The sequence below is a fragment of the Rhinolophus ferrumequinum genome, chromosome 13 (assembly GCF_004115265.2).
Source record: "Rhinolophus ferrumequinum isolate MPI-CBG mRhiFer1 chromosome 13, mRhiFer1_v1.p, whole genome shotgun sequence".
Classification (NCBI taxonomy): Eukaryota; Metazoa; Chordata; class Mammalia; order Chiroptera; family Rhinolophidae; genus Rhinolophus; species Rhinolophus ferrumequinum.
This window is the reverse complement of record NC_046296.1, coordinates 25,987,555-26,540,294: the sequence shown is the minus strand read 5'-3', so window position 1 is coordinate 26,540,294 and position 552,740 is coordinate 25,987,555. Positions and strand designations below refer to the sequence as shown.

The 552,740-nt window shown below is 36.5% G+C and overlaps 4 protein-coding genes and 3 pseudogenes across 24 annotated transcripts in view; 4 read left to right on the top strand and 3 right to left on the bottom strand.

Annotated features, from left to right (window-relative positions):
• Nucleotides 1-28,219, top strand: part of EHBP1 (EH domain binding protein 1) — a 422,624-nt gene extending 394,405 nt beyond the window's left edge. For 11 of the 12 annotated variants that reach the window (XM_033124978.1, XM_033124981.1, XM_033124988.1 and 8 more), the window contains 4 exons: nt 19,296-19,395; nt 20,530-20,603; nt 26,813-26,927; nt 27,146-28,219. In XM_033124978.1, coding sequence (XP_032980869.1) covers nt 19,296-19,395; nt 20,530-20,603; nt 26,813-26,927; nt 27,146-27,236 — 380 coding nt within the window. In that variant the 3' untranslated portion in view covers nt 27,237-28,219. The remainder of the gene's footprint in view (nt 1-19,295; nt 19,396-20,529; nt 20,604-26,812; nt 26,928-27,145) is intronic. The other variant, XM_033124982.1, reaches the window with a different exon arrangement.
• Nucleotides 28,220-30,522: 2,303 nt separating this feature from the next.
• Nucleotides 30,523-39,295, top strand: OTX1 (orthodenticle homeobox 1). Of its 3 annotated transcripts, XM_033124990.1 has the most exons (6): nt 32,125-32,191; nt 32,508-32,593; nt 32,944-33,008; nt 34,527-34,727; nt 35,635-35,786; nt 37,041-38,674. In XM_033124990.1, the coding sequence occupies exons 4-6, from the start codon at nt 34,631-34,633 to the stop codon at nt 37,857-37,859; spliced, it is 1,068 nt and encodes a 355-aa protein (XP_032980881.1). In that variant the 5' UTR covers nt 32,125-32,191; nt 32,508-32,593; nt 32,944-33,008; nt 34,527-34,630; the 3' UTR covers nt 37,860-38,674. The 3 variants fall into 3 exon arrangements, with proteins under 3 accessions (XP_032980883.1, XP_032980881.1, XP_032980882.1); XM_033124992.1 differs by lacking the exons at nt 32,125-32,191; nt 32,508-32,593 and adding an exon at nt 30,523-30,620 and having other exon boundaries at nt 37,041-39,295; XM_033124991.1 differs by lacking the exon at nt 32,125-32,191 and having other exon boundaries at nt 32,492-32,593.
• Nucleotides 39,296-61,333: 22,038 nt separating this feature from the next.
• Nucleotides 61,334-61,888, bottom strand: LOC117032787 (28 kDa heat- and acid-stable phosphoprotein-like; annotated as a pseudogene).
• A 7,492-nt stretch (nt 61,889-69,380) lies between these two features.
• WDPCP (WD repeat containing planar cell polarity effector) lies at nt 69,381-386,126 on the bottom strand. Of its 8 annotated transcripts, none has more exons than XM_033124690.1 (18): nt 385,364-386,126; nt 291,180-291,264; nt 281,085-281,132; nt 280,179-280,223; nt 278,509-278,579; nt 278,197-278,256; nt 252,108-252,222; nt 249,663-249,796; nt 245,998-246,189; nt 232,239-232,848; nt 221,381-221,569; nt 218,151-218,274; nt 182,324-182,387; nt 163,759-163,861; nt 108,879-109,032; nt 96,461-96,519; nt 92,221-92,252; nt 69,381-69,475 (listed from the first exon to the last, which is right to left on the bottom strand). In XM_033124690.1, exons 2-18 carry the CDS (start codon nt 291,238-291,240, stop codon nt 69,461-69,463), a joined length of 2,076 nt encoding a protein of 691 aa, XP_032980581.1. In that variant the 5' UTR covers nt 291,241-291,264; nt 385,364-386,126; the 3' UTR covers nt 69,381-69,460. The 8 variants fall into 8 exon arrangements, 7 of the variants coding, with proteins under 7 accessions (XP_032980581.1, XP_032980585.1, XP_032980582.1 ...); XM_033124691.1 differs by lacking the exon at nt 69,381-69,475 and adding an exon at nt 69,730-69,980; XM_033124688.1 differs by lacking the exon at nt 69,381-69,475 and adding an exon at nt 81,963-83,464.
• On the bottom strand, nt 90,965-91,989 carry LOC117032941 (developmental pluripotency-associated protein 2-like; annotated as a pseudogene).
• LOC117032944 (coiled-coil domain-containing protein 167-like) lies at nt 369,372-369,664 on the top strand (annotated as a pseudogene).
• MDH1 (malate dehydrogenase 1) lies at nt 386,122-405,689 on the top strand. Its single transcript, XM_033124695.1, has 9 exons — nt 386,122-386,200; nt 391,373-391,471; nt 392,247-392,343; nt 395,092-395,267; nt 397,179-397,301; nt 403,303-403,479; nt 404,006-404,119; nt 404,688-404,777; nt 405,347-405,689. The coding sequence occupies exons 1-9, from the start codon at nt 386,198-386,200 to the stop codon at nt 405,470-405,472; spliced, it is 1,005 nt and encodes a 334-aa protein (XP_032980586.1). The 5' UTR covers nt 386,122-386,197; the 3' UTR covers nt 405,473-405,689.
• Nucleotides 405,690-552,740: the final 147,051 nt, after the last annotated feature.

Here is a 552,740-nt window from a genome sequence, read left to right as displayed (position 1 = left end):
TGAGGCCAACAAATAAATGAAAGTTTCTCTAAATCCATTGGATAATAGAGGCAGTGTTAAGGCTAACCATAGTGTTGAACTAAACAGAGGGATTACTCCTGGGTTTTGCATCAGTTGTTTTCTGCCGGGTGGCCTCACTTGTCAAAAAAAAAAAAAGAAAAAAAGTTTAACAGGCAAACATTCACATAGGCACATTGAGAAAAGAAGTATGCTTAATTCCATCAAAGCTTTAAAAAAATCAATCATTAATTTATTCTACAATTGTTGGTCATTTGTGAAAAGCATCTGGCCTTTAAGTCATAGGAACCCAAACACAAGTACAATGTGAACACTTGTGAAGAAGCTTCAAATTTGGTATAATGTAAAAAAAAAAAAAAAGCTATAGTAGCGCGCGCGCGCGTGTGTAGCTGTATTTCACGATACAACTGCATTTGTTTATTCATAATGCTTTAACTCCACTTTGTTTTTTTTTTTGAAGGTGTTATAAATGCAAATGTAATATGCTTTAAAAATTAGAAAATTGTTAATTGGCTGCTTTAAAAAGTCCTGCTTTTTTACGTCTTTTCATGTTTATTTAGCAGAGTGATATTTCAGCAATCTTGGCATTACAAGTCAGAGGTTTCTAATGAAGTCTAAATTCAAGATAGTAAATATATTTTTAAAACAGTTTCAGGAGAGACATACCCTATTTTCCATATGGCTAAGTAATTGTTAAGATATTTGTTTTAAGCTGGACTTAGACACTCCTGACTGCTCTCTAATTTGATATAGCTAGTCCAAATGATTTTATTCAAGAAACTTTGGTAGGAGAATGCAGTGAAGTAGATAAATAATTTTGCAGCTATATTCATATTGCAAAGTATAGAACTAAATCAGTCATTATTACTGTAGTAACAGCATTTTTAAAATAGCTTTAAAGCTAGCAGTAGAACAGCTCAATGTTGAGATACATTTAAATATTAAGCTTTAAGTTGGTCAAGTTTAATGATCTAACAATATATAAATAGGCACACACCATAACCACAAAATTATACATAGCAGTTTTTTCTATTTATTTATTTTTGAGAATGTACCTTTAAATTGTAAAAGACCTAAGAAAAGCCTCAAAGGGTGAAAATTAGAGCTTAAATTAGAAATAAAGAAAAACATCATTTTAATTTCATGCTCTAATATAATATGAATAGTTGATATATAAAAACTATACCCTCCATGAGAACATACTACTTAGTCTAGTAGTTTGTTTCTGTACAAAGAAAATAAAATGTGATATAACCAAATGCCACTATGCAGAGGCTTCATATAGAAATCATCTATTTTCTTACTGCTAATTTTACCAGATTACTCATATACTATATTTCACTCACAACAGCTCTTCAGCTTTCCCTGGGCTTTTAATAATTACAAATTAAGAAAAACTATGAACACTTTTCATGAATAAGGTTTGATTCAAGCAAAATAATAACTAATAATAAAAAAGTTGCTTTTTTCACAATAGAAAAAAATACTAATCTTTAGACATTTATCACTTAATGCCATGAATATATTATTATAACAAGATGAACATGTTTCTAAAATGTATATTGAAAGTAAATCTAAAAATTTTTATGCCATATGTAGAATTCATGAGTAAACTTTGTTTAGCCCTCTTTTCAAAGGCACTGATATCCAAAATATTGTTAGGGTACTAGAGATGAGAGGAAAATCACAAAACCGCATGTGAATTATAATGTTTGAGATGGTTCTTTGAGAATGTGCAGATTATGGCTTGCATAGGGACTCCTTCCAGCTCTCTGGGAAAATGACCTGTTGACATTCTTTTGGGTCATCATCCAAGATAGGAGGGCAACCACAAGGATTTAGCAGATAAATTCATCCCCAAAGACCTTTATCCATTTCATTGCAACTTGGAAACATTCAGGTTGAATAGTAGCATTAATGTAGCCCATTTAGCTCTTCAAAGTGAGCCTTATGTTTAAAAAAAAAGAAAGAAAAAGATGACGATGAAGAAAATCAAATGACTAGTGTAATAACTTATTTAAGTCTTCTAAGAGGTATTCTTTATTTGCATAATTCTAAAGCACAAACCATTTTTTTCTTCATCCTATTTTCAAAAATAGAGTTGAGGTCTATTATAGTGAGAAGTGAGCTTTTGAATTTTAACTAACTGAATCAGTCCTGCATGTTGCTTGCTAGTTGTTTATGACAAAGAGCAGAAAATGAATTAATGTTTAATGTTGTGTTCTGAAATGAATGGCAGCATTTTTAAAAGATTCAAAATTATGTCACTTAGGTTCTGTTTCTGACTCTTTTTGGACTTTATGATTCAGGCAAAAGAGAAAAGCAAAGCTGTGATAAATGTACTGAAGGTATGCACTAAGATTCACACACATGTCCTTTCTTATAAATGGTGAAAAAAACTTTTTGACTCAAACTGGAATGATACTATATAGGGCTGAATGTGCAGGAAAGGTTCCCACAATGCATTGTGCAAACCTAGAGCTAACAAACCCTGCTGCTTTGAAACCCCCATCCCCCCCACCCCCAAAAGACAAAAGCACAATGAAATAGAAAGCTTACCACCGGTAGCTTTCAAAACGACAAACTAGGCAAACTATACATCTCCACCACTCCAATTTTGTCAGAATGCTAATGAGCTTGCTCTGATCTTTACTCGGCTTCCCGTGTTTTCTACATCTTCAAGGACCACATGGCGCTAGCAAAATAAAGACAACTAAATGAGAATTTCGAATGCTTTTTGTGTTAGGACCTGGTTCTTTTCAGTGGACGCACTCGTTGAATATTCTCAACTTAAAAGAGTACAACAGGGGGTTGGGTATGAACTTTTTAACAGGAGGAAATTTGTACAAAAGTAAATTAGTGAGATGAGGAAAATATGAGAAAAATTTCTGATTAATTTCCACTCCATAATATCAATGACACCTTCAGCCCCACTCATACTCTTCTAACAAGAGATGCTGATAAAAGATGAATGATTCTGTGTTGTTCTCAGTGAATGTTTAGTGGTTTTTTAATAGCAGCATTCTACATAAAAGGCACCAGGAAGTACTCCGCATTAGCAGTTGAGATCACTAGTTAATAGGATGATGTCTTTTAGCTTTTGTCACAAGATTATTAGAAAGGATGGGTTTCTGTTCTCATCGTTGCATAGTTTGGAGTGCCTATTGAGTACAAGTGCTAAAATACAGGTTTCTCAGTATTGTTTCACATGTAAAGTAAAAAGCCTTTTAATGCAACACCTTTTTCCCTTTTTACCAGGTGATTTTGTTATTGATCTCTAATCTGCCCCTTTAGCTGTATTAAATGCTTGAAGTGTTCTGCTTTTCATTGTAGCCTTGATGCTAGCTATTTGTGTCTATAAATTCATTAACATTAAAACAGGGTCTATATAGACCATTTGATTCTATGATTTAGAAAATGGCAGGTTGTGTAGTTTTTATGGTTTAGGGTATACATAACAACATAAAGTTAAGGTTTGCCTAAAGTTAAGAATTGAGTACTTTAAAAATATGTTCTTTGCTGGAAGAAACATGTTTTATGAGATTTAAATTATATATTTGTAAGGAACATTTTTCACCAGCTCTCTTTTCTTTAGCAATCACTATGCACTTACTAGAAGATTAGGAGTAGTCAACTCCATTTCTCACCATACCCATATCTAAAAGGGGAAAATGAAAACCCATACTTGGGGACATTGTCATATATAAAGATATCTGAACTTAGAGTTAAACTGATTCTGTACAGCAAATAAATAACCAGGAAAGGAAGTTTGATACAATAACACTTGTCAGGTTTTGTGTGGAGAAAAATTTTCATAATGTTTCTCACATTTATTAACACATATGTTTCTGATATTTCTATACACTGTTTTTTAAATTTTCTTTTATTCTGATAAATTATATTTTTGTATGTTGAGCTTTGTTTACGTGGCTTAACATATTGCCTCTTAAGATAATTGTAATTTATTCACACTTCTAACAAAATGAAGGGGGTGAAACCCGATATTAATAGGAATAACTTGGACAATCACAGTTAATAAAGTCAGCCTAAAATAGAAACTATCTTCTAAATACAAGAGGTTTTTTAAATATTTGGTTATTCTATAGTCTCTCTCATTTAGCATATTTTTATGCTTCTTACAAGTATGAATGGGAATGAGTATTCATGTAATAATATGTCTCCATTTTATAGAGGTTCTTTCTTTTAATAAACATAATGTCTATTTTCATACAAATTACAATAAAAAAGAGACCATATTATTGAAAAATATACATTAAACTAATTGAGATGTCTATTTGGGCATTTTAGTTGCAAAGCTAAAAACAATTTAAAGCTGCATGTTTTATTAATGAATTTTTTTCTACCATCATATGATATATAACCATGGTAAAATAGAAAATAGAAGTTTTTAGCTTATTAAAGTAGAATGTTTCCATTTGATCTCTGTTGATATAAAATATTAAAGGGACAGACAATATTATAATCTTGTCTCTGCAAAGGAACTTTTCATAAATAGAAACAAAATAAGTAAGGGAATTTGATGCTATAAAGTAAATAAAGTGACCTTTAAGGTTCTATAATAGCATAGACTTAACCTGTAGTTCCCTACTAAAATAATTACTACTAACAATTCAGAGGGCATTGAGTCTGTGTCATAATAAAGAAACCAGTTTAAAAAACAAAATTGTGTCTGAAAATTTTCTACAAAGTTTTCACACAATTTCCAGAGGCAATGAGCCACATCCTTTGATAGACTATGAGTTGATTCCTTTCTGGAAGTAAAAGGCTGCATACTTTGGGTAAATGTGGTGTTATATGTCTGTTTTGTGTGTCTGTGTTTTCAGCTGTGTCAAGATTTTAGTTACTTTATGTCACCTAACTCCAAATATGCAAAATAATATAAAATCATTTTCTAAGTGCAAGAAGTGATACAACTTCATGCAATTACATCCTAATCCAATATTCAGAAAGATAAAAAATGTAAAAGAACATGTCAAACAATTGATTCTCTCATATCCTTGGTTAGCAGAATCATAGCCAGGTGGAAGAAATAGTGAGCCAAGGCCCAGCTCTCTAACATCTCCATGAGAACCTTCTCTCTGGTGCTCCTGTCCATTACGTCCCAAAGCCCATCTGTGTTCCTCTGCTGTTAGCATAATTATAGGAGAGGCTTTTCTTCAATGCTTAATCCTCGGTATACCTTCATCTGAAAACGTGGACACAGCCCTTCCAGCAGTGAGTAGGAGCCCTGGCTGGGAGAATGATAGCCAGCATCTCATTCTAGTGTTTGCTATGTTCATTCCTGCTTACTAGTTCAGCTTCATAGCTGTGAGCCTCAGTTTCCACTTTACTAGAATGAGGACACTATGGCTTTAAAAATAAAAATTGGGGCAAAGAAGCTAACTGCAACTCCCATAAAGGATGAAATTCATTTAATCTTTTATGTTTTGTGATTTTCATTCATTTAACAAATATTTTTTGAGCTCTATTATGCCTAATGTACTATAGACTGAGAGTAGAAGCTTAACCCTGGTTAGTGAATATAATTATAACTAGTTCAAATTTAGTCACACCGAGTCAAAGTTGATGTGGTACGGCATCTGAGAGAATTGCGATGATTAAATTAGGTGCCTTATATCAGACATTTGCAGAGTGCCCGGTACATGTACTGACTTCAGTAAATGTCAGCTATTATTATTTATGTGATCTTGTTAATACGTAAATTTGTCAAGATCACTTTTAAAGTAAAAAAAGACCAAAAGATGAAAAACACTAATATGTTAGGAATGTTACCTATTACCATCAAGCAGTAAATAAAACATAATAAATTAATTTTTGCACATTTATAAATGTTATTATATATTACATATAGATTGGAATAGGCCTTTGATTATCGAAAGCAATCAATAATAGAAATGCAGTGTAAAGAAAATAATAAAGTTTGTTTTAAAAGGAGAGTTTGCATTTTAAAGTGCTTGTAGTGCTTTTACTCTTTACTTTTTTTACACTCCAACTTTAAAATTGGTAATAATTCTGAATTCTTTTGTTTATTTTCCTTCTATATTTACAAGGAAAATTAAAACTTATCATACTTTCAGAATTGCTTTGATCTCAAAATTTGTTCATCTAATTCAAACATTTTAATATCTTTCTATCTGCATTTCATTATTTGGATTATTTAAAGAAGGAAAGTACATAAATTATATTTAGAAGTAGTAGAACTCAACTGTTTTGAATCATTTGAGTTCATGCAATAGGTATTGGATCACAGGATTTCTAGAAAGGAAATTCTCTGATTCAGGATGTAGAAAACATCCGAAGGTTCTCATTTCTAGCATTCGTTTCTTCTCTCCTTGGCACTCACTGTATGTTCCAACTTTTTACTATATACAGTATTTAAATATATAGGTGACTTTTTCATTTGCTGACTCATGGTTATTCATTTATCCTGAACAAATGTATATAATTTTCACCAGTGATATTTAGAAAGTATTTTCTACTAGAAATTTTGAATTGGAAATATAAAATAAAAAATTTTAATCTAAAGAAGCAACAGATCACCAGAATTTTCAATTTGGAATATGTCTATTGCCTAAAGTGAGGTACATCCTTATTCTAGACTGCAATAAAATTTTTTAACACTTAAAAGAGTAGAAATTCCAGGAAAATGTGTTTTTCTCAGCAACTATCTATGAAACAAAATTTAGGCATTTGAACTGATTTGGCAGCAACATGTTTTTCTTCTGAATGTGAAATTAAATTTGTGTAATGTCATGCCAATGCTAAAATAACATCTTATACATAGAATATCACCCTTTCTTTTTAAAAAATCTTAGTGACTTATTTGTAAAAAGGCTAAGATAGTGGTTCTCAAACTTTTATCTGCTTAAAAAAATACCTGAGGATTTTGTTAAAAATATAGATTCCCTAGGCCCTGCCTAAAAGATTGTGATACAGTGGATCTGGGGTGGGGCCCATATTTTAGGCAGTTTTAATACAGGTGATCCACAGACCACATTTTGAGAAACAAGGGGCCGAGATATGTTAAACTTCCAGTATTACAAGTGCTAAGGAAAGTAGTACAGCAACAGCATAAAAATTCAAGAGCATAGACTTGAAAATCACTAAGATTCCAGCCAGAATCTGGGTGGTCTTAATTTTTTTTTAAAGGCTGATAAAATTTACTTCATGAAATTATTGGGAGTCTAAAGTATATTGATACAGATATAGATAAAATTTATATGAGTACTTAGCCTGGCAGAGGGTTAGTACTCAATATAAAAGTAGTTGCTATCATCAATTGTAGTAATTTCATTTATTATTTTTCCTACCTTTACTTTAAATTTTTCTTTAGCTTCTAAGCACATCTTGCATTCTATCCTAATTCCTCTCTTCCCTCAACACGAGCGCATGCACTGTCCCCCAAAAAATGCCTGAAGAGTTGGTTTGGCAATTAGGCATAAAACTGTTAAGTTGTTGGGTTTTTTTGGTTTTTTTTTAACCCTTGGCTTATATGTAAAGAGTAACTGATAATTGTGTGAACATTTTCACAACCAAATAACTGGAAGAAAGCCTTAGGAATTTGGCTAGTCCCTTAAGCTATGTAAGTTTCATTATATGAGTTTTGTGAGACACATACAAAAATAACTTAAGCATTGTATTTTGAGAAATTTATTTTAGGACATACATGTAGGAACCCACTTTACAAATGCATTTTCTCCTCGTTGGTTTCATCTTGACACTACCCTAAGAAACTTAACCAAGATTTTATAACTTTTCTCTTACAAAGAATGACATCACCAATGGCTAAGCATGTGTGAATTGCCTCCACAGTCCAGAGTAAAAATCAGGGAAGTTTATGGAAGGATGCAAGCTCTGCTCTAACACCTTTCTCTCAGTTCCCCCAAATGGAAACACTTTTCTTAAAAAGTACAGATGTTGATGTACAGAGACAACTGGATACATACTGACCCTTATTAGGTCCCTACATCTTTGAGATAGAACTGTCCAATTGAATAGCAGGGAACCTTCTTTTTATTGTATAGACTTACAAAGTTCTGCTTTCAAATCATTGTTCATTCCACTGTAGAGACATTGCCAGCTTTTTTTCTAGTGGATTGTAAATTGCTATGTCTTTCTTTTAGCTATCAGTTATGTCTGTAGCATTTTGCATAGGTGTCTATGTGCATTGCATAAGAAAACTAAACATATATAGTCAGTGTATCTGATCCCTGTGAACATATGTAATTTCTAAGCTGGATTGTGAAAGGCATTCATCTACTCAAAGAAGCCATTTCCTCAGGAAAAGTTTACAGTAGATGTTAAGGAAAAACTGTTGAGCCGGTATCTATTTTTTAAAGTTAAATTATATATTTTTAAATGCTTACTATTACTGATTAATTTTTAGTGTTTATTACTGAGAAGTTTTTTGTTGTTGTTATTAAGGCTTTTTTGTTTTAATGGAGAATGTGGATGAATATTGTAGAGAGAGGAAAGTTAATCAAAATTCTGCGATTATTTACATAGCTGAAAGAATAATTTGATACAAATATGTATATGTAAATAGTTATTTTCCTGAGGGAGTATCATGGACTTTACCATCAAAATAAGAGTATATGCATTGGTTTTTGCCTTTGTTTTTATGCTGGTGACATTGAGTGAGAGCTGATGTGTAGATTCACTATACACAGAGTTATGAACATCCAAGTTGCAAGTCCTCTGCTTTTACTGAGTGGTTGTGTATGTTTTACCCACCCCAAAGCCACCCAACCCACTCCCCCAATGCCAGTCCACTCTGAATTAATAGCACCACTTGGTGGCCAAAGCTAGGAATTGTGTTGAGTACCAACATTTCTTCCCCACCAGCAAGCGTAATTTCCTCTAGTAGACACTTTTGAACTGGAATTTGACAGATTTGGTCATAGTTGTATCTGTTTTGCTTTTGAAGGATCTAGCTATGTAAAGAGAGTTAAAAATATAAGTCAAGGAAGATACTCAGGCTGATAAAAAGGATTTTTAATTTAAAATAGAAATAGTTTTATATTTCGGGTATGAGTAACTTTCCACAGAAATAAGATATTAAAGTAATGATAATGTTTTAATTTCTCATGAGAATAAAATTAGAGGAAGCCAAAATTTTAAATTTTTATACCATTTTTTTTCCTCAAGTGATTATTTTGAATCTCAGTAAAAGGTTAAAATTATACTGAATGTTGCAAAATTGTCAGTGTAGACTAGGTAGCTGTTTTACTAAATTCTGAAATATATAATGTTAGCAGGAATATTGTGGATATTGTAAACAGACTTGGAGTTGACCATGACTTTGGGTGGGTATGTAGGTTAAGTGTTTTACATTTGATTGCTTTGAACCTTTTTAAGTGAGCTGTAGCCTTAGAGAGGAGAGGGAGAGGGAGACAGAGAGAACATAAAACACAACAGAAGGACATATAGCTAACTGCTGGCCCCTAACATTTATGCCAGAATCTGAGAGGAACTCTTGGGGCAGTATGATGTTGTTCCGTCTAAATTTCAGATCTAAAAATTTGTATCATGATAAAAGGGGGAATTGAACAAATATATCACAGGGATTAAATTGAGGAGAAATCTGAAAATATCTTTGGGAATTCTAGAAATTCTGGGAGTCACACATTGGATATTTATTTTCCCTGAATTTCTGACTGAAGGAACTGCTATTAGCAAAAGACCCTTTGGAATAGACTTAACAAAACATGTATAACTTTGAGAAGGAGAATGTCTCATAGAGGGTTTGCATTTAAGTAGCTCCTTTAAGAAAGAAAAATGGAGAATGGATAGTTGATGGGCTTCTATACTTGAGAGGAATGAAAAAGTTGAAATGAATGGTCAGATGCATTTTAGTTGATTGGCCAGTAAAATAGGTACGTAAAGACATTAGAAATACCATGCTCAATGGAACTAACGTCTTAAGACTTGCACCAGGTTACCCAACATGTTTACTTCTGTGGGTAGGCCTTTCTGATGCTTGCAGAGGCCGTCAGAAAAAGTAAGATTCTGCCAAAAGCAATCACCATGCTTTGCTCCATCAATAATCCTAGGAATCAGGGAATCCTGAAGCTTGAATAAAGAATGTGGCTTCCTACTGTGTGTGTGTGTGTGTGTGTGTGTGTGTGTGTGTGTGTGTGTGTGTTGTATATATGTATGTAGTGAGGAAGAAAGAAAGAGGGAGGGAAAAGAAGGGAGAGTGAATGAGAATAGAACAATAACAACTGTTATTATACATCATTGTACTTATATAGCATTTATTATAGGCCAGGCACTATTCTAAGTGCTTTACATATATTAACTCAATATTTTTAAAACCTTATAAAGTAGTACTATTATCTCTGTTTTACAAATGAGGGAACTGAGGCATAGGGAGATTAAGTAATTTATCCTAGTTTTCATAGCTCTTAAAGAGCAGAGCTAGAACTTAAATGCACCCTAATAATCCAGTGCTAGGCAGAGCATTCTTGTTTCGCCATTTTCATTGAAGGCTGCCTCAAATGCTCAAATGGAGTCAGAGTAGCTTTTAGTTGCCCAAGAAGTGAACAGTTTTATTTTTGGAATCCCCTGTTTCTGGAAGACATCATATACCAAACTGTAATTCAAGGATCTTACGGGCACGTCTGCATAGGAAGAAAGGCTGACTCACCTTGATATCCTTGATGTATAGCTCTGGATCAAGTCCCAGTGGCCTACATGGCAAGAGCAAACAAAATCCTTCCTACTAATGGATGAACTAAGTGAACAGAATGGTTGGTTGGTTGGTTGGTTGGTTTGTCAGAGGTTTGTTTTTCTTTTTCTATTGTTTTTCTTACTAGAGCCACTCTGAAGGCTTTGACAAGATTGGCCTGAATTCTAAATAAAGGGCCTGTTCTGGTAACACTGGTTACCTATGAGTGTCAAGTAGGGTGGCTAAGAGTGGCGGTTCATAGGACAGATTGCCTGGATTAACTAACCATTAACCAGCTGTATTATTTTAGGTAAGTTACATAACCTCGTTCAATATTTGATGTTATCATCATCATCATCATTATTCCCTGTCTATGAGAAAGTTGTTTGTTGTAAGGGGTCTGATAAGTGGCCTCTTTGCGACACTATTGTTCCCAATGCTTCAGGAAATAGCACTGTGGATGCAAGTCCATCATGAATGTCTCTTGTGTAGACTGATGAATAAAATGGCTCCACTGAGAAAGAAGGTTGAGGTGCATTGGACAAGGTAGTATGGTACTGAAACTCACACTAGTCAACTGGCCTGGTCTTGACCAAGAGCATTCATTGCATTTGATTCAAAGTGTTGTGTCGTTGTTGAAGCCCTGTACAAGTTAGAAGTCTGCTGGAGATGGTTCTGCAGTGTTCCACTTTCATTAGGCTTCTGTGTCTTGAGAATGAATGTGGCCATGGGCTAGAAGGGGATAGGCATAATTCCCTTCAGTTCTCCTTCACCAAATAATTTAAGGGGTTGCATAAAGGAGGGTATAGTCCACGGTTACCTGGTTATCTGAACCCAAGCATGATCAAAGAAGGTACGGAGCAGAAGAGGTAGCACACTGGGCTTAGGGGTTGGATTCATCCCTTACTGGAAACTGGAGGCTCTGGGGATACAGAGACTCCAGTTTTTAAAGACTTTAAGTAACACAGGAGGAGGTTACCTAAAAGAGTACCTGACTAACTTGACTACATAATACATCTTTGGAGAAACTATTAGAAAGAACTCGATTTGGAACATATCTACCTGGTTTGTTTCTCTATATTTTAAAAATTATATGTATTTAATTTTCCACACTCTCAACAGAATCTAATCTCATTCTTACCTGGCATTTAGTATTTCATCTATATTGCCAATTTCATAAGCTGATTTTAAAGATGCTCTGCTTTTAACATCAAAATCTCTTTCTGTAAAAATAACGAAAACTTAACTTTCTCAGTGAAACTTTTGTTTTAGAAATATTTGGTTTTCCTTATTAAGGACTTTCTTTTCTTAAAATTATATCAATTTGTACTACAAGTTGTCATTTTGTTTCTATTTTTTTTACTTTATTTTGATAACTAGTAAACTTTTAGATGTGTTCTATTAGCCCATAATTTTCAATCTTAAAACTTACCTTTTTCATTTTTTGCTAAAGCAGTTTTCAGTGATCTACTTTGTTCTTAAATCTCTGAAACTCACTGCAAATAACTAGACTGTCATTACCTGGAGCACAGCCACATTGTTGTGTCACCATGGCTATGGATGTCTTTCCTATGCACCAGGACACCGATGACCCATTAGGACATTCACTTTGTTTTTCCAGCTGCAGAGATAAGTTTGTACTGATTCACCTACATTTTTCACCTACCCTGCTTATGACCAATGACTCACTAACTATAGACTTCGTTATAACTAACAAAGTTTTAAAGTATAATTTGTTCATGGAGTTTAGAAGTTTACCCTCTCTCCAGCTATCCCTGATTATGTGTCTGTCTGCACATTAAACTATGAGCCCTTTTGAGGGAAGGGACCTCATCTTTGTATCTCCAGTTCCTGATTTCACCACATGCCATCATCACCCTCTTCATTATCATCATCGTAGCCAGTATTTTCAGTCTTGAGTATTGTGCTAAGAACTTTACATGGATTTTCTCCTTTGATTCCTCTAACAACCATGTGAGGTAAGTAATGTGATTATTCTTACCGAGATAGAGAAACTGAGGTTTAGAGAGGTCAGTCAGTCTAACATCAAGAGGCTCAGTCCATTTTTTTTTTTTTACTCAAACTGGAAAAAAGCCCTTGTGGATGCAGAGTCAGTGTTCATCTTACTTGCATCAGATCTGACCAGCCATAGAAACTATAGATAGTATACAAATTGGCCCTACCAGAATTTATAGTCTTATTCACAGGAGTTTCTCGGAATTAATGTAAGTAAACATTCATAAAGATAGTCCTTAATTTATAAGAGGTCTTTATTCTAAAGATTATGAGTCAAGTGCTTTTCCATAAAATAAGTATGGGTTGGGTCCCAGACCACTCTATAAAAAACTATGTGCCAGATAACCTTAAAAAAAAAAAAAAAGAATCCCTATTCTAACAAGATTCCCCCCAGAAATTTTGACCTACTTGAATATATAAAAGTTTAGAAATATCTCTTGTAATATTTAATTTAGGCATATATACATACATATTTAAAATCACAGATCTTAAAATACATTAATCTAGAAATACTGCTTCTCTCCACTCCCACTTTTCAAGAAATAATATTCAGCAGTTCATGGTCATCTATAATATGTCTCTGTCACTTCTAGAGCCACTCTTTAATCGTTTCCATGGCATGACTGTGAGAAGGCTCTAGAATAGGGAAGGGGTAGAGAGGAGTCTGCCAGGTGCAGTCCAAACAGAAGGGGCTTCAAGAGAGGGGAGAAATGGCCGGGGAAGCTTTCCATGTATAAGCATAGCTCACAGTTCACATTTTCCCCTTATTGGAGGAGGCCTAACTAATTCCCCAAGAAGACTGCAGTCTGTTTGGTTGAATGATGCCTGAAAAGTGATTCACTGTATTGTATTCCATTTTACAAAATATGTTAATTGTACCTTAAAAAATATAGTTTCAGAGTTCTATTCTGAGTATTTTGCCTTTAGCCAAGTGCCTGTTTAAACAGTAGATAGTCAAGATAGTCATGCATTACCTGAAATGTGGGTCATATTAGCACACGCTCTTGCACCGGAAAGTTATGGGTGCAACCCATCCAGTATGTAATTTTAAAAAAATACTAAACTATAAATAAATGGAATGAATTTCATCAGTTATAATATTCCCATGATGATTACTTCCATGCTTTTAAATTTATTTTTTTCTTTTTGCTATATTAAGTTTGTGCTTAGTTTTCCTTTTGAGAAATCTGGCACTGACCTTCGTCATAAAAAGGCCTTTCAGACTCTCTTAAGGATTTGGTACCAGAAGACTGCTGTCAATTTTCAATCTTGAGAAATAGCTGCTTCTCATGTGTAAGTTTGTGGAGGAAAAACTTTGGTGAAGTTGTCTATACCTCCTCCTGTAAGAAGTACATACATAGAAGTCTGTCAAAAGTTACCTGTAGAGAGACGTTGCCGAGTCTCTCCCCACATTCTGTTTCACTATATGAGTAAATAAAATGTATGTTTATTTTGACTTCAACAAAAGGAGACAGGATTTCCTCAAGGTTTATGTTCTGAATACTATAACAAATATATGATGCTAAGCAAATAGTTTTAAGACAATTGCTGCTGAAAACATCAATAAAGATTATGAGCTTCATCTATATTGATTGCTATTGGAGGATATTCTTGGAGTAGAAACATTAATAGCTATTTGCTTCTGTAGTAAAATTTGTTTTCATAATAAAGCTCTATCTCCTAAGTTTAAAATATTTTCTAAACCGGGGCACTGGAGTCCTGCAATAATGTTGCCTTTGGAGTTCATGTGTCCATGACCCTGCATGACTCACTTTTCTCATACTTTAAATAACTACCATATTTCACTTTCTTTGTTATTAAAATATGTTTTTCCAATACCAGTTAGTTGGACACTTCATGTATCTCTCTCTTGTAATATATTATGTCTTTAAGAGGTCATCATATTCATGTAATTATATCATCAAGATGATTTGTAATGGCAACTTTTCTGTTTGGTTTGGCTTTGCTATGTTGTGCTCTTTAAGGGTCATATGTGATCACTAGTCAGCCATCTCCACTATGGGGCTATGGCAAGATTTCAGCGTTCTTTAATGTTTTCCTGGTGGTAAATCTTGAATTTGTTTATATATACAACAGTCTACATTTTTTTGTTTTCATTCTTTCCCACTGAATTCATCTTTTGTTCCACTAAAATTGTTCCTTATTTTGCATTTATATAAGGATTAACTGTCTAAAAATGTATCTTTCTAAATAGATAACTTTATGGTGAAAGATTAATTAGGAAAGTTAATTAGTAGACAGCTTTTTAAACTATGATTCAGAATTTTAGTATTTTAACTTCGCTTTTATTCATTTAAAAATTTACATTGAAATACTGCTTCTGAAAAAAACAAATGGAAACTACATACAAATTCCTGGTGAATGAATGACTTTTTGAATGAAATTAAATCTTAAAGTCTTTTTTTTTTTAAGAAGTGGAATATAAAAGTGGTTGCTATAGTCAACTAACATTACGTATGTAGTGCTATGTATTATGCTGCTTTCTATTAAGTGGTTTTTGTTAACTATGTGATAGGAATACTTTGAAGTCATATTTACATAGTTTTTTTTTCATTATTATTCTTGATTATTTAATAATTTTTACAAATCATATTCCAGCTACAATAATTGATTAAAAAGAAAAATCTGACATGGAGACTGCAGTGTCAGAAAAGATGTTGCACTCCTGGAGGCAAAATAAAAAAACAGGTCTTTAAGGAAACAAAGTAGAAAGCAGTTACTACCAGAGATTATATTAATTAGTCAATACTTATAAATGTTATGGTGATGTTTCTATTGGTTGTATATTTATAATAACTATGAGGCACTATATTTTAAAAGATAGTATAACAAGTCAGCCATGCTTTCACATTTTAGTAACTGTGTATTGAACTGGGTTATTTTGACTTTTTTAAATTTCAAAATGATCTTTAATACTATATCTTTAATTTTTCAGTTCATGAAACACAAAAAAAACTTTTAAATTAAAAAAAGTATGAGAGTTGACTCTAAAGTAACAAAAATGTAGTTATAAGTAGAAATCAAAGATAATTTTGAAAGAGAAGCAGTTAACCAGGTATGTTTAAAGAAAAAAATAAATGATTTATGGCCATTTTATAAAATAATGACAGTCTTCATTTTAAGCTACAATGTAAAGTGCTTTATTCTGAGATTATGTATTGTGGCAGAAGCTAAAACTGCCTTTTTTCTAACAGTGCCAGAATACAGCCTCCTTTTCTTTTTGCACTAACAAGACTGCTTCACCACCACAGCCCACTCTAAGTAATTAAATCAATCCTTTGTACTTACCGTATTCTCCTCTAGTGACGGTACTAGATCTGATTATATGCTTCATGCATATTCAAAGTACCGCACTGACAGCTCTTTAATGAGCTCTTACTTAATCAGTATGAACAATGTTCATCTTGTTCTTTTTTTCCTCATGCATTAGAGCTAGGAACAGTTGGGAAAAATGAAACATCCAGCATTCATTTGAAAAATATATTGTACTTTGAAAAGTGTCTAAGCTAAGGAAGTTGCATTCTGCCCTTTAAAAGTCTGATGGACAAATTGGATTACTAGTATTGGATTAAATAACAAATGGTTAGAGGAGAAATGAGAAAAGCTCACTGTGATCACAGGCTTTAATATTTTTTGTTACTTATAAAGCTAAAGGGGTCTTTAACCAGTTATTAAAGTCAGGATTAATTTGTAATGGTTCAACTTACTGGCTTTTAAAAGCTTTTTAAATTTAAAAAATTTTAAATCCCTAAAAACAATAGTGTAATGATGTATTAGAAGAAAATTTAATTTTTTTATTACTGGGCTAAGTATAGATTTCCATCATTGTGGGCAATCTCAAATAAGAAGTTAGTGAAACATAATTGATTTAACCTCAAATATGTTTTTTCAGTTAATTTATATAATCTATTTGTAGCAATGTGTCTAAATATTTCTTAAGGTTAGGCTTATTTCCTTATGCAACATGAGACTCTCATATTATTAATTATTTCCCAACAATTAGGGGAGGGAGTTCTTTTATTCTTATCTAAAAATCATAGGCATGAGTTAAACTGAAAATAACACAGTACCGCATCAATATTGTTATTGTCATGGAAGCAGTCTTCCATTGAAGAAAATGATGCTAATTTAGGAGTAGGCCAGTTCCTTCTAGTATTGCTTGAAAGCCTCAATTATAGGTTAAATTAAACTAAAAACAAAGTTTGAATATGTCTCTATTTTTAGAAGCTACTTAGGTTATGAACATAAGAATTAAGTCTTTAATCAGGAAATAAAATATCATAAAAACTGTGCCTATTAATATTGCACACATGTGTGATTTCACTGATCAAAAAGGCCTTCACCAGGGTACAATTGGCCTTTTTCCAAATTGCAAGCTTTTTCTCAGCTTTTTCTTTTTACTCTTTCTTCTTTTGTTGCTACCCAGGGATTTGTTCCTATCGCAGCCTATATCACATGACCAGTGTCAAGACATCACATGGTCCAAAGTGAATACACAACTAGCTACCCTAAAGGAGAGATTAAAAATACTGTAAAACAATAAAGACTTTTGTTCATACTCTGAAAGAATCTATCCTAAGTCTGCTTCATACCATAAAGTTTTAACAGCATTTAATGAAGGAACATTTTCTCACTCTTCTCCCTAATAATGAACAATAGATAATCTATTTTACAGGAATGTTCTGAAGTACATGTTTAATCTTTTGCACACAGATCAGCTCTTTATACACTTATTTTCATTCTAAATTTTTCTTCAAATTTCTATTAATGTGGAAATAGTTAAATAAATTATGGTACGTCCATAATTTATGCAAGTATTAAAAAGAATGAAGTAGATCTTCAAACAGCGTGACAAAAGCACAGGGCAATACATAATATGATCTCACTGACGTTAAAGAACACTATGTGTCTAGACAAGGTATATATGTGTGTGATAGACATAGCGACCGTGTTTCCCCAAAAATAAGACCTAGCCAGGCAATCAGCTCTAATGCGTCTTTTGGAACAAAAATTAATGTAAGACCCAGCATTATTTTACTATAAGACCAGGTTTAATATAATATAATATAATACAATACAATACAATATAATATAATACCAGGTCTTATATAAGACTTTGTCTTATATAATTATAATATAAGACCGGGTCTTATATTAATTTTTGCTCTAAAAGACGCATTAGAGCTGATTATCCGGCTAGGTCTTATTTTTGGGGAAGCACAGCATGTATGTGGTCTGGAAGGAGCTATGCTAAACTGTAATAGTATTTACTTCTGGAGAAAGGAGGTAGAGTGGAAAATTGGGGAGTGTGGGGTTGGTGAAAGAGGACTTGACTTTTTACTCAATTATACCTCTATATTGTTTGAATTTTTTAAATGGACTGGTAGTGTGTTTGAAAGTTAAAAGAAAATATCTTGCTTAAAAAGAATATAAAACTTAGGGAAATAGCTGGATATTGAGTCTTAGCTGCGATATTTAGTTTTTTATTAGATATTTAAGTAAACCCTATGAATCTATACAGAAGTTGAACTGAAGTATCAAATGATGGCCTAGCAAAACAATAAACCAACCATGGGTGAAATTCCGGGGGAATAAAAGTCAAAGAATTACATATTTGACTAGGTACAATTTGAAGGGAGAGAAAGGAAGGGAGATGGTGGGGAATTAATATTTTTCTTGAGTATGATTGCGGCCTACTTCTATGGGAACAATAACAAATATGCACTGTGTATTATAATCCTTAATACACTGGCCTTTAAAGGGTGGTAGTGGTACTGATGGTGGAATGGATATTAGGGAAAGTGAATTTTAAATGTGCAGTCAGTAAATTTATAATCTAAAGTTTTAGATCATCTCTCTGCTCAAATGTTCTCTGATTTACTGAATATTATTATGTTTATTATAATGTTGGTTTTTTTTTTTTTTTCACAGATAGCTGTAAGCCTTTTTTGTAACCTGGTCATTTATAATCTATTTAAAATGATTTGCAACTATTTACCCATTAGGGATGATGAGTTCCAGAATGGTATATGCACATATATCTTTAGTTTACTGTTGGGGAGGAAAATAAAAAAAAAAAAACAAGTCATTACAAGTGAAGGTTTCACAAAATCTCTGGACTTCTCTGATCTTCCTGCTAGTCTTGTAATTCTTATAATGATTTTTAACTTTTTTTTTTTATCATGACCATATGTCTGTCAGTGCCAGAAGTTCCTCATTGAAACATAATAATAAATCAGCCTCTGGGGAGGATTTAAAAGTTGGAACACTTTTTTTCTGACTGTACTCAGTGTTAGTATGATGTGTAGATATGTTAAGGGGGACTGAAAAATACATGCTGAATAATACCAGCTTTAGAAGATTGGCTTATGAATTTTTAAATACTGATTTCTTTTTTCAGGCTTTGGACTTTAATCTTATGTTGTTATAAACAGTTTAATTTGTACTGTCGGGGTAGCTAAAAAGTTTCACGTTAAAAAAAACAACTCTTGTGTTAAACTATTTCCTTGTAAATGTCATATAATAAGAAATAAGTCTTTCTGAATTATAGGAAGGAACACGGAAGAAGAAGAAGCTATGATGCAGGAATGGTTTATGTTAGTTAATAAGAAAAATGCCTTAATAAGGAGAATGAACCAGCTCTCTCTCCTGTAAGTACTCATGACTATGCTTGTTTTTCCTACAACATTGATGAATCTTAAGCTTTCTGTCATTGCCTTCTTTGAGGTTTCATATTTATTAAGCTTAACTTTTGTATTCCTTGGAGATAACAGTATATTATGTATAAAAATAGAAGTAGTGTATGACCAATTTTCATCTGAACAGTTTGAATTTTAAAATAGTGATAGATACTGAAAAGAACCCATTGTGTTTATTATACAGAAACCCAATGAATATAAACAATTTTTGAAATACAGAAATAAAGCATTGTGTACAAAAAGGAGGTTTGGTATATGTTAAGGGTTAGAGGGGAAAAGAAATAAAATTGGAATTTATTTAATATCAAATTTTAAGTTAAAAATTAAAATAACTCTTAATAAAGACAAAAGTAACTTTGTATTCTACAGATGATGTTACCCTATATTTTGGGATAAAAGACTAAGACTTACATAGAAATAACTGTTTTATGATTGCAAGAATTACAGTAAAATGGAGATTAGACCAAATGTAAGCATTCTTAGTCCTTAGCATTTAGTTCACTATAGGATTTAATGCTTGTTCCTTTTTGTTCACCAGCAATGTTCTTATATAATGCCATCTAGTGTGGGAAGGAGTAGGCTTACATGTTTTATTTTAGTGAAAAGATCTATTTTTGTCATTTCTGCCATGCCTGAACTTGATAAAAGAGTTATGAAGAAGCACAAAAAATAACTAATCCTGGAGTTTTTAATTGTCTCTATATTAAATTTGCACTGGTAGTACTTTGATGTTTCTTATACTTTTCACATGGAGTTGTAGACAAAGAGGGTTTATTGTGAACTATGAAAATGATTTTACAAAATAGCCTTATACCTGGCACTTAATACAAGAAGCATTGAAGAATGAGACTACTTATCTGCAAATTAAAATATACCTCTGTGCAATTCAAAATTGAAGGAGAAAAATCATAGCACTAATAAATATTCAATCTAAGGTTTTAGGTTTGTGTATCATTTGTTTGGAGTAGCTTAAAGTTAAAGAGAAAAGTCAGTTATGAGTCCTAAAATCAATGTAACCTAAAGGTTCTTTTAAGTGTTTAATGATTTAGTAATTAGCATATTGATGAACTTTTGTAACTTGCCTAGGGAAAAAGAACATGATTTAGAACGAAGGTATGAGCTGCTGAATCGGGAATTGCGGGCAATGCTAGCCATTGAAGGTAAGAAATGTTAGAGTGGAGTGCAAGGTTCGTGAGGTGTCAATTGTCAGAGATTTAAAGGGTGTAATACACTTCTGGTCTCCACAGGTGTGGTCTGACTAGGGACCTACAGGATTTGCAAATAAATGCCTTGGAGTCAAAAAGCATAGATCATATAAAATCTAAGGGGGACCTAATTCAGATTATCATTATACTTGCTATTAAACACAAAATTGTCTTAACTTTTGTCAGTAAGTTTAAATGTCAATAAAATGGAAAATATAAGGAGTTAAATGATTTAATTACATTTTACCATGTGCAATTTAAAGTTGTTCCACTGGGGAGGTGTGGGAAAGATTTATCATTTTGATTTTTCACAGAAATATGTCACTGTCCAGTCTATTATAGTTCTTAAGATTCCAGCTCCTATTAAGTGATTATTTAGGCAAAGATTGGCATAAATGAGACACTTTCACACTTTTCATCAAGCTTTTAAATGAATTATGAATCCTAAGCATGGTAAACATTAGCTAGCTTAACTATGATATATCTACTCTGTATGATTATTTTTTTAATTCTTAGGTGTTTTAGAATGCTATTCTCCTTCTACATCTTAATTGAAAATGTCTTATAGTTAAAGATGCCTGGTTAAAAGCTAATCTTTTGGGCTCTGTAAAGTGGACCTTTTGTCTAGTCAATGTAAATTTATTTTCCTATTCTATATTGACCTCTTAACCCATTGACTGTCCATGGTAATTTCCTTCTTCACCTGATAAGGTACCTGATCCATAATAAGTCAATTCTAATTAGTTCAGAAACTAGAAATTCAAGTTTGTAAGGGGAAGACAAATGAAACCATATATTTTAAAAATATTTTAATTAATATTGTTATTAGATAAAATACATGCTAATTATCTAAATAGTATCTTATACATTTATAGTTTTATTTCACTTTTATATCCATAATCTCATTTGATAAATGACTGGCAACATTTGTGTATCTTCACTTAGAAATCAGATTTACTTTATTTAGATTTCAGATAGTCAGTTTCCTTCAAATGGCTTTCCAAATGTATCAAATTATACCATTGATAATGACTATTAAATCTGTCAGAATTATTTAAGAAGTTCTGTGAAACTTGCCATTGAAATAAAATGTATGAGTATTAAATGGTATTTTTCTCTTGATACAATTTTTGTAGTCAGGGTATACCTTTTTAAAGAGATTGGAAAGCTAAATAGTCACTTGAAAGGTAGTTACAGCAAATACTATTTATATAGTATATATGTAGGTATGTGTAATATAAAATGTGTGTATTATAAAAAATGTATGTAATATAAAATGTAGTCTGTATAATATACAACTCATTGTACAGTTTATTCTTTATAAATTCATTATACATTACCCTCAATACCGAGTATTAAAAAAGGTTTTTTTACCCATTCTCTCATGTATAGTAAATTAAACCATCCCTAAAATTCATGATACAATACAGTTGATTTTTAAGGCACATATTACTTCTATCCCCAAACCAGTATTATTATAAAATAGCATCTTAAAAGGAGGGCCACAATATGTATAAAAGATCCCAGTTTCGTTGGCAGTCCTGTCCCTATATACCAGACCTATAAGCTTAAATAATCTAACATTTTATCTGCCTGCTCTTCTTGCATATACGGAAGACCAGTAGAAAGTCATATTTTTTCAAACTCTGTTTTATTTTTTAATTAATATCATTGTCCCATATGTGGTTGTGCCTTAAATCTCAGCCAGTTTCTTTTGCTGGTTAAGGGAAAAAAGAGACGAGGAAAGAAGCAGCCTGTTCATTACAAATAAAGACACTTTCTTAGAGAGAGGCCTGTCCCATCAGCCTGGGCAATACGAGGCTGGGCTGTCCTGGAGAAGTACTGTCAATCGTGACCATCAGTCCAGTGAAGACAGTGTCCTCTAAGCCAACCCTGAGAATGGACACACATACAGTTCAGTAGCCTTTTGGAGTTTTAAAACACCACAGAAAAACATGCAAACAGGCAACACTGATTGATTTTGTTTTGCTTTCCTTTGTTTTAAAGTTTATTCCTCTGTTCTTTCCCATCTCTTCTATGTAGTAGCTATAAGATGGCTTTCGTAATAAATAAACTAAAATCTTTTCAAATAAATCTGCAGCTGAAACCATTCACCAGGAGAAAAGCACAGAATATTAATAGCCACAGCACACTGAAAGAAGTATTAAAAGCTTGCTTTGAGAGCAAAAGAAAAAATAATATTCAATATATCCATTCTTCTGAGAATCCATAATCACTTTGGCCTGTTTTTCACCTTTTTTCCCCGAGGTGTTTTTCATAGCAGGAGTTTCACTCTACCGTGCTAAGTTATAGGATCCCTTAAGCTAACAAACATCTTTTAGATACTTTTCCTATAGTTTTTTTGTGTGTGTGTGTTGTTCCAGATTATTTAATGTCCCCTCAGGAAAGGTAAATTTATTTCTGCACACATTGGGGTGGGCTTTTAGAAAGTGGTATGTTCATTTTCTGCACAAGAAATGGATCTTCTCTAGGATTTTGTACATCTTGATTTATTCTTGGCTTAGAGTTTGAAGTGGGTGCTCTTCTAAAGGGATTTATGCATAGGTTCACTATTTTTGTAGTTATGGTTTATATGATAAGCTTTTTATATTTAAAATCAATATGTAATCCTGTGGAGGAGCTTATCCCCTAAAACCCCATTTGTAAATCTATTTTAGCTTTGTTACACAGCACAGCCACAGTCTTCCATAGATTGATTAGGTACAGCGGTAGAATCCTATCAAATGGCCTGCTCTGATGATGATGCAAACTCTTTCAGGATTGCTAGTTGACTGGAACTAAAGATAAGACTTGACTGCAATCCCCCAATGTGCTCTTTACAAAACTAGTGTTAATTTTCATCAAAGTCCCAGGCTTATTTATAGTGTCAAGGTAGAAGGTTTACTACAAGAACTTTAGGTCCTTTCTATTAAAGTGTTTATAGGTATTTCTTCTGCCTTTTTTCTAAGGTAATTATCAACTTCAGCAAATAAACTGAATCAGGGAATGAATAATTGGCCCTATGTATAAAAAAGAGTTTTTAAAATTAACAAAACAGCTCAGCGCAGATGGACATAAATAGAATCTCTTTATTTCAACACTTCGGCTCAAATGCAGCATCAAAACTTAATCCTATTTGTTGCGAGAGGATATGGCTTTTGTAGCAAAAGTACACTGAAATCTTTAAATTAATCAGAACCCACATTGGTCTGTCCAAGCCAAAGTCAGTGTACATCTAGCCAGCGGTGACTGGAGTTGTAGGTGACTAATCCTTTCTTAAAATGCGTAACAGGTAACATAAACTTACATGCAAGTTTTTAAAACATGAAGTTATGTGTTGGTGAAGCTATTTAAAAGGGGATTTTTTTTTTAATTTTTAAATTTAGACTTGAACATACAAATGTGAATCTTGATCAATTTTAAAGATGTTAAATTTTCTTAAAAATCATCAAAATAGTTTACTTAATTTCCCAAATTAGCATTCAAATATGTGTATATGTGTATAAATTTACTCCCAGGAGAAAGCAAATACAAAGTTAAAGTAGTTTTGCTAATATAAAATGTACTCACTGCACATAGCAATTGCCTCTACAATTGACTAATATTTTGTAGATAGATATCAATGTTGTACTGACAGATTTAATATGAAAAATGCTATACATTTATGCTGGAATGTTTTAAATTCTAATGTTAGTTAAATCTGACTGTGAAATGATGAAAATTACCTAAATATTCATAACTTAAAGATGTCTTTGTTACAGTTATGGGAAATTGAAGAATATTAATTTCTAGGAAAAGTTAAAAATTTTTAAATTATTCAATACTTCAGGGGTTTTAAAAATAAAAGTTTTTTCTTATCCACATTATTAAAATCTTATTTTTTTAATTAAAAAAGTCTTGATATTTCTAGTTATTAATAAAAGCCTTAAAAGTCACTGCTCAGGTGCAAAGGAAAAATAATTAAGAAAATTATGTCTGTTGTTAAAATTTATTTTTTTCTTGATTTTAAAATATTTTGTAATTTTCTATTTAATTATACTTGTAAGTGGATGGTGGAGAAAACGTCCCAGTTGTAAAGTTCTTATCAAAATGTTTTGGAAGTAAAGAATTATAAATTAAATCTTATAATCAGAATAATTTCTTGTGGTTGGGTTGGAAAAATTAATATTCATCAAAATTAGTAATCTTAATAATTGTAAAATTTAGTTACAAATCTTTTAGCAGGGTTTTCTCTGAGTTAATATTTCTAGAACTACAGTTACCTGAAATTAGACTAGATGACCTTTAAGATCTTTCCACCCTAGAGAGGTTATTAATACATCTACTGTGTAGAATGAGACCGATTAAGAACAAGAACCAGATTAAAAAATTGACCAGCATTGTTGAAACTCAGTTACATTTAAATCCAAAGAATAAAATGATAGGGTTTTTCTTCAGCTTTGCTGTTTTGTTATTATTTTTTAAATTCTTACATTTAGGAAAAAACTTTTCATAGTAATTATTTCTTTACTCCTCTCCGTGCTACAGAATATTTCATTTTTTTAATAAGAATGTGATGTGACCATTTATTTGTGTGATGTTTTGTATCAAGTGTGGATAATTAATATATAGTATGTTTCATATGTATATGTATGTATTTGAGCTTATAATGAAAAGAATAGTGATAAAATTGAATAAACTATTCTAGCTTGTTGCTGCTATTCTAACCTCTGTTGCATGATGATGCATCTAATTTTTAATTCGTAAATACAAGATAGAATTCCCTCTAGCACCACTTGCTTTCATATAGCTGCTGAGCAGTTTGCTGTCTTGAATAAATTTTGCTTTGGAGGGGGTGGGGGGGATTTGAACCAGCACATTCTTGTGTGGTTTGTGAAGATTCACATGGTAACCAGCGGTGTGCATTGTTAGGTTTATCTGAATAAGCACCAGCCATGTGAGTTTTAACATGATTGCCCAGGGCAATGGAGAGAGAAGGGAGAAACCCGAAAGGATTGCACTCCACTCTCTTTTTTGGAAAGTGCATTTGCTGGAGGACGGGGGCTGCATGAGTCAGTGGCCATGCCTTTTTTTTAAGCTGGTGTCCTGTTTCCCTCTAGGTCCTCATTTGTTCTCCTATCTGCCTCATCATCTACTTCTTCTTTTCATTGTTTACCTTCCTAATGAGGGAGGCGGGGTAGACTGGGGGTTGATTGACAGCTACAAGCCCTTACAGTCTGGCCAGAGAGCAGTTGGCTTTGGTTTCAGAAATGCTTTAAATGTTCGATTAGGTCCTGTTTTTATTAAACCAAACTGCTGCTCATCTTAAGGAAATTATCAGGCCAGCAAAGATTAGGAAATATTATTAATTGGGGTCTAAAACCGTCCAAAAGAACTCCTAACCACGGAAAGAGAACTGTCCATCAGATTTTCCAACCTTTAACATGGAATTTCAAAAAGAAGTATGTAATTTTTCATTTGCAAAAGTGCTTTGATTTGAAACCACCCAGCAAACCTCTCCAAAAGAAAACTGGCTGTGATGCGATCGAGAGCTGCAGTGTAATATTGCAGAGCAAATTTATTTTTTACTTCAAAGAAAATGCTAATTAGCCGATTCACTACTTTTAAAGTTATTGTGAAGCATATGGCGCCCAGTGTGAGATACATCCAACTGCTAAAATAGAGCATAGAGGAAATTAGCGAAGAATGGGGCTGTACAGGGTAGCTTGGGGGTGGGGGAGGAGGATAGGTTCTCAGGCAGATTCTCTAGCCTTTCAGAATGATTTTATCGCCCATCTCTGCTTCCCGCCTCCTCATTTACCCACATCCACCACCACCAAGCCTTGGGCCGACCTCTTCTAGGCCTCCAGCTCTCCCTCCCCTACTAGGGCGGAAATCAGGTGCGCACCTCCGGCTAGCCAATGGTTCACACCTGGTCTCTTTTGCAGGGTCCAACTCAGCCGTAGCCATCTCCATCTGCGGAAAATATTTAGAAAGCAGCGTTTTAGGGGTGAAAACCTTACCACGATGGCCAAACACCCCACAGAACACTAGCTAGTGCCTCTGTAATATGGTTTGCAGAGTACAAGGAAACTGGAAAAGGCGGGAAGGGAGGATGTGTGTGTGGGGGGGGGGGGGGCTGCGAGTGTCCCGCGGGTGAGTAACGAGCCTTCGGTCCTTTGCAGACTGGCAGAAGACTGAGGCCCAGAAGCGACGGGAGCAACTCCTGCTGGATGAGCTGGTGGCCCTGGTGAACAAGCGCGACGCGCTCGTCAGGGACCTGGACGCGCAGGAGAAGCAGTAAGTGGGCACTGGGATCGGGGTCCAGGCTCTGCTGCCTGCTGAGGGGCCGAGAAGTTTGCGGAAACTTCAGTCCAGAGGTCTCCAATGGGCCGGGACAGCCTCCCACTGGCCCCGCTGTGCCCATTCCCGCTGGGGCTCGGAATGCAGGGCAAGCGGGGAATGCTGGCTTTGCCCTCCACGTAGAAAAATAATTTTGTTTCCTATTTGACTTCCAGGGCCGAAGAAGAAGATGAGCATTTGGAGCGAACTCTGGAGCAAAACAAAGGCAAGATGGCCAAGAAAGAAGAGAAATGTGTTCTTCAATAGTAGCCGGACCAGAATCTTTCCCAACATTTTAGTCTTGGGTCCCCAGACCAGAAAATGTCAGACTCGTTGATTTAAAACTTTTAACATTTTGTTTGGCTGGATTATGCTTCTTTACCACCACCCCTTTTCCTCCCTCCTTTCCAGATAATAGACAGAACTCCAAAATAGCTTTGTTTAAGGGTTTTTTTGTTGAGTTAATCATTTCCTTGAAATCATGTGAGATAGATTTGCACAGACACCTTGTGAATGATTGGTATTACGAGTGTTCAAGAAACTGTTCAAAGAAAGAAAGAAAAGAAAACCCTTCCCTCAGTATTTTCCCTCACTTTTTGATAGGAAGAAATTGAAAACATTTTTTGTTGTTGTTAATAGCATAATGACGGTGGGAGGGGGGTAAGAAGGGAATAAGAAAAATGTCATGAATGATTTTTTTTTCCAGTCCTGCCATATGTAACACTGACTCTGTTACCTAAATTTTATAGTTAGATCATATTCATTCTACTTATTAAACTGTGTTCTATTTACCAGTGGGATTTTCTGCAGTTGTTTTGCATTTCACTGTAAGGATAATAGAGTTCCTCTCCTCTGTTTTCCTCAGAGGATGATGGCCCTTTAACATAGCCTGAGACAAGTCCTGTGATTTGAAGGTGAGCTGTGAAGATGGTATTAATTGACATGCATCAGTTTACAAAGACAGTCTTATCTTCTGAGAATGCGCCATCTTTTTCTCTAGATAATTATTTATTACATCTAGCTTGGTTCCTACATTTTGTTGGATTTCAACATTGGCTCAAGAATGCTGTTAATATTTATTCTGTATTGATAAAAGTTTGTCTTGCCACTATGAGTAAATCCCCCAGTTAATATTTTCTTCTCTAGCGTAGCACTGTCATTTTTTTGTGAAAATGGTTACCTGTTTATTTATTACAATGCTGAAGTCATATATAAATTTTCAATAAAAGCAGAAACTTTCTTACCTTAAACACTCTGCTACTTCCTTGCAATGAAAACTTGACACTGGTTTGAGAAGTTTGTGTTTCTGTAGGACTTTTCATGTGGGGGAAAAAAATGGTCCACTTGAGCACTGGGCAGGATACTGGGCTGTATTTGGAGCTGAATAAGTTTACACCATCCCGGAGGGGCCCTGTTGACACAGGAATTCGAATTGAAAAGCAGTTAGTCATATTTTCTTAAGCAGTGTAAACTATTATCTTTTATAAACGGTCATTTCTGTTAAAGATTTGAGGAAATTTGTGATTCCACAGCACTGAAAAAAATGTTAATATCTTGATGAATTCTCCACATTATTATTTTCAATTGTTATAATTTTACAGCCATATGAGGAAGAACTACAACTTCTAATAGCCTGCAAATCTGTAGATGCTAAAGTGAAAGAAAGGTTTATTGCTGGGGGGTGGGGGGGAGGGGGTAAGTGCTGCAGGTGTGTATGAGGTGAGGAAAAGGGAACTTTTAAGAAGTTCTAGGCAACAGAAAGAAACTGGCGATTTTTACGGTAGTTTCCATTACTCCTCTACAGAGGTGTCCGAAACAAAGAAAGCTCATTCAACAAGTCTGGAGAGAGAAAACAGTTCACTCGCAAATAAATATACTTTTGCCTAGATCATATATATGTATGTATATATACATATATATAGGTATATGCATATATGTGTGTACATACACACAAATATTTATACATACACATAAATTCGTTCGAAAATATGCAGCCACTTACAATTGCCAGTCTTTCAAAATGATAAACACTTGCTACCGTAGAATTTCTTCACGACAGAAATTTTAAGAAGTTATTGAAAAGTTATCGGAACTCAGTGAAATCGGGTATTTGCCCTCTTTATTCGAGCAGAAGAGCCGAGCCAGCGGCAGCTCTCTGGGGGAAGCTCTCAGACGCACGCTCTAAGCCCTGGCAAGCCGGCAGACGGAAATCGCCAGCCCAGAGCAGCCTGACGTTTGGGAGGCCAGCATCACCCACCCCATTTACGCTGGATTCGGGGAACCTTCCCTCCCGAGGAGCCTCACAGAGAGGCGACTCCCCCAAGCCGCTCCCGACCTGCCAAGCCCCAGATTTGCTGCCCCTCCTGCCCCAGGCGGGAGCCTCGCTGGGGTCCCATTTGGTCTGCTCCCGAAGACCTGGCGCCGTGGCGCCCGCACGCCCCGCAGCGGCGGCGGAGAGCGGCCCCCAGGACTAGCTGGGTCAGGCCCGTGGCGAGGGCGCCGTGTCCCGATTGCCTCGCGTTGTGCCCAGGGGCTGCTTCTTGAGCACAGGCGCGAGCCCAGCATACGGAGAGGCCGGGAACCCGAAAGCCCGCGCTGCAGGAAAAGAAGCTGTGCGCGCGGGGGTCGCCGAGGAGGAGGAGCGTTGGCAACCGGCTGGCTTGGGCACTGCCCGGCGGGCCGGTGCAGAACTTCCTCCTCTGGCCAGCATCCCACGTCCCCGGAGCCAAACCCCTCCCCTTGTACCAAGTGTCCTCCAGAGTATGGCCTGGCCTCGAGGTCACCTGGATGCTGGATCCGGGTCCCGGAGCCCAACTCCCACGCTCCCTCCCCGGCCCTGCGGGCCACGGGCTGAGTCGACTTGCCTTCTCTCGGGGATGCCCCCACTTCCCCTCCCCGCGCTACGGCCGTTGCTGGAGAGGTCGAGGCTTCTGGCCAAGTGTCTCCCACCTGGACATGTGCCTAGTGACGGCCGCCTCAGTCCTGTACGACGCATACAAGAAACTTTCATCTCAGTCTCTCTCTATTCTCCTCCCTCTCCCCTCTCTTTTTCTTCTCTTAATCCCGGGGTTTTATGGGTTGAGCATTAAGAAAACTCGCCTGCAATTTGGGATTAGATAAGTACTCTCATTGGCGGCGTGGGGGGGGTGGGGGAGACCGTGCTACTTGATACCTCCCAACTTCCCCGAGACCGTGCAGCATCTGGAACCCAGAGCGCAGGGCTCCCGCGTGGCGGGCCCTCGGGACCGCCTGAGCACATTCCAACGCGCACAACCGCCCTACCTCGCCCAGCCGGACCTCCGCCCCGCGCTGCAGCTGCAGGCATAACCGGGCGCCGAGAAAGCATGAGAGCAAGAGGTGGCGGGTCTAGGACAAGGCACGCACCCAGGCCCTGGAGGACTAAGCCACACACACAGCGCGCAGGCCTGGGCTGGAGCAGCGCATTGCTAGGGACACAGTCGCTGCCAAAGCGCACCCCAGGACGCCCGCATTCGCTTCCCCCAAAACTATTGTGCTCCAGCCCGCGCCTTTTCCCAGAACTGAAGGAGAGGGTGTATTTCGTTTCTTTCTGTAAACCTCTGCAACGTCTCCGAGGGCTCCGAGCCGCGGGCCTCGCGAGCTACTCCCTGCCGGGGCCTGCGCAAGCCTAAGGTGTGTCCCCGCCCGGGTCAGCGCTGCGCTCTGCGCAGTTTCTTTTCCAGTTAAAGCTTTTCTTTCTCATGTTTTTCCTTTTCTCTCGTTTCTTTTATTGTTTTCTCTCTCTCTCAGTCTTTCTCTTTTGTGAATGGGCTGCGGTGTCTTTGTTCTAGAGAGAAGCGCCCGTGTCGCTGACTTTTGTGAACCAGAGAAGGATCTTGTAAAACCTCCTTTTCTCCTTCGTACTCCCCCACTCCGACCCCTCCTCCTTGGCCCCTTTGATTAGATGTTCCCTCATCTTCCAAAAAAAAAAAATGTAATTTCGTTGGTCTGGCGGCCACTTTCTTTGAACATTAGCTCGCTTTCAGCTCCAACTTCAATTAGAAGGAGTTGATTTTGAGAGATCAACAAAAGAACCGACCAAAGCCTTATTAAAGGTCCTAAGAAGATCTCCCAGGTCCTTTGAGAAGCAGTTAAGGAAACAGTGTGCCCTCCATCATATTCTGTTACCGTATTTTATTCGGACTCCAAAGGAAAGTGTCGCTTGGGGGAGGGGGAAGCACTTTGATGAGCGGCGGCCGCGGCCCCTTTCCACTCAGCGGGCTCCCCCTTCTTTCTGCTCCTTGCGCAGCGCCCGGTCCTCTCTCGGTGCCCGACCCCCTCAATGCGCCCGGCGGCTCCCTGACTCTCTCTCACACCTACTCCTGTCCAAACTTCTCACTCCGCCTGTAGGGGTGGAGGGAAGGGGGATTAGGAAAAAGGGGTATGAATTCCTCGAAAGGCAGTAAAGTCGTGCCTAATATTCAGGAGGAGGTGCCATTTGAAAGAATTGCCTTGCTCAGGATTGGGGCGAAAAGACGTTTTTTGAGCTTTGAAAAGTCCACCAGGTGGACGTGTTTGAGAAGTTTGTTTGGCTGAGAAATGGGCTTTGCCAGTACGAACAATACGGGAAAATCGCTTCAGGGAGGCTCCTTCTGCGGCATGTGGGAAAGAAAATGAAGGCAGGGATCTGTGACCACCTTTTCCACCCGATTGTCCCTGGTAGAAGAATACTGGGAAAGAGACAGAGACGGAGTGTGAAAGAAAAAGTTTCCTATCAAAAATTTTCGATTCAGAAGTAGAGTGTGTGTGGAAGGGGAAGGGAACACTGGGAGGGGACACGACATTTCAGAAGAAGCGTTTAAGATTTGCAAACACCCTTCGTGGGGTTTGGGAACTTCAGGAAACGCCGAGGAGCAGGTAAATGGCGGGGCCTCTCCTGCGGGTGCTGTTCACGGGAGCGGGAGTCCTGGGGCGCCGAGGTGGGTTCTGCGCACCCGGCGCTGCGCCCGCGCTCGGCAGAGTAGCCTGTGCCGGCACGAGCTGCCCGCGGCGTCCGTCTGCAGGTGGCGGCGCAATGGAAGAAGACGCTGGGGCCCACAGCGCCGCGCGAGGGGCCGGGGGCTGGGGGCCCATTCTCCTCCAGCCCGCCTGAGTCCTCGCGCCCACAACCCGGCCGCTGAGTCGGGTGGCGCTCGGGAGAGCTAGAGAACCGGTTCTCCAGCACCTCGCCTCCTCTCTGCCACTCCCTCCGGGGCGCTGAAAGGGTGAGAGAAGGGCGGGGGCTCCAGGGCGGCCTGGGGACCGGCGTCCCCCTCCGCGGCTGGGGCTCCGGGTCTGTGCAAGTCTTCCTCGCCTGGCTGTGCGCGTAGTTTGCCAGCCAAGCCCGGGAGTTAGCGCGCGACCGGGGCGGGGCGGGCGTGCAGCGAGGGCGGGGTGCAGGGGGCGGGGGAGGGCGGGGGCGCGCGGAGGTAACCCCCGACTCGGGCTGCCATTGCCCGGCTCCCTGTCACTCAGCCCGCGCGGGGCCCAGGATTGGCAGCCTAGCCCCGTTACGCACTCACCTCGCGTTCACATACCCAGGGAGGGCAGTAGAAAGGTGATCAATCTTCATCAGGCTACATTTCCAATCACCTAAACAACCGGGCAAGACAAGCCACACCGACAAGGTAAATCGCTTGATTTATTTAGTTTGTAAAGTGCCTCTGCAGGACTTCCCCAGCCCCCACCGCCTCACGTTTTACCGGGAGTGCAGCGGCAACCGCGAGCTGCCTCCCAACTCTGCCCCTCTCACTCCACCCTCCCCCTTGAGGCCCCTTGGCACGATCCTGGGCAAGGTAGTGTCTCGGGAGCGTGTGGGGTTTTGCAAAGTGTCTGTGCAATAAAGTGAAACTTGGAGGGACACGCATAAAGCCAGTGGAAAGGAAGAGACGGGAGGAGGGAAGTTGGGAAAAGAAAGAAATCGGCGGTCCTAGACAACGCCAGCCCGGCGGATAATTCCTGCGGTTCTGTTTTGCAGGTTGACTGCCCGGCGGGTTCGTGAGGGCGCGAGGTAGATGGTGAGCAGCCCCAGAGCTGAGGGAGGTAAGGAGAAAGCCGCCGGGCCGCTCGGGACTCTGGTACGCGCCGGGTGCTCTTGCGTTCCTCTCCTCAGACGGGTCCCCACTTCCCGGGTCCCGGCACGTGGGCGGGGCTGGAGAGCGGCCTGGCTCCCCTACTGGTGCGCGGAGGACCCCAGGGCCCCGCTGCGGCCCCGCGCCCCCGCCTCCTCCGAAGTAACCGAGCTGAAGTGTTAAGTTTAAAGAAAGTCTTTGAAACTCACACTGCAGCCTAGCAGAGTCGCCGAGGCCCAAGAGCCCCGGCTGTTTCCTTTTCGTCCCCTTCTCTGCAGGCTGGATTCTCCCAGCCCAGGCCGTGCGTCCCGAAGGATAGGGGCGGGAGACTTCTTTAGCTCTCACGTCTCTCCCTGAACTCCTTAGCCCAGGTCCCAGGCCTGCGTTGACTTCCCGCTAAGAGGGGTGAAGAGACAGGTCCCCTGGGGCCCCAGTCCCACTCCCTCAGCACCACTTCCCGACCCCTGAGGGTAGCGCCTCAGGTTCGGGACAAGTAGGGAAGCGAGGCTTTGACCTTCCAGCCCAGGTCAGCGCGAGCGACCCTGAGGCCTACTTCTCCAGTCCGGATCCGGTCCTGGGGTCGCAGTTTCAGCTGGTAGGGTAGTCAGAGAGCGCACGGGACCTGCTGAACACAGGCCTCCTAAATCCTCGGGACCCTTTCGGCATCTGTTTGGGTCACCTTTCATTCCCCGCTGGGACCCCATTGTACGCAACGAGGACCCGGCAGAAAGAATGACGGGCTTGCGTTGGCGATGCGCCCCTAACCTGGGGCGGCCACTGAGAACCGCCACTGCTACAGCGGCCCCCTCGGCGTCTTCCGGCCGCCTCTGGGAGACCTCGGCCTGTAACTGCGGTTGAGGTGTGGTGGGATTACTAGTGAGCCAGTTTTCAGTGGCTGGACACAGAGAAATCAACTGGAGGGGTGGCTGTAGGCTCTAGGGCCGGGACCCAGCCCCGGAGACCGTTGAAGGAGGGTACTCTTCTAAGTGAGTAGTGCATCCTGGAGAGGCCCAGGTGCTGCTAGTGCCTCATCTTGGCTCTCTGGAATCTCTACCTTTCGTCCCACTTTCAAAAACATTTGAAACAAAACGAAACAGCCCTCATACTTTGGGCAGCCTGCCGCCCGGGCGCCGAGTGAACGTTTGCTGGTGCACTACGAGGCCGGCTCCCACCGAACCAGAATTTTGCCTAGACGTGGGACCTTGCACACTTCACGGTTCAGGGATGTGTTAAAAGCACATCCCTGCTTTTAACCTCTCCACACACTCCTAGCGACGCCCTACCAGTGTCTTTGGCTCCTTCCAAAACCGAAAAGAGGCGATAACGATTCAGAAAAGTTTGCTTTTCGAAGAAGCCTTGGCGCAGTTGGCCGCTCTGCGCAGTCCATAGCTTGTGTCCCCTCTCCATCTCGTGGCTCCTTGCCTTGGACAAGACCAGGAAGCCTAAATGGCTCCGAATGACTGTTTCCGTGTGTCTCGTATCTCCCTAGGCCGGGCCCCCAGAGGCAACCCAGCTTGAAGAACTGCGCGGTGGGAGTCCCGCATTGCTCCCGGCCCCCTGGATCCGTCGGGGCGCCTCCACCCGGCTGTTAGCATGATGTCTTACCTCAAACAACCCCCATACGGCATGAACGGGCTGGGCCTAGCCGGGCCCGCCATGGACCTCCTGCACCCTTCCGTGGGCTATCCGGGTGAGCACTAGTCCCCGCCCCCAGCCCCTGCAATTTTTTGGGGACCCCCAGCGTCTTTGGTTTGAGGACACGCTTTGTCACGGAGCAGGCCCAGAGAGCAGGTTGCCTAGGCTGCTTACGATGCAGGGCAGTTTCGGGTCGGTGAGGTGGGCCAGGGCACCGAAAACCCTCAACGTGCACCCTCCTGGGCCCGCCACACCGGACACCTGTCTCCTGTTGTGGTCCCACCGCCAGCATAGGTGACTTTTTTGGTGTGTGCATGTGTGAATATCTTCCTTTTCCCCCAACACTGAAGGAGGATTCTAGACACTCGCCATGCCTTGACAGGAAGAGCCGAGCTTCCCTTATGGGAAGTGACTGGCTGAACCTTTAAGAAAGGGAATTCTCTCTCCCTAATAAAATTGCCCTCAAAGAGCAGTCGACTGCACCAACTTTCGTACTGATGATGTGGATGGCTTGAGCCGAATTCTGCCTTTTTTTTACCTGCCACTCCTTCGCCCCCTTCTATTCCCTCGGAAAGTGTTTTCCACGTAGTGTTTCTGCTCACCCCTTCTCCACCCTCCAGCCACGGAGTGTGTTGGGTAGTGTGTGTGTGTGTGTGTGTGTGTGTGTGTGTGTGAGTGTGTGTGTGTGAGTGTGAAGGAAGACTGTATAATTTCTCTTCCTTTCTTAACCTCCGCGAGTCTGGGAAGGGGGCAGCCCTGGACCCCTGCTCTGAGTCGCACGCATGAACTTTCTCCCACCTGTGGCCTCTTAGGCTCGGCCTCCCGGGGGAGTTTCTTTTGCTCGAGCCCGGCTTTCTTTTGCAACGGCTCGGCTCAGGGCCTGCCAGGGGGCCTGTTTGCGTCCTCTAGCGCGGGTCCTCGTAGCCACCACTGACCCGAGGCGCCCCCGCGTGTCCCCTCAGCCACCCCGCGGAAGCAGCGGCGGGAGCGCACCACCTTCACGCGGTCGCAGCTGGACGTGCTCGAGGCGCTCTTCGCCAAGACTCGCTACCCTGACATCTTCATGCGCGAGGAGGTGGCGCTCAAGATCAACCTGCCAGAGTCCAGAGTCCAGGTGCGCGCGCCCGGCGATCCTGGGTCAGGGTAGGGGCGCTGGGGCTGCTGGGAGAGGGCCTGGGAAGGGTGGTCTCGTGTGGGGGCAGGCTTACAGACTGGGTAGCCCCTCCCGGACTTCCCCTAGCTCTGGGCCCAGGCTTGGAAGAGGCGGCAAAGTTAAAGGAAATAGTTTAGAGCCCTGGATTCAGCCCTTGGCCCCTGAGCACCTTCGGTATCGAAAGTCCTTTTTAGGATTGCGGGAGGACAAGCGAGCCTCCCGGAACATAAAGTGCCCTGAAGGCCTGATACTTGCCCCCTGCTTCTTCGGCCGCCCCAGGACTTGGCAGTTTCCTTCTGTGTACTGAATTCTGTCTCCGCCTTGGCCTTGCATCCCGGGGGATCCTGGAAATGGAAGAGTGGAGCTTGGCTGGAGCCTGGTGCCCTGTCTGGGAGTGTGCTTGGAGGGTCGCGACAGTTTGATTAGACGCTTCCTTTGCCTGGAGAGGATGCGGAACCCAAAACCCGCCAATCGGCTTTGCCGTTTCTGTTTTTGCGATGAAAGGGCCCCGAAAAATTGGATTATAACTCAGAACTTTCCTCAAGGGCCTTTTATCTCGCCTTCTTTTCCCGGAGGCTCGAGAAAGAAACGGGAATGCAATGCCAAGTACCAGGCCCTCCAAGAGGAGTGAGAACTTTATGACTGTCCTACTTGGTTCCCTACTTGGAGCCAAGAAGCCCAAAGAAATTCTGCCCAGGCTTCCTTCCCTAATCCGCCAAGTACTGCCTCTGTTCAGCGTGCGGGCCTTGCTCCTGCTCGCACCCAAATTCTGGCCCTGCCCCGCACTAGGCCTCGAGCGGCCAACTGGCTCCCGCCTCAGACTGTCCCTCACTCTGCGGCCTGCTGTGTGCCTCTCTGTTTCCTGAGCTCTAGTTATATTAGACAGGGCCTCCAAACATACACGGGGCTGCTGGGAAGCAGCCAACAGCAGTGGTTTAGAGATAGCTGAACTTCTGTCTGGACAGACACAAATGTTCCGCCCTAAGGCAGAGTTGCGCTGCGGGTGGAGAGGTGCAACATCCTTACTTTGCCAGAGGAAGGTCTTTGAGCAGAAGGATGGGGGAGGGTGGAGAAACTGGGAACGCTAGGGCTGGGTCTGGCCGTGCGGGAGTTGGGGAGGGGCGAAGGCCTCATGGGAGGGGGGGGGTATGGGGCGGGGGAGTATCAAGCTCTACTCGCCTCCAGACACTCTCTCCCCCACCCGGCCCGCTGTAGGTCTGGTTCAAGAACCGCCGTGCCAAATGCCGCCAGCAGCAGCAGAGTGGCAGCGGGACCAAGAGCCGCCCAGCCAAGAAGAAGTCGTCCCCGGTGCGGGAGAGCTCGGGCTCCGAAAGCAGCGGTCAGTTCACACCGCCTGCTGTGTCCAGCTCCGCCTCCTCCTCTAGCTCGGCTTCCAGCGCCTCCGCCAACCCCGCGGCGGCAGCGGCTGCGGGCCTGGGCGGGAACCCGGCGGTGGCAGTGCCGTCGTCGTTGAGTACGCCGGCTGCTTCATCCATCTGGAGTCCAGCCTCCATCTCGCCCGGCTCAGCGCCTGCGTCGGTGTCGGTGCCGGAGCCATTGGCCGCGCCTAGCAACGCATCGTGTATGCAGCGCTCGGTAGCTGCAGGCGCAGCCTCCGCGGCAGCTTCTTATCCCATGTCCTACGGCCAGGGAGGCAGCTACGGTCAGAGCTACCCCGCGCCCTCTTCTTCCTACTTCGGAGGCGTGGACTGCAGCTCATATCTAGCGCCCATGCACTCGCACCACCACCCGCACCAGCTAAGCCCTATGGCACCGTCCTCCATGGCCGGCCACCACCATCACCATCCGCACGCGCACCACCCATTGAGCCAGTCCTCAGGCCATCACCACCATCACCACCACCATCACCACCAGAGCTACGGCGGCTCGGGGCTCGCCTTCAACTCTGCCGATTGCTTGGATTACAAGGAGCCTGGAGCCGCCGCCGCTTCCTCTGCCTGGAAGCTCAACTTCAACTCGCCCGACTGCCTGGACTATAAGGACCAAGCCTCATGGCGGTTCCAGGTATTGTGAACCAGGAGTAAGAGAAGAAGAGAAACGCAACTACCTGCGCCCTCCGTGGTCCCCGTCCTTTTGCTGCTGCTGCTGCACCGCCCGCCTTTGCCTCAGCTTCTCCAGACCTGATTTTCATGTCCCCAGAAGATGCCCATTTCCTGCACTGCTGCCCTCATCTTTGTGTCACTTGCTTGGGGGAGGGTGTGCAAACCCGCCCACCCCTTGGATGAGGGGGACAGGTGCTGCGGCTTGGCCACAAATTCTATACGGGAGAGTTGTGTGCTCTCCTCAACCCCTAACGAACTCCTAAGTCACCCACTTCCAGTCTTTCTGGACAGTTGTTATGCACTTGCAGCCTTCGGAGACTCTTCACTCTCGGTGTTTGAGCCCTACACTTTTATTTATTCTTTCTGGACACTGGAGTCACTCACTAGGTGGCACGTCTGCCCATTGGAGTGCACCCACACTCTATTCCCAAACAACCACTAAGTGTGTCTCACGTGCAGACTGCCGCCCCTCCATCTGCCCTCGGCCCCTTTCCCCGCCTGCAGGCCGGAGCTTCCCGGCGTCTCCTCCTCCCGGCGGAAAGCGCTGGGGCAGGGCGGGAGAGGGAGGAGCGCGCCCCTAGCTTCTCACGCTCAGCCCCGCCCTGCGTAGAACTGGCTCAACCTTCCGCCTCAGCGGGAATGCTGTACATAGTCGGGTCCGTTCCGGGGACCACTTATACCTTTTAGTTGCTGTTGGTTGAACTGAGCATATCTCGTCTTAGCGCCCAGGAAATAGAACTTTAAGATATATACAGCACACACACACAAACACACACACATACTATAAAACAAAAGCAAAAATATTTTCCCTCTGTCTCCCAGCCTACGCCCTCAAACGATGGCGCTTTTACTTTTTTCAGTTGTTGCAAAGCAGTCCTGCCCTCTCACACCTTTTTTTTCTATGTATTTATTAAAGAGAACCGTTTGGTTCCAGGAACCTGGGCATAGAGAATCAGAGGGTCCGGGAGTGGAGGAAACAGCCAAGTCAGGGTACAGGGGAGGTGTCTAGGCTGGGCTTGGGCGCAGGACCGAGTCCTTCACCAGGTCCAAGCACAGGGTCGCAGTTCCGGTTTAGAGACCAAAAACAAAAGGAAAGAAAACAATAAATAAAAATACAGCATTATGGAAAAACAAACCCAGGCCCCAAACCTCAGTTCCCGTTTCTCTGTCAGCTTCTCTCTTTAAGCAACCCTGTTTTGTCTAGTGAGTTCTTAGTGCACCTTCATTCTCCTAAATCTGCGGACAGCCCGCGCCTGTGTATCAATTTTGCCTTTGGCCGTTTCATCCAGTAGGTGGGAAAGTAATTTGTAAATTTGATTTGTCCGATGTGAAGATCACAAATTACTTGTTGAAATGTAAGGCAGTCCCCTTCTCCCCCTTTATCTACATTATTTCCCTAAAATAAATGCAAATTAATGAACAGCTTGTCAGTGTGGCTCTTCTGATTCCAGCCCCGGGTCCTGGTCTGGGGGGGGGGGGCCTTAAGAGGGAAACTCCCGTGTTAATAACCCTCGCGTTGATGACCTGTATGAAGCTGGAGGCCAAAGGATAGGGTGGGAGGACTTGGCAAGAAGAGTGCCAGGAACGTTCTCTTAGGGAGTGTTCTCCCCTCGCGGTCAGCCCGGCCTCTTCCCCCAGGCATTTTGACCCCCGCATCCCCTCTCGCCATCCAGGACAGACAGGTGTCAGAACTGGATTCCCGAAGCAATTCCTTTCTCTTCAGAGGCAGCCTGGCACTGATTTCTTCACCCTAATTGCCTACACCAGAAAAAAGAGGGGGAGGGGAAGAGGGTCGGGAGGCGGGAAAGGATAGCTCTGTAGTGCTCTCAGAGCTGAGCCAAAAAGGAAAAGAAAACAAAACGACAAAAAAACCGATCCGTGTCCTGCATGTTTGCAGCAGACGACCTTCCTTTCAGCTGAGCTGTCCCGGGTGGCTTCACGGCGGCTGGGGGATCCGAGTCATTCCTTCCACGTGCTCAGCTGTCCCTCTAAAGCCTCAGCCCCCTGCCAGAAGCAGCCAAATTATCTTTGTATTGTGAAGTTTCTTTAAAACGCAAACACAAAATCTAGAAAAGTCGACCAGGACGCGTTTCACTTTGGCAGGGGAAGAAGGCTCCTGACTTGCAGCAGGGGGTCGTAAAGGAAGGTTCTACCTTCCCCCGAGGGAAGACGAGGATAGAGGTGGGATGCTCCCCCAGAAAACCCAGAGCCCGGAGCTGTACAGACTCTGGCCTGAAACCTCCTAGGTGTGAAGCCGAGAAGCTGCTCAACTTGTCCACGGACGGAAAGGAAATAAGGGAACAACGAAAAGTTTCCTGTGAAGTGACTAACACACCCTATTCTTTTTATTCCGTGCGAGACCTGAGACTACAACGTGAGGCCGGGTTTGGAGAACGACCCCTTCGCCGGGGTCCCGCGCCGAGCGAGACCTGAGAGGGACCGCTCAGCGGTGGCAGTCCCGGCTGTTGAAAAGCCTCCTCCGCCGCGTCCTCCCTCCCTTCCGACCCCGTAGGACCGGCCCCGGAGCCGCGCGCAGACCCTCTCCTACAAACCCCAACAGCCCCGACTCCGCCAAGGCCCGCTGGAGGGCGCAGCCGCGGCCCTATCGAGCCTGGCCCCGCGGCGCCTTCCCCAGACAGAGACCCCGAGCGCAGGGCCCGGCCGCGCCCGCGCTGGCTCCTCCTTAAATGCGGGGCCGAGGCCGACCTGAGTGGTGCTCCGTGGCCCCTCGGGTCAGCGGCCAGCACGTGCGGGGTAAAATGGGCCGGCGGCCGGAGCAAAGAGGCTTCCAACCCGGGCTGTAGGGCCTCCCGGGCGCTCTCCTCTGCCGACACTGTCGGTCCTGCGCCCGGGCCACCCTGGCTCACGCAGTAGCTGCCAGTGACTCTCGAGGCCCAGGTGCTGTGCTGCCTCCATCCCCAGCTCCCTGAGACCGGTTCTGTGGGGCCCAGCGGTCCTCCTGGCTGCTCAGTGGAATGAAACCGGGGGACCCGGCTTTGCACACGCTTGGACGACTGTGTGCCCTCCAGAGCAAGGTACACGAACCCTTGGTCCTCAGTTTTGTCGCATTTGTTATTTGGCCCCAGTGGGCCTGGGAGGGTCCAGGACTTAACACTTTGGCCTAGGCAGGTTAGTGGGTCGGTCAGATGAGTCTCCGTGGCCCGGCCACCTCGGGGCGTCAAAAGCTTCGGCGCCTGCGTACTTAGGCAGCTGGGGACTGGTGACCTCGCCGTAGTTCCCGCCCCGGGGATGAAACCTCGAGAACAGGCACGTGCTTCTCCAAGAGCGTCCCAGACTGTGTCGAGGCCCCGCGCGGCGCGGAGTGTAAACCAGGAGCGGGAAGGTCCTGGGGCACCTCGGGCCGCCAGCTCGCGGGAGCTGGGGGGAGCGGGGTAGGTTCGTGGCCGCGGCGGGGTCGGTCGGAGGTGGCCAGGCCGGGCAAGGTGAGGGCGGCCAAGCTGGCCGAGAGTTCCCCGGCGGCAGCGGCTTCGGGAGCGCGGAAGGTCCCTCCCCGCCCTGCCACCTGTTAACTGGCAGGTTCTGGGAGAACCGTCCTCAGCTCTTCTCCCAAGGGAAGAGGTTTGTTCCGATTGTGTTTTGGTGTTCGTGAAACAAGTGAAGTAATTAGAATTGAAGCAACTCAGGGAGATTTCGCAACTAAAGAACATTTAGCAGCGTTAAGACGTCAACAGTGTTCTCTTTCTTTGAGTGCTCAACGAAATATTCGTGTTTTCTACTCATGGCTTGTAATCTCTGCTCATACTCGAGGGACCAAAAAGTCTACCCCTGAGGGAACATGTATGAGGTGCTTTAGGGATAAAGGATAGGTCACGTTTGTGATTTTTTAAAATAAGTTTTTAAAAAATCTTAAAACCATCTGGAGGGCACCGCATTAATTTGCTGAAGCTCTGAAAGGATTCCGTGAAGTAACCTCATTCGTTGTGCTTTTCAGTTCTCTTCTATAGTAGTTATTGAGGGTTGATGGAGACAACATTTCTTTAAATTGTGAATTTTTTTTTTTGAGAAAAAATTCCTTACACCTGAGAGGAAAACCAGGTAAAAAGACTCCGAATGTCAGCAAATTCATGCCTGCTACATTACCAAGATTAAAAAAAAAAAAAAAATCCCTGAATGGTTTCATTGCTGGTGTCAAAAGAAAATTAGTAGTTTTTCATGTATTTTTGTTAAAAATATTTTGTTTCACAGAAAAATTTTGATTTTTTTCAGTTGTGAAAATAAGTGATAAGTTCACTACTGTGGCAGAATTAGTTAATGTTATTGATGTCGTTGAGCACTGACAGGCACTAAGGATTTCTTTAGAGATACAGAAATAAAATGTAGCTGATATATTAACTGTAATTAATGTATATCTTACTGGTAAAGAAAAACTTATATCATTACCCCTCACCACCAAAAAAAATCACTTGGCTTCTGTTGCAGAATTAATTTAAGAACAGCAACAAGATATCTTTATAAAATTCCTTAATCGAAACCGAACAAGTTCCCCAATTATTTTGTTTTCCGTATCTCCTTTCCCTTCCCCCATACATTTTAATGTCAGAAATGAGAATGAAAAAAGCTCATTAAGTTTAAGGAATATTTATATTCAACAATCCTATACTTAAAAACCACCAACTAGAAAATGAATACTAAATAATAACAATGCATTGCTTATTTGACAACAAAAAAACTTTTGACAAGAAAACTTCATTATTTTTAAGAGTCTGTTTAAATGTGTGGTGCCTGGAATATAGTTTTTTGAAAAAGAGAAGTTTTGGGGGGCTCTATTTATTTAGTGGTTGGTTCCTGAAAAAGCAGTTATGTCTCTTTCATTATCCTGTTGATATTTACTGATATCTGAAAAATATAATTGAAATTTTTTTGTGTGGGGCAAGAACTTACCATTTTGACCTAATGATTTTTTTAATCATGTTTTTAAAATGAGTTGGATTTTACTTAAAACACATTAGGTGAGTCTTTCAAAAGTTTTTAAAAATTAAAAATGTTACCCCAAAAACTTTCAGTAGTTTAGGTGAAATGGCAGTTACATAATATAGCCAAAGTTGAAACTGCTGTTAAATGTATCCATTTTTTTTTAAGGAATAAAATAGGAAGTACATTGTGTGCTCACAAGTAAAATGCATATCCTTCTAATTATGAAATTATACATCAACGTTTCTAGGACTATTACTTCAAAGATAAGGATATGTTTAAAAATATTTCAGCGTTCTTTCTAATCAAATAGGACTTAGGCTTGATTTAATCAAAGATGATCCATCAAAATTTAAACATTGAAAACCTATTGTGTTTCTAAAAGTTGAACCCTTCTCTCCCATTTGCATAATCTACTTGATGGCTAATAAAATCAAAGACAACATTCCATTACATTCCAAAGTTCATAAATACTTTGTTTTTCAAAAGTTATTCTTTATTGAACAACTTATGAAAACTATTTTAGAAGATCTTTTAAAGTGGATTGTAAAATTAGTATTAAGGAACTTGAATCTTTTTTTTTTAGGATTGAAGTGGAGTATAAATAAATCACAGCTAATTTTGACATTGGGAGTAAAATTAATTAAAATGTTGAAATAAATGGTTTCTGATTCAACAACTTGGTGTCGGAAGAGCTCATAAAATATTTTTAGGGCACTAATACTCTTATGTATGTTCTAAATGCTTATAAGATATACCGTCATCTGTCATAGATATTTAAATGCAGGAATCATATTTTCTTTTTAAATTTCATTAAAAATTTTTTATTGTGAAATAATACATACAAAAGAAAGTATAAAACAGATATATACAGTTTAAAGAGAAATGAAAATTACTAGGAATAACAAGATCTTAAATTCTTGGAAAAGTAGATTTGGAGTTGGTTACAATAAATTTAATGTTACATAAATTATGTCTATTAATGTTTTAGGGATTTGGTTAAATCCTTTAGAGTAGTGACTGTTAATATACGGACACCTTTTTTTTTTTGTGACAATTTTTATAAGAGTTTATTTGAGCCCAAACTTATAACAATTGCTGGGAAGCAAGATCTCAGGTGCTCTTAGGGACATTTTTTTTAAGGCAGAAAAGTAATTAAAATCATAGGATATAAAAGTTCCATAGGTCTTTGAAAATCATAGAATTTCTTTATTGATGGAAAAATTGTGCTTTATATTTATTTGTATTCTTAATGAAGGAGCACCAAAATAATCTTATTTCCCAAGCATGGATATTTGACTTCATCCAAAGCTGTAGCTTCAATTCTTGATTTTATTACTGGTGACTCTCAAATCCACATTTCTAGCTCAAGCCTCTCTAATGGACTTAATATACCTATACATCCACTGATAAGAGGCCACTGGATTTTAGCTCTTAGGAGGTTAATGATGTGATGTCTACGACTTGCTTCAAAATATGAAAGAGGAAGAGAGGGAATGGGTAGAGTATAGATGAAACAGTTTTAGCCATGAGTTGATAATTGTTGAAGCAGAGTGAGAATACATACGACTTCATTATACTATACTTTTGTATTTTTAAATATTTTGTAATAAAAAGTGAATAAAAAATACTAGTTTGCAGAAAGTAATTTTGCAGTATGTGGAGGAAATTGAGCTTTGGAGCTCATATGGTATTCACATATATTATTTTCTTTATCTGTTCTCAAGTCTGGTGAGGTTGGCTGGTGTGAGCCTCAGAGTAGTTTGGTTATTTACTTATGGTTACATAGTTGGTAGGTGGCAGAACTTGGTACTTAGTCTTCAAATTCTATGTTCTTTTGGCTATAAAAACGACCTAAAGTTTCAGTATATTAAACATTAATTTAAAAAACACCGTATCTCTTGAGAATTAGATCACTTGACATCAACAAAACATGCTTTATCTAAGTTCAAGTTGTAAAATTTGAGTTTTAGTAATTGAAAATTATTTCCTGGGACTACCTTTATGTTTCTGGACATTACTTCAATTTCATTTTTTATGAGTGTTCAAAAAGATATTAATGGAACGTTAAATGAGAAGACCAGGTTTTACTATCTTCCCTTTTAATTTCTTATTAATTTTAATTCCTTATTAATTATTAATTTCAAAGAAATTTTAAAATTCCTTACTGATTGGTTCATGTTTATGAGTGGTATTTTCTGTTCTTGGCTGAGCTATATTTGCTCCTTAGAATATTGCTTTGCTACATTATAGGAGTTCTAATCTAAGGAAAGTTGTGTAAACCAGATACAGAGTTGAGATTAGAGTAATAGTTCTGTATATGAGGCTCAATTTATTTGTAAATAGATTATTTGGAATCATTTTCTAACTATGTTAATTTGGGAACTTCTCTGTGAGTTTTGAAGTTTGTGGCTTAATTTTTTAAAATCTCAGTGATAGCAAATCCTTGTCTTTTTATCATATATTTTATTTTTTAGAGCTAAATCTGGAAATTAAAAAAAAATGGATTAACAAATTGGGTAATAGAGATCACATCACTCTATAGATATAGGATTTCTTTATTGAAAAGCAAAAAGCAGAACTCTTCTTTAAATTGTATCTTTATTTCTTCAGTTTTTAAAGACACTCTTTTTTTTTCTAAGGAGGGCACCGCTCACAGTGGCCCATGTGGCGAATGAACCAGCAACCTTGGTGTTATTAATAGCACCATCCTCTAACCAACTGAGCTAACTGGCCACCCCCAAAAACTCTTGATCTCATGCTTCTATTCCTGCTACTGACTTCTTCAGTCTTCCTCTTACCTGATGTAAAAAAAAAAATAAGGATTCTCTGTTCTTGTTAATTAATGTTTTGAGAAGAAAACATCTAGCATCTATTTTCTCCTGTATTTCCTCAGTAGAAGCATAAACTTTATCATATACTCAGGTCAGCATCTGATAATTCCTGCATGCCTTTTTATTTGTACATTTTGGAACTGAGATTCCACCCCCAACTCCGAGGTTGTAGTCCAGTCTATAAAATAGTTAAATCTTTTATCCCAAGAGACATTAGCAGTCAGTGGGGGTTCTAGTGTTGAGAGGAGCCTAAAAGATAGGACTAAGGTTTCCTGTATAGTGGGTCCTCAAATAATGTTCTATTCAGTGTTGTTTTGTTATAACGTTGATGAGATATTAACTCTTGTTTATATCAATTAGCCTGGGGTAACACTGGTTTCACTTAAAGTCACACAACCTATCAACCACCACATACTATACTCTCAGACCTTGGCACAGTGCCAGGCACAAGGTAGGTCTCAACAGTGCTTGTTGAGTGAATGAAAGAATGAAATCCAGTCATCAGCCTTGAAACAGATTTAAATGTAATTCATCTCAGATATGGACTTGTCTTTTTAATTTGTGGTAGTTAAAGTTAGTTTCGAGTGGATTCAGTAGCATATTTTCTTAGTTTCTTTTAATCATCCTTAGAATCAAGATGTTTTTGGTTGTTTTCCACTATTACACCTCTCGTTAAACGTAAGACATTTTCAAAATTTAGTTCATTAAAATTTTAAGTTATAAAATATAAAAAGTCTGACAATTAAGTTCTCAAACTTGTTGCAACAATATTGCTAACCTTTTTTGATATCAGAGGAATTATTCATTATGAATTTGTACCAACTGGACAGTTAACCAAGTTTACTATTTGGAAGTACTGAAAAGGCTGCATGAAAAAGTTAGACGACCTGAACTTTTTGCCAACAATTCATGGCTCTTGCATCACAACAATGCACCAGCTCCCACGGCACTGTCTGTGAGTGAGTTTTTAGCCAGTAAACAAATAACTGTATTGGAACACCCTCCCTACTCACCTGATCTGGTCCCCAGTGACTTCTTTCTTTACTTGAAGATAAAGGAAATATTGAAAGGAAGACATTTTGATGACATTCAGGACGTCAAGGGTAATACGATGACAGCTCTGATGACCATTCCAGAAAAGAGTTCCAAAGTTGCTTTGAAGGGAGTACTAGGCGCTGGCATCAGTGCATAGCTTCCCAAGGGGAGTACTTCGAAGGTGACTATAGTGATATTCAGCAATGAGGTATGTAGCACTTTTTCTAGGATAAGTTCGCGAACTTAATTGTCAGACCTCATATTTATAAATCCTTAAAACTTATATGTATGTTTTATCAAGTAATTATCAATACCATGTAATCACCACTACCGAGGTCAAGGAATGTAACTTTATTGCGACTGTAGAATTGCCTCACATACTTTGCCTGTTACAATCACTTCTGTCTCCACAGAGGTAACCACTTATCCTGTCATTTCTAGTAATTATTTTCTTGTATTTCTCTTTTAACTTAAACTTCTGTATATACATTTCTAAAACACATAGATTTTATATGAATAGAATTATGTTACATTATTTTTATAACTTGCTTTTTTCATTTAACATGTTTATAAGATTTATCTGTGTTATTGTGTATATCTGTAGCTTCTTCATTTTCATTGGTCTATGCTGTATAGTATTTCATTGTGTGGCTATACCATAATTTATTGATTTTTGTCTACCATTGATAGACATTTGGGATGTTTCCAGTTTGGGACAATTATAATGCTGTTGCTCTGAACATTCTTTTATGTGTATCCTGGTGCACATAAAGATGTACATCTTTAGAGTAGCCTTGGAATAAAATTTCCGAACCACAGGAAATTTTCAACTTAACTAGATATTGGCACAGTTTTCTGAATTGATTGTGTTAATTTATGTTCCCAAATAGTGTATGAGAATTTCAGTTGCTCTATATCTTTGCCAAAGATTAGTTTTGATAGACTTCTAAAATTTTGTCAGTTTTGGTGTGTAGTAATATCTCATTGTGGTTTTAGTTAGTATTTTCTTGATTACTGGTGAGATTGAGCCCCTATTCTTTCATTTGTTGTCTATTTGCTATCTTCTTTTGTGAAGTGCCTGTTCTTATGGTTCCTTCTTTTCCTAGTTGATTATCGACTTTTTCAGTTTGATTTGTAAGCGCTCTTTACAAATTCTGCATACTAGTTCTTTGTCAGTTATATGTGTTGCAGATATTTTTCCTACTTTGTGGTTTGTCCTTTCATTCTTTCTTGTAGTGCTTTAAATAGCTGAATTTGTTAATCTTTTCCTTCATGATTGGTGCTTTTTGTGTGTCTTGTTGAGGAAATCCTTACTTCATGCTCATGAAAATATTTTCCTATATTTCTTTTAAAAGGTTTGCCTTAAATGTTTATCATCTGACTTTTTTTGTAGTGTGTAGTATTCTTCTTTCTTGAAACTTCATCTGCTCACATGAGTGCAAATGTCACCTTTATGTTACTAATTCCAAAAATCTGTATTTTGGGTATTGACTATACTCCTTAGCTGAGATCCTTATTTCCAACAGCCTCCTGGATCTCTCTACTTGAATGTCTTGCAAATATCTGCAAATATCTTAGTTTAAGCTCATTTAAAAAAATCTGTATTGTTTTCTGTTAAGTCATATAAGCCAAATACATGGTGGAATCTTGGATTCTTCTTTCCTTACCTTCTCCAACCAAATAGGCATCATGTCCAAGTGATTCTACTTCTGAAATGCATGTCAAATCCATGAATTCCCTTCTCTCCAGTTCCACAATTACTGCTTAGAGTTCCACCAAGTCTGGTTCAATAGCCTCCTAATTGGTTTTCCTGCCTTTCTTCTATCCCCCTTCACTAGTCAGTCATTCACACGGCCACAGAGTTTTCTTTCTAAGACACAGATGGCATCTCTTTGCTGCTGTTATGGCTTTTCATTGCCTGCATTATAACACAAAGTTCAAATTACTTCACCTGGCTTCTACCATTACTCTGCAGGAATCCGTGTTTTAGCTTCACCAGGCTACGTTTTGTTTCCCAAAGAAGGTGTGGACTTTTATTGTGCCCTTTTTCATGTTGTTCTATGCTTGGAATAATCTTCCTTCCATTTCTGTTACCAGTGGGAACACTGGGAAAATCCTATTCCTTCTCCAACCATTCCTAGAAAGAAGTTGTCCTTCCTGCCTCGGGGCTTCCCATAGCACTTTGTTCATACCTTTATTGCGGTTCTTATCATATTGCTTTATATTTATTACTTTGTGTGTCTGTCTCCCGTGGTAGGCTATGAGGTTTTTGAAGACAGAATATGTTTGATTAATCTTTTTAGTCTTAGAATCTAGCAGTGCCTGGCACAAAATAGTATTCAATAAATACTTACATTAAAGAATTGTGCTAACCTTAAAAGAGAAAATAGAAATGTGTGCATTGACTTCAAAGTTGTGAGGTGGGAAAAATGTTGATGCAAGAGTACAATGGACTGTTTTATGTGAGTGGGTTCTAGCTGAAGAGATTAGAACATGCTACTCTGGCCCAATGCTAGCTGCAGGGACAAAAATAATCTTAAGTGAACAAATAAAATTGACGGAATTCTCATTTTTAAAAGGGTAATTTATGTTTCAAACAGACTTAGAATACAAAATTAAATAAAATTAGTTTCAAAAAAGTAAAAAATTCACAATACTGTTGAAGAAATGTGTCTTTTTCAGAGAACACTTAATAAGCATAGTCTATCCTATTATTGTAATACCATGAATATATCTTTGTTTTGACAATGCTTGCTAACTTTTACTCTGGAAGGTGCTGTAAATCAGGTACTTCTTAAGTTTAATCAGAACAGTGATAGGTTAACCGTTCTTGCATGTGCTAATTCTGCAGACTCCATAAAAAATAAAACTTCTGATGACTAGAGCCCAAATATTTACTTAAGATTCACACAGCATACACAACACAATTGAATTGTGGCTAGACGGTTTTTCACAGTTCATCTAGAGAAAGCAGGGTTAGTGTTCAATAACGTATTTTTCTTTTTTCATGTTAACGTAACTGATTCATTGTATGCACAAGAGTAATCGAAATACAAAATGTTCTTAGTAATAAAATTTTAAGAGCAAATTGAATTTTTTTTCATTAAAATGTTATACATTGTTTATATCTGGAGTTCTTTTTTTTAAGGAGGGCCCCTGTGGGGATCGAACTGGCAGCCTTGGTGTTATTAGCACCATGCTCTAACCAACTGAGCCAACCGGCCACCCCCTATATGTGGAATTCTGATTGGAATAAATCTTTCAAGGAGCTTGAAAAAGTTTCTCTATGTCTGCTGATAAGTTATCTTCTGATAATGAATTTATAGATTTTTAAATAGATTTGCCCCTAATCATAAAAGCAACTTCCACATAAACACGGTCAGTTGAATATATGTGTTTATTTTCATTCCTTTCTGAAAACATACTAAAATGAAAATCAAGGAATAAAGAAAGGCATAAACTCCAAAATGACAAAGAGAATATGAAAGGAGATGTCAACAGAATTTCGGAAGCTGGGACATCGGTAGATGAATGGTAACTAACTTAGCAAAGAAAGCTGAACCCTCGGTCTCTGCAGTTGCTTTCCACCTGCCATACCTGCTTAGCAGCAATAGCAGATATCAGCCAATGGCTGTGCAAATACTGATGGTTTCCAGGCAAGTGGCCAGCATGAGCTTAGTAAGGAACCAAAGCTCTGTCCAGGATGTTCTGATTGCAATACATGTGTCTTGATTCTTTGAGCCTGGGAGTAACTGAACATTCATAGATGAATTATGCTATGTAAGAATGTATCGTGGATGATTACAGAAATAGGATGATGATATCTAAGGAAGAACCTCAGTGGCTCTTTTAATTCAACAAGGGTATCATAAATCTAGATACTATGCAATCATACTACCCAGAGCTATACTGTCCAGTACAGTAACCCCTAGCCACATGTGGCTTTTGAGCTCTTGAAATGGCTAGTCTGAATGGAGATACAATGCAAGTATAAAATTCACCCGGGAATTCAAAGACTTAGTATGAAAAATGTAAAATAGCTCATTAATAATTTTTATATTACTTGCCCATTGAAATACTTTGTATATATTGTGTTAAACCAAATATGTTATTAAAAACATTTCACCTGTTTTTTTTTACTTTCCTAATGTGGATGCTAGACGATTTTAAATTATGTATGTGGATCTTACTAGTTTTCTTTCATGCAGCTCTGAATAGAGGTATTGATTCCTAGGGGTGACTGGTGCGGTTTCCTGGTCTGTCTCTTACAGGGGCTGTTTAAAAAGAAGGTCCTCCATCTAACTTATTTCACTCAGCATAATACCCTCTAGGTCCATTCATGTTGTTGCAAATGGCAAGATTTCATTCTTTTTTATTGCTGAGTAATATTCCTGTGTGTGTGTGTGTGTGTGTGTGTGTGTGTGCGTGTGTGTGTGTGTACATACATATATACCATGTCTTTATCCATTCACCTATTGATGGTCACTTAGGTTGCTTCCATATCTTGGCTATTGTAAAAAATGCTTCAGTGGACATAGGGATGCATATATATATCTTTTTGAATTAGTGTTTTGGATTTCTTCGGATAAATACCAAGAAGTGGTATTGCTGGGTTGTATGGTAGTTCTATTTTTTTGAGGAATCACCATACTGTTTTCCATAGAATCTAAAAAAACAAAACAAATGAACAAACAAAAAGATTCATAGAAACAGATCAAACGGATGGTTGCTAGAGGGAAGAGGAGGTAGAAAGATGGGTGAAAAAGATGAAGAGGAATATATTCAATAATAGTGTGATTACTTTGCATGGTGACAGATGATTATTCGACTTAGTGCAGTGATCACATCATCAGGTATATAAGTGTCAAGTCATCATATTGTACACCTGAAACTGATATAATATCATATACCAACTATACTTAAATAAAAAAAGTTCTCTAGTATGTCAGTTATACCCCAATCAATCAATCAATCAATACATTTAATGAAAGATACTTTAAATCGAGACTTCCTCCAAACTGTGCAGCACCTCTCAGTAGCATCTAAAGTACTCCACTATATACCTTTGATGAACTATAAAATTAGTGATGCTGTGAGTCTGTTTATTGAATAAAAGGGAATAGTCTAAAGTTATCAATAGACATCTTGTTAAAATTTGAAATTTTTTGTTATCCATCCATCATTATGCCTCTTCAGCATTTTATGAATTGTAAAACTTTCTGTACCTGATTGCTGAAAGCTGTAAGAGGAAAACCACACAGTTTAGCCAACTGAGACTACCAAAGAGTCTTGGTTACCAACCTGGCCTTGGGTTCTCAGTTTTCTACCAATACTTCTGTGTTTCTTGATCATCTCTTTAACCTAGTCTCGATAGTGACCATTTGAAGCCAATTTCATTGTTCTCAAACCTCCTGTCTTTGTTCTCAGCAGATGACCTTACTTCCTACTTCATTGAGAAAATACTGTAGAAGGTATCAGAGAAGAATGCTCTTGACTTTCAACCACATGTACTATATGTGTGTGTATGTGTGTGTGTGTGTGTGTGTACATATACAGAGAATGCCAAAAAAATGTATACACATTTTAAGAAAGGAAAACTGTATTAAAATTGTAATAATATACACCGATAACAAAAAATGAATACAAGTCACATTTGACTTCTGCAATTACAAGAGATGCTCAAAGTGGTTGCCATCAGTGTCCAGACACTTCTGATTATGGCAAACTACTGTTTGAGCAAGGCTGACCAAAGTGTCCACTTGTATACATTTTTTATGACATCCCCAGTATACGAGTTTGACAATTAAGTTTGCGAACTCATCCTAGAAAAAGTGCTACAAACGTCATTGCTGAATATCACTATGGTCACCTTCAAAGTACTCCCCTTGGGAAGCTATGCACCTAGTCCATCCTTCAAAGTAATTTTGGAACTCTTTTTCTGGAATGGCCATCAGAGCTATTGTTGTATTACCCTTGATGTCCTGAATGACATCAAAATGTTTTTCTTTCAATATTTACTTTATCTTCAGGTAAAGAAAGAAGTTATTGGGGGACAGATCAGGTGAGTAGGGAGGGTGTTCCAATACAATTATTTGTTTACTGGCTAAAAACTCCCTCACAGACAGTGCCGTGGGAGCTGGTGCGTTGTTGTGATGCAAGAGCCATAAATTGTTGGCCAAAAGTTCAGGTCGTCTAACTTTTTCACACAGCCTTTTCAGCATTTCCAAATAGTAAACTTGGTTAACTGTTTGTCCAATTGGTACAAATTCATAATGAATAATCCCTCTGATATCCAAAAAGGTTAGCAATATCATTGCAACAAGTTCGCGAACTTAATTGTCAGACTTTGTATGTCTACATATACTTTACATGTCTATATGTGTGTTTGTATTCTAACCTGCACTCACAGCCATTCTTTTATTCCTGTCCAGTTGTAGGCATGGTGATTCTTTTCTATCTGAGGATAAATCTGTTTTTGTGTTCTGTATCTTATCCCCTTCTGCTTCCTTAGGGACCATCCTTTTGGCCTCTTCAGTTTCTTTCTCCTTCCCTGTTGGCATCCTCCCAACAGTACTCAAACATGCTCTAATCTCTGCCATCTTAAAAAAAATCTCCTTTTGACTTGTCCTCTTTTTTTTAAAAAAAAGATTTTATTGGAGAAGGGGAACAGGACTTTATTGGGGGAACAGTGTGTACTTCCAGGACTTTTGCCAAGTCAAGTTGTTGTCATTTTTTTTTTTTGCCTTTTTTTTTAAATTATTTTTTTAATTTATTGGGGTGACAATTGTTAGTAAAATTACATAGATTTCAGGTGTACAATTCTGTATCACATCATCTATAAATTACATTATGTGTTCACCACCCAGAGTCAGTTCTCCTTCCATCACCATATATTTGATCCCCCTTACCCTCATCTCCCACCCCCCAACCCCCTTACCCTCTGGTAACCACTAAATTACGTTCCCCAGATTAATTTTCAAACCCCGTGGCCATATTGTGGTTACTGATTGTTTTCTAATCCCCTCACCCTCCCCCTTACCTCCCCCGCCCATCTAGCAACCCTCAGTTTTTCCTCTTTGTGTCCAAAACTGTTTCTGATTAGTTCATTCACTTATTCTTTTCTTTAGATTCCGCATATAAGTGAGATCATATGGTACTTATCTTTCTCTGTCTGACTTATTTCACTTCACATAATGTTCTCTAGGTCCATCCATGTTGTTACAAATGGTAAGATTTCTTTCTTCTTTATGGCTGCGTAATACTCCATTGTATAAATGTACCACAGTTTCTTAATCCAGTCATCTACCGATGGGCATTTCGGTTGTTTCCATGTCTTAGCTATTGTGTATAGTGCTGCAATAAACATAGGAGTGCATAAAGACCTTTGAATTGGAGTTTTGGATTTCTCCGGATAGATACCTAGGAGTGGAATTACTGGATCATAGGGTAGTTCCATTTTCAGATTTTTGAGATACCTCCATACTGTTTTCCATAGTGGCTGCACCAATCTGCAATCCCACCAACAGTGCACAAGCATTCCCTTTTCTTCACATCCGCGCCAGCACTTGTTGTTTGTTGATTTATTGATGATAGCCATTTTGACTGGGGTGAGGTGGTATCTCATTGTGGTTTTTATTTGCATTTCTCTGATGGTTAGTGAGGTTGAGCATTTCTTCATATGTCTGTTTGCCATCTGTATGTCCTTTTTAGAAAAATGTCTCTTCAAGTCCTCTGCCCATTTTTTAATTGGGTCGTTTGTTTTTTTGGAGTTGAGTTGAGTGAGTTTTTCATAGATTTGTGATATTAATCCCTTATCAGATATATCATTGGCAAATATCTTTTCCCATTCAGTAGGATCCCTTTTTGTTTTATTGATGGTTTCCTTTGCTGTGAAAAAACTTTTTAGTTTGATATAATCCCACGTTTATTTTTTCTCTTACTTCCCTCGCGCAAGGGGATATATCAGTAAAAATCTTACTCCGGGTAATGTCTGTGAAGTTTCTTCCTATATTTTCTTCCAGGTATTTTATGGTTTCAGATCTTACATTTAAGTCTTTAAGCCATTTTGAATTTATTTTTGTATATGGTGTAAGGAGGTTGTCCAGCTTCATTTTTTTGCATGTGTCTGTCCAGGTTTCCCAGCACCATTTATTGAATAGACTGTCTTTACCCCATCGTACATTCTTGCTTCCATTGTCTTGATTAAATGCCCATATAGGCATGGATTTATTTCTGGACTCTCTATTCTGTTCCATTGATCTATGTGTCTGTTTTTATGCCAGTACCATGCTGTTTTGATTGTAGTATAATTTGAAGTCAGGTATTGTTATACCTCCCACTTTGTTCTTATTTCTCAAGATTGCTGAGGCTATACGGGGTCTTTTATGGTCCCATATAAATTTTAGGATTATATGTTCTATTTCTGTGAAAAACGTCGTTGGTAGTTTGATAGGAATTGCGTTGAATATGTATATTGCCTTAGGCAGTATGGACATTTTAACTATATTAATTCTTCTTATCCATGAACATGATATGTGTTTCCATCTATTTATATCTTCTTTCATTCCTTTCTTCAGTGTCTTATAATTTTCTGAGTACAGATCTTTTACTTCTTTGGTTAAATTTATTCCCAGGTATTTTATAGTCTTTGGAGCAATTGTAAATGGGATTGTTTTTTTAATTTCTCCTTCTGATGTTTTATTATTGGTATATACAAATGCAACTGATTTCTGAATATTAATTTTGTATCCTGCTACTTTACTAAACTCATCTATCAGCTCTAATAGCTTCTTGGTGGAGTCTTTAGGGTTCTCTATATATAGTATCATATCATCTGCATATAATGATAATTTTACTTCCTCCTTACCAATTTGGATGCCTTTTATTTCTTTTTCTTGTCTGATTGCTGTGGCTAGAACTTCCAGCACTATGTTGAATAGAAGCGGAGATAGTGGGCAACCTTGCCTTGTTCCTGATCTTAGGGGGAATGATTTTAGCTTTTCCCCATTGAGTATGATGTTAGCTGTGGGTTTGTCATATATGGCCTTTATTATGTTGAGATATGATCCCTCTATTCCCACTTTCTTAAGGGTTTTTATCATAAATGGCTGTTGGATTTTATCAAATGCTTTTTCTGCATCTATTGATATGATCATGTGATTTTTATTTTTCATTTTGTTAATGTGGTGTATCACATTAATTGATTTGCGGATGTTGAACCACCCTTGCATACCAGGGATGAATCCCACTTGATCATGGTGTATGATCTTTTTAATGTATTGCTGAATTCTGTTTGCTAATATTTTGTTGAGGATTTTTGCATCTATGTTCATTAGAGATATCGGCCTGTAGTTTTCTTTTTTTGTGGTGTCTTTGTCTGATTTTGGGATCAGGGTGATAGTGGCTTCGTAAAAAGTGTTTAGGAGTCTTCCCTCCTTCTGGATTTTTTGGAAGAGCTTAAGGAGAATAGGTGATAATTCTTTTTTGAACGTTTTGTAAAATTCACCTGTAAAGCCATCTGGTCCAGGGCTTTTGTTTGTTGGGAGATTGTTGATTACTGATTCAATTTCCGTGGTGGTAATCAGTCTATTCAGGTTTTCTGTTTCTTCCTGAGTTAGCCTTGGAAGGTTGTGCGCCTCTAGAAAATTGTCCATTTCTTCCAGATTGTCAAATTTGTTGGCATAGAATTGCTCATAGTAACTTCTTAAAACTTCTTGTATTTCTGCGGTGTCCATTGTCACTTCTCCTCTTTCATTTCTGATTTTATTAATTTGGGTCCTCTCTCTCTTTTTTTTAATGAGTCTGGCTAAAGGTTTGTCAACTTTGTTTATCTTCTCTAAGAACCAACTCTTGGATTCATTGATCTTTTGTATTGTTTTTCTGGTTTCTATTTCATTTATTTCGCTCTGATCTTTACTATCTCCTTCCTTGTGCTCCCTTTGGGCTTATTTTGCTGTTGTTTTTCCAGATCCCTTAAGTGTGAAGATAAACTGTTGATTAGTGATGTTTCTTGTTTCTTTAGGTAGGCCTGCAAAGCTATGAATTTGCCTCTTAGGACTGCTTTCGTGGCATCCCATAGATTTTGGGTCGTCGTGCTTTCATTTTCGTTTGTCTCGAGATATCTTTTGATTTCTTCCTTGATCTCCTGCTTGACCCATTCATTAGTAATAAGTTATTCAGCCTCCATGAATTGGTGTGTCTTCCAGTTTTTTTCCTGTAGTTCATTTCTAATTTCATAGCATTGTGATCAGAGAAGACAATTGGTATGATTTCAATTTTCTTAAATTTATCAAGACTTGTTTTGTGGCCTAACATATGGTCTATCTTGGAAAATGTTCCATGTGCGCTTGAGAAAAACGTGTATTTTGCAGCATTGGGGTGAAATGTTCTGAAAATATTGATTAAATCCAAGTGGTCCAATGTATCATTTAAGGCTGTTGTTTCTATATTGATTTTCTGTCTGGAAGACCTGTCCCTTGTTGTCAGAGTTGTGTTGAAGTCCCCTACTCTGATAGTGTTACTGTTGATCTCTGTCTTTATGTCAGTCAGTACCTGTTTTATATATTTAGGTGCTCCTATGTTGGGTGCATAGATGTTTACTAGGGTTATGTCCTCTTGTCGGATCGATCCCTTTATTATTATATAGTGCCTATCTTTATCTTTTAATATGTTCTTCATTTTAAAGTCTATTTTGTCAGATATAAGTATTGCAACTCCAGCTTTTTTCTCATTTCCATTTGCATGAAATATCTTACTCCAACTCTTCACTTTCAGCCTGTGTGTGTCTTTTGTTCTGAGGTGAGTCTCTTGTATACAGCATATACAAGGGTCTTGCTTTCTTATCCAGTCAGCCACCCTAAGTCTCTTGATTGGAGCATTTAATCCATTTACATTTAAAGTGATTATTGATAGGTACATAGTTATTGCCATTTTTAAATTTGTAGTTAGGTTGTTTTGATCTTTCTTCTATTTACAGAAGTCCTTTTAGTATTTCTTGCAATGCTGGCTTGGTGATAATAAATTCCTTTAGCTTATTTTTTTCTGGAAAGCTCTTTATCTCTCCATCAACTTTAAATGATAGCCTTGCTGGATAAAGCAATCTAGGTTGTAGGCCTTTGTTTTCCATCACTTTGAGTATCTCCTGCCACTCCCTCCTGGCCTTCAGTGTTTCTGTAGAAAAATCATTTGATAGTCTTATGGGAGTTCCCTTGCATGTAACCCTCTGTCTTTCTCTTGCTGCTTTTAGGATTCTCTCTTTGTCTTTAAGCTTTGCCATTTTAACTATAATGTGTCTTGGTGTGGACCTGTTTGGGTTTATCCTGGTTGGAACTCTCTGCACTTCCTGGGCTTGTATGTTGGTTTCCTTCATCAGGTTGGGGAAGTTTTCAGACATTATTACTTCAAATATGTTCTCAATCCCTTGCTTACTCTCTTCACCTTCTGGTATTCCTATGATGTGCATGTTGTTGCGCTTGATGTTATCCCAGAGGTCTCTTAAGCCATACTCATTGTTTTTTATTCTTTTTTCTTTCTGTTGTTCCGTTTGGGTGATCTCTGCTACCTTGTCTTCTAAGTCGCTGATTCGATCCTCTGCTTCATCTAACCTGCTTCAAGTGAGTTCTTAATTTCGGTAATTGTGTTCTTTAGTTCTAACTGGTTGTTCGTTATGATTTCTACATCCTTCTTTATGTCTTCTCTAAGCTCCTTAAACATTCTTATCACCAGTGTTCTGAACTCTGTCTCTGAAAGGTTGGTTACCTCTGCTTCATTTGGTTCCAGTTGTGGAGGTTTCTTCTGTTCTTTTATTTGGGACGTGTATCTTTGTTTCCCCATTCTGGCTGACTCTCTGTGTTTGCTTTGATGTACTAGGTAAATCCCCTAGAGTTCTTAGTTCTTGCTAGGTTATCTTATATAGTATGTGTCCTTTATATTTGACTTGCACTACGTTGTTCTTCTCCTCTGCGTGTGCTCCAAAGGTGACTCTTGTGTTGTGTATATTGTCCTGTTCAAGAAGATCTTTAATTGCTTTTTGCTTGTGAGTAGGTGGGGTTAACTCCTAGGCTGACTCGTTGTGAGACTTGGCTCTGCCCACCGCAGGGCGTTCTGCTGCGTGAGGGTTGACCACTTAAATGTGGTTTGGCCTTTATGGGCTCTAGTGCCTGCAGAGAATTCCCTCTGGGTGTATGACTTGTAGGTCAAACCCAGTAGTACTCTGCTTTGGTCTGGAGTTGGCCTCTGGATATGTGGAATCTTGTGCCTCTTAAGCTGGGCCCTGGTAGGGAAGTTTCAGAACAAAGCAAATCACCAAACACAACAGCAACAACAACAACAAAGAAAAAAATCAAATATATTCACATGTAAAAACACCCGATAACCCCCACACGACACAGGCAAAGATATCAAAGATATAAAGACAAAGCAAAACAAAACAAAACAAAAAACAGTGCCAGTCTTGGCTTAAGCCCACCAAGTAATGTCCAGGTTGTCCTCTGCTGTACCAAAGAGCCCCCTGCTAATTGCGCAGGCAGAGCCGGTCACCTGGTGCCTAGAGTGACTTTGGGACTGTAGATTTAAATGCGTGGGCCTGAGGGGTCTGGATGATAGTTTTTACAATGTCAGTGCAGTTTCTGCCCTTGCCTGCACATATGCACACTGAGAGTAGCACCACCAGCCCCGTGTCCAGTACTCCTGAGTCTTAGGGCACTTCTTCAGTGTGTGTGTGTATGTGGGGGGGTGCGGGCAGGAGATTTCTGAGCTGCTGAAAGCCCAGAGCTGCGTCTGCCTTACTGCTGATCCCTGGGAGTGTCTCTGCAGTTGCACTTGCCCCGCCCTAGGCAAGCCAGAAAGGGTGGGGGCTGGGGATGGAGGGGTCTTCTCTCTCCCAGCCCAGCCGTGTGTCACACTCTTCCCGCAGGCCAGAAAAGGTGGTGGCTGGGGGTGGAGGAGTCTCTTCTCTCCTAGCCCAGCCAAAATCACACTCTTCCCGGCCTCTTCCCTGGGTCAGAGCTGCCTGTCAGTCTTCCCAGAGCCTTAGCACTACTACGGCTCCTCTGTAATCTGACACTACTCCTCAGTTCAGGGGCCAGTTTAAGTCTCTGGAAGGGCGGGGGTAGGATTGGAAAAGCGGGGGGGGGGGGGGGGGGGGGCCCAGGTATGGAGTCTGTGTTCTTTGTCCGCCCCAGGGCCCACTAGCCGCCCTCCGGCGGGAGAAATCAGCCGTGGGACACAGGGAAAGAGCCCACCTCCTGGTCTCTGTGCTCTCCGTTCCGCCCTGGGATCCCGTGCGTGCCTGGAACTGCGGGTGCCACCGCGGTTTTCGCCGCTGCCACCGCCGCTGCCGGCAGAGACCCCGCCGCGGGACCGCACGTTTTTACTCCGCTCCCTTCCTTCCTTCCCCTGCTTGCCCAATTAGCGCACCTTCAAGTAATCCTTCCACGAGTCTCTTAGCTGTTCTGTGTGATGAGCAAAGAGTTCTTTGATGAGTTATAGGTCCCATTTGTAATAAGATCCGGAGGAGAACTCAGAAAGTGCGCCCCGCTGCCGCCATTCCTATGACGTCATTCCAAGTTGTTGTCCTTTTAATCTTAGTAGTGGAGGGCGCAGCTCAGTTCCAGGTCCGGTTGCCGTTGTTAGTTGCAGGGGGCGCTGCCCACCATCCCTTGAGAGAGTCAAGGAGTCGAACTGCAACCTTGTGGTTGAGAGCCTGTGCTCCAACCAACTGAGCCATCTGGCCACCCGGGAGCTGAGCGGTAGCTCATTGACTTCATTCTCGTTGCAAAGGGCACAGCTGCTGGCCCATGTGGGAATCGAACCAGCAGCATTGTTGCCCAGAGCTCACGCTCTAACCAACTGAGCCACCCGTCCGCCCTTTGACGTGTCCTCTTATACCTACCACTAGGTCTTCCTCTGTTTAATAACTGAGCTTCTTAAAAAATTGTCTATTCATTATTTCTACATTCTCACCTCTGCTTACTTTTTAAAAAAATGATAATGTCAAGTTTAGTCTGCCAAATATACTAGTTGGATTTGTGGAGCATGTTTTGCCTTGGCTCTGCACAGTAAACAGATTTCTTGAAATGATCGATGGGTAGAGGTAAGAATGGGCCCTGGCCAGAAGGGTGGGACTGGAGCAGGGAAGGGCAGAGGGGAGGCTTCAGATGGAGGGGACTGGCCATCTGAATGATGATGAGCCATGACCCTTCAGGGACCAAGGGGCACAGGCTCCCAGGTGACAGCCTCTCTGAGTGAGCACCCAGGCAACACGGATGGGCTGGTTCTCGCAAACTTGCCAACAGCTGCCCACAGCAGAATTGTCCCCTACTGTGCAATCTATTGGACAAGCTCTTCTTACCCCACCTCCCAGGCACCTCCAACAAGGGTTCTGAATTCTCAAAACAGCAAAAACACTCAAATGGTTATATATGATATGCTGTCCTGCATCTTTCTGTCTCAAAGATAGCAGCTGCCCCCACCCCGCCCCGCCATCCTACATCCCCCCCAAACGATTTTTGTGTCAAGATGAAGAGGAGGCCCGAGGCTGTCTTGAGTGGCTGCTGCAGCTGCGCCAGGGCACAGAGTGGGAGAGACATGGCAGCCACCCTGGCCTCATGGCCCAATTCTCTGGTATCTCCTCCCTCAGTCCATGCTACTTATCCAGGGAGAGCAACTGCATTCGTTTTCCTGGTAAAGTCGCGTCATCTTTTACTTTCCTTTCTGCTTTCTGTTTGGCAGCCTCCTCCTTCTACTACGGATGATTGCCAGGTGGGCAAGATCAACCATGGCTTGCGCTGTCTTCCCAGCTAAATGCATTTTCATGTAACCATCTTTTGCTTTCTGCTTCTCGAATTCTTCTCGTTCTCTCCTTGAGAGTTCCTTTGACCCATCCAGGTCCAGTCATGTGAGGTTTTTGGTTGTCTGTGCCACCTGGTTGAGGTTCTCGATGTTGACAAGCCCTTCCACACCCTTGCACTTTTGCTGGTAGTCTTCTTCATCTTCACTCTCATCTGAGTCTAGTGATTTCTTCTCCTTTTTGGTGTCCCCTGCAGCCCCATCTCCACCTTCTTCTCCTTGTTCCTCTTCTTCCCGGGCCTTCTGCCTTTCAGCCTGGAGCTGTGCATTGATCTCCTCTGGGCTCTTGTACTGCCAGCACCACGTTTTGGCCTCCCTTTCTTCCTCCTTTAGGCACCGGGGCTGCCTTCATTCACTTTTTAATTCACTGCAATGAAGCTTCCACCCTGCTTTTGCCAAAGTCACTAGTAACTTACATGTTTATGATCCAAAGGGACAATTTTTAGTCTTAATCATAGTTAATTGCTCTATAATATTTGATACTAGTAGTCATTTTCTCTTCTATGAAAAATATTTTTCCTTAGTTTTTATGATACTCTATTCTTATGGTTTTCATTCTCCCTTCTTCTTAGTCTCCTTTGTGACTCCCTGTTTTCTGCTGTATTAAATATTGGTGTTTCTCAAGGCTTCCAACCTGTGCTGTCTACAAATTAACACCCTCACTTAAACATCTCTGCTGTGAGCACTGGGTTCAGTCGTATAACATACTGATCCCTTAGGCAGGACCGTGGGCTGTAGGGGGTGCGCCTGCAGCCCAGATTCTTCCCTCTCTCATGAATACATTAAGCTCCAGGACTGAAGCGAGCTCCAGTCTGTGTTCTGTGGCCCTCTGTCCGCATCTCTGCACTTCCCTTTTCTCTCCTCCCCTGCTCCCCCGACTTGCCCACCTTTAGGTGATTTGATTTGTGGGTCTCTCAGACGTGCCTGTGTGCCCAGCAGGGAATCCTTTGTTGAATTATAGCTGTTCAATTTGTTGTAACTTCCAGGGGAGATTTCAAGAAGCACTCTGCACGCCTCCATTTCTGTGACGTAATCTCATATTGTATTATTTTTGGTGTTACTTATTCTTTATAAGCTTCAGTTTATTCATCAGTAAAATGAGGATAATGATAGCAATTACCTGGTTTGTTGGGAACGTATAAGTGTACTAAAAAAATGCTAGCTATTGATGTTATTAATACATTAACATAAGTGCCTGCTCATCCATCATCTATCCCTAGAATATAGCCAAGTTCCTGGCACATAATATGTGCTATATGAAATGTGAGTGAATGACTGAATGGATGAATGAATTCAGATCATTCAGATTGTTATCATATTGATCCAATTAAAGCTGAATTTCAAGATTTTTTTCTGTTTTTATTGTGGTGAAATATATATATAACAAATTTGCCAACTTTGCTATTTTTAAGTGTAGAATTCAATGGCATTAATTATGTTTATAATGTTGTGTAACCATCACCATTGTCTATTTCTTAAGTTTTTTCATTACTCCAGACAGAAATTCTCATATAAGAAACAGTATCTCATATAAGTGGAATCATACAATATTTGTCTTTTGTTACGGCCTTATTCACTAAACATAGTGTCTCCAAGATTCCTCTGTGTTATAGCATGTGTCACAGTTTTCTTCCTTTAAAAGCTGAATAATCGTCCATTTTATGTATATATCACATTTTGTTTATCCATTCATTGTTGATGGATACGTGGGTTTGTTCCACCTTTTGGCTATTGTGGATAATGCTTCGCTGAAAATGGGTATACAAATTTATTAGTTTATTAGGGCTACCATAGTAAAATGCCACAGACTGGGCAGCTTAATAATTTATCCTTTTACAGTTCTAGAGGCTAGAAGTCCGAAAGCAAGGTGTCATTAGGCTTGATTTCTCCTGAGGTTTGCAGTTGGCTACATTCTCTGTGTGTCCTGTCCTCACGCGGTCTTTTCTCTCTGTGTGTACATTCCTGGTATCTCCTCCTCTTCTTACTAGGATAGCAGTCATACTGGATTAGACAATCATGCACCATATCACTTCATTTAACCTTAATTACCTCTTTAAATGCCTTATTTCCAAATGTAGTCACATCCGAGGTAGACTGAGGGGTTAGGACTTCAACATGTGACTTTGGGGGAGGGGCACAATTCAGTTCATAACAACAAATGTTTGTTTACTTTCAGTTCTTTCAGGTATTTTGCACAGAAGTGGAATTGTTGGATCATATGGAAATTCTATTTGTAACTTTTTGAGGAACCACCATATTGTTTTTAAGAGTGGCTGTACCATTTTACATTCCCACCAACAGTCCACAAATGTTCCATTTCTCTACATTTGTTATTTTCTGTTTATTTTTTTATAGTAATCATCCTAGTGGGTATAAGAAGTAGTTTATTCTTTTCCATACGCTCATGAAATTGTTTTCTTAATTTAGTTTTGAGATTGTTTATTTCTTGTATAACTGATTTTTGCCTCTTGATTTTGTATCTTGCAACTTTGCTGAATTTATTTCTTGGATTCTTTAGTTTTCTATGTAGAAGATTGTGTCATCTGTGAATAGAGATAGGAAGATATTTCATCTGTGAATAGTTTTATTTCTTCTTTTCCAGTATGGATGCATTTTATTTTTCTTGCCTAATTGCTCTGGCTAGAGCTTCTAGTACTATGTGGAATAGAAGTGGCAAAAATGGGGCATCCTTGTCTTGTTTTAGATGAAACCAAGCCTATTTTTTTCTATAAAGTAAAATCTTCCATATGTCGAGAGTCGTCTTTCATATTTTGCATACACACTTTTCTTATTAGCTTGGTTTGAATGAGGAAACAAAGACCTTATTAAGAACAAGAGGACATACAGATGGCCAACAGACATATGAAAAATGCTCAACATTACTAATCATCAGAGAAATGCAAATAAAAACCACAATGAGATACCATCGCACACCAGTTAGAATGGCTGTCATCCACAAGACAAATAATTACAAGTGTCGAAGAGGCTGTGGAGAAAAAGGAACCCTTATACACTGTTGGTGGGAATGCAGATTGGTGCAGCCACTATGGAAGGCAGTGTGGAGGTTCCTCAAAAAATTAAGAATAGAATTACCATATGACCCAGTAATCCCTGTCCTGGGTGTCTATCCAAAAAATCTGAAAACATTTATCCGTAAAGATATATGTGCTCCGATGTTCACTGCAGCTTTATTTACAGTGGCCAAGACATGGAAACAACCAAAGTGTCTTTTGATAGATGATTGGATAAAGAAGATGTGGTATATATACATAATGGAATACTATTCAGCCATAAGAAAAGATAAAATAGTGCCATTTGCAACAACATGGATGGATCTTGAGATTATTATGCTAAGCGAAATAAGTCAGACAGAAAAAGTCGAGAACCATATGATTTCACTGATATGTGGTATATAAAACTGAAAACAACAAAGGAACAAGACAAACAAATGGAGAAACAAAAACTCATAGACACAGACAATAGTTTAGCGGTTACCAGAGGGTAAGGGGGGAGGGGGAGTGGTAGATGAGCGTAAAAGGGATGCAATATACGGTGATGGAAGGAGAACTGACTCTAGGTGGTGAACACACAATGTGATATATAGATGATGTAATACAGAATTGTACACTTGAAACCTGTGTAACTTTACTAACAATTGTCACCCTAATAAACAAAAACAAAAGTGGAAAAAGGTATGGGAAGAGTTGGGACAAAACTGATAGGTAGGTATGGGAGAGCAGGCTTGATAAGGTGTTTTGTTGAAACTGAGGTGCAGTCAGGGACATCCAAGAATCTGCCCCCCCACCACCACCACTAGTAGGCAGGCCTTAGCTCTCTCAGGGCTAGATCTTGACCAAATGAGCAGTACTGTATAAGTTATTAGAAATTATAATTGATGTTCATAGACTATGACAGGTATTTTTATAAATTAGGAATAAACATAAAGTGAAAAATAAGTGTAATTTATAAAAGTTTCTTGTGTGCTTGGCTTCATTGATATGGGGTACATGTAATTTATTACCTCCACTTTAAGAGTGAAGGAGGGTGCTACTAATGATCCTTCCTGGAAAGCTGGTGTGAACTGACTGCTCCAAGCAAACTGGGACATAGGTTATCCTATTTATAGAGCGCTTCACATTCCTAGATTACAAGTGTAGTTAGCGTTTGATCTTAGGAATGTTAGTCATGATGGCATATTAATTTCTAGAAAGAATTGACTGCTAAAACAATCTAGAGGTGGGTTCATAAGGTTGAGAAATTTAATGTAAATAGTTTTAGATTACAGATGATCATAGATAATAAAGGATCATTTATGAAGAATGTAGAGATCTCTGCTGATATTACCTCTGTTATTGCATATAACTAAATCAGTGCTCTAAGCTGGACTGCCCGTTAGGCAACCATTTTGTCTGTTACATTGAGTCAGTTATCCTGACAGTGATGCAACTTTCTGTGATGATTGATGATGAGTTTATAACCCATTTCTGCTTACGGTTATTTTCTGAAAGTTGATAATAGCATACATCTCTGACTCACATATGACAATTCATTTTTTGTTAGTATTTCTTTTAGAAAAGCTTTTTTCGTGGAAGGATGTATACGCATATGCTACTTATATACAGGGCTATAATCTTTGATATCACCCTAAAAGTTTAGGGATTTATGTTATATTAGTAAACTATCATGACTCTTTGATCTAGAACCTTTCTTAAAATCTTAAAAAAATAATGCTTATATTGTTTGTTTCTATCATCTACCTGGCAAGAATAAAGCTTTCCATAGTTTTAGCATTTGTATGTAAAGTAGTATTTATCTTGTCTTGGCTGCTGTGCTGGTTCCTCTTTTGGTCCACTGATCTGTGGGTGTTGCCCAAGGCCATATCTTCTACTTCTAACCTTCTATAATCATTATCTCTGTGAGCTCATTCATTCTGGTGATGAGAGATTCAGCTGTAACCTCTATGTTGACTTTTAAAGCTGTTCAAACTGATCATCTCAATTTCATCAAATCTAAAACTTAATCCATCTTTGTATGTCACACTCCCTTTCTCAACTTCCTGAGGTCATTTTACGAGTATGTGCCTGTCTTTTCATAAGTCTGTCTCTCCTATATATTACTATCAGTCTTAATTTTTATTACTCTCTCTAGGAATCTGTAGGGGCTTCATTTTATCTGTTACTTTAAATTCAGGATCCTGTGCCTTTGAAGGCTTTTCATCATTTAGTTCCACTATTCTCACTGATCCTTCCAGGTTCTGACTTTACTCCTCTCCCTTTTCCCTTGACAGTTAAGTTGGTCTCCTCTTTCATGGTAAGCACACCTTGATGATGCTGTCCAGTTAATTCTGAAATGTACAACAGAAGAGCCGCCTTATCCTAAGCCTTTCCTGACCACCCCAGCCTCCTAAGACAATTGCCTAATTATGAACATTTCTTTCACAAATGTTTAGAAGGTAACTGGCATTTAGTTCTTTAATTGTTTTGCCTGGGGCTTTGCTTCCTTCACAAGCCCATAAGTTCCATGAAGACAGACAGGCCTGTGTTATACCTCTTTGTGCTTCAGTGTAATCAAGTGCTAGACACATAATAAAGGCTTATTGATTAATTATTATATTTTAAACATACCATATTTCCCAATATTTACCTTAACCACACCATTTTGTGGTTTAGTTCAATCATATTTTTGGTCAATCATAGGTTATTCCTAATTCAAATGCTCATCTTTAGGGAACCAAAGCTTATAGATCAATGGTTCTCAATCTCATCAGACTGAACACCCTCCTTTTGAAAATAAATGCTTTGTAACATCCACTTTATTATCCTGAAATAAAATTTATAGACAGGATAACCTGTTTATAAATCTAATTTAAAAGGACGATATAATGTTTGAAACCATAATAAGAAGCAATGAAGGAAACTGACATAATGAAATATGAGATATTTCTAATATATACTCAATATATATACTCAAGCATGACGACACTGGAAATCCTGAGGAAGTAGTCAGATGCTTGCACGTGTAACAAAATCACTGTGAAATAGACAGCTATATATGTAAACTGATAGAGGTGTGTTGTAATATGTTTAAAATATAATAAGTAGTGCTTATTTTAGTAGTGTGATTTTCTGAAATGGTGAACTACTCTTAAAAACGTTCCAAATTTTGCATTCCTGAAAAATTAATCCCAAATCAATACCATGCAAGAATGCATTGTGTTTATATATAATATGGAGTTAGATTCTAGGCTCATATAATTATAAATAAGTTTTTCCTTTATATGACTATCAGGAGTTTGGAAATTGTGACACAATTCTTTGTTCTATGGAACTGCTCTACATGTGCTCACTTGCTTCTTGCCCACTAAATATCAGTTGCATCTCACACATCCAAATAATTATAACCAAAATGCTCCCACAAATTTCGAAAAACATTTAAAAATTTTTAAAATTTCCACCAAATTTTAAAAATTCCTTTTTCCTAGGGGATATTGCCCCATTGAAAATAATGTTGAAAATGATTTTAATTTTCGAATGAAATCAGCATTCCTCAAACTATGTTTTGTGATAAACTGGTTTTTGACATGTTAATAAAATACCCACAAGGGAGAAGGTATTCTACGGTCAAAGCAAAATTGTTTTTTTTTTCCCCCTGAACTGCATGACTTCATAGGCTCTAATGTGTTTTCCTAAACCGTTCCATTGTGAAGTCCTTGTGAAATTGCTGAATTGGGTTTTTAAAAAATATAGCCCCTTTAGGCATATTAGAGTCTGTGGGTTGCACTTTAAAGATAAAAACATGAGTGATTGTGATATGCTGTATTTATAGTGGGATGTAGGCAGTCCTGGTTTACCTAGAGAATTTTTAGAGTTGCATATGCCTTGCCACATGTGAGCACTTCTATTCCACGAGAATATTATGGAGCAACTCAATCCTGGATGGTAAAATTTAATAAACTTAGGAAAATTTAAGAAAAAATTATGAAAAATACAATTGATTTTGATAAATCAACCTTTAGGTGGCAGGAAGATAGAGTGGCCAAAATTGGTGAAATAGGTCAACACCAGGTCTCCTGTGTTGACCAAACTGGTGTGTATTGTTAAAAATTTTCCTTTTGTTAATAGTGAAAAAAAATTCATAAAGAGATTATATGCAAATTGGGGCAGAGGGAACTCAATGTAAAACATATGAATATATCTCTAAAAAGATACCAACATGAACAAAGAAAAGTTAAAATTTTTGAAGGAATCTGAAATAAAGTTGAAGATCAGGTGAAAAAGTCAAAGAGAATGAAATGCATGCACTAAAGTACAGAATATGTAGAAACTGTTACTTCTTGCCTGAGTGAAGCCCAGAAATTTATTGCGGATGTTTGCAAAGGAGCGATGTATTATCACACATAGTAGGCAGAATTACTGATTTCAAACTGCTTAGCTGGCAGGAAATCTGTGGTAATACCAAAGTACTAGAGAAAATAATGAATATGATAAAAGAAATAATATTCCAGTCTTTATCCCAATATCTGGAACACCTCAACTTTAATCAGTAACAGAGAGAAGCAACATGATTGGATAACAAAAAAGACTTGGGTCCACTCTAGCTCTCCGTCTAAAATGCCCCCACCTCCACTAGCTGGAATATACGCCAGCCCTTCTATTGGTATATTTAACAGCACATCAGTCATTCCAGAGAGTTGAGAAAGGATAGTCAACAAATACTTCCGATGATCCCAGTTAACAGTGATTGGTTTCTTTTCTAACTGGACTGAACGTGATGAAAAAAATAAAAGCTATTTTTCCATATACTGCTGATAAGACCTTACTTACCTTGGTACGGAGAAATGTTTTTACACTGTTAATCTCTGAGGGAAAAGGTGGCTGACTTTATGGAGAACTTTGACACCAAAGCAAAGAGTAGGTTTCCATAGTCAAATACAAATTTGCTGGAAGAAAATGAAAAAGAATCAGTGACTATGGCAACTCTGTGCCCTGTACCAGAAGCATCAGCCTGGTGAATTTATCCGAGAAAAGTAGTGTGTCATTCCCCTCACTGAATTATTTGGAATGTTTGTCAATAAGCAGCTGCAGATAAAAACAATAAATATATCCAAAAGTGCTTTTATTTTTAAAGCATCAGTCTCCAAACTAGAAATCATATTTCTTAATGACACAAGTATAGCAAAACTTCCTTTTCTTTTTCTAAGTGGAGAAAACCCCTTTGCTACTGTCAAACTTTGACCATGAGTGACATAACCCAATAATATGATGAAAAAAGTCCTTGAAGTTCGTCTGGACCACATGCAGGTAAACCAGTAATGTGAACACTTCATGTTATTGGTCCCAGGCTCCTTTCTTCTGGGTTCAGGAAAGTAAGAGCTTGTCTCTCTTCGGATGCAAAGTAGGCAGGTCCACTAAATGTTAATGACACAGGACCTGCTACTCCAGGATCTGCAAAGCAGAGCATGAGATTAAATTATCCTAAATGCTTTTGTCGGGGATCATCACCCGTGTTAAGGGGAGATGCTCCAGCCAGAAAGGAAAATACAAGCACATTTAATTAAATGGCTCACTCCTTCTGTCATCATAAAAAGGTTGGGGCATCTTTGCTTTCTTAAGGGAAATCAGCAGAGGAGTCCAAAAGGAAACAATGTGAATAATAGGAAGATGTCCAGGTGGATCTTCTAAAACCCCGAGTCTGGTTAGGACCAACCCTGGAGATGAAGCCCAGGCATGATGTCCCATCAGGCCAGATGACCCAGAACCCCGTCTTCCATACCAAGGCAGTAATTTCTGTCCCTTCCCCTGGACGAAAGGGGCAAGTGGTCAGTCAGAGTGTACAGTTTATGGTTACACAGAGGCACCTGGGAATTTATAGTGAACATTGCCCTTTTTAGCAGCCTTTGCCTCCCCTCAGCAACAAATTCCTCCACTTTAAGGAGAGCCAGGAGGATTTTGCTTAATTTGCCAATTTACCAAGTGAACGGCAGACTACTGATACTTAGTTGCTACGTATAAAATTTGAAGAATAAATTTCAAAGAGAAAAGAAGGGAAGATGAAAGGTATCATTTATCACTTATAAAGGTAAGTACATGAACATTCAGTTGTCATGCAATCTGCCTATTTTCTCCCAGGTTAACTAAGGTACAAAGTAAGGAGGAATAAGAAGCAAATGCTAGTTACTATAAAAATTCCTGCATATCTATAAAATCCAAGGGCTGGCAACTAAAATATAGTCAAATGATTTTGGAATATGTCTTTCAATATTGATACATAAGTATTCACTTCCAAATAAGAAGGGGAAAATTTTGGATTTTTTTCTTCCCCTGTAGGAAAATTCCAACAAATGTCTCTTTTAAAAAAAGAAATTGTTTATTTTTTGAGAATTTTAATGAAAGACATATATGTTTATATCAACCATGTTGATCCTATGTCTAGAAAGCTATCTATCTTGGGAAACTTAATCTCAAAGCTCTCTCTTCAAAATGAAAGCATTGCATTTAATATATATATATATATATATATATATATATATATATATATATATATATGTAGTCTCTTTAATATGTAGGTAACTTTTTTCTTTCTGTTTATAGTATTGGTTGAATGCCTATCAAATGTAATTTATAAAGGGGATTCATTTTAATAGAATATACAGACCTAGTAGCATACCAGGGGACCCACGGGAGGAGTGCGGGGGGACCGCACTTTCCCCTGGGAACAGTAGTTCTAATCCTAGGAATGGTTCTCAGCAGAAGGCTGGGAGCCCGGAGCGGAGATACCTTATTAAAGTGCTGCTACACAGCAGCCTCAACTGTTTATGTGTATTACTGTGTAAACAGTAAATCATTCTCACTTAAGCTAGTGAGACTTTTTTTTTTTTGCCTGCTCTTGGGCAATGAGGATTGAGTTCTCAGGTATGCAGGGCAACATGGGAAGTACTCTTAGGGCTGCAAAGCAATGGGTCTAACATTTATTAAACGCTCATTATGGTCTAGGCACTGGGATAGATTCTTTTAATTTACTTAATCCTCCTATAAGTTTATATATTTTTATTTTCCTTTTACAAATTATAAGAATTGAGACTAAGAGAAGTTAAATAAGTTGTCCAAGATCTTCAGCTATTAAGTTGTTGAGCCTAGATTTTAAATCATGGTTAATCTGATACCAAACCAATTAGTTTGCCATTTTCCATAATCTACAAAGCGATCTTACTGCAAATTATTTCTACTTGTTAAAAGAAGAAACAAAATTTTCTAACTGGGTAGGTCATCTTTTAGAGGTGACACTGTGCATCCCATCCCTAAGTAGGGGACTTTAAGGGGTGAAGATCTTTTCTAAGAATAATAAACATGAGTTGGAGACCGTTTACGACAGTCACCATGTGACAGGGAGTTGACTATCAGACCATGGGTGATAATAAGAAAGCAATCATTTGGGTCACTGCTGGAGTAGAACCCCAGAGTCAAAGCGGGTCAGAAAAGGACTAATCATGTACTTCTTCACTCAAAATCCTTCATTTGGCATTCTGTTTCATTCATGGTAAAGCTAGTTTTTACAGCGGCCAACAAAGCTTTACTTAATTCCTATCCATACCTCTTTCCCCTGTTGTCTCTCTAACCTCCCTTCTACTACTTTTCTTCCTGATCATTATACTCCAGCCACTATGGGAATCATGCTGTTTTTTTTTTTTTTTTAAATATATCAGGCATACCTTTGTTTCAGGTCCAATGCATTGGCTGTTCTGTATTCTAGAACATGTCTAGATATCCAGAGGCCTCATGTTCTTTTCTACTCCAAATCTTTGCTCAAATGTTATCTTTTCAATGAAGCAGACCCTGATCACCCTATTTAAAATTGCCATACCCCCACCTTGATAATCTCTTACCTTGCTGTTTTTTTTTTGCATAGAACTTACCACCTTCCAAAATATTACATAATTATATTTATTATCTGTCCTCTCCACATTAGAATGTAAACTCCATAGAGATTTCTGTCTGTTTTATTTACTGATGCACCCCCTGTGCCTAGAAGAGGGCTGACATAACAAGTGCTTAATAAGTATTTGTTGAGTGAATGATTGAATGAATAGTCTCTTCCTCATTTCTACAGAGGTTTTATGACATATGCAGCAAATAGTTTGAAGAGTCCTTCAGGGTATTATCATTGGACAGTGACCCTGGTAAATAGTAGATATCTGAGTGATAATATAGTCAGTCCTTTTTTGAGAGTAACTTCAAGGTGGTGATTCTTGAATTAACATATATGAAACATAAGCCTGATTTTTTTCTGATTCATCTTGGATACACTTACATTTTTTTGGTAATCACTTTTTTCATTTTGAAAAATTTTGGAAATAAACTAAAATGGAAAAATATAGTGAACCCTTATGTACCTATCATCCAACTTCTACAGTTAACACATGGCTCGCCTTATTTCGGCGATATTGCTCCTTGCTTACTGCCCCTTTCTCAAGATTATTTTAAAGCAAAACCAATGATAGGGAGACAGCGTATCATTTCATTTGAAAATTATCTGAAAGATTTTTGATGAAGTCGAATATTGTTAAAACTGTTAACATTGCAGCTCATGATTTGTTTCAAAATATAATTAAATCGTTGCTAAAGCGAGTCATTCTGGAATTTCACCATATTTTTATCTTTCCATCGAAGATGTGCTGAACCAATTCTCTGACTTACATTTATTTGAATGTTACTTCTTCCCTTTGGCTACATAGCTCAATGTATTAAAAAAAAAAATCTTCCTCTTAAGGTACCTGCTTTTCATATAAATGGCCTTGTATATAAAGTGATTGGATACTTAAAAAGGGAAAGCTACCTGTTTTTAGGGTAGCAGGATTATGGATAACATTTAACTATTCCAAAATTTGACTGTCTTTAATATTACTATTAAAAAAAGCATTTTGTAATTGAGGGTTCCCTACTTATCTGTGGAATATGAGATGATCAAATCAGTGCTGCATGAGAAGGATCAATTCTGTTGTACAAATGGCTGAAGAAGAGCTGGATAAAATACTTTGTTCAGAGCAAATGAGCTGTGATTTTTATCTGAAAGCTTATTTTTTTGAAGCATAAATTCTCGGCTATGGAGTTACTTCAGACAGTCTCAAAGCATGACCAAAGTCAAAGTGTTTAATTTGTTGCAAATTGTTACAGGCCCCTATAATCTGCAGATATTTTTTTCAGATTGGTGATCTTAGGCAAAGCAAGCAATTTGTATAACTATTACAATATGTGCATTATCAAAACAAATTATTTTAAATTTAAAATTTACTAAATAAAATACATCTTTTATGTGAATTTTAATATCTTTTTAGACTATTAAATGTATTCTTATATTTTTCTTGGCTTACCAGTTGTGAAGGCATAATAAAAATTAGCCATTTGCTGTTACTAAATTATAGTCCATGTTAAGGAATATATTCTGCTTAGAAACATTTGAAAGTTTTAAGTGCTGACTAGGAAATTTAAAATGTTATATTATTTTTAAAAGATTTCTTGACAGACAAATCAGTACCTCTGCCAGTTTTTGCATCATTATTTTTGGCAGGATAATTAGCTGTAATGCCAGGATTCAGATATATGATAGTTGGAATTATAGATGATCCAAAAATTCATTCTCAAATTGTGATATATCTCACACCCATAGGATGTAAAGTGTGGATTACAAACAACTAGGTGTATTCATGGTTTTAAAGCTACCCCAATAAAGATAACTGGTTTCTAATAAGGGGATGAGAACTTTTGAACTACTGTAACTTTGATTACCGTGTTTCCCCGAAAATAAGACCTAGCCAGACCATCAGCTCTAATGCATCTTTTGGAGCAAAACTTAATATAAGACCTGATCTTATAGAACTGGTTTTATGTTAACTTTTGCTCCAAAAGACGCATTAGAGCTGATGGTCTGGCTACGTTTTATTTTTGGGGAAACACGGTCTATGTTCAACAGTTGGAATTAAAAAGAAAACACTATCAAATGGGGTTTCAGTGTATGTTGATATAATATATAATTACGACAAAAAGGGTGAGGGTAAAGGGATCTATATGATGTTAATGTTTCTACATTCCACTTGTATTGTTAAAATAGTGATTCTAAGAAGACTATGAAAAGTTAAGTTTAATGTAATCCCTAGAGCAACCACTAAAAAAATATACAATGATATAATGAAGAAATATACAGAGATGTAATAAAAAACACAATAAAGTGAAATGCTAAAAAAAAAAAAAACTCAAATAATCCAGAAGAATGCAAGAAAGGGGAAACAGGAACGAAAATAGAGGGACAAACAGAAAATAATAAAATGGTAGTCTTAAACCTAAACACATCAATATTTATATTAAATATAAATGGTCTAAATACACCAGTTAAAATGGTCTAACTACAACAAAGACAGCAATTGTCAGATTCAATCATAATTAAAAAAAAGACTATTATACTCTCCTTAAGAAACCCACTTTAAATGTAATGATATAGGCATGTTAACGGGATAGAAAAAGATATATCATGCAAACACTAATAAAATATTGGGAGTAGCCATATTAATATCAAAGTAGACTTCAGAGCAAGGAAAATTACCAGGGGTATTACATAACGATAAAGGGCCAAGAAGACTCATCAGTACTAAATAGCTATGCACCTAACAATAGAGCTTTAAAATGGATGATGCAAAAACTGGTAGAAGTGAAAGGAGAAATGGGGAAATTCACTTCTAGATGAAAATTTTAACATTCCTTTCAGTAAGTGATAAAAAAAAAATACAGTAGTACCTCCTTATTTGTGGGGGATATGTTCCAAGACCCTTAGTGAATGCCTGAAACCACAGATAGTACCAAAACCCTGTATATACTGTTTTTTACATACATACCTATGATAAAATTTAATTTATAAATTAGACACAGAAAGAGATTAACAACAATAACTAATAAAATAGAACCATTATAACAATATACTGTAATAAAAGTTATGTGAATGTGGTCTCTTTCAAAATATCTTATTGTACTGTACTCACCTCTTTACTTAAAGGAAGCACTTTATTACTTCTTTTTGGCGTATCTGAATTGCTGACATCACTAATCTTGTGTTTTGGGGCCATTATTAAGTAAAATAAGGATTACTTGAACACAAGCACTGGGATACCACGACAGTTGATCTGATAACCGAGCTGGTTACTAAGTGACTAACAGGCTGACAGCGTATACAGCATGGAAACACTAGACGAAGGGATGGTTCACATTCTAGGTGGGTTGCAGTGGAATGGCGCAAGATACATCCCACTACTCAGAACCGTGTGCAGTTTAAAACTTATGAATTGTTTATTTCTGGAATTTTACATTTAATATTTTTGGACTAAGATTGACTGCAGGTAACTGAAACTGGAAAGTGAAATGGCAGATAAGTGGGGACTATTGTATGTTCAAATGATAAGAGAGCAAAATAAGATTGATTTAAAAAATAAAATTGCACTAAAGTGGCAGAGATAGGTCCTCAAATTAAATCTTGACATTAACATCCAGTAAGACTAAGAATAAAAAGTGTCTTCTGGGATGAAGAAGTTTCCGTTTGAGTGCCTTACTGATAACTGCTGAGGGATAGACGACAATATCTATTTAATGGTGCCATTTCTCTCATGCTTCTCACATTTGAAAAATCAGCAGTTCTCAGATATTGTAAAGGAAATTGAAAGAATTTGTTTCTTCATTGTATCATGCTTTGGGAAGTCCTCAATTATTTTGTAAAACTGTGTATGAAATGTTTTGTGAATCATTTTCATATCAAATAATGTTTGGTTGTAAAACCAGGAAGCCATTCAAAAAGTTTCAAGTAAAAGTGTGGGGAGAGTTGATACTATGAAAGGGCATTTCTTTTCATTTGTTTGCAGGTGGCCTGGAAGAAACAGCTCTCTGGAACCAGCTGGCTTGTTGACATTTCTCTGCACGTTTGCTTCTCTCTTCTAATTCAGGAGACTGACAGTCTTGCCCACATATTCATTTGTGACTGGCCTTATCATGACCATCTCAAAATGATAGTCTAAGACCTACAGTCTACATGTCTTCTGGTTCTTCTTCCCACAATTAAGTATCCATGTTCTAATTCCAAATCCCCAGGAGAAAGTAATAAATTGCTTCAGTCAGTTGTGTTCTGGAGGTTGGGTTGGGAGTGAAGGGACAGGATCAAATGGCACAAGGGATCTGTCCCTTCCAGGGTAATAAGCAGGGCAGGTTTTCAAAGAAGAAATTATTGGCATCTCTGGTATACATCATGATTAATTTTATTTTTTTATGTATAATGTGATAATTAGAGTAAAGCAAGTGATCTTTTTAGTCTGACAGTGACTTTCACTCATGAATTATGTGAGCACATCTCTGTTGACAGTGGCAGCTTCATTAAATGATCACAAAATGAGAACATACTGACTTCTAGATAGAACGCCCTCAAAATGAATCTCTATTTAAGATTTAATTTTTTACTTTATATAAAGTGTCATCAAATGAAGGTGTTAATTCTACCTAGTAACAAATATGAAAAAAAATTAAATATGACACTTGACATTTATAAATAAAGAAGTTCATGTTACACAGATATTTTTGGACATTTTTAACATTAAAAAGTCTGTTCATGTTATTACATAGACATTAAAACCTAATATTTTAGGAAAGTCATTCTTGTTCTATGTACATTTATTGCATTGCTTCCTGTTAATTTTAAAATTTGAAATCCTCTTAGCATGCAGAATAGATTGTGATATATTGAAGGATTAAACGCCACTGTCTTGTGTCAAATTAATCCCTCATATAGAGATCACTTGAACTCACAGAAATATGGCTGCAATTCAGCTAAAAAAGCTCAATGGATAAGTTACTTTATGTAGGATCAATGCTGCACTTCTTGACTGTTTGATATATACTTCTTCAAATTTAAATAAATCTGAGAAACATATTTTTCTCAGACTTTCATAAGGATTCATGGAAAAGGTGTCTCTGGTGGTTTATGTGGTGAAATAATGCCATTAAATATTGTTTGGATTTTTCCAACTTTATTGGAGTAACTCGGTAAGCATATATATATTTTTATTTTTATATAAAAGTTTTTACATTATTTTAAAGTTTAATTTCCTACTTTAAACCTTAATTTCCTCATCATACAAGTACAGATAAACTTTTCACATTTAGACAAAATAGTTAATCCTTAGGAGAACATTGTTGCATTTGCTTGTGAATGTGTTTTTGAATGAAATAGGTAAAAATTATACAAGTATATGTTAATGTTGAAATGGAGCATGAAAAATGAAGATAGCTGTTATAGTATGGTGATTATGGCTTGAAATTAATGTATAGTTAAGAAATATATAAAGGAAATTTAAATAAGGCATACTTTTTTTTCTAACAGGAGGTTGTATGAAAATAATTTAAAACTATCATTTTATGTAAATAGTTGTGATAGAGCAGAAATACTGACTAAATAAGATTGTTTTAATAAAGTTAAAAATAAACATTTTAATAAACTTACATAACTCATGAAAAATATTTAGTTGTAGTTTGTGTTAGAATATTTATGAGAGAATAAAGGAATACTGCTTTCTTTGAAAAGTTGAGAATGGAAGTAGAATATTGAAGTAGATTGTTAGCAGAGTAAAATTAAAATCTGGATTTTAAAATAATTGTATTTTAAACTCCATGACTTTTGAAAAAAGCAAATTGGTGGTTATTTAACTAGGATTATAGTTCTAGATTATTAAAATACAGTAGTCTCCACTTATCCATGAGGGATATGTTCCAAGACCCCGTGCATGCCTGAAACCACGGATAGTACCTAATTAACTTCTTCAACACTGTTGGAAATGTGGCAGTAGCTTCTTTATAGGCAGATGCAGCCTCTCTAGTAATTTTTATATTTTTTAGTCTAAACCTATTTCAGAATCTTACTTAGTTGTAACCATCCTTACTTGCAATAAATGGCACGGTGTTATTTGTTGCAGGGGATCCCTTGCTGAAGTCTTCATACAGGTTCTATGATTTCTGGCGCAATGTTACCATCAGTTAGAACATGTTTTCTGTTCATGTCTTCCATTCACAAATTTAATGCCTTTTTCATCTTAACTAAGCACTTATCACATACTGTAACTTTTACAGTTTGAGGTGCGACAGCAAAACTAGCAAAATTTTCTTTTTCCTTCTTCACAATTTCATGGATAAAAGATTTATTCCTACTTAGATTTTAGCAACCTCAGCATGATTTTATGTTTATTTTTAAAAGATTTTTATTAAAATAGAGCTAACATACAATACTATATTAGTTTCAGGTGTACACCACATAAATGTTATTCAATTTATATACCTAAAGAAATGATCACCATGATAAGTCCAGCAACCATCAGACATCGTGCCATGCTATCACAATAACATTGACTATATTCCCCATGCTGTTCATTACATCCCCATGACTTGTTTTATACCTGGAAATTTGAACCTCTTATTCCCCTTCACCCTTTTCCTTTTGTAATTTTTCAATTACAGTTGAAATTCAATATTTTATATTAATTTCAGGTGTACAACATAGTGGTTTGACATTTATATAATTTAAGAAGTGGTCCTGTTAACTATCCTAGTACCCACGTGGTACTTATACTTATTACCATATCATTGACTATAGTCCCTATGCTTTACTTTACATCCCCAAGACTATTTTGTAACTACCAATTTGTACTTCTTACGGCCTTCACCTTTTTCACCCTGTCCCCCAAAGCCCTCCCATCTATCACCATGATAAATCTAGTACCCTTATGATACCATACATAGTTATTACAATATTACTGACTATATTCCTTATGCTATATCCTACATCCCCATGACTACTTTGTAACAACCAATTTGTACTGCTTAACCCCGTCCCCTTTTTCATCCATCCCTGGCCCCAATCTGGCAGCCATCAAAACGTTTTCTGTATCTTTGAGTTTGTTTCTGTGTCATTTGTTTATTTTGTTCGTTAGATTCCACATATAAGTGAAATCACAGTGCATCTTTCTCTGTCTGACACTCCCCTTAGCACTATACCCTCCAGGTCCAACCATGTCGCTGCAGATATAAAGAATCCATTCCCTTCCCTGGCCGAGCAATATTCCATTGTATATGTGTACTACTCTTTATCCATTCATCCATTGGCAGACACCCAGGCTGCCTCCACTAGTTGGCCATTGTAAATAGTGCTGCAATAAACACATGGATGCACATGTCACCTTGAAGTAGAGTTTGGGTTTCTTCAGATAATTACCTAGAGGTGGGATTACTTGGTTCTTTTTTGACTCTTGTTATAGCATTTGTTTTAAAGTCTATTTTTGTCTGGTTTAGGTATTGCTACCCCAGCTTTTTTTTCGTTTCCATTTTAATGAAATATCTTTTTCCATCCCTTTACTTTCAGTATGTGTATGTCTTTTGATCTGAAGTGAGTTTCTTGTAGGCAGCATATGTAAGGGTCTTGTTTTCTTATCTATTCAGCCACCTTATCTTTTTATTGGAGCATTTGATCCATTTACATTGAAAGTAATTGTTGATAGATATGTAGTTATTGCCATTCTATTATTCATAATTTTGATCTTTATTTTTTTCATCTTGAAAAGTCCTTCTAAGATTTTTTGTAATTCTGGTTTGGTGTTGATGAACTCCTTTAGCTTCTTCTTGTCTGGAAAGTTCTTTATCTATCATTTGATTCTAATTGATAGCTTTACAGGGTAATCTTGGTTGTAGGTGCTTGTTTTTCATCACTTTGAATATTTCCTGCCATTCCCTTTTGCCTACAGAGTTTCTGTTGATAATCAGCTGACAGTCTTATGGAAGTCCCCTTGTAGGTCACTAACTGCTTTTCTCTTGCTGCTTTTAAGATTCTCTCTTTGTGTTTAACCCTTGGTATTTTAATTATGATGTGTCTTTGTGTAGGCCTTTGTGTAGGCCTCCAGTGCTGGAGCTCAGAGCAAGTGAGTCTGTCAGTGAGTAAGTCCGCACACAGGCTCTTTTAGAGGAGCATCTGGGACTGTAGCTTCCCCGTGTCTCATTCAGCCACTATCTGAGTAGGTTTTCACAGCCAGAGGTTATGGGGACTTCTCTCCCTGGCACTGAGATCCTGGGCTGGGGAGCCTGGGGGTGGGGCTGGGACCCCTAGCTCCTTGGTAGAGGACTTACTGTACTGAACCCAAACCATTTAGATACAGGTATTCTAAACACAGTTTATTCTAGTAATCAGGTACAATGTCATGGCTGTTATGAGTTACTGTGAAATTATTTGGGATCTGGGAATTTTGGAGAATAGTTGCAAAAGCTTATGGACCTATTCCTGAAGGAGAAACTGTAAACCTGCTAGTGCTAGCATAGATGCTACCTAGCTGTTCTCGTCTACGCCACTATTCTCACTTTGGAGCTGCAGTAGCTCATTCATAATCCTTCCAATCTGTAGTAGAGCAGGAATATCAATTTATTGGAATATTTAATTAATAAACACCCCCTCCCCCCAGGTTCACAACATTTGGAAAACACAACATTTATATATCATGGGCATTTTCAAAGATCTCATGCATAATATATTTTTACTACTATTTAAACTTGGTTTTCTGTATATTTGAGTTAGTTTTTCCAGAGGCAAGTGAGGTGGGAAAAATGGGCAATTTACCTAAGAACTAAGTTTTGTTTAGTTTTCACCTAGATAACTGGCAAACTTCTCCTTTTCCTCCTCCTCCTCATCATATAGACCAAAATAGTTTTATTTATGTTTGTATTTTATCTTGGTATCTCATTTAAATTTTTACTGTTTAGCATAGACTGTGGTCTTCTCACATAGGAGGACCTAGAAATAGTACTGAACTTTTCTACTAGTCTCTCACCTAGCTATAGAAGACAGTGGCCAAGTAAACAAAAGGGTATGGTAGATCAAGAAATGCAGTTTGTGGGGCCGGCCCAGTGGCTCAGGCGGTTGGAGCTCCATGCTCCTAACTCCGAAGGCTGCCGGTACGATTACCACATGGGCCAGTGGGCTCTCAACCACAAGGTTGCCAGTTCAATTCCTCAACTCTCGCAAGGGATGGTGGGGAGCGCCCCCTGCAACTAAGATTGAACACGGCACCTTGAGCTGAGCTGCCGCTGAGCTCCCGGATGCCTCAGTTGGTTGGAGCACGTCTTCTTAACCACAAGGTTGCCAGTTCAACTCCCGCAAGGGATGGTGGGCTGCGACCCCTGCAACTAGCAATGGCAACTGGACCTGGAGCTGAGCTGCGCCCTCCACAACTAAGACCGAAAGGACAACAACTTGAAGCTGAATGGCACCCTCCACAACTAAGATTAAAGGACAACTTGACTTGGAAAAAAAAACGTCCTGGAAGTACACACTGTTCCCCAATAAAGTTCTGTTCCCCTTCCCCCCCCAAAAAAAATGCAGTTTGTATTTTTGGTTAATGATTATTTACTAGAAAATCTGGAGAAAATGTTGCCATCTTGATAAAAAAAACATCTTTCTCAATACAATTTTTTCCTTCAATTTGTGGGTCTCTCAGGTGTGCCTGTATGCTGAGCAGGGAGTCCTTTGTTGAATTATAGCTGTTCAACTTGTTATAAATTCCAGGGGAGATTTCAAGAAGTACATCTCATACTGCCATTTCTGTGATGTAATCACAATTTTTCCTTATCAATTAGTTAACTTTTGATTAATGTGATAAAGAACGATGGCAATAGTAAAATGAAAATTTGCTGGTAACTCTACATCTCTTTTTAGTATGACTTACATACTATGCATTAGTAAAACTTTTCCAGAGCAATAGCAAACTGAAAAATGTAATTTGAGTTTCATCTTCTTTCTTTGCCATACCCTCTGGTTGAGGTACAGATGAATAGGAAATAGGGAGAAAAACCTGAAGTATAAAAGCCTTCAATCTAATTAACTTTTAGCCATAAGAGTTAAATATATAATTTACCTCATGTACAGTGGTTGAAAAAGATGTTCATTATTATAGACATTTATTATACAATTATAAAATATATGCTATCTACAAATGAATGGGTGTCAAGAACTTTATAAAGGATCTGAGATTTTAACCCTACTTGCAAGCTGCCAAGTTACCAAACTACAGTTTTGTGCTGGTATAAGACATGAAACTCCTGGGTCAGAGATAAAGTAGTTTATTTCTCACAGTAATAGTACATAGAGAATCAACTTTTTTAGGGGGGTGGGCATTGATTCTCTGAGCCCCATTTCCAGGTGGGTGGTGTAAAGAGTGATGTAAAGAGGGCTAGATGACATCTTCACACTCAGTGGACTGTGTAAAGGATAGGGACTCTGAGCTTAGGGAACTCTGATCTTTCATTCGGGGCAGTAAGCATGCCTGTCCTTTGTTCCATAGGGAGATAGTATCTTGCTCCAAGGGGGAATCAGTACCTCATAGCAGTAATTCAAGAGATCCTTGGAAAATTGTCTCCCAACAATGGGTCTGGTCTGAAATATTTGCTTAATACTTCAATCATAATGCAAATTAATAATGTAAAAAAGAGCACAAGAGGAAATGTTTAAAATAAAATACTTGTAAGAACCAAGTTTAAGTGTTCTACTTTTGAAGAATCTTAACAATTAAGAACCTTCCAAAATTTTACATTATTGAAAATAAGTTAAGGACTTTTATTTAGGATCACTTTGCCATAATGCTACATGTTTTTGAAACTAATAAAACTTTGCTTTGAAAACACTCTGAATTTAAAACTCTTAACTAATTCATACTGTCTTTCCTCTTTTTAATCCATACAGGGAGATTTTAGTCAGTATCAGGCCATGAAAAAGTTTAGATGTGAAAAATGTGGGTGTCTCTTTTAAGTAAAACACAAATTTCTTTTTACACCAAACCAAAGTGAAGCATTCTGAGAGAACCACCATCTCCAGTTTCCTGAAAGTAAACAAATAAAAATAATTAAAATTATGTTTGGGTAGAGAGTAAAAATCATTGAATATCTATATCTTTAATGTTTTTAATTTAAATATTTAAAAACAGTGAAACCCCATAAAAGTTTAAAATGCATTGTATATATATAAACAAAAGAACTGTGTATTCATCTCACTCTTAAAATTTTGATTTGACGTTCCTACAAATCAGTGAAGATAAATAATATATGAGCATAAAAAGGCAAAGAAGGACAGGATGTTAGTTGAAATTTGGAAGCATCTGAAGGCTCCTACAATGAAAAGTTGCAAACTGTGGGGCATAATATGTGATCCCACCTATTTGATTTTACAATACTACCTGTTCTAAAAGGTCTTATGTAGCATATATTTCTTAATTTTGGTCTTTTACTGAATATTTAATAGTGGCTCTTGAGGTAACGGTTCATAGAAAAGATCATGGTTTCCTAAGACCTGTATAAAATGTTACGAAGCTGCAAAGAGATACTAATAAGAACCTCATCCATTTTTTATTTTTTATTCTTTCTTTCACACCTCCCGACCTCCCAACAAAGATTTTATGATAGAATTCTGAAATTGGAAGATGTTTAAATGTAGACTAAAGATAAGTGATATTATTTGAAAAATAATACAGTGGGGACATTTTTGCAAGTTTGGAGATTACTTAGAGTTGAAATGGGTAAGGTAGAGAGACTAGGGACAAGGGTTAGTACTTAAACTAACAGCAGAATTGGAGACATTTCTCTTACTTAAAAAGCTATTGTTTTAAAGTTATTCCTTAAGTTATATCTTGAAAGTTCTTTTAACTAAGAGAAGACGTTGCATTATAATATTTTAAGTAGTCACATTTCAAAGAAAACAGGTGTGGGGCTGGCAAATAAGGGAAACAGGTCTGTCTGCATGTGTTTGTGAACCTTGATGTATATAAAATAAAATAAAAAACCTGGAAAAACAGGTTGCAAGAAGAATGAATAATTTAATATTGCCTGGGTCTTGTGTGTGTGCTGGCAAGTTCGGGGGTTTTAGCTTTTAATTTAAAAATAAAAAATCATTTATATAAGCACTGGTATTTATGAAAGAAAAAACGTAAGCTCCAACTCTTGGCTTATAAGCTACTATACCAAAATCTATTTTTCACACAACTAGAATGGTCATCAAGAAACCTGGATTTAGCTTTTGGTCTTGTTCATTAACTGTAGAGATCTTAGGCAAATTATTTTATTTTTCTAATATCTGGATATAACTGTTGCTGGAAGGCCTGTGTGCACATACCCAGGAGGTATCGTCTGTTTCAGCCATATTCTTGATGTTCTGTAGTGTTATATATCCAGGACTTAATACCTTTCTTACGTTAGGAATTATATTTTAAAAAAGTAGGAGTCATAGAATTAACTTCTCAAGGATACCAGGACTTAGTAAAAAGTCTTTTCCTTTGAAGGATTTTCTTTAAAAATCCATCCTATTTATTTTTATGTATGTATGTATGTATATATTAGGTTGGTGCAAAATAATTGCGGTTTAAAAGGTTAAAAAAATTGCAAAAACCTCAGTTACTTTTGCACAAAGCTAATATTTATAAATTTATTGGGGTGACATTGGTTAGTAAAATTATATAGGTTTCAAGTGTACAATTCTGTAATACATCATCTGTGTATTGCTTTGTGTGTTCACCACCCAGAGTCAGTTCTCCTTCCATCACTTATATAGTTGGCCCTCTTTCTCTCTTTCCCACACCTTCCCCCCTTTACTGTCTGTTAACCGCTAAACTGTTGTCTGTGTCCATGAGTTTTTGTTTGTTTGTCTTGTTTGTTGCTTTCAGTTTTATAGCCCACATATGAGTGAAATCATACGGTTCTCGACTTTTTCTATCTGACTTCAGGGCATTTCCAATGTTTCCATGATAATCTGTTTCATGCTAAATAACTTTGACTTGTGCTCTACCATAGAGGAAGTTTTGATGATTAATGAAATAGTGTATTTTTTATACTCAGTTATTTAATCATTATTAAAAATAAAGTATATTCATTAAGTAAAATTTGGAAAACAGGAAAGTACAAAAGTTTATCTACAGTCCCACCAGTCATATAAAAACTATGGTTTAACATGTATTTGCTTTCAGTCTTTTTACCCCCCACATATATATGTTTTATTTATCTGAAATCATATTGTATGTACAATTCTCTGTATTTTTGGTTTTGGGGTTTTTTGGCTTCAGTTTAAATACTTTTCAATGCTCCCACATAGTCTTTGTTTTTAATGGCTAAATTTTATTCCATTAAATACTATGGTGGTCCTTAACCATTCCTTTTTTTTTTTTTTTTTGGTTAAATTTACATTGTGCCCAATTTCTTCTTTTTTTAATAAATAACCCTATGATAGACATTCTTAGGCATGGAGTTTTTCTGTATTTAGGATTATTTCGTTGGTATACAGCTGTAAAAATAGAATTATTGGACCAAAACTTATGAAATTTTAGGTCTCTGGATAAACAGTATGGAATTGGTAGTTTTGCTTTGTTTCTTCCCGAGTTTGGGAGGATGTGATTTTGTTTGGGAATGGATGTTGTAGTTTCAACTGAGGCTGATATTCATTTCATTAAGTGCTAAAATTCTGCTCATCCTTGACTGAATGGCTGCATGTTAATTCATGTAATAATTTACTGCAACAAAAGTTTTTTTCCTGTTTCTCATTTGAGTTCTACATATAGTTAAGTGTATTTTCTAAACCACACCCTATTGTTTTTACCTGATGTTGAGTGATACCAGGTCACTTTAAAACAAAAAATGTACACAGACTTTCATTAGCAAATTCTGCAGACAAGTTACAGTTTTCTTTGCTACAAACTGGATTTTGATCTGTTGCTTACTTGATACAGACATCTTTTTTTAAAAAACCATATACAAAATGATCATGTCATTATGTTAGGTTTCCCCTGTATTATTAATGGTCTCTCATAAAGTTTCTGATTTGGTTCAACAATAATTAAATCCCAGAAGTATACTATTTTAGTGACAGAAGAAACCTTAATGTTTCCTAATTTGAAATCCTTTCATTTTACAGATGAGGAAACGGAGGTGCATATGGGTTAAGTGTTTTATCCATTCACTCATTTAGTGGCAGAGCTGGGATTAGAAATTAATTCTAATTTCTCTCTGAAGTCCTTTTTCCAAAACAGTTTTTTTTTTTTTTTTTTAATTGGGGAAGGGGAACAGGACTTTATTGGGGAACAGTGTGAACTTCCAGGACTTTTTTTTTTTTTCTTCTTTCCTCAAGTCAAGTTGTTGTCCTTTCAATCCTAGTTGTGGAGGGTGCCATTCAGCTTCAAGTTGTTGTCCTTTCAGTCTTAGTTGTGGAGGGTGCAGCTCAGCTCCAGGTCCAGTTGCCATTGCTAGTTGCAGGGGGTGCAGCCCACCATCCCTTGCAGGAGTCGAACCGGCAACTTTGTGGTTGAGAGGACGTGCTCCAACCGAGCCATCCGGGAGCTCAGCGGCAGTTCAACTCAAGGTGCCATGTTCAATCTTAATTGCAGGGAGCGCTGCCCACCATCCCTTGTGGGACTCAAGAAATTGAACTGGCAACCTTGTGGTTGAGAGCCCGCTGGCCCATGTGGGAATCGAACCGGCAGCCTTCGGAGTTAGGAGCACGGAGCTCTAACCGCCTGAGCCACCGGGCCGGCCCCAAAACAGCTTTTTTTTATGTACTAACAAATAACATGTATTCTACAGGCTGCTTTTTGATTAACTCCTATGATTGCCTGTTCCTGTCATTTAAGGCTTTTGTTTCTAAGCATGCAAGTAGCCCACCCCATGGTAAGAAATGCTTTCCTGAGCAAGTTGTCTAGTTATTTAAATTTCACCATTGAAATATTAACCCTGTTAATATTTCATATTTGATATCAGATAGGGATTTCTTTTTAATCAATATTCCAGAGTTTTGGTGCTTGGTGTTCTCTCTAGAAAACGAAATGTCAAATTGACTACAACCTAGCACCTACAAAAGGTTGGCTAGAGGCTTCTGGTACTTACTATAAGAGACAGATTGATAGATACTAAGCTAACTTTCCAACTTCTTCTGTGTTAAGTAAACCATCAGAAAGGAATGTACTTAGAACATGTTATTTCACCTTTCCACAGAAATGCCTTCAGTAAATTATGATTCAGTATAATTCCCTCAGCTTTTATCGAAGATTTATAATAAAAACATCTATGTGAATAAGATTTTTGTCAAAACCCTACTTAAAGACATGTCTAGTTTGTTTTTCAGTTTTCTAACGCATTTTTTAATGTGAATCCAGTGCTAGAGATGCTCTAGATGAATTTGTTATTTGTGTATTTAAAAAAAATTAAGTCAATAAGAGCAATAATAATGAACAGTGGTTTCGAGTTTACAAAATGTTTCCACATTACGTAATTTGACATAAAATCTTGTGGTTATTAAATATAATTATTCCCATTTTACAGATAAGGAAATAGGTATAAAGAGGTGTGTGGCAGTGAGAAAGGATTGGTACAAAACCGGCACTGAAATAGTTTGCCTATAAATCTTGCATTCTTTCTATTATACCATTATGCCTCTCAAAGCAAACCTATTTCCCTTTTCTGCCTTAGCTTCCCCAAATTCAGAGGTAAACTCAGGTTTTAAAAGCCTAGATATGCAACAGCCTCTCTTACTTTGCAACTTTTAATTAATTTTGCTTTAAGTAATTTTGTTTTAGATATTATATATAAAATAATCTTGTGAAGTACCCCAAATCTTTCAGAAATTAGGCCATAAATACTAAGATAAATTGGTTAATAACTATGAAGAATGATTACTGTATTATGGCTATATTGATACTTTTGTTTTTTTACCTTATGGTTTATCTAACTCTCCTCTTTAGGGAATGTGTTGATATACTTTAAAATATTTAAAAAAAAACTCTTGGATGAAAGAAATGAGTATGAGAACAATTTATCACCTAATTGTCAACAAATATTTCAAGATGTAGCATAATAAACTTTATGATATCAATGGACACAAAATTGCTTTTTAAGTCACTCTTTTAGAAATTACATACTTATACTTTAGTTATATAAGGTGCTGTCTATTAATGTGGATAATTGTCAATATGTAAATTTTGGAGATATACATATATATGTATATATACACACACACATACTCTCTCTAGTCTATCTGTAGTGCTCTCTCCTAGATGATAGTAAGGACAGAAAGAACAATATAAACAGGGCATTGCTATATTTGTCATAATTCCACATTAAAAAAATGAATTTCTTATCAATTCCAGTCTAAGATTTTTTTCAGACAGTATGCCACTGAGTAGTATAGGCAAGGCAATATAGATACATAACTACATGACTTATTACCTACTTGTCTATGCCCAAAGTCAGTAGACGGGAACAAGAGGTATGCCCCATACCTAGAAACTCATTCCAATATGCAAGCCCAAATTAACTTCTTTAAAATGTATCTAATAAAGTTTAATACAGAATTCAAATTCTTTCCCTCAGCTTTTGTCATTAGCATAAGTCCTAAAAATCCTCCCTGGAGCTAGCTAGACCTTCAGTGGTTTCATTTCTTTTTCTTTTAATTACTTTAAAAATTGTGGTGAAATATACATAACATAAACTTTACCATTTTAACCATTGTGATTACCCATCCTACAAGGAAACATTTGGCAGTGTCTGGAGATATTATTTGGTCGTCACAACTGGGGTGAGGGAGCTGCTAGCATCTAGTAAGTAGAGGCTACTGATGGTGCTACACATCCTATAATGCACAGGATGGCCCCACAAAACAAAGAATTATCCAGCCCAAAATATCAATAGCTCTGAGGTTGAGAAACCCTGGTCTAGAGCCAGACTATTTGGGTTTTAATTCCAGGTGTACACCTTACAACCTGTGTTACCATGGGGAAGTTATTTAGTCTCTGTGTCTGTTATCTATAAAATGAGGATAATAGTATTAGGTTGGTGCAAAAGTAATTGCGGTTTAAAAGGTTAAAAATAATTGCAAAAACTGCAATTATTTTTGCACCAACATAATAGTATCTACCTCATAAGGTTGTTTTGAGAATTAACTGAATTAAAACATTTAAAGTACTGAGACCAGTGCCAGCATATAATAAGCACTTGACAAATGTTATTTTAAAAATTTTGTTTCTTATTGAATATATTCAATTGATTAAAGTTGACAGTTGATAAAGAGAAGTATGTTGAAAAATAGTTATTATACTAAAAGAAAATTATACAAAGACACACATAAAACCCTACTGTAAAATGTAGCATATGAAAATTTTGAATGAGAAAAACCTTTGCAACCAATAATTAGATTGTTATAAGCTGTATTTTATCTGTACTGAATAACAAGAAACCAGAGGTTTGAACATAAAGTGTATACAAATTAGTGCTAATCTGAACTTAAGCTATATTATATCTGACCTCAAAGACTTATGCAGCCAATTAGGTTACGATAACCATTCTATATAACCGATCTGTCTCTAGTCTGTATAACAACCATTCCAGAAAGATCCTTGGGAAGTCAATTTCTTGATTGGCTCTGTAAGGTTTTGACAAGATGCAGTTTGTTTTTTCTTTAACAAGTGTTCTAAAAAATAAATTTTTAAAAAATATATAGTATTTATGGTTAAATTTCTTTAAGTGCTAGCAAATTAAGCACAGATTATTATGCATGTACATTTAACTGTTTCATGGAGCATTTTCCTCCAAACAAATGAAGAATTAAAAAGTTTTATTTTAAATACAGATATGTCCATAAATAAGTAGATCGAAGCAGTGATGTTCATAATTAATATTATTAGTATAGTTCCATATAATTAACAAAGTCCTACCATATACATGGTCACAATAGGTCTTCATAAAAATCCTGTAGGGTATGTGGAATTATCTCTGTCTTGCAGATGAGGAAGCTGAGGCTTACAGAGATGAAATGATTTTTCCAAAGTTATAATGCTAATAATTGTGAAACTAATCATTCAAACCCAAGACTCATAATGAATCAGTTACTATGATCCACTATGGGCTTTTAATAAAATTATGAGGCTTTTTCTGACTTAGTCCTTTCTGAAATTGGTATAATTTCAGGGCATTGATATCTCCTCCAAAAATGAACTTAGATGTAATGTCAATGGCAGAATATGGAGAGGGACTCCCACATGTATTACTTATAAATATAACACATAAATGTAATAAAAATGAATTGGATAACTTTTTCATTATTGTAAACCTTTTATTTTTAAACTTTTAATTTTGGATAATTTTTAACATATACCAAAATAGAAAGAATGGTATATGTAAACTACTGTATTATCCATCCCCCACCTTCTTTAATTATCAACTCATGGTGACTTTAATTCATCTATTTCCCTCCTTTTTTTTTTTTTTTTCTGTGAGCTATCCACCATTTATTGTTTATTAAGATATGGCCTATCCAAACGGAATGATGTGGGTGTGTTCAAACCAGGTTGCTTCTATTTCCTCATTGTAATTAATCTTTCCATCATCCCCTTATTCCTCTTAATGCATCTGAAGCATAACATATTATCTCCTAGGTCTGGGTATGGGAAAGTGCAGGCCGATAACAGGAAGAGAGAGATCATTTAGGAGTGTCAGGCACCCAGGCCTGACCTGTACACAACTGCAGGCGAACTCAACCCTTTCTGTCTGCCCAGAGAGCTCTGCTATGGACCACACAGCCTGACACCAGCGGTTTGCAGCAGAAAGTTTTCAGCAGAAGTAGGAATGGAACATGAATTCACAGCCTTAGCTTGAATGGCTCTTGCAGCAATTCTTGCCCATGCTGCCTACATGGCTTCCTGAGCTGAAGTTATCACTTCAACTCTATTGGTCATTTCCTCTCTCTTACTCATCTTACAACTTTTCTGACTCCTTGCTCCTTCGGTCACCATCTTGCATTTCTTTGAACTTGACTGCAATGTGGCCTCCTGTAGTGTTTCAGGAGTATTCTTTACACTGTCTCCATACTCCTCACTCACTTATTTTACTTCAGAGTAAGCATGTTCCTTGAGCCTCAGATAAACCTCTATTTTCTCACCATCAGTACTCAAATTAAATTGTTGGCACCAGTTCCACAAAGTGTCCCAATGTACTTTGTTAACTGAAGGCAAAATGGCTGGCAAGGGGAGGATTGGTTTGGGACAAGCTTTGAACTGTTCAATCATTTGAGGAAGATACACTTTATCATTTGTCCTAGGAATCTTCAGGTTGGCTTCTGAGGTTGAAGAAATGCTTGGTTCCATTTGATGTTCTTCATTAGGTTCCTCATTAACTGGAACCAGTGTGAGAATCACACTTTCTTTACCCAATTCATCCTCAAAGAAATCCTTTTTGCTGCTTTCAGAATTTGAGTTTGCCATTTCCAGACACATCCAGAGGACAGCAAAGCCAGCACAGTTAAGGATACCCGCAGTTTACTCCCTTTAAGCTCATCCCTCCTACTCACTCCCCACTGGATTATTTTGAGGCAAATTCCAGATGTATAATTTCATTTGTACATATTCAATATACACAATTTTACTTCTCAAAAATAACTATTTTAACAATAACTACAACTTTGAAATACTGAGAACCTGAATAGTTTTCTAGAAGGATGTTTCCACTTAATGTACACCAGTAGCCAGCTTTTCCTGAGGTCAGAATAATCACATACAGTATGCTTTTCTCTTGGAATTTAAATGTCTAATAATAAACAGTAAAAGTGTTTTACCTGTCCTATGCAGTCTTCTCTCATTTCTCCTTCTAAAATAAAAGATCACAACATTAGTTATCTTAAAATCTAATAAAGGACCTTAACAAAAATTGTTAACAGAAACTTTTAACATCCTCACTAAAAAGAAATACAATAATCATAACTTAAAAAAATTAAAATACTTAAAACTCTAGAGAACGCAGTCACGAAACGTCAAAATAGTATGAAAGTACGAATTATTCTCATACACATACACGTTATGGCTAATACCTGCACTGAAATCAAATGAATAGACTCTGCCTATACTGTTCCTTCTGTTCTTAAAATGATGCTTTAAAACTTGCATGACAAGTAAGTTTTATCTAAGTTCCAATTCTGGTTGATTACTTAGGGAACTCTGTTGAGATGTTTTATGAGATGTTTTATATTCTTTTTTTTTCTCAATAACAAAGAATACTGCATTTGATTAGTGAGTTATTTGCTCTGATAGCAGTGATATACCTGCTGACCCTGGCTTAGTACATAAAAATGATACTTTTAAAAGAGGCATCCTTACTTAAATTTATACGCCTTAAATTTATTAGGCTGAGAAAAAAGAAGTGTCATTACTGTTACAATATAATTTCTCATTATTGATGGATATTAGGTAGACATGAATGAACATATTCTCATCTTTGAAATAATTGTTGGTATTTATAAATCCCAGTTATGTTTCTCTTCTCTTATAGCACTTAGTACATGCATATACCACTAATTTGGTACTATACTTATGTTATTATTTATTTCCTTTATTTGTTTAGTCTACCTTCCCAAGTAGATAGATTATAAGTTTTCTAAAGCTTATCTGCTCCCTCTTATTCCTCCTTGTAGTCCTAACACCAAGAAATATCTTGATGATTATATTTCTATAAGAAAACATGTTACTTGTCTGTCATTAATTCTAAATTACTTGCTGTTTGGGGGCATTTTTGTATACACTGGGATGTTTTGTTTGGCTATATAGTTAAAAATTTCATAACATTTCTAATATGATATGGAGCCATACTGTGATATGGTTTATAATGCTTTCATAGGACATCTGGATTTTTTAAAATAATAGATTGGCTCTTGCACTTAAGTGGATAAAAGTTTAAATCCTGTAGTAAGATGGCTATTCTCTTCTGGAAGATTTCTAGGAGTACAAAATTAACAGTCTCTCTCAGAAACTGGTTCAACATTTTGTCTTCCAGTAGTCAATAAAGAATTCTTATGACTAAACAAAACAAAAACAAAACGAACTCTACTGGTGTAAGTATGGTTTTAAGAGTCTTCCATAGACCATAACAACAGCCCAACGTACTTTGTGTAGCTTTAAATGTAATTGTTATTCCTGTAATCTTGACATTTTTGAGCTAAACAACTTACTTTCAAAACTTTTTTAATAGACACCAACTTTCATCATGTTAGTCATTGTCAATCTTCCTTGAATCCATGCCGATTTTATCATATAAAAGAAAATTAACTTCCATAGCAAACATGTTTAGATCTATAATCTAGATTCTAGCTGGACATCTAAAGAGGTTGGTTTAATGAAGTGATTGCTTCTGACTTTGGTATGTTACAGTCTTAAATATGTACCACTTCTGTTTATTTTTTTCTCATAAAAGCCAGTGTTACTGCTTCATTTAGTTTCTTGTCAACTATGACAGTCCCCATCCCTTAATTGTATTTGTTTTACTTTAAATGAGGGGCCCACATTATATAAAGGGACAGCTTTTAAGTATTTTAGGCTTTGCAGGCCAAGAGGCAAAATTGAAGATACTATGTACTTATATAACAAGTGAGAAAAATTCTACAAATTTTTTATTGATGAAATTCAAACTACAATAATAATCGAGTAATTTTTTTGTGATACATGTCTACTAATGGGATTAATTGGAATTCAAAGTTTGTGATTTCCCTCATCAAACTCAACTTCACGTTTGTCTGTTATTGCAGCTCTCTAATGAGATTTTATGTATTTCACCTTTGAAAATGCCTTTTCTTTATATATTTATTTAATAATTTTTAGTTTTTCAATTACAATTGGCATACACTGTTATATTAGTTTCAGGTGTACAAAATAGTGACTAGACATTTATATAACTTATGAAGTGTGCACCCCGATAAATATAGTATCCATCTGACACCATACATAGTTATTACAATATTATTGTCTACATGGTCTGACAATTAAGTTCGCGAACTTGTTGCAACAATGTTGCTAACCTTTTTTGATATCAGAGAGATTATTCATTATGAATTTGTACCAATTGGACAGTTAACCAAGTTTACTATTTGGAAGTGCTGAAAAGGCTGCATGAAAAAGTTAGATGTCCTGAATTTTTCACCAACAATTCATGGCTCTTCCATCACGACAATGCACCAGCTCACACAGCACTGTTTGTGAGGGAGTTTTTAGCCAGTAAACAAATAACTGTATTGGAACACCCTCCCTTCTCACCTGATCTGGCCCCCAATGACTTCTTTCTTTACCCGAAGATAAAGGAAATGTTGAAAGGAGGACATTTTGATGACATTCAGGACATCAAGGGTAATATGATGACAGCTCTGATGGCCATTTCAGAAAAGAGTTCCTAAATTGCTTTGAAGGGTAGACTAGGCACTGGCGTGGGTGCATAGCTTCCCAAGGGGAGTACTTTGAAGGTGACCATAGTGATATTCAGCAGTGAGATATGTAGCACTTTTTCTAGGATGAGTTCGCAAACTTAATTGTCCTTATGCTACGTATACTTTACATCCCCATGATTATTTTGTAACTACCGATTTGTACTTAATACCTTCCCTTTTTGACCCGTCCCCCCATTCCCCTTCCTATCCGGCAACCCTCAAAATGTTCTCTGTATCTATGAATTTGTTTCTGTTTTGTTTATGTTCTTTAGATTCCACATATAAGTGAAATCATATGGCATTTGTCTTTCTCTGGCTGACTTATTCCACTCAGCACACTACCGTCTAGGTCCATCCATGTTGTTGCAGATGGCAAGATTTCATTCTTTTTTTATGGCTGAGTAATAGTCCATTGTATATATGTATCACTTTTTCTTTATCAATTCATCCATTGATGGACACCCAGGCTGCCTCCACATCGAGGCCACTGTAAATAATGCTGCAATGAACATACGGATGCACATGTCCCTTTGAAGCAGTGTTTTGGGTTTCTTCAGATAAATACCCAGAAATGGGATTACTGGGTCCTTCTTTGACTCTTGTTATAGCCTTTGTTTTAAAGTTCATAGATCTCCATTTCCTTATGGTTGGTTACTGAAGCTTTACTAGTTTCCTTGCTGTATGCTTGGCACTATGCAATACTTCTTTAAAAATTCTTTTTCTCTCCTATCCATTTCCCTCAGATGCTGAAATTGCTCACATACTGGTCCCCTGGGCTATCCAGAAGAAAAACTTCATATAAATCCTCTCAATGCTACATGCCTCTCTTGTCCTTCTTTGTATCTTCCTTTCTTCCAAATTTTGCATTTCAAAGTCTTAAAGGCTTAGCTCAGCAGAATTGGCCCTTTATCAGAGGAAAAGGTAGGAAATGAATAGGCCAAGCTTAGAGTCATCTTCAGGGGACAGTGAAAAGAGCACATAGTGAGAACTTTGAGATATTAATTGCTTTTGTCCCTTCATAGTCATCTATGAGTTATTTGTGTTTTCTACTTATATACTTTCTTATGCACATTGAAATTGTACTTTGAAAGTCAACAACTCAGCTGAACATCTTGGCTGGAGGTGATTGCTGTTACTTTATTATACTTTTCTGGGTACCACTTTTAGGGAGTATATTACATAGTTGCCTTAAATGTACTTACTATGTACATTTCTTTATTACTGAATTGGGCAAAAATCATGCCATTTTTCTCAGAGGCCTTCGGAACCTGGCTTCTTAAAGTGTAATCTCTAGGCTGGTAACATATAAATCACTTGAGAGGTTTTTAGAAATTCTGAATTATGGGCTTCACCCAGGCCTACTGAACGAGAATCAACATTTTAACAAGATTCCCACATTTATTTGTATGCTCATTAAGCCTTTGTTATAAACAGTTGACTTGGTATTTTACATTGTACCAACTAAGAGCAGTTTTATAATACACCAATTAGAAATGTCCAGAGCTTTCTTATTTTTATTTATTTACTGAAAACTCTTGCAGTTATAACATGCTTTCTGTTTTACTTTGAATGCTTTGGGTACCATTACCTTTTTTATTACATGTCTTACCCTTCAAAGATTCAGCACAGATGTCTTTTTCAAGTTCATCCCTTCTGTCAAATACTTGTCTGTGGTATAAGGGTTTTTGAAATTGGAAAAAGGATAGAAAAGAAAATTATATGGTTAAATATGTTATAGATTAAGTATTGAATGTTTTCAAGTTTCTGAGGTTTTTAAAAATGTAATTAAAAAATTTCCTTGGAAACTTTCAACAATATAATCATTTAAATACCATAATGTTAAAAACATTGAAAACTACTTTTAATTTTCCCACCATTAAATATTACAGGACATTTTGAAGAGCAATTAAATTCAACTTTAATATACAAATAAAATATTTTACATATACAATTTTCGAAAGAAGTATCATGTGAGCATAAAATGTGATGCTCTGAAGGCCTGTGTATTACACAATTAGAATGAATGGTAAAAGTTTTTAATTAAATTTTATTTTCTTAATTGTAAATGTAATCCATTATTACTGTAGAAAAACTCAAAGAAACATAGAAAAAGAACATTAACATAATCCAAATATTGAGAGTTCTTATCTGGATAGTTAGCTTCTATACTTATGTATCTTTTTAAACAAATAAAGTTGAGATAATATTTTGTATAAAATTTTATATAACTTTTTTTTTGGCTTTATAAATTTTATTAAATTATTACACATTAAAATGGACTTTTAAAGGTACAGGTTCTATAAATTTTAACAGATGTATAGATTCATGTTGTTACTACCACAATCAGAACACAAAATAGTTTCATCATGCAAAAAAAAAAAAAAAAAAACTCTCTTGATAATGGCATCTTTAAGTTCACATTTAACTTTGACAACATTTATGATTATAAAGGCCATTTTTTCCCCCAAGAAATATTCAAGGACTTCATTTTTTCTGAGACTTTTATTAATACTCATAATAAACTCATTTGCAATTCTTTTAATTTCATTATCCTTGTGGAATTTCTCTTTCTCAGTTGATTAGTCTCAGTGCCATATCCTCATTTATGGTTTTTGCATGAGATTTGAACATTTCCCCACCATCTATTTCATTGGCTTCATGAAATAGTCTATTTTGTGTGAGATTTTCAATTGTTTGAAATGTGTTTATATTACTATGTTGGGTGTTTACATAGCTGATAATTAGTGAAAGCACTGATGAACTAACACTTAACAAGTGGGAATAAATGCTACTGTTCACTGGGGAGTGATATTTGAGTAAGGACCAAGTGTATAAGTAGCGCATTCTTCAAGATTTCACATTACGAGCACTGTTGCTCTATGTAACTGTAGAGTTTCAGATAATAAGGACCCCTTATAGCTGAAATTTTATATTTGAATGCAAAGTTATGAAGTGTGAATGCTCTGAGCTTTGCGGAAGTAAAGTACTACACAAATAGTAGTACATGTCATATGAAGTCCACTAATAAAGACTAAGGATTTCGAAATATATAATAATAAGTAAGGCTTTGTGCATGAAATTATACTTTCATGTTTTTCATTTGACTTAGTTAATAAAGAGAATACATTCCAAATGAAAACACTGCTACTTAAAATATATAAATTTTGAAGCTTTGGCTTTTCTAAGGTTTTTGCTTATCTAATTCTACTACTTGGAGAACTAAGTGCCATTCCATAAAAGAGTTATGAATCCATAAAGCAGTTCATTTCCTCACAGCTTTTCTTTTGACATATTAAAGCCACAATAAAATGTAACTTCTCTTTCATCATAAGCTTTATTTAGTTCATCAGAAAACAAAAATAAGAAAATTCATAGGAGACCAGATTAGGCTGGAGAGAAAATGGAAATACTGTTTTTTGTTCTTCAGCTCCCGTGATCTTTCCTCACATTATCTTGATCAGCTTTCTAAACATAGCTAGGATAGGAATTCAGTGAAAACCTATAAACATCTTTAGGTTGTGAAGTTGCTGATACCCGTTAATTTTTGTTTTAAAATAGCTTAAGGTTATCTTCTTTGGAAATACATTTAAGATTGGCTAGTTTTAGTCATATCCTGAGGCTCAGAAAAAGATCTCTCTACTTAGTTTCTAGTTTTATAGGCAACAAACATAAAACGCCTAAGTGGGAATAATATGAACTTAACTAGTTCTAATATACATTAAGCTACCTTAATAGTTGAACTCTTTGGAAATGCTCAGTATAGTCTACCTTTATTTCAATTTACGATGCAGAAATGGACTTCCCAGACATATGCCATATGTTTTCCTCTTATGCCAAGTTACTAAGAATGATAAGACTGAGATGAATAAACAAGGTCAATTTAGGCTGAGCCAAATTAGACAACAGAATAATTGTCAGATGTTCTTTTGGCAGGGACAGTTGTTTTGAGCCAATCTTCATGAATTATAGTCTATAAAATTTTTTTTTTCTGGTTAGTCTACCGCCAGGCATTCTGTTGACAATTTTGTTTGTTTTGCAAACACTGAAAATTTTCATCAATTATATTGTTTATTAGGCACACGTAGGATTCTGAATAGCTGGGTATTTTATTTTTTGTTCTAACTTAAAGGAAAATGGCTTAGATATGAATCAAAATCAAGCCAAAATTTAATAACTATTAACAGGACAGTATTTCATTTGGAGTTTCTTAGGTATGAATTCAGATACAATAAATAGCAGTATTACAATTAATTTATAACAGTAAATGTGAAAATAGATCAGTTTGCTACAGAAATAAGGTTTCCTTGCTCTACAATAAAGAATTGTAGACCTTGAAGGGGATAATCTAATACAAATGGGAAAATTGAGGCAACCATAGAAGTTTACTTATATTAATTATAGTAACTTGTTACAGACAGTATCAAATCTAAAGTTAAGCATTTTTGCTTTCGTCCTAGGATCATGTATTTTATTTATCATTGCCCTTCTCACACTGTATGATTTTTTTTTTTCCTTTAAAAGTGATTTTTCTTTGAGTTGTGTAATCTTTTAAAATTGCCAGGTCAAAAGTATGAAAAACCAACCATATGAATAGTGGTTGTCTTAGTAAAACCATATAAAACACATAAGAACAGACTATTTGATAATAGTACTAATGACACAGAAAGTATAAAGTGTCAGTTAATTCACATAATGGTGATTTAAAAAAAACACACCTCATTTATACCCTACATGTTTTAATTGCTTCAGATTTGGAAATGCCTGATTCTTTTGTATCTAAAATGTCTACACACTTAGTACCAGCTATATATTCTTCTATATATTCTTAAATGTTTATTAAGTTTGTGTTACATACCAGGCAGTTAGTTCTAAGTCTTGGAGGCTACAGCAGTAAATAATAAAAAAAGAAAAGACAAACGTCTCCACCCTCATACAGTTTATATTCTAGTAAGTTATTTATAAACTTAAGCACAATACAATCTATTCAAAACCAGTTTTCAGTTGTTTTCTGCATATATTTAGTTCAAATTAATTCAGTTTATTATTTTTGCCATGGGCTACCCAGAAATTAAAATTTTGTTCAGTGATTTGTAAACATATGAAGAACGTAAACAATCATTGGGAAGGATTTACGTAAAATTAAGAGAATGTTTTGTAGAGTAGGCTATTTTATGGTTCATTCATTCATGGATGGAATATTGGTTGAGTGCTCACTCTGTGGTTGGTACTGGGATGGATGCTGTGGGTACAGTAGTGAGCAAAAGTGGACACACCCTTAACTACTGCTGAGGGTGCAGGCTTCAGGTCAGTGCTGCCATTCTGTTCTCTCTTCCTGTCTCTCTTCTAGAAGCCGAGACATTACTGAACTACTGTACTTTTTCTTTTTTGCTTGTCTCTGGTTAAACTCGCTTTATCTATTGAAAGAGAAATTAAAACAAAAGCTTTAAGTATCTTTGGGTAGATAAACTTCCCCAACTGCAGCTCTGCGCTCCAGCATTCAGATGATGAAGTGTGAAAACAGACCTCATATCAAAACTTCCCGATATCAAAGCAATTTTCCCTATCGAGTTAGCCCAGGTTGTTTAAAATGATCTATTAAAAATGCAAACCACATCCTAACATTTTGTATTAATTCGCCCTTGCTGTTGAAACAAATTACCACACATTTAGTGGCTTAAATAGGGTGCATTCCTTTCTGGAAGTTCTAGAGGAGGATCTATTTTCTTGCCTTTTTGAGCTTCCAGAGGCCACCTGCATTTTGTGGCTCATGGCATCCTTCCTCCATTTTCTAAACTAGCAATGGCAGGTTGAGTCCTTCTCACAGTGAACCTGACACTGACTCTTCTGCCTCTCTTCCACATTTTTAAGGACTCTCTTCTACATTTAAGGATTATATTAGGCCCATTTGGATAATCCAGGATAATCCCCCTATTTTAAAGTCAGATGATTAGCTACCTTAATTCCTCTTTGCCATGTAATAATATAATATTCACAAATTCTGGGATTAGGATGTTGGATATCTTTGGGAAGGCATTACTCTGTCTACCACACACTGTAATATCCTATCACTACAATTAGAACAAAGATCATATACCCTCGCATGACCCTCAGAGGCCCTAAGCAATTTATCATCTTCCATCTCCCTTTACAGTTTAGCTCTACTGACTCTGTTTCTTGGAATCCCCAAACTTGTTACCACCCTCGGGGCCTTTGCATGTGCAATTTCCTCTCCCTGGAATGCTCTGTCAATTCACCACAGCTTCACATAAACGTCCTTCAGGTCTTAACTCAAATACACCTTTCTCTGATCACCAGTTCTTTGTATTTTTTCTTAGTACTTACAATTAATTGAATGACTTTTACTTACGTAGTTTTGCTTGTTTCTTATCTATATCATTCCTCTTCCTCCCACACACACCTGAGTGAGAACTCCAAGAGAGCAATGGGCCTGCTATGTGCCAACTATGTACCAGGCATTATGGTAGGATTTGGAGAAATTATAATGTCTAAGACAGTCATGGTGGTTCCTGCCTTAATGGAGGTTATAGATTAACGAGGAAGCAGATATTAATCTAATTATCCTCTAAAAAAATAAAATTACAAATATGACAGTGTTATAAGGCTTTATAGTTAGTGTGTTTTAATATCTGGTAGGACTAGTTTTCTCCCTCACAGTTTTTTAAAGAGTTTTCCTGGAGATTTCTATATGCTTGTTTTTCTGTGTGAACTTTAATGTCAACTGTCTAATTCCATAAAAAGGTATATTGGTTATTTTATTGGGATTACATTAAATTTATAAGTTAATTTAGGGAGCACTGCAATCTTTATGATGTTGAGTCATCCTATTCAAAAAGAGGGGATATCTTTCCATTTGTTCAAGGTTATATTTATGTCTTTCAGAGTGTTTTAAAATTTCCCTCATGTAGATTTTGCATATTTGTTGTTCAGTTTATTCCTAAGTAGTTAATCTTTGTTAATATAAACGTTCTCTAACTGTTTATTATTTGTGTATATGAAAGCTATTGATCCTGTATGTTAATTTTATATCCTTCTATCTTACTGAATTTTTAAAATATCTGATTTTGTTTTATCATTAATTCCCTAGGGCTTCACAGTTATATTGTCACATCATTGTAAACAGAGATAGTTTCATTTCCTTACCAATTCTTAGGCCTCTAATTCAAGGATTGCCAAACTTCTTTTGTAAAGGGCCAGATAGTAAGTATTTTAGGCTTTGAGGGCCATGCAGTCTTTTTCTTTCTGTAGTTCTGTTTTCCATTTTTTTAATTTTATTTTTTTATATTAATTTCAGGTGTACAAAACAACATAATGATTAGACATTTACATCTCTCACAAAGTGATAACCCTGCAAGTCTACTACCCCTCTGACACTGTGCATAGCTATTATAATACCATTGACTATATTCCCTGTGCTGTACTTTACATCCCATGACTATTTCTTTGATGGAAACTGATCTGCTTCAGATTTCCAAATCTAATGGTGGTCACTTTGGGTAATATATATTTACCTAGGAAATTATCTATTTTTTCTTTGTTTTCAAATTTATTTGCATAGAAGTTTGCAAAGTAGTCTCAGATTAAAAAAAATTGGTTACAATGGTTAATTCCTCCCTCCCTATGCTATTTCTTATTTTGTATATTTATGCTTTCTTTCTGCTTCCTTGATTAAGGAACATTTTGAAAATTTCAATTTTCTTAATTTTTTACAAAAACATTCAGATCTGATGCCTTACTTATTCTGCAGTTTTTTAAACTTTTACTTCAGGGGTCAGTAAACTGTAGCCTGTGGGCTAGTAACCTGTCTTTGTAAATAAAGTTTTATTGGACCACAGCTATGTCCATTCATTTATGTATTGCAAATAGCTGCTTTTGTGCTACAACAACAAAACTGAGTAATTGCATCAGGGGACGTAAGGTCCACAAGCCTGAAGTATTTACTCTGTACATATTCAGGACAGTTTCCCACCTCCATTCTGCCTCATTAATTTCTGCTTTTATATTTATTATTTCAACTTCCTTGTGACTAACTTTGATTTAGTTCCTTTTTTTTTAGAATTTTTAAATTGCAATTAGTTCATTTTATTTTTTCATTTTCTCTGATAAATGCTATCACTTTTCCTTTTGAAATATATCCCATAGATTCTGATATGTAGTGTTTTCATTATAATTATTTTTCAGAAATTTTAAGTTGTATATTCCTATTTCACTGAAGAGTTGTTTACTAGAAGGTTTTAAAACTTCTAGGATGAAGGTCATTTCGTCTCTTGTTAAACATTTCTAGTTGTATTACATTGTGATCAGAGAGTGTTTGTAATAGTTCTTCCTTATGGAACTTAGTGATATCTTTTTGGCACCTGACATATGATTGTTTTTTGTGTATGTGTGTGTGAAATTCCATAGGATCTTGAGAAGAAAATTTATTCTCTATTATCAGAGTGTAGAATTTGATGAATATCTGTAGATCTACATTACTGAATATGTTATTTAGGTGTTCTTCCTCTTTATTTTTTGCCTACTTAATTTTGTAATAAGACTAATGACTTAAAGTTTCCTGTTATCAGTGTCTGTCTTCTTGCATTTTTTGCAGAGTTTCCTTCATAGAGGTGGTTTCTGTTATTTGGTACATAAATATTTGTAATTATTATATTTTAGTTGTGAAATTTGGATAGTGGCATTTCTTTGTCAATAGTTAATGCTTTGAGGCTTGAATTCTGCTTCTCTCTGTAACCAAGATACATACTGTTGGTTTCTTATTTTCATTTGCCTGGCATATCTTTTCCTATCTCTTTATTTTTAGCTTTTTCTGGATCAATTTATTTTAGATGTATCTCTTGTATACAGTACATAGCAGGATCTTGGTTTGTAAGCAAATTGAAAATCTTTTTCTTGTAATAGATGAGGTAAGTCCATTTATATACTAATTGATATGAATGCTATTCTTGACCTCAAGTCTGTCTGAATATTTTATAATTATGTGAATTTGGTTATATTTGCTTATGTTTCTTTATGAGGTGTGTGTATTTGTTTCCTTTGTTCTAATTTATTTTTTAAAATGGTATTTAGGAAGGTTTGTAGTTTTGTTTTAGTGGTTACCTTTGTACTAATACCTTTTCTAATGCCCTTAGTCTCTTCTTAACTTTTTATTATCTGATGTGTCAGGATTTATTGGCATCATTTAACTCTCACCTATGCTGTATACAACAATCAGTGAGTTTATTCTACTTTTCTCTTTTACTCTCTTCTCCTCCCATTTTTTAGTTGTATCATTTCTACTTAATCACAACATGCAGTACTTGCACATGAGTCTTCCACACTCATCTCTCATTTGTATATATTAAAACTTTCACAGTCAGTCCTTTGCTGAAGTTTTCCAAGTTATTTCATGGTTGGGTGAAGCTCTTGCTCTCAAGTACCTTCCTCAAGAAGTGTTCATGAAAACTGGTTTTCTTTAGTTTTGATACTTGAAGGAGAGCTTGGGTGGATATAAAACCCTTTGTTCACACTATCTTTCATTGAATTTTTAAAAATTGCAGCTCCACTTTTGCCTCGCCTTTTATTTTATTTTTGAAAAGGATGATGTTAGTTTAATTGTTTTTCTTTCGTAAGTTATTTGATCTTTTTAAGTGGAGGTCTTGAAGATTTTAACAATTAATCACTGAAATCTAAAAGCTGTGTTAGGATATACCTTAGAGCTGATTGTTCTAATATAATTTCCTTAGGCATCTGGTGTGATCTTTCAATATGTAGATCCAAGTATTTTTTAAAAATTTATTTCTGAAACATTTTCCTGGATTATAGTTTAAATACTAATTCTGTTCCATTGTTTTATTTTTCTTCTTCACGGAATCAAATTGTACAAATGCTGTTGCTTCTTTGCCTTACCTCCTATTCTATTACAGCAGGTTCCTGAATAACATCATTTCATTCAACATCATTTTGTAATAATATTGGTGAGAAAAAACAAAACTCGATTCCTGGCCAGGGCCACTGTCTGTGTGGAGTTTGCCTCTTCTCCCCATGTCTACATAGGTTTTCTCTGGTTTCCTCTCACATCAAAAGATGTGCACACTAGGTTAATGGATGTGTCTAAACTGTCCCGGTATGAATGAGTGTGGGTGAGTGTGTGAGTATGCCCTGCGATGGAAGGGTGTTACATCCAGAGTGGGTTCCTGCCTTGCACCCTGAGCTGTCAGGATGGGCTCTGGCCACCATCGAGCCCGAACTGTAATCAGTAGGTTAGAAAATTATTATCTTACTTATTTTTAATATTTCTTAAATGTATGTATAGCTCACATTTCAGTATTTATTATCAGGAGTGTTTTGGGTCTTTATTTAAAAGTTTGGTGATGTTTTTATGACCAGAAATATGCCATAGGAACTTCACTCTGTTTATATTAATTAGCCTATGGTAAATTGGTTATGTTACATGTCACTTCACTTACAGTCGCAGTTTCCAAGAACCTATTGATGATATTGAGGATTTCCTGTAGTTTCTCCCTGACAATTTTTTTTTTCACTTTTTTCTTTATCTCCCTTTCATTCCCTAGTTCTCTGCCATTTTCAGTGCCTTTATTAAATTTAATTTTAGGTTTATTCTCATTTGTAGTTTATTTTTCTTTTTTTTTCTGAGTTCAGTGAACTCCTTTCCTTCCTTCTTTCCCTGCCCTCATCACCTCTCCCGTTCCTCTTAGTTTTTTTGTCTAATTCAGAGTGAGTTTCCATGTACCTAGTTGTTTGTTAATTCTCCTTGGAGTATCATTGCAGTATTCTTCTACTTCATGGTTGTTTGGGGTGGGGGGAGAATTTTTCTCAATTGATGTGTGTTTGTTTTCATTTTCTGTTTTTATAAGTAATTCTGTGTGGAAGAGTTCATCTTTTTCCCGTTTATTTTTGTGGTATTGTGATGCATTTTGTGAGATTCTGGTTCAGTGTAGCCTTCGGAATAGCCAAGTCTAGGTAATGGTATAAGGATAGATACAGAGACCAATTAAATAAAATGGCAAATTCAGAAATAAACCTTTCCACATGGCCAGTTGATTTTTGACAAAAATGCTAAGATGATTCAATGGGGGAAAGGAACTTTTCAACAAATGGGGCAAGGAAAATTGGATTTCCATGTATAAAATAATGAACTTAGATGCTTGTATCACATCATATATAAAAGTTATTTTGAAATGGACTTAAATGTAAGAGCTAAAACTATAAAACTTCTAGAAGAAAATTTTGAGTCCTTAGGTTAGAAAAAGATTTTTTATATACAACACAAAAAGCACAATCTAAGGAAAAAAAAAAGCTAGATTGAGCTGCAACAAAATAAATTTTTGTACTTCAGAAGGTACTGTTAGGAAAATGCAAGACACAGACTGGGAGCAGATACATATTTACAAGCTGTATATCTGATAAAGGACTTATATTCAGAATATATAAAGAAATATTTTAGTTCAATAATAAGACAACCCAATTAAAAAATGGTCAAAAGTTTTGAATAAATATTTTACCAAAAAAGATATACTAATGGCTACTAATCACATAAAAATGGTCAACATCATTAGTCAGAGAAAAGCAAATTAAAATCATAATGAGATCCATTCTATACCTGCTATAATGATTACAATAAAAAAGAGGACAATACCAAGCAGAGGAGAGGATGTGGAGAAACTGGACCCTCAGACATTGTACATTGTTGGTAGGTATGTAAAATGTTATAGTCACTTTGGAAAAACAATTTGGCAGTTTCTTAAAACTAAAATATGAACTTGCAGTATGATCCAACAATTCTATCTACCCAAGGAAAATGAAACATATCTTCACTCAAAGACTTACATGTGAATATTTATAGCAACATTATTCATAATAGCCCAAACCTGGAAGTAATTCAAATATCCATCAGCTGGTTAATGGATATACAAAATGTGGTATATTTATATAGCATCCATACTGTTCATCAATTAAAAGGGAATTAACTACATGCTATGACATGTGTGAACCTCAAAAACATAATGCTAAGCAAAAGAAACCTGACACAAAAGACAACATATTGTGTGACTCCATTTATATGAAATCTCCAGACTGTATGACTTCATGTATATAAAATTTCTCTAGACAGAAAACAGACTAGAGATTGGCTCGGGCTGGAGGTGGGAGGGGAATTGACTGTAAATTGGCACAAGGGAACTATTTGGGGTGATAGAAATATTCTAAAACCGCACTGTGGTGGTAACTGCAAATTTTATAAATTTACCAAACATCATTGAATTGTATACTTACAATGGGTGAATTTCATGGCACATGTAAATTATACCTCACTAAAATTGTTTTTTAAAAAGTAAATAGAGGAAGGACTTCCAGGTAACTGAAGGATAATAGTGGCTGCCTTCCTTTTCACCTCCCAATACTTCCTCTATAAACAATACACAACAGAATAAAGGGAGAAATGAAACTACTTGAAAACCACACTTCTGGCATGACTTAAGAAAGAATGTCTAAATTTCAAAATAATTGAAAATAGAATGGAGAAAAACACCAAATCCCAGTGTATGAGCTCTCCAAGTCCTGATATTTTTGTATTTTTGTAGGTCAGAGCATGAACTACACTAAAGGGGCTTAACATTAAAAGTACCGAATAGTTTGAAAGGGAAGATTTTGAGCTCCTGGCGTGGGGAGCTGGGTGGTGACCAAAAAGGCAACAAAGGCACCTTTTGGCAACTGGGTATGAAGGAGCAAAGAAGCATCAGGGGAAATTTTAGGGTTGTGCAAGACAAAAGAGAGCCAAAAAATGAGGTCATACAACTCCATCAGAAATGTGTGGAGTTTAATAAACCCTCTTTGGTTCTCTCAATTCCAGGATTGCCCTGTTAAATTTCTGGCTAGTCTGCCATTTTGTTACTTGACCCAGTAAGCAGGTTAGTAGAACTGTGGCTTTTCCTGTTCATTTCCTTTCAAGTTTGTTGCTTTTACTGATGGTGAGTTTGCTATTTTTATTGACAATGCTGCTGAGTGGGGTTTTTCCACGCTTAAGCTCCAAATCAAGTCAGCTGTTGGTTTTCACAGCTTGTCCTACCCTAGTGAAACTACAAGATTGAACTAGCTTGGGGATGGTGGGAGGATGGGAGGAATCCCAGAACATCACAGATTCCCATATGTCATGTACTTCATATATTATATGATATATCGTATCATATCATATTCATATACATTGCATATGATATATATGAAAAATGTGGCCTTATCATGATTAATTGCATATAGTTGGGATCTTCAAGAGCAGGTATGTAAACTACAGACCGAGGACCAAATCCTGCCCACTGCCTGTTTTGTAAATAAAGTTTTATTGTAACACAGCCACTTTCATTCATTTATATATTGTTTGTAGCTACTTTCATACTACAACAGCAGAGTGGAGTAGTTGTGAAAGTCCGTATGGCCCACAAAGCATAGTATCTGGCCTTTTACACAAAAAGTTGCTGACCTTTGCTTCAGAGTATTATCATCTTCATAATGAACATTATAATTATAATTATAAATAACACTGTTCTTTTGTCTAGTGTTTTTAATTTCACATTTATCCTTATGTGGCAAGCTGTATATTAAATTATCATTTATCAGACTTCAAAAACTAATGGCAAGCTTGCATAAGTATGAACATATAAATTATAATTTAAACTAAACATTCTAAAAATTAGTATTTTAATAATGTAATAATCTTAAAATGTCACAACAGAATACAAATAGAATTCAATACATTATAGTAATTTCATTTTGGCCTGGAATAACATTCATTATAACAATATTCTGTTTACATTTAATTCTACTTCTATCGTGCCTGCTCTTGCATGAGCAAACTACTGCAAAGTCTTAGTCATGAGAAAATGCACATTTTTTTCCCTTGACATTTTGAAATATCCTTGCTTAACTATTAGTTTGCATTTAAATGAGGAATACTTAAATTGTTTAATACTAACTACTTTTCCTTTATGGAGCAATTTTCTTAGTTGAACATATTTTACCTGTTAGAAGAGACATTCAATGTTCTTTGTTGAATAATATGTCTATGGATTGAACAAAAATTATCTGGAAATGTGTCTTCTCGGTGAGGTGTTAAAGATAGGCCAACAAAAGCGTCATTTAGCATATCCCCTCTGTCCAAAGGCCCCAGGAGTTCTGTTAAAAAATGATTAAGATCTGAATCAAATACAATTTCTGATAAACCCTTTATAAGTATGATTACAGGAAAACTTATACATACCGTGTTTCCCCGAAAATAAGACCTAGCCAGACAATCAGCTCTAATGTATCTTTTGGAGCAAAAATTAATATAAGACCCGGTATTATATTATATTATATTATATTATATTATATTATATTATATTATTCTTGGTCTTATAGTAAAATAAGACTGGGTCTTATATTAATTTTTGCTTCAAAAGATATATTAGAGCTGATTGTCCGGCTAGGTCTTATTTTCAGGGAAACATGGTATTTGTGATCTTGTAGAAGTCATGTAATCTCTCAGCTTCTGTTCCTTCATTTATTCAATAAAAGTGATAAATTAGATCATTCCTAAAATATTATCTCACTTCGAAGTCCATAAAGTAGACAGAAAAAGAAGGGAAGAGATAAGGTGAGTGAATAAAAATGTAAAGACTAAATGATTTTAAGACTCCTGGTTGCTAAGTAGGAAAGACAGAATAATAATTACTATCTTTATTGAGTTAGGCCCTTTATATATATTATCTCTAATTCTCATAATGACCCTGTAAGTTAGGTATCATTGTCCCATTTGCAGATACAGAAACTGAGGGTCAAAGAGGTTAATTGGCTTGCTCTAACCAGTATCTATTAAGCCTAGCAGAACATTTGGTCCTGTCTAAAACATCCACTGAGGCATCTGATTCATGCCAAAAGGTCCTTGATATTTGGTCTTGTCCAAAACATCCATTGAGACATTTGGTACATAGTTTGCTAAATGATGTAAACATTTAACTTTGTTAAAATTTTATGTTATTTTTATTGTAATTCATGATGAAATTTGGGTTTCACATTTATTCTTGTTCTTCCTTGTAATGAAGTTTGGCAGGTTACTCTTAAGTCAATGAGTAATTGCTCCCAAGTATATCTTAACCTGATTATTGGCTTTATTGTATCTGTTAATAATTTTGGTTATAAGAATTTGATTTTGTCAGTATCATTGTGAAATTGGTCACTATATTTGAGTATGACCACCAAGAACCTGGATGATAACTTGTTCACTGATTTGCCGTTTGTCTTTTAAAACTTCAATAAATCTCCAAATTGAAGGATGATACACTACCATTAGCTTTTGAAGTTTGCTATGCAAGCCTTCCATTGTGTTGTTCATCCTGTAGTGGCTGTTCAGTACTAATCTATAAACATTCTAAATTTCTGGTGGAAATCTTGGAGCTTCTGATCTTCTTCTTCCTTTGCCATGCCTTCCATAGACATATACTCTCTGAACATAGTCCATTAGGTCATCTGAATTTTCTTTTGCATTCTCCATAATGTACTCAAGTTTCGTTGGGCACAAACAGAAGTCCAAACAACATGGATGCACACTTATGGGTGTTAAGTTTCCATTGTTATATACACATGTTAGACTCAAGGAGGATAGTTTTCACCAGTGACTATGAAAAGTGAAACAAACATTCTTTTCCTTGTGCATTTGGTAGAAGTAGTTGACTTGCACTCATATTTGCAGTCTTGAAATCCATGATGTACAATGAAGGGTTAATCTTGAGATTTCTTTCCCATGCAAATACAAGTACTCTCATGTCTATATCTATATTCATATACATATATAGATGTAGATGTGTCTTCTCTCCTTTTCATTGTTAGTGCATAAGTCAATGGCACAGTACAACCCAGCAATACACTGTGCACAGTAAATAACTGAGTGAACTGTGCTGGTGCGGTGTATTGCTGGGTTGTACTGTGCCATTGACTTATGTGTGAGTAAGAGTTCTTTCACCATATTGAACACTGGAATCATGCATAAGTAATGGTTCTCCACATCTGGTCACTTTCTACTCCACTGGAATTGAAGTCCATGCAGTGAAGTCGGGTTTGAAGGTCAATGTCTGTTTGGAATTCTATTTACTTGCCTCTTTAATCCGTTTCTTTATGGTAGCAATAGCAGGAACTTTTCATTATGAATATCACAGATAGTTCTTTGAAGTACTTGCAATGGTGTTGCATTTGGTTCTTCTTCTCCATATCATTTTAAACTATTCAGTGTTTTCATGACTTCCCCTTCAACACTGATGTCTTCCTGTCCCATCTTGAATGACTATAATTTTATCCACATCCTGACTAGTTGTACATTGTGCACTACAGATTCCCCTCTCTTCATAGTGTCAAGTACCTTTTACTCCTCTCTCTGTTAAAGGAATGGAAAGGATAACAAAAACCATTGGAATGTAGCATTGGCTTTTCCTTTTGTGAGTAAAATATTTCTGCCATGTTCTGCCGTAATTTTCAAATACAGCTGCTATATTTTGCCAAGCAAAAGAAGAAGGGTTGTTTTTCTTCTTTTGTAGCCATCTGCCCAATAGTTGGTGATTTATTGGTAGGGGAAACCTTACTAATGTCTTATGGATTTGACACCCAATTAGGCAGGGCTGGATCAGCCAGTAGGTAGGCACCAACCAAGGCTGTTTGGTCCATGCCAACTGGCAGGTAAGTGGAAGTCACATCCACTAAAACCTCTCCCATAACATGCAGCAGGTTCTTCTCACAATCCACTGTGATTGTACCTCTGTAGGACATCGATTCATGGGAAACATCATCAATTAATCCTGGGCTATGGCACAGTGGTAGGGGACTTAATTAGATGCCCACTATGTCCTCATGGTGGCTATTATGACAATGGCTATGTGGTCGGACAGCCACACCCATTTTCACTCATCCTGAACAAGCGAGATGCTCTGTAAAGTGTTTACATCAACACGTTCACCGCCGTTTTACATAGCAGCTTGACCAAGCTCCTCCTTTCAAAGGCCACCCTTACTGAATGACCCAGCCACATCCAACCAAATGCCCAATGACATATTAGCACCCCATGCATTGAGATCCCATCCTCAACTTGTCATCTTCTGTGCATTTCTCTAATTGTAGGTCTTCAATATGCACAGTTAATATAAATCCTGCTCTTCTGCAATATTTGAACCCAGACCCATCTACCTAACCCCATGTGCCATTTATACCAGCTCAGAAGGGTTATTATTGGCAATAAAGCCACCACACAATTATTGGATCAATAAAGCATGATAGTTTTTATGTACTAATCCTGTAAACTAAAAGCATTAATAAACTTTACGAGCTGCTTGAATCCAGAAATATTTTGTGAGTGTGGATGTTTTTGACAAGACTAAATATCAAGGACCATTCGGCACGGACTAAACATGCTCATGGACGGTTTTGAAAGGAAAGGATTTCAAGGACCTTTTGGTGTGGACCAAATAGCTCCATGGCCATTTTGACAGGACCAGGTATCAAGGACCTTTTGGCATGGATCACAATTCTCAATGGACATTTTGGACAGGACCAAATGTCTGCTAATCTTCATTAAGTAGCAAAAGAATTAAGGTTCATACCTGCTATGTCTGGCTCAAAGCCAGCACTCTTCCATTTCTTCAAATCGCCCGAATCAAAAGAAGAGAAGTGAGCTAAGAGAACTTATTGCTGTTGTACATTTGTCTTCTGAAATAAATGGCACTATTTCCCTGGTGATCTTATACATTATTCTTTAAATCTAGCTATTCTTTTGCTGGCTTTGTGCCTTCTAAGGAGATATCCTTCCAGTCTAAAATTTCCAAAGGATTTTCAGGGTAAAACACATTTCAAGATATGCAATCACATGGAAGAATGAAAATCTTTCATAATATTGTTTGTTAAACTGACAGCTCTACTTAACAGAAGCCATTAAAATATTTACAAAGTAGCAGCTGCTCTTGTAAAAATACATGGCTTTTGGAGGCATAAAAATAAACAAGTTGATAAGTACAAGATAAGCCATTTGTCGGCTTCTTTGTGTACATTGCACAATATATAGAAAATTCTGATATTTACAGAGCAATTATAATATAAAGCCTTTTAAGTTAAAAGGACACAGACTCAGTAAGAACTGTTTACAAAAATTCTCCATGCTGATCTTTTAAACAATTTAGGAAGCCCCCAAACATAATTCTTTAAGAAGTGTTAGGTTTTGGTCCTATTTTTTTTTAATAGACTTTATTCTTGAACATAATTTTACATTTTATATATACATACATATGTACACACACACACACACACACACACACACACAATTCTCTCCCTATTGAACTCAACTGAGTTCTCTATTGAACTAGAATTTCAGCCAGTGGTCTTATGAAATAATTACAATTCATAGGAAGTAGACCAAGAGAACAAAAATGTTTAAAAGTAACTGAAGTTTTGCATTTTTATGCCTTAATCTACTAATTTAACATTTTATCTATAAACTGAATGATTGGTTTTGTCTTTTTAAAAACAACACCTTTCAACAAACAGACATTAATTATTAAATATCTATAATGTTGGTAATTTTTATTAGTTTTCTCAAAAGACAGCAGTGATATGCAATTTTTACAACTCTAGACTATTTATGGAGAGAGGAAAAATATAAGAAAGTGGCTTTTGGCAAAATCTTGACAGTCACATGGAAGAGCGACATTAGTGATGCTCCTGTGGTATGAACTGGTTAATTTTATTGAATGACTTCTGCTTACTGGTAAGAGTATTAGACTGAAAGGAAAATCTTCTGGAAGTGATTTATTTTTTAAACTTTTGCTTATTTTAAGTGTGTTTTCCCAGGACCCATCAGCTCCATATCAAGTAGTTGTTTCAATCTAGTTGTGGAGGGCACAGCTTGCACTGGCCCATGTGGGGATCGAACTGGCATTCCTGGTGTTACAAACATCGCACTCTAAACAACTGAGCTAACCGGCCATCCCTGGTAGTGATTTTTAAATCTGTGATATATTAAGAGCTTTATAAAACTACATATTATAATTTCATTATTAAATATTCATATAAGTTAAGGAATTATTCCAAAATCTATAAAAATATTTTGTGAATAGTTTTCCCTTCCTTGAAGTTCTTTTTTTTTTTAATCCCTCCATATGTAATACTTTTCATGTTGTTCTTAAAGAAAATAACATTTTTTCTTTTAGAGCTGCTATAAGGCATGAGACTAAGATGATAATGGGAAAAAGTAATGGGATGTTCAGTAAGTATCAACAACTTATAATAAGTAAGAAAGAGCAGGAAACAAGAGCCAAAAATGTTAAAAGAGGTGAGCATAGATAACTTATCTTTTAGGGTTAATGTTACGAGGTCCTACACTGTTAGTCTCAGCTATTTTGAAGTGTTGATCTGATCTGTATGAAAGTCGTGCCCTCCAGTGTAAGAAGCACAGAATATATTGTGTTGAACAGTTCTGTTTTCATTAAAAAACATGTAAGCACAAACAGGAAAAATATGCATATTATTAATAATAATGTGTTATCATAGTACTTTATAAATGAAAGTTTGTCTTTAACATTGGGTTTTTCCTTGTCATTTTTTGAGACCTTTGATATATATGTACCTCAGTGGAAATAAATAATGACAACTCATTCTTTGGGGAGATATAAATACAGTTGACCCTGGAACAGCTCAAGTTTGAATTGCATGGGTCCACTTATATGTGGATTTTTTTTCAATAAATATTAATTGGCCCTCTGTATCCATGGGTTTTGCATGGAAAATCCAATCAACTGCAATCAAAACAGTTATTTTCTATCCATGGTTGGGAATTGGCAGAAGTGGAGGGCTGATTATATGCATTGTTCTATGCCATTTAGTATAAGGCACTTGAGCATCTGTGGATTTTGGTATCCACATGGATCCAGCAGTTTAAGACCTCACTGCAGAGCAGAGAACAGAAGGCTTGGGCATGGAGTCTAGCCGCCCCCTCCCACCATCCCAGAGCTCGCCCTACCCTTACCTTCCCAGTGCTAGAAGCGGAACAGTAGCAGTGTCAGATCAAAAGAACAGAATATTTGCAGTTCTGAGAACTGTGGCCCACAGCCACAGACTCAGCCCAACTAGTTCCAGTGAAGGGGAGGGAGCCCTGGGGGCTGTGCTGGTGGTCACCGCCATTGCTCACAGCCACCTCTCACAGCCCACCCCGCCCTCACCCCCACCTATCTGGGTGGATCCCTGCAGGGGTAAACAGAGCTGCTGAAACACACAGGCCCTGAATCTGGTGCAGGAAGACATTCAGAACTTCAGAAGCTTTCCACATCCCCCAACAGAGTCAGTGCCCTGAGTCCCAGGAAACCTGCTCACACAGGAGAAGCCCACTTTCCAGGGAATCCCCCCATTGTGTGAGAAGCCGGAACAGTGCAGAGAAAATACAACACTACAGCATGAAAGAGAATTAAAGGCTGCAGTTGGAAAGAAAATAAAGCATTCTACCAACACCTACAGGAAAGCAAAGGAAAGACGTCTTCCTACCAACCTGTTGCAGAGCCCGCTCCTATAGATGCCTAGGAAGAGAAATAATTCACTAATTGCCATGAATACCAAGGTAACAAGGCAGCTCAGAAAGAAAATGAAAAGTCTACAGAAAATGAACTTAAAGACATGGAAATATGTGATTTAAATGACAGAGAATTGAAGACTGCAGTTCTGAAAAAACTCAATGAGATGCAAGACAACACAGACAGGCAGTTTAATGGACTCAGAAACACAATCAAAGAACAACATGAACATTTTACCAAAGAGATTGAAATTTTAAAAAAGAACCAAATAGAATTTCTGGAGATTAAGAACTCAATAAAAGAAATGAAGAATGAAATAGCCAGCTTAGGTAATAGAACTGACCAGATGGAGGGAAGAATCAGTGACATTGAAGATAGAAATCTGGAAATGACACAAATAGAAGAAGAGAGAGACTTGAGAGTACAAAGAAATGAAAGAACTCTACAAGAACTTTTGACTCCATCAGAAAGAGCAATATAAGAATAATGGGCATACCAGAAAGAGAAAGGGAGAAGGGAATAGAGAATATATTCAAATAAATAGTCGATGAGAACTTCCCAAACTTGTGGAAAGAACTGGATCCTTGAATCCAAGAAGCAAATAGAACACCTATTTATCTCAATCCCAACAGGCCTTTTCCAAGGCACATTGTACTGAAGCTGCCAAAAATTAACGACAAAGAATCCTCAAGGCAGCCAGGGAAAAGAAGATGGTAACCTACAAAGGAAAGCCTGTTGGGTTACTACCATCAGATTTTTTCAGCAGAAACTACAAGCGAGGAGGGAGTGGACTAAATATTTCAAACTATTGAAAGATAGAAATTATGAGCCACAAATAATATATCCAGCAAAGATAGACTTTAGATATAAGGAGGAATAAAGACCTTCCCAGACATACAGAAGCTGAGGGAATTTTCTAACACATGACCTGCACTACAAGAAATACTACAAGAAATACAAGAAGGAGGCTATTTGACCAGCATGAATAGGGATAATTTGTGACAACAAAACCATAAAAAGGGGGAGAGTAAAGGTCAGAAATGGCATAAGGGAATGGAGAAAGTAACCATGTTGAAGAAAATGGAATACTCTAAATATGAAACTTTCTTTTACATAAACTTAATGATAACCACTCAAAAAAAAAAATCCAGAATCGAAATATATAACATAATAAAAGAAGAAACAGAGAGAAAAATCAAAGAATACCACCACACTGAAATAATAGGCAGCAACAAAAAGGCAAAGAAACAATGGAGACACAGTCCTACCAGAAAACCAAAGATAGAATGATAGGAAATCCTCATATATCAATAATCACCCTAAATGTGAATGGACTGAACTCACCAATAAAAAGGCACAGAGTAGCAGAATGGATCAAAAAACTAAACCCAACCATATGCTGCCTCCAAGAGAAACATCTCAGCTACAAGAACAAATATAGACTCAAAGTGAAAGGGTGGAAATTGACACTCCAAATAAATGGTATCCAGAAAAAAGCAAGTATAACCATACTGATATCAGATGAAACAAACTTCGGGATAAAAAAAGTAATAAGAGACAAAGATGGGCATTTCATAATGATAAAGGGAACTATACAACAAGAAGACATAATCATCATCAGTACTTATACCCCCAATCACGGAGCACCGAAATATACCAAGCAACTACTAACAGAACTAAAGGGGAAAATTGACCAAAACACAATTATAGTAGGGAACCTAAATACATCATTGAAAGCTATAGATAGATCATCCAAACAGAAAATAAATAAAGAAATATCAACCCTAAATGACACATTAGGTGAAATGGACATAACTGACATTTATGGAGCATTTCATCCTAGAACATCAGACTATACATTCTTTTCTAGTGTATATGCAACATTCTCAAGGATAGATCATATATTGGGACATAAAACTAGCCTCAGCAAATTTAAGAAGATTGAAATCATACCAAGCATATTCTCTGATCACAAGGCTTTGAAGTTGGATATCAACTGCAAAAAGAAAGCAGGAAAAAACACAAATATGTGGAGATCAAACAACATACTTTTAAAGAACAACTGGGTCAAAGAAGAAATAAGAGGAGAGATAAAAAGATACACAGAAATAAATGACAATGAAAATATATCCTACCAAAATTTTTTGGATGCAGCAAAAGCAGTTTTAAGAGGGAAATTTATATCATTACAGGCCTATCTCAAGAAACAAGAAAAATCCCAGATAAATAACCTCACAATACACCTTAAAGAGCTAGAAAAAGAAGAACAAATGAAACCCAAAGTCAGCAGAAGGAAGGAAATAATAAAAATCAGAGCAGAACTAAATGAAATAGGAACAAAAAGACAATAGAAAGAATTAATGCAACAAAGAGCTGGTTCTTTGAAAAGATTAATAAAATTGACAAACCCTTGGCTAGACTCACTAAGATAAAAAGAGAAAAGACACAAATAAACAAAACCAGAAATGAAAGAGGGGAAGTTATCACAGATGCCACAGAAATACAAAGGATCATCCAAGAATACTATGAAGGATTATATGCCACCAAATTCAATAACCTAGAAGAAATGGACAAGTTCTTAGAAACACATAGCCTTCGTAGGCTGAATCACGAAGAACCGGAAAATCTAAATAGACCGATCACCAGTAAGGAAATTGAGTGAATCAGTCATCCGAAACCTTCCCAAAAGCAAAAGTCCAGGAACAGATGGCTTCACTAGTGAATTCTACCAAACATTCAAAAAGGATCTAATACCTGTCCTTCTCAAACTCTTCCAAAAAAACTGATGAAGAGACAATACTCCCTAACTCATTTTATGAGGCCAACACAGAAAAAAGAAAATTAAAGACCAATATCTCTGAGGTATACAGATGCAAAAATCCTAAAAAAAATTCTAGCAAATCGAATGCGACAATGCATTAAAAAGATTATACATCATGACCAAGTGGGGCTCATCCCAGGGGCACAAGGATGGTTCAACATACGCAAATCGGTCAATGTGATCCATCTCATAAACAAAATAAAGGACAAAAATTATATATCAATAGATAGAGAAAAAGCATTTGACAAGATACAACATCCATTTATGATTAAAACACTTAATAAAATAGGCATAGAAGGAAAATACCTTAACATAATAAAGGCTATATATGACAAACCCTCAGCTAATCTCATAATTAATGGTGAAAAACTGAAGCCCTTTGCTCTGCATTCAGGAACACGACAGCACTGTCCCCTATCACCTCTGTTGTTCAACATAGTATTGGGAGTCCTAGCCAGAGCAATCAGGCAAGAGAAAGAAATAAAAGGCATCCAAATGGGGAATGAAGAAGTTAAATTGTCACTTTTTGCAGATGACATGATGCTAAAAACCCTAAAGACTCCATCAGAAAGCTCTTAGAAACAATAAATGAATACAGTAAGGTTGCGGACTACAAAATCAATGTACAAAAGTCCATTGCATTCCTACCATGTTTCCCTGAAAATAAGACCTAGCCAAACAATCAGCTCTAATGAATCTTTTGAAGCAAAAATTAATATAAGATAAGACTCGGTCTTATATTAATTTTTGCTCCAAAAGACACGTTAGAGCTGATGGTCTGGGTAGGTCTTATTTTCGGGGAAACACGGTATATACTAAGAATGAAATCTCAGAAAAAATAAAGAAAAAAAACACAATTCCTTTTGCAATTGCAACAAAAAGAATAAAATACCAAGGAATAAACTTAACCAAGGATGTGAAAGACCTATATACTGAAAAGTATAAGACATTTAAAAAAGAAATTAAAGAAGACACAAAGAGATGGAGATATTCCATGTTCATGGATTGGAAGAATCAACATAGTTAAAATGACCATATTACCCAAAGCAATATACAGATTTAATGCAATCCCTATCAAAATCCCAATGGTATTTTTTTTAAAGAAATAGAACAAAAAATCATCCGATTTGTTTGGAACCACAAAAGACGCTGAATAGCATAAGCAATCTTAAGAAAAAAGAACAATGCTGGAGGTATCACTCCCTGACTTCAGCTTGTACTACAGAGCAACAATAATTAAAACAGCATGGTATCGGCAGAAGAACAGACACACAGGCCGATGGAATAAAATTGAGAACCCAGAAATAAATCCACATAAATATGGACAGAGAATTTTTGACAAAGAAGCCAAGAACATACAATGGAGAAAAAATAGCCTCTTCAATAAATGGTGCTGGGAAAATTGGAAAGCCACATGCAAAAGAGTGAACTAGACTACTATTTGTCACCGTGTACCAAAACTAATTCAAAATGGATCAAAGACCTAAACATAAGACCTGAAACAATAAACTGCATAGAAGAAAACATAGGTACTAAAATTATGGACCTTGGGTTCAAAGAGAATTTTATGAATTTGACTCCAAAGGCAAGGGAAGTAAAAGCTAAAATATCAAACTATATCAAACTAAGAAGCTTCTGTATAGCAAAAGAAACCATCGACAAAATAAAGAGGCAACCAACTGAATGGGAGAAGATTTTTGCAAACAGCGCCTCTGATAAGGGGCTAATATCCAAAATATATAAGGAACTCAACTCAATAAGAAAACAACAATCTAATTAAAAAATGGGCAGAGGACTTGAAGAGACATTTCTCCAAAGAGGACATACAAATGGCCAATAGATATGAAAAAACGCTCAACATCACTAATCATCAGAGAAATGCAAATAAAAACCACAATGTGATATCACCTCACCCCAGTTAGAATGGCTATCATCAACAAGTCCAATAGTAATAAGTGTTGGAGAGGCTGTGGAGAAAAAGAAACCCTCATACACTGTTGGTGGGAATGCAGACTGGTGCAGCTGCTATGGAAGGCAGTGTGGAGGTTCCCAAAAAAATTAAGAATAGAATTACCATATGACCCAGCAATCCCTCTCCTGGGTATCTACCCAAAAAATCTGAAAATATTTATCCATAAAGACATGGATGCTCCAATGTTCATTGCAGCTTTATTTACGGTGGCCAAGACATGGAAACCAAAGTGTCCCTTGATAGATGAATGCATAAAGAAGTTGTGGAATATATATACAATGGAATACTATTCTGCCATAAGAAAAGATGAAATAGTACCATTTGCGACAACATGGACGGATCTTGAGATTATAATGCTAAGCGAAATAAATCAGACAAAGTAGAGAACCATATGATTTCACTGATATGTGGTATCTAAAACTGAAAACAACAAAAGAACAAGACAAACAAATGAAGAAACAAAAACTCACAGACACAGACAATAGTTTAGTGGTTACCAGAGGGTAAGGGGGGAAGAGGGTTAATGAGGGTAAAGGCGGTAAATGAGGGTAAATGGGGTCTAATATATGGTGATGGAAAGAGAACTGACTCTGGGTGGTGAACACACAATGTGATATATCGATGATGTATTACAGAATTGTACACCTGAAGTCTATGTAACTTGACTAACAATTATCACTATAATAAACTTTAATTTTTTAAAATTGGGTTTATTAGTTCTAATGTTTGTTTTCTAGCTTAAATTTCTAGAAATTAAATGCTAGAATTTCCAGTATTAATTTCAGCTTTTATTTTTATTTAGTCTTTCCTTGTGCTTTTTTTTTTTGAGGGGACAGGATTTGCTTTGTTGTTGTTTCTTAGTTTTTAAAGTTTTATCTGATTATTGTGAATTTCATTTTTATAAGTATTAAATGTTATAAATTTTTCTCAGATAACTAAAAGATTTGATATATTTGATTTTCATTATTTTTATTCTCAAGAAATCTGCAATTTGACTTGATCTAAGAATTATTCGATACTGTGTTTTCAAGTTTCCAAGTGACAGGCCTTTTAATTTTTATTTTACTATTAATTTCTCATTTTTTTGTAAATTTGAAATAATACATAAAAGAGTATACTTTTATGTATTATTTCAAATTTACAAGTTTATTGATGTTTTCTTATGGCTAGTTTTCCATCAGCAGTGCATGAAGGTTCCCTTTTTTCCACATCCTCGCCAACATTTGTAATTTCTTGTCTTTTTGATCAGAGCCATTTTCACAAGTGTGGGTAATATAGCTCATTGTGGTTTTTTGATTTGCAGTTTCATGATGATTTGTGTTGAGCACATTTTCATGTACCTGTTAGCCATCTGTATGTCTTCTGTGGAAAAATTTCAATTCAGATCCACTGCCCATCTTTTCACTGGATTTTTTTTTTTGAGTTGTATGAGTTCTCTATTTATTTTGATTATTAATCCCTTGTCAGATATGTGATTTGCAGGTATTTTCTCCCAATGTGTAGGTTGCCTTTTCATTTTGTTGATAGTTTCCTTCACTTAGTTTCGATTCTCAAGTGTTTCCTCCATTAAATTCTTTAGGTATCATACGACATTGAGTTTTTAGTTGTGTGATCCTTCTAGTTTAACCTTCATTTCTGAAATGATTTTTTTGCTTTTATTTCTAATTATTTTCTTAATTCTTTCATCTCTAAAAAAAATCTTGCTTCTCTAATCACCTCAGTTTTTAGTTTTTCTAATACTGATTTATGTTGTTCTTTCATAACTTCTATCATTTTATTTAAGCTTATTTTAGACTATTAGGGTCAGTTTTCATCTGTTTGTGGGCAAGTTGTTCTGTAATGTTTTCACTGTTTGTAGGGAAATTCTTCTCCTTATTCTGTTATTTTAAAGTAATTCTGTATGAGACTTGATTGCAATCTTTTACTGTTATTCATTTTTGTGAGAAATTGGTATTTCTATACATTTAAGAGGGCAGAGTGGGCCAAGATAACTTTTTTATCTTTATAGGTCTAGAGCACAAGTCTGTGGTGTTCACCAAGTAGTAAAAAAATATGGTTTCCTACTGCCTTAGTCCATTCAGGCTGTGATATCAAAATGCCACAGACTGGGTAGCTGATAGGAATTTATTTCTTATAGATCTGGGGCTGGAAGATCTATAAGAGTCCAAGAACAGGGTGTAAGTGTGGTCATTTCCAGGAGGAGGCCCTCTTCCAGGTTATCGACTGCTGATTTCCTACTGTCCTCAGGTGTAGAAGAGGGAGAAGGATCTCTCTGGAGCCTGTTTTAATCCCATTCATGATGGCTCCATCCTGGTGAGCTAATCACCTTCCAAAGGTCACATCTCCTAGCACCATCATCTTAGGGGTTAGGATTTCAACATATTAATTTTTGGGGGGACACAAATATTCTGACCATAGCACCTATATTCTTCCAATTTCAACTCTTTTCGGTGACACTATGTGCCTATTATACTGAATCTGGGCTTTACTTTGTTTTTCTTCAGGTTGAGGAATATATCTAGAAAGCATATTTTGATTTGTTAGTTTTAAGCATTTTTACGACCCAGAATCTAGACCATTTCAGCATCTCCATACCTTCCCACAGTTCCACTGTATCCACAAATTATAGCCTAGAGTGTCCCCTTCAGTTTCTGTTACTGTTCTGAGAATGGCCCTGCAAAATTTTCCAGTTAGTAATCGAGTTCTCCATTTCTCAGGGCAATAAAAAGCCCCTTACATTTTCTCTGCTTCTCCCATGAAATTTTTATTATTTGTGAGTGTGTGAAGCGCTGCTTTCACCATGTGTATCCATACTGAAAATCAAGATCAAGTGAGCTTTTGCTCTTCTCCCTGGGTGGTTTTTTTCCTCCCTGAGCTGGACTTAGGATACCTGCATTACCGTTTCACAGGTGTACAATACCAGTTCAACTCCCCACCTGGCAATGTCCCTGGAGTGGATTGTGCCTGGGTAGTGTGACTGGGTGCTTGGAACCAGAAGCAAGAGCCCCTTGGGGCTCACCCTTTTCCTCCCCTCACTGGGTCAGTGAAAAAAGTGAGAGTGGTGCTATTTCACAGGTGGCCCACATGGCCCATCACCCCTTCAAGGCAGGGATGTGGTGTGTGTGTGTGTGTGTGTGTGTGTGTGTGTGTGTGTGTGTGTGTGTACGCATGCACGCATACTGGGAGCCTCCCACTTATTATACACCTCTCGAGTCTCTTCATTGTTCCAGAATAGAGTCAAGCTCAGCAAAGTATTTTTTCCTCACTGATTCTGCCAAATCTGTTCCCTCAGCTGTGGTTTTGCTGGATAGTAGGTAGGGACAGTAGGAATCTTGTTCATCTATTCATGCATGTCAGTAATAGATGACGAGGCATTTGGCTACCTTAAGGGAGTTAGAGTTACGTCCATCATTTACCTGTGCTTCATTGAATTTATTCAGAGCACTAGGTAGAAATCACACTGCGTCAATACCCAACTGTGGACCTTCACAGTCCCATGAAGTTTTTAGTGCATTTGCAGATGTTGGTGATTTGTCCACAGCCCTTTATATTTTAGGGTTCATAAGAATACGTTGTCACTAGATTTTTTGTAGATGTTGTCCATGGATTTTGGGGTTCATATCCTACTTGCTCTTTCTGTTCTTAATGAGGGGTTTCAAGGAGATTCAAATACTACACTGATGCCATCTTTTCAGAATCCTCTGGCAGCACTGAATTTCATAAAACCAGGGAATAATACAAATATCCAGCAATAGGATATTGGTTAAACAAATTATAATATGTTCATACAATTGAGTAATAGCTGTAAAAAAGAAGGGGGTCAATATACACACACACACACACACACACACACTCATGTAGAGCTTTCTAAAATAGTTTGTTAAATTCTTTTTAAAAGGCAATTTGTAAAACAGGAAATAATGAATGACCATATTTTGTTAAATTATGTGAAAGTTAGGGGAAAAATAGAAACATATATAATAAGATTCCTTTTCTAGTGGGTGGAAGTATATGGAAATGTTTTTCCAAATTAAACATTTCATCAATGTTTGAATTTATAATATGTATATGTATTACTTAACTTTTGTTATCAGAAAGAAGTATATATTTTAAAAACACAATGGTTATAACATTATATAACTTATAAAATTAACATACATATATAATTGTAAATGTAATATATATATATAAAGATATCTCTATCTATACACACACACACACACACACTCATATAACTGTTAACATTACTTGCCTCTGAAGAGGAAACTAACTGGGTGACTGCAGAGTAGGCTTGAGATTAGAACTTTTCACTAGGTATGATACCTTTCCAATTCTGAATCATGGGTATATTCATTATTCAAAAAATAAATGTAATTTAAAATTTCAAAAAAATACACATGCACATACATTTAAAACTCATCAAAAATAGGCAATTTAGTAAATAGCCAAACTTAATTGCTTTTTTCCTAAAAAATTATTAGCATGCGAAATTTATAAACAATAAATGGAACCAAAGATTTTATACTAAAAACTGATGTTTTCTACTAAGGACTAGTACAATAAAAATGTGGTCTAATGACATTGAATTGGGTTCATCCAGAAGACATAAATTTGATCTTTTCTTGTGAGATCTATCCAATTTTTTTAAAATTAAATTTTTGGGGGTAACATTGGTTGCTATATAAGTTTCAAGTGTACAATATTATAATACATCATCTGTTAATATAGCATTGTGTGCTCATCACCCAAAGTTTAGTCTCCTTCCATTACCATACATTCGACGCTCTTTACCCTCACCCTACCTCTCCTCCCCTCTGGTAACCATTGTACTGTTGTCTGTGCCAATTAGTTTTTTTGTTTTTTTAGAAGACATGTTTTAAATGGCATTAATTCCACTTATTTATTCTGGCAAGTTACTGATAGGCTTTTTACAATCTATCAAATATTTTAAACAAGATTTAAAAAAAAATCTCAGTGACATGTTATTTCTTTGAAGTATAGAAACAAATCCACAAAACAGGTATCAAAATCATCTGTTAGAACAAGAGTCACCAAACTATGGCCGGGCCAAATCCAGCCTGTTGCCTGTTTTTCTGCAATGGTAAGCTAAGAATGATTTTCACATTTTTAATGGTTGGGAAAAAGTCAAAAGAATAATAATATTTTGTGGAATGTGAACATTATATGAAATTTATATTTCAGTGTTCATAAATAAAGTTTTACTGGAATCTGACTTTGATCATTCATTTATGTATTATCTATGGCTGCTTTTGCACAATGGCAGAGTTGAGTAGTTGTGACAGAAACTGTATGGCCTGCAGTGTCTAAAATATTCATCATCTGGCCATTTACAGAAAACAATTTGCCGACCTCTACTTTAAAATACTTCATTAACCTAGAAAAGCTAGGTCCATTAGAATCATAGGCTTTAAATCACCTCCAGTTTTATTGTGGTTCTGACAGAGTGATCAACAAAACAATAGGTTTGATCCTCAATTATTAGTTTTTCATTCATGACTTAGGTAAATTCTTGAGATCAACAAATAAATTAAAATATTTGAAATAGTTTTCTTTCTCCTGAATGAAAATCTTACCTCACAGCTGTTACCCTAGAGTAAAAGGGAAGACTAACATATCATTTTGTGCTGAGCCACATAATTAATGGACCAGTGCACACATTGATAGGTTTAGATGAAAAGTGACTGAAATTTGAACTGTTAGCTTTCCCTTTCTTGTTACTTCAAAACTAGTTTGGGCTTTAAACATCAACTTACAGGTGTTTATCTTTTCTTAGTTGTCACATAAATAGGCTTCCTGAGACATAGTTTTGTGGTTTGGTTCACCTCAAAAAGAAAAACCCAAGAATTCTACAATTTAATCCACAAAGACTAGACTCCTACTGTCCCTTAAGGTTGCCTCCATCCATTGACATATCCTTCATATGCATTCAGATATGAAAAATTAGAAGTGTCATTATTGAATACTAAGTTACTGAGCAATTAATTACACAGAAAGGTCTTTACCTCCAAGTTTGAGCACTGACCAGAATTCAATCTGGTATTTCATGGTAAAAGGATTAAAACCTTTAATAATTTAAAAGTTAGACATCTGAATTATTACATTATTGAAATTAGACCACAAAAGTTATTTTGTTGCAAGTAAGGTTTTTGATCTGGGAACAAAGAGGGATTTTCAATGACTATATATTGTACTTTTTCTACACAATTTGAATTTTTTTGATGAGTTCATATTACTTTCATTATTAAGACTAGTTAAGATTAAATTATTTAATATTCAGGAAAGAATACCGTGGTTCCCTGAAAATAAGACTTACCTGGATTATCAGCTCTAATGCGTCTTTTGGAGCAAAAATTAATATAAGACATGGTCTTATTTTAATATAAGACCAGGCATAATATTAGTATAAAATATCATATCATATATCATATCATATCATATAATACCTGGTCTTATGTAACATTGTTGTCCTTATGTATATTAATTTTTGCTCCAAAAGATGCATTAGAGCTGATGCTCCAGCTAGGTCTTATTTTTGGGGAAACACGGTATTTAGAGTATTAGAAGTCAATAAACTGTAATTTGTTTTCATACCTTATTTCAGCAAAATTGTACAGTTGTTAGAAAAGTATAATGTGAATATATATTTGTTTCTGCTTTTAATATTTTAATGTAAAATTAAGCATTTGCCATAAAAATATAGCATGCTTTGAAACAAGGATTTTTCTATAGTTTTTAATAAAGATATTAAAGGTCTCTTGTAAAGCTTTTGGAATTAATAGCAATATTAATTCAGTATACATATAGTTACACTAAAACACATTGTTAATATTTTTAAATATTGGTTCAAAACCTGCCAACAATTAAAAAAATTATTTTCTTTGTTCTCAATCTGAAAGTTGCTGATATAATGAAGGCTGAATTAGCTAATTGTGATGCTTAAATTTACAACTTATATTCATGCATAATGTCGTAAATTTTCTTTGCATTGCTCTTTACTATTTGGGTTTTAGGTTTTTTTCCAGATAGACGCTTTTATGAGCCAAACCATAGGAGTATTTCCTGAATTCACCTTTAGGCATTAAGACAAAAAAAGTAGTGGAATTAAAACCTGACTTGTTTAAAACATCACTGTGCTACTTTGAATGACAGTTTACAATTTACAAGTAGGGTGTGGCTAATAAAGTCACTGAAGCGGACATAAGCATAGGTTTTCCCTTATAAACACTCCTGGCCTGTCAATCACACCTCTCAAATGCTTTGTTGCACAGGCATGCCAATAACTAAAACCACATTTTATCATTGTTGTCCTCAAAGGCTTGTAAAAGGCCATGCAATCCCATCAGTATTTGAAACCCCAGATTAAAGTTGAAGTCCTCAGAGAATTCTAGTCTACCTAAAAGAGTCAAATTTCCTTTCAATTGATATAATGTATTATAAGAATGATGAAAATAATTTAACAAAATTGTTAAAATTTTGGTTTCAAAGGACTTTTTTTGCCTTGTTTTCAACATCTTCTATATAACAAAATTTTACATATCTAGAAAAATGTTCATATAAATGACTTAAATATGTATGTAATTATCTTCAGTGGTTTAATGCATATTTTATGCATATTAAGGTCTAGTAAAAACAAACAACAGCAACAAAAAACCCTGTGGCTACGCTTCCCCTGCTGCCCCGAACATGGCATCCTTAGTAATTTTTTCTTATTTATGTATTATCAGTCTATGTTTTATCTTTTGTGTGGTAATCTGGTACATAGTTTTAAAGGCATAGATTTGGGTGATAGAAGCAGGGCTTAAGCCAATAAAAGTTCTACATATGGTTGAGCATTTTCTAGTTTTAGAAAATGGATTCCTATTATCGCAGATTTCAAAACTGGGTATGAGGATGGAAGTTGGTTACATTTTGCATACCTTCTGTGATTGGAGCATGGGGTGAGAAAGTAACTTGAGAGGTGTAGGGAGCAGCAGAAGAGTGGGTGAATCTGACTGGATATGTACAACTCTAAGCTGAATGTGAGGTAGTTGGTTACAACGTGACTCTGGAAGTCTCTAGGATAATTTTAGCTAAAATGGATAGAGTGGCTGTGTCCTGGAGGAAAACGGTATCTCCAACTTTGATTACGTCTCCTGATGACCGTTATCTATTGCTTGGTACATTAGAAAGTTTTCTTTTTGTCTTTTAAGGTTATTTAGTCTGAAGTTCTTCCTAAGTAGTGGTTGGTGAGGGTTTGTGAAGTTACCCAGCAGTGCAGAGAAAAAGCAGATATGGAAATTAAAGTTACTACACAGTGATACTTTATAAATGAATGTAAATTATTATTTGTTGGCCATAGTAACCCTCCAGTGCAGGACTGACGTTTGAGTTTTTCTTTTAGGTACACAGAACCAGATGTATTGGCAGATGACCCCTCCACCCCCTGGTCTACATACCTTCTCTCTAAAGGCTTGTCTCTAAAAGGTTCTTGGTTAGGTTAGGCATTGCTATGTGTACATGTCCACTTGTTTGCTCCTAATTGTCTCAGTTAATTAAAACTATGTGGAGAATTTATGATCAGAATGCAAGTAAAGCCTTGTATTTTTTTGAAAAGGTTCATTAAGCAGGACAATGAGGTTAGAAAAATGGGGTATGAAATAACCTGTGAATCCCAGAAAAGTTTGAATATCTTTGATGGGGGGCAGTGTATGCGTTGTCCCACTCAAGGCTGGATCCTGTCCGGAAACAGCACTGGATAGAACATTAGGAGAGTCAACTTCAGTCTCTCAAAGATGCCTTCTTAGGGTTTGGTTCAATGGTGGTATTCTTGCAGACTGAATTGCCAAAGCTGAATTGCTTTGCCTGAACAGACTCATATAAAGTTGAAAGCTGAGGATAAAAAAATAGAAATTTCATCCATTTATGTGATTACTCCTAATATAAAAGATCACCCTTTGGAATTGGCTGAAGCATTGCATGGCCTTAATAATATCACAAGTTACTTTTAGATTAAGAATGTCTGGAAAGCTTTTTCACTTCCAGTTCTACCCTGTTAGTCCAACTTCTTTAAGATTAAGACCATCATAGTTGTAAGATATTGGCACAGTAGGAGTTCCCCACCCGCCCCCGCCAAAGACATTTGCAAAAACTAGAGAGATCTCTTGTACCTTGGACATAGATCAGGAATATGGGAACAAAGAGCCTTTGGCTTGGATGATAACTACACTGTTTGCCACGCTAAGCACCAAGTCTTTTATGTGCAGTTCTAGTGACAAGGTAACTCCTTTTGTCTCCTGGTCTGAGAAGACCTTAGAGGAAGTGGTGCATTAGGTTAGAATTCTAGAGTGGATAGAGCAGATGGCAGACCTAGCTAGGTAGATTGTAGATTATGCTTATATCTCTCCCTAGAGGTAAAGCTTGCAGTATTTCAGTCAGCAATACAAGATAGCTGTTATCAGCCTGCGTTTATATCTGTTACATTTACAGTGATTTTTTTTCTACAGGTATAAGCAACGTAATACTTCATTATGCCTTTTAGTATACAGTGTCATGAGGATTTTTTTAATTGTAAATTACTTTCCATTTATTCTTTCTCTATATTAAAGTTATGACATCACACTGTCTTATTAAAATTATGTATATGTGTATACGTACATTTTCATTAATTTTATTTCAGCAAAGTAAAATTGATGTCATAATGAGGTATGTTATAAAAAGAGGAAAAGGTCTAACAAGGTTAACAACAGCTGATGTCACCTATAAAGCATAAAACAAATGGGGAAGTGGACCCCAACAAACCAATTATCTATACCGACAATATAAAATGGATATATTCTTTAAATCTTTTAGTCCCTCATTAAAAACAAGAAAAGACTATATCAGTACTACTAAATATAAATATGTCTAAATGTAGGAAACCTTAAATAATAGATGAGAAAACTAGGAATTCCCATTTTAGGGAAATAACACATCTGCCATTAATAATGTTCATGAATCCTATTCTTTCATTTTGACTAAATTGTGCAATGAACTTACGACTACTCAAGTTATTTCCAATAGACAAATGATAATCAGCAAAGACCTAGATTCTCCATTAACCTAATGATATTATCAGAGTATATTTTACCACCTTCCTATGTGAATATCTCTAGACAGCATATTCTCTAATTTTGAAAATCTGAGTAACGCTCACAAACTTAGCTATGTAGAGAATAGACAGTATTGATACAGTTACATGAAGCCTCCCTGGAAAAGAGAAGCTAATATTAATAGTCTAGTTTCTGCTTCCCTATGGAGTTTACAAAAGCCTCTTTTAGGGGGGTTAGTGGGCAAGATTTAAATGAATTCTGCAAAACTCAAGACATACTAGCTTCACACGGTAATTTAGGGGCAGGAAGGGAAAAGCATGTGTTAAGGAGCCCAAGATTATAGTACCTTTGTAGATGTTATAGATTTTCACTAGTAGTCTGATTGATTTTGAAATCTCTCTCGGATGTTATGCTCTGCCAATGTTCTAAGAGCCAAGTAGAGAAAGAAGACCAGGAATCTTAGCTTTTCCCATTTAGTTGCATACAATCATGTAATTTTCCTGTTTCTGACATGGTCCTCACCCTGCAGTCTCTCTCTTTTACCCTCTCCAGAGAACAAACACCTGAAGAATAAACCTCCACTCTTCTGCTGCGGTGGACAAGTCTGTCACCTAGTAGAACAGGTTTTAAATTTCTTTTTTTAAAAAAAAAACTATTAAATTTACTGGGGTGATATATGCGGTCTGGAAATTAAGTTTGTGGACTCATCCTAGAAAAAGTGCTGCATACCTCGTTGCTGAATATCACTACAGTCACCTTCGAAGTACTCCCCTTGGGAAGCTATGCACTGACGTCAGCGCCTAGTCCACCCTTCAAAGCAATTTTGGAACTCTTTTCTGGAATGGCCATCAGAGCTGTTGTCATATTACCCTTGATGTCCTGAATGTCATCAAAATGTCTTCCTTTCAATATTTCCTTTATCTTCGGGTAAAGAAAGAAATCACTGGGGGCCAGATCAGGTGAGTAACGAGGGTGTTCCAATATTTATTTGTTTACAGGCTAAAAACTCCCTCACAGACAGTGCTGTGTGAGCTGGTGTATTGTCATTGATGCAAGAGCCATGAATTGTTGGCAAAAAGTTCAGGTCACCTAACTTTCATGCAGCCTTTTCAGCATTTCCAAATCATAAACTTGGTTAACAGTTTGTCCACTTGGTACAAATTCATAATGAATAATCCTTCTGATATCAAAAAAGGTTAGCAATATTGTTTTGACTCTTGATTTGGACTGACGAGGCTTTTTTGGTCGTGGACAATTGGCTGAGTTCCATTGTGCACTTGGACGCTTTGTTTCAGGGTCGTATTGGCACCCAGTGATAACATGGCCCAAAACATTATCCTGCGTCTCCAAAAGGTCTTGGCAAATTTCTACTCTCCTTTGTTTTTGTTCACTGGTGAGCTACTTTGGGACCATTTTTGCACAAACCTTTCTCATGCCAAGATTTTCAGTTAAGATTTTCCTAACTGTTTCTCTATGGATGTTTACTTGGTCTGCTCTGCTTCTCACAGACAGCTGACGATTTTGATGCACAAGTCAACAAATTTTTGCAAAGTTTTTGTCACTTCTGCTTGTGACTGTCCACCCTGACCTCTCCTCATCAGTGACACATTCGCTCCCCTCAGAAAAACATTTAATTCATTTGTACACTGCCATTTTCTTCATGGCATTATCCCCATAAACTTGGACTAGCATATCCCTGATTTCACTTCCACTCTTGCCAAGTTTAATAAGAAATTTAACGTTTGTTGCTCTAATTCAATCTTAGACATTCTCGCAATGGCACACAAAAACACAAAAAATAATGAACGCCACTCAGTAAGACACCGCCGCATGTCTACAGGAACACAGCTATGAGACACTGATATACCGAGGTTATGAAATCTTACTGAGCAGTTTGTACAGTGCTGCCAACGTAAGCGCACGGTGACAAGTTCACGAACTTAATTGTCAGACCTCATATAACAAGCTGTACTTATTCTGTTCCATTGATTTATTTGTCTATTCCTCCACCAATACCCTAGTCTTGATTAGTGTAGATATATAATAAGTCTTGAAAATGGGTAGACTGATACTTCCCTTTTTATCTTTTTGTTTTCAAAATTAGTTTAGCTCTCCATAGAAATATTAGAATGATTTTATAAATCTCTGTCTGTTAATCTTGCTGGGATTTTGATAGGAATTGGGTTAAACCTGAAAATCAATTTGGTGAGATCTGACACATTTACTACATTGAGTCTTCCACACCATGAATATCGTATGTGTTTACATTAATTTAGACATTTTGATTTTTCATCAGTATTTTGTAGTTTTAAGCAGAAAAGTCTTGTGTTTGCCACATATATACTTCAGTATTTCATTGTTTTGAGCAATTGCATATATTGTACTTTTAATTTTTATGTGTTTGTGTTTATTGCTAGTCTATGGAAATACAGCCAATTAAAAAAAATTGATCTCTTATACTGCAGCTGTGGTGAATTCACTTACTAGTTTTAGGAAGTTTTATTTTATAAAGATTTCTTGAGATTTTCTATGTAGACCATCATGTTGTTAGCAAATAGAGAATTTTTCTTTTCAGTCTGTATACCATTTCTTTCTTTTAAAAAACATTTTTATTAAAATATAGCTAACATACAATATTATATTAGTTTTAGGTGTACACGATAGTTACTCAACATTTATATACTTAAAAAAGTGATCACCATGATAAGTCCAGCAAGCATCTGACACTGTACCACGCTATCACAATATTATTGACTATATTCCCTATGCTGTACATTACATCCCCATGACTCATTTGTTTTGTACCTGGAAATTTGAACATCTTATTCCCCCCTTTTAAACATTTTCTACAGTTGACATTCAGTATTATTTTATATTAACTTCAGGTATACAGCATAGTGGTTAGACATTTATATAATTTAAGAAGTGATCCCCCTGTCTAGTCTAGTACCCACCTGGCACTGTACTTAGTTGCTACCAAACCATTGACTATATCCCCTATGTTTTACTTATATCCCCGTGATATTTTGTAAGTACCAATTTGTACTTAATGTCTTCATCTTTTCACCCTGTCCCCCAAACCCCTTCCCATTTATCACCCCAATAAATCTAGTACCCATCTGACACCATACATAGTTATTACTATATTATTGACTATTTTATGCTATTCCTACATCCACATGACTACCTTGTAACAACCAATTTGTACTGCTTAATCACTTCCCCTTTTTCACCCATTCCCAAGCATCCTCCCGTCAGGCAACCATCAAAATGTTCTCTGTGTTTATGAGTTTTTTTTGTTTATTTTGTTCTTCAAATTCCATATATAAGCAAAATCATACTGCATCTGTCTTGCGCTGTCTGACATGCCTCACTCAGCACAGAACCCTAAGGTCCATCTATGCTGCTGCAGATGGTGAGAACCCATTCCTTTCCATAGCCGAGCAATATTCCATTGTATATATGTACTATCTACTCTATCCATTCATCCATCGATGGACACACAGGCTGCTTCCACATCTTGGCCATTGTAAACAGTGCTATAATGAATATATGGATGCACACGTCCCCTCGAAGTAGTGATTGAGTTTCTTCAGATAATTACCCAGAAGTGGGATTACTGGGTTCTTCAAAAACTTCCATTTTCATGAAATATCTATTTCCCATATCTTTACTTTCAGTTTGTGTGTGTCTGTTGATCTGAAGTGAATCTCTTGTAGGCAGCACATGTAAGGGTCTTGTTTTCTTATCCATTCAGCCACCCTATCTTTTGATTGGATTATTTCATCTATTTACATTTGGAGTAATTGTTTTTTGTTTTGTTTTGTTTTTTAAGTTTATTGTGGTGACAATTGTTAAGTCAAGTTACATAGATTTCAGGTGTATAATTCTGTAATACATCATCTATATATCACATTGTGGGTTCACCACCCAGAGTCAGTTCTCTTTCCATCACCATATATTTGATCCCTTTTACCCTCATCTACCACCCCCTACCCTGCTTACCCTCTGGTAACCACTAAACTATTGTCTCTATGAGTTTTTGTTTCTTCATTTGTCTTGTTCCCAAAGAGTCCTTCGATAGATGACTGGATAGAGTAATTGTTAATAGATATGCAGTTATTGCCATTTTATTATTCATATTTATCTTTTTGTTGTTGTTGTTGTTGTCCCTCTAACATTCCTTATAATACTGGTTTTGTGGTGAGGAACTCTGTTAGCTTTTTCTTGTCTGGAAAGCAATTTATTTGTCCTTTGATTCAAAAATGATAGCTTTGCTAGGTACAGTAATCTTGGTTGTAGGTCCTTTTTTCCCATCACATTGACTATTTCCTGCCAATCCCTTGTGGCCTGCAGAGTTTCTGTTGAGAAATACCTGACAATCTTACACAGCAGTAAAAGTAGGTAAATCTCAAATGATACTTTAAGATTTGTTTACATCTATGAGGAAAAGTTTGATGTGATATATAAGCAACCACACGTTGACCTCACAGCCCTTAGGGTGTCAGGGAAGGAGGGACGGAGGGAGGGAGGTGCCCTCTTGGGACCCATTAGATGTACACAGGGACTAAAACTAAGCAAGTGGCTTAGGTAGCCCCCAAATAGGATAGAGGGCAATGAGAGCAGTGGGCCTCAGTTCTCTTGTAGGTAACTAACTGCTTTCCTCTTGCTGACTTTAAGATTCTCTCTTTGTCTTTAAACTTTAGCATTTTAATTATGATGTGTCTTGGTGTGGGCTTCTTTGGGATGGCCTTGTTTAGGGCTCTGTGCACTTCCTAGGCTTATATGTCCATTTCATTCACCTGGTTAGGGAAGTTTCTCATCATTATTCAAATAGCTTTTCAATTCCTTGATGTCTTCTTCTTTGATAGCCCTATGATGCAGATGTTGGTACGCTTGGTGTTGTTCCAGAGACCCCTTAAACTATCCTATTTTTTTGGATTATTTTTTCTTTTTGCTGTTCTGATTGGGTATTTTCTGCTGCTACATTATCTTCTAAACTACAGATTCTATCCTCTGCTTTATCTAATCTACTATTGATTTGCCATATTGTAGTCTTCATTTCAGTTATTGTATTCGTGATTTGTTTTTCTTTGTTTTCTATCTCCACTTTAATGTTTTCTATCTTTTTGTTGAAGTTCTCACTGAGATCATTGAACATCCTTATAACCAGTGTTCTGAACTCTCTATCTGGTAGATTGCGTGTCTCCATTTTGTTTAGTTCTTTTTCTAGAGCTTTCCTCTGTTCTTTCATTTGGGACATGTTCCTTTGTGTCCCCATTTTGGCTGTCTCCTTGTGTTTGTTTCTATGTATTAGGCAGGGCTGCTATGTCTCCTGGTCTTGGTAGAGTTGCCTTACGGAGTAGGTGGTGTCCTGTGGGACCCAGTGACACAGTCTCCCTGGTCACCTGAGCCAGGTGCACCAGGAGTGTACCTTGTGTATGTAGGTTGTGTGTGCCTTCCTGTTGTAGGTGAGACTTGGTTGCTGTTTGCTCATCAAGGGGAGGGATTGACCCTCAGGCTGATTGGTTGTGAGGACTGGTTGTGAGTACAGTGGAGGAGCTGTTATGCAGGGGCTGGCCCTACAGAGTAGGATTAGCAGGGCTCTGATGCCCGCCCAGCCTACCCATTTGGGTGTATTGTTCTTGGAGGGGCTGGGTGGTACTCCAGTTAGGTCCAAAGCTGGCCACCAGGTGTTCCAGTTCCAGGGCTGCCTGGGAAAGCACTTTCTGTAGGCCAAGTTCAGCCATAGCCTCTGTCCCGTCTGGGGTAACCTGGCATCAGCCATAAAGCAATCCACAGATAGCTGGCAACCACCCTGGGATTAGAGGTACCTGGGAGGGACTAATCTTCAAACTGAGTACTGCTGGGCTTAGAGCTGCTCAGCAAGAGGTATGATACATGCCAAAGCCAGGTGCTGCTTGTTTGGGTTTTGTGAATGTTTGACAGATTTTAGGAAAGTCCGCAGCATGAGCCAAGAGAGGCAGTTTGTACAGAAAAGCTACTGGAAGTGGCTTGGGTGGGCCTGCAAGTTGGGTGGGGCTGAATCTCAAGGAATCACCAGGGCAGGGGTGAACGAAGAGTTTTAGCCAAGTTTAAGAAGACACAGATATGCCAACTGCCTGCATCTGCATGCCAGGAGTAGGGAAGACTCAACAAAGAAACAATAGCTTCTGCCAGCTTATCCATTCAGGAGCACTGCCAGCTCTTGTCCTGACGTCAGACAATTCAGTTCCTCCGCATATGTCCCAGGAGCCTTTCGAGCTGCTGCCCCGGTGGTGGAGTTCAGAGTGAGTGAGTGTCAGTGAGTAAGTCCGTGCATGGGCCCTTTAAAAAGGATTGCCTGAGACTACAGCCACCCTCCTTCGCAGCTACAATCTGTGCTGGTTTTCACAGTGAGAAATTATGGGGACTTCTCTCCTTGACACTGGAATCCTGAGTTGTAGAGCCTGGTGTGGGGCTGGGACTCCACAGCTGATATCCCTCCCGATTTTAAATGCTCACACAGGTATGTGACCAGCACATTTAATGTTTCTGCCCCTCCTATCAGTCGCAAGGTGGCTTCTTCTGTATATCATTAATTGTAGGCCTTTGGTTCAATCAGATTTCAGGTGACCCTCAATGTTAATTGTTCTGTAGTTTAGTTGTAATTTTGATATGGTTGTGAGAGGAGGTAAGCACAGCATTTACCTACTTTGTCATCTTGAATGGAATCAGAAGTTCATGTGTTACAATGAGATTTGAAGACTAGTATATATTAGACAAAATAAGCAAAATGAGGAAACAGAGAACTTCCTCTATGTAATCCTCATATGCACATAAATAGAAATATTTTAAAAAACCTATTCAAAGATAATTCCCCAACTTGCACACTGCAGACTTGGCACATGCTGAGACTTTCTGAAAAACTCTCAAAGATCCACAGACCCCAGGCATGTGGCAGCTGGCCTTGGTATGCCACGTCCCTATTACTGAGTGGCCCCAGGTTTGGCACTGACACCAAATCTGAATCTGCATAAACCAGGCGAACACCACTTGCCCTACCCTGGTGATTCCCTGAGACCCTATCTCATCCAACTCAGTACTGTCTGAGCCTCTTTCAGTAGCTGAGCCTTATGGACTACTGGCTAGCAGCAGCAGGCCTCTGGGTTTGGCTAAGTGGACCCAGTGCCTTTGGCTAAGTGGACCCAGGCGTAGTACTGGTGGCAGCCTGCCTCAGTTTGCAGCGTAGCCTCTCCCATGTGCCTGCAGACTAAGCACAGGCAGCTACCAACCACAGATTGCTTTTTGGCTTCTACCAGGTAACCCTGGCCTAGTCACACAGGCAGCAGGTGACCAGGGCTTGCACTGGAGCCCCTCCCAAGAGTTCCCAGAACCAACACACCTTCTGGCTGACTTCAGACCATAACATAGCATCATCCAATTAGCTCCACATGTGGCATACCTGGCAGACTCCAGAGCATACTGTGGTGAATCCCACTGTGTTGGGTCAGCCCCCACACAGCAGCTCATATGCTGTGGTCATGGCCAATCCACACAGCCAGTCAGCCTGAGGGTCAATCCCATCCATTATCAGGCCAACAGCAATCAAGGCTCAACAACAGGAGGGCACACATACCCACAAAAGGAACATACCTGGAGCATCCAGCTCAGGTGATCAGGGAGACTGTGCCACTGGGCCCCACAGGACACCTACTACATAAGGCCACTCTGCCAAGACTGGGAGAAGTAGCAGATCTACCTAATACACCAAAACAAACAGAGAGGCAGCCAAAATGTATAGGCATGAAATGTCCCATATGAAAGTAAAGGACAAAACTCCAGAAACAACTAAAGGAAATATTGGCAAGCAACCCACTAGATACAGAGCTCAAGACACTGGTTATAAGGATGGTCAAGGAACTTAGTGAGGATCTCAACAAAGAGAAAGAAAGGATGAAAAAGGACATAAAACCATAAAAAAGCAGCAGTCAGAAACAAAGATATAAATGAAATGAGGAATGCACTAGAAGGAATCAAGAGCAAATTAGATGAAGCAGCGAATCCAATCAACAATTTGGAAGACAAAGTAGCAGAAAATACCCCTTGCAAGAGCAAAAACAAAATTTTTTTTTTTTTAATTAGGATAGTTTAAGGGGTCTCTGGGACAAAATCAAGCATAACAATATTCATATCATAGGGGTACCAGAAAGAAAACAAAGAGAGCAGAGGATTGAGAAACTATTCAAAGAAATAATGACTGGAAACTTCCCTAAGCTGGAAAAGGAAATAGACATACAAGACCAGGAAGTGCAGTGTCCCAAACAAGATGAAACCAAAGAGGTCCACACCAAGACACATCATAATTAAAATGGCAAATCTTAAAGAAAAAGAGAGTCTTAAAGCAGCAAAAGAATGTCAATTAGTTACCTACAAGGGAACTCCTATAAGACTGTCAACTGATTTCTCAACAGAAACTTTCCAGGCCAGAAGGGATTGGAATGACATAGTCAAAGTGATGAAAAGGAAGACCCACAACCAACACTACTCTACCCACCAAGGCTGAAGGAAAGATAAGAAACTTCCCAGACAAGAAAAAGCTAAAAGAGTTAATCACCACCAATTGAGTATTACAGAAAATTTTAAAGGGACTTCTTTAAGAAGATGAAAAAAAAATAAAAAAGGAATGATAAAATAGCAATAACTATGTACCTACCAATAGTTACTTCAAATGTAAATAGATTAAATGGTCCAATCAAAAAATATACTGTGGCTGAATGGATAAGAAATCAGGACCCATATATGCTGTCTACAAGCGATCCACTTCAGATTAAAAGACACAAACAGACTGAAAGTAAAGGGATGGAAAAAATATTTCATGAAAATGGAAACGGAAAAACAAAAAAACTGGAGTAGCAATACTTATACCAGACAAAATACACTTTAAAACAAAGACTGTAACAGGAGATAAAGGAGGACGTTTTGCAATGATAAAAGTATCAACTCAACAAGAGGCTATAACCCTTGTAAAACATTTATGCACCCAACATATAAGCACCTAAATAGGTTAAGGAAATATTCGCAGATATAAAGGGAGAGATTGACAGTAACAAAGTCATAGTAGGAGACTTTAACAACCCAGTGACAATGGATAGATCCCAAACAGAAAATCAACAATCAGCCTTAAATGAGACATTAGACCAGATGGATTTAGTTGCTATTTTTAGAACAGTTCACACCAAAGCAACAGAATATATATTCTTTACAAGTGTACATGGAACAGTTTGCAGGATAGACCACAGGTTAGGTCACAAAACAAGTCTCAATAAATTTAAGAAGATTCAAGTCATATCAAAGATCTTCTCTGACCACAATGATATGAAACTAGAAATCAATTACAAGGGAAAAAAACTGAAAACCACAAATACATGGAGGATAAATAACATACTACTAAATAATGAACGGGTTAACAATGAAATTGTGGAAGAAATTAAATGATACCCTGAGACAAATGATAATGAAAACACAACGACCTAAAAATCTATGGGACATAGTGAAAGTGGTCCTAAGAGGGAAATTCATTGCAATAGAGGCCTAACTCAAAAACAAACAAACAAACAAAAAAAAAAAAAAACAAAACAAAAAACTCAAACAATCTAACCTTATACCTAGGAGAAGAAGAAACTAAGCCCAAAGTGAGTAAATGGAAGGAAATAATAAAGACTAGAGCATAAAAAACAAAAACAAATACAAACAAAATAATCCCAAAACAAAATAGAGTCTAAAAAAAACCCAAAAGATCAATGAAACCAAGAGTTGGTTCTTTGAAATGATAACCAAAATAGATAAACACTTACCTAGAATCATCAAAAGAGGACCCAAATAAATAAAATCAGAAATGAAAGAGAAGTGACAACTGAGAGCATAGAAATACAAAGGACTACAAGAAAATTCTATGAACAATTATATGCCAACAAATTGGACAATTTGGAAGACATGGAGAAATTTCTAGAAACTTACAATCTTCCAAGAGTGAATCAAGAAGAAACAGAAACTCTGAAAAAACCAATTATGACTAACAAAATCAAATTAGTAATTAACAATCTCCCAAGAAACAAAAACTCCTGGACCGAATGGCTTCAAAGGTGAATTTTCTCAAACATTCTAAGAAGAATTAACACCTATTCTTCTGAAACTATTCCAAAAAATTAAATGCCCAAGCTCATTTACCAGGCCTGTATTACCCTGATTCAAAAAACAAAGACATTACAGAAAAAGAAAATTATAGGGATATCCCTGATAAACACAGATGCAAAAATTCTCAAGAAAATATTAACAAACTGAATTCAGCAATACATAAAAAAGATCATGCACTGTGATCAAATGGGATTTATTCCTGGGAGGCATGGTTGGTTCAATATCCACAAATCCATTAATATGATACACCATATAAACAAAATGAAGGATAAAAATCATACAACCATATAGATAGATGCAGAAAAAACATTTGACAAAATCCAGCATCCATTTATGATTAAAAACTCAGTAAAGTGTGTATAGAGGGAACATACTTCAATATAGTAAAGGCCACATATACAAACCACAGCTAACATCATACTCAACATGGAAAAGCTAAAATCCCTTTCCTTAAGAAAAGGAACCAGAAAGGATATCCACTTTCACCACTTTTATTCAACATGGTACTGGAAGTCCAAGCCACAGCAATCAGACAAGAATAACAAGGCATTCAAATTGGAAAGGAAGAAGCAAAGCTTATTATTTGCTGAGAATATATACATATATACATATATACATCCACATGTACACACACACACACACACACACACACACGTATATATATAGAGAGAGACCTAAAGATTCCACCAAAAAAACAAAAACCCATTAGAACTGACAAATGAGTTCAACAAAGTAGCAGGATATAAAAATATTTATCAATCAACCGATTGGGAATTTATACACAAATAATGAACTCTCAGAAAGAAATTTAGAAAACACATTTAAAATTGAATCAAAAAATAAAATAGCTAGGAATAAACTTAACCAAGGAAGTAAACAGTCTGTACTCATAAAATTATGAGATATTGAAGAAAGAAACTGAAGAAGATACAAATAAATGGAAGCATATACCATGCTCATGGATATAGGATGAATTAACATTGTAAAATATCCTTACTACCCAAAGCAATCAATAGATTTAAAATGCAATCCCTATCAAAATACCAATGGCATTTTTCAAGGAACTAGAATAAATAATGCTGAAATGTAGGTGGAAGCACAGAAGATCCCTAATACCCAAAGCAATCTCGAGAAAGAAGAACAAAGTTGGAGGCATCACACTCCCTGACATCAAACTCTATTACAAGGTTATAGTAATCAAAATGACATGGTACTGGCATAAAAACAAACACATAGATCAATGGAACAGAATAGAGAACCCAGAAATAAATCCACACATATATGGTCAATTATAACAATGAAGACAAGAATATCAATGGGATAAAGACAGTTTTTTCAATAGATCGTGTTGGGAAAACTGGACAGATACATGCCAAAAAAATGAAACTAGACCACCTTCTTACACCAAATACAAGAATAAACTCAAGATGGATTAAAGACTTAGAAGAAAACATAGGCAATTAACTCTCTGAGATTGCTCTTAGTAATGTTTTTTTCTGATATATCTCCTTGGACAAGGGAAATAAAAGAAAAAATAAACAAATGGAACTACATCAAACTAAAAAGTTTTCTTAGTAATGTTTTTTTCTGATATATCTCCTTGGGCAAGGGAAATAAAGAAAAAATAAACAAATGGAACTACATCAAACTAAAAGGTTTTTGCACAGTGTAAGAAACCATTAATGAAATGAAAAGACAGCCTACTGATTGGGAGAAGATATTTGCCAATGATACATCCGACAAGGGGTTGATATCTAAAATTTATGAAGAACTCATATAACTTAACACCAAAAAAAGAATGATCCAATTAAAAAATGGGCACAGGACTTGAATAGGCATTTTTTCAAAGAGGACACACACATGGCCAATAGATATGTGAAAAGAATACTCAACATCACTAATCATAAGGGAAATGCAAATTAAAACCACAATGAGATATAACCTCACATGTGTCGGAATAGCTATCATCAATAAGTCAAACAAATGGTGGCAAGAATGTAGAGAAAGGAAACCCTTATGCACTGTTGGTGGGATTGCAAATTGGTACAGCCACTGTAGAAAACTGTATGGAGGTTCCTTAAAAAATTAAAAATAGAACTACCTTATGACCCAGCAATTGTACTTCTGGGTATTTATTCAAAGAAATCCAAAACACTAATTTGAAAGGATATATGAGCCCCTATGTTCACTGTAGTATCATTTACAATAGACAAGATATGGAAGCAATTTAGATGCACATCAACAGATGATTAGATAAAGAACAGAAGGTAATACATACAGTGGAATAGCACTTGGCCACAGAAATGAATGAAATCTTACCATTTGCAACAACATAGATAGACCTAGAGGCAATTATGCTAAGTGAAATAAGAGAAAGACAAATACCTTATGATTTCCTTATAGGAATCTAGGGAAGAAAATAAATGGACAAACAAAATAGAAAGACTCATAGATACAGAGAACAAACTGATGGGAGGGCTGGTTGGAGGGCTGGGTACAAAAGATAAAGACATTAAAAAGTACAAGTTAGTAGTAACAAAATAGCCACGGGGATGTAAAGTACAGCATAGGGAATATAGTCAATAATACTGTAATAACTATGTATGATGCCAGGTGGGTGCCAGACTTATCAGGGGATCACTTTGTAAATTATATAAATTTCTAACGTGTACATCTGAAACTAATACTGAATGTCAATTGTAATTGAAAAATAAAAATTAATTTAAAAAAGGATTATAATCCCTGGCCTTACTTTAGCGGACTGGAAAATACTTATTAGAACAAAACCAAACAAACAAAGATAATTCCCAGCTGCACTTAATGTGACTCTCTACATAGTTGTACATTAGGAAACTTACAGATGCATTATAGCTCCAAATACACGCACATACAATCTTGAAATTATCACGCTATAAAAAGGCTGTGTATAGCTTTATAAATTGCCATCTCCTTTTACAATATTTTAAAATTCTGACATAAAAGCTTATTTGTGCTTAATGGAGAACTTGAGAGAATGCAATATTAAAATATAGCATAAAGATAAAGCTTACGCATTATATTATCACCCTGAAATATTAGTCTACATATTTCCGCTTTTTACTATGTATATATTTAACAATATTTGAATTATTTATCTTTTTTGTTATCTAATGGTACGAGGTGTGATCAGAACATACAGTGAATGCTGCTGCCGAGTGCCATCCAACAGAAAGGCAGGGATCTTCAATAGGGAAGCAGTGCATCGAATCTTAGTAACAGTGTGCGACAAGTTTCGACTTGTTCAGTGCAGTCAGTTGGTTGAGAGAAGGTGTGTTTCTAAGTGTGCTGTAAATCATCCTCCATCATGACAGTGCTCTATGTCACACATCGCTTCTGGTATATGGCAATTTCTGTCAAATAAAAACATTACAGTGTGTCCTCATCCACCTTATTCCCCGGATCTGCACCATGCACCTTCTGGCTCTTTCCCAAAGTCAAAATGTTTCAGGACATCGAAGCAGCCACAATAGTGCAATTTAACACACTCACATAAGAAGACTTACAGAACTGCTTCAGAAAGTGGGAAGGACAGTGGGATAAGTGTGTTTGAAGTGAGGGGGAGTATTTTGAGACTGATTAATGGCAATGTCTTTTACTGTAGTAAAAATTTTAAAAATTCACCGTATTTTTTATTTTTTTAAATGCATGGCTGGTATTTTTTTTTTTTAATTGAAGAATATTGGGGAACAGTGTGTTTTTCCAGGACTCATCAGCTCCAAGTCAAGTCATTGACCTTTAATCTACATAGTTGTGGAGGGTGCAGCTCAGCTCCAAGTCCAGTTGCCATTTTCAGTCTAGTTGCGGGGGGCGCAGCCCACCATTCCATGTGGAAATTGAACCGGCAAACTTTTTGTTAAGAGCTCGCGCTCTAACCAACTGAGCCATCCGGCTGCCCCTCACTGTATGTTTTTTTTTTTTCACCTCGTATGTTCAGACTACATTTCCATGTCATCAAAAATCACTCAAAAACCTGGTTTTTAATAAGTTATCTTCTTCCTAAATGCCTTGTTTTACTATAAAATCATGGTACCACTATCAAAATGTATAAAAATTATATCTACAAGGTAATATAGGCATGAAGTTAAAGATTTGTTCTTATACTTAATGTATCTCATTATTAATATAAAATTCTTCTAAAATTAAGCGAAAAGAGTTTTTAATTCTCCAAATAATTTGAAATTGTGGTTAACTGTTTACCCACACTCTGCTGGAGACTGTATCATATTACTTGTTTGACTTAGGAGATATATTCATTCCAACCTACTTTTGGCTCCACTTCACCTCCCTTCTCTTTATTGTGTCATGATGTCAGTTTTGATCTATACCTTCCTACCTCTAGGCATCTTAGCCTAAAGACATAATCCTAAACCTTTTGTAATTATAAGCACATCAAAGACTAACTGCTTTGTTTAGCTGCAGAGATCTATACAAGACTGTATTACTTTTATAACTTAAAAGAGATTTATAGTTCTCAGTAAAATTCCCAAGAATGCATGATTATCTAACCTTTGTTCCTTTCTTTGTGGTGACATAATGTTGTCAATCACAGAATGTGACATTAAAAAAATGCCTATTCTTAATTACCTTAACTATAGATTTTTCTCTAAATTTGGTATTTATTTTCAGATCAAACCTTCCCATTGTTTGAATATTTAATACATTTCTGAATTCTGAAACACTAGATCACTATATCATGAAAGAAGGTGTTATCTTTTCAGAACTCCCTAGTCACAAATTTGCAGTTACTTAGCAATAGATAATAACAATCTTATCCCTTGGAGGAAGGTGTAAATATTAAATACTTGAGCTTTAAACCTACTTTTTATCCTTTTCAGAAAGGAGTCAATGTCTCAAACCTCTGCTTTACTTATTAGGCTAGTAAATTGTGCCAATTCAGGACAAAAATCACTGCCAATTAAATTTTCTACAATTAAACAATGAAGAATTTTGCTTGAGGATTGGTATGTAATATTAAGAGTAATAAAACCATGAAGTTAGGAATAAATAGAGTATGTGTTAATTTGGCTAGTGTGCAGTACTTTAACAATATCTTCTATCACTAATTCTAAAATATAATGGACAAATCAATTCATACAGTAATATGCCACAAACTTTAAGAAAACTGAGGTGTCTTACTCTGGTCAAGCTGATGGAGTACATAAATGCTGTGCTCACCTCCTCCCATGACATCAAAATTACAACTAAACTAAATTATAGAGTAACCATCATTGAGTACCACCTGAAGACTAGTTGAACAGAAGTCCCATAAGTAATGCTATATAAAGAAGCCCAAATCCAAAGCCACATCCATATAGGAGGGGCTGACATGTGGAACAGGCAGGTCCCACACCCATGTGTGGTAGTTAAAAGTTGGGAGGGGTATCTTGGCTATAGAACTGCCCCCTGAGAAGTAACAGGTCCCAGCCCCAAACCATTACCCCAGCCCAGGGCACTAGTGCTGGGAAGAGGAGTCCTAATTACATCTCACTGTGGAAATCAGCAGGGATTGCATTCAAGTCAAGTGAGACAGGGCTGCTGGAGTCCCAGGTATTCCTCTTGAGGGGCCATGCATGGATTTGCTTACTCACAGAGTCACTAGCTCTGGGCTCCAGAGTGGGGCCCAGAGCTCAAAGAGCACTAGGGACATACAGGGAGGAACTGAATTGACTGGCTTCAGGGAGAGGGCCGGAGGGGCAGGTGTTGGGGTGGATCTCTCTAGGGATGGAAGTGCTGGTAGGCACCATTGCTCCTTTAACTCCTCCCTCCGCCCAGAGGTGCACGTGAGGGCCAAATCTGAGTTCTCCATTTACCTGGCTAACAATGTTTGCCTTGCCCTGGTGATTTCCTTAGATGCCCATCCCACCCAATTCATATACCCGACCTGAGCCACCTTCAGTAGCTTTTTCCACACAAGTGGCCTGCCTTGGCTTACTCTACAGACATCCCTAAAAATCTCTGAAAGGTCCACAATATCCAAACAAGCAGTGGCTGGCCTCAGCATGCCCTTTACATTTTGCTAAGCACCCCCAAGCCTGGCACAAGCAGTAACCAGTCTCACTTTGCATTGTAACTCCCATCAGGTGGCCCCAAAGCCTGGTATAAGCTATGACCGTTGTTGGCATGGAACGTAGCTTCACCTAAAGGGATATAAACCTGGCATGAGTTGGCTGGCCCTAGCTCACATTGTGGTGCCCACCACAGGGTTCCAAGCCTGGTACTAGTGGCAGCCAACCTCAATTTGCAGCATAGCCTTTCCCAAGCACCTCCAATCCCAGCACAAGAGGCAACCAATGGCAGATTACTTTATAGCTCCCATGAGACCACCCCAAGCCAGGCACAAATGACAGCTGAATTTGGCCTCCACTGGAGCCCCTCTCAAGAGCATCCAGAGCCAACAAACCTGGAGGCTGGCTTTAGACCACACCAGAGTATCACTCAACCAGTTCCACAAACAACACACACAAAGGGCAAATGTGGCTGGCACTAGAGCCCTGCAAAAGCAACTCCTGCTCTGTGGGGTATGCCCCCACACAACAGCTTGTCTACTGTAGTCATGACCAGCCCTCACAGCCAATCAGCCTGAGGGTCAATCCCACCCACTGACATGCCAACAGCAATCAAGACTCAACAGAAGGGCACACACAACCTACACAAGGGATACTCCTGGAGCATTCAGCTCAGGTATAAAGGAATACTGTTACTGGGCCTCACAGGACATCTACTATATAAGACCACTCTGCCAAGACTGGGAAATATAGCAGATCTACATAGAAACAAACACAGAGTCAGCCAAAGTGAGGAGAGAAAGAAATGTCCCAAAAGAAAGAACAGGACAAAACTACAGAAAAAGAACTAAGTGAAATTAAAATAAGCAATCTACCAGATGCAAAGTTCAAAACACCGGTTATAAGAATGATCAGTGAATTTAGGGGAAAAACAGATGAACTCAGTGAGAACCTCAACAAAGAGAAACCATCAAAAAATGAACCAGTCAGAATTGAAGAACACAATAACTGAAATGATGAACACATTAAAGGGAATCAACAGCAGAGTAGATGAAGCAGAGAATCTAATCAGCTATTTGAAAGACAGAGAAGTGTAAAACACTATAGTTGAACACCAAAAAAGAAAAAAAAAAAGATGAGGATAGTTTAAGGGGCCTCTTGGACAACATCAACCATATGAACATTCACATTATAGAAGTACCAGAACTAGGAAAGCAAGGGATTGAAAACCTATTTGAATAAATAATGACTGAAAACTTCCCTAAGTGAAGGAAATAGGCATACAAGTCCCAGAAGTGCAGAGTCCTGAACAAGATGATCCCAAAGAGATCCACATCAAGACACATCATAATTAAAATGCCAAAGGTTAAAGACAAAGAGAAAATCTTAAAAATAGCAAGAGAAAAAAAGTTTGTTTTATGTAACTATCAGCTGATTTTTCAACAGAAACTTTGCAGGCCAGAAGGGACTGTCATGAAATATTCAAAGTGATAAAAAGCAAAGACTTACAACCAAGATTACTCTACCCAGCAAGGCTATCATTTAGAATTGAATAAGAGATAGTTTCCTAGACAACAAGAAGCTAAAGAGGTCCATTACCACTAAACCAGTATTACAAGAAATTTTAAAGGGATTTCTTTAAGTAGAAAATATCAAGAATATGAATAAGAAAACATAGAAAATAAAAAGTTCTCACTGACAAAGGCAAAAGCTTAGTAAAAGCAGTGGATCAACCAATTATAAAGCTAGAAGAAAGATTAAAAGGCAAAAGTAGGAAGATCATGTGTAATCACAAAAATAAAGGGGTTAACACAATAGAAGTAAAAAATAATGACAAAAACATAGACATGGAAAGGGTTAGTAAAAATTGTAGTGATTTTTAGAATGCGTTTGAAATAATGCAACCATCACCTTACTCTGTATTCAGGGATTGGAAGAATCAACATAGTTAAAATGGCCACATTACCCAAAGCAATATACAGATTTAGTGCTATCCCGATCAAAATCCCAATGGCATTTTTAAAAAGAAATAGAATTTAAAAATCATCAGATTTGTATGGAATCACACAAAGCAATCCTAAGGGAAAAAAGAACAATGCTGGAAGCATAACACTCCGTAACTTCAACTTGTACTACAAAGCAACAATAATCAAAACAGCATGATATTGGCAGAAAAATAGACACACATACCAATGAAACAGACTTGAGAACCCAGAAATAAACCTACATATATATGGGCAGATAATTTTTGATAAAGGAGCCAAAAATATACAATGGAGAAAAGAAAGCCTCCTCAATAAATGGTGCTGGGAAAATTGGAAAGTCACGTGCAAAAGAATGAAACTAGACTATTATCTGTAACTATATACCAAAATTAACTCAAAATGGATTAAAGACCTAAACAAAAAACCTGAAACAATAAACTGCATAGAAGAAAGCATAGGTACTAAACTCATGACCTTGGGTTCAAAGAGGATTTTACAAATTTGACCTCAAAGGCAAGGGAAGTAAAAGCTAAAATAAATGAATAGGACTATATCAAACTAAAAAGCACCTGCATAGCAAAAGAAACCATCAACAAAACAAAGAGTCAACCAACTGAATGGCAGAAGATACTGCAAACAATGCCTCTGATAAGAGGCTAATATCTAAAATATATGAAGAACTCATATAACTCAACAAAAAGACAAACAATCCAGTTAAAAAATGGGCAGAAGACCTGGACAGACATTTCTCCCAAGAAGATATACAGACGGCCAAACAGATATATGAAAAAATGCACAACTTCACTAGCTATTAGGGAAATGCAAATCAAAACCACAATGAAATAGGGGTGGCCTGATGGCTCAGTTGGTTAGAGCGCGAGCTATTAACAACAGGGTTGCAGGTTTGATTCCCACATGTGCCAGTGGGCTGTGCCCTCCACAACTAGATTGAAGACAATAAGCTGCCGCTGAGCGGCTGGAGGGGCAGCCGGATGGCTCAGTTGGTTAGAGCATGAACTCTTAACAACAAGGTTGCTGGTTTAATTCCCGCATGGGATAGTGGGCTGTGCCCCCTGCAACTAAAGATTTTAGAACAGTGACTAGACTTGGAACTAAGCTGCACCCTCCCCAACTAGACTGAAGGACAACGACTTGACTTGGAGTTCATGGGCCCTGGAAAAACACACTGTTCCCCAACACTCCCCAGTAAAATTTAAAAAACAAAACAAAACAAAAACCACAATGAGATATCACCTCACACATGTTAGAATGGCTATCATTAACAAGACAAATAATTACAAGTGTTGGAGAGGCTGTGGAGAAATAAAACCCTCATACACTGTTGGTGGGAATGCAGATTGGTGCAGCCGCTATAGATGGTGGTGTGGAGGTTTCTCAAAAAATTAAGAATAGAATTACCATATGACCCGGCAATCCCTCTCTTGGGTATCTACCCAGAAACTCTGAAAACATTTATCCGTAAAGATGTATGTGCTCCAATGTTCATTGCAGCTTTATTTACAGTAGCCAAGACATGGAAACAACCAGTGTCCTTCAATAAGATGATTGGGTAAATAAGTTATGGTACATATACACAATGGTATACTATTCAGCCATAAGAAAAGATGAAATACTGCCATTTGCAACAACATGAATGGACCTTGAGATTATTATGCTGTGAAATAAGTCAGACACAAAAAGTCGAGAACTATATGATTTCACTGATATGTGGTATACAAAAGTGAAAACAACAAAGGAACAAGACAAACAAATGAAACAAAAACTCATAGACACAGACAATAGTTTGGTGGTTACCAGAGGGTAAGGGGGGAGGGGGGTAGTAGATGAGGGTAAAGGGGATCAAATATATGGTGACGGAAGGAGAACATACTCTGGGTGGTAAACACACAATGTGATATATAGATGATGTATTATAGAATTACACACTTGAAACTTACGTAATTTTACTAACCATTTGTCACCCCAATACATTTAATAATGTAAAAAGTTTAAACAAAAAATAACTAAATAAATAAGGCAACCATCAACTTAAAGCAGACTTCTATAAACATAGCTTGTTATATATGAATCTCATGATAACCATAAACTAAAAATCTATGAGATATACAAGAAATATGGAGAAAGCAATCCAAATACGACAATACGGCAAGTCATCAACATGCAAGAGAAGAGCAGGAAAGTAAGAAAGGAACAGAGAAGAACTACAAAAAAAATCATAAGGATATTAATAAAATGGCAATAACTACACAACTATAAGTAATTACTTTGAATGCAAATGGACTAAATGCTCCAATCAAAAGATACAGGGTGGCTGAATGGATAAGAAAATGAAACCCTTACGTATGCTGCTTACAAGAGACCTACTTTAGATTGAAAGATATACTTAAAGTAAAAGTATAGGGATGGAAAAAGATATTTCATGTAAGTGGAAATGAAAAAAAAAGCTGGGTTAGCAATACTTGTATGAGACAAAATAGACTTTAAAACAAGGGCTACAACAAGAGATAAGAAGAACATTTCAAACTGATAATGGGATTATTTCAATAAGAGAATATAACTCTCATAAACAACTACACACCCAATGCAGGAGCACCTAAATATACATAAAGCAAATATTAACATACAAAATGGGAGATACGAACAGTCACAGTCACAGTAGGGATTCTAACACCCCATTGACATCAATGGATAGATCATCCAGGCAGAAAATCAACAAGGAAACATAGGCCTTAAATGACACATTAGACCAGATGAACTAAGTTGATAATCTTAGGACATTTCACTCCAAAACAACGTAGCATACATTCTTTTAAAGCGCATATGGAATATTTTCCATGATAGACCACATCAGGCCTTAAAACAAGTCTCAATAAGTTTAAGAAGACTGAAATCATATAAAGCATCTTCTCCAATCACCATGATATGAAACTAGAAATCAGTTACAAGAAGAAAATGGAAAAATACACAAACTCATGGATGCCAATGTGCTACTAAACAATGAATGGGTTAACAAGGAGATCAAGGAAGAAATCAAAAGATACCTTGAGACAAATGAAAATGAAAACACACTGACTCAAAATCTGTGGGACACACAGAAGGCAGTCCTAAGAGGGAATTTTACAGCAATACAGGCCTACCTGAAGAAACAAGAAAAATCTCAAATAAACAAACTAATCTTACACCTAAGTCAACTATAAAAAGAAGAATAAACAGCCTAAAATGAGTAGAATGAAGGAAATAACAAAGATCAGAGCAGAAATAAATGGAATAAAGTCTAAAAACATCAATAGACAAGATCAATGAAACAAAGAGCTGGTTTTTTGAAAAGGTAAACAAAATTGATAGAACTTTAGCCAGACTCATTAAGAATAAAAGAAGGAGGACCCAAATAAAATCAGAAATGAAAGAGAAGTGACAACCAACACCACAGAAACACATAGGATTATCAGGAAATACTATCAATGTCAACAACTATATGCCAACAAATTGGACAACCTGGAAGAAATGGATAAATTCCTAGAATGTGCAATCTTCCAAGGCTGAATCAAGAAGAAACAAAATCTGAACACGCTGATGACTACTAATGAAATTGAATCAGAAATCAAAAAACTTCCAATAAACAAAAGCCCTGTACCAGATGGCTTTAGAGGTGAATTTTACCAAACATTCAAACAAGAATTAATACCTATCCTTTTCAATTTATTTCAAAACATTGAAGAAGAAGTAAGGCTCCCAAATTCATATTATGATGTCAGCATTACCCTAGGACCCAAACCAGATGAAGACATTACAAAAAAGAGAAAATTATAGGCTAATATTCCTGATGAACATAGATGCAAAAATCCTCAACAAAATCTTAGCAAACTCAATTCAGCAATACTTTAAAAAGATCAAGTAGGATTTTTTTCCCAGCATACAAGTCTGGTTCATTATCTTCAAATCAATTAACATGATACACCACAAACAAAATGAAGGATAAAAATCATATGATCATATTAATAAATGCAGCAAAAGCATCTGACATAATCAACATCCATTTATGATAAAAACTTTCAACAAAGTGAGGATATAGGGAACATACCTCAACATAATAAAGACCATATGTGATAAACCCATAGCTAACATCATACCCAATGGTGAAAAGCTGAAAGCTTTTCCTTTAAGATCAGGAACAAAGCCACACCATCACCACTTTTATTCAACATTTCCACATAGTATTGGAAGTCCTAGCCATAGCAATCAGGAAGAAATAAAACTCACATTGTATTATAGAGAACCCTATAGAATCCATCAAATAAGTATTAGAATGGATGAATTCAATAAAGTAGAAGGATAAAAAATTAATATTCAGAAATTAGTTCATTTTTATATACCAATAACAGACTATCAGAAAGAGAAATTAAGAAAAATCTCATTTTCAATTGCATCAAAAATAATAAAAGTTAGGGAGACCACTTCATGGACTGTGTAGATGTCTGACCACTGCGCTGTACACCTGAAGCTGAATAATATTGAATGTCAACTATAATTTAATATATATATAATCACAGGATGTGGAGTACAGCATAGGGAATAGTCAATGGAATTGTAACAGTTATATATGATATCAGAGGGGTAGTAGATTGGGGTAAGGGGTTATCACTTTGTGAGGGGTGTAAATGTCTAAATATTACATTGTTTGTACACCTGAAATAAAAACAAACAAAACAAAACAAAAAAGAATAAAAGTAGCAATGAATAAATTTAACCAATGTGGTAAAAGACCTATATTTTGAAAACTATAAGATATTGAAAAAAGAAACTGGATACAAATAAATTCATTTACAATAAATAAATACAAATAAATACTGGGCTCATGGATAGGAAAAATTAACATCATGAAAATGTCCCTATTACCCAAAGCAATTTACAGATTCAGTGCAATCTCTATCAAAATACCAATGGCATTTTTCACAGAACTAGAACAAATCCTAAAATTTATATGGAACTATAATACACAAAGCAATCTTGAGAAAGAACAAAGCTGGAGGTATCATATGCCCTGATATCAAACTATACTACAAGGCTATAGTAATCAAAACAGCATGGTACTGGCATAACAAAGACACACAGATCAATGAATAGAGAACACAGAAATAAACATACATGCATATGGTCAATTAACATATGACAAAGGAGGTAAAAATATACAGTGAAGTAAAGATAGTCTCTTCAATAAATGGTGCTGGGAAAACTAGACACATAACATGCAAAAGAATGAAACTGGATCACTTTGTTACACACATACAAGAATAAACTCAAAATGGATTAAAGGTGTAAATGTTAAGACCCCTAACCATAAAACTCCTAGAAGAAAACATAGGCCGTAAACTCTTTTACGTTGCTATTTGCAATATTTTTTTTTTTTTGGCTATGTCTCCTTGGGCAAAGGAAACAAAAGAAAAAAGAAACAAATGGGACGACATCAAACTAAAGGGTTTTTTTTTTTGCACAGTGAAGGAAACCATCAATGGAATGAAAACAACCTACTGAATGGAAGAACATATTCCCCAATGATATACCCAATAAGGGGTCAATACCCAAAATATAAAAGGAAATCATAGAACTTAACATACACACACAAAATAATAATCAAAAAATAGACACAGGACCTGAATAGACAATTCTCTAAAGAGGACATACACATGACCAACAGACATATGAAAAGATGCTCAACATCACTAAATATCAGGGAAAAGCAGCTGAAAACCACAGTGAGATATCACCTCACACCTGTCAGAATGGCTATCATCAATAAATGAAAAAACAGTAAGTGTTCGCCAGGATGTGGAGAAAAGGGAACCTTTGTAAATTGATGCAGTCACTATGGAAAGCAGTATGGAAGTTTCTTAAAAAATTAAAAATAGAACTACCATATGACCCAGCAATTTCACTCTGGGTATTCATCTGAAGAAATCCAAAACACTTATTTGAAAAGGTATATGCACCTTTATGTTCACTGAAGAATTATTTACAATAGCCAAGATATGGAAGCAACCTAAGTGTCCATTGATAGACAAATGGATAAAAAAGAGGTGATACATATATACAATGGAATATTACCCCACCATAAAAAAAAATGAAATCTTGCCATTTGAAATAACATGGATGGACCTAGAGATTATGCAAGTGAAATCAGTCAGAGAAAAGACAAATACCATATGATACCACATGTCTCCAGGAAATCTCTATTCAGAGAAAAAAAAAATCTTTGTTATTTAGTTGGTCTATAAAGTTTAAATCTTACATCCACTTTTTCAAAATTCAATAGTATATTTACCTATTTTTAACCATTTTAAAGTTTACAAAATGGCTTCACATAACCATAAATCTATATTCTTAAGGGGAATCAGGGAAGAATCAGGGTTTTATAGTCACCTAAGTTTCCAAAGGCTTAAAAAAAATAAAATGCCCTACATTCCTAGATCTAATCATCCTGTAATATGCTATGGGGTAGAATTTAGTTTAAAGCTGATCTATTTGAGCTCCCACCACACACATAGATACACACCTTTCAAGAAATACAGATATTAGGAACTCAAAGTATTCCAATGATGCACTAGGGCTGGCTCCTTTGGCCTGAAAGTGCCAACAGAGTGTATCTCTTCCCAATTCCAAGTTCAGTGAGGTCATGTTGGTAGCTCAGAAACAGCCAGGAAAAGAGTGTTTACATCACAGAAATAAGCAAATTGGGTTTTGTTTGTTTTTGGTTTTGTTTTGGTTTTTGATGAGCTAGTTGTTGATTACTTAACAGCACATCACTGAGGTAATCCCAGGTTATGGTTCCTGAAGGCCAAGTATCAAAGACCTGTAACTGTTCCCGATTCTATAACTACCAGAACTGAATTTGCAACATTCACATATTCTACTTCAACTTCCCCCTATAATTTAATTAGGGGGATAAAAGAGGGAGTAGGGTCCATGTCATAAAATTTATTGTGTATCTTTGAACCCATATGGCAGTGTTGTCCAAAAGAAATACAATGTAAGCCAGATACATAACTTTAAAATTGCTATTACATCTTAAAGTACATCTCAAATCAGATGTTAAATTTTCTTTGGAAATACTATCTATATTTAGACTTCACAAAATTTACAGTTGAATAAGTACTTCTGTATTCAGGTTTGGTCCAAATGTTCTTAAAAATGTTATTACTAAACTATCAGTTTTTTAATTTAAATTATTTAAAATTATATAAAACTTAAAAACTGATTCCTTAGTCATGAGGAGCTAGCCATGTTCCAAGAGTTAAATAGCCCCACACAGCACTGATCACCATGTCGGACACTACAGCTCTACAGCATTAGGACTGCAGAAGCTTCCCAGAAACTTGGGCCTTACTCTCTTCCAGCTTGAAGTGTGGAATCAAATTAGTTATTTCACTTTTCAGTGCCTCAAATTTCTGAGGCAATAATAACCTTAGAAGAATGATGGTTTAATAGTTATTACTAATAATATAAGTTCTAATGATTGCTATAATCATGAAATCACTCACATGAAAGCAGCTCCCTTTTTGGCATGTCATGTTGTTTAACAACTAACTCATCAAGAGTAGCTTCACTTTGAAGAATTGCTTAACCTTGTTAGGTGTTAGCAGCAATAAATGCTAAGCATTTATAGAGTGTTTTTCATCTTTAAAGGGCTCTATATATTGTAATTAATCTGATAACATAATAATATATCATTCTGTTAGAAGTGAATTCCTGAGGCCAAAGAAGGCCTTTTTGCTCAGCAGAACCTTCGATACACCTGTCATACACACTATACTACAACGTACATAAACTTAAGTGTTAATATCTTATTCCTGAGTGAATAAAATATTCATATTTAGTAACTTTTCTGATCCTTAGTACCATAATAAACTAACCTCATCTGAGAAAAATGGTGCTTCTATAATGTTCATTACTTGTGCGTTTTCCATGAAAATAACAAAAGTCCAGCACAGCTTTCTTGATTATATTAAATAGATTTTTTAAATCCCATTTTTATGATACTTAAGTGCTAAAACTGCCATCAGAACTATAATAACATCATCCATTTTTATGGGCTTCATACTTTTCAAAGTGCTTACCTGCATCATTTTATTATCTCAACAACCCCAGATAAATAGGACAGGTATTGTTATGTCCATTTTTTGGGGTGAAATTCAGAGAGGCCGAGTGCCTTGCTTGAAGTTACATAGTGATCAGTGCAAGAGCTAGAGCCAAAATCCAGGTCTGATGATTTTGGCCACCATTTATCAAGTGCTTATAATATATTGGAGAATATGTTGAACACTGTTTGTGTATTACATCATTTAATAGTCACAACACCTCACAAATATATCTATTTTACAGATTAAAAAATTATGATGCAGAAAATTGTTACCCATTGGTCCTTTTTTCCCCTCAAAACATATTCTTAACTTATCTATTATGCTGAATCTAAAAATAAAATATTATCAGGGTAAGAAAATAAAGAAACCAATCTTCATTAAAAATAACTGCTATTTACTCGTACGTCCTTTGCCAGGCCTGGTGTTAAGCTCTGCAATTACTGTTGTGTTTCACATTTACAATCCTGAGAGTTAAGTATTACTTTTCCCATTTGTAAATAAGGACACAGACTCAAAGTGTCAGAGGCAGAATTTAAAACCATTCCTGTTTGACTCCAAGTCTCATACGCTGAACCACTTTTCCATTCTGCTTTTTTATTTCAAGTCCACTGCTATTTCCCATATTCCCTGCTGCCTAACATTGCTTGTTACTTATTTTTGAGTTGTTTTATTTGTTTCATTTGTCTTTTGGAAAAAAAAATATTAAGAAAGGTTTTCTTTGTCATCTTTGTTTACCATATTATACTGACAGACCCAAACGTGTGTACTTACACCATTTTCATAGCATTCTGCAGGAAAGTGGCTTTAAGCACTATCTCATACAAACTCTAACATATTTTAGTGGTAAGCCGGCAGGTTATAATACTAATGTGTAACTGAACTTCTTTAACTTACACTTTGAGCTAAACAGTCCCTTCACTTATTAAATGGTAAATTTCTGCAGTTTCTCCAGAACTGAAGGAAACTGACTTGTTCATTCAGCAGGTATTTTTCTTTAAAGCTGTATTTATAGAAACAAAATATGAGATTAAGGACTAAGTGTTGTTTGGTAAATTTACTTAATATAGCTAAATAACGTACATTAATAGAGACTGTTGAGTGTGTGTGAAAAGAGGTTACTTTTCCTCAGTCAGAAAAATTTTTTCCTACATTGAATATCCTTATTAACTCACTTCATATTGCCTTAGTAATCAGAAATAAGTGTTTAGATGTTCATAATACTTTTTCATAACAAATGGCATATTAGCCCAAGCACCATAAATACTTCCAGGGCAAAGTTTCTTTCAAAATTCAGTTAGTTCTTTTTTCTTTATTTTCTGGCTAAATTCTCTTTGTACTAGATAGTTACCATGTTCCTGGTAAGACTGCCTCTAAAAAGGAAGTAAAACAAGTTTATGCACATACATTCAGAAGCATGGGCATAAGAGAAGAGAAACTGTGAAAGAAAAACATGTTATTTCTAGTAAAACTCTTTCCTTATTTAGAATTAGAGGTATTCATAAATGTGTGCACTGTAATAATATATAGATGACTACTTTATTATTTTTATAAAATTTATAGTTTTTCCAAGGTAATAATCTAGATATTTGGAAAACATTCATTTAAGCAGGAGAAATAGCTGGCAAATACTTTCATGTCAGGTGGTATGCATGCTAAATTTATATCCTTTCTTCTGTTTATTCAAGTAAGGTAACTTGATGTGACAGGGTGTGACATATCACAAAGATGACAGGTCAGGAATTTCAAGAAATCCTGAAAACAAACAGTATTTTCAAGATCTGGAGAGTATATAGTCTTTTTTTCCCCCCGTTATCTTTCAAAGAATTGAGTTCAAGTGCTTAAATGCTTAGGAAAGACTTTTACTCAGAAAAAAGGAAGTATATCTGATAATTGGGATAAGGCAGGAATCTCTAGATTCTTTATGGTTAGAATATAGGAGGTCAGACAATTAAGTTCGAGACTCATCCGAGAAAAAGTGTTACATACCTCACTGCTGAATATCACTATGGTCACCTTCGAAGTACTCCCCTTGGGGAGCTATGCACCGATGCCAGTGCCTAGTCCACCCTTCAGAGCAATTTTGGAACTCTTTTTCTGGAATGGCCATCACAGCTGTCGTCATATTACCCTTGATGTCCTAAATGTCATCAAAATGTCTGTCTTTCAATATTTCCTTTATCTTCGAGTAAAGAAAGAAGTCACTGGGGACCAGATCAGGTGAGTAGGGAGGGTGTTCCAATACAGTTATTTGTTTACTGGCTAAAAACTCCCTCACAGACAGTGCCATGTGAGCTGGTGCACTGTCATGATGCAAGAACCATGAATTGTTGGCGAAAGGTTCAGGTCGTCTTTTTCACTCAACCTTTTCAGTACTTCCAAATAGTAAACTTGGTTAACTGTTTGTCCAGCTGGTACAAAATTCATAACGAATAATTCCTCTGATATCAAAAAAAGTTAGCAACATCAGTGCAACAAGTTCATGAATTTAGTTGTCAGACCTCGTGTGTGTGTGTGTGTGTGTGTGTGTGTGTGTGTGTGTGTATTATAGTATGTTTGGATTCAAGGTATATCCAAAAGTAAATATTTTTATATATATATATATATATATATATATTTTTTTTTTAGAGTTTACACATCTATTTGTTGATCAAACAATTCAAGCAATAAATTTTTATTTGTTACCTACTTTTCCTTTTTTCTAAAGCCTTTGCAGTTATTTAGCTGTCATTACAAACTCCTGTCCCAAAGCATGTGGTTTCAACAAAGAATATGAATAGATCACAATATTTGCTTCTAAAGGGCCAAATTTTGTTTCTATCATAGTAAAATGAGTGTGTACTTCGTAAAGTGAATGTTAAAGTATACCATACATTCAAAGGAGTGTACATACTATAAGTGTTCAACTAGTGAACACAACCATATTACAAGCATACAGATAATGACACTAAATTTTTATCAGTACCCCCAAAAGGCTCCTCTGTCCCTTGTTCTCATACCTCCAAAGGATAAACACTCCTGATTTCTACTACTACTAATCATTTCACCTGATCTTGAAAGAAAATCATGCATCCTTATCTAGAAATAGGTGCACTCATAAATATATGTACTGTAAATATATAGAGATGATTACTAGAGTCTCTTTTTGGGCGGGTTGTGATCTGAGTTATTTCACTTAACAGTATGTTTTTGAAATACAGCCAGATTACTATTATGTTATTCCACTGTATACCACAAATATATCACAATTTATTTATTCATTTTGTCACTGATGGACATTTGAATTGTTCTAGTCTGTGGTTCTTACAAATATTTTACATGTTCTTTGTGAATATACCTATCTATTTCTACATACTCATACATTCAACTTTAGTAGAATACCTCGAAAGATTTCTCTGAAGTAGCTGAAACAATTTGCATTTTTATTATTAGTACATAAGAATTCCAGTTCATCACCATCCTTGCCAACACTTATCCCCTGCCACCATTTTACTCATTCTGGAGCATGTATAGTGGTATTACATTGTAGACTTAATTTATATTTTTTGATGACTCATGAGGTTGAGCATCTTTTTATATATTTATTGGAAACCTGGATATATGTTTTATGAAGTGTCTTGTTCAAGACTTCTGATCATTGTTCTATTAAGTTATCATCCCTTATCATTTTCAGGAGTTGTTTATATATTCCTGATACACATCAATTGTTGGACATATGTATTGCAAATATTTTCTCCCACTCTTAGGTTGCCTTTTATTTATTTATTTTGCTTTTTTAATGTCTTCTGATGAACAGAAGTTTTTAGTATTAGTATACTCCAGTTTACCCATTTTTTTCCTTTATGTTTATTACATTTGTGCCCTCTTTAAGAAAGCTTGAAATACTCCAAGGTCATGAAGAGATTTCCTGTGTTTTCTTTAAGATCTTTGTTTTACCTTCCACATTTACATCTAGAATTTATTTTCTTCATATGTTGCGGGGCATGGATTTTTAAATTTTATGTTTTAGCCACGTGGATATCCAAATGATCCAGCACCATTTATTTAAAAGATTATCCTTTCTCTACTACACTGCAGTGTTGCTTTTGTCATAAATCAGGTCACTATACTACGTCTATATATCTTTTCACCATTATTATTGTCTTAACTACTGTAGGTTTGTAAAAGGTTTGGCTTTCTAGTAATGTAAGTCTTCTAGCTTTGTTGTTGTTCAGAAATTACTGTTCTTGGTTCTTTGAATTTCCATTTCCATTTTTACAATCAGTTGTCAATTTACACAAAAAGTACTGTTTTAGGACTTTAATTGGGTTTGCACTGAATCTATAAATTAATTTATGGAGAACTGACATCTTTAAAACATTGAATCTTCCACAAGTTATATATCCTTCCATTTATTTAAGTCTTCAATTTTTCTTAGTGTTTCACAATTTTCCATGTTGAGAGAGGTCTTGCATATCTTTCCTTGAATTTATTTCTAAGCATTTAGAATATTTTGATACTGTAAGTGGTGTATTTTTTAGTTTCATTTTCTATATGCTTGTTTGATGTATCTAGAAGTTAAGATAAATTTTTGTATAATGGTCTTACCTGCACTGATAAATAAATAAAGGAGACTGGAGCAGATATATAGAGCAGAAGCACCACTGAGAGAGAAATAAAGTGTAGCTCATGCGAAAGAGGTTAGGAGAATATGACAATCTCAGTTACAGGAGTCATTACAATAACCCCTTTATTTCCTGAGGTTATTTGAGAGAGACAATAACAACCAACCAACCAAACAAACAAAAATACTAGCCAAATCACAGTGGTCCTTATCTAGCAATGTCTCACACCTGGATCACCTGTGAATCTGTTTATATTATCTGTCTGTTCCCTTGCTTTTCAGTGGTATGATCTTTTCTCTTGGCTTTGCTGGTAATTTTTTATTGAATTCTACACCTTGAATCCAAAAAGTTATAAAGGCTCCAGTGATATTATATTCCTCCAGAGAAGATTCTCTTTATCCTCTGCTAAGCAAAAAGAATGAGAAATGATCACCTTAATATAACAGGAGATTAAACTAAATTGAGGCTGGGTTGTAGTTTTGGTAAAATTCAGTCTACCTCTGGCCTTCCTAGGACATGTGAGTGAGAGAGAGAGTGAGACAGTAAGAGAGTGAGAGAGAGAGAGAGAGAATACATATATATGTGACGCAAAATGTTATATGTATTATATCTCATATAATACATATGTATTTGTATTTATTGTGTAATGATCACAACAGATCCAGTTAACATCTACCACCTCACATAGTTACAGTTTTTTTTCTTGTGATTAGAACTTTTAAGATGTACTCTCCTAGCAACTTTCAAATACACAATTTAGTGTTATTATGAACTACAATCGCTACAGATGTTTTTTAATCAGTTCCTTGCCTTACAGTTAGTTCAGCTGATAATTTTCAAAGTACTTGTACTTAAAACCACCATCTTTTGATTTCAACCTTTTGTTTCACTGATTGGGACAGGGTATATAATTTAATATACAATAAGGCATCCTATTTTAAAATGTTGACAGATTTGATCAATTTGTGACATAAATACAGAGCTAATAAAGACTTACTGGAGAGACATCCATTAGAATAATTTAAAAATATGTATGTATTTATAACTGAACAAATAATTTTTAAAAATGTATCCAGATTTCTTTCTCAGAGGGAATACTGATGTGTTCCATCCTACGTGAAAGCAAAATTTACTTTTAAAATACTCTTTCTCTTTGGATTCTTTTATCTTTCAAGTAGTTTTGAAAATAACTTGTATTGAACAAAGGGTCAGTGACATTTTTGTTGAGATAAAATTTATATAATATGAAATTAACCACTTAAATCACTTTAAAGTGTACAATTAACTGATTTTTAGTAGATGAGTAAGTGACATTTTGTGCAAGATTATCGTTGCCCTTAAATAGCACTGTATGTGACTTCTAAATTCTGTAACTATTGTATTTTAATAGGCAATATAAAATCTAGTAAACTAACATGAACAGAATGTACAGCAACAACTCATTTTCTTCTAATGATCATTTACCTGTCCACTTATACTAAACATGGTTGAAAATAGAAAACAAGAAAGAACTACAAATAGCCAAAACATATATCATAAAGCCCATGAACTAACCTTGATCTTATATATTTTATTCATTCAGAACTTATTTCTTATAAGATTGAGAGGTTTACAAGCTAACAGCATTACAAAAACAAAGCACAAGATGATGTATCAATGGAGAGGCTTATTATAATATTTTTAAGCAACTTATAAAGTAGAAATCTTTGTTTCATAGAAATTCTACAAAAAAATGAAATCTATTACAATTCTGAGGGTACTTTGCCTAATTTAGGAATAGGGAATACCAGGAAGAAGAGGAATTGGGATGTCCAGAAATCAGTCTCGTTAAACTTCCAGATTTAGTCTCATTAGATAAACTGAGTTTAGAAAAAGGAAGCTTATGTTGATATTATAATAGTTTTTAAAAACTATCATTTTTTCTATATTATGAAGTTTTGAATGAACCTTTAGATTCACATTAGGCTTTTTATTTGTCTTCTTTGGAAGACTACACTGTAAAATGACTCTAGTGGCTTCTAAACGAAAAAAAATCACCCATCAATCCTAAAATCCCCTGTGAAATACTCTGTCTGATATAGGAGAAAATTCTTTTGAGATATGACATGTGTACATCTATAATAAAGGATTATGTAACTTCCTGTGTTGGTTAATTTAAATGGAAATGTAGAGGGCCAGGAGTAGCTGACAATAAACTCTTCTTCAAAATCTTATGAAAACAACAAAGTCCTTTTTATTTCTGTGAAGTGGTGATTAATCACTGATTATCAATTTTCATATTAACACAATTCCAACGTGTACATCCATATTGTACTACCTAGCCGGGCTTAATTCTTTTTTTTTTTTTAAACTGTCTGTACAATGAAAGTAATGCAAGGTAACCAATCATGCCCTACAAACATAAATAGAAATGATACTGAATAAGTATTGATTAAAACAAAAAGTACCTAAAAAAAAAAAACAACACAGCATTAATTCTTACCAACTCCAGAAGTTATTGATTCTGCATCAATGTCGCTAGCTCTTTTTCTTGCCACTTCAGCTAGTGCCAATTCACCCTTATCTAGTGCAAGGTAATGGATATCCTTTGGAAATAAAGCAAAGTAAAAGATTAATCCAAAGTGAATCTTGGTCAAGTTACAAAGCAGATTTTGAAAGAAAGAACTTATTGTTCAGATTACAAAACAGACATAGCCGATTTCTGTTTTGTATTTTCTTTTCCAGTGTAAGCAAATTTTTTTGAAATGGAGATCATAGATATAACTAATGGTAATTATTTAAATAAGTCATTTTGAGTCTTTGGGGAAAAGACAAGTTTTTAAGTCACATGTTTGATATACTGTTTTGTCAGGGACTAAAAACCCTTAGCTGCTATTTTCTTTGGTGAGATTTTAATGACGGAAAATCTGAGAAAGCTTCTTCAAAATTCAGTTGTGCGGAATACTACCACACAAATCTGTCTCTGATATTTATGTGCCTGGCACATATTAGTTTGGTAAAATTATTAATACTACTATTATTTTGAACTCATTCACTCAACAAATCATTGCTTACTAAGTGCCGGCTCTGTTATGGGGTATACAGCTCAATTATAATACCAGGTCTCAAGAAGGGTTGAGCCTAGTGAGGAGACAGACCACGACTAAACAATAGTTAATTAATTACATAATAGTGTGACAGGTTTAATGGCAGATATTTGCACAGAGTGTTCTGGAGCCAAAGAGGAGCAACTGAGCCTTGATCTGAGTCTTGAACTATCAAAAGTTACGCTAGGAGGGAAAATGAAGAAAAGCTGAGAAGAGAATAAATGAAACAGTGCATATACATAGAGCAGCTTGAGAAAACAGTTCTGTGAGGCAATGGCAGGTTTTTCAATATGACAGGAGTGTTGGATGGGTGGAAGAAATCAGTGGAAAATAATACTAAAGAAGAGCCACTAAAAAGGACTCAGAACTCTTTTGGGTACTCAGAATGATTGTTGGAATGAAATAATTTACTGCAGTAAAAATGGAAAAGGAATGTGAAGAGTTTACTATGAAGAATTATATGTAGGCTATAATCATGAAAAGATATTTCATTTTATTAATACTCAAATAAATGCAAATTGAAAATAATTTAATTTCAAATTTAAAAAATTTAAGGTAATCTTTACTGGTTGCAAAGTCTGGAGTGAGACAGGCACTTACATTTACTGGGAATATAAGACTTTATAGAGCAGGGGTCTGTAAACTATGACTGATGGGCTAAATACAGCCTGCCTGTTGTACAATCCTTGAGTTTAGAATGGCGTTTACATTTTTAAATGATTGGAAGAACTGTGTTCTTATTTAACTGTGAATGGCTTTGGAATTAGCTTACGCTGCAGACTTGAAAATGTTTCAACCTAAAACGATAAGACAAAATTACTTGTCTGTGAAACTTATACTGTGATAAAGTTAAGCATTAAGAGATGAACATTTGCAATAGATTTTGATAATAAGAACACCAACTTTCAACAATAATTAATTGAAATGTTATCCCCTACCTCAAATTCCATTATTCACATTTATAGATCTGTGTTACAATATTGTACTCCATTATTATGTTTTAATTTCACCCGTAAAGATTTATGGAAATTTCTTTCTTGTTACATACAAGTACCTTCATAACAACCTCAAATTTTCCTCTTGGTTCATAAGCCTGTAATATTTGCTATCTGGCCCTTTATAGAAAAAGATTGCTGATTCCATGTTTTAACAATATATCAGAATTTAAAATTTGCATGTATATACTTTAGGGAAATTTTAAGGAAATGATGTTATAGTGTATGTCCAAGATTGGTGATGTAGCATTATTTATAACAATGAAAAATTGAAGCAATTGTAAATATACATAAATTGAAATAATCACGAGTTTTCTCTCTATCAATTCAGTGTCATGATACTTTCACAATAGATTCTTATGTGCAATAAAAAATTAGTATAATATAAAAATATACACTACTGTATTCAATTTGCTAGTATTTTATTTAACTTCTGCATCTATGCTCTTAATTAAGAAAAGTCTATGACTTGACTTGGGCTTGACTACTAACAATCCCTTGAATGCTATTAAGGCTTTACTACACTTATAAGTTAGGTGGCTTTTTCCTATTTTCTCTTTGGCAATATTTGTATGTGATTCTTCACTGAAAATCAGTAAAAGATATGCAATGCATTTGAGAAAAAACTACCAATCATTACTGACATAAATGAACACCTGGTTAAAATACAGACATGTACCTGTTTATGGCTGGGAAGACTACATAATAAAAGTATCAATTCTGACCCCAATTCACCTGTAAAAATTGGTGGAATTACAGTCAAAATCCTTTCAAGGTTTTCATAGGACTTACAAGTTGATCTTAAACTGCATATGTAAAAACAAAATCAAGAATATCTAAGACTTACTGTAGTTAACATTAAGACTCTATAACACTGGTATGCATACATACAAACCAAAGAAAAAGAGATATACCCATGCAAATATGGTTTTCTTTGTGAGTTACGCATGTTAGTACTTTGTATTTAGCAGTAATATAATTTTTGGACATAGGGTCTGTTTTGTCTGGAATTATTAAATTATTTCTGGAATTATTTTCTGTCTCTCACATTCTTCTTCCTTAATTCAGCTTTATTTTTTAGTTATTATAAGAAATTGGGGTCACTAATTTGAAGAGGGTAAGCCTTAGTTGATATTGTATCTACATCATGAAGATTTTCATTCTTAATCTTCCTATTTGGAACACATTATACAGTCTATTCACTTGGTGATACACCTGTGGGCCTCCTGACTATTCATATACAGGCAGACCTTGGAGATAGGGAGGGTTTGGTTCCAGACTACTACAATAAAGTGACTATTGCAATAAAGCAAGTCACACAAAACTTGGTTTCCTGGTGTATACAAAACTTGTTTATACTATACGGTAGCCTAGTAAGTATATAATAGCATTACGTCTAAATAGCAATGTGCATATCTTAATTTAAAAATATTTTATTGCTAAAATAAAAGCTAACCATCACCTGAGTCTTCATGAGTTGTAACTTTGCTGGTGGAGGGTCTTGCTTTGATGTTGACGGCTGCTGACTGATCAGGGTGGATGTTGCTGAAGGCCGGAGTGGCTGTGGCAATTTCTCAAAACAGGACAACAATGAAGTTTGCTCCATTGACTGACTCCTGCTTTTACAAAGGATTTCTCTGTAGCATGCGATGCTATTTGATAGCATTTTACCCACAGGACTTCTTTTAAATTTGGAGTCAATCCTCTCAAGTACTGATGCTGCTTTAACAACTAAGTTATGCAATATTCTAAATCCTTTGTTGTAATTTTCCACAGTATCTTCTCCAGGAATAGGTTCCATCTCAAGAAACCACTTTCTTGGCTCAGTCATAAGAAGCAACTCCTCATCCATTCAAGTTTCATCATGAGATTGCAGCAATTCAGTCACATCTTCAGGCCCCACTTCTAATTCTAGTCCTCTTACTATTTGCACCACATCTGCAGTTACTTCCTCCACTGAAGCCTTGAACCCCTCAAAGTTATCCGTGAGTGTTGGAATCAACTTCTTCCAAACTTCTGATAATGTTGATATTTTGACTTTTTCCAATGAATCACACATGTTCTTAATGACACCTAAAATGGTGAATCCTTTCTGAAGGTTTTCAATTTACTTTGCCCAAATACATCAGAGGAATCACGATCTATGGCAGCTTTAGCCTTTACAAAATACATTTCTCAAAGAATAAGACATGAAGGTCAAAATTACTGCTTGATCCAGGGGCTGCAGAATGGAGGTGACACAAGTCAGTCCATACTGCCGTCCCTTCTTATTTTTCTGGTAAACATCCTTAAATTCTTTACATACTTGTATCAATTTACTTTTCTAACAATACCTGGGCTTTATAAGTATTTACTTAACTTTTTTTCCACTTAACCCTCCCTACTGCATCCTGATGATTTACCCTTGCCTTGTAACAATTTCTGATTCCTAGTTTTTCCCTCCTTAGGGTATGGAGAACTTCTGGTGCTTCTCCCACCTTTGGGAGCAGTCTTATCCTTTGGACATTTAGGTTTTTGCTTTTTTTCTTAAATCTGATTTTGTCAGTTTTACATTTTTTGGTGGATTCCTCACAGCGTCTGGTCCATCATGTACTATTATTTTGAATTCCAGTTATAAATTTGAAAAACACACACACACACACCATCATTTCTAGAGATTTGGCACAGATGAAAGGGTTAATGTATCCACTCAATCCAATGTCTTAAAACAGAAGAGGTACATTTCATTTATAAGTTAATTCTTCAGAGTGGAGACTTCTGATTGGAGAAATTTGAACTTGGAAAGCCAAGATAGGGTTGAGTCAGTAGAGGTCTGAGAAATTTATATTCATAATATTTAAAATTACAATTATAATGTATGTAATAAATGGTAATTCATGCTTCAGAAGTTAGCAGGTATGAAACTCCTCTATATAGAAAAGTGCCAAAGAAACAATTTTATGTCAACTTGATAACCAAGCAAGTGCTTAGGAGTGGCAGATGTAAAGTCACACTACAGAAATCAGGCCAATGAAAGACAAACTACCCAGTACTATCATGCCAAGGGAAGTCACAGATGGCTGGAGAGCAGAAGCTATAGGTCTTTTTATAGCATTATCAAATGGCACACACATGACATTCCAATTGGTCCTGTGCCAATGGCCAAGGTTACTTAATTAGGGGCGCCATATGAGAATGTTCATAAGGCAAAGTCGTCCTCATGCCATCCAAGATGGGGCAGAGGAGCAAACTTGGGTGGCAATTGAGTCTTTTATGACACAGTAATAATTAAGTTTCAGAGGTTTTTTTGAATTTTCAAAAGCAGAATAAGGTCCCAAAGACACAGAATTAAAATCACCATTTGTGTGACCAACAGAAACAGGCTTCCAAACTATACAGCTTCTATGTAGAGAAAGCATGGACAATAAAGAGTCTAGAGCTGTGACGATAGTGAAAAAATTCTTTTCTCAAAAATTTTAAGCAATGTCAGAATTACAGAGAAGTTTCAAGTAAAGTACAAAGATCTCTTTTTTGAATCATTGAAAGTAGCCAACACATTCTTGAATACTTTAGTGTTTACTTCCTACCAATTAGGACATTCTCCTACAAAACCACAATCAAATCATCAAAATCATGAAGTTAACACTGGTAATATTTCTCCCACTTAAGCAATGAAACTTCACCAATTGCTCCAATAGTGCTCTTCATATCACAAACATCCATTTCTTTCTTTCTGTTTTTGTGTGTGTTTTTTTTTAAAGATTTTATTGGGAAAGGGGAATAGGACTTTATTGGGGAACACTGTGTACTTCTAGGACTTTTTTCCAAGTCAAGTTGTTGTCCTTTCAATCTTAGTTGTGAAGGGTGCCATTCAACTTCAAGTTGAACTTTCAGTCTTAGTTGTGGAGGGCGCAGCTCAGCTCCAGGTCCAGTTGCCATTGCTAGTTGCAGGGGGCGCAGCCCACCATCCCTTGTGGGAGTCGAACCGGCAACCTTGAGGTTGAGTGGATGCACTCCAACCAACTAAGCCATCCGGGGGCAGCTCATCTTAAGATGCCGTTTTCAATCATAGTTGCAGGGGGTAGAGCCCAACATCCCTTGTGGGACTCGAGGAGTTGAACCGGCAACCTTGTGGTTGAGAGCCCACTGGCCCATGTGGGAATCGAACCAGCAGCCTTTGGAGTTAGAAGCACGGAACTCCAACTGCCTGAGCCACCGAGCCGGCCCACAAACATCCATTTCTTGATGCATTTAATTATTTCTCTGTAGTCTCCTTTAGCATAGAGTTCTTCATTCTTCCTTCATTTACATAAACCTGGCATTTATGAAGGGTAATAGGCTAGTTATTAGAATGTGCCTCAATTTGGGTTCAACTGATGTTTCCTCACGATTAGATTCAGGTCATGCACTGTTTTTTTTTTTTTTTTTTTTTTTTTTGTAGGAATACCACAGAAAGGCTATTGTGTTCCTACTGCAACATATTATATAAAGTAGCAAATTATTTTGACTTGTTCCATTATTAATGATGGCATTTTGATCACTTGATTAACATGGTGTTTACCAGCCTTCTCCAATGTAAAGTAACTGTTTTTCCGTTTGTAAATAATACATATCTTGTAGAGAAATATTTTGAGACTACGTAAATATCTCATGAAACTTTCTCTCATGCTTACAGCATCCATGAATGATTCTTGTCTTATTCAATTATATGTTTGTTGTAATGGTTGCTAACTTGTGATTTTCTCGTTCTATCCTTTCTTTTACATTTATTAGTTGGCTTTATTTATTTTTGAAAATATTTTAAAATTTCTATTGACTGTTTTTTATTTGTAGATCTTAGATTTTTAAGAAACTCCTCTAGACACTATATACAATCTTAATTTATCATGGTCTACTTAGAATTAATACTGTACAATTTAAGGTAAAAGGTACGAACCTTACAACAGTATAATTCCATTTACTCTCACCCCCACTCACATGATGTTACTGTCATTCATTTCACATCTACATATGTTATAAATACCACAATGCATTATTTTTGCTTTAAACAATTATCATTTATTTATTTATTTTTAATACATAACTTTTATTGCATCTTTACAATATCATAAATAACTCTGAGGAATCACCCATCATCTTGGTATTTCTGTAGCTGGACAACTTAGATCTAGTTCATCAGCCTGCTGAACTGTTCCTTTGTCAGAAACATAGAAATATTCCCAAATTTTCTGATATTTTTGTTTCTAACTATTGTGGCTTGTTGAATCAAAGCAGCTGAATTTGATACAAGTTCAATGTCATTTCCTTCAAGAATTAACTCATCTTTCTGGGTTGAGATGCTGACCAAGCAACACCTGACTTCATCCAAACCCCGCGGATGTATTTTCACCCAAGAAATTTCGGATTTCAACAAGAGAACCATTCTCCTGAATAATGACGTTGATGGGGAAGTGAGCACACGAAGCCCAAGGTAACACCCTTGATCATGTTCTGTACACGGCTACAGAGAGCACGAACAAGAGCCAGTTCCTTTCTATTTCCCCACCATTGGTCAACGCGGAGACTCTTCTTTTCTTTCCAAGGGGACTGAGTTCTACATGGATGTGATTGCAGTACCTCCGCAGGGTGCCTCTGGGGCCCTTCCCAATCACGGTGCATCTCTTCAGAGTGACGTCCACGTTTTCTGGGACGTCCACCGTCTGATTGCTGAGAATGGTCTTCATTCTCGCAGTAGATACAGCAAAAAGTAAACAATTATCGTTTAAATAAATGTTTACATAAGGAGGAATATTTTTATTATTAATTCACATAATTAACATTTCCAGAGCTCTACATTCTTTTGTTTAGATAGATACATGTTTCCACATAGTATTATATGTATTCTGCTTGAAGAAATTCCTTTAACTTTTCTTGTAGTGCAGGTCTGCTGGTGCTGAGCCAAAATTAAATTTATTTTACCCTCATTTTAAGATAATTTTCACTGGACATAAAATTTTGTGTTGAAATTTTTGATTATTTTTTCAGTACATTAAAGATGTTGTTCCGTTATCTTTTGGCATCACTGTTCCTGATGAGAAGTTAGCCACAATTCATGTTAGGTACTTTTATATAATTTTTTGTTTGTTTTCCAGGTATTTTAAAGATTTTTCTCTTCATCATTGGTTTTCAGTAGTTTGGATACACTGTACCAAGATGTGGTGTGCCTGGGTATTGCCTTCTTGTATCTGAAGTTCACTGAGCTTCGTGGATATGTAGACTAATGTTTTTCACCAACGACATGTATTTTAAACTACTTGATTTTTTGTCTCACAAGTTACTGAAGCTTTTTTCATCTTTTTCTTTTATTCAGAGTTGATGATTTCTATTGATCTGTCTTCAAGTTCACTGATCCTTTACTATACAGTGTCCAATCTTCTGCCACTACTATCCAGTGAATTTTTCATTTCAGATTTTATGTTTCAGTTCTAGAATTTCTTTTGCCCTTTTAAAATTTTTTTATTATATTAGTTTCAGGTGTACAAAACAACATAGTGATTAGACATTCACACCCCTAACAAAATAACCCCCCAAGTCTACTACCCCTCTGACATCATACATAGCTGTTACAATAGCATTGACTATATTCCCTATGCTGTACCTTACATCCTGTGAATATATATTTAATTACTTGAGCTTCAGCGTGGGGAATATAATCAATAATGTTGTAAAGATCATGTAGGGTGCCAGATAGGTACTGGACTTATCAGGGGGATCACTTCATAGAGTGTAGATGCCTGACCACTGTGCTGTACACCTAAAGCTCAAGTAGAATAATATTGAATGTCTTTTGCCCCTTTTTTCAATAGTTTTTGTGTCTCTGCTGAGAATCCCATATATTCAGTCATTATTTTCATCTTTTCCTTTAATGTCTTTGAACATATTTATAACAGCTGCTCCAAAGTTCTTGTCTGCTTATCTCAACATCTGGTTATCTCAGGATCTGTTTCTGTGTTTCCCCAAATGTAAGACCCAGCCGGACCATCAGCTCTAATGCATCTTTTGGAGCAAAAATTAATATAAGACACGGACTTATATTCTTTTCGGGAAAACGTGGTACTTTTAGCTCCTTTTTCTCTTCATTATGTATCACATTTCCTGCTTCTTCACATATCTGGTAATGTGTTACTGTGTGCTGGACATCATTGATGTCACATTATGGGAGTTTGGAGTACTGTCTATCTTTAAAGAAAACTGAGTTTTGTACTAGCAGGGCATTAAATTAGTGGTGGCTTTTGTTCCTGTCAAGTTTGGTTTTATGATTTTTAAATGCAGATCTATTTAGTTTAGTACATAGTCTTACGATGTGTCCCTTATTCTTAAAATCTGGCATTACTGGGGTTTCATATAAATGCCTAGTGAGGTTGTTTCATTTTGACTGAGCCAGAATTCCAGTATCTCTCAGTATTGTGCCACCACTCCATTCAGCTCTTGGTTTCACAACAGTGACTCTTTGGTAGGTCTACTTGCAGCCTAGCCTTCCTAGCCTTTGAAGACTTCTGGATTCCCACTCTTCACACAGATTCTCCCTTTCTGGTATCCTACCCCACAAATTCTAAATCCCTCATCATCCCTGAATTCTGAACTAATCTGTGGCTTTTCAGCTAAGTGACATCACTGATCTCTGCTCTGGAAATTGCATACAGGGCTCATCTGTGCATTTCACAGTTTTTGAGGATCATAGTCCTGCAATTCTTGCTGTCCAGTATTTTGTTTACTTTTATAGTGGTTTACAGTGGGAGGGCAAGTCAGAAAAAGAATTTGTTCATTAGCTGAAAGTGGAAGATCCTCCTTCTCTCACTAGTAATAGTTTACAACGGTTGAGCCAATACTAATTACATCATTATTCCTCTTCACTTGGGTTTTAGAAAACAACTTTTAACTACAGGGACCAATGAGAAGCTGATTCCTTTCTAAAAGGAGATCGGGGATAGATACAATTTAAAACTTTACACCTGTCCCAGTTCACATGCTACCCTAAGATACAACTCTTCTTTGTGTCTCTGAATATGCAGCTGAGTTCTCAAAGAGCAGACTCACGGTCCTGGAAGATCTATCCATATAATGTCTGGCGTAAACCACAGCTATCTCAAAGAAAGTCATGCCTAAATGTGTATGCTTCCTTGGAAGTATTCTTCCCTGGAACCACAAGGAGAAAAATAGAGAAATGGACAAATAAATGGTGCTACAGTTCTGTGATCCTTTTAATATTCACCGCACAGACTTCTTTTCACTAAAGACTAATATTAAAAGCACTTAATTTGGGTGAATCATTTTCCCAGTAAAACTGGGGTTCAAACTAGATCACAGGTCATTCTGCAATAAGCAGTCTTACTGAAATCTTTGTGAATTTTGTTAAAGAATAAAAGGAAAGGATAGTTTTCTTAGACTTAGGTATAGGTAGTGATCAAATTATAAATTGCTAAGCTTTGGAGAACTTCCAGATCTTTAGTTTATATAAGCAGTTTGGTGTAATTAGAAATGGCATGGATTTGAGAGTCAAATGCACCTGAGTTTGAATCACAATTCTGCTCAGTTTTTCTTATAATCAGTTTTATCGACTATAAAACAGGTATAATAATTCTATCAGTTAGGATTATTATGAGAATTAAATGAGATAATTTATAGAAAATATTATATAAAAAATAGATAATGTAGAAAATAGAAAATAATATAGAAAATATTATATAAAAAAATTATATAATGCCTGGTACCTTGCAGGTGATCAAGAAAAGCTAACTCCTTTAATTTTGTGATATGTAATGATTTTGTTGTTGATAATCATAAAGTATTTGGCATACCCTCAAGCGAGACAAACTAAATTTAAGCAGGCATAAACACCAATATCTTTGATTATCAAAAGGAAAGCCTTGCATTGTTAATCTTACAAGATTAAAATAATTCTTTAACATAAAGAGCTGGAAATGTATTTTATTTTCTTGAAAATGAGTTAAAATGTGAAAAAAATTAGGTCTTTCTCGTTAGTGCTTTTACTGTAATTAAGTGATAAATCCTAGTATACACAACATTTTATAAAATTTCATTTGATCCACTTGGGGCATAAAATTGATGACATGTCATGCTTAAAAGGAGAATTTGTGACATTTAAGTCTCTTAGTGATTAATAGTTCAAAGATAATACCACACTTCAGGGAGTTATCCAAAATTGGAAATCAGCTAGTGCCAAATTTAACACTTCACTCACCTTCCAAAAATATATTGCAGAAATTCCGATTCTGGTTATCCAGATAAGGATATGTAAGACCAATACTCTTGCTGAGAGCAACTAGAACAGCTGGATAAATCATTTTTAAAATTCTGTTTGTAGACATTCGAGAACCACTAAGACTGAGTATCTGACAGACCACGATCCTAGATAGGAGCAAAACCAAGAGAGGTAAAACTGACATTTGGTGTTGCTTTTGCTTTTCAAAGCATTTGCCAATTTGTAATTGGTAGCCACGAGGCTGAGAAATTAGCAGAAAGTGGTGTTTGAGAAGTTGAGATCAACCGCACAGAGTTTTAGGTAGAGTCACTATGGAGGAGACAGGGCTTTCAACTGGATTCCTGAGGGTCTACACCCTTGATATAAGCATAAAGTGGAAATAAACTAGCTCTCAGACTAAAACTCAGGTTCAAATAAACTCAATCCCAGAATGGATTAGGGTGTTGTTTAACTTTTGCCCTAACTGCCTGCCAGAAGCAAAGGTAAATTTTTTCTGGAGGAAAGAAAATAACTTCATACACAGCCTCAAATTATCCTATTTTTTAAATGCTATGTCCAATGTTCAATTAAAAAAAAATGAGGAAAACAAAAACAGATGCATATACACAGAGATCTAAGGGATGGTTGCTAGAGGGGAGGGAAATGGAGAGATGGGTGAAAAAGGTGAAGGGGAATATAGTCAGTAATATTGTGATAAGTTTGCACGTTGACAGATGATTACTACAATTAGTGGAGTGATCACATTGTAAGGCATAAAAATGTTGGATGACTATAGTGTATACCTAATATGACAAATATATGCCAAATACACTAAAAATATCTTTAAAAATGCAAAGAAATAAGACCAAATGACTCCAAAACAACCACCAAAAGATCCACCAAAAGGATATTAATCAAGATAAAAAAATTATAGGAAAAATGTAACTAATCTAATAAAAGGGAAAAATGGAATAATACAGTTAATACAAAAGAGAGCACTGATGGTTAGCTAAAAGGAAATAGAATAGGTGGGACATGACAAACACAATTGTACTATCTATCATTATGTTATACTTCAATTAAATAATCCAATTAAAAGACTAATTATGGGAGTTTATTTAAAATATCCAACTCTATATTGCTTACAAGAGATATAACTTAAACATAAGGAAACATGGATATATGGTATATGAAGGATATATGAAGTACATGCAAACCAAAATAAATGTGGTGTAAGTATACTTTGAAATGAAGTAGGTTTTAAGACAAGAAGCATTACTAGAAAAGAGAAGAATGTTTCATAACAATAAAAGATCAATATACCAAAAAAAAAATAGTTCTAAATTGGCATGCACCTAATTAACACAGCCTTAAAACACATAAAAAATGCAGACAAGTTCACAATCACAGTGGAAAATTTTAAAACAGCAGTCTCAGTGAAGATATAGAAGATTTGAACAGCGTGACTAACAAACTTGATTTTATATAGAACACTTTTCCCAACAACTGTAAAATGCAGAGTATACATTCTTTTTAATGCACATGGAAATTTTACCATTGACCATATAATAAGCTATAAAAGAAGTTTCAACAAATTTCAAAGGGTTGATATAATACAGAATAGGTTACGTGTGTGCGCGCGTGCGTCTTCTGGGAGAATGTTCATTGTTTGAAATTAGGAAATGTCTTTTTAAGAAACCATGGGCAAAGATGATTTCACAACAGAAATGTTAGAGGTATTTTGAGCTCAGTGAAAATAAAAAACATAAAATACTTTTTAAAAACATATAAAAATTGTCAGAACACAGTCTTGCTTGAATAGAATTATACCCTTGAATGCATACATTACAAAATCAAGGCTGAAAAATCCATGATTTAAGCAGCTATCACAAGAAGTAGAATAAGAACAACAAATTTAAATAAAGTTGGAAGACTTATACTACTGGGTATACTTATATAGTATAGTAATTAAGAGAGTTTGATATTAGTGCAAGGATGCAGTCTAGTGATAGACCTACACTTATATATGGACACCTGACTTATGACAAAGGTGGCCCTATAAAGCAGTAAGTAAAGGACAGTCTTGTCAATAAATGGTCATAGATCAACTGGATATATATATGATAGAAATAAATTTTGAGCCATACCCCAAAAAATTAGTACAGGTGGCTTGTAGGTTTAAATATTAACATTAAAATAATAAAACTTCTAGATGATAAAAAAGGAGACTATTTTCAAGAACTTGGGGGTAGTAAAAGATTTCAAAAGCAGGATACTAGATGGGCGGGAGGGGTGGGGGGTGGGGGGGAGGGTGAGGGGATTGGAGGGCAGTCGGTGACCACAGGATGGCCATGGGGTTTGAAAATTAATCTGGGGAACGTAATTTGGTGGTTACCAGAGCGTAAGGGGGTTGGGGGGTGGAGGATGAGGGTGAGGGGGATCAAATGTATGGTGATGGAAGGGGAGCTGACTCTGGGTGGTGAACACACAGTGTGACTTATGGATGATGTGATACAGAATTGCACACCTGAAATCTATGTAATTCTACTAACAATTGTCACCCCAATAAATTAAAAATAAATTTAAAAAAAAAAAAAAAAGAATGTTTTAGGTAAGTGTGAGGTAAACTGAGTTCTAATTCTGTTTTTCTGATCTTGAGCCAATCTCCTAGGTGTTGAAATAGTCCTTTAAATCTCCTGCTTTCATTAAAAATGTTTTTCAGACAAAAAAAAAAAAAAAAAAAAAAAAGCAGGATACAAAGAGTATTAACCACCCCTGCCAACCACTATTCTACTCTATTTCTATGATACGAGCTTTTTTCTTTTTAAGATTTCAGATACAAATGATACCACATAGTATTTATCTATCTGGCTTATTTCACTTAGCACAATGCCCTCCATGTTCACCCATGTTGTAGCCAATAGCAAGATTTCCTTCATTTTTATGGCTGAAAAATATTCCGTGTGTGTGTGTGTGTGTGTGTGTGTGTGTGTGTGTGTGTGTGTGTGTGTGTGGTGTGTCTCACTTTTTCTTTATCCATTCATCTTTCAATGGACCCTTAGGTTGTTTCCATATCTTGGCTGTTTGTGAATAATGCTTCAGTGCACATGGAAATACAATGTCTTTGAGATAATGATTTTCTTTCCTTCAGATATATACCCAGAAGTGGGATTGCTGGATCACATATTAATTCTAGTTTTAATTTTTTTGAATAACCTCCATACTGTTTTTCAATTAACTTTGCCAATTAACTTTGCCATCAACAGTATACAAAAGTTCCCTTTTCTCTACATCCTTGTCAAAATTTGTGATCTCGTCTTTTTTGATAAAAGTCACCAATTAACTTTGCCATCAACAGTATACAAAAGTTCCCTTTTCTCCACATCCTTGTCAAAATTTGTAATCTCGTCTTTTTTGTAAAAGTCACCATAACATGTGTGAGGTGATATCTCATTGTGATTTTTGATTTGCATTTCCCTGATGATTAGTGATGTTGAGCATCTTTCATGTACCTCTTGGCCATTTGTATGTCTTCTTTGGGAAGATGTCTATTCAGGTCCTTTGTTCATTTTTTAATCAGATTATTTGATTATTTGCTTTTGAGTGTATTAGTGCCTTATGTATTTTGGATATTAACCCCTTATCAAATATATGATTTGCAAATATTTTCTCCCATTCCGTAGATTGCCTTTTCTTATTAATTTGTTTCCTTTGCTATGAAGAAGCTTTTTGGTTAATAAGATATAGTCCCACTTATTTATTTTAACTTTTGTAGCCTATGCTTTTGGTGTCTTATCCAAACATCATTGTCAAGACCAATGTGAAAGAGCTATCCCTCGATGTTTTCTTCTAGGAGATTTATGGTTTCAGGTCTTACATTTAAGTTTTTAACATATATACATACACACACACACACACACATATATATATATATATATTTACATATATATATATTTTTTAATTTTTTATTTGGGAATGTTGGGGAACAGTGTGTTTTTCCAGGGCCCATCAGCTCCAAGTCAAGTCATTGTCCTGCAATCTAATTGTGGAGGGGGCAGCTCAGCTCCACGTCCAGTTGCCATTTTCAATCTTCAGTTGCAGGGGGCACAGCCCACCATCCCATATGGGAATTGAACTGGAAACCTTGTTGTTGAGAGCTCGCGCTCTAACCGAGCCATCTGGCCGCCCCGTCTTTAATACATTTTGAGTTAATTTCTGTGAGTGGTGTAAGATAGGGGTCTAGTTTCATTCTTTTACATGTGTATATCTAATTTCCCACCACCATGTAATGAAGAGACTATCCTCTCCCCATTGTGTGTTCTTGGCACCTTTGTCAAAGATTATTTGACCACATATGCATGGGTTTATTTCTGGGCTCTCCATTCTGTTCCATTGTTCTGGATGCCTGTTTTTAATGACAGTACAACTCATAAAATGAATACAATGTAAACATTAAAGTAGAGGTATAGACCTATATTTTTTTGATATGGAAAATTGTCTGTCACATTGTTGAATAAAACAATCAAGTTACAAACGAAAAGTGTAGTGTATGTGTATATTCACATAGAGAGGCATTTTAAAGGATGTTCATTTCTGGACAAAAAGATTTCAAGTGATTTTTACTTTGTTCTTTATACTTCATGGTATTGTTTTCTTTTTATTATAGTACTATTTATTCTTATAATAAAAATATTTTATTTTCATCTAAGGGCTTGCTGAATCATTTTTATCTTGTTTATAAAATATCCTCTCCTTTACATTTGTATAATTCATGCCCTTTTTCAGGTCTTCATTATTTCTTCCAATAACCAAGTAATAACAACTGTTGCCCTGTCTTAATAGTAATAACATAATATCTGTGTAGTACTCCCAGTTTAAAGTACTTTCAATACATTGTCTTCACTGAGACTCAGAATGAGTAGGTACTGTATTATCATTTACATAACATAAAAAAAAAACACTCTAAAGTTACTGAACTTGCAGGGAACTTCTAACCCAAATTTCATGTATTTCTCATTACATCTTGCTGGACCTAGGCCGATCTGGGTTAAGGATAAACTTCAACTCCTTAACATGGTCTGGATATAATAAAGAGTACAGTAGTTCCCAGAATTGAAATAGCGCTGAGGTAGCAGGAATGCAGAATTAAGACTGGGAGAGGCTTTAGATGCCACATTAAGGAGTTAGAATTTATCCCAAAGGCAATGGGAAGCTACTAAAGGGTTTAAATATAAGAATGAAATCATAAATTATCATTGTTTTGACCTAAAGTCTACAAAATTTCTCTATAACTAGCCAGATAGTAAATATTTTAGGATTTACTACTCAAGTCTGCCAGTGTAGAGCAAAAGCAGTCATAGACAATCCATAAACATAAACAAATGAGGTTGGCTGTACTCCAATAAAACTTCATTTATGGACAACTGAAATGTGAATTTGAATATCCTATATTTTTAAGTGTCATATAACACTGTTTCCCCCCCCCCCCCCAATAATTTAAAACTGTAAAAAACCACTCTTGGAATGGATTTGGCTGGCAGGCCATAGTTTATTACACTTAGTTTTGGTGATCACTTAGGCTACAGTGAAAAAAGTAAACAAAGAGGTAGGTCATTTCAGATTCATTTCCTCAGGTCCAGCACCCACACATTGACTTTTTAATATTCAAGGCCTGTTGATGTCATGCTACATGACTTTTATCTCTCTACCACTGATAGATGCTAATAAAAAGACTTATTTTCAGGTTAACTAATACACTTTTTGGTGATCCCTTTGTGTTCCATGTGATGTTTAATTTTAGTCTTTTTGAACGAGATTATCTTCCCTCACTTATGAGCTAGAAAATTATTTATATGTAGGGATAATCCTGTTTATCTTATAAACTTTTAAATTCACAGAGGTGATATTTCTCAGTATATAGGCTAGACCTATAGACCTCTGGCTAGATGATAATTTAAATAGTAATAATTGATCTATTAGAAAATATGATAAATTCTTTTAGACAATTTCAACGTGGAGCCTCAAATATATACTGTAGATTCATGAGCTTAAATGTAACTTGGAGGCGTTAAGGCTCTCTTAGGACTCTTGATGCTTCCTTAAGATATACCCTGGGGCTACAAATAAACAAAGTCACATGTGAAGATTAAGATGAAGCTTTCTGAATAATGATTGTTCGCTTTTATAAATAAAAAGGAAAGTAAAACTATTTCTCTCCTATTTTAGGTTCTTATCTTTTACACATAAAAATCATTCTGGGTTCCGGTTAGGGTTAGCCTATCAGCAGAAAGGCTATTTGGATTAAAGAGACTTAAATTAACACGAAGATTTTCTTTATATTGTTACTGGCTAAACTGAGACTAAATGCTGAAACAGATATAATTTGAAGAAACAGTTTAGAAAATGGCTTTGATGATTATATATTAATTGATAAAGCAGTAGAAATTACAGAACAGTAGAATAAATTGAGAAAGTTTGCCAGACACTATTTATTTAAATATTACATCTCTTCAATTCTTATCTTGGCTAAAATAAGATTGGGACTACAGACACAAAAAAATAAAAACATGAAGAAAATTTACCTCTACTGGGATGACTAGCGGCAGAGGTGAGAAGGTGGAGGTAAAGAGGGAAAATCAATGGGGTCATAAAAATCTAAAAATTGTTGTAATTAAACTTCTGAGGTTGTGATGTTTTCATGCATGGACTTTGGTGAAAATAATAAAACCTTCCCTCAATATACTAATATGCTTGCTCAATTTGACATAAAATACAGATGACAATTGAAGGTTCATATTTTTGCAATAATTAGAAAGATGTTTTTCATGATCAATGAAAGCGTAACTGAATGATGCAGTTAGAATTTAAATAACAAACTTAGTCTAAAGACAAGTGACCTAATGTCATGAACCCATATTAAGATCCAAAGCGTCACAGCTTAATTTAAACTACAAAATGTCTTTATTATGCAGAAGATTCAGGTAAAAGAGCCTTCCAGAAGTTTTTGTTGTTTTCAAGGCATGTTTGCTTTCTTGTTTCTTTGACAACAATGAAATCTCTGTGGAGCAGAATACACTGGGAAACCAGGAAATGAACCTCACCTTTGTTCTTTTCATCTCACTGTGACATTGTGGTGAAAGATCTTATAAAATAAGAACCTGATACAGAGCACAAAGATCTGTAAGAAACTGGTCGATTTTACTGTTCATAGCTAATAAATGGGAGGACTAAAGTGTATGTGAATTTATAACCTCTTGGGTCCACTTTACACTGTGGTCACTTTAAAAATACAAGTGAGAACATTCATAATTTGTTACTTTGCCCTAAAATCTAAGGGACAAACTGAGCACATTCAAGATGTATGGGACATGTTTTGCCCTATGTCCTGGCTTCTGTAGCTGTACTTCTTCGGAGAGCGGATTAGAAAGACATTTAAGCTTATGAGGTAGAAAGATGTCATTCCCTCACATCAAGCTATATGAGGAGAAAAGTTCAAGAATTATAAATTCTTAGAAAACATAAAAAAATCCTTTGGGCCCTGGGAAAGGAAATGTCAAGAAGTCAAAAGAGACTAGATGGCTATTGACCAGTTTTGTGAAGGCAAAGCTGCAAGCCAAGATGGAATAATGCTTTCCTACCACGTGTCTAAGGCACAAATGACACTAATCCTTTTTAATGGTCACAAAAGCTGACAACTTACTCATCCTTAGAACTGAAGGCACAAAATCATCTCTGGGAATGACTCACCATAAACAGGTCACGAGCACCGATGTCAACAGCTAACAGAAATGCCTTTTCAAATCTCTGGTACCTAAGGAAGAAAAGAAATGTTACGTTAGTTGTGAACAAAACTAAAAGGAGCTGTTTATTTAATGCATTTATGTGTTAATTGTTTTTGTTTTTCTGATGGGAAAAAGATTTTCAAACACTAGAACCTTTATCTCCTGGGATCTTCTGTATGTCAAATGTTATCGCACTTAGCAGGAACTGAGGGACCCAGCCAGTGGAGGCTTTCAGTGCAGCTTTCACGGATAAATATAACCCAGCGTAGGGGCTGCTGAATGGTGGGAAATGATAACTGAGGAAATATGTTTCATGAGTTTTTACTTATTGTGCTTTGTAAGAGAAAAGTATGGGGATATGGAAAATATAGCAGGATAAGAGTAATGAACAAATCATATAATTATACTGCTGTGATTCTTAGTTAAAAGTTGAGAAGTCAAATGCTGCATTCTTACAAAGGTCTCATGTTTATCAATTTTGGAAAAAATACATTCTAGGCTGTTGTAAAATGACATCATAAGTGGTTTCTAAATATGATTTTTAAAATGTTACTTTTCTTCTCTTTACCTGAAGTATAATTTTGAGAATTATTTTTGTGAAAGGTAAGGTAAATGAGAACAAACTGTGGTTTGAATTAATTACCTTTATAGAAAGTTTAGGATCTTGAGAGAAAATGGTATCATGAACATGTACAGTTGGCCCTTGAACAACATGGGGGTTACGGGCACCAACCCCCTACAACTGAAAATCCGTATATAACTTTTGACTCCCTAAAACCTTAATTACAGTTGGCCATTGGTATCCATGGGGGGTTGGTTCCAGGGCCCCTTGCAGATACCAAAACCCACGAATGCTCATGTCCCTTATATAAGATGGTGTGGAACAATGCATACAATCAGCCCTCTGCACCTGAACGTTCCCACCAGGATCAAAAATATTGTTTTCTATCAGCAGTTGGTTAAATCCGAGGATGCAAAACCTGTGGATATGAAGGACTGACTGTATTTACTGGGAAAAAATACACGTAAGTGGACCCCCGTGGCTCAAACCCAAGTTGTTCAAGGGTCAACTGTACTTTGCACAGTTTTGGAAAGAAAGGTCATTTTTATTTTGTTTGAATGCTAAGATTTACCCAGGAATAACTGTGAGTTTTTCTGACTCTAGAAACAAGCAGGTAAATGAACAAGTTGTTCTCTGTTCTCTGTTTTATATTGTGAAACATGGCAGTACAAAATATAATGAGATTTCAACTAAAACATCAGAATTATAGAATATTAATTATTAACGAATTATAAATAAAATTTATAAAATTTTCACTAATAAAAATTTTATTAGTGAAATACCTAAAATAATTAAATTCAAACAGAAAAGGCTTATTATTATAACATACGAGCTAGTAGGTTGAGAACCTGAAATACTCCATAGTTTCCATGTTATGTTTAATGACTGTTATCTCCTCCTTGGCCCTTCTTACAGGCCTCTCCAGAAATTTACCTGAATCCCTTTCACCTATGGAAAATCAGAAGGCCATTGTGTTTATTCTTGTTTCAGGAAGACTACTGGTTCATTGTACATTCAGAGGAGGAGGGATGTAAATGGAGGAAGAGGATAGAGGATCAGAAAGTTATACTACTTTTGCATACAATCACTGCCATTTTGCATGTTTCCCTTCCAGTAAAACTTTTCTGTCAATAGTAATCATTCATCTTCTTGTAATGATCAAACTTAAAGGTAAGTTCTCATCTTGTGTGCCCTTTTGGCCACATTTGACCCTATAAACTTCCCTCCTGGAAACCCTCTCTTTCCAGCATTTGAAGATGCCATTCTTTGTTTTCCCATTTCTTAGATTTCATCTTCTTAGTCGCCTTAGTTCATTTTTCTCTGCCTACTCCATGCAGTTGGTGTACTATGGTCCTCTTTCATTTATATCCATTCACTCTCATTTCCCCCAATAACCTTACCCATTCTCATTATATCAATGACTCACAAATATCTAGGATCCATCTTTTGCCTGAGCTCAAAACTCCTGTTTCCAAGTACCTCAAATCTAACATGTCTAACACGTCCACTGATATTATTGTCCTTATCCTTACCTTTGCTTTTGTTTTAGATGCCCAACTGAATATGCTCAGTTAATACCAGGCTGTTGCCAAAGTTTCCCCAGTCATTTCAGTTTGATGAAGCTTGTCCTATAATAGTTATCACTTATTAAGTATTAATACATGCTAGTCGATCCCTTAGAAGGGTTCAATCTTCCCAATATATATATATTTTTTTTACCTGATTTGACAGCATATAGCTTAAGAAGATATACAATCCTTGGTTCATTCCTTATTTCCTTGAATAGTTTTTAGTTATCACACCACTGTTGTCTTGTTGGCAGGAAATATGTTAGACTGATTATTTTTTCCCTTTTAAAACAATTTAATGTTTTTGCCTAGAAAGTTTTTGCCTAGAAAGATGATACTTTATCTTTAAAAATATATTAGTTTTACTGAGACATTTCTTGGAATGGACTATGTGGGTTAATTTTCCAGGTACAGTGTGAGCTCTTTCAACATATAGACACAAGTCATTTACTTAAGGAAAGATATCTTGAATATTTTCAACATCTTTATTGAGGTATAATTTAAATAAATTCATCCATTTTAAGTAAATAATCCTTGGTGTTTAAACATATGTATACAATCACATAACCACAGCTATAATCAAAATACGTAACTTTTTCATCATCTCAAAAAATTTCCATGTGCTCCTTTGCCATCAAGCCCTTCTCCCACTTCCAGGCTTTGGCAAACACTGATCTATCTGGTCTCTATCTGGTTATTATAGCTTTGCTTTCTTCTAGAATGTCATATGTGTGGAATTAAATAGGATAAATTTTGTTCTGCTTTTCCAAGAATATAATATAAATGGAATCATTCAGTATATAATCATTTGGACTGGTTTTTCCTGTTTCTGCAAAAAAAAAAAAAAAAAAAAAAAAGCGCCATTAGATTTTGGTAGGGGTTGCACTGAATCAGTAGACTTCTTTGGGTAGTACTGCCATCTTAATAGTAAGTCTCCCAATCTGTGAACATGGATGTGTTTATATTATTTAACTTTATTTTTTCAGCAGTATTTTTTAGCTTTCAGTGTACAAGTTTCTGATTATCTTGGTTAAATTTATTAGTAGGTATTTTATTCTTTAGGTTGCTACTGTAAATAGTTTTCTTAATTTCCTTTTTGGATTGTTAACTGCTGGAGTATAGATACACAACTCTTTTTCTATATGTTGATCTTGTATACTGCAACCTTGTTGAATTATTTTATTAGTTAAGTAATTTTCATATGGATTCTTTCAGATTTTTTAAATATAGAATCATTTGCAAATAGAGATAATTTACTTGTTTTCCAATTTGGATACCTTTTATTTCTTTTTCTTGCTTAAATGTTCTGGCTAGGACTTCTAGTACAATATTGAATACCAGTGGTGAAGGTGGGCATCCTTCTCTTGTTCTTGATCATAGGGAGAAAGCTTTCAGTCTTTAGCCACTAATTATGATGTTAGTTGTGGGATTTTCATAAATGGCTTTATTATGTTGAAGATGTTTCCCTCCATTCCTAGTTGGCTGAGTGTTTTGAAAATGAAGGGGTGTTGAATTTGTTCAAATACCTTTTCTGCATGAATTCAGATGATCATGTATTTTTTTTACCTTTCTTCTATTAATGTGATATATTACATGAATAGATTTTTTTTATGTTGAACCATGCTTGCATTCCTAGGCTACATGCCATTTGGTCATGGTATATAATCCTCTTAACACGTGATTGGATTTAGTTTGTCAGCATTTGGTTGTTGAGGATTTTTACATCTATGAGGTGCGATCAAAAAATATGGTGAATGTTTACATTAAAAAAATTCATTACAGTAAAAGACACGTTGCCATAAATACCCCTCAAAATACTCCCCCTCACTTCAAATACACTTCATTGCTCTTGCTACTTTCTGAAGCAGCTCTGGAAGTCCTCTTTTGTGAATGTCTTTAGTTGTGCTGTTGTGCCTGATTTGATGTCCTGAATCATTTTGACTTTGGGTAAGAGTCAGAAGTTGCACGGTGCCAGATTTGGTGAATAAGGTGGATGAGGACACACCATAATGTTTTTGACAGAAATTGCCGTATACCAGAAGCAATGTGTGACATGGAGCGTTGTCATCACGGAGCATCGATGAAGTAAAGACACTCATAAAATAGGACTTCCATAACTGTTTCAGAAACTGGCAAGAATGATGGGATAAATGTGTTCAAAGCAAGGGAGATTCATTTCAAGGTTCATTTTGAGGGAGATTAATGGCAATGTGTCTTTTACTGTAATAATTTTGTTTTAATTTAAACATTCACCGTATCTTTTGATCACACTTTATATATTCATTAGGAATATTGTTGTGCAGTTTTTTCTTGTGGTGTCTTTGGCTTCATAGAATGAGTTAGGAAGTCCTCCCACTTTTCCTAAATTTTAGTAGAGTTTGAGAAAGACTGATGTTAATCTTTGTTTATATGTTTTATATAATTCATCAGTGAAGCCACCTCATCCTGAATATTTCTTTGTTTGGAGATTTTTGAATACCCACTCAATCTCTTTACTTGTTATAGATCTGTTCACATGATTTCTTATTGAGTTTGTATTGGTACTTTGCATCTTTGAAGGAATTTGCCCGTTCTGTCTATGTTATCTAATTTGCTGGCAAGACTACTGTTTCTAGTCTTGTGTTATAATCTTTTTTATTTCTGTAAGGTTGGTGTAATGTGCCAACTCTCACTTTTTATTTTAGTTGTGTCTTCCCTCATTTTTTAGACTATCTGAAGGTTTATCAATTTTGGTGATATTTTTTCCTAAAGAATCTACTTTTGGTTTCATTGCCTCTGTTTTTTTATTCTCTGTTGTGTTTATCTCTGTTTTAATTTTTATTTCTTTCCTTCTGCTACTTTTCGGTTTAGTGTGCCTTTTTTTCTAGTACCTTAAGTTGTAAAGTTATGTTACTGATTTATTTATTTATTTATTTAAATATTTACAGGAATAAGTTTATCTCCAATCTCTACTTTTGTTGCATCTTGTAAGTTTTGGTATGTTGTATTTTTGCTGTCATTTGTCTCAAACATGACAGTGTGATTTCTTCTTTGACCCACTGATTGTTTAGGACCTTGTTGTTTAATTTTCATATATTTGTGAATTTTCCAGTTTTCCTTCCATTATTGATTTCTAGCTTTATTTTATTGTGGTAGGAGAATATATTTTGCATATATTCTATCTTTTAATTTTTTTTTTTTAAGCAGATTTCTCTACTGCGGGACTTCTCAGAACCTTTTTTTTTTTTTTTCTTAAGATTTTATTGGGGAAGAGGAACAGGACTTTATTGGGGAACAGTGTGTACTTCCAGGACTTTTTTCCAAGTCAAGTTGTTGTCATTTCAATCTTAGTTGTGGGGGTATCATTCAGCTTCAAGTTGTTGTCCTTTTAGTCTTAGTTGTGGAGGGCGCAGCTCAGCTCCAGGTCCAGTTGCCATTGCTAGTTGCAGGGGGCGCAGCCCACCATCCCTTGCAGGACTCGAGGAATTGAACTGGCAACCTTGTGGTTGAGAGTCCACTGGCCCATGTGGGAATTGAACCGGCAGCCTTCGGAGTTAGGAGCATGGAGCTCTAACCGCTTGAGCCACTGGGCTGGCCTATCTTTTTAAATTTATTAAGACTTGTTGCATGTCCTGCCAGTGATTTATGCTGATGAATCTTCCATGTCCACTTTAGAAGAATGTGTATTCTACTGTTGTGGAAGTGTTCTATATATGTCTGGTAAGACCTAATTTGTTGTTCAAGCCCTCTTTCCCTATCGATCTGCTGTGTGGATGTGCCATACAATATCCAAAGTGGGGTACTGAAATCTCCATCTATTATTGTACAACTTTCTATTCCCTTCATTTCCGTCACTTTTTGCTTCATATGTTTTGGAGCTCTGTGGTTTGGTGCACATCCGTTTAAATTTGTTATATCTTCTGATGCACTCACTGTCCCTTTTATCAATATTGTTCTTCTTTACCTCTTGTAACAATTTTTACTTAATGTCTATTTTGTCTGATATTATAGCTGCACCATCTCTTATGCTTATTATTTGCATAGATTATATTTTTCTATCCTTCCATTTTTTAACCTGTGTCTTCGAATCTAAAGTAAGCCTGTTTTACACAGCATACAGTTGGATCATATTTTTTCCATTATTCAATTTCTGTCTTTTAATTATTGGGTTTAATCCATTTTTATTTAAAGTGATTACTGATAAGAAAGCACGTCTTTTGCTATTTATTTTCTGTAACTCTTATATCTTTTTTGTTCCACAATTCCTGCAACAGTGCCTTCTTTTCTGTATGATTGATTTTTTCCTAGTGTAGCATTTTGATCCTCCTCTTTTCTTTTTCTGTATGTTTGAGTTACTTCCTTAGTGATTACCTTAAGGATTACAATATCTTAAGTTTGTAACAATTTGGTTTGAATTATATCAAATTAGTTTAATTAGCATACAAAAACTTTGCTTCCATACAGTTCCAACCCCTTCTTTAGGTTATGATTGTCACAAAGGATATCTTTATATATTATGTGCCCATTAACAGAGTTTTATAATTATTGTTTTATGCATTTGTTTTTCTAAATCATATGGGGGAAAAAGAGTTACAAACCCAAAATACGACAATACTGGCTTTTATATTTACCTATGTAATTATCTTTCCTGGTGTTATTTCTTTGTATGGCTTTGAGTTACTGTCTAGTGTCCTTTGATTTCAACCTGAAGGACTCCCTTCAGCATTTCTTACAAGGCAAGTCGACTAGCAGTGAATTTTCTCAGCTTTTATCTGGGAATATCTTAATTCTCCCTCATTTTTAACAGATAGTTTTGGAGGTGTAGAATTCTTGGTTCATGTTTTTTCTTTCTACACTTTAAATGTCATCCCAACACCTTCTGATCTCCATGGTTTCTAATGAGAAATCAGCTGTTAATCTTATTAAGGCTCCCTTCTATAAGACAAGTTGCCTTTTGCTTGGTTTCAAGATTCTCTTTCTTTAGTTTTAGACATTTTGTTTGTACTGTGTTTTGATGTGGATCTCTTTGAATTCATTCTAATTGAATTTCATTGTGTTTCTTGGAGGTACAGGATTCATGCCTTTAGTCAGCATTTTCTTCTCCTTCTAAGACTCACATAATACACATGACATCCCACAGGTATTGTTTTTTTGTTTTTCATTCTTTGTTCTTTCTGCTCCTCCAACTTGATAATTTAAATTGCCCTATTTCAACATTCATTGATTCTTTCTTCTGTCTGTTCAAATCTGCTGTTGAGCCCCATCTAGTGAATTTTTCATTTCAGCTATTATACTTTCCAGCTCTAAATTTTCTATTTGGCTCCTTTTTATAAATTCTCTTTATTGATATTCTCTATTTAATAAGACATAATTCTTCAGGTTTCCTTTAATTCGTTATCTATGGTTAAATTAGCTCTTTGAGCTTATTTATGCCAATTGATTTAAAATCTTTGTTCAGTAAGCCCAATATTTCCACATCCCCAGGGATGTTGTCAGTTTATTTTTTTAACCCTTAAATGGGCCATACTTTCTTCATTCTTTACTTACCTATGCCTTTTAGATTTTTGCTGGAAACTAGACGTTTTGACTATCATAATGTGACAACTCTAGAAATCATATTCCCCCATCACACACATACCCTGTGAGGTTTTGCTGTTAAGGGCAGTCATCAACTTGTTTAGTCCCGTTCCCTGTATTCCCTGTTATGTAACAATCACTGATGTCTCTGTTTCATTATCACAGCAATCAACCAGATACATATTTTTTAAAATCCTGAAGCAACAAACAATTCTCCCAGTCCCTGTAGACTGGCTAAGAACTAGGTAACTCCTACATTCCTTAGCCAGGCTACCCATGTGAGAGTCTGTCTTAAGCTTCCCTTCTTACTTTGGTCCTCTAGAGGTTCTTTCATGTGTTTTCTGAGCATGCGTCCAACTCTAGGCACATGTGTTGCATCCGATTCTCTAGTATGTGAGGTAGGCTTTCAAAAACCTTATTTTCCCAAAAACCTTCCCCTCAACCTTCTCTTTACCAGGTCTTTTGGTCTGTCGGCTGCTTCCCCCATTCTGCATCCCTTGCCTGAGACAGGTATGCATATTATGTCTTCAAATGCTTTTGACATATACAAATGCTTTTGTCAGAGATGCTGTTCCAGTCTAAGGGAGGCAAAATAAAGCCAAGTCTCTGCACTAGTTTCTGTGGAAACCCCAAGACTGGTCAAAATGCAAAACCACAGTTTTGAGAACAAGGTCTGTCACAGCTATCTGGCACTGGTTAGCTAACAGCAGGAATGCTGAGCACTGTCCCCATGGATACTGTCACACTGGGGGATGGTAGACAGGTAAACAAAAATGCAATAATGCTTTCTTACCAAAATTTAGCAGCCCCTGTCTTTATTAATCACTCCCCTGATTGTTGTAAGTTTTAAAAATTATATTCTGAGGTTAAAAAATAAGTTAATTCTGTCAGTTTTATTTGCTTAATGATTGCTTCGGTGGAGGTACTGATTCTTGGAGCTCCCTACTCTGCTGTTTTTGTGACGTCTCTCCCACTTCTATTTATATACCCCAATGTGGCATTCATGAGAATATATCTCTCAGATCTCCTACTGCAGGGAGTATAACTGACTGACAGCCCCAGATGCTGCATTTTGAAATGTATCATTGTGTTTTCATGTTCTAGCTACATTTTCACAAGCTGCTCCTAGAGAAATGACTAAGGGCAGTAGGGATACGAATGCATTCTTGTTCCTGAGTGACATGGGATTCTTCAGATGGGCAACACTGGTATGGAGACTCCTGATACCTTACCAGACTCTCCTTGGAACTGCTTTGGGGTGTGCTGGGAGTTGGGAGACAGGTGGCTGTGGATGGGCAATGCTTCTAAGTAGACAGTGGAATAGGCTGATTGATTACTACTAAGTTGTATCTATGTCCTGAAAAAGCATAATGAGAGACTGAGTGCTCTTTACAAACAGTTAATGGTTAAGTGTGACAGCCAGATAGCCCCTCTGGTAGCTTACAGAGGTCCTTATCCTCTGCATTTGAAGGGCAGACACAGTTGACAGGTGGGAGATGTAATTGTTCTAGTCACAGAGCTCTAGAGATGTGTGGATGCACCACCAGGGCAGGTCTGCTCTGCTAAAGCCAAGACCCTGCTTAGGAACACCTCGGATGCTGATGTCTAGGATGCTACATCTGCATGGATGTCCTTGAGGAAGCCGACAGTGCAGACCCCCTGAATCTGAGCTAGACACTGTGCTAAACCTAATCCATTGTACTAGAGGATTCTGTAGAGACCTCTCCCCACAATGCAATAGATACTCCCTCCCCTCAGGAAATGCCCCTACTCCTTTCAACTAGGGTTGAATCTCAGCACAACCCAGCTAGAAACATGCTGGACCTGATAAGCTAGGAGACCACACACTAAAAGAGTAGCAAGAATGAGCAAACATATGCCAGCAGGAATTGGGGAACTGGGATACAAGACAGGATAAAAAAGAATTCATTAATGTGGGGGGCACCTTTTCAGAACATAGAATTTAACAACCTATCAAGGATCGCAAGGGATGGGGTAAATTGCTGCTGGAATGGCTCTAAGAAGCCTGGAAAAAACAATGGCCAATACTTAATGAAGTGGAAATGCCAGAGTGCCATCACAAATAGTGCAGGAAGAAATAAAGTGGACAATGAATGAGGAGGACGATGAGTTCTGCAGGGACAGTGGATGCAGTTTATCTCACTAACCTCCCTTTTGCCTCTAATCAGTTTCAATGGAGTAGCTCCTCTCTCAGCCTATGTGGAAAAACAGATCTATACAGCAAGAGGGGTGAATGGTTATAATCACGAGAATCCACATCTCAGATCTCTGACTTCAGGGAACAAAACAGACCAACAGCCCTAGCTGCTCTGATATGAAATTCATCAGTGTAGCTATACTGCGGCGACATTCCCCATAGGCTGTTCTCAGCCAATGAATGCTGCAGCAGGGATTCTCAGGCTGGGAGACATGGACCTGTTCTGTTATTGTTCTTTGCCTAGTCTGTGGAGTCTCACTCTATGCATGCATAGCTTAGCATTCAGCCAAAGACCCATGGTGACCCTTATACAGATTTCTGGAGCTCTTTCTCTGTAGAGCACCTGCCTCTCCAGTATACAAACCCACAGAGTACAGCTGTCTCAGCTTCCCTGAACTCTGACCAACTCAACAAACTGCCATGTTCTGCTTGGGTTCCCCCTCCTTGCTCTCTGGTATAGAAAATGCCTCCCATCAGAAAATTGAGAGATCATAAGATTGACCTCATTTGTTTTTCACTGTTAGGAATCAGTGTCCTGCACTGTCAATCATTTAACCTCTACAAACAAATTTTAAGTGCACTTTTTTCCAGTTTAATAGTTGTCTGTGGTGATAGGTCAGTCTGTTACCAGTTAATCATCATAGCTGACAGCAGAGGGTCTCAAAAATAATATCAATATAACATTATTTAACTGGTTATTATTAAACTGATTAGAGACAAAATTATAACCCCATCAACAACACCCAGAGTAACAATAATAGAAAGTACCGTATTTCCCTGAAAATAAGACCTAGCCGGACCATCAGCTCTCATGCGTCTTTTGGAGCAAAAATTAATATAAGACCCAGTATTATATTTATTATACTATATTATATTAAAGGCCCAGTCTTATATTAAAATAAGACCCAGTATTGTATTGTATTATATTATATATTATATTATATTATATGACCCGGTCTTATATTATATTAAAATAAAACCAGGTCTTATATTAATTTTTGCTCCAAAAGACGCATTAAAACTGATGGTCCGGCTAAGTCTTATTTTCGGGGAAACATGGTATCATTTATTGAGATCTTCTTTGTATTAGATACTATTCTAGGTACTTTATATGTATTAACTAATGTAATTTTTACAACAACCCTATCAAGTTAGTACTATTATCCCCATTTAACCAACGAGAAAACTCAAGCACAGAGAGGTTAATAAATAATGATTGCCAGAGAAAATACAGAACACCCAGTTAAATTTGAATTTCACATAAATAATAATTCATTAGTGTAAGTATATCCTAGGCAATATTTAGGACATACTTATACTAAACAATTCTTTACTATCTGAACTTAAATTTTATTTTTATTTTCCAAATAAATCTGGCAACCTAAACTTGCCCAGGGTCCATTGTTATTCACTTGTATAGCAGGACTTGAAACCTGGGCAGTCTGGCTCCAAAACTTGCACCCTCTCCCATAATGCTGCTCTAATACCACTAGAAAAGAATGAATTATGTGCTGCAGGTTTATAGGTCCTTCTTCTTCAGCTCATGTCTCTGGTTCTTGAGTTTTCTGAATTCAAGATTAGAAATACCATGTTGCATTCATTAAAAAGGAATGATCAAATTGTTTCTAGGTTTGGCTCTATGCCAGAGAATAAATGAGCCAGCTCCCTATTTTGGCTGCTACAGGATATTAAGAACCCCAAATTCCATCAATTTGAACCCTACAAGTTTTAAAATTAATATTTTTCAAAAGTTATCATAAGCTACACTGTCGATTCTAAGTACATTTACCTTCATAGGGTACTTACAAAACACCTCTAATGTGTGAGATTCTGTGTTAGGACTCAAAGAGTTAGAAAATCTAAGAACATTAGTTCTTGATCTTAAGCAGCTCACAGCCTAGTAAGAGATAAAGCCATAAAATAAACACAATGACAATAGCTATCACCTGTTAAGTACTTAATACGTGCTAGTTGCATCATACTTATTATCTATAATCTTGACAATGATTTTTAAGGTTGGTAAACTCCTCATTCGTAAAATGGAAATAACAAAAAGAGCTTAAGTAACTTGCCCAAAATTATAAATCCAATAAATTATGAAGCTAGGATTCAAACCTAGTTCTGTTTGACTCCAAAACTTGGGCTTTTCAAAAATTATTTCATACTGTCTCCACAATTGACTAAAACCTCAGCCTATGAGTGCTACATTAGAGCTGTAAATTAAGACTTAAGGGAGCATTCATAACTAGTGCATCCTCTTTAATACCTAATGGAGGAGCTATTCTTAATTGCTGTTGATTATTGAAATAGCATATAGTAATGAATCAGGTTGTTGGCATTATAATAATTACTAAGATATTGAGACCTTCTTCTGTTAGCTATGATGAGTAACAGACTGACTCTATCACCATAAACATAATGATAGAAGTCATTCATTGATCTCATATGGATATGAATAATGATAATAATAGTATATTGTGATACGACTACTGACATATTAAAAATACTAGGTTAAAAAATAATTCTATGCTAGTATATTAATCCAAAATAATTTAAAATACAAACCTCCAAATTAATGGCAAGTATATTTTAAAAATAAGAATATAAATGAAAAGATGGGGCCTGACAAAGGAGAATTTCAAAAGTACTGTTTGACCAAGGACATGTCTCTAAAGAATTGTTCAGGGTGACCGGTTAGCTCAGTTGGTTAGAGTGCGGTGCTAATAACACCAAAGTTACCAGTTCGATCCCCGCATGGGCCACTGTGAGCTACACCCTCCTTAAAAAATAAAAAATAAAATGATTTTCTAAAAAAATCTAAAAAAAAAGAATTGTTCAGTTAGGATTTCTTAGAACAAGTGTGTCAACAGACCTTCCATAACAGCTGAGTTGATAAACTACTAGTATAAATAGCATCCCTGTAAAATATGCTGAGAGAAGAAAATGCATATAAAAAGTATTGAGAAATGTTTTTCAGAGTCTCTGCATGGAAACTTCAGCTTAGGTTTGTCTCCAGTTTCTTCTGCTGATTAATAGGAGAGGTCTAAGTGCCTGTATGTTGAGTAGAAGAATGACAATTTGTGATTAATAAACCTGTTACAAATTTACATGCATTGGTTGTTGATGTTAAACTTTGTCTTTGAAGTATGGACAGAGGTAACAATGTAGCTCACAGTTCCTGACTTATTCTGGAACCATGAGTTTGTTAGAAGTCCTTGGTGCTTTACTAAAATTATAACTGACGGTTTTTATATTGGGCATAAATTTCAAAAGTAACAATTTAGATTTTAGCTTAAATTCATATATTACTTTTAAGTCATAAAATACTAAAAATTTATTTCCCTATAATTTTATTATTTTAGTTCATTTGAAACCCAGCTAAAATTTCCCTTTGTTCTGTACTGTGTCAACTTAACCACTGGATATGACTATTTTTTTCCCTTAAGCCTCAGAGCAGCCACTCCCACTCTAAGCCTCAAACCCGCACCTACCAGGGACTGATTCCCTGAATGTGATCTCAGAGAGCCAGATCTCCCTCTATACAGATTATTTTCAAAGCAAACTATTTTTTATTAATTTATTATCACAGTACAAAATATAGGAAAATAAAAGTTTTATTAGCATTTTTTTCATTAATCAATAAATAATGAGTGGTACTTAGAAGACTCTGGAAAGAAAACTCTAAGTTCTTTCATTTTATACCCCATAATAAAGGTATATAAATGTACATTAAAATGACACATTTGAAATCATTTGGCTTAGGAATAAACAGTCTTATTTTCATCCTTTGATGGAAAAAAGTACATTTGGGAAAGGGAGGCTCATAAAAATTGTGACTGAGAAGATCACCTGTGTGCCCTGTGGCTGCTCACTCCCAGAGGGATTCCTCTCTGCTTAACAACATCAGGATCATTCTTTTTTTTCTTTCTGGTTTTTAGTTTCAGATATACAAAACAATGTAATAGACATCTACATCCCTCACATAGTGATAACCCCTCCCCCAATCTACTACCCCTCTGACATTGTATATACCTGTTACAATTCCATTGACTCTATTCCCTATGCTGTACTCCACATCCTGTGACTATATATATATATACATATATATATATACGCATATATATATATACACAATGCGTATGTGTATATATATACAATTTTATATATGCATATATATATATATGAAATTATAGTTGACATTCAATATTATTCAGCTTCAGCTTCTGGTGTACAGTACAGAGGTCAGGCATCTACACCGTCCATCTCCCTAATACTATTTGAGTTGTAGGCTCTTCCAGATCCCATTCAGGGAATAGGCTAGATCCCAGCCATTCTTTTCCAAAAGGCTGAAATGGGGGAATTTATGGGGTAGAGGATGTCCTTCCCTTAACACCATGTACTTCTCATGTGCTCAAGCTCCTTCTCTAACAGCTGTAGCCGAGCCCCACCCTTCCACCCCCATCAGTCCCTGGTAAGTGTGGTTTTAAGGCTTAGACTGGGAGTAGTTGCTCTGAGGTCTAAACCTCTTTCTTTGCTGGGTATGTTGAAGAGGAGGGATTGTGGTGGAATGGGTACAACTCAGCTGCCTGCTCTGTTTAGCCCTAAATTGGACTCTTGCATTGTGTAGGGATTTATGTAAAATTTGAGAAGTTTCCCAGTAATTCATAGGCATTTTTTGAGGCGTAATAAAGCAAGTTATGAGCTTCTATGATGCTCTGTTTACCTACACAAATTCAAATAGCCAATTTATATACTTTTTTAGACCTTTCCTCTCTCTCTTGGTCTCTAGCATGAAATTTGGTTAAATAATAAAAACTATTTTGAAACAATGAAAATGTTGGCATGATGTTAAATATTTAACACTTTCCTGTGCTTCCTATTTTTTTTTATCTTAAATATAAAAATATAATTTCTTCTCCAAACCAATTTTATGGGATTACAGTGAAAAATAAGTTAATATATGGCAATAAATATGCTTCAGAAATTAATATGAAGCCATTTTCAATGTTTGCTACTGGTACCTTTTAAAAGTATTATAATTTGGTAGTATAGCGATATACAGAATGAGATGTTTACTTATATCATGGGATGGACAAATTTGGGGAATCACAGAAAGCTGAACTTAAAAATACAACAGCTGGAAGGTGGAACACCATTCATGTTCTGATATAATCTGGGCTCAAAAGCAAAGAGGAGAATAGCCTGGAACCAGAGTGTCCTATAGTGGAAAGAAGGCTGTTGAGTACATGACCTCTGCTGTGGTCTCAGTGCTTGTGCCCCACTCCCCCCACAATTCATATGTTTAAAACTTGATTCTCATCATGATAATATTAGGACCATTGGAAGTCGCCTTTGGAAGGTGACTAGGTCATGCGGACAGAGCCCTGGTGAATGGGATAAATGCTCTTATAAGAGAGGCCTGAGAGATCCATCCCCGCTTCCACCACCGGGGGACACAGTGAAAAAGTGTGGGCTATGAACCAGGAAGAGGGCTCTCCCCAGAGTGTGACCATGCTGGAGCCTTGATCCTGGACTTCCTGACCTCCAGAACCGTGAGAAATACATTTCTGTTGTTAGAAGCCCCAGTCTGTGATATTGTTATAGCGGTCCAAACGGATTAAGACAACCTCTGTGTGCCGGAACATTGCCCTAGTCGCCAGTGAGACCACGGACACACATACAGGGATGTCATATTTTCCAGCTGGAGGGTACTAGCTCTGTGCCTTACAACTAAGGTGAATCTGACATAAATTGACTGATTCCTGCTATGCCCTAGTTGGTATCTAGTGATGGTTACATTAATGAAAAACTAGTAATGTACTAGCTCTTTTTAATGAAAATTGGTAAAGTGGTAAAGAATTATTTAAAATATTTAATATTTCAGTCCTGCTCCTATTTTCCATGGTTTTTTTTTTTTAAATTAGTTATCACAATTTTTATTTGTAGAATACCTTACAGATGGAAAAATGTTTCCCAGTGGCTGTTTTATTGGATAAAATACTCCCTGAGATAGAAGAGGCAGATGATTTTACAGATAAAGAGCCAGTCAAAGATCTCTTAGTCTTTGGTAGAACTGGGATTAAAAAACTCGTATCGCTTTATTCCAATTCTTTTTCATCTCCACCACAGTTACCTTAGATACAGTTCAAGGGAAGTCAAATTCTTCTCCACTTTGCAAGTTATAACTCAGTTAAAAAAATCTTAGAAACTTCTGTATGGTCTGCTACAGTCTCCACTTCCCATCAGTCCTAGAGATACTTTTTAGACCCGAGAAAAGCCCTTGTTCCTAGAGCAAACCTGACTTTAACATATTTCATCTTCTTTCTTGGAGCCACTATATCTCTTATCCCCTTTCTCCATGCTTCCTGTTATCTCCATCTCTTCCTTCCTGCCCCTGTACTCTCTCTCTATTCCCTCTCTCTCTTCCTTCTTCTCTCCTCTCCCTCTTTCTTCCTTCTCCCTCCCTTTTATGTTTTTATTGTGTTTTTTTTATTTATTGGGGTGACAATTGTTAGTAAAATTACATAGATTTCAGGTGTACAATTCTGCATTACATCATCTATAAATCCCATTGTGTGTTCACCACCCAGAGTCAGTTCTCCTTCCATCACCAAATATTTGATCCCCCTTACCCTCATCTCCCACCCCCCACCCCCCTTACCTTCTGGTAGTTTTTATTGTTTATATCTCAATACTATCTCCCCAGTATTTGAACCTTAGCATAATCTATGCATATCATTCTGGTTCTTGCATCTACATTTAAACATCAACAGTGCCATCAAATGGCTGTGCAATATTTCTCATGCTTATAAAATACAAACTTGCATTTCCAAAGCACCTCCATCAACTTTTAAAAAGTATACTTTCAAACAATCTGATTAGAAAATAAACAAAGGACATGAAGAGATATTTCACCAGAGGATATATAGATGAAAAATCAACACACGAAAATATCCTCAACGTCATTGGCCATCAGGAAAATGCAAACGAAAAGCACAATGAACTATCACTATACATCTATGATAACAGCTAAAATAAAACACAGTGGCAATGCTGGCAAGGATGAGAAGCTGGATCTTTCATATACTGCTGATGGGAATGCAAAATGACACACCAACTATAAAAATAATATGGCAGCTTCCTACAGAACCAAATTCACATCACCTAGCATATGTCTTAGCAAGCACACTCCTGGGCATTTATCACAAAGAAGTGAAAACTCATATCTACATAAAAACCTGTACATAAATGTTCATAGATGCTTTATTTCTGATAGCCCCAATTTGGAAACAACTAAAATGCCCATTGATAGGTAAATTTCATTATTTTTAAAATTGTACTTTGTAGAATAACATTTCTTGGTAGAGTAAGATTGGCAGTTTTAGACATATGTTTTAAAAGTGGTATCCATTAAAACATTTCTAAGAAACTTGTTTTCTCCAAACAATGCCAAACAAACCAAACGTTAGCTCTGTATTACACTAAAGGACAAATAATGGAAGTCTGTGTCCTGGTGTAACTTCACAGTTATGAACTGGTTATTCTGAGAAATTTAAGCACTTTTAATCTTATGGTTAGACTCTCAACTGTTACATGACATTAAAAGAACATTATTCCATCCAGCAATAGCTAATCAAGAAAATTACTTTTACTCCCTTACTGAATTCCATTTTTTATGTTCTAAATTCTTTCTACCTTTTTTCCAACAAGAAAAATTCTTAAATTGCCCCAATACCTTATGTGAAACATACAGATATTTCTATCCTTTTATGTTAATTATGAACTTAACACACAAATACCTTCTTTTCAAAACTTAACAATGCGTATAAAGCAAAAATCCCCTCAGAATCACCTCCAAGTCCCAAGCCCAGGTATAAGCAGAGACGAACACTTTTATTATGCTGGACTGTATCTGTTTATACCTTTCACTTACATATTAAGTATCAAAATAAATGGTTTGAAAACATACTGTTTTAACAGGAGTTTCCCTTAGATGTCTATATCCAGTGAGTAACTTCCATTATTCTCTCCTCTCAAGGAAAACCTTTATGTTTTACTAACCTCTCACCAGTTAGCTGCTTCTCAATAGCCTGTGTTTATCTCTAAACACAGGCACTGTGGAGCATTCTCAGCAAAGTGCTTGGGGCTGAAAACAGATGTTAATTAAAAATGCTGATAACAACCCAGGCACCTGTTGTTTCACACTTCTTTTGCTCAAGCCCGTCTGCCAAATCCCATCCTTTATTTTAATAATTCTCTGAGGCTGCTCTTTCATTCCACCTGTAGGTCTGTCACTGTAGTAATCATTTAAACTTAACAGGAAAGCCATGTTTTCCTGAGCAAACCTATCAGGACAACTGCACACACAGTCAGCTCAGGGAGCCCAATGCCACAGCTCTGATGAAGAATGAACTACATTCTGATGATAAATGTCAATTTGTCCAGATGTGACATCTCAACAATTTTAACTATGAGAACAGGAACTTAGTAAATCAGTTAAATGTATGTCCCTCTTCCATCTCTCTTGCAGATCTCACTAGAGTGTGCTCATGGCAGGACAAGATGAAGAAAAGGAAGGGAAGATACCAAGCACTGAGAAAGACCAGGGTCAGAATTCACAGTGACCTAATCACCTAGACACACAGTCAGAAAAGATTAAGGTTCTTGAAGAGTGCCGTGTTTCCCCGAAAATAAGACCTAGCAGGGCAATCAGCTCTAATGCATCTTTTGGAGCCAAAATTAATATAAGACCCGGTCTTATTTTACTATAATATAAGACTGGGAAGAGAAGAGAAGAGAAGAGAAGAGAAGAGAAGAGAAGAGAAGAGAAGAGAAGAGAAGAGAAGAGAAGAGAAGAGGAAGAGAAAGAGAAGAGAAGAGAAGAGAAGAGAAGAGAAGAGAAGAGAAGAGAAGAGAAGAGAAGAGAAGAGAAGAGAAGAGAATACCGGTCTTATATTAATTTTTGCTCCAAAAGACGCATTAGAGCTGATTGTCTGGCTAGGTCTTATTTTCGGAGAAATAGGGTAACTACAGATAAATTACTGAAAAGGAAATAAACTACTATATAAAGGACTAGATTAGAATATGTCAGAAAGATTTACACAGTGGATCATATAAAGCAGGGGTGTCAAAACTGCGGCCCACGGGCCAACTGTGGTCCGCAATCCATTGTTAATTGGCCTGCAACAAATTCCAAAAATATATTTAGTTTACTTAGATAAACCAGGTGAGGCAATACGTACTTCCCTCGAGTGAGTGGCCCGGCTGTTTGTGTATTTTACCACATATGGCCCTTGGTAAAAAACGTTGAAAAAAGTTTGGACACCCCTGATATAAAGTAATCAAGAAGACTAAGTAATGTAATATTGTGGCCAAAATAGCTAGTGAGATAATAAATGTATATATTGAAATATCCTGAAAATGATCACTGACCATTGACCCAAAATTATACTAAGCAAGGGTTAAAGCCTCAGCAGATAAAACAAGATACAGCTTTGAGCTCTATTCTGCACTCCTGGCATAGTAGGTGACACACAGTAAATCAATATTTGTTGAGTGAATATTTTTTTCAAAAATTAAAGAAAAAAATGGAGAAGATTCTGCAGAGAGCAAAAACAAAGAAGCAGTTTGAAACTAAAGCCACCTGAGTCTCGTTCACACCACACCGTGTACATGTGTCACCATGGAGGGTAAAAAACTCTTCCTGCTCAGTTTTATGTTGGTAGTAGATGATCTGCTCAAGCACAGCCTAATCTTTCATTCTTCTGCATACAGAAGTGAGGGAAGTGAAAAGAGAGAGTAGCAGTGAGGACAAGACTAAGATTAAAGCTGTGCTTCTCAAAGAGAGCGGGGCGAGATGGCAAAGCTCCAAGATTCATGGCATATCAACGGATGGCAATTTCACTTGAAAATTTGGAGAAGAGGAAGAGGGTTTTAATTTTTTTCTTTTTATTGAGGTATTGTCACATGCATATCCTGTTAAAATCAGGAGAATGCCATTTTTCTGCCATTGGTGTGTGGGTGGGAGGGAGGAAGGGAGGGAAAGGGAAAGAAAGGAGAGGATGCCTAGAAATATAAAGTACAACACCATTCTACTCAAAAGAGTGACCAGAAAATGTGTTATTCTTACCTGGGTCATCAGTGATATTTTTATTAATATTGTAGTGCAAAGACTATGAATAGGGCCCAATATGCCAGGAGAACAAATTTTATTAATGAGCTTTGGTTTACTTAGCTCTGCTTGTCCATTGATATCTAGGAGAGAGCGTGAATGTGTGAAGTCTCTGAGGTGTTCATATAGATTTGGAAAGTGATCTGGCTCCTTCAGAGATGAGGTATTTTTGTTGTTGTTGTTTTTTAATTTGTATATTTACTTTAGATTAACACAAATATTTCGCTTCTACAAATTAAATCAATTTTCTTAACAATTGTGCATGATTGAATGTTTTATTTATGAACTAGGCTAATCTTAGGCATACTTTCTTTTTCAGTTTTCCTATAATATAAAAATCCCTAAGATTACAATTTGGGGTAAAATTTTGGTACTACCTTCATTTATGATCAAAAACTTTAAATATTAGAAATTAAAAAAATGTATAAAAGAAAAATATAATTATCATTGTTAGCATCTAGATCTATATACTTCCATTTATTTAGTTAAATGTTTTTTAATATGGACAAAATAGTCGTTCTTGTTTTTATAAAACTGATATGTATTCATAAAAAATAATTCAAAATTGATATACAGAAAGCACAAAGATAGAAGTATAAGTCTCCCAAATTGCAATACCCAGAAATCGCCATTGTTCACATTTGGCACATGTCATTCCAGACATCTTTGTGTGAGTATATAACAAGTAGATGGAGGGATATCTGGAATTCCTTTATGTAAATGAGCTTATGTTATACATCCAATTTTTAATATAAAGTATTAAATGTAATTTTAATTTAGAGGGAAAAAGAAATAAAATCAAAGTTTTGTAGGAATTATTAACCTTCAAAAAAATTTTTTTTAACCACCTACTATTTCCTAAAATATCCCTCCAAGGTGAAGAGATAATGGAAAATATTTAGGTTTTAAAAAAAACAACTTATATTCCTTTTAAACAAGACTCACTGACTCCCTGTTTAGAAAGATGATGACTCCAATGTTTTCTCTATCTCCCCTTCCTCGAGCTTCCAATTTTCATCACACAGTTGTTTTATATTATCCAAGATAATACTCCACAGTTGTTTAGCAATAGTTACTCATAAATGGACTGCTCACCACAATGCTTCTTTGCTATTTTCAAAAAATGTTCTTCATTTTTTTTTAAAGATTTCTGTCAGTGCTTATGTTTTTAACTTCACTTTTTTTTTTTTTTTTTTTAAGATTTTATTGGGGAAGGGGAACAGGACTTTATTGGGGAACAGTGTGTACTTCCGAGACTTTTTTCCAAGTCAAGTTGTTGTCCTTTCAATCTTAGTTGTGGAGGGTACCGTTCAGCTTTATTAAGTTGTTGTCCTTTTAGTCTTAGTTGTGGAGGGCGCAGCTCAGCTCCAGGTTGAGTTGCGTCTCTAGTTGTCTTTCTAGTTGCAGGGGGCGCAGCCCACCATCCCTTGCAGGAGTCGAACCGGCAACCTTGTGGTTGAGAGGACACACTCCAACCAACTGAACCATCCAGGAGCTCAGCGGCAGCTCAGCTCAAGGTGCCGTGTTCAATCTTAGTTGCAGGGGGCGGAGTCCACCATCCTTTGAGGGACTCGAGTAATTGAACTGGCAACCTTGTGGTTGAGAGTCCACTGGCCCATGTGGGAATCGAACCAGCAGCCTTCGGAGTTAGGAGCATGGAGCTCTAACCGCCTGAGCCACTGGGCCGGCCCGATGTTCTTCATTTTTGAGGAGCCTTTTATTTAAATTAATTGTTAAGCACTTTTTTCACAAAGGGCTCACAGATACTATATTATCTGAGGACTTGCATATTTGAGAATATTTGCCTGTTGTCTCTAAACTTGACCAAAATCTCAACTTGGTAGAATAGTCTTAGATTGCATTGGTAGACTCTTTTTTTCATTTCAGGGAATTTTTCCTTGCTTGTATATTTGAGTATATATCTATCTGTCTTCTCATTATCCTAATGTTGAATCATCTGTCTTCTTTATCTAATACATATTTCTAATTTCTTTAATCTCTTTGCCTGTTCATCTGTATTCCCTGTGATTATCTCAAGTGTGTCCTAATTTTTAGGGATGTTCATTCTGTCTGGTGCTGTTTCTATTTTACTTAATTGAATGGTTTAAACGACTTACATGTAACGTGATTATTGGTATTTCTTAGTATTAAATCTACCACATTACTATTTATTCCCATTTGTCCCATTTATTGTTTGTTTCTTTTTTTCAGCTTTCCTGGCATTCTTTTGGATCAAGCATATTTTATGATTCTATTCTATATCCTTGATTATTATCAAGATTTTTTCTCTTCTCATATTCTAGGAATGAGCCTAAGGTTTTAAAGGTCACTGAAAGAATGATGGTTTCATTCAATTACTGCTCAGGACATAAGAGACATCAAGGTTGAGGCTCACTTTCATCTGTAAAATAGTCATGCCCTTTTTTTTTTTTTGAAAGAAGCATCTTATTGTAGAATGCAATTTTTGGATCAAGTGTTATAATTTACAATTGCTTCAATAGCTCTGGTTAGGGTAGTACATTCTAGGAATGTAAGGATGGTTAATTGTTAGGAAATATGTCAATATAATTGACTATTCTTATAACAAAGGGAGAAAAGTTACATATAATCCTATTTAAAGACCCCCAAAAGTCAGTCAATAAGATACAAAATATGTTTCAGATGCTTAGTTGGTTGGAATAGATGAATGTTTGATTAACATGATTTTAAAAACAACAACAGGGAGGGTTCAGGGAAGATGGTGGAGTAGACAGCACCAGGAGTCTGTCTCTCCATGTAACAAAAACTGCACTGGCTGAATCTGCCTGATGTGACTGTTTTGGAACATTAAAGTCTGTTAAACAAAAGCTTGCAACTTCCAGAGGAAGACTTGGATGGAAAATTGTGACTAATTTCGGTCAATTTCAGCTCTTACTACAGTAGCAGCTACCAATCTCCCACTCCCAGCCATGTGGCAGGCAGCTGTGCACATGTTCCTAAAGTAGCTTGCACAACTGTGGGAGCTAGCGTGGGGAAAAAGCATTCTCAATGAGGAGACAGAAAAACAAAAATAAATTCTCAAGCTGAAAAGTACAAACCCTCAAAAGAGAAAGAATCTTGAAAGCAGCAAGAGAGACGCAAATCATCACATACAAAGATCCTCAATAATATTATTGGTAGATTTACAGAAACTTTGGAGGCTACAAGAGAGTGGGAAGATATTTCAAAGTGCTGAAAGAAAAAAAAATCAGTCAATGAAGAATCCTATGTCTGCAAAACTGTCCTTCAAATGTGAGAGAGAAATTAAGACATTCCTAGATAAACAAAAGCTGAAGGAGTTCATGACCACTAGATCAGCCCTGTAAGAAATGCTCCAGGTGGTTCTGCAGGGTGAAATGAAAGGATACCAGATAGTAACTTGAAACCATATGGAGAACTAAAGATCTCAATAAAGGTAAATACCTTTTATTATACCAATTTATACTTTTAAATACCAATTATAAAAGCTAGTATTATTGTAACAATGATTTGTAATTATACTTTTTTGTTTGTTTTCTAAATGACTTAAGAGACTAATATATTTAAAGGAACAAAAGCAATTATTAGTGTCAAAGGTAGTATGACTGTAACTTTGGTTTGTAACTCCAAATCTTGTTTTCTATATAGTCTACGAGACCAAAGCATTTAAAAAATTATTAGTATATGTTTGGGGGAATGTAATGTAAAAGATGTAATTCTGTGACACCAATAACTGAAAGGGGTGGCGAAAGAGCTAAAAAGGAACCCAGTTTTTGTTAAGCTGGTGTAAAATCAAACTGGAATGTTATACCTTTTAGATGTAATCCGCATAGTAACCAAAATAGCTATAGAATACACACAAAAGTAAATGAGAAAGGAATTTAAACTTTCACTAAAAAAAACAACTAAACACAAAAGAAGAGAGTAATGTGGGAAATGAGGGACAAAAAGCTATAGCACATATAGAAAACAAATGGCATATTGACAGAAGTCCCTTCTTATCAGTAATTTCTTTCAATGTAAATGGAATAAACTCTCCAATCAAAAGACAGATTGGCAGAATGTATAAAAATACATGACCCAGCTATATGCTGTCTACAAGAATCTGATTTGGGACTCAAAAAGACACAAACAGGTTGAAAGTGAAAGGATGGAAAAAGACATGTCATGAAAAGAATAACTAAAAGACAGCAAGGGTGGCTACACAAATATCAGACAAAGTAGACTTTAAATCAAAAAAGGTTACAAGAGACAAAAAAGAACATATAGTAATAAAAGGTTCAATACAGCAAGAAGATATAGCTATTATAAACATTTATGTACCTAACGATAGATTATCACAACGTATGAAGCAACTGACAGAATTGAAGGGAGAAATAGACTATAATTCTACAGTAACAGTTGGAGACTACAATACTTCACTCACAATAATGGATAGAATAACCAGACAGAAGACATGTAAGGAAATAGAGGACTTAGTAACCAACTCAGTCTAAAATGCATATACAGACTACTCTACCCAACAACAGTATATGAGGTCTGACAATTAACTTCGCGAACTCATCCTAGAAAAAGTGCTACATACCTCACTGCTGAATATCACTGCATTCACCTTCGAAGTACTCCCCTTGGGAAGGTATGCACTGATGCCAGCATCTAGTCCACCCTTCTAAGCAATTTTGGAACTCTTTTTCTGGAATGGCCATCAGAGCAGTTGTCGTATTACCCTTGATGTCCTGAATGTCATCAAAACATCTTCCTTTCAATATTTGCTTTATCTTCAGGTAAACAAAGAAGTCACTGGGGGACCAGATCAGGTGAGTAGGGAGGGTATTCCAATATAATTATTTGTTTACTGGCTAAAAACTCCCTCACAGACAGTGCCATGTGAGCTGGTGCATTGTCGTGATGAAAGAGCCATGAATTAATTGTTGGAGAAAACTTCATTCAGGTCATCTAACTTTTTCAGCACTTCCAAATAGTAAACTTGGTTAACTGATTGTCCAGTTGGTACAAATTCATAATGAATAATCCCGCTGATATCAAAAAAAGGTTAGCAACATCGTTGCCACAAGTTCGTGAACTTAATTGTCAGAACTTGAAAGCTTTCTGGAAAGCTATTATTTGTTAACTACCTAAAATTTAGACAGATGATTAGTTCTCTACATACTGACAAAATCAAGTATCTCGTTCTATAAATTGTAATGAGATAGTTAATAAGGATCAGAGTCTACAGCAACATGAATATTTTATTATTTGAACGTGGTTATCAATGGGAATGGGAAGAGGGGAGAATCAAAAAAATAGGAACTGAATTGTTACTTATTCCGTCTCCTCTAGACTTGTGAGAGTACTTACTGTAATTAGAAGTGGGGTTACATATCTGTTTGTAGGTTTCTGAGTTCTGTTAAGTCCAAATATATAATAAAAGGGTGAAGAACTATTAAGGTTTTGTCTACACTTTATCAAACACAAAGGAAACATATATTTCACAAAAAGGTAGACATCTCCTGAAACTTATTTATTTGTGTGCATATATTATATATCATGGTATTTCCTTTAGCTATGAGATCCACAGATGTAATAAAATCTGCCTAACAAATTATTGATTGCATTTTTTCTTCGTGTTTCTTTTCCGACCTCAACAGGGTAGAATATCTAACAAAGCAGAATTTCTTCTAGACTTTATAAAACGTTTATGAGTGTCAACAACCAAGAATCATCTCTTTCTTTATAGCCACAATTTGCACATACCGTTCATGTCCTTCACTATATGGTAAGACTCCTTGATTTTTCACCATGTTGGTAAGTCTGTCCTCATCCATAGCTTTAATAAAGCTGTAGCTTTGTAATAGAAGTGTCCCTGGTCATCACTAGTACATACCAATTGCTCCTAACTGCTATACTTAAATGTACGTTAAGGCCAATTATTTAATACAGTGAATGTGAACATGTCCTAGTGTCTTTTAATCCCTCTCATCTCCCAAACTAAAGGGAGTAAGACTTCCTGATAAGACATATGAGGAGGCCATCAATTATGGCCAGTCTGGGTTTGAGGTCAACAACTTTCGTGATCAGGAATGTTGGGTCTGCAGACAAGAGTTCACTCACTTACAAATGTAGCCTTTTATCCAGACCCTAGAATATCACTCACTGAATAAAAGAAATAGTGAAGACGATGCGGAGTTACATGCAAGAGAAAATGAGTGACAAGCAGTTCTGAATAGACAACTCAACTAGCATTTGGGCAGAAAACAAATTTCTATATCACATATAAAAAGAATAACTAATGACTAAGGTGAAGAAAAGTCTTAAGACTCATCCATTCAGTAGATACCTGATAAGCAGACTGTTCCCCACTCTTAGCTCAATCTCCTACAATGAATTTAGTCTATTTGTCTCACACTGGACAAAAGAGAGTTCTCAAGTCCATTACAGTATTTCAGATGGAACAGAATGATTAAGGAGCTTTTCAAATAATCATAGTTTTCTTTTAACAATGCAGTTTTTATCCATTTTGACTTTTACACATAATATCTGAGAGAGAACATGAGCAACATAAGCAAAATTTAAGGACATATTTCATTGGTATAACATCTTGGTACTATGGCTTACTTTCTGGGAAAAACATTTATTGCTAATTTAACATTATAGAGGTATTCAGATCATATATTTCTTTTTCAGTCAATTTTAGTTATATTTATTTTTCTAAGAAATTTTCCACTTCACTTAATTTTTCAAGATTGCTGTAATGAAGTTGTTTATAGTATTCCCTTTATTTCAATTTTTAAAAATCTCTACATGATAATGATTCATATATCTATCATTAGGTCCATCTTATAGCCCTAATACTGCTCACTATTTTTCTATTTTACTGATCTTGTCAAAGAACAAATGCTTAGCTTTACTAATGCTCTTCTATAATTTTGTTTTCTGTTTCATTCTTTTCTGAACCTACCTTATTATTGCCTTCCTTCCATTTTCTTTGGGTTTATTTTACTGATATTTTTTGAATTTCTTAAATTGCATAGCTCTTTAATTTTGAGTATTTCTTCTTTTCCAAAGTAAACATTTAAGGCTATGTATTTCCCTTTATAACTCCATCTCAGAACTCACCTCTGAATTGCTCACTCACATTCAGTATGTCCAGAACCAATCTCCTGATCTTTCCCCACACAGCTGTTCTTTCTGCAGTATCACCAGCCTTGTCAGTGGCAACTGCATTTCTCCAGTTGCTCAGGTCCAAATACTTGAAGTCATCCTTGACTTCTCTGACATATTCTTTGTTCTTTGTTCAATCTGTCCACAAATCTTGTCAGCAAAACCTTCAATATGTCTAAAATTCAACCATTCTCATCCCTTTTGCTACCAATCTATTCTAAATGGCCACCATTTCTCATTTGCTTGTTGAAATAGCTTCCCAACTAGTCTCCTTGCTGTCGGCCTTCAAAGATCTATTCTCTCAGATTCAACGCAATTCCTATCAAACTATCAAGCACGTTTTTCACAGAAATAGAACATATAATCCTAAAATTTATATGGAACCACAAAAGACCCTGGATAGTCTCAGCAATCTTGAGAAATAAGAATAAAGTGGGCGGTATAACGATATCTGACATCAAATTATACTACAAGGCTATAGTAATCAAAACAGCATGGTACTGGCATAAAAACAGACACATAGATCAATGGAACAGAATAGAGAGCCCAGAAATAAATCCACGCCTATATGGTCATTTAATCTATGACAATGGAAGCAAGAATTTACATTGGGGTAAAGACAGTCTATTCAATCAATGGTGCTGGGAAACCTGGACAGACACATGTAAAAAAATGAAGCTGGACCAACTCCTTACACCATATACAAGAATAAATTCAAAATGGGTTAAAGACTTAAATGTAAGATCTGAAACCATAAAACTCCTAGAAGGAAATATAGGAAGAAAGTTTACAGACATTACCTGGAGTAATATTTTTACTGATATATCCCCTCGGACAAGGGAAGTAAGAGAAAAAATAAACATATGGGATTACGTTAAACTAAGAAGTTTTTTCACAGCAAAGGAAACCATCAATAAAACAAAAAGGGATCCCACTGAATGGGAGAAGATATTTGTCAATGATATATCTGATAAGGGGTTAATATCCAAAATTTATAAAAACTCATTCGATTCAACACCAAAAAAACAAACCCAATTAAAAAATGAGCAGAGGACATGAAGAGATATTTTTCTAAAGAGGACATACAGATGGCAAACAGACATATGAAAAAATGCTCAACCTCATTAACCATCAGAGAAATGCAAATAAAAACCACAATGAGATACCACCTCACCCCAGTCAAAATGGCTATCATCAATAAATCAACAAACAACAAGTGCTGGCGAGGATGTGGAGAAAAGGGATCCCTCGCGCACTGCTGGTAGGATTGCAAATTGGTGCAGCCACTATGGAAATCAGTAGGGAGGTATCTCAAAAAACTGGAAATGGAACTACCTTATGACCCAGCTATCCCTCTCCTAGGTAGTTGTCCAGAGAAATCCAAAACACTAATTTGAAAAAATTTATGGACCCCTATGTTTATTGCAGCACTATTCATAATAGCCAAGACATGGAAACAACTGAAATGCCCATGGTAGATGACTGGATTAAGAAACTGTGGTACATTTACACAATGTAGTATTACTGAGCCATAAAGAAGAATGAAATCTTACCATTTGCAACGATATGGATGGACCTAGAGAATATTATGCTAAATGAAATAAGTCAGACAGAGAAAGAAAAATACCATATGATCTCACTCGTATGTGGAGTCTAAAGAATAAATGAATGAACTAATCAGAAACAGTCTCTGAGATATAGAGGAAAAACTGAGGGTTGCTAGATGGGAGGGGGAGTGGGGATGAGGGAGAAGGAGGGGATTAGAAAGCACAATCGGTAACCACAAGATTGCCACGGGGATACGAAAGACAGTTTGGGGAATATAATCAATAATGTAAAGATTTCGTAGGGTATCCTATGGACACTTGTCTTAGTAGGGAGACCACTTCAGGGATGGTGTAGATGCCTGATCACTGTGCTGTACACCTGAAGCTGAATAATAATGAAGGCCAACTATAATTTAACATATATATATGTGTGTGTGTGTGTGTGTGTGTGTATATATATATACACACACACACACACACACACACATATATACATACACACATACACATAATCACAAGAAGTGGAGTACAGCATAAGGAATGGAGACAGTGGAAATGTAACAGCTGTATGTGATGTCAGAGGGGTAGTAGGTTGGGGGAGGAGGGTCATCACTTTGTGAGGGGCATAAATGATAAATGTCTAACTATTACAGTGTTTTGTACACATGAAACTGAAAAAAAAAATGGTCTATTCTCAACATAGCATCTGAGTGATCCATTCACTAGTTAGTTCCAAATAATGTACTGATTTTTCCTGTTACTCGAGAAAAATTTCAATTCCTTACAATAGTCAACAAAAGTCCTATATTACAGAGCCACCAGCTGCCTCTTTGACCCATTCTCTTATTATTCTACCTCTCTTTCACTGCTGCAGCCAAACTGCTGGGATTTAATTCATATTTTACCTTCTTGGTGAGGCCTCCCTAGACAACCTTGTTTTAAACTGCAGTCCACTCACTCTACCACTCAATACTCCCTAGGTCCTGTTCCTGCTTCGTTCTCCTTCATAAAATAACCTAACATACTACTCAGTTTACATACTTGTTTACATATTGTTTCCTTCATTATAATGTAAACTTTATGATGCCATAGAATTTTTTTCCCGTCAGTTTTGTACATTCCTGTATTCCTAGTTCTAACAATAGTGCCTGGCATGTGGCATTCAGTAATTAATTGTTGAGTAAATACAACTGATCCTTTGAAAATTTTAATGGACTTTATGGCCTAGAACATGGTCAATTTTTAAAAACGGTTTTGTTTGTTCATGAAAAAAAGTAGTCTCCAGTTATATATAGTACCTTATACATGTCCTTTAATTAATGCTTTTAATTATATTGTTCCACTCTTGTATTTCCTTATTGATGTTTTGCTCACTTTATCAATTATCATATAAATGGAATTAAAATCTCTTTAACTATGACAGTGGACTTGATCATTTTTAGTTTACATGTACTTAAGCTATGTTATACACATTGAGAACTGTCATATCTTCCTCATGAACTGATTTTTCTGTCAGTATCGATCTCTAGTAATCGCTACTAATGATTTTGCTTTGAAGACTATTTATATATCATTATTAGCTCCCTTTTGGGTACTGACCTAGTATAAGTTTTCTTCCATTCTCTAACTTCAAAATTTTCTCTGTTTTAGGTGTCTCTTGTAAAAACCTAGGAAAAAAATCTGTTTCAACCATCTTTGCAAATGAAAATTTCAGTCCACTGGTAATTACAATGATTGATTTTCAAAATTCATTTCTACTACCTTATTGGGTGTTTTCTGTTTTCCATCTTTTTTCTATGTTCTCTCTGCAAGCTGCACCCTGCCCCAATTCTTGACTTCTTTTGAGTAGAACATTTTTTCCACATCCAACATGTTCACTCTGTTTGAAAATTATATACTCTATTTTTATTCTTTTAGTGATTACCCTACAAACTGTACCATGTATATTTTACTTAATAAAATCTAGTATTAATAGGTATCACTATCATCCTCTTAAAAAGTATGAGGACCTTAGAATGCTTTAACTTCTTCACTTCTCTTCTGATATATATGTTGGTATTGTCCAGGATTTTGTTTTAATTTTTAATCCCTTCTGTCTTATACAATCAGTTTTTGTTTATGTTCCCCTAAGTTTAACCATTTTTGCCCACCATTCCTTCATGCATCTCATACCTTCCTTCTTCTAGTTCTCTCATGGAAGACACTGCCCTTCAAGGGTCCTAGACTGATGTGGGGAATGTCTGATCCAATCTCCCACTCTGCTTAAGCCCAAGGCTTTGTCTCAGATCCTCCCAGTGCACAGCCTTTTGTAAACCAAGCACCTCACTGCCAGGTGCCAGCAGATGCCCTCAAGGCAAACTTTGAGTTTGCTTACTCTTGTGGAATCAAGCATCCTTGTCATTTCAACCTGAGTGTTTCCCTTAGTTTCCTGCCAGGTCAACCATGCCTTAAACAAGAATTTTAAATATATTGTCCAGCATTTTAAGATGATCTGACCAGGAAGTTTTTCTCTGGAGATCATTCTGTCTTATTTCCTAAATATTCTTAGATAACTGTTTTAGTATTCATATTCTTTGAATTGATTTCATATAATTGTTTTATTTACTGTGTATGGCCCATTAGTGAAAAGTATAACTGAAAAAGCCATTTACTGTGTTTCCCTGAATATCAGACCTAGCTGGACCATCAGCTCTAATGCGTCTTTTGGAGCAAAAATTAATATAAGACCCGGTCTTATATTATATAAGACTCAGTATTATATTATATCATATTATATTATACCCGGTATTATGTTATGTTATATTATATTATATTATATCCGGTCTTACATTATATTAAAATAAGACTAGGTCTTACATTAATTTTTGCTCCAAAAGACGCATTAGAGCTGATGGTTCGGCTAGGTCTTATTTTCGGGGAAACACGGTAGAAATCAAATTGGATAATAACATTTTTAGTTACAAAATGATTTTTGTCTATCATACATATTTTGCATAAGTGAAGAGCCATTTCCAAAAGACTATCTTTATCCCCCACCCAAATTCTAGTGTAAATACTGACTCCCACATAATATATATTTTCCCACAAAATCTTAGGATAAAAATTTTCAAAATTGAAAGAATATATATTTACCACCTAGATTCTATCACTGCCATTTTATAATATTGTTTTATCACTTTATCTATCAATTTCCATTTCTATCCATTAATTCATCTTACTTTTTTACTACACTGCAAAGGAAAATGCAGAGACATCAATACACTTCCCCACAAATATTTCATAAACATAATATTTTTATTCCTTTCCCAACATTTTCCATAGTATTTTATAAGCATTTAAAAAGCATCATGAGAAGGCAGGGTTTTTTGGAAAAGACAACAATGCTGGAAAAGTAGAAGGAAGCAAGAAAAGAGGAAGAGTAAATATGAGATGGATTCACACCAAAGAAGAAGCCATGGCATGAGGCTATAGGAGCTGAGCAGAGCTGTTTTGGACAGGACATTGTGGGCATCACTCATTCATAGGATCACCAGAGTCAGAGCTGATTCAACGGCACATTATGCGTACAAGGGCCAAAAAGGTGAAAGTAAGGTCTTTTATTATTCATAACAAGCTCCTTTCAACCACACCTGAGTTTATATTAATGAGGTGACTTTCTGAAAGCCCCTATAGATGGGGCTGTTTATCAGGAGAACCAACCACATGATTAGAGGGTTGGAACTTTCAGCCCCACTCCCAGACATCCAAGAAAGGGAAAGGGGTTGGAGGTTGAATAAATCACCAATGGTCAATGATTTAATCAACCGTGCCCATGTAATGAAGCCTCCATAAACACAAAAGGAGGAGGTTCAGAGAGCTTCTGGACTGGTAAACGTATGGAGGTGCTGGAAGAGTGGCAGGCCTAGACAGAATATGGAGGCTTTGTGCCCTTTCCCACATAACTTGTCTTACGCATCTCTTCGTCTGGCTATCCATTTGTACCCTTTAAAATATTGGCAATAATAAGTAAACTGTTTTTCTGGATTCTGTGAGTGGCTCTAGCAAATTACTGAACCGGAGGAGAGGGTAGTAGAAACCTCCAATTTGTAGCCAAGTAGGAAAGAAAATGTGGGTAACCTGAGGACCTATTACTTGTAAATGGTGTCTAAAGTAGGGCCAGACTTGTGGGATTGAGCCCTTACCATGTGGAATCTATGCCAACTTTGGTTAGTGTCAGAAATGAATTGAATTGTAGAATACCTAGCTGCTATCAGAGAATTGGTCAGTGTGTCAGAAGTGTTGTGAGCGTGAGAGAAAAGGAAAACACTGATTTTTTTCTAGATACCTTCTATAGGTAGGAGTCTTCCAACTTAATGATTTTGTGAATTAGACTGTATCACATCTTTAAAATTTTACTGTAATAAACACTTTATTTAGCTACCATATCGAGACTGTATTTCTACTGATTTCTATCTTTAACATTAGGAACAATGATTCACATTTATAGAGAACATTTCTTTATGAAAATTGATCACTTTAAACACATAAAGGTGTCAGGAAAGAACATGAGAAGTAAATTTTAAAGTTTAGATTCATTTGGATTTGGAGAAAGGCAGTCAGGATAATTTTTTATACTCGCTAAAGACAAAAAAGGCCAAGAAAAAAAAAAGATGTCCGTGGACTTCCTCTACTGTTAAGATACAAACAAAATTGTGTACAAAAAAATTTATTTAAGTAATTCATACAGTATACTTTTCTGTTATCACAAATTCATACTATCACCTCACCTATTATATTGCTGCATGAAATTAAAATTAATGTAATATTCTACTCTTTACCAAAGAGTCCAATCTGGACTCAATAATCTGATTCATCAGCTTTACCAGTGAGTGATCTTAGGTATATCCCTACTCTACACAGCATCCCTTTTCTTTATCTTCAATTTAAAAATCCCCTATGATAGTCTTTACCATTTAGGACTTATTCCATTATCTAATACTTTTTTTTAGAGTATTAAAATACTGGCTAACCAAAGCGGGTAATGCAATTTTAGCACTTTACAAATACAAAAAAGTATTTGGCTTGTTTCTCTTCCCTTAAGCAGGAGAACTTCTTGGCAGCAGATTAAACAAAAGAATGGTTCCAACTTAAGCTATCTCATTTAATTTCCTCTAAACTTACTTTTCTTTTTTTATAATGCCATGTATAACTTACTGTCAAAAGAACTAATAAACACTCATTATAACTGAAATAGTAGCAAAGCATGCAAGAAAGAAAACATGAAAAACCTAATATAACCCCAAGGAAAACGTTCAATTCCAGATAGAACCACACAGAAAGCTAGAGTCTAATAATGATGACAATAATAATAATAGTCACCTCATCAAAGCACATGCAAAAAATAATTAGAGTACTGCATTTGAGGAAAATCAATGAACAAAAACAATTGCACATTAATAGAATAAGTGAATATTAGTAGGACATGAGCATTCTAAGGCCAGCAGCATTATGAAATGTGATGCTTATGCGCAACCAAATCATGGCATAAAGTCAGAGAGGCCAGAAACACATCGAAGCCACCAAGAGCATATCTCCAAAACATCTGTTTCATTCATGTTAATCTTTTGTGCTCTTCAGGCAGGAGGTGAATTCATTAATTTTCCCTAGGAACAGGGAAAACAAAATGGTAGAGAGGGCAAAAAACAAAGCCCTCAGTCCAAATAAACAACAGCCACAGTATTTTTGCATATGTTTATATGTAGGAAACGGCCTCATTCAGGGTGAAGAATCTCTTGGAATATGCTAAAGTCATTCAAAAAAGGGGGGCAAGATTCAATTACAGATCTTAACTCATATATTAACATCTCTCAGCTTCTAAAAAGACTGTTTTCCACAGGCTTCACTGTTGGGTGGAGACCAAAATGCCACTTTATAAATAGTTTAATTATTTGTCAAATGATAATAATCCCTTAACTGGGCTGTTCTAAGAAAAAAAGGAGAAATTATACATGAAATTGCTTGAAAGAGTTAAATAAAACTGTAACCGATTGATATTGTCAGTAAAATTTAAAATAAATTCAACTCGATGTAATACTTCCTTTTGGTACATGGAGTTGAAAATTTTATTCTGTTATAAAATATATCATATATAAAAGTATACAAAATGTATATATTCAACTAAAAGTATAATAATTTTTAATGGACCCTGATATATACCCTGCTTAAGAAATGGAACATTACTAAAACCATGGAGGCTCCCATATGCCGTTCCTATAAAATTTCTTACCCACCCTACACTATGCTAGATTTTGTGCTAATCACGTCCTTAATTTCATTTATAGTATTGACACATTTACATGTATTTCTAAACTAATGTTATCTATCACCTGTCTTATCTCTATCCATCCATTCATCCATCAGTGTTTTGAACTTCATATATGTGGAATATGCTATACGTACTTGTCCTTCAACTTCTACAGTATTTTTCTCAGAGTAATGCCTTGATATTACCTAATTTTTAACACAATCCCTAAGGTTAAAGGAATGTATTATACCCATTTAAAGAAAAAATGAAGCAAAGTAAAGCAAGCAACTTGCCACATTATATTAGAGGACAATGGACAAGTCTTACCACAGTAATTTTGAAAGCAGAGCAAACTAATGACTGCCTCAGAGCTTATTACAGCACATTCGTACTTTTAGCTTCAGTAAAAATAAAACATTTCTCTAGTGCTAGGAGTACAATTAAGTTCTCATTTTTTAAAATTGACTTTAAATAGCTGGTATTTTTTGCTTTCATATTAAAGGGAAAATTATAGTAAAGTGTATTGATGTAAAAGTTTTAAACAATCTTTAAATATTATATATTCCTTAAAAGGAAAACAAGAACGAATTAAATGAAGACTATCAAGGGAAGATTTTTCTCTTACGATGTGGATTATTAGAAAACAGCCATATTATGGAATATTCTAATTAAGAATATGGTTCCTTACATAGGTAATTTAGTCTAACACTAATCAAAGGTAGCATTCACCTGAGCAAGTGGTGGAAGAATCTCCTTGCATATTTGCTGATTTGGTCTCTATATTCCAATATAGTTGTATCCAAGAGTGGTCTTGTTGGAGCATAGAAGGTTCCAAGGCTTGCCTCAAGCTGTTCTGTGGAATTCAAACATAGCAGCACTAAACAAGTGAAACTCCTTCAATTACAACAGAATACTCATGTTTGCAGTCAGTCAGGTTTTGCAAACTTGGATGAAATGTGAGCTTGTTGCAGAAAAGATGAAATTAAAATATGACAGCTGGTACAAAAACAAACCTGTGTATAAACTTTCACTTGAGGCAAAGCTGACAATGACTTTGAGCAACAAAAAGCTGTCAAAACTGAAGAAATCCATAATGAACCAACCTCTCACCACAAATGGGTAATTAAAACAGTGACTCATCAAAGTAACACAGTTTGAACTAGTATTTCCAGTAAAATCAACTCACAGTGTGCTCAACATTTACTCTCTTCAGTTGAAAACAGAAAACTAACCTTTCCACACTGGGAACTGAAAGCAATATTAGAAATGTTTAAAAAAATAATACAAATAAAAATAAGCTTATTGGAGTAATATCTATTACAATTTTAAAGAGACAGTGAAAGTCTCTGTATCTTCCCTCAATCCTGTCCTAAATAACAAGATTGTTGGTTTTGTCCAAGTGTGAAAGCGAACACCCCTGGGAGGGATGGCATGCTAATCTGCTCTTAGTCAACTGATACCTGCCTCGGAAAGAAGGACTGCAGTGCAGGTTTGATAAACCAAAGGGCTGGATGGCGATCCAGAGAAAAAGGCACATTTTGCCTACTTCACAATTCTACCAAGACATGCCTATGGGGTTGTGTTTCCTCCCAGAAATACCTGGAAGTTATATAATTACCATAATGGTGAGAGTATGACCATATATAAGAACACTACAGTTCACAGTAAGACTACTCATTTTTACGCTACTAACACTGGGTGGAATAAACAGTTCTTTATTTAGCAAAATTCTTTAGTTTTAGACATATTTGGGTTTGAAAGTATTAAACACCTCATCAGAGTAATTGCTATGGACTTGGCTAAGCTGTAAGTAATTTCTTTTTTTAATCTCAAATCTAGACAGTAAAGTGAGATGAACTTTAGGGGTATTTTCTTTCAAAGCAGCAGTCAATTTAGATTAAAATTGAATACAGCAATGCTATTGTGAAAACAAGCCAGATTCTCTTGCCATTGCTTGTTTTCTTGACAGCATGTTTTGTACATCTGAAATGTTCAAGCCTACATGGAATACTCGTAACTCCCAGCAGAGTTACAGATTCATCAGATAGCCCAGCTTGATGTTTAAGGCAGAAATGAAGATCTCAAAGATAACCACAATACAGCTACAAATAAAAGAGCTCACTGGGTACCACTAATAAAAGGAAAACAAATTACCATGTCAAATTTGTTAGGTTCAGAGAGAATAAATCTCAACAGAGAAGCATTCTGAATGTTTTAGAATTGTGTTTTGCAGCTACTTGGGTGAAACTGCACATACCTACTTAAAATGTACATATTCTGATAACCCAGCATCATGCAAGCATTTTATTTTAATAGCCTAGTATCATACAAGCTTTTTATTTCCCTATCTCCCCAATATGTTTCCTTAAAAATATACTTTATTAAAGCAAGAATCTGATAATGCCCATTTGTGAATTCCCTAATAATCTTTCTTACAACACAGGAATCTTACAATACAAATTCACTAAGGTGCTAGCATTTTCTCAGTGTCCTGAGTGACAGTAAATATTTTACCTTCTCCATATTTCTTCAATTGTGAATTTAGGATCTCTTATGTAGATCATGTGTACCATAACAGGCTTTCTTCAGGGACTCTTCTTTTTTTTCCTACTATGTACCCAATATTGAGAGTGTACCAATACTAAGAAATAATTACTGAGATAACTGCAGGCAGAAATATTACAGTAATACCTAGTACCTAAAATTTTGCAGTTATACTCTTTTTATTTTTAACTAATATCCATCAGGTACCTAATATGGGCCAAGCACTGTGCTAGGCATTTTCTCACTGTAGAAATACTGGAATCTCCATAGATGGGTTGGAGTACTCCCAAAAAGCACATTCAATTAACATTAAATAAATATGTATTGTGAGCCTCCTGTGAGTTGGGCCACATCCCATGATGCAAACTTCCTGAAGGAACATGTTCTTATTATTTTTCTCTAAAATTACTAAAATGAAAACTATATACAGAATTCTATCTAAACAACTTGTTTACTTTGGAAACATACTAAAATGGAGTAAGAAAATCAATAAACATGCAAAGAAAATAGTAGGGAAAAAAAGGCTCTCCAGTAGACCTTTTAACACATTTCCTTTTTTCCCTACCTTGTAAATTACCTAGGGAGTTTCTTATTAGCCATGATTTCCCAACACTGATGTTAATGTTTATTGCAAAGATTTGAAATAAAGATGCAAATGAAAAAAAATGTTTAGGTGTATTTTACATTAAATAAATAAGTAAATCATAACAAAAATAACATGCGGGATAAATGGCAAATATAAAAACTGATTTCATTATTGTATGTAACACATATTTTTTTCCCCTTTTAAAAAAAAAAACCAGTATCTTATCTATCTTTGACAATAAACATCTGAGATCCCATGGGCATAATTACTTACTGAGAAGAGGGAAATCCAAGCAGGCAGAAGGTAGGGGGGGTATCAGAAGTGCAAGCTAGAATGAAAACAAGAAGGAGCAGCCTGGGCTACGATTCTGACACTGACACACACACACGTAAGGACTATTGTCTGGACAAAGGACTTGGGGTGTGAAGAGAAAAACATTGATGTCTAAAGTGAAGGAAGAATAAGGACCTTTGTTTGGGGCCCTTTGTCTACCAGACTCAAGAGAGTACATGAAATTCTTGATCAAAGTTTGAAATCTGAGCATATTCCACACATGAACTTAGGCTGAAATACACAATGATTGCATTGTGAGTTCCAACATAGGTACATAACAGAAAAGTTGTTCTTTATGTTGATAAATACCATACATTAAGTACCATATGGGAGTAATTATTTGATATCTGATCTTGATAGTTTTAATAGGGCATTAACAGTTTTGTCTTATAATCTCCAATAACATAACTCAAAAATCCTCAAAAAATAACTGATTCAATAAAATGTACTTCATGTATACAAAAAACCCATTTATGAAATATATTTCAAGTCTGACCTTCTCTCTCTGGAGTGAGCTTTTGTCTAAGAAGATGGTTTACAATGGCACTCATGCTGATAAAGCACTGGTGGCCCAGTGTGTCCCAGTTCATACTGCTCAGTATGTTTATCGCCTCATAGATCTCATCACAGTGAAGGTACTGGAAGACGATGTCTACCAGGCCCAGCTGTCCTCGCGTGAAGATACCTGCCACAAAAAAACGTAAAACCAAGTAAATCCTTTAGCAATAAAAAGTAGAATAACAAAAACAGAGTTAACTTTTCCATAAAGGAAAAATACAGTAACCATTTCTTGCATAAGTGCTAGAAATGTGGGATTTGGGGGTCCAAGAATAATATGGCTCTGTGGTTAAATCTTCATGGGGTTAAATCTTCATTTTAAATAACACTACCAACTCTATCTAGCTTACCCTAATCATTTCAGCACATATTAACTAATTTATACTCTCCATAATCAAACTGCTTAGAATAAAAGTGAAAGCATGAGACGAATTTTTAGGTAGACCATAATAGCTAACTCTATTTTTCCCATCAATTGTTTAGGCCTCTGTTACCGTGTTTCCCCGAAAATAAGACCTAGCCAATCAATCAACTCTAATGCGTCTTTTGGAGCAAAAACTAATATAAGACCCGGTCTTATTTTACTATAATATAAGACCAGGTTTTTATAATATAATATAATATAATATAATGTAATGTAATGTAATGTAATGTAATGTAATGTAACGTAATGTAATAAATATAATATAACATAACATAACATGATATAACATAATATATACCAGGTCTTATATTAATTTTTGCTCCAAAAGACACATTAGAGCTAGATCTTATTTTCCTGGGAAACATGGTATATACATTTAAAAACAAGATTTTGATGTGAACAAAATTCTTATTGACTGTCATTAGTTCTAAATTGTATCTAGTCTTTAGCCCATGTACTTGGGGGGGGTGGGTAGGTACAAATACCCATGACAAATACAATGTGACTATAATATATAAATGTTTTTAACTGTTTTTATTAATGGGTACTCTCAATTGATAGTTTCTTCACAGATACCACATACCAATTTATTTTAAATTGGCATTAAGAGATTATTCTCTTCTCTTAAAATAAGAAATTAGTTTAATCAATAGCAGTATTAATCCTGCTTTGATCCCCTTCACAACTAATATTTGTTATAAAATACCTTGGTAAATTATAAATACATTTGTTTATCCTTTTAAAATGAAAGAAAATCCACTTCTAATCTTAGAGGAACAAGAACACAAAACACATGGGGGAGTATTCTGTTCTAGTTTTATTTCAAATGAGACCTGGCTTATCTCATTTGAAACTAACAATTTCTGTGTAATTAAATGACAATAAATACTAGGGCTTTTAAGCAGGATATTATTTTATAAAATATTTTTAAAATGGCTGGCTATAAAATATTTTTTTCTTCAGCCAATGTTTATGGATTTGAGAGAGTCTACAAAAACTTCTCGGTACAAATAATCATAAAGCTAAATGAGAAAATGTATGTGAAATTATTTGTAAGCTGTAAAGTACATAAAGTATTACTGCAATTCTCTTCATTACTATCATCATCACCATCATCATCTAACTGCAATAGTTATAGGTTTCAGGATTTTAAAAAATATATTACTGCATGAGAAAAATGCCAAAATGCTTCGTAGTAACTTCTGGTCACATCAAAATGAGAACTTGTGCTATATCTAACAGGACTCAGCTTGATAGCGAATCTGGGGAATTGCCTTGACTACTGAGCAATAAAACTTTACTATTCTTTTTTGTGTTGGTAGAATCCATGAATGCTACTGTCCAAAAGTCTTCATTAGCCTGCAGTCAAGCACAGGAAGTCCTCATAAATAAGGGTGGTTCCTTAGCAGTAGATATTAATGTGTAGAAACTTTGCAGGAAACTGAAAATATCTTAAAATCTGTTGACTGTATCTATACCCTATGCAATACTTCTAGCAAAAAAAAGAAATGAATTTTGAGAAGAAAAGCTAAAATATAATATAAACAAAATCAAATTGTGCAAAAGGTGATAGAGAAAAATCTTTAAAAGTAGCCAAAAAAGGACACATAATGTACAAAGATATGAACTGCAAATTTTAATTCTGAAATTATGCAAGCCAGCAGACGACAGCAAGACATTTTTTTAAATGTTGAGAGAGAAAAATGAATTAACCGAAAATTCTACGCCTTTATAATAGTTGAAAATTCATGAAGAAAGATAATCTAAATGCACCTAACAACAGAGCTCTGAAATAATAAAGCAAAAACTGATAGAACTAAAAGGAGAAAAAGTCAATTCTACAACTATAGTTGGAAATTTCAGCACTTCTCTCTCATTAGTTGAGAGAACACATAAACAGAAAATCAGTAAAAACAGAAAATACTTGAATAACACTATCAGTGATTTTGACCTAATTGACATATATAAAACATTTCACACAACAACAGAATACACATTCCTTTTAAGTATACAAAAAACATCAACCAAGATGGGGCATATTCTGAGTGATAAAACAAACCTCAGTAAATTTAAATGTTTTAAACTCATACAGAGTACATTCTCTGACCACAACAGAATTAGATATCAATACAGAAAGATACCTGGAAAATATCCAAATATTTAGAAATTAATCAACATTCTTCCAAATAATCTATAAGTCAAAGAAGAAAGTGCAAAGTAAAATAGAAAATATTTTGAAATAAATAAAAATTAAAATACGCGTATAACATCAAAATTTGTACAATGTGATTATGGCAGTACCTAGAGGGAAATTTCTAGCTTTAAATGCTTTAATTAGAAAAGAAGAAAGGTCTAAAATCAACGATCCAAGCTTCCACAATATGAACCAAAGGAAAGAAGAGTAAATTAGTCCTAAATAGAAGGAAATAATAAAAATAAGAAATAGAAACTAAACAAAGACTAGAGAAAAGAGATGAACTCAAAAGCTGGTTCTTTGAAACGATCAGTAAAATTGATCAATTGAGAAAAAGAGAGAGAACACACAACTTACCAATATCAAGAATAATCACTACAGAACTAGATATTAAAAAATGAGTGGATATAACTATACACAAATAAAAATAAATGAAATGGTTCCTTGAAAGACTTAAAACTATCAATGCTCATTCAAAAAGGAATAGATAACCTAAACGACCCTTCATTATTTGGATTTGAATTTGTAGTTAAAAAAAAAAAAAAGAAACAAAACCTTTAAATACACATACACGTACACACACAACCTGCATATCCAGATGCCCTCACTGGTCAATTCCCTCAAACTAAAGAAGAAATGATATCAATTCTACAAAACTCAAAATCTAAGAGGAGGGAACAGTTCCCAACTTATCTCATGATGTTAGCATTATACTGATACCAAAAATGACAAAAATATTACAGGAAAAGGAAAAGAAAACTACACACCAATATCTCCCATAAACAGATACAAAACTCGTTAGCAAAATATTAGCCAAACAGTACTATATTAAATAGATAATACATCATGAACAAGAGAGATTTGTCCCACAAACACAAGGCTGCTGAAACATCTAAAAATAATCAATATAATTCACTATGTGACAACTCCTTCCCCATCATGTAATCACTTCAATAGATGCAGAAAAAGCACTTGAAAAAATTCAACATCCACTCAAGACATCTCAGCAGACAAGGAATGGAAGGGGACTTCCTTAACCTAATAACATTATACATATAGTGAAAGATTAAATGCTTTCCACCAAAGATTGGAAACAAAGCAAGAATGACTTCTCTTGCCACTTCTAATATATACTGGAGGAACAAGCTAGTATAATAAAGGAAGAAACAAAATAAAAGGCATATAGATTGGATAAGAACATGTAAAACTGTTTTTAATTGCAGTTGTCATAATCATCTATGTAGAAAATTCTATGGAATCTACAAAAAAGTTCCTAGAGGTAAGAAATGAATTTAAAAGGGTTGTAAGATACATGGTTATATTTTAAAATTTTATTTGTATATAATCCCAATGAACAATTAAAAACTGTAATTAAGAATACTATTTTAATAGCATCCAAAAACGTGAACAAAATACGTACAAGATCTTTACACTTAAAAACACTACTGAGAGACATTAGAGAATACCTGAACAAATGGAGACAAATACTGTGGTTATAGACCAGGAAACTCAATATTGTTAAATTGTTATTCCACCCCAAATTTATAGATTCAAAATAATCCCAATCAAAAATCTATGAGGTGTTTTTGCAGAAACTGACAAGTTGGTTTTAAAATTTATATAGAAATTCAAATATCTAGAATAGCCAAAACAATTTTGAAATAGAAGAACAAAGTTGGAGGACTCATAGAATCTGATTTCAAGACTTACTGTAAAATCACAGTAATTAAGACAGTGTGGTACTCCTTTAAGTATAGACATCTAGATCAGTGAAAGAGAAAACAGTCTAGTCATAGACACACATACATAGGGTCAAGGTAATTCCATGGAGAAGGGATCATCTTTCCAACAGTTGGTGCTGGAACAATTGAATATTTATATTAAAAAACTAATTTCAACCCATGCCTCACACCATATGAAAAAAATTAATTTGAAATAGACCATAAACCTAACTGTAAGAACTAAAACAGTAAAACTTCTAGAAGAAAACAGGATTAGACAAAGATTTCTTAGGCCATAAAAAAAGCAGAAGCCATAAAATAAAGAAATTTAAGAACTGGTTTTCATTGAAGTTAAAAACTTCTGCTACCTAAAACACACTGTTAAGAACATGAAAAGGTAAAGTACAGGCTGGAAGACAATATTCACAATGCTAGTATCTTACAAAAGACTTATATGCAGAATATACAAAAACTCTTACTATTTAGTAATAAATAATCAAATTAAATTTGAGCAAAATATTTGAAGCTATACTTCATCAGAGAAGATACATGGCAAATAAGCTCAGAAAAAGATGCTCACCTCCAATAGTCATCAGGGAAATGCAAATTAACATCACTACACACACACTAGAATGGCTTAAATTAAAAAGACCATTAATGTCAAGTGTTACTGAGGATGTGGAGCAACTGGAACTCCAAAATAGTCCATTGCTTCTTAAGTTAAACATACACTTAGCATATGGCACAGCCATTCTACTCGAAGGTTTTTCCCAAGAGAAATTAAGATATATGTCCATACAAAGACCTGTACATTAGCTTCGATCTGGAAACAACCCAAAAGTCCATCAACATGTGAAAAGATACACAAATTGTGGTTTATCTATATAATAGAATACTACTCAGTAAAGGCAAATTTACAGATATACACACCAATATGAAAGATTTTCACATGCCGAGTGAAAGCAAGACACAAAAGAGTATTTTATGAGCTCATTTCTATGAAATTCTAGAAAAAGCAAATCTAGTATGTCATAACAGAAACTGGATCAATGCTCTTCAGCTTTGAGGGGGACAGGGATTGACTGCAAATGGCCTGAGAGAATTTTGGGGGGTGATGGAAATGTTCTGTATCTTGATTGTGGTGGTAATCATAGGAATATATACATTTGTCAGAACTCACTGAACTGTATAGTAAGACAGGTACATTTAATTTTATGTAAATTATACCTCAATAAACTTGAATTAAAAATCCATCATCTCTCTAGTTTAAAGAATACAGACTGCTGTCTGGAATAGCAGTCCATTTGAAATGATGTAAGATCCAATTTTAAGATGACTAGGAATATGACAAAGTACCTGACATTTCTTTCCAGCAATAAATTACCACCAATTACCACCTGGGTAAAGTATAATATTTAAATAACTCATTAAAAATAACTCTTTTGAAGAAAGAATAAGTCTTACAAAATTTCTAAGAGAAAAATCATACTAATTTTTTTTTTAATTTCAGGTTATACTAGTTTTTTAGTGAAAGACACATGCACACACACACATTGCCTCTGATTTTCAAAATCTTATGAGAGGAAAGATGTTAGCTTTATTTCTTAATGTTAGCACTTGAACATTTAACCTTTTCCCAACTTTCCAGGCTCTGGGAGAGCATTGCAGGGGCACACGAGGTAGATGGAATACTAACAACATCACCACGGGAAAGAGGGAGCGTGAGAGCACATGGAGTGACTGGGGAGTTACGTACATTAGTGCAGCCCAGCTGGGGAGATGAAGCCTGAGAGGCAGACAAGGGTTTATCAACTACTGAAGGATTTCAGGCTGGAGAATCCATGACCAAATCTGTACTATTAGATTAATCTGAGGGTTGGGGGGAAGGGAGGCGAAGATGGGAAGATAAGAAGGCAGAAGATTACAGAGGGCCACTGATTAATCATGGTAAAACAGGAAAGATCTAGATTAAGTTAATGACAGCAAGGTTGAATAGAAGGTTATTGACAGTATTTAGAAGGCAGAACTGATTGGATATGGCATGAAGGGTGAGAGGATTCCAGGATGACTTCGGACTTGGGATATCATCTGAATAACTGTAGCATCCACCAAAATGGAGAATACAGGAGAAGTAGGTTTGGGAAGAAAGACATTGACCTCTTGTCTGCACGTAATGAGTCTGAGGCTCATTACATCCTCTTGTGTACATCCAAGGCGAGGTATCCAGCAAGCCAGGTGAGTATGTGGCTGTGGAGTCAGGTGTGGTCTGGGCTGAGGTCAGAGATGAGACAGACAGCAAAATAAAAAAACTCTCAGTCTGTATAAAATGAGAGCTAAAAATGGGACCTTAGAGAGCCTCAACATTTTCACAAGTAGGCAGAAACGCATAAAAATGTGACAAAGTTGCATCTGGGGTCACAGAAGGCAAGTATGATAAGAGTTCAATGACAGTAGAAGCAATCATCAACCATCAAATGCTGAGAAGTCATCAAATAAGTAAGAGAAATACATATATCAAGTATCGTGTTTTCCTGAAAATAAGACCTAGCCGGACAATCAGCTCTAATGTATCTTTTGGAGCAAGAATTAAGTGAATGAACTAATCAGAAACAGTTTTGGAGACAAAAAGGAAAAACTGAGGGTTGCTAGATGGGCAGGAGGGGTGGGGGGTGGGAGGGAGGGTGAGGGGATTGGAGGGCAGTCGGTGACCACAGGATGGCCACAGGTTTGAAAATTAATCTGGGGAACGTAATTTAGTGGTTACCAGAGGGTAAGGGGGCTGGGGGGTGGGAGATGAGGGTAAGGGGGATCAAATATATGGTGATGGAAGGGGAACTGACTCTGGGTGGTGAACACACAGTGTAATTTATGGATGATGTGATACAGAATTGCACACCTGAAATCTATGTAATTTTACTAACAATTGTCACCCCAATAAATTTAAAAAATAAAATTAAAAAAAAGAATTAATATAAGATCCAATATTATATTTATATTTATATTTATATTAATTATATAAGACCCGGTATTAATTTATTATCAGACAAGGTCTCATATAATATTACAGTAAAATAAGACCGGGTCTTATATTAATTTTTGCTCCAAAAGACACATTAGAGCTGATTGTCCAGCTAGGTCTTATTTTCGGGGAAACACGGTAGGAAATCACTGGTGACTTTTCCAAGAGCAGTTTCAGGAGAACACTGAAGACAGAAGCCAGAGTTCGGTGCTGTGAGGAATGAATAAGAAGTGAAGCAGCAGAGAAAGTCAGTGTTACTATTATTTCAATGAGTTTGACTATGTAAGGAAGGTGAATATCTGATTAATAACAGAAGGGAACCAATTAAAGGAAGAGATGTTTGTTTGTTTTATGGGGTGGTTTGGGTCTGTATCTGCTGATGTACCCTGTTTCCCCAAAAATAAGACCTAGCCGGACAATCAGCTCTAATTGCGTCTTTTGAAGCAAAAATTAATGTAAGACCTGATATTATATTTTATTATATCATATCATATTATATTATATAAGACCGGGTCTTATAGTAAGATAAGACCGGATCTTATATTAATTTTTGTTCCAAAAGACGCATTAGAGCTGATTGTCCATCTAGGTCTTATTTTCAGGGAAACACAGTAGCAAGATTTGTATGGAGAGCGGGGAGGGTCTCAAAGTAAAAGTGTCAAAGGGAACACTGTAGGATCCAGAGTGGAAGTAGTGGTGGAATTAGTCTTGGACATGAGGAAGGGCTCCTCTTCCACTGAAATGAGAAGATTTATGTACATGTAGACAAGTGGTGCTTGGTTGGTTGGGTGGGAGGTGAGTGGCTGAGGAGCAGATGAACTTAATGAAGAGCCAAATAAAAGATGAGATTCTCTGTTGATGGGGCAGGGAGCTAATCGTGTGAATTTACAGAGAGCAATGAAAAGGTACTGATGAGAATGGAGAAGCTTTAATATCTCAGTAATATAATTAGGGACTCCTTTTAAATAATTAACCTCAGTTTATATATTTGAAAATATGAAATAATGATTGTCAGGTAAAGATATTATGGTTACATACTGTTTTGTATAAAATAGTACTTCTTGGCTTCTAAATGGGAGGATGACACTTCTAGCTCCCTCCTGAAGAAGACATGCTCTTCAAATTATTCTAATAATAGTGGTGATGGACTTTTAATCCCCATTGCATTTGATCGATGATTACAAAGATTTAGAATGGAAGCTCTAGCCTTGGAACAGTTTTCCTTCAACATTACACTAACTGACCTGTTCTAAGTGTCAAACTCCAAAAATCTTAGCACATTGGCACCAGCCACTGCCACGTTTACATATGACAACGTTCTATTTTAAACTATGATCTATCTCAGCTTCTTAAATTGTAAGCTATACCTTTCATGTCAAAAATTCCAAAGGCTTGCATAACAAGCATATGAAAAAAAATCTCATAAATGCTCCCGAGTAGGGAAACTGCACATGCAACTACCTGTTTATATATGCAGTAACTTGAATTATACATGAAAATTCCACATGGATGCCCAGAATCAGCACTGTGTTAATTCAAGAAGTATATTAAAATTTTTGGATGTATTTAGTAGCAGATCCTAAGAAAAATCTGTCATTTAAATGGGGTTTTCTTTAAAAAGAGAGAGAGAGAGAGAAAGAGAAAGAGAGAGAGAGAGAGAGTACTGCTAGTTGGAATCTACCGTTTCAAGGAATCTACTCTTTCTAAGGAGAAAAAAAATAATCTGTAATAAACATTAATGTTATAATATATTTTAAAAATTTAGGAAACTCCATATTTAGGTCTTTTTTTAAAGAGTCTGTGAAACTTCCCTATCCTATAAAACATAAGAATCATATTAAAAATAAAATTTAAGTGACAAATGTCAGTTGCAGAAGTTATCACCTTTTCATTTGAATGCTTGACTTCTATTGGATAATTCTCTTCCAAGAGACCTTCTTGGGAAAAAGAGGTGACAGCCAACTCATTGCCTAATTGATTTAGGAACAGTGCCTAGGGAGACAGTCCAATTAAGTTTACAAGCGTTCAATTAGCAGGAAGCCCTCTAAATCCCTACACCAAGAGCCTGTTTACTTTAGAAAGAAGGCAAATGTGCTAGAGATAGGAAGAGAAAGCTGTGCTTTTTGCAAAAGCTGTTGTGAGTAGGCCCATAAGGGATAGCTGGAGAAAAGCTAGGTACATGTGGGCAGACAGCCTTCTGTTTGACAGGTAACTAGGTAATTTATAAAAGGGTGTGTGTGTGTGTGTGTGTGTGTGTGTGTGTGTTTTAACAGACATGCAAAACATCTAACATCCACTTTAATGAGTGTTGTGTATGGAGACATACAACTGTGAAACATGCAGTGGGGCAAAGCAGACCTCGATAATCTCCTAATAAATGAGATTCCAAACATTTTTTTCTTGGACAATATTAACATTACAAATAGATTTATTTGTATTTTCATTATGTGACAAAACATAGCCCTTATAATATCCATTATATTTTCAGGTTAATCAAGTCATTTTCACTAGATTTATTTCATATATTTAATTTCAGAAGCAAGTAGATCCAGAAAAAAACAAAGTAAACTGACAGCTATTTTATAAACACTAAAATGTCTTAGAAACTTAACTTCGTGCCACCGAGCCAAATCTTGTAAGGGGTTTTAAATGTATTTATTTTTCTATGTTTTTAAGTAGCAGTAATGTGCTTTAATTAAAATCTTTTTTTTTTAAACCTAAGTGAGTTTCTTTCAAGAATGTTAAATTATACAAAACTATCTAAAGAATATCATATATTACAGGGCATAGCTGGTAATGTAAAACTACAAAGACAACTAAATCATAATAATAAAATTTTGTTTTAAAGTTTCCTGATTGAAATGGGCTATATTAATATACAATTTTCATAATATTGATAAATCCTTTTTGAATATTTTTATCTAAATGGGAAACAAAAAAAGTTATTCAAATATATTTAGCAATTCTAACTAAACATTTGCTTTCTCTTCCAAAACACTTGCTTTAAACAATTCCAATCTGGGAAGCAATGGACACCTACAATCTAAAATACTTTGATAGAAAAAGTATTACATTCCCACTACACAGAAGTTTTAATGGGTATATTGAGTGCTTTTAAAATATTCACACACCTATTTATTAATGAATTTTTTTAGTAGACAGCTTATTTTGATAAGTATCAAATGTGAAGGTTCAAGCTTTTTATTCATCACAATGGATAATTAGCACAATTTCTAAATACTTCAGTATCTAATGTTCCTTGACATTTAAAAAATCATCCACAAAGCTTTCTTAAAGAAACTATATAAAATGTTTGAGAGGCAAGCATATTTATGGGATGACAAATAGGAAATCTACATTCTAAGAATTGTTTTATTGTCTTAATTATAATATCTCCATCATAAACACTTTACTTACTCACCAACTTCTTTGACTTACCAAATTTAAACAGAAGTACACCCAAAGGTCCTCTGTCAAATCTGAGGAAGAGGAGATCATAGATGTCCCCACTTTCAGGCTTCTGAGAAACAACTTGCGGAGCTATCCACTGCATTTGAACAAGACTGCTGGAAACATCAAAACATTTATTGAATTGCAGAGTCTCCCTGGGTGAGCGGTCTTCAGCCAAGAGCTGGATGTGAATAGGGGATAGAGCCATATCAAAAATTTGCAGCTCTCCTTGGCTGCTGCCAACTAGCAGAATTGTGCCACTTGGGTGGCAGCTTATTAATGAAGGCAAAAGTTCAGCCTGGGCTAAGAGAGTCACTCTACGGTGAGTTTCATAAAGAATTACTGAAGAATCTTCACAGCCCAGAATCAGTTTGTCTTCAGTAACATTCCTGCAACAGCTAATGGCCTTTGATCTTAGTGGTATTCTGGTGACTGAGACACACTGGATTTTGTTCCGAACACATTCATAGATGCAACTGTCAGCCATGGGCTCTTTGTCTACACTGATGGAGTGCTCCACTGTCAACACCTGATAAGTCTGTTTGGTGCCAAAGCGAACATCCAGTGGATCCCATTCTGTGCGGACAGAACTCAGAACCTGTAAGAAATGTATGAAGTATGTTCACATAGACCTTAGTATTTCTTCAGCTGTAACACATGGGCCTGCATATTAATACAGCATCCTTTTGAAGGACATCAATTATTACTTTAAACATCAGCAAGATCTAAGTATGTATGTCTGTGTATAAAATCTCAAATAGGACACATATGTGATATGTAATAGCACAGCTGCAGAAATTAAACTATTAGATTTTTTAACTTAAACACTTTATTTTAGAAAGTCTGTTAATAACTAAAAGACAAGTATGTCCCACAGTATACAAAAACTAATTAAGGTAGGTTTTCAGTAAAATAATATGCTTAGCAGAATATCTAAAATTATTAGAAGTCTTATTTTTAAAAGGATGAATAGAGGACTTGAAACAGTTTAGCTAATCTCCTTCCCACCCACTATCCTTCCCAATTCTGAAGTTTCTCATACATCATTTACTAGAAATATATTTCTAATTAGTAGGGCAGGATAGGCAAAGGAAAAAACATCAAAAGCCTACTAACAATCTTATAGAAATATTTTACTATCAGAAAGGATACAAAGGGTTAAGTAGACAAATGACCAACAGAAAAAATAATAATGTAATGTACTGATTTACAATAATAATAATAAAAAACACTTAAGACCTGGTAAGTAATATGAATTGTCAAGACCTGTGAAGCAAAATTTTTAAAAAGCATCTTTGGTGTTAAAAGGTACAAGAAAAACCAAGACAGAAAAAAATAAAACAACAGGCCATTGGGTTTATTTATATAATGTAGGAGACCAAGGATCTGGAGAATAGAATTAAAGTGGTATTAAACATTTTCTAACACTTTGTCAAAATCTTCAAAATCAGATGCAGAAACATTAAAGGTACACTTCTATACATGATAAAATCCCATAGAACTACCAACACACATACAAAAATGCATGTGAAATCTGATGAAATCCAACTAAGGCCTCTTTCTGAGTTAACAGTATTGTACCAAGGTCATTTTCCTGCATATGACAACGCACTATAGTAACATAAGATACTATCATTGGGGCAAATGGAGAAAAGTACAGGAAGGGAATTAGCTTTTAGCAATTTTAGCAATGACTTCAGTAGTTTCTTGAGAGTCAAACTATTTCAAAATTAAGTTATTTTTTTAAAAAGGCACCAAATACATCCATAGTACATAGTGCTGCCTTGGGAAAGAGGGGTTGATGTGAATTAAAAAAAAAAAAAAAAGATCCTGTACATCATTACCAAACTAATCTTCTTAAACTAAATGTTTTTACTCTCACTTCCTGGTTCAAACCCTTCATTGGTTACCCGGCCGACTAATGAATTTTTATTCCCCTGCCTGGAATGCAAAAGCTTGTAGGACTCATATCTAACTCCTTTCCTCCTTCACATTCTCTTTGCTTATTTTTCTTTTTTGTCTTATAAATACCGTTTCCCCGAAAATAAGACCTAGCTGGACAATCAGCTCTAATGCGCCTTTTGGAGCAAAAATTAATATAAGACCAGACATTATATTAATTATATTGTATTATATTATATTATACCCGGTCTTATAATATACTAAAATAAGACTGGGTCTTTTATTAATGTTTGCTCCAAAAGATACATTAGAGCTGATTGTCCAGCTAGGTCTTATTTCAGGGAAACAGGTATTTTCGTCCTGGGGATACAGAAGTTAAGTCTTCATCCTCAGAGAACATACACTCTATTGGCTGAAGACAAGGAAACAATTCACAAGCAAACATCTATCCATAGGATGTTAGTGATCCTATACGCATATTTCCCAAGTACTATTAAGAAAAATAAAGCAAAGTAAGCGGAATAAGGAGCAGCAGGAATGGGGAGGGGAGTTTATATAGAGAGGTCAGGACAGGTCTTTCTGATAAAGGTGACCTGAAAGAAGTGAAGAGTGAGCCATGCAGCCATTTGGTAGAAGAGAGCTCTGGGCAGAAATAAACAGCCTGAGTTGGGGCTCTTGGCCTGATCAAGGAACAACAGGAGACAGACCTGGCTAGAGGAGGGAGCAAGGAAGAAAGTAGGTAGTGGGAATTGGGGAAACGAAACAAATTATGTAGTAGTAGCTTGTAGGCTACTTTGTAGGGACTTGGGCTTTTTCTCTAAATGAGATGAGAAGCCATAAGCAAAGGAGGGACAGGATCTGACTTGCAAATTCTGGTGCTATCTCCTAGTTTCCCCTCATTACTGTGAGTTCAAACTAAAACGTGCCCTGCATTTTCCCAGCTCTATAACTTGTTAAATTAATTAAACGAGGAGGCTATTAGCCTGATGCGGCTCTAATGCCCTGGGGGCCTACATAAGCAAACCAAAATCTAGACCTGTAAGTGCCTCAAAGTTACAAAATCAAAACGCTAAGGACAACCAGTCACGAGTAGCCAACTAGGCTTTAAGCTATAGCCCATCAAATAATTTCCTTTCTTTGCTTCTGCACTTTCACTTTTTAAGCCTTTCCCCTAGCCTCTGGAGTGAAGCACTCCTAGCCACTTCTAGTTGGTGCTGCCTGATTGGAATTGATTTTTGCTCAAATATACTCCTAAATTTTTTTAATATGTCTCAGTTTGTCTTTTAACAACTTCACTTATGTCCTCTGCCTGAAACCCACACTGTTCACCCTGAGACTCAGTTTTTTCCTTCCAACCACACTCACCTTGAAAATGGTATCCCAGTTTCCGGTTCCTTCCAGCCAGGCAGCATCCTTCCTTCCTTTGATATCATCTCCATACCCCCTTCTCTACTCCAACTCGGCCTATGACTTTCTGGTGACATTCAGCCTTTTATTTAATTCTAATGTTTGGTCATAGGGCCTTATTTTCACTGTAAGCTTAAAAAAATAAACTGTTTTATCTATTTCAAACTTTTTTTTTTTGTATCCTTGTAGCAGCTAGCCAAAAGCTATGCAGGTAGTAGGTATGCGATAAACTTTTTAAAACTATGAATTTTTTTGAAAAAACAAACACTGTAATGCTGCTTAAAATATCGTACTTCCACAAAGCTTAACCCCCCGTCGTCTACTACCCCCTGACATCGTATATAGCTGTTACAATTCCATTGACTCCATTCCCTACGCTGTAATGGAATTGAAACAGCTATATATGAAGTCGGCGGGTAGCAGACTAGGAGGGGGGTTATCACTTTGTGAGGGGTGTAAATGTCTAATCATATAGTTTTGTACACGTGTGGAAGATAATTTTAAACATTGAAAAGATGTGGTTTGAAAGTTAATATGAAACTGATTTCATTTATTTACGGTATTTAGCACTCTGCCTGGCATATGGTAGTAGCTCAATAAACACTACTGACTGAATATATTTTAAATAAGACATACAAAGTTCATTCTTAATTTCATGATTTTAAATTTATTTAAATTCATACTTATGTGATTTTAAAAGATAATATTATTAGAAAAGAAACATTTCAGTCTATGAAAATAAGAAATCTGTATAATAAGTATATGGATACTGCCATGATAAAGATATCATATACTATAATAAAATAAGCAATGAGCAATAGTAAAGTATGTAGTAACAGTAAATCTGCACAGGGAAATATTTATAAATAATTTGACTGACACAGCACAGAACCTTAGTGAAAAAGTTTAAGTTAAAAAAAAGCTGAAATGATACTTGGATGTTACCTAATATAATATTAATGTTTTTAATTGAAAGAAGTAGTAGACTGGGATTCCAATTAGAAGACATTTTATGTATAAGTAGATAGAAAGAGATAACATCAATAAAAATGGGCTCAGCTGAAATATAACAATGAGATGCAGGGGAAGAAAATTCAGTTTCAGTTTTTCTATGAAAATGCTAATGTGCTGGACTAAGATTATGAAAATAAAGTGTTACACCTACATTTTCAGTAGCCTTTTAAAGTTCTGTTAGCAGATCATTTGCAAATAAGTTGAAAATACCAAATGCAATTATGTAGTTATTGCAAAATACCAAGAAAGAACACACACTTTTTAAAATCCAAACTTGCACAGACTAAGACATCTCTTAATTTTTTATTTTTGCAGCCAGATTTTCCTCCCAAAATGAACTTAGACTGAAGTACTAGTCAGGAGATAATCAGCCAAGATAGAATGCTAAGATAAAAAACCAAATACCATGTTTCCCTGAAAATAAGACCTAGCCAGACAATCAGCTCTAATGCATCTTTTGGAGCAAAAATTAATATTAATTATTTGGTCTTATTTTCGGGGAAACACGGTATGGTGGGTAGTGAAGGGAGAAATGCTAAGTGACAATGCCCTGAAGAAAAACCACAAAGGAGAGAAAAGAATCCAAAAAGAAAGGACTGTGGCTAGCAAAGTAACCTAGCAAAATTAATTTGGAGTCTACTCCCACCTTCAGTGAGGCGCTGTTATCCTCTACAAACGTCATGATCAAGAATTCCCCTTTCTCATTGAGTTCTCTCTCTCTCTCTCTCTCTCTCTCTCTCTCTCTCTCTCTCTCTCTCTCTCTCTCTCTCTCTCTCTCTCTCCCCTTCCTTCCTTCCTTCCCTCCTTCCCTCCCTCTCTTTATTTTCCATCCCTCCCTCCCTTCCTTCCTCATTTAGGTATAATTGACATACAACATTATATTAGTTTCAGGTGTACAACATGATTCGATATTTGTATGTACTGCAAAATGATCACCTCAATAAGTCTTAATATCATCACCACACATAGTTCCAAATTTTTTTTCCTGTGACAAGCACTTTTAAGATTTATTCTCTTAACAAATTTGAGTTCTTGGTCTGAATCCTATTTTCAGGTACTCCCCTGATTTGGTGAATTCTGAAATCTAATAATTCTTTAAAAAGTCTTAAAATATATGCCAGAGGTTTCAGGAACTGGTCATTAGAATTCAAATGAGAATGTCTGTGATAAGAACAGGGTCAAAAGTTCTAACAAAGGCATTGTGAATAGGCAAACAATGAGAAGGGGAAAAACAGAGATGAGAAAAGACAGACTTTTATACCGTGTAGTGATTTGCTGAAAGTCAGAATCAGAAGGAAACGATCTCGGCTTTAATTCTAAGTTAAAAGGAGGGTACACGGAAGAAAAGCACAAAAACACAGAAGGTATGTTAGCTAAACCACAGGCTATGCAATGTTAGAAGAGGTCAATGAAGGGAGATTGTGATACCAGACAAGAGATGGATGACCATGGTCCAATGTTTTATTTTTTGTTGTTTTGCTTTTTCCTTTTTAAAGAAAACTGTGCGGTAAAGAAAGAAATGGTAACCACTGAAAAATTCAAGCTAAGAAAGAGCAGAAAAGATAGAGTCCTAAGAGTCTTTGAATTTCCCGATTTCAAGGATAAACAAGTTGGTAGTATCATTCGAAAAGTGAATTGTTTTAGTCAAGTTTAAATCAGTCAGCTTTAAGGGTGAAACTAGTTGAAAAAATGTACAAGATGATTCTATTTTTATTCTTACAAAGCTAAATTTGAAAAAAGAAAATAGAACTGAACCAAAAGTCTTCAAAGGAGGAATAGTATGAGGAAGGAAAGGTATATGCAGTTAACATGATTGATACCTTCTCTGGAAGATATTTAAGAAAAAAAGGAAAGCACAAAAAGCAGAAAAGCAATCACAGTGATCTGGAGATAGGCTCAAGATTCTCACGTTTCATGGTTAGCTAGAAAAGCTGCCTATTATAACCCCTTTAAAATCATCCAGTATGTAAATCAGAAAAGAACTTTATTTAGAGAGCCCTTTTCTGGAACTGAAAACTTACACCAGTGGGTAGCCAGGTTATTTAAAAGATTATGCAACAACCAAAAGTTCTTAGCTTATCACTAGAATTTATTCTTAAATCTACATTCTTCCCTCACTTTGCAAAAATTTTTAAGATAAAAAGACACATTTTATTTTTAATTCTTTATTATGAAACATTTAAGACACACATAAAAGTAGAGAGAACAGCATGATAATGTGAAAACCAGCTTTATGAAATACTATCCTTGTGCTACAATTTTTCTCAAGAAATAAAATATCAGACACAGTGAAACCTGCCAGATTTCATTCTCTTTCCTCTCACCCCAGAGGCAATGCTATTATGAATTTGGTATTTATTCCTATCACATTATTACTACATCAATCTAGAACAATACTGAACAACACATAGCATTGTTCTGAATGCTTTAAAATTTTATACAAATACTATCATACCGTATCACACTATAATTCCTTTGTGCTCAACTAATTTTTCTGGGATTTAATCATATAGCTCTAGTTCCTTCATTATAACGTCTGTATAGCATTCCACCCTCTAAATACTATACCACTGTTTCTAAGTTTCTCTCCATAGCAATTTACTAATTTACCTATCAGCAGTGAATGAGAGTTCCCTATTGCTCCATATCTTTACTTATCCAAATATATCAACTAAAAGCAAAATAGTAATAATTGTTTTCAAATGGATACATCTGTTATTTTTAATAGCTTTCAATAAAATCTGTCTTCAATTAAGTCTATACAAATGTCTTACAAGCTTAGAAAAACAGACATTTCTCGAGGAAATAGAAACATTCCCTTATTCATAATTTTTAGTATGTGAAAGGTATCAATTTATATGTCTGTGTATTAATAAAATCCTCTAATTCACAGAATTACTTGTTACAACAATCAACACAATATAGAAAAAAGTTATTTCGTGAAAGACAAATAGATCAATGGAACAGAATAAGGAACCCAGAAATAGACCCAGAGATCAGATCAGTTGACTATATCTGACAAAGTAATAAAGATGATTCAATGAAGAAAGGATTGTCTTTTCAATAAATAGTGCTGAAACAACTGGACACCCACATGCAAAAACATGAATATACACATTGGCCTTAAACCTTTCACAAAAAGCTGGTTCAAACTAAAAGTGTTTACTATGACCATGAATATAGCATCCCTGATTGTGGCAAAGTGGCAATGGTAGCTCTATAGTTTTTGAATCTCTCTAAATCTCCACATAAAAGAGATAGTTCAACTGAATAGCAAAACCAAATCCCATAGATGAGTAAATGTGTATTAAAGGAGAGAGAGAGCACTATATGTAATGACTATATACTTCAATAATGTAAATAAAGTATAACTATTTAAAAATGGAAGGGGAGAAATGAGAAAACATAGGCAAAAAGTTTTTCAATGCTCTCAGTAATTTACATTAGTAGTAACAATCTTATGATTATTCTAAGGCTGTTAGGTGTGGACTGTGGGATAAAGTAAACAAGTAATTATGAGATACTATAATTCATTCCATGTGTCCCTGCACTAGGATTTTCAGCATGAAAGAGAGGAGATGCAGGTATAATACAAAAAAGGTTAAATTAAAAACCACATAATCCTGAGTTTGAGTTACAGTATCAATATCAACTCACTCTGAATATAGGTATACATGTATAAAATCTCTAGCTCTCTCTACTAAAGAAACCTGGAAACAATGAGCAATCCATTAACAACAACACAATATTCCTATGTGCTTAAAATGCCATTTTCCATTAAAAGAAACCATAATTTATTAAAGAAATGGCTATTTCTAGGTCTGGGGCAGATAATGTACAAGATGAGCATGGAACATGCTGTCATACCAGAGAGCAGGGAAGCTACCCAAGACCACTAAGGTCATGACAAAAAGAAGAGCCAAACTGAACAATCGCCCACTGGCCAAAGGTAAGACAATCTGAGCTTCCAAAAGAATAACAATTACAATTTATGAAAACCATTAAGTCAAATATGTTCAAATCCATGAATTAATAATGCTATTTAAAAAACAAAAACTAACTGGTTACCTTCAGGGAGTGATAGGCAAACAATTCATTATCTTGAAAACTGGTAAATAAAAGGAAAGAAATAGACATTTATCCTAATTATATTATATGAATGCAACCATTGGAAAAATGAATACGAGATTAGTGGAAGTGTCTTTTTTTATAAGTATCCCAATTAATAAACAAAAAACTAATAATCTAATTAGAATACCATCATTTTGCAATCTGAGGAATTAATGGATTGTTTTTTTAACTGGGGAATATTGGGGAACAGTGTGTTTTTCCAAGACCCATCAGCTCCAAGTTATGTTGCTGTTTTTCAATTTAGTTGTGGAGGGTGCAGCTCACTGGCCCATGTGGGAATTGAACCGGCGACCTTTGTGTTATGAGCACCGCGCTCTCTAACCAAGTGAGCCAACCAGCCGCCCCAGAATGGATTTATGCATTGAGCATCCATAGCTGCTAACATCAAAAAAGACAACCGAAAGAGATAGAAACTGACATTATGCACCTTCTGATAAAACAACACACCGTCCCTTATAGTCTTGCCAAAACTGATGACTAACTTACAGAATTTTAAAAAGACAAAGAAACATGCTGAATCACACCATGATTATGCAAACAACGAAGTCCAGATGTAGGACACTGCAGTTCAACAGATAACTTTTTTTTAATTGAAGTTTATTGGGGTGACAACTGTTAGTAAAGTTACATAGGATCCAGGTGTACAATTCTGTAATACGTCATCTATATAGCATGTAACTTTTAAGGAAAAGAAAGGAATAGAATGGAAACTTGTAGATTTAAAGAGATTTTAAATAAGAGACACATTCAAGTGTTTTAAGTGGATAATATTAAACTACAGTTTTAGGGGATGCACATTTAGGTAACACAAACTCTATGGATATATATGAAAATTATTAAAAGTCAAGACAGAGGTCACTTTGGGGGCCCAGGAAGAAGTTGACAGAGTACATGGTGGTATTTTGGGTGCCTGGCAAATTTCTATTCCTTGACCTGTGTGGTTCCAGGGTCCTTTGGAATAGCTTATTAAAATATATACTTATGTTGTTTGATATTCTTTATGTGTGTTTTGTAATAAAAAAATTAAAAAATATATCATCCCTAAAATGGAAAATCTTTGTTATGTGGTTAAAAGCTAACGCAGTACATATATTTCGATGGAACAAATGTTTCTTAAATATTTTGGTGTTTCAAGTTCAATGTATTTAATACTGCTTTCTGACTGCTTCTTTTATCAAATTATACTGTATTAAAAGTTGGTCACAATTCTTCCTTTCCCAGAAGTTGATGCTCCTTTAAATCACTGCAAAAATGGTTTTTAATTTTTATAGGATTTTTTCCTATACAAAGTTATCTTTGTAAAGTTATACGTCCCTATCCCTGACAACAGGTTTTCAAGTTTAATAGCTCTGCTTATGTGGTTTTGATTAATTTGCTAAATTAATCAAATAATCTTTTGTAAGTAAGGTATCTTAAAATTAACACCATACTCAGAAAGCATTACCAAATCAATACGGCTGAAAAATTAAACTACCTGCTCAAATAAAAGGTAAAGGAAGAATAAACTATGTTATCATATTTTGACAAAGTGAATGAATTAAATAGGATGATGGCAGTAACTTTCCAAAAGGAAGTACAAAGAGTATGTAGGATTTAAATAAAAATACTACCATGTTATATATGATAATGCATACATACACTATTAAAAACTGCTTTCAAATGAATTCACTGATAAAATTTTTCACTACCGTATATTTTTCAAAAGAAATTTTCTCTCTAGACTACATAACTCTCTGCTTTATGCTTGTAATTAAGATATATACTGTTGTTTAGAGCTCTGTGGTGTGAAATTAGACCAGCAGTTTTCTAATATCCATACAATAAATAAAAAAATGTTCCTTCTCTGACAGGCAGATAATTCAGTCTCAGAGAGCTTATTTCTATGTTTCCTTTGTTTTCTTTTTTTTTTTTTTAGCTGCTTGGTAAGCCAATTTTCTACTTAGAATCTACTGTTAAAACTCTCATTTGGTCCAGTATGTGGGCTTTATCCTTTCCATGGTCTGTTATGCAAAAGAGATGGCTTAATTTTTTTTTTTTTTTTTTTTTTTTTTTTTTTACTTTGCTGCAAAGCAGTGGTTCGCAACTTGGATGCACATGAGTATCACCTAGGGAACCTGTAAAAGAATACTGATGTCTCCTCCCCCACTGGAGATGCTGATGTAACTGGTCTGGGTGGGCTCCTTTATAAAAAGCTCTGCAGGTGACGTGACTGTAATGTGTGTTGCCAAGGCAAGGAACCACTCACTACTCCAGGATCTTGCCACTGTCCAAAAAAAAAAAAAAAAAAAAAAAGCTTATTATCTTCTCTGATTAAACTTGGATGGATGGGAAATGCTTTTTAAAAATTCTATAGCTTAAAAGATGCAAATATTAAATTTGTTCTCTATGAGGTTGCTACTTTTTTAGTTTGAATTTTAGGGTGTAAGAGAACATTGTATTTTTTATTCTGATGATTAGTTCAAGTTTATTGGTCACTAGTGAAAAAAATTTAAAGACATACACCTGAATATTACTTTTATGGAGCAGTGGTTTTAGTTCACGACATTAAAAAAAAAAAAAAGTGCTACAATTCATAGTTAAAGATTATATCTTCACATTAAAAAAAGGGAACAATTATTTCCCTAAACATTTCTTCCAAAAGACATTCACCTTTTGCATACAGAAGTTCACTTGAGATTCTGAAAAAGAAATCTTTCCAAATTTTTCCTACAGTTTAATTTTGATAGAATGACTGAAAGAGCCAACTCCAACATAAAAGCTACTTGCCAAGAAAAAAAAAGAATTACGAATTTTAACATATTAGGATTAAAAAGGGGGACATGAACTATGCAATCAGTGGTGAATAATTAAAAATGATGTGCAAGTATCATATACAGTTTTATGCAAATCTATTCAAATACATGAAATGGATAATTTTCTAGGAATATAAGTGGAAGATAACTCAAGAAAAAAAAAATTCTTGAAAAACAAACAACCCTGGAAAAACAGAACCAGTACGAAAAATCTACCTTTCTTGAAAGATACCACACCCAGACAGTTTTCCAGGTGAGTTCTACCAAACATTCAAGTATGAGATAATCCTTTTACTGTTTCAGAGAAGAGAAAAGGAAAAAGCTAGCCCAATCACTCCATAGGGCTAGTACAACCTTGATGTGAAACTTAGAAAGAATAGTAAAAGAAAGTAAAAATATCATATCTGAGCAAATTGTGATGCCTCTTTAATGTTCCCTCCTTACTATTTAAGTAAAATCAATCATTCCTCACTGGATCCTACTATAACTCACACATATTCTATCTATAGCACCATTCAACATTCTAGTGCACTTACACATTTTCGTATTTGTCTCTCATTGGTAGATACTAAGATTCTTGCAGGCAGGGGTAGTTTTGCATTTGTATCCTGTGGCATAAAATACCTTACTTACTCCATGGTCATGATCAGTAGTTGCTGAAGGATGTAGAAAGAGAAAGGGAAGGGCCTTTCAGGTAAATAAAGCAGCAATGTGTACAGGCAGGAGGTGGGAAATAATGAGGCAGTGAGTAAATCATTTGGCTAGAGCACACATTTGTATAAGGAAATAACAGTGGAAAGGCAAGTCAGGGCCAGTCAGGGGTGGGCTTTTCAGTGTTGAGGCTAATTTTAGTTTTAGAATCTAATGAGGGCATTTGAACAGGCATTGGCTAACTCAGAAGTGTGCTTCAGAAACCACATGACAGCACTTTTTAGAGCTGTCAGGGACCTCGAGGTGACCGATCTAGTTTAAACTCATTGTTTTAAAAATTAGAAAACTAACTGGAGACAGAAGATGTATCCAAGGCCAAAGAACACAGAATTAGCTAAAAGCAAGCAGAAGCTCAGAGGGAATAAGCTTGATTAAGGTCACAGTTAGAATCCAGTTCACCCAACAGGCAAACCCAGGTCTGTCCAACTCCAACGTCCATGATCTAGATGGTACCAGAAGGTGAGGTATGTAGACCAGATGTACACCCTTTTAGAAGAGTCCTAATTTCATGTAATACACTCATTTCAAATAAAGGTAATTTGTGTAATGTATAACTAAAGGTTGATGTAATTATTTTTACTTCTATTATGAAAGAGAACATTTAATAGAATTATAATTGGTTTTGTTACATTAAGTCATTTTAATGAAGTCTTTTACTGCATTAAAATGGAATAAAATGGCGGGCATCAACAGAAACAAAGCTTTTACTTAGCCTCACCAAATCTACACCTAAAGCATTACAAGTATTTTTAATTATTGCAACAGAATTGGAAAAGTTCCATTAAAAGGTCAATTATTAAATAATTAATCAATCAAAAAGGACTCTTCAGTCGTACAAGATAGCCTGAAAGTTATAAAACCAGAAGAGGTAGGCAGTGACAGAGAAAACTTGGACTTGTTCATTCAATCTCAGAATACTAATTCTGAGAAACACTTTTTAAAGCCTAAAAAGTAACAGACTTAGAGAAAATACAGGAACATACATTTTACCCAGACAGAAACTTTTTCTAAGTGGGGGTAAGGGATGCTTTTTTCTTAAGTTATAAAAAGGTAAGACAGAATTTCATACTCAAATTACTGGAACAAGCTGAAGATATCCACAGGGTCACAATACTGAATGATGGTAGAACCACTGTCAGGGATAGGTAGGGGGAGACACTGCCCTCACTTCCTAGATGAACCCTTTGGTGCTCCTGTCCGAGGCAGGACACGAGACTGAGAGGCCACTGCTCTATGCACTCCTTACAAATTCTTGCCCAGCCACGCGGCGGTACCACAGGGTTGTGCACAAAATGAGCATTTGACTATTACCTGACTGAAGTTTACAGAAGGTGACTGATAACATAACTTTGACAGGTGAAATCATGAGCAAACGTAATGACAGTACTAATAACGATACCAAGGATCGAGGAGGAAGAGTTTACCACGTGTAGGTATCCCTCTAAATCCATGTATTAACTCACTTATCTTCGTTAACTCAAATTTTCAAATAACAAGACCACAACACATAGAGGTTAGTAACTGGCTCAAGGAGAGGGCGCTAGGTAGTGGCAGAGTCAGGAACTGAACCCACAAGCCTTCCTCCAATCTTGTGCTATTCAGGCCAGCCCTGAAATTATCTATGTATTCTCTAGACACGATACTTTCAAGGATCCCATTTCATGTTCCTTTTTGAATATTTGGAAAAATAAATTATACGTTTAAAAAAGCATTTGCATTTATTTCAGAAAAATACTAATAATCCTATTTTATTTGCCCTTCAATGAAATGTGTGTATGTTTTAGATTTACCTCCAGTCTTCCTTGAGCATAACCCAGGAGCAGCAGATTGGCTCTGTCTTTCTCAGGAGAAATGGGGGCCCAAGGCCAAGCATCATCACTGACCAGTGGCCACCAGCAAACAACTATATCCTGAGCACAATTGATAGCGAGGTGACGCTCTGTTGTCCTGTTTACTGGCCCAGGTATTTCATAGTAGGAAATCTAATGGTTAAAAAGAAAAAGCATAAAAGAATAATTTTTAATGCAAAATCCTCAAAGTATTATAAAAATTAAAGCATCTGTAAATGTAGATAAATGCAAGTAAATATGCATGTTAAACATGTGCTTAGAGAGGTGTCAGAATTTACCAAATTCTTTTGACACATATATAAAAAAAGACATATGTTCAAAATTTTCTCCACTTTTAGCAGAGAAGAGGAAAAGGAGAAATGTGAGTTAGGGAGGAATTGGCTGTAGCAATCCTAATCAATACCAAAATGTACAGTCATGGTTGCTTGACAGCATCGACCTACACCTAGGATTTAAGACCAGCTATATTAAATGACAAGTTCAGTACTGCTGACCAAGAGTGTCTGACTACTGTTTAAGACATAACATGTTAACAATGACTGACAAGAATAAAAGGAAAAACAAATTGAGGCGAATATCACTTTAATGAATATATGAGACAGATACACATATATTCTGCATAAAAGGATAAGCCACAGTATCTTGTGTAAAAGTTGATGCAGCTTCTGCGAATTATGATTCTCTTTCTTAGGAAGGATTTGTAGAATTTATTATTCAAACTATGTTATTTTGGAACATGGTTATTTGAAAACATAAGCACTGCACCATCTGGGTGACACATGCCAAGGAAATATAGATTGCACCGTATTTCTGCTTAAGGAATTAATGGAAGGTTGATAGCTTGGAAGAAAAAAAAAACTATCTTGCCATTGCTGGTCAGCAATAATCGAACCACTTTCTGGGGATTAAGCGCATGGCTAAGCCTAGTGGACCAGACACTAGCAAAGGGCAGGGGGTCTTCTTATCAGAGAAATGCTTCTGGAGCCAGTCTCACTACATGACAGATTGCTTTCATATTCCTGTCTGCAAGGCAACAAAGGATGGCAGTAATGCGATAATGCCAGAGTGCAATGGGTGTTAAGAACCCGTTGCATTTATGTATTGTATTTAGTAAATAATCAGGCTCATCCAAATTGTGATCTCACCACTCAACCAAGGCCATTAAAATCAAGGTTAATGCTTTAATAATCCTCTGCTATTTTTTTTTAATATGGTCAAAAGGAACCCTTTTCTATTTGCATGGCCATAATATTATTGACCTCTTCATCCTCCGAATGCACATCAAAAGGAACTAAAATCAAAGTAATTACCAGTGCTCTTCTCTCATGGTAAACATTTAACTCCTGGCACTGTCCCTTCACTGTTAAATAAGTTGAATTGGATTTTTAAATTGTGGACAGGAAAACTTGTTAAAGGTCAATAATTTCAGGATATTTACCTTGCAATTTTCTTTGCCAAAATTATTTCTATCTAAAAGAACTAATTTACGGTACAGCTGTAAAGAAAAGCAGGATTATCATACTCTACACTATTTCCTTGTTTTAAAATCCAAATGGGCAATGACAGACAACACAGATGTACTTCATGCTTTAAAGTACAAATTCTTATATTTAAGCTCTCAATATCATTATTTTTACTAGTTTTCTTCTTGTTTGAGAGAAATATCACAATGGAATTACTAAGTCCTTAAAAATACACAAACATTAATTTGATGTCCTACTTGCCATGTAAACACATTACAAATTTCTACATGTAGAAACATTCGAGTTAAAACAAGAAACTGACACTTTTATTCCTCACTTAATGCAAATCATATATGTTATCTGAAATTTCATGTTTTAATGGCATCAGTATTCTATTATGATACTCAACAAGGCAAATAAAATAAAGAAGTTTCTTAAAATATCCTTCCAATTAACAAACAGCAGTTTTTATTAAGTATTAAATATCTATATTTAAATACTGAACCAGAAAATGAAATCCATAGATTTTCCAAAGGGAAGTAGATTATTTCTCTAATGTATAGAAATGACATGGAGTGTCCATGTCCTAATTTGCCCAAATTCAAAGGCAGAAAGCATAAACAAATAAGTAATTCCTTTACTTAAGGTATAAGTGTCCATATACTAGGTCTATTTTCTACGTCTTTTCATAAGAAAAGATGGCATCTTAAGAGTCTCTCTTTGCTCTCATCAATGGTTAGCTACTATCCTTTGGTTGAGAAAACTTTACTAAACTATCCATCAAACCTAAGATGGGGAAACTAGTTATACAAAATTTTACATGACAGCATTAGAAACAAAATAGCTTGAATGCACATTGGTGCATCTCAAAGAACAGTAGTAGTAAATAAACATTTCAAGTAAATCTACAGTTAGCCATTCTAGAAAATGACATCCCATTTAATATCAATTAATATCAATTTTTTGACTAACCAAAATATAATACAAGAGTATCATTGATTTCAAGCTAAAGAAAATCAATAGTATACAATGCTATAGAAGCTCAACAAAGCTGGCAAATAAAACCAAATTGTAGTTTATTACCACAATGAAAAACTTATTTAATATGTTTTAATCCCATGTTAAAAATCTTTGTAAGAATAGATGTTTCTACTAAATAAAATGAGATCCTGCCCCATACTACTACCATCTCAATCACAGTAAGAAATAATCCCAAAGGGCAAAAGGTTAGGTTAAATGCTACTTTTTCAAAAATCCATGAACAGTTTCAAGCCACATAGTTGACTTCTAAAAATCTTTGCTCTTGCTATATATTCTAAGTATGGCACAAGTGTGTATCTTTTTTAAGGAAGCTGTATATCAGCTCTGTTCCTAGTGAACAGTGAACTGTCTCAAATCCACGTCACAGAGGCTGGATCAATCTTGCAAACACAAGTCATTGCTGAAAAGAGGCCTTGAACTGAAACAGCCTGGAAAATGTATTAGATACTCATCCTAGCAGAGAGTATACCTTCCAAGCAGTTAAAACGTAATGTGGCAAAACTTAAATTAAACACATCATTTAAAATAAAAATCCTGCCTTAACAGATGTAAAGTCCCTGATACAAGGAAACAAATTACCTGGAGTTAGTGAAGGGAGAGATACTAACATAGGAAGATTTCTTTTTGCATTTTCTCCAGTTATAGTTGAGATGGGGGGAGGTCTTCCCACACCTTGTTTATTACACTTTTCTATTAACCTCTGAAAGTGCCTTCTTCCTTCTTTCTTTTCTTGTGAAATAGAAACCAGGGCAGCTGTCCTAGCCTAGAAAGATAATAAGGAATCTTCGGGGAAATAAGAATGGTGTATTATACTACCACAACAAGAACACCATTTTCAAATGTGTAACTTGCCTCTATTATCTGTCTTTGACTTCCATAAATACTATATGACTCGCTCCAACATGCCATTATTGGACCCTCATAATGAAAGTAACAAAGAAAACTTAGGATGGCCACTGTTTCTAGTGATTCAAACTTAATCCTATAAGTGTTTTTTCCTAAAATCCAGGAATGTATAAGAATAATAAGCATAACATCAACTCATGTGACACTCTAGCACACCTTAATTAATAATATGACTATTTAAATTGAAATCTCTACCTTATATTCCAAGGCTGAGAGTTTTTCCAATCTTTTGTTTACATCAGGAGAACCCATCTTCTTGGTAAACTGAATGAAACATAGTTTGTTTTGTGCCAAAAATGATAAGATGATAAAGCTGTCTGTGAGAAGAGCTTAAAAAAAAAAGATTTTAATAATACTAAGTTAGAATAAAATAACAATGAACTAATAGATTTTTTCCACCGAAATATTACAAAAAGCTATTTTTAGAAGACAAAAATTAAAATAACTAGTCTCCTAAATATCATTATGACATTTTACAAGGATATTAAATATATTGGAAATAAACAATAATCATCAATATAATCATGCATGGATTTGATACTTTCCCTTCTTTTCTGATAATATTTCAATATACACTGATGTTTGGGGACAACCACCAAATAATATGTATTTGGAACTAGGGCTAGAAAAGTATAAAATAAGGATCATTTTATTCCTGAATATAATGATGAAAATGTTTATTTTTGTTTATGCTTCGACTTTAATCCTGTGTTTATATGCTATAAACCACCTGAGAATAAATTAGATTTATTGAGGGCTACAGGTCAGTGTTCTCCACCAATCTTATTTTTCTATTTTTAAATTTTTTATTAATGAACCTTCTTTTTGAGAGTATATAAGCTGAGTACAATAAAGCGTATTATTCTCAATACGTCATTACATAAATTAATGTTTAATAAGGAAGATTAGCAAAAATATTTCTACAGCTTTATTTCTAAAGGATACAAGTAGGTAGATAATTTTTATGGGTTAATAAAGGGGATTAATGTTATATAAAATTATTGATAAAAATAATTGAGAAATGTTTTATATCGTTCCGAACAAAAAGAAATTATTGACTGTTTTACATATTTTCTTTATTTTTATACTCCTTACTGTGCAAATAGTGACCAATGGTAGATCTACACAATTATAGAAGAATCTGGAGAACTGCCAAGAAATCACATTGTTATCACGATCTCATGAGGATGTATTATTTGGGGCATAAATAAAAGAAACAAGTGAAAAAAGATATCTCAGAGACATGAAGTGTTGGAAGTGTCCTTTTAATTCTTATAGAGGTGCATCAAAATGATAAAATCATCACAGTCACTATTTTATTTGCAGTGTCAACAAAGGGATCAATTATTAGACATATGACAATGGAATCTCTTCCATAAGGAAGCTAGCTTCCTCAGCACCATGTTGCTAATAAGAAGAAATGGCACACTTACAATCCTACCCCAACTTATTATTATTATCAGTAATGTTGCTAATTACAGCCATCCTGCAGAGTGGTTTTCTTTAAAGTGATGAAATTGGGTCTGATTTATTCAGAAGTAGCTAGTAAGAGCACACGGCAGAAGGAAGGTTTCTGTATTCTCACCTGTCTTTTCCACTAGGCCATGTTTTCCTTTAATTATGCAGTTTCAGATACTGACAATTTTCAATCTCCAAAGATAATGCAATGTTTTTAGACTTTTTATTGTGAATAAAAGAACATAATCTTAAAACTTCAGGAGTCAGCATAGTGTAGTGGAAAGAAAATGGGTTCTGAAGCTAGAACCTTGGTTCAAATCTCAGCTCAGACATTTTTGAGCTATTCCTTAGTATTTCATTTGTCGGCATGTTCCTTAGTATCTCAGCTGTAATTTCCTTATCTATAAAGTGAAAATAACTACACCTTATAAAAGGTTATTCTTTGAATTAAATAAAATAGGTAGGTTGGCACAGCATGGGCCTCTTAGGGCTCAATAAATGTCAGTATCCTTCATTTTCAATAACTGGCTTAAAATATTTTTCTTATGTGTTTTGTAGCATTTATGTACTACTGTAGTATCACTTCATAGATTATCTAGTATATTTGCCATTGATTTTTGATATTTAGAAATACTGACCAATTACTGTTGTATATCTGGAACTAATATAACATTGTATGTCAACTATAATTTGAAAAAAGGAAGAAATATTGCCCAAACTTTATCAACAGTTAATATTCAGAGACTTTGGTAACAAAGAATCCTCCTAAGAGGCAAAGCATAATTTTCTTTTTTACAGGTGGCTGTGTTGACACATTTGGGTTATTTATTTAAAATTCATTTGAAAATGAAAAAATATTTGACATGTCAACAATAGGGGACTAATTTTGAAAGACCACACCAAAAAAACAACAACAACAAAAACCTATTTTGGAAATATGTTCACATTTTTTTAAAGGAGAGAAAGAAAAATATTCAGAATATGAGGCTAACACTCAACAAAAACTTTCATATTAAACATTAGCCAAAACTTGTATTGGTCCCACGGGTTATAACTATGCTATTACAAGCAATTACTTGTGTTTTCAAGTCCCCAGTGGTAATAATTAGTCTACCTGTTGACACACTATTTCTCCTGCCCCACTGTTAATGTAGGCAATTGATTTGCACATGGAGTAATTACCGTCACTGATGGTGTCTGAGATGAGCTTCCCCACCAGGCTTCTGTCAATCACCACTTTCTCCAGCTGCGGCCCAGAAAGGCTTAGGGACACCAGCACACCTGAACCAAAGAGGAGCTAAACCAGGTAAAGGGAGAGAGAGGAAGGAAGATATACTGAGGATTAATCTTTTAAAAACCTCTCTCCAAATGTATAACTTATACAGATATTTGTACACGCATCTAATCTATACCATGAAATTATAGTTTTTCTGCATCAAAAAACAATCACTGACATTCTAAGTAAAAAGATACATGTGGTTAAATGATGTAACACAACAGGTGTGTAGATTAAAGCTTGCAGAAACTTAATTTAGTCTATGTTTATTAGAAGTCTAATCTTCTAAATACTTAGGAAGTACCCATGCAGAAATAACTGCTTTGCATTGTATTCAGAAATGTAATACGTTCTATTAAAATAGTTTGAAAGAATTACTACTTGTATCAGGAATTAAAAGATTTCTTGAGATTTGAAGAGTCATTGCTACACCATTATAGAAACAAATGCCACCATTAAAATATAACCAGCTAATGTTAATAATTTATTTGGAATTTAAACTCCACTTCTACAACTACAGATCTTTCCTGTCTAAAATATTAAAATACATTAAATCAAGGTAATTAAAGTAAAACATTAAATTTTAAAATTCATAAATAAATAATACATACCAGAAACAATTTCTTAAGAACAGATCAAGAAATGTAGTAAAGTACCTAGGCTTTATCAATATCAGTACTCACAGAACCACCCAACAAAAGGTGATTGAATATCACCATTATGATTTTATACTGCTCTTTTCCTTTTGTGGCAGCATAATTCATTCATCTCCAAATGTTTAAAACTTCTGAAAGGACTATGCATATGTGTATGCTTGTTATCTACGAGATTATGAAATATCAACATTGGAAGAAATTGTTTCACCTTCAAGGCAACAGACTCAAAGCAGATGAATCATGGAATAGCATATGGTATAAGAGGGGAAAAAAACCAATTGTCAGTAAACTTATGAACATGCCAGCCAAACCCAAAGACAACTATGATTTTAAACAAAACAGGGGAATTCCCCACCTACCTAGGCATCATGTCCCAGCTAGAGAGGATGATTCTGTGTCGAGACATATTTGGACATGTGTGAAAGATGAGCAGCATGAGGGACCAGGGTAATATAAAGAAAGACCACTATTCCCCCTCTGCCTAACAGATTTTAGACACGTTAATCAGAAAAGAAACTGAAAGGTCCCTTTGTACTTAACTATTAGAATCCGTGTCTTAGTCACCAGAAACCTTTAAGTCTTATGAACAACATGACTTAATGGATTGTTCATTTCATGTTAATGTCCCTAAAGGGGGATGAAGGAGTAAGGACTTAATCATCTTTACTGGTTTTGGAGAAAGTACATTGTTTAAAGAATTTCTAATTACTTTCTCTACTGAATTATATCCAGCCCTGTAATATCTTGATGGGAAACACTGATATTTCCCTTTTAGGGAATTTTCCATAAGACTGTAGCATGCGGTCTTCACTCCCTAAATTCCTTTCTCAGAAAGGCAATTTTAGGGTTATCATTTATATCTAGTTTTTTCCTTCTTGTAATAGCTTTTCCCTCCCTTCTGCATTTATTCAAAACATCTCAAAAAATAAATAGAAAAGGACAGATTTTAATCTACTAAAACTTTACACCTATACTGTTAAGCACCTCTTTTCTTAATTACCCAGATACTACTAGCTCCTTAAGGATACTGGCTAGGCCACTTTTATCTTTGTATCGTTGGTATCTAGAATGATGTTAGGCACATAATAGGTGCTAACTTAATGTTTAGAGAAAGAATAACTAACTCATCATAGGATCAGGTAATTCATAGTTAGAAGGAAACCTGGTCTAATCTCCCACTGCCACATGGCATGGAGGTTCCTTCTACAGCATCCCTTCAAGCATCCTTCAAATGGCAAATCCAGCCCATGCTTGAATACTGCCAGTGACCAGGAGCTCATTACCTTACAGAAAAGCTATTCCACCATTGGACAATTCAAATCAATTTAAGGATCATTCATTCATTTTTTTTTTCCATTCAACAAAAACAATGTTGACCATATGTCAGGTCACTAAACTCATCTAGTAGCTCAAAAGTGAATCAAATATAATCCTTAAAATAAATTAAATATACATTAATAGAGAGAGGTAGAGATACAAGTAAATAATGTAATAAAGTGCCGTTACTGGTCCTATTGTTATAGAAGTATATACTGGGTAGAATGGGGGCGGGGACTGAGAAGGAGGTGGTGACACTTAAGGTGAAGGCTAGCTAACACTGCCTTCTTAGAATGTCTACAGTAGCTCCAGTCTTTCTTCAATAGCACTTATTTTTTAATATTAAAACATAACACAGTGGTTAAAAGCATGGACTCTGAAATCAGAATGAAATCAGTAGCACTGGCTCTACCTCTTATTAGCTATGTAACCTTGAAGGAGAGTTAGTTACTTAACCTCACTGTAACTTCATTTCTCATCTGAAAAGTGATAGGATAGTATCTACTTCACAGGATGAGGATTAAATAACATTTCACAGTGTTTAGAATAATGCCTGGCACATAGTAAATGTTTGCAGTTACTATTGTTATTATTATTAGTAGTAGTATTTATTATAATTATTCAACCACTACTCATATAATGTGTTCTCGCTATATTATTTGCCATCTCTGAACACATTCTTTTGTCTTTTTAAAAATCTTGTGCCGGGATTGGCTCCATATTAGACATGAAAAAATAGACTCCAGGTGGGTTATAATCAACACAATCTTTTGTCACCTTTCACATTTGCTGATTTTACAAGGATATTGTCTCCAAGTTCCTTCAAAACTTTGGAATTTGTTTCCAACTTCTTATTCCTTATTTTCTGCTTTCACCACTATTATCATCAAGGAACCCTTCGCTCCTGACAGAAATTGCTTTTTCTATATATGAGCATTTACATTATAAAATTAATTCTAAAAGATCACTTTTGTGGGATGGGGATGGAAAGTGCAACCTGTGAGACTAGGTGAAAGAGGGAACTTAAGCTAGAAAGGATTCGAAAGGGGTGTCAAGGTACTGTAGGAAAATGTGCATACATCGACAGATACTAACTGACACCTGGAGATGGGGCAGTGATTTGGGGACCGTGGATCCTACCCAGTGAACTTGGGCAGTCCTTCATAATCTTTCCCAAAGGACAGGTCCAGCTACTTACTTATACATTCACTCATTCATTTCACAAATACATGTTTAGTACTCTGGATGAGCGAGGCTCCATTCTAGGTACTGAACATACAGCAGTGAACAAAACAAACCATACCCTCGCCCTTCCTCTCCTCAGGAACCTTGCATTCGAGTGTGAACATAGTCAATAAACAAACAGATTTAATATAATGTCAGACAGCAGTAAGAACTACAGATAAAAATAAAGCACAGTAAGGATGGGGATTTTAGGATGATACTGTTTTAAGCAGGATGACTAATAAAGAAGTAAAAGGGCCTCTCTGAGGAGATGACATTTGAGTACAGACTGAAATGAAGTGAACGAACTAGCCATATGATTATTTGAAGAAAGAGAGTTTGAGGCAGAGAACGGCAAATGCAAAAACTCCAAGCTCATAATGTGCCAGGGATGCCGGAAGAAAGCTAGGCCAGTCAGTTTAGCCGGAGGGGAGGAGGAGTGAGAGAGATTCATAGAGAACGAAATCAGAGCGATAGTCAGCGGCCAGGACAGGTTGGACCTTATTTGATAAGAAGTCATTGGGTTTTAAGCTGCAGAGAATTATAATCTAATTTGTATTTTAAAGGAGGAATCAGGGCAAGAGTAGAAGCAAGGAGACCATTAGGAGGCTATTGCAGTGGTCTCTAGGTGAGAAAAGATGATGACCTGGACTAGAACAGAAATGCTAAAGGAAATGATATGTTGTCAGATTTGAGATATGAAGAGGATTTACCAGGACTTTCTGAAGGATTGGATGTGGTACATAAAAGGAAAACTCAAAGGAGTTTGGGCTGAGCAATTGGGTTTACTGAGACAGGGAACACCCGGGGAGAAGTAAATAAGATTAGGAGGAATCAAGAGTTTCATTTCCTGTTAAGTTTAAGGTGTCTATGGACATACAAGTAGAGATCTCAAGTCGACAATTAGAAATGGGTCTGAAGTTCAGGGTGAAGTGGGGGCTGAACATATATGTACATTTGGGAGTCATCAACCATCTACAGGTAGTGCTTGAAGTCATGGAACTGGATAAGCTCTCCTTTAAAACAATGAGTGGAACCCTCCACAACTAAGATTGAAAGGACAACTTGACTTGGAAAAAAGGCCTGGAAGTACACACTGTTCCCCAATAAAGTCCTGTTCCCCTTCTTCAATAAAATCTTTACAAAAAAAAAAACATGGAGAGGTCATATGAGGCCCTAATCCAATCTGGCTGGTGTTCTTAGAAGAAGGGGAAGACACACCAGATGGTGCCCTCTCTCTCCATGTGCGCACACAAACAAAAGGCCATTTGACAACACAGCAAGAAGATGGCTATCTACAAGCCAGGAAAAGAGGCCTTACCAGAAACAACTCTGATGACACCCTGGTCTTGGACTTCTGGCCTCTAGAACTGTGAGAAAATACATTTCTGCTGTTTAAGAGGAAAAAAAAAAAAAAAAGAGTAGAAAGCGAGAAAGAGGTCCAAGGTCTGAGCTCTGGGGCATTCCAATCTTTAGAGGTGTTAAAAGATCAGAGTAGCCCTCTTCTTGATATCTAGTTTGGGTACTCATTAGGATCAAGGTGTGTCCCTCATTTCAGATCTCCTGTAGTCTACAGGTGTCTCTGACACCAGATTTTGGAATAAGAAAGTATAAATAAATAAGCTAATTAATGCATTTTTATAAAACAGCCTGTGGGGAAGCATAAACTTTCCAAGTACTGGTGCCAAAGATACTTCTGGATGTGGTAACGGAGGTAACTAGAATTAGGAAAAAATAGTCTGAAACTCAGGAAAACAATACTCCAGCCCAGACAGGAAAGCGCTTTCTTCTCTTTGCCCAAAAGGTTAGTTCTTAAGCCCTCCAAAATGGAAAGGACCTATGGAAGATATGGCAGGACAAGAAGGAAAACAGGCTCTAAGATATTGCCCTGTTCCTTCGCAAGGATTTAGAGAATTCTGACTGTTCAGAAAATGAAAAAGAACAGGCAGAGAGGCAGAGGGAGGCACCTCCAGAGCAGATCTGACCTTGAGAAGATATCCACAGGATGAATCAACGAGGAGGCCCATGAGATTTCACAATACCGTTCTAATTTTAATGTTGTTCTTTGTGCAGAAGACGACTAATGCAAAAATAGAAACTGAAACTTTTCCTTTTCTCTGACATCCTCCCATATGGGAAGTATCCTTGCTTATTATTTCTGCTCTGAACATGTTTCTTTCTATTGCCTTTATCATTTTCTCCTTCTCATTTTCTTCAATAAGCTCAAGCTGAGGTGCCCTTTCTCTTTAAGAAACTGGGAAATGATTCACCTGATTTTCATATGGCTCTTCAAATTAGTTTCTCTTAACCTTGGAGTCTATAGTACTTACTTAGCTTGAGTACCTAATTGGAAGTGAAATGGCACTGGGAGAAGAAAGAGGAAATTATACCAGATGACATCATTAATCAAAACAGAAATAACCATAATAACTGGAATTTCATTCATTCAGTAGGTCAAAAATATGTGAGTGCCTCCTATATATGTCAAATAGATAGAGGAGGATACAATGATGAATAAGGCAGACACTTATTGGTAGAATATAATAGAAGACCTAATGTCAGAAAGAAGTGGAGGTTTTGGTTAGGATAGATGACTGCTTCATAGAAGAGGTAGTGCAGGACCCATAAAAAAGAAAAATGCATCAAACTTGGTCTCAAGGATTGAAGAACTAGTATCCAAAGAATTTGTGAATGAGCTATTTTATAATAGTGATCACAAACAAATTCATTGAATTCAATATTCTCATTGGTTAAGAAAATTATCCCCAAATCCATATGATTATTATTACATCTGGGAAGAAATGAAAACTAAAGGCATGCAGGGTCAGTACTAAAAATCAACAGTAGGTGATAGGTTCAATCCCTGATTCGAGAGTTAAGTCATGGACAGGCAGCCAAGACTGATCCCATAAAACCATTAGGAGACACAGGGGAGACGCAGGTGCTAAACATTATAATCCAGATAGGCAACAAAGTATTAGGACTCTTCGAATGAATTATAGGTCTGAAGCAAATATTTAAAGTATTGTAGAGCCATTCCCCTGGGGGCCTAGTGAATTTGCCTCATGATGGTAACCAACACCTCCCCAACCCTGCCCCCTAATCCAAACCATGGGATAAAGTCTGGAGAAACTCAGAAATATAGACAATTTTACAATGGGGAAATTGATAATGAAGATTAGTCACTGATCATTTTAAAAGATAACCTGCTAGGAGAGAGAGATGATTTCTGTAATTTATTCCTTTATTCAGTAAACATTTATTGAGTATACAGGGAAACCATGCCTGACTAATCCATTAGAGAGACAAAAGTAAATGTACTTAAGGATAAAAAAATTTAATTACCTTGATATATGGAATTGACTTAAGAGCAAGAGACAAAAAGACAAAAAATAAATAGGTATTTCTGGATATAGAAGTGTTAACAATGGGGTTTTTCAAAGAATTATGTGATGTTATTCAATATATGGAATAAACACATGCCTGGATATTTGCCTGCTAAGTCTATTTCAATTTAAGAAATCTTATTTTCTCTCTTATTCTCATTATAACATGAGTGATGCTACATTGTAATCCATAATGTAATTTTAAAACCAGCATATGTATCTATACATACATATGCTGGATTTAATATATATGTAATTTACATAATTATTATATTTAATAAAATAATAAATATATATTTAATATATGTAATTTATGTAATTGTTTTATATATATAATTACATAAAAGTTGTCATTCCTAGAAAATTTTTATAACCATGGTCAAGTTCACAAAGGTAAATCTTTTATTTGCCAGTAATTTTAAAGGTCTAAAGGGATAAAAGCAGTGGTAAGAAGTATCATATTGGTGCAAAAGTAATTGCGATTTAAGAGGTTGAAAAAAATTGCAAAAACCGCAATTACTTTTGTACCAATCTATAAACAGGAAGACATGCCAGGTAACAGTACTTTTAGCACAAAATTTTATAATTTACGGAGCACGTCTAAACGCACTATCTCTAGAATGCATACAAAATGCCAGTACAACTCTGATACATAACAAGTACACAAGTTACAAAAATAATAGTAACAAAGTTAATCCTCATTCTAATTCACTATCAGAAGGGTAAAAAGCAAGTAACCAAAGATTTCATAATTAGTGGGAAAGTAGAGACCAAGACATCGGACAAATCCTATGTTCTTTCCTCCCACTGAGAGGAATTAATATCCTTAAATCTTACCTCTCAGTTGACATCTATGCAATATCCCATCTGGTTTCCCTCTCTTTAGCTCTTTCTTTACTCTAAACCAGGGGTGTCCAAACTGCGGCCCGGGGGGCCAACTGCGGCCCGTGATCCATTGTTAATTGGCCCGCAGCAAATTCCAAAAATATATTTAGTTTACTTAAATAAACCAGGTGAGGCAATACGTACTTCACCTCGAGTGAGTGGCCCGGCTGTTTGTGTATTTTACCGCATATGGCCCTTGGTAAAAAACGCTGAAAAAAGTTTGGACACCCCTGCTCTAAATCAATCTCCCTCTAAATCAGTAGTTTTAAACTCAGGGTGATTTTGACCACCAGGGCACATCTGGCAATGTCTACAGACGCTGTGATTGTCACAGCCTCTGTATGTTAGCCTCTTCCACAGAGGCTCACTTGAAGAGAGAACCTGTAAATAAGCTGGTGGAGGCAAAGGTATTTTCCATATCTCCACCAAGCAGATTTGGGGAATCCTCAAATTCTAATGAACACTTTTCTCACATACAGAAAGTGTAATGAATGTGGACCTGGTCAGACATCTTAAATGAAATGGTGGGCAGTGCACAGTTCAGATCAGGAGCCTGGAAGAAGCGTGTTCCATATGTCTCTGAACCATGTTCTGGGCGATGACTCTGATGACTAATGACAGTTGTCAAGACAGAAAGAGCTCCAGGGCAAGTCAGAGAGCTCCCGTAGCTTGATAGAAATATCCTGTAAGAACACCTACTTGCTTTCGTTCCAATTCTTGGCTCACCAATCAGCCTTCTTATCTATAATTTAGTCTCTTGAGTAATTCCCACTATCAGGTGGGAATGCCCCAAGCAAATGAGCAAGGTCTGTGATGCCAGATATAGCTCACACTGTAAATTAATAAATTGCCATGACAGTTAATAAATCAGTCGCTTCTGAGTTTAGTTACCGTAAATGTTGTTAGTACAAGAAAACAAATGAAGATAACATAAAAGATATATAAGTTTAATTAATCAAAAATTTTGTGCTCAAGTCCATGATACACTGCTGAAGTCGGGAGGAAATTTTTTAAAACTGTAGACCTACATGAATAGCACCATCCCATTTTATTAGGGAAAAAGCAGGTATGGCATGTGTACACATATGCATATAGAAATTGCCTGTATAAACCCAAGAAAATGTAGGAATACGTCCCAAACTGTTGATAGTAGGTACCTAAAACAGATTAAATTGAGGAGCTAGATGCATGAACTTAAACTCTTACCTTACAGATTTTTTAAAAATTGGGATTATGGGGTTTTTTATTTTGTTTTGTTTTGTTTTACTTTTTAGGTATTATTTGGTATTTTTCTATAAAACTTTTCAAAAGTAAAGAAACAGCTCTTAAAAAAATAATGTATTTGTTATTTTATGGTTATAAGAGATGCTTTTATGCCACATACTATGTTTCTAAGAAGTCAGAACTTGAATCACACAGAAAATGAACTACAATAATGACTCCTTATTATTAATAAAAGGATCAAGTAAGAAACTGCACTGAGTCCCTCTCCTCTGCAATTTCAGTTATTGAAAAAAAATTGAGACTCTTTTTCTTACCAGATTACCTCATTAGATCATTCACCTATATCCGATCTCTTTATTTACTAAAAAGATTATTCCTAACAATCGTAAAACATGGTTTATCCAAACTATGGATTACTATGCACCTACTGAAAATCAGAAAGTAGATGAAGATCACTGACAGGTGTGTTATACACTGCAATGTGAAGCAAGTTATAGAACAATATGTATAGTGATGTCATTTATTTATAAAATATATGTGGACACATATATATGTGTGTGTATATATGTGTGTGTATATGTGTGTATATATGTGTATACACACACACACACACACACACACACACAGATGAGTGCTTGTAAATGCACGGAGGAAGGACATAAGCCAAACTGTTGATGGTGGTTACCAGGCAGAGGGGAATGAGCTTGGGGCAGGGGGAAACTTTTTACTTTTTACCATATATCTGTTTGTATTTTATGCCATTTTACAGTGATCAGGAATAATTTTCATTATACTAAATTTTATAACATTAAAAGTGAGACTCAAGATTGTCACTAAAACTTTTCTCAGTTCCTTTGGTTTGAGATTACTATTTTTAACTGCTCACCTTTACCCCACAGACTTCAAATTCACCAGTGAATTCTGATTCTCTTTCTTCAGTTTTTCTCAGATCTACCATTTTTAATTTACCTCCTTTTCCATTCACGTTTACTAGGACCATGCTCAAAAGCTGCCCTTGACATGTTCCACTTCTCCTTCCCTATAGTATATACTAATATTGCATAAATGTAAAAGACCATTTCCTACAGCATAGTCCATGAAATACTAATCTTTGATAATGTTCCAAAAAAGTGAGCTTGGAAACCATATATATAATAACAGCCCCCTCTTGAAGACTGACAACAGCACTTCCTGAGTTAATTTAAACATACTCGCTCACTCACCCACCTTTAATATGTAACGGATACCTTCCTAATTCATCAACATAGAGTATTATGGTGGGTTTAAGCATAGCAGAGATTTCTTTGGTCAAGTTTTGTTAAATTCTTACTACTGCTTTTTGTTGAGTTAGAAATATAAAACCATAAAAATCTTTAAAAATAAGAATTTGTCACAAAATATTAAGCAGTGAGTTTTACAACGTCACCTCCCAAATAGTTTATAATTTTGCACTTTCAAAGAACCAAGAACAATCCTTGCCCTTCTGGAATTTTCCGTCAAATTGATAAGGTAGAGTATAATTAGATTATCACACAATGAATATAAAACCAGAACTGCAGTGTGTGTCAAAAAGTACATGGTGTTGTAATAGCACATAAAACGGGATAAAGTTTGTCAGGGAAGGCTTCCGTTAAGAAGTGGTAACTGGTGGTCTGAGATTTAAGGGAAAGAATGTGTTACCTCAGTGAAAGGGAGACCAAAGGACATTTTAGGCAGAGTTAGAATCAATTTGTGCAAAGGCCTTGAAACAAGACAAAGCATGTGGAGCATAAGGAACTGACAGAAGCCCAGTGTGGCTGGAGCACTGAGATTGAAAGAGTATACTAAGAGATTAAGTTAAAAAGGGAAGTAGATTGGGACCAGTTAGTTGATTTTGCCTTTATCTTAAGAACAGTATGATGCAATAATTTTAAAAATTCAATTTATTGATTTGATTTTTGGAGTAGATAATACACTCTTTAAGTTCCAAAAGAAAACAACAGATTATACAGAGATATACAATAAAAAGTCTGGCTCCTAGCCCTATATCCCTCCTACCTGTTCCCTTACCCTTGCCGTAGTTAATCACAGTTTCCAGATTCTTATCTATCCTCCAGAGTTGTAGAAGGGTTACTTTAAGCAAGGGAGTGACAGAATTGCTTTTAAAAAATCAGTTTGGCTACAGTGTGGAGGACAGACCTATAAGGAACAAAAATGGAAGCAGGTGAAACAGGAAGTGTTGAAGTATTCTAGAAGAGAGAAAAAGTAATGTGGCTCTGATTAAAATTATAAATGAAGGGATGGAGAGCCTCTGGCTGATGTGAGAAAGATTTAGAAGACAAAATTAACAAGAATCAGAGACTATTGGATGTGTGTGTGTTGTGGGGGGTGTTGGGTAAAGTAGAGGTATTTTTGAGGATAAATAGGTGACTTCCAGGTTTCTGGTTTCTATAAGTGGATGGAAGGCAAAGTAATTCACTGAGATTGGAATGGTGGAAGAAAAACAGGTAGGGGCTCTGAGTTCCATTTTAAAGATACTGTGTAGGTCTGAAATATTTTTGAGGTGCCCAAGGGGAGACATCAAGTAGGCAGGTGGACTTACGGAATTGGAGCATAAGGGAGAGACCTGAGCTCTAGAGAAGACACTAAAGCTATAAATATAAATTTGATAACCCAGCAGTTCAAAGTGAAGAGGAGAGGGCTTAGAATTGGGCCTTAAGGAATACCAACATTCAAGGACAGAGGAAAGGATCATGGGCCTGACAAGGAGACAGAGAAGAACGCCCAAGAGGTAGAAGGAATACTAGACGAGCAAAGTGTCATGGGAACTATCAGAAAAAAGCATTGAAGAAAGACGGAATGGTCAATAGTGTTAAGTCCTCCTGTGTATTAAAATGATCCATTTTTTAAAAAGGCTATCATATTTAGTAATATGGAATTTTTTGTTTATTTGTTTTGCTAAATTAGTGGAAAGTTTTTCAGTGTAATAATCAGGAGAAAATCAAGACTGAAGCTGACTGAGTGCTGAGTGAGCAATAAGGAAATGGAGACTAAAAATAGAAACAGTGCTTTTGAGAAATTTGGTTTTGAAGGAAAGGGATAAGACCTGGTGGTACCTGAGATGATAAGACTTGTAGTTACCTGTTTAAAATAAAAGAGTTGAACTTATGTAAAAGTTGATAAATAGCCAAATAGCCAAAACAATTTTGAAAATGAACAAAGGTAGAGGACTCACATTTCCTGATTTCAAAACATATTATAAAACCACAGTAATCAAAGAAGTGCAGTACTGTGCATACGGACAGACCTACATGGGTCCATGGATCAGAACAGAGAGCCCAGAAATAAACCCTCACACATATGGTTAAATGATCTTTGACAAGAGAACCAAGGCCACTCAATGGGGAAAGGTCAGTCTCTTCAGCAAACAGCACTAGGAAAATGGAATATCCACATGTGAAAGAACGAAGATGAACCCATATCTCACACTATACACAAAAATTAACTCAAAAGGATTAAAGACCTACACTTACACCAAAAAGTATAAAACTCCTCGAAGAAACCATAGGGGAAAAGTTTCATAACATTGGATTTGACAATAATGTCTTGGATATGACACCAAAAGCATAGACAACAAAAGCAAAAATAGACAAATGGACCTCTCAAACTTTAAAATTTTTGTGCATCAAAGGACATAATCAACAGAGTGAAAAGGCATCCTACAGAATGGGAGAAAATATTTGCAAATCACATATCTGAGAACAGTTTCATAGCTAGAACATATTTTTTAAAACTCCTATAACTCAACAACAAAACATCAAATACCCCAATTAAAAAATAGGCAAAGGACTTGAATAGACATTTCTCCAAACATAATATACAAAAGGCCAAAAAACATATGAAAAGATGCTCAACATCACTAATGAATAGAGAAATGCAAATCAAAACCATGAGATAAAATCCTATACCCATTAGGATAACTACTATCAAAAAAACAAAAAGTAACAAGTGTTGATGAAGATGTGGAAATTGGAACCCTTGTGCACTGTTGGTGAGATTGTAAAATGGTGCAACCGCTATGGAAAACAGTACGGAGGTTCCGCAAAAGATTAAAAATAGGTCTATCACCTAATTCAGCAATCCCACTTATGGGTACATATCCAAAAGAATTGAAAGCAGGATCTCAAAGAAATATATGCATACCCATGTTCATTGCAGCATTATTCACAATTGCTAAGAGAAAGAAGCAACCTAAATGCCCATCAATAGAAGAACAGATAAACAAAATGTGGAATACACATACAGTGGAATTTTATTAACCCTTAAAAAAAAAAAGGAAATCTTATCACATGCTACAACATGGATGAATCATGAGGACATTGTGCTGAATGAAATTAGCCAGTCAAAGAAGGACAAATACTGCATGATTCTACTTATATGAAGTATCTAAAACAGTCAAACTCATAAAAGCAGAAAGTAGAATGGTGGTTGCCAGGGACTGGGGGTGGGGAGGGGGAAAGAGGAGCTGTTGTTGAAAGGGTAAAGAGTTTTAGTTTTACAAGATGAAAAAGTTCTGGAGATCTCTTTCACCACAATATGAATATACTTAACAATACTGAACTATACACTTAAAAATGGTTAAGATGATAAATTTTATATTGTTATGGTTTTACAATTAAAAAATTTTAATTAAAAAATTGTTTAGGTTGATTGGAAACATCCAGTTGACAAAAAGGTTAAACTTATTTATTTAAAAAGCAGTTAAGGGGGCAGCTGTTTAGCTCAGTTGGTTAGAGCACGATGCTCATAACACCAGGGCTGCAGGTTCGATCCCTGCATGAGCCAGTGTGAGGTGCGCCCTCCACAACTAGATTGAAACAACTACTTGACTTGGAGCTGATGGGTCCTGGAAAAACACACTTAAAAAACAAATAAAAATTTAAAAATAAATAAAAAGCAGTTAAGGATGACAGAAACTGTTTTAAGCATTCAACGTATATTAACTTATTTCTTTTTTTTTTTTTTTAAGATTTTTGTTGGGGGAGGGGAACAGGACTTTATTGGGGAACAGTGTGTACTTCCAGGACTTTTTTCCAAGTCAAGTTGTTGTCCTTTCAATCTTAGTTGTGGAGGGCGCAGCTCAGCTCCAGGTCCAGCTGCCAGTTGTTAGTTGCAGGGGGCAGAGCCCACCATCCCTTGCAGGACTCAAGGAATTGAACTGGCAACCTTGTGGTTGAGAGCCCACTGGCCCATGTGGGAATCGAACCGGCAGCCTTCAGAGTTAGGAGCATGGAGCTCTAACAGCCTGAGCCACCGGGCCAGCCCAAATGAATATTAACTTAATTCTTAAAATAAACCGGAGTTAGGTATTTTTATCTTCATTTTATAGTTAAATAAACTCTGGCTCGAATAGGTGAAGTAACTTCCCCAACTCCCAAGCTAGTAAAGCCAAGATCTGATGCCAAGAATGGAGCAATCTGTGCTTTCCACCACTATGCTGCACATAAGAGAAGTGACAATCATGTAGGGTCCTGACAAGGCCAGAGGCAATGAGATCCAAAGGTTAGACCAGAGGTTCCCAAACTTTCTCAGTTCATGGTACCCTTTATGGCTCAGTAATTTTTATGATGTGTCTTGGCCAAAAGAAATACCCGTAGTTACATGTAATAAATAGATTCAAACAACTTAATCGACTCAATAAGTATTTATGTCCCAACAACTTAGAGCCATTTGAAAAAAATAAGACACAGAGACTGAAAGAAAAAGACTTATTTTGTTTTTCAATTACAGTTGACATTCAATATTATTTTATATTAGTTTTAGGTGTACAGCGTAGGGGGTAGACATTTATATAATTTATGAAGTGATTCCTCCCAGTCAGTGTAGTACCCACCTGGTACAATATATAGTCATTACAATATTATTGACTATATTCCCTATGCTGTATTTTACATCCCCATGACTATTTTGTAATTACCAATCTCTACTTAATCCCTTCACCTTTTTCACACAGCACCCCAACCCCCCTCCCATCTGGTAACCATCAGGTTGTTCTCTGTATCTATGAGTCTGTTTGTTTTGTTTATTTTGTTCTTTAGATTCCACATATTAGTGATATCATATGGTATTTGTCTGTCTGACTTATTTCACTTGGCATAATGTCCACTAGGTCCATCCATGTTGTTGCAAATGGTAAGATTTCTTTTTTTCCAGTTGAGTAAAATTCCAGTGTATATATGTACCATTTCTTTATCTATTGATGGGCAGTTCAGTTGCTTCCATAAATTGGCTAAATAGTGCTGCAGTAAAAACAGCAGGTGCATGTATTTTTTCAAATTAGTGTTTTGGATTTCTTCAGATAAATACCCAGAAGTGGATTGCTGGGTCATACGTAGTTCTGTTTTTAATTTTTTTGAAGAACCTCCAAACTGTTTTTCATAGTGGCTCCACCAATTTACAGTTCCACCAACAGTGCACAAGGGTTCCCTTTTCTCCACATTCTCACCAGTTTTTGATATATTGATGAGAGCCATTCTGACAGGAGTGAAGTGGTATCTCATTGTGGTTTTTATTTGCATTTCTCTAATGATTAACGGTATTGAGCACCTTTTCATATGTCTACTGGTCATGTGTATATCTTCTTGGGAGAAATGTCTATTCAGGTGCTTTGCCCATTTTTGAACTGGCTTGTTTTGTTTTTCTGGTGCTGTATGAGTTCTTTACGAATTTTGGATATTAAGCCCTTATTAAATGTATCACTGGCAAATATCTCCTCCCACTCAGTGGGGTATCTTTTTGTTTTGTTGATGGTTCCTTTGCTATGCAAAAACTTTTTAGCTTGACGTAGGCCCATTTGCTTATTTTTTCTTCTGTTTCCCTTGCCTGAGGAGGTGTATCAGAAAAAAAATTACTAAAGGCAATGTCAGAAACTTTACTGCCTATGTTTTCTTTTAGGAGTTTTATGTTTTCAGGTCTTACATTTAACTCTTTAATCCATTTTGAGTTTATTTTCTATATATGGAGTAACAAGGTGATCCAGTGTCGGTTTTTTGCATGTATCTGTCCAGTTTCCCCAGCACCATTTACTAAATAGATTGTCTTTACCCCATTGTATATTCTTCCCTCCTTTGTCATAGATTAAGTGACCATATAAATGTGGGTTTGTTTCTGGGCTCTCTATTCGGTTCCACTGATCTATGTGTCTATTTTTATGCCAATACCATGCTGTTTTGTGGGCACTCCTATTCCCAGCACTGGACTCCTGGGCTGGGGAGCCCTGTATGGGGTTGGGCTCACTCTTCAGGAAGAATCTCTGCCGCCGAGGTATCCCTCCTGATGCTCAACCACCAACTGTGGGGTCACCCCGCTTCGTTTCTCCGCCCCTCCCACCAGTCTCAACGTAGCCTCTTCTTTATATCTTTAGTTATAAGGGTTCTGTTCAGATGGTTAACGAGGTTGATTGTTCCATAATTTAGTTGTAATTTTACTGTGGTCATGGGAGGTGGCAGGCACGGCATTGACTTATTCCTCCACCTTTTCACACCTCCAGAAAGACTTTCTTAATACCTCAATAGCCGCAATTACTTACTAATAGATGCATGCACTAATAGAAGTTGAGTACTATACAACTTCCCAAACCTTGGAATCACGTTGGACACCCTTGTTCCTGTTCCATGTTAATTGTTGTGTGGTACTTGCTTTTTATCACAGCAATCCCTGAAAAGCCAGCTTCATAAAGATATGACACTCTTGAAAGGAATGTAACACAATCTAATGTTGCAACTCTGCACTAACTTGGAGCTCCTTGTTTGTGTAGTGTTCAACAGAAGTCTTGTGTTTTCCTTGAAAGTTTTAAATATCTTGAAGAACTCTGGTGAATTCCCTGTAGTCCCCAGGGCGCCTCAGTGCACAGTTTGAGAACTGTGGGTCTAGATGAAAGGTTTGGCTTCAGATAAGAGTAAGGACTGTTCCTCTATTATGGGAGAAGGATGGACACAGGTCTAGGGAGTTTTATATGCTTGGCACGCAGTGATAACTGGGATCTCAGCATTCAACCTAGGATTCTACTTAGACCAAAGAGACTACCAAATGATACCCTGTTTCTTATGTAAGACCGCGTCTTATATTAATTTTTGCTCCAAAAGACATTAGAGCTGATGGTCCGGCCAGGTCTTATTTTCAGGGAAACACGGTAGGTATTTCACTGTGAAGAGCCACTGTGACTATTTTATATACAACACTATTTTATGAGAAGCATAGTTTTAACTGCCTTTCATTTCATAGTCACTTAAGTAATGTATCTGCTAACCTAATAGTTTTACTTTATTTTTAACTTTAGGGCAAAAATTATAATTTGGCAAAGCACTTGATGTGTTTTCTCTATCAGCTACATCGGCATACCTTATATAACATAATATTCTCAAATATCATGAATGTAAAGGTACTGAGTTCTCACACCCAACTGTAGATGCTTAGTTTATATGTATATTTCTAACTTGCACATTCCAACTTGTGTCTCTCTAATACAAAGTTCTAAATTTGAAATAAGTCATGCAATAAGTAAGGCTTTGTATAAAACTTCTGTATAAGTATTCAAAGATAATACATTAAAAGTTTCTCATTAGCTAGCTATAGAAGTAAAATTTTACTTTCCCTTTAAAAAGCAGATAAATGTTTGGCATGTGTTTGTTTCTACTCTGTAAAATACATGTGAAAATCAACATGAGAGCAACTTGATTATTTAGATTTGAATTCATTTAGCTTTACACATATTTACTATTAATTATAACTGAATATATGAGGGAAATTCATATTCCTGTACTGGCTTTCTTTGGGGGCAACATACCTTGAAGTTTCCAAAACATTATTAGACACGAATGCCAGGGGCAGAGGCAGGGAATTATGAGCTTCTTTAAAATAAAAACAATTCATAAAAGAGAAGAACCATTTAAGAAAAAAGCAGGAAGGAAGTGTTGATTGATGATACAAAGATACGTTATTATAAAGAAGATTAAAATTATCTTAGTGTTATAACCATGTTCTAAAACTGGGTTCATATTTTACTGTATTTTTAAGAGCAAATAATTAATGCCTCAATCATCATAGGTCATCAAACTTTGGATTGAGGTCATCAAGATACAATGTAAACTTTCTACTTTTCCTGGAAAGGCATGAATTTTTTGTCTAAGAAAGAGTAATTATCAGGGCACAATATTAAACTGCCTAGCTGAACATAAGATTGCTCAGGTGCAGCATTTTGTGTGTGCATACAGTGTGTGCATGGACATGCACCGCTCAGAGCTCCTTCAGGAGGAATGGAGGCTGGGAAGGAACATAGCTGACTGACAAAGGCCACACTTTCCCCAGGTGGTGACTAGACAATTACTGAGCATGGTGGGATATTAGTCTAACAGGAAACTAGTCCAACAGGAGACTCCTCTAATGGGCAAATTTGGCTGAGGAGTTCCCCATTTGGCCTGGCTGAAACTTTCTCAGCACCAAACTATGCCGAGGCTCTTCATATCCAATCCTCTTTCCTTCCTTCTCCTTTCACAGGGTTCAGACTAGCATCAAAGTGAAACAGCTCTCCTCACCTACTCCTCCTGCTCCCTTCCCCTTTATGTTCCACATCTCCCCCATAAATCCTTTGCATTCCTAGTACCATCTTGACATCTGTTTACCATGTTTTGAAAAGATTTCAATTAAAGAAATACATGTATAAATTGTTAAAATGTCAAATACTTGAAATTAAAACAGCTGTTTACTGCCTCATCCCACACAGACTCATCCCATTGTCAAATCACATTGGACAACTCAAACGTTTTCAACTCAAAAGTTTCTTCTGGTTCTACTGCCACATTTCTAAGTATGTTGTGTCATTTAGAATTGCATTTGGGTACATGTAATAGAAACCAAAAGCAAAAATCATTATTTAAATGAACAGGAGTTTGTTTTTCCTCAGAAAACAAAAAAATCTGGAGTTAGGCAGTCCATGGCTAGTAAGACAGCTCCACAATACCATCAGGTACCAGGCACCCACTTTCCATCCCCTCTGCCTTTATTAAGGGGCTTTTTGTCAACATTACTCCAGCAATTAATTGTCCTCTTTCCTGTTATCAATTTTCCCCTCTACTGGATCACTCCCATTAGCATACAGAAATAGATATTTTTCTCCCATCTAAAAAAGAAATAAAAACCTCTTTTGACCCCACCTCTCCCTCAAGCTCCTGCCCTATTTTTCCATTTTCCTTTATAACATAACTCTTTCTTATGTTGTAAACCCCTAATTTCTCTCCTCCCATTATCTCTTACGTATGTTCCAACCAGGCTTCTGCCCACACCATCTACTGAAACTGCTCTTACCCAGGTCACCCATGCCCTCTGTGCTACTCCATCCAATGTTCAATTTCAGGCATTGTGTTACTAGTATCTCACATACCAGTAACACTTGACTTTCTTCTTGAAATCTAGTTTCCCGGACACTATACTCCCTTCAGTGGACTCTACCTCTTCAGCTACTCCTTCTTAGTATCCTTTCTCCATCTCTCCAATCCTCAAATGCTGGAGGACCCCATGGATCAGCTCTTCTACACTGTCTACACTCACTCCCCTGGCGATCGTCAGCAATCTCTTGGCTTTAATACCTCTGTGTGGCTGCCTTCCAGATTTATCTCTCTAGCCCAGACCTTTCTCTATAGGACTACAGATTCCTATAATCAACTGTCTATTTGATTTCTCCACTTGAATAGCGAATGGATATTTCAAACACTGATGTCCAAAACTGAATTCCTAATATTTCCCTCAAAAAATGTCGCTTCACCATTTGCCATCTCAGTAAATGGCAACTCCATTCTTGTAGTTGCTCAGAAATTTCTTCTATACCCCACATTACATCCATTACCAAATTGTGATGGCTCAAAATTCAAAATATACTCAGAATCTGGCCACTTCTCACAATTTAACCACTCCCATCCAGTCCAAGCCACCATTATGACTCATCTGAACTATGGAAATGGCCTTCTAGCTGATCTTCCTGATTTGATCTTCATTGCTTCAAGCTGTTCCTACCACAACAGCCAAAGTGATCCAATTAAAAAGTAAGTCAGATCAAGTTCCTCCTCTGCTCAAAACCCTTCAAGGGTTTCCCATCTCACTTAGAGTTAAAGGCAAGTCCTTTCAGAGACCTGCAAGGCCCTATATAATTAATGTCTCATTTGCTCTCTGATCTCAATTCCTACTACTCTTCTCCTTGCTCACTCTTCTCCAGTCATACTGATTCTTTGCTGTTCTTCAAACCTGCCAGGTATACTCCCGTCTCAGGGCCTTTGTACTGCCGTTTCCTCTACCTGAACCCTCTTCTCAGACAGCTTCCATGGCTTGCTCCTTCAGGTCTTAATCACAATGGCATTTCAGTGAGGCCTTTCCTTGTCACCAAGTATCAGGCCCATCCTTCCTCCCTCATTCATCTTTCTTGCTTTACTTCTTCGAACAGTTTTCACTTTCTTACATATTCTGAATTCTAGCTATCAATCTTTCCTTGACTGTCTCCCTTATTAGAATGTAAGTTATAGGAGAACAAGGAGATTGATCATTTTTGTCTGTTTTATTCACTAGTATCCCCAGCACCAAGAATACTGTTTGGCATATTGTAGGCATTAAATCTACACATGCCTTGAGTAAAAGAATGATCAAAAGCAGGCCCTGGGCCCCTTCGGCATATCTCAGATATGGACTGAAGGAAGGCAGAGCAGAAAAGCTGAAAGGGCTCAACCCAGGTGAGTGTGGCTCCTTTAATAAGCTTTCTTGAAAGTCCTACTAGTAGCCTCTGCTTACTTTGGCCAGAACTGCTTCAGATAGCCACCTCCAGCTTCAAGGGGAACAGGGAAGCTGAGTACTTTAAATCAGTCATACTGCCACTCTGAACATCAGGGTCTGTTCATAAAGAAAAATGGATATTGGTCAAGCAACTAGCAATGCCTTCCATATATGTTATCTCTTGATTAAATCATTCCTTACTGATTTCCTATTATCATGGATCAAAATTTAATTTTCTTATATCTTTTCTTAACTCTTATTAATAATCATTATTAATAATTATAGCAATAATAGTAATAACAATGATTGTTTTTATTAATATTATTATTAATTCTACTGTGTCAGATCAGATATCTGATCCATCAGCTCATTTTCTTCCCTCCCTCCAACATCCCTAGTAGAACCATCTGTCCCTTGCCCCAATTTGGACTTGCTCCTCTCTAGGCCTAAAGCACAGTTATCATTCTAAGATTTCTCTTCACTTCTTTCCTATGTAAGATCCTCTGAGTCTCCTGGATCCTAAGAATTTTGTTTTTTGGTTTACTGTGTTGCTTAGGGCAGAACATCTTCCAATAACTTCCTGAGCAAAGTGCATTGCAGGCAAATTTTGTTGAGAGCAAACAAGTCTGAAAATATCCTTGTCTGAATGGCAGTTTAGAATTCTACATATAAAATTCTAAACTAAAGATCATTTTCCTTCAGAATTCTGAAGACTTCATTCCACTGTCTTCTTGCTCCTTGTGTTGCTATTGAGAAGTCTGGTGTATGTCTGATTCCCATTCCTTTGTATGTATCTTGTTGTTTTTCTTTTTTACTCTGAAAGCTTTGGGGATATTCTCTTTATCTTTGGTTTTCCAAAATTTATAAAATATGCTTTGATATTGGTTTTTTTTCAATAATTGGATCCTTTCAAATTGGAAACAAACATCCTCTGGCTCTGAGAAATTTTCTTCTTTTATTTTTTTGTTTCTTTTCTTCTGTTTTCTATTATTAGTTAGATATCTGTCCTGATACTAATTTTCTTATTTTCTTATTGCCTCTTGTTCATTACTAGAACAAGTAGTGAACTTGTTCTGTTTTATAAGGATATTTCAACTTTATTTTTCAATTCTTCTATTCATTTTTCTACTTATTCTGTCAATTCATAATTCCCAAGAGCTCCTTTCCTTTTCCCTGATTACTCCTTTTTAAAAAATAGAATTCCTTCCTTTTCAAGGATGCAACAGCTCCTTTTCTTTCTCTGTGGGGATTAATTTTAATTCTCTGAATTTAAATTGTTTATTGCATTGTCCTTGATTCTTTTTCTTTTCTGTTTGTTTTATCCTCAGACTCACAGGCCTCCAATTTACAGATGAAGAGTTTCCTCGAAAGCATTGTGATCTCTGGCTCGGTGGTTATATTTAAAAGTAAGCCTCTGAAAATTGACTGGCAGCTCAGTGTGCGTCAGCAGGCCTGTTAACTTAGGCTTCACTGTAAGGAGATTCGTTGGCACATTTACTTTTTCAAAGGGAACTACCAAATATATCAGTATCTATAGGTTCTGCTCTGGAAGAATCAGTTGATCTTTTTAGAGAAGTGTCCTATAAATAAGTTACATAGCAACATTGGCCTAACTGCTGCAGTGAGGACGATCTCACATTCCAGATACAGACACTCACTTAATCCCCTTATTTTCATCTAGCCACCTCACTTCTACTATGAATTTGTGCTTATCATCTTCAAGTCCAGAAACTCCCTAGTTTGGTGTTTTCAGAAAATATGTACCCCATATCATTTGTTTTTTATACAAACTGCCTGTGGTGTTCATGTTTTATCCTATATCCCTCTGCCAGGCTAATCGCTACGCTTTCTCTACACTCTTACTATCTTTTTATTCAGTGTCATACAACTTAGCACTCATTAATTTCCTAGTGATTTCATGTTTTCCTTGAATTTCACATTTTCCTTGAATAGATTATACTTGGGACTCAGCCCACACCTTACACTTCCTTGGTGCCTCCCACAATGATGGCAGTCAATAAATAACATGTGATCGGTTTTGTATAAATAATATACTATTATTAATAGTTGTAACTTAAAACCATAGTGTGTCAACGATTATTTTATGAAGAAATCAAATTGATTTTCACACAATTTGATGAAAGGAAGGATCAGGTAATGATCCATTCTACAATTCAGGAAGTTATGATAAAATTCAGGAAGTTATGAGTTTCCTAAGGTCACGATTTATCTGTGATAAGCTTGGAAAATAATTTATATTTTTACATAGGCTGCCAAGTAATTCATTACAAGAATTAAAAAAGGAAACTATCTTTTCTTGACATTTTAAAATTGTACCTGGAAATGTGAAATTGTTATAAAAAAGAAATCAGGGTACAGCTGAGTGTATTATATACTTTCATAGCTAGATGTACACATATGATTCAAATAATTTAATCTAATATTAGTATATGTGAAGTTACATCTACTTAATAATAATATTGCTTTTAACTAATTATGCAATAGTCTGGAAATATGAATGTGACTTAAATCACAATAATTTAAGAAATTTAAAAATTCCACCATAGTGGTATACAATTTAATAGTCTTAGTGCTGAAACTATTATTCCCTAAGAATAGTTTGTAAAATGGTTTAAGAAATTCAAAGCAAGAAATTATTAAACAATTTCTCATAATGAAATCATTTTAGGAGACCAAAAAAACAAGAAATATACTTGATAGCTAGTAAAACTAAAATTCTATAAATTATATCTCACACTTTTAATGCATTTTTAAACTAGGAATAGGCATACTCTGGAAAACTGACCTTAAAAGACAATTTTCATATGGAACATATGTATAGGTAAGTCTTGATTTATAAACTGTTCTGAATTTACAAGTGGAGGGAATTATTTTTAAAATGATACAATTTATAGGTCATTGGATCAACAATATGAACTAAGCTCTGGTAACGATGGTAACCTATAAAAACTCTTTATTCAACAGAGGGAAAAATCCAAGCTCAGATTGTATCCTCTGAAATCCTTTATGTTGATGTACCTGCCATGCTAGTTTCTAAACAATTGGACTTTTTGGAGAAATAAGAATCCCTTAAGAAGAAGACAACCAAGATAAATTCCTAAATTGGCCATGGGAGTGGATGGTGGTAAAATATTTCTATTAGTTGAGAAGAGGCCACAGTCAAAGGCTGAGAATTCAATTACGTATATTAGCACCAGGACACTGAGGAACTTATTTCACCCCTATTCTAAGAGTTAGAGAACATTATGTTGTAGTCAACTGCTACCATTTTAGGGGTCAATTGCTAGTAGAAATTTAGGCATATGTCATCTTTGGAGCCACCATATTGGGTGATGCACAAAAGAGGGACCTTAAGGAACTTGTGGAGGTGGTTTACTTATTTTGCAACTAAGAAAAGGTTAAGGGGATCCTTCTAAACATTTAGATTGAGCAACATATTTTTAATTTACTGTGATAATAGAGACCTCCACGAAAACAGACATACAAATATTTTTAGACCTAGCTAACAGTCTTGTTTAGAAACTGAGGAAGTAAATGGATAACGTCAAGAAGTCTCTCAAAGGCCCTAAAGATATGGGGACTAACCCGGACCTGTGGGCAGGGTGGAGGTCTAGTTCTCCTGTTAAAATATATCACGTCAAGAATGTGCTGGTAGTAAAAGATCTATTTTAAGAACACCTAATCAACCAGTATTGTGAGGTCAAAGTAAATTACAAAAGTAGTTTTGTATATATTTGTTCATGCAAATTCCTTTTCTGCATTGAATAAATTCAATAGCGAAGGATATCCCTCTCCATACTCCGCCACACATACATACATACAAACTTGCTTATTAAATTAAAATTCAATAAAGTCTGTTTGAAAAGGATTGCCTATTGGGATGTTCCACTGCATATTTTAAGATGTCTGACATGTTCCAACTTACCCCGTGTGATGGTAAGGGTGGAGGCCATGAGAGACACACCTCATACTATAGGTGGTAGGCATGCCCTCCAGTCAAATAATTTTGAGCTTGTTTTTAAGGTGAGTAATGTAATTGAGAAGTACAATTTGAGGTGTACTAAGTTTAAAGCTTTCTAGAGCATATTCTGTATTCAAGTTTTAAAGTCTGAAACTTTTATGAAAACAAATTATATGACTTTTTACATAATCCCGTCCTTTTGAGAAGTATCCTAAATCAAATTTAAGAAGTATTATCATTCAGAAATATTGATTCAGCCTTGTAAACAATCTCTGGAAAGGAATAACTTATGCCAATTAAATAGTAACTAGTTATCTTCATAAGTAAAGGTAGACTAGTTTAAACAAAAAATGAGAAAAATAGAGTTCATTAAAATGATAGTCTATACTCAACTAGTAGGTTATGTTCCTAATTATGACAAATTCAATGTTGTAGATTTATGGATAGAACCACGGGCCTAAGCTGCAAACAACAGTAGTTAGACCTAAAATAAATAACACTGTTAACAAGCAAGAATTTAAATTGATATAGGATATTCAATTCCATGAAACAGTTATAATTATTATTATGTTGGTGCAAAAGTAACTGTGGTTTTTGCAATTATTTTTAACCTTTTAATCCACAATTACTTTTGCACCAACCTAACAGTAGTACTGATATAACTTCAATACATGATGTAACATGTAAGAGTGGAATATGACTAATGATTCTTTTTTATCAAAGGCAAGTAAAATTTTTTCAGGCAAATAGTACTTTTAAAGCCTATCAGCAAAGCTGAGGCATTTGTCCATTATTTTGTGATCAATGGACACTAATTATTATGATTATGTCCTGAATATAGACTCATTCAACACGTAGCTCCCTGTCTAAGCCCTACTAGTGCTGTCCAACAGAGCTTTCTGTGACAGAAATGTTTTGTAGCAATATTGTCCATATGATAACGTGTGGCTACTGAGCACTTAAAATGTGGGTAGTGCAACTGAGGAACTGAATTTTTAATTTCATTAGTTTAACTTTACATTTAAATAGCCACCGGTGACTAGTGGCTACCATATTAAGCAGTGTAGCTTAGAGGATTCAAAAAGTAAGAGCAAATGTTTTGTTATCTTAGGTCTAACTCTAATCTGCTTATTGATTTCCATAAGCATGGCATTCACAAATGCTTACTAGAGTGTTATGCCAAAAACCTTTTGTCCTATGGTTTTATCTTCATTCAAAAATATGATTAAATCTATACTAATAAATATCTAATACAACATTCAGACAAATCCAAACAAAAAATACTACCTGAAAAGATTTTTATTAGTGTTTATAGTGTGTCAGAACAACCATACTGATTAATGAGGTAGCCCGGTAGCCTGTGTCAATCTGTTGAATGTTAGTTCTAGAAGGACTAGAATTCAAACTATGAAATATCTACTCCTAAAAAGTTTTTGTCCATTACCTATCATAACACAAGAATACCAATTACTGCATAGTTTTCAGCTTCATTGGTTAAACACTGCAAAAGCACGTCAAATCATTTTACCTGACAGATATATTTGTTCTTCCATTTGCTCAGCACACACTGACTATTTTGCATCAGCTCCTGAAAGAAACAGAGAAAGAGAGAGTGCAGTTGGCTATACTCATTGTTGTTATCAGTTAAAGTGCTTCTGATTTGCAAGCAGGAAAAAGATCAGCATGCCACACAAAGATGCAACTGTTTTGGAACTCCCCACTGGACAAAAGCAAAGCTATCATCACCAGGAGAGTTGATCCTTTATGAAAATTAAAGTTGTTGAAAGATGTTTTAAAACAGATTTGTTTGTTGCCAGTTTTGAAACTTTTGGAAAGATACCTCCAACTCCTTGAGCGAGTCTCGAAGTTTTTCTGGGCGTCTATTTTTGAGCGTCCAAGGATAATCTCGTGCTGGCAAATAAAACATGTATGCAGTTAGTTAAACAAGATTTTAAAAGAAAACTGCTTAGCAGTGTGCCTTAGGAAGATTAAAATAAAACACCTCCTTAATTGAGAGGAAGTGGGTTTCATTTCTATCATCAAACGACAGCCTTTTGAAAGGCTTTGTCATAGGAACAGAATTTTTACCACAAAACAATCTCCCTGATCATAATTTTATGATGACAACCAGCAAGGCACAGAGAGAATCCCTGGGAAAGTTTCCTAGGCCTGTGAATCTAGTACCTAATGGGAAGTGATCCAGTCTTTACCACAGAAATAACATTTTCACATAAACAATTAAATGTTCAATCCAAAAACAATTCCAAATTCTGCAAGTAGCCTTCTCAGACCTGAAGATGCCTAATGAGTAAATGAATATAGTGAGGAAAGAAGTAAAATACAAAAAATGATACACAGGAAAATGAATTTTAAATTAAGCATCAAAGCATCACATATTAAAACGAAGGAAAAAATTGAGGGTCATCCAAGTTTTAAAAAATTAGGCACTAATAGTGTTTTATTTAAAATAATTCTCTTTAAAATCTATACCACAATTCAATGATAAGCCACTGTTGTGTTTTAAATACATTTATTTAAAAGATAAAATTATTCAGTAAAGTCTCAATGTTAGCTTAAGTCTAACTAAAGATAGTTTTGTTTAAAAGAATGAACAAAATGTTAAATTGATTATATCTACTTCATCACAAAAATGAATTCATTTTTGAATTATCCTAAATAGTAATTTAAATAAGAGTTGTATATGTGTATACACATAATATATTTTATATCCAGACATTAAAATTTTACAGTAGAATTGCTATATATCTTATTTCATTTCACTTTATAAACATAATTTATGATGTGTAGAGCATATGTGCAAATTTTAAAATCTATGTTACAGCTACTAATACAGTCTTTTTAAAAGTTAAATGTCAGCCTAACCATTTTAAAGAGAACAAGTAGGATTTTCAGCTCCACCTATATTCCAAACAAAACATAAATTACGTTTAAGTCATTAAACCCTATTTCATTGGATTGATATTACATATATACCATACTTATATATTTTAGAACAGAAAAGACTAGAGAGAATAAAATGCTAATACTAGTAATGACAAATCTTATTTTCTTAAAATGAGTAAAACAATAATTTAAGCATAGTACAAATAAAATGCTATCAGAATGTAAGCATGATATATTTTAAATATATTAAATAATATAAATATAGCTCATTAAGAAAGCTTATGATTATATAAGCATTTAAAAACTGAATAGAGATTTCAATGGTCTAAATTTTATTAGGTTGGTGCAAAAGTAATTGCAGTTTTTGCTATTATTTTTAACCTTTTAGCCGCAACTTCTTTTGCACCAACTAATAGACCTGCCTAACAAAATGTAATTCTCACTTATATGTTTATATCCTAAACAACAGGAATTTATAAGAAATTTAGAAGGAATAACATTTCCTACTTGTGCAGAAAGCTTAAAATATTTTTTCTAAACTGAATCTTCAGAGATGTTAAAATTTCAATTTTATAGTAATTCCAAACAAATATAAAGTAAGCTTACATTCTGCCAACTTCTGCTTTTCTTCTAAGTTACCATGCTCTGTCGCTGATATTGTGTTGGAGGAGAATTGGAAAGAAGGGGGAAAAAGGGAGAAATTATTTTATTACAATATATTGTGTATTTTTATATTCACATACATAATGTATCATCACACACATTATTGAGATTAGTAAATTATGCTAAACTTTTTTAAAGGCAGTTGGAAAAAAACCCCATAATTTGGATGTTTTCATTTCACAGAGGTTATTTCCTAAATTTGTAGTGAAAGGGCTTATGTAGCACAACAGGTGGGCCAATATCCTGAGCTTGCAATCTCATCAGATAGGGAAGGAAACTGCAACAGAGCCCAGAACAGACGCTATTTCAGTCTGTCATCAGAACCATGAAGTCAGCCTATTAACCACCAAGCTAAGCACACAGGATGCCCATACAGCCCCACTTCAACAGAGACCAAAACAGGAAGTAACTCTAGCTAGAAAGACCTTTTGGCCCATCATGAAACTTCTGGGATTAACAGGATTAATCAGATAAAGAAAATTGATCATTCACTCAGAAATGCCTATTTCAGATATCAGGTGAGGATCCAGAAGGCCAGCATCAGTGGGACCCATGCATTAACAATGCCCTCTACTGGGACACTGATAAATAAACGTGAATAGTCTGTCCAGTTATCAGTCTGATCAGCAGTAAAATGAAAACTTTCATGTTCTTCTACAGCATTTTCTCAATATTGCTTTATTTTATATAGAATAGATATCAACCTCAGCATTTTTATAAGGAACTAAAGTGACTTCTTGAAATTCTAGAATTTATCTAAAGCTCATGAAAACAGTTTTTAATGGTCAGAATTATATAGTTTAGAATATTTAGTTTATAAAAATTAGTTGAGTAGAATAGATACTTTACCTGGTGGATCTTTTTTGTCATAATACTGGTATATGCCGATATCTCTATCTACAGAGAGGAAGAAATAACATTAGATTACAGTAAAAAGTTCTGGAGAATAAGAAATGAAACCATACTATGTGACACGGTGGGAGTGTAGGGTAGGGAGGAAGACAGAAACAGTGTCTTTATGTTACTAGAAATAAAATAGTTCAAAAGTATCTGAACATGGGTTCATCTATTCTAGGGACATGCAGGAACTGGAAAGTTTATCAGTCTAATTAGAACAGATTTACACAAAACCAGAATGGCATGAGGACAGGAGTAGTAAAGAACTGAAATTAAGGAAGACAAGCTTTTCTCTTTCACACTTCCTCTGATATTTTTCACAGGGTGTTACCAAAAGGAATTGCCACTAAGCAATGCCAAATGAAATCAGTGGATGGAAGAAAATGCCCTAACTATTGCATTCTGAACTGTGGCTTTCTTTTCTATTTAGCTTAAGTTTAGTAGGGTGTTTGGTGGGGAATCCACAGGAAAGAAAGAAGAGATTAGAGTGAGGTATGGATAAATTATCTGAAGCTTGTTGAAACTCAAAAAAACCCTCAAAATTCGGATTCAAATTTGAACCCATTCAAATTCGGATGCTCTGCTGGAGTTACAAAACAGAAGTAAAGCTAGGCTTCCTAAGTGTTGACAGTGATTTAATCAAGGAATCTGTTCTTGCAATTTAATTACAGGAGAACAAAATAACTCTATTTTCTTCCTATCTGTGAATAGTGAAATATTTCTTTCTTTGAAGTAACATTTGTTTCCTTCCATACAAAATAATTCTACTTACTAACAAAAGGATACAACTGGTTCTAAAGAAGTGGAAGCAGTACAGGCTGCCCCCTAGTGACTGACTTTCTCAAACTGAATGATGCAACTTCAAAAAACTATATTACAGCTATAATTAACTTTTCAAAAATAATTTTCAAAATAGCCAGTAAGCTATTTTGAAATAGAGCTTACTGAAACTCTATTTTATTCATCATGCTATTCATCTGGACATACAATTTTAAAGAATGCAGCTTATTTCTATTAGATTGAAAATATTGATTAAGGAATGACTGGGAAAGGTCATAAGTAGGGCTCCTAAGATACTGATAATATTTTATGTCTTGATCTGGATGATAATCTTATGGGTGTGTTCACTTTTTGATAGTTCAAAACATGCCCTTATAATTTTACACTTTTCAATACATATGTTACAATTTAATAAAAAGGCTTTTTTTTTCTTTTTAAATGTAAGAACCATAGGTATTATGTACACTGGTAATATCCTCTATTATAAACATTCCATCATTGCATGCATCCAAATAGTTACAACTCTAGATTAACACTATGAAGATCATAAGGGCCTCTGAATTCTGGCATAGGTCTGACCTACTGCATCAGGCCTGAGTAAGGCTGTCAAAACCCAAGCAGGGCGAGGAGGTATCTGCAGAAGGAGACCTACCCCACACGGAGTGTCAGAGCCTCAGCTGGATGAAGAAGGAAGGTATCTATGCAGCGAGTTGGCATGACATGGTGTGGCAGAACCCTAGCAGGGTGAGTAGGACGTTCACACGGGGCAGTAACCTTGTGTGGGGTTTCAGAGGCTGAACAAAGTGAGGACATCCACATATAGAGGCTACCCAACAAGGTTTGTCAGAACCTACATGGGGTGAGAAGGGACTCACACAGAGACAGGAGACTGATTGCATACCGGATGTATGATTAAGTAAGTAAGTAAAGAGATGGAATCCCCAGTGTCTGCAAAGGGAAGTACAAATACAGAAAGAGAGAAAATTATAATCAACCCTGTTTATATTAGAATTGGAGATACCAGTGTGAGCTCATGGTTTTCAATATATATAGATACAGAAATGAATGTGGATGTAAATAAGTGTATACAGACATACATATATACATACATACATTCCCTAAGCTCTGCCCACTGAGAGGGCCTGGGAGTAACGATACTCCAATAGCAATAAGCACAAACACCTAAAGCCCACCTTGGCTCCTAGGTACCACCCTCTTCTAAAAGCAGCCAAACTCCTGAGAGAAGTGGCTGATTCCAGGGCTGGGAAAGGGAAGGTAAAATAAGAGCCTGGAAGATCTGTAGTGTCAGAAAGAATGCAAATGCTCAAATATTGACAAGGATATGTTACAAAGACACAGAAGCCAGCTAGTAAAAGGTCCCACTGTCCACATCAGGAACAAACTTAAACATCAAAATAAATAATAGTAATGGATTAAACCAATTGAATAAAACAGGAAACTTGAGTCCATAAGGATAAAATAAAGTTTGACGAGGAAGGACATTTACATAATTTCAACGTACCTCCCTACAAAATACTAAGTAATTCCAAAGGAAAAAGTAATTTCGCAGAGGAGAAGCCTAGAAGACAGCGCCTTAATCAAGTGATCAAGAACATCAATAAACACCCAAATTGAAGTTGTGCACCACCCGATAAAGAACACAGCATCACTTCTGGAAATTCTCACCAAACATATATAATCTGAACCTGACTGTGAGGAAATTTCAAACATACCCAATTTTAGGGACATCCCACAAAGTAACTGGTGTAAAATCTTCAACAGTGTTAAGGCTACAAAAGTTTAAAACTAAATAAATAAAAATTAAAAGGATGAAAGATTTGTTCCAGAATGAAAGGGACTAAAGAGATATGACGACTAAATACAACATGTGATTCTGAACAAGATCCCTTGCTTAAAAAGGACATTAGTGAGACAATTGGTGAGACTCTGAGTATTAGATGGTAGTACTGCTATCATTGTTAATTTCCTGATTTTGATGGTTACATAATGGGGATGAAGGGCAATAACCTTTCTGTTGGAAACACACAACTAATGCATTTGAGGGTGGTGAGGCAGTAGGTCTACAACTTACTCTCAAATGGTTCAAGAAGAAAATTCTCTGTAGAGAAAAGTTTTCTGTAAGTCTGTGATTGTTTCAAATTAGACTGACCAGGATAAAGACAAGAAATAAACATTGGCGAGGATGTGCAGAAAAGGGGACCTTTGTGTACTGTTGGTGGGGAGGTAAATTGGTGCAGCAGCTACAGAAAACAGTATTGCAGTTCCTCCAAAAATTAAAAATAGAAGTACCACATGATCCAGTAATTACACTTGTGGATACTTATCAGAAGAAAACGAAAACACTAACTTGAAAAGCTATCTGTACCTTCATGTTAATTGAAGCATTATTTATGATAGCTAAGAAATAGAAACAAACTCAGTGTCCGTCAATGGATGAATGGATAAAGAAAGTGTAGTATATACATAGAATGGAATATTATTCACCCATAGAAAGAAGGAAATATTGTCATTGTGACGACATGGTGAACACTGAGGGCATTATGTTAAGTGAAATAAGTCAGAAAGAGAAAGACAAATACCATATGATCTCACATATATGTGGAATTAAAAAAAAAACACAACAAGGTCACAGATACAGAGAACAGATTGGTGAGGTGGGGGTGGGGGTGTAGGTGAAATGAGTGATGGGAGTCAAAAAGTATAAAGTTCTAGTTATAAAATAAGTCATGGGGATCTAACATATGGCATGGTGACTGTAGTTAGTAATACTGCATCGCATGTGTGAAAGTTGCTGAGAGTAAATCTTAAAAGTTCTTATAAGAAAAAATATTTTTTTAACTGTATGGTGATGTATGTTAATTAAACTTATTGAATATTATAAGGTACACCAGAAGCTAATAATGTTATATGTCAATTTTACCTCTATTTTAAAAATACTTTAAACATTAAGCATAATGAGAGCATGTAATAGGGTTACTTAGTCTAAATGGCAGGGAAGGCTTCTCTAGGTGACTATAAGAGCTGAGCCCTAAAGAAAGAAGTAGGATTTCATATGGGTGCAAAGAGAGTAATGTGCCAGCAGAGAGAATGTACAGGCCCGGCTGAAGATCCACTTGGGGCTGAAGACCTTACTGTCCCCGGGGGCTATTATGTACACTAGGGGATTGTACTCTAAAAGCCATTCACTGTCTCCAAATAGGACAGAGCAGGGACAGAGGACTTTAGGACAGATAGAGAGGTAGGGAAGGAGTTTGCCAGGTATGTAACAGAAGACTAGGGGTATAAGGGAATCAAGATAGAATCAATCAAATTTCTAATCATGGGGTTTCAAGCCAGGCAACTGATAATATTTAAAACTAAAGAATCAATAAATAATAAGCATATTATTTACAAACGTGGAGGTATATACCCAAAGAAATAGCTAAAAACTGAAAACAGTTAGTGCTATGGAGCAGGTATTGAGGGCTACAAGATACACAGTGTGGCAATGCTGCTTATGTTGAAAACATTTAGCAGTACCTGAATTTTTAAAGCCCTGCATGTTTGATTTAGATATTTAAAAAAGAAATATTGAAAGCCAAAAATAAGAAATCCGTTTATACCCTCAAAGACATTGGTAATATCATAATTAGTGATATTTTTTTCTAGAAAGCTCAAAATGGCATCAATGTATTCTTTTTATTTTTTATTTTTTTGGCATCAATGTATTCTTTAAAAAGAAGAGTGACAGGGCTTCCAGTCAAGACAGCAGAATAGGTAAATGTTGTGTTTGCCTCCTCATACGGCCACATCAAAATTACAACTAAACTACAGAACAACATCACTGAAAAGCACCTAAAATCTAGCTGAACAGAAGTCTTATAACTAAGAATATACAGAAGAAACCAAGTCAAGACTGGTAGAAGGGTATGGAGAAACGGAATGAGCTGGTCCCACACCTACATGTGGTGGTTAAAAATCAGGAGGGATATCTCAGCCGAAGAGCACCCCAAGAAGAGAGGGTTCCCAGCCCCACACCAGGCTGCCCAGCCCAGGGTGCCAGTGCCGGGAAAAGAAGTCACCACAACTTCTGGCTGTGAAAACCAGCAAAGATTGTGGCTGAGACGGAGAGCTGCTGGAGTCACAGGAGTTCCTCTTAAAGGTCCTGCCCACAGACTTACTTGCTGATGGACTCACTTGCTCTGAGCTCCAGCACTGAGCAAGCAGCTCAAAAGGCGCCAGGGACATACCGGGAGGAACTGAACTGTCTGGTTTTAAGGCGAGGGCTGGAGGGGCAGCATTTTCCAGAAAAATTGCTGGCAGAAGCCACTGTTCCTTAGTTGAGCCCTCCTCCTACTCAGAATGCAGACGCAGGTGGCTGCCATGTCTGTGTCTCCTTCAACCTAGCGAACACCCTTTGCCCTGCCTTGGTCATTCCCTGAAATCCCAACCCACTCAACTTGAGGGTCTACCCAAGCTGCTTCCAGTGGCTTCTCCAAACAAATTGCCTGTCCTGGCTCATGCTGCAGACTTTCTTAAAATCTCTCAAAGGTTCACAAACCCCAAACAAGCAGCATCTGGCCTCGGTGTGTCCCATACCTCTTGCTAAGCAGTCCCAAGCCTGGCACTAGCATCAGCCAGCCGCGGTTTGCAGCTTAGCCTCTACCAGCCACCCCCAAACCCAGCATAAATGGCAACCACCTGTAGATAACTGTGTAATTCATACTAAGTGGCCCCAGGAAGGGCACAGGCAGTGGCTGACCTTGGCCTGCACCTAAGCACCTCCCAGAACCAACACATCTGGTGGCCAGCTTCAGACCACACCAGAGCACCACTCAACCACCTCCACAAAAAAAACACTCAAAGGGTAAACTTGGAAGGCATCAGAGCCCCACTAAAGCAAATCCTGCTCTGAAGGGTCAGCCCCTGCACAATAGCTCCACCACTGTAGTCACGGCCAGTCCTCATAACCAATCTGCCAAGAGATGAATCCCTCCCACTGATGTGCAAAGAGCAACCAAGGCTCAACTACAGCAGGAAGGCACACACAACTCACACAAGCAACACACCTGGAGCACCTGGCTCTGGTAACCAGGGAAACTGTGCCACAGGGCCCCACAGGACACTACTACAAAAGACCACTCTACCAAGACAGAGATGTAGCAGCTCTACCTAATACACAGAAACAAACACAGGGAGGCAGACAAAATGGAGAGACAAAGAAACATGTTCCAAATGAAAAGAACACAACAAAGCACCAGAAAAAGAACTAAACAAAATGGAGACAAGCAACCTATCAGATGCAGAGTTCAAAACACTGGTTATAAGGATGCTTAATGATCTCAGGGAGAACTTCAACAAAGAAACAGGAAATAATAAAAAAGCAGATAGAAATCATAAAAAAGAACCAGTCATAAATGAAGAACATAATAACTGAAAGAATAAATTAGAGGGACTCAACAGATTAGATGAAGCAGAGGACTGCATCAGCACTTTGGAAGATAAGGTGGCAGAAAACACCCAATCAGAACAGCGAAAAGAAAAAAAAAATCCAAAAAAATGAGGATATTTTAAGAGGCCTCTGGGACAACATCATGTGTATCAACATTCACATCATAGGGGTACCAGAAAGAGAAGAGAGAGACAAGGAATTAAAAACGTATTTCAAGACATAATGACAGAAAACTTCCTAAACTTGTGAAGGAAATAGACATATAAGTCCAGAAAGCGCAGAGTCCCAAACAAGATGAACCCGAAGAGGCCTACACAAAGACACATCATAATTAAAATGCCAAAGGTTAAAGATAAAGAGAGAATCTTTTTTTTTTTTTTTTTTTTTAAGAAAGAATCTTAAAAGCAGAAAGAGAAAGGCAATCAGTTAACTACAAGGGAGCTCCCATGAGACTGTCAGCTGATTTCTCAACAGAAACTCTGCAGGCTAGAAGGGATTGGCATGGAATACTTAAAGTGATGAAAAGCAAGGATCTACAACCAAGAGTACTCTACCCAGTAAAGCTATTATTTAGAATCGAAGGGCAGATAAAGAGCTTCCCAGAAAAGAAAAAACTAAAGGAGTTCATCACCATAAAATCAGTATTACAAGAAATGTTAAAGGGACTTCTTTAAGAAGAAGAAAAAAAAGATGAAAAATGTGCATAATGACAATAACTACATATCTATCAACAGTTACTTTAAATGTAAATGGATTAAATGATCCAATCAAAAGACACAGAGTGGTTGAGGGGATAAGAAAACAAGACCTTTACATATGCTGCCTGCAAGAGACGTACTTCAGATCAAAATTCATAGAGACTGAAAGTATAGGGATGTAAAAAGATGTTTCGTGAAAATGGAAATAAAAGGAAAATCTAGAGTAGCAATACTTATAACAGACAAAATAGACTCTAAAACAAAGGCTATAACAAAAGACAAAGAAGGACCCAGCAATTCCACTTCTGGGTATTTAGCCAAAGAAACCCAAAACACTACTTCAAAAAGACATGTGCATCCATATGTTCATTGCAGCATTATTTACAGTAGCTAAGATATGGAAGCAACGTAAGTTTCCATTAATAGATGAATGGATTGAGAAGTGGTACATATATACAGTGGGACATTACTCAGCCATAAAAAAGAATACATCCTGCCATCTACAACAACATGGATGGACCTAGACGGCATTATGCTGAATGAAGTAAGTCAGACAGAGAAGGACAATATCATACGATTTCACTTATATGTGGAATCTGAAGAACAAAATGAATGAACAAAAAAGAAACAAACTTATAGAGCTCCTAGGTTAAATCACTAAAATTCCCATTTTTCCTATTTATTATCCATGTGTTTTGTCACAGCATTCATTTTATTTTTTCTAACATATTTATGTATATTTCAACATAATTTTGTTTTCTTGGTTATAAAAATAATATATATTCAGTGTATAAACTTTGGAAAGTAAGAAAAGCATAAAAAAGTTAAATGTCCCATATTTCAATTCTTCAGAGACAGCTACTAGTAACATTTTATTGTCTCTCCCTAGTTTTTTTCTGTATGTATATTTATTACTAAATAAGGTGTTATATTGAAAATACTGCTGTAACATTTTTGTTTTAAAATTGTTTAATTACTAAATACAAATGATTATATGTAATGTTAAAAATACAAAAGAATGTATGTAAGATTAAAAAATACAAAAAAGGGAAAAAAAATAACTTAAATTAGGCCTCCCTTAATTTATGTGTACCCTTTCCAATTTCCATTCCATTCCCTCCCTTCTCAGAGCTATACTAAAATTTTGTGTTCATAATTCTAATTTTCTTTATAGTATTATTCGTCTCCTGAAACAATACATTATTTAATTTTTCCTGTTATTTTTGAACTTCCCCTAAATGCAATCATACTGTATGTACTCTTCTGCAACTTACTTTTTAAGTTTTTTGTCCAATATTATATTTCTGACATTCATCTATGCTGCTGCATGCAGCTGTAATTCATTTATTTTCTCTGTTGCATAAATGTATTTATCCATTTTCCTGCTGATTAACGTTTGGGTTGTTTCTAGTTTCCTACATTGTAAACAGTACTATTATAAACACTTTTGTACACATCTCCTGGTACACAAGTGTCAGGGCTTTCATCAGGGCATATATCTAGGAGTGGAATTATTGGTCAATAGGTGACATATACTTGTATATCAACTTAACTAGATAATGTCAAATTGTTTTCTAAAGTGGTTGGACCAATTTATAGTTTCACCAGCAGTGAAATAAGCTTGTTTTTTTCCCTTTTGAGTTTAAATTTTTTTTCTGTTTCGTATTTTCAATTTCCAAGAGCTTAGTATAACTTTCCAGTGTTTTCTGAAGCTACTGTATTTTGTTTCTTCCTGTTCATATTTAAAAGTGAGGCACTAGAAAGCTTATTAGAAGCTCTGTGTACATGAATAGGTCTTGCCAACTGGTGGGCTTCACCGATCAGCCAGGAACCACGGTGTTTCACTTGAGGATTCCCTCAAATGTCAATGTGGCTAGGTCTTCTCTCTGGGGCCATGCAGTCACTTCATCCCTGTATTCAGTTCAGCACCTCTCCACTGCTTTCTTCCACTGGGGCTAGTGTTCCCAAGTTTAGAGCCACCCTAGTTAAATATCTGCACAGTATGAAAGATATCTTACTACTTCTTAAGCAGACTTTCAAGTCCCTTTGTTGTCACCCTCATGCCACATCCCCATCTCCTACAGTATCAAGCTCCTCAAATTCTGTATCTTTCTAGAGTTTTGAGACACAAATTGGCTGTTATTGGAATCCTCTGTATTTCTCCAGCAGTGAAATCTGATATTCAGATTATTAAACTTTGCTAATTCCTTCATCCCTTCCATCGTCTAAAAACCATCCAACTGCAATTGTCTACTCTCCTATTCTCTTAATCCTTGTGGGTTAATGCCTCCTTTATTTTATCATTTACTCTCATTTTAGAAGAATCTGGGAAGGAAGCAACTGTGTGTTAAATCCACTTTAACTGGAAGTTCTATCCTTACACATTTTAAACAAGGTAAACAATGAAATCATAATGACATTCATCTGTAATTATATATTTGATATAAAGATATATTTAGTAAAGGAAAACTATTTTCTTAATAATAATAATGCTAAAGACATAAATAAAACTGTCCTCCTAAATACAAGAGCTGTTTTGGATAATCAAGGAAAAGAAAGATTTTATAAAAAATGTTTCCTAGTGATATTTACTTTATCTTATAATGCTAATAAGCATTGTGAAAATACACTTATATTACTTCCCTTCCCCAAAAAACGTGAAATGCAAAGAACATTAATATAATTAATTGTACATCTTAGCTCTATGTTTGATATATTATTTTAAAATCAAATAGAAATGCCTTTACCATTAGCTAGCCTGCAAATATTTATGAATATAAATCAGTTATTATGAACAATTCCAGCAAAAAATTAAACATATGTATCTAGGCTGGTAAAATTAATTTTTTAAAATAGTAAAAAAAATTTAATTAATTTTAATTTTAAAACATTAGGCTAGTAAAATTAATTTTTACAACAGAAAATCTAACTCAAGCTTAAAAAATAAGTTAATCAGAGTAACTAAAAGGAATATTTTCCACTAGCCAATTTTTAATTAAGTATAAAAATAATATAACTCCAGCTGGAGAATCTAGGCTCTAACCTTTGCTGGTATTTATTTATAATGTTGTAACTTATGTTTTCAAAAATATCAAAATTAATCCAGAGCTGATTTACCCCCAATGTGTAAGGTATTCTTCAAAGACCACAAGTGCAGTTCAGTCAAGCAGAAAGACATCTGATGGCAGAAGGAATCTGTGTCCTGTTTAAAAATAATTAAAAAGAGGTGCCAATTAATTATCTTCTATTGCCAATAAAACCAAGATCCCTTAGATATAATAGAATCATTTGCCACTACTGATATTGTAGATATGGCTCATTATAATAAACATTAGTATAGCCTTGGTTAATCATCCAGAAATAAATTCTAGAAGAAAGAAAAATACACTTCTTTTCCTAGATTTACTATTGTCATCACACTGAGAAATGTGCTAAGAAGAATATATATTTCAGTTTTCAATAACATATGTTTGGTTTTTAAGGGTCTGAGTATATTTAGAATTATTCAGTATTTAAGCATTCTTAAAAACACTTTTAAGGAAAGGAAACATCTGCTAGGTAGTTATTAAGTACAGGCATATTTGTGGTGTTTTTAATATACAAAGCAAATATTTACTATCTCTCACATATAAACTGACTAATTAAAGTGAAATTTGCAAAGTAAATAGTATATAGTTACTATTATAAGAAACACATTTACTTAAAAGTAAACTGTGTGAAACCACGTTAGCATTCAGTTTGTTAATCTGTATGTCATGATAGATCCAGATATTCTACTCCAACTGCATTAAAAAAATAATAGCAAAAATGTACATCCCAATTTTACTAGCAGGGGTTAGTGATGGATATTATTGATATATGGATATATATTTTTTTTAACTAAGTAGAACCTAATCAATTTGGACTGACTGGGAGAAGACTAATCAGAGTCAGGAAAAAAGTCAGTATTTTACAAATATTTGAAAACAATTTATAAAACTTTCAAATGTTTGCTTGGAAATACATAAACTACCAACATTTTCTTTTTAGAGACCATTTAAAAATTGCTCTTTCCAATAAACTTACGAATAACAAAAGAAGCTTTAAAAATATATTTTTAAAATTTTTTTTATTGGGGAAGGGGAACAGGACTTTATTGGGGAATGGTGTGTACTTCCAAGTCTTTTTTCCAAGGACTTTTTTCCAAGTCAAGTTGTTGTCCTTTCAGTCTTAGTTGTGGAGGGTACAGCTCAGCTCCGGGTCCAGTTTCAGTTGCTAGTTGCAGGGGGCGCAGCCCACCATCCCTTGCGGGACTCGAGGAATTGAACCGACAACCTTGTGGTTGAGAGCCCACTGGCCCATGTGGTAATTGAACCGGCAGCCTATGGAGTTAGGAGCATGGAGCTCTAACCGCCTGAGCCACCGGGCCAGCCTCCTTTAAAAATATTTTAAGACACGTTTTAGATGGAGGAATAAGCCCTCAGCTTATTTAACATTAGGAGTGAATAAAAATATTTCCCATGCTAGTTTTATATGGGTGATCATTTAAAATACTTTTAAACGTAGTACAAAATTCTTTGGCCCTTCCTTCTCCTTTAGATTTGAACTCAATGCATTTATAATCATCAAGAAACAGATGCATGTTGAACTAATGAGACACAGTGTGCTAATTATTAAAATGACAGAATGAACAATGTGACAACATAAAAGAAGGATTCATGCCTGCCTGAAACTGTGAGCCTCTAAGAAAGCTACAGAGAAGTTGTGAAGTGTTAGCAGGATCTCAGAGAAGTATAGGATTTCACCAGTTAAATGATGATGATGAGGAAGAGGGTAACAGATAATACGAAGTACTTACCTCACGACAAGCACTGTTCTAAACGTTATATATGTATATATGTATGTATATATATATATGTATGTGTGTGTATGTAATTTACATAGTAACTCATTTACTCCTAATAGCTACCCTTTGAAGTAGTACCATCATCACTTCTATAAAGAGGAAAACGAGGCACAGAGAGGTCTCACAGCCAGCAGGTAGGGGAGGCAGGTGTTGAATCTAAGCAGACTGGCTCCAGGATCTGAGCTCACAACTACAGTGCTCTACTGTATTTGGCTGTACAGAGGTACCGTAGGGAGAGCACATAGTTTGAGTAAAAGAAAGGCATGTCCCGAGGATGGTGGTAAATCAAGATGTATATTGGAAAGTGATGGACAAATTAAACTGAAAATGGTAGAAAGGAAATAGGCTACAATAATAGTAGTAAATTTTGGATTGATCTGAATTCACTCTTTTCCTTGTACTAAAGAGCCTTTAAAGGTTAGAGATGAATCAAAGGATTCTCCAAGCCCCAGATCTGCCCTGCTCTAACCAAAAGCTGGCTGCCATGTACACAGGTGTGGGATAGGAGAGCTAGTGGGCCATATTACTATGAAAGAGGACGCAGTTCCTTATCAGCAGGGAGCAGGGAAAAAGAGATATTAAGCAACTTATGAATTTTTCCATTCAATTGAGTATTATTTTTCAGAGTTGTCACCTTAGGAGGGACTCTAGTGAGGCTGCTATCACTTAAAATATTTCCAGAGCTCTGTTATTTGGAAATGTTTTCAGTTAGTTTTATGGAGCTTATTTTCAGAATTACTTTATAGTTATACTTTTTTCAAAACCAAAACACTTACTGTATTAGAATATGTGAACTGCACCCTTGTGATTTGGATAGGTGATGTCTGGAATGATTATTTAAAGAATCAGTTAATGAATTAAGTAAATATTTATTTTGCATTTATTAAGCTTAATGTATGAACCAGGACTCTGAGTTCTGGTTTCTTATTCTAACTTCTCAGCTTACTAGCTAACTTGGACAAATTATTTAACTTCTCTATTTCTAAGTTCCTCCAGCTATTAATGGGTATAATGGAGTACCTACCACAGGACTGTATTGAGGATATCATTATTCAATTAGCTTATTATAGCCATTGTTGATGTTATTGCTACTACCACTCAATATGTTTAGCACTATGCAAATTTATATGGAAAAAAACGAAAAAGTATTAAATATGATCTCTCATTTTATATAGTTATTTAAGGTGAAATGAAAGAATGGATACTAAATACAACATAGGGGTTTTATAAAGAAAAAAACATCTATATGTGGAGAAGTTTCTACATAAAAGGAAGTATGCATAAATTAGGACCTGCAAATAGGTTAATATCCCACTGAGATGGGGAAGAAAGGACGTGATGAAACAGGACCATACTTCTTCTGATATTGAGCAACAAAAGTCTCAATTTCTAGACTATGCTAGAACATTCCTCAATGAAAGTTTATCCAAATACCAATAGTTAGAATTCATGACAATTTGAGCAAAGACAAGGCTGAAGTTTAGCTGTTAGTAGCTACATAAAAAGGTTTATCATGCAAATTAAGTATAGATAAAATTTTATAACTAAAACCAAAAAGGCAGCAACTTTACTTACATATCAAAAGAAGACCGAACTTGAAAGTTTGTTTTTCCCATTAAGCCAATTCAGTAATAGAGAATTTGTTAAAACTTTCCTCTGATAACAGAAATGGAGAATGGACTATAATTTTCTTTGTAATCTGCATTGGCTATTTCTAAGAGGCAGGAACGCTTTTAACTAGAAAACCAGTAGGTCCACTGCCCATATCTTTGTTAAGTTTTAAAGTCCTAAACTACTCAGAAATCATGCAGTTTGGGGGAAAATAAGCAAAGCAAAGTGAGATGTGTGGAGAGTTTTAAATGTCAAGTACAAAGCCCTTCACTCTATCCATTTGGACATAAGGGGAAATTCTGAGAATAGTACAATGCAGAGTCTACAATGGGACCTGTCTTCCAGCTCAGCATCAAAGGATTCATTTCTGGTTCTAATGGGGGTGGAAGGACTGAGAAAAATGTACAAGCTAGTATTCAGAAGGCTCGTACAAACAACACTGCTCCAGCTTCCACTAAAAAGTAAAGGACAAAAAAAAGAAAGACATTCTACTTTATAAAGGACTCCTTTGTGGCCCCAAAGGGAGTGTCTGGTATAAGGGTGGTGAAGTGATTGCAGGTTTGAGGCCCAGCAGAAAGTAAGCAGGACTGGCAGCCCTTCAGATTAGTGTACTCAGTGAAGGGTGGTGGTATCCAGACAAAACGGGATCTATACCCAGCAAAAGTAGCCATGGTGGCCAAGGAGTAATCCATACACCTGAAGAAATGACAGCAATCATCAGCTGATAAGGCAGGCCTAGGAAGTAGTAGGTAAGGCAAGTGAGAAGAAAATGTCAATGTTCATTAGTAAATGAGTGGACTTGTTTATGAACACATGCGATGACTCCTGCGGATTCCCCAAAATATGTGTAGATAAGGAGGCAGCTTTGCAGGGTCAGGCATTATCAGGGGGCAAAAGATACTAAAATGTAGGTTATTCATCCTTGTTTTCCCCTAAACTTCAAATACGTACAAGTAAGACCATATAAAATTAAAGAGAATTAATGGAGTTAATAAAACAACTTTGTAAAAATCTATACTAACAACTAGATGGGCATGGTGGGAGGGGACCCAATCAATATCCTTTTTAGTCCTCAAGATGTCTTGCAATCTCTACACTGTGCAGTGTTTTGGTGTTTTTTTTTTTGAAAGATGCAGACATTTAAATGCCTTGCATCTTAAGAATGCCAGCAGTTAAAAAGAATGCTGGTAATTTCCTAGTTTGAAAAATGTGCCTGGAGGAAGTAGTCAAGACTGAACTCGTATTATTCAAATATTGTATTAGTGCATAGTCATTTTGAAAGGGGGAAAAAAAGAATTTCAGAAGAATGCTGGATTCTGCATTTCAGGAGGGGAGTATGAAAAAGGTAGTGAAACAGGGAGTGCCTAGCAAAGTAAGCTGAGAAATGCTGCCCAACTCCGTGCCCTTGTGCATTTCTCTGAGGATAAAGCCCAATGCACATGACTCAGGACTAGAACAAAAGTAGTTACATGGGGAAAATGAAAGAATGAGTTAATTTAAAATTTAGAAAACTGTTTTAATATTGAATATTGAATAGGAAAAAGAATTATCCAAATGAAAAGAATAGCAGAAGAACCTAAACAAAAAAAACTGCCCATTATTTTTCAATTATTTAAAAATATCTTTTCAACTTTTACAATTGTCTGTTTACTTTAATTTCACAGGGGAGTTGATGACAGTCACAGGTATCTCAGAAGGCCATCCTGAATCCAAATTTCCAGTCTCCGAAGAGAATAAGAAGCACAATTTAAATTGAGCTTGACCTAAATCTAGATAATTTTTTTTCTTGGGGGAGGGAGGAGAATCTAAGATAGCCCAAATTGTGAGGACAGTGAGATGAGGGGATCCCAGAGAGCCCTTTTTACTTTCTACTTACATCCTTGAAAAGTTTAAAACCTTCCCTCCAAAGCAGGTTACATTACAATAAATATTTATTTTCTTAAGAATAATTGTTACCATACAGACTAAATTTTAAGAATGTAACATACAAAACAGAAACCATTGCACTAAGACGTTGTTTCTTGTTATACCTTTGATAATATTCTTTTGAAAAATAAAAACCACGTTTTAGAGGTAAAGATAACTGGTGACTAAATAAATCTACAAAATACTTGTCTTCCCTGGTTTCTGGAATCAGCTGTTTTAACTGCTTTGGGAAGAACAGGAAACTTGAGGGCAAATAAAACTCTAATATAAAACATGATGTGACAGAAAGAATTAACAAAGAGAAGACTTTGGTGTAGTTTAACAAAGATAAATGATCCCATGGTGCCAATAAGACATTTCAGATGAATGTGTATAAGCAAAATGCTTCAAAGAGCCTAAAGGATTATGTTTCCTGGGCATAAACTTAGAACATATACTTGCTATTTATTATCAAGAGATGTTCCGAAGAACATCTATTCACCAATTCAAATACACAAAACTAAAGAAAACTACAGAGTACGAATTTAAGATAAACCCCTGGTTAGTTGTATTAGGTGTTCTAGTCATCATTAGGTAATTACATAAAACACAGTGTATTCCCCCACAATCTCTTACCTAATGCCATCAACACAGAATTATATTAATACCTGTTAAGCATATGCATGAACATATTTTATCAATGTTATCATAAATAAAATTTTTTGAAATATTCAACACTAAACCAAACAATTAAGCAATTATAAAATTCATGTAAAGGACAGAGAAGTTTCAAAATAGACCACAAGCTTGGATTATTGAACCTGTTATAACAGGGACACTGAGTCATTTGGACCTCAGAGAGTCCTATGATAACTAAACATTCATTAAGTATCACAAATACTTGGAGCATTTTATGTGTATAGGATTTTACCATGAGTCATAGATACAAACTTATAAAGCAGGGTCTCTACTATCAAATAGCTATAATCTATTGTAGCAGATAAAATAACCATAAAAACAACAGAATGAAGTGTGTGGTAAGTGCTAATTTAACAACATAAACAAAGTGCTATGGGTGTTCAGTATATGTTCTAGTTTGATAATAAATAGATGCTCTTGGAAAGTAGAGGGTGTTTGAAGATTGTTAGATTCTAATAGAGGGAGAGATAAAAAGGAGGGAACAATACACATTAGACAGAAAGATGCAAGGATTATTTGAGAAATAATAAGCAACTGGTTTGGTACACAAATAGAAAAGATAAATCAGGGCCAAACTAAGAAGACTTTTAATGCCAAACTTAGGAATTAAGACTTTATATCTGTTAGGTAGCTAACTGAGGAGTAATGAAAAGTTTCTGCTCTGGTATTTTAGGAAGGGTAACCAACAGATCAGAATTGTTGGAAGATGAACTGTGTGGGTGGGAATATAGCGGAGTGCAGGAATATTTGATACAAGTGACCTGTTAGAAAGGGAATAAAGTAATAGGTAACAACAACATGCAGTAACAAGGAGCTAAACTGGAATGGTGGCAGATGGGATGTAAATAAAGAAACAGATTCATGTGATCTTGAAATCAACAGCATGTGAGGACAGATGAGAGAAGGAAGAATCTGGAGATACCACCAAGGGATAGAGCTCTAGTTACTGCACAGATAGTGACCCTTGCTTTGAACATGGCTCCACTGAGTAGACATACCTCCATCACCATATGCCAGGTAAAAGGGTTCCTGTGCATTCTGTTCACAACCACTGCCTTAGTTACTCAACCCACACCCCTCAGTTTTCCTAGTGCCTGGCCTGGCTACTTGGTCTCCTGTTATACTTGAGCCTTGCCACTCAGTTTGTAACTCTGGCTCTTCCTTAGACTGCTTCAGCTTCCTCATCCTGACGAAGGATTCTCAAATACCATTTTTCTTGGCCACACCGGGTTCCCAGAAACCCCTTAACCTTACTGTTCCCACCTAGTGTATCCTAGTTTCAAGACAGGACTTGGATCAAAACATACATAAAAACAGGTTAATCTAGAAGAGGAGCAAGTTTTGCTAATGTCAATAAGTTCAATTTTAGACACAGTGGGAGCTCAAGGTGTAAAGGTAGATATGGGTAGAAATGTCTAGCTGGTGGCTCAAAATACAAGAAAGGGGCCGGACCATATAAAAACTATTGTGGGGTTTTCTAAATAGAAAAGAAAGTTAGTACCACTGAATAAAATCCCAGAAGAAAAACAGAGGTCAAGAATAGATATTTTGGTAATTCTCCAATAAAGAAAAACTGAAAAAGGCGGATTTAAGACAGCCATGAAAGAGAAAATGGTATGTGTTTTTTTAAGTGGTTACTATAGGGATCAAACTCATTTCTAAATTTTAATGTAGACATGACCTCAATATGGTTTAATGAGAACTAATGTTTTATCGAGGACACAGAGATTAAGTCTTCTAAAGAAGGTGTGGTTCTACTGCTCTGAATACTGGGCCCTAAGCCAAAAATGTCTTAGTTCTAATCCTGCTGTGACAACTTTACCCCAAACCATTTAACCTCTCTGCCTCAATTTCCCCACCTGCAAAAATAGGGATAATGACATTGACCTACATTTCTAAGACTGTTGTAAGGATTAATTAATGTTGTATAATGCTTTGAAGATAAAAAGCACTGACCATTATTAGTGGGTATTGCACATCTAATTGCCTATAATATTAAAAACTATATCCTTTAATTTTATTCAAACAGAAGTGTCCTAGCTCCCTCAATGACATTTCAAGTATTGTTTTTTAATTATTATTTTCAATATATATGTAGATCTTTTCTGTATTATTTCATAAGTGTTAGCTCATAGCATATAAAGTTATATACAGATCAGTTCAGAAGTCTAGAACACCTTTTCAACCTAAATATTAAGTGTAAATATTTAGGACATAATTAGATAATGATCGCCCATTGCAAATAGTCAATAAATGTTAAAAGCTAATACTTATGAAATTTTAAATTTAACAAATAACACTCAGCAAGTAAATGTTAGAAACAAAATGCAAAAGCACAAAGCAGTATATTAAAAACACTGTCTATCAGGTCCTTATTTTATTCATTTATTTATTTTTTTATGTCTACATTTCTGTTTATTTTTGCAGTAATATGGTGAGACTTTTTATAGCATTTTCCAGTTTTTTTATAACACTGTCAGTATACATTTTCCATTTACAATTCTATTTTTCATACAATTCATTCTATTGTAACCGTATTATATTCTTACCTCAGCATATTATCTTATTTTTTTTTTATTAGTTTTAGGTGCACAGGAGAAAGTAATACTTAGACGATTATCATTTATATCCCTCACACTGTGGACCCCCCTCCCCCATCCACTATCTCTCTGACATCGCACAGAGCCATCCCATTTCCACTGTCTCCACTCCCAATGCTGTACTCCGCCTCTTGTAAGTGTATACATACATATATATACATATATATATATATAATATTATAGTTGGCATTCATTATTGTTCAGCTTCAGGTGTACAGTGCAGTGATCAGGCATCTACATCTTCCCTGAGGTGGTCTCCCAAATGGGACATGTGTCCATCAGATACCCTACAAAAACTTTACAACATTATTGATTACGATTACGTTCCCCAGATTAATTTTCAGAACCCCGTGGCCATCTTGTGGTTACTGACTGTTTTCTAATCCCCTCACCTTCCCCCTTACCCCCACCCCCCTGCCCATCTAGTAACCCTCAGTTTTTTCCTTTATGTCTCCAAAACTGTTTCTGATTAGTTCATTAACTTATTCTTTTCTTTAGATTCCGCATATAAGTGAGATCATATGGTATTTGTCTTTCTCTGTCTGACTTATTTCACTTAACGTAACGTTCTCTAGGTCCATCCATATTGTTGCAAATGGTAAGATTTCATTCTTCTTTATGGCTGCATAATATTCCATTGTATAAATGTACCACAGTTTCTTAATCCAGTCATCTACCGATGGGCATTTCGGTTGTTTCCATGCCTTGGCTATTGTGTATAGTGCTGCAATAAACATAGGGGTGCATAAAGATTTTTGAATTGGAGTTTTGGATTTCTCCGGATAGATACCTAGGAGTGGAATTACTGGATCATAGGGTAGTTCCATATTCAGATTTTTGAGATACCTCCATACTGTTTTCCATAGTGGCTGCACCAATCTGCAATCCCACCAACAGTGCACAAGTGTTCCCTTTTCTCCTATCAGGTCCTTATTTTTAAAACGAGCTATAGAACTTAAAAGTATACAACCAAAAAAAAAAGAGAGAGAGAGAGAGAGAAACTTTTAAATCCATTAGACACTTTGGTCTTTTGCTTCTTCTTGGGTTTTAAAATTATGATCATAATACATGCTTTTTGTTAAAAAAAAATGCGAACAATATCGAAGTGTTTGATGTTAAAGTGAACGTGTCCCCCTCCTTTCTGCCCTCCCCACTCTGCAGAGAACCACTGCACATCATGGCGTGTGGTCTTCCAGACTTTCTTGATGTACTTTCAGTATCGTCCACACTCATACTGATTTGTTTTGTATTTTTGTAAAGACAGGATTTGACTGTACATACAATTTGCTTTTTTTGCATTGAACTCCACAGCGTGGATATTCTCTGTTAGAACATATAGATTTACCCCACTGTTTTTTAATAGCTGCAAAATGTTCCACTGGATACTGTGTTTCCCCGAAAATAAGACCTAGCCAGACCATCAGCTCTAATGCGTCTTTTGGAGCAAATATTAATATAAGACGAGGTCTTATAAGTTAATATAAGATTTATATTTTAATATAAGTTAATATAAGACCGGGTCTTATTTTAATATTATAGTACATAAGACCAGGTCTCATAATAATGTTTGCTCCAAAAGACACAGTAGAGCTGATGGTCTGGCTAGGGCTTATTTTTGGGGAAACGCGATTGTAATCATAATTGAACCATTCCCTTAATTAACAACAACCTGTTTCTGCTTTCTGCTTATAAATAATACTATGAAAATACACACACACACCTTATGCTTTGATAGGTACTGCCAAATTGGCCTCCAAGATGACTGTACCAATTTACAGTTGCACCAATAACATGACTGCCCTTTACCCTATAACCTCAATAAGATGAGGTAATATAAAACTTTTTAATTTCTATTAATCTGGTAGGTAAAATATGAATTCTGGTAGTTGTAAGTTTTATTTTTCTATTCATTGAAGAGATCAAACATTTTTTCGTGTATTTTTTTTAACAATTTTGTTTCTATAAATTACCTGTTCCTAGCTTTTGTCCATCTTTCTGTTGAGTTCTTTATCCCTTTGTGTATCAATATTAAACCTTTGTTATATACATTGGACATATTTAGTCCTTTTAAAATTTTTTCATAAATTTTACATATGAAAAAATAAGGGAATATAAAATTCATATTTAAAAAAACTTGGGTATGACATAACAGAAAGCTCTTTGAAGTCAATTCAGCGAATGCTGTGCAAAGTACCGTAGCCAGAGGGTGGTTCTTCACAGCTGCTAAAAATTAGATGATGCTATTTCCAGATTAAGCAAAGGGCAACAGATTCCTACGTTCCAAGAGAATCTGTGCATCCTTCTTATTAAAAGAGGTTAGAAGAAAATCTATGCCTAGGAAAAAAATAGTAAAAGTCCCTTCACTTTCCCAAAATAAATTGTGACAAAAATCTTTATAAATCTCCTGTTACACTTAAATTTGGAAAATATTTCTCTAGGGCATTATTCAAACTATTTAATTCACTTAGTTAAATAGATCTTGTCAATTTAACATTTTCCATACTGTAAGCGGTTTTGACATTTAGATGATTTATCAATGGCTTCTTCATTGTGGCCTGCTTTCTTTTCTTCTTTCTACTCATCACATGCAAGAAATTAAATTTTACTAATATTTAAAGATCAGTGTTGACCTTTGCATAGCCATTTTCTAGGTTCTTGTTAATACAAACGTCTTGTTTGCTGATGCTCATTTTAAATATTTTGCTGCACACAATTTCCATTATTCCAAAGAGACTTGTATCTAGTTGAAGTGCATTTTTTCCCCATGACCTTGAAAAATAATTGCAAAGGCTTATATCAGGCATTTTAGAACCAAAAAAGTATGCTTACATAAGTGAATAATAATAACAATAATAAAATGATCTTTGCTTACCACTACCTCCAACACATGTACCCACCTTTCTGATCTTAAAAAATGTGGACATAATTCTTATTTTTTAAGATATCTCTCAATCACAACAATGAAAAACTAGCAAAATAGAAATGTGGGCAACGTGATCATGATAATTAATTCTAGATTATAATTCCATAAATATGGTTTAATGCTACACTTGAATAGATAGAAGGAATGTGATTTTGAAGAGAAAATAAACTGAATTTCAGGAATAATTCCTAAAGAGCAGAGTTAAAGACAAGAGAACACTGAAATGCTCTTATCTAAACCAATGCTAACTGCCAAAATAATTTGTCAATTTAGAGTTACTGTTTTAAAAAGCCATATAAATCAAAGACTGTTGCAAAGTGAGCAGGAATGAAAAAGATAGAGATCCTTTCTCTTCAAATAGGAAAGGCTGAAAAATTTTGAAGTAGCCTGCAGCTATACCACCTCAACCTTGTCAGATTTCACTTGTCAACACTTTGATGACAGATTGCCATCCCCCTCTAAAAAACAAACCCTAGTAACTGTTGAAAGAAATGGCTTCTTATAAAAAGAGGAATATCTCATGCAACTTGATAGTTGTATACTTTAAAATCGTCCCCCCCCCCCCAAAGGGACTTGAAAAACGCTTTTCTGTAGCTTTTATCAAAACTTAGAAGCTAAAGAACTCTCCCACTGGGGAAATAAAGGGGGAGATAACAGTTTTTAAAATGTACTAAATTCACTTTATATTCATTATTTCATTTAATGCTCATAGTAACCTTCTAAAATTATGTACTAAATTGTGTGTGTATTTGCATGCATTTAGCGTGTACAAGGTGTGTGTGCGCGCATCAAAGTATTTTTTCGGGGCAGGAAATAGTTTCTCCAAGGAGTGCATTTACTTCCCCTCCCCCATCCCCAAATCAACTCTGATAGACTCTAAACCTTTTAATTTACAGATATGAAAACTGAGGTCCGGGGGAAAAAATTAGTTTGCACAAATTCAATCACCTTGTTAGGGGAACAGTTAGGACTAGAATTCCTATCCACTAGAATTCCAGGTTATCTATGCAGTGCTCTTTCTTCTCTACCTCCCTCTGCCTAAACGCTGTGCTAAATAGAGCCTTTTAGTTAAGCTTCTGCTTAAGCACCTGAGACAGGTGTCAGTTTAGACTTGTATAATTAATCCATGGCGAAAGATATAGATGGAACCTATTTTCTGGCTACATTTAGTTTGATTAGAATGCCCTTGGAGGAAGTTACTTGAATGACCATTTAAGGATTATATTTAATTAGTATATCAATAGCTTGTAAGTAAACTGATGTATCTAAAACGTCTGATTAAAAATGGTATTTCTTGGGACAGCCGGTTAGCTCAGTTGGTTAGAGCTCTTAACAATCAGGTTGCAGTTTCGATCCCCACATGGGCCACTATGAGCTGCACCCTCCACAACTAGATTGAAACAACTACTTGACTTGATGCTGATGGGTCCTGGAAAATCACACTTAAGTTTTAAAAAAAATTGTATTTCTTAAGCACTGAAGAATCTTTATACTATTTGCTTAGCAAACTTCATAGATAATATAAAAACAAGCTCTGACATGAATCATTAATGTTTTATGGCTGATTATTAAATAAATTAATGTCTTCCTTTTAAGTTACTGTATTATATCAGAGAAGCTTTATTTTTATTTTGACTACCCTTATTTGGTAGTGGCTCTCATTAAGTTCTCAGTCCCTCTGTCTCCATGACACATTCTTAACGAAATGTAAACAAACCCTAAATACTCACAGTTTATAAGAATTTTGCAGTGAATCCTTCTATAATGTAACTGGATCTTCCTTCATACTCTTTCTTCCCCAATTGGTTATTTTCACCTTTACTAATGGTTTATCACAGCGTTATCACTTATATAATACTTTCAGTATTTTGTTTCAGTGGTTGGATGAAGAATGAAAGTAGGTAACTCAGGGAAAAACAGCCTTTTCTTAAAGAAATGAAGACCTGTGAATAGCCACTAAGGTCCCCAGAGAAGGGATCAATTCCACCTTAATATGTTTAACACAGGCATACATCATCATGGCTTAAAATGTTAATAATTCCCTAATGCAGAAGGAAACTATTACCCGATATTTAAACATCAGTAGAATAAAACAAGGAAGATTCTAGATTATGATCATATTTTGCCCTAAAGCCCACACAAATAATGGATTAATAAAAAATGTCTCCTGTGCTTTTAAAACTGCACTCTATAAAGTTATTGAGAATACAAGGGATAATGTTGAATATATGTGGCAAATGTTAATTGTTCAATAAATGTCAGTTTCCTTTTCCTGAATATTCACCATCCATAAAAGAATCTGATTTTTTTAAAAAATTTATTGGGGTGACAATTGTTAGTAAAATTACATAGATTTCAGGTGTACAATTCTGTATTACATCATCTATAAATCCCATTGTGTGTTCACCACCCAGAGTCAGTTCTCCTTCCATCACCATATATTTGATCCCCTTTACCCTCATCTCCCACCCCCCACCCTCCTTAGCCTCTGGTAACCACTAAACTATTGTCTTTGTCTATGAGTTTTTGTTTCTCATTTGTTTGTCTTGTTCTTTTGTTGCTTTTGGTTCATATACCACATATCAGTGAAATCATATGGTTCTCTGCTTTTTCTGTCTGACTTATTTCACTTAGCATCATACTCTCAAGATCCATCCATGTTGTCACAAATGTTCCTATATCATCTTTTCTTACCGCCGAATGGTATTCCATTGTGTATATATACCACAATTTCTTTATCCATTCATCTATCAAAGGACATTTTGGTTGTTTCCATGTCTTGGCGACCGTATATAAAGCTGCAATGAACATTGGAGCACACGTGTCTTTATGTATAAATGTTTTCAGATTTTTTGGGTAGACACTCAGGAAAGATTGCTGGGTCATATGGTAATTCTATTCGTAATTTTTTGAGGAACCTCCACACTGCCTTCCATAACAGTCTGCATTCCCACCAACAGTGTATGAGGGTTCCTTTTTCTCCACAGCCTCTCCAACACTTGTTACTAGAATCTGATTTCAATAATACAAAAGGAAAAACATTGTTATTATTTTAGCATTTCACTGGGCATCATTTCATCTTCTCTTTGTTTTTAGTTTGGTTCAACCTACATTTGCAAAGCATCTACGAAGTGCCAACCATTGGGCCACACACTGTGCTAGGCATTCTGGATATGAACAGAAAAAAAAAACAAGTAGTACTTGCACTTGAAGAGATCATAACCTAGTGGGGAATGGAGTGGTGAGAGGAGAAAAATAATATAATCACATAAGAGTATGGAAAGTAAAATAGAACCATGTTCAAGGGAGAAAGTACAGAGAAGAGAGTTTTTAATTTTGGCATCTAACACAACATCAAAAACAAAAACGGAAATTATATACAGTCAGGTGTCACTTAACAAGGAGGATGCATTTTGGAAAATACATCATTAGGCTATTTTGTCATTATGTGAACATCACAGTGCACTTACGCAAACCTCGAGCTCATATAGCCTACTATACACTTAGGCTATATGGTATAGCCTATTGCTCCTAGGTGACAAACCTGTTCAGCATATGATATTGTACTAAATACTGTAGACAATTGAAATACAATGGTATTTGTGTATCTAAACATAAAAAAATAAAAATATAGTATAAAAGATTAAAAAAGTGGTATACCTGTACAGGGCACTTAACCATGAATGGCGCTTACAGGACTAGAAGTTGCTCTGGGTGAGTCAGTGAGTGAATGTGAAGGCTCAGGGCATGATTGTTCACTGCTACAGACAAAACACACTATACACTTAGGCCACATGAAACTTAATAAAAAGTATTTTTCTTCCTCCAATAATAAATTAACTTTAGCTTACTGTAACTTTTTACTTTATTGAGTTTAACTTTTTTTAAACAGTTTTACTTTTTTGTAATAACACTTAGCTTAAAACACAAATACATTGTACAGTTGTACAAAAATATTTTCTTTATATCCTTATTCTATAAGCTTGCCTCTATTTTTTATTTTTTTTCACTTTTTAAGCTTTTTTGTTAAAAACTAAGATTATAAATACACCTTAGCCTAGGTCAACACAGGGGAAAGATCGTCAATGTCACTGTCTTCCACCTCCACGCCTTGTCCCAATGGAAGGTCTTCAGGGGTGATAACCTGCAGGAAGCTGTCATTGCCTATGATAACAATGTTTTCTTCTGCAATGCCTCTCAAAGGACCTGCTTGACGCTCTTCTTGAGGAGCCTCTTTTCAGAAATATGTCCATGGTGGTTTGGTTTCTTTTCTTCATCACAGATTTGCCTGTAAGCCAATAATGCACCATGAACATTCCTCTCTATCAATGAAAACCTTTCTAGTGTTGGCGTCCATGTTTTCAAACTTTTCAAGGAGCTTGTTGAAGTCTCCAAAAACGTCTGCTAAACCCTTTACTATGAATTTTCTTGAGGGTTCTTCTTTTTCTTTTGCTGCAGTCTCCTTTTCTCTTGCCTTTTCTTCAGCTATGAATCCCTGTTCCAGTTCCAACAACCCCTCATTAGTCAATTCCTCAGGAACCACATCTAGGAGCTCCCCAATGTCATCTTTATCCACCCCCAGGTTCAAGGTGTTTGCCATCTCAGCCAAAGCCTTATGGATATTTGCAACCTCATCCTCCTTGGCAAATTCTTTGAAGTCATACACAAACCTGTTTAGTATTTTCTTCTAGATGCCATTTATACACTCCTTGGTGACATCACCCCAAACCCAAGCAAGGTTCATTATATAGTCACAGATGTTGTAATCCTTCCAGAATTTCATCAATGTCTTTTCAGTTGCAGTAATAGCCTAAGCAAAGGTCCTCCTTAGTAGTAGGACTTAAAAGCCTCTATAAATCCTTGATCCATGGGTAGGATCAAAGAGGTGGTGTTTGGAGGGAGAAACATCACTTTGATATTAAGATGAAGATCACCAATAAAAGAAGGATGTCTGGGAGCACAATCAACAATCAGCAAAATCTTGAAAGGTAGGTTATTTTTCAAATAGTACTTCTTCTTTTTGCTAGAATAGTAATTCAGGAAGGAATCTTGAAAGAGGGCCCAGGTCATCCATGACTTATTTTATGATATATTTTTTTTATTTTTCAGTAACAGTTGACATACAATATTACATCATCATAGTTTCAGGTGTACAACATAGTGATTAGACATTTATATAACTTTTGAAGTGATCACCCCAATAAATCTAGTACCCATCAGACACCATACATAATTATTACAATATTATTGACTATATTCCCTATGCTATACTTTACATTCTTATGGCTACTCTGTAACAACCAATTTGTACCTCTTAATCCCTTCTCCCCTCTCATCTGGCAACCATCAAAATGTTCTCTATAAGTGTTTCTGTTTTGTTTGTTCATTTATTTTGTTCTTCAGATTCCACATGTAAGTGAAATTACATGGTATTTGTCTTTCTCTGTCTGACTTACTTCACTCAGCATAATACCCTCTAGGTCCATCCATATTGTTGCTGATGGTAGGATGTCATTCCTTTTTATGGCTGAGTAATGTCCCACTGTATATATGTACTACTTCTCTATCCATTCATCTATTAATGGAAACTTACGTTGCTTCTATATCTTAGCTACTGTAAATAATGCTGCAATGAACATATGGATGCATATGTCCTTTGGAAATAGTGTTTTGGGTTTCTTCAGATAAATACCCAGAAGTAGAATTACTGGGTTCTTCTTTGTCTTTTGGTATATAGCCTTTATTAAAAGTCTATTTTGTCTGTTATAAGAATTGCTACTTCAGCTTTCTTTCCATTTCAGTTTTCATGAAATATCTTTTTCCATCCCTTTACTTTCAGCCTATGTGTATATTTCAATCTGAATGAGTTTCTCATAAGCAATATGTGTAAGGGTCTTGTTTTCTTATCCATTCATCTACCCTATGTCTTTCGATTGGAACATTTAATCCATTTACATTTAAAGTAATTGCTGATAAATATATGATTATTGCCATTTTATTATTCCTATTTTTTGTCTTTTTTTTCCTTCTTCTTCTTAAAGAAGACCCTTTGACATTCCTTATAATACTGGTTTGGTGGTAATGAACTTCGTTAGCTTTTTCTTGGCTGAGACATCCATGACTTCTTATTGTTCCTGTAGTACACTGGCAGTATGTGTGTACTGATATGCTTGAAGGCCCTGAGACTCACTGTCCAGATCACAAAGGGTTTCAATTTGTAGCGTGCAACATCGCCCTCAAACAAGACTGTAATCCTGTCCTTAAAACCTTGAAAACTGGCATTGACTAGGACTCGTTATGGATAAAGTTCTTTCAAAGATCAGTTTCCAGAATAGGGAGGTTCCATCCATATTAAATATTTGCTCTAGCAAATAAGTTCCCTCCACAATTAGCTTATCTAGAGTTTCCAAAAATTCTTTAGCTGCCTTCACATCAGCACTCACAGACTCACCACTTTCACATTATGTAATGAACAACAATGCTTGAATCATTTAAGTCATCCAGAGCTACCGTGCTTCCCCGAAAAGACCTAGCCGGACCATCAGCTCTAATGGGTCTTTTGGAGCAAAAATTAATATAAGACCCGGTATTATATTAATTTTTGCTCCAAAAGACCCATTAGAGCTGATGGTCCGGCTAGGTCTTACTTTCAGAAAAACACGGTAGCAGTAAATTCAACATTGTAGTCAGGTCCAATCTTTTCTTTCAATGTCTCAAACAAACTTTTTTCTTTGGCCATAATTGTCATGGTGCTCCAAGGAATATGCTTCTGTGTCTGGTTTCTAATCCAGATCATTAGAAGTTTCTCCATGTCTGATATAGACCCTTCTCAAATTTTTGTTAGTTTCATTGCCTTCTATGAGGCAGATCCTTTAACAACTTCCATCACTTTATTCTCGTTCGTCAAGATCATAGCTGTGGTGGAATGGAACATGCCTGACTAGCAAGCAATATCCGTCACTGATTTTTTTATATTCATAGTCCTTAATCACTTTTAATTTTATTTCCAGGTCAATCACTAGGTGTGGCCTCTTACTGGCAACAAAAGCAGTGAATTTTAAATTCTTAGAAGCCATGATGAATGAAACAATACAAGATTAAATGAAGCACAAGAGAAAATGATGCAACCAAGAAACAAGGTAAACAAGAGAGGCTGCATGAGGCTGCTGCCAGCATAACATGGCACACTGTTTTACAGCAAACCTTTTTATATAAATAGAAGAGTATATTCTAAAATGATAAAAAGTATAGTATGGTATAGCATAGTATAGTATAGTAAATACATAAACCGGTAACCAGTAACATTGTTATCAAGTATTACATAGTGTGCATAATTGTATGTGCTGTATTTTTATATGATTGGCAGCACAATAGGTTTATTTAAAGCAGCATCCCACTTGGAAGGAGAACTGACTCTGGGTGGTGAACACACAATGGGATTTATAGATGATGTAATACAGAATTGTACACCTGAAATCTATGTAATTTCACTAGCAATGGTCACCCCAATAAATTTTTTTAAAAATGCAAAAAAAAAAAAGCAGCATCACCACAAATATGTGAATAATGCATTGTGCTGCAATGTCCCAACAGCTACAACATCACTAAGTGATATAAATTTATCAGCTCCATTATAATCTTATGAGACCACCATCTTACATGTGGTCCATCACTGACGTCATGCAGTGCATGACTATAGAGCAACTGTCATGAGAACAACCTGAAAACTAGCAGACAGATTCTCTACAACTAAGGATATTTTAAAAAGCCTCAAGAAGATGAGTAAGAAAAGCAGAGATGTGGTGTATCCAGGACCCACACCACTGGTGTGACATCCTCTAAGCGGGAGGGATATCACAAACATAGGGATCCCCCTTGAAGAGCAAGGGGTCCAAGACCCACATCGGGACCCCAGCCTGGGGTACCTGCACTGGGAGGGGGAACCCCCATAACATCTGGTTTTGAAAACAAGTGAGGCTTATTTCTGGGAGAGCTAAAGGGCTGTAGGAAACCAAGACTCCTCCTTAAAAGGACAGTGCACCAACTCAATCACTCAGAGTCCCAGTGTAGAGGCAGCAGTTTGAAAAGTGTCTCAGTCATACATGAAGGAGATTTATCGAGTAATATTATGTGTGTGCTGGAGAAATAGGAATTTGCTGGAACTTCCTCTCGGGACAGAAGTGTTGGCAGGTGCCAATTTTTTGTTGTTTTGTTTTACTCTCCTTCCACCAACTTGGCTGGGAACTGGTGGGTGCCAGTTCTGACACTCTTCACCAACCTGCTAACCTTTCACCCCATCCCAGCATTCCCCTGAAGACCCACCATGCCCAACCTGCCTCCCCCAGCCAGCAAGTACCGCAGACCTTCTACAGTGGTGCCTCACTCACCAGCACACAACATTGCCTCAGGTGGCAACTGAACCCCTCCAAAAATACCTCAAGGAAATCAAAAATACCTCAAGACAAATGAAAATGGAAACACAACGTTCCACAATCTATGGGAAGCAGCAAAAGCAGTTCTAAATGGGATGTTTACAGTGATATAGCCTACCTCAAGAAACAAGAAAAATCTGAAATAATCTAACCTTAAAATTAAAGGAACTAGAAAAAAAAGGACAAAGCCCAAAGTTAGTAAAAAGGAAATAATAAAAATCAGAGAAAATAGAGAAAATAAAATTTAAGAAAAACAGAAAACATAAAGGTAACTAAGAGCTAGATCTTAGAAAATATAAACAAAATGATAAACCTTTAGCCAGACTTATCAAGAAAAAAAGAGAAAGAACCCAAATAAATAAAATAAGAAATGAAAGAGAAGTTACAACAAACACCATAGAAATACAATAATCTAAGAGAATACTACTATGAACAATTATACACCAAAAAATTAGACAACCTAGAGGAAATGAATAAATTCCTAGAAACATATAATCTCTCAAGACTAACTCATGAAGAAAATCTGAACAGACTGATTGCTAGTAATAAAATTGAATCAGTAATTTAAAAACTCCCAACAAACAAAAGTCCAGGACCAGCCAGCTTCACCAGTGAATTCTACCAAAAGTTTAAAGAATTAAAACCTATCCTTCTCAAACAATACCAAAAGATTGAAGAGGAAGGAACACTTTCAAACTCATTCTAGGAGGCAAGCATTACCTTAATTCCAAAACCAAAGACAGTACAAAAGAAGAAAATTACAGGCCAATATACCTGATGAGCATAGATGCAAAAATTTTCAACAAAATATCAGCAAACTAAATTCAACAATACATAAAAGGATCATACACAATAATCAAGTGGGAGTTATTCCAGGAATCCAAGGATGGCTCGATACCCACAAATCAATAATAGTGATACGCCATGTCAACAAAACAAAAAAATAAAAATAATATGATCATCTCAATAGACACAGAAAAGCATTTGACAAAATTCAACATCCATTTATGATAAAAACTCTGAACAAAGTGGGTATGGAGGGAACATACCTCAACATAATAAAGGCCATATATGACAGACCCGTAACTAACATCATACTCAACAGTGAAAAGCTGAAAGCTTTTCCTCTAAGATAGGGAATAAGACAGGAAAACACACTCACCACTTTTATTCAACATAGTATTAGAAATCCTAGCCACAACAATCACACACACACACACACACACACACACACACAAAATAAAAGGCAACTAAATTGGAAAGAAGTAAAACTGTCACCATTTGCAGATGGTGTATATAGATACTGTATATAGAAAATCTTAAAGACTACCAAAAGACTGCTAGAATAAATTAATTCAGTAAAGTTGCAGGATATAAAATTATAATATGCAGAAATTGCTTGCATTTCTATACACTAATAATATCAGAAAGAGAACTCAAGAAAACCCCATTTACAATTGCATCAAAAAGAATAAAATACCTAAAAATAAATTTAACCAAGGAAAAAGACCTGTACTCTGAAAACTATAAGACACTGATGAAAGAAACTGAAGACAACCCAAATAAATGGAAAGATATACCACGTTCATGGACTGGAATAATTAATATTGTTACAATACCCATCCTTCCCAAAGCAAGCTACAGATTCAATGAAATCCTTACCAAAATACCAATGGAATTTTTCACAGAACTAGAAATAATCCTAAAATTTGTATGGAATGACAGGAGACTCCAATCAGCCAAAACAATTGTGAGAAAGAAGAATAAAGTTGCACCCTGATTTCAAGTTATACTACAAAGCTATAGTAATCAGAACAATATAGTACTGGCACAAAAACAAACCGAAATCAATGAACAGTACAGAAAGCCCAGAAAGAAACCCATGCTTTAATGATTAATTAATCTACAACAAAGAATGCAAGAATATACAATGGGGAAGACCGTCTACTCAGTAAATAGTGTTGTGAAAACTGGACAGCTATTTGCAAAAAAATGAAACTAAACCGCTTTCTTACACCATATACAAAAACAAACTCCCAGTGGATTAAAGACTTAAATGTAAGACCTGAATCTACAAAACTCCTAGAAAAAACATGGACTGTAAACTCTATGACTGTTGTCAAAGAAATATTTTTTTGGATATGTCTACCCGGGCAAGAACAACAAAAGCAAAAATAGACAAATGAAATTATATCAAACTAGAAAGCTTTTACACAGCAAAGAAAACCATTAACAAAACAAAAAAGGCAACCCAACGAATGGGAGAATATATCTGCAAATTATATATCCAATTAGGGACTAATACCCAAAACATATAAAGAAATCAAAAAACTCAACATCAAAATAAGAAACAATCTGATTAAAATATGGGCAGAGGACCTGAATAGATATTTTCCCAAAGAAGACATAGAGATGGCCAACAGACACATGAAAAGATGTTCAGCAACAATAATCATCAGGGAAATGCAAGTCAAAGCCACAATGAGGTATCACCTTACACCTGGTTAGATTGGTTATTATCAGAATCACAACAAGTAAGTGTTGGTGAGGATGTGAAGAAAAGAGAATCATCCTGCACTGTTGGTGCGATTGCAAGTTGGTGCAGTGACTATGGAAAACAGTATGGAGGTTCCTCAAAAAATTAAAAAGAGGAAGTGACGTCATAGGAATGGCGGCAACAGGGCGCACTATCTGAGTTCTCCTCCAGATCTTGTTGCAAACGGGAACTATAACCCATCGAGGAAATTTTCGCTCACCACACAATATTGTGGAGAGATTCGTGGATTGCTTGAAGCTAAGAAATTCTTGGGGATAAGCTAACTGGACGGAGCAAGGAGAGGAGGAGGAGAAGCGGCGTGGGAGCGCCCGGCCGGCAGCGGCGGGAGAGCCCAGCCCCCAGCGGAGCCTCAGCTGGCGGGGGCGAAAACCGAAAACCACGGAGCCGGGCAGGCGCGGGATCCCAGGCGGAGTGGAGAGCGCAGAGACCGGGGGTAGGCCCTTTCCCTGCTCCCACGGCTGATTTCTCCCGCCGGGAAGGCGGCGCGCCCTGCGGCGGACGGGGGGCGCAGTCTCCATACCTGGGCCCCTCCCCCCGCCCTGCCCTCCCAATCCTACCCCCGCCCTTCCAGAGACTGGGACTGGAAACCGCGGTGCAGCCCCGCTGTGCCGGGCGCGCAGAGCGCAGAGACCGGGAGGCGGGCGCTTTCCCTGCGTCCCGCGGCTGATTTCTCCCGCCGGGAAGGCGGCGCGCCCTGCGGCGGACGGGGGGCGCAGTCTCCATACCTGGGCCCCTCCCCCCCGCCCTGCCCTCCCAATCTTACCCCGCCCTTCCAGAGACTTAAACCGGCCCCTGAACTGAGAAGTGGTATCTAACGCTCACGCTTTGGGAAGCCTGACGCGCAGCCCTGACCCAGGCAGACTGGGCAGTGTGCGTGATTTTGGCTGCGCTAGGAGAGAAGAGACGCCTCCACCCCCAGCCACCACCTTTTCTGGCCTGCGGGAAGAGGGCGACGCACGGCTGGGCTGGGAGAGTGAAGACCCCTCCATCTCCAGCCCCCACCCTTCCTGGCTTGCCTAGGGTGGGGTGGGTGCAGCGGCCGAGACACACCCGGAGATCAGCAGTGAGGCAGGCGCAGCTCTGGGCTTTCAGCAGATCAGAAATCTTCTGCCCGCACTCACACACACACACTGAAGAGGTGCCTTAAGACTCAAGAGTTTTGGTCACATATCTGGTGGTGCCACTCTCAGTGTGCATTTGTGCAGGCAAGGGCAGAAACTGCACTGATATTGTAAAAACTATCATCCAGACCCCTCAGGCCCACGCTTTTAAGTCTGCAGTCCCAAAGTCTCTCTGGGCACCAGGTGACCGGCTCTGCCTGCGCAATAAGCAGGGGGCTCCTTGGTACAGCAGAGAACAACCTGGACATTGCTTGGTGGGCTTAGGCCGAGACTGTCGCTGCTTTTTGTATTGCTTTGTTTTGTCTTGTTTTGCTTTGTCTTTATATCTTTGATATCTTTGCCTCTGTCGAGTGGGGTTATCAGGTGGTTTTTGCATGTGAACGTATTTGATATTTTTCTTTGTTGTTGTTGTTGTTGTTGTGCTTGGTGATTTGCTTTGTTCTGAAACTGCCCTGCCAGGGCCCAGCTTGTGAGGCACGGTCAGCAGATCAGAAATCTCCCGCCCGCACCCATACACACACACTGAAGGAGTGCCCTAGGACTCACGAGCTCTGGACAAAGGACTGGTGGTGCTCCTCTCGGTGTGCATACGTGCGGACAAGGGCAGAAGCTGCACTGACTTTGTGGAGACTATCATCCAGACCCCTCAGGCCCACGCTTTTAAGTCTGCAGTCCCAAAGTCTCTCTGAGCACCAGGTGACCGGCTCTGCCTGCGCAATAAGCAGGGGGCTCTTTGGTACAGCAGAGGACAACCTGGTCATTGCTTGATGGGCTCAGGCCGAGACGGTCGCTGCTTTTTGTTTTGCTTTGTTTTGCTTTGCTTGGTTTTGTTTTGCTTTATCTTGTATCTTTGATATCTTTGCCTGTGTTGAGCGGGGGTTATCGGCTGTTTTTTTTTTTTTTTTTTTTTTCTTTTCTTCTTCTTTGCTGTTGTCGTTGCTGCTGTGCTTGGTGATTTGCCTTGTTCTGGGACTTCCCTGCCGGGGCCCAGCTTGGGTGGCACGGGACTCGGCATATCTGGGGGCCAACTCCAGACCAAATCGGAGTGCAGCCGGGGTTGACCTACAGGTCACTTACCTAGAGGGGGTTCTCGGCAGGCTCTGGAGCCCATAGAGGCCAAATCACATTGGGGTGGTCAACCCTCACGCAGCAGAGTGCCCTGCGGGGGGCAGAGCCAAGTCTCACGGCAGGTCAGCCCAGGAGTTGACCCCACCTGCTCATTAGCGGGAAGCAATTAAAGATCTTCTTGAACGGGACAGTGTACACAACACAAGACTCACCTTTGGAGCACACGCAGAGGAGGACGACGTGGTGCGAGTCAAATATAAAGGACACATACTACACAAGATAACCTAGCAAGAACTAAGAACTCTAGGGGATCTACCTAATATATCAAAATAAACACAGTCAGCCAGAATGGGGAAACAAAGATACACGTCCCAAATAAAAGAACAGAAGAAGCTTCCACAACTGGAACCAAATGAAGCAGACGTAACCAACCTCTCAGAGACTGAGTTCAGAACACTGGTGATAAGAATGTTTAAGGAGCTTAGAGAAGACATAAAGAAGGATGTAGAAATCATAACAAACGAGCTTAGAGAAAACATAAAGAAGGATGTAGAAATCATAACGAAAAACCAGTTGGAACTAAAGAACACAATTACCGAAATTAAGAACTCACTTGAAGGAATTACCAGCAGGCTAGATGAAGCAGAGGATCGAATCAGCGACTTAGAAGACAAGGTAGCAGAGATCACCCAAACGGAACAACAAAAAGAAAAAAGAATAAAAAACAATGAAGATGGCCTAAGAGACCTCTGGGATAACATCAAGCGCAACAACATGCGCATCATAGGAATACCAGAAGGTGAAGAGAGCAAGCAAGGGATTGAGAACATATTTGAAGTAATAATGTCTGAAAACTTCCCCAACCTGATGAAGGAAACCAACATACAAGTCCAGGAAGCGCAGAGAGTTCCAACCAGGATTAACCCAAACAGGTCCACACCAAGACACATTATAGTTAAAATGGCAAAGCTTAAAGACAAAGAGAGAATCCTAAAAGCAGCAAGAGAAAGACGGAGGGTTACATACAAGGGAACTCCCATAAGACTATCAAATGATTTTTCTACAGAAACATTGAAGGCCAGGAGGGAGTGGCAGGAGATACTTAAAGTGATGGAAAACAAAGGCCTACAACCTAGATTGCTTTATCCAGCAAGGCTATCATTTAAAGTTGATGGAGAGATAAAGAGCTTTCCAGAAAAAAATAAGCTAAAGGAATTTATTACCACCAAGCCAGCATTGCAAGAAATACTAAAAGGTCTTCTGTAAATAGGAGAAAGATCAAAACAACCTAACTACAAATTTAAAAATGGCAATATCTATGTACCTATCAATAATCACTTTAAATGTAAATGGATTAAATGCTCCAATCAAAAGACATAGGGTGGCTGACTGGATAAGACAGCAAGACCCTTGTATATGCTGTATACAAGAGACTCACCTCAGAACAAAAGACACATACAGGCTGAAAGTGAAGGGTTGGAGTAAGATATTTCATGCAAATGGAAACGAGAAAAAAGCTGGAGTTGCAATACTTATTTCTGACAAAATAGACTTTAAAATGAAGAACATACTAAAAGATAAAGATGGGCACTATATAATAATAAAGGGATCGATCCGACAAGAGGACATAACCCTAGTAAACATCTATGCACCCAACATAGGAGCACCTAAATATATAAAACAGGTACTGACTGACATAAAGGCAGAGATCAACAGTAACACTATTATAGTCGGGGACTTCAACACACCTCTGACCACAAGGGACAGGTCTTCCAGACAGAAAATCAATATGGAAACAACAGCCTTAAATGATACATTGGACCACTTGGATTTAATCGATATTTTCAGAACATTTCACCCCAATGCTGCAAAATACACCTTCTTCTCAAGCGCACATGGAACATTTTCCAAGATAGATCATATGTTAGGCCACAAAACAAGTCTTGATAAATTTAAGAAAATTGAAATCATACCAATTGTCTTCTCTGATCACAATGCTATGAAATTAGAAATGAACTACAGGAAAAAAACGGGAAGACACACCAATTCATGGAGGCTGAATAACTTATTACTAAATAATGAATGGGTCAAGCAGGAGATCAAGGAAGAAATCAAAAGATATTTCGAGATAAATGAAAATGAAAACACGACGACCCAAAATCTTTGGGATGCCGCGAAAGCAGTCCTAAGAGGGAAATTCATAGCTTTGCAGGCCTACCTAAAGAAACAAGAAACATCACTAATCAACAGTTTATCTTCACATTTAAGGGATCTGGAAAAAGAACAGCAAAATAAGCCCAAAGGGAACACAAGGAAGGAGATAATAAAGATCAGAGCAGAATTAAATGAAATAGAAACCAGAAAAACAATACAAAAGATCAATGAATCCAAGAGTTGGTTCTTAGAGAAGATAAACAAAATCGACAAACCATTAGCCAGACTCATTAAAAAAAAGAGAGAGAGGACCCAAATTAATAAAATCAGAAACGAAAGAGGAGAAGTGACAACGGACACTGCAGAAATACAAAGAGTTTTAAGAAGTTACTATGAGCAACTATATGCCAACAAATTTGACAATTTGGAAGAAATGGACAATTTTCTAGAGGCGTACAACCTTCCAAGGCTAACTCAAGAAGAAACAGAAAACCTGAATAGACTGATTACCACCACGGAAATTGAATCAGTAATCAACAGTCTCCCAACAAACAAAAGCCCTGGACCAGATGGCTTTACAGGTGAATTTTACAAAGCGTTCAAAAAAGAATTATCACCAATTCTCCTCAAGCTCTTCCAAAAAATCCAGAAGGAGGGAAGACTCCCAAACACTTTTTACGAAGCCACTATCACCCTGATCCCAAAATTAGACAAAGACACCACAAAAAAAGAAAACTACAGGCCGATATCTTTAATGAACATAGATGCAAAAATCCTCAACAAAATATTAGCAAACAGAATTCAGCAATACATTAAAAAGATCATTCACCACGATCAAGTGGGATTCATTCCTGGTATGCAGGGGTGGTTCAACATCCGCAAATCTATTAATGTGATACACCACATTAACAAAATGAAAAATAAAAATCACATGATCATATCAATAGATGCAGAAAAAGCATTTGATAAAATTCAACAGCCATTTATGATAAAAACCCTTAAGAAAGTGGGAATAGAGGGATCTTATCTCAACATAATAAAGGCCATATATGACAAACCCACAGCTAACATCATACTCAATGGGGAAAAGCTAAAACCATTCCCCCTAAGATCAGGAACAAGGCAAGGATGCCCATTATCTCCGCTTCTTTTCAACATAGTTCTGGAAGTTCTTGCCACAGCAATCAGACAAGAAAAAGAAATAAAAGGCATCCAGATTGGTAAGGAGGAAGTAAAGTTATCATTGTATGCAGATGATATGATACTATATATAGAGAACCCTAAAGACTCCACCAAGAAGCTATTAGAGCTGATAGATGAATTTAGTAAAGTGGCAGGATACAAAATTAATATTCAGAAATCAGTTGCATTTGTATATACCAATAATAAAACATCAGAAGGAGAAATTAAAAAAACAATCCCATTTACAATCGCTCCAAAGACTATAAAATACCTGGGAATAAATTTAACCAAAGAAGTAAAAGATCTATACTCAGAAAATTATAAGACACTGATGAAAGGAATGAAGGAAGATATAAATAGATGGAAACACATATCATGTTCATGGATAGGAAGAATTAATATAATTAAAATGTCCATACTGCCTAAGGCAATATACATATTCAATGCAATTCCTATCAAACTGCCAACGTCGTTTTTCACAGAAATAGAACATATAATCCTAAAATTTATATGGGACCATAAAAGACCCCGAATAGCAAAGGCAATCTTGAGAAATAAGAACAAAGTGGGAGGTATAACAATACCTGACTTCAAATTATACTACAAGGCTACAGTAATCAAAACAGCATGGTACTGGCATAAAAACAGACACATAGATCAATGGAACAGAATAGAGAGTCCAGAAATAAATCCACGCCTATATGGCCATTTAATCTACGACAATGGAAGCAAGAATGTACGATGGAGTAATGACAGTCTATTCAATAAATGGTGCTGGGAAACCTGGACAGACACATGCAAAAAAATGAAGTTGGACCACCTCCTTACACCATATACAAAAATAAATTCAAAATGGCTTAAAGACTTAAATGTAAGGTCTGAAACCATAAAATACCTAGAAGAAAATATAGGAAGAAACTTCTCAGACATTACCCGGAGTAAGATTTTTACTGATATACACCCTCGCGCGAGGGAACTAAGAGAAAGAATAAACATGTGGGATTATATCAAACTAAAAAGTTTTTTCACAGCAAAGGAAACCATCAATAAAACAAGAAGGGATCCTACTGAATGGGAAAAGATATTTGCCAGTGATATATCTGATAAGGGATTAATATCACAAATCTATGGAAAACTTACTCAACCCAACTCCAAAAAAACAAACGATCCAATTAAAAAATGGGCAGAGGACTTGAAGAGACATTTTTCTGAAAAGGACATTCAGATGGCAAACAGACATATGAAGAAATGCTCAACCTCACTAACCATCAGAGAAATGCAAATAAAAACCACAATGAGATACCACCTCACCCCAGTCAGAATGGCTATCATCAATAAATCAACAAACAACAAGTGCTGGCGCGGATGTGGAGAAAAGGGAACGCTTGTGCACTGTTGGTGGGATTGCAGACTGGTGCAGCCGCTATGGAAAACAGTATGGAGGTATCTCAAAATTCTGAAAATGGAACTACCTTATGATCCAGTAATTCCACTCCTAGGTATCTATCCGGAGAAATCCAGAACTTCAATTCAAAAATCTCTATGCACTCCTATGTTTATTGCAGCACTATACACAATAGCTAAGACATGGAAACAACCAAAATGCCCATCGGTAGATGATTGGATTAAGAAACTGTGGTACATTTATACAATGGAGTATTATGCAGCCATAAGGAAGAAAGAAATCTTACCATTTGCAACAACATGGATGGATCTAGAGAACATTATGTTAAGTGAAATAAGTCAGACAGAGAAAGATAAGTTCCATATGATCTCACTTATTTGCGGATTCTAAAGAAAAGAATAAGTGAATGAACTAATCAGAAACTGGGAGACAATGAGGAAAAACTGAGGGTTGCTAGATGGGCGGGGGGAGTGGGGGGTGGGGGGGAGGGTGAGGGGATTGGAGGGCAGTCGGTGACCACAGGATGGCCACGGGGTTTGAAAATTAATCTGGGGAACGTAATTTGGTGGTTACCAGAGCGTAAGGGGGTTGGGGGGTGGGGGATGAGGGTGAGGGGGATCAAATGTACGGTGATGGAAGGGGAGCTGTCTCTGGGTGGTGAACACACAGTGTGATTTATGGATGATGTGATTCAGAATTGCACAACTGAAATCTATGTAATTCTACTAACAATTGTCACCCCAATAAATTAAAAAAATAATTAAAAAGAGAACTACCATATGACCCAACAATTCCACTTCTGGGTATCTATACAAAGAAAATGAAAACACTAACTTGAAAAGATATCTGCACTCCCTATGTTCACTGCAGCATTATTTACAATAGCCAAGGTATGGAAGAAACCTAAGTGCCCACTGATAGGTGAATGGATAAAGACATGTTATATATATAAAATGGAATATTACTCAGCAATAAAAAAGAACAAAAACTTGCCATTTGTGACAAAATAGATGGACCTAGAAAGTATTATGCTAAGTGAAATAAGTCAGACAGAGAAGGGCAAATACCATATGATTTCACTTATATAGGAACTGAAAAACAAAACAAATGAACAAAGGAAACAAAGACAGAAATAGACTCATAGATATAGAGAACAAACTGATCACTGCCAGAAGGGAGGGGGTGGGGGGATAGGCACCCCCCACCATGAAGGGATTTTGAAGTATAAACTCACAGTTATAAAACAAATAAGCCATAGGGATATAATACGTACAGCATAGGGAATATAGTCACCAATATTAAAACTCTGTATGACTTATTGTCTAGTAATCACTTCATTAAGTATATAAGCGTTGAACAATTCTGTTGTAAATCTGAAACTAATACAATATTGTATGTTAACTATAATTTAATAAAAGAGAAACACACTAGGATTTTTCTGGGATAATTTAGCACTTTGACTCTGAAACATCCCATGATGTCACCTGCCATTTAAAAACAGGTGCAAAACTGCTGGGCTGCCCACAGTCAGCATTTATTATTTAGTAGATGCATATTATATGGAGTGTCAGGCTACGTCAAAGCTTTAGATAGATAATAAACACTCAAATACAAATATGGAGCTCAGGAGTGAGATCTAAAAAAAAATATGGGTTTAGGAGCCAAACGTACAGCTGTATAGATGGTGAGAGAGAGTGATAGCAAGAGGAGTCTCAAGGTAGAGGGAGGGTTTATTTTTTAAGGTGGAAGAGACAAAAATATCAGTTATTATCTTCATTCCTGTATTTGCAGCCTTTCTTCCCATCTCCTCCTCTCTAGAGGAATTAGGGCCAGGGTTGCAAAGAGCACAGTGTCAATAATTGGTTTTGGTGCCAACTCAGGCTGCAGCTGTGTGTCCTGTAAACAGTACAGCTCAAGATTTGTCACAGATGGTGACAGCCAATGAGAAGGTGTCTAGGTATTCAAAGCAAGGTTTACCATTTTTTTCAGTAGTTAGTAAACATTATATGTCATTTGTTTTCTAATAAAGAAAAACTAAACATATTTTAACTACAAAACATTTTATTTATAACTCAACACATATGAGTGCATGGGGGATTTGGCATAAACAATGGTTACTATGCATCCTCTTTTTATGAACATTCCAAATTATATTCATGTAAAGTACCTAATTTATGAAATTGATGTTTGGACATGATTTAGTTATTTCAAACCTAAATTTTATGTTGTGACTTTGCTGAAAATTATCCACTATTTGGCACATTCAAAAGTACTTTCCATTAAAGGTACTCAATGAAAGGTTTAATATTGTTACAGAGCAATGGTCAATTCCTGAAAACTACATTTATGTTGAGTGTTGTTAACCTCCTATACCTAAATCACTGATTATGCCAATAAGGAAATATGTGCAATTTGCCTTTAGAAATTGCATTTATTTGTTTCTAAACTTCAGCAAGTTTGGAAAATCTCCAAAGTTTTAGTGTTACTCATTTTATGTCTGATCAAGAAGAGAGAAGAAAGTTCTCTTTTCGGCTAATTAGAGTATGTGGAGTGCTTATATGCATTTTCTCATTTAGACTTTATAGCATTTCCCTATTTTATAAAGTAGAAAAATGATGGACCTATACTTTTAGCACAAATTTGTCTAATTCCAAAACCCATCATTTTGTCACTACATACTTCTTTCATTGTAGGGTATGTGCCAACTTTGAGCCATCCAGCACTTAGATCTACGTGCCAGCTCTAAGCCAGCTTTCAAATAACTGCACCCTCACGAGATCCTTGCCAAAAATGCCCGTCTAAGCCACTCTCAAATATCTGATATAAAGAAACTATGAAGATAATGAATGTTTATTTTTTTAGAGTTCTCATATTCTTTTACTAGATTAAATATATGAGTAATTCATTCTGAATGTGGGAAACCTTTCCAATCTTATCACCAACTCTTTTCCCTTTCCCAACAATACACAGAAATGATCACTGTTTTACTGAAAGAGAGGGAGAAGAGGAGGAAGAGAAGGGAGGAGGGAGCAAGGGTGAAACAAAAAAAGAAAAAAAAAGAAAACCAAAAAACCCACCCTTTGAAGTCTTTCCCATTCTCAGTCACCACCCTCTTGTCCACTTTTCCTTTCTTACCTCTGCTTCCTCTTAAATCAGAGGGGGCCAAAAAAAATGTACACATTTTAAGAAAGAAAAATCTGTATTAAAATTGTAATACTCACTATATACCAATAACAAAAGATGAATACAAGTCATGTGTATACATTTTTTTGGCACCCCAGGTATACCTCAATCTTCTACTTCTTTCCACCTTCATTATTACCACACTAGCCATCATCTTATTTTACCTGGAGCACTTCAATAGCCTTCTGATTGGTCTCCCATGTCAACTTTTGAGCCTCTATAATCCATTTCTCATAAAACATTAAAATATTTAAAAGTTGTTAAAGTATATTATGCAGAATATTTAATATACTATTTAATGTAACATATTTTTAAATACACAAATTAGATCGTTTAATTTATTCCTCTAAAACTCTTGAAAAAGCTCCCCCTTGCATACATCTTAAAGTCCTTACAAGGGCTTATACACGCCTGTGTGAGTTGGTCCATTCCTCTTCTACATAATCTCCCTTCACTCTGCTGCAGAAAGACAACTTGGGGTAAAACAGTAAAGAGCCTTGGAAAAAATGCAAGAAGTCTGAACTTTATTCCATATGTCAATAGTTTTCAAACTTGTTCTTCCTGGCAGAACACTTTTTCTTTCAATCAAATACTGCACATAACTCCAATATACATGTATAAAACTTGTAAAAGTAGATATGTGCTGGTTGAAGCGAGGTCCAGGGGCCCATTCCAACCACTAATACAAAACAGTTCCCTGAGGCCAAATGGTTAGGTGGGGCTGGGGAGGGACATAATTTGGTTCTCAAGTTTTAGTTATATTGCATTGCCTGGATTGACCTGCCATCGCTCAACTTGTCTCTCATATTTTGTCTTAACTCAAGACTATTTTTACTCGGAGCATTTTTTAAATTTCATCTCCCAGATTACTATTTCAGTCAGTCGTTATGATCTATTACATTATTTTGCTCTTCATATATACACATATATGTATAATTTTTTAATTTTAACAATCATATTTTAAATTTCAAAGCTCTCTTCCTCTCATTGCTTCTTTTGGATAGTGGTCTGTTCTTGTTCAATTATCTTCTGGAATCTCCCAAAAGTTATTGATTAGAAGATGTTTTAATGGAAACAACCAAAATGTCCTTAGATAGATGAATGGATAAAGAAGTTGTGGTATATATACACAATGGAATACTATTCGGCGGTAAGAAAAGATGATATAGAAACACTTGTGACAACAGGGATGGATCTTGAGATTATAATGCTAAGCGAAATAAGTCAGACAGAAAAAGCAGAGAACCATATGATTTCACTGATATGTGGGATATAAACCAAAAACAACAAAAGAACAAGACAAACAAATGAGAAACAAAAACTCATAGACACAGACAATAGTTTAGTGGTTACCAGAAGGTAAGGGGGCAGGGAGTGGTAGATGGGGGTAAAGGAGATCAAATATATGGTGATGGAAGGAGAACTGACTCTGGGTGGTGAACACACAATGGGATTTATAGATGATGTAATACAGAATTGTACACCTGAAATCTATGTAATTTTACTAACAATTGTCACCCCAATAAACTTTAATTAAAACACACACACACACACACACAGATGTTTTATATGCTTTTCTGTTCTTTGAGGTAAGTGGTTCATCCAAATCAGTTGTCTATTCATCGTGGCTCTTATATTTCCTGCTATTGGTTTTCTTAACTGTCTAAGGATCCTTAGCTATCCATTCATATTTTAAAATGAATATCTAAATTGATAATATATGAGTACATAGCTGGCTCAGGTCTTCTCTATACCCATAGAGCTCTGTTTCCTCCAACTGGTTTCTCTCCTGTCCAGGAGGGCTCACGGCTGGCACTTAAGTGGTCATGGCCACATTAAAATGTGCACGCTAGCCCACAAAGGCGAGATGAGGAGGCTCCAACTGGCAAAAACTGAAGTTTTACTCTGGTGGTACTCTACCGCACTTCCCCCCTGCGCAGGACTGCCTTTCCTTTTCCTTTTCCCTCCCATCCATGACTGTAACATGGGTAAGGCCCCCCAAGTCACGTCATGTTCTACTCGTTCCTCAGGCCCCTACAGCCACTTTGCAATTTCCCTCCTATTTAAGAAACAGACGTTTAAATAATTACCCCTACTTTCAAGAACTTGAAAGTGTTGAGGCTCTCCTTTCATGTACAGTTGTTTTCTTTTCTGTAACATTTTGGGTTATCATTTTCCAGCCTCTGCTTTCTGTCTGTCAGGAATTCCTCACAATTTCTAATGGCATCAATGTTTTTTGTCAATTAGTGTTGAGAATTTATCTTTTAATTCATGCCCCCATTTAAAAGAATTTAATTCTTCCCCCCATTTTAAAGAGCAAAAATGCTCTGAGTAGTGGCATCTATTCAAAAAGTGATTTAGAAAGGGAAAAGGCCCTAGAATATCTGTAGAGGAACGATACTGGGGAGTAACAAAGGTTAAAGATATCAGAATATGTGGCCTTGACCTACCTCTCCAAATTCATTATTTGCCACTTTCCTCCTTAGCTCACTATACTCCAGAAACATGGGCTTCTTTTGTTCCTCAAAAAATATCAAGCTTATTCCTACTTCAGAGCCTTTGTGCCGCTATGTGGTATCTGATGCTTCTCATGATTCAAATCTCTATGCAAATCTCACTTCTTCCTAAAAGTCTTCTCCAACTAGCATTAATGTTACATAAAGCTGCTCTGTAATATTCCCCCACTGTATCATAATAAGTATTCAATAAATATTTAATGAAGTTTTGGGAAGAGAAGAAATAGTCAATGACACAAGGTCTCAGATAAGTCAAGAGAGAATAACATCAACCTCAAAGCTAGAGTGTTAGCCATGAAAAGAAATGACTTATTTCTGAGCTAGATGAAAATAAAATAAGGGTAAAGATTAAGATATGTTTTGAAGTGTTGGGAAATAATGCTTTATAGGTTTCTCATGTTTCTGCAAGAGAGACACTGAATGCCCTCTATTCTAGACTATCTTTTCAAGGATAGCAAACAGCCCTGGAAAATAAAGATAATGTCTATTATGGAGCAAAGGGCAGGCATGCTTACTTCCCATTATAAAATATTTAGGTTCCCTGAGATCAGGGTTCCTGTCCTGTAATGCAACCCACTGCATGTGCAGGTATCATGTGTCTGTCCTCATATCACAGTAAGGGAACTGAGGTTCAGGGAACCAATGTAAAAATGCTGATACTCTATTGCTGTGAATAATAAACTCCTTCATCTCTGATCCAGGAGTCTTATGTTTTCTAGCAGCATCCTTGAAACTGTGGCAAATTAACTTTTTCAGTTTGCAAGTAGGGTAAAATCTCAGACTCTTCATTCTTCTTGATGTGAAGTAGGGAGAAAAAAATGAGACATTAAAGCTTGTTGACATTTTTTGCTAATGAAGAATGAAAAGTCTTCTGTTCAGTGAGGCAGGGAGAACACTGGGAGGCTCATCATGAGTGATTTTGGATATAGTCACTGTGAGGAAAAAGCAAGAAAGTAAACTAGAAATGAGCACCTCCTTTTCACCCTGTGCCTTTCACCACCTGACAAATACTGCTGATTTTTTTGCCTGATTAATATTAGTGTTCTTCCTCTCCATTGCTATAGTTTGACTTGGTCCAGACCTTCTATTCCTTTCCTGGGCTATTTTAATACTCTATCTAAAGAGCCTCTCTTTGCCCCAACCCAACCTACTGATAATCTTTTCAAAGAACAATTCTCATTATATCATTCCTCTATTTACAAGACACAGAAATTAAACTAATGGCATTATCATTTGAATTTTTTAAATTGTGAAATATATCATACAAAGTAGAAAACATGTAAGTACTATTTAATGAATAATAAAATGAATATCCTGTACCCACTCTCCTGCTTAAGAAACAGAACACTACCAGCACCTTAAAAATCTTACGTCCCCTCCCTAATTGCATCCCTCCATTCCCTCCTCCAAAGCTGATGAGCACCTTGAATTTTGGGTTATTCCTTCTTTTCCCTTTTTCAAAACAGATTACTACTTTTGCAATCATCCCTAAAGAATATATTGCTGATGAATGGATAAATAAGATGTGGTGTATCCGTAGAATGAAATATTCAGCCTTAAAAGAAACGAAATAAATCCTCTATTTAAAATCCTCCGACGGTTTATACGCCAAGAGCACAGAGCTTTAGAGTGGCGATCAAGGCCTTCAGATCATTCCCCATTACCTTTTTAGTCTTACGTCTAATTCAAACCCTAGAACTGTCACTAGCTAACATACAACTTGTTCCCTCTATAGCCTTATACTTTCCTACTTTTACTATGCTGCCCCCTGAACCTGGAATGTATTTTCCACCACTCAGTAGCTTCTTTAAGCCTTTCAGATGCCACCTCCTTCATGAAGCATTCCTGTTCCCTCGTCAGACAGAATGTTGACATCATCTGAAATCACACAGCACTTTATCTGTATTTCCTATATAGTGTGTGATTTTCTACTCTAGTTATATCTCCATTCTAATTGCCTGATACCTTTTAAATCACGTTCATCCTTTGGTTTGAGTGATACAGCACTCTTCTCATTTTCTTCCAGGCACTCTCCAGCTGCTGCTTAAGCATTTTTCTTCTTCCTCTTAGTATTTTTTTCTTTCTTATGTGATTCTTCTTCCTCTGTTCATCTCTGAAATAGTGGATCCCTCAGGGTCCTATTCAGGGTCTTCCTCTCTTTTCTTTATATGCTCCTTGCAAAACATCTTACCTACTCCAAATACTACCTACAAGCTGATGACTCTTAGGCACCAGTCTCCATTTCTCTCCTAAGCATCTGATTTATATATCCAACTTCTACTGGCCGTCTCCACACAATATCCACATTAACTTGAAGTTCAGTTTCTAAAACTGAATTCATATTCTTCCCTTTCAGACCCATTCCATGGTTCCAGTCACATTGAATGGAAGCACAATCCACCTAGTTATCTAAGTCAGAAACGTGAATGTCACCTTCACTACTATTTCTTCCACAACCTCCACACCCCGTCAGTCACCAACACTGTTACTGTTACTGCTTAAATATTTCACAAATTCATCTAGTTCTCTCCATCTCCTTTGCTACCGAAATAGCTTAAGACTGTAACACATCTCAGCCAATTATTCAGAAAGTCCTCACGTTGTATCCCTGCCTCTAATCTCTTTCCAATCCATTCTCTACACTGCTGCCAGCACCATCTTTCCAAACAGCAACAATAATGTCACTTCTCTGAAAAGCCTTAACAACTTCCCATTGAGCCAAGGATGAAATTACAATGATACACAAGACCATGCATGAAATGATCAATAGTTGCTCATAGCTCCAGCTTCTTCTCTGAACACTTAAGTCTTGGAGTCCCATGAGTCATGACATATTCTCTAGCTCCTCTCTCTCTGCCTTTGTGCATGTTATTTCATGGGAGATGCACTTAACTATCCCCACTTTTCTCTCCCTTCTAATCCTTTACCTGGTTAACCCTTACACATACTAGGCCTCAGGTTATCCAAAACTTTCTCCAGGAAGATTTCTCCAACACCAGGCCCGACTAAGATTTGGTTAGATGGCCAAACCTAATTCCATCACAGGTACTTTCAGAATACTTTTGCTTTCCCAATCATAGCACTCATCAACTTACATACTTAGATTTTAATTACCTATTTAATTGACTGTCTCTCTGACAATACTGTAAGCAACATTAGCCATGCTGGTAACTTACTAACCCTTATAGAACATAGTTGATGATTTCTAAATATTTGCTGTCAAATGAATGAATGAATGTCTTATCTAGGGTTTCCAGGCGGGAATTCTTTCCCGCCAGTTCGAGGGAATTTTTTTGCTTTCCCATTCCCGAATCCCAAGAAAAGTTGGTTGGGAAATCGGGAAAATTGGCTCCTTGAACCCAGTAATACCCACAATGGGAAATATACATACTCTTCACAATGTATCTCTTAGACGGTTTTCCTATTTATTGCTATCTAAAGTTACATTGTGTTACAATGTTACACACCACCAGATATGCACAACCAGAATCAGGAATCACATGACCAGCTAACTCCAGCTCTTGTAAATCGAGCACATTTGATCATGGAGAACAGAAAACAGTTTGTATTTACACAGAGACATATTTATTTTCACCACCTAGGATTTAACTACAAAGTCATCCTCAGGTGAACTAACTAAGGACATCTAAGGTAGTTTACCTTAATATGACATTGTAGTCAAACCCCAGGTTGTGAAAATAAATATGTCTCTGTGTAAATACAAACTGTTTTCTGTTCTCCACGATGAATCGTTTCCACAAAGTGACGGCCGATACTACCAATCACATTCGATCAGTTTGTTTGAGGCTGACGATTGTGATATATGTGAGTGTTCTTGGCTCTCTCAGCTACTGTGGGTAAGTCACTCTATTTAAAAACAACTCGCACTGCTAATATTTTGTTACAATATTACAATAATTTTCAATCTCAGATCAAAATGTTTTGTGGCACTTTTTAGCTATAAATATTCGCTGCACAATATAGGTCTTTCTAAATTTTTTCTTAATGCTTTTAAAGGAAATAAAATTTGAATTGGTTAAACGTAGAAATAGAGATCTTGTGTCTCTCACAAAGTACTTGAGCAGTTAGTTGTCTGTGTGAGATGGAAGACGATGAATTTTTTGCCTTGTCAAGTAAGAATGAAATTGCATGACTGGCAAAGTCATTAATGGAAAGACTTTTTAAAGGAACATTTACAGCAGAAGAAGTTCCAAGAGAAGAAATAAAGGATACCTTATAGAGAGTTCTGACATTATAAATCAGAATCTGATCTGAAGTGTGAATTGACTAAAGCAATATCAATTTCAATATCAAAGCCTATCCCTATGCATGCAGACAAAATATTTGCTTCTCTAAGGAAGGAAATGAGCTTATATGAAGCAACGCATTCTCTCACTCCCAACTTGAAGATGCTTTTAGACGCACTCATAACAATTCGACTAACATCTACAGAAAATGAAATAAATTTTTCCACATCAAGTATATTTGTTACAAAGCAAAGATCACGACTGTCTGATCGGGCAATTAATGCTCTATGTTTCTTAAAGTTTTATTTTAAAAATGACAAGTAAAAACTATTTGAAGTATTTTTTTAATTTTTCAAATGAATAATATTTGCATTTGTTTTCTATTAATGTCTAATCTAATAAATAAATATTTAAATGAGATTGGGAATGTTAATACATTGTGTGATATATGTAAAAACTCACTGTATACTATAAGGATTGGTTAAATCAAGTTTGTATTAATTATACTATTTATATTTTGAGAAAACTTGAAATATAATAGAAACCTAGCCAAAATGATACCGTAGTGACACCTGTTTAGTGCTCAGGGCAAGAGATGCACTAGTCATGAAATTCCGGCTGACCTCCATTTAGGAAATTTTATTTACTCAAGTTTTGCATCATCCTTTTACATATAGGAGTCTCTCAAAACCTCTGAAAGACTGCGCCAGGGCCACAAACCCCGGTTGCCCCACCTTCTCTATGGCTTTTCTGTTTATTAACATTTACTGTTACAGCCATTATTACAGATGATCAACGAAAATTAAATAAAAAAAGATTATTTCGGAAATTCTCGGAAATACAATTTCCCGTTCTCGATTCCCGAAAGTTCCACAATGTCAGGAATTTGGAAACCCTAGTCTTGTCTCTTCTATCTCTGCTAGACAAGAACATAAATCCCCCAGTCGCCAAATCTGAGTCTGACAAGTTATGAAAGTACAGCTCAAAATGCTAGGAAAGAAACCTCAAGTGTCATACAGTCCAGTCCCCTGCTTTTAAGCAAGTAGAATATAACCAATCCCTGAATTATATGTGACCAAGTATTAGTAAATTATTGTTAGCAATTTTTTTTAAATAACATGTGAAATAACAAAATTAGATATATAGAATCCCAAACAGGATGTTAAAATGAAACCTGACTCACTACATATGAATTTATGTATGTTCATTAATATGCTAGCATAGAAAAATAAAAAAAACATTGAGAAATGTGACTATCTTATAGAATTAGGACACTATAATCTACTTGAGTTTAAAGATTTTATCGTTTTAAAATATTTTAAACCATCACTTCAAAATAAAAAATTTGCCTTTGACAAAATGCTTTGAGTATTCAAAGGGAGAGAAATTCATATAAGCAAGGTTGTCCAGCAATGAAGATGATTTCCATAGCCCAATTTTAGCATATATTATTAACATAAGTTTGCCTGAAATATACTACATGACCCTGTATATTTTCTTTATAGCTTAATATCAACCATCAGAATAACTAGTGTCAACACCTCCTTTAAAACCATTCATTCATGTATCATTCAAGGAAAGTATTTTTAAAGGATATATTATTTTGACATGTATTTTCAAACTGACAAGCACTCAGCAATTATAAGGGCTTACTTCTTTTAAAATAATAAAGCTGGCAGCACAGACGAAACTAGCCTGATAAGAATATTACTATTTAATGGTTCTGAGAGTCAGAATACTATCACTCCTAATGAACTAACATTTAAGAAAATTATTTATTCATGAAAACCAGTCACTTTTGTTTTAAAAATAATATGAGGTGAGATGAAAAATAACTCTGTGGTTGGTACAGATATTTTCAAAACAACACAGTGCTAGTCACTGGAACTCATGGGCTGGCGTCGATTTCTCAGACTTTCCTTAGTTCTCTCCTTTGTAATTCTTGAACCCGAGTCTCCTGGAACGCTAATAAAACTGTTAAAGAATATTGTTTCAACATCTGTTGCTAACATATTTAAAGGAAACCTATGTTAGAAAAAATAGCATTTGATGACGAGTGAAACTTTTCCCAAATATGTAATTAATTTTTAAAAATTCATATTTTCTTCTAAGACAGTTAATTCACAATTTACACATATAGAAAACTGTATTATCTCATTGCAATCTGGCTAATTTTTTGACACCTAAAGTCCCTCTTCACATTTGAAGGAAAAATTGTACCGATATTACAAGGTGAAAGCAGATAGGATTCTTTCGCATTGACAAAGCTTCTATAACATGTAGTTTGAGTAATATGAGTACGCTGAATAAGGTCTGCTCCACAAAAGATGGCTAAAAAAATTCTGGTAAAATTTTGATTATTCCAAGTACTATCAAATTAATTTTTATTAGTATATTTCTTTCTCATAGTTGAACTATTATCTATAGGCAGAGAATTTGAACCAATAATTCTAGTAAGTGTTGTCATTTATAGATAGATACGTAGATAATAGTTGATAAATCATTTCTTGAGTGATTCAGGATATGTTTTATATTTTTTATTTCTTAAATACTCTAACAATTTCATCATTTTATTGGTATTCTAAATAAAATCAAGGTAGTCTATAAAAAGGTTATGTCCCAGGAGCTTTGTAATGAGTATTATTTTGAAAAACAATTTAAAAAACAACTAGACTTTTAAAAACTATATAGAAACTGTTTTCTGTATCACTAATTAAAGGTGGGTTAAAGAGGGTTTGCACAATTTTATTCAAGTTTTCTATCTTAAGAAACAGTATTTACTAATTATTTTTATAAACAATAGGCATAAATATTTATTTGGCCTCTGTTAACATTCTTATGAAACATCAAAATATCTTTAACAGTTTTCTTTTATAAGTCAGTTACTTAAACTCCTATAAATTCAGAGTATTTACAGCCAGTACAAACAAATTAATGAATTAAAAGAAGGCATGAAACTCAGAAAATTCATTATATAAAATGTTCGCTTTCAGAGCAGATAATTATGTACACTCTGTTCAAATAAACAGAGTAAAGACAGCAGCTTGTTGGTATAGTAGCTTTCTCTTACAGTTGGCTAAGGAATGTACCTGGTGCTTGCAAGAGGCACCTAACCATTCAAACATAAAGAAATGCGAATGGTAGACCAGAGAATTTGTGAGTGTGTTTTATAATACACATGTTAATAATTATGTCTCTATATGTGATTGCTTATGTTAAATATAAAATATAGAAAAGCGGCAACCTAGAACTACATCTATTACAAATTTTCTTAATTAAAACATGATTAAATTCTATATTTCAGTTTTTAATTGTTTCCATTTTGAAGCAGTAAGCATTTTAACTCAAATTCTAAATGATGTTTTAAAAATTGCACACAAACAGTTCCTACTATCAGGACTTATTACTCAATACAGTGTAAGTTATAATAATGCATGGTTTTTTATTTCACTTTACTCTTAATTGTATAATGTTGAAAAAAACTTCAGATTACTTTTGTAAATATTTTTTACCATTATATTCTTTCCTGTTTTTCCAAAATCACTTAACATTATGAAAAATAGAGGAACAAATATTAAACCATATAGCAAATGTTTCTATTTTGCCCCAGTTGGCATTAAAGCAGCAAATATTGGGTGTCTGCCCTATTGACATCCTCAGATAAACAAATGCATTATTAAGTGTTTAAAAGTAAAGGTAGAGTAGAAGAGTTGTGTAAAAGCCAGACTAGTTAGTAACTTAAAACAAATAAGACCACAGACCAACCAGGTTTTTTGGTGTTTTTTTTTTTTTTTTTGACATCGCTTTTAAAACTCTTTGGCCCAATTTCGGTCAGTATGTGAAAATTAGCCACAGAAATCCTATTACCCTAATGAGTATTCTATGTGTAACTCCCCACACATCAAACATAAGGCTTGCACGATTTATTTTTCAAATATCTAAATAAATATGTACATATATAATACAAAATATAGTATCTTTATAAACCTTAATATATAATATAAATATACATATACACATTCACATGTCAATAACACACACACGCACAACGCACACATCTCCTCACTCTAGCAGTTTTCTACTTGCTAAGAAGTTGAGGTATAGTCATTAAAAGGATTATCCAAAATAAGTGCCTGCATAGCAACGGTCTTAGTCGGGGTCTGAACGAGCTATATATTTAACAGAGCATGTCGAATGTGAAGATTCCCATTCTTAAAACTATATGTATTACCTAAATGAAACTGTTTGAAGCCTGAATATCGCATTCAAATACTACAGGCCAGGGAAGGAAGCATTTTTTTCTTCTTGAAGTGAATTTGAAGCTTCTGAAAGTCTGACAGATTTGGAAGAAAAAGTATAGCTCTAAACTAAATTAAATATTCACAGAACAAACACTGCAGCTGCAAGAGCAATTCAAATTTCCTATCACCAATGTTTCAATCCTCTTTTGAAAGAATGATTTCTGAGGTCAGAGGTTACTCCCATTTTCGTGGCTATTCAGGCCCCTGGCTAATGTAGCTAATTTGGGTGCCCATAGTGACAACTGCAAAAATGGATATATCTGCAAGAGCAGTAAGCCATTTTATAATATAAAGGTTGCCAACTACTATAAAAATAGTGATATTTCAATTTCATAAATTGTTTCTATACCCTTTTATCTAAAACTAGTTTGCATGACTCAAGTACTAAATCTGTATTTTTTCATTAAAATATTAATTATGTGTTACATTCCAAAAGTTTCAAAGGGGACTGAAAATAAATTTAAAATGAAAACATGTTATCATCAAATAAACCAAGAGCAACGGCCCACTGTTTAGACTCAGTAATCCCAACCCATCTCTGACGCGGATGTGTCTGTGAGTCTGTACACATATACCCCTTTTTCACAAAGAGAAGGAAAATGATTCTTCCCTTTGAACCGCCTCTATTAATTACTGATAAAAACCTAACTGGTATTACGCATTATAAAAAAGCTTATTCATAAGTAATGAAATAATATTACCTCAAAATAGAAATGTCAAAGATTCAAAAGAAAAATACTAAAGGTGGTAGTCTTGAAGAGAAGTAATATAAAGTTGGAGGGAATTTCATAAAACCTAAACTTCTAAAAAGTAATTTTTGTATTGTTGTTTATACATAAAAAATAAGTTTTAAAATAATTTAAAGTCCTATGTTCTTTCACTACACTGGTAAAATATAATATCAGTTTTAACTCTGTCTGACAGAGTATATATGATTCACAGTTAGAAAAATAACATAAAAATACACATATAGTTGTGTGTAATTCTGTCTGTTATGATAGCCTAGTGAAGTACTTAAAGTGATTCTAATTTTTCTGTGATTATCAGTGAATATTTTAAGTGGTAAGATATCTTCATTTTGTGCTTTCAAAATTCTGAAAGACATTTACATATGAATGTAACTGAAACATCATTCACTAAATTGCTGGAAGACATGACTTTTTTTAATTTCCAAAAATAACTATATCTCAAATAGGAAAAGAAAAGAAAAAAAAACAACTTTCAAAATTGACTTAAGGCTTTAAATAATTACCTGCAGAGAATTTTTTCCTTCTCTTTAATATACAAGTACATCAATAGTTATTTTTCATTTCAGAAACTAAATCTTCAATTTAATAATAACCTGAACTTACATAGGAATGCAAGGGCTATTTTTTTAATGGATAAAAGAAGACAAAACATGCCAAAAGGAAAGCTACTTTTCAAGTTTTAACTGATCAACAATCACTTGATAAGATGAAATATTACAGATAATTGCTCAAATCCTACGGCATTTTAGAATGATTTGAAATAGTAGAGGGTAAGCCTGTTTAACTGTAGTTAGAGAGCAAATCAATATTTAAATATTTATAGAAAACCAATTTTTCTGTTGTTTGTGGGGTTTTTTTCCCTATAGTTAGCTGAGCTTAAAATACAATAGAAACAATGTTCAAACTTTGAGACCTTTGTCTGTATCACAAGAAAGGTCCCCATTTAAATCCTAGAACAACTAATATTTATATATTCATTTAATATTTCAAGAATTCTTATTTCCAAAGAGTTTCCTCAAACCAGAATTTTGATTTCACCCTCTGCTTTCCAAAACAACAAAAAACCCTCCACAAACTTCATTATATGGTTCTTGCACAATTGCACCACCTAGTGTTTGCTAGGCAATATTCCTACAAATTTGGTAAAGCTTTCTCAGCATTAAAACAAAACAAAAACTACCACTGTCACCACCATGATACCACCACGTTACATCGGCCATCCAAACTTTCACAAATTGTTACCTTCGTTTGACTTATATAAGTTTAATAGTTTGAGATGCATTAACATTTTAGATTTTAATTATGATCTATTTAAATACTTTATATGTGCCTTAAGATAGGCTTTCAACTCTAAAATACATATTTCAAATATATTCACATTGATTATACATTATTTCAAAACGAATCCCATTTTAAAACCTAGAATGTGTTTTAATGCCAAAATTAATAGAGAAAAATGAGAATGGTGGGTGGCCTCTTCAAAGGGCAAAGGACATACCTTCTCTTGTCTCTACACCTTTGGCTTCCTAAGGGCTACAGGGTAGGCTCCTGTTCCTGTTCTCCACCCACAATCACATTATAAAGTCTTGTTTAGCTATGTATAAGGAAGACATACTACTTTAGTTTCCTCAGGAAATAATTATTAGAGTTTGTGAAATTAATGTTCTTATTACAATGTTGAACAATAATTTCTTTAAATGTGCATTTATGAGTGATAAAATACCGTAATCATATTAAATTTACAATATTAACTTGAACTTATTTAATGTACATGATAATTAGAAGTTATCATTACTGTTCTACATGGTAATAAAGCGTAAACAGTTCACACAAATTACTATAATCGACATTGCCTTTATATATAATTAAAACCAAGCATACCTAAGGTAAGCTGGAGGGAATGAAAAGGAAACCCAAATAGAACAAAAAGTTACTCTAAGGTCCTTACTTGGGAGAGCAGCAGGGAGCCATGGTCATAGATTACAAAATTCCATGGCTGGTAAGTATACTAGTTCTCCAACTTGCCAACCTCCAGTGTTGGAAGCCGAAAGAGCCAAATAAACTTTAAAGTGTGTGTGGATGTGTGTGTGCGTGTGTGTGTGTGTGTGAGAAAGAGAGAGAGAGAGAGAGAGAGAGAGAGAGAGAGAGAGAGAGAGAGAGAGCACTCTTCCATCTAAACTGTAAACTAGTTCAGGTTCCCCACTTAAACAGCAGAGGTATAAAATCAAACCTTCTTTGGACAACGTCTATTTCCCTTCATTCTCCAGCACTTATCTCTTAAGTCCACCCTGTGATAATGTACCCTTTGTTTTATCTTTAGATATTTCATTTTGCACTTTCCCCGTTGACAGGTGTGATTTATATAATTTATTTGTCCAAAGCTGAACATAGAATCAATCCAAGTGATATCCTTGGTGCCACAATATCAAGCAGAGCCCAGATCTACCTAAAAACATTCAAGTGTTTATAAAACACCTGTATTCCTTAGAGGCTGAAAGTACACAGGAATACAACACCTCCATGGCAAAAAATGGACAATGGTCTGCAAAGATTTGCTCCTCCAACACCTCTCGTTACTTGTGACATATTCATTTGGTTACTATTACTTTCCATGAGAACTGGGCTCTATACAGTATGAGGAGCTCAAATGTGAAAGTACTATAATATGTGGCTATGATTTCAAAACTTTTTCTGACTTAAATAAAACTTACTAAAACCTTTCCCTTTGCTATACTGGTCCAGAGAGCCCATGATCCTAGAGACCAACCTGACAATAAAGTCTCCTAAGATTCCGAGATTCATGGCTCACAGGATCCTAAGCCTAAGCTAGAACCTGAAGGCATCAAACTGCTAAAATGTTGTGGGATACTATGTTCAGTAAAGCAGAAAGATGAGAGAGTATGCTTGTGAGAGGCACAGCCTGTAATTAGCTTAGTAAAAAAAGAAGGTATGAGGGCGACATTTGTTCGTTTTGCCTGCAGAATAAAAGTAGAGAATGCTTAAAGTTTTTATGCATAAGCTATGTGGTAATAGATAACTCAGAGCCTTGAACATGAACTCAGAACAAAACAGTAATGTAGCTTTTAAATTCAAGAGGAAGGCAGCCAGAGTCTAGTCCTGCCAAAATTAAGGAATCTAATACACAACCATACCCACTGTAAAGCTCGAACCCTTAGGTGCTACATTCTCAACATAAAAACAAAGCACAAGTAAACCAATCCAACCTCTCCTACCCATACAGGAACCCAAAGAAAGTTGCCCTGGCATTGTAGGGGGCCAAAGGATACTGTTCCTGAGAAATTGTAGTCTGAAGTCAGCCATCACACAGATTGTAGGCCAAATTCTCTTGACCTGGGTATTTAAAGCTCTTTAGGTTTTGATTTTAGCCCAAAGTGGCGCAAGACTGCTAAAGGGACTTTAAAAGCAAAAGCAAACACAATTCCTCTTGGAGGAATAAATACAGGCATACCTCATTTTATCGTGCTTCACAGATATTTCGGTTTTTACAAACTAAACACCTTGCACTGGCAAAAAGATTACAACTCACTGAAGGCTGAGGTGACAATTAGAAATTTTTAGCAACAAAAAATTATGCTTAATTAAGGCATATACATTGTCTTTTTAGACATATTCTATTGCACAGTTAATAGACTGTAGTATAAACATAACTTTTATATGAGGTGTAATCAAAAGATAAGGTGAATGCTTAAATTGAAATTATTACAGTAAAAGACACATTGCCATTAATCCCCCTCAAAATATTCCTCCTTGCTTCTAACACACTTATCCCATCGTTCTTGCCATTTTCTGAAGCAGTTCTGGATGTCCTCTTTCATGAGTATCTTTAGTTGTGCTGTCGTGGCTGCTTCCATGTCCTGAATCGATTCAAAACATTTTCCTTTCATGGTCACTTTGACTTCTCAGAAGAGTCAGAAACCACACAGTACCAGAGCTGGTAAATAAGGTGGATGAGGACACACCGTAATCTTTTTATTTGACAGAAGTTGCCGTACCAGAAGAGATGTGTGACACAGAGCATTGTCATGATGGAGGATGAAGTAAAGACACTCACGAAAGAGGACTTCCAGATCTGCTTCAGAAAGTGGCAAGAACGATGGGATAAGTGTATTTGAAGTGAGGGGGAGTGTTTTGAGGAGGATTAATGGCAATGTGTCTTTTACTGTAATATATATTTTTTTAATTTAAACATTCACTATCTTTTTTTAATCATACCTCGTATATATCGGGAAACCAAAAAATCTGTGTGACTTGCTTTATTGTGATATTTGCTCTATTGTGGTAGTCTGGAACCAAACCTAGAATATCTCTGAGGTATGACTGTATACACTTCAATCCAGACCCTAAAGATTTTCCTAATTATTTTTTCAAATAAAAAATGAGATAATGAAACAAGGCATCATGAGCAAGAACCAGCAAAAACAATAAAATTAGAAACAAACTCAAAGAGTTAATGTTAGACTTATGAGGCATAGATTATAAAATAACTATGGTTATTATATTTAAAGAAATAAAAAAGGTTAAAAATACTGCAGAGAGCAAAAACTATTAAAAAACAAAGACTTTACACATTTGAGAGAGAAATAAAACTCCCAGAAATGAAAAACATAATTGAAATTAGAAACCCAATGGAAAAAAATAACAACATATTAAAGAGCTGGAAAACATGAAAGAGTTTAAGAGTTAGTTTAAAATACTTAGAGTAGTGTAAGAAACTTAGAGTACAAGCAAGAAGTTCTATGGTATATCTGATTCTCGCTCAAAAAGAGAGATTGGGGAACCAGAAAAATTGGAAGAAATACAGGGGGCAGCCGGTTAGCTCAGTTGGTTAGAGTGTGGTGCTCTTAACAACAAGGTTGCCAGTTTGATCCCCACATGGGCCACTGTGAGCTGTGCCTTCCACAACTAGATTGAAACAACTACTTGACTTGGAGCTGATGGGTCCTGGAAAACCACACTTAAAATAAAAAGTTTAAAAAAAAAAAACACTTAAAAATAAATGGAAGAAATACTAAGAAATTTCCCACATTGATGAAAAACAATAATCTGTTTTTCAAAAAACTCAACAAATCCAAAGCAGTATTAAAAAAAAAAAAATCACATTACAGTGAAACTGCTTGCATAAGGCCAAAGACAAAGCCAAGATCTTAAAAGCAGTTAGACAGATTGGCTTCAAATAAGCAACAGTTAGCTGATGGCTGACTTCAGCAGCCACAAGAGAAACCATGTGCTGAAAGAAAATAACTGTGAACCTAAAAATTTATATTCAGTAATAATATCTTTCAAGAATTAGGGCAAAATAAAGACATTTTCTGACAAACAAAAGCTAAAGTCTGGCAAACTTTGAGTAAATACAATTCTATGGATATACTTTAGGAAGAAGGAAAGTAGTACCAGATGGGGATCTGAGATTAGCAGATGTTTGATCCTGTCCAAAACATCCCCATTTTGGACTCAAGTAATCCATAATGTTTATTCTACTTTTGGTTTACAGTATTAATACATAAAATATACTATCATGTTTTATTGATCTAATAATTGAATTGTGGCTATATTGCCAAAAATAACCCTTCTTGCCTCAGTAGCATAGCTGGTTAGGTAGGTGGGTTGGGGTTTGAATTTCAAAGAAGAGCAGGATTTATATTAACTATGGACCAAATGTCTCCGTGGACATTTTGGAGATGTAAAAAAAAAAAGAAAAGTGACAAACACAAGTATGAAATCTTATATTAAATCCATAATAATTTCTTTTGAGGTCTCAAAAAAAAAGAAAAAAGAATTAAAATACAAATGAGCAATAACATATAAGTCTGGAGGTAGGCAAAAGTAATTAAAAAGTTCTAAGGTCCTTTTATTGTCTGAGAAGAAAACAGTTATTAATTAGTCTTAGATCTTAAAAAGTTAAGTACAATATGTTTAATTTTTAAGGTAACCATTACAAGAATAGAAATGAGTAACTTCCAAACTAATGCAAGGAGAAAAAGGAATGCTAAAATATCAATCCAACGAGATATCACTATACACCTATCTGAATGGTGAAGATCCAAAATGCTGACAACACCAAATGTTAGTGAGGATGTGAAACAAGAACTCTCATTCATTGCTGGTGGGAATACAGCCATTTTGGAAGACAGCTTAGCAGTTTCTTACAAAACAAAATATACTCTTACCATAATCCAGCAATCACACTCCTCGGTATTTACCCAAACGAAATGAAAACTCTTGTCTACACAAAAGCCTGCACATGGATGTTTATAGCAGCTTTATTCGTAACTGCCAAAACTTGGAAGCAACCAAGATGTTCTTCAGTAGGTGAGTGAATAAATAAACTGTAGCACATACAATGGAATATCACTTAGTGAAAGAAGCCAAGCTGAAAAGGCTACATACTTAATGATTCCAACTATAAGGCATTCTAGAAAAGGCAAAACTATGAAGATAGTAAAAAAGATCAGTGGTCACTGTAGTTGGTGGGAGGAAGGGATGAACAGGCAAAAGCACAGAGGATTTTTAGGGCAGTAAAATTGTTCTGTATGATACTTTAATAGCAGGTATCATTATATATTTGTTAAAAGGCACAGTTTGTACATCACCAAGAGTGAATCCTAATGTAAACTATGGACTTTGGAATGATGATGTGTCAACGTAGGTTCATCAGTTGTAACCAATGTACCATTCTGGTCAGGGAGGCTGTGTAAGTCTGGGGGCAGTGGATTTATGAGAACTCTCTGTACATTCTGCTCAATTTGCTGTGAACCTAAAACTGCTCTAAAAAATAAAGTACATTTAAAAAAAACTCAAATAACGCCAAAGAAGGCAAGAAAGGAGAGACAAAGAAACAAAATAGGAAGAACAAATAAAAATCACAAAATAAGATGGTAACTATAGACCTGAAAATAAAAGTAATTCCATCAAATGTAAATGAAATTAGTGCTCCAGCTGAAAGATAGAGTTTGTCAGACTGGATTTAAAACAACAAAAACAACAACAAAAAGCAAATGTGATATTTTAAAAAGATATATCTTTATAAGGATACACAAAAATTATAAGTATACACAAAAATCCAAAATCAGAAGGAAAAAAGATTAATCATGAATATACTAACTAAAAAATTCCTGATGCAATTATGAATATCAAGCCAAAAAAAAAAAAAAAGACTTTAAGAAAAAAAGCTTTCTAGAGATAAAGGGGGTCAATTCATAATAATAGACGTTCAGTTCACCATTAAAAAATAATTTATAACGAGCATGCATCCAATAACACAATCTCAAAATATACAAAACAAAAATTAACAGAACTAAAAGGATAAACAAATAAATCTACTAAAAGGATAAATACATGAAGAATTAGGGAAAAAATTCAGAAAATAGAGATTAAAAAAACACCATTATCAAACTTGTCCCAATGAACATACAGAGAACACTACACTTAAAAGCTGCAGAATACACACTCTTTTCTGACTCAATTTGGAAAATAAAAAATCAAATGGGCCAAAACAAGTCTTAACAAATATTATGAGATCATACAAAATATTCTCTGACCAATTAAGCTAGAAATCAACAACAAAAATAGAACTTAAATAAATCACAATATGTTAGAAATCAAGAAACACACTTCTAAATAACCACGAGTGAAAAAAAATAAAAAATAGAAAAAATGTTATTTTGAACCAAACAATAACAGAAATATTATTTGTGCTAAACATCCACCTAAAGAAGTTAAAAATAAAAAGGGCTGGAAAGTAACATTATTCACAATAGCCAAGACATGGAAACAACCTAAGTGCCCACTGACATGAATGGATAAAGCAAATGTGATATATATATATAAATACAATGGAATATTATTCAGCCTTAAAAAAAGAAAAAAAAAAATCCTGCCATTTGCAATGAGATGGATTAACCAGGAGGACATTATTCTAAGTGAAACAAGCCAGACAGAAAAATGTCACATCATCGTATTTATATTTGGAATCTTAAAAAAAAAGAATGAAAAGTCAAACTCATAAACAGAAAGTAGAATGGTGGTTACTGGAGACTGGGGAGTGGGGGGATAGGGGACATATTAACCATCCCCTTTCTGGAAAGATTCTTTGTCCCATGCTCCCCAAACTATTTTACTTCCTATCCCTCTGACCACTCTTCCTTAAGTGCCATTTTTTTCTGCTTATACTTAGTATCCCTTAGAATTCTGTCCTAGGTCCTCTTTTCTTCTCACTTTATCTAGTATCCCTGGGTAATCTTAACTTCTTCCACAGACTCACTTTCAATCCACAAAATTAAGTATCAAGCACATGCCCATAAGAAGGCATGCTGTCCCTCTCCACCTACTCTAACTCCTGAAATGAGAATTCCTGCATATAATGTTACTCACCAAGGACCAAAACTGAACCTCTCATCTTCACCAAGCAAACCTGTCCATCTTCCTGTGGGTCCAGTTTTCTTGAATGGTACTACCATTCACTTCATTGCTCAAGTAAGAAACTTACATATTGTTCGTTACTCCTTCTCCCTTGCTGCTCATATCCAATCAATCACTATCCACTAAATTATACTTCATAAATGTTTTTCAGATTTATCTAAATTTCTTCTCTAATAGACCAACATTTATTCTAAGATTTCAAAAACCAAGACCCTAAAATTCATTATTTCTTATCTGGAATACAAACTTTTCCTATTTCCATAAAAAAAATTTGATTAGTCTTCATTTATTTCTACATCCATCTGTATACATTTAACTATGTGTATATTTTAAAAAGGAAAACAAGACTTCTGATCAAGATGGCAAAGTAGGTAAACTCTAAGATCACTTTTTTTCCCATGATCACATCAAAATTATAACTAAATTATACAATAACCATCACTGAGAACAACTTGAAGAATAATTGATAATTCCTATAACTAAGGATATAAAGAAGCAGCCAGGGTGAGATTGGTAGGAGCGACAGAGACAGGGAAGGGGCAGGTTCCATAAACTGGTGTGGCAATTAAGAAATGGGAGGGATATCTCGGCTACAGAGGTTCCCCTCTGAGGAAGGAGGGATTTCATCCCCACACCAGGCACCCAGCCTGAAGCATCAGTACCAGGAAGAGGAGTTTCTGTAACATCTGGCTATGAAAACCAGTGAGGATCGTGTCCCAGAGAGACAAAGGGCTTCAGGAGACTGAGATAAGGTGCTCTGAAAGGGCTGGCACACAAACTCACTCACTCTTAGCTCTATCATAGGAGTAGCAGCTTGAAAAGCACCAAGGATATACAGGGAGGACTAACTTCAGGGTAAGGGCTAGAGGGGCAGGGGTTGGGGCAACTCTCTCCTACCACCTAGCCGGACTAGCGTGGGGTGGGGGGCAAGTCTGTGATCTCCATTAAGCTGGCTAATATCACTTGCCCTGCCCTGGTGATTCCCTGAGATCCCACCCCACCCAACTCACTCACCCAGTCCGAGCTTCTTCCAGCAACTCCTCCCCAAGAGCAGCCTGCCTGACCTCATGCTGCACACTCACTCAAAGGACTGCAAACCCCACACCAGTAGTGGCTGCCCTAGGTCTGCACTGCAGAAGTTCTCAGAGGTCCACAAAACCAAGTGGCAGCTGCAATCAGCACACGTTGTAGCCTGTGCCAAGCAGCCCCATGCCCAGCACAAGTGGCAACCAGTCTCAACTTACAATGTAACTCCCAACAGGTGGCCCCAAACCTGGCTAAGTGGCAACCAGTCTTGGCCTGTAACATAGCTCCAACTAAGCAGCCACAGACTGGCATAAGTGGCAGCTGGCCTTCATTCCTCTCCCAAGTGCCTCTCCCAAATACCTCCAAGCCCAGCACAAATGGCTACCAACCACAGATCACTTTGTAGCTCTTACCAAGCAGCCCAAGCCCTGCAGAAGTGACAGCTAATGTTAGCCTGCACCAGAGCCTGTCCCAAAAAGTCTCCAGACCCAAAACACCTAGTGGCTGGCTTCAGACCACACCAGAGCACCACCCAACCAGCTCCACAAACAACACACCAGTAGCGTGGCCTCAGCTGGTACCAGAGTCCTGCTAAAAGAACTCCTGTTCTATGGAGTCAGCCCCAACATAACAGCTCATCCATTGTAGTCATGGCCAGTCCTCACAGCCAGTCAGCTTAAGGGTCAACCCCACCCACTGACATGCCACCAGCAATCAAGACCCAACTACAACAGAAGGGCACACACAACCCACACAGAGGACATCCCTGGAACATCTGGTTCAGGTAACCAGGGAGACTACACACTGAGCCCAAAGGATACTTTCTACACAAGACCAATCTATCAAGACCAGGAGATGTAGCAGATATACCCTATACATAGAAACAAACAGAGAAGTCAGCCAAAATGAGGAGACAAATAAACATGGACCCAGTGAATGAACATGACAAAAACTCCAGAAAAAGAACTAAACAAAATGGAGACAAGCAATCTACCAGATAGAATTCAAAACACTAGTTAGAAGGATGTTCAATGATCTTGGGAGAAGAATAGATGATCTCAGTGAGAACTTCAACAAAGAGATAGAAAACATAAAAAAGGAGATTAAAAAAACAATTAGAACTAAAAAAAAAATGCAATAATTGAAATGAAGAATACACTAGAGGGAATCAATGCAGATTAGATGAGCCAGAGAATTGAATCAGCAATCTGAAAGACAAGGTAGTGGAAAACACCCAGTCGGAATAGCAAAAAAAAAAAGAATCCAAAAACTGAGGACAGGGACCTCTGAGACAACACCAAGCATACCAACATTCACATCATAGGGGTCCCAAAAGGAGAAGAGAGAGAGCAAGGAATTGAAAACCCTATTTGAAGAAATAATCACTGAAAACTTCCCTAATCTGCAGAAGAAAATAAACACACAAGTTCAGGAAGTGCAGAGAGTCTCAAACAAGATGAACCCAAACAGACCCACACCTAGACACATCATAATTAAAATGCCAAAGGTTAAAGACAAGGAGAGAATCGTAAAAGCAAGAAGTGCTCTCCAATAACCCGGCTAACATTGCTGGAGTGCAAAGGAATGAAAGCTAGATTTCTCTAAATGCATCTTGTTTTATATATTTGATTTGGGAATCATATAAGGATTATAAATTATAAAATGCAATTAAATAAAAATGTTGGGGAAAAAGTCAATCCTTAAAACCAAAAGTAAAATGAAATTCAACCACACCAAGAATTACTTCAAGTGACTTTAAAACACAGCAATTTGATATTCCTCCCTAATGGAATATCCTGAGAGAGGAGAAATGCCAAGATACTACTATTTTAGAAATGGTATTGTTCTTCTAAAACCATACCTGTTTTAGTTTAAGTTTAAATGATTATGTTGATACCATTTAGAACCACAATTTTCAACATGAGAAAAGAGATACAGTAAGTAAAATCAAACAAATAAACCCCTGTGTTACTAAATTTGAATTAAAAAATATCAGTATGAACTCACAACGTATTTTTCTCCTCAAAAAACAGCTATTGCCTATCTTTATCCATTAAGAAGGCCCAGCAGTAATGACCAATCCAATAGCGGGCACTCTTAGTGCCCTAATTGCAGCCTCTACATATACATTACATATCCAAAAGAACCAAAGCTCCTTGGAGAAAGGCTGGTGTCAGGTCTGGAACAGAAAAATGTACAAGATGATCCTCAAATATCTTGTCATACTAGAAATACAAGGAAACTCTCAAAGGCTACTGAGATTACATCAAAAGGAGTCAGGAGCCAACTTGAAGGGAACGACACTTTGGAAAACAGCTGGATTGGGCATAATCTCCTAAAATGATAGATACCATATCACCCAGCATTTCCAAAAGGTGTACATTCCCCAAGAGATATCTGAATGTACGTGTTTTCAGAATACCAAAAACCTGCAAACAACCCAAATGTCCATCAAGAGGAGAGTACATGAACAAACCATGATTATGCAAACAGAATTACTACACAGCAATTAAAACAAATGAACCACAGTGACATGTAACAATATGGATGAACCTTAGCAATTAGATGTGGATTGTTGCCAGTCATTGCTTTTTTTCCCCCAACAGTGAGTTTACAGACACGTATTACTTTTCAAAAATAATTACTAGCTGAAAAAGAAAAAAGAAGTTTCTCATATGAAAAACTATGGATATTTAAAATATCTGGCTGATCAAAAATACAACTACTATAATGGCAAGGAATGTTGGCCACACTGATCTTAGATAACATTAACGCAATTAAGGCCCAAAATATATTAAAAGCAAAATGCTGGCATAATATATTGGTTCCCTGAAATCAAATACATATATATGAATTATTTGTTCAAATAAAAGGTACCCATTTGATTGCCGGTCTGGTGGCTCAGAAGGTTAGAGCTCCATACTCCTAACTCCGAAGGCTGCCGGTTCGATTCCCACATGGGCCAGTGGGCTCTCAACCACAAGGTTGCCAGTTCAATTCCTTGAGTCCCGCAAGGGATGGTGGGCTCCGCCCCCTGCAACTCAGATTGAACACAGCACCTTGAGCTGAGCGGCCTCCCAGATGGCTCAGTTGGTTGGAGTGCGGGCTCTCAACCACAAGGTTGCCAGTTCAATTCCTCGAGTCCCGCTAGGGATGGTGGGCAGCGCCACCGGCAACTAAGATTGAATACAGCACCTTGAGCTGAGCTGCCGCTGAGCTCCCGGATGGCTCAGTTGGTTGGAGCGCATCCTCTCAACCACAAGCTTACCGGTTCAACTCCCGCAAGGGATGGTGGGCTGCGCCCCCTGCAACTAGCAACGGCAACTGGACCTGGAGCTGAGCTGCGCCCTCCAGAACTAAGACTGAAAGGACAACAACTTGAAGCTGAATGGCATCCTCCACAACTAAGATCGAAAGAACAACAACTTGATTTGGAAAAAAAAAAAAAAAGTGCTGGAAGTACACACTGTTCCCTCAATAAAGTCCTGTTCCCCTTCCCCAATAAAATCTTTAAAAAAAAAAAAAAAAGGTACCCATTTGAAAAGGGTGTGAATACTTCTACAATCTTCTAGATTTCTCTAGTTGCTCTTTTCTAACCTATCCCCATTTTTTCTTTCTTAACTCTATCCTAGCACACAGTTAAGCATGAGTACTTTTTGCTTTCTTTAAAACATTTTATATTCCATATTCTATTAAAAAGGCAAGTGCTATTCTGTAATACACCATCTATATATCACATTGTGTGTTCACCCCCCAGTCAGTTCTCTTTCCATCCTGAAATCTATGTAACTTTACTGACAATTGTCACCCCAATAAACTTAAATAAAAAAAAGATAAAGAAAAAGAAAAAGAAAACAAGGCAAATGCTGTATTATATTACCCAAATTGTGAAAATTTCTTTCACTAGTATCATGTTCAATCTGTATTTGGGCATTCTTAAACTAAACAGAATGTTAAGAAATGATAACTTCCATTATAAAAGATAAATTTTCTCTACTCATTTTCTTTTATGCTGCTTTTTCCAGTTATTCGCAGAAAAGGAAATTTACCTACTCCAATTCATTTTTTAAAAATCATTTTAATTTTAAACATGCCAGGAAGCAAAATAAAATGCCAATTTTAAAAGAGCTATATCCATATTCAGTAACAAGTACTTAAAAGATAACTGCATACATTAAAAAGTAATTCAATTTGAAAAACAGCTACACTGTGTCAGGAAGACTGTGAGGTATAAATATATATCTCCTCTTTTGGAATTTACAAATTAGTTGAGAAGATACAGCATACAGATACAAATAATAAAACAAAAATGCAGATGATTTAAAAGGAAATACATGATTGAATGTCAAAGAAAAGGCATTAACAAACAAGCTATAAGATTACTTAATACAGAAAAATCACTATGGACCAAGAGTGATAAGAAACAGCTTCTGGAGGAAAATGGAACCCACAATGTGCTTTGTTAGATAACTAGCAAAAGTTAGAAAAAAATAGAGGTGAGAGAATCACATGTAATTAGAACCAAAGATTTTTTTCAGTTGAAACGAAATAAAAGTATGTCTGAAGATAATTTCTATAGGGCAATAAAGTTAAGAAAAGTTATAATGATAGGTACCACTAAACTAGAGAAGACCATCAATGTCAAACTGAGGGGTGTGAAATGAAATTTAACCTGTCTGGGCCTAATGGCACTGAAAGGAAAGCATCCAACGACTTTCAGTGACAGTTGGAGAAAGAAGCAATGAATATTTTAAAAGCTTTCAGTTGCCCTGCACACCACCTTAAGGAGGTGGGGTGAGGTTGGGGAGGAGGAAGAATGAATATAAAAATAAGTTGATTTAACTTTATCAGGTTTTTCCAAGTAAAAATAAAATCACAAATGAATAATGTGAACTCTTCAACTGTTTGATTCTATTTATGAAATACGATACTACTTATTATTTTGTTCTCTTTAAAGACTAAGTATTTATTTCAAGTTTGTGGGAAGTATTTCCCTTCATCTTAGTACATGTCAGAGCTGGTTATTTTTGCAGCTTTGAACTTGCTTCAAGGTCTGTCATTTGGTTAGGTCAGGGGATGAATGCCTGGGGTGTTCTGTCCTTTAGGATACTATTCATCCTTCATGCATCTCTGTTTAAAAATGATTTATGCACTTTGGAGTATAAATATGGAGTAAAAAAAAAAATCCTTACTTTTTCAAATAAAAATAAAAATTCCTATGTAAACTTTGTTATATTCAAGGCAAAATCTTCCACTCATCTACTTTCTATATACATTCAAACTCACTTTTACATCAATCTGATTAAAAAAACAAAAAAAAAAAACACTTTTTCTTGCTAAGTAGAGCATTCTATGTGACTTGGGTCATAGGGATACTCAACTTTAGAAAAAAAGAGGGCATTTTTTTTAAAATTATGCTGTGGAATAACTTAAAACTAACAAAAAGTTGCAAGAGTAGTACAAAGAACTCATATACACCCTGATCTAGTTTCCCCGCTTGTTAACATGTTACCCTCATTAAACTTACATTCTCTCCAAATATATGGTGATGGAAGGAGAACTGACTCTGGGGGGTGAACGCACAATGGGATTTATAGATGATGTAATACAGAATTGTATACCTGAAATCTATGTAACTTTACTAACAATTGTCACCCCAATAAACTTTAATTAAAAAAAAAAACAAAAAAAACTTACATTCTTTCATACACACATACCGTATTTTTCTGAACCATTTGAAATTAAGTTGCAAACATGAGGTCCCATTACCCTTAATACTTCAGTGTCTATTTCCTAAAACAAAGACACTGTCCTACATAACAACAATACAATCGCCAAAATCAATAAATTAATACAAACATGATTTTATTTAAACCAGAGACCTAATTCAAATTTCACCAATTCTTCCAATAATATCCAGGATTCAATCCAGGATCATGTTTTACAATTCACTGTCACATCTCTGGTCCCCTTCAATTTGGAACACTTCCTCAGTCTTTCATGACCTTGACATTTCGGAACCACACAAGCTGGTTACTTTATAGAATGTTTAAATTTAGATTTTTCTGATGTTTCCTTGTGACTAGATGTAACTTAACATATTTTTGGCAAGAACACCACAGAAGTGATGCTATGCTCTTCTCCATTTATTATACTATCAGGAGGCCCACAAGGTTGACATGTCCTATTACTAGGGTTGGTAAATTCTATCACTTGGTTAAGATGGTACTTGCCAAGATATCCCTCAGTAAAGTTAGTAAGTACTTTGTATTTATTAAAAAGTAATTAAACACACTATGTAATATATAAATGATGTATTACAGAATTTTATACCTGAAATCTATGTAACTTTACCAAAAATTGTCACCCCAATAAACTTTAATTTAAAAAAAGTAATTATTTTGTGGGGAGATATTTTGAAATTGAAAATATCCTGCTTCTCATCAAACTTTCACTCACTAGTTATAGCATCCAATGATGATTTTGCCTAAATCAATTATTACTGTCAAGGTTCCCAAAGGTGATTTTCAAATTCCAACATTTATCTAGACTTTTAATTGGTATTCTATTGTAAGGTAGAGCCTTCCATTTAATACCATTTATTTATTTATTTACATCAGCATGTACTCATGCATTTCAATTTATTCAATAAGTTCAATCTATCATTTATTTTGATGCTCAACATGTCACTGATATGGCTAGCAGAGATCCTTCAAGCTGGCGCCTGTGTGCTTTTAACATGGTTTTATCATTCTTTCAATACTTCAATGCTTTCTGGTACAACAAGTTATTTCTCTGAGGAGCCCTGATTCCTTTTAACGGAGAATGATATTTAGAAACCAAGATCTGGCCACGAGTGTACTCTTTGTGACTGGATTGTCACTGTTTCCAGGCCCTCTTAGGGGTCAGAGCTAGGAAATATATAGAGGGTGCCAAAAAAATTTATACACGTTTTAAGAAAGGAAAAAACTATATTAAAATGTTAATACTCAATATATACCGATAACAAAAGATGAATACAAGTCATGTGTATTCATTTTTTTGGCACCCTATGTGTATAGTCATTTATACAAATACATATAGATACACATATATAGCCCACTGCTGGTTCTGAAAGAATTACATTTGTAATTCTAGTCTTAAGATCATCCAAAGAAAAAGGTTTGGATACATCACATATACAATGGTTTTCACATGACCTCCCCAAAAAAATCTAATAAAGATAGAACAGGTGACAGAAGAGGACAAGTAAGACCTCCTCTACTGATTCACTGGTCTGAGAAAGTGTCAGGCAGAAATTGTCACACATGCAATGCATAACAGGTATTCTGTCATGTTGAAAAGGGATATTATTTAATAGAGTAGTCACTGCAGTGTGGAAATGAAAAACTTCTAAAGCACTGCTAAGATTCATCACTAATTACATATTCTTAAAAAAAAAAGGTCAAAAGACACATGGCCACATATCATATAATTCTATTTATATGAACCATTCAGACTAGGCAAATCCGTAGAGACAAAAAGAAGATTAGTTGCCAGGGGCTGGGAAGAGGGGAAAATGAGGAGGGGCTGCTATGGGATTTCTTTTGGGGGTGATAAAAACGTTCTGAATTAGGTAGTGGTGATGGTTGCAAACTTTGAGTATACTAAAAACCACTGAACTGTATACTTTAAAAGGGTGAATTTTATACTGAATTATTTTTCAATAAAAAACGGAGGACCACTAATGCAAGACTTCCTAATACCATGTTTCCCTGAAAATAAGACCTAGCCAGACAATCAGCTCTATTGCATCTTTTGGAGCAAAAATAAATATAAGACACAGTCTTACTTTACTATAAGACGGGTCTTGTAATGCAAAAATTAATATAAGACCCACTATTATATATTATATTACATTATATTATATTACATTACAAGACCTAGTCTTATTTAAGTCTTGTAATGTAATGTAATATAATATTATGTAATATAATATATAATAGTGGGTCTTATATTAATTTTTGCTCCAAAAGATGCATGAGAGCTGATTGTCCGGCTAGGTCTTATTTTTGGGGAAATAGGGTAGCACACCAAACGTTAACTTTTGAAGATTCTCACATTGCCAAACCTTAGGAGGCTTTCCTGTACACCAACCAGGCAATTAACATGACAGATAATACTGCCACACAGGTAGGAAGGTCAACTTGTCAAAAATATAATTGGAATTTTTAATTTTTCACTTCATTGGTTGACAGAAGTCTAACTTAGCATGGTAATCGTCTTGTAGCTTTGGAGTTTCACTGTTAGAATTCTGTAGCCTGTGGCTTTTAGAATATTTGATTAAGCAGATGTGCAGTGCATGTTTTGGGCACTCCTTGCCAACACCGTTACAATTTCAGCCACAGTCTGTATCTTGCTGGCATCTCCCAGATCTAGACTTGTTGTAAATGAAGCCCAGGGTCCTTGATTTTTTAAAATCCAGTTGTTAATTAACTGTGGGGAGCCTCCTTCTTATAATAGAAACTGAATTTTCTTTTTACTGTTAGCTAACCAAGAGCACAGTTAACTTTTTCTTCAATGCTTACCATCTTCAATTTAAAGGATCAAAACAAAAAAAATTAAAATTTTGTCATTCAAAATTCATAAAATATTTGTATATAAAAGAAATTTAAATAAACTTTTAAGTGATGTTTTTCTAAGTCTGTAGCATTTATACTTCTAAAGTTATTAAAGCTTAAACCCGCACTAAGCTATTAACTTTGGAACCCTACTAACATATAAAGATCTCAAATTTAGCTATAGTAATTTAAGAAGGAATAGTTAGGAAATTCTGAAGACCACTGCCTACACAAAAACGTGCACACCCTAAAGAGAGAGATGATTTTCTTTTCCAAAATAGGATTGAAAAACAAACAAGAAATATAATAATTATTTGTGTAGAAAATCAAGTACAAGCAAGGGCCTAATTAAAGATGATGTAACTGATCTTTTTTTAATTTAAAAGTTCACTGAAAGCCATCCTGAGATACTAAAGGAATTGAGTTAATAGCGTCATTCAGAAGAATCCAGTTAAAAACAAACAAGAAACTTGGAAAAGTGCATAAAGATTAGAAAAATCCCATTCGGACACAGAATGTTGAAGGTGGCAAGACAGTAGATTTAGTGATTCTGAAAGTTTTATATCCTCTAATCTAACTTTACTGCTTGAAAAGTAAAGGACACACACACACACACACACACACGGTGCCAAAAAAATGTATACACATTTTTTTAAGAAAAGAAAAAACTGTATTAAAATTGTAATACAATGAATGACGCTAGCATTCATTTAATTAACGCCATCTTTTGAGCAAATGTCATACTATACATTGCTACCGTAATTCAACTTTGAAAAATTATACATAGATAACATTTCTTAAAATGTGCACATTTTTTGCCACCCCCAGTGTGTGTATGTGTGTGTGTGTGTGTGTGTATTACAAAAAAATAGGATACTATGTGGCACACTTACTTTTAATAGCCTAATCAAGAAACAAAAGAGAAAATTTAGGAAGTCTTTGAGGTTTCATATGACACATACCTATTAGGCGGTTACAAACTGGTTATAATTTCATTTCTAAATGTTATGAATGGATAAGAGCTATCCAAAGGGAAATAATAAACGCTGTTTTTAAGAACTGCCCTAGGCCCAGTGTTAGCTAACTATTAATATTTTCAGCCAATGACATAGAAAATTAGCTGAAAAAACTATCAAATACCTAATAAACCAAAAAGGAAATAACAGACCTGGTCAAAGTCTCTTTAAGAGCAACTACAACAGTCAAGAGTATAGTCTACTTACGCAAAAATACGATAGACCCAAAAGATACTGTCTAAATGACAAAAGCAAAATGGGATAGCATTTATCCTAAGGCTTGAAGACCATGAATAGGCTAAATACGGAATGATTATCAACTCCCAAAATAATAGAATTAAAGACAGCAACCCTCAAAGCTTACAGAAGATTGCTTTAAAAGCTTACTCCAAAAAAGTACTGTATTTTTTAATGAACAGAAACCTATGAACTTCTCATTATAAATACATGACTAAAAGTACAATTAGATTTAATAAGGGTTTAAATAAACGGATGGATGACCGTTGGTCAGAACCAATAAAAAATAGGCTAGAAGATATAAACCTTGAAAATACATAGTAAGTATTCTAAAAAACCACAGACAATTAAAGAAATATTCAAAACCCATAGGATATCAATTATAGTAAGACAGCTAGGAGCCACTAAGGAAAACAAGCTGTCAGCGATTCAGCATTGTGCCTAGATTCAGTTCACTTCTGAATTGCTCACTGTGTGTAACGAGTACCTTGCTCAAAGATTTTATCTCAAAGATTTTATATATTAATTACTATATTGCTAAGCAATCTAGAAAGCAAGCAGGAAATCAGTGTATATATAACCAGGAATCCCACATTAGTTAAGCATCTATTTTTAAAAAGCGCTAAATTCTATTACAGTGTATACAACTATACAGAAAAGTTGTAACCCTGGCTGGGCATGTTGAATTTAAAAACTACAATTTAAAAGTTAACAAAGAAGGCTGATAAACCAAAAATCTCAGATTATCTTTGACTCTCCCTATCCCTCACCACCCATAGGTACATATACAAGCACCACCCAGTTCTGTCTATTCTATATCCAAAATATTTCTATCATTCGCCACCATCATCTGCCATCACCACAATTTATTACAGCCTCCCCAACTAATCTATATTCAATACCTTCTCTATGCTGCAGACAGATCCTTTGAGATGTAAAATGAATCCTGGCCCTCTCTAACATTAAATCCACTAAAAAGTCTCATCTGTTGTCCTTTACTTGGCTTGCAAGGCCTTGCGTGTACCTCTTCCAATTTCTCCAACTTCACTGATCCCACCTTGCTAAGCTTTAGCCTCTCTGGCTTCTCTTGGGCCCTGAACACATAGGGATCTTTCCCTCAAAGTAAGCTACCTGACTACAACAGAGGAAGTACCCCAGTGAGCAGTACAAGAAAACCCTTAGACTCTCTCACATGCCTTAAACCTCAAGTGTCTACACTGTATGTAGTTATAACCGCTCAAGGTAACACAAGAAAAAAGATGGGAACATGGTTGGATGATTGGCTCCCCACCGTCTGTTAGTAGGGCCACTTAATACAGAGCAACTAAAACAAACTACAGAAATAAATGGGCATTGAAACTAAGATCACAATTATCTACAATTCTCATTTTAAAATTTTGATATTAGCAAAACATGATTGGTCTCATTGACTTGATGGAAACATTACAAATGCGAACTTACAAAAACATGTGTGTAAATAAAGTATCACTTTTGTCTTATACACTGCAATAAAATGAAATTTTTAACTTGGAAAAAAATTTCTTTGCTATTTAACAAAAGAAAGTTTGAAAAAATAACTATAGCATGTATTGCCAAACAGAAATGGCAGAAGATAAAACAATGGAGCATTTTTATGAACTTGATACAGAGAAGAGATTCAAAAAATGCTTATGTCTTTTCCTACCAAATTATAGCCTGATTTTTCTCTCTTCTTCGCCTTCATCGCACGAATTTTTCCCTTGATTTTCCTAGTCCACGCTATGGAAAGCTCTTGTTTTCCAGTCAGATATTTTGGAAGAGGAGCCGTAAGAGAAAAGGAAGGGTTAAGGAACAAAATAAAGCCAACGGATGAAGAATTTGGGATAGGAATTATCTGCCCCACAGATTGATCGGGGAAATACATCTAGATAGATGGTCATTATCAAGTTTACCTAGGAGAGAGTGAAGTGTATATATTATACATGGGAAAAATAGAATACCAAGAACATTAGAAGTAGAAATTGAAAGTTTCTCATATTTCACATTTTAACAAATACTTTGCCATTAATTTAGTTAATTTACTGTACTTTATTTGCAATATGCTGGTCATGAAGCTTAATTCAGGTTTCATTTTCTGAGGAAGTATAATACAGTTGTGAGGAGCACAAGCTCTAATGTTAGGCTTCCTGGGTCCAAATCTTGGCTCTGCCATTTATTAGTTATGAAACCACGAATAAATTATTTAATTCCACCATGCCTCACTTTCCTCATGGTAAATCAAATTAATAATAGCAACTACCCTGTTAAGGTTGTTGTAATGAATAAATGTGACAATACACATAAAGAGGTTAATATAATGCTTGACATACAGCACTCAATATATGTTAGCCATTACAATTATTATTTACCAGAGAGTTTCAGCATTATTTCAGTACTTTTACAGGCTGCTGGTATTTTCTACTTACTATTTAAAAAGTATCTTACGTTTGAATATCTAATCACTTAAATAAATTTGTAACTCTTCTTTAAAATCTGAATTCAGCTGCATGCCAGCATATTGAAAACTGCTAACCTTATATTTTAGCAATACCTCTTTACATTATTTTTTAGTGGTTGCTCTAAGGATAACAACATACGTACATCCTTAATTTTTCAGTCTCTTGGGAGTTAGTATTGTACTATTTCATGTAAAATGCAGGAATCTTGCAATTTCCCTTCCTCAACATTATGCTGTAATTTTTTTACATATGCTCTAAACCGCACAATATAACATTATAATTTTTACTTTCAATAGTCATATGTGTTTTAAAGAAATTGAGAGAAATAAATATATTTACCCACATATTTCCCATTTTTGGTGTTCTTCATTCCTCCAAAACATCCAAGTTTCAATCTGGTATAATTTCCCTTCAGCCTGAAGAACTCCCTTTAGCATTTCTTGCGGTGGTGCAGGTCTCGTGGCCACAAAATCTTTTTTTCATTTGTGCAGTGTTATTCTCTCTTTCCAAGTGTTGACTCCCCTTCAATTTCTTCCTGCTTATGGTCACTCTCCAGTGCATTCAGAGAATTGTGGGGTTTTTGTATTTTGTCCAGAATTTTTAACGGTTTTCTGCAGGATTAGTTCAATACAAGCTACTCCACTATTATTAGAAGCAGCTAATATTTTAAGATGTCAGAAAAGTTTTAAATATTCAAAGAATATTCTTGGACATGTGACCATGAGGTAAAAGATGGACTACAATACTTCAAAATGATGTATTTATGGTTATCACTATTATTCCATAAATTAATTCATGCAGTTTAGTAGGTTAGCAACCTAAATTCAGCAACCTAAATTATGTCAGCACTGTTTCTATTTTTCCCACAAACAATATATACACTTTACTTTGTCCTATATAAATGTGATAATGATCATATAGGTAGATAACTATGTACTTCGCTTGTTTCTTCTACTGGAATTTTATTTTTTGTTTTGTTTTGTTTAATAAACAACAGAAACCAATTCCAGTTAATTGTAATAAAAAAGAAACTCATTGCATGAAAATGAGGTACATCACAGAATCAATGGCAGCCTAAAGAATCAGGCTCCAGAGGAAACCAAAAGAGGCAAGGTCTGATGAAAACCCTAAGCCATACACTCAGATCCCATATCCCCTGGAACCCATTGAATCGTACTCATCCCAACTCTCCACTCCATACTGCCAAACTCTCACACTCCACAGCTGTATCCTCTCATCTAAGTAATTTAACATCACTTCCTCAAGTGTCAGTCTCCTGGGCAGGACTATTTGATTGGCTCACAGTCTAACCGCCAGGGATATACAGGTAGAGCCTACCTCACCATATTTAATACCACCCCCAAATAAGAAAGGTATGCAACTATAAGGTAGTTCTAATATATTATTATTTATTATAAAATAGATGATTGGCAAGGGAGCAAATATTGGAGCAAAATCATACAATATGGATGTTGTAAAAATAACATGTCATGTTTGCTTCTTTCATGCTTCAGTGCTTCTAATTATTTTAGAGTTAAAGTTATACCCAACTTAAAATCTGACATACAAAGCTCTCATTTATAAAACAAATAAGGCAAGGAGGAATTAATTCCATTAGAAGAAGATTCTTGATTTTCAAAAGTATTCTTTCCTGGATTCCTTCAAATAACTGGTCCCTGCATTACAATTAAAATAAGCTTAGTTTTTAAACACCCTATTTTCTTATAATTTCTGAACCAGAACACAGGTTTTAACCATTCAACTTTTGCATTTACACCCTGAACATTGTATTATTGATTTACAGATTCATGCATTTTTGCATTACCTGCTCTCACAGACTTTACATGACTAACCTGAAATAGCTGGGTGGACATGAAACAATTTCTCTCTTGCGACTAATAAAATCAAGCTAATATAAAGTCCCAGAGAAGGAACCGGTATTGAACAGTAAGGAAAAATTGTGAAACACTGAAATTTAATGGGTGTGTTGGCTAGCATGGCCATTTGCCTGTCATTGATGAGGCTTTTTAAATAACTCTATAGAGAGAGAAGTTGTAGAAAACTGATAATAATACAAATAATTCCTGTCTACAGAAATGCAAATTGGTCCTGATTATTGTCAGTGGATCAGTTTTCCCTGTTCTACACTGACTTGTAAATTCATTACAGTATTTATTTGATTATATTTATAAATATAGTCAAATATATGGTACTTCAAAACAGCAACAATATCTTAACTTCATTAATTAATGAGCTAAATAAAATCTTTGACTCATATTCAATTTACATTTGTATAAAAATCATGTTCATATTCTCTGTTAAAATATATCCTTTAGGGGCAGCCAGATGGCTCAGTTGGTTAGAGCGCAAGCTCTGAACAACCAGTGTTGCCAGTTCAATTCCCACATGGGATAGTGAGCTGCACCCTCCACAACTAGATTGAAGACAACTACCTGCCGCTGATCTGTGGGAGGGGCAGCTTGAAGGCTCAGTTGGTTAGAGCACGAGCTCACAACAACAGGGTTGCCCACATGGGAAGGTAGGCAATTCCCACATGGGAAGGTGGGCTGTGCCCCCTGCAACTGGACTTGGAGCTGAGCTGCGCCCTCCACAACTAGATTGAAGGACAACGACTTGGAGCTGATGGGCCCTGGAGAAACACACTCTTCCCCAAAATTCCCCAATAAAAAATAAAATAAAATAAAATAAATGTATCCTTTAACAATAGACTCGTTAGTAGAGGGCTAAAAGGAAAAGATAAATATACACAACTGCCACCAATAATTGCCACCAATAATTCTATAATACAACTTTAAATAATATGGCAAAGGAGAAGTTAGAAAATAACTGCTGTAACTAAAGAGACTAAAGATCATTGATAAAATAGTAATTTCTCTGTATTATATGATAAAAATAGCCTAGAAATGCAGTGTTCTCTACTATAGACACTACATCTGTCTGTCTCTCCACACACACAATATGTATACATAAACACACACATATATACTATACAGTATTTAGTATACTGTACATATCTTATACAGTATACATAAACTTGTATTACTATACTTACAATAGCAAATAGCACATATAGTAAACAGTGTATATATACACACACACATATATGCTGTAGACAGTATAAAAATGAGAACTATCCTAATAGTAAATGGATAATCATTTCCACCACTTAGAATAAGAATCCAGAAAATAACTATGAATCCTAGACTCCTGTATTTTAACTCTCACCCAGATGTTTATTAAAATGAGCACAATTTGTAATTTGGGATATAAATAAGCAAAAGTTTATTTTCTTTTTATAAGCACACAGTTAAGCAATTTTATCTTTCAATTAGACATAGGTTAAAAATCAACCACTAGTTAATAGTTTTCTCATAATCAACTTATAATAATAATAAAATCTGATTTTCACAGCCAGAAAAGATCACGTTCTTTTAAAGCTTTCACGGTAAGGTAGTTCCACAATTCAGTTTCAAACATTCCTAAGGTAATTTCAAATAATAGTAACCAAAATGCTTTTTAAAAATTCCTTGGCAATGAGTTCTATTCAGTATGGTAACTTAATTCATTTTAGATGCATATTTCAAACTTTTATATTTAATCCTACCTAGAAAGCAATTTCCAAAGTGATATTTCCTGAAGTCAAAAGCCAGACTTCATGTCTCTAGAATAATCTTGCCTTGTAGTAGTTTTAACTTCAGTAAGTCTATATGCCCTTCCCAAAGTAACTGTGGCTGGCCTGGGCTTGTTGTAAATAGTTGGTTCAGTCAGACAGCTTTTTAAATGTCAACACACTTAACAATTCACACGATGTACAAGGCAAGTATTGTACTTTAAAATAAAGATGGGTAACCTCTTGTGAAATAAAGTTAATCATTTGGGAGAGTCTGCTTAAAGGAAATGGGATAGCTTTATGTTCTCTAGAAAAGAACTGGGAGGGTATCTCATCTCACTCTTCCCTCTCTTTATCCCTTTTCGAGCATGACCTAACGATAAAATGTTATATGAGTGACAGAAAAAAGAAACATCATTAAAGGATGCAAACTTGCAAAATCTAATAGTCATATAAGCCTGTGAGATTCCAAAAAACTGTTTCGTATTTTTAATACCTGAAAATAATCAAATAATTTTGTTAAATACAAATTTTCCAAGCTCCCTAGTATATCCCTTCTAAAATTTTAAACAAATATACTTGATAAGGAAAATAGTATTTTATCCCAATATCAAATACTATACTGAGTATTTGAACAGCAAACACAAACAGTCCTAATCCCAATCACAGACTATGTTGTGAAATGTTAATGTATTTAAAATTTTTAATTATACATGGAATTAACTGAAATACCACACTTTAAACAATTAGTTATTAATATTTCAGTCATGTTAAATAACAAAAACACATGAACAAGTGCAACTCAATGCAGGAAATTTTTAAAGGCAAACTGTACATAATGAGAAGTCTAGTTTTGCCTCCTGGAAAATGTTAACTGCTAGCCTACACAGATATTCACAGAAGTGCTGAGTAGCTCTTTTAAGGAAAATGCTAATGATGATGCTATAAACAGAAAAGTTCAAGGAAGTATATTGAGTTATAGTTACACCTCTCAATCAGGCCAAATTAATAAGGCAAACTTAATTAACAGTCATGGTTTCACAGTATTTTTAGTGAATAATACAAGGTATTATTGAAAATATTCCTCCTAGTTTTATACCAATTTTCATTATTTAAAATAAATATCATATTAATATTCTGAAAATAACTCAGAAAGTAAATCCCTTAGGTCACATTGCCTACAGACAGAGAAGGGCTCTGTTCTGGCAGGATGAAGAACCAGGATGCAGACAGACATCGCCAACTGTATCGGCTGTAGCCACTTAGAGAAATTGCCCTCTCCATCAACCTTACAAGGGGAGCTGGCCGCAGGATATTCCAATGAACAAGAATAAGCTGTGTTCTGAAAAACCATGATTCCTCTCCAACTGCGCCGCCTCCCCATAGGACTGAGTGGGCTGGGAACGGGCACCTGACACAGCCTAGAGATTGGTAAGCAAACGATGAGGGCCCTGGTAGGGAAAGCTCTGCCCAAACAACAATGGTAATGACCTCTCAGGCCAGCCTGCCTGTCTATCTCCATCCATCCATCCCTCTATTTCTATTTCTGAGGAACTGTGGATACACCAAACAGTTAAGAGCAGGAAGCAGAAAAATTTAAAAAGAAGTCAGGGTACTGGTAGATCTATAGGACATTATTGAGACAACTGGCAGAATGTGAAGATGAAAATAATACTAACAATAGTTGTAAAAGAAATATATATATGTACATCATACACACACACACACACACACACACATATATATATATATATATATATATTTTTTTTTTTTGTATATCTGCCCCCTGTTCCTGACACAGGGCTCCTGAAACCCTTGTAAATAGGGGTGCCAGGAGAATCTTTTGTCTAATATTTAGTGTTTAACGCTAGTTCCTGGCACAGAGCTCCTAAAACCTTTATAATTTCTTAAGTGGTAAGAGCACTAGGAACCTCTTTTCTTCAAATATTTGGTCTTTGACACCCGTTCCTGATACAGGACTCCTAAATCCCTTGGAATTTTCTGGGTGATATGAGTGTCTTTTGTTCTAATGAAGAGACTCTGGGTGGGCTCCTGCACGGTTCCTGGAATGGGATCGGTCACCAGAAAGACCAAGCCATGATTAGAAGCTTGGAATGTTCATTCCTTCCCTCCCTCCCACTCCCCATTCTCTACAGAAGGGAGAGGGAAAGGAAATAGAATTAGTAATTGATCATGCCTACATAAGGAAGATTCCATAAAAATCCCAACACTATGGGGTTCGGAGAGCTTCCAGGTTGGTGAATATATCTACATACTGGGCAGACGATGTACCCCAACTTCACAGAGACAGAAGCTCCTGTGCTCAAGCCTCTCCCAGATCTCACCCTATGTACCTCTTTCTCTGGGTATCCATCTGTATCCTTTATCATATCCTTTATTATATAATAAACTGATACATATGAGTAGGTGTTTCCCTGAGCTCTGTGAGCTGTTCCAGCAAATAAGACTCTAAGGAGGAAGAGGTCATGCGAACCTCCGATTTGTAGCCAAGAGAAGTTATGGGTAACCTGGGGACCTACCACTTACGTCTGGCACTGGCGTGGAGGGGAGTGTCATTGGACTGTGCCCTAAACCTGTGTCATCTGATGCTATCTCCAGGTAGATAGTGTCAGAAATGAGTTAAACTGTAAGATGCCCAGCTGATTTTGCAGAACTATTTGGTATGGGAAAAATCCCCACCATTTGGTGACTAAAATGTCAGAAGTGAAGTGCTCTGTGTGATTAGTAAAGGAGAAAAACAGGAGGAAGACTGAGTTTTTCCTATACAATAGTACGCATCAATGTCAAATTTTCTGAATTTCATGATATAGCAGTTATAAGAATGTCCTTATGCTTAGAAAATATTCACTTAAGAATACAGGGGTATAAAACAGCATGATGCCCTCAACTTACTTTCAAATGGTTCAGAAAAAAATACCAGTTGGAGAGGGAGTAGAGAAAAAAAAGAGGGAAAATGTATGATAAAGCAAATGTGACAGGACGTTAATTGGTAAATCTGGGTGAGAGGTCTTAGAAAATTTTTGTATTATTTTTACAATTCTTTGGTAAACTTAAAATTATTTCAAAATAAAAATGATTTTTAAAAATAGCTGAGCTGGCAAGAAAGAGGAGCTCCTCTTTACCAAAAAGAAAGTAGGAACTGTGTTAGGAAAAAGAAGGTATGGTGTAGAATGAGAGAAAGCACGAGGAGCCCAGGAAACAACTTGGGTTGAGGAGACAGCGCTGTAAGACTGAGGAGGACAAAGGGATTAGAACTCTCTGGAGAGGCAAAGAGCCACACAAAGAGAACTCCAGAAAACTTCCGAGGGTTCCCCTTGAGAATTCAGCTGAGTACTGACAGTAACTGCATATGAGGGAATTTCATAAAGCCGGGGAAAGAAAGACCAGAAATGATTAGAGATCAGTGCATGGCACTGGGGCTAAGAATGTGCCTATTTCACAGCCTGACAGAAAAACTTTGTGATTCACAGTAATTGAGTGGAGGATCCAGATAAGTCCTAACTCAAGAGTGGCGAATTATTCGCCCTAGATTGAGCACCACTCAAGTACTACCTAACAGATCTTAAAAGAAAGCCTCAAACTGTTTTCAAGTAACTTAACTGCATCCCAGACTAAATTTAAAATCATTTATAGAAAAACAAAAATATCCAACACCCAAAAAGATAATGTTCACAATGTCTGGCATTCAATAAAAAATGACCAGGCATCTAAAGAAACATAAAAATATGATCCATAATAAGGAAAAAAAATCGATCAAAACCAACCTACCTCTGAGAAAGATATTAAGATATTAAGAGACTAAAACATTAAAACAATTATTATAATGTATTCCATATATTCAAAAAATTTAGATGTGAAAAAATGTAAAAAGATCCAAATCAAATTTCTGGAGATGAAAACTATAATATGTGAGATGAAATATACAATGGATGTAATTAACAGCAGATTAGATGTTGCAATGAAAAGATTATTGGCCTTGAAGACATAGGAATGAAACTTTACAAAATAAAACCTAGAAAGAAAAAAGAATTTAAATAATGAACAGAGCATCAGCGAGCAGTGGGACTACTTATCAGATTACCATACCTATCATTTGAGTCCTTCAACAGTGGCAGGATAGGGAGGATAGAGAAAAAATATATAAAGAAATAATGACCAAAAAATTCCCAAATTTGTTGAAAACCAAAAGGCCAGAGATCCAAGAATCTCAATGAATTCAAGCACAAGAAACATGAAACACTACATGAAAACATATCATAATCAAATTACTCAAAACTAGTGATAAAAAATAAACACTTAAGTACAAAAGAAGATAAAGATAACAGCAGATGACATAATAAACAAAGCAAACAAAGGCAACGGACCACGATTTTTAAAGTACTGAAAGAAAAAATGATCAACCCAGTGAAAATATCTTTCAAAACCAAAGGTAAAAGACATTTTCATACACACAAAGCTGAGAAAATATTTCACCATGCAGTCCACATTATATTTTTTCAAAAGGAAGTCTTAAGCAGAAGGAAAATAAATCACACCATATTAAAAATATAGCTTTACACAAAGCAAGTACTGAAAATGGTAATTTCATGAGTGTTAGATATTTTTCTCATTATTTAAATCTTTTAAAAAGATATTTAAACAAAAATAATAACAATGTAGTATTGGACTTATAACTTATGCAAAAGTAAAATGTATGACAACCACAACACAATGATCGGGAAAGGCGAAATGGAAGTAAATTATTTAAAGATCTTACACTATAAATGAAGTGATATAATATCACTTGAAGGTAGATGTGACAAAAGGATGCATGCTATAAACCCTAAAGCAGTCATGAAAATAACAAAGCCATTACCACTAATAAGCCAACAGAGGAGATAAGATGGAATAAAAATTTTCAATTCATCAAAAGGAGGAAAGGGAGAAAAGAAGAACAGATAGTACAAACAAAAAAATGGCCAGATGACAGATTTAAACCTAACCTTGAAAATTTGCAAATATGAAAATCCTTCTCTTAGGGCAGAAGATTTTTGAGACTTTTATTCTTTTTCAAATTTGCTGGTCCAGAAGAAAAAAAGCTCTAAGCTATTATATATGTTTTTTACAAAATATCATATAAACAAGGTTGATCAGATGTATGTGTGTATTTTAAATGTGTAATAAATATGTATTAAAATATATTAAAAAATGAAAAAAAAATACCCAAGTACCCATACATCTTGAGAAGCAGCATATTACTAATACTTTGAAGACGCCTTTCCTCTTCACCCCAGGCAACTACTATCTTGAATTCTGAATTAATCATTTCCCTGCTCTTCTTTATGGTTTTACCAGATGGTTATGAAACCCTGAATAACAAAATTTTTACACATTTTTTAATTTTATAAAAATAGGATCATACTGTATATATGAAATGATTTGCTTTTTCACTCAACATTATATTTTTTATATTCATCCATCTTGGCGTGTGTAGTTATAGTCCATTCATTTTTAACACATTCATTTATTCTCTATTGATGGTCAAATGAGTGTTTAGAGTTTTAGTCTTAGAAACAATGCTTAAGAACATTCTTGTACATCTCCTGATTTAAATGAATATCTGTAGGAGTGTAACTGCTACATAATATTTCCAGATTTTATGGTCACTCTGTGTTATTATCCTTATTTTATTAATAAACTGAGGCTTAAAGAGACTAAGAAACTAGTTCGAGAATACATATAACCCGGAATGGAGTTAAAAATCAATACATTCTACTCCTTCTACTTAAAAGAAAAAACTCAAGTTTAGGTAGCTCATATTCCTGAAAATAATTACTAAAAAGAATACTGACAGTGTGTGAGGGCTCCTTTTTCTCCACAGCCTCTCCAACACTTGTTATTATTTATCTTCTTGATGATAGCCATTCTAACAGGTGTGAGGTGATATCTCATTGTGGTTTTGATTTGCATTTCCCTAACAGCTAGTAAAGTTGAGCATTTTTTCACATATCTGTTGGCCGTTTGTATGTCTTCTTGGGAGAAGTGTCTGTTCAGGTCCTCGGCCCATTTTTTAACTGACTGTTTTTTGTTGTTGAGTTGTACGAGTTCTTTATATATTTTGGGTATTAGCCCATTATCGGAGGCATTTAATTTAAAAAAAAGAATACTGATGGACAATATTTTATCTTGTTTTACATGAAGTTCAAAGAGTAGTTCCCAGTAATTGATTCTAGTCAATTTTACCTCTTGACCACTCACAGAAACTTAATTACCTGAAGATCACACGACTACAACTTCCATCCTGTTAAAATATCCTGCATTTCACCGTTCCTGAAATTTCTACTTAAATATTTTATACTTAAATATATTGGGATGTGTGTAAATTGTGTATGTATAAAATAACAAAGATAGTAATAATGCAGTTCTCATTGTGACAATTTTAAATTACAAGCATTTTTATTTCTTCCATTACTAAATTTGATTTTGGAATTACTTATTACCAAAGTGAGTGTAATAAACATTTTAAAAAATACTCTTTATTCATTTTTAGTTATTCTCAAATACTTTCAAAAACTGTTTTGTGTGTCATCTAAAACAACCAAATAATGTCTAAGATACTCAACATTATTCTTGCATTTAAAAAGAGTACCAATCCAAAAGTTTTTATTAGCTAAGTCAACTAATAACTATTTAGCATTGCACAATCCTTCAATTTAAAAATACTTATGCAGAGAGGATTCTGGGAAGATGGTGGAGTAGGAAATACCAAGAATCTGTCTCCCTACCAAGACAATTACACTGGTGGACTCTGTCTGATGTAACTATTTTGGAACTCTGGAGTCCCTTGCAAGATTGCAGCTTCCAGGAGAAGACCTGAACTGGTGCTTTCAGTAATTTCAGTCGATTTTAATTCTTAGCTCACTAGCAGCTACCCTTCCCTTAACCCTAGACACATGACAGACAGCTGTGCACCCGTTTCTGGAGCAGCTTACACACAGTTTACGGTAGTCAGATGGAATAAAAGAACTCTATCTTCCAAATATTGAGGGTCTATACTCTTATTACTGCTGATTACTGCTGATTACTGCTTCTAATCACATAGTGCAGACAGAGAGGTGGACACCCATTGTTTTTCCATCTCCCTTCATTGTTGCAAAACCCTCATCCACTGGCTGAAGTGACAGCTCATGGATTTAAAGGGCCAGCACCCTTTTTTCCTCCTCTTCATTTTTTGCTTTTTTCCTCTTTGGGGAACCAGACCTTAAAAACTAGCACATTAAAAAACTGCTGATTACACAAGGAAAATTAGGAAGTAACCATGCATGCCGCAAAAAAAGGCTCAGAAAAGACCTGAGCAGACATTAAGTTTATGCCTCAGTAGGATCATCAGCACGGGGACAGCCTACAACAATTAGAATAATAATAATAATAATAATAATAATAATAATAATAACAAAAAACAGCAAACTCTGGGTAATGTGGAAAATTTGAATTCCAGAGTTACCACCAGAGTTGTTAGATTCAAATATCCAGTGTTCAATTAAAAAAAATCACAAAGCATACAAATAGAAAAGTATGGCCCATTCAAAGCAAATAAATTTAAAAAATGTCTATGAAAGACTTAATGGCAGATATTCTAGGCAAAGACTGTAAAACAACTATCTTGAACATGATCAAAGAACAAAGGAAAGATGTAGAGAAAGCCAAGAAAACAATGTATGAATAAAATGTAAATATCAATAGATAGAAAATCTAAAATAAACCAGAAAGAAATGTGGAGCTGAAAAGTACAATAACTACTATGAAAATTCACATGAATTCAAAGTCAGACCTGAGCAGGCAGAAGACTCAGTAAACTTTAAGAAGGAACAATGAAAATTATGGAAACCCAGAAACAGAAAGAAAATAGACTGAAGAGTGAACAGAGTCTAAGGGATCTGTGGGACACCATCAAGCAGAAGATAGGAAGAAAAAGGTAGAGAGAATATCTGAAAAAGTAATGGCTGAAAACTTCCCAAGTTTTAAGAAAGACATGAAATAAACATCCAAGAAGCTCAACAAACTTCCAGTAGAATGAACTCATAAGACCCATAACGAGACACATTATAATCAAACACTAAAAAGAGAATCTTTAAAGCAGCAAGAGAGTGAGTCATCACATACAAGTGATCCTCAATAAGATTATCTCCAGGTTTCTTATTAGAAACTATGGAAGCCAGAAAACAGTGGGCAGATTTATTCAAAGTGCTAAAGAAAAAACTGTCAATCAACAATCCTGTATCTGTAAAAACTGTCCTTCAAAAGTGAAGGAGAGAATAATGACTGGGGGAATCCCGGCAATTAACATGACTAAAAAGAAATGGGAGAATCTGGGCATGGCTCTAGAGATCCATGGGCTGGAGGAGATGTTATCACAATGTCTGAGGAACCTGGAGGCTGTGAACTCCAGGCTTTATGGGGCAGAGCTGAGCCCAGAAGCCAGGAGGTCTCTGGAGAAGGAGAAAAACAGGTGAAGAACAAAGCCTCCAACTATGACAAGGAACTAAAGTTGCTTTGGCAAGAGAACTAGAAGAACACACTGCTCTCGGTGGCCATCTTCATCCTCCTGACCCTCATCTACGCCTGATGGACAATGTGAGCCTGAGATTTCTCTGGCCAGCACAGGCTTTCCCTCAGCAGCCTGCTCACAGCCAAGCAGGCCCTTCAAGCCTCAAGAGGGCCAGGGTACAGGGGCATTTCTGTCTGACCCAGACTCTGGAGCATGGCTTCCTGCTGGCCCCACCCCTACTGCTTCTTGATCCTGCTGTAGGGCCTGAGTCTCCAGAAGGACTTTGTGCTGGCTCCTTCCTTAGCCCAAAGGAGAGGCAATAAAGAACACCCAGGCTGCTCCGTAAAAAAAATTTTTTAAAAAAAGTGAAGGAGAAATTAAAACATTTCCAGGCAAATAAAAGTTGAAGATATTCAAAAGTTGAGGATCACCACTAGACCTGCCCTGAAAGAAATGTTCAAGTGAGTCCTGCAAGGTGAAAAGAAAACACACTAGACTGCAAATGGAACCTAAAGCCATATGGAGAAATAAAAATGTCAATAAAAGTAAAATACATGGGCAGTTATAAAGCTAATATTGTAACAAGCATCTATAATCATACTGTTTTGTTTTCTACGTTATTTAAGAGACTAATACACCTAAAGAAAAAAAACAATTCATGTAAAAGCTAGCACTACTGTAACTTAGGTGTTTAATTCCAAATCTTGTTTTCTACATAATTTAGGAGACTAATGCATTTAAAAGAATTATTAGTTTATATACTGGGACACACAATGTATAAAGATGTAATTCTGTGACATTAACAACCAAAATGGGTGGGGATAGAGCTGTAAATGAGCAGAGTTTTTGTATGTTAAGCTGGTATAAATTTAAAGAGTTATAATTTTGGGATATTAAATGTATTCCATGTGGCAATCAGAAAGAAAAAAAGGAAATGAGAAAAGAATTTAAACATTTCAGTATAAAAAAAATGAACTAAACACAGAAGACAATAATGCAGGGACAAGAAAGCTACAGGATATATAGAAAACAAATAACATAATGACAAGTCCCTTCCTACTGTAATTACTTTAAATGTAAATGTATTAAACTAGTCAATCAAAAGACAGAGATTCTCAGAATGGATAAAAACACATGACTCAACTATATGTTGTCTTTAAAAGACCAATTTAAGATCAAAAGACACAAGCAGTTGAAAGTGAAAGGATGAAAAAAGATATTGCATGCAAATAAATAGTAACCAAAAGAAAGCAAGGGTGGCTACACTAATACTTTCAGACAAACCAGACTTTAAATAAAAAAAGGTTATAGGAGACAAAGAATGACATTATATATTAATAAAAGCTTCAATATAACAAGAACTTAACAATTATAAACATTTGCCCACTTAACAACAGACTCTCAAAATATATGAAGCAAAAAAATGGTAAAACTGAAGGAAGAAATAGACAGTTCTACAATATAATTGCAGACTTCAATACCCCAGCCACAACAATGACTATAACAACAAAACAGAAGATAACTAAGGAAACAGACAATTTAACACAATAAACTAAATCTAACATATATTGAACACTACCCAACAACAATGACATACACCTTCTTCTCAAGTACACATGGAATATGCACAGGATCCCCCACATATTATGCCACAAATTAAGTCTCAATAGCCTTTGAAAGATAGATACCACACAAAATATATTCTCTAGACACAACAAAATGAAGTTAGATCAATAACAGAAGTAAAACTGGAAAATTTACAAAATTGTGGAAATTACACAATACACTTTTAAACAACCAATATTTGAAAGAAAAAATCAGAAGAGAAATTAGAAAATACTTAGAGACAAATGAAAACAAAAACACACCAAAAGTTATGAAACACAGCAAAAGCAGTACTAAGGGGGAAATTTATAGCTATCAATGCTTACATCAAAAAACCAGAAAAGATCTCAAATCAACAACCTAACATTACAACTTAAGGAACTAGAAAAACAAGAATAAACTAAGCCCCAAACTAGCAGAAGGAAGGACACAATAAATATTAGATCAGGGATAAATGAATAGAGAATGGAAAAACAACAGAAAAATCAATGAAACTAAAAGTTGGTTCTTCGAAAAGATCAACAAAATTGACAAATCTTCAGCTAGGTAGACTAAGAAAAAAAGGAGAGAAGACTCAAGTTACTAAAATCAGAAATGAAAGTGAGGATATTTCACAGATTCTACAGAAATAAAAAGAATTATAAGAAAGTACTATGAACAACTGTATACCAAAAACTTGTATTACCTAAATAAATGGACAAATTCATAGAAACACAAAACCTCCCAAGATTAAATCATGAAGAAATAGAAAATCTAAATAGACCTATAACTAGTAAGGAGATTGAGTCAGTAATAAAAATCTCCCAACAAAGAAAAGTCCTGGACTTGACAACTTCACAGGTGAATTCTACCAAACATTAAAGAAGAACTAATATTAATCATTCTCAAACTATCCAAAAAAATTGAAAAGGGAACACATCCTAACTTATTCTATGGGACCAGTATAACCCTGATATCAAAGCCAGACAAGAAAACTACAGACCAATATCTCTTATGACCATTGATGTAAAAATCCTCAACAAAATATCAACAAACAAAATTCAACAGCATATTTAAAAAAATAACACCATGCCAAGTGGGATTTATTTATGGAATACAAAGATGGTTCAACATTCAAAAGTCAATCGATGTAATAAAACACACATCAACAAAATGAAAGGGGAGAAAAGCACACAATCATCTCCACTGATGCAGAAAAAGCATCTGACAAAATTCAATACCCTTTCATAATAAAAACAATCAAGTAGAAGTAGAAGGAAACTACCGCAGCACAATAAAAGCCACGCCACATATGAAAAACCCACAGCAAACATACTCAATGGTGAAAGACAAAGCTTTTCCTCTAAAATCAGGAACAAAGCAAGTATGCCCACTTTCACCATGTGTATTCAACATAGTACTGGAAATTCTAGCCAGAGTAATTAGGCAAAGAAATAAATAAAGAAATAAAAGCACTGAAATTGGAAAGGAAAAAGTAAAATGATCTGTTTGCAGTTAATGTGATCTTACATGCAGAAAACCCTAAAGAATCCACTAAAAAGCTATCAGAACTAATAAATAAATTCAGCCAACTAGCAGGATATAAAGTCAACAGACAAAAATCAGCTATATTTCTATACACCAACAATGAACAATCTGGAAAAAAATTACAAAATCAATTCCATTCAAAACAGCATCAAAAAGAATACTTAGGAATTATCTTAACCAAGGAGGTGAAAGTCGTGTTCAATGAAAACTACAAACACCGATGAAAGAAATTAAAGATGACATAAATAAATGGAAAAACATCAATGTTCATGGACTGGAAGATTTAATATAGTTAAAATGTTGATGCTACAGAAAGCAATCTACAGATTCAATGCACTTCCTATCAAAAATCTCAATGATTTATTTTGCAGAAATAGAAAAACACATCCTAAAATTCATATGGAATCTCTAGGATCCCCAAACAGCCGAAACAATTAAAAAAACAACAACAAGAAAAAAACTGGAGACTCACACTTCCTGATTTAAAAATTTACGATAAACCTACAGTAATTTAAATAGTGTGGCACTGGCATAAAAACAAGTATATAGACCAATGGAATAGAATACAGAAAGCTCAGAACTAAACCCTCACATACATGGTCAAATCATTTTTGATAAGGGTGGCAAGTCCATTCCATGGGAAAAGACAGTCTTTTCAACACCTGGTACTGGGAAAACTGGATAGCCACATGCAAAAGAATCAAATTGGACTCTTGCCTAACACCATATATAAAAATTAACTCAAAATAGATCAATGACAGAAAAGTAAGACCTAAAACAATAAAACCTTTAGAATAAAACATAGGACAAAAGCTTTATGAAACTGGATTTGGCAATGATTTCTTGGATATGATACCAAAGGTACAGATAAAAAAAGAAGAAATAGACAAAGTGGACTTCAGAACAATTTAAAACTCTTGTACTTCAAAAGACATTATCCTTGTTGGGAAAAATGCAATACTTTAAAAATCATGGATTAATACAAAATCCATTCCAATGTACAAGATAGGCCTATGGATTTTAATGTAACAGAATAGGAAATATTCAGTGATATCGTTTCAGGTTCCATTTTACAAAAACCTTTGAGAAACTATCACTTTGTGTAGTTTTAATTTAGTATGAAAGATGAATATCTACAATTATCTGAAAAGGTTGTTAAAGATACTACTTCTTAAAAAAATACACTATCCACAGAGTAAATAAGCAACTCACACAATGGGAGAAAATATTTGCAAATCATATATCTGATAAAGGATTAATATCCAGAATATACAGAGTATTTGTAAAACAACAAAAACACAAGCAACCTGATTCAAAATGGGCAAAGGACTTCAGTCGACATTTCTCCAAAGAAGATATATTAATGTCCAATGTGCTACTGGACATTAGTGATGCTCAAATCACTAATCATTAGGGAAATACAAATCAAAACTACAATGAGATCCAACTCATCCATTAGGATAGCTACTATAAAAAAAAATTTTCTTAAAAAAAGGAAAAGAACAAGTGTTGGTGAGGATGTGGAGAAATCAGAACCCTAGTGCAATGTTGGTGAGAATAAAAACTGATGCAACTGCTAATAGAAAGGAGTACGGCAGTCCTTCAAAAAAAAAACAGAATTTCCATGTTCCAGCAATTCCACTTGGTGTATACCTAAAACAACTGAAAGCAGGGTTTTGAAGAGATATTTGTACATCCACGTTCATAGCAGCATTATTCACAATACCTAAAACATGGAAGCAACCCAAGTGTATATAAACTGATGAACGGATAAGCAAAATGTGGTATAAACAAACAACATTATTCAGCTTTAAAAAAGAAGGAAATTGTGCAATGTTACAATATGGATGAACCTTGAGGACATTATGCTGAGTGAAATAAACCAGTCACAAAAAGACACTGTAGGATTCCACTTAAATGAGGTACTTAGTCGTCACAATTCATAAAGACAGAAATTGTGATCGTGGTTGCCAAGAGCCGGGGGGAAGGGAGAATACAGAGTTTTGTTTAATAAGTATAGAATTTCAGTTTTACAAGATGAAAAGTGTTATGGGGATAGATGATGGTGATGATTGCACAACAAAATGGAGATATTTAATACTACTGAACTGTATACTTAAAAATGGTTAAGACAGTCAATTTTATGTTATGTATATTTTATCACAGTAAAAAAAGTTATAATAATTTGGTATCAATTTATTTCACAAGTCTCAATATGCCTTTTAACAATCCTTTTTTAAATCACATTATTATCTAACATGACTCATTATTAATTACATGGATGTTACGTAAAACACATTTTTAAATGTGGAGGTACTTAAACCAACAGCAAAGGCATCTAGGTTACTCTCTCTTTTTTTTCTTTTTGCTAGTTTCAATGGAAGGGAATCAGATTACAACAAAACTGAATCAGATTACAACATAAAAGAAATTTAAAGCTTAATTGTATTTCATTAAACATTAAAATAACTCTTTTTAACTAGATGCATACAAATTTCATGTATGCTACAGATAAAATTAACATGAGGTTAAATAATTTTAAACTATTTTAAACCTATAAAATCTTGTAAGCTCCAAAATACCTAGAGCATCAAAAGCTAACAGTCAGTTTTAGGGATTGGAAACTTAAGGGTCTTTAACAGCTCTGTTGAATGTTGTTAGAATGGTATTTCAAATATTTCCTGTAATTTGAATTAAATATTACCTAAATAATGCTGAGCTGGGGAAAAAAATGTTAAGAATATATCCAAATCTAGCATCACAGTTTAATGTTCTATTGTTTGTTGCCTTAACAAAAATGAGTGTTTACAACAAATTTAGAAACCACCTGGAGATTCAAACTCACAATGAAACTGCAATGCTGTATTGCACTTGTTGACATCAGTTGTTATTCTCCAAGGAGGCAGAGAAGACAATCTCATTAGTAGTGAAACTGGGTAGCTGCTGTTACGCCCACCTGACCAAAAACCCTCTCTTGCAACATATATTACCTGTGAAAGGTAACATAAACTAATCAGCGCTGACTCACTCCTTAATCAGATTTAAAAGGGAACTATAAAGAGAATTAGGGCCTGAACTATCAGACAAGTGACTTTGTGTGAGTTTGGAGTGGGAGGGAAGATGGGGGCACACATGTGACAATACATGGGCATTGTCCTGTCCTACTACAGTATGTCAGTGAGAATTCTTGTTATGAAAACTCTCTCTTGGAAAATTCACTGTATATGTATCAAGGACAGAAATCATGAGATTTTAAGAACAGTAACAACAGCAGGGAAAAACCTTTTCCTCTAGTAGAATTTATTTGGTAGGATAATGGGAGAAATTTTTCATAAGTGCTTAGGGTGAAAGGTTAAGTCTCTGAGAAGCTAGGTTCTGAGAATAATGCACACCTACTCTATATGAGAAAGGAGATCAACCTGTTTTGCTCTTCATTCAGGGGAGAGGCAGGACAAGGGAAGCATGCTGTCTATTACGCCATGCAAGTCATCCAGGCATTCTATGTACAATCTTTAGTAAGAAATTTAATGCAAGCCATATTTTTTAAAGCAAATTACATAATGAAATATTTATTCCAATTCTGGTCAATCTTGATCTCAGAAAATGTTTATGTATGCTAATTGCCAGATCAACTCATTTTTAGCATTTCACTTTCTTCACTAAATACACAGGAAAAGTTTAATTGTGAGGTATAAGAAGTCTAACAAAATTAATGTATTTCTATTTTGAGAACAAATTAGAAATAAGTTCTCAACAGCTCGATACCTTAGAGTTTGATACCCAAGGAATACCATACCTTTATTATATTCCTCACTTAATAAATCACTTATCATTTTAGATGTACTTTATATCACTTTATTACAAATTAAGCAATGAGAAATAGCATGAGTCTAATAAGGTATTTTAAACATTGATATTTTGGGGGTGGCCGATTGGCTCAGTTGGTTAGAGCGCACTGCTCATAACACCAACGTCGCTGGTTCTATTCCCACATGGGCCAGTAAGCTGTGACCCCCACAACTAGATTGAAAACAATGACTTGACTTGGAGCTGATGGGTCCTGGAAAAACACACTGCTCTCCCCACAAAAAACATATTTTAAAAAAAAGTTGATATTTCATTATCTCAGCATCATTTTTATCTTGGCTTTATTATTTTAATAATCTCTTTCAAATGCGTTCTTTAACTTATTTCTCAGTGATTTTTATAATATTCTTCAAATTAGTATTAATGCATTAATTTAATTTTAAAATAAATTCATATTTTTTCTGAAAGTAATTCAATCTTATTTCACTGATTAGTTTCACCAATTAGGTTATATGGCAATATTTTATCCAAAATTGGAAATTCAATGAGCAAATTAGCCACTTCAACATTTTAACAAAAACATACTTAAAGGATATAAGATGAAAGCATTTGATCAAAAATATTGCTTTGGGAAGGGGATATCGAAATAAAATTTTTCCTAACACTTTCAGAGCATATTGAATTAAGGTAACTAAATGAAATAGCATATTGAATTAAGGTAACGATAATTTTATTCAAATCTTAGTAAAGCTTTGAATGACTAATGGGTAATAAATCCTTTTGAAAGACAAGTGGTTTTCAATTCTTTGGTTTCTATCAAATTGAAAAATGAACAAAATGAGCTACCGATTAATTTGTCACTGAAAACAATTTCTGATATTAGGTCACCGTATGCCTTTTTTTTTTTTTTGCAAATGACATGGAAGGAGTTCAAAGAAGTCCCATCTTATTTATGTGAATAAGGTTTCTAAGCAATTACATCTATAACTCTGGAAAATAAGAATAAATTTGAAACTGAATCCAGTCTCATTCCATCCATAAGTAATATTCATCCAGATACATAATCTAATCAGGGGAGGAAAAGTCCCATCCATTAAAAGATTCATTGCCATCAAAATTTTACTTTTAATTTTTAGCAATTATCTAAATTTGTAACATATTTATTTTGATAAATTGTGTACTACTAATTGTAATAACAAGGGGCTAATATCCAAAATATATAAGGAACTCATACAACTCAACAACAAAAAACAAACAATCCAATTAAAAAATGGGCAGAGAACCTGAACAGACACTTCTCCCAAGAAGACATACAAACAGCCAACAGATATATGAAAAAATGCTCAACTTCACTAGCTATTAGGGAAATGCAAATCAAAAAAGCACAATGAGGTATCACCTCACACCTGTTAGAATGGCTATCATCAACAAGAAAAATATTGACTAGTGTTGGAAAGGCTGTGGAGAAAAAGGAACCCTCATACACTGCCGGTGGGAATGTAAATTAGTACAGCCACTATGGAAGGCAGTATGGAGAGTCCTCAAAAAATTAAGAATAGAATTACCATATGATCCAGCAATCCCTCTCTTAGGTATCTACCCAAAAAAATCTGAAAACATTTATCTGTAAAGATAATATGTACACCAATGTTCATTGCAGTATTATTTATGGTAGCTAAGACATGGAAACAACCAAAGTGTCCTTCAAGAGATGATTGGATAAAGAATATGTGGTATATACACACAATGGAATACTACTTGGCCATTAGCAAAGATGAAATAGTGCCATTTGCGACAACATGCGTGGATCTTGAGATTATCATGCTCAGCAAAATAAGTCAGACAGAAAAAGTCGAGAACCATATGACTTCACTCATATGTGGGATACCAAACTGAAAGCAACAAAGGAACAAAGAAACAAAACTCATAGACACAGACAACAGTTTAGTGGTTACCAGAGGGTAAGGGGGGGCAAAGGGGTGGTAAAAGAGAGTAAACAGCATCAAATATAAGGTGATGGAAGGAGAACTGACTCTGGGTGGTGAGCATACAATGTGATATATAGATGATGTGTTATAGAATTGGACAATTGAAACCTATGTAATTTTACTAAGCAGTCACCCCAATAAATTTAATTAAAACAAAGACTTGTAATACTAAAAAGTTGATTACACTTACAGCCATAAGTGACAGATTTAAAAACAATTTATATTCATATTTTTGTGATAGAGAAGTATGACAGTGTGATTGAAAAAGGACTTTTTAGCATTAAAATATATTAAAGTAAGATAAATTTAAAATTATGTGAAGGAAAGTTTGAGATTAAGGTTGTATAGAAACCTCAACTTCTGAATGTCAAAAAAGAGATAGTTACATTTTCCCCCCTTCTTCCACCACCTCACCCCCACCCCACGCCGGTTCAAGCCGTTATTTCTCAGTCTAGTTGTGTAGGACACAGCTCCCTGGCCCATCTCCAGGGTCCATGCTGGTATCATGAGCCTTGTACTCCCCCCACCGTCTGAGGCAGTCGGCGGCCAAGCTCCAGGGAGAGCTGTTGTTCACAATCTTAGCTGTAGAGGGCGCAGCTTACTAGCCCATGTGGGAATCGAACCAGCGACCTAGGCATTAGGAGCACAGCACTCCAAATACCTGAGCCACCAGGGTAACCCTACTTTTTTTTTTTTTTAATGGATAATCATCGGAGGATATTTCCATTCCATTGTACATTTTTTTAAAGAGTGATATTAGTTTTGTTTAAAAATTCAAATTTATAATGCATTGAAAATTACAGCCTTTACAACTTTATAAACATGATACATTTTTGTTAATTTAAAAATATGTGAGGGGATATATAGTTTTAAAAAAATGATTAAGAAAATCTTAGTTTTCAAGACATGACTAGAAGACCTTGTACAAGTCATAAACCTTTGAACCTGAGTTTCCTAAACAATAAAAGGAGGATAATATTCATTCTACTTCAAGATTAAATTATACAGAATGCAATATTATATATATTCAATTTTTATTCACTATATACTATATATTCACTATACATACACACATATGTATGCTTTTTGCAAAATGTAAAACAATATGATTAAATTTATGAGTCCTTTTTATATGAACTAGACAGACCAAGGAAGACATCACATTGCAAATCTCAGCTGTAACTCATGAAAACATGATTCATTTTCAGGGGCTATATTTTAAATTGAACATATAAATAACTAAATTCTTACGTGCCATAATTCTTTAAATGTACCCCAACTATGGGAGGGTATTACAAAAACAGAATTGGGAACTAAGGCACTGAAATGTTCAATGAAAAAGGAGCTGGGGACTTAGATTTAGAAGCAACGCTACAGAGGGCCATTCTTACTCAGTCAATCCATCTTTTGGGGACTGTTTGCAATTTATCTTTATAATGAGCATTTTGCAACATAAATTCTAAAGCCTGCAAGCAAGGATAAGAAGAACATATGCCCATTACCTGGGCCTCCATCTATAGTTCTCAGTAGTTCCATTTAGATGGAGCCAACTACTGAATATTGCCCAAGCAAATTAAGCATACTAGATAATAACTACATCATATTGGTCAATAAATCAACAAACCATAAGTGTTGGTGAGATGCAGAGAAAAGGGAGACCTCGTGCACTGTTGGTGAAATTGCCAATTGGAGCAGCCACTATGGAAAACGGTTTGAGGGTTCCTCAAAAAATTAGAAACAGAACTACCGTATGACCCAGCAATTCCATTTCTGGGTATTTATCCAAAGAAACCCAAAACACTAATTCGAAAAAATATCTGCACCCCTTTGTTCATCGCAGCACTCTTTACAATAGCCAAGACATCGAAGCAACCCAAGTGCCTATCAATAGATGACTGGATAAAGAAGAAGTGGTACATATATACAATGGAATACTATTCGGCCATAAAAATGAGTGGAATCTCACCATTTGCAACAACATGGATGGATATAAAGGGTATTATGCTAAGTAAAATAAGTCAGACAGAGAAAGACAAATGCCTGATGATCTTACCTTTATGTAGAATCTAAAGAACAAAATAAACGAACAAACAAAACAGAAACAGTCTCATAGATACAGAGAACAAACTGATGGTTGCCAGAGAGGAGTGGGGTTGGGGAGCTGGGTGAAAAAGGTGAAGGGATTAAGAAATACAAATTGGTGGTTACAAAATAGTCAAAGGGATGTAAAGTAATGCACAGGGAATATAGTCAATAATGTTGCAACAACTATGTACAATGCCAGGGGCACTAGACTAATCAGGGGGATCACTGCATAAATTACACAAATGTCTAACCACTATACTGTATGTACACTTGAAACTAATATAAAAGAATAGTGAATGTCAACTGTAACTGAGAAAAAATTTTTTTAAATATATCACATTGGAACAAAAGATAATTTTGCTAAGTATATATTTTATAATCTTAACTTCTTAATTCTGCCCAAAGGTTAAGCCTGATAATTTAGCTAAATGATTTGATAAATAAGTTAACAATAAGCTATTTACAAAAAAAAACTGATAAATTTTTATTACTCAAATTACATCTGTAAAATTACTGATATGCTTGGTATTTCACAATTTCTTCCAATCATTTTCCACTATGTACAATGTGCATTTACAAAATTTCTGCTTAGTTAGAAAAGTTTGAAACTGATTAGGTTCATCAAGCCATGATTAGTCTTCCAGCTTCCACAATGGCAATTTTAAAGGCATTTTGCTTATACCTATTGTGAAGAAGACATCATGCTGTATTCTATGAGGTACATATAGATATATAAGACACAGTCTCTGAACTCAAGGAAATGATCAGTCTAATAACTGATACAGAAAAATTGAAAGCATTGTACAGTGACCACCACCTAAATTCTCTAACAATTTATTATACAGTATTTCCTCATATTGCTGTATTTCCTTTATATTTTGAGTTTTTATGGATAACTATTCATCCCTATGTACATCTATTAATACATCTTATATTTTTAATGTATTTCAAAGAAAGTCATAGACATAAGTATGTTTCACCCTTAAATACTTCAGCATACCTATCATTAACTAGAGTTTTATAATTTTTACAGATTTTACATAAAATGTATATATATATATATGAAATGCACAAATCTTAAGTGTTTCATTTGCAAACTTTTACAAATGCTTATACCTCTGTCACCCAAACCCTTATCAAGACATAGAACATTAATCTCACCCAAAAATTCCCTCATGCCCATTCCTCGTCAATCCCCACCCCAATTCCCATCTCTAAAGGCAACTACTGTTAATTTTTTCCCACCATAGATTAGTTTTGCAGATAATTTGTAAATCCAAAACTTAAAACAAAGAGGAATTAAAAAAAAATAACTTCATACCGATGGATAGACGTATATAGATACACGATGAAGTAAATATAGCACAATGCTTAACAATTATGGTAGAAATTAGATGGATTGTTCCAGTTATCAATTTATTACCTCTAAGCTCCAAATCTACCTTTCTTTGCCCTGCTAAAGACACTGGAACTAATCTTTGTAAACATTTCTCCTTTTTCAGCTTGAGAGAGGGCAATGGAGTGACCCTGTAAGGTGACAGCAGCGGAGAGACACTTCCCTTCCAGATTCAGGTCCTCTGTTATTATTGTTATTCAGTGTGGGAGCCCAAAAGCCCTCCTGAGGATATGAGCTGTGGCCTGAGCTCCCACCCTGACAGTGGGCACTCCCATAGATCATGTCGCCATGGTAGACATGCCCTTTTTAAAGACATCTGAATCCAAGTTTTGGGAAGAAAGGCCCTCTCTCATGGAGTCTTTCTTTCCCATCCTAATTGTAAAAACTACAGTTTGCACCTGGTACTTCTGGGAGCCTTAGACTCAGAGCTCTTTTACCCCTTTCAGTAGTTAACCACTCCTCCCCTTGTTCTAGTTAACAAATCATCATATTAAATTTTAAATAACCAGTATAGTTCTGTCTCCCGAACTCAGATCACTATAAAGGGTATTCACGATACCCTGGATGTTTGAAATGTTGGGGGAGGGAGGAAGAGAGAAGATATATTTACAAAGATTGACAAAATGACAGTAATTGTTGAAGCTGGATGATGACTTGAGAAATTATTCTATCTCTTCATTTTGTGTATGTTGGAAATTCTGTACTCAGGAGTTAAGAAAAAGGCTTCATAGAGGCCAAAGCACTTGGAGAGAGCCTGGTGGAATAGATTTTAACAGGCAGACACAGAGGATGAGATTTCAGTGAGGAAAAGCATAAATAAAATGTGGAGGCAGAAAACTGACAGACATGTTTGAGCAACAGCAAGTAAGTTCTCTAAAGATAAGATGTATAAAGCGAATGAATATGTTTGGTAAGATTTTCTTCCCTCCCTTTTAAACTTCATTTTACTACATAAGTTCTTCACACTCAATTGCTTTCTTTTTTCCCCTACTCCCCTGTCCCTGCCCCAGCCCATACTTCTACTTACTGTCCAAGATCTAGCTCTTCCCACTCTTCTCCACTTTCTATGAATGATAAATTGATCCATTTCAGATTTTTTTGTATGTCTTAATTTTTTTAAACAATTAGCATAAATATATCGGCCTTTGGATACATTTATAGGAAAATGTAGATATGTTTGTGCTTATACAGCAGTATTTTTTACATGTAAAGCCATAAGCAGTGACATACAACAAGTTTTCATAATCTCTAGTTAGTAGGGAATAGGAAAAAACATTGATTTATTATTTATTAACTTTTTACTTTCTTTTTATAATCACAAAATATATATATACACACAAAGTGAATGAATATATGTGTGAGTATGTCAGCACATCATCCCCAGGAAGGGATTTGTATTAATGTTCTTTGTTAAGCTGGATGATGAGTATAGCTGAACAAATAATAAAATGAATACCCTATATTTTCCCCACCGACCAATACATTTCCCCTTAGGCCTCTCTCTAGACACCTTTCTCACTTCTTAGAAATGACAATTGTTGTGAAATTTGATTTACAAAAAGCATGCTTGTCTAATTCAAACTGAAAATATAAATTATAAAACCAGGTAGACATTTAATAGACAGAACTCATAATAGAGATAAGGTCATAGAGAGCAAATACTTCGAAGTAAAACATGTATTATGAAAATTCATTAACAATTCCATAAGAATATAGACATGTCACACATTAAAATACAGACACCCCAACTGGGCTCCTCTCTCTCCTAACCTGCATTATTTCTAGGGTCTAAACCTGTCATTCTATTTCAAACCTCTGCACATGGGACATGCTCTTCATCTCCTTAAAATATGGCAGGGACATAGGTATTCCAGAACAGTAGACAGCAGCGGACAAATGTTCAGTGTCACCCAGGTAATGACTCTGCTTTCTCAACCACTCCTGAGGAGGTGGGCTTGCTCATGCTAAATCTGGTTCAAGATCGAGGACAATGTAATGTTCGTAAACATTCTTTTAAACAGACACACCTAGACTGTTAATGTGTGTTTTCCAGAATAAAAAAAATGCCCCCGCAAAAGATATGCTGCAGCTGTTCCTGCTCTGGTTGATGCCTTGCTTCCACTAAATTCTAGCAGCTGTGCAATGGAACTTTCTGTGATGATGAAAATATTCCACATTCTGTCACATGTAGTTACTGAGCACTTGAAATGTAGCTAGTATGACTGAGAAACTGAATTTTTAATTTTATTTAATTTTAAATAGTCATGTGTGACTAGAGGCTACATTCTTGGGCAAGGCATTCTAGAGCTTTAAAAAAAATCAGGAACTTAAAGAACGTATGTTTGCATGTTGAGAGTTTTCTGACATAGAAGTGGCATTTGAAACCATGCAACTCATGTGTTAGACATGAGAATAGACATAAGTGTAGACAAAAGAATACGGGCACTCCAATGTTAAGATGTCAGAGGTAGAGACGAACTTGCAAGAAACACTTGGGAGAGGACAAACAGTGACACAAGAAGAAAACCCGGAAAGTATGTTGCCCGATTGCCAAGTTTATAAAGTGATTCAAGGAGAGTCATTCGGCTATGATAAATGCTACTGATAGATCAAAGTTGGAAAGGAAGGTGTTATGTTCCTTTCCCACAGTAACAAACCCTCCAAAACCGAAGAGAAACATTGAAAGATACCACTTGGCATTCATTTACCAATGATAGAGAAAAAATAGAAGTTATACCAATGTTATCTAGTATAGATATTTCATTCATATTCATTACATATATACTATTCCAGAGTAGCACATCTTCCTTTTAATAACCACATAAAGCAAGGTTTCAGAGAGCACAAAACTTCTCTAAGGCAGCATTAATTATAAGTGAAAACCTCTTAAATTGTTTTACCAGCTGAGCCTGCCTGAAACAATCGGTCTCCCGTTCAGTGCCACGCTTTCCTTAGAAAGGCAGGTGTGACATAATTTAAAGTTCAGGATAGTTTAAAAAGCATCCAGTTTCCAAAAGAGAACGGGCAGAAGTGTCAACATTCACAGAAGACTTAGAGAAAAAGTTTGATTCGTGGACTGTGAGCTCCAGGATGGGAGGGACTCACCTCCCACAAAGCGGGCGCTCAGTATTTTTCATTTAACTTTAAAAAAGCTGCATCTTACAGGGGGGGATGGAGGGTGGCACTACGCGAAGTGCAGGGCACTACGCCCTCCAGTACACTTGTCACCACACTGCGCCGAGAATGAACCCGCGAGCCTGCGGGCACCCGCCTAGTGTATCAGCACCCAGGTAGATAAAGGCAACGCCGGACGGCGCAGAACCGCATCCCGGACCTTCCAGTTAAAGAAAACCAACCCCCTGCCCTCCCACCCGGACTCACCTTCCGGAGTAGGAAAGATTCAGGGCCCTGGCCGCCTGAGGGGGCGTCGCCGCAAACCCCTCACCTAGTCACCGGACACAACCTGGGGTGGAGGCTACCCTGGTTAGGGAACGATGACCCGGGAGGGCGCGGCACGCTCGCTTGGTCTTCTAAGTCTCGGAGGTGCTGCCCCTATTTATTCTTCAGGTACCCCCCAGCGGCCCATGCAAGCGCTTGCTCCCCGGCCTCGTCGCTTAGCAACACGAGAAGCCATTCAGTCTTCCCGACACGTCAATTCCTCCCGCCCCTTCAAACTATGAATAGTGTTTTAAAAGATTTTGTTTCCGGGTCGAGCCGGCTGTACGCAGCGGAAGATCTCTTTACCTCCCACATTTACTCTTGCGGGAGGATAAAGTCTCAGTTGCGCACGTGTGGGTGGTGTACCTAAGAGGTCTGACTTTACTCCCCTGACGCACACACTCCTCAAACACCTCTCGCCCTCGCCAATTGCTGGGCGCCATCAGGCAGTCTTTTCCTGCGAGCCCAAACCGCGATTCTCCAATCACAGCGGCTCGCCCTCGGGACTACTTTGCAATCGAGGACGAACGCAGGCAGGGCTTGAGAATACCCTCTGACCTCGGGAAGTGTAGTTCAACGCTTGAAGGAAGTGCGCTGGAGATTGCGCAAGAAACAGAGCAGTATAAACTACAGTTCCCAGAGGGCGCAGCGGTCGGGAGCCGCGTCTTTTTCTCTCTCTCACCGCTCGCTTTCCCGAGTCTGTTCCGCGGTAGAGGTGACCTGACTCCTTCAGGCTCATTTTGCAGGTGCTTGAAATTGTCCGCGCAGTTTCCAGTCATGGTGAGTGTGGGCCCTGGATCCTGCCCACCTCTGGCCTTCCTGCCTTTATGTGGGGTTTCTTGTGCTTGAAGGACTTTTAGGGGGCGGCTGTGCAAGCCCCTGTCCTTCGCGCCCTTTGGAAAGCCCCGACTCATTCTGGGGACTGTCGCAGTAACCCAGTAATTGGGAGAGGGTTGCTTTCCACTTGGCCGGGGCTCTTAGAAGGACTCTAGAGAAATCGCTATCCTTGGAAAGGTGCGATCTTAGTCTTGCTGTTGGTGGGGATACAAAATATGAAGCTGCGGATTTTCTCCAAAACAGATACGGGGTTTGATATGGGGGTGGGGAGAGGCAGGGAGAGTAGGTCCTAATTTTTTTAACCCCCTGTTATGCCCACAGTGTTTTTAAGAGCTTTTGTCACAAAGCCCTTGAAAACAAGAGGCCCTCAACGGTAAAGATAGTGTGTATCAGGTGCTACAGATTATGATCTACGTTTTTGAGACATGTGTTTCAGCCATATCTAATTTTCACAAAATGTCGTTTAAAACCTGTTAATTGAGCCGCGTTTGTAGTGCCAGGACTTGCAGTGACGGCATCGGTAGCCAATTAACTACTGCAGATATTCTTGACTGATTTCTGAGTTACGAAATCTAGAACCATTACTTTTAAATGTTATACAATGTAACCACCGTGTCATGAAGATCCGGATACCTTGATTACTGCTTGTCTCCGCTGAAAGGGAGAAGGGGGAGGGTTGGTGAGGGAGCTCTGACGTAGGAATGATCTGCGCGCTGTTTGAAGGTGACATTTGACATCAGACAGAGAAATTGCTTCAGTACTTGTATTTATAGTTGAGACTATTTTTCCTCCAGTATCTCAAAATACCAAAATGGGTGGGGAGTGTGGGGAAATATTTGAATGGATTGGAAATTTTCCAGAATCTGAAAAGACATTTTTTCAAGGCAAGGGAATTGGGCCAGTGGGTATAGCTACTAATTCTCAAATGTTAAACCTAGGTTTCCTACTTTTTTTGTCAGATAACACAGTCATTTAATGATGGTTTCAGTGGTTCCTGACCCAATAATCTTAGCAAGAAAGCAGAGGTACTTAGAGAACTGCAGACTTCATAATTTTAGAACTTGATAATTTTAGAACTTTTAAAGATAATTTTGAGAAATCTCTCCACTTTAGATCTTAAAATTGAGTTAATTGAAACCCAGACAGAATGTGATTTGCTGAAGGTCACACAACAGTTTGCCCCCAAGGGTCTCACCCTGGTTCCATTTTACCATATTATGTCATACAGACACTTAATCAAATCTTTCTGAAAATTTATTTTTAGTAACTGAGGTTCTGGATGAAGATACAAGCTTATATTATAAATACAAACTAAACTATGTTATCAGCATTTGTATTACCTGATAGCGTTATTCCTTGCAATTCAGGATATTGGAATTCTAGAATTGGAAGGGAATTTGGAGATTATTTCCTCTCATTTTAAAATGTAGGCTGGTGAGGTCAAATGATTTTCCCAAGGTCACAGAGACATCCTGGGTCCCCAATTCTTGTGTTATTTTGCTACACAGTAGATCAGGCTAGGCCTCACCCCTGGAAGGTCACTGGGCAGGCGATAACAGAAACATTTATGAGGTTTAATGTTGTCCGCCAAAACTGACAGCAAATTCTCTGAATTTCCTTGCCTCCTCAGGAGTGTGTAAACAATCACCAAGAGCCATCTCTTTTAAGATATTCAAAGCAATTTTTTTTTTTTGAAGGAGGTAATTCTTTGCTTGTGTCTGTCAGTAGGGACAGCAAGAATAAATTGTATGAAGGAATCTTAATGATAATGTTTGACTTTCACATTACAGAAATATATATAAATTACAAAGCAAAAAAGGAATACATGTATCTTTCTGTAGAATAACAGAAGGAATACTTAAATTCAAGGTTTGCGACTGAGACTTCAGCACATGACTGAGACTTCAGCACATGACTGAGACTTCAGCACATGCACAAGACAGAGCCTGCATCTGCAGGAAGGTCATTAGTGCCCTGCCAAGAGCAAAGACATTCCTTCTTTGGATCTTGGCAGACTGCCCAGATATCTAAGCAAAGAATAGTAACCTGTCTTTACACTGGAACATTGTGAAAAGTCAGTGGGTATCTCCCACCCTCCTGCTTTTCAAATGCAAGGTTGCAAAGAGCAGAAAGAACCAAATACACAGTTCTTTCCCTTTTCATCATCAAACATTCAGGCACTAACTAGGCTTCATACTACTCTTTAACAAGATGGAATTACCTACCTGTGAAAATAATTTGCTCAAAGATACAGAAGAAGGAAACTGCTGAGGTGGAATTAGTAGCTGTTCGTTAGTTGGCCACAACCCCTTCACTAAGGACTGAGGCTGTAAACACATTTTTTGGGTAGCTAAAATTAATGCCTAAAATTGACTGCATTATTCTGTTATAACCATCTAACTGACTTTCTGGGAGGTTAAGCATTATGGATAGTGATACTCACTTTCCCTCTCATTTCTTATCTGAGCTTGCTTTACATTGAATAGCATGTGTTTATAGTTTTCTAAATCCTTATTTTAAATCAGTCAACAAATACTTGTTGAACACTATATGGAGTGCAAATTTGAGTCAAAGGTGGACTGCTCTCAGTTTAGTTTGAACTGAACTATTGAGGTGGGGGGCGTTCAGTCTAGTAGAGAGTAACAGACATGTAAATAGAAAACAACAGGCTTTAAGAGTCCTTAGAGGAAAACTATGGTGACAGAGATCCACAATTACAGTACTTGCTACATACTGTTCTTAACGCTTTGTGTGTTAACTCTCTCAATCCTTACAACTACTTTATTAGGTAGCTGCTGTTATTACTAGGGGAAACTGAATACAGAGAGGTTAAGTAACTTGCCCAGGAACATACCATGTTTCCCCGAAAATAAGACCTAGCTGAACAATCAGCTCTAATACGTCTTTTGGAACAAAAATTAATATAAGACCCGGTCTTATATAATATACAGTATAATATAATATAAGACCGGGTCTTATATTAATTTTTGCTCCAAAGGACACATTAGAGCTGATTGTCTGGCTGTCTTATTTTTGGGGAAACATGATACACCCAATGAGTTGTGGAGTCAGGATTCCAACCCAGAAATTCTGGCTCTAGAGGCCATGTCTTTTACTATGCTCTACTGCCTCTCTAGCCCTCTGGCCTAAAATAGTACCAGGTAAATAACAGAGGTTCATTGGTGTATTATTTAATGAATGAAGTGAGGTAACAGTTCAATTTATAAGACTATATCATTAGAACTAGTGACATAAAATAATTTTGTTAACTATAGCCGGAATTATTGTCACTAAGTTTCCAACATTCTCAATGCAAGTGTATATAAGTATAATATCTTAAACAATTTTTTAAAGTATGTTAGGCTTGCTCCCAGACAGTTCTTTTATATTTCCAAGATCTAGCTATTCCTTCAGCAAGTATTTGAGTTCCAGCTATGGGGAAGGAAATTGTTCTAGGCAGTTGGGATGCAACAATAAAAAAATAGACAAAGCCCCTGTCATTAAGGAGCTTGCATTCTAAAGAGAGAGGGGGAATAATTTCTTCCTCCATTTTCTTTTTCTCACCTACTCTCCTTCAAAGGAAGAGGAGAAAAATTTCAAAGTTAAAAACATGTAAAGGCCAATGATAGAAAATAACCATATACAATAACTTTTAGTGTTCTTTAGAAACCTAAAGTCTATTTGGGAACATAAATATGTATTGTATTAAAATTGTTTTATTTGGGGAATTAATCATATTTTGTATATTTAGAGATATGGATGGGAAAGAAACCCAGAAGGTTAGGGAGAAACTCTCTCGATAGGTTTCTCCTTTTTTTCCACTCCCACCTACCTGGTCACATCTATGAGGAAGAAATTGCATAGTCTGCTGTGATTAGATTTCATTTCTCTACAACAGTTGACACTTCTTTCCTGAGATTTTTTTTGTTTTCTACAGGTACCAAATTGCTAAGTCCTGCTGACCTTCAGAGGTTAAGGTTGGAAGGTTACAAGGACTCTTCAAGGTCATATAGTCTCCTTCCATCCCAGAGGCATGACTCCTCTGAAAGGGAATTCTAAATATAAAGAAGTTAAATGTTTCTATCCCCAGTCAAATCAGTGGGCCACTTCTCTCATGCAGGTAGCGATAGAGGTGACACAGTAGAAGTACATTTACCCAACATTGTCAAAAGAACAGTTCACCTTGGTTGGATTTTCCATCTAATTAAATACACATTATGTTTCCAAACATTTTTGTTTAGCTCTTTTTAATAAAAATGTTTCTACTTTTTTAATTCTCTGAGCTTAATTTAACTTTATTTTGATGACAGGGTCATCACTTTGAATATTAGTTCTTTTTGTCCCTCTGTCCATATTTTGTTCAGGGTCTGTTGAGATCTATAAGGCAGTGTCTCTATCGTAATTAGTATGCTCTTTGTACTTTTCTCCCTTTCTCTCTTTTAAAATGAATTTTCCCTTGAATCAGGTTGTCAACTGTCACTACATGTTGCTATTATTTAATATTAAAATTGATTATAATCCAGATATTATCATTGTTCATTTTCTTTAAAAAAAAAAAAAAAAGGCTTAGTTTTCCTCTTCCAAGTAGTTAAGTTGAATCATGATCAATAGTTTTATTAAAACTCTCAGGCTCATTGTAAATGGAAAATTTTAACCACCGTTACTCCTCTCCCTGGTGTAAAGAATTCTATTGAGATGGGAGTAGGGGGATTTGCATAAGAGGATTTGTATGGTTCTATCACCATATAATGCATATCAACATTGTTAGGCCTATTTTAGTAATAAAATATCTTTAAAAAGATGGATAATATTATGTAAGTACATCCAGTGTAATAGAATTAAATAACATGTAATAGAGTTAAATAACACCGCATAAATATGCTGCCAAAGGACACAAGTTCTAGAAGTTGCTTAGTTGATTCGTGCATGCTGTATTTCCTACGACAGGTCTGGGATAAGTTAGTTTTCTACTAAGCTTTACACAAAGAGACTTTAAAATTTTACATAAACTTTTAAAGTGTGTGGTTGTCTTACAATAGAGAAACTCCTGAATATTTTTAAGGTAAAATAGCACTTTTTAATCCAAAAAATGTTAATGGCTCTCTCTCATTACAGCCTGAACCAATCAAAGTCCTTGTGACTGGAGCAGCTGGTCAGATTGCATATTCACTGCTGTATAGTATCGGAAATGGATCTGTCTTTGGTAAAGACCAGGTAGGGGCAAGTGCCTATAAATCTTAAGTCAATGTAAGAATCTTGTTAATAAAACCCTATATATAGTTGCAAAGAAATTTTTAAATGGTGAAGGAATAGGTAATCCCAATAAATGTACTAGGCACAATGCTATAAATGGAAGCTGGCAGTTTGTTTATATGCATCCCTCCAGGATTTTAAAATGCTTTGCAAATCATGTATTTAGTTGACTTGCTGCAGCCAGCAGATACCAATCAGTGGGAGGTATTCAGAAATGACAGTAACTGTTAAGGAGAGTCATGTGGGAGAGAAAGTTGCTGAATAAGAACTTCCTCGTTCATAAATGGTCTTTAGACCCAAAACAATCAGACCAATAAATCTACTTGAAGCAGGCACCCCCTATTCCAGCAGATTATTGTATACTAAAATCCTTTTCCAAACTACTCATTTACCCATTCTCTTCATCCATGGATATCAAGTTCTTCCTTCATGCCAGATACTTCCATGAAATGAAATCAGATATACAGCTATTAACAATAAAAGCAGTCAGGGCATGTCACTTCAATTTGATATTTGTGCATGTGCTCCTTTAAAATTCAGTCATGGTATGTGTTAGAAAACCATTGCTGGTTTTTCTAAAAGTGGCATCATGTTAGACACCTGACCTAAAATAATTATGACTAATTGGAATTATGTATACACACCAAATAAGCAAAAACTTTGTAAGAGGGCTTTTTTTGGTGACAAATTACATAACCTACACTGACAAACACTGTCCTGGCTATTTATTTGGCAGCCTATAATTCTTGTGCTGTTGGATATCACCCCCATGATGGGTGTCCTGGATGGTGTCTTAATGGAACTGCAAGACTGTGCCCTGCCCCTGCTGAAAGGTGAGTTGGGGAGTGGAGGAGAGAGGGATTTTATAGTATTTTACATCTTTCAAAAAACAGATGTCAGGTTTTTGTTCACTAGACTGTCAATTAGAAGTTATTTCATAAAAGTACTGTATTTTGCTGTGTATAATAGACTCCCATGTGTAATGTGCACCCACGTTTTTGGCCCAAACTTTCAGTGGAAAAAATCACTTTAATTTAAAATCAATTTTTTTTTGGTTTACATTTAGGTACTTGTTTTTTGTATTATGAAGGAATTTTAGCATTTTTTAACACATGGTACAAGAAATTTTATGTAACAAATAATTACAAAACACAAGAACAGATATAAGGTACAAGAAATTTTATGTACTGGTGACAAATTTACAATACTTACGCTTCATAGAAGGCCAAGAACTCTTCGTCATTGCAAGTTCATCTTAAGCTCAACAAAACCAATTATATTCCAGGGGATTATTTTGCATACAGATATTGTTGTTGGTTTCTAGAGTTACACTTTTAATGCATAAACATAAAGAATTATAAACATTTATATAGATACGGAATTAGTACTACCCATGTATAATGTGCGTTCTTATTTTTCCCTCACAAATTTGGGCAAAAAAGTATGCATTATACATAGCAAAATACAGTCATTTTTGTTTTTTGAACTACAACTACATGGTAATTTGTATACCAAGAATAAATAAGGGTAATTATATACCATGAATAAATAAGGGTAAAAGCAAGAAATTACCAGTATAAGGTGTAAAAAACTATACTTTTACCCAACATGTTTATATATAATTTATTTTACTAATTAAGTATAATATTGCACAAGGGTTATACACCTAAGATTGTCTACATTGGGTTGTTATTTAAAGTCCATTTAAATAGTAATAGTAGCTTCTTGTAATGGAGAACTTGTTTAAATAATGTCTTCCGGAGTCATAATGCTGGCTGGAAATTCGTTGGTCCCTCATATATGGTCCCATCCCATCTGCCAGTCATCAGGTTGAGATACAGTGTAAATTATCCTAATCATACACTGTATAGTTTTAAAAAAGAAACCACCAGAGTTCTGTTAAAAGCCTTTGAGAATCATTGAACTATTAACGTATTTAAATGTAAGACAGAAGTCTTAACTTAGATTGAAAGGTTCATTAAAATACTAGGTCAAGTTGTAAGTTAATTTGGGTATTTTTCTTCAGCTATACCTTCATCATAATCTTTTTATGTTGGTAAGGATCCAATTAATAATACTCTCCCAGAAGTTTGCACGAAACAAAACATGCACATCCAAGAAAGACCATGCTCAGAGTTCATGTATATGTTCAATAAACATTTAATACTAGAAGGGGTACTGCCATCTAAATCATTTGGTTACACAGTTGTGTAAGAGAGTGCATTACCCTGCCTAAATTATTCAGCTGGCTCCCTTCCCTCCCCCACTATTTCCAAATCAACTTCCTCTATTGCTTTTTCCCATTTTTATTCCTTTCTCTGATGAGTTCCCTCTTCTCTAATGGGCCCAGATTACAGTCAGCTTGTTCTTGGTCAGCTGTGAATATGACAGAGAAGGTTCAGCAAAGAATGTGTGGCTGGGAAGAAGATTAATTTTTTTTTCTCCAACTAGGGTTCCTACATATAACCTATTTGGAGGCTTATAGCAGCCTGACTGTGAGAAAAGTTCAGTGATCTAAAAATTTACCAGTGACAATGCTGAATTTTGGTTGTGTGGTCCATTTGGGATGCTTTAACAAAAATACCACTGACTGAGTGGTTTATAAACAAAAGAAGCTAATTTCTCACAATTCTGGAGGCTGGGAAGTCAGAGATCAGAGAGCCAGCAAATTGGGTGTCTGATGAGAGCCCAGTACCTGGATCATGGACAACCATCTTCTCACAGTGTCCTCACCTGGTAAAAGGGATGAGGCAGTCCTCTGAAGCCTCTTTTATAAGGACACTAATCCCATTCGTGAAGGCTCTATCATCATGACCTAATCACATCCCAAAGACCCCACCTCCTAATACCATCACATTGGGGATTAGGTTTCAACATGGGAATTTTGTGAGGGACACAAACATTCAGTCTATAGCACCGATCATGGCCTTTTTAACACTGTCAACAAAAGAGAGCAATGATATATGTTCTTTAATTGAAAAGCAAGTAGTATATGTTTATTGGGCTAACTGTAGCATGGTGGTTGAACTCTGGATGACCTGGGCTAGAATTATAGCCCGACTACTTTTCGATGGCAGCTAGTGACTCTTTAAACCTTATCTGTAAAATACTAAGATTAAATTTGATAAAATAAATCTCTTAGCATTATTCCTGGCACAAAACTCCTCAATAAAAATTATTTTTAATTTGTGATTGATATCTTAGACCTTAAAGTAATTGTAACTTAAAGGTTAGGTGAATCAGTTTCTCTTTTGTGTTATCTGTGGTGGTTAACATATATAACAAGGTTATGTATTGTATCATATCTGATTATGAAAGATAAGAGCTATAGAATATTTGAAACTGAGATAATTGTTGAAATAGGGAAAGCCAAATAAATGTTACGGCATTTCTGCTGATGTTATGGTTATTGAATTCATAAACTGTCATTGTTTTCTTAGGCCCCTAAAACTTTTATTAATGTGATATGTAAAAGTAAACATTTGCTACAAAGTGAAGGAATTACTGGGTAGATTCAATATGAAAAAGAAAAATCTCAGACTTTGGTGTTTTGTATCTCTGCATATTTGTTGTGTTCACAGATGTCATCGCAACAGATAAAGAAGAGGTTGCCTTCAAAGACCTGGATGTGGCCATTCTTGTGGGCTCCATGCCAAGAAGGGATGGCATGGAGAGGAAAGATTTACTCAGAGCAAATGTGAAAATCTTCAAATGCCAGGGTGCAGCCTTGGAGAAATATGCCAAGAAGTCAGTTAAGGTGACATACAGTAGTATTTTATGGGGTTTTTCATTATCAGCATTTGAAACTTCTGTTTTCAGCATTTAAGTGAAAACAAAATTATTCCCCCCCCACCCCCAGTTCTGCTTGATAAGCTCTCCTTTCTGGGTTTTCCTCTTACAGTATTAAAGTGTAGAAATCTATATTCGGAGGTACTCGGAGATATTTTGTCTTATTACTATGACATGGAAGTTTAATATTAGTTCATAAACCCATAAGACATAGAACTTTCTGGTGCCTTTTAGCTTCGTGGGAATATTTGTTCAGACAAATGAATTTATGTGTGTGATTGTGGAGGGAGATGGCTGTAAGCTGCGTTCTCAGCAATAGGAGACGGTGGTTTCTGAATGCTCAGATTTTCTCAGTCCCCTGGAATTTTGATATGTTTGTCTCTTGAGTCAGTATGACTTCCTCTTTATGTTCAGGCTATTTTGGTTTCTATTAAATAAATTTGTCTTGACGTTGCGATAAAGCTTTCTTTTACCAATTAAGTATCAGTGAACTAGAACTTAGTTGTCACAGCAGAAGGCTTGCTGGTTAGAGGTTTTACTGATTTTAATACACTTCCTCTCTATTCTGACTTGAAAGAAAGGTACAAGAAAATTTTATAAGATTTTTAAAGTTGGCGATTATAATATTCTACTCTACTAATGGTTAGACATCTGAATTTTTGCTTTCTATGGACTTCATTTTAAATAATTAACTTTTATTTTCTGTAATCATTAGTAGAAAATAATAGAAATGAGTTGAGGAGAAATCCACAGGTCTCTTAGTAAAAATTACAAGGTTGTTTGGACTGCTAATATCCTGCCTGCCTGGAGTTGTAGTACTGCTTGCACAGTAATTGCCCCTCAGCCAAAAGTGTCCTTTTTAGGGAAATACTCACTGGCACTGAAGTACTTAGGGGCATGGATATCATGTCTGCAGCTTACTCTCAAGTGGGCCAAAAAAACCTAAGAGGTTTTGTGTTTGTGTGTGTGTGTGTGTAGAGAGAGAGAGAGAGAGAGAGAGAAATGGAACAAATTAGAGAATCTGGGTAAAAGGGATGTGTAACTTAGTCTTTGCAATATGTTTGCAGTGTTCTGTAAGTTTGATATTTCACAGTAAGTTTTTTTAATTATCATTTTATTAAAGATTTTTAGGTTGGTGCAAAAATAATTGTGGTTTTTGCAATTATTTTTAACCTGTTAAACCGCAATTACTTTTGCACCAAGCTAATATAACTTAAAAAAGCCCATGTATACATTTTCCTATACTGTATTTTAATCCAGTGAACGCCATACCTCCTCAATAAAAAAGACAGCCTGAAATGCTTTCTACTAAAGATTGACTTAATAGGTATGGAGTGGATGGAACCTGGTAACCGGTATTTTAGCAAATATCCCAGTTAATTCTTAGGATTAGGCAAGATTGAGAAACACATACTTCATTAAAAAATAATAATAATTTCCCTAAAGTAAACACCTGAAGTAGAATTTCCTTCTTGAACTACTTTTATAAGAAGGAAAATTTTTATCAGTGAATCAAACTCTGAGTAGAGCCTTAGATTACTTGTTTTTTTGTGGCAAGTATGTAAACGCTGTCTGTGTTTTACGTAGCACAAAACAAAATAGAAAGTCATGTACCTTAGGTCTTAGTGCTACATGGAAAGTGTAGCAGTTACATAACCACATACATAATGGTGGTTTTATTAAAGAAATGTTTTTAGTAGTCACAGCAAATACTAACAAGGGGGGAAAAGTTTTTAGGAGAATAGAAACCTACTAGAAACTACAATGATAACAATACACAAACTGGATACAAAGGCTACATATTACATGTTGCCATATCCTAAGACAGTTAGTTAATCAGTGTATGGTCTGTAACTACTGTGCCTGCTGTACGTCCTAGGTCATCGTGGTGGGAAACCCAGCCAATACCAACTGTCTGACTGCCGCCAAGTCAGCACCGTCTATCCCCAAGGAGAACTTCAGTTGCTTGACTCGTTTGGATCACAACAGAGCTAAAGCTCAGGTAAGAAAAATGCCTTTTAAAAAATATTAATAATCAACTTTATAAAACCGTTTTCTCTCTTTTAAAGTAGCTAAATCTTAGTTTTTGCTTTTTTGTTGTTTTTGTTTAGTAGAAATCTATTCCAATTCGGTAGGGAATCTTTAAATCTAGTCTCTTACGGTCCGGGGCTGAACTTTCTACTTAATTTTCTGAACTATATTTCATTTGCTTACTATAATTAAATATGGTTGCTAATGTCCTCTTACTATAGTGGTTAAAAAGTATTCACTAGTTTAAGTAATTCACATGATGGTACATAATTTAGTTTACTTTTGTCCAATATATATAGGTATATAGGAGATTATAAAATGAAAGACTTCAGCTGTATGTGTTTTATATGGTTCTGCTTCCTTTTTTCCTACAGCTAAGCAATCACATTTAGATTTTTAATTTTATATTTAATGTTTTCCAATTTTATATCTTTTTAAAAATTATTCTACATGGTCATGTTTCCATAAAATTTCCTAGTTTTCACTACTTAGCAGCTAAGTTTTAACTGTCATCAAGTTTTCTTATCCCTTGGAGCCTTAGATAATAAATATGCCAAGGGATCAGTGACCAGGGTATTAATAATAGTTTTTAAAAAAAATTAGAGGCCATTCCTCTCATCTGTGCTGAGTTCCTAGGTTTTCTCAGATCAAAATGATCCTGGTGCCCCTGGAAGTCATGACATGTTCTGTTTCTTAGACATAACCTTTTCCGTTTTCCTTAGTGATTTTGGGGCCATCCCTCTTCATCCACAGTTCATCATTTCTAGATATGTTTATGAGTTTAGCCCTTTTTCTTCTTGAAAAGACAACTTTGTTTAGTTTTAAGAAAACTTTTTCCCAAGAGATGGTGTGAAGTCTTAAGTTGAAAAATCACTGCTGTACACTGAGAACTGATCATTTTCAGCTTTGAAGTGCCCAGTGAAGGAGAAGATAATTTACATTCATTAAGCTTATACTCTAAGCTGGATGCTTTACATTGTAATTTATCACTTAATTCTTTCAGTAACCATATGAGATATCCATTATTACCGCTGTTTTACAGATAAGAAACCTGAAGCCTAGAAAGGTCAGGGAACCTGCTAAGTCATACAGCTAGTAAATGACGGAGCCGCCTTGATTTGCCTGACTCCAAACCCTGTGTGTGTTCTTACATAATGGGATCAAGTGACCTGAATCAACTTAATAGCTCTGTGACCTTGAGAAAGTGTATTCAAAAAAAGAGAGAAACTGTGTTCAAGCTATAAAATAGAATAATTGTATCTACCTCAAAAGAGTAGTTATGTGGATTGAATGAGATAAGATCTGTTATGTTCAGCCCTTATCATGGTGCCTATCACATTGTAAAACTCAATAAAAGTTGGCTGGTATTATTATTACTGATTTTTAATATTAAGAGGTATATAACCAAGAGTTGAGAAGAGCCATAACTCAAAAATATCTCCCTTGGCCATCCCGGTGGTGCAGGCGGTTGGAGCTCCATGCTCCTAACTCCGAAGGCTGCCGGTTCAATTCCCATATGGGCCAGTGGATTCTCAACCACAAGGTTGACAGTTCAATTCCTCGAGTCCCGCAAGAGATGGTGGGCTCCGCCCTCTGCAACTAAAATTGAACACGGCACCTTGAGCTGAGCTGCCACCCCGATGGCTCAGTTGGTTGGAGCGCAGACTCTCAACCACAAGGTTGCCAGTTTGATTCCTCGAGTCCTGCAAGGGATGGTGGGCAGCGCCCCCTGCAAAAGGTTGAACACGGCACCTTGAGCTGAGCTGCTGCTGAGCTCCCGGATGTCTCAGCTGGTTGGAGCGCGTCCTCTCAACCACAAGGTTGCCGGTTCGACTCCCGCAAGGGATGGTGGGTTGCACCCCTTGCAACTAGCAACGGCAACTGGACCTGGAGCTGAGCTGCGCCCTCCACAACTAAGACTGAAAGGACAACAACTTGACTTGGAAAAAAGTCCTGGAAGTACACACTGTTCCCCAATAAAGTCCTGTTCCCCTTCCCCAATAAAATCTTAAAAAAAAAAAAATCTCCCTGAATATTCCAGTTAATTTAGAAGGTCTTTGGATAACAAGTTTAAATTGCAGATATTTCTTGAGAGCCTTTAGGCTGTAGGCTAGGTCTTTTTCACTATTATTTAGCCAGAGTCTTGTGGCTGGGAAGGAATGGGAGTTTGAATGACTAGAGGCAGGAGATTTGGGTACTTTAGAACAGTTACTATAGGAATTAGTGCAGAGGAGTGGCATGGCCTCTAATTTGGACCCTGTAGAACACGTTAAAGAAGAAAATATGATAGGTCTTACAGTTGTAGATTCTGGATTGCCAGATGGTAATTTAGTTGTGAGAGAGAGAAAGAGGTAAAATGACACCACCAACAAACTTCCATCTTTGCTTTTCACCTGAGGCCTTGCTGGAGGCAGGCACTGGAATATTCGGCTTCCAGAAGTACTAAGTAATACTTTGTCCCAATGCCTGAAGCAGTTTTCCTTGTAGGGGTGAAAATCTGGGTGAAGAAGAAGCTATTTCATCAAACTTTAACTTTTGGCATGTGTTCAGGATGCCAGTCTGCACAGTGAGAGCTTTTAGGAAGTTTTTGAAGAAACAGTTTGTTCCTCCTGTAGAAGTTGTTGATGCAATGAAAAAAATAACAAACCCAAAGATTAATTTTTCTTGAACATAAACGGTTACTAGTTTTATTACATCATTTGTTTTGGAATTCAGAGGATTTAGCTACCTAGCAACTGTTTATCACCTGCCTAACTGCCCTGTGCATTTGCCAACCAGAACTGCATATGTGTCTGCTGACATGGCAATCTGGCAATGAAACCAGTTAGCTGGTATCAGAGGAAGAAAATTGTTAGAGCTGGAGAATTAGTCAAAAACTGTTTAATAAATCTATTAATATATGCAGACATGAAAGTGTCTAAGGTAGCAAAGAACTGCTATCCTGGATACATGTTAATTTAGATTAGCTCTGACATGAATGATACTCAGAAACTACATCTGATGGGTGTAAAGTACTGGCCTTTGCTGTCCAGACAGAAGTAGATTAGCTCCAGAGAGTAAAAGAATAAGAGGAAGTGGGCAACACAACAAAAGAAGTAGGGGAGCAGTTGAAGCTGCTATTCAGCAGAATTATGGGTTCTAAGTTCTTGGTAATATACATCTTGGGTTACTTGCCCCAAGTTTAAAATTTCCTTTTTCTGTATAGTGCCAGCTAAATATAAGTAAGGTCACTTCTTTCCAAGTCCTTCCAGGTCATGGACCCAGGAAATGGTACTCATTGCACAGCACACTATACCCCAACCACTAAGCAGGTCAGTAGCTGGGTATCCCAGAAACCATCCATCCGTATAATTCGTGAAGACTGATACGGTAGTGAATAGCCCTAATACTTGCAGAACTCTAGATGAAGCAGGGTTTAAGTGAGGAGTGATTTAAAATTTCAAAAAAAACCCAGAATTTTTAAGTTAAATTTTTTTTTTTTTTAATTGGGGAAGGGGAACAGTTCTTTATTGGGGAACAGTGTGTACTTCCAGGACTTTTTTTCCCAAGTCAAGTTGTCTTTTCAATCTTAGTTGTGGAGGGTGCCATTCAGCTTCAAGTTGTTGTCTTTTCAGTCTTAGTTGTGGAGGGTGCAACTCAGCTCCAGGTCAGGTCGCCGTCACTAGTTGCAGGGGGCGCAGCCCACCATCCCCTGCAGGAGTCGAACCAGCAACCTTGTGGTCGAGAAGATGCACTCCAACCAACTGAGCCATCCAGGAGCTCAGCAGCAGCTCAGCTCAAGGTTCAGTGTTCAATCTTACTTGCAGGGGGCGCGGCCCACCGTCCCTTGTGGGACTCGAACTGGCAACCTTGTGGTTGAGAGCCCGCGCTCCAACCAACTGAGCCATCCAGGAGGCAGCTCAGCTCAAGGTGCCGTGTTCAATTTTAGTTGCAGGGGGCAGAGCCCACCATCCCTTGTGGGACTCGAGTTGAACTGTCAACCTTGTGGTTGAGAGCCCACTGGCCCATATGGGAATCGAACCGGCAAGCCTTCGGAGTGAGGAGCACGGAGCTCTAACCGCCTGAGCCACCGGGCCGGCCCTAAGTTAATTTTTTAAATCTGACTATTGTAGGATTTAAGAAATGAGTGTCAACTTATTTTAAGGGTCATAGTGAAAGTAAAGACAATTTGCTTCTTAACTTGACATAATAAATTAGTGTGAAGATGAGTCAAGTAATTGCAGACATTTTAGGTAATGGCCTTTTTCATCTTTATCCATTTTGTTTGGTTGTTTTGTGTTTGTTTGTTTTGCTTGTTTTTTACTTTTTATTTTGGAATAATAGACTTAGAAGAAGTTGCAAAAACAGTGTAAAGAATCCCAGGTACCCATATACCCAGATATATAACCGTAGAGCATTACATAACCATAGAGCATTGTCAAAACTAGGAAATTGATTAGACTACACACAACACTTAACTAGAGTTACTCAGATTTCTGCAGTTTTTACATTTTTTTGTATGTCTATGAATGATTCATATGTAACTCATACGACATTTAATCATATATAGAGATTACTATAACCACCATAGTTAAAATATAGAACTATTCCATCACCCACAGAACTCCTCCATCTTCCTCTTTTATAGTTACACCCTCTCTCTCCTTTCCTAAACCCTGACAATCTGTTCTCCATCTCTTTAATTTTGTCATGTTGAGAATGTTATAAAAATGGAATCATGCAGTAAGTAACCTTTTGAGATTATCTTTTTCTCACTCAGTTTAATGTTGCGAGTATCCATAGTTCATTCCTTTTTTATTATTTTTCTACTTATTCCACTTATTTCATTGAATGGAGTACTACAGTTTGTTAACCATTCTTGAAGGACTTTGGGGTTATGTCCAGTTTGAGGCTATTACTATCCTTGTTTTTAATTGCTTTAAAATACCAGAGTGTTTTCCCTTTGTTACATGGTGAATGCTCAAAGAGAACTATGATGCAGTGGTGCTTTTATTTATGCATGCAAAAGCTATGGACTCCAGCACAACTATTTTTTCCTCCCATTCTTATAATAAGGAAAGAAGAATCACCCAAAATGTCACCCTAACACATCAGCTTTTAAAACTTCTTTTCCAAAACATTGCCTTCTGGTTCATCATAAATTCTACTGTCTAATTAGGAACAAATTATACAATTAACAATATTTTTTTTCCTGCACATTACCTTATCTGGCAAATAACAAAATAAACAAGCTGATTTTATTTAAATCTTTCAAAACATAACTTTCTCTTTCTCTGACTACTGTACTATATAACCGATGTTCAAGTGACCACAAGGCATGCTGCAGGATCCTAAAGTGCTTTTTGAACCGACAGCAAAAGATTGTTATAGTTGTTACAATTTTAGTATCATGTATAATGTATGTTATATTTAAACCCTTCTGTTTCCTACTCTATACAATGAGGATAGTCCTACTTTGGTAATCTGAGTCCCTTTCCAACTCCAAAATTTTATATTTAGGATTATTTGAAAATTAGTTAATTTATATATGGGACGTAAGAAAACTTTCACCTAAATATGAAGTACCTAAATACCTGATTTCTCTGAAATGCTGAGGAGAACTCCAAGTATAACGATCACAACAAAACAAAGGTCACATCTATGTATTTGAACAATATTAACCTCTTGTTTGGTGTTTCATATTTGATAAACGCACTAGACTTAATCACAAACTGTAGGGTGTTCTCTACTCTTAAACATTCTACTTAAATATTCTATCCTAGAACGTTCCCAGTTCAGTTTGTTTACATTCTTAAGCTGTTTTAGGAAATTACCAAGCAATCAAATTTGCAATCTTATTTTACAAATCAGTTTAACTTGTGTTCTCTTGGAAGTTTCAGAAGTTTTTTATCTTAAGGGCATTTGTCGAACAGGTCCCAATTTGAAGTGAAAAGCATTTATCTAAGTAATGTATTTGTTTTCTGTTTAACTAGATTGCTCTTAAACTTGGTGTGACTTCTGATGATGTAAAGAATGTCATTATTTGGGGAAACCATTCCTCAACTCAGTACCCAGATGTCAACCATGCCAAGGTGAAACTGCAAGGAAAGGAAGTTGGTGTTTATGAAGCCTTGAAAAATGACACCTGGCTCAAGGGAGACTTCATCACAGTAAGAAAAATCGGGCAGCTCTCTGAACAGCCAAGCATAAAGAACTCTTGAGAGAGACACCCATTACTGACCTGACTGTTCTCCAAGGGGTAGTGGGAGGGAGGGACTCAAGGAGAGCAGGCTTTTCATAGTTGTCTGATGACTGCATACTTTCTTTTGGGGTCATACTAAGCCAGTCATGATCCAGTCTTATCTGATCTGTTGCATGGCAGTCAAGATTGATTGTTAAAGTGGAAAAAACTAGAGTACCCTCTAGTCATCTGATAATCTTTATACAGAGATCCATATCTTTGTATGAAGTATGGTAAACTTTCTGTAGGGATTTGTAGTTTTCTCTTTTCAAAACTACTGGTGTTTATAACCGGAATGGTTTAGGAAGGCCGACATTGGGTAGGTAGTTGTATGATTTTGGAGGGGGGCACATTAAGCTATGGTTGCAGCCTTTCACCCCAGGATCAGCTTAGAATTGATGAAAATGCTGCTATCATGATCAGTAACACTGATGTCTCTGCCTGCCCCCACCCAGACTGTGCAGCAGCGTGGTGCTGCTGTCATCAAGGCTCGAAAACTATCCAGTGCGATGTCTGCTGCGAAAGCCATCTGTGACCACGTCAGAGATATTTGGTTTGGGACCCCGGAGGTGAGGACTCAGTGATTTGCATAGGCCACTCTTGTATTTTTGTCCTCTGATTCTATGATATAAAAAGAACATAGCCTTATCCATCATGCAGATTAGGTTTAGATCCCAGCTCAGCTGCCTACTGCCCAAGTACCTTGGGAAAGTTACAACCTTTCTGAGCTGTTTTGTCATCTTTTACATGGGTTGTGAGCGTTAAATGAGATGATACACACACACACACATACACACACACATCTCTCTCTATAAAAAGCACCTAGCACACATGGTGGGGTGACTATTTTTTCTTTGTAAAGCCTATATTGGGCCATAGTTTCATCACTGATAAAATGAGGGTTTTGTTTCTCTGGCCTACTTCACACATAGATTGGAAGTATGAAATGAGATATAATTATACCCACAAAAGTTACAGTGTCAGAGAAGTGCCTGGTGATGGTTCCTTATACAGTAATGAAGTTAGATGTATGTAGGAAGAAAGTGTTACTTGTTTAAATTTTGTTAGTCCATGTATCAATTGGTTATGTAAACTAATCTCTAAGTACCATGAGAATGTAAAACTTGTTATTTTCAGGGAGAGTTCGTGTCCATGGGCATTATTTCTGATGGCAACTCCTATGGTGTTCCCGATGACCTGCTCTACTCATTCCCTGTTACAATCAAGGTAAGGTATTTTAGGGTTATTTCCCTCTGCTCCCTACTGGGAAAGTATTTGTATGTTTTTATTAATAATGGTATAATGTAGTCCAAAAGGTTGTTCTTGTACTAAATTAGACATTGTCCTCTCCTTTAAAATCATGTGAAGCACAACTTCAGGTCACTAAGAGTGAAATTAATCTGGAAAGCAAGATTCAACTCTGCCCACTAGACACATTTTGTTGTTGGGCCTCTAACTGTCAGATGCCTATTGATTGTATCTTCTAAATGAAGCATAGTTCTCAGTATTGTTACTCTTTATTGTGGCCATAGAAAAGTCATTCGTTTTTTTGTTTGCTAATTAATCTTCATTTAAAGATTTTGTTCTAGATTCAGTGAGTTTTAAATTTAAGTGTTTTGTTTTATCAGAATTCCCTGGTAAGATCTGGATTTTGGATTTGGATTTGCTTCCTTAGAATCAGACTTTAAAACAGATACTCGTCTAGCTTTAAGTTCAAACTAAGTTGTTACTTGCGGGAGGTTCAGTTCTAGTTTAATCAGTAAATCTCTTTCTTATTTGCAATTATTTTCAAACAGAATAAGGCATGGAAGATTGTTGAAGGTCTCCCTATTAATGATTTCTCACGTGAGAAGATGGATCTTACTGCAAAGGAACTAACAGAAGAAAAAGAAACTGCTTTTGAATTTCTTTCCTCTGCATGACTAGACAATCATTTCGATGTTACTAAATGCCCCAAAGCTGAAGAATCTAAATGTCGCCTTTGACTCTAGTACCAAATACGTAATAATAATGCTACACTTAAATCACTTGTGAAAAACAGCACATTCTAAAGATTGTGTGCTTCTTGGTACAAATTTGTGACAGTTTATCATCATGCTGTTAGTGTTGCATTCTAAATAAAATATATATTCAAATGAAGATGACTCACTCAGACTCTTAATTTTTAGCCAATATTTTGTTTCTATTCAAAAAACAAACTTGCATGTTTCCCAGCTTGCCTAAAGGGTTGTGATTTTTGGTTTTTTTTCAAACCAGAGAAAGGCAGTCAAGATGGGAAATGTTACAAGGCAAAGCTTAATTCTCTTATATTTAAATAGAATAGGAAAATCCACCTTGTGATAATGAATCTATTTACTCCAGAATGTATTTTTAAACATTACCTACATTAGGTAACATTACATTTTTAAAATCTTAGTTCATGCCTTGTGGATAATTTGATGTTAATATTAGCTGTGAAATAGGTTACAGATAATACTGTTATGAGTTTAATGCCATTGGATGAACTTAGAGCAGCCATTTTCATGATAGAAGAAAAGGTAGTAAGTCTTCCCTTGAGGTATTCCTCTGTAGCAGATAAGGAATCATTCACATTTCATAACTGGTAAATGCCACAGGAATTCTAGTAGGGATGTTCTCATATCTTAGCTTATTACTAGAAACATAGTGCTGTTCAAAAAAACTATTAGCCTTTTTTTCCCCCAAACCCATGTGGACAGGAGTTGCCTATCCTTGCACCCTTGTATTTAACTCGTACATAGTAGACAATAGCATAAATCTTAGAGCCCAATACAGTGCTCTTCGTGGATGCTCAAATCCTTGGTTGGATTTGTTATTTAAAGTTATCATCTCATTTTTCATAGGTAGAAAAAAAGTGGAAAATGCTTATAACTGCTGTAAATTAGATGCATAAAACCGAAATTTCATAGAATTAACTTAAAATTTTTTATGTAAAGGAAGTATGAGTATGTACCAGTTATTAAATTATTCTCAGTTCCAAACACATTCTTCTATTCTCTGCTTGTGATACTGGAGCTGGGACTCTGCAAACATTTCTTTACCAGCTGCTCCTTGTTAAAAATCTGTCAATGAAAGTTATGGGAGGGAGATGAGAAGACTGAGGGGAAGAAAGAACATGCCCTTGGCTCCCCTCCATTGGCTTCCTCTATCATAACCTCTCCGCTTTTTATATAAAATAAAGAAAAAAATGGATGAGTTAAACATTTAGAAGAGCAATTCATTGGAAGCTTGAAGACAAGGTAATTTCATGGAAAATTTTAAAGATGTCATATAAAAGTTGTAAGAACTAGGAGGTAAAACTGAAAGATAAACTATAAGCTAAATTAACTCCACAATGTGTCTCATCCATTTGTGTAAACTGGCCTATTTACTTGATTGCGTAACCTCATCAATTCTTTGAAATCAGGGATCACGTAAATGAAATGGTAGTACACTTTGGAGAGACCTGGTAGATTACTTGTAAAAACCAGTAGTTTCTCATGAACTGCTTTTGTAGCATGGCTTTGTGTTTGAATATTCACATGTGAAATGTATTATCTCTGCCATTTCTTTATGCTGTTCAGTTCTGTCACATTAACTAAGAAAACAAAGCATTTTATTGCCTCCGCTCTTAATAGACAGTCCTGGCCCAGGAAATTGTGCCCTTAAGAAGCATGAACAAGGATGGTAAAAGCCCAGGCCTTTCATGAGCATTTTACAAGAACTTGAGATGACACATGGGTGAATCACACAACAAAAGACATTATATTTTCAACCAACAAAAGTTGGATTCAAAACTTTCCAGAAAAGATACAATCTGAATAAAATTAACCTTAGGAGAGAATTGGCCTCTGGTAATACGAGGTATTTCCTAAACAGAAAGATGGCTAACAACAGCTTTAAAAAAAGAAAGAAAATGTATTCTGTTTTCTTAATTAGAAGAAAGCATAAAGGAGGAGGGAAAACTCTATAATCCTACTGTCAGTTTAATCATATGTTATATGAAGTAATACCTTTTGGAAAATTAATGAAATGATAAATGAAAACCAAAAGCCTCTTCTCCCAAGGATAAACACTTTTGAAAAGTTTGGTTTTTTTAATATTTTCAGAAGGAAAAAATATAAACATATTTTTAAAATACAGTTTAAGAAAAGTGAAGGGATATACAGTGACATTTCCTTTATTCACCTGACTTCTACCCACTTACATCCCTGTTTGTCTCGTAGTCTACAGTACAGAAATACTCAGTGCATAACCCCGGCATATATGTTAAAGTATGTGGGTGTGGATGTGTATAATCTTCCCCTTTCTGTACATAAATTATAACATACTAAATACACCGTTCTGCACTGCTCTTTTCCCTTAGTAACATATCTTAGAGTTATATTGATACCTGTAAAGACCTCATTGGAATTGCTGTGTAGTATTCCATTGAAGGGATAAGCCATGTAGCCAGTCACCTGTTTATGGACTTTTAGGTTCTTTTCAACTTTTTACTACTGTAAAGATACTGCACTAATTTTGTAAGTAGGTTATTTCACACATGCTCAAGTGTCTGTGTGAGATAAATTCTTAAAAGAGCACAGGGGAATTTTTTGTTTTTTAATACTGTTGAATCTGATTCGTTTGCTTCTAAATTTTTTTTTTTTTTAAACAACACCTTGATTAAACCAACCACAATATTTCTCAAGGAATGCTGACTATGTACAAAGTCTAGAAGGTACCTGTTTGGTACCTTTAGATTTGGCTCTGAAAAGCAAAAAGCAACAGAAATACGTTCTTAGTTGTCCCTTTGAAATTAGAATAAGAACTCATGGTCTTTATGATCTTTATGGCTTTAAACAACCTTAACAAAACAAGAAACATATCCATGTTTTGGTTTCTGGTTATTGCTTGGTTCTGCTACAACCTAAAAGGGTTACTAACTCAGCAGGAGTGTGTAGGCTTTGAGGTATTTTCCCACTAATTGGTGTCCCCTAATTGGTGTCACCCAGCACAGTTCTTATAGTGAGTGTTGAACATTTAATGAATGAGTCCTTGCCCATTGCCCTTAACTCAGGTAGGAATATACTTGTGACCCAGAGCTGAATCAAACCAATAGGCTGGCCTGGGTAACACAATTGAGTTTTAAGCAGAACAGATGTCTTTGAATCCATGCAGTTTCTTCATGTCCCCACCACCATTGCTCGGGTCTAGGCCCTCACCATCTCTCCAAAAAGACGACTGCAATAGAGATGGGAACGAGCTCAGTTTGGATTCTATGCCTTTCCTCTCTCCCCAGTCTAATCCAGACTTTGCACCAGAGCTGCTGGTTGAGGATAATATTTTACTTCCCACTTTCTGCAGAATAGACAAACTCATGAGCTTGGAAATAAGACAAACCCGGACTTAGATCCCAGCTCTCTTTATAGGTGTCCCTAAACAACCTTTCTAAGATTCTCTTAGCTACAATATGGGGATAATAATAGTATCTCCTTCATAAGGGTTTTGTGAGGATTAGAAGCAAGCACATAGTAAGGGCTTGATTTCTTTGTTGAGTTTTTCTTTTTTTAGCTTCCTAGCATCACTTCAACAGGTGTCGTAATCCGGCCCCAAGTGACACGTCCCAGCCCCATCTTTAACTGTCATTCCCTGTCCCCCATGTGCCTTTCACTCTAGCCACATCAAAGTACTTGGATAGCTATTCACTTTCAGAGAAATAGGCCTTTATTTTGCTTTTTTCTCTGCTTGGAATGAATGCATTACAAGAAGTTAGTCAATATATGCTTATTGATTAAGGGGGGGACTTCCAAGTCCTAGTCTCTTAGATTAGTTCTCTAGCAGTAGACCTGAAGATGAGGTTTCCAGAATTCCAGTGCACGTGACTTACCTAAGGCAATACTCCCAGGAGCAACCTGTAAGGAAGAGGGAAGAGAAGAGGAGGAAGCCAAGCAATGGTGCATCCGGCCAGCGTGGCTCCAGCGTGAACAAGTCTGGGGCTCCTGTCCTGAGGCGAGGGGCCTGGGGCTGTCATACTCCCAAACATTTCAGTTCTGTGTTGTAATTCCCAGATATCTCCCACTCTCTGTGCTGCCAGCAAAGCAGTCTCTAGCAGCCCAGGCTCAATCCTCCAGAAAAGAACCCCAGATGCTGCCTTTTGGAAGCAACAGAACGCTTAAGGGATTGAGAGCGTGGGTGCCAAAAGGCATCCGGACAGAGCACCACAGTCACACTCTCTGAAGCCTCGATGAGCACTGTTGTTTTCATGCTCAAAGGAGAGGGCATTACACCTGGCTTCTGCACGTGACTTATGTCTGTATGACTTTTCACTCATGTTTCTTCTCTTATTTTATGGCCCTAAGAATAAGCTTCCTTATTTCAGTATAGAGCTGAATTCATAACATTATCTTTTTCAGGCTGGCAGCTGCCTTGGTAACAATAATATTCTCAGACTTGAGCTGGGGAGTTCCCAGAATAAAGTCTTTGGAGTCAATATTCTCTGTTCATTTATTAAAAAGAGAAATTAGTCTGTGAAAAGCACGGTGTTAGTTGCAGGTACACTGATGAGTTCTATCTTCTCTTAACATTACATACACACACTTAAAATGACAATAAATTCTTTGGAGGAAATAATGCAATGTTAAGAAAATAACAGGGGCAAGAACCCACTAAAATAGGAATGGTTCTTTAAGACCTTTTGTGGAGTTGATATTTAAAGCCTAGACCTACAGAATAAGAGAGGAGAGGGGGGATTCCTTCTTTACTCCCCAAAGGAAATAATAAATTAAAAAGCCCTGAACCTGGAAAGACCTCCTCCTCTCCCAGGAAAGAAAAGGCCAATAGACCTGGAGCAAACTGGGATAAAGAGGCTTAGAATATATTTGGGGAGGTAGGCAAGAGCCAGTTTGTGCTGGACGCTCACCTTATCCTGATACAAACTGAGATTATTGGGACACAGCTCATCTGCATTTTGGACCACACAGAAACACACATGGTCCACACCTTGAAAAACAGTCTACAACAACAAAAATCAGTACTTTTTTGTGGTCTGTATTGACACTATTATAGTCATCCCTAGTTTTCATAAGGTTAATAATACCTACCACCTGGGATTGTAACAGAATTAAATTAGATTTATATAGGTGCTTGACACTTAGTAGGTGAAAAATAAATGTTACATCCTTCCTCTCACTACTTACACTGTGGTTAGTGACAGAAGGAAATCATTTGATCCATTGCTAAGGTACCAGACTAGTCTAAGGGAAATTAATAGAATTTTTTAACATGAAAAAGAAAGTCTAATGTGTAAATTTGAGTATTTTAGATATCCTTTACAGTTTATAAGAACTATCAAAGAAAAATAAACATAATTTTAAGATTCTAGTAGCTTTAAAATTGCCATTCATGTTGATTAGTGGACAGTTTTGCTTATCTTGAGTGGAAAAATGCCATATTACTCTACTTTCTTCCTTTAGTACTATAATGCAAATATGGTAGAAGTATTTTCCACGAAAGCACATCCAAACCTATAGAAAAGTTTTATAAGAGTGTGTTTGAGTCAAAGTTTTGAGGACATGCCCAGAGGCAAGATCTCAACAGATTGAGAAAATGCTCCAGAGAAGGGCAGTTTTACAGTTCCTTTTATGCATTTAGCCTCAAAGGAGAAAACATAGGGAAGATCCATGAAATTCATTGGTGGTAGATTTAGGAGATGGGAGAAAGCAAAAGGGGGGACCCTCTGGAATTGGATAAAAAGCAAAATGGAGAAACACATACTTCTATAAGGGTGGGTACCGGATAATTAGTAATTAACACTTACTGCACGTAGCGATGGTATGTGGGGAACAAGATAACATAAGGGGCTCTGTGGTCTTGTGCTCTGGTGCCTGTGGTTGTGCCTTGGAGGGGGTCTAGGAAAGAAAAGTATTCTGACAGTTCAAGGGTATGTTATCCTAGATGCCTAAGAACAATGGACATGGCTCGCTTAAGGCAAGATTGACCTTTGCTAAGGAAGCTATAGCCTGGGATGTGACGATGACTTGCCCAGTTAGAAATTTGGGATCAGACCACCTATGTGGTTACTTTATGTCACCGAGCTTGTCAGGCCTGCCATGCGTCACCCCTGAGCTTGTCAGGTTTACTATATAGCCCCTTTTTTTATTCATAGCACTTAAACACAGCATCCTATGCATTGAACAAAAAGTTATTATAAAGAAAAAATACGTGCAAATAAGAATATTAGTGAGACTGTGAAAAGAAATAACATTTCAATCTATACATTCTCCAACATATCCGAGGAAAAATGGGCTCGATTAAATGGAAAATAAAAAAATAAGTTTAGAAATGGATGCAAAGCAGGAGCTTTTGCTTTGTCTCTGCTCTGCTTGCAGGTCCTCTGGTGCAGAACTTGGGGCAATTAGTACCTTACCAGATGAGAAATTTTTAAGAACTTTCAACTAAGCCATTCATAACACAAAATAAATCCTTGCACATTACTCAGGGTGTGTGTGGGGAGGGGGAAGAGTCTACATTGGCCACGCGATTGCAACCCATTCAGCTAATAATTTAACTATGGTTTAATGTATTTGTTGGAGTGACAATGCAGACCAGCTGCCTTTTAACTCAGCTATCAAAGTCAAAATAAAAATTTTCAGAATGATCTTGAACTTAGAGATGAAAAAATAAGGTTAAAATGATTACATTGTACTTTCATATGAAATTATGACCTCATTCCTTCATTTGATGTGTGTGTATACATATATACTCGTGTGTGTGTGTATGTGTATAAATTTTATTTCAACCTTTTGTTGGGAAAATACAAACAAATATCTTGAAACCACACAGCTTTCAGGAAAGACAACGTGAAAATTTTTTATAAGGTGATTTGTTAAAATTCCTCCTCTGTACTGTTTGTTTTCTCTCATGGTTTTTTTGCATCTATCAAAAAGATTCATTTTGCATTTCAGCTACTAAATCCTTGAGGATTAAGACAGATTTACATGAAAGAGGGGCTTATGTAAATACAACCACCTTTGAGTTGGAAATGGAACAATTTTCTTCTCTGCTCAGATACCAACGTCCTGTTGAGAAGAAGATTCTCCAGAATGCTCAAGCAAGTGCTTAGAATGAAAACTCAGCCAGCATGGAGTGGAGAACTGGGAAGGCGGAGGATGCTTGATTTCCTGGGGGGAAACTGCATCTTTGAACTTAATAGCTTAAAGGGAGGTACAATCAGCTATTTAGGTAGAAATGGACTTCATTATGTACCTTCAACGCATTCAGTACACGCAAGTGTAATCACTAATTTATTAAGAATTTAATTACCCAGATGTCAGGCCTAGTTCTTTTTTTTTTTCCTTTGGAATATATTTACTGCATTTGTCAAATGATAAGTGATTATCTCCTATCTTCATCACTTAGACAGTGATCACCAGGCACGCTGGAGCAATTTCTCTTTCATACCCTTGGGCTCTAGTTGACATAATTCTGCATGACCTGGGACCACTTTTCCAAGCAGAGGCACTACCGCTCTTTTTAAAGTGTGTTATTCCTGATAGAAGAGGGATAATCATCAGGTTTTAAATTGGCTGTAAATTACATGTTGTCATATCTGTTTCAACAGGATCCATGTTGAGATGTAAAATTAAACACAACCACTATCAGGTTTCCTAGGAGGATTTTCTTTATTCTCTGATCCTCTTTCATTTCTTCACCACCTCCCTCTTCCCCCATCCCATCAGTCTGCTGACCATTTAGAGAACAAGAAAAAAGAACGAAGGGGCAGAGAAGAGTTTTCAGATGATATGAGTATGCTGGCACTTGGGTAGCTCAGATTACCCACAAAAATTACCCAAATAGCTTATTTTAAAAAGACGAACGGAAGGAATTTCAAGGCTTCAAGTGCCCATCCTCCTTCATCTCCATTTATCCACATCCCTTCTCCCCTTCAAGACTTGGTTCAATTGTCACTGCCTATAAAGCTCCCATCTGAAGTGATTCTTCCTCCTCAAAACTCCCATAGAGATTTTCAGTATAATTGACTCATTTGGCCACTAATCACATGTTGCCTTGCAGCATCCCCTTCCTTTTGAACCCTCCCTACTGTTATTTACTTTTCTATGGGTCTGTGTAGAATGTGGGCTAAGTCAGAGGAAGGAGAAGTCATTTTGGGCTAGATATGTCAGAGAAAGCTTCTTGTCTCAGTCAGGGCTCTTCAGAGAAACAGAACACGTTAAATATATATAAATGTGTGTGTGTGTGTGTGTGTGTGTGAGTGTACACATATATACATGTATATTATAAATATACATGGTCAGAAACTTCTTTTAAGGAATTGGCTCATGCAATGTGGGGGCTAACAAACCTGAAATATATATAGGGCAGGCTAGCAAGCTGGTAACTCAGGCAGGACTTAATGCTACAGGACTGAGGCAGAATTTCATCTCTGGTAAACATGTTTTTAGTCTTAAGGCCTTCTACTGATTAGGTGAGGCCTACCCACACTATCTTTACTTTAAGTTAATTGATCCTAGATATAAATCACAAAATTAATCTACAGAACAGCTTCACAGCAACATTTAGATTAGTATTTGATTATATGACTCAGAACTATAGCCTCACCAAGTTGACATATAAAAGTAACCACTGTGTTTCCCTGAAAATAAGACCTAGCTGGACAATCAGCTCTAATGCATCTTTTGGAGCAAAAATTAGTATAAGACTGTGTATTTTATTATATTATATTACATTACATTACATTACATTACATTACATTACATTATATTATATTATATTATACTATAAAGACCCGGTCTTGTATTATAGTAAAATAAGACTGGGTCTTATATTAATTTTTGCTCCAAAAGATGCATTAGAGCTGATTGTGCAGCTCAGTCTTATTTTCAGTCTTATTTTACAATTTCTTGTAGGAAGTGGTATTTGAGCTGAGTCTTGAAGAATGGATAAGATTTCAATGAGCACATACATGGCTCACAACAGGCTTATTTGTACTAGTTTATTATCTAGCCATGTCTTCCTGAAGGTATAATAACTTTCTTCAAGGGCACAAACTGCCTAATTTAAGCCTTAGCTCCATATGGAGAGATTACTTAAACCCATAGTCTGACTCAATCAGTAGGTAAAATGCTGCAATTCTGAGGGGCCATTTGTTCAGATACAGCAATATTGAATTGTACGAGTGGCCTTAATCGTGCTATACATGGACACTGGCATGATATTTGCAGAGCTACTTCTATGAAGTCCTGGCAAGGACAGAACACTAGCCAGAACAGTGGAAGTTCTTCCACCACACACACACACACACACACACACACACACACACCGAGAGAGAGTCCAGTTCATTTTGAAACTTTATACATGGCATCCAAAAACTTGGATGGCATACCCTCTGGGTGAAGGTGACTCATAAGATTTGTACAATTCACAGATTGTTGTGAAATTCAAGTAATTGAACTCTTACTGAGAAGCAGTAAAGCCCTTAGTTGAAGCAGATCTCAACTCAAATAAAGGTGTATTTTTATTTGAGAAGAGAAGTCAGGGATTAATTTGCTTGAAATCAAGCCTATCTCTGGGTCTACGAATAGGCAACTGTGTGGAAGGATCCCACCAGATGGCTCTCCTGCCTGCCTCAAATTCTCCACCATCTGCTGAAATTAGCAGTACTGGAGCTTCATTTCCTTCAGTTAAGGCTTGATCACTATTAAAATCTTTTAGACTTTCTGAGAAAAAGGTTTCGACAGAAAGAAAGGATAGAGACTGCAAGGATTGGAGAATAAAAGGATTCAGAAGTGCAATGCAGTTGACTCTGAAGATAAACTTTGCCAAACTTACTCCAAGTTCAAGTGCTGATAGTATCTGGTTAGAGAACTTAAATCCAATTCAGTGTGGACTATAGATCTTGGTCCATTTGTTCTTAGCTAAAATATAATCCCTGATGTGGGAGATTGAATGTATGACTGTGACCCTTTAAAGAATAACTACTACAGATCTGCACTACTTCTCATCTCCCATAAAATAAAAAATTTAGATAATTTGAACAAAAATGAAACAATCGTTTTCAGACATTGGCTAATAGGCAATGCAGCACTATGATATCCAAGAGAAGGGATTACAACAAGATAAACCCTACAGTTGCCCTGGGAAGTAATTTCTTGGCAGTGGCTCAGGAAGGAGGAACCCAAACGGAACCTAGTGGTCTTCCTGAGTTGAGGAGACAGGGATCATGAGTAGTGGAGAGGAAGGAGCTTTGCAGAGAAACAGATCCAGAAATCTGCAGACAGCTCCTTTGACTATCAATCTGTATATACAAAGGGTAAAACTCCCGGAACAAAGAACTGGGATAGGATAGATATCTATTTTATCTGAGATAGAATGAGATAGTAATAGAATAATTACTGGGAAACTATAAGCCAAATCGTTCCCAAAGATCATACACGATTGAGACTGAATCAGGTTCCCGCCAGCCAGAGCGGAAACATGTTGCTCTACATGCGGGGAGTTTAGTAGAAAGTCCAGATAGGTCAAATCTTAATAATGGGGCTAAACTCAACCTCCATTAAGGCTACACTAGACATGTCCTAAGAAAACCTTCAAAGCAAACCTGGAAAACATCAAGCTAATCTGCAAATAACTTCCTGCCAGAACAAAGTCAAACATTCTTTACAGGAATAGAACAATATTAGCACTCAGTCATGTGAATTATAAGTCCAACATCCAATAAAAATTACTAGGTATTCAATTACACAGAAAAATATGACCCATAACCTGGAGAAAAATTGGTAGATAGAAACAGACCCAGAAATGACAGATGATGACAGATTATGGAGTTAGTAAAAGAACTTCAAAAGAACTATCAGAAATAATAAAAATATGCTCATTGTTCTCTATGGGTCTGAGTAGTGTTCTACATTTCGATTGCCCTACACAGAACCATTGCTTCACATAACTCTGATTCTCTCACTTGGTTAAAAAAAATAACAACCCAGTATATGGTTTAAATGGCTTAAATAGAGTTGCTTCATATACACCTTGTTAACACTGTACGGAAAATGACCAAGGTCCAGCTGATCTCTGCCCTGGATAACCCCTATGTAATGTCAAAATGCATTTCGGGAAAAAGACCAAGTGGTGATTTAGGAAAGTCCTTCCTGGATGTGTCAGCTGTTTTGCAGCCATGTACTTTTCTGCTCCATTTCTGTGATGGGGTAATCAGCCCTGTGTACTAACTATGCAGAAAAATCACTTGGACCCAGTAGTGAGAGACAGTAGTATAAGAGGACGGATAGCAGAGAATACAAAAGAGAAAACCATTCAGAATATAATTGAGTATTTTCACTGAATTGAGTATTTCAATCAAAACAAGCCCTTACAAGTGATGCTTATCCTTGTTTATTATAAAATCAGGACACTATGGAAACACATGTAACCTAGTAGTTCCCAAAGTCAGGGGTTAATTATGCTTCCTTTAAATGCCCAAATAACAATAATGTGTGTAATAGCAACACATTGGGTAATTGCAAGAAGTACAGTTGCTTATTGAATTCTCTGATATGAGTGTTTCTGAGAATCCCTGGGAAATGCTAACATGTGCCACAAGTCTGAACTGCTTTTTGTTGGTCATCTCAACTGGCCTCCTCTCACTAATTTTAACATTCAGCTGGACTGCTGCTAACAGCTTCACCTCAAGCGAATGAGTCTCTCTCTGCCAAAATAAGACTAGGTCTAACCACACTTGACTGAAAAGTTCAGGATGACAGAAATTACAATGTTCATGAGAAAAAAAAATTATAAGTAGATACAGTGGGCTGCAGGGTGGCCCCCCAAAAGACACATCCTAATCCCGGGAACCTATGAGTGTTATCTTATTTAGAAAGAGGGTCTTTACAACTGTGACTTGAAGGTAAGGACCTTGAGAGGAAGAGTCTATCCTGGATTATCTAAGTGGCCCCTAAGTGCAATCACATGTATCCTTATAAGAGGAAGGGAGATTAGACTAAAGAACACAGGGGAGAGAGACACAAAGAGAAGGAGTCAGTGTGACCGTAGAGTGCTGCAGCCATAAGCCAAGGAATGGCTGCCGCCACCAGAAGCTGGAAGAGGCAAGGTACACATTCTCCCCTAGAACATTGGGGAAGAACAACTCTGAAATCAAAGAAACTTTGATTTTGGACTTCTGGACTACGGAACTGTGGGAGAATAAATTTCTGTCATTTTAAGTCACCCAGTTTCTGGTTTGTTGCAGCAGTCACAGGAATCAAATATATTAATACTAGATACGGTTGACTATGGACTCATGAGCTTCCACAGTGCCCCATAATGGCCACCTCCATCCTCAGGCCCCTGGTGTGTGCCTACACTGTAGGACTAGCTCACTTCCTCATGGTCTAGCTAGCATCTAGGACCGCAACTTATTTTATTCTGAAGAATTGAGGAAATCCCTCCATTTTAATCATCCAATCATTTTAGAAATCTCTGCGAAAATGCAACTCTGGCCACAATAAAAACAGCAGGAAGATTATAGGAATTTAAGTGCCCAAGAGTGAATGTGTGCAAGAGGCAGGGTGGAGGGGAGGTGGTAGAAAAACAGAGAAGAAAGGAAATGAGATGGAGCAAAGAAGTGATGAGAGCCTACCATTGTTGGCAACCATGCTCCCATCTGCCCTTCAGCAACCTACATCAAGGTCTGAATAATGTCTTAGTAACACAGTCCTATTTTTTTTTTTAAGTTTAGTAGTTGAACTTAGTGAAAACTCTCCACATAAGAATATATTCAAGTATAAATTATTATTGCAAATGTTTTCTTCAACATCACTAAAAAGGACCATTTTACTACATGCATTTGATAAAACTCAATTCCATTTAATGGAGGAAATCTAAATTTAAATTAGATTAAACCTTGTTATAATCTCTTATCCTATTCTTTTATTTCATAGCACTTATCATCCTTTGTAGTTATGTATTCATTTGTGTATGTCACAAATCTCCCCAAAATTTAGTGGCTTAACAAAACACACATTTATTATCTCACAGTTTCTATGGGTCAGCTTCTATGGATTCTGTGGGCACAGCTTAGCTGGGTCCTCTGCTTCAGGGTCTCACACAAGGCTGCAATCAAGGTGTCAGCTGGGAACGTCATCTCATTTGAAGTCACAGAGTATTTATTGAATTGTGGCCTCCATTCCTTATGCAGTTGGCTCATTGCGACGTGGGTCTTTCCATAATCTGCCAAGATGGCAGCAAGCAAGAGGACAAGAGAGACAGCCAGTAAGAAAGACAGCCAGTAAGAGAGAACTCAGTCTTCTATAATCTAATCACAGACATGATATCCTATCACTTTTCCTGTATTCTATTAATTAGAAGTATTAGAAGAGAGTCCTAAATTCAGCCCAGACACGATGGTGGGGGATTACACAAGGCCCTGGGTAGCAGGAGGTGGGGAGTGTTAGAGTCACGTTAGAAACCTGCCTACAACAGTAAGTATTCGGTTCATGTCTATCCTGCCTACCTCCTCAATTGACTGTAAACTTTTTGAAGGCCAGGATCACATTTATTTGTTCATGACTGTTTTCCTAGCACCAAGTACAATACATGGCAAAAAGTAGGACTTAATACATGCTTATTGAAATAATGACAGAATGAACACACTTATTGGCAATAAGTATTGACATTTAAACACAAAAGGATATTTCTGTTATCATTCATGACGTGTTGCTTGAATCATCTTTAAAACACACACACACACACACTCCACCACCACCACCATCACTACCACCACACATTTTCTTTCTGTTACAACTTTCTGTTGTCAACCTAAGTACCTACTCAAATGCAAGATGCCATGAAGATAAATAGCTACACACTGAAGTGTTTTGAAGTATCTATGAAACAAATAAAATGATAGGTGAAATAACAGAGGCCAAATACTATACAGATCAAACGAATATTGCGGACAGTGGATTTTGTTGGAGAGCTGTCACCAAGGTTCTCTTAATGATTTGTGTGCCTTGACAAATCAGTAGCACCTTGATGAAAGGAAGTTGGTAATGAGCTTCCAGGTGGGGGAAAAAAGACCCTAGACAGAGACTTGAACGCAAGGGTGGATTTATTGTGACAGGAATCCATAGTAGAAGAGTTGGCAAGGGACGAGGGTGCCTATAGGGAGAACGTGGAACAAGACAGGAGGGGAAACTGAATCTTAAAACAATGGAATTGGAATGGAGCTTAGTGGTCGTATAATCTAACCCTTTCAAATTAAATATGGGGAAACTAAGGCATAACGAGGACAAATGACTTGCCCTCTGTGCCAGAAGTCAAGAGCAGTGTAGGAAATATTAGAGTACAAAGAGCATGTACCTTAGCTTTAAATAGCTGGATTTGAAACCTAGCACTGCCACCCTTCAGATTGGCCTTAGACAAATAACTAGTTCACCAAACTTTAGTTTCTTTGTCTATAAAGTAGTAATAATAGCTCATACCACTTGAGGTTTCTTTGAGGATTTAATTAGATAGTGATAGGTTTGCCACATGGTCTGTATTATGTATGTATGCATATGTGTGTGTGTGTGTGTATATGTATACACAGGATATATATTTATTCATATTCTGACAGGAAATACGAGATCTCTGGCTCAGAGAACAGACCATTTATTATTTACACAGCATCTCAGTTAGTATTGGTTCCTCAAGCCCCAATACTTACAGGGTGACATGGTAAAAGCCTGATGCAACAATGTTTGTGTAACAGGATTGCATCACAGGGAAGAACCCCAAAATTATGAGACTTGGAGTTTATATAAGGCTGCTGGCATATTTGCTCATCTCCCTATCAAGATATGCATAGATAGATGATGATAGATAGATAGAAATAGATAGATAGATAGATATAGATAGATGATAGATAGATAGATAGATAGATAGATAGATAGATAGATAGATAGATAGATAGACAGACAGACAGATAGATAGATAATCTCTACTGTGTAATGTAAGGAAATGTCTCCAGTAGAGAGGAGCAAGTGGCTCCAGGGAAATAAGTTTCTAACTCTCTCCAGAGCAATATTCTATCTCTAATTTCCTAAGCACATTTGCCATTAAATCATTCTTTAACCAAGTTTCCCGATGCTCTTTGTTGAGAAGGCCCAGATAGCACAGAAATGTGAAAATATTCATGGAGAATTGTATCCCAACAGTAGGTACCCCCAAAATGTTAGCTCCCTGCCTGAATCTAAAAACAGTGCTCGTTACTACAAATGGCCTCTCACACCTTTCCCCACAGATGCCACTGCTGTTAAGAGATCAAAGGCTCACTGGCCACTATATACTGCAAGGTGAACAGCCCCACTGACTATTCCATGTCATACGTGCTTCCATTTGGTGCTTTTCTGGCTTATACCTCAACAATCTGTTGGCTGCTTTCTTGGGCTGCTTTCACACATACAATTTCTGCAGATGAGAGATTCTGGAGAGCAGCTGGTATGCAGAGAGATAACATATTGAACTATTACATGATAGGTCCCCTGTGCCTGTTCCCTGCCCTCTCCCAACCTTGGCACCTACATATGGGATCACTATTATTTGGGGAAATTTCATTACAGGGAAATCAGAGCACAAAGATGCCAAGTTCTTCAAGAGCTCTGGTTCAGGCTTGAAATAAATATTTGGAAACCACATAATCTTATAAAACAAGTTACACAATGTACTCCTTCCCTATCCTAGGACTAGATATAGATCCCTGGAAGGGAAAGTAAGAGAACAGAGCAATAGTGAAGGCTGGTATAGCTTGGCTCCCAGCCTGGCCCAGACCGAGGGGGTAGGGAGGAAACAGAAATAGAATCCCCCATAAAATGGCAATTGCAGATTACAGACGAGAGATGATTAAACCATAGCAACAGAAATGGAGAAAGGACAAAGGGGTGCACTTGGGAGGTTTTAAGATTTTATACATGGGATTTATAAGACTTGATGGGAGCCTAGAGTAACTTAGATTTCTAAGTTGGGCGTTATGTGATGAAAACATTTGGAGGGAGGTTACAGATTAATTGGATGTTGTAATGACGGGCTTTTACCTTATATTTTGGTAAAAAAAATATTTGTGACTCATACTATTATGGGACAACTAGAACTGAAATGTTTTACCTTGATAATTGATGTTGATTTCACATACCAGGGGTGCCAAAAAATGTATACACACGACTTGTATTCATCTTTTGTTATTGGTATATATTGAGTATTACAATTTTAATACAGATTTTTCCTTTCTTAAAATGTATATTTTTTTTTTTGGCACCCTCTGTATTGTTGATTTTTTTTTCATGTTTTCAATAGAAATTATCTTTTTTTCCTAGTTTGGGAAGCTGGTAGAACATTTGATCTCCATATCAACACCCATCGCACACCTAACCCAAGCTATACTGAGGGGCATTTGGGCATCTGGTAAATTCATTGAACAGAAAATATAGTTTCAGGAGATTTGAGATCATTAAGTCATTACACTGGTTATGCACATGTTTGTCTGAAGGTCATTTTTACTTTTTAAATTTAATTTATTTTTAAATTAAATTTATTGGGGTAACCAATTTATTAATTGGTTAATAACATTATATAATTGTCAGGTGTACAAGATTATAATTTGACATCTGTATCCCCTAAGGTATGCTCCTTACCTGGTCTAGTTTCCTTTTCTTATCACACATTTGACCTCCTTTACCCACTTTGCCCTCCCCCCACCCTCAAGCTCATTTTTAGAAGATACAGATGGAGCGGTCTCCATGGAATTCCAAGTGAGGAATAGAAGCTGAAGACCTAAGTTTGGGAATCATCGGTATATAAGCAGTCATTGAAACAAAAGTCATATCCATTAAGGTTCTTCATTACAAACAACAGAAACCAACCCTGATTAAGCGGAAAAATAATTTATTAGAGATAATAAATAGGTAGCTCACAGAATCTCCAGAAAGACAAGATAGCCAAGCTTAGAAATTATATGACAAAAAACAATTCCCAAATCACATCACAGGGCTGGGTCCTGCCTTTGTAGCTGGTACCACCAACACTGCCAACACAGGGCATTGGACACAGCCTCTGCCACACTGCCTCTGGAACCTAGAAGTGCTGCTTTCCCTTCCGCCAGAAGAGTCCATGAGAGGCTCCTTTTTCCTGCACTGGCTCCAAACTCATTTTGGTGTGGGTACAGTTGAAATGCCTATGTCCTAGCTGCAAGGGAGGCTAGAAATGTGACTATCAACATGGCCTCTATAGTGGGAGGCAGGGCTTCTTAAAGTGGGAAGAGGGTTAAATGTGCAGTGTGGCCAAAAGGAATAACAAATGTCCCCTACAAGAATAGAAGTTGAGATTATGAAAGAGATGTGGAAGTAAGGAGAGACCATAATGACTATAACAAATGTTTACACAGCACTTACATGTTCAGCACTTTATACATAGGAAATAATTTACTCCTTAGAACAACTCTGTCAGCAGAAACTATTGATTTGCAGGTGAGGAAACTGAATCAACAGAATGACCAAAAACATTGCCCAAAGTTGCCCAGCAAGAAGGGCTGACTCCAGAACTTGTGTTCTGCACTATCCTGCCTCACTGTGGAGAAGATGAAGATGATTCGATCTAGGAAACACAGACATTTAGGGAGTAGATAGAGAAAATGAAATAAATTGAGAAGAAATAAATGATCAGAGAGCTGGAAGGACCTCAAGGAGAATGTTCTATCTATAAGAAACCCCGGGATGAGAGCGTTTCAAGAAATGGTGGTAGTATTAGTTTCCTAGGGCTGCTATAATAAAGTATCACGAACTGAATAGCTTAAAAAACAGAAGTTTATTCTCTCTCACTTCTGGAAGTTAGAAGTCTGAGATTAAGGGTTGGCAAGGTTGGTTCCTGCTGAAGGCTGTAAGGGAAGAATCTGTTCCATGCTTCTCTCCCAGCTTCTAGTACTTTGCTAGCAATCTTTGGCATTCCTTGGCTTGTGGATGCACCACCCCGATTTCTGCCTATGTGGCACTCTCCCTGTATTTCTTCATATAGTCTTCCCTCTTTCTATGTCTGTCTCCAAATTTCCCTTTTTTATAATGACCCCAGTTGTATTAAATTAAGGGCCCACACTACTCCAGTATCTTTACTAATTATATCTGCAATGATCCTACTTACAACTAAGGTCACATCATGAGATATGGGAGTTAAAACTTCAACATATAAATTTGGGGGTGGGGGCGCAATTAAACCTATGCCTAACAGTGGTCAGCTATACAAATGCCGCCGAAAGGGCGATAAGAATGAAGACTGCAAATAAACTATTAGATTTGGCAACTAAGAAGTTACGGAGATTTGGTGAGAACAATTCCACTAGCATGATGCTGGCAGACATGGATTATAAAGAAGTTGACATGGGGAAAGGGCTTAGGAGAGGACATAAAGGGAATCTGCATAGATAATTCTCTACATAAATTTGATGTGATAGGAAAGGCACAGCCCTCTCTACACAGGGAGGCAGACCCCTGTGTAGCCTGTACCAGTAGTCAATAGTATAAACAGAAATTTTATAGTTTGGTGGTGTTATTTCCTATGTGTCAAGCCAAATCTTTAGAAACTGATTTAAAAATCAACAACTGGTTTGGGGCAGATATCTGCATAACATGTGGTGAGTTGCCATAGTGATTGTCACTCTAAGAAATTCAGGGTAATATATTTACACTGAAGCTTCTGTGTTCCAAAATGAAGACATAATTTTAGATACTAAGGACCTTTATATACACCCCTTCTGAATGTTAATACTATTCAAATGAGTAATAGGATACTTCAGACACTTTCGTTCCTTGGAAGTGAAATGCCTTTCTTTTCTCTGTCTGGAGATTCTCTTCTAAAATGCAAGTGCTCAAATAACTACAAATTCAAATAGAGATTTTGAGCTATGCAGCAGGACGGAGTTAGGATTTAGAAGGCTGACTTCAGTCCCTGCTGTGTTTTCATTTCTCTTTGCTGGGGCCAGTTGCTGTATTTCTGAAACAGAGAAGCTCTGAAAGCAAAGATGTGTGACTGAGAACAGGAATTGCTTTCCTCTGCATGTTTAAAACTCCAGTTTGAAAGAAATGCTTTATTCCTTTTTAAACTTCCCTACTGTTTTGGTGAATTCATTTCTTACAGGATCCCGCAGGACTGAATGTCATGCTCCCGCCTTCAGGCTGGAAATAGTTTAGTCCTGTGTGCTAATGACTCTCCGAGCATGACCACTGGCTGCTGGGGCCTTTTGAAGTTCCTGCTACAGCCAGGTTGCTGTGCGCTGGACATTTTCCATTTCTTTCTGTTTCTACCCCACTACTTTCATCTGCTTACCATTGTGAGAGCCCACACTGAGCATGTTGGGACCTTACCATGAATCCTTTCCCACACAAATATGTCCACACTCTCCACATTCCACAGACATTCTCTGCTGGAGAATCAAGGAAATCCACATTGGGACTTTGTCAAATTTCCCACTGCTAGAGCCCAACAAACCCATGGAAAAAGGGAGCTTAGACAGTCACAAAGCAGATGCTTTTTGTTAAAAAATTTTAGGTAGTTTATTTCATTGGATGAGATAGATACTTGACTTGAAAAGAAACTATCTCGTAGAAACATCTATAAATTTTTATTAAAATGGTGGGCTCCTATCTTGATTGCAGTGGTGATTTCAGGGGTGGAGACAACGGTTAAAACTTAAATAATTGCAGCTTATTGTATGTCAATTACACTTCAATACATCTGTTACGGAAATGTGTGGGCTCCTGAACCAATTTATCTTGGTTTTTTTGCGTGGTCTCTCACTGACAATGTTGTATCTCAGAATTTGGCCAGTGATGTTCACACATCCATTTATTCACCGTGGGGTGAGGCTGGCAATGACCTGTCCTTGAGGACAGGACACGACTGGCACAGGTGCCGGGGACAGGCAGGCACTTAACACTGCAAACAAAGTGACCAGAAAAGCCTGAACAAATAATCTAGTGGCTTCTGGCTCAGTGGATGGAAAATTGAAACGATGTTTTGCTAACATTTTAACAATAATAGCTGATTGCTTATAGGTTTGTTGCTTCCCACACCCCCACGCCCTCTTTCCAAGGGGTGGTTAGATTATGCATATCCAAAAGCAGTTCAGAAATTCTCTGATGTTTTCCCCTTGTTCTGTTTTCTTCTTCTCTTCTTCTCTTTTCTTCTTCTCTTTATTTTTCCAGAGCTGCATTAAACTTATTTTTCTTCCATGGGTGTCTTTTGCAGGGTAGGATGGAAAAAAGGGAAGTAGAGGGAAAATGTATTGGAATAGGGTCCTGTGATAACCCAGGAAGAAGAGCTTCAGCTAATATTTTACTGCATCCTCTGGATTCCAGCTAGTGAAATCAAGTTGTCTTTAACTTTTCCAGGCTTCCTTCTTTTAATATTGAAGTACCTCGAGGCTTATACTGCACAGCTAGAAATCCAGCCCCTTCTTGAGTGTTTCCTAGGACTCACAGGGGGTGTGCACACACTCTGGATTCCTGCCTCCTCTCCACTTTTCTCTCCCTAATTATGGTTTCTCCAGGACGCTGGACCATCTCTTGGTTCTCTTGGTTCTGAAACCTGGATTCCCGAGGCACGGAGTGCTTGCCCAAGTCTGCACTGTGATGGTTAATAAAAGCTTTTTAAGGGTTTTGCTGGAGGAGTTGGCAACAGATGGGTGGCCATTATGGGAAAAGACACGAAGTGAGATGGAGAGTATCTCCGTTGCTAGAGCCTCCCGCTACCTTCCCTTGACAGGGCGCCACTGACTGTCTCTCCCTGTGACTCTGGGGTGGTCTCTCACTCCTGCAACCCCACTCCCACCATTCCCCAGCCTCAAAATGCCAGTTGCAGTGTCTCCAGGAAAATCAAAAAGACTTAACGGAAAAATTCCTCCATCAAAAGAACCCAATCCTTTTACGACAATCAGCAGAAAAGTTCTAATTCACATTGTTCTGGTTTTTCCAGATTTGGCTCTAGCACATCCAAAAAATCATTCATAGCACCTCACCCCTGTCCACACGAGAACAACTGTCTACTCCAGAAGAAAATCCGGATCTGCACTTTTATAATAGAAAAACAGGATATTGTTAAAAACTGTGAAAGCACACTTTTTATTTATAATGTAAATACACATTCATCAGCAGCACTCAAGATCGAGGTATCTGTGCTTCCTTCTCCTGCTGCAATCCCACAGACCGGGTGGGGATGCGGTGACAGATTTGTTTAGTACACACCCTACCCCCTCTCCCCCAACCTTTCCAGGACTAACTGAGAAGTTTTGGCTCTTTCTTTCCTCCTTTCCTTCCTCCTTCTTTCTAAACACTTCTTATTTTGTGGGATATTCTAATAGGCAGGAATTAGATCTAAATATGACTTTGGTGGATCATCCATAAATTAGTGCTGGTGTAATTTTAAGGATACTAATTGCTCTCTATAATAACTCTCCTTTCCCAGGAGGGAAAGCACAGGCTTTGGAAACTGCTGCCAGCACCCTCTCAGCCAGATCCTAGTGATCTCAAATGCTCAAATCTTGGCAGTTGTTAAATAAACTTCTCCGGGATGCATAGGTCAGCGCACATTTGTTCTTTTCTGGTATGAAGTAAATAACAGTGTCCCAACATCCACACCCGGGCAAATATTAGGGAGAAAGATTCGACACTGACGTCTCTGAACTCTACCCCTTTGGAACCCCAGAAGATAAAACTATGACATTTGGGAGGATACGAACAGCAGCTAAAGCCTACACAGTGCCAAGTAGTAAAAAGTCTAAGCACAACATGGAGATGTGCTTAAATGCAATCTAAGCAATCTGATTCTTCTACAGCGTTTAATTTAAAAAGCACATTTATAAAGCGCTTCTCTTGTTACATACATTTACTCAAAAGTCCAGTGGTGTGCTTAAGCTTGTCAGGACTCCTGGACTGCACAGCACCCGTGAGCCCTTCATGGTCTTTGTGACTAGCTATCCCCGCAGTTGTGCAGTGCACAGCCTGCACGTCAGTACATGGAGCCCCTGGCTTGAATCCTGGTTGGCTGCTTACCAGCTGTGTGAATTCAGGAAAGCTTTTATCTTCTCTAAGCCTCCTATTCCTCAACTGTAAAATGGGGATGATAATGGTACCTAACCTAGGATTGCTGTGAGGATTAAATGAGGTACAGTAATGAAGGACGTGGTAAAAATTGTTCAGTATTATTGATAAGAATAACAAATGAGGACTTAAGTCCCCATATTCCAAGGTTCCCACCTCTCTGATACTCAGCCACAGAGAATACAATCTGTAAGGATGGTCAATTAGCATTTTCATAGGGCAGGAGCTCATTGCTATCACCCACAGGAACACAGCTTTTCAAAGGCTCTCACTAGACCCAATTTCATGAATCGACTCCTAGAAAGTTCTTTCAAGGTGCCAGCCTTTTACATTACTAGCCTTCCCCCTCAGATCTGCTGCAGACCTGGCATCGCTGCCTACCCAATGCTGCCTGACTCCCCATTGGCTCTGGCCACACAGCTCCTCTCCGTCTATTCTCCCACCCCAATGACTGCCCACAATAGAGACTTTATAAGAACCTTGAATAGAGTTAGAACCCAGAGAAGGTGGGATCCTAGGACCTAGTGTGGGGAGGTGCAAGTACTAGGACCAATTATACTGAGAAAGGTGGCTTTTGGGTTTTTTCCCTCCTGCCTTTGAATGCCAGGTCTGGTTCCATGGGGAGAAGCTACAGAGGCAGCAAAATCATAATGCAGCAGGAAGATTATAGAAATGTGAGTGCCCAAGGGTGAACGTGTACGTGGAAGGGTAGAGGGGAGGTAGTATATAAAAACAGGAAAGAAGAGAGAAAATGAGATGGAGGAAAGAAGTGATGAGAGCCTATAATTGCTGGAGACCATGTTCCCATCTGCCCTTTATAAACCTGCGACGACATCTGCGATCTGGTCAGAAATCATGTCTGAGGTTATTAATCACACTCACCTTTGGACTGAGTCAACGTTGTAAATAACAAGGGTCAGCAACCTCTTATGACCTGAGGCAATGGGGCAAATCTGAGGCAGAAGTGCGAGATGAGAGAGAGAGGGAGGCGGGGGAAAGAAAGAAGACGGGAGAAAAGAAGGTGGGCTAAAAAAATAGTTACTGCTCTTGAGGAAATAAGGAGGCATGGTTGCCACTGCCAAGCATAAGGTATTGTGTATAGAAGAGAGTGAAAGAGGGGCAGCCCATTGCATAGCTTGGACCCTTAATTCTGTCCCCATTTAGGCTTAGCTTCAAGATTTTCTTACGAGATTAAAGTAGTCCCCAGAGTGTTATGGGGAGGGAGGGAAGACAGGATCCTCTTCCTTTTGCTGGCATAGTCCTCTCGCATCCCTGTTACTGGCATGAGAATGAGCCTACCAGACATCTAGCTACCAGTGTTAACTGACAGAGAGGGCCCAGCTCCTGTGCTCTAAAATCCATCACTGAATTTGTTCCAGACTTCCGACAGGCTGCTCTTAGTCAAGGACAGGGTGCAGCACGGACACTAAGGCAGGCCCACTTCTCGGAGACACAGAAATCTTCTGATGACAACTTAGGTTTACTGGATTCCCCAACAGCCTTGCTAAACCTGTCTTAGACTATGGCAGTCTAGGATGCTTCCACCCATCTTTCCTTCCCTCTCTCCTTCTCCTGTGGTTAGACTTACTTCATGAACTGCTGGTTTTCACCGTTTTTTCAGGCTTCCTCCTCATTTTCTTTCACAGGTGGTCCCTCCTAATAAAATCCTTGCATATTTAATCCCAACTTGATGCCTGCGTCCCTTACTGACACAATCCCCAAGCACTAGCAGAAACAGGAAGACCTTGATCTCACTAGTCATCATCCACAATGCAATGTCCTAAATCAACGCTGGTTTAATTATACTTAGACAATCTTCACCCTGCTCTAGGCGTGATGTAAAAGTTTCAGTGTCTTGACAGGTCATTCCCATGCTTGAATGGAGCAGTTCTGGCTTTGTCTGGGGGTATTCCCTCAGTCTATCTCTCTGGGGATTTTTTCCAGGCAAAAGGCCTTGGTTTTACTCTTCAACTTCCATTAGAAAGAAGTCAACTGCAGCAACTTATGGATCTCTACATTATAGGGGTCTAACTTAAGCAAGACATGGAGTAACCGCTCTTCACTTCTTCCCAGAGGACCCGACCTTCAATTACCTCATCCAAAAGAAGAAGCCTGTTTGGAGTGACATGTGACTTGTTTGTCCAGCCATTCCTACAGATTCTCAACTTTATCATTAGACATCTGAGAAAGCTAAATATTTGTACAGCTCATCTTAGACCCCACAAAGAAAAATCTGAGTTCAGTCTAAGGCTATGTTCTCAGTTTTGTTTTCTTTTTCTGAGAAGTAATACTTTAATAAGCTTATAATTTCTATATAATTAGAGCATATGAACATAATGAACATATATTTGAGGGTGCTGGCATGAGACTATTTGGCACAGACAACATGCAAACTGTGGTATTTTTTCTTGTTTAATGAAGTCTACCAAACATATAGTCTTCTAAACAAGAAGGTTTCTTTTATTTCCCTGAGAATCTAAGATTTTCTAATTTTTACATTGTGGTAAAATATATACAACATAAAATTTACCATTTTAAACCGTACACTGCAGTGACATTTAGTACACTCACAGTGTTGTGCAACCATCACCACCACCTAGTTCCAGAACATTTTTATCACCCTCAAAGGAAACCTTGTATTCATTAAACAATCACTTATCTTTCCACCTCCTCCCGAGCCCAACGCAACCACTAACCTGTTTTCTGTCTTTGTGAATTTGCTTATTCTGAATATTTCGTATAAATGGAATTATATAATATATGCGTTTGGTTTCTTTCATATAACAAAATATCTTCAAGATTCATTTGTATTATTGCATTTCTTTTTGTGGCTGAAAAATATTCCAATGTGTGTGCAGTGAACTTGCATTATTTATGGATTCCATATTTTCAAATTTGCCTACTCGCTAACATTTATTTGTAACCCCCAAATTGATGATCACAGTGCTTTGCGGTCATTCACAGACATGCACAGGCATGTTTCCAGCTGAGGTAGAACAAGATGACACTGAAATTATATCAAGCATCTTTTCTGACCACATGGTGTGAAACTAAAAATCAATTACAAGAAAACTGGAAATTCACAAACATGTGGAAATTAAACAACATATGACTAAACAACCAATGGGTCAAAGATAAATAAAAAAAACAAGTCAAAATTATTCTGAGACAAGTGAAAACAGAAATACAGCATACCAAAACTTATGGGATGCAGCAAAAGTATTTCTAAGAGGGAAGTTCATAGTAATAAATGCCTGTATTATGAAACAAGAAAGATCTGAAACATATAACTAACTACACCTCAAGGAACTAAATAAAAAAGAACAAACAAAACCCAAAGTTAGAAGAAGGAAGGAGATGACAAAGATCAGAACAGAAATAAACAAAATAGAGAATGGAAAAACAACAGAAAAATATCAAAATAAGAGCTGGTTTTTGAAAAGATAATCAAATTGACAAACCTTTAGTGACACTTACCAAGAAAAAAAGAGGACCCAAATAAATAAAATTAGAAATGAAAGAGGAGACATTACAATGAATACTACAGAAAAGAGAGGATAACAAAAGACCATTATGAATAATTATATGCCAACAAATTAGACAACCCAGAAAAATGGAAAAATTCTTAGAAACATACAATCTACCAAAACTGAATCAAGAAGAAATAGAAACCTGAGCAGACCAATAATAAATAAAGGGATTGAAGGAATAATCAAAAACCTCCCAACAACAACAATAACAACAACAGAAGTCTAGCACCAGCTGGTTTCACAGGTGAAATTTACCAAACATCTAAAACTCTTCCAAAAAAACCTGAAGAGCAGGGAACACTCCCAAATTTATATTATGAGACCAGTATTACCCTGAAACCAAAGCCAGATAAGGACACTACAAGAAAAATACAGGCTAATATCCCTGATGAATATAGATGCAAAAATTCTCAACAAAATACTAGGAAACAAAATTCAACAGCACACTAAAAGGATCATACACCATGACCAAGTGGGATTTATCCCTGGGATGCAAGGATGTTTCAACATACGCAAATCAATAAATGTGATATATCACATTAATAGAATGGAAGACAAAAATCATATGATCATCTCTAAGATGCATAAAAAGCATTTGAGAAAATTCAACATCCTTTCATGATAAAAACTCTCAACAAATTGGATAAAGAAGGAATATACCTCAACAGAATAAAGGCTATATATGACAAACCCATAGGTAATATCATACTTATTAGTGAAAGGTTGAAAGCTTTCCTTCTAGGAACAGGAACAAGATAAGGGTGTCCAGTCTAACTACTCCTTTTCAACATAGTATTGGAAGTTCTAGCTAGAGCAATTAGCCAAGGAAAAGAAACAACAGGCTTCCAAATTGGAAAGGAAAAAGTAAAACTGTCTCTGTTTGCTAATGATATGACCTTAAACAGACTACCAAAGACAGCACCAAAAAACTGTTAGAACTAATACATGAATTCGGTAAAGTTTAAGGACACATAATCAAGAAACAAAAAATCTGTTGTATTTATATACAGTAATAATGAACTATCCAAAGAAGAAATTAAAAAAACCAATCCTGCTAATAATAGCATCAAAGATAATAAAATACTTAGGAATAAATTTAACTAAGGAGGTGAAATATCTGTAAACTGAAAAACTACAACATGTTCATGAAAAAAATTGAGGAAGACACAAATAAATGGAAAGATAGTCTGTATTTATGGATTGGAAATGTTAATATTGTTAAAATGTCTGTAGTACCTAAAGCTATCTATAGAATCAATGCAATCCCTATCAAAATTCCAATGGCTTTTTTCACAGAAATAGAAAACAACAATCCAAACATTTGTATGGGACCACAAAAGACCCCCAATAGACAAGGCAATCTTGAGAAAGAATAAATCCAGAGGCCACCACACATCCTGATATCAAACTATATCACAAAGCTATAATAATCAAAATGGTATGGTATGTGCATAAAAACAGACACATAGGCCAATGGAACAGAATTGAGAGCCTAGAAATAAACCCATATATATATATATATATATGGTCAACTAATATTTGACAAGAGATCCAAGAATACTCAATGGGGAAAAGATTGTCTCTTTAATACATAGTGTTGGGAAAACTGGATAATCACATGCAAAAGAATGAATGTGGACCCCTATTTTACACCACTCGCAAAAATTAAGTCAAAATGGATTAAGGACTTAAACCATAAAACTTCTATTAGAAAATATAGCAGAAAAGCTCCTTGACATCAGTTTTGGCAATGATTTTTGGGTATGACACCAAATTTACAAGCAACAAAAGCAAAAATGAACAAGTGGAACTATGTCAAACTAAAATGCTTCTCTGCACAGCAAAACAAACACTCAATACAATGAATAGACAACCAACAGAATGGGAGAAAATATTTGTAAACCGTATATCTGAAAAAGAGTTAATATCCAAAATATGCAAGGAATTCATACAACTCAATAACAAAAAAAGCCAATCTGATCTAAAAATGGGCAGAGAACGTGAATAGACACTTTTTCAAAGATGTACGTATAAAAGGCCAACAACGTCATAAAAAGGTACTCAACATCACTAATCACCAGGGAAATGCAAGTTAAAATCACATAGGCTATCACCTTACACCTGTTAGAATAGCTATTATCAAAAAGACAAGAATATTATCTATTATCAAAAAGACAAGTTTTCTCTTTACTTAAGCATGCTTTTGACCATGGAGATCAAAGAAAGAAGAGCAGCAGCTCAATATCAAGATGGGCTTGTAGGATATCAGCACATGGTTCTGAAAAGGCTGTTAATTTTCCCTGTTTCTTCAGCATCACATCTGTCACAAGGTCAACCCTTTTCAGAAGCAGTTTTAAAAGAGGATTTGTGGTAATCAGAAGCTCATTTTTTTTAAATCTCTTCAGTTTTTATTCCAAACAGGAGTAAAAATAGCTTATGCAATAATAGCTAACTGATTGAGCACAATAATTGACTGAGCTCAGTGCTAAGTGTTTTATAAGCATTATCTTATTTTAATCCTCACAACAAACTTATGAGGCAGGTACAATTAATATTCTCATTATAAAATTTCATGGATTTATTTCCACTAATGAATGCACAAGTATGGAGGGATCACCATGGCTGTGAATTTACAAACCGATAATTCTTCAGAGGAATTACATATATCTTTAAGGCACTGGTTTATTTTACATTCCTAAAATTAAGTTTAGAAAATTCTATGACACCCATTTTCAACTTAACACAGCTCATAAAAGTGTTTATAAGAAATGTACTTGTTTCTGAGCATTTATTTACTTACTTGGTGGCTTTTACACCTTTTTTTAGTACTTGCTTAAAGGTTTAAAAAGTTTTTCAAATGTAAACATGGTATGTAAGATTCTGAAGAACTGCAGAAGAAATGCTTATGAAACAATAGTAAGATAGAAACCCAAACTAGCAGAGAACACTGAAGAATGAAAAGAAAAATTAGATATGTGGCAAGAAGAGCAAAATGATGTGAAGCTTATCACAGACAATTTCCAGGTGAGAATAACCAAAAAGCAATAATCAGTCTGGAAAAGCCCTCATCTTCCGGAATGTGAATTCTAATATGAGACTACAAGATGAAACATTAAGAACAAGACTTAAATAACCCTAACCCTAACCCTAACCAGCGGCCATAATGATGGCAAGGTTTTTACCTAACCCTGGTGTGAGAACAAGAGCTGTTTATGCACGAACTCCAAAAACTACAGGCATCCTGCTACAGTCCACTTAGCAGTGGCTTTCACATAAAGAACACTACTTTAAGTCCTTGGATCCTTTCAGTGTTTTTACATGAGGAAAACATGACTTTACTGTGCTTGTAACAACATAAGTGAACATTAAAAAAACAAAGTAAGGCCTGATCCAACATTTTCCCATTATTCTCTGTTACTTCTTGGTTTATCCAGAGTTACTGAGTTGTTAAGTGTCACACAAAATAAAGATTTCCAAGAATTGCCAGGTTTTATTTAACTTTCCTTCCCAAGGGGTCAGCTTGATGTGATTAGCACAACGCACTACACAGAAACAAGAATGAAAGTCATAAAACATCATTATAAAGCAACTAGCACAGACTTTTAAAGAAGACCTAACACAGATATGAGCAATATCCAATTGCTATATGTACCTATCATCTTTGCATTCAGATGGTGGTGGACACCCCAGAATGAGTGTTTAAAGAGGTCCAGAATGAGAGCATGAGTAGGAATAGGGCAGCTTTGGCTGAGTGGAACTAGGAACAAAGGAGGGTCAAGAGTTAGACCATCTATTCCTTCCATTTGTATAGCCTGTTCTACACTATTCAAAGCACTTCCAATTGGTTACTTTTAGTAACTTGCAAAACAGTTTCCCGTGGAGTACTTGGGAGAGAAAATTATTGTAAAAACATATTTAAAACTGCTAAACTCAGCTGCAAAGGTTAATTATCACACTTTTACAAATGAGGAAACTGACACAATCATGTCAAGTGATTTACTTAGAGCTGGTATTTAGCCCGTATTTAACTCCTGGCTCTTTGTTCTTTTAATGCCATCCCAGTTAACTCCCTCTCAGGAACAACCCTGGCACTCTGCATTTTGGCAATACACATAAAAAACATCAAGCAGATTGTTCTAAGGTAATAGTCATGGATATGTGTAACATACATCTGTAATAACTCCACTGCAGAGCTGTTGAAAGCAAAAGATCGGAACTAATATAAATATCTAACAGAGATGGTAAATCAAATTATAAGGGGAATTTCATAGTGGTAGGAAAAAAACCCCGCATATTATAAAAAATGTAAAGTATAGAAACAATATACTATATATCAAATTTTGGGGGAAATCAATGTATATGCATAATCTTAAAATATATGTATTATATAGCTCTGTCATAAGCAACAGTAACATCAATAATAGCATTTTATGCCCACAACCAAATCTCATGCAAGCACCGTTAGATTATAGTCTTTAATACTATTCTCCATTAAAATGAACCAGGATGCTTGGAGGATAGTTGGCTTCATAATTTGGGGGCATGAAACATTATGTTGGGTCTGAAACATTAGGGGGCTGCCAGAAATCAAGAATTCAAGTGTTAAGAGGACAAAAAATACTACGTAAGGGAGCTTCCCCTGAATAGCTGTAAACATTTAAGCATCCAAAAAGAATTGATAATAATAATGGTTGATTGGGACAAGTTAAGACTGTAAAAGGCTATGATGTCGTAGTGATGCTGAAAGAGAAATGTTAATTAAAAGTGATAAAATATAGTTGCCGTACCAAATAAGAATGTAGTTCATTTTACTTTATTAATTTTGATAAGTAGAAAGGTATTGATCTATACACATTTTTAAAATTTATATATATATATTTATATATATATATCTTATTAGCAGAAAGGAATTATAAAAACTTGTCGCATAAATGAAACAATTCCCCACAATAACTCATTTTCTAAATGTGATTATTTTCTCCATTATCCTATTGCCAAATTGCTCTCATTATTTACTGGAAGGATATTTTCTGAAAGTTTTTTTGGTGTTACAAATGCCTAGCTATGTCTTATGAGGAGTACCTGATTTGTTACAGACAGACTTTATCCATTCAGGATAAAAAACTTTTATGTAGCATATTAAAAACAAAAAACGAAAACAAAAACAAAAACCCCACACCACTGACCAGCAGATGGCTCCACAGAGCAACAAAAAATCACTTGAAACAATTTAAGGTTGAAGTACCTGTTGGAAATCTTTTTACTTTGTGTGTGTGTGGATGGGTGGGTGTGTGGGTGTGTGAGACAGAGAGAGAGAATTGTTTTCTAATCATAACAAATTTGAATAGTATAAAAGAAAATACTTAACTTGTTAAATTAACCTAGGCAAGCTAAATGTTTTGATAACATTTTATAAACAAGTATTTTTCAAGAAGTTCATCATGAAGTTATTATTGTAAATTTCTACTTAAAAATTCACCCTTGTATATACAAAAGTATTTCAATACAGCTATCAAAAGCAAATCATCTGCAATTAATTGCTACTTTTAAGTCCCATCTTCTAAACAATGTAAATCAAGGTCAGGAATATTCAGCAATATTATTTATTTGGATCTAAAAATAACGTGATGCCTAGAAAAATGAGTGTACTAAAATCTTTTACATAAACCTTATATGAGTTTTTTTATTTAAAAAATACAAAGTAACTAATACAGAATATAAACTTCAGTCTGAAAAATCTCTCCAGGAATAACTATACACATCCTGACTTGCATCTTAAAGAGATACACTAATTTCCCTTAACACTCTTACTCCTATTATTTTATAATTATTGTTCCAGGGATAACAAAAAGTAGCCATTGCATTCTCTAGATTTCAATTGTAATTCATTCTGCTTCATTCATTCATTCATATAGCTAATATTTATTGAGTACTGGTTATGTGTTAAGCAAGCTGTTTTAAGGCATTTTACATGTATGAATTTAATTCTCAAAGCAATTCTGTGAAGTAGATATCATTATTATCCCCATTTTACAGATAAAGAAAACTGAGACACAAGCAGATTAAATAACTAGTGCAAATTAAGATAGCTAACAAGTAGCAAATGCAAACTCTAGTGGTGTAGCTCCAATTCTGGTGGTCTTCCATGCATTCATTCATCAGAAAGTTTTTATTGAGGGGCCAGGGAATATGCCCTGCTCTCCTAGATGTCATACCAAAAATGTATGCATAAGTTACTGGGATGGCTATAAACTAATTAATGAAGACAATAATATATTACATTAGTATGATGTTTTATAGTTTACAAAAGTAATGTTTGTATACCCATGAACATTAAACAACTCTAAGGAAACACTGCAGAAGTTGGTGTAAGCCAGTATGTTATAAAATACCACATCAGTGGTACCGATAGTAATTTAATAGTATAGCCAAGCAAAAGAAAAGATGGGTATGGACTAGAGTGGGCAGATATAATTTAATGAAGGTGGCAGGTTTTGAGCTGGGCCTGAAGAGTGGGGAAGGATTTGAGCCAGCAGGAAGGAAGTAAAGAACGTGGCATTCCGGCAGGGGTCCAGAGACATTTATATAGGAGCCAATAAAGAGACCTGATCAGAAATAACTCAAGGCAGGTGAGGGGGTTGTGGGAAATAAGGTTGGAAAGTATGTGGGGACAGACTTTGGAGATCTTAGTCTGTTATAGGAATATTAGAGACTGCAGGGCAAGTAATTGGTAACTGTTAACAACCCAGTACAATCCAGGGAGCTTATTTATCTGCTAAACGTCACTATTGCATTTGCAGGGGACTATTAGAGTTTAAAACACTAATAGAGTTGTTAAAGGTTCTGCAACTGTATAAATAATTTATTGATCACCGGACTTTCAGTAATGCTTATTAAGTTCCCTGAAAAATCCAGAGCTACTTGATTCATGTTATCTATGCTTACATAGTTTCATAATGCTTTTTTTTTGCTTCATTTGTGATGCTTTCATACTAATTTGTCTTTGTGCATTTTTAAATTCTCCTCTGCACATATTAGGGCTTCATCATTCTGTGGCCCACCGCACTCCTAGTGAAGGTAACTAGTAGCAATAAAAGTTATTAACACAGGATATATAATATATACATACACATATATATGTATATATGTATATACATATATATAAAATTTTTTAAAGTTTTAGTCTCCACAACAAGATAACCAGTCAATTCAATCACCTGTGTGAAAAATAATTAGTAAAAAGTGTTGCCTGGAGTCATTTAGAAATAACTAGATCAGTGCTTAGTGAAGTGATTCAATCAGAAATGTACATTAGTTGGCAACATTGCAGAAAACCCAGTACCTTGAAAAGATTAGGTAGCCAGCCTTTAGAGCAATGGTTCCAAATGTGGATTGTTGAGACATCTTCTGATCTTTAATGTGGTGGCAACTTCCTTCTTTTTTCCCTTCATCCTCTCCTTAAGTATTTTAGGAGATGTACTTACTGTTTAAATGAAAAAAATATTAAAATTATTTTTGACTTGAGAATTTTATTCTAAATAAAGTGGGTAACACTCTGGGTGTTACAAAATAACAACTTGGAAGCCTTTGAGGAAGCAGGAAATAATTTCATTTTATTACCACCCATCTCTATATACTGGAAATGTGTTAAAGCACAAAACATTGGAACTTGATTCCATTTACTGACAAAGCTTAATTGTACTAAATCATTTATACTGGAATTTCTTCATCTTTAAGAGTGGGAAGTCTAGAAAAGTAAGTGAGACAGATTCTGAAAACTTGGTTCAAATCCACCAATTGTGTAAGAAGAATAGGCGAAATGTATCAGACACATATTGGAGAGAGAAAAGGGAAAAATGACCTTTCTGAGACCAATAACAAATAGATTTTTCAAGTTTAACCTATGAAATCTAAAGGTAAGAAAAGGCAGGGAAAACAGTGATTATACTGAGAAGGGTTCAATTTCCATTTGGGCAAAGTTTACAAAGTTTTGAAAAAGAGTAAAATAGGAAACAGATAAGTAAAAAATTAGAAGCAAGAACACAAACAAATCAGGGGTGAAATTTTCAGAAACAGCAACCAATAGAGTTGTAAAATCATACTTAGTAAATGAAAACATAAACAATTTTGACACTACCTTATTTCTTTAGCTTATTTCTCCTCTTTTCATTGATATGAATGTGGGAATGAGAAACCAAAAACAACAGAAGAGAGGTATGTATTGAAGGAGGAATGGAGAAAATGAAAAAGTAGAACACTTATTTTCTCATTTCTGTCTCATACACTTTACTTGCTCATTTTAATATTTCCTCCTAAGACTATGTATCCTTAATATATAGCATTTAATATATATCCTTTTTTCACTCTCATTAAATCAAAGATGATACATATTTAGAAGATTTAAGATTAGGGTTGCCAAACCAAATAAAAGATGATCAGTATATTTGAATTTCAGAAAAGAAATGAATAGTGTTTTAGTATAAACATGCCCCAAATAATGCATGGGACATACTTATACTAAAACATTACGTTGTTTATCTGAAATTCAAATTTAACTGGGCATTCTGTATTTTCATTTGCTAAATCTGGTAGTCCTAGGAAAGAGCCACTAGTCTGAAAAGAGGTGGATCTTCCCATGTTTAATCCAGTTTATTAATATAAAATATTAATTAAAAAATTTTTATTGAAGTACAACATAAAAAAAGTACACTTATCATGAGTGTACAGTTCACTGAACTTTCACATATGGACACACCAATGCAACCAGCACCCAAGTCAAAAACCACAATATTGTCTGCCCTCTAGAAGCCCCTTACACCCCTTTCCTCTCAATAAGGGTAAGCACTACCCTGACTTCTAACAGGATAGACCAGTTTTGCTATTTCACCATTATTTCTATTTATGTCAATAGGCCTCTTCTAAGAAGGTGTCCACTTACTTGGAACACAGCCCCCTGGCACCAGGTTAAATGTCCCATTGACTGGAGATGGTTGAGCTCAGGGGAGCTCCCTCCTGCCTCTGTGTATTAAATGGATTCTCTAGGTAGTGTATATCCAGAACCCCATGGGGGTAGTAGATGGGCAGAACCTTCCAGGGAACCTCAGGGACAATAGCTTCCACAGGACCTAGGAGAGAATAAAGGCAGAAATCCAGAAGTTGTGATTCTTCTAGGATACGGTAGGTTATGAATTTTGGGCTAGGAAAGGCTGAGGGCCAAGCAGATAGTTTGGTCAGTGATACATTTACCAGACAGGTGGTAGGAACGAGGCATCTGACTCACTCCCACATGTACAGTTTTGTGCAGGGGCTCTTCTGAGTCACGTCCCCCAGCATGGGCTGCCCGTTAGAGCACTCATCTGCAACGGGATAGCTTTGTTGCATAAGGTTGTTCTGTGAAGTCACGCAATACCTCTAAGTCTGTAATTCCCTCAACCTGTAGAGAGGAGGAATGGGTTCCCTCAACCCATTCTACCAGAATGCATCATAACCATTCCCATAAGAACAGGGGATTAGGACCCAGAAGAAAGCCCCTTCCCCTTCTCCCCAGTAGTGTTGGGGAGGAAGGCTACAGGAGTTGAGCCCTAAGAGAGTGGGAGCATCTCTAATGGAATCACCAGCGCGGAAAAGCTGGAGGGACTCCCTGAGTTCACTCAGTATGCCCCATGGCTCCCTGGAGCTGAGTGCACCGAGCTGAGGCATTCTATCCTAGATGCGGTATGAATAATTAGAAGTACATGACATGGCTGGCCAGGGATCCTTCACCAGTTGGAATGTGAAAAAAGGATTACTGATGATTCAAACTAGGAAAGACCATCAGATATTTGAGTGGGTGGTGCCATAAAGTCTGAAGTCTAAGCAGCAGCCTTCCAGGCAAAAGTGAGGTACTGATGTCCTTTCTGCCTCTCCCACCAAGATCAAAATCAAGAAGGTAAAATATGGTTCTTCCGTCTCCCATCTCTGTATTCCTTCCTTACCTGGTGCATAGTCTGTCCTGTTCAAATGCAATGGAAGAAGAATGTCTGTTGCTCTATTGTTCATAACACCACAAAAGTAGAACGCTCTATCCAACAATGGGACCCTGATTAAATACATTATGCTACGTCCCAAACAATGTAATTCTATCCTGTCTTTAAAATAACATTGTAGAAGAAAACGCAGTAGTAGTCATAGCAGCCATAACTAGTCCTTAACGCCCATACTGCCTGCCAGGCACTGTTCTAATATTTGGCACATGTTGACTCACATATTTACAAAAACTCTGTGATATAGGAATTATTATTATCCGCATTTTACAGATGAGTAATCTAAAATACCTATTTCAGTTAAAGGACATGCCCAAGTGACAGTAAGTGACAGAGCTGAGATTCAAATACAGACAGGTTAGCTCTAGAGTCCACACTGTTAACTGTTACATAATGACAAAGGAAAATGTTAATCATTTATCATTAAGGGAGAAAAACAAGCTAATAAAATTAAAAAAAAACAGTTTGAAAAGTGTGATTCCAATTCTATCTCAAACATTTAAAAAATCATATGACTATACATGCACAGAAAAATTATTGTAACAATATATGCCATGGTATTAATAATAAGAGGTCAGAGTTTAAGTGAATCTTATTTCCTTCCTTATAATTTTCTATATTGTCTACATTTTCTGTAATAAACATGATTTTTTTAATGAGGAAAATAGTCTTAAGACAAAATGGTTTCTTTTGGCAAAATCGGCTCAACAACTGTGATCTTTATTCAAGGCTTTCTGGTGTGAAGCCGTGGAGAGCAGTCACATCCTATGGAAAGCTTTCAAGGGACATGCCCTGATCACATCAGGCCAACCAATCTGCCTCCGAGAAAAGTGAGCTTCAAACCTGTTAATACATAAACCCAGTGCGTGGGAGGTGAGCTGTGTAGAGCCCTGAGCAGATATTAGAATGTTGAAGCTGGCAGGGTCTTCAAGCTTCTTGACTCTATCCCCCTCAGTTGGTAGAGACTGAGGCCGCAGAGGTTACCCATGGAAAGTTGTTCACTGGGAGGCCCTTACTGAAAATGGCATTAGCCTTAGGAAGCTGAACTCAGCAGGAAATTCACAAGTCATTTTAAATTTAGCCACAGAATATCATGGCGATGACAAGATAAGATTTATATATTCTTGTGGCCACAGAAGTTTGCTGGGAGAAAGCCCTGTGAATGTACTTCAGCAAAGGTTTATTCATATAACTTGGGAGAGTTCAAAATGAGCTGTGATAGAGAAGAATCTGCCACAGACGATGACACGGACATGTAGTCCTCTTTTCCAGGCTCCATCCTCTGACAGGGCTGAGTTACAGTCAGTGTTTCACTGTTGGAGCCTGTGGAGAGAACCTAGAGCTCCTGGACATCCAGTCCAGTCTGGATTTCCTGGGGGAAGGGTAAATTGAAAAACCAAGAGCCTCCTACCCAGCCCCACCCTCTCAAGACATCATGGTGAAGCATGTGAGGAGAGTGGATAAGGCTGGCTATCTCTAAGCAACAGTGGTTTTTCAGAGATTGAGCTTTGCAATGGCTACTCCCAGGAAAAGGCCCAATCAATGAGTCATGCGGACAGAGCAGCCCCTCTAGAGGCTGCCCATCCCAGCTGGCCATCTTCCAGGATCTCTTGCTGGTCTCATGGTCTACCTCTAGAGGGCAGTTCAGAGCAGGGCTCTTACAGAGTTCTGGAACGGTAGTAAAGAAACAATTTGAAATGTCCTGGGTTATATTAGTGAAACAAACCTATGTTCTTCCTCAGAATGTCACAATTTTAGTTACCTTCTCAAGGAATTTACAAGCCCTGTGTACAGACCAAATATGTACACAAGTATTTAAACTAAAAGGAAGTATGTGATACGAGCTGCTAGAATTGCAAAGAAAAAAACAGAGGACTCAAAGGGAAAGTTGTTTCCAGCTGGGATAGTAAACAAAGCATTCTTTAAGGAGATGGCCTCTGAGCTGGGCCTTAAAGATGGGCCCATATAAAAAGGGAGGCAGAGTGCAAGAAGTACGCAGACAGAGGAAAGTGTCTGAACAAAAGTTTGAAGCTGTGAAAGAAGGAATCATAGCACAACAAAGTGAGAATTCTTGTTTTCTAGAAAGAGGTGTCCTGTAGCCAAGCCAAGAACTAAGAATCATATTTCATCAAATCTAAGATGTCACGATTGCCATCAAGCACAAGATGCAGTCTGATTTCAGAGATATTTTAAATGTTTCTTTTTAAAAATGTGTCCTCAAATTGACGAAACACAGTTAGCCGGGGTCATATTATAGGAGGTCTTGAAAATTAGGTAAGGAGGGTATATGGTAAGGAATGGGGAGCCCTGGAAGGCTTTTGAGCAGGGGTGTGACATTATGCTTTATGAAGACTGCTCTAGTTGCTGCGGTGAGGCCAAAGTAGGTAGGATAGGATGTGCAAGAGCTACTGCATTTAGTACAGGTCTGAGGGAACTAAAGGGGCAGTAGTGGGAATGAAAAAAGCCAGACACAAGAGATATTTCCCAGGAAAAAAATCAAGTGGATCAAGTACACAGACATGGTGAGTGACAGAGGAATAAAAGATGAATTCCAGATGGGTAATGAGGAAAAATGTGGTATACCTGCCATACTTTGTTTCCAACTTTTTGTGTTTTCTTGTATGCATATTTTTCCTTTCCTGATTTTTGATAAATGGTAGAGTTTTTATTATTCATTTTCTTTTCTAGCTCGTGTTTTAAAAGTTTTGATTCCTATCTTTATATTGTCAAGTTTGCCTTCACATATTTAAGCCTACGTTTTTATATTAACATAAAAAATGAATAGCTACCAATTCTCAAACAATATGAAACATTTAGCTGCCTTTTCTTGCCTCCATCCTTCTCCTCATCCCACCCCTTTCAGACTTTGTTGGTATTACCACATTTGGAATTTTATTTGGAGGCTAGATTCAGGCATAATTTAGTCATCAGTGATATTTGATCATGCTATACAAAATACTCCCCGCTCAAAATAGGATCAGTTTCAAGCCATCAAAAATATATTAGAACTTATGCAAACTTCTACCCCAAGGCCTCCTAGGAATTTCAGTTGATGGTCCATGTTGGGTTGATTCCTAATAATTTCTAACTACCTCCACATTGTTGTAATTTTCAATACTGCTGTAATTTCTATTTCCCTAAATTTTCTTTTAGCTTTATTGTTCTTAAAGTTCTCAAGCTTGGATTAGCGTATTCCCTATGCTATGCTAGGCTGCATGCTTCTAGAATAAAATATACAGTTTCAGTTGCTGTACTTTAAAGAAATCATGAGAGATATTCAGAAGGAGCAGAGAAATACAACAAAATGTTTGAAGAGAAAGGGCTGCTGCTGAGTCAGGAATAACTATGACTAGCGATCTCAGTTTGGGAAAGCAATGACTTAGAGGGCATACGGTTAAAGTTTTTGACATCAAATGCAAAGATCAGGTGAATCTACTGATAGAATCCTTACACTGATGTCAGAACATTTCTTGAAACTTTTGAAAAGTAAATTTAGAGAAAAAATACTAAAGCTGTTGAGTTTCACAATAGGTGTTGTTGTTAGATACCTTCTTTTGCCTCTTCAGATCTAATTTTTATCCTTCACTGCCCTGATCTGGCCCCGGGAGGTATCGGCAATCTCCCTTGTCCTCTCTCTAGGGTTGGCTTTGGCGAGTGGGGCGGTGGTGAGAAGCCCCGTGGCAAGAGAATAGAACGTGGAGGAGAGTGAGGCTGGGGTGTTTACGGCCCAGCTCCCTTTTTACCAGGGTGTGCAGGGTTGGCTGAGTCTACCCACTGAAGGCTACCATTCGTATCAGACAGCTCTCTCCATACTCTCTTGGGGTTCTGGGAACTGCATCTTCCCTTTTCCACTTTAGATTTACGGGTAGTCACAGCTTGCATTGTTGCATAATCCTTGCTGATTTCTGTAAACCCTGCCCATATCTTGTAAACAGTGCCTTCATTAACTTCCCTCAGTTACCTACATAGACTATGCCAGCCGTTTCCAGACCCATGCTAGACCCTGACTGGAACATCAATGCACTGAGATGTCCCTGTACTTTAAAAATAGTAAGGGTAGAAAATACAAATGTAAAAAAGTGACCCTGATAAAAGAGACTAACCCTAATTTTGGGAAATAGGCCAACATTATAGCATTTTGAGTTTGTATTGTTGGGACCAAGGGACACTTGTTTGGGTCAATGGTTGAATGGATGTAAGCTTTCTCTTTTAGAGAATGGATGTTCCCTCTGTCAGTCTTCCTGGGAAGTGGATAATCTCCATGTAGGAAATACATGGAAACTATGGACTGTAGAAGGAGGAGCTTCCACCTCTCTCTAGATTAGGGATCTCTTTGGCCCTGGAATTGGAGGTATGGGGAGGCATCGAGCAGGCTCATGCTTGTGGTGAGCACTCCTTAGGGTTGCAGCAACATCAAGCTTGTTTTTGTCAGGAATGGCAGCAAAGACAACAGAAGCTCAGAGAGAGGGAAACAACCGGCATTTGAGGTCCTGGGTTAAGGAACCCCTAGACCAGTAAGGCATTGGATCTGCATTCTAGCCCCTCCAAAAAGCAGGAAGCAGTATCAAGATGCTCTCTTTGGACCAAGGGAAAAAGTTTCTCTTTCCTGAAGCTGAAGTGGGGTAACAGTGGACATCAGTGGAGAGAACTGAGCTCATAGTAGCAGAACTTTCCTGAAGGTCAAAGCAGTGAGTTGAGAAGGTCAGAAGGGATGCATGGGAATGCTCTGTTTTAGAGCTTTATCTATAAGTTAGTACAAATAAATTTAGTTTTGAATATAGTTGAGAGCCCTTTGAAAGAAATGAATTTCCAGCAAATGGGCTGGTAGGGGACAATGCTGTCATAAGTTTGGTATAAAATGGAAGGATACTTTCTATTGTAGTCATAAACTAGGAACCTGGGAATATATGGTCTACAGAAATAGCTTTTAAAGGGTCAGGTAAAACCCTATGTCTAGTGGATTGATAACAGTTTACTAATGGAAGTTGAAACATGTCCTGACCTTTAGAGATTGATACTGGAGAAACCACGCCTCCCTTCCACAAAACTTCCTGGGTACTTCTACTGGAGTTAGAATACAGGATCAGGTGGGTTTGGCGACATTTATGGATTTTTGTTTTCCTTGAGGTTCGGCAATTCATTTTCCTTGTACTGGAGACAGGAATAGTTCTTGGAACTTTCACAAGGTTGATGTGATGCTCTGATTCCTATTTTGGTTTAATGAAATTTAGAATCTCATTGGGGGCCAAAGCAATTCTCGTTAGTCATATGAGTGTTGCACGTTTAATAAGAGTTTGCCCTCCGCTCTGGCAAGAAGCAAGGGCCCTCTGTGCCAGCTGAAAGGACATCGCCTAACAATCTCTAACGTGATGTGAAGCCCGGACTCATTTTATGTAAGCTGTGCACTCAGGCATCACCTAAAAATATTGCTGTGAGGTATTAACTTGGATCAGATGCATGTCTCAAGATTTTTTTTAAAAAAAACATCAAGAGTAGCTTAACATATTAAGAGTTTTATACCAGCTCAAGAAGATAAATTACTGAGAAAGGAATATTGTCTCTCATACAAAGAATGATGTCTTCTGTTCTTAGAAAATGTTAATCAAACTTTAGGGGTCAAACTAACTTAGTACTTCAAGATGATAACCTGAGATAAGGAGAAATTGGGACTTAAGGTTTTCACATAAATTCTTCTGTGAGTCAAATCCTCCTGAATATAGTTAAAACCTCAAGTGTCAGCCTCTCTCCTGTCTGCTACCACCAATTATGTGTGACTGAGATAAAAAATTCCACATCAGGGAGAGACATTTGATTTCTCCACAGACATAATCATTAAACTGTTCTCAGGAATTTGTGAGCCCCGCCTCCAAGAGAAGTCTTTTTCTTCATGAGGGAAGAAGACTTCCACATAGTCTGTTCTCCCTAATCTGTACCCATGCCATGGAACCAAAGAGTGCGTCTGCGGAGCCCCAAGCTACGCTGCCTTCCTGACCTCTTTTGACCTTTCTACTTAAGCTTGAAGTAATCTCCAAGAGCATGTGATCCAGGCAGCATAATGTCAGGGATCAGGGCTGAACTATTATAGACACAGTGGATTAGCAGCCAAGGAGCAGTTCCTCTGACTCGGGCTACCCAGGGTTCTCTGAGGATTCATTCTCTGGCAGCCATGTCCCTCAGACTGTAATAGCTTTGTCATTCTGAGAGGTCATTCTGAATTACAACAGGGCAAGCTCCACGGTGGATGAGCTAATTTTCTGGGTGTACTGTTTGGGCACGTTAGCTCAACTATACTGACTTGAACAAAATCTCCAAGAAAGAGTAGTGTTTTGTTTCTACTTTATTCCATCTTAACTCTGTTATGGTTGTAATTCCATTGCACACCGCGCATGCCCAGCACAACTTCCTCGAGCATGGGGTTACAGGGCTGGTAACCCTGCATGTTTCCTACATCATGAGGTCGACCAGCCTACCGCTGCCTTGTATTGGCACTGCAGGATGGGTGTGGGCTGTACGTCATTCAGTGCCCCCACTATATCTTCAAAATCAGGGTCACAAAAGGAAGTGTCCATGGGGACATTCAGAAAGCTGAACATAGGCATGGACTTTCAAAAGTCCGGTCTATTTCTACAACAGACAAATCAGATGAGTCTTTATACCAATTTATCCACAACAGAGTAATGGTTTTGGGCAAACAGACAGATGTCTTCCTATGTGACACTTAAATGGTCATTAATTTGCTAAAATTAGTCAAACATTAATTAACCAATTACCTCGTATACAATTAGTCAACATGTGGATTGTGACCCTAACAGGAAGAAAGAGGCACGAACATGACTTCTGGCAACTTTAGGCTGTTTTGAAGGTTTTTCTCAGAATAAACATCATCAGAATTGGCTTCTTTCTTTAAAGCAATTCTCTTAATTGGGTTCAGGTTAATTATAGTAGCAACATGGCCAAAGGGCAATAGATCTGCATTGATTGAAGCATCTCAAAGAAAACCACAAGGCAAAAACCTACCCGGGGCTGATTGGAGATTTCTTCCCCTGGTATGTGTCGGAGATTGTGCTTACCGTTGTTGTTCAGAACATATGTTGGTTCTGTCTATCCAGAAGCAGAGGTCAGTAAGCCATGTGCGCTTTGATTCTTCCGAGAATTCTCCTCAGAAGTTCAGAGGGCTGTGTTCCACCTGTTAAGACAAGTCCTTTCATTAATACTATGGGTTTTCCCTTTCAGAAGTAAATGTGGCAGTTCCTCAAAAGGTTAAATATAGAATTACTGTAAGAGCCTGCAACTCCACTCCTAGGTATGTAACCAAAAGAACTGAAAACAGGTACTTAGATACTTATGCAGGAACGTTCATAGCAGCAGAATTCACAATAGCCAAAAGGTGGAAACAACCCATCAACGAATGAATGGATAAGCAAGTTGTGTAATACACATACAAGAGAATATTATTCCGTCATAAAAAAAGGAATGAAACGTAAATTCTCCACAGACATAATCACGGTACAACGTGGACAAACTTTGGATATGTGTTAAGTGAAAGAAGCCTGACAGGAAAGGTCACATAACGTATGAGTCCATTTATATGAACTATCTAGAATAGATAAATTCATAGAGTCAGAAAGCAGATTGATGGTTACAACCTGTAGGTATAGGATTTCTTTATGGGGCAATAAAAATATTTTGCAACTTGATATGGATGGTGATTGCACAATATTATGAATGTACTATGTGCTACAATTGTTCACTTTAAAGTGACTAATTTTATGTGAATTTCACCTTATAAAAGTAATTTTTAAATAAATGTAAAACAGCACTTTTTCAATTCTATGCATTAAGTACTATGCAACTCAGAATATCCTCCAGTCTCAAGCAACAGGACTATAAGCCACAGGCAGAGAAACAACGGTTTGCAGTAGTTCCTGACAATGAGAAGTACTTCAGCCCCCTGTAACATGCCAGGTTCATGAAGAGAAGCCTGACAGTTCACCAAGGAGAGAAATGATACCTGTTCCTCTTATCTGCTGGCAACTGTTGCAAATAGAAGAGTCATTCATCTATCTGACAGCAAAAGAGCTTGAGATTAAATTTTTTCATGCTTTACAAAAATATATATTTTCAATAGAAAATTGGTATACTGGTTCTTATGAAAAGAAATCTTGCAATTGCTGATCTGCAAAAGAAAAATGATCCATTTCTGCTTATACATTCCATTGCATATAAATTCTTAGTGCAAAAATAAGGCCAATAATTCTCTACTTCTCGGCATCATTGCCATTCACCATAAAATCAGAGGGTCAACAATAATTAAGGCTTTGGGAAATAGACCCAGTGGTGGTTAGGGAATAATGGAAAAGAAGAAAGACAACAATATAGGGACTTAGTGTTGGAAGGATGTCACGGGGTGGTTGGTGACCATCTGCCCTCTGTTCCCAGAGGAAAGAGGAAATAAACCTAAATGCACTAAGAAGCTTCTAGTCAGCATTAATATGTTCTTGCTGCAAGAGTTAAAAGAGGCTGAAAGAAGACACCAAAGGAGGCTACAAGTTTCTTCAGGAGGTGTTTAAATTTTAGGAAGCTGCCGGCTGTGACGAGCTGTGGAAGGAAAGGACTATTTACTTCTCTGACTCTGGCATTGCTGTAACAGATCAGGATCTTTTTATCACCCTAAGAGAAGGCAACTACAGGACTAGTATCTTCATAGACCTCTTTATCTGTATCTAATGCAGTTTCTTCATGAATATGTTCTTGTTGTCCTAATCTTAGGGGATAAGCCAACAAAGTCATTATCTATAAAATCATATTTCAAACAGTTGAAGCTGACTGCAAAAAGCTTATCTCCACCCAAGTTTCCCATTCTTTGGGTAAAAGAATCTTAGTTCTTAACTTGATCATCTTTGTGGCATTCTCATCAGTATTTCAAAACTCTTTATTATCCTCTGAAATCATCTATATGATTGGGCAACTTGACTTTAGAAAAGAAGCATAAAAGCTATCTGAATAAATATATAAAAATAACAAAATATATTTGAGTTGTTCACATACTTGGTTCTAAGGATAGTCACTGTTGTTCTATGGGGCCCCCAAAATACCCTTCTTCAGGAGAAGTTGGGGTGTGCAGTGTGGGGGTGGAAGGGAGGCCTGGGAGCAAGCAGGAGAAGCAATAGGTGCCCTGCCCCATGGATACTTTATTAGAAAATAAAAATTAGCCCTGGAGCCAAGAATTGGCCCTGCAGCCAAGAATTCCTCAAATTAAATATTATGTATTCAAATAGCCATGCCTTATCTTTTATATTTTACAAGGACAAAGGCAAAGAAACAACAAGTGATTTATTTACTATACACAGCTAATCAGTAGTAAAACTGAAATCAGAATTTAGGTGTATTTTAATGCTAATCTAGTGCTCAGTTTACTGAACTAGGTAGGATGCCCAAATTTGGAAGCCCAGTTAATATAATAAATATATCGTAATGATATTCACATAAGCACTCTCCAAAAATTATCTTGTAATCTCATTCTGGTAGTAATTTGATGTTTTGGTCAAATTGACATCTCCACACTTCCTTAGTTACGAGATATCGTATAAAGACTTATTATTGCTTTATACAGCAATAATGCAAAGCAAGACTATAAACTTAAGTATCTGAATAACAAGTAATTTTCATGATACTTACATTTATTGCTTTTATTTGTCTTTATGGCACAAAAGTTATGGTGGTGATTGATGTATGAAGTCTCCAGATACCACTTTAGTGGGGAAAGGTCAGCATGTAGATTAGTCAAAATAAGATGATATACTCAGTTTTTAGGATTCTAGTGTAAGAAACTCAGGCCAAAGGCTAGACTTGTTCCTATACTTTTTGCTTTTCACCTTCAAGGAAAATTATAGTGCATCATACGTTGGAGCTGCTAACAAAACTCTCAGTCATTTAGAAAAGATCTGAGTCATTTAGAAAAACAAATGAGCTGGAATACAGGGAATAAAGTACAATAAAATGTATTTTCAAATGGAAAATTAATGAGTTGATTTTGAAGGGAGAAAAAAAGAACATCATCACTGAGAGAGCAAAAGATAAACAAGAAAAATGAAATACAGAGTTTAGATAAGTAAGAAACAAGATGAGTATATCTCAAATAATATCTGAAATCAAATTTTTTTAATAAGATAAGTTCCAAGCTCTCTGTACCAGTCCTTTTGGGTGAAAAGAACTTCAGGATAAATGAAAGCCATGGAATATGGAGGTCTGGCAAACACCTGCTTTCCATCGCCATAGGGGAGTATGGCTCCACGTTAATCCTGGAGTTATAAAGTTTTATGAGCACAACACTAGGGAGTCATTGGTTTCTAGCTGTACCCAAGCTATTTGGAGAATCCTTGGAAGGTCACTGGGTCATGTCCTTATACAATCTGGCCAACTGAAGCACTATGGGTATGTTCTGTTGGTAACAAGACTGGGCAATGTTGGAACAAGCCATACAAGCCTGTAAGGTGGCATCCTGGATGGGCTGTAGAGTCAGTAGAAGTCAATCATGCAAGAGAATGCCAAGATCTATTCCAGCGGTTAAGACATGATGAGAACCAAAATGAGAAATCAGATCTTAGAGCTAAGAGCAGAGATTAAGGCCGGTAGCAACATTCAATTGGGAGCTGAAGCAATAGCCAGATATCTCAGACAAGAGCAAAGATTGGGGAGTTAGAGAAGCAGGGAGAATTTAAAAACCTTCACCCAATATTTTGATTCTAGGTTTGATGGTTTCCTTTGGCCTACCCAATTGCAGTGGATTGAATGGTAGCCCTCTAAAAGTTATGTTCATGTAACAATCCCTGGAACTGTGAATGTGACCTTATTTGGGAAAAGGGATATAATTAAGTTAAGGATATTGAGATGGAGTTATCCTGGGTTAGCTGTGTGGGCCCTAAATCCAATGACAAGTATCTCTCTCAGAGATAGCAAAGGAGAAAACATAGATGAAGAGCAGGCCCTGTGAAGAAGGGGCAGAGACTAGAGTGATGCAGCCACAAGCCAGGAGCCTCCTGGAGCAACGAGAAGCAGGGAGAGGTAAGGAGGCTTCTCTCTAGAGCCTCTGGAGGGAGCACAGGCCCGCCTACACCTTCATGTCAGACTTCTGGCTTCCAGAACAGTGAGAGAATACATTTCTGTTGTTTTAAGCCACCAAGTTTGCAGTCATTTGTTAGGGCAGTCCTAAGAAACTAATACACCAATTATACTGTGGTTCTCATGACAGGGTATCTTAAAAAACACATGACTTCTAACACCACCACCTGTCTCTGCAGGCTCCCCCTCTCCCACCCCCTCACACACACTTCGACAGCCACAAACAAGGACTCCTGGGGTGGCAGAGGGGCGTAAGTGTCCGGGAACTGAGCAGGAGTAACCTGTGCTCAAGCTGTCCTTTGGGTCTACATTCCTCCTGCACTCCTGGCTGCTGGGGTTTTTCTGGTACCTACCACAGAAGTAGCAGAAATGGTACATACAGGAGAAAACAAATAGATTATTACTTAATTAAGTGGGACTTGATTAAAGCATTATATTTCTCAAACCAATGGGGTATAAAATTCAAAAGAGTCCTTAGGAGTAAAAAGATTTAGAACTACAGTTCTGATTAACTTTGTTTCTTGACAATCTCTGGGGTGCTGACAGGATCTCCTAGGACAAGTTCCAAATAGTCCCAAGACAAAGCCATTCCATGCACTGGGGCTGCTGCATGGATTCCTTAGGTTAACTCTTGAGCATAAAAACTGCCTGGTAATTTGGAACTGGACTAAAAATTTGTGTTACTCTTGTATATCAAACTCCTAAGCCATCAATTAATAAATTTACAATGGAACTTCCAATACCAAAACTATTGCATAGTTATTCTAAAGCTAGAATCTAAAGTCCCTGCAGGCTGGGATCTTCATTTTTGTTCACAGATGTATATGTATCCTACGCACCAAGAACAGTGCTGGCACTAGTAGGTACTCAATATTTATTGAATGAATTCAAATATACTCAAAGCCCATTAAAAAAAGAAAAATATCTAGTATATAATCAAACATGTTTTAAGAATCATAGATGAAAAATATTAGTTATCAAAATTAAGCATATATGTTTCTGTAATATGAATACATTTTCATTCCTCAGTTATCGAGTGGATTTTCTATGGCCTATTCCTTTCTGCCACCCAGTGAAGCTGCAAACTCTCATCAGTCAGGCCAAGAATTCTGGCAACAAGTGAGTAGGGTCTCTGCTTGCATTCCAAAATCAAAAGAATTTATATCTGCATTTTAGATTATTGCCACCTCTTTTCTTTTTTTGTTAGCACTGAGAACTCTCTCTGCTGAAAGTATTGGGGTTAGAGGTAAAGTCAGAAATATATTCTGGTATTTTAATAAGATTTAAAAATATATCCAGATAGAAAGACTTACCCAGGAAAATAATAAGTCATTCCCCCTTTTTCTCAAAAGGAATTGACGGTGATAGAATGAAGAGTTATTCTTCACATTTTCTGATGGGAATCCCTTTAGATGCCCACTCTAATTTTAACTAACTGGGTTTGTGACCATACCTCCGACTGACTATTTCTTCATTATGTTTGGGCATGCCCACACTCTCTAAAGGACTGCTGGGCTGGCCACTTTGCGCCAACTGGCTTTTTGTGCCACTTTAGTATTTTGCAAAATGAATAAGACATGATTTTTTAGTATTTTGCAAAACGAATAAGACATGATTCTTCCCTCAAGGAATATGTAAGCTAGAGGGGTCAAAAGTTATACATTAGGGTATTCACCTTTTAAAAAGCCACCAGAGAGGTAGAGATATAGTTCAGGGGAAAAGTACGATTTCTTCAAGCTAGTTGAGGTGCAGATTCAACATGACCCAGAAAGCAGAATAGAAATAACCCTTATTCTAGAGTAATTGAGCTGTGGATCTGGTACTGGAGTTTCTGTCATAACACAATGGGACTGAAGACTAACAGCAAGAAGATGGGTGTTTATTATTCATAAATTTGCAATGTGAATTCTAATACCAAGCTCCCATGTGTCTAATACTATACCAAGAATGGTATAGTGATTAAGACCATGAAATCTAGGGGTAAACTGCCTGGGTTCAAACCCTGGCTCTGTGTCTTTTTAGCTGTGTGCCCTCAAGTGGGTTAGTTAACCTCTCTGTGTCACTTATAATAATATTGCTATTATTGCAGTGACACACAGAAAAGAAGTATGTGACATAAAGGACTAGGCTGAAAAGAAAGGAGTAATGTCGTATGGAGTTGACAGGTTCAGTTCACGTATACCTGCTAATCTGACCCTTACACAGTCAGCCACATATTTATTACATGGCTTCTTCGTGTCCCTTTAATATTCTGCTAAAATTTCTGACAGAGACAAAAATAAATCAGACATGACTTCTTCCCTCAAGGAATATGTAAGCTAGAGGGGTCAAAAGTTATACTTTAAGGTATTTATCTTTTGAAAAGCCACCAGAGGGGTAGAGATAAATTATGAGTTCAGGAGAAAGTGTGATTACTTCAAGCCGGTTGAGGTCCAGATTCAACACGACCCAGTAGCGACCCCATCCCCACACGTCTGAGAATCGCTCTCTCAGATCAGAGCCATTCACTCAAATCACTGTCAGCTGCCCCCAAAAGAAGGGAAGTTCACTCTACTAGAATCATGAACTGGGAGGATGCAGATTAGGACAGAGAAGGGCCAGGGGTGGGGATTTCACGGTCACCCCAGTGATTAGAAGATCTGAAACCTTTTCCAAGGAGCCTGTTATATAGTATGATGATAGAACCAAATGTGATTGATTTTGCTCTGACTTTCATTAGAACTGTTTGCAAAACACCTGAAAAAAGAAAAATATCAGTCTGAATTTATTATTCATAACTGAAACCTTGTTTTTGGTTTTTGAAATGATTAAATTATATTACCAGTGTGGGCAGCTCCTACTCATGACATTCCCAGCAGGTAAGAAGGGCCAAGTAATTAACTGAATATATTAGAGAAGGTTAAAAGTAAATGAATCCTGTTTTTGAAAGGTGCATATTGAGATAGTCTCTTGAGCTCCCAGAAGAGGGCTGGTTATAATGTAGAATACTTAACAAAGTGTTCTAGCTATCACATGTGTGGATATATACACCAGGGTGTTAGTTAACATATATAATCATCTTCTTCCTGTTCCTCTTCCCTTTCAAATAAATGGAGAGCAACACACAGTCCTCCCGAGGCTCGCCAGCTGTTGTGAGGCTCTCCTTTCTTTTTATACCTGCAGAAAACATCGCATACCTTGACACTTCAATATTAGTCTGTCTTGCATTTTTAAAATTGTTTCATGTATGTATGTTAAGTCTTATATCACTTAGGAAATTATAAGCTCCTTGAAGAGAGAGACGAGACACATTTTTGTGGGTGTTCTCTGCCACTTATGACAAGGTACATTACAGGTGCTCAATACAAACTTTGGGATTCAACTTCTAGTCAAAAGAGCATCATAAATTTACACTTCGAGGCACCCCGAAACAATACATGTCAATAATACATAAAATATAAAAAGAGAACACTTTGAATATACAGTTGCACTTCAAAATATGGTAAACATTTCCACATTCCAGAAAGGTACTAGAAACACAAAGTGGCCATTCCAGCTCCAAAGTGAGCAGAGCTGTTTAGCATTTGGGGTGGGCATCAGACTAGGAAACCAGGGCAGGAATGAGGCCCCTCCAGAAGAAAACAACACCCATGAAGCTGCCACCCCAGTTGCTGTCTGGGGTCACAGATGATCTGAAGCTGCCTATATAAGAAGGCCATAGGAAACATATATGGTCTTGTAACATGGAACTGGTCAGTGCCCAGCTTGTTCAGGGAGTAGTTTTGTGGTATCCCCACATCACTGTAGATGACACTGAGCTGCCACCACAGAACTGATAGAACATGTTGGGGAATACATTTTCATTATTGACTATAAAGGATAAATCTATTTTTATGCCAAAAATAGTATTGGAATTAAAATTCTCTACAATGATAAAAAAAATATTATATAGGAATAAGTATTCAATGGATAAAATGTGCTATGGTCGATCTCTTGTCAGGAAGAGGATAGAGATAGTAAACAATTTCATATTTTAGGGAAAATCATAATTAAGCATATGAAAACTTAAAGAATAAAAATACAATCTATGAACTAAACTAGGAAAGCAGCTAAACAGAAAACTCAAAGTATGATGGCAGAAATAGGATTGAATATATCAGTAATTACAATAAATGCAAATGGATAAAATTCACCTCTTTATCAGATTGGATTAAAAAATCAAATTATAAACTTTCTTAAAGACAAACACTTCAAAACAAAACAACATTGCAAGGTTGAAAAATAAGAGATGGAAAGAAAAAAAACTATCCCAGGTAAGTACAAACTTAAAGAAGACTGCTTTATCAGTTTCTAGCAGACAAAATGATACTTAAATGAAACCCATTAATACACAAAAGAAACAATTCACCAAGGAGATACACCAATCACAAGCTTATATGTATAGTATTTGACAATAAAGTCTTGAAACTGATAAAATTAATACTGAATTAGCAGAAGAATTAAAAAAGGAAACCAGCGGGCAAGAGAGTAGGGCAAAGAAGGGCTGAAAATGGATCTGGTAAGGCAAATGGAGAATAATCAGGATAACAATCACAGTGAGAAATTTAACATTATCAGAAATTGATAGACCAAGGGACCAAGAATTAGATAAAAAGATTTGTACAATACAATTAACAAGCTTGACTTGACAGATGTGGTATGTGTGTGTATGTAGAGAGAGAACCTGCTCCAACAGGTAGAGAGTGTACATTCTTTCTGAGCATCTGTGCAATGGAATATTTATAAAAGTTTACAATACCAGGTCACAAGAGGATCAAACACTAAACAATTGATATTACATAGAACACAATATAATTCAATTAGAAATCAGCCTTAAAAGATAGATTTATATGTGCCAATATGAAATGATCTTCAAGATACATTGCTAAGTGAAAAGAATAAGGTGTAAAGTGTAGGTGCTGCATTATACTAATATTTGCATAAAATCATCTCTCTCCACTTACAGATGAACAGAAAATATTTGGATACTTAAGAAACTATTAATAGTGGTTATCTGTGGGATAGAAGGAGTGGATGAAAAAAAGGGGTTCTATGGAAAGTAACCTCACAGGGTGATCTGATCATAAATTCCTAACTGGGCAAGTCACGTTAGATAGTCACCTCCCAGGTCTGTAACTTCTTTAGTGAAAGGTTTTTAAGGCAGCCCTGTCCATTGTTCTTGTGCATCTAGGTTAATACATCTTTGAAATACCTGAAGTAATAACCCTCGAAGGGGGATTAACCCTCAAGAGAGCACATAAACTTGTTAACTACACTGCAATACAATCCCTGCCTTGCTTTCTCCAACCTTTCCTCCATCCCCTCTTTAATTTCGAATGCATAAATGAAGCTGCAGAACTGTTCTTCTTCGGAGCATTTGATATCTTGCTCCCTGGCATGTCGTCAGTTTGGCTCAGATAAACTCATAAAAATTCTCTACAGGTTTAGACGTTTCTTACATCAACAGAGGTAATACATACATACATACATATATCTGAATTTTTTATCTTTTATACTATTTGTACCATAAAAAAAAAAACCTTAAGTAAAAACATGCTGAAGGAATTGAAATGTTATCCTCAATTTCTTTTTAGTTAATTCTCAAGGCAGATTCCAAGCTAATTTTGTAGCATGTAGGATTTTAAATGAAATGAAAGAACTGCCATGGCTTACCCTACACTATGCCAAACATCCACTTACCCTCCTTCATTTATTTTTCCCTAGATAGAAAACAGTATTATAATTCCAGTGTGTCTCTTTCCATTGACCCCTCGTTGAGGTGATTTCTGAAAAAATAAAATCTGAGCTCTTGAACATAAACAACATTCCTGGGATCTCTGAATATACATGCTCCACTATTCTTTGAGAATTCCTGCTAGAAACGGTAGTCATTTACAGAGCAGTTAAACAATACGAAGGATAAATGAAATAATCAGAACAAGAAACTCACAACCCCCTGAAATGAATGTCAAGAATGGGATATCTAAATTACCGTGTACATTTTTACCCTGAATTCCTCCTGGTCAGAAACAGTTAACAGTTCTCTGAGGATGTTGCCGTACCTGACATATAGTCATTAACTTAGAGTTTGAAATGTCAATCTCCAAGTAATATCTCATCTGACATTTCCAGTGATAATAGGGACATTTAAACAGAAAGCCCTGAAGGAAACAACAGTTTTTTAACAGCCTTCTCTATGTAAGGGAGAATCTGCATTGACAATCACTGTTTTATTATTCAAATGCTGCTTCAGATGCACAAGGCATGGAGAATGGGTATGACTGCATAACTGGAGCTGCCACTCAATTCCTTGATTGATTTGTTAGCAAACATACAAACTGTCAACGAATGCTCCCTACGTGCCTACTTCAGAAGGGTGTCTCGAGGGGAGGCATCTGGCTGCATAAGTCAGCTCTGCACTGAGGGATGGGGTCAGAGGCAACCTGCTCAGAGGGATTTCACGGGCCTGGGCAGAACTCAGCAAACTCTTACCCTCACCTGGTGTCCAGGACTTGCAGGCTTGGCTGGGCTTCTGCTCACGCTTCCATGCGTGACTCTATCACACCAGGGCCTTACCCTGAGCAACCCCTTGACGGAAGCTTGGCAGCTCCAGAGGTTAACAGCATGGATTTTAGAGTCAGTAAAACCCCATGGAAGTCCCAAGACGCCTGTTATTTTCTATTTGCTCCCTGTTGATCACACTCTCCACCCTCCACCCTCTCCCACCCAGCTCCCCGCCCTCTGGCTTCCTATTGGTTAGGTCAATGCGAGCCCTGATAAGAAACAAGTGGGAGAGATAAGAGAGTTGAGTGAAGTTGCCCTGGGGCTGGGTTCTCCACTGAAGATCACTGTTCCTTTCCAGGCAGCTTCTACACACCCAACTTTCTCTTTGCAGGGTGTGGGAGCTACTCTTTCCTCTTGATAATTTGATCCTAAGGGTGGTAACAGCTTAGCAGCTACTAGCCCCAGGTTAGTGCACTATTCCTCCTGGTCTCTCACTCTGCATGCTCTTTAGATTATCCTTCGTAAAACAAACTAACACCCCCGCCAACCCCAACACACACACATTGAATTATCTTCCTCAAGTTTGCACCTGTTTCTGGTTGAGACCTGAACCAGTACAGCCCCCTTCACTACTTATTAGCTGAATGGCTTCGGGCAGATCATTTAACTCCTCTTAGCCTCAGTTTCCTCTTTCACACACTATGAAAATATACCTTCCTTAGAGAAGTACATCTGGCACTTTGTAAGTGTACTTCTGCCCACATTTCTCTTTCTCTTTCTAAGGGCTAGAGACTTCCTGGTAGTCCCACATCATGACTAAGTGGCTGGAACTCCCTGGAATTATGATTTCACCTACCTGACAATGAGTATTGCCTAAACCTGCTGCTGTCATGTTCCACCCGTCTTACAGACACCTGTCCTGTGATTTCCAGATCTTTGTATCTCACTATTTGATATTTCCACTGGGATGTCTCACAGATATCCTAAAATCCACTCTAAACTTTCCATGTCCTCTAGTTCAGTAAGTAACAACATTATCTACCCAGTTTTTTTGTTTGTTTGTTTTTTAATTTTATTGGGGAACAGTGTGTTTCTCCAGGGCCCATCAGCTCCAAGTCGTTGTCCTTCAATCTAGTTGTGGAGGGTGCAGCTCAGCTCCAAGTCCAGTTGCCGTTTTCAATCTTTAGTTGCAGGGGGTGCAGCCCACCATCCCATGTGGGAATTGACCAGCAACCTTGTTGTTGAGAGCTTGCACTCTAACCAACTGAGCCATCCGGCCGCCTCTTTGGAAGCTCAGCGGCAGCTCGCTGTCTTCAATCTAGTTGTGGAGGGCACAGCTTACTGGCCCATGTGGGAATTGAACCAGCAACCCTGTTTTTCAGAGATCGTGCTCTAACCAACTGAGCCATCCAGCCACCCCTCCACCCAGTTTTTAAAGTCAGAAATTTGGGAGTCATTCTTAACAACTTCCTGTCTCCCATAACCAACCAAGCAGCAATTCTTACCAGTTCTGCCTCCTGTATTATTTCTGGAATGTGTCTATTACGCCCAGGCCTGATGCTACATCTGTCATCGAGACCACTATTATCTCTCACCCAGACCACTGTAATAGCTTCTTCCAGGGCTCCCTGTATCCCTCTTGCTCCTGCTAATCCAGAGTCCACAGAGCAGCCTGAGTGTTCTTTTAAAAAATGCAAATCTTAAAAAAAAAAAAAATTCACATCTATAACTCCCTCACTTTTCTGGCTCCAGCCCTGGTGGCATTTCAGTTCTTGACTTTGGTATGTTTTTTTCATATTTCTGGGCCTTCCCACAAACCATTCCCTCCACCTAGAATGCTTTCTTTTCCCCACCCTTCCTTCTTGGATAATTCCTGCTCACTCTTCAGAACTAAGACTATATATCACTTCCTTACAGCCACCTTCCTCTAGTTCCCTCCCCTTTGACATGGTCAAGTTCTGCTCTTATTGTTATTTCAAGGAACAACTATATCAAACTAAACGCATCACCAGGTGCATTTATATCTCACTATCTATTTGATATCTCCACTGGGATGTCCAACAGGTACCCTAAAATCCACTATGGATACTATTAAGTCTTATTACTTCTTTGTAGTCCTCATCATAATGCGAATTGAAGAATTCTCCTAAAAAAGAAGCTCCATGCTGGAGTTCACCATTGGCTGCCTGGCCCCTCAGACAGTGCTTAGTACGTAATTGCTGAATTATGGATGAGTGAATGCATATTAATGCCAGTTGGACGGTACCCAAGTTTTCTGTACCTCCCCCACCAACTTGAACTTCTTGCTGGTGAGCCACACTGTGGGTCCGTTCCTCCCCTCTGGTCCCACCCAGTGTGGGTTTGACTCACCACTGACATCCCAGCACACCTCCAACAAAGCTGAGGTGACGTGCATTATAAAATCTCATAAGAAACATTCTTATTTTTCCCCTACTCTTTTGTGTGTTTGATTATAAAAGTAATGTGCTCACTAAGAAAACTTGGCAAAGTTCAAAAACATAAAGAAGTCAAAAAAAAAATCTTCCAATAACATCTAGGATAGTGTCTATTTTAAACCTCTGGTAAATTTGTGTGGCATTTCAGCAGATTTGCTGCCTATGTTTTAATTTGAAGTTCCTTTATCCTTATCTAACAACCCACATATCTAGCACAGGGCTTATTATGTCCAGCGTGATTTGAAAAAGTTCTATGAGAGATAAACACAGTCTGATAAGCACAGACTACTGAGTAATAAAGGAAAAATGCCTAATGATTTTTTTAGTTTCATATAGTTCCTTGATATATTGAAATTCTTGTCCATAAATGTATTTACCTTTTACAATAGGAGAAAAAGGGGGGCTAAAAATACCTTATTTCATCTATGAAACTTTCCATTAAACTAATAGACTCTTAAAAAATGGTCTTAAATCTTTTTTTTTTCTTCTTCTTCTTCCTAACTAGTAAGGGGCAAAAAATACACTCTTGGAAAGAAGCTCACCGATATTTTCAGTGAAGGTCATGCTTCCTGGGGAGTCTCTCTATTTTCCAACATTCCTGTCTCTACAGACTTTAATAATCATTAAGCTTGACTATATTTTCATATATATTTTATGTATATTTTAAATCACAATTCCTCTGTGACAGATTTAGCTTCAAAATATCATTAATGATATCTGGCATATACAGAGATTTAGAAAGCAAGCACAGGATATTAGGGGGCAAATTTTAAGAATGGGTCAATCTTTTAACAGCAGCATGAGGAAACTCAAATGGAAAAGTGGGCGACAAATTTTAAAACTCTACTAGTGAGCAATTTTAGAAATCTCTAAACCAAACAGTAATACTAGCCTCTCCTGTTTAAAAAATCAATGAGAGGTTTGTCACTGAACAGTCACACTGAAAAGTCCGCCTTTGCCAGACACATGTGGGCATGTGAACAGCTCTTGAAAAATCTGTTTGTGCAGAGGGGGCAATTCATTTTTATTTCTAGGACTCTGAGTGTAGAACTGTTTTCATACTCATTCACCTCTGGAATTTTTTTTTTAATGAGAACCTTGGAACATCTTTGTACTTGACAAGTAAATTGTTTCTATGTTGAAAGCAAGCAATTTAAAGAAGCCTAAGTTAAAAGACACCCCCGCCCCTCAGTACTGCAAATTCCAGAAAACAATAATGCAGACACCGTATTAGTTAGCAGTCTATCATAATGAAACACTCCCTCCAGGGGAATATCTGAAGATAAAATAAATATATCTTATAACATTTAACTATGCACAGAGCTAGAGTAGCATAATAAGGGAATAGAAAGAAGGGGAAAAAGGAAATGAAAAAGGAAATTAGAGGTTGTTTTTATCGAAGCAGCAGCATTATAGCTTTTGGGAAGAAGGAAAGGCTGCTCCTAACCAACCTTTCGTGCATGTGAACAACAACAAAAAACCAGACCCATGATTGGAGCAGTGTGGCTGCTTTCACAGGAACTGTGCTTGGCCAAACACCAAGGCTTGGATTAGGGTGAGAGGAGTGACCCGCTCAATCTAAGGGGGCGCTCACTCAGGATTAGTCAAGTGCAGGGTCGCCCCTAATAGCGAGTGTCTCCTTAAATGTTCAGTCCTCAAACATCATTCATCTCCCAGTCCAGACCTTGCCAAATGCTATCTGATAACAAACATCTATGTAATACTTTTGCAAAGCAATGACTTATAGTTTGTCTTTAAAAATTCCTAGGAAGTAGATATATAATTACCTTCATTCTACAGATGAGGAACTGAGGCTCAAGTTTAAGTGATTTACCCACTTACTCCACTAGCGAGTAGGCTATCAAGACTTGAGTGCAGGCCTTCTGACTTCACCTCTGGCATTTTTCCACAAAGCACCCCAGGCATATGCCACTCAGAACAGTCTATCCCTGAATTCCAAGGGGGCGCCTTCCAGCAGGCATCAAAGAAATTTTCAATATACAGCCTCATAAATGCAAACTAAGAACACTTTATAAGCTTCAATAAACTTATTCTCCATCAAACTATTTATCCAGTCTCTATTTAGAACGAGCACCAAGAATTATATATTTCTACAAAAAAATAATCCTTAACCTATATTTTGTAAGAATACACACTGATGTGCTTTGTATGGCTTTTGAACAAGACTTAATTATGCCCCCAAAGAGCCCATCCATATTTTCTGAATTCATGATATTACCTACAATATCAGAGTCAGACTGAAACTCAATCGATCAATTATAGTGTCATTTTTTACTACATACATTTTTAAAAATTGTTCTTTGCAAAAGTATGTTCTCAATAAAACACTGACACAGAGGTAATGTGACTCAGTGTTTTCTAACCCAATATTGTCACAAAAGGAAATGCAGGATTCTGGTTATATGTTAATGGTTTTATTACCATTTATTAACATAATGGTAAAATTATCTTAATATATTTCTATTAAAATACTGGCAAAAATTTTTAACCTAAAACCATTTATTAATTTACCACACAAAATAATAAGATATATTTTAAATTCTTGGGGAGCAGAGCTGTTCTGTGGAAAGCAATTCTTGAGTTAAAAAAAAAGGTGTGGGGTAGATTCAGTGCTTGTATTTTCCAGGTGAATTAACAGACTCTGCAAGAAGTGACCTGTCCAAGGTCACTCAGTTAGTGGCAGGGTCGGGACATGCATCTTTTGGTCCCCAATCCAGAGCTCTTTCCCTGAACCTTGCTGCCTCCTGATAACAGATTAGGAAACGTCACCTTCATTCTAAAAATAAATCAGAAATATTGCGCAATCAAATTTCTACTTTTTATTTAACACGCAGAATAACTTTCATCTACAGTTCAAGGCTTTCCCTCCCCCTCCCCTAGATTAAAGGGATACAATAGTTATAACCAAATTTCTCCGCCATATTTAGGTTTCCTATTTTGTACAGTGGGAAAAAAAACATCTATCAAAAAATGAAGATCCCAAGGAGGAATTACAAATTTTGTCACAGAGATGTTGCTTTTTCTTTTATTCCTGTGTCTGATACCTCCTCTTGTGTTATTTTCTTATAATACTGAAACTCATCAAATATGATCCATGCTCATTTTTTCCACCTGGGTGTTTCCTTGGCTGGCATTTGTTTATTCACAGAGCGGATGGGAGAAAGAGCCACCCCCACCCCCAGGCAGTGAGCAAAGGAAGCAATTGTAGCTCAGTTTTTGTAGTCAAGAAGGTGGAGTCGTTTCTGGTGCTAGGGGAGAACTGGAAAAAGAATAAGTGTGCACACAGACACCCATACACATTCATGTGTGTTCCTTCCGGGGACATTTATAGACATTATCTCATTCAATCTTCACAAGGACCTTAAGAGGTAGGTACTATTGTTTCCACAGTTTTCACATGAGCAAAATGATTTGCTCAAATGACTGTCCCAAGATCATACAACTAGTACATGACAGAACTAGGATCTGAACTGAGGCTGTCTGACTCCAAAAACCCACAGGGAGGAAATTTTCCTCCCGTCTGTTTCTGGATGTTGATTTGCTAGACCTGTCAAAAATAAAAAAGGAGTAGGAACGGTCAGATCAGTATCAGGAACAAGTAATCCCATAATGACTGAAGTCCTGTGGAAGTACTATCTTCTTGATAAAGTCTCCAGAGGACAGGTGACCACTGTGGTAAGGCAAAATTCTTTATGGAATTGATTCAAGAACAAGAAAAGCTTCTGAGAAAGGGGAAGAGAAAGAATGGGCACTAACCAGTAGGAGACTGTCTTTAAAAGGTCAAAAAGAGGATTACTTACTAGTGGGAATTATGGCTACAAAATACATTGTGACCAAATGTTGATGGTCTCACAGATGAGTTTCACAAACCTTTAGACAATTGCCTGAACCAACCTTTTGCTGTTGTTTTTAACGGCATGTGGGAGAAAGATGAACTAACCAAGTCCAGGAAGGAAAAGTGTCAGCAGCATTTTAAAAGATAAGGAAGACTGTTTACAAACTGGAGGGTCTTTGCAACACTAACTCATAGGAATGCCGTTTTTCTTCAAATTGAGGTAAAAGTTACATACCATAAATTAACCATTAACTTTTAAAAAATGTACAATTCAGTTGCATTTAGTACATTCACTGTTGAGTAACCATTACCTTTAACTAGCTCCATATTCATCACTCCCAAAGGCAAGCTGTACCCATAGTAATGCAGTTTTGCAGCAATACTGTTAGGAAAACTGGCCAAAGAAAGACAAAACTTCCAATGCTATGGCAAGACGTGAGATGTAGCTAACTGATGTACTTAAGAAAAACAAAATATTTGTTAAATCTCATTTGTTACATCTTATTTATTTGTTAAATCTTATTTAACAAATATTTTGCTGAAACATTATAATGTACTCGTATAATGTACTGTGCTAGGTGTTGAATACTGTGGTGGGGGGAGAATGTGGAAGGTAACAAAAATGAATACAATCTGGTTTTTGTCTTCAAAAGAGCTTGCAGTCTAATGAAGAACTCAGATATGGAATCAAATAGTATAGGTAAGCGGCAGAAAAGATCTAGAAAGAGAAGGGTTAAGATACCAAAGGAAGGTCATAAAAACACGATTTATTCTGTTTAGAGAAAGAAAAGTCTTGTTCATGGACCAATGATGATTTTCTCTTTAAGAATGTGAAGAACAAAAAAGTGCCAGGTACACTGCTGAAATAGGTGAGGCGATTACATGGGCATATGAACCAAATCCTCACTCCCCAGGAACATAATTAGAAAAGAACAGAGCTAGTTATGGTTTCATGTAACTATAGACCTTTCTGGTATTATGGTGTATACATCCTCTCTCAAGAAAGCAGACCAAATCCAAGAAATTAGGGGGAAGCTATGAAAGAGGGTTTGTTATACAATTATAGCTATAATGGCTCATTTGGCCATAAAAGGAATGTCAGCGTTTAAAACAAATAAAGAATGAGTAAGACAAGCAGATATGGATGCCAACAAAATAAAAAATGGGACATAAAGAGGAATATAACAGCACTGAAGATGTAAAGTATAGAATGAACGCACACTCTGAAAGGGAAGAAAATGCAGTAATGGGATACCAAGCCTCAAATTCCATCTGCCCAAGATGAAATAGCAAGTCGTGCTAAAGAAAGGTGATCTGTAAATATAAAAAAGGGTATCTTTCCAGAAGATATGCTGATATAAACTATTGAGGAGAGAAATGGTATGACAGGAAACTATCAAAGAACTCTTAAAGGAGATGTATATTTATAAAAGAATAGATAATAAATCTGAGTATTTAAAAAAATCTCTAAGAGGCTACAGGAAACAAAAGAATAAATACAATTAAATATAGTTTATATTAAATATAATATAAAATAGAAATATCCCTCAAAATGTTTTAACAAACAATGGTTCTACAATAAAAATGTTCCTGATGGTGCAGCAACTACCACTTCATAGGTTATAACTAAATATTTTTGGAGTCACTTAGCCAAGATTAGGGGAAAGGAAGAGGTGAATTATAGTTTCAAAGAAAAAACACTTATGAATCTTAATCAGAGGAAGGGAGAAAGGTGAAAAACAAATTACCCTCCTGAAAATAAAGACCTAAAAAGCAGAACTACGAAGTCAGGAGAACTGTGTATATATGGGTAAAATATACTAGAAAAGGAGAGTGAAGCAAATAAAGGGTCAGCAAAAAAACCCAAGAGAAGTCTCCTGCATTTATAAGAAAGGGAATTTTTCCATCTGCATGATGGATGAACAATTACAAATAGGTATAAAATATAAGTATGCTTGGGAATCAAACATGAGAATCAAATAAATTAATGGGGATGAAAGTGCTTGAAAAATTACAAGCCAACACACAAATGAAAGATTTTATTCCACTGAAACGTAGCAGCTGTGGGCTTTCATAGTGAGCCCAGACAAGGAGGAAGGAAGCATTTAGCAGGTTTCTGATCAGTTACCATAAAATCCAGTGACCACTAAAGGTAAGTGTGTTGAAGACTGCTGCTCAGTGACTACCATCTCTCTACTTTTCAACGCAGGCTGGACAAAACCTCTGGAAAACCTCCTTGTTTTGCAGAATCTTCAACTGGTATTTTTTTTATTGAGATATAATTCGCATACCCCTTTAAAGTGTACCATGTAGTGATTTTTACTATATTCACAAAGTTGTAAACCATACCCACTATCTAATTCCAAACATTTCATGTTATTCGTATATGCAGATCCAAAGAAAAACCCCAAGACTGAAAACCTACTTCCATGAGGGGAGGGCAGGGAAAGACTAATGAAAGAGGCTGGCCCTCACTCTGGTAGTTAATAGACTTTCTTAAGGGAGGTTTACATAGGAGGCGTATCTTGGGCAGCTGAAAGGAGAAATGGATCCCACGCCACTTGGCACATGCCAGAGAATTATACAGGGTAAAGGCAGGGACAGTCACAGGTAGTACAGGAGTGCTACCAGGAACGGAAATTAGCTGCTTTAATTTCCGGTCAGGACAACGACCTGTTCCAGGAACGAGCACATGGGAAGAGGCGAAGGAGGGGTGCTGATTTATGTCAGAATGAATGTCAATTATGATCAGTCTCTAAGGGAGGTTTGTGGAAAACAACTTCCGTCCTGGCCTGGGTCCAGCTCATGGGACACACAGCAGTCACGTCATGGGACAGCCTCCCCGCCACATCACCTCACAAAGAAACCCCAGATCCATTAGCAGTCACTCTCTTTTCATTTCCCTCTTCCCCCAGCAGCTGCCAACCAAGAATCTACTTTCTGTCTCTATGGATTTGCCTATTCTGGAAGTTTCATAAAAATGGAATCATACAATTTGTGGCCTTTTGAGTCTGGCTTCTTTCATTTAATGTAGTGTTTTCAAGGTTCTTCCATGTTGTAACATGTAACAGCACTTGGTTCCTTTTTATAGTTCCATTGAGTAGCTACTCTTTGTCTCCTCCTCCCCCCAAAAACACAAGGTCATGACTTTTCTCAGTGCTGACATGTAGCAGTGCTTCACCTCACTGGATTAAAACTTGTATGTACCGTCTACAGAGTTGTATTGATCTTTCTCGTAGAGTTACGTCAGCTTTAACAAATATTTGAGCATCACAGTACACAAACCCATGTGGCCCTAAACCACTTTGGAAAGCTGAGATAGATAGATGATCGACAAATGGAGAAATTTTCCAACTTAAAAAATGCTGAGTGGTTCTAATTTGGTTGAATGAGTTTGGATACATTCAAATTTCCATGCTAACTCTGGTATCATTTATTCATTGAACAAACATTTATGGAAGAAGTACTATGTGCCAGGTACTTTGAGGGGCTCCAATATGGAACAGATATTGCTTCTGACTTCATGAAACTAATTATCTAGTAAAGAAGAACACACATATCTATAATACAGAGTAGAAGGCGATAGCTGCTATGAGAGAGAGATGCAGATAAACTGCCACACAAGTTCAGAAAAAAAAATAGGTTGCCTGCAGTTGAGAGAGACCAAGAAAAGCTGGGAGCAGAATCCTGGCTTTCGACTTTAAGAATAAGTAGAGTCTGAACAGGTGGAAACAGGAAGCAAGAACCAGGAGGACAAAGGCACAGAATCAGAACATTCCTGGGTCTGTAAAGAAAGAAGGAAGCTTGGAAGGCTGTGGTAAAAAGAATGATGGGCCACAGGATGAAAAGCTGGCTTGGGTTAGATGGCATAGGACCTTGTATGGCATGAGGAACTTATTTTATATTGGGTAAACAGAGCTATTAAGTTTTTTGAGCAGGAAAGTAATGTGAGGAGAGCTACGCGTGGGATTAATTTGATAACCCAAGTATAAAACATGTAAAAAGGCTTGGGGAGAATAGGACAGGCGAGAGTCAGAAGGAGGGGCATGGAGAAAAGAAACATTATGAAAACAGAATTCAAGAAATGTTTCATATTCTTGTTATTAATTTGTATTCCAGGAAAGGAAATTCTATTAAGTTAATATAGAAACAAACCTTTGATTGACTGGTAACAATATCAGTCACTGGTACACAAAGGTACACAGAAAAGTACCCCAACTCTATAAAGAAGAAATCTGTGATATCAATAGCCTCTGAGAGTCCTCTTGAGGTGAATTTTTCTCTTTCGAATATTTAATCCATCATTAGGATATTCAGGGAGAGTTCTCATTTCTAGAGATTAAAGAATTCAGAACTCTTCCCACAGAACTCTGGGCTAATTGCAAAATTCTGGGCCAATTTACCCCACCTCCAATTTTACCAATAGTGAAATGGAGCCCCATAGCCAGAACTGACTTGTCCAGGAAATCATGGCTGGTCCAGGAACTCAAATCTCCTGATCTCTGCCCCTACCCCCTAATTCACATTCCACTGTGGATACTCTGGGTTGGTTAGAACTGAGGTGTCAAAACAAGTGACTCTTTCAGTTTGCTTGAGTTTAAAAAGTTGCTTTCAAATAAAAAGCAATCAAGAAAAAAATTGGTTCCATCATAAAATTGGAAATCTGTAAGGTACTGCTGTCTGGTTGGACCACTGACACACCACACACCTTGCTCACTAGGTATCATAAAACATTGAGTAAATGCAGTGAAGCAACTACTCAACTCTTTCTGGAAAATTCTGGTTATTTAGAGGAATTCCTTAGGTTTTACAGGCACTTGTGGTCTTCAAACTCCCAAACATGTTTTGGGAAGAACAACAAATATGTTTTTAATAAAATTCAATTTGGGATTTCAAGAAGTAACTGAAAATCTGCAGCTAATAGGCGTTGCAGAAATAAAGGAAAAGGGCATCAACCTCTCAACATACTGTCAGGAAAGGAGTGGTTTCTTCCAAATCTCTTTATCCTTTGCAATACGCTGCTTGCCTGTGCCAAAGAACAGCTCATCAGCAATGTTGTTTCATTTAATAGGGATGTTTTGAGAGAGGAAGAAAATTGAGGAATGTGTGCTGTGACTTTTTTTTTAAACCTCGTGTCCCAAAGCCTGTCCTAATCTTGTTGCTTTTATTTTTAAAAAGGAAACCAAATGTTTGAGATTTGCTCTTTGAGTCGACCATGTCCACTGCAGGCAGGCACATTACCTTAAGTGTATCACAAGAAGCAATATGTAGTTTCTTTCAATGTTGCCAAGACCAAAAAAAAAAAAAAAGAAGAAGAAAGAAAAGTAATAGATTCCTTTAAGGTTCTTCTATGTGTAACATATGTCACATACCGTAACAACCATAGCTATAAAACAGCATTTCCCTACCTCTGCTGAAGATTTCATCCTCCACTTCCACTAGGTGGGGGTGCCCAAGGATGTCTCACGTGTGCTTCAAGAACAGTTCCCATCGCTTCCAAGTGGAGTGCACACTTCTCCTTGCCTGATGTAAGCAGCCGCTGCCAATCCTTCCAGCCAGGCCACCACGGTCAGCATTTGTTGCAGCCACTGATGTGTGTGAGGAGGCCTCCAAAGCCTGAAGTACACCTTCAGGGGCACCAGAAGTGTGATGGGTCTCGGTGCCACCACTGAATCCCCTGGCACCAATATTCATGCCACAATTAAGCTGCATTGTCTGCATCTTGAAATGATTAGTAAAACACCGCTCCTTTAGCTTTTACTAGGTCTTACATTACAGCTGCTCTGGGGCCACAGACTGGAAGGACAGAGTAGGTAGGTGTTCAACAGCTATTTGTTGAGAGAATGAATGAGTCTGCTAGGCTGGGCTGCCAACAGTCTGAATGGCAGACACCATGAGACACTCAGACATGTTCAAATTCATCTACTCCTCTGATGCAACCTCTGTGCCTTGGTTCTTTCTTCCATTGGGATTACTTCTTTCCTGGAGGCGACTAGTTGTCTTGTAAATAGAATTCCAGAAGGCCCACCCCAACCAGGCATGCCCAGATAGGCCTGAATCCTGGGGACAATAAAACTGAGGTGCAAGCCACAGTGTGAGATACAGATGGTGTATTACAGAAATGTATACTTGAAACCTATGCAGTGTTACTAACCATTGTCACCCCAATAAATAAAAAAAACCTGAGGTGCAAGCATTACTACATAGTCTTTATCTTAGAAAAAGTAAAAACAAAATTGACATAATTATACAAATAATTCAAGTTTTTGTTTTTTCAGTTAATTCTCATTAAGAGTTACAAATTGGTAACCTGTGGCCAAATCTGGCCAGATGATTTTCTTAAGCCGACATGATTTAAAAACATTGTATTAGAACATGTCTTAGATGAGCGGTTTTCAACATGAACATCAGAATCGAGCTGGTTAAAACTGGAGGGCTTGTTAAAACTCAGATTGCTGGGCTCCGCCCCCGAGTTTCTCATTCAGCAGATCTGGGTTGGGTCCTACCAGTGCTTTGGGGTTCTGTAGTTTTCTCAGACCCCACCACCAGACCCCATCATATTACATCTGGCCTGCTTTACTCATTTGCATTACCTGCCTTGCCTTTGAGTTTGAAAGCTCTCAACATTTCTGGTGAAAACCCCTTTTCAGCTTGACTCATGGAGATGATTGTATCACCCACTTTTTTTTATTCAAGTAAAACAGATAAACAGAATTGTACATACATCTGAAGTGTACGGCTCATTGAATTTTCACAAACTGAACACACACATCTAACCAGCACCCAGAGCAAGAAACAGATCACCAGCCCCCAGAAATCCCCCTCATGCCCTTTCCACAACTTTAGCCCCAAGGGTAACCACTATTCATCTTCCAACAACACAGATCTTTTTTACCTGTTTTTGTAATTTATACAAATGGACTCATACACTATGCCCTACGTTGTGTGTGGCTTCTTTTGATCAACATTATGTTTGAGATTCATTCACACTGTTGTGTACAGTTGTAGTTTCTTCATCTTCATTTTTATACAGTATTCTATTGTGTGATCATTCTACAATTTATCCATTCTGCTAGTGATGGGCATTTTGGTCATTTATATCTTGAGACGATTAGAAAAAGTGCTGCTACAAACATTCTCAAATATGTCTTTCACTGCACATACACATGCATTTCTGTTAAGTACACACCTAGGGGGAGAATGGCTGAATCACAGGGTATGTGTATGTTCAGCTTTGGGAGATAATGCCAAACAGTTTTACAAAGTGGTTGTACCAATACCCCCGCTAGAAGTGCACAGAAGTTCCCGTTTCTCCACATGCTCACCAAGACTTCACATTTCACTTTCCACTTTAAAGAAAGGTAGACTTCCCTGGATTTAAATCATCAGTGTCTTCATTTGATTTTCATACATCTTGAGTTCACCACACAACTTCTATCACTTTAAGCCTTGCAGCATTAATCTTTGATAAATGATTGGGCATCACAAAAATCTGTACACAGATACCTTAAATGAGTGAGTTTGCTGTCTAAGGGAACTTCCCTCCAGCCAAGTATTATCTACTGTTTGTAGATACCACAGAGTAGGTATATTCTGTATGGGGAGATAGGATTATTCTCTGTTTGTAGCTGTATCTAAAGGTATAACCAACAGTACTTCACATTTGGTGACTGGCAGCTGCTCTTTGTAGTAACTCTGTCACAGGAAAGAACGCTGCCATTTGCTGGCCAAAGGCTAACTCTAACTATTAGTAACAAGTTTCTCATATCATACAACCCCTTACTTTGCTGTAAGCTCATCCTTCAAAAATACTGAGACCAACCATCTATAAGGACACTTTTTGTGGTCTCATCAAGGACTAACTAGCTAGGAAACCAGTCTCAGGTCCCTGGGACCTTCTTTTTTTGTCTAGGCTGATTTTCTCCCCAGAATCTCTCGTAACCATGTGTTATAAATAAACATTTTATGTAATTGTTTAATTGAATAGGAAATGGCCTTAGCAGAATCAGTCTTTTGTTATTTCACTATATTTAATGTTTATTTCTTTTCTTTGCTTGCCTACTTTGAGTGATTTCTGGCTTTGATACATTGCATCTTAAATTTTGCTGGTTCACCTGGGCAATTATAATATTTACACTTGTTTCCTCTTAATACAGAGGGTGACAAAAAATGTATACACACTTTAATAAAGGAAAACAACATATTAAAGTTGTAATACTCAATATATACCGATAACAAAAGATAAATACAATTCATGTGTATGCATTTTTTTGGCACCCTTGGTATTTAATTGCTTAACAATGCAACATAACATTTAACCAGAAGCTAGATAAGTGGTAAATCATTGTTTTTGATGATTTTATTTTTTAAAAGAATAACAATTTTTTAAAAAAAAGATACGTTCTCATTTTAAAAACTCAAGCAATTAAGGAAAGCATAACAAATAAAGCAAAAATTACTCCTTCTTATTACTCAGAATATAACCATTGCTGACCTTAGGTGAATATTATCCCAGACATCTCTCTATGCCTATCTAGAGATAAAAGTTCAGACGAAAAGATAAATAGCAATATTATAAAAACTGGATCATACAACAGCTAGCGGTTAATAACAAATTATTAGAGTTAATTTCAATTTAACAAAAGAAGAGCAAACTGAATGATGTGGAATAGCTGAACTTCAGATACATTTTTCATCACATTTTAGGCATATTTTAGAGATTGCGATAATGTATGCTTAGACCTGTCTCAGGCCTGATCTCTAACTCTTGGCTAAACCTAGAAGAATTTCTTACTTTTTTTTTTAATTTTTATTGGGGAATATTGGGGAACAGTGTGTTTCTCCAAGGCCCATCAGCTCCAAGTCATTGTCCTTTGATCTAGTTGTGGAGGGTGCAGCTCAGCAACAAGTCCAGTCGCTGTTTTCAATCTTTAGTTGCAGGGGGAGCAGCCCACCATCCCATGTGGGAATCGAACTGGCAACCTTCTTGAGAGCTCGCGCTCTAACCAACTGAGCCATCTGGCCTCCCCAAGGAATTTCTTGATTACATGTCCAGCAATACTAGTCTCCTTAATCTCTAATAGTTCATCTTATTGTAATGTGTGTTATTGCCAGTAGCTTGTTATTCTTTCTGCAAAACAGTAAAATGGAAAGAACGAAACAAGGGAAGGAAGGAAGGGAGAGAAGGAGGGAGGGAGGGAGGGAGGGAGTGAGGGAGGGAGGGAGAGAAGCAGGAAGGGAAGCAGGAAGGGAATGGAGGGAGGGAGAAAGGAGGGTTTCTATTTCAATGTCTACATTCCAGTTTATCGTTTCAGTGGTCCTCTGAATTAAAGTGTCAGGTAACTTACAGATGATCCTTACTGAGTAGAGACACCTAGTGTTTTGTTAAACAGATCTGGCCCTCCTACCTTATTATGGAATAGGTCCAAAAGACCCTTATGGTATGGTCACACCAGCGTTTATGGTGCCCTGCTTGATTCACATACTCTCACTAATAAAGTAGGTTGTACTAAAATCTAGTCTTGTTCAATCTATTTTTTACAGCCTGTTATTGCTATGAGGCTTCTTTTTTTAATCTAAAAAATTATAATGAGATTATCTTTAGAACATCAACATAAAACCTCAGAGCAGTGGTAACTAACAAAAAAGACCCACACAAGATGACATAAAAACGTTAATGATTGTTTATTGTGTCCTCTGCACAACGCCGCAGACTATGCATGACCTTGTAGAATGTGTGCAATGTACCAAGCAGCACCAGGGAAACTAAATACTCAAGCCTTGCATTACCAACACAGAACACAATGCTATCAGTTGCATCTCATTAACTAGACTGTAAAGAATCTAAGAATGATATAATTGAAAATGAACTGAAAATTTAATAAGAAAGGTCAGCATGAACAGGGGAATGGGAGAAAGGGAACTAACATTTCTTGAGCTTCTATTTTTATGCTAACTAGGTTATTTACATCCTTTCAATCCTCAAACAACCCAGTGGCATTGGTATTGGTTTTTTTGTTTTGCTTTTTGCAATGATTAATATTTTTATTCTTCCATTGGCCTTTTTAAGAAAAAGATCCAAGGAGAAATCCCACTTTAGTGAAAAGACTTGTTTAAACCAAAGATACTCCTTTTAATTGAGAAAAGTTTTAATTAGTACAAAAGGCTAATTCAGAAGAAACTGATTAGGTATCACAATAGTTTCATTGCATTCCTTAGAGAAACTCCTTGAAAGCCAGATTCAAGCTGACTTTTTATTGAACAGCTTCACATCCTAGAGAAGCAGCTGCAGAGCTGACCTCTTGTTCAGAAATGTTGCTTTCGATGTTCACATTTGAGCAAATGTGGTATTGTTTGTATTTCATGCTACAGGTGAGTTAACAAGGACCCATGCACTGATGTTGTGATGGGCTAGAATTTGAAACCAGATCTGCCCAACTCCAGTACTTTTACTCCTGAGCTGTTCTCCCTTCATGCAAGTTGTTATCCCAACAAAATTTCAAGCCACACACTAAATGAAGCTCGGTGCAAGAGTGTGTGCAGCCTGATACATGGCTCCCCTATTTGATCATTGCTCAGAGCATCAGACCCAACTATTTCAGTAAGGTCGTCAGTGTTCTCTCAGAGTCAAACCTAACACTAAATGGATGTGGTTACTGCCTGTCCTTGCCACCTGATGTTGCCAGGGAGATGGAAGAACAGCTGCTGCTGGAAAAACTTATTAATTCCTTTGAATAGTTTGTGACACTGTCTAAACTTTAGCTTCTAAAGAGATCTATAGGTACTGCAATTAAAATACACACACACACACACACACACACATGCATATATATATATATCACGATATACCTGGAAACAAGAGAACAGGTTTTTACGAAAATTATTTTGTTGGTATTACATAGACTTCTCAAATAATGTATATGAGATTTAACCCCAAGTTCTGAATACGTGCACGACAGTTCATGGCATTTAGAGACAGAGTTCTATTTGAAAAGTCACGCGCACATTTGAGCAACTTGATATCAAGTGATTTTATTAGGGAGATTACATCATAGACCTTGTGATACTAAAAGCATTTTTTTAAAGTCATGAGCTGCTCAAAAGTAAAAACTGATTCTCTGTGTGATATTTTTATATTTCTTACAATTTAAATGCCATGGAAAATGAAGTTTAAAATGTACTCACTATTGACCACTCTTTGTTTAAAAATCTCTCTTAAAAAATACTTGGGTAGAAATCACATAACTCATAAGGAACAGACTGTAGTCTTGATTAAAGTGTAACGAGCCACTTGATTCCAGGAACAACTTCTGTACATCACGTTCCAAAAAAAAAAAAAAAAACCCATACAAAACATTAATTACTCTAATCTTTAGTCACAATATGTTCCAGGTGTATGAATGGTGAGGGTACGAAGAGATGGTGGAGAGGGAGTTATTTCTTATTTTATTTTATAACTGGAGAAACTGAGAGAAGGTGAGCCATTGAAGTCTTCATGCTTTTTTTTTTTTTTTTAACACACTTCTGTCTGCATTCACTTTTTCTCTGAGCAGGATACTTACACTTTATTGATTCAAATTAAGGAAGCAGTGCCTTCCTCCTTGTTTCTAATCTGCTCTAATCTGAAAGGGGCAGTAGCTAGCAGCCATCTCCTCTTGCTCCCTCACTGGCCTTCTTTTATGTTGGCCTGTGGTGGGAAACAGTACTTCATTCTGTTGCCAGAAAACAGGTTCTTGGAGTTCATCACAGGAAAGAATTCAAGGACACACAGAAAAATCCAAGAAGGCAGTAGATTTATTTGAAAAGGATAGTACACTCTCAAGATAGTGAGAGTGGACAGGCTTGGAGAACACCAGCTGCCCTGGAGAGAAGTGGAGTTTGGAAATTTATTACACTATTAAAGGGTGGAATATTCAGGACTTAAGGGTGGCATTGTAGATATTCTTAGGCGGGTCCTTGCTGACCACTGCTTCCCGTGGGGAGGGGGCGTTTTTGTCCTTATTTGGTTCTCTCGTAATTGTCTTGGTGACATGGGAGAGGTGGAGATTTTTCTTCGCTGCCATGTTAATAATATTATAATCCATTATAATCAGCTGAAGTTCACTTTAAAGGGCAAGATGGCATGCTGGCTCCTCACTCAGCTGCCGAAATTCAGTTCTGGCTGGATTGCAGTGACACTTTCTCTTTATCTGCTGACCTCACCTCCCCCTTCCTTTTCTCCCCCTTCCTCTGTGTCCCTATTCTTCCTGCCTATGGCAACAATTCTTTCTTTGGCTTTTATTTACTATAATACTTAATTTACTTACTGAATTAAAACTCAGAACATAACTTCCCTAATGTTACTGCCATCAAAACAATTGGGTACCATTCTATGAATAATTATGTTCTTCCATTGCTATATTTTTCAGATTTCTCTCAATGTTGGGATGAAACACATTAGTCAGACCAAGGCACACAGGATTCAGACTCACCCAGGAAAGCTTTTGAGTCTCTTACATACTGAAGTACATAATTAAGTTGTAGTTGCTTTATAAAAATATAAGAAACAAAGAAAGCAGATTACATCCTAAAGAGAAATTAATTTACTATCACACTCTAAAGAGATATTAATTTACAATTACATTTTTCTAAGCATAGGACTTCCAATTATTTTCCCCTGTAAGAAGTCTTCTGTATGATTCTCCCCTTTTGGCTCCACAGCCTGCAGAGCCCAGAGAAAACCTTCTGATTATAGAAACTGTCCACATAGTGAGATTCAGGGCCCCTCTTTCCCCTACCCACTCCAACCTCCTCCTGCACAAATAGTTTCACCATCTGCCTATAACACTGCCTGAAATTCCATCATTAAATACATTCCTTCTGATTAAATATGTACTCACTTACTTTAAAAATCATAATCACCTAATTGAACATTCCCATAAACCTAACACAACTAGTTATATTGTTTTAACTATCGATGATTTCAATGCTTCTGCAGATATTTTTATTCATATAGAGAGCATATTTAGTTTTGGTTGTTCATTCCTATTGTTTAATATATCCATATACCAATACAAAGCATACATTTATCACATTATTTTTACTGTCAATGTGCTCTACTTTGAGAATTTACAAAGAATAAGAAATTTGAATTGTTTCAAATTTTGTTTTCATAAATATTTCTGTCTTTAAGCATTACTGTATATATTGGCTTGATTCTGACATTTTAAGATTATTTTCTTAAATAACTTTAAATTCCCCAAAACAGAAATCCTGAGTTAAAGATAGCAATACTTTAACATATCATTTCATATTTCTAATATGGTTACACCTACTCCATTGAAAGACTGTATCAATTTGCAGTGCTACCAGCGACATATTAGTGCCAGTCTCTCTACACTGTTGGTTGTTTACTATCATTTTTAATTCAAAAACATGTACATAGTGTTAATGTATATAGGCAGAACTCATAATTGTTGATTTTATGTTTATTTTTCACTGAACAAGGTAATGATTTATCAACTGTGTTATTATAGTCCTTCCATCTGGAAAATCTGGAGTTTAGAGATTCATCTTATAGCTCTGCATTAAGATCATGCAGCAAGGAAGTGAGAAAATTAATTTGAATTTAGGTTTGTCTGACCTCAAGTCATTCCACCATAAGAAGAGGGCAGTTGGGCTGGAGGGTTGTGAGGGAGCTGGTCATAAAAACAGAAATATTCTTTGTATATCTTATAAATTAAATTGTTTTAATATTATATGAGGTTCACGGCAAAACATATATATACAGAAAAGTATATGGGTATAATTATAAAGTGAGCTCTGATTATGAAATAGAACATTGCTACTGTCTTAGAAGTTCTCTGTGTGTCCTGTACTCTCTTCCAGAAGTAACCGACATCCTGTCTTTTGTGATTTTCTTTCTTTGCTTTTCATAACTTTACTCTTTATTTATGTCTCCCTAAATTACATATTAGTTAGGTTTTATCTGTTTTTGAACATGCAAATGGAATCATACTGTCTGTATTCTTATGGCTTGCTTCTTTCACTCAACGTTATGTTTATAAAATTCATCTATATTGTTACATGTAGCTGTAGTTTGTTGATTTTTATTTCTGTATAGTGTACTAGTTTTGTATGCTGTGCAACAAATCACCAAAAATTTGGTGGCTCACACCCTCACACATTTTTTCAGCTTTAAAACTCATGGCAGCTTGCTTCTACAAGGCCAGCAGGAAAGAAGAGTCTGCTTATATATATATATATATATATATATATATATATACACACACACACACACACACACATATATACACATACGTATATATATATACACAGACATACGTATATATTTATATACATATATATGCATAAATATATGGGGAGAGAAACACATATACACAAAATCGGGGGTGTGATATCCCATTACCTTTGCCATATAACATAACCTAACCCAGAGAGTAACATCTCATGATCTTTGTCACATTCTATTTATTAGAAGTAAGTCATAGGTTCTGTTTGCATTCAAGGAGAGGAGATTATATAGAGAGTAACAACAGGGGCAGAAACCATAGGGGACCTATTTAAAATTCTACTTATTACAATAGTAATTTAGTATTTCATTACATTATTGTATAAGTCACAATTGTAGCTTGTCATCCAGCCTACCATGGATAGACATCTAGATTATTTCTAGTTTGGGGCTGTGATGGTTAATTTTATGTGTTAACTTCACTGGGCCATGGTGCCCTGATAGTTGAATGTTTCTGTGTGGGTGTTTTTGGATGAGATTTAAAGTTAAATTGACAGATTTTCAGTAAAGCAGATTGCCCTCCATCATGTGGTAGATCTCGGCCAATCAGTTGAAAACGTGAATAGAACAAAAGACTGACCTCCCCTGAGCAAGAGGCAATTTGGTCAGCAGGTTGCCCTTGGACTTCGTCTGCAATATTGGCTCTTCCTCGTTCACCAGCAGTCTGCCTTTGACTCAAACTGCAGTTCTGTTCTGAGTGTCCAGCCTGCTGGCCTCCTCCATCAGATTCTGGACTCTTCAAGCCTTCACAATGGCATGTGCCAATTCCTTAAAATAAACAAACAAACAAACAAACAAACAAACAAATAAATAAATAAATAAATTATATATATATATATATATTTGATGAAAGGGCTATAACAACAAAAATATGCACATAGTGTTAATGTATATTAGCATTACCTTGTTCAGTGAAAAACTAAATATAAAATCAACAATTATGAGTTCTAGCTATATACATTAACACTATGTACATATTTTTTAATTAACAATGATAGTAATCAACCAACAGTGTAGAGAGACTGGCATTAATATGTTGCTGGTAACACTGCAAATTGATACAGTCTTTTATATTAGAAATATGAAACATCAATGTCTCACACCTGTGTTCCTGTAGACAGGTGGAGGTGTCTTGATGAATGGCATCTATTATTGTTGTTTCGTGTTTCTGTGTACTGTTGCAAGACTGTCTGAGCTTGAATTAGAGCAACAAACAAACATTAAATTTTTGTTAAACTTGGCAAGAGCAGAAGTGAAATCAGGGATATGTTAGTCCAAGTTTATGGGGATAATGCCATGAAGAAAACACCAGTGTACAAATGGATGAAAGAGGGGATAGAATGCATCACTGATGAAGAGAGGTCACGGTGGCCAGTAACAAGCAGAATTGATGAAAATGTTGCAAAAATTCATCGAATTATGTGTCAAAATCATCCGCTGACTGTGAGAAGCACAGCATACCAAGTAAACATCAATAGGAAAATCTTAACTGAAATCTTGGCATGAGAAAGGTGTAAGCAAAAATGGTCCTGAAGGAGCTCACCAATGAACAAAAGCACAGGAGAGTCAATTGCCAAGACCTTTTGGAGAGGAAAGATGATGTTTTGGGCTGTATTATCACTGGTAATGAAACATAGGTGTACCAATACGACCCTGAAACAAAGCGTCAAAGTGCACAGTGGAACTCAGCCAATTCTCCACGACCAAAAAATTCCACAGGTCCAAATCAAGAGTCAAAACAATGTTGCTAACCTTTTTTGATTTCAGAGGAATTATTCATTATGAATGTGTACCAACTGGACAAACAGTTAACCAGGTTTACTATTTGGAAGTGCTGAAAAGGCTGCATGAAAACATTAAATGACCTGAACTTTTCGCCAACAATTCATGGCTCTTCCATCACGACAATGCACCAGCTCACACGGCACAGTCTGTGAGGGAGTTTTTAACCAGTAAACAAATAACTGTATTGGAACACCCTCCCTACTCACCTGATCTGGCCCCCAATGTCTTCTTTCTTTACCCAAAGATAAAGGAAATATTGAAAGGAAGACATTTTGATGACATTCAGGACATCAAGAGTAATACGATGACAGCTCTGATGGCCATTCCAGAAGGAGTTCCAAAATTGCTTTGAGGGGTGGACTAGGCACTGGCATTGGTGCATAGCTTCCCAAGGGGAGTACTTCGAAGGTGACCATAGTGATATTCAGCAATGATGTCTGTAGCAGCTTTTCTAGGATGAGTTTGCGAACTTAATTGTCAGATCTGTATTGGTTAAGACACACTAACCTATTATAAAATATAAACCCCAACTGTAATGGCTCTGAAGAAGTTTATTTCTCTCTCAGCAGTCCAGGTTGGTGCGGGGAATGAAGAAACTAGAGGAGAAGGCTCTCTTTTACACAGTCATTCAGGAACCTGAATGGATTATAGTTCTGAACTCCTTAACATGTGGCTGCCAAGATTGCCAGGAGCATCACCATACAGTTGACTAGATAGATCACTTATCTATTCCTGTACAACAAACTTAGCAGCTTAAAACAACAATTTAACATATATTATTTCATAGTTTCGGTGGGTTAAGTATTTGGAAGCAGCTTAGTTGAATAATTATGGCTTGGTTTTCAGAATTTGCAGTCAGGTGTCTGTAGGAGTTCCAGTCATATGAAGGCTCTATTCAGGCTGAAGTACTTCTGATGTGGCTCATTTAGTGCTGGCTATGGACAGGTGGCCTCAGTTCCTTGCCACACAGACCTATCTACAGGGTTGTTTAAATGTTCTCATGACATGGCATCTAGCTTGCTTCAGAGAAAGTGTTTTTGTGACCTAGACTTGGAAATCACATTCCATATTTTCTGCAATATCTTATTAGTTATATAGGTCATCTATATTCAGTGGAGGAATTGATTACGTAGGGTCATATATGCTAGAAGTCAAGCATCATTGGGGTCCATTTTGGAGGTAGGCTATCATCCTAGAGAAGCATGTATCGGAGGATTTTATGGGCCTAGGAGGCTTTTACTCACATGACCATATGTAAAAGCAAGAAAAAAAAGGACATGTAGTATAGCTGGCCAGCCATGTGCTTTTTATTATAGTGGAAAAAAGGGGGGGGGGAGGAATTTAGATGCACATCTGGCAGCCTCTGCTACAACTGGGAAAATGAATTAGGAAGAGAAAATATTCAAGAGATGAGTAACTAAAATAAAACAACAAAACTTGATCTTAGTGAGCAAATTTCCAACTATGTGGCTCATGCCAACATAATGTTTAAAATTAATTTTTCTTATTTCATGAAACTGTTCTTGCCAATATCATCTCATAGGCAAACATTTTAAAATCCCAACAGGTTGTCTGAAAAGCCAACATCCTAGTCTTGGCCTTAACAAATATTTTTCCACTTATTTTAAGTAACTGACTTTAAAAAAAATAGTATAAAAATTACTAACGTTTATTAGTGAAACCCAAGACACATACACAACAGGGAAAATATAATTTGTCTGCACATTACTAACTAGAAACCTAGTCATTAAACAGCAAAATATCCTACCCCTTTTTTGAGAATTTCCCTTGAAGAAATGTTTCCTATGCACTGATTTAGGTCACAAATCAGACAATTCGCATTATATTTCCTGTAAAAAATAGTAAAACCTCAGAAGATTAAGTAGTCAATCAAAAGGAGTTTTCAATTAGTTTTGCTTAAAGAAGAGATCATCTCTTAGTTGTAACCTGAACTTCAAGTGGGGAAAATTTTCTTCCTAATTTGTCCCAAACATTCTGTCTTTGTATTATATTTTGCATCAATGAACTGGAATTCAGAATGTTTTTGCTTTGTACTAAACATTTAACAACTCAGAACTAGTTTTGCCCATATCTCCACTGAGGATAGTATATATTCATTTGTTTTTTTAAATAAGCTTGCTTGACTATATACTTGGAATGACAGAAGTAGTACTTTGTAAAACTTCTATATTCTCTGAATTGTTGCATGCTGCCTTGTTACTATAACAATTTAAGGAGACAGTGGACCCATTTCAGGGTCTGTCAGTACTTTATAATGGGGAAAAAAGAAAAATGATAAAAATGGAATTTTTCAGAAGGCAGAGCTAGAGACCACAGAGGACAGTGAGCAAAAGGAGCTTCTCAAAAATCAGGGTTTAATCAGTAACATTCCTTAACCACAGGTAGGGGGCCCTCAAAAGCTCTCCCCAGCAGGATTTCAGCATTTCTACAGACCGTTGTTTGCTGTGTATTTGTCATTTTTCCCAAAGAGCATTTATTACAATTATCCTGTTCCTGTACCACCATTACATATTGAGTGGAAGGAAGGTTTTATTTTACTTCACAGATACAGGTAGGATCTAGAGAAGCAGCATCAGGATTTGAAACTACCACATCTTCCTCAAAGGTCTCAGATTACATACTTGATGCCATAATTACAGTGAATTTTGAGGCTTTCTTCCTTGGGGAATGAGTGAGTATATTTTGCATGTCAGAAACAGAGTGAATCAAATATTTGATGACAACCAGGGGAATAGCCATTAAGACTGTTCTCCAGGGATATGATACAATTGTACTTTCCTGCCCCTCAAAGTCAGACAGGGGCGATAATTTACTTCGGCCAATGAAATGTGAATATAAATGATATGTGTCACTTGCAGGCAAATCCTTCAAGAGCAGGTATGTTACTTTTCTATTCTACTGTAGTGAAATCAGAAGCACATGTTGAGAGGGAACCTCTTTGAGCCTTGGTCCCTGAGTCATTAAGATAAACAGAGACCCTCTGGCTGATTTGGGTTCTGCATGTAGAGTGAGCAAGAAATAAATATCTTTATGATCCAGCCTCTGAGATAAGAGTGCTGTTTGTTACTACAATAAAAAGCAGCCTACCCATATTGATACAAGCACAGAATTTCTTAATTCATTGAAACCACATCCTTTACAAGGTGACTTCACAAGTAAGATCAGTTTTAACTAACCTAAGATAGAGTTGCAGTTTATTTTTAGTGAACCTAATTGCATTTCCTAATAGTATCTGAAATTGCTTGCCAAACATTCTGTCACTGATAGAGCCAATAATCTAATCTCTAGTCACGTATACTTGGCTATTTCATTATAGAATTAGGCTACAATCTGCCATACAGTGTGGGACGAATGGCAATTATCTGGTGAATATTGTCAGGTTAGGTGGCTAATATGGATATTCAGACTTTAAACATTTTCCCCACAATGTAGCAATTTTTGTCTCTCCCTTAGAATTATCCTAAGACAGCAGTTGCAATTTTTATTGTAATTTACCTCTCTAGGAAAAGTCGATGGGAACAGAACTGACGTGGGGAGCAGAGTGAATCTCCAGCAGAATTTTGTAAAGATAAAGGACGCTCTTGTTTCAGCAATTTCAGTATATATATAATATACTATTATATTTCTGTATAATATTTTTGCAAAATCTCTATTCTTATTTTTAAAGGAATTATTACATTTATTTGTGCTTTCAATGTGTGTTGAACCACACAGCTTCTCAAAATAGGGATAAAATCAGTTAAGGCGAGACTGCAATAATTGAAGGAAGAGGAGACTTTTTCCTTCCTTGTAGAATGTGGCTATGAGCAGCGCCTCATCATTTAATTGACAAGAGTTTTCACAAAGAAAGGAGACCAGGAACTGTTCGGCACAAGAGGGAGGCCACAAGGGACCCCTTTGTGGCAGAAAAGCAGAGTGGAAGAAAAGTACTGCAATCATGAGGGTCTCAAGCAAAGTTTACCTTTTTCCCTGTCAAAAAAATATAACTGCTGAGCTTGTGATATGTGGGTTTCAGGGTAAGCAAGAGAGGTTCTGTAATTTTCGAGAAACCTCTAGATTCTTACGGTGGACCCACCAGTGGTTGGAAGGTATGCTGTGACTCCAGGTGGAGTGACCATAAAACGAATGAAGCGTGAGCTTCAGGCCTCTCACGTGCACAGGCCTCCTCCAAGGTCCTGTGAAGGGACTTAGCGATTCTGTATTTTTAATTTTTAAAGGGGTGTCCCCTCTATGATACAAGCTTCAGGCCTATGATCCTGTATCTGCTTCTGTTTGGAGGTGGCAAGCTGGCATGGACAGCACTGTCACATTTTCAGGCCTGAGAGCCAGGTGCAGGACACTCACAAATGGGAAATTAATCTTTCCCTGGGGAAAGAGGGCTTGAAAGCAGGACCGGCTAAATAACTGTAGGGCCTGGAACAAAATGAAAGTGCTGGGCTTTTTGTTCAAAAAGCAAGAAATGTGTGTTGTTAAAGGGACTAAAATAGAAATCTTTTTCCTTCTACTTTCTCTCAACCTGTCATGGTATCTAAAATTGGCTATTTAACGCAGAGTTCCTTCTGGCTTGGGGATCCTGGTGTGGTGAGTGAGACCCTCAATCAGGGGAGGGGTGGCCCCTCCACCAGCCACTAGACCAATGCACTGTGAAGAAGTCTCCCCTTCTATCCGTCTGCTGGCCCAACCCACAGTGGACAAGACACCCCCAGATGCACTAGATTCCTGGATCGAGGGCAGGCTAGAGGCTCATTCTGCCAAGTCCTGTCCAACATGCTGTGGCACCATCAGTCCAGGGTGGAGATGACACTGCCCATGCTCTCCTGACCCCAATCTCCCTATGCACAAACTCAGGTCCCCACGGGGGCAAAGGACAGCAGCCACTGCTTGCGGGGCAGTGGGGGGAGGCTACATGGGCTCTGGGAACCAGGGAACAGGGCGGTGGGCAGTGGAGGGGGGAGGCTGGGACGGCGCATGAGCCAAGGCTCCAGGCCCCAGGCGCGTGCTTCACTGCCCCATCAGGCTTCACTTCAGTTACAAAAAACGAATTTGAAAAAGAAAATATTAAGAACTCAAGATGATCATCGCAAAACATTAAACCCTACACATGGAGCCCCTGTGAGGCTGTACCCATGAAAGTCGTCCTGCTTGAGAGCTGAATATGCCATCCTGAGTTGAAGTCGACATCGGTTATTACATATCAGCTGATACAACTCTGTTCCAGGAAAGCTTGATTACGTCTCAACTCAGAGGATTTAAACATGAAAAGGATTTATTTTCCTCCAATTCTTGCTTTTAACAGAGCTCTGTGGAATATCCCCTTCCTGCCCCTAACAACTTCTAGAACTTCTAGGAAAGTTAGATTCCTGACTTTCAGATTCGGGAACTACTACTCATGTTGGGTATTACAACTCTGTGTAAAGACTTGAATCTCTTTCTTAACTGAAATGTCATTTCCCCTCCTCCCAGGGCAGAAATGACCTGGGGGCCTGATTACTGAAGAGCCTAGTTCTGAGATGTCTCTCCTCCTTCCCTCTCCCAAAGCTGCAATTTGCAGGACTGGCAAGTGACCAGGACAAGGGTCTCTTCCTCTCTCAGTGGGTTGTCACTTCTCTCTCGTCAACACTGTGGTTCTGAAGATGCCCTCTGTGTGACAGTTGCCCAAATTCAGCCTTCCTTCCTTGGGTGCATGTGTGAGTTCTGCAGAGGCAAGATCTGCCCACTGCTGGAATCCCTGAAATGAAAGACGCTACCCCAGCTCCACTTCTCTACAGACAGCCGCCACTCAGCCTCTGAGTGGTGCATCTCACAGCCTCTTATCACCGGGCTTCCGATTGGGCTCTTCCTATTGGCCACTTAGCATGAGGTGGGAGGACAAGTCTCCTCCTTCTCCCTCAAGGGAGGATGAACAACAAGCCTGGTAGTCTCCTTCCTCCTAGAATCTTCCTAACGTAGCCCAAGTGTGGGATGGGTGGGTGAGGTCATGACTGGGGATAAATCAGTTGGTTCAGATCGTTTTCAGGAATCTTGGAAAAGGTGTGTTGTCCGCATAGCTGGTAGCTTCTCATAATGTATGGTATTAACCCAAGGTTCAGGGCAGGATGGAGATGCTGGGAGTTGCCTTGAATGGAGGCACTACGGACCAAATCAGGACAAGTAGCCCCAAACCAAGGCACTAAGTCCCAGCGCCTGGGCAGAGACTAGAGGCTGGTGGAGAAGTCAGGATCTTCAGAGAACACAGAGAAGTTGGTGACTGAGGAGAGTGAGGAGACTACAAAGGAGGATGGATGCCTTTCTCCACAGGCATTTTTCCGCAGCCCTTGGCCCACTTATGTGAGCGGGATCAGTAAATTAAAAGCAGACAATCTGAACATTTGACATGACAATTATATTTGCACACTGAGGAAGGTAAGAAAGAATGCATTCATCACTCTTCCCAGATTGTAGCTAATAAGTTAGGCATTTCTGGTTTGAGTCAATGCTAGCCTATATAAGAACCACATAAAACAGTGAAAATAGTATATAATTGTAGAAAGCTTCATCCATGTATCAAAAAATATTTGCTGAGTTTCTTCAAGGTGCCAGACCTATTTATGTACTCTGGGGATTCAGCAGTGATTTGACAAACCGGCTCTTGATACCCTGAAGCTCACCTTCATCTTCTGATACGGCTTTTTATGTGTGAAACATGATCATCTACATAATTTATGTGATTATTAGACGATATATTTTTGAGTAAGGGGTATACTTTATTCATGTCTGTGTTCCTAGCACCCAATATCCTGACTGACACTAGAAGGTACTCAAAAAATATCTGTTGACTGAATAAATGAATTCATTTGCAGTGAGAATAGCATAGCTTGAGAAATTCATCCAAAATGAATATATTATTATTTAGTATGACTAAAACTTCATGAAACCAAAATGCATCTCAATGTAACACCAAAGGAGTATTTTGATTAATGAAGCTATGTAGAAAAATAGCTTTATAAAGAATATATTCAGAGATTAGTCAAGAATTATTTTTTTTTCTTCCATCATGGCTATTCATCTGTGCTAACAATTTGCTCCTAGAAGTTATTTTTAAAAATGGAATCTTTAAGTAGTAGATGAAATCCAACTGGCTTCCAATGAAACAGGGGGTGGGGGAAGGGGACACAGATGCCACATCTCCAGGGAATTCTGTGACCTCGGTGATAACCAACTAAAATTCCTAGATTTTTCTTATGAAAGAAAGTCTATGTTCTCTGAGAATTATTGTTATTATTTTTTTATTTAGGTAAAATTTATATAACATAAAATTAACCATTTTAAAGTATATGATTCCATGACCTTTAAGTGTATTCGCAATGTTGGGCAACCATCATCTCTATCTAGTTCCAGAACATTTTCGTCAGTCCAGAACATTTTCAACAGTCACCCTGAGAATTAGTTAATCTTTGGCTCCATGTAATAAGCACAAATCCTATCAGCTTTGTAATAGAGAAACAACATGAAAATTATTCTCCTGCAAAAATATAAAAATAGTAATTTAATAATAGGGTTTGTAGGACCACCCAGGGGCCGGTCTGTGATCCCAAAAGTGATGCGCTCCTGATTCTGAACATGGGAGTATGTTCAGAGGGGCAGCAGCTATATCTTTGTACAGACCTTACTGCCTCTGAGAAAGCTGCCGGGTGATTCTAGAAGACCAAAAATAAAAACTGAGTTCTGAAGAATATTCACGTAAAAGATCTTCAGTTATCAATAGCCAGGCAATCAGGAGATGTGGTAAGTGGTTAAAAAGAAAAGTGTAGATTTAAAGTTGATAAATGGGTTGGAATGTGAAGAAAGTCACAAACACTACACTAACGACCTCCAGGAACTGATGCTTCTTCACAACCTTGACTCTATTGATGGAGAATTGTACTGGGGAAGGAACTCAAATATTTAGGGGAAAGACCAAGAGAGCTCTTGGAGAGAAAACCCATCCTAAGGGAAGAGTTTGGGCCAGAAACTGAGTCACAGAAGAGTATGGTGTTTCTGAGTCCAGTGTTACATTTGTCATTCAGATTCTTCTCATAGCCCAGATTCTCTTGGGACTCATGCTGGGGTGGGCTGGGATAGTGGACATGCTGAGTGAAAAACTGAAATTGAAAGAGCTGCTTAGCTAAAAAGGAAGACTCCTAAACTAGACTAAGGCAGCTCATCCATCCATTCTAAGGCAGCTTCCCATTAGTGGGAAGAACTAAGCACAGGGCATTTGTTAGACACAGAGGATACAATGAGACAGATACAGTCCCTGTCCCTAAGAAGTTTAGTCTAGAGGTAGATGTTTAAAATAGAACTACAGAAATACAGAATATAATAAAGGCTACAAAGAAATAGTTCAGTAGGCCATGGCAGTGTTTAATGGAGAAATCTAACCAGGTCTGGAAGGACAGGGAAGGCTTCCCTGAGGAAACATTTCATCTGCAACCTGAAGGATAGAGACTTGGGAAGTGTGTAAACGTATCTGAGGTGGGAGGAGCTTGAGTTTGAGGCCCGTGGGCTCGAGTACGGGGGATGGAGAGAGAAGCAGCGGGATACAGTCTATGAAGCAGCTGTCTACTTGCCTGTACTTGCACAATCAAGTGTCCTGCTACAAACACAGCAGCTCCAGGCAGGGCAGAGAGTCCCTCCTGGTTGTAAGGTTGTGGGGTGTGATCTGAACTAGAGCCTTGAAGGGCTTGGTCAAAGGATTTGGCAGGTGTCTTGTTTTCCCTCTAGCCAAATGCACTAGGTCATTAGTTTGGCCACGTCACATGCCTCAGGTTTCTATGGAATGTTGTCCAAAAGATAGGAATTCAATCTCTTCAGGAAACTCCAGGATTATTCTGGAATTTAGATCAAGTCTCATACCAGAAGCTAAAACTAAGGCGTGTGGTGCGGGCAGGTTAAACGTTTGGCTTGGTGCAGTGGCACGTGTGTGTACATCTGCATGAGAAACCCCTCCTCACATCAACTCCTCTGTGGCAGGAAGGGTGTGGCCATGTTTGTGCTTTCCCGAGCAGAAAAGCTTCACCAGGAATGAACAGCCTGAAGAGTCATAAACCTCTGTTATATCCGGGCCAGGTTTCCTAACAGATATTTGGGTAGAACTACTATGAGTAGGAATAGCACCCCTAGTCATCCTTTGCTCCAGGAAGCCATAAAAGCTGTCCATCTTCTTTGGAGCAGTATCTCGGTAGCTGGCACCATGCACACTGCAGGGTAGGGAGTCAATAAACACCTTTGTAATGGCTGAGTGGAGGCTGAGCACAGAACAGGCAGTTCTGCCAAAGTATTTCCCAGCTAATCTAGAAGATTAGCTTTCTCTGCTCACAGAGGTGTGAGAAAACAGCAGCTAAAGCTATAATTCTCATTCCTGACTGCACATCGTGGGGATTAAAAAAATACATATGCAGTTTTATTTCAGATATAATTTGCATTTCCTTAATGTTTTAAAAAGCATATTTATAAAGAAATTAGTCTGAAAGTAAATATGCCCAAATGTTAACTTTTTCACAGTGAAATTATGTACAGTTGTTATCTTACTCTGTTGCACTTCTGTACTCCAAGGTATAAATGTTACTTTTGGGGGAAAAAAAACAGCTTTACTGAGGTATAATTGACATACAATATCTCATATATTTAAAATGTCAATATGATGTTTTAACATACTAATACACCTATGAAACTATCACCACAATCAAAATAATGAACAGATGGATCACCTCCAAAAGTTTCCTCATGTCCCTTTGTAATATTACCATTCTGTTCTACCCCTACCCCACCCCTAGGCAACAAGTGATCTGTTTCCTATATTGTAGATTAATTTGTGTTCTCTAGAATTTTATGTAAATAGAATGATAAAGTATGTATTCTTTCTGTCTGGCTTTTTTTTCATTCAACATAGTTATTCTGAGATTCACTCATGTTGTGTGGACCTCAGCAGTTCATTCCATTTATTGCTGAATAATGTTGCATTGTACATATATGTAATATACTTATCCATTCACCTGTATAGACATTTGGGTTGTTTCCAAATTTTAGTTATTACAAATAAACCTGCTATGATTATTCATGTTGAAGCCTTTGTATGGATGTATCTTTTTATTTATCTTGGATAAATACCTATTTAGTTTAGTGTAAATACCTAGGTGAGTGTATGGCTTAACTGTTTAAGAAGCTGCCAAACTTTTCCAAAATGGATGTAACATTTTATATTCACACCAGCAGTGTATGAGAGTTCCAATAATTCCATGTTCTCTCCATTATTCGGCATGGTTAGTCTTTTTAATTTTAAGCATTCTAGTAGGTATATAGGTATATAACTGTGGTTTTAATTTGCATTTCCCTAATGACTAATGATGTTGAGCATCTTTTCATGTGTTTATTGGCCATCTGAATAGCTTTGGTGAAAGGTCTGTCTGTGTGTGTGTATGTGTGTGTTTGTTCTCATTATTGAGTTTTAAGAGTTCTTTTGTGTTCGGGATACAAGTCCTTTATCTCATATGTGATTTGCAAATATTTTTCTCCCGTTTTGCAGCCTGTCTTATCATTCTCTTGACAGTGTCTTTTGAAGAACAGAAGTTTTTAATTTTGATGAAGTCCAACTTATCAAAACACTTTTTATGGATAATCCTTTTGGAGTGGTATCGAAAGAACGTTTTCCTAACTCAAGGTCACCAGGAATTTTTCCTATTTTTTCTTATAGAATTTTTACAGTCTTAGGTTTTATATTTAAGTCTATGATCCACTTTGAGTTAATTTTTTTATATGGTGAGACATGCAAAGTTAATTTTTTTACAAATAAATGTCCCACTGTTCCAGCCCCATTTGTTGAAAACAAAAACAAACAAAACTACACTTTCTTCACTGAATTGCCTTGTCCCTTTGTTGAAAATCAATGGACCATAAATGTGTAGATCTATTCCTGGAGACTCTATTCTGTTCTATAGAACTGCTTCCCTATGTTGAAACCAATATCTTTCAATCTTGAAGTCAGGTAATGTAAGTCCTCCCAATTTTGTCCTTTTTGTTCAAAATTGTTTTGGCTATTCTGGAGTCTGTGCATTTCTATATGAACTTTGAAATCGCTTTAGCGATGTTTACAAAATGCTGAGATTTTGATGGAGGTTGCATTGAATCTATAGATCAATTTGGGGAGAAATGGCATCTTAAAAATATCATGTCTTCAATCATTTGCGTGTTTAAAAAAAAAAAAATTACTAATGCCTGACTACTCCAGACCAACTCAATCAGAATCTCTGGGGATGGGACATTGGTATCGTTATTTTCTCAGAAATTCCACAGGTGATTTTAATGTGCACCCACAATGGTAAACACTGAGCCCTGGCATCTCTCTTAGTGGGGTTCTGCCTGCTTAATGCTCCAAAAGGAATGAGCTGTACGGAATAACACAAGAAATGACTGAGTTAACTAGTGATGCTGAACTTAAAGAAAAACTGAAGGACTATCAGATGGAAGAGGAATAAGATTCTAATCTAATAGACAAAAATTTCAGGGAGTCAGACATCATCTCAGCCCAAGGAGGTGCTTTCTAATAGTCAGTGATGTCCTCAGAACAATGGGCTTCCTGGGCGAGGAGATCGTTGTAGCTCTATAAACTGGACAGCTATTTGATGGGATCTACTCATTCAATATGCACCAAGGGCCTATTACATACCAATAGGAAAGTGCAGAAGCTTTTCAGCATCAGTTAAGTTCTTGGAAAAACCATTTGGCCAACTCCTCTGAGTTTCTGATTCTATGAGACATTTCTTTAATAATATTCATGAACTGGCTGCATTATACTGTTGGGTCACAAGTGTAGACTTTGTTATAATTTACACTTCTGAGTTTATGGGAAGGAAATGAAATAGACTGCTGATGGATAACTAGTTCTGGGTAAAAGATAAGAACAAACAGTGGCACACAGCATTATGTGGGAGGGACAATAGAAACGGTATGAGGTTGGTGCAAAAGGAATTGTGGTTTAAAAGGTTAAAAATTGCGAAAACTGCAATTACTTTTATACCAACATAATAATTAGGCAATCTCACTGGGAAAAGGAAGATCAGAGTCATGAAACTTCTGTGAAATTAATCTCTTTTATGGACCACATGAGCAGGATAATGAAAATGTGCTGTAGTTTATACGGAGGGAAAAATAGCAGCTAAAATGTTTGACAGTTTAAAAAACATAATTAGTTTTTTTAAGGGCACATGGAATGTTGACCATAACTGATCACTTTCTGGGTCATAGAGTCTAAAAAGCTCTCAAATGATTGAAACAACATAGAGCATGTTCTCTAATTACAGTGGAATTAAGATAGAAATCAATACTAAAAAGATAATTAGAAAATTGCTGTGTTTGGAAATTTAGTAATACATTTCTAAATAATCTAGAAGTCTAAGAAGAAACCACAGTAAAAACTGGAAACTATTTTGAACTGAAAGGAATATTTTGTTATATTATGAAAATATAACATATTCAAACAAAGGTGCAACTTAAATTGTGCTCAGAGGAATACGAGTAGCCTTAAATGAATATATTAGAAAAGAAGAAAGGCTGAAAATAATTTTAAGAAGTTAGGAAAAGAATACCAACTTCAACCTAAAGGAAATCATATGAAATTATTTGTATTCAATAACTTTTCCCTATAAAAACAGCAACTTCATTTTGTTCAATCTAATAGAAGAAAGGAAATAACAAAAAGAGAAACTTAAGTTACAACGAAATAGAAAACAAACTTATAATACTGAAAATAAAAATCAAAGTTGGTTCTTTATGAAGACGAATACAGAGGGACTTAAAATATAGTCTGAGGGCCCTTGGGATGTCCCTGAGTTCAAGGGGTCCACAAAAATATTTTCTTCGTCATCATGTTATTTTTCTTTTTCATCCTCATTCTCTCACAAGTATACAATAGAGTTTTTCAGAGGCTACATGACACATAATATTGCAACAGATTGAAAGCAAAAGTGGATAAGAGAATCCAGCTGTCTTCCATTAAGTCTGATATCATAATAAAAGAGATTTAAAAGGTAAAACAATATCATTCTTCTCAGTCAGTTTTTTGTTTTCAAAAATATTGCTATTTTCATTAAAATAGAGATATTTTTATAGACCTCTGGTATTTTGTTAAACTGTAATGGGTTTTAAGTGAATTAATACTTTTTAATTTTTACAATTTTAATTTCTAATATGATAAATATTGATACATATAGGCAACATAAACAAAAGTTCTTAAGATCCTCAATAATTTTTAAGATTGTAAGGGATCCTGAGACTCATTGGACTAATAAAATTGATTTACCACTGGTGAGATTGATCAAGGAAAAAATAACAAAGAAGGTATGCATCTCTAATCAGAAATAAAAAGGAGATATCACTATATGCCCTATAGATATTAAAAAGATAATAAGATATTATGCACACCTTTATGCTAATTCATCTGAAAGTTTAATGAGTTGACAAATTCCTAGAAAAACAAAACTTACTAAAACTGACACAGAACAAAGTAGAAAATAGAAATAGTTCTATTTCTATTAAACATTTTATCTCTAATTTAAAACCTTCCACTGGCATGCACAAACCTCTGGGCCCAAATGAGTTTGCCAGTGAATTCTACCAAACAATTAAATAAGAAATAAGACCAATCTTAGTTAACTCTTCAAGAGAATAGACTAAAAGGGGAAACTTGCCAACTTCTTTAATGAGACCAACATGATCTAGTACCAAGTACCAACAGGGACAATATTAAAAAGAATTATCACAAACCAATTTCTTTCAAGACAGATGCAAAAACCTTAAACAAAATATTAGCAAATATAACTCAATTATGTATAACAGACTATATCACAACCAAGTTGAGTTTATTTCAAAAATGCAATGTTGGTTTAATATTTAAAAATCAATCAGTGTAATTCATGACATTAATGGAACAAAGGATATCAATTATACACTCAATCTTATAAGCTCAATTCAACAGATGCAGAAAAGGCATCAACAATTTTTAAAATTCAACAATTAATCATGATACAAAAATAAAAAATAAAACAACTTCTTCACCAATTAGGTATAGATGGGAACTTCATTAACCTGATAAATAACAGTTACAAAATACTTACAGTAAACATCATACTTAATTTGAGATATTGAAAGCTTTTCTCCTGAGATTGGGAATAAGACAAAGATTCCCACTCTTATCACTGTTATTCACTAATTTTCACAAGTCAGTAAAAACATATAATAGGGATAGGTATTAGAATGAAAGAAAAATTATAAAACTATCACTATTCACAGATAATATGACTGTATATGTATAAAATCCAAAAGACTCTTCAGAGAAACCATTAGGATTGTATTCACACAATTTCACTCCTGCATATATATCCAATGAAATATGTACATATGTGCACCAAAAGACATTTACAAATATTTATAGCAGCATTATTTACAATAGTCAGAAGAAACTGGAAACAATCCAAATGCCCATCAACAATATAATGGAAAAATAGGTTGAGATAGATTCATACAATGGAATACTATACGGCAACTAAAAGAAACAAACCAATGATAGATGCCACAACATGGACACTCTCAAAACTATTTTGTTGAATGAATGAAGCCAGACACAAGAAGTATATGTTCAACATTTATATGGCACTCAGAAACAGGCAAAACTAATTTACTGAGTTAGAAGTCAGAAGAATAATTACCATTTCGAAAGCAGGGAGAGTGACTAAGAAGGGTACAAGGAGGGGATTTCTGAGGTGCCAGCAGTGCTTTATTTCTTGATGTAAGTGGAACGGACATGGATATGTTCATTGTATGAAAATTCACCAAGCTGAGCACTTATACATTTTGTACTTTTCTGTATCTATTTTATACTTCCATAAAATAATTCATAAAGTTATTTGTACAAGATATTGAAGATTTCTTTTTTACTTGTACAGGCAAATGAATGACTGTTGAATAAGAAGGCTCAGAGAAATTCCAGGGCTGATGCAAAATATTATTGAGCTAAATCAAGCTGTGCCATTAGAGTGATCAAAATATAATTACATAATTCAGCTCAACATTATTATGAAAGAGAAAAAAACTTTAAAATCTTAATATTTTGTTATAGTGTTTGAAACTGATAAAAATATGAGCATTGTTTAGAAAACAATGTATTAAGAATTATAAATGTAATACATCTTTGTATATTCTACAGACTGCATAAAATATCACATTAGAAGCCTGGGAAAAACTAAACCTAAAATGAAAGAGACCTCTTATTCTAATAAAAACATATCATGGCTAAATACAAAGTGAAGCAGACATAATTTTATATGAGATCAGTAAAGTGCAGGAAATGGTAGGTCAGAAATTACACAGGACAAAAAAACATTACAGAAATAACTTTCAAGGGCCAAATCCAATAACAAAAGTTTTCAATGACACAAAGTGTTCAAAATCAGTCTGAGAATCCATAGAACCAGGTCATCATCATGGAGCAAATGGAAAATGAATTAATTTAAAGCCACAGAGAAAACCTCTTTTTCTTTCAACTTTACTGAACAATATTTTAGAAAATGTCTCATTTCTAAACTCCCTATTCTCAATGTTCCAACCTCTTCTCTTCCACCGCTACAAAATCTTCCCAGGTAATCTGATCTATTCCCCAAATTTCAACCACATAACTGTGTGTTAATGTCCTTGAATCTGTATCTTTAGCCTCCCCTCTCTTCTGAGCTCCAGATCTTTACCTTTAACATGCTAGTATTTTCAAACACACAACCTCTAAATGTCAAAACCCAAACTCATGATCTTTTTTGGCAAAACTATTCTTCCTCCCTTGTTCTAAGCTGCAGTTAGTGGTACCATCTTCCTCCTAGTTGGCCAATGTAGAATAATCTGAGAGTCATCTTTAACTCCTGTTTCTCCCTCAACCTCCATATCAAACCATCACTCCCTCTGTTGCTTCTATCTCTGAAATCACTCTTGAATCCCTACCTCTCAGTGTCCACTCCACCCATCTCAGAGCAGGCCCCTCAGCATCATTTGTCTGGACTATTTCAACAGCCTCCTACCTCTATAGCTTCTCTGTCCATTTCAATGCCCGTTCTCCACACTGCTACAAGTATGATATAAGTCACATCAACCCCATGCTTTAAAACCACCAGTGGGTTCTTGGCCCTGCCTATGAGAGTCCCTTGATCTGCTGGCAGAGTGATGGCTCTGTTAGGTAACAGTCTTTGCAAAGGTATGCTAACTCCCAACTCAATGATGTTCCTTAATATAGGGATTTATATGCAACAAGCAGCATCGAGAAACAGAGAGCATAATCTTGGGCACACCCTCCCAGCTCTCAAACCATATTTATCAAAAAGTTGTCTAAGAGAAAAATGTGGACCATTTTTGCCTGAAAGAAATATAGATCATTCACCCATTCTTATAGCCTAGATAGTCTAATGTATACTCTTGCTTCAATTTAGATCATCAGAGAGCTGGATACCTATTCCTTGTTGTATTGGTCCCCTAAAAGAATGGCTTTACTGAACTGTGGTCAGCCCAACTGAACACTGCTGCAACAAATTGCCCTATGAAACTTGTTGTTCAGGACACTGTTTCTCCCTCCTTATGAGGTTCCTTGGGGGAGATTCATGTCTAGTCTTAGTACTAATATGTCTCTTAAATAGTTGTCTTGTTCGTAGCATATACACGCCGATTGCTGGAAAGGTTAGAGGCATTGTGTAGATCATTATAGCACACATTTTTAATGTTGTTAGTGGCTCCAGTTTATGTCCCACCTTGCTTTGATTTCTTCTATGTATTTTCAACTTATGTTACCTTGGATCCCTGTAAACTATCTTAAAGTTTTCCTGGAACAAGATGAATTATAAGAAAATAACTAAACAAATACACAAGCATTCAAGTAAATAAGTACAACAACATCCCAACACCTCTGTTGCTTTATGCAGTATTCTTCACCATAGTTGCACACCAAAATCACTTTTGAAGTTTTATAAATATTCAGATGCCCAGGCCTCTTTCCAGATTTATTGAATGAGGATCTTAAGGGAAGAGGCCTAGGCACTGGTATTAAAAATTAAAAACATAACTACACAGGTTGCTCCATAAAAGAAATAATTGATAAATTAGATTTCATCAAAATACAAAATTTTTTGAAAGATACTGTTAAGAGAATGAAAAGACAAACCACAGAGAGAAAATATTTGCAAATCACACATAATATAAAGAACTTGTACCCAGAATATCAAGAGAACTCTCAAATATCAATATTAAGAACACAAATAACCAATACAAATACGGACAGAAGATTTGAATAACCACTTCACCAAAAAAGATATACAGATGGTAAATAAGCACATGAAAAGATATTCAACATCATTCATCATTAGGTAAAACGCAATGCAAATTCAAACCACATCTATTAGAATGTCTAAAATTTAAAGACTGACCATATTAAGTATTAGTGAGGATGTGGAGTAACTGGAATTCTCATACACTACTAGAGGGAATGTAAAATGTGACAGCCATTTTGGAAAACAGTTTGGCAATTTCTGAAAAAGTTAAAGAGACACCTACCATACTGAAAACAAATATCCATACAGACTTGTAGTTGAATGTTCATGGCAGTTTTATTTGTAAAAGCCCAAACTGGAAAAACCCAAATGTCCATCAACAGATCAATGAATAGACACATGATGGTACATCCATACAATGGAATATTAACCTGCAATAAAAGGAATAAACTACTGATACAGGCAATAGCATGAATGAATCTCAAAATAATTATGCTGAGTGAAAGAAGCCAAACCAAAAAAAAAAAAAAAAGAGTACATGCTGTACGATTTCATTTATATAAAAATATGGTGAACTATGAAAATAGTAGAATTGTTTTCTCAAATGTGCAACCTGTTGTATAAATGGCTACTTAATGGTACTATGAATTGCTATGGACTCCAATCATAAAACAAATTTTGGAGGAGACTAGGGGAACAATAGGTGTTAAAGTCTCATTTCCATGCCTGAAGTAGAAGGTAGGGTGTTTATAGTGCTTAGGTAATTAAATTCCTTAAGTTGGGAAGGAGCCAAAATAAAACTGCTAAGAAATAAGGCACGTGCTTGTCCTGACATATTCTGATTTGGCACGAGCCTCAGAGGCACTCGCTGCAGCTATGGTAGGACAAGGCCTCATGAGCCCTTGTCTGGCAGGTAGAAGCACCCAGAATTCCTGCCTGAGAATAAACTATGATTTATCTGCAAGTGTGTATTTCCTTGGGGCAGGGAATAGGGTTGATGTTGATTAAGTATCTTGTGAGGAATAAATGGAGGCAGTTTTACAAGAGAGTCTTGCAAATCACTTTCTCAAATGAACAAAAACTGCTGAAAAAACAACTGTCACCCCAACAAATTTTAATTAAAAAAAATTCACATAAGCAAAAAAAAAAAAAAAAAGAAAAAAAACAACCTCATTGGGTTTCAACTTCTAGGCCACTGTGTGAGCATGGGAGTTTAAAGCTTACTCTATTTATGATAAATAAGATCTTATGTCTGAATTATCCTTTCGTTTCTTTTTCCAAAAAGATTCCAAGAACTAGTTATTGGAATCAAGACATAGCTATTACAATATAATTGACTATATTCCTTATGCTATACCCTGCATCCCCATGACTACTGTGTAACAACCAACTAGTACTCATTAATACCTTCCCCTTTTTCACCCCCCCATCCTCCCCCAGTCTGGCAACCATCAGAATGTTCTGTGTCTATGAGTTTGTTTCTGTTTTGTTTGTTTGCTTATTTGTTCTTTACATTCCACATATAAGCAAAAATCCCATTGCATCTGTCTTTCTCTGTTTGACATACTCCACTCAGTACAATACTCTCCAGGTCCATCCATACTGCCGCAGATGGCAAGAATCCATTCCCTTCCATGACTGAGCAATATTCTACTGTATATATGTAGCACCTCCTGTTTATTCACTCATTCATCAATGGACACCCAGGTCCTTGCTTTTCATCGCTTCAAATATTTGAAAACCCAGAAATAAACCCACATATATATGAGCAGATAATTTTCAACAAAGGAGCCAGAAACATACAATGGAGAAAAGAAAGTCTATTCAATAAATAGTGCTGGGAAAATTGGAAAGCCATGTGCTAAAGAATGAAACTAGACTGCTATCTGTCACCATATACTAAAATTATCTCAAAATGGATCAAAGACCTAAACATAAGACCTGAGATAATAAACTGATAGAAGAAAGCATAGGACATAAATACTAAACTTATGGACCTTGGGTTCAAAGAGGATTTTATGAATTTGACCGCAAGGGAAGTAAAAGCAAAAATAAATGAATGGGACTATATCAAACTAAAAACCTTCTGCACAGCAAAATGAACCATCAACAAAACAAACAGGCAAACAATCGAATGGGAAAAGATATTTGCAAACAACCCTCTGATAAGGGGCTAATATCCAAAATATATAAAGAACTTGTACAACAACAAAACAAACAATCTAATTAAAAACTGGGCAGAGGACCTGAACAGACACTTCTCCCAAAAAGATATACAAATGGCCAACAGATATATGAAAAAAATGCTCAACTTCACTAGCTATTAGAGAAATGCAAATCAAAACCACAATGAGATACCACCTCACACCTGTAAAATTGGCCATCATCAACGAGACAAGCAAGAGCAAGTGTTGGAAAGGCTGTGGAGAAAAAGGAACACTCAGCCACTATGGAAAACTGTATGGAGGTTCCTCAAAAAATTAAGAATAGAATTATCATATGACTCAGCAATCCCTCTCTTGGGTATCTACCTAAAAAATCTGAAAACATTTCTCTGTAAAGATATATGTACTATGATATTCATTGCAGCATTACTTATGGTGGCAAAGACATGGAAACCAAAGTGTCCTTCAATAAATGATTGGATAAAGAAGACGTGGTATATTCTCACAATGGAATACTACTCGGCCATTAGAAAATATAAAATACTGCCATTTGTGACAGCATGGATGAATCTTGAGATTATTATGTTAAGAAACATAAATCAGACATTAAACGTCAAGAACTATATGACTTCACTCATATGTGGGATATAAAACTGAAAGCAACAGAGCAAGACAAACAAAGAAATAAAAATTTATAGACACAGACAAGTTTAGTGGTTACCGGAGGGAAAGGGGGAATGGTGGTGGTCGAAGAGGTTAAAAGGGATCAAATATATGGTGATAGAAGGAGAACTGACTCTGGGTAGCGAACACACAATGTGATATATAGATACTGTATTATAGAAATGTACATTTTAAACCTGTACAATTTTACTAACCAATGTCACCCCAGATAAATAAATAAGGGAATACATATAAATAAATGTATGATAAAAAATTAAAAAAGAAGTAACTGTATTTAGCTTTAAACCAAACCAATATTTTGTCAAATTCATTGAGTGTGGTTGTATACTCAGTGGCTTCTTTTGGCTCTATGCACATATACAGCAGAAATAATGTAAAATGTGAAGTAATATTTGCCAGTCACATCATAGGAGCCCTGTATTTTCAGTTTTCACGTATAAAGACTTTTTCTGGCAATTCAGGGAGGAAAATGATGTGAATAATTGAAAAATACTGGAATTATCAGAATACTTTCAGTAGAAAAAAAGAAAAATTATATAATTTTCCATGTGACCCATTTGTTTTCTTTCTACACTGTTTCCAAAGTACAGGTTTCCATAGGGCTCTAGATCCAATGTTTTTAAATAACCATCACAAAAGCCTGCACATTTTTTGTAAGGTGGGGGTGAAAGCAAAGTATGGTACTTAAATAAATAACTGAAACTAAGCAAGCCATACATACAGCAGATGAATGCTAAATGTTAATGAATGAGTGACAAATTATATGCAGACTCATCTGTTTATATTAATTGATAAATATAACTAAAAGTAGATATACTAAAAAAAAACAACAATGTATATTCTGTGCTTTAGTGTGAAATGCTCTAAAAATATCAATTAAATACATCTGGTCTAATGTGTCATTTAAGGCCTCTGTCCACTTACTGATTTTCGGTCTGGAAGGTGTATCCATTGTTGTCAATGGGGTGTTAAAATCCCCTATTATGACTGTATAACTATCAATCTCTTCTTTTACGTCCATCAATATTTGCTTTATGTATTTAGGTGCTCCTATGTTGGGTACATAAATGTTTATAAGGGTTATACCCTTGTTGGATTGATCCCTTTATCATTATGAAATGTCCTTCGTTGTCTTTTATTATAGCCTTTGTTTTAAAGTCTGTTTTGTCTGACATAAGCATTGCTAACTTAGCTTTTTCTGTTGTCTTTATTTGCATGAAATAACTTTTGCCATCCCTTTACTTTCAGTCTGTGTGTGTCTTTTGATCTGAAGTGCATTTCTTGCAGACAACATACCGTGTTTCCCTGAAAATAAGACCTAACTGGAAAATAAGCCCTGGCATGATTTTTCAGCATGACATCCCCTGAACATAAGCCCTAATGCATATTTTGGAGCAAAAATTAATATAAGACCTGGTCTTATTTTCGGGGAAACATGGTATATATGGGTCCTGCTTTCTTATTCATTCAGCTACCCTATGTCTTTTGATTGGAGCATTTAATCCATTTACATTTAAAATAGTTATTGATAGGTATGCAGTTATTGCATTTTATTATCCATACTTTTCATAGTTATGTTATTTTTTCCCCTCTTAAAGAAATCCCTTTAATATTTCTTGTAATACTGGTTTGGTGGTGATGAACTCTTAGCTTTTTCTTATCTGGGAAGCTCTTTATCTCTCCTTCAATTTTAAATGATAGCCTTGCTGGGGAGAATAGTCTTGGTTGTAGGTCCTTGCTTTTCATCACTCTGGCATGAATATTTCATGCCAGTCCCTTCTGGCCTGCAAAGTTTCTGTTGAGAAATCAGCGGACAGTCTTATGGAAACTCCCTTGTAGGTAACTAACTGCTTTTCTCTTGCTGCTTTTAAGATTCTCTCTTTGTCTTTAACCTCTGGCAGTTTAATTATAATGTGTCTTGGTGTGGGCCTCTTTGGTTCACCTTGTTTAGGACTCTCTGTGCTTCCTGAGCTTGTATGGCTATTTCCTTTACCAGGTTAGGGAAGTTTTCAGTCATTATTTCTTTAAATAGGTCCTCAGTCCTTTGCTCCCTCTCTTCTCCTTCTGGTACCCCTATGATGTGAATGTTGCTATGCTTGATGTTGTCCCAGAGGTACCATAAACTATCCTCACTTTCTCTATTCTTTTTTCTTTTTGCTGTTCTGATTGGATGTTTTCTTCCAAATTGCTTATTTGATCCTCTGCTGCTTCTGATCTGCTGTTGATTCCTTCTATGTATTCTTCATTTTAGTTATTGTATTCTTCATTTCTAACTGGTTCTTTTTTGTGGTTTTTAGGTCTTTTTTTATGCTTACTATCTCTTTGTTGAAATTCTCATTAAGTTCCTTGAGCATCCTTACAATCAGAGTTCTGTCTGGTAGATTGCTTGCTTCCATTTCATTTAGTTCTTTTTCTAAAGTTTTCTCCTGTTCTTTCATTTGGGACATGTTTGTCTCCTCATTTTGGCTGCTTCTCTGTGTTTGTTTCTATGTTTTAGGTTCTCATAGATCTGCTACTTCTCTCAGTCTTGTCAGGCTGGTCTTATGTAGTAGGTATCCTGTGGAGCTCCGTGGTGCAGCCTCCCCAATCACCTGAGCTGGGTGCTCCAAGAGTGTCCCTTGTGTGGGTTGTGTGTGCTCTCCTGTTGTTAAGCTTTGATTGCTGTTGGAACATCAGTGGGTTGGATTGACCCTCAGGCTGACTGGCTGTGAGGATTGGCCAAGACCACAGCATAGATGCTGCTGTGTGGGAGGCTTACCCCCACTAAGCGGGATTTGCCCCAGTGGGTTCTGATGCTTGCTGAGACCACCTTTTAGGTGTGCTGCTTGTGGAGCTTATGAGGTGGTACTCTGAAGCTGACCACAAGGTATATTGGTTCTGGGGCCTCTGAGGAGGGGCTCTGGTGCATGCCAAGATCAGCTGCTGCCTGTGACCTGCCTGGGGCTACCTGGTAGAAGCTACAAAGTGATCTGCAGTTATTAGCTGCCTGTGCTGGGCCCGGAGGCATGTGGGAAAGGCCACGATGTGAACTGAGGCTGGCCACCACCAGTACTGGGTCTCGGGCCACTCAGCCAAAGGCATGGGGGACCCTGAAGCCTGCTGCCACTTGCTGGCTGTTCTTAAGTCTCAACCACTGAAAGAGCCTCAGATAGTAGGTCAGCTGGATGATGTGGGGCCTCAGGTTGAGGTGAGTGTGTTCACCTGGTTAATTCAGATTCAGATTTGGCAACAGTGCTGAGCCTGGGGCCACTCAGCAAGAGACATACAGCACGCCGAGGACAGCTGTTGCCTGCCTGGGGCTTGCAGACTTTTGAGAGTTTTTATGAAAGACTGCAGGAAGGGCCAAGGCCAGCTATCCGCTGCTGAAAGAGAATCTGGTAGTGTGTGACTTAGGCAGGGTAGGATCTCAGGGAATCATCAGGATGGGGCAAGTAGTGTTCGTCAGAGTAATGCAGATTCAGATATGGCCATGTGAGGGGAGGGCCCAATACAGGAAAGATGGCGCCCACCTGCCAGCTATGTGTGAAAAGGGCTCAACATGGACAATGGGGGCTGTCCCTGAAGCCCTGGTCCGGAAGCCACACAATTTAGTTTCCCTTTGTATGTTTCTGGTGCCTCCCAACCCAGGGTGTCTGTCAGTGAGTCTGTGCATGGGCCCTTTAAGAAGATCCCTGGGTTTCCAGCAGCCTTCCGTCTCACTGAACAAATGAAATTCCTGCTGATTTTCACAGCTAAATGTTGTGAGGGTTCCTTTGCTCGCCACTGGTGCTCTGGACTGGGGAGTCCAGTGTGGCACTGGGCCCCCTTTCTCTTAGGGAGGAATGAGATATTCCACCTGATACTCAACTGACACGTGTGGGTGTGGAGTCAGTCTGTGTCATGTCTCCATCTCTCTAACTAGTCTCAATATCGCTTCTTCTTTATATCCTTAGTTATGGGACTTCTGTTCAGCTAGTCTTCAGATGGTTCTCCACGTTGATTGTTCTATAATTGTAATTGTGATGTGGTCATGGGAGCATTTACGTACTCTGCCATCTTGACCAAAACTTCCATGTCAAAACCCAATAGATATTTATTTACCACAGTTCTGGAGGCTGAGAAGTCCAAGATCAAGGTGCTGGCAAATTCTGACATATTATCAGTTAGGGTTCTAGGTTTACAAAGATAAATAACACAGAGTCCCTGCCCTCAAGTTGCTCACCATCTTTCCCCCAACTACCTACAATACTCCCAACTACCTACAGCTATTTTCTAGTTGCCAAACAACCTAGGAATCTTTGTCTTTTATACTTATTTCCAGCTCTGTGCTCCTGCACTCAGGTTTTAAGCTATGCACAGCTGTTTGCTTCTGTCTTGCACAAATTGCAAATGTGTTATGTCAAAGAGTGACTGGCAGTCAATCATCTTCCTAATTGTGGCTATAGTATATGGCTCATAGAAGACCTGGCTCAATTTGTTTTATAAATGAATATTATATCTCTCACTCTGCATGAAACTTCCAGTCACCACTTAAAAAAGCTAGTGGAAACAGTTCTTTTGTGGGTCATGGGAAAATATGGCTGCCAGAATACAATCTGAAAAGAACAGACAGAAGGATTATTCTGCTTTTCCCTAGAAGAATACCCTGCTAATGAACCAGGCTGAACATTATTATCCTCAATTATAGAGACGTAGATATTTTTCCTGTTACATGTTTTTCCTTCTATGCACAGAACTCCCAAGGACATATTTGGCTTAATCAGAAGTAGGGACTGAAGTGTAACAAATAAAATCCAACTTCAGGAGGAGAATCACAGTGTTTTAATCAGCCCCGAGATCTAATTGAAGACACCTGCTGCTTTGTTTAACAATAGCAGTCTTCTCAGGACACCACATCTTTCTTTGTTTCCTAGCACTGATGGATAATATATGCACAGCTTGGAGAACAACATTTGTTATGGCAACTGACTTCAGGCAGAATAGAAACGATAAAGAAAATAAATAGATAGTTAGACTCCAGTGTAATGGAGCCTTTTTAGGCTCTAAAAAAGAACAAAACAAAACAAAACAAAAACCAAGCAAAACCAGACCAAGTTGTCACCTTATATTCCTCCTCTACAAAGAAAACCACTTCCAAAAATGGGATAGGATCTCTACACATAGTTGAAATTGAGCCAACATGGAATACTTAGAGAATCAGTCTGTTACAGAATTTGAGACAAGTGTATTGCTCTTTGAGCCACGCAGCTCAATTAGTGCTATTTATCCCTAAATTCTTTCTTCAAAGCTATACTCCTAAGAGCACCACCAGTTGCCACTGTTTCTTTCCTATGTCATTTCCATACTCAACCCCACTCCAAATGCCAGGACTTGGGTTAGCCCTAAAGTGTCACATGGATACTTGCTGAGTAAAGGCATTCCATGACTGCCACATATTTGCCATCACACATGCCTGTTCATGCAGCATATGTTGCATATGCCAAATATATGGACCCAAAAATGTTGGCTTGTTGGAATGTCAGCTGGCTTGAGAGTATGAATGATCCTTTTTTGTACTGTAAGTCATAGCATCAGTGCACGCAATTTGGATATTTTTGCACTGTTTCCTCTAATCATGCTTTATGTCACATCTGTATTACTTGATGAAACACAATTTAGAGTCCGATGTGGTCATTTAAGTGGACAGTCAGTAACAAACTTGCTTGTCACTATATTAAAACCAAAGTGAGAAGCTGACAGGTTAAAGCTCCCCAATTTCGTGAAGTGAGGATGCAGATCAGGATCTAACAAGACTGTGCCCATCATAAGTACTTGGCACCAGCAATATCATGAGCAAATCCTAGGCATTAAAATATCTGCAGGGTTCATAAAGGTTTGGATTAAATTGCTTACTCAGGTGCCCCTTCAAAACTGCATAGAGCCATCTTCCTAAAGGAGGGGATAGGAAGTTAAATTAACTGCCTATTATATGCAGGCACTCTGCAAGATACTTTGTATACATGAGCCAAAAACTTGCCTGTCTCTTCTCCTTTCTCATCCAACATTTTCCATTTAATAGCAGTGTTCCCACTGATGGCATCATGCCCCAGGAATCACCATACCACTTATTCCCAGGCATGCCCAATGGTAGAAAAAAAAGATAAGTACAATGTCCAAGGAGAGGGTACATTTAACTTTCCCCGATAGCAGTAAAAACTCTATTTATTTCATTATTTCTTTATTTCATTCATTTTTTAGAGGTACTCAATGGTAGTTTGTCATTTCATTCCTTCATTCATTAGCTTTATTTACTGAGTGCTCACTTTAGGCAATGTACAGTCATTATGCTAGGTTCTAGGAAAACAGAGGCAAATAAGACATCGTCTCTGTCTTCAGGAATCACAGCCTATCAACAAAGTAAGTAGAGAAGCAATATATATTAACATAATAAAAGCTATATATGACAAACCCACATCTATTATACTCAATGGAGAAAAGCTGAAAGCTTTTCCTCTAAGATCAGGAACAAAGCAAGGATGCCCACTATCACTGCTTCTATTCATCATAGTATTGGAAGTCACACCCACAGCAATCAGGCAAGAAAAAGAAACAAAGGGCATCCAAATCAGAAACGAAGAAGTAAAACTGTCATTATTTGCAGATGACATGATACTGTGTGTATATATATATATATATATATATATATATATATATGCATATATACATGTATATATGTGTGTGTGTGTGTATATAGAACATCCTAAAGAGTCCACCAAAAAACTATTAGAACTAATAAATAAATTCAGTAAAGTTGCAAAATACAGAATCAATATACAGAAATTTGTTGCATTTCTATATCCCAATAATGAATGATCAGAAGGAGATGTTAAGAAAATAATCCCATTTATAATTGCATCAAAAAGCGTAAAATACCTAGGAATTAATTTAACCTGAGGCATATATATATATATATATATGTGTGTGTGTGTGTGTATATATATACATATATATATATATATATATATATATATATATATATATAAAATTATTCCATTCTGTGTGTGTATGCAATGGACTATTATTTAGCAATAAAGAAGAATTAAATCTTGCCTTTTGATTCAACATGGATGAATCTAGAGGTTATTATGCTAAGTGAAGTCAGACAGAGAAAGACAAATATCATACGATTTCACTTATATGTGGAATCTAAAACAAAACAAAACAAATGAATAAGTGAAACTAAATAGAAACAGACCCATAGATACAGAGAACTTGCTGATGGTTGCCAAAGGGGAGGGGGTGGAAAAATGGGAAAAAACAAAAGCAAAAACAACGAGAGCTGGCATTTAAAGGTACACAACTTTTAAAAAATGTTAAACATAGTTACCACATGCCCAACAATTCCTACCAGGTATACACCCAAGAGAAAGAAAATAAATATCTACATAAAAAATTATACACAACAAATATGGCAGCTTTAAATATATATACAGCTTCTAGAGAAAAGCCCTGACAAAAATCTTGCCATAACAAGGAAAGACAGTAAATAACAATTAACTCAAAATTTAGACCCACTTACCCAACACAAATGTTAGCAAACTGAAATGATTATTTTATTCTTATAAACTGAAAATCATAAACCATACATACAATTCTATTGTAGTTCTTGCATTCAAATCTCAGTATTGAAATCGTACAAAGAACCAATGTTCTATTTAGGACACAGGCTTTGAATGCTCCGTTTAGGACACAGGAAAACCTATAGGTGAATCCAGGTGCTTTGAGTGGGTTTCTTAACCTCTGAAAGCCTCAGTTTCTTAATATAAACCATGAACATAATTGTGCTCAGAATTGTAAAGATAAAAGGAAATACACACACACACACACACACACACACACACACACACAGTTTGGCTGTGCTTAGCATATGAGGGTTCAATAAATGTAATGATTGTTAAATAAACTCTCTCCTTTAACATTTAAAAATATTCCTTAAAAATCTATTTCTCCATCAGATTTGTTCTTCAATTTACCGAGTTGTTCTTTTTCCTCATCCATAAGAATATTTAAATACTACATCCTTATTATTTCTAGTCAAAGCTAGTGTAAATGTGTTCCTAAGTACAAAGGAGATTATCTCTTTTGCTTCCTTCTAGGTTCTGCTCATGCCAGAGGAATTAGTTCCTCCTTCCTTTCTTCTCCCTAAAAAGGACCAAAAGTTTTTCCTTTTTAGATATTGATTTTAAGCTGGTCATTAAGAAACCAAAAGCTCAGGAAACCTTTGACCCTCCCCACTTTCCTGCCCAAGAGATTCAGACAGAAAAACCAGCTTCAGGAAGGAAATCTTAGGATGTCCGCCTTAGCCTAATTTGAGTTAAGTATGGTAGTAAGTAGTAAGGCTTCTGGCAGGGGCCTGTTAGCTAGATACCCTCTGTCCCATTTTTTCTGGGTTGTCTAGCAAGAATCTGCCTGCCATGTGTGTTCCCCTCTTGTTCAACTACCTGTAAATCACCCATTCTCACTTCTGAAATCTAAGATCTTGTCCCTCACCTTTTTCCTTTGCCCAAAATGTCATGTATACCCAATTCTGCCTCACTGCTTTTAGAATGTTCATGCTTCTGTGAATTGCCCATGAGCACATATTAAAATTTGATTTTCTCCTGTTAATCTGTCTCTATTTATTTGATTAGCCCAGCTAGAACAACTTAGAAGTTGGGAGGAAAAGTATTGCGTGTGTGTGTATATATATATAGAGAGAGAGAGAAAGAGAGCCTCTACACCGTCTCTGCTTCTTTTGTACACACTAGGCTGGTTACTTAGCGTGAGTTCACACTCACTGCTTCTCCCTCTCTGTGTGGAGAGCTGAGCTCATTCATTATTGAAGAAGGGTAGAGTGTCATTTTTTAGTCAGTATTTTGAAAGGATACTAAATAGGCATTTATAAATTAAGAATCCATAAATATTGCATTATATACATTTACTATTCTAATATTTATAAAGTTCTTAATGCAACACTCCTGCACATAATTTTTTTCCTAGAGTGCTATATTTTAGGAAAGGTTTATCATATTCCTCTGTTCTCCTTTTTTTTTTTAGTTTAAAATTAGGTGTCTTCCAGATGCCTGCATTCTTCAGCTTAATTGAAGCAAAAGAACCATTAAAATCTTCCTAGATTCATTTTCTGTCCCCTAATTTGAACCTTATAAGTTTTAATTTAGGTTATCTGAAGAAACTTGAATTAACACTGGGTTTTATGACTGTGCAGCAAGACAAAAAACATTAAAAAAAAAGAAAGAATACATCAAGACAGAATAATCATGGGTAACATTTTTATCAGGAAAAACAGAGTACACATTTGGTAGCACAGCTTCATGGTTTGAAAACAAGATTAATTATACTGACCTGACTTTAGCTAAATGTTTTAAAAAGAGGTATGTGTTTTCCATAGACAAATTCCTTATTTAAAAATTTTACGTTCCCATCTCATTTTGCTTCTCTGTGTGATAGTCAATTAAGCAGAAAGTGAATATTTGAATTAAAAAATTCAGTCCCATTATGGAATGTCTTTAAGAGGATGGCTCTATGCAGTTTTGAAGGGGCATCTGAGTAAGCAATTTAATTCAAACCTGCAGGAATCCTGGAGAAATTTTAATGCCGAGGATTTTCTTATGATACTGCTGGTGCCAAATACGTATGTTGCGCACAGCCTCATTAGGTCCTGATCTGTCTGCATCCTCACGCCATAAAAATGTCAGCCTCTCACTTTGTTTCTAATATTGTGAGAAGCAAGTTTGTCACTGACTGTCCACTCGAATGGCCTCATCCAAGACGCTAAGTTGTGTGTCATCAAGTAATACAGACGTGACATAAAGCATGATCAGAGGAAACAGTCTGCCAAAAAAACAAATTGCATGCACTGATACTGTGACTTACAATATGAAAAAAAGTGATTCATACTCTCAAGAGATATAAAATTGTACAAATGTGAGTACCATGAGCACAGGGAATTTTATCCTCTGGTATTGATATATTTAGTTTAAGAACTGTGCCTAGAACAGTTTCTGGTGCGTAAGAGGTACTCAGTAGAAAGATGTCAACTGAATGAATGATCAAGACAATATAGAGGAGGAAAGGGCATTATTTCTAGTAGATACTTACATTCCGTAATTCATGATTATTCTAGCCCTCTCACATGAGTACATCTGCCTTGACTTCTTTGTTTTTTTAATTATATGAACTAGTGTATCCTGAGATCCTAAGAAAATCAACACAGAACAGGTAAATTTAAACCAGAGAAAGTAATTAGGGAACCCACGATCTTATACAATAAGGTAGCGCGAACTGAAAAAACGGGTTTTTTTTTGTTTGTTTGTTTGCTTCTTTGTTTTTTAGGATAGAGTGCCTGAGATGGGGCCCTAAGGGCAAGGGTGACTTCAGGAAAGAAAGGCCGGCATCAAAAACAAACATTACCTACTTTGTAATTTTGTTCAGGGTCACCTGGTTTCATACACCACAGGCCTGTTTAAATAAGTAGAGTACAAAAATAGACTGAGACATTCTTCTACCTATACTTGTTGGTAAAACTATTGGACAAAAAGAGATGAAATATGCAATGACTAGAGAGAATTTGCTTTTATCTTCAGCCAAAGTAATTTTGATTTACTTAAAAACACTTTATCTAAAATTCTGAAGAATCAAATGTGTGACTTAGTTCCATTTGTTGTTCCAGAACAGACTTCTTTAGAAGATATATTTGTAACAAGCATACATGTGAGCAGCATTACCTAAAATTGGAGGTAAACTTGAGGATTGACCATAATCCAACTTCTGTCAATTAAAATGATAGTAAATATAAATAATAACTAAACTGTGGAACAAAATACTAAGTCAATTTGATTAATAAAATTGAAGGCCAATATCATATTATTTCTCTTTTTAAGCTTTGCTCAAACTCATGATATCTAGCACATCTGCAGATGTGTGTTACAACATTTTATAACCAGAATAATTACACAGCCCTTCAAGATACATGTACAAACAAGTAGTATAATTTTCCAGACATGATGTTCCAGTAAAGTATTAAAAAAAACCAAAAATGAGCAATACGTCATTAATGGGTATGACTCGTAGGACATTAGCCAATGCCCTTTCCAATAAGGAGTCTGATCAACAGATGTAATGGGAAACAGAAGAATTTTTCTTAGTAAGTTTTCCAACTTCACATTTTTACACTTGAGAGAAACATATGGTTCAATAGTTAACAGACTCAGCAGTGGTAGGAGGCCTGTGAAAACTGTTTGCAACCACATCTTTAGGGTTTCTCTCAGAACTCACTGAAGGACTTCTGTCTTCCTAATGCTAAATACAGATATAGTCTTATTTTATTCATTTGTATCATTATTCATTATAATCAGTATGAATATTATCTAAAAGACATTTTTATTTTTACCTAAAAAAAAAAACCCAACAAACTACCATAGTTCAATTGTTCAATTGCAAAACTGCTTTTTTTTCCAACAAAAAGAAAAAGAAACATCTGCTTTCTTTTTGTTATTACTTTTTGTTATATCAATTCTGCAAGTGGTTTTCAAAATGATGATTAGGTGCATACAGAATCTATCTTCCTTGGCTGCCCTCACATTTTCAAATCTCATTTCTTTCTTTGCCTCTCCAACCATATTGCCTTCTGCTCCTGGCATTGCCAGACTTCTCTCTCTCTCTCTCTCTCACACACACACACACACACAATCTGTCTATAGAGTATGCTTATAATTCTGACCATTCAGACCCTAAACAGATATCCTCATACAATAACACAACAGCAAACAGACAAGTAAAAACAAAACAGCAACAATAACTAACAAAACCAAAACAAAGAGAACAAGCGGTGGGGGTGGGGAAGAGGGGATGTGGTGGAAAGGACATTGTGTCCCATATTAGGGTTGACACAAATAGAAATCACAGAATATGGAAGCCTATTTCCTTGTCTGTATTACCTCATGTATCCCTTATCCCCAGAAGAAGGTAGGACAGACCTGGAGCAGAGACTACTCGTATGTCTGTTTTACAATTTTTTCTCTAGTGACAGAAGTAAATTTCCTGTGAAGCTAATGAAGTTGAAGCTTGGGGACACTTCAGTTGTTTGGGCTTAGAAGTGTTCAATTGTCAAGTGCTCTTGCAAAAGTAAGATGTTCTAACCACAATCACAAACAAAATAAGTATCCCCACTAGAGCTTCTCACACTTCCCCTCCTGGTGTAGTGCTGGAGTAGCTGCAAGTGGACTCAACTAAGAGAAAATTGAGTTGGAGATAAATCTAGCTTGGGATTAGTGGAAATGTTCACATGGTTTGTAGTCACTTCTGAGTTAGCTAAGTTTTTGCTAGCCATCTTAATGCAGGAATGGTTCCCAGTGATACTCCTAACTCAGCCTTGACATCAAGTGTGTAGTGATCCTAAGGCAACGTGGCCAGAGGCTGCATCATGATGTGATCAGTTCCTGTAGTGGCCAACACAGAATTATAAGGGTGGTGGAGGAGAAACTAGGTTTGATATGTATGGAACCAGAAGCTAATCAGGAGGAAATGCTTCTAGTCTAGATGTGTATATAACTACAAGTGGACGATTTCATTCTTGTCAATGTTAAAATAGTTCTCTTCTGTACAGAATGAACTTGACGATGTCGCTTGTGTAATTCTAAATGCACTATATACTTTTCTCCCATTAGAATTTATCATCGTCCCTGTCTTCATGGGGAACAAACCTGTAACAGTATTACAAACAATAAGTACAGTTGAGTATGCAGTGTTTATGTATTGCAAAGTATTATCACATGAATCCACTAATCAATGATTCAAATTGCTTGCTGATTTGATATGAAATGCTGAGTCAATAAAGGTAATATAGAACTCGTATGACACTACTACAATGACGACATCAATGAAAATTCAGAGTATTAAGATTAGCTCCTGCACAAGAAAATTTGAAATTCCTCAAATATTACTGCTTACATATGAAGGAAACTTGATAGAGGTTTATATATATATATATATATACACACATATATATATACATATATATATGTGTATATATATATGTATATATATATATATATTCCTTACATATAAAAAATTTATATGAATTTACTAATAGTGAGTAGTGAGGCTGAAAGAAACTTTTCTAAACTCTCAATTTAAAAATTTATTTTTGGTCAACCATGATAGAAGACTCTCCTATTTCTATAGAAAAAAATTTATAAAATTATTGTTATATGAAGAAACTATCAAAGAATATGCCAACAAGAAATAGGGAAAAGAATTATAGAGGTTTGTCTGGCAATTAGTTAATAAAAATATAAATTTTTTTCTAGATTCTTTAATTTTAGGGTATTTATCAGATTTTAAAAACTTGTATTTGTCATGATTTCTTTTCTCTATTCATTTTTTCATTCCCATTTTTTTGTTTGTAATTCAGTATTCCTTTCCTTAAAGAGGGTCCCAAATTACATAAATTTTGGATCACACAAAACATGGATCTGCTTCTGCCCATTGCCTGGCTCAGAACCTGGCACATGAAATGTTTGTTGAAAGAATATGCAGGAATGGCTGTCGGCCCAAGGGTAGTGACATGACACTCAGTTTAGTGAAGGAGGGGTTAACCTATGCAGAGTTTCTTTAGCAAACCCAGTCTCCAGGCTGGATCAGTTTGGGAACAGTGATGGCACCACATCTCCCAGTAGAGATCGCCCAGTAGAGATCCTAAAACCAGCTAATGGGAAGCCAAGATGGCAGAAGCAGAGAAAATGAGACTAGAGCCTGTCATATTGTTTTACAGTCAAGAAACACTCTTTTTCTTTGTGCTTTCATACCTTGATAGGTGCTAAAATTAATGAAAATAAAATTCTTTCTCTCTCTGAAGAATATGCAAATTAATGTTCATAGTTTGGAAATTTATTCCTTTCTGTTTCTTATTTGAAGAAAATGGTTACTCTTCCTTCCCTTTAACTGAATAATGTGAAACATATGTGAGCAGAATTACATCAAGTCCCAAGATATCAATGTTTGGAAGTGATTGAAGTCTTCCACAGAGAGCTCCAAGTTAAAATACCTTACTTGAATAAAATGCATATTGTGACCGGATATTGCTATTTTATTCATGTTCCTACTTAACAGCATTCCCACTCTAAAATAATTTAACTTCAAAATTTCTATATTGCTTCATTTCCATCAAGTGCTAGAAATCGAGGAAGCTCTATAACTAAAGACAAAGTAAAATCTAGATGTATGATTAGGTTAACTAACTGTTTCCTGATGGAGCTACTTGCATCTAAAATTAGACCCACTCACCAGACCAGTTAAGAGCTCGATAGGAGAAGTTGGGAGTAAGCAGTCCCCTCTCAAAGTACTGGGAAAAGTATAGAGCAGCATGATACCTAAGAGGTATAGCAATAGATAAATTTAAACAGTTGATATCGTGAGTTCTGATACTTCAAATGGGGTACCCCAAAAGGGGGGAAATAGGAAACACAGAGGAAAGGAGTTTGGAAATCTAAGTAGGCAGAGAGTCAGCATCAGGGACGCCCATCAGCAGGTAACTGAACTTTAGCCACCTGGCTGGTATTCAAGGACAGTCTCCAGTCCCTGGGAAGCATTGATAGTAGAGACTGATAACAAAACAGGACTCTGGCTGGTGAAGATAGGAAGTCAGATACCAGCCACAAGGAAACAAAGCACAAACTCAGTTTGTCAGACTGAAGTACAAGCGGGTCTTGGAGAATAAGACAGAAACCTGTAATCAGAACTTGGGCAAGTAGTCAAGAGCTGGAGTAGCAACAAGGGTGATTGATTCTGAACCCTGTACCACTGAGCTACAGCCCCTTAAATCTCTTCTGTTCAAAGTCTGGATTGGACCGTAGAGTAAGCTGAGTTCATGGTTAGGACCAAGCAGCCTTTGCTGAGGGGAAAACAGGACAGCAGAGACTTGGAAACAATTAAGATCGGACTGTACAGGGCTTAAAACTAAGTCATCAAAAGAGAACAAATTACATAAAACTTAACAGAAAGATAACTTAAATATTTTAGGCTACTACTAAGTAAAAGAAGACCTCTTACTAAAGGGAAATCTTTTGTTTAGTGGGAGTAGGAAATAATCAGATTTTTTTTTTTAGTATACATTCTTTAGCTTTCCTTTACACATAATAAGGCAAGAACGAAAGTGTCAATACAGATTGTAATTGCGGACTTTTTCTTTTTTTAAATTCAGGAAGGATTAAGACCAAAAAAAAAAAAAAGAGTTTTCTCTTCCGAAACACTAATTTAGCAATTACTTGACATGAATTCCTCACTTAGGAAGCTGCTAAGCACATTTTTTCTCTTGACTCATTGTCTGATTCACCAGGGCAATAGGCTGTGCCAATCCTGGACGTCACTAGGATCCATCATTTACCCCCACATATCATTGCTCAATTCCTAGTCTGGAATAGGGAAATACACTAGAAGATTCAATATAATACTTAGAATTATCCTTGTTGTTATGGAGTTGGTATCTGGGGAGCCCTGAGTGGCCATATGTTACTCCCTAACCCTGCCAAGTTGGCTAAGTTTCAATCACTGGGCTTCAAGTTCCTCCCTTAGTATTCCAATTCCTTGCTGGGATGGAGCCTTACACCAAGACCCAGTCCACTTGGCTGGGCGGCTGATCTATCTCTGGATCTTGACTGAAAGACTGACTCCTATTTCTTACACCTCTAGCTTTTCACTAGGATTCTTCTCTGAAGGTGATGATACCCCTAAACCACGGAAATGGTGCCTGCTTATCCTGGAGCAGTGCTTACTGTTTGAGTATCTGCCTGGAATAACACTGAGACTGGCACCCTCCCACCTTTAGGTATTAGGGAGGATCTCCATAATGTGTCATGTGGAGGAAAAAGGCAAAGATTTAGAATCTGACAGACTTGTAATGTAAATGTCACACCAAAATGATTCCAAAGGTGTTAGGATAATGAAAACAACAACAACATTTAAAATAATAAAATGTCTTTTACCATGAGCTTTTTGAATTTTTTAAGAAACAAAATAATACATCTTCAAAGATAATTAAATTGAAATTCTAGCACCCACACATGTGCTTCCCATATGTATGGTCTTAACACTCTGTGGCTGTACCACTGGTAGTCACAAGTCTAACTAAAAACGACTTAATAAATGGAAATTATATTTATTGTGAAATGTTTAATCTTTAAGGGATTAGTGTAGAGCTATGTCTACACCAAACTGCATAAATGTTACTGACAATTTATATTTTAAAATTCTCAATTTCGTAAAATACTTAGTACTTTCATAGTGTGTGTGTGTGTGTGTGTGTGTGTGTGTGTGTGTCACATTGCCATTTTTAGAATGCTGACAGGAAATTTAATTTTTGAGAAATGATTGAAAAAGAACTTAAGGGAACTGAATAGTAATTAAAGGCATCTACTGAATCACACATACAGATGGTCAGCTTCACCAATATTAGATAAAAAATGTCAGATATTGGTTGTTGAAGCCTCTGTTTCTCATATGGTGAAGCTGACCAGGTCACACAAAAACGGCATGCTCCAGCCAAAGCCCACCTCTGAATTGCCCTGTTTCATGTTTGTACTTTGCCATTTTTTTAACCCCTTAATATTGGCTTCCACTTGTGTAGTAGACATTGAGGTCATCTCTTCAGCATTATCCTACCTGTTGACACTGGGCATCAGCCACATAGTTTAAGGAATTGACTGAGCAACTGAGGCAGACCCTGATTAAGTCTGATTCAATCAAGAAAATCTGATCCTTCTTGCCTATAACCAATACTGGTCTAGAACCAATGCTTACACCAGTTAGCACATTCCTTTAGAAACAGGCTAGATGAGGAATAGGCACATGACTGTATCTAGGCCAATGAAACATGGTGAGAAGATTGCTTGGAGGCTTCTAGGAAAAGTTTCCTTACTCATAAGTGTGAGAGTCATTAGAAAAGATGCTTTTTTTTTTTTTTTTTGAACAAAGAAGCATGTAGCTCTAATTGTTAATATCATTCAACGACCAGAAGGAAATCACCTCAGGATAGAACTGATATTATCATGGGTCCTTGATGGCATTGTTGAACTGTGTTTCAACCAAATCTGAAGCCCATTCTACCTCTGGACTTCCAGTTGTGTAAACCAATAAATATCCCTACTGTTTAAGCCACCATTGTGAGTTGGATTTCTGTTACTTATAGCTCAATTCATTCTAAGTGATGCAATTTCTTACCACTTTGCTTCTAACCTGATGCACCAACTGGCTATCTTTCTTCGCTCAAACCACGAGCATTCTTCTATCTAGTCATTCACAGTGAACATTTTGGTTGTCTATCTGTTCCTAGCTTCTTTCACTAGACATTATCATGTTGGATAGGTTGAATGAAGCTTGTGCAACCATGAGAGGAGCTAGCTTGAGGACAAAGTCGATATGCTGGAAATAACAAAACAGAAAAATGGGGGGAAAAAACCCGAGTCCTTGATAATGTCATTTAACTGCTGGAGTACACTCTTTTCAGCCTTCTTGTTATATGACTAACAAATACTGTCATGTTTAAGACTATTTAAATTGGAGTAGTCTGTTCTTTGAATTTGAAAACATCTGAACTGATAAAGAATTTGCTTCGAGAATGTGGGATGCTGCAAATAAGAAACCCCAAATTGTGGAAATGGATGAGTGGAAGTGGTAGAACAGAGGACAATGAGGATCCCACTTTTGCAGACTAAGAAGATAGTCACTCTTGTTCTGTGGTTGAAGACCACATTTCATTGAATTGACACTTTGTACCTAAGACATAACCTTCTGAGACTAATATTAGGAAAAATGGTAGTAAGAATGAGGATGTTGTTGTGTGTTGGCTACTTCTCATGGCTTTCACTAAAAACCTATAGTAAAGAGGGAAGCTTAGGCTTAAAGCAGAGATGAATATGGTAGGCAGTAGTAGGAGATAAACTTAGTTGCCAAAGTTTCTCCTAAGGATCTGTCAAATAATCTACGTTGGACAAAGGTAGCTAGTTTTGTGTCAAATATGAGATTACAGATGGTATTCTCCACCTAAATCCATTGTTTCCAATTGTACTTGCAGCAGAAGTCATCAAAATGTGGACCAAGGGAATGGGCAGACCTCAGAGAGTTCTGGATCTGGAATTCCCAAAGACTGTATCTACGTAAGCTCTATGGCTGTATTTCCTGGTTTGTGGAATTGGCTGAAAGAAAAGAAATCAGGACCCACTACATTTTTAAGGGGATTGACTCCTAAAGAAGTTCTAAGCCTGGCCAGTCCACAACAATGAACAATCTTGTGATAGTTCAATCTCTAAGGCACCACCCCCAGACTTCCAAACTCACACTAACAGGAAGTGTTAATCTCTCCAATACCTGTCTCAAACGGGGTCATAGAAGACAACCAACATGGAAGATGTTCCCAAAGGACAGAACTGAGGGCCAAGGAGGTTAATGGAACCTTCTAGAAAACAGATTCATTTAGAACTGTACTGCAATCCAGCACTAAACAAACAGCACAAAGTAGAGGACAAATTGGAATTTAAAAAAAGAAAGAAAGAAAGAAAGAAAGGAAAAAAAAAACAGATTCAGGGCCTTCTGGTTTAGCTGACCAAGGAACTCATCACTACTAGGGTGGGCAGTCCTCTCCCTTCTTTCTAACAGGACAGGATATGGGCTAAGAACTAATGTCCACTGAGTATCATTCCCTTTGCAAATCAGACTTTTAACTGTAGTTATCCTATCTCTTCTCCATTATTGTATATTAAACATGTTTGGGGCATCAAACTTACCTTTAAGCCATGGGCCCCTAGTTTAAAGGAGTCATTTCCAGACCTACCTAGCAGAGAGGTCTTGGCCTTGGAACTGGACATGGTTATTAGCTCAGACTCTGTATTGTTTCCCACTGGGGATGCAATGAATATGCCTCATGTAGGTATGGACATTTTTCAGATTGTATGTATGGGAAGAGGGAGGTATGAAACCTGACTTATCATATGTAATACTGTTGGTTGTCCATTCCACCTCCATTCCCCCTTCTTCCTTATTGAAAGAACTGACTTTTGTTCAGGTACCCACCCCCTTCTGTGTGCCCACATGCATCAGGAGAGATTGGTCTCATGCCCATTTCCAAGAGGTAAATCCAGACTAGTCTAGGCCAATCATGATTTTCCTAGTCCCTTGCTGAGAATTGTTTTAGACATGGGCGTGTCAAGCAATGAGACATGAGGAGTTTGCTAGAAGACGTCTGGGAAAATATTTCTCTACTTTTAAAAAAAGATGCAAGAAAGTCATAACTTCTCTGCGTGCTGTACTTTATCATGTCAGGTTATAATGCACGGCCCTGCTGTAGTCATCTAGTAACTATGAGGAGAGCTTCATACTAAATGCAAAGCTGATACACTTAGGAGACAAAAACAATAGAAACGGTGTCCTTCAGACACTGAATTAAACAGTCTTATAGCCTCTCTACTTCAGGATTTCTTGTTATATATAATAATAAGTATCCTTATTGCTTAAGTCTATTTAAATTGAAGAGATGTCTTTTATTTGCAGTTCATATACTCATGGTTAATATCTCTGTCTCACCCTTTGAGTGCTGTTTTCAGCTACTTAATATTTTGTGATGCAAACTTCCCTACAGGCAGCTCATTGAAGATGGAGCCTGGACACTAACCTAGAGACTATAGTCAAGTGTACTTTTTGGAGTATGAATATATTTATTAAGTTATGCCATACAAATATTAATTCAGACTCTAGTCTTTCAGTATCTATTAAGGACTGAATTGTGTCTTTCTCAAAATTCACATGTTGAAGTCCTAACCCCTAGTCCCTCAGAATGTGGCCTTATTTGGAGACAAAGTCATTTCAGAGGCAATCAAGAAAAATGAGGTCATTAGGGTGGCTCCTAACCCAATATGACTGATGTAAAAAGAGGAAACTACACAGACATGCATAGAAGGAAAACAATGTGAAGAGACAGAGAAGAAGGAAAGAAGCTGGGCACAGATCCTTCCCTGAGCAGCCTTCAGAAGGAACCAACTCTACCAATGCCTTCATGTCAGACGTCTAGCTTCCAGAACCGTGAAACAATACATTTCTATTGTTTAAGTCACTCAGTTTGCGATACTTTATTATGGCAGTCCTAGCAAACTAATGCAGGATCTGTGCCATTTCTTTTAGGAACCCAGGAGTTTCTTTCTTAACAGATTTAGCAAAGCAAACAAATAGCATAAGTGTTACAATGCTATGCATTCATTTACTTATTCAATTTAATTCAAAAAGCATTTATTAAGTAACTACTATGTCCCAGGACTTGTTAAATGCTAGGTCCACAGAGATGAATAAAGTACTTAATTCCTGCTCTCAAGCTCAGTAAAGTAGCTCACTGTGTCATCGAGTTTAAACTAATTAAGAGGATTCTTAAAAACTTTAGAAGAAACTATTTCTAATTCAACAAGTCATAGGCCAATTGCAGATCATTCTTGTGTGTACATTAAAGCAAATTTCTATCATAAATATTCACGATAAATTTTATGTTCATGAAAGGAATAATGCTGCCTTAATCTTAAAATATTTGATACTTACTTCAGATCAACTTCTCTATAATCAGTTTTAATTGATGAGGCTTTGTCCAAATGATTCGCAATGAACAATGTTGTAAAAGGTACTCAAGATTATCAATAAAGTTGCTATCAAAAAATCTAAGTGAAGATTATAAAGGAAGAAGAATAGTAAAAAAATATCAAAACTGTGGTCCTCGTTCTCACTTATATTATCTGATAGAATACCAAGATAATAAAACATATAATTACACCTACAGAGTAAGGTGCAGGGGAAATAAAATCTAAGTGATGAAAAGAAGTAAGCACTAGGAAGGGACAGTGCTGGAAGGCTTTTTTTATGTAGAAGGTAATAACTTTTGTGCTGGGTTTTAAAGGAGGGAAGCAAATTTCGTACAGCCATCATTGGTCACTGTTCCAGCTCTCTCCCCTGCTCAGAGCTAGTAATTAGATCTACGTTTACTTTGCTAGGGAAACACCAGGCTCTTCTCGCTACAGAGACTTAACAACCAGTCCCCACTCCCTGCCAATTTACCTTGGGGCAACCATGGTGAGCTATTTTAGTCCAACTGATTTCAGAAAAAATGTACAGCTGTTACCAAAGAAATAAGTGGCACAGTAAGGTTTTACATTTTATGTGAACTCTAATCTGAAATCTTTTGTCTTAATATTATAATCTATTACCTATTTGCAGGAAGCCATAGAATAATTCTTTAATAATTGAGTTTTTTAAAAAACAGAATTAATAAGTAAATACCATACTTGACCTAGATTCATTTTGGTCCTTTCATATAAAATTAAGCTTCTTGTATAACTATAAATGTTAAAAATGCAATTTTAATGTGCAGTTTTTTTTGTGGGTTTTGTTTTTATTATTATTCCAGAAGAAATCTCTGGTTAGGAAAATTAAGCAAGAACAAATACCTTTATTTTGGCTTGTAATTAGATTGTACCTATCATAATTAGTTATTGGAGAAATCTAAGGTATTTTTCTTTTGACTAAGGAAGGTGATAATACTACACTTAATATCCCTAAAATGTTACATTTCTCAGTTCAAATGACACCAACCTTACAGCTACTTATTTTGAATTTTGGTGTTCCTAAATCCAAGATCCATCCAAGATCTGAAATGTTTTAGAAGTGAGCAAATGTGTATTTCTTACCTTTGCTTAATTACCATAACTACTAAGAATGTTTTACACTTTGAATCTGCCAATACAAATAATAGTTTTCTGTTTCTGGAATTTTTCCTATTATGCAAATCAACTACGTTTCTGAAGAGCAAGTTTGGCCAAACTGAACAGAGATGTCTACGAAATACAGCCTATGAGGAAATTAATTAAGAAAGGTTAATTAAAGCTCTTATTAGTTGTTGAATTCAAGAAGTGAAACTGAATATAAGGAGGGTAAACAATAAAAGATTGGTGGTATCCTAGAAACAGACTTTTAGATTTGGAAGTGACCTCAACCATTATCAAGTGACAAATGAGAGAACTGAGGCTTGCTGAGACTCAGTGACTTGCCCAAGGTGTCAGAGACAGTGGGGGGAGTTTTAGGAATGTACCAACCTCACCCCAACTCTAATCTTTACTTGACACTATCCCTGATGGTGACAGCCAATCAATAGTAATCTCAATCGTTTGCAGCAGCATCAGAGTTTTTCTAAATGGATCAATTCTAAGGTGATATAATTCAAGAGGTTTGCAAACTTTTCCTGTAAAAGGTCAATAGTAAATATTTTAGGCCTTGTGGGCAACAATCTTTCTCAATCTTCTTTTCTTATTTGTAATGCTTTACAAATGTAAAAACCATTTTTAGTTTGAGTTTCGGTTAAAAAACAGGCTAATGGCCAGATTTGGACCCTGAGCCAGTAGTTTGCCAATCCCTCTTGTATGTCAGAGAGTGTTGGTCAGTATACTTTTCACTGGCCCTAGGCAGAGTGAAAACCACAGGGCAATGTAGCACGCTAAATTCATTCAATGTAAAGGACTGTCCTCTGTTCTGAAATGATGTCCTTCCTCCATTCTGGGGGAAAGAGAGGCATTAAAATGTTCTCTCTTTCATAGAATAATAATAATACAGGTAGTACCTATTCATAGTTACCTATGTAACGATAAAGTCCAGCTCACTCTCAAGCTGGGAAAAGAGGGAAGATGGTAAGCACCACCTTTTCAAGGGAGGAATATCAAAGAACTTGTGGATATGTCTTAAAACCACCTCGAAAAGCAAGAAATAAGCACATTGCCTCTCCTCTATTGTCCTGAGCAACTCAGCTTTGACCTCAAACTTGCATGTCCTACCATCCTCGTTAACGCTGGTGTGTGATTCTCAGTGGGCCCCACGGGAAGGAAGCCCCAATCATCAGGACCAAACATGGGTTTATGAAAATATTAACCCAGAAATACCAAAAATCACTCCTACAGATTCTTTCATGCAGTAATATTGCCAGTGCTATTTTAGTCTCGCAGTAAGGTTTGTAGGTGTCCTGAGTGACGTCCCAAAGGCCTTGCTGACCTTTATCTAGCTCTGATTGAAGGTAAACATTGTGAAGAATACTGGGCTGAGTTTCTTAGAGGAACGTTTCCTACAGATGATGATTTTTAAAAATTGTACAGTATTCACAACTTCTCATCTAAGAATTTTGCTGTGCTGCACCTAGTCCAGCAGATGCATATCAGAAAAATAATCTATATTCTTGTTAGCCTACACAGAGTTTTAAAAAAGAGACATGTGGAACGGTATTGTTTCTTCCACCTATAAGAGGAAGAATAAGAGTTCTGTAAAATTCTAATTTCTTTAGCACATTCTTAACCAATTACTGGAAGTAGCTCAGGACATTACCCTAACCATGGAACATTCTACCCAAACGCTAATCAACTGAAACCCCAGGTTTCATACTTGCACCTGTTTAGGAAGTGAACCCTTTTCACATGGTTGTAATACAAAAAGCTCAAAGTTTCTTCTTTGTAGTTACAGCAAGCCCTCGCCTAACATTGTCAATAGGTTCTTGGAAACTGCAACTTTAAGTGAAACGACATACAACAAAACCAATTTTACCACAGGCTAATAGGTATAAACAAGAATCAAGTTCCTACAGCATATTTCGGGTCACAAAAACATCACCAAACCTCTATATGAAGACCCAAAACAGTACATTAAACATTGAAATAAATGTGAGCCATGCATACATTTCATAAAAACAAGATAATTCTTTTCCAACCTGCTTATTCCAGTTCAGGGTTGCAGGCGACGGAAGCCTATCCCGACAGCTCAGGGGACAAGTCAGGGGCCAGCCCTGGACAGGACACACTTCCATGGCAGGGCCACTCACACTCACACCCACACTGAGTCAGTTTCGGACAATTTAGACACTCTAAGTCACCTCACGTGCACATCTTTGGGATGTGGGAGGAAACCGGAAGACCCAGAGAAAATCCATGCAGACGTGGGAGAACGTGCAAAACTCCACACAGACAGAGAGCCTGGCCAGGAATCATTTTCTTTTCTCATCAACGTTATAACAAAATGACATTTAATGAAATGTTATTCAAGGATCTGCTGTTGATCCTTTTGTAGCATTTCTAGAGACCCTGACATTTCAAAGGCCCAAATCTTGAAAGTTATATATGGACTAACACACTTCAAAAAGGTGGTCAGAAGAGGCTGTGCCTGTTCAGGAGCATGTGTTTTTCAAACTACTGATGTTTAGCATTAATTGTCAATGGAAGTTTACCATTAAGCTTCTAAATGGAACTATGTCTCATGAGATTCTGACATTTTCACTCGGACATTCATTCATTGGCAGAAACACCAACCCTGATAGCAGACGTGTGAGTGTGGCCTATGAAGTTCAAACATACAAGAAAAAAAGAGTTTCTGATTTGATACTGAAAAAAACAAATTTGGTCATCAGATTTATTGCCTACAATAATTTTTAAATTTATCGCAAGCAATAAACATATGGAATATACTCTAAAAATGGCATGGTATTTCTTTTTGGCAGAATTGGTATGATGTAAACCAGAAAATATCATCTTTTCATATTATTTTGTTGAGTAATACAGCACTAGCATATACCAAAAGTTGAAAAAGTTGGCTCTTTGCCTTAGTAACTTTGAGTAGTGAGTTACATAATTTGCCAGCACTTACCATCTGCTGTAACCCTTATCTCTTTCTTTTTCTGGGTGTTTAAAATTATTTTTCTGGGTACTTTTTCATAGCTTTTAATATAAAAATTATTATTCATACATTGTATTTATTTTATTATGTTTCGTTATTTCTACAAAACAGGTAATATTAGTCTGTTCAGGCTGCTATAACAAAATACTATATAGACTGGGCTTTAAACAACAGAAATTTATTTCTCAGGTTTAGAGGCTGAAAAGTCCAAGGTCAAGGCACTGGCAAATTCAGTATCTGGTGAGATTCAGCTTCTTTGGTTCATAGACAGCCCTCTTTTCACTGTGTCCTCACCTGGTAGAAGCGGGGAGGGAGTTCTCTGGGGTCTCTTTCACAAGGGCTCTGCCTCCATCACATAATCACCTCTCAAAGGCCCCACTTCCAAGTACCATCACAATGGGGATTAGGTTTTAACACACGAATTTTGGCAGGACACAAATATTCAGTCTATAGCAGACAATAAGAAAAAATTTAAGTTTTTTCCTAGTCGCTCACTTATTAAATATTACTGAAGAGCTTACAGCTCTCCCTCAGTTACACTCACCACATACTAAATTCAGGGTTCAACCACATGTAAGGCATTTTCAGATATGCTTGGAGAATATAGAGTATTGAACACAAATGCACAGAATTTCACTGTTAGTTTCTGATGTGTACTTCACATCACTGACGATTAAATGCCATGCTATTATATTTAATTTCCCATTGTTCACTCAGTCTTCTATTTTTCACATGTCTTCTGTCACCAGAAACCTACGTGTGACAGAGTGAGAAAAGTTGGCATTGAATTGAAATAGCTTCCTTTGGGCATAGTTTTCATTCAAAAACAGGTTTATCCTGGGTGATACTACACTTGGTAATGCGATTGTGACTATAAAATTTTATCTGGCTCAGTATTCCCTTTCCTACCCAGAGTAGGGCTAGCACACATTAAGGAGAAGCATCCTTTTTGATTTCTATTCCAGACATTCGGAGGCATAGAAATGTCCTGGAAAACAAACCAATTGCTCATATCCCAACTCTATGTATGTGACTTTATCCTTCTAACTGCAGGGTGGCAAATCCCACCTTAGCAAAATAATGGTGGTGAGCAGCTAAAATGACTTGGCAGAATTCTTGAGAGTCGTGGTGGCATAGTTCTCTTCCTCCAACCCCTTCTTTTCAGACCTATCACTGTATCATATATGACAAGAGCACATGTAGAGTCCATGCCAGGGTGTCTATGGCTAGAAACAGAATCAAAAGGAAAGTTAGCCATGACATATCAAATTAATGCAATTTTATTCTCCCTTATACAAGGTAAGTGTCAGGGCTAACAATTTAAATAAAAACAATTTAACTTTAAATAATTCAATGTACTTTTTCAATAATATGGCAATAACTACATATAGCGCCAGATGTATATTAGACTAGTAAGGGGGATCACTTTGTAAATTATATAAATGTCTAAACCACTATGCTGTACACCAGAAACTAATATAATACTAAATGTCAACGGTAATTGAAAAAATTTTTAAAGGGAAAGGGGAATAAGCAGCTCAAATTTCCAGGTATAAAACAAACAAGTCATGCGGATGTAACATGCAGCAGAGGGAATATAGTCAATAATACTGTGATGGCATTGTATGGAGTCAGATGGCTGCTGGACTTACCACGGTGATCACTTCTTTAGGTATATAAAATGTTGAATAACTATGGTGTACACCTGAAACTAATATAATGTTATGTTAGCAATATTTTAATTAATATATTTTTTAAAAGAATTGATATACTTTTGACAAAGCTGCTTTCCATTAGGAACCTATATACTCAATGAGTACACCCACCTAATCCCATTAAGGATCACTGAATTTCAGAACTGGAAGGGATATTAGAGACTCCAATTGGAGTTAGCCAGTTAGAGGTAAAAATAGCACCTTTATTATTAATAAGGCTGTTTGGGGAGTGAGGGTTAGGGCTGAGGGCCAAGTGAGCTTGCTAATAGTCCCTGACATAACTCTGTCCCACCCCTTACTCCCCCATACAGGAGGAGTACTAGGGGGACGGTTCTGTTCAAATCCTGAACAGATCTTGAGACTGCCTCAGTCTGGTAAGGGCTGAAAGTTTATATGCTTATGTTCTTTTTAATAGATTAACTCCACTCAATTAGAATCTGTGGATTCATGACTACTAACTAGGTAGGGTAAAAGGCCAGAGTGTTACTCTGGAGGGGAGTCCCTTCACATGGAAACAGGACTAAGGGGAGAGCACACCACTTTCCAGCATTTATGAGGTACAGAGCCACAGGAGCCTTGTGACTAAAATCCTCTATTTCACTTCAAAATAATTCAAGAATAGCCTAATAAGAATGTACTGTAAGTTATTAACGCAGAACTCTAATCTACTCATAATAATAAGACTTTTACTAACCTCTCTCAAACATATTGGCAAAAAATTAATAAATTTTAGAGTTCCGGGCACGCACGGGATCCCAGGGCGGAACGGAGAGCACAGAGACCAGGAGGGCCCAGCTTAAGAGGCACAAGGTTCAACATATCCAGAGGCCAACTCCAGACCAAACCAGAGTACTACTGGGTTTGACCTACAAGTCACACACCCAGAGGGAATTCTCTGCAGGCACTAGAGCCCATAGAGGCCAAACCACATTTAAGTGGTCAACCCTCACGCAGCAGAACGCCCTGCGTTGGGCAGAGCCAAGTCTCACAACGAGTCAGCCTAGGAGTTAACCCCACCTACTCACAAGCGAAAAGCAATTAAAGATCTTCTTGAACAGGACAATATACACAACACAAGAGTCACCTTTGGAGCACATGCAGAGGAGAAGAATGAAGTAGTACAAGTCAAATATAAAGGACACATACTACATAAGATAACCTAGCAAGAACTAAGAACTCTAGGGGATCTACCTAATACTTCAAAGCAAACACAGAGAGTCAGCCAGAATGGGGAAACAAAGATACACGTCCCAAATAAAAGAACAGAAGAAACCTCCACAACTGGAACCAAATGAAGCAGAGGTAACCAACCTTTCAGAGACAGAGTTCAGAACACTGGTGATAAGAATGTTTAAGGAGCTTAGAGAAGACATAAAGAAGGATGTAGAAATCATAACGAACAACCAGTTAGAACTAAAGAACACAATTACCGAAATTAAGAACTCACTTGAAGCAGGTTAGATGAAGCAGAGGATCGAATCAGCGACTTAGAAGACAAGGTAGCAGAGATCACCCAAACGGAACAACAGAAAGAAAAAAGAATAAAAAACAATGAGGATGGCTTAAGAGACCTCTGGGATAACATCAAGCGCAACAACATGCGCATCATAGGAATACCAGAAGGTGAAGAGAGGAAGCAAGGGATTGAGAACATATTTGAAGTAATAATGTCTGAAAACTTCCCCAACCTGATGAAGGAAACCAACATACAAGCCCAGGAAGTGCAGAGAGTTCCAACCAGGATAAACCCAAACAGGTCCACACCAAGACACATTATAGTTAAAATGGCAAAGCTTAAAGACAAAGAGAGAATCCTAAAAGCAGCAAGAGAAAGACAGAGGGTTACATACAAGGGAACTCCCATAAGACTATCAAATGATATTTCTACAGAAACATTGAAGGCCAGGAGGGAGTGGCAGGAGATACTCAAAGTGATGGAAAACAAAGGCCTACAACCTAGATCGCTTTATCCAGCAAGGCTATCATTTAAAGTTGATGGAGAGATAAAGAGCTTTCCAGAAAAAAATAAGCTAAAGGAATTTATTACAACCAAGCCAGCATTGCAAGAAATACTAAAAGGACTTCTGTAAATAGAAGAAAGATCAAAACAATCTAACTACAAATTAAAAAATGGCAATAACTATGTACCTATCAATAATCACTTTAAATGTAAATGGATTAAATGCTCCAATCAAGAGACTTAGGGTGGCTGACTGGATAAGAAAGCAAGACCCTTGTATATGCTGTATACAAGAGACTCACCTCAGAACAAAAGACACACACAGGCTGAAAGTGAAGGGTTGGAGTAAGATATTTCATGCAAATGGAAATGAGAAAAAAGCTGGAGTTGCAATACTTATATCTGACAAAATAGACTTTAAAATGAAGAACATACTAAAAGATAAAGATGGGCACTATATAATAATAAAGGGATAGATCCGACAAGAGGACATAACCTTAGTAAACATCTATGCACCCAACATAGGAGCACCTAAATATATAAAACAGGTACTGACTGACATAAAGACAGAGATCAACAGTAACACTATTATAGTAGGGGACTTAAACACACCTCTGACAACAAGGGACAGGTCTTCCAGACAGAAAATCAATATGGAAACAGCAGCCTTAAATGATACATTGGACCACTTGGATTTAATCGATATTTTCAGAACATTTCATCCCAATGCTGCAAAATACACGTTTTTCTCAAGCGCACATGGAACATTTTCCAAGATAGATCATATGTTAGGCCACAAAACAAGTCTTGATAAATTTAAGAAAATTGAAATCATACCAATTGTCTTCTCTGATCACAATGCTATGAAATTAGAAATGAACTACAGGAAAAAAACTGGAAGACACACCAATTCATGGAGGCTGAATAACTTATTACTAAATTATGAATGGGTCAAGCAGGAGATCAAGGAAGAAATCAAAAGATATCTCGAGACAAACGAAAATGAAAACACGACAACCCAAAATCTATGGGATGCCGCGAAAGCAGTCCTAAGAGGGAAATTCATAGCTTTGCAGGCCTACCTAAAGAAACAAGAAACATCACTAATCAACAGTTTATCTTCACATTTAAGGGATTTGGAAAAAGAACAGCAAAATAAGCCCGAAGGGAACACAAGGAAGGAGATAATAAAGATCAGAGCGAAATAAATGAAATAGAAACCAGAAAAACAATACAAAAGATCAATGAATCCAAGAGTTGGTTCTTAGAGAAGATAAACAAAATCGATAAACCTTTAGCCAGACTCATTAAAAAAAAAGAGAGAGAGGACGCAAATTAATAAAATCAGAAATGAAAGAGGAGAAGTGACAACGGACACTGCAGAAATACAAAAAGTTTTAAGAAGTTACTATGAGCAACTATATGCCAACAAATTTGACAATTTGGAAGAAATGGACAATTTTCTAGAGGCGTACAACCTTCCAAGGCTAACTCAAGAAGAAACAGAAAACCTGAATAGACTGATTACCACCACGGAAATTGAATCAGTAATCAACAGACTCCCAACAAACAAAAGCCCTGGACCAGATGGCTTTACAGGTGAATTTTACAAAACGTTCAAAAAAGAATTATCACCTATTCTCCTCAAGCTCTTCCAAAAAATCCAGAAGGAAGGAAGACTCCCAAACACTTTTTACGAAGCCACTATCACCCTGATCCCAAAATCAGACAAAGACACCACAAAAAAAGAAAACTACAGGCCGATATCTCTAATGAATATAGATGCAAAAATCCTCAACAAAATATTAGCGAACAGAATTCAGCAATACATTAAAAAGATCATTCACCATGATCAAGTGGGATTCATCCCTGGTATGCAAGGGTGGTTCAACATCCGCAAATCAATTAACGTGATACACCACATTAACAAAATGAAAAATAAAAATCACATGATCATATCAATAGATGCAGAAAAAGCATTTGATAAAATCCAACAGCCATTTATGATAAAAACCCTTAAGAAAGTGGGAATAGAGGGATCATATCTCAACATAATAAAGGCCATATATGACAAACCCACAGCTAACATCATACTCAATGGGGAAAAGCTAAAACCATTCCCCCTAAGATCAGGAACAAGGCAAGGTTGCCCACTATCTCCGCTTCTATTCAACATAGTGCTGCAAGTTCTAGCCACAGCAATCAGACAAGAAAAAGAAATAAAAGGCATCCAAATTGGTAAGGAGGAAGTAAAATTATCATTATATGCAGATGATGTGATACTATATATAGAGAACCCTAAAGACTCCACCAAGAAGCTATTAGAGCTGATAGATGAATTTAGTAAAGTAGCAGGATACAAAATTAATATTCAGAAATCAGTTGCATTTGTATATACCAATAATAAAACATCAGAAGGAGAAATTAAAAAAACAATCCCATTTACAATCGCTCCAAAGACTATAAAATACCTGGGAATAAATTTAACCAAAGAAGTAAAAGATCTGTACTCAAGAAATTATAAGACAGTGAAGAAAGGAATGAAAGAAGATATAAATAGATGGAAACACATATCATGTTCATGGATAGGAAGAATTAATATAGTTAAAATGTCCATACTGCCTAAGGCAATATACATATTCAACGCAATTCCTATCAAACTACCAACGACGTTTTTCACAGAAATAGAACATATAATCCTAAAAGTTATATGGGACCATAAAAGACCCCGTATAGCCTCAGCAATCTTGAGAAATAAGAACAAAGTGGGAGGTATAACAATACCTGACTTCAAATTATACTACAAGGCTACAGTAATCAAAACAGCATGGTACTGGCATAAAAACAGACACATAGATCAATGGAACAGAATAGAAAGTCCAGAAATAAATCCATGCCTATATGGCCATTTAATCTACGACAATGGAAGCACGAATGTACAATGGGGTAAAGACAGTCTATTCAATAAATGGTGCTGGGAAACCTGGACAGACACATGCAAAAAAATGAAGCTGGACCACCTCCTTACACCATATACAAAATTAATTCAAAATGGCTTAAAGACTTAAATGTAAGATCTGAAACCATAAAATACCTAGAAGAAAATATAGGAAGAAACTTCACAGACATTACCCGGAGTAAGATTTTTACTGATATATCCCCTCGCGCGAGGGAAGTAAGAGAAAAAATAAACATGTGGGATTATATCAAACTAAAAAGTTTTTTCACAGCAAAGTAAACCATCAATAACACAAAAAGGGATCTTACTGAATGGGAAAAGATATTTGCCAATGATATATCTGATAAGGGATTAATATCACAAATCTATAAAAAACTCACTCAACTCAACTCCAAAAAAACAAACGACCCAATTAAAAAATGGGCAGAGGACTTGAAGAGACATTTTTCTAAACAGGACATACAGATGGCAAACAGACATATGAAGAAATGCTCAACCTCACTAACCATCAGAGAAATGCAAATAAAAACCACAATGAGATACCACCTCATCCCAGTCAAAATGGCTATCATCAATAAATCAACAAACAACAAGTGCTGGAGTGGATGTGGAGAAAAGGAAACGCTTGTGCACTGTTGGTGGGATTGCAGATTGGTGCAGCCACTATGGAAAACAGTATGGAGGTATCTCAAAAATCTGAAAATGGAACTACCCTATGATCCAGTAATTCCACTCCTAGGTATCTATCCGGAGAAATCCAAAACTCCAATTCAAAAATCTTTATGCACTCCTATGTTTATTGCAGCACTATACACAATAGCTAAGACATGGAAACAACCGAAATGCCCATCGGTAGATGACTGGATTAAGAAACTGTGGTACATTTATACAATGGAGTATTACGCAGCCATAAAGAAGAAAGAAATCTTACCATTTGCAACAACATGGATGGACCTAGAGAACATTATGTTAGGTGAAATAAGTCAGACAGAGAAAGATAAGTACCATATGATCTCACTTATATGCGGAATCTAAAGAAAAGAATAAGTGAATGAACTAATCAGAAACAGTTTTGGAGACAAAGAGGAAAAACTGAGGGTTGCTAGATGGGTGGGGGGGTGGTGGGGGTAAGGGGGAAGGTGAGGGGATTAGAAAACAATCAGTAACCACAAGATGGCCACGGGGTTTTGAAAATTAATCTGGGGAACGTAATTTAGTGGTTACCAGAGGGTAAGGGGGTTGGGGGGTGGGAGATGAGGGTAAGGGGGATCAAATATATGGTGATGGAAGGAGAACTGACTCTGGGTGGTGAACACACAATGGGATTTATAGATGATGTGATACAGAATTGTACACCTGAAATCTATGTAATTTTACTAACAATTGTCACCCCAATAAATTAAAAAAATATTACACAGAAAGAAAATTAATAAATTTTAAATCACTGTAGTTTTCCTCTCTCAAAGTTGTATCACAACAATTTACCTTACATGTCAAATTGTAAGTAATTTTAACAACAACAAACTTACTTTGAAGGAATTAATACTGAATATAGACTTGCTCTCTATGAAAGGAGTTAAAGATTAAAACTGAGAAGATGAGTTTTGCTTGCAATCTAATTCTAAAAGATAGGACTTCTACAATTAAAAAAAAATTAAATCTCGGTCAATGACATTACATTGACTGATGAAGTTCACAAACATATGGAAGCCATCTGTTAAAAAGCAATCAATATGTTCCCAAGCCGCAGCCACACCACCGTGATTCTCTAACGCCAGCGGCCTCTAACTCTCCAAGCTCCAGCACAAGGAGAGTGGGGTAAGCGAGGAGGTCTCCATAACTCATACAAGGCCAACTGCCACATAAAGCACAGAGGAAGCAATTGGCTATAAAAGCTGTGTTTCTTCTCCTGGGGGAGTGAAGAAACCTTATCATCACAGGTCTGATATTGTGCCACTCCTAGAAATTAGATGTTATCAGAAGTCTACTGAATTTCTGATTCGCAAACTTCCCTTCCAGCCTCTGGTGCAAGAAATTGCTCAAGACTTCAAAACACATCTGCGCTTCCAGAGTGCAGCTACTGGTGCTTTGCAGAAGTGAGGCCTGTCTGGTTGGCTTTTTTGAAGACACCAACCTGTGTGCTATCCATGCCAAACATGTAAGAATTAAGCTAGAAGACATCCAGCTAGGACGCCACATAAGCATAAAGAACGTGCTTAAGAATCCACTATGATAGAAACATATCAATATTTTTTTAAGAAAAAATTCTCTTTAAAAAAAATTCTCTTCTTCCTGTTATTGGTAGTTCTGAACGTTAGATATTTATTTCCCATAGGGTCAAAACGTACCTAAGAATATGATTGCAAGTGGAAAAATAGGGGACAGAAATCAGGTATTGGCAGCTTTTCCATTTTCAATTATGTGTGAATTTTTAATATAAACGCGGGGACATAAAGCATTAATGCAAGTCAAAAGGTTTCAGTGACCAAGTTTCAGCAGTTCAAATTTATAACAATTTGCTGGACAATGCCAGCATTTGGATTTTTATTTATGGCAACTAAATGATGTTTGTAGCATTTTTATCATACAGTAGATTCCATCCATTCACTATACTTTTCTAACTGAGCTGTCCTACATGCAAGTACATGTTTTTAATGTTGTCTGCCTTCTCTGCTGTTCCTGTAAGTTTGCTGTTAAAATACATTAAATTAAAAACAAACAAAAAATAACAATCAAACCAAGAAAGGCAGTAACAGATCCATATAATAGGTGTTCAGTGTACTTGTTGAATTATTACAAAGAGTGAATATATAAAATCTGAAGAAACTGGGCTTTTATCTCTGAACATTAAGACCTTGAATTCATTCAGTGCTCATTATTTTAATAAAATACCTGAGATCAGAAAGCTGTGAGCTTATGTGTTATGGTCTTTAATAGAAATGCTATTTAGAATAGGAGTTTACTGAAATGAAACTGGCAGGATACTGAAAAATCATTCAAGTTGCTCAAATTATGAAAAATAGAATTTTTTACCTAAGGTTTTAAAAAATCTAATTCCTTAATAAAAAATGTTTTTCCTTTAAATGAAAAGTTTCATCTATAGTACACCTTATTTAGACCATAGTGAGATTCCAAACCACTCTACAACATTTGGCTAATCAATCCAGTAAAGAAAAAAATAATCTTAAAAAAGCAATATGCAAAATAGCACCAAAAGACCAGGGTAAACTGCAAATACCAGGTTGGTTTTACACAGCATTGAGCATTCTAATTAGAGTTTCTAGACTGCCTTGAACTGCCCTATTGTCTTCTGGATTCTCATCCACTCTTATGATTTCAAATATCATCTTATGTGTTAATTACCTTCAAACATATACTCCAGCCATCACCTCTCTTCTTACTGTGTTGACCTGTATTTCTCTTCCCACTTCATCAACAGGATTAGTTTCATAAAATCATAGGCATGCAAAATATTTTTATGGAAGTGTTATAAACATTAATAGTATCAGTTTGTACAAGGTACTGTGAATACAAAAGAAAGAGAAATAGGAAAAGCTTCAGAGGGAATATTGGAGTAAATGTGTTTAAGGGAAGGAGTGATAAATAGGGAGGAAATAGACTGGCATTGTAGGGAGAAAACACAGCGTGACTCAAGTTCCCAAATCATGAATCAGCCTGTAAAACAGTTCCGTAAAACATGGGCCCTGGAGTGCCAAGTGGGGAATGGCCAGAAACCAGTCAAAGGCCAGATCAGGGAGGGTGATTTGTCACACTTGGGAATTCAAATGTATTCCATATTTCTTATGTTTATTGTGCAATGATAGAGAACCATTAAAGGGCTTTCTAAGCAAAGGAGGAACAGGATCAGATTTAGATGTAACGGGAAAAAATGTTTTCTATTTTAATCTCTACTGTCTTCTAAAGAACATGGATTAAAAACTAAAATAAAGAAAGAACATGGATTAAATTTGTTCTGCTGAGCCTCTGAAGAAATTTGGCTCTACATGTTTTTGAGTGGAAAGCTAGAAAAGCTGAAAGGCTATGCTTTCCAGAGGGAAAAGGAATTCCCTAGGACAACTGTAGGGAAATGGGACAGAGGTGAGAGAAGCCAGCAAAATAGCCAATGGTAATGTTCCTATATTTTCCATAAAGCACTAACTCACACTTTGAGTGGTTGATTTATTGTTTGTTTTGATAGAAACTAAGCTTCATTTCATGGTAACTCCCAGCAACAGTACCCACTGAACACAAAGATGGAAAAGACTAGGAGAGTGCTGTGACAAACAGACTCTAAGATGTCTCCTCATGATCTTTATTTCTTGGTGTTCACATCTCTGGTGTTCATGCCCCTTTGAATGTGGGAAGACCTGTAACCTGCTTACAATGAATTGAATATAATAGCAAAGGTGATGGGCTGTCACTCCCATGGTCCTCCTTGCTGGTTTGAAGAAAACAGCCATGTCGGGAAAGTCCACATGACAAGGGACTGTAAGTGGCCTCTAGGAGCTGAGAGCAGCCTTCCGCCAGCAGCCAGAAAGAAGTGGGGCTCTGAGTATACAACCACAAACAGATGAATTCTGCCAACAACCTGAGTGAGCTGGAAGCAGATTCTTTCCAGTGAAGCCTCCAAATGAGAACACAGCTCTGTCGATACTTTGCAGTCTTGTGAGACCCTAAGCAAGGAACCAGGTAAACTGCACCCGACCCCTGACTATGAAATAAAAAAAATCCTCTAAAATTTGTGGTAATTTGTTATGTAACAATAAAAAACTAATATAAATGTGACAACCCTCCTCCACAGTGTCTCCTTTCACCAAATTTACAGGTATTTCATAGTCTGTGGCCTTCATCTGACCTCTGGGTTATATAAGTTTTAGAAAAATCACTTTCTAAAGCAGCTGGAAGGATAGATTGGAGGAGTGGCAGACTGTAGACAGCAGATAATGGCAATAGCCCAGACGAGAAATGGTGAGGGCCTAAATCAAGTTAGAAAATACAGGAGTAAGAGCAGGTTTCAGGAGAAATATAATGATTCCCTACGGGGCATGGTAAGTTCAAGTGTCTGTAGACCCTCCAAGTGAAGATATCTAGTAAATTTTGGCACTAACTTCGAGAAATGCTAGTTTTGATCTAGCAAGATTCACATTTCCCTAGACATAACCCTTCACTACCTAACAGTAACCTGCCTTTTCAGCCCTCACCATATATTCTATGCTTCATGGAGTTATTTGATGCTTCCCAAGTAGAACACGTATATTCATATCTCCATGTCTTTGCTCATGCTTTGAATGAAATGCATGTCCCAATTACATTTATTTATTAAAATCCAACTCACCTCTTAAAATGCAATTAACATGTCAATATACTTTGTTAGATCATAGCTTCCTCAAGGGTAGGGCTCTTTGTTTTGCTTACAGATATGCCTCATAATTCTAGAATAGTGTCTGGCATATAGTAAGTAGTCAATAAATGAGTAAATGAATGAATGTCTCAGAATTAGCAATTTTTAATTCTCTCCCCAATCACAGAACAAATACCATGTATTCCACATGCTTAACAAATATTTTCTGATTAAGCAGTAACCACCAAGCAGTAACAACTAAGAACCTCTCTGGATGTTTCTGAACAAATGAGGAAAAGAAAATATAAGTTTAATAGGAATTATAATGAAAGGAGGGTGTATACCTGAACTTTAGCTCTATGGAACACTGTGGATCACTTAATTCATTCAACAAATGGTTGCCGAGCCCATAGTAGTACATGCGCGATGTGACTGGTTACCCAAAAGTCATTCCCAACCCCTTCTCCTTTGCTTCCCTCTAATTACAGAGGTGGAAGTGGACACTCATATTCCCAGCCTCCTTTATAGCTAGGGACACCATTATGGTCAATGAAATGCAAAGGGAACTACTGGATATGTGATTTGAAAAATGTGTCTTTCCTGGCAAAAAAAGAAGAAAGTGGAAAGCTCTGTTGTAGTGTCCTTTGCTTCCTGCCTTTGAAAATGGTTGTGATGCTTGGAGCTTTGCCATCCATCTTGTCACTAAGTGAGAAGGCAAAGGGAATCACAGAGATACCAACCTAAGTCTTTGCATTATTATGCTGCTAACCTGATGCCAGTAAAGCACCTGATTCTGGACTCGCTGTTATGTTAGACAAACAAACCGCTCTTGTTTAAGATCTATTCGTCTGTTATTCTGTTACTTGTAGATAAAAATATTTCCAAATTAGTAGAGGAGGTTAGAAAATCTGGATAACAATACAATCGGGTAAATAATGCTACCCATGAAATGCCTTTAAAAATGCATAATTTGATTTTGAAACTATGGTTTTAAAAGATACTTACGTATCTTTTAAAATATGTAGGTTTTAAAAGATACTTACGTATCTTTTAAAATATGTATTATAAGTTACCCTAGCATTTCACTGTGTTCTCATAGTCTTCACTGTCTCTTCTATCACTGTGGATAACTGTGTCAAAAATGAAGAAATTATTAATTTTTTCCCCACCCTTCTTTCTTCCGCCTCTCCCCCCACACTCCAGTTCGACCTCGGGCGCTAGAAGCACAGTGCTCCAACCACCTGAGCCACCGGGCTAGCCCAGAAATTATGATTTCAATAGAGTATGTTTGTCAACTCTGATTTCAGAGATAGGCCTATTAAAATAAAAATTAAAGGAACAGAATATTGTAAACATGGAAAATTAGAATTACTGAAAATTCCAAATTTATCCACCCAAAAGTTTCAAAGTAATTATATTCCAAAATAATGGAGCTCTATTTACACTTTAAAAAACAAACAAACAAACAAACAGTTTAGTAAGATTTTTATTTATAGACATTGCAAAAGACTGAGGTGGTGATGACAGAGCACATTACATAATTTTTTTCCTACTTTTAAAACTCCAAACCATTTACAGGACCATTTTTTAAGCTGTCTAAAAAGTATAATGAGAACTCTATGCTTTTCTCTGTTATACTTGCTAAGTGTCATCAGGACCTGAGTAGCGTTTTAAATTGCTTTCATAAATGAATCGTGTAGCCAATCGTCAGTTCCTAGAATTGCTGAATAAATGAAGCAAATATTCAATAAGAAACCACCAGTGTAATAAATGATAAGCCTGGTGACTTCCTGATAGACTAAAAAAAGGAATCATTTATTAAAACTATTTCAATGAAATTTCATTAACAGGAACTGTTTTGCATTAGTGAAAATTACTATGAAGAGCAAAGTTGTCAGCATCTTCCTTCTTATTTTTTATTCACAGGCACTAGTCAGGAAATACTTACAAGGTTAAGAAAGCACTGAGCTGGGCCTGGAGTTGGAGGATACACAGATGAATGAAACAAGAATCCCTCCCTCCAAGAAGCTGTCATTGTAGAGTGGCAGCCAGCCTACATAGGCAGAAAGCTTCTAAACCATATCCTAGTAGTTCTGTTAAGGTTGGGCCTATTAGAATCTAGGGGTGGGAGAGCAGCCCAGATGAATGGCTTTATTCCTGTTTATTAAGGAGCGGCATTTAAATCCCATGCTGGTAGAATGGTCCATGTTAGTTATGCCCATAAAGAGATAAGTATATCAAATTTAGCCTAGGTGAGGGCTGCAAGAACTAATGAAATGTACCATAACAAAACAAAAGAACTGACAGAATGAAGTGAAACTGTGTTTGTTTGTCTTTACTTTAATCAGGTATTATTATTACTATTTTAAAGAGTTAAAGTCAGTGTTTCCTGACCTGAAACTTGTTTCTTGATAATGTCTTGACAAAAAAAAAAAAAAAAAAAAAAGCGAAGATACTTATTAGAATTCCATATCTTAGCTCTTGGCAGTATTATGTTTTCAGCTATACAACATATTTAAATCAGGTATATGTAGGTTGACCAATTCTTATAGAAATTCCTGCCAGAATTAAAAATGTTATTATGGGTAATTATCATAAAAAAGATAATTAATCACATAGTAGTATAATTAGAACTGAATTCTAAAACTGTGACGCTGAACACATATCTACAAAAAACCTTATACAAGTGTACAAGAATATTCATAGCAGCTTTATCATAATAGCCATAAAAAGGAAAAATAATTCATTTATCTGTTATTAGGTGATTGTGATATTGTGCTGGGTTGAAGAGTGGCTCCCAAAAAGTTGCAACCACCTGGAACCTGTGAATGTGAGCTTATTTGGAAAAAAAGTCTTTGAAGGTATAATTAAGGATCTTGAGATGAGATTCACCCCTGATTAGAGTGACCACTAAAGCCAATAACACTGTCCATATAAGAGACAAAAGAGAAGAAAGACACAGAGACAGAGGGAAAGGCCATGTGAAGACAGAAGCAGAGACTGGAGTTAGACTGTCACAAGCCAAGGAGCACCTGATCCACCAGAAGCCACCAGAAGAAATAAGGAAGAATTTATCCCCTAGAGTGTTCAGAGGGAGAAGCATGGCCAACACCTTGATTTTGGGCTGCGGGCCTCCAGAGATGAGAGAGAATAAATTTCTGTTGTTTTAAGCTACAACGTTTGCGGTAATTTCTTAATACAGTCCAAGGATACTCATAACAGGTCTAGTCATAAAAACTGTGGTATATTTATACCATGCAATACTACTCAGCAATAAAAAAGAATGCACTACTGGTCAACAACATGGATGAATCTCACTAATCAGTTGAGTGAAAGAAGCTTTATAGTCAGACATACAGACACAATATAATTCTATTTATATGAAATTCAAGAACAGGCAAAATTAATCTATGGGAATGGAAATCAGAAGAGTGGTTCACGTCTGGGGGTGGGGGTGGGGATGGACTGGAAAAGGGCTTGAAGGCACTTTTGCGGGGGAATGGAATTGTCCTACATCTTGATTAGGATGGTTATTATATAGGTGAATACCTTAGTGAAAAGCTCATCAAAAAGTACACTTAAGAGCTGCTACGTTTTATTCAATGTAAATCACATCTTTATTAAAAAATACTGAAAAAGAAAAACTAAAACAGTAATGAGGACCGAAATTATACACTAAGGCAGAGGGGTTGGCAAACTACAGCCTATGGGCTGAATGTGACCTGCTGCCAATAAAACGTTATTGAAACACAGCCAAGTTCAATCATTTACATCTTGTGTGTGGCTGCTTTCACCTACAAAGTCAGAGTTGGGTAGTTCTGACAGAGACCGTATGGCCTGAAAAGCTGAACGCATTTACTGTCTAGCTCTTTATAGCTGAAATTTGCCAACCCATACACTAAAATTATAGTCTATAACTCTATGTCTACAGCTATGGAGGTCTTTTCTTGTCTAATATTCTGTATTTCTCATTATACTCCAGGGTATGAATTAGCGGTATTTGTTAAGACACTTGAAATATCATTACCCTCAGCACTAAGGTGAGATTTTGAACTAAATCTTATGATTCTTAGTGCATTAGTTCATTTTTATTTCATTTTCCATTTTCCAGCACGACCAATAGTTCACTACTGCACTGTCCAAAGTCATGGCATTTTATCTATATATACATTCCTCTCACCTAGGAACTGAAGGAGTTCAAAACATGCCACCCCAAAACATGCCGCTCTGCCATATTAACTATTTTGCGTTCAAGGAACTTGAAATTCAGCATAGACAAGAAAGACACTCTGACTTTCATTCTTTTTCTTAAAAGCAGATGAAATTCCTATATGAGAGATGTCCTTCCTGTACCAGAAGGAAAATAACATTCTTATCATCAAGGACAAGAAGTGAGGACTAAGAGAATTCCATTACAAGCAGACCTTGTGAAAATAATCCTTAGCTTCCGCACATAGTTTAGTTACTTTCCCATAGTTGCCTTTCTTTGTTCAACCTGATATAAAAGCAAGTAGGTTTTGCTATTTCTCTGGGTCTTCATTCCTGACGAAGGCTCCCGTGTCATGTGAAACTTGTATTAAATAAATCGGTATGCTTTTCTCCTGTTGATCTCTCTTATGTTAGTTTAATTCTCAGGACCAGCCTAAAAGAACCCTAAGAGGGTAAAGGTAAAAGTTTGCGTCTCCTACAGAACGTAACAGTTGCTTACAGAGAAATGAAAGAGAGAACTGGCAACAGATGGGACTAGGGCTGACAGAGTTTAACTTGAATTGATCCCAAAGGGCCATGGAGCAGAGCTTAAGAAGGGTCTAGCCAACTTGGTTGGATTCTTCCAGGCGTAGTTATCAAAGGGATCTAATCCAATGGTCTAGGGACTCTCAGGTAAGAGTGTCTGAGTTTAGAAAGTCAAAAATATCAGCCAGATATGGTTCTACATTGCCCTTCCAAAAACCAAAATTCTTAAAATGATCTCCAAGACCCTGAATAATGTGTCAGTGCCTACCTCCCAGCCTTTCTTCTTCCGCTCCTTCTATATCTTCTTTTAACAAGAGAGACATGATTCGTGTTGACCTTCAGAAGATTCTTCTGGCAGAAGTTGGGGAGAGCCTGAAATTGAGAAGAACAGTATAACTTAATAAGATAACAAGATAACTTAATAAGAAATCATTTAATGAATGCCTGAATTAGAAGAGTGAGAGTGGGAATGAAGAAATGTTGGAGTCCCGGAATATTCTATAGCAATGAAAATGAACAAACTATGGTTACATACGACAAACATGATGTTGAGCAAAAGCAGCAGGATACAAAAGGATATAAACAGTATAATTTCTTTCACATGAAGTTAAAAACAGAAAAAAATAACAAACTATGTTGTTTGAGAATGCTTCTAGATGTGGTAAAAAAGAAAAGCAAGGAAACAATGATCACCAAAGTAAAGATAGTGGTTACCTCAGGGTGGAAGACAGAGGCATAGAGGGGCTGCTGGTACAATTTTCTGTATGTATTTTATGTTATATCACAATTTAAAACAAAGTTAATAAAAGAGAAAAGGAGGACTTCTACAGAAACAGTTGAGGTAGAAGTAATTAGGACTTACATATAGGACGGTAAGAAAAAGGACTTGGAGTCAGACAGCCCGGGTTCAAATCTTGGTTCTGTTACTTATTAGTGGTGTAACATCGAACAGTTATCTAACCTAAGCCTCAATTTTTATTGAGGAAGCTAATAGGGTTGCTATTGAGATTAAATTTACCTTCTGTTTGATTATTTCTCCTTAAAAGAGTCACCCCTTCTGACTGATCAGCTGGTTAGACCTCCCTCAAATTACTGAGTTCATGAAATGCATTATAATGTTCTGTGTCCTACGAAATGAGTTCCTCCGTGCCTTTACAGGTCAGGTGGCTGAAAGATATTAAGCTGTCTGCTCTCCTAGCCGGTGGCTTACAATCTCCTGGAGAGGGCTGATTAAAACACAACTTCCTGGGCCTCACTCCTAAGTTTCTAATGTATAGGTCTGTAGTGAGGGCTGAGAATTTGCATTTCTAACAAGTTTTATCAGGTTCCCAGGTGATGCCATCGTTATTTGTTCAGGGACAACCATTTGAGAACCACTATTCTAGCCCAAATCAGAGTAGCTGGGAAATTGGGACCGCTTCCCTAAAAGGAGGCAGGAGAGAGCATCTTTGATCTCAGGCTCTCCAAGAATAAGAGAGACACTGTTTTCTCAGACACTTGGAAGGAGAGCGACTCTCTCTACCTGTGCAGCCCTTATTTTCCTGATGGGAGTTGGCTTTCCCAAGCTACAGACCTCATATGTCCCGTATCTACTCTCTCCTATGGTCAGCCTCAGAAACATAGATTACCCCCAAGGGCCTCTGGTGGCTGCTTTCAGTTGCTGGGTTGCTCAGGTAAGGAATTAGGGGGAGGGAATGAAAGTAAAAAGAAGTTAGGATGTATGTTCAACCCATTTTCTTACCAGAAACTCCTATGAGAATGTAATACAGGGTCTCTGGTTCCACTCCCTGCACAAAAACGCAGGACATGGTGAGGTCAAAAAGGAACACCCACGGAGCCATAGATAGGGGGTTCATACCACTATAGTCTCGCTGGCGGCTGGGTTGGAGATACAGGAAGCAGTAACCACAATCTACTGTCCACTTCTCTGCCAACCAACCCCAACCCCTTGCTAACTGCAACCCCCGGTGCAGCCACCGCAGTTATATTAGTGGCTAACGGCTAACTGGTTACAGCTGAGGGCCACCCAGCCACAGTGGACGGCCATCTGATTGTAGCTGATGGCCATCTAATAACCGAACCAGCACCTTTCCACGTGAGGCCAAGAGCCTGGAAACTTCTCTCTGGGACTCTGTCCCCACAGAGAATTAACGGAGATTGAAAAAACAAAAACAAAAACCATAGTGCCTGAGCATTAAGAGCACTCAATGAATATTAGCTGTTATTATTATGACTTCAACTTTTCTGAGGTGGGTGTTTGCAAAGATGGCTGCATCATAGCAGAGCATGTGGGATGAGCAGATCTATCAGGAAGGTGATTTAGCTAAGTTAGGAACATTTTAATATCTGTATTTTCATATTTATAAATTTTAGTATCATGGCTCTAAAGTTAAACTTGAGAAATTTTCTAAAACAGAGCTAACAACTTATATGAGAGACAGAGGAGACAGCAGAAAGTTTCTGGAGCTTCCTTTAGGAACTGGAGCTGTGACCCAGTTTGAGAACTAAGTAGCTAGAGGGTGTCCCACATGCTAGCAGCTGGCAGGCTCTTGGAGACTCCGTTTGAAGAGCAGGCAGTAAGCACATGTTAAGCTTGTGATGTGCTTTGGCAGAAAGTCTTGACAAACCTCTCTCATCTTTAAACACACGGTTCCAAAGTTTCTAAACAAAGTTCAGTCTAAACCTTGACTTTGCCTCTAGCTGGGGTTGGGGGGAAAGCAAATTTTGCAATACCTCATTAAATATCAGGGTTTTGCTTTCTGCCAAAAACATGTGTTCTTTTCAGGCAAGAGTTTCTTTTTGGCACATTCCTATACTTTGTATCTCAGCTATCGATTCTAATATTATTTCGATGCTTTATATACTTTCAAATTACCCTGAGACATTTACATAGGTTCTATGCATTATACAGACCTCACACAAAGTAAAAAAAAAAAACAAAACAAAAAACCCCTATCTTTATGTAACTGAAATTTATTAAAACTTATAAGATATACATTTATTAGGTAGGTGCCAAAGTAATTGCAGTTTAAAAGGTTAAAACTAATTGCAAAAACCTCAATTACTTTTGCACCAACTCAATATTTGTAAAACTAGCAACGATTTTCTGGTTTTTTTTTTTAAGGTCAAATTATGAACCAAATTAACTACATAGTTCAATATTCTTAAAAAGTTAAAATGCTATTATTGAACTTGTTCTTTCTGATTCAGTTAAATTCAATTCAACATTTATTTATTGTATGACTGGTAGGTTCAGGGGAGACAGAGGCGAGTAAATGAGGAGGTGGTTTTGACCATGCATTTGATTATTTGTTTCCTTGTCTCTCTCTCCCTCCAGATGATGATTGTCTACTCCTTAAAGAGGGAGATGACTGACTCTGCCAGGCAGTCTGAACTTGGAGTTTCATTGAGGAAGTGAATTTTGAGTTGGCTTTTGAAGGATACTAAGAATTGCGGTGGGGAAGGGGAAGAGAAGGGCAAGACATTCTAAACAGAAATAAGAAGAGAAGTGCCCCAGGACTAACATGGGACATAATCGTTGAGACTGATAGGCACCTATGTGTGGCTACAACTCCTATGTTCATTTTAAGAGGGGTACAAAGAAGGGTAAAAAGTTAGGTGGGGCCAGATGGTGAAAGGTTCTTTTTCTGTTCTAAGGAGTTTTTATTTTACCTGTAGGTGGCTGGGAGCCATGGAAGCTTTGCAAGCAGCAGAGTTACAAGATCAGATTTGTATCTTGGCAACAACATTAAGGTCAACGGTACAAGAGAGTGAAATACCTCCACAAAAAGTCATGTTACAATTTGGTCACAACAGTCCTCATGAGGTGGAATTCTGTCTATTGTTGTGTTCCAAATGTATGATTTAACAGTAGTCTTAGATTGTTATATTATACAAAATGGAACAATTGCTGAAAATGAATTAAAACTAAAAGCTCTGTCCAAAGGCCTAAAGTTCTAAGTAAAAGTGAAAAATCAAGTATATCACAGGATTTCAGGAACAAATACGTGCGCACATACACACACACACACACACACACACACACACACACACATTAAGTATGAAGTTAAAGAGTAAAAGTAGGTGTATTTCCTTGGTGGTTCGTAAAATACTTTTCAGCAGCTTAACTAATTAACGTCAGATAAAAATCTGTACTACCTTTGCGTGAGGGCAGAGAGAGTATGATTGCTGGGATATACTGGGGAACAATTAAATGTTTTATTAAAAGAAGTAGAAAAAAAGAGTTGGGGTTTGTGACTCAATCAATTTGATCTTTAAAAGGAAAAACATGGGGAATAATACGAATAGTTACATATAAAAGATGTAAATTTACATAGCATCAAAAGTGATTAGGATAGTTTTATACTACAAACAGTCATAGAAAATACTAACAAGCATATAGCATGGGCTATATGCTTATGTATTATTACATACTCATAACTTCAGGAAATTTGAGTTTGTAGACTTTTCATAATAAAATTCAGCTTTGGAAATTTAATTGTGCATACCCCAAATCTGGATTTCACTTTATTATAAAAGCATATAGCTCACAAATTCAAGAAATAAAATATTAATTAAAAAGAACTCTTATTTCACACAGGTTCCCAAAAGTAAGTCATAGAGAAAATTATTAATTTATCATTAACCCATCTCATGAAGTCTGCAAAAAAAAGAACCCACCAAATTTAATTAAGTCTTTTTTAAAATGGCACAATAAATATTTACCAGAAAATTTTTGACACCAATTTTTTTGTCTTAAACGTTGAACTAAGTCACATGCCTCACTTAAAATGTATTGCTTTTATTCCCCACTTTTATTTTGTAAAACTTCAAACCTATTTTACTGTATGTAAATTATACCTTAATTTTTAAAATTTCATTCAAGTGTAAAAAAATGTTTCACTCTAAAAACTTTTCAAACCTACATAAAAAAGACTACCACAATGAACACTAGATTCACCAGATTAACATTTTGATATGTCTTTTTAAATTTATTTTTCACATTTTGCTATGCTTGCTCTCTCTTTCTAGTTTCAGAACCAACTGAAAGTAAGTTGCAGACTTCACAGACATCATGATTTGTCCCCTAAACAAATCAGCAAAACCTAAGGGGTATTTTGATAACCCAATTTTGTTCCTCAATTGACTCTTTCATAAACCATCCTGGAACAATGAAAACAGATAAATGTGAAATATAGAATGGATAAGTTGAAATAAAAACTCCATTATATTTGGTAAAAAAAATGCAGCTGAAAAACCACAACAAATTAGTGGGAAAAGGAAGAATTATTCACTAAAACGCAGGAATAATTGGTTACCCATTTTAGAAAAAAGAATCAATTAAAATTCTTCTTCAACTATACACCAAAATAAAATCTAAATAGATTAAAAATTATTTTCCTAATTGTATATAAAATGCATCTAAATTTTATATGTTAATTTTATTTCTGACACTTTGGCAAATTCTCTAAGTCTAATGATTTTCAGTAGAATCTTTTGGATTTTTCTATGTAGACAATCATATCATCTGCAAATAATGAAGTTTTATTTGTCCCGTTTCAGTCCTTTAACTCTTATTTCTTTCTCTTGTCTTACTATAAAAGCGCTTCCTTTACCTACAACCTTTCTGTGTCCTCATATTAGATGTTTCCTGCAAATTCCATTCAGGTGCATTGTACATGTTGTTTTAATCCAATCTGATCATCTCTATTTTTCAATTGGTGAGTTTAGTCCATTTATATTTATTCTGTTTAATTATATATTTGGATTTATTTCTACCATCTTATTTCATGGTCTTCTCTTTATAAATTAAAAAAATGTTGTATTTTGTTTTTACTTATTAAATATTTATTCTTTTCTCTTTTGCTGGTATCTGTTGAATTAAATAAATTTTATTTATTTACTTTTCCCTCAGTCTGTTGCATTATGGAGTAATATATTCTACACATATTCTTTTTAAAATTTTTTTGTTATATTAGTTTTAGGTGTACAAACCAACATAATGATTAGACATTTACACCCCTCACAAAGTGATAACCCCTTCAATTACACATATTCTTTTAGTGATTTCCTTAACATGAACACTTAAAGTCTAAAGTTGATAAGGACCTACATAAAACACTTTTCCTATGATCACCTTATCCCATCATACATGTTACTACTATTAGCATTTTAGCTGCATCTTGCTTTTGTACTTCCTCATGAGTCATCATTATTGTTTTATACAATTAATACTTGTTCAGATTTCCCCATATATTTACCTGCCCCATCACCATTCTTTTTTTTTTTTTTTTTATCTCATTCCTTCCTTGTGGTGTAATTTATTTAATTATGATATACATAGTAGAGATTCTCAATTTTTGTCTCTCAAGTTATAGTTTAGCTGGGTATTAAACTTTAGACTGATACTTGCTCTTAGCACTTGGAATATATTACTCAATTGTCTTCTAATTTATATTGTTGCAATTGAGAAGTCAGTTTCAATTTAATTTTGTATAATCTATGTGGTGAGTTCAAGGATTTCAGGACAGATGAAGGAAAAGACAGTCCCATGAGATCACAGTATTGCACAATAAGGTCTATCGGATGGCACTTGGACAGGACTGCATGAGAGAGGAAGTCACTCACAGCAAGAGATTTCAGAGACAGCAGTTGGTGCCACCGGCCAGAAGAAAAAAAATATCAATGGAACTCCCAAGGAGAAGGGAATCAAAGAGGATGCTTATGTGTGTATAATAAGTCACTCGGTAGCATGGTGGAGAATCTCGGGATCAGAGAGCTCTGAAGGAGGCAGTTTGGGGTCTTTTATAGCAAGAGGGTTAGTCTTACCTATGGCTAGAAGATGTTGGGTGCAGTTTCATGGGGTATGCCAAGCAGGCAGGATCTAAGTTGCTAGAAATCTGCTTATTTTGGCTACACTTAAAGCAACTGAGTTTGGTACTGGCAGGCTTTGATCTAATGGTCCTCGCCTGCTGTGAATAAGTAAACAATACAGAGGCTGACATACAGAGGCCATCTTTAACCCATTTATACAATGGGGTAATGGATCTCCTCTTTCTGGATGTTTTTAAGATCTCCTCTTTATCTAGATGTATATTTATTTTCATTCTTTTTGCCATCATGTCTCCTGAACTTTCCAAGAATGATCCCAACTCAAAATTTTTGCATGTCCTGGAACTGCAGCTTAGCAAGTATTTCCTCTAGATATATTTTTGACTTGCTTGCCTGACTGGTTCAAGTCTGCACAAATTACTTCTTCAGAGAGGCCTTCCTCCCAACTTCCAACTTTCTATCCCTTGTCCTCCTTTACTTTTCTTCATAAACTTATTACTACTTGATATTTTATTAAATTTTATGTTTATTATCTTCCTCCCTCCTCCAAGAATATATACCCACAGGGCAGAGACTCGTTTTTATTCACTGCTATATCCCTAATACCTAGAACAATACCTGGAATGGTAGGTACTTAATAAGTATGTGTTGACTTAATGAATTAATGGCCTCTCCTCTGTGCTTGGTTTTTTCCTTTTTGGGCAGATTAATTCTTTTCTGTGAAGATTGGCCAGACCTGGCTGCTTCCAGATGATATTCTTATTCCCCCAAGTGACCAACACAAAATGATCAGCATTTCTGAGTTTCAATTCTAAATTCCTAGGAGAGAAAATCTGACTGGTACAAGCTGGGTCAATAGTCTCTCCCTGGTCCAAATCGGTATGGCTAGGTGGCAGGTCACAAAATACACATGGCCACAGAGGTCTCCCCCAGATGGAGTAGAAGATTTTAGAACAGGGAAGGTCTGGGAAAGCCGGTACTCAAAAATTGTCTCATATTTTCCATAAGAGCAAATTGAGGAAAATTGAAAGCCACCCTTGAAAGGCAAGTAATTACAATGTTCATGGTTAGATGAACCACTATTACATAGAATCAATAAGGTAAAAGTATTTATTGGTTTACATTGTGACAATGATATTTAAAATTTTTGATTTGTCTTACTTTATCTTCTTCCTATTTAATCCATTGCATGGACTCCTAATGTCTTAAATTTTTATCCCTACCCAGCCTTCCCTCCGTTGAGCCTAAAGTAATCTTTAAGACTTATTAACTTTGCTTTCTTGCTAAGTGATGGTAAGATTGCCTGTTACTTTGTTTTCAAGAAAATCGCCTGATATTTGCTTTTGTTAGGAAATATAACACTTTATGGTATAGAAGCTTATGAATTTGTATTTTTATGTATTAAAAACAGATGTATATTTTAACTTATTATGATAAAAGTGATATATGCATGAGTTTAAAAAAATTCAAACAGATCAGTAGAATAATGAAAAATTAAAAAGGAAGCTCAATGGCCGTCCTGGTGGCTCAGGCGGTTAGAGCTCCACGCTCCTAACTCCGAAGGCTGCCAGTTCGATTCCCACATGGGCCAATGGGCTCTCAACCACAAGGTTGCCAGTTTGATTCCTTGACTCCCACAAGGGATGGTGGGCAGCACCCCCTGCAACTAAGATTGAACACAGCACCTTGAGCTGAGCTGCCGCTGAGCTCCCGGATGGGAGGTTGGTTGGAGCGCATCCTCTCAACCACAAGGTTGCCTGTTCGACTCCCCCAAGGGATGGTGGGCTGCGCCCCCTGCAACTGGCATCGGCAACTGGACCTGGAACTGAGCTGCGCCCTCCACAACTAAGACTGAAAGGACAACTTGAAGTTGAATGGCACCCTCCACAACTAAGATTGAAAGGACAACAACTTGACTTGGAAAAAAGTCCTGGAAGTACACACTGTTCCCCAATGAGGTCCTTATCCCCTTCCCCAATAAAATCTTAAAAAAAAAAAAAAAAGGAAGCTCAATCACTGTCCACAACCTAGTTCTACTTCTTAGAGCACTTTGTTGACCAGGACCCATACAGGAAATACATTTTACACACACACACACACACACACACACACACACACACACACACCCCTGAAAAAACTTCTACCCTTACTAGTGCAATACAACTTGATATTTCCTGTTTTCTTCTTCTTCTTCTAACATAGGTTGTAACCCACTAAATTGATTTCACTCCCATGGTTTGAAAAACATTGCCTTAAAGGTAGCTATATCAAACTGTTTTAAGTACTTCTGATAGTCACCTCCATAACTGAAAATAATATACATATATTGACACTTTTGGGTCCAACTCCTGAATTTTTAAAATTTACCCCCCGCTTTGAAAAGTGAATAAGAATTTAACTCAAGTACATTACTATCCATTTTTCTTCCCCTAGTTTCTTCTTTCCAATTTTTATTATATCACATTAAGTTCTATTTGTTACTTTATTGCTTTTAAAGAATACAGTTGACCCTTGAACAACGTGGAGGTTAGGGGCACCAACCGCTGTGCAGTCAACAATCTGCATATAACTTTTGACTCCCCAAAAACTTTACTATATTTAAACCTCTATTTCTTGATCCACCCACTTTAGAAAGTGTCTCTTGACTCCTCAATCATGTAACATTAATATATTTTTGTTTTGTCTTCCCTCCTTTCCCCAACTCCCATTAGCTGTACCACTACTTTTACACGGTCAATATTTATATTTACTTAGAATAATTGTCTTCTGCATTTTTTCTTTTGAAAAGTAGTTTTAATCAATATTAGAATTTTGTAAATCCTATTCACTGCTGAATCAAGTAGTATAAATGGACTTGTGAAAAGGGAAATGTAAACCATGTTCCAAAACATACAATTATTGAAGGAGAATGTTCTAGGCATCAATGTCAAATGGATTCTCTTATATGCCCATTGATTACTCATAATAATGTCACATTTTATGGTAGTATGTTTTATTATTGGACCATAGTTTATACAGTTGTTTTTTTTGCCATT

Excerpts from the sequence above, each read along its gene's own strand:
- OTX1 (XM_033124992.1), top strand. The coding sequence starts at position 34,631 with ATGATGTCTTACCTCAAACAACCCCCATACGGCATGAACGGGCTGGGC. Across the intron at positions 34,728-35,634 it reads CCCTTCCGTGGGCTATCCGG|CCACCCCGCGGAAGCAGCGG; the intron begins GTGAGCACTAGT and ends GTGTCCCCTCAG. Across the intron at positions 35,787-37,040 it reads TGCCAGAGTCCAGAGTCCAG|GTCTGGTTCAAGAACCGCCG; the intron begins GTGCGCGCGCCC and ends GGCCCGCTGTAG.
- WDPCP (XM_033124688.1), bottom strand. The coding sequence starts at position 291,240 with ATGTCTTTCTGCTTGACTGAACTGCACTTGTGGTCTTTGAAGAATACC. Across the intron at positions 281,133-291,179 it reads GAATACCTTACACATTGGGG|ATAGAGATATCGGCATATAC; the intron begins GTAAATCAGCTC and ends TCCTCTCTGTAG. Across the intron at positions 278,257-278,508 it reads ACTCGCTCAAGGAGTTGGAG|GAGCTGATGCAAAATAGTCA; the intron begins GTATCTTTCCAA and ends TGTTTCTTTCAG.
- MDH1 (XM_033124695.1), top strand. Across the intron at positions 391,472-392,246 it reads CTGTCTTTGGTAAAGACCAG|CCTATAATTCTTGTGCTGTT; the intron begins GTAGGGGCAAGT and ends TTTATTTGGCAG. Across the intron at positions 404,778-405,346 it reads CATTCCCTGTTACAATCAAG|AATAAGGCATGGAAGATTGT; the intron begins GTAAGGTATTTT and ends ATTTTCAAACAG.